The sequence below is a fragment of the Ambystoma mexicanum genome, chromosome 1p (assembly GCF_040938575.1).
Source record: "Ambystoma mexicanum isolate Mex_15411 chromosome 1p, UKY_AmexF1_1, whole genome shotgun sequence".
NCBI classification, from domain to species: Eukaryota; Metazoa; Chordata; class Amphibia; order Caudata; family Ambystomatidae; genus Ambystoma; species Ambystoma mexicanum.
In genome coordinates, this window is record NC_090921.1 from 563,462,127 (window position 1) to 564,038,842 (window position 576,716).

General features: G+C 48.4%; 1 protein-coding gene across 1 annotated transcript; it reads left to right on the forward strand.

The window, feature by feature from the left end:
• The first annotated feature begins 66,735 nt into the window (after positions 1-66,735).
• Positions 66,736-472,799, forward strand: SCAMP4 (secretory carrier membrane protein 4). Its single transcript, XM_069649502.1, has 7 exons — positions 66,736-66,892; positions 121,045-121,184; positions 124,006-124,134; positions 175,149-175,305; positions 287,444-287,545; positions 379,418-379,535; positions 467,999-472,799. Exons 2-7 carry the CDS (start codon positions 121,178-121,180, stop codon positions 468,173-468,175), a joined length of 690 nt encoding a protein of 229 aa, XP_069505603.1. The 5' UTR covers positions 66,736-66,892; positions 121,045-121,177; the 3' UTR covers positions 468,176-472,799.
• Positions 472,800-576,716: the final 103,917 nt, after the last annotated feature.

Consider the following 576,716-nt stretch of genomic DNA (forward strand, 5'->3'; position numbering starts at 1 on the left):
AGGAAGGAGGTCTTCGGTTTTCTATGAAAAATCGGGAGTGATTTCTCTGCTCTAATGTCAGCAGGTAGAGCGTTCCAGGACTTGGCAGCAATGTAGGGGAAGCTTAGGCCACCAGCTTTGGCTTTTTTGATGCGTGGGATATGGAGTAGGTTGGTGTATAGCGTTCTGGTGGGACGTGAGGAGGAGGGTTTGGAGATGGTCTCTGATAGGTAGGTCGGGCGGAAAGAGAGAGGCATTTGTGTGTGAGAGTGAGGATTTTGAGTGTGATTCGCTCTTTAACCGGGAGCCATTGGGCTGAGTGTCTGGCGTGGGTGATATGCTCTCTTCTTGGGATGCTAAGAGCGGCCCGGAGAGCATTGTTCTGTGTGACTTGTAGTCTGTTTAGGTTTTTTGCCGATGTAGCTGCTAAGAGGGCATTGCAGTAGTCCAGTTTGGCTCCAATGGTTGCTCTGGCTATTGTAAGGCAATTAAGTTTTATAGAGGTATGGCTTGATGGCGTGCATAAGTTTGGTGGTGTGCGCAGATGAGGAAGTGATTGCGCTGACTTGTCTGGTCATTGATAGTGAGGAGTCTAGGTATACCCCCAATGTCTTGACAGCTATGGATACAGGGATGATGGAGTTGTCAATGGAGAAGTTGGCATACAGTTTGTCCAGTTTGTCTAGGGTGCTCTTTTGTCCTAGTATCATGATTTCAGTCTTGTCTCCATTAAGGCAGAGGCCATTGACTGCCATCAAAGCCTGAATGATGGAGTAGATAGAGTGAAGTGCCTTGGCGTCTTCGTGGTATGAGCCTGAGAGAGGTAGAAATACTTGTGTGTCGTCCGCGTAGTTCGTGTATGTCATGCCATGTGAGTCAAGCTTGTCAAAGGGAGGCTTGGTGAACAGGTTGTAAAGTGTGGGTGCAGTGCAGGATCCTTGAGGGACCCCACAATGGATGGTCGTGGGTGTGGCGTTAGCAGTGTCCGAGAAGACTTTCATGGCTCTACCCTCGCGGAAGGAAGTGATCCAGCGAGCTGATTCTTTAGAGAAATTGGCTGAGTGTGTGAGGTGTGAGGTGAGGGTATTGTGATTAACCAGATCGAATGTGGCTGAGAGATCTAGGAGGAGCAGTAGGGCTGGCTTTCCCTAATCCATGACTTGGGTGATCTGATTCTTCAGATCCACCAGGGCTGTTTCGGTGCCGTGTCCTTTCCGGAAGCCTGATTGCCAGGTCCCAAGGATGGAATGGGTTTCCAGAAAGTGTTGGATTTGGCAATGTGCAGCTTTGTCCAGTAATTTCAAGAGGAATGGCACTATGGTTATTGGTCTGTAGTTGTTGCGTTGCAGGGGGTCAAGGGTGTTTTTTTTAGGAGGGGGCGGACCCAGGCCTCTTTGAGGCTGGCTGGGATAGTGCCTGATCCTTTGGTGCCTCTAAGTATCAAAGGCTGATGAAGCTCCTTTCCATGCCCTTTAATGTTATTTCTGTTGGTGTCAATACATAGGCATATTAGGTGGTTTGCATGTATTTTGCCCAACATGGATGTTATGTCTTCCTAGAGGCAACGAGCACTGGGAAACTGTAGGTGCAGACCCCTAATTACCTCACCCCAAACAGGGTCCACCACCTGAGGAACGAGTGCACATTTTGAAGGTAATGCAAGGTTTAGTGTACAAATTATCTGGGGAGCAGTTGGATAGTCCTGTGGAACCAAACCAACTCAAGTCTCAATGAACTATACCAATTGATACATTTTTATGCACTTTAGCAACAGTTAAAACACTCCCAGATATTTTATTACCACCCACCCCTCAAACATGATTGGACCAAACATTTAGAAAGAAGTTCCATCTTTTCTGAATTCATTCTTTCTCATTGGTTCTCAAAAATCTTTACGACCATCTTCTTATTGTGTTCAAAGTCTGCCTATGCTGGGGATTGGTCCGTGGTAGGTCGTGACATCATAGTACAATGAAACATTCACATATAACAATTCATTATTTAGTAACAACTGGCCTAGTGCCTTTTAACCTTATGTGTGATTGCACATGGTAAGTTGTGATATTTAAGCAATACGAGGAAAAGCTGAACGAACAGGTTCTCTTTGAACTGCTGATTGCGATCTCATCCGCCCCAGACTCCTGGTTCATCTTAAGACATTCTAATTGATACGACCACTACTCCAACACATACGGCCTCTAGCTTCACCCTGTGAAAACAATTGAACACCGCACTCTGTGGCCTCGGGCCCCATCTTTATTGCTGGTCCAAGCAAATGGTCAACCCCATCTACGCAACTTCAATGCAATGAGCAGGATTACATCTGTTCCTTATGGAACTGTAAGCCATAAACCTATGCCCTGTTTGCAAGCTGACCTTTTACTGGATGATTCATTCTTCCTCCGTCAACCACCCAAGCCCACAAAACCAGAATCCCGCAGCTACTAAAAATGCATTGTGAAACTGTTAACCCCACTAAATGCAGATGTATATAAACTCCTTATTAAACTCCTTTTATGTGCTTTTCAGTGTGATTAAAAACTCATTTTATATATTTCTCTGTGTGTATGTCTTATAAACGTTATTCATTCTTTACGACGGGATCACAGGATAGGTCCTCGTCCACATGCGCATTGAAACCCTCTCCATTTTTCAGTTTCCATGTATTTCAGAGCACCCTGTGTGTGGATCGTGTTCATGTTGTATTTATGATGTTGAAAAATGTATCTTTCTAGACGTGTGCAATTCTAATATGTGTCAATTCTAACAAACAGTAACACTAAAAGTAACATCCCATCCATATTTAACTACGCTCGATACATATGCAAAAGCAACATCGCACCCAGTTCGCCTCCACCCCCAGTCATTAATTTGGTGCACGCAACATGAACCCCTCGTATTCATGGGGACCCTTCCTGACCACCCCGACAAAACAAGGTAGCCACGGGACACCAGGTAAAGGGACATTTTCCTCTTTGTTTCTCTTCGCTGCTACTGCCCTTTCCGTCACTTCCCTTTCTCCTCCTCCAACCCTCTTGGCCATACCATTGGTCTGAGGCCACAACTGCGTTATTTTCTGGTGCTGAAGCCCTACGTCTGCTGCTACACTTGCAAAGTAATTTCTCTGAAATGGTGGACAATTGTCCGATTTAATGATTTCTGGAACACCCCACTCACTAAATACTTCGTCCATCACCTGGGTTGTGGTGTTGATGATGTGGCCCTGGTAATGGAGAACCTGGATATTCAACTATAAATACTAGTACGTATGACCCTTCTTTGTCGGTTCATAAAGGTCTACTGCTACTGTATGCCAAACTGTGTCTGGTAGATCCCTGATCACCATTGGCATTGGCGTGTTTGCTTCAGCTGGCTTGCCTTGCAGTGTTTCACTAAGGATTGGACCATTTTGACAATGCCAGGGAACCAGATGTGATGGCGTAGCTGTTTGGTGCTAACCATTCCCTGGTGTCCTTCATATGCCACCTCTACGACAGTCTTCCGCTGTGCTTCAGGGATCACAAGCCGCATTCCTCTCATGAGTAATGAGTTGTCCGAGATAGTAAACTCAGTGTGAAAAGTTGCAAACCATTTCAAATCACCTTTGTGCACCCCCTGCATCCCCTCAATGCGTTGTTCATATCCACGCCATTGATCATCTTTAGTCAGCGTAATTGCAGCCTGTATGGTCGGGTCGTTTCTGGATGCCATCAACACATACTTTACAGTGATAACTAGTGGTAAGGTGTGTTCTGCCAAGTAACTGTTGTAATCCTCACCTACTGTTCTCTCCTCCAAGGTGAGTTGTGCTGCTGGGTTTCTCGAAATGTAATCTGCCGGATTGTGATCTTTCCCTGGATGATGTATGATGGCATAGTTGTACTCTTGCAATCTCATGCTCCAACTTTCTATGCAAGGAGATAGGCGCGTTCGGGGAGGTCCAAACAAAGAGAGTAGCGCCTAATGATCTGTGACTAATAGGAAGCACTTCCCAATGAGGAAAGGGTGGAAGTGTTTTCATGCCCACACCTCCACTAGGCTTTCCATTTCTGGCTGCGAATAAGCCACTTCTGTCCAGGACAGTGCCCGGCGTATGCTATTATGCACTTTTCTCATGCTGCATCTGGAGTGAATTGGGCCAGGATGGCACCAAGCCCCACTGGACGGCATCTACCTTAATCTCCATGTGCTCTTTTGGATCAAAATAAGCTGGATTGTTTGATGGCTTAAAATCCCGTCAGACATTGGTGTGTCCATTAAAACGTGGCTTACGTGATTAACAGTTGTCACAGGGGTTATGTGGTTATCGCATAATATTCGATGTATCGCACACAGTAACCCGCCATGCCCAAAAAGGATTGTATGTCCGCCACAGACTTTGGCGGCGGGAGTTGACTGATGATGTGTACCTTGACTGGATCAGGAATCATCCCTTGCTCAGAAAAGATGTGCCCAAATAACCTGAGGTTAGGCTTGTTGACTGCACACTTCTCTAGGTTGAGTGTAAATCCTGCATTTGCAAGCACCTTGCATACATGTATCAGTGTTTGTTTGTGTTCTGCTTGAGTGTGACCGAACACAAGGATGCCGTCAGTATAGTTAAAAGATTAATAGGGAGCAATATTTGTTGAAAGATATTGTGAAAGACCTCTGTAGCATAAGAGATCCCGAAGTTGAGCCTTTTGTATCTGTATAGACCAACGGGAGTAGGAAACGTGGATCTCGGCCTGGACGATGGGTAGAGCAGGAGCCGGTGGTACCTTTGATTCAGTTTCAGCTTGATGAACTTTGTAGCCTTATTAACCCTGATGCCTTCAATACTTAGACCTGGATGGCGTTCCTGTTCAGTGTTGGGAATCTGCATTTCAACGCAGAGTCTAATGCACCCCCTTTCTTTGAGAACTATGGCCACCAGCGAGACCCAGGCGGTGGGTTCTGTTACTCATTCGATGATGTCAGCTGTAAAAAATCTTGCCATTTCTTCAGAAACTAGGTTTTGCAAGTGAACCCCAACTCATCTCGGATGTTGTGGTACTGGGTGGATGTTTTCATTAATATGCAAGATGATCGGGCCCTTGTACGCTTCTAGTCCTGTTACTAGTTTCAGGAACATAGCTTGGATGGTAGCTTTGGATATCGGTTCCATAGGTGGCGAAGTAGCACTTTTCTTGTCCATGTGGCATGCTATTTCGATGAGGGCCAATCGTTTGGCTGTTTTGAAACACAGTAGGCATCTACTCAGTACCGGTGTGCAGAGAACATGGAATACTGCTGAAAGTTCAACGTCCCAGTGACGCAGAATATGGGAGAATTGTCTGACACACAGGAGGGGTTCTTGGGCACCCCATTGAAAAATCTAAGCAGTGGACAGAGATAGTCTTTGTCATGTGTTAAATAGGTAAAATTGGCACTCATCTAATTTATTCGCAATTGCTCCTGCGTCTATTACAAATTGGACATCGTCACCTAGCATGTGAAGCGTTATTTTGGGGGATGTTTCTTCATTCACCTCAGTCATAAGATGGACATATTTGTTGTGTTAGTCCTGGTTGGGAGCATAGGCGTGAAATTGGTCATGCATGCTTAGATGATCCAAAGTTACTTCATATCTTCCTTTTTGAGCTTCTTCCATTGTTAGGTGGCATATCATGTGTCTGTGTTGGGCCGTGTCGTGACACTGTTGAGTAGGGAGCAGTCGTTCATCTCTGCATACTGTTTAGAAATGTTCCATACGTCCACACTTGCTGCATTGCTGAGTGAGGGACGAACATCTTTAGCGGAGGGGTGTCCCGCGATCTACTGGATTTCTTGTATTGAACATAGGATGTGTGATTCTGTTGTCGGTAGGCCGATCTTGAGTCCTTTGGTTTAGCTGGTCTCTCGTGGTTTAGTGTACGGTGTATGGTTTCTGTGACATCGCTGCCACCATTGTATGTGTTTTCAGAGCATCCATGACTGCCACGTGAGAGGCCACGCTTTGTACACCCTTGCCATCTTAAGTATTTCGGTTAACGAAAGTGGTTTCTTCAGGAGTTGTTTCCGCAATGAGGACGAGGTGCATCCCTCAATGATACATGGTCTGATGGGCTCTTCTTCTGAAAAATTGTCAAATTGGCAGTACGCCACTTGTTTCTGTAGATGAAGAACATATTCATCCATGGTCTCTTGGGCTCTCTGACTGCACTGGTTAAATGTGAATCATTCATAGCCTCTATTTTGCAGCACCACAAATGTTTGTTTAGTGCTACAATTAAAGTGGTATGCTGTTGTCTGTCTGCAATGTTTTAATAACTGTTTTCACTTCTCTTCCCACCAAGTTGGTAAGCTACTCCACCATATCAGCAGGGTTTCTGTCTCCCACCGGCTTTATAAAGTCCTTGAAGTCTTCCACCCATTTTGCTAATCTTGACTCATGATCCACTTGTGGTGTTGATTCAAAAGGTGACGGTTTCCTCAGGAAAGATGCTCTGATGTGGGTGGAGGTGGTGGTACTCCTTGTACTGCCTGTATCCTAGCAAATTGTTAATTGCTTAATAAAAGTTTACATGGTAAAAACTGTTAATTGCTGTTCCTCTTTTTTATGTACTGGGACGAGGGGGAGATCTTCAGAGTCCTGTGACCTTCAGTCCTTCAGAGTCCTGAGTGTTTGGTGCGTATTATGTGAGTAGCGTGTTATGTGTGTAGTGGGGAAACAGTCGTTTGCCCTCTCAGGGTATGATTGGTGGGGCCCGTCATCTGTGTTACTGCTGTACCTACTTTCTCAGCTAGGAGACGTCCTTGGCCGCTTTAGTGAAGGCATGGATGCACGGCAGGATGCACGCTCGTGCAAAAATGTATGAGGCTGCTTCACTGATGTAGGGCCAGATGCATGCCCGTGCATAGCTGCTTTCTAGCAGCCTGGATGCCTGGGAAGCCAGGCAGGGTGCACCCCTGTGCCTGGAGGTCTGGATGCTGGGTTGGACGCACCCCTGCACTTGTGCAACATGGTGGTCTGTGTTGTGATGGAGGCAACTTCTCATCCCCGACTCGTTGGATCAGAAGCAAAGCTGCCCGTCAGGATATCAATGCACAAGAGTGGTACCTGGACATGTCCCGAGTGTGCAGCAGCTTGTTTCCATTCTCATCACCAGTTGTTATGTCTCCTTAGAGGCAGCAGGCTCCAGTAAGCAAGAAGGACATGGGACACCAGGTAATGGGCGACTTTCCTCTTTATTTCTCCTCTCTTCTAATGCCCTTTCTGTCACTTATTGTCTCCTACCCCAACCCTCTAAGGAACCCCCACTCATATACCATGGTGTCATGCAAGGACACAACCAGGGCCTGCACAGAGCTGTAACAGGTCATTGTCCTGCAAGCATAATAATCAGTGCTTTAAGTGGGGTTATACATTTAGGGGGGCTCTCATTAGGGGGGATGGCCATGTCCCCCAACAAGATCCCCCCCAGCTCATGCATTCGAGGAGCGGTGGTTAAAGAAATACCTGAGTGTGGTGGCTAACTCTGCCAGGCAACCCTTTAACCACACAGCTACTTGAATGCAATGGGTTGCCTTCTGTGTGATGTCTCTTTATTTCAAAACAGGAGGAGGGCTGGATTGGCCAGCCTCTCTTTTTGTTAGTAAAGAGCTAACAGGAAGTGGAAGCTGTAGAGGAGCAGCTGCATGCCTCTGCAGGTAATCCTGCCCCCTCCATACTTCCTGTATGTTGGAAGCCTGAGATTGTGGCATGCTTGGCACCAGCAGTTGTGACCATGCCACAGTGTATATTCGAAAGAGGGTACCCAGTGAGAAAACTCTATAAAATGTATACCCGAAGAGACAACAATCTGAGGGAGGAATACCTTGAAGAAATATGAAAATGAGAGAAAGATGAGTTGGTGACGTCACGAGAGACGAACGTGATGCACTGAGAAGACTGGCTGAAGAGAATGCATGCGCCTTATAGAAACTGACAACGAAGTAAAGAATCAAGGAAACTTTCATATGCGAGAAGAAGATTGCATGTGTGTGACGCACTGCAGAGAATGCAAGTCATTCAATAACTGTACAGATGCAACAACGCAAGTAGACTAAGTGATCTTAGAAGCTGGCTATATGTAGTGAATAGACTGCAGGTGGAGCCGCTATTGTATTGAAACCGGACATCGGTATCATGAATTTAGTAAGCTCGGACCAATGGAGAAGGAAAGCCGAGAACTGTGTTGCAGCAAGAATTAGCTGAGATCGTGGATATGAATGGCAAGGCTGTTTGGCCTGGTATCAAAGTGAAGGTAGCCAAGGCCGGTTATGTATTCTTGAAGGCAGTGAATGTGAGAAGATGAATCCTCCCTTGTTAAGGTGCAAAGAAAGAACACCAGGAGTGCCAAGTTTTATTTATTTAAGACATTTAAATGCTGCAAAATGGTCCAAATCATGGTCTCCTGTCACGTGAGTCATGGATGGAAATAGAGTTTGGCATGGAGTACAAGAACAAGCTATAGCGCATGCTCACACTCCCTTCTATTCTCACAGAGAAGAATACACTGCAAGGCCAAGTTCAAAGACAATCTTCATGGCAGAAGGCATGGGTGATGAGAGACGTTGGGCTAATTGGGTGGGGAGGTAAAGTCAAGTTCACCTCCTGGCACCTGGGTATGAGCTTACCTGCTGCTAAGTGAACCAAATGTTCCAGACATGCCACAAGCGTGCCAACCAATTGTAGAGGGCCATATAACAAAGGGCCTTATAGTTGAAAGCAAATGATATACTGTGTACTTAATAGTGTTGAAGATGACTTGCATTAGAGATAGGCATACGTTATCCACCTGACAGTAGACATTCAATTATAATCCCACCCCTAATAGAAAGTATACTTAGATGTTCCTATTGAGCCTATCACCAGTCTTCATAGATTTTTCTTATTTGCCACATAGTATGATGTCACGTATGACATATTTTTAGTATATAAATGTGTTTTTATATGAAATTAGCCGAGAAGCTCAAGCAAACGTCTGTTGATGTCAGTTGTAACTCCCTGTGTTGGACAATTGATATAAAAACAGTCAACTTTGCCATCTTCCTGAGTTGGTTTGATTATTTGGTGTCAGAGTTCTTCTGCATCCCATCCATTGCATGCACGCTACCCAAAGGGCTCTAAGCTCACGTGGTAGCAGGGAATGGTTAAAAGATCCAAACTAGTTTGTCGCCAGAGTTTCGGACAATCAAGCATCCTCCGCCATCAGCCGGAAAGTCGCTGGGTTTCCTGTGGAGAGTTGTCGATAGAAATAAACTTGCAAGAAGAACCGAGACGGTGGGCAGGTCCCCCTTTGACAAAATCCCTGCCCAATTTCCACAGGCGCTCTGCAGACGGTAAAGGCAAAGTGGTCGATTGGAGGAGGAGTCGATACCGAAGGCCTCGAGTCAATTAATGAACGAATGGTGAGTACACTAAGGGGAATGGCAAATGAAGGGGATGGTGTTGTGATACTTTTTTGAGTAACAGGAAATATTGTGTGAGGAAAATATAGTGCCTAGAGTCGTAGCTCAAGGGAGCTCCCATTGGAGTAAAGTGAAATATAAAACGCATGAACAGGTTCATGTAAGGTGACGTCTCAAACCCTTTACAGGGTATAAGTAACGGCGAGTGTCATGGCCACTTGCCCAGGATCACAGGAGCGGCACCATCAAGTGGAGGGAGCAGGGGGCATCATGGTTCACGCACATCCCTTTGGGACGTTTATACATGGGGGGCCTGGTTGGACGCAGTCCTGGCGCCTTTGGTGCCAGGCTCATGGAAAAGCATAAACAAGACATTTTCATTATGGGCAGAAGTGCTTGGAATGGAACAGGAACTCTTTTATTATGGGCAGAACTACTCTCAAGAACTCTCATTCGTGTGTAACTAGTCCCGGTGTGGTCTCCATCTGCATCTGCAAGTGCAACTTCTAGGAGTGGCAGGGTGTGGCATGCAGGACTGTGCTAGGGGGCTTGGCCTTAAGAGTTCAGCTATAAAAGCCAGCCCAACCCCAAGGCACACGCTTCGCGTTATTCTGCACCTCCATGCAGCGTAACGCTCACCGGCGCCTGGGATTCATCTTACCTGGAGAGATCCTGCCATCTTCCTCCATACTTACCATCTGGAGGATCCTGCTCTCACCTGTACGCTTCTTCCTGACACCGCGGCTCACCTGCAAACATCTTGGAGTGCAGACTTCTTCTTCCTGGCACTGCCGCTCACCTGCAAACATCTCAGAGCGCAGACATCTTCTTCCTGGCACCGCGGCTCACCTGCAAACATCTCGGAGCGCAGACATCTTCTTCCTGGCAACGCGGCTCACCGGCAAACATCTCGGAACGCAGACAGCTTCATCTAGGCACCGCGGCACGACGCACTTCATCCGAACTCGCAGCACCTGCAAAAGACAAGGTTAGACACTTAACAGATATTATGTTAAGGGCGCCCTGCCATTGAAACCTCGCGCCTTCCCTAAAGCCATCACTCACCTGTTGCTGGACATTGCGGTCGCATCCATCTTCCGCTCAGTCACGTTCCGCACCTCCACAGCCGTTGTTAGGCTGCATTTCTACCAATTTGGGAGAAAACAGAGAAGAGCGTTGTTCAGTAAAAAACAACATTGAGAGCAATAACATCAAGACACTGAGAGGAAGAAGAAAGAGGGAAAAGGCAAGAGACATTGAGAGAAATCAGAAAGAGGGAAACAGACAAAAGACATTGAGAGAAAGCAGAAAGAGGAACTTAGTTGCAGCTGGACTGGACTATTACTCAGGAATCAGTGAAGGAACTCGATTCCATCAACAAGCGCCCCTGCCAGAAGTAGCAGGACGGAGAGCTCATCATTCACACTTACCAGGTGAGCCTTATGGGCCAGCACGTGCCCACAGAAATCGCACCCTGGGTCGAAGGGGTTGGGAGATACGACGGTCACCTATCAGCGCATTCACGTTTTCCCATATCCACGCAGGAGCAGTGCCACCAATTGTCACTGCCCATAGCTGATCCGCAGGGGACAGAACCAGAAGGGGGTGATCTAACTCCAGGGAGGGCTGCAATGGTGCCCCAACGCCTCCGCAGAGACCAGGTGAGCGTAACAGCAAGAGAAAGGAAAACAGTGATCACAGGATTTATTCATGTGAAAAGTTGACTAGTCTGCATGTTGTTTTTTTAATAGAAATATCGAAGAGCAATAAAAGGTTGTGAAATCATTGAGAAAAGTTTGAGGAGCTATAGTGACTATCCTAGCGAAGTGGTTGGTACCAATCCAGAGGTAGAGATAGCTCATTGAGAAATTAGAGGCTTGAGCGGCGATAGTTGGTGCACACTCATATTTGTTGTTTTAAAGGTGTTGAAAAAGTGGTGATTTAAGCAAAAAATATAAAGGTATTTTACAAATCTGGTAAGTATTGACAGTCAATTGGGACTTGTTATTATGGGGGATACTCCTGTGATGCACTTATGCAAGACACTGCCAAAGCACATGCCCAAGCTCAAATGGTATAGTGCGGAATGGGTGAAAGGCAGGGCAGATAAAATGTTCATGCCATGGCAACAAGGGGGATCACTGTCAAAAGCGGTATTGCAACACATGACCACATACTGGCACACTGCGTACACAGGGAAGAAATTAGAGAAAAGATTAGCAATACTAGAGCTTTGGAAAATGTACCAGGACGAGAGGGAAGATCTGCCACCTGAGGAGTGGAGGCTTAGGCAGAGAAAGGAGGAAGGTGTTGAGCCCTCAGCTCCCCTTACCTTGCCTGAAGAAAAGGGCGCTAGTGCGGAAGAAATAGAGTTGTACCCTCTAAAGGAGTTGAAAGCAGTGACGGGGTATAGTAACACAATATACAAACCGACCACTTATAGCAGTGATGATAGTCCACAGGAGAATCAGAGAAAAGAAGAGATCTGTAAGATCCTACAAGACAAAGAAAAAAAGAGTGAACAATCGAATATATCAACAGAAATAGAAAGGGAAATTAAAAGATGAAAGGAGAAAAGGATAAAGCTGACGAGGTAGCGCTCATGCAGAACGAATCGATGGAAGGACAGACATTACTTAAAATTGATGTGAAAAGTGTCGAGGAAGTTAAGCAAAGAGAAGATAAGGAAGAACAAGAAGAAAGGGACAAAGAATGAGAAAAGAGATTGAAAGAAGATGAACAGAAAAGGGAGAACAGGGAGTGAAGAGAACATTGTATCAAAAGGAGCAAGAAAGAAAAGTAGAATGGGCAGAAGAACAAAGAAAATATGACAAAAGACAGAGAGCGAAAGAAGATAGGGACAGAAGAGGAAGGAAGAGAGAAGAAGAGGAAGTGCAGAAATTAAGAAACAAAAGAATACAGAGACGAACTGAAGAGGAGGAAAGAAGGGAAGGAATAAGTAGGGAAGAGCGGAGGCAGGAAGAAGACAGAATTAGAGGGCAGAGGAGAAAACGAAGAGAACTGGATGAAGAAATAGTACAGGGGAGAAGACAGCAGGGTTTTGATACCAGTGTCGTTTGAAAAGAACCTGCGTGGCCAAGCCCAGCAATACGATGGAATAGAACAGAAACGTTTCTTCCGATAAAGGAAGCAACGTCAGGGCAATCTAGAGTAGTATTGGAAGAAGAAAACTTTGATGCGGGAAGCATTGGGGAAAGGATCGATAAGGTCTATCAAGAATTAAAGGAAGGTAGCAACTATGGAAGGCGAGAGAAGAGGGATCAATCCCTAGCATTTCAGTTACTAAGTCAAGAAGAAAATCTGTTCCGTCTCAAACATAAAGCGGTGTCCTTAAGCAGACTGAACCTAGACAAAAGTGAAGGGGAGGATAGTCACACTAGTTGGGGACAAGACATGTCAGACGAGGAAAGAGAGTCCATCTTTGAGGTAAGAGGAGGGAGTGTGTACGCCCCTGAAGGAAGTCTGCATTTAGATAAAGAAGCAATATGGTCTGATATGGAACAACCTAAGGATAGGACGCCAGATCCCATAGCATATCCAGAGCGTCCCTGAGGTTGATTGTATAGTGAAAAGGGAGAATCGCCACCATATGTGAGCAGGTTAAGGTCACTACCGGCAAGAAGAGGGACAGGGATGATCGTCCCTGCCATGATAGACTAACGATGGGAACCGACTGCAGGTTGGGGTTTACGCAGTTTCCCTTATTGGAAAAAGGGGGAGCAAGACCACAGTATATTCCATGGCCACAGATGGACAAGGATAGTTTAAGGTTCAAGCCCCTGAGTTTGACTTTGGGCGCCGGGAAATGGATAAACGAATTTGAAAAAATGACAGGAGGAAACACGCTGGTGATAGGGGACATAAAGGGTCTCCTGGCAGCTACTCTTGGGGCGAGAGCTGATGACATATGGAGGGGAGCAGGGTATTCAAGTGTGACAGCACAAAACACAGTGCATGACAGAGCGCCGTTTAACAATTATAGAACAGGTGTGTGGAGGGCTCTCAGGGTACAGTATCCTGACACATCAGATATGGGTGCATTTATGACACGTAAGTTGAAGGAAGATGAAGACCCTATTGCTTACATTCAGGATATTCAAGAGAAATGGCAACTTGAAACTCGCAAGCCCTGGGAAAAAAACTGTGGCATTATTTTACCACATTTCAGGTGAAAGTTTGGCTGAGCCAGTACAGAGACAGATGAAGAAACAAGTGGGAATGGAAGCGAAACCGTGGGCTGAGATACAGTTGACGATAGCACATCATAGTTGGTTGCTACAAGAGAAAAATAGAAAGAAAGTTGAGACTAGAAAAATCGAGGAAGACAAGTTAGTTCCAAATAAACGATCAAAATTTGCCATAGAAGGGGCGGTATTGACAAGTGGAGAAGGATTGGGAATGCAGGAAGCAATCAGCACCTGTTGGACCAAGGAGGACATGGGTTTGTGGCATGAGGCAGATGTATGGACTATAGAGGAAGAGGAGGAGGATTTCAAAATAATCAAGGTGGGCTTCAGATACATAGAATGAGAATACAAGTGCACAGGGAGGATTTAACCAAGAGGGACTTGTCCGATGGGCACCCCACTATGTTGGATTTATGGGATGACAGGGCACATTGCATGCATATGTGGGAGTCAAGGGAATGTACAGAATGGTCAATTTTCAAGAGGGGGGAACAGCTTATCCTCCAGCATATAGCACGGAAACTAGGGAAGGGTTTGCCCAAGATCACACAGTATATCAGACACAAGCCCCATGAGTGTAGCAGGTACAGCAGCAAGAGTGAGTGCAAATGAATCCACCACAAGGGCAGTCACAACAATCCCCTAAGCAGACATAGAAGTATGCAAACACAGGACAGGTATTGACACCTAGAATAGGAGGCGTCACTGTGGTAGCAGCCAGTACCCATAATAGGACAGCTCACATGGTGACTTTATGTGTTCAGTACTATCTGTGACACCAGACCCCCAAGAGGAACTAAGGGTCAAAGTGTTGATAGGAGAAAATCTTTTTCTTTTCTAGTAGACACTGGAGCTACTCGTTCATGTATACGAGAGGGAAAACATCCAATGTCTGGAATTGCCATGAATGCTCAAGGGTTCTCTGGAACTACAATTTGAGTTCCTTTTACTGATGAATTACCAGTCTCTATAGGAGAGTGTGACATGTCTGTTCCTTTGTTATATTTACGAAAGACAACAGTTAACATTTTGGGAAGAGATTTAGTGACAAAACATAACATGACGAATTAATTCACTGATCAAGGGATAGTGTGTTCCACACCAGGAATACACTATTTAAACGTGGGCAAATTTATACTGGCATTCACAGGGCAAGTGGCTCTGCGAGGCGTTCCAGTAGATCCAGACGTTTTTCTATAAGGGGTGAACATTCTACTGACATGGCTACCTGGTTTAGTGGGAAGAATTGTGAGGATACCTGTCAAATTTTTGTTTAGACCACGAATACCCATGGACGAAGATGGCAGATAGAGTATCCCTATAGAACTGTAAGCAGCCAAGTACGAAGGGAAATAGCAATGCTTGAAGGAGTAGATGACAAGGGTATACCATGGAGAACAGAAATAGCTCTCGAGGAAGGGTACAGACTGACTGACATAACTGATGATGAAATGCTCAGGGAAGACCAAACAGATGATTAAGTGGTGTTCTTTATGAGCATCACATACTGGATAAGAATAGAGAAAAATGAAGTCCCACATCGAATGGCGATAATGCGGCAGCGTCCTGCATATTTTCAGAAAGACTTGGAGAAGGTGCCAAGTGTCCTTTCGACCACAGGCCCTTATTACATAGGTTTATTAAAGGGAATAGGGGAAGTTAAAATAAAGTTGAAACCAGGAGCGATTTTACCTCGAGCAAGACAGTACCCCATGTCTTAAGAGGCTGATGAGGGTATATTTCAGACTATTAAAGCACTGATGAAACAAGGAATTCTGGTGCCATCGGAATCATTGTGTAACACCGCAGTGTGTCCAATTAACAAATCTAAAGGAGGGTGGTGGGGATTTATACAACATATGAGACTGATTAACCAGATTGTAGGGGCAGAGTTTCCTTTAGTTCCTAATCCGGTGACGATACTATGTAGTATCCTGGTGGAAGCTTGATATTTCACGGTGATAGATTTGAAAAATGTGTTTTTCTCGATCCCGTTGCACAAAGACTCACAAGACTTGATATTCCTTACATGCCGCCAAACTCAACTGAAACATACTCATTTGCCCCAGTGGTACTGTGAGTATCAATTGATTTTTAACAGAGTCCTACAGATTGATATAGACAATATTAATCTTAAAAGTGATGTGATACAATACGTAGATAACATTTTAATTTGTAGCACCACGGAGGATTAGTGCAGACAAGATTCTATTCAGTTGATGACTATTCTAGCAGACAAGGGATATAAATTAGACAAAGAGAAGTTACAATACTGCCAAGAAGAGGTGTTATACATAGGGCAGTTGATTTCACATGAAGGAAAGAAAGTGACACCTGAAAGAGCTGAGGCGGTTATGAAAACCTCAAAGCCAAATACAGTGTAACAGATGCAACAGTTTCCGGGGTTATGCACCTATGTTAGAGCCTGGGTGTTTGACTACAGTTCAAACACAAGAACCCTTTTGCAAGCTTTAAAGAAAGCACAAGTAGATAAAGTAAAAATAGAATGGACTGAGGAAATGGATGAAGGGCTTGAGAAGCTAAAAAAAGCCATTTGTATGGCCCCTGTTTTGGGAATTCCCAATTATCTTGAGGAATTTTATTTGTTTTCGTACACAAACAGGACAGTCATGTAAGCAGTACTTACACAGAGAACAACACTGGGGTAGAAGCCTTTAGCACATTACAGTGGGTTTTTAGACCCAGTAATGAGAGGACACTTTCCTTACGAACAGTCATTGGCAGCTGCCGTGTTCGCAATTGAGAAATATACCAATATTGGGATGGGCTGCTCTATGAATCTTTTCATGGAGCATGCACTATTTGCCCTTTTAGAGAAACCCAAGGGCACATTGACATCCCGAAGAGCTTCAGTTTATGAGGTAATGATTTTGAATCCAACGATTACAATTGTAAGATGTAACATAGTGAATCCTGCCACGTTTATAGCTGAACCAGTGAAGGAAGTCGAACATGTGCATGACTGTGCTAATTATGTTAATTTGATGATGATCTACCCCACGTGAAGGAAAATGCTTTAGCAGGAGGTGAAATTCTCTTTATTGGTGGTTCTTTGAAAATGTATCAGACTAGTGGGGAAAGGCATTCAGGCACAGCATTAGTGAGACATAGATCAAACTGAGAATTTGAAGTTGTAGCAAGTGCAAGACTACCGTCTCACTGCAGAATTAGTAGCGCTCATTGTCACACTTGAGAAACACGAAGGGCAGGTAGTGACGACGTGGTGACTCCACCTGCGTGACGTCAACCGTCCATGCAGGGTTAGCACGTTAGAAAAGGATGGGCTACCTCTGTGCGGATGGCACTCTGGTGCAGCACGCATCCTTATTGGACAGGCTTATTAGAGCACTACAACTCCCAGTAGCCATAGCGGTCATTAGGTGCGCAGCTCACACTAAGCAAACAGATTTAATCTCTTGCGGGAATGAAGCCGCAGACTAAGAAGCCAAAAGAGTAGCATATTCTCCAGCTATTTTGAGTTTTGATACTGAGAACGTTAAGACGAAAGTAGTTACAAACATGTTAGTACAAGAAGAGTTTAATAAATTATCGATAACCCAGCTAATGGAGATTCAAGGGAGTGCACCACAGGACTAACAGGAGTTATGGAAATGAAGGGGGCCTTCTTTGTACCTCACAGAAGCATTATGGTGACAGGATAGCACTGGAAAGCCGGTGAAAAGAGCTGAGGCGGTTATGAAAATGGTTAAAGGTATCTATTAGTGGTGGTGTATCCCTTCTATAGATGGATCAAGGCAGGCCTGCGCACATACACTGATGTCACTTGCGCCGCAAAGTTTGTGAAGTTTTTCCGAGATGGGGTGTGTGTGAAGTGCTCGATAATGGGCCACATTTTGTTAATGAGGTATTTGAACAAATAGGGCTTCTATTGAACATTAAACATAAGTTTCCTTCTGATGGAGCGTGGCTATCTAGCCATGGTGTAGGACGTGCCTTGCTGAGCAGCTCCTGTGGATCCGACATTGATCCGGAAAATCACGCCGAAATATGACTCATACACCTCAGAAATGAAAGCAAAGGCATCTGAACAGGTGCCCTGCAGCAACTGCAAAGAGCAAGTGAATTGAGTGAAGTATCGGGGAGGAAATTGACTTTACAGGATGCGGCCGTATGGAAACAAAGTAGCGCAAGATGGCGGACAACAAAGGGATCGCAGCCGTGGCAGCAATAGCAAATAGCGAGCGGCGGAGAGAAAGGAAGGAGACTGGCCTTTGGAGGTCGCACCACGCTCTGTCTTGTACACGCTTCGCTCCTGACATTAGGAGCAGCAGTCGCTCACAAGAAATAACGTTCTTCTGTAGTGAGGCAATGTTTTGGAACTTGGAGCGGCGTAGTGATCTGTATCGCGGATACAGTAGCCGCATGTATTGAATCCTGGGGACCGGCATCTGGCGTTCGCGCGGCTCTCTGCTGTTTGCATATGCCCACTCCTAATGCTGTGAGCAGTATTCGCTCATAAGTAAACAGTGTTATCACGGGACTTTGAGCGGCGGAACGATCTGCACAGAGGATACAGTAGCTGTGGGCAGCAAATCTTGGCAACAACAGCGGCAGAACTCTGGACGTGAATCGAACATTCCGAGCGGCCGCACATGTAACAATACGTGCAGAGCTGGCGGAAAAGAACTACTGTTACCTTGAATAAACAACAGTGAATGAGCCACGCTGTGCGAGAGGAGCCAGCGAGGCTTGCATGATACATTTTTTGATTACAGTGGTGTGCGGAAGCCACATAAAACACCAACCATAATGCAGCCTGCCATTATACTAGAAGGAATAAGTGCTCCACACAACAAAGTGCTCTACTGGCGCTCAAAGGGTGTTGAACGCCAGCTATTCACTACAGTAAGGGATGGAGTGCTCTTCTATTTTTCTGATGGACATGTGCCCAGGGAACTAATCTAATATTGCCACCCCTAAGAGACATTGGGACCTATGTAATGAGGCTGGACCCACGCTATCACGCTGCTGTGCAAATATAAGCAATGAGGAACACTAATCCAGATTATCCTGGTCAGTTGCTGAATGATGGCGCGATAAGCATAAAGGCGGCAGGCAAGCTGAATGCCGACACTGCAGAAAGGCTCTCTCTGAGGTGAATACATATCACCAAGGGCCATATAAGCCAGAGGTATAGTGGTAGTGGAGAAGGAGGTGCACCTAATGGACTCAGGGAACAAGCGAATGGGGTATTGACTACAACAGTCAGAGAAGGTCCATATGAAGAAACAACAACGTTTCTTGAGGACGTGAGAGGACACAACCCACCCGAAACGCAACATAGCGCACGCTACCATATACTGCAGCCCTCTGTGGACGACACTCCCGGGCCCAAACTGACCTGGTGGCGTCACAGAAACACCGGAAAACAGAACTTGCACGGTACGGAAGGGCTGGAATTGGATACACAAGCGAGGTTGCATGTTGTCGGTGAAAGGACCAAGGGCCAAAAGCAAGCAACCCACAATGGAGGTCTTTGCCAAGACGCAATGGACTCCTACCGCTCTGGGCACAAAGCGCAGCGGCGGCTTCAGCCGACGGTACCCCAGAAGGAGAAAACCACCTGGTCCTAGCAGCCATAAAAGAGCTGAGAACCACATGGGGGACAGCAATGGCGGACCTGCGAACGGCCTTGGAAAACAAAATAGATGCAGTAGGAATAGAAGTCACTCTGCTGCGACAGGATGTCAGAGCGCTGGCAGAACGAACAAGTGGTCTATAGAGTGCGGTGAAAACCAACACAGACAACTACGAAGTGGAAGGAAGGGCAAGACGACACAACATCCGCGTGATCGGCCTGCTGGAGGGAGAAGAAGGCCAGGACCCCACAGACTATGTGGAAAATATGATCCTGCAAGAGATTGGGGCAGACAAGCTCTCACAAGGATTTACTGTTGAACGAGCACATAGGGCCCTGATGAGGAAACCACGGCCCGGGGCCCCCTCTTGGGCAATAATTGCAAAGATCTTGAATTATAAAGATAGAGAGAAGATCTTGGAGTACTTTCGTAAAGGTGGAACGATAGAAAGGGCATCTACCAACATCACAGCGTATCCTGATTACACCATGCTGGTGCAGAGACAGCGATACAGCTATGTGGCGGTTAAGAGGAGACTGCGTATGGCTGGGATCAAGTACATGCTTTTGTACCCTGCGAAGCTAAAAGTCTTGCATAAAAGTAGAGCGTTTTTCTTCGATACCCCAGGGGAAGCGGCAGCATGGCTGGTCTTGCAGGGCTGTCCGGAGCGAGATGGGGAGCAGGATCAGGAGGAGCACGATAAGTGATGGGGATGTATCATGCATAAAGAGGGGATAAGTGGGGAGGGGAGTCCCAGTATGAGATTGTGGCACAGATGATACTAGAAGTGCAAGGCTAGATAACATTCGAACTGTATTATGACACTTTTGGACTCACTAACCCTGTTAGACTGGAATATAGAGAATAAAATGCACAAGTAAACTGGGCAGCATTAGGCAGTAAGGCAACCTACCTCCAGGAATTAGTAGTAAGACACCCACTAGGGTGACTGCACCCTGCTGAGCCACAAGTACGGACTATTGCCAGAAAGGGCTAGATGCGGGGGTGCCTGAGATCCAGGGATGGAGCTGGACAAAGGTTGGGGGGGTGTTGTTGGGACAGGGAAGGGAGGTTGGGGCGTTTGTTGTGTTTTTAGTTAAGGGGAGTTTAAGTTGGGAAACACGCCTATACAGACGGGAAATACATTTGGATTTGGACTACACAGGTGGGGGAAGTAGTGGGATTCTAACAAACCATGGGGGATCTTAAAATAATTACTTGGAATGTCAGGGGGCTCAATAGCTACCTAAAGAGAAATAAGGTTATGCTATATCTACGTAGACAAAAGATAGACATCGCCTTGCTTCAGGAGACTCACCTGACGCAAAAGAAGATGGAGGTGATCGGGCAGAAATGAAAGGGGACCGTGGTGGGCTCATCATATTCGGATTATTCTAGGGGGGTGATTATCTGGGTGGCGCCACATGTCCCGTTTCAGCTGTTACAGACAGCTGAGACGGACGGGAGGATGTTCATAATTAGGGGATTGGTGGAAAATAGGGAGATAAGCATTGTGAACACGTATGCCCCGAATCAAAACACAGCAGCATATTTTAGAACCCTGTGTAACAACCTTAGCATGTGTGTGGGGAGCGCAGTGATTTGGGGAGGAGACTTTAATTGCGTACTAAATCCCAGGGTTGATAGATCAGATGGGAAAATGGATAGACCTGCCCCAGCCACTAAAGCGTTGCAAACACTGCTGAAAGACTTTGGGTTTGGAAATGTGTGGAGGTCACAACACCCCCAAGAGAGGCAATACTCTCCCCTGCCCCGCAGAAATTACATACAAGTTTGGACTATGTTTTTGTCACACAAGAGATAATGACGGAGATCACGCAAGCAGAATATAAAGCGAGGGTCCTCTCAGACCACTCGCCACTGATCCTCGGATGGCAATATCGACCCTCGAGAGTGAGGATTCCGACATGGCGCCTCAGAGCAGAGGCGCTGAAAGACCCCTTTTTTAGAGAGGATATGAGGGTGGAGATTGTTAACTACTTTGAGATGAATAATGGCAGTGTGGACTCGGCAGGCACATTGTGGGAAGCCTTTAGAGTTGTGATGAGAGGGGCAGCCATAGCAAAATCTAAAGGATTACAAGGAGGGATCCTGGCTGACTTACGGGAAACTGAGGAAGAATTGGAAAAGGCATTGAAGGGAGGAAATAATACCAAGGAAGACACTGAACTAATACTCAGGCTGCAGCAGAAATGTGCTTGGCATTGGGAAAGACTGTGTAACCTTAACTATAAAAAATATATAGAGACAGCATGCGGGAGGGGTTAAACCAGGAAGGATCTTGGCATGGCTATACAAGAATGAAACCCCCAGACCTACGATTAGAACAATAACCAGGGAAGATGGAAGTATAGTTGATACCCAAGAAGGAGTTAACCAGGAGTTTGCGACTATTACAGGCTCCTATATGGAGATGATGAGGAGAGTAATTACACAAAAATAGTAGAAACATTAGAGGATATAGGATTGCCACAGATTAGTGCTGAGGAAAGAGAGGAGCTGGATGCATCAATTACTTTAGAAGAGCTAGAAGAGGTGGTGCGACAGTTGCCCACCAGCAAGACTCTGGGAGCTGACGGACTCCCAAGCGAATTCTATAAGACATTTAAGGGAGAGCTGATCCCCCCCCTTTTAGAAATGTTGAATGAGACATATGAACTGGACAGACTGCCAGAGTCACTTAGAGAAGTGATTATAATACTGCTTCCCAAACCTAATAAGCCTGGGCATAGCTGTGGTTCATATAGACTCCTATCAATGTTAAATCAAGACAGCAAAATACTGATGGCCATTTTGGCAAATAGACTAAGGAGGGTCATCGGCAAATTAATACATCCTGAACAGATAGGCTATGTCCCGAATAGGAACATATCCAATAATCTCAGACGACTCCATCGAGTTATTGAGCATGGGAATGAGAACGAAGGTGAATTGACAATTGTGTCACTGGACGCAATAAAGGCCTTTGACTCAGTCAAATGGCCATGGCTGTTGGCGGCCTTGGCTGGCTATGGAATGGGGCCTGGATATCTACAGTGGGCAAAAATGTTATATAGTCAAGGGCTGGCCAGAGTTAAAATATGAGCAGTGATATCTGAAAGATGGCAACTCCGTAGGGGTACCAGACAAGGATGTCCATGGCCCCCTATGCTCTATATATTGGCCCTGGAACCCCTAGCGATATACTTGAGGCAACAATATGATATGATAGGCATTGCTGTGGGAGGGGAACAACATCTAATCTCCCAGTATGCGGATAACATGTTGCTGTATTTGCGACACCCGGAGGAAGACCTCCAATACATTTTGGAAGTGATGGAAAGATATGCAGGGCTGTCTGGTATTGCGGTGAACCCTCAGAAATCTAGCATGTTTCCATTGGGTGGATATAAAGGGATCCCATTGAAACAGCTACCAATGTTACAGATACCATGGGAGGTTGGCACATTTTCATATTTCGGGATAGATATATACCACACGGTGGAAGAGGAGCATAAGTACAATACGGAGGTAGCTATTAAGAAAATTGAAAATTGCATGAGGTTCTGGGTGAAGCTGCCTTTAGCAATGATGGCACGTGGGGCAATGTTGAAGATGGTGGTCCGACCCAGGCTCCTGCACTACTTTGGGAATATACCGCACTTGATACCAAAGAAGTTCTTCATTAGATTGGACAGTGTGTGCAGTGATTTCCTCGGCATGGCACACGAAATAGAGTGGCCCTCTGGAAGCTACATAATTTCTATGAGAGAGGGGGTATAAAACTGCCTAATTACGAAGTTTATTATATAGCAAGCCAGTTGCAATATGTGGCTAAATGGCTCTCAGAGGAGGCGACCTCTGAGTCCAGGTTGTTTCGACAAGATTGTGCCCCATTTTATTTAAAAGAGATTATGTGGCTGCCCAAGGCAGAAATGGAAGGGCGTCCAAAGATGATGGTATTTGGATGGAAGATGTGGCGCAGGCCATGCCAGATGATGGAGAACCCATCCCTGTGTTCCCCACAGGTACCACTAGTAGCACTGGTGGGTGAAGAGAAGGAACTAAGGATGATAATCAGAAACCACTGGGAACCGGTTGGGATAGCAACAATGGGCGATATCTGGCAAGAGGAGACTATAATAGACTGAGGTGTTGGGGGAGGAAACCGGGTTACATACAGGTCAGTATATCACATATCATAGAATAGTGCGGAGAATCAAGGAGACATGGTCTGAAGTGGTACTACGAGAAGAACCAGACGCCACCATAGATACAACATATGACATAGCAGAGGAGGGACATGAGATATCCAGAATATACGAGATGATTATGTCCAAAGTGGGAAAGGAGGTAGTACTACTCAGACAAGATTGGGAGGCGGAAGTGGGAGCCCCGATGGATGATGAGATGTGGGAACGAGCCCAAGGGTATCATAAGAAGGTGTGGAGGAATGCAAGACTAAAGCAGATGTAACTGTATGTTATGCATAGGGCGTATATAACACCCCAGAGGATAGCTTGGTTTAAAAATGTAGGACGGCAAGCATGCCCCAAATGTGATGAAGAGAATGCTGGTATGGTGCATATGTTTTGGTCATGCCCAGTTATCGAGCGCTTTTGGAGCGAAGTGGCACACAGACTAGCAGAAAGAGGTATTAAGATTGTGGTGGATACAGTGTGGGCCTGCTTGTTAGGGGTGCTTGTTAGGGGTGTTCCCTAGACCACGAAAACTCAAGAATGTGAGCAAACTAAAGGACCTGGCATATGCGCCACGACTAGAGGTATGGTGGAAAGATTTACAGAAATGGGCTGAGGCAGAAACCATGGTATGCCAAGAATCGAACAGAACATGAGAGGAAGTAGGCTCGAAAGGGGGGGTGGGATAAGGGAAGCAGTGAACACAATTAAGTGATGCACAATTGAAATGTTACCATATGTACTGCAAGTTTGGTTTGTATTGTTTGTTTGAATAAACTAATAAAAATGTTTTTTTTTAAAACACAAGTTTTCTTCTGCTTATCACACGCAAGCAAATGGAATATGTGAGAGACTCAACAGCCTCCTTAAAGAAAGGATTTCCAAGATTAATTTGACTTTGAAGATGGGATGGCTATATTGCCTACCCTTAGTTGTATAGGCCCTTCGGAATCAGCCTGGCTCAGACCACCACCTCACCCCTCACAAACTTGTGACAGGGCGATGTGTGAGAATGCCCCTTACACCTCAGTCCAGAAGTAGAAGTGATGCCCAGAGTGATTAATTGCATGACTGTTTGACATGTATAACCTCAAGCATCTCTCTCATTTCAGATCAATTCAAACGCAGGGGGACTGGTCTCAGAACACAGATGAAGACAATTCAACAACCAGCCCAGTTGAACTTCTATCGGCACCCAAGTTGTATGTTGGTGATTTAACATTAATCAAGAATTTCACCAGAAAGTGGCATGAGCTACACTTTAATGGCCCCTTTTGCGTTGAAAATATAACTTCTTCAGCTGTAAAGGTCCAAGGAAGATGAGCTTGGCTTCACTTAAATGACATGAAAGGGTACAAAGGTGAAAAGCCGGCTCTCCAACCATTGCCGATCCAGATCCAAGACTAGAAGAAGAATTTTAGCGTGTGCAGACACGAACAATGACAAAGAAGAAGGATGATAAAATACCAATTTGTGAATGATACAGATTTAGTTTGGACTAAAACTCAGGTGATACTCCTTATAGATATTTTAGCAGGAGTACAAAGACTTGCAATGAGTTTTATTAGGACAAAAATTAACTCCAGAAACACATTGATGGGGCGCTATTGTGCGCCGAGAAAGATGGCTGCCTGATCCGTGACCTCCATAGCTCGTACTATCCTGATAAAAGAAATCCTGCAGAGCTGTGCTGCTGTTACCAAATCTGAGGCTAGGAGAGAAAGGCTGAAGGTCCCTGGAGTATAACGCTACAAATTTTGGGCAAAATTGGCTCTCCTTCCCTGCATGAGATCTTCCGTATACTCAGGAGCCTGAACCAAATGTCAGTGGACTGCACGCCAAAACTGTCCCCACGGAGGTAGCTCATTGCCACCCTGGGACAGAACAGCGACTCGCTTGCCTGCTGTGCCAGAATCGACGGTAAAACTCTGAGCTCCCCTGCGTGCTCGGAGGACGAGTGGTGTGGCCCCCACGGAAAGACGAAAGCAAAGGCTGTAACCCCAGAGCTCCCCCATGTTAACCTACCAAGATACAGAGGACCCGGGGGCCCGGGCGTGCAATCCCCTGGAGATATCGGTGGCCGGTCCCCCTAGATGATCATCATGGACCAGATCCTGCTTCAAGACCGCCCATCTCGGGTTGTAGCGGGCACCAGGAACATCAACGCCCATGGATGGTGCTCGGCCCTGCCTGCTCCCAACGACGACAGTGCGCCCGACGGTGCCAGAGCTGTGAAAATCGGAGTACTCGGGATAGAGGTGAGCCAACAGCCGCCCTGTCTCACCCATCAATGAGGAACCCCAGGAGCCTGGCACCAGCGAGGTACGTGGTTAACACCGGGTTTGTGGTAGCCCATTGCCGATCATGCCTGGCCCCTCTAAGCGACCTCCCTTGCATTGTATGGGACGTGGACCATGCGGCTCCCACCCGTATATCCTGATACCCCGTCACAGGCCCAGGGACGTGGGGCCCCGGTGAGCAGAGTACCGGCCACACAGATAACAAAGGGGAAGCCTCAGGAACACTGATCCTTCACACATTACACAGGTGGTGCCAGGCCACAAGTAAGATAAGACCCTCCCCTGCCTGGGGTATTAACCGACTGTCTCCAACATACCCTTCAACACCACGTTCTAAGCCCCAATCTGGGACACAAGAGAAGGGGAAAACTACATTTTCCTGGACCAATCGTACGCCATATACACGCCATAACCACCAGAACTACGCAGCCAGCATTCAACCCGCCATCAAAAGCACTCTTTGAGCCCAGGGCCCCCCGGCACAATGATTGAATTCTCGTGAACTACAGTCCTGGGTGGCCCCGGCTGAGGTGCTCCACCACAATCGTATGTGCTTGCATACACCTGGCCCACAGGTGCAGACATATTCTGCATAAGCCACAATCCCCTGGACGCCACGAAACAACAGGCTCACAACACCCAGTTATGACAGGAGGATCTAGGGGGAAAAGGGGGTCCATGGATGCCTTTGCCAGTGCACCCAACATGGAACCCGCACCTGACCTAATGGACACCCCCCAGGGACCCACTGCAGCACACTCTAACCCGAATATGGCCCCCTATATGGCAGCTATGAAGAAAGTGTTTGCTGCCATGAACAACAAACTTGATGACATCGGCAGCAACAGAGCTTCAATCAACGCTGTCATCAGAAAGGTTAACACCAGAGTCTCCAAGGCAGAAGATAGGGTGGGCACCCTTGAAGATACTTCTACCACACACAAAAAAGACATTGAAGGTATCCAGAAAGACATCAAAACTCAGAACAAGTGTGAGGATCTTGAATCCTGATCACGGTGCAACAACATTAGAGTGGTCGGGGTGGCGGAGAGCAAAACCAACACCCCCATGGAACAGTTCCTTGAAAATATACTCCACACATTATTCAAAGATGCCCAATTCTCAAAAAATATTTAGTTCAGAGGGTGCATAGAGCGCTTGCCCCCCCTCCAAAGCCAGGAGCTCCTCCCAGATCAATCATAGCACGCCTGCTCAGCTACCACGATCGGGACCTCATACTACGCTTGGCACGCAAACAGGGCTCCCTGTCCTATGACTCTAATCGGATCCACATATACCCAGATTTTTCGTCGGGGCTCCAGTCAGCCAGACGCTCATTCGACCCTGTGAAGAGAGCACTGAGAGAAAGGAAGATAATATACACTATTACACTATGATGTTCCCAGTGAAACTGCACATCCAGCATGCAGGCAGAACACATTTTTCCAAAACACCAGAGGAAGCCATGGTGTACGTTGAACAGAACATCCCTGAAGTGCCAAAAGAAACTTCAAAGCAGATGCACATGAGAGAAATCCAACCAAGACATCAGATACCTTCAGTTCACAGCAGAAATGGAAATAGCACACAATCTCCATCACCCTGAAGCTACTACTCCGGGAAGGGTATCTGGCCCTACAGCCCCCAGTTTACAAAGTTTCAGTTTGGACACAGGGATACACTGCCCGATTGGGGGGATGGTGAGGGTGGGGAGAGGGGAGGGATTCAGGCCAGTTGCCTAAATTGTAAAGGGACCATCCTGCTTAAGCCACATAGGCCTATGCTTATTAGCATGTGTTGGGGGGCGGGAGGGAGTTTTAAAGTTTGTTGAACAATGGAAAAAATCTGGCATAAGAAAAGTGGATCGAAGGATGCTACAACATCAGAGGCGCAATGCCTATACCAAACAGAAAAACAGATGGCAACACCTGGAATAACTAAGAGCACTAGATTTTTGTCCTGGACTATTAGAGGCCTATCCAACCCAATTAAGGCTAGAAAAATCCTAGTATACACTGCTAGACACAAAATCGGTGTACTCCTCTTACAAGAGACTCATGCCACGACGAAGATGGTCGGGTCTATTGGTCGCTCCTTGGGACAACAGATATTTGCGACAGATTACTCATCGCAGGCCAGGGGAGTGCTAACGATCATTCACCGTAGATTAGGGTTTGTGGTATCCAAATCTAACATTGATGCTAAGGGCAGAAACACAGTAGTTTGGGGGTCACTACAAGGACAGGAACTGATCATAATCAACATATACGGCCCAAACCTGGACACTCCACAATTCTACCAACAAATACTATCAATGATATTACCGGTGGGGGAGGCGAAAGTAATATGGGGGGAGACTTCAATACCATCCTTGGCCCCCTAATGGACAGAACGTCCACAGGACACAGGAAGAGCTCAAAACAGCGCTAACCATTAGACAAGCTATGTCCCTAATACCGTTGGCAGACGCATGGAGGGAAGTACACCGGCTTCAAAGGGAATACACGTTTCATTCTTACGTCTAAGATAGACTACTGGTTGTGCGCCACTGATTATGTCCAGGAGATCAGTGAATGTACCATATTGCCCCGCACCTTATCGGACCACTCTCCGATTCTACTAGGCATTCACCTAGGAACAAGCACACAGGGCCCCCGCATTTGGAAAATGCCACCCGATCTCCTACGTGATGAGCCTTTGTCAGAGACACTTCTGTCGGATGTGTCTGACTTCTTTGAACGCAATGAGGGGTATGTGAGCTCATATAACATAATTTGGTAAACCTTTAAGGTGTGGCTGAGTGGACACTTGATATCCAAAGTCCATGGTAAACTTCAGGAAATACGTGAAAACCTGTCCCAAGCCAAAACCCGTATCAAAGATCCAGAAAAAGTATATACCGAATCACCTGGGCCGAACACACTAGCACCCCTTCATGATGCCGTCTTAACATTTGGCGCATTGGCGGAACAAGAGGTTCTATACATGGCACAACCCGTCAGGGCCATGAAATATGGAGAAGGGAACAAATCTGGAAAGATACTAGCCAAACTCATCAAGACTGAACAAGGATACAGGTAAATCACCAGCATCACTAATGGGAGGAGCGTGACACATACGGAACAACAGAAGATAAATGAAACATTCCAAGATTTCTACTCTACACTCGACGGATGACCTCTGACAGTATTTAGATTCCTTCCCACTTCCGACACTAACATCAGATGAAAGAGCTGCCCTGGATCTCCCTCTGAGCCTAGAGGACTTAAATCAGGTGATCAAGGAGCTCAAGGCGGGCAAAGCACTCGGCTCCGATGGTATACCCCCGGATTTCTACAAGTCTTTCATCGCGGAGCTTGCCCCGCGACTACTGAAAGTGTTGGAGGAGTCCCTAGGGAAAGGAGCCCTACCAGTGTCATTGAGTGAGGCTATTATTACTGTCATACTGAAACCACACAAGCCTCCCCACGATGCCTCCTCGTACAGGCCTCTGTCCCTCATTAACGTCGATACAAAAATCTTTGCTGAAGCCATAGCCAACAGACTGAACATACATAAACAAACTAGTGCTCCCGGATCAGTCTGGCTTCATACCATCTCGCTCCACAGCCCTGAACCTTCGGAGATTCTTCGTGATTGCCTCCCGACTAGACCCCAAGACAAGGACCGTGGCAGTGACATTAGATGTCGAAAAGGCGTTCGACTCCATCTCATGGAGATGCATGTATGCTATACTCCAGAAGATGGGATTCAGCCAGGGTTTCCTACAAACCCTAAGACTACTATATCACAATCCCACCACCAGGGTTCAGACCAATAAGTCCCTCTCTTCCAGTTTCCCATTACAAATGGGCACGTGGCAGGGATGCCCCCTCTCCCCATCAATATTTGCACTCACAATAGAGGGTATAGCTGCATTTCTATGTTTCAAACATGCCTGGAGAGGAATTGGGAAACCTCAATTCATTTCACTGTACGCAGACAATACCATGCTTTATATCAGAGATCCGGACATTCATCTCCCTCCAACAATGCAAGATATCACGCAATTCACTAAATACTTAGGTTACAAGATAAACCAATCCAAATCCGAAATAATACCTTTAACCAGCTCCACATCACAATCTGAAGCCACCATTCAGTTTCGATGGTCTCCGACCACGGCCCGATATCTTGGCATCATCATGGCGACGGACAAACATACACTGTACTCCAACAACTAGGACCCATTACTATCTGAGCTGGTTGGCAAATTCAGCATCTGGACTAAACACCCACTATACATGTACGGTTGAATATCATTACTGAAAATGGTAGTAGTTCCCAGGCTGCTGTACCTGTTCAGCGGCATCCCTATCTGGCTGGGGATACAATTCTTCAAAGTGTTATAAAAGCATGCAGTGAACTTTGTTTGGGGAGGGGGTACCCCGAGAATCAGTTGGCCTAAATTGTGTGAACATTATAACACGGGAGGGCTGGCTGCACCTGATTTCCTTCTCTACTACTATGCAGCGCAAGCTCACTTCGCTAGATACTGGTCCAACACTTCGGAACAATTTGCACATATACACACCGAAAAATTTGCAGCGGCTCCCCGCAACCTTCAGAGCATGATGTTTGCTATGGTCAAGGAGGAGAAGATATTGGCCGATCCACTGTCAGCTACAGTACAGGCATGGACGCAGATCCTTAAGAGGGTAAAATGCGAGACATCATACTGGCTCCACGTTATTGTGGCGCCACCCGGATCTCGACCCAACCATGGACCGAACACTAGAGAAAAGATGGGACCAGAGGAGGAAGCAAGAATGGGAGACCGTTTACCGGAGGGTCACTTCGTTACACTCGCAGAAGTCCAGGAGAAGGTGGGTGCCGGCCTGACTACAATGCTACAGTACCACCGCCTGCTGGAAGCCTGTAGAACCCTATGGCCGACATTCCCAAAAGAACCACCCGTAAAAAAGTTCCTGACAGATACCCTGACACAAGCAGGCTTCAAAGGGGGCATCTCCGTTTTATACAGGGTGGTTCAAACTCACACCCCTTCTAAAAATGGGATGGGATCCAAATGTGAGAGAGACCTGGATGTTGCAATCGACGAGCAACACTGGACGAACTACTGTAGGTCCACTAAGGCCTTCCACTTAGCGCCCACTTCAGGCTGACCAAGTTAAAAATCCTGAACCAATTGCACATCACCCCAGTAGGATCTCCAAGTTTGACCCCTCTAAACAGGCTGCCTGCCCCAAGTGTGGAGCAGTGCCGGCGGATGCACTAAACATGTACTGGAGCTGTCCACGCATCAGAGGATTTTGGGAGGAAATAACAGAGACAATGAGTGACATACTGGACGTACATATCCCAGCAACGCCAGTAAAATACCTGCTGGGAGACATTGGGAAGGCATCAATAAAAACCTGCCAACTGTTTGCAGTGGCGGGTGCAGTGGCTGAACGTAATATCCTTAGGAAATGGAAATTTAAAAACCTCTCCTACTCTCCAGGGGTGGTTAAGGGGACCTGATAGACGTTCAGGAAAGCGAAGAGATTTACACGCGAGGTATACAAGCTACCTCCAGACCAAAGGACATCTGGGGCCCCCTCAGGGCCTACCTACATGTCACTGTAGATCCGGCAGTAGAGGACAATTGACAGGCCAAAAAACTGAAATGATTGCTCTACATATGTTTAAACTCCATTGACCTATACCATGAGTTTCGTTCAATATTTATGCAATTATCAAAATACCTTCTCATGAAATACTCATCATCTGCAATACTTCTCATAGCCCTTACTGTCTCCACAACTGGGCGGAATAGCATTTCCTGCTCCAACTGAAAATCAACTTGTTCACTAACACTATGCCATAGGGACACATTTATCTTATCATGATCAGTTACATGCAGTGTGAGATAAAATAAGAAATAAAAACAACAAAAGAGAAAGGAAAACAGAAGGACCGCAATAGCCATGATATATGTTGTGTTCAGATATGTCCTGCAGCATATTGATTGAGGTATTATGAAGATAAGAGGAACATAAGGATATGAAAACATTCCTACAGTTTGCTTAGTACCAAGAAATAGAGGCGAGCTTTATATACCTTTTTCAAAACATTTTTCATCCACATACAATGACAATAATAAAATATTTGATTGATGATTTTCAAACCACTTCCACTATTATGTCTTTCATTGAAAAATATAAAAATAGTGCTGATAAAAAATATAAAAATATAAAAATGTAGAAGATAGAAATAGTCCCAACAAAAATGTAAAGATAGAAAAGTAGAAGAAAATAGTCTGTTGTAGAGGTATGCTCTTGTGAAAAGATAGCATAAAAAATAGTCCCAATACAATGTAGAGATAGGAAAGTAGTCAAAATAGTTTGTTATAGGTGATTGTTCTTGTAAAGAATAGTCCTCAGCATCAACAGAAATACTGTGCTGGTGATGTATTAAAAAGGTCCTCAGCATCAACTCCTTTCTTACTGTTTCAGTTATACTTCAGCCTCAGAGTTCAGCATCAGTGTTCCTCAAGTGGTGCAATGTGATGTATATTTTCTTTACTCTCAAGTTCCTTATTCATTTTATCTTATTTCTCAGCATGCACTTGAGCTCTTGTCCTCGGTCTGGTTTCGTACTCTTCTCCCTTAGGATCCTGTATTTTGGGCAGGGAAGTCGCACTATTTGATCATCTTATGTTGGCTATGTTGACCCACAGGAAAAAGTCAACAACTGCAGTGGCATACAATTCTATTTCGTCTTTTTCTGTGCCTTTAGCGATACCTGCACGCCTTCCCTTTCCTGTCAAGAAACGAAAGAGAGAGGTATTTAGACATGGACATAAAATAGTCATGTAACTTATTTACAAACACAGTCGCAGTGCTTTGGGCATCTGCCTGTGCCCGCATGGTCAGGTAATTGGCACATGCATCCTGCAACCTGTCACCAACTCAGGAGTCAGGTGATCTCTGAGCCTTGCTTATTGTGCAGGGCAGAAAAGAGCCAGTGGAAGCCAATACATATAGTACTTATGCAGTGTGTCATGCAATCTGACTAATCCTGCTAACTCGTGATGCCCGGGAGTTTTGTGCATTTTATAAATGTGAAATAAATAAATAAATCTCCATGACCCTCCCTGAGATTTCTTCACTATGTATACAGTAGTGTTGCAAGGAGATTCTGATGGCACTATCGCTCCCTGCTTAATGAGCAAATGTATTGTTTCATAAACACCCACATCTGCTTCTTTGGATATTGGGTACTGTTTTACTCAAGGTCAAGTTGACCCTTTCTTTAATTTTATTTTTACTGCTCCAATTCCCTTTAACACCCCCACAGCATATGGACTGGTCATCCATACTGTGCCGGATACCCTTGCCAAATATTTTTCCATAAATTATGGTACTTTTTTTAGCTAGCATTATTTGTTGTGGCACCTCTGTACACTCTATTCTCAATTGACATGGTCTATTTATCTCAAACAATACCTCATCATCAGAGTCACTATAGTCAAACAACTCATCATCTGTCAAGTGGGTCACCATGTGTGATGTGTCAAGTGCTATTACTGTTCACCAACTCACTTTTCCTCATCTGTGCTGTGTAAAATCACTCTATCCTCCCTCACTACAGCCATCTCTAGTTCAATGTTAACTAGTTCCCCTTCAGTTACATCTTTAGGTATCTGTGTTCTGAATAAGAAGTATGTGGGTAGTCTCAATAACTGCCCCTCAATGCGGGGAAGCCATGCTAACATCACTTGTACTCCATAGAAAAATACTTCAGGATCCACTGGTACTCCCCTCTGTACTTTCTGCCCATGAAAGGCTTGTATATATTCTTTTGGTGTCTGGAGATATATGCCTGGTGTAGAGCATATCATGCCGTCCTCTGTGAATGATATTGACATATTGAGTTTGGCTATAAAATTTCTTCCCAATATGTTAACAGGTGTCTTCCTGGAATACAGGAAAGGGATAGCTACCACCTGATCTCATACTATCACAGTATTTTGTTGTCTCAGTGTCAACTAAGAAAGAAAGAGTCTGGTCGCCTATAGATACCTGCACCCTCTGTTCCTGTTCAGGGTCTGTGGTTACTGATAGGAAAGGGCACATCAAGCTATTCTGTGGGCTGTCTTATTGGGGGTACATGGCCAGTCCTGTCCCTGTAAAAGGGTTCTCCCAACTGATGTCACTCCTCCTATTCATGGTGTCTGTGGCAGAATATTGGTATCCCACTGTGCCACTGCTTGCTGTGGTTACTGTGTCAACGTCTGGTGTGGTTGTTGTGGCATTATATGTGGATGTATCTGTGGCCCTTGGGGTTGCTGCAGCTGCTGTGCTTGTGTCTGATCTGGTGACTATTGTCTGTAGTCATAGTACTCATAGTTCTGCTGTGGTGCAGCATATGGCACTGGATATGCCATCCCCCCTCTTGGCCCATACTGCATTGCAACTTGCTGCATTGCTCCTCTACTTCTACACACTTGTGAAATGTGTCCTATTTTCCCACATGTCCAACATACTGCTCCAGTTCCCCCAGGCCTGCCAAAGCGGGCTGTCCCCCACCAAACCCAAATCCTCTCCCTCTGTGAACAAATCCTCTTCCTCCCCTGGGGTAAAAACTACTCTCCCCTCTTCCTGCAAAATAACCACCCACGCCCTACTGTGGCATGACAACTCCCTGTCCATTATTCCCATCTCCTGTATTTATCAATACCGCTCCTTCTACCGCCATCTTGGATAATTTCTTCTGTACCAATTTTGGCTCTTCCTTTTGCCTTTCCTCTATTTTCTTTTGATCCTTCTCATGCTTTAACCTACAGTGATATATGATAGTTAATTGTATCTCTGGCCATGGTCTCATTTCAATCCCCACAATCTTTTTTTAACTGTCTCTGTACTTCTTCAGGTAGGTCCTGACATAGAATATGATAAACTACTGGTATATTTTTATCCCTATGGTCTTTAGTTTACAAACGCCAACGTTCTTTAATGTCTTGAATATAGGCCCCATCTTCCTAGTCATCATGGCATTCATGTCAGATTGATCTGGAAATAGCACCCTCAGTGCCTTCCATACATTATATATACATTATGTCTGCGATTATTAAATGGTGACCCGTCATATTTAGTGGTGTTATGTTCTGTTACTGCAAAATGGCCTGCTTGCTTCCAAATGTCCTCTGCCTGGTCACGCAATATGGCTGTAAATAGGCTTTTCATGTCACCTATAACTAATGCTATCCTAGCTGTCTCTCGCTCTTGCTTGTAGATCCACTGGCCCGCCCCTGCTGTCAGTGATGGCAGCTTATCCATCAAGATATTTGTGTCTGTCTGATTCCATGGAGTATAGTGGGGTTGCCCTCATCCCTTGTGGAGCAGTGGGAATTGTGTTACCCCTTTCTGTGATGCTGTGCAAGTTCTCTATTTCAATGTCTCAGCTACACAGTGTCACTGCCGTTCTGGCAAGTTTCTTAAAAAATATGGTGATTTATGGTCTTCATTTATGGGCAGTACTGAAGTCAGGGCTGGATACAGGCTTAGGTTTGGCCCCAGTAAATCTGCTATCTCTCCTATGCCTGGTCCTGTGGTACCAATTTGTGATGCTTACGCTGCCTCTTCTCCCCCTCTTCACCATCAATGTCTACCCAATCTGTCTCCCTGTCACTTTCTCCACTCTCGTCATCCTCAAGTAGAAGATCAAAACTCACTCCCTTAGCAGGCTCCCATACGTATGTTCCACTCATTATTTCTGACAACACATCTCTGCCCCTGGTCTCTGAGGTTATTGTGCCACTCCCTTATCCCCACATCTCTGGCATCATATTTCTGCTCATCTTTTGGCTCATCTCCTTCCTTATATTTTCAATGTATTCCTTTTCTCTTCCCATTCTTCTGTTCTTCTCATTTAGCCTCTTTACATACTCATCCTTTCTCCTACATTCCTCTTCCTTCTTTGTCTTTCCTGTTGCTCTCTCTGCATCTTCTCTGCTGCTTCTCTCTATTCCCTCTCTTTCTCCATTTGTGCATTTTGCTTTATCTCTTCCTGTGTCTCCCTCCTGACTTCCTCCCTGGCTGCTTACTTAATTTCTTCATACGTCACTTCCTTCACATAATTATTTTATGTGCCTTTCCCATCGAGTTTCAACAATATTTTTCCTCCTGCCCATTTCTCTGGTTCCATCATAATCTCTCCACTATCCCCATTACCTATAGGTATGCTTCTTGCCCCGTGATCATCTATCTGAATGTCTCTCACTCTCTGGAGCTCTTCCTTGGCTGCTCTTAGCTGCTTTTCTAAGCTATGTAGCAGTCTATATTCTTCCTCATCCATTAACTGTGTCTCTGAGCTGTGCAATGCTTCATTCTCAATTTGCACTAATGGTGCCTTTCCTTTTACCAATTTCACCCTTCTCCTACTATCATCATTTTCCTCATCAGGGGATTCATACCTAGGATTACTATACCCTACAGCTGCTGTTTCTACCGGGTATATTACAGGGATGGTCGAGGCTGGTGTGCTCTCCTCATGCGGAGGCGGTACTGTGGATTATCTGTGAATGCCTGCCTCAGATGGTGATGGCGGAGCTGTTGGCTGTGTGTAAGCGCTTTCCTCAGAGGGAAGAGGCAGTGGGGCTGTGGGCTGCTCACGCTCCCCCTGCCCCATAGTAAGCATTTCATTCCTTCTTAGGCCCCTATGCTTCTTCCTTAAAGGCCTTCCAGGGTTCTAGTATACCTAGCCTGTTCTTGAGCTTCATGCCCGTGTGTGTGGCGTGTAAGTATTTGTTGGAGTACATTTTTACAGTGAGTGCCCCCTTGTGGCAACGACAGGTACATCTTCCCAGCAGTCCCTTTCACCCACTCAGCATGATACTTAATGATTTTGGCACTATATCTAGGGAATGCTTTGCATAGGTGAGTTATTAGGGTATCTGACATGGTGACAACTTTTAAGCAGCACGCAGCTTGTCACTTACACAGAATAAATAATGCAAAAAAGTGGTCATCTTACCAATAATTAGAACAGAAATAGTTTTTGCCAATTTTCTCACACTTTTCCCTTACTCACACCTCCTCCCCACTTCAAATGTACACCATCTATTAAATCCATTTCATTGTCTACGGTCACACCCCAATATCCAAATCCTACCTCTGGGTCACAACAGCAAAATCCACTCACAATCTAAATGTTCATACCTACCCCATCAACCTCTATCAAACAATACTATCTGCTACTCTCACAACACACAAAGGAAAACCACCTCTACAGGCCCTGTCTCACAACACACACAATGCCGGCAAACAACAATTTAATCAATAAAAATACAATACAACACAATATAAAACAGCTGTCTAGCGGTTTCCTCCTTTTGCCCTGGGGTATCCTTATCTCTCTGTCTCATTAACTCTACCCTCAAAAGAAGGCTGTGCCCTTAGAACCCTACTGCACAGTCTTCCAAGACCTTGTCTAGGGCTTTCCTTTATCACTTTTCGCTGTTTCTTAAATACCATACAATCAATTTCCGACCCCCAATTGTTCCCATGCACCTTTCCCACTCATGTTTTTCCGTGGACCTTTGAGGGTTGTGGGTCCTGGGGTACCCTCAATTTGCCAGCTCATCCTGTTGCTTTCAGCGGGCGTTGGGAGACCAGGCAGGGTTTCACTCCAAAGCCGGCCCTTGCTGTCCTTTCTTTTAAGTTGTGCACAACCAAAAAAGAAAATCTGCTCCCCTCAACCATCGGCTGTCCAAAAGGGAGGGTGACAGGGCACCCCAACATCCACAAGCTCCAACCGTCCTCTGCTGGGGGGGGGGAGCAAGATTAAAAGCCAAGCTCTCACTCCAGAATTCTCCACAATTCAACAGGAAACAACATGTTTTATAAGAAAAGTGATGTCACAGTTAGCCAGTCGTATGGTTTTAGTGAAGATGCTTCTCTTTGGCACAATGAGGTTTTACAATTAAATGATAGATGTTTGATTTGTCAAAATTCGGTTCGGAAAGGGGGTTTTGACAATAGGTGATATATTGGATGGCGATGATCTTTTGGCATTTGGGGACATACAGAGGAAATATGGGTTGCATGAAAGAGAAAGACAAAAATATGAAAACCTGAGCTCCCTGATCTATCTTAGGAAAAGGATGATTGCCAATTCATTGGGAATCAAACCCACACTGTGTCAATTGCTTACAGGACAGGAATATTCTGTGCCTACGTATATGAATTTATGCAATTGGAAGATAAACATGTTGCGGCATGGGATAAATTGAGAATGGTGTGGTCGGATGATCTAAATATATATTTTACGGACAGGGAATGGAAGGATATTCTTAGGGTAAGTGCCAATGTGGGTACGGATTTGAACTTGCGTCTGATTAGACAGAAGGTGGTGGGTAAGGTGTACTGGACACCAGTTAAAATGTATAAACTGGGGTTACAAACTGATAATCTATGTTGGGGATGTGGAAATGATGCTGGCACCCTTATTCATCTTCTATGGGATTGCTCTAGAGTTGGGACTTTCTGGGCTGATGTGATTGACAGAATTGATTTAATTTTGGATGTAGCTTTAAAGAGATCGGGTGGGAACATTATCTTATTTCCACATTGAGGTAGGTGTTCTTTGAAATATAGTGGTTGGATAAATAAGGCTTTATTGGTGGCCATAAGACTGATCCTTCGAGTTTGGAAAACTAGGAAGAAGCCTACAGTTGAAGATTGGTTAGTTGATTTGCGCACCTTATCGAATTTTGAAAAGTTCTCATTTAGAGTGAAAGACAAGGAAGAGGTGTACAATCTGTTTTGGGGTCCATTCAATGCCTTATATTATTGACTATATAGGCTGCAGATTTGTATGAGGAGTGGGTATAAATGGTGTAGTGGGAAAAGGAAGAGGAAAGGAAAAGAGATAGGGAAGGGGAAAAGAAGAGGGGAAAGATAATATTTTTTCTTTTTTTTTCTTTTTTTTTTCTTCTCACTATTATACTTTTTGGGGGATTTGGTTTGGTGTCTGTGTGTTGTTGGTGTTTGTGTGTATGTTCTATGTTAAATGTTTTTATTGACTGTTGTATTTTTCTCTTTTATTGTTTACAAAAATGAAAATGTTCTTAGTATGTTTGAGGGATCATTTAATTATGCTGTTTGTTTATTGATATGTTCTTTAATTGAATGATTTTGATTTGTGTTCTCTGGTTCACTATTCCTTTCTGTATTTGATTCTTCTGTGATTTAATTTAATGACATACTAATAAAGAGATTTAAACAACAAAAAAAAACAGTTATGAAAACCTATTGCTCCTGGTCATTTGCTCCCTCTACTAAGCTATGTATATAATCTTATATGTCCCCAACTAGTGATTGGTCTCCCTTATCTAAGATCCCACCCACGAACCTTCCCATACAAAAGTGTGTTACTCATCACACTTGGATATTATTGATAGGCCCTAAATTACTTCTGCAGTGAAATAAGACATGTACTCATCAGTGAACAGGTGGTCACACTCTCCATGAACTGGCTGCATGATGATATGTTTTATGTAGATAAGAGAGAGAGGACAATCGTATCGCTTTTGGTTTTAATGAAATTAAACAGCCCATGTTATCTCCTGCCATGGTTGCTGAGTCTCAAGGACCTGTTCTTGCAATCGTGCCGTCCTGGTCTTGACACATTTATGAATAATTATTATGTGAGTCATGCTACTTCCACCCTGTTAAGATTTCATTGCAGCAATTTTCTTTTAGGTTGCATTTACGTTCCTGTTACGCGTAGCCGCTCGCAGATGCATTAATCTGCCAACTACTTCTGAACTTCCTGGCATGTTCAGTGTGTCCCATAAACTCGTAAATTAATTTACCTCGACAGCTGGACGCACACAATAGTATCTTGTTCCGCCATGCACCCCTACGCAGTCCTTTGGGCCATCAAATTCCTTGGGGGAAGCTCCCATCTACCTCTCCACAGCATTTTCCCTGATTTGTTCAATCGTGCATAACTGGGCTTTTTCTTAAAGCTGCAAAGCTCAATTCTCTGCTGTTCTGGTGAAAAAATGGCAGCAGCTTGTCACGTTATGTTCCTCTACAGGACACATCTACTCTGCATTTATTTTGCTATCTACCAGGTCCTGGTGCATGCCTGGCACATGATATATCTACCTATGGGTAAACTGCAACCTCATCCTACCTATATCCATGCTGCACCCTACTTGTGTAGTGAGACCATATCCTGGGTACATGGCTCCCTGTCCTATAGTGTATTCTATTTAAGAAACACACTAATTGTGCAAGCTAATGCCTTATCTGTGCCCCACTTGTGTAGCGAAACTAACTATTCTTTGTGCCAGCTGCATTTCCAGGATTTAAAGTGCAGTTTCAAATGTGTCCTTTCTGATGTTATAATTCTGTTTCTTCTGAGGAAGACATGGGGGCACATGCTCTTGAGTCAACAATTGCCCCACTACAATTCCTCAGAGTAACCTGAACAGTGGCGAATTTCCAAAAGTATATCACCATTTGAGAACGAGAAGAGCCCTTGAATTTCTCAAACGAACCAGAAGAGAGAATTTCTCGGCTAAGTCAATAGAAGCATTTGAGGCCATTTCTTATGAACACAGGTTGTTCAGCCAGACTGCTTAAATATTCACAACTATCTTCATGCCTGGGATCCAGATGATAGCCAATGACAAATGGTTGCAAATTACCATACGAGAGCTTGTGCAGACCATTAACACCACCATAAAGGGATTCAATGCTATCAAGGAAGAGTGTCGGGCCATACGACTGATGACCCTACAGAACAGATATGTCCTTGACATGATTACAGCGGTGGATCGAGGAGCTTGCGCCAAAATCGGGCCATCATGTTGCACATTCATACCTTCTCATGATGAAGAGAATCGGACCTTGACAGAGGCCATAACGCTGTTGCCGAATCTACACACCCAGATGAAAGACGAGACAGAGGACATTGCAGAGGACTTTTGGCTTGCATCCATATTCTCTTGGATTCCACAGTGGATGGCAAACACCTTCACGTGTCTTGGAGTATTATTACTCATGGTGATGTTTGGATTCTGTGTGATCAAGATAATAATAGCCCAATGTAAGAAGAAAGCAAAGAAGATAGTGGGAATGAAGATCATGATCGATGCCGAATCAGGGGTTGGACCCAAAGAATTGACAAATGAAGAGGTCAGAAAATATATAGAGGCCAGCATCGTAGCGCTGAGGCAATGAAGTTTCTGTATCCAAAGAATCATAAGAAGTACGTGGGACGATGGGTCTATTGTAATCCGAATGGACAGTGCAGTTTCATGACCTGGAATGTGGATGAACATGTCAAATCAGCCAGCACCCTAAAGTGGGTGATGAAGATCTGGATTCTGAAGAAGCACTTCTTCAAGAGAGAGTATCAAGATGTGGAAACCGATGAGGAGGTGTTTGAGGACTCAACCAGAGGGGAGAGTGTAGAGGAGCAGCTGAATGCCTATGCATGTAATCCCACCCACCTACCTATTGTATGTTGGAAGCCTGAGATTGTGCCATGCTTGACACCAGTAGTTGTGACCATACCACAACGTATATTCGAAAGAAGGTACCCACTGAGAAAAGCCAATCAAATGTATTCCTGAAGAGACGACAATCTGAGGGAGGAATTCCCTGAAGAGATATGAAAATGAGAGAAAGAGGAGTTGGTGGCGTCACGAGAGACAAACGTCACGCGCTAAGAAGTCTGGCTGAAGAGAATGCATGGACCTTATAGAAACTGACTACGAAGTAAAGAATTGAGTAAACGTTCATATGCGAGAAGAAGATTGTATGTGTGTGACCCACTGCAGAGAATGCAAGTCATTCAATAACAGTACAGATGCAGCAACGCAAGTACACTAAGTGATCTTATTAGAAGCTGGCTAGAAGTAGTGAATAGACTGCAGGCAGAGCCGCCATTGTATAGAAACTGACATCAGTGTTATGAATTCAGTAAGCTTGGACCCATGGAGAAGGAAAGCCGAGAATTGTGTTGCAGCAAGAATTAGCTGAGATTGTGGATACGAATGGCAAGGCTGTTTGGCCTGGTATCAAAATCAAGGCACCAAGGCTGGTGATCTATTCTTGAAGGCAGTGAACGTGAAAAGATTAATCATCCCTTGTTAAGGTGCAAAGAAAGAACACCAGGCGTGGCAGGTTTTATTCATTTAAGACGTTTAAATGCTGCAAAATGGTCCAAATCGTGGTCTCCTGTCAAGTGAGCCATGGATGGAAATAGAGTTGGGCATGGAGTTCTAGAACAAGCGATAGTGCGTGCTCGCACTCCCTTCTATTCTCACAAACAAGGATACACTGCAAGGCCAAGTTCAAAGAAAATCTTCATGGCAGAAGGCATGCGTGATGAGAGAAGTTGGGCTAATTGGGTGGGGAGGTAAAGTCAAGTTCACCTCCTGGCACCTGATATGGTAGGTTATTTATTTTATTTATAAACCTGGATATGAGCTTACATGCTGCTAAGTGAACCGAATGTTCCAGACATGGCACGAGCGTGCCAAACAATTGTAGAGGACCATATAACAAAGGGCCTTATAGTTGACAGCCGATATACTGTGTACTTATTAGTGTTGAAGATGACTTGCATTAGAGGTAGGCATAAATTGTTCACCTGACAGTAGACATCCAATTATAATCCCACCCCTTATAGAAAGTATACTTAGATGTTCCCCTTGAGCATATCACCAATCTTCGTAGGATTTTCTTATTTGCCACGTAGTATGATGTCACATGACACATTTTTTGTATATAAATGTGTTTTTATGTGAAATGAGCTTGCGCGAACGTCCATTGATGTCCGTTTTAACTCCCTGTTTTAGACAATTGATATTAAAACAGTAAACTTTGCCAGCTTCCTGAGTTGGTTTGATTATTTGGTGTCAGAGTTATTCTGCATCCCATCTATTGCATGCATGCTACCCAAAAGGCCCTAAGCTTAAAGCCCTTTAACCAAGCACGGTTAATGGGCTTCCTGCTGCATGTCAGCCGTTTACTCAGAAATAAAAGGAGAGGCTGGCCAACCCAGCCCTCCCCCTGTTTCTGAAAAGACATCACGCAACAGGTTTAGCTGAAGTGCTGCTCGGTTATACGTCTAACTTCAATGCCTTTTCTGTTTTCTAATCCACAATGCTGACACCTGCAGGCAGCCATGTAACCGTGCAGTGCTCAGCTAAATGTCTTCCTGAGAGGTCAGAGAGGCTGGGGCTAATCAGAGGGAGCCCCAGCAGGGCCCCAGCTCCGGAGGCCATCTCAGAGACTGCCGGGGCTTTGCTCTGGCTAGCCCCGGCCCACTTAAAGCCCTGACAATTTCTGTGCAATATTACACGTATGTATTATAAGCGCTTTAAAAGTAACTAATTCTACACAAGAGAAAGGAAAAGATATTGGGAAAGAGCAAAGGGTTATGAATACGTAGCGAACTGTCGCTTTCCGTTGTGTACTGAATCAAATGAAACTCTTAAACATTTAGGGGGTAATTCATAGAATTCAGCGCACAAGTGGCGCACGCGGCTGGCGCACAGTGTGCGCGTGCGAATACCTGCGCCAGCCGCGTGCGACAAAATCCATTTCCACGCACAGCATATTCATGGATTCCAGCCACCAAAACCAGCCGTGACGCACAGTGGCGCAGCGACCCTGCAGCAGCGCCAGTTACGCCCCCAAGAACGCCTCTGGCGCAGGGAAAAGCCATCAACATACCCAATCCAGCGCAAAGGGCTGCGCTAACCCTGTACCAGCACAGCAAGCGGGCTACGTGTATCACTGGGGTGCGCGGGAAGTACCTCACACGATTGGCCCCGTGCGAGCAGGGTACGCGTATTTCAGGGGTGCGCGGGAAGTTCCACACGCGATTTCATCATGGTACGTGTATTTCAGGGGTGCGCGGGAATTTCCACACGCGATTGGGCCCGTGCGAGCATGGTACGCGTATCTCAGGGGTGCGCGGGAAGTTCCACACGCGATTCCATCAGGGTACGTGTATTTCGGGGTGCGCGTGAAGTTCCACACGCGATATCAGCAGGGTACGTGTATTTCAGGGTGCAGAGGAAGTTACACACGCGATTTCCGCAGGGTACGTGTATTTCAGGGGTGCACGTGAAGTTCCACACGCGATATCAGCAGGGCACGTGTATTTCAGGGTGCAGGGGAAGTTACACACGCAATTCCAGCAGGGTACGTGTATTTCAGGGGTGCGCGGGAATTTCCACACGCGATTGGGCCCGTGCGAGCAGGGTACGCGTATCTCAGGGGTGCGCGGGAAGTTCCACATGCGATTCCATCAGGGTACGTGTATTTTGGGGTCCGGGGGAAGTATCACACGCGAAATCAGCAGGGTACGTGTATTCCAGGGGTGCGCGGGAAGTTCCACACGCGATTCCATCAGGGTACGTGTATTTCAGGGTGCAGGGGAAGTTACACACGCGAAATCAGCAGGGTACGTGTATTCCAGGGGTGTGCGGGAAGTTCCACACGCGATTCCATCAGGGTACGTGTATTTCAGGGTGCAGGGGAAGTTACACACGCGATTTCAGTAGGGAACGTGTATTTCAGGGGTGCGCAGGAAGTCACACACGCGATCTCATCAGGGTACGTGTATTTCGGGGTGCGCGTGAAGTTCCACACGCGATATCAGCAGGGTACTTGTATTTCAGGGTGCAGGGGAAGTTACACACGTGACTTCCGCAGGGTACGTGTTTTTCAGGGGTGCGCGTGAAGTTCCACACGCGATATCAGCAGGGTACGTGTATTTCAGGGTGCAGGGGAAGTTACACACGTGACTTCCGCAGGGTACGTGTTTTTCAGGGGTGCGCGTGAAGTTCCACACGCGATATCAGCAGGGTACATGTATTTCAGGGTGCAGGGGAAGTTACACACGAAAAATCAGCAGGGTACGTGTATTCCAGGGGTGCACGGGAAGTTCCACACGCGATTCCATCAGGGTATGTGTATTTCGAGGTGCGGGGGAAGTTCGACACATGATTCCATCAGGGTACGTGTATTACAGGGGTGCGCGGGGAGCACCACACGTGAATTGCACGTGTGGGCCCTCCCAGGTGTTCCCTCTACACCCTCCACGGCCCCTGCAGGTGGCTCACACCACAGGGGCCTACCCTGCACATGTCCTGCAGGCAACCCATCCACCATGGCCATGCCCCCCAGCCAACCCACATGTCAACTTGCCCTACTGCCCACCAACGCATGTCCCCCTGCACCCCCAGCCACCAGGGGCACCCTCCACAGGCCCCCACCCATGTCTCCCACCACCCCCCAGCATTGCAGGGGCACCCTCCACCAGGCCCCCACCCACGTCTCCCACCACCCCCACCCCCCAGCCACCAGGGGCAGCCTCCACCAGGCCCCCACCCATGTCTCCCACCACCCCCACCCCCCTGCAGTGCAGGGGCACCCACCACCAGGCCCCCACCCATGTCTCCCACCACTCCCACCCCCCAGCCACCAGGGGCAGCCTCCACCAGGCCCCCACCCATGTCTCCCACCACCCCCACCCCCCAGCAGTGCAGGGGCACCAACCACCAGGCCCCCACCCATGTCTCCCACCACCCCCACCCCCCAGCAACCAGGGGCAGCCTCCACAAGACCCCCACCCATGTCTCCCACCACCCCACCCCCCAGCAGTGCAGGGGCACCCACCACCAGGCCCCCACCCATGTCTCCCACCACCCCCACCACCCAGCCACCAGGGGCAGGATCCACCAGCCCCCACCCATGTCTCCCAGCACCCCCACCCCCCAGCACTGTGGGGCACCTGCCACCAGGCCCCCACCCATGTCTCCCACCACCCCCACACCCCAGCCACCAGGGGCAGGCTCCAGCAGGCCCCCACCCATGTATCCCACCACCCCCACCCCCCGGTAGTGCAGGGACACCCACCACCAGGCCCCCACCCATGTCTCCCACCACCCCCACCCCCCAGCCACCAGGGGCAGCCTCCACCAGGCCCCCACCCATGTCTCCCAGCACCCCACCCCCCAGCACTGTGGGGCACCTGCCAGCAGGCTCCCACCCATGTCCAACTCATGTCCCCCACCACCCCGACCCCCCAGCACTGTGGGGCACCTGCCAGCAGGCCCCCACTCATATCCAACTCATGTACCCCTGCGCCCCCACCCCCCAGCACTGTGGGGCACCTGCCAGCAGGCCCCCACCCATGTCCAACTCATGTTCCCCACCACCCCCACCCCCCAGCACTGTGGGGCACCTGCCAGCAGGCCCCCACCCATGTCCAACTCATGTTCCCCACCACCCCCATGCCCCAGCCACCAGGGGCAGCCTCCACCAGGCCCCCATTCATGTCCAACTCATGTTCCCCACCACCCCCATCCCCCAGCCACCAGGGGCAGCCTCCACCAGGCCCCCACTCATGTCTCACACCACCCCCCAGCCACCAGGGGCAGCCTCCACCAGGCCCCCACCCATGTCTCCCACCACCCCCACCCCCCAGCAGTTCAGGGGCACCCACCACCAGGCCCCCACCCATGTCTCCCACCACCCCCACCCCCCAGCCACCAGGGGCAGGCTCCACCAGGCCCCCACCCATGTCTCCCACCACCCCCACCCCCAGCAGTGCAGGGGCACCCACCACCAGGCCCCCACCCATGTCTCCCACCACCCCCACCCCCCAGCCACCAGGGGCAGCCTCCACCAGGCCCCCACCCATGTCTCCCAGCACCCCCACCCCCCAGCACTGTGGGGCACCTGCCAGCAGGCCCCCACCCATGTCCAACTCATGTTCCTCACCACCCCCACCCCCCAGCACTGTGGGGCACCTGCCAGCAGGCCCCCATTCATGTCCAACTCATGTACCCCTGCACCCCCACCCCCCAGCACTGTGGGGCACCTGCCAGCAGGCCCCCACTCATGTCCAACTCATGTACCCCTGCACCCCCACCCCCCAGCACTGTGGGGCACCTGCCAGCAGGCCCCCACCCATGTCCAACTCATGTTCCCCACCACCCCCACCCCCCAGCACTGTGGGGCACCTGCCAGCAGGCCCACCCATGTCCAACTCATGTTCCCCACCACCCCCATCCCCCAGCCACCAGGTGCAGCCTCCACCAGGCCCCCACTCATGTCCAACTCATGTTCCCCACCACCCCCATCCCCGAGCCACCAGGGGCAGCCTCCACCAGGCCCCCACCCATGTCTCACACCACCCCCACGCCCCAGCCACCAGGGGCAGCCTCCACCAGGCCCCCACCCATGTCTCCCACCACCCCCACCCCCCAGCAGTGCAGGGGCACCCACCACCAGGCCCCCACCCATGTCTCCCACCACCCCCACCCCCCAGCAGTGCAGGGGCACCCACCACCAGGCACCCATCCATGTCTCCCACCACCCCCACCCCCCAGCCACCAGGGGCAGGCTCCACCAGGCCCCCACCCATGTCTCCCACCACCCCCACCCCCCAGCAGTGCAGGGGCACCCACCACCAGGCCCCCACCCATGTCTCCCACCACCCCCACCCCCCAGGGGCAGCCTCCACCAGGCCCCCACCCATGTCCCATCCATGCCCCCCTGCACCTGGGTCCCACCAATCCCCAATCATGTCCGTAATGGCCATCCTCCCCTGCCAAAAGGCCCAACCAACTATCACATCCACCCACATATCAAAGGCAATTACATGTTACACACCCAATGTAAATAATGCAAATGAACACATGTCTGTCACACACAATGGCTGCAAGTGAATGTTAAAACACTCAACATGACATGCATGAAAGCATTGAGATGATACGACACATTGAAGGATGAAAATATAAATGTATTTAAAATCAACTTGAATGGAAATGAAATGAGAAAAACCACAAAGCAAAACAACCAAAAGAAGATGAATGTCCATGAAAAAAATCAAAAACACACAGCACAATCAAAATAAATGGTGTCCAAAGTCACAGTCAGAAAAGAAATCCAAGGGTAAATGATAAACAAAAACCATTGCTCCATGGCGATGAAAAAACTCCATAAAAAAGAAAAATCCATTGAAGAACTATTTACAAGATAATCCCGGGTCCAGGAGCCCAGCCAAATGAAACCTAACTATGACAACTAACTAAAAACTGAACTACATACAAAAACGTGGCGCATTGTCCAATCGCAACCAAATAAAAAAAAAAATAAAGGAAACCTAACACTAACTATATAACTATATACAAAGGCGGCGGGCAAGTCCAGCGGCTCACTCCGTGGTGTTCTGGGCCAGGGCATCATCGAACTCCTGTTCGATGTCCCGGAGGCGGTCCTGTTCCATGGCCCCGAGGGTCCGCAGGGACGACGCCGTCTCCTCCTCCAACCCCCTGCGGATTGCCTTGAGGCACTCGGCCCGCCTCAGGGCCCTCCGCATGGAGTTCTCCGCCCTGACCATTGTGAGCCGCGCCTCTTCCGCCCGCCGCCGCTCCGCACCTATCTGCTGGCCCAACCGCTGCCACACAGAAGACACACCCCGTCCTGGGTCCACCTGCCCTCCGGCCGATGCCTGCCCCTCCGATGTTGAAGGCCCCGAGCCTTCATGGCTCCCACCACGTTGCTGCTGCTGCTGTGCCTCTGCCCGTGCACTGCCTCCTGCTGCCTGCACATCCTTCGCCGGCTGGGGTGCAGTTGTTGATGTGGCCACCCCTGCTGGACGTCCGACTCCCGACTGTGGCAGGGATGCCTCCTCCACCAGCCTGGCCGCACCGTCAGAGGCAGCTCCACAGGGCACCCAGGTGACTGATGGGTGGGAAGATGGCACAGAGGACGACTGGCGCGTAGGGGGTCCAGTTGAGGAGGGGGTCGGAGCAAGCCCCATCAGACGGAGGAATCCGGCCTGGGTGACCTGTCCCAGCAGGCTGACGTGGTCAACGAGCCATTCGAGATGACTCGCAGTCTCTTCATGAAAAGACTGCAGGTCACCTCGCATGGCCCGTTGACGCAACGCCACACCAGCCAGGACAGGCTCAACCCGGACCTGGATAGCCACGTCCGCAGGCAGAGGAAGGCCAGTTGACGTGAGCTCATCCCCTGCCTGAAAACGGGTCTGGACGTAGATATCCCTGCTGGTGCAAGATGATGAAGGGACAGGATCGGGGACAGGATTGCACACAGGCACCTCCGCGGCAGCCTGTGCTGCCTCCTGTCCCTGGTCCTGCAATGCACCACTAGCACCAGTGGGATCCCCACCTCCAGACCCCGTCTCTGGTGCTTGCACGGCCTCCTCCTCCACCAAACCCCCCACCAACCTGGATGACTCCGTGCCATCTTCCCCTGTTGGGCCCTGTGGGGTCCCAGCTGCCCCTTCTGCTGCCGAGGAGTCCAACTCCAACCTCCGCCTCTTGGACCTCCCCCCGGCAGCTGCGGCCTGGGACGCGGCACCGGACTCCTCACTCCCCGACGAGATGACAACCTGGGAGGGGAGCCGGGCCTTGCGTCTCTGGCTGGTGGTCGGATCCCCGCTGCTGTGCTCCACAGCACCTTCTCCGCCCTCTTCATCAGTTGACGCTGCAGACAGGGAGAAACAAAACTCAGGCATCAGGGCACTGTACAATGGATACATACACACATGACAGTTGTACATGAGTGGCATTGGCAAACCTCAGACATGTCATCACAATCCCCAACACACATGTCATTACAACTCGCACACATGAGCCATACCACAGCCATATCGCAACTGCCACCACCATCCATACACATACAACAGCATGAGCAGCCAAAGGTGAGCCAGACATCACATGCAACACAGGAAGTGCACCACACATGTACACACACCACCACACTTGCATGTATGTGTACACCTCTGCCAAGTGTCGCACTGTTCAGACGGGCATCCATGTCACATCTGCCAATCAGGCTTCCACATACCGCTGTCACATGCATCCATGTTGCATCACTGTTGCACCCTTGTCAAATACACACACATGCACATGTACACAGTGCTGATACATGCAGCCGAAAACAACATACATGCGTGACATCACGGACATGTCTACTTACATACACATTCATCCAAACATGTGTGCCCACACAACTGCATTTGGCATGCAAGCCTACACACACAAGCACCATCCATGTCTCACACATTACAGCCCTCGCATGTGTGAGCCCCACGGCCCTGTACACCCCCACCCATACTCGACCCCATACAAACAGATGTGAATAATCACCACACGCACTGCTCACAATCAGGATGCATGTACACTCACCGCTCGACTCCAGACGGGTCTGCTTCTCAAGGACCTGGACATGGAGCGCTGGGGATATGCGTTCCAGGACCCTCATCTGTTCTTCCGACAAGTGGCCCCGGCGCCCCTTGGCATCCGCTGCCTTCAAGAGGAGCCGGGCCTTGTTCAGGGTCCTGGACCTGAAGTCCTCCCAGCGCTTCCTGACATGTTGTAAATCGCGGACTGCCACCCCCTCCGCATTGATGACAGTCACGATGTCAGTCCAGATCCGAGTCCGTCCTTCCTTGTCGGCGCGGGAACTTCCGAAGAGGGCATCATACTGCCCCAGGACTTGCTCCACCAGGACACCAACTTCGGTGGCACTGAAGCTGGTGCCCCTCTGCCTCTCTGGCCGGGGGTTGTCAGTGGTCACAAATGGTGTTTGCCCCGACATGACAACCCAAGAGGCAGGAGTGGGTGGGCAACTGGGTCCTGGGGCTGGGCTGTGGAGCGATGGAATCCCAGTCGGGAGTCTTCGGTTCCAGCAGGGGTGGTCACAGCAACAGCACCCCTGGCTGATGTGCAGGCAGCAAATGGCAGTGCACGTGGGCAGCAGGCAGTCAGGCAGCAGCAGATGGCAGGTGGGAGCGTGCTCGGGGCTCTGGGGGGCAGTAGTTCGGCCTTCTGGGCAGGAGCGTGGTCTTCCGTGTGCTTACGCGAGGCCAGCTTGATACGGAGTGATTTGGCACGTGAAAAATCTGCACGTCAGCGTGTAATTCGAGGAAAGGCCCTTAGCGCGTAAGCGCGTCTGCACGCATACGCATTTTCATTGGACAGAAGGCCCCTCAAGCGCAAGCGCCCCTGTGACGTGACGCGTACAGACGTGCCTGGGCATTTCAGCGCGCGTGAAAAACTGCACGTCCGCGTGTAATACGAGGAAAGGGCCATGCGCGTAAGCGCGCGTGGAAACTGCACGTCCGCGTGTAATACGAGGAAAGGGCCATGTGCGTAAGCGCGCGTGGAAACTGCACGTCCGCGTGTAATACGAGGAAAGGACCCATGCGCGTAAGTGACGTGACGCACGCGTGCGTTTCCCTCAGCACGGGTTAAAGGTGAGCGGGCCCAGCAGTTCGCTGTGCGTGCCTTTCGTGGAGACCGACGTGTGTTGCTGCTTCCTGATGTTTCGCGCGCCATCACAACTTCACAGCTATCAAGGACGTATCTCTTCTTTTGGCGGGGGTATTGGCTACGCGTGTTTTTCTGCATCACGCTAGTCAGGCGGTGAGTCGCACACGCTCTTTTTCCCACTGCGGGTGCCCCTGTGTATCGCACCCATTTTCAATGTCATAGTAGCCTGCGTGTCCCACGCGTACGCGTTATTCGTTTTACTGGGTGCCACCGCGTACTGCGGGAGGTTGAATCCACGCACGTAGGCTGCAGGGTTGCGTGCACGGTTTTACTGCAGTTTTGGGGTGCCTGAGCGTTGCGTGACCCGTCACCACATCACCGGGGTCACATACAGCCTTGCAGGTGCAGGGGGGCTGTTAACATCTTGCTTCCCACCCCCTTCACCCCAATTGCCCAGGTCAATTGTGGTGTACACCTCCCATTGGCACCACTCCATCTGTGCCAGCACTACTACATCTGTGCCATGGTTGGGAGGCCACCAAAGGTGAGGGGCGCCTCAGCTGGGTGTACTCCTCATGGCGGGCGTGGTTGGAGACGTGGCTGTGGTGACCAGGGAGTAGGGAGACTCCAGGGTGTCCAGGGCAGCCGCAGAGGGGGAAGAGGCAGGGGTGCGCCACTTGAGCACAATGTTGTGCCATGTGTCGGTGCAGCCATGCCACCACCCCCTGTGGTTCCGGGGGATGCAGCTCCTGCATCTGGCACTGGCACCCATATGACCCGGCAGTCCATTCCATCGACTGCCACGGGCCCAAGGGTAGTGGTAGCTGCAGGTGCAGCTGTGGACACCGCCACCCAGGCTCAGGGTCTGCCAGCGCAGGCTGCGTTGGCACTTGAAGAGCCCTTGGTAGATCTCCAACAGGCCAGGGGGGAAACCATAGGGGCAGGCCGGGCTGCTCAGACCAAGACACGTGTCCCTGGGGCAGTCATGTCATCTACTGCCCCGAACAGCCGGGTGTTGGCAAGTGCAGGGGCAGATGCACCCAACAGCACCCCGGTTGTGAGTCTGCCAACCAGGACCGTTGCGGCCAACGACCCTGCCACAGCTGATGTTGCTGCGCAGGGTCCATTAGTGGGCACCCAGCTGCCACTGACACAAGTCAGGCCTTTGGTCATCCCTCCACCTGCCACTCCCTTGGCTCAATCCACCGAACCCACTGGCCATACTGGTTAGGGCGGCATTAGCCAGCCAGGGTCTGCGCCACACTCCAAGAGGAGGAAGGTTGCACCTGCAGCACAGGCTGGGACCCCACATACAGCCACGACCTCCTGCACGTCGAGGAAGAAGCCTTTCTGTAAGCAGGAACTGGACTTCCTTGTGGACTACGTGCGGGGCCACAGCGGTGACATGCTAGTGGGTGCCAATAGTCAGACCACGGCTGCCCAACGTGACACCCACTGGAAGCATGTTGCGGAACATGTCAGTTCATTCGGCCATGAGGTGCGCACGGCGCAGGAGTGCAAAAAGCGTTGGAATGACATCAAGCGCAGCACTAAGGCCAAGCGTGCCTCAAATTACAACTTGACTCTGGTGACTGGCGGTGGGCCTGCACCAGAGGAGGAAGAACTCACTCCGCATGAGGCTCTCGTTGCGGAGTTCATACCACCTGAATTGGTCGAAGGAGTGGGAGAGAAGCTGGATTTTGATGCCCAGTCCAGTGAGTGTTGATGCGTGTTTGTTGAGGACGTGTGTGTTTCACTTGTGGGATGTGTTGTGCATGATTGCTGCTACATGTGACGTGTACATGGTTCTGATGTGTAAGTAATGCAATGCTACCCTCATGCATGTCTCCTCTGCCTGCATGCGGGACTCCATGTAGGCATGCTCCCTTGCCCCTCCTCCGCCACTCTGCACCCCAGTTCCACCTTTGCACTGGTCTGCTTCAATCTTGCCAATGTGTACTTTCTTGTTCATGTGTCCTGTGTAGATGCTAACTTCCAGCGTAGAATCTGCCAGACATATGCCGTGTGGTACAGCCTTAGTACTCGATGCAGGGTATCTCACTTGTACTGTGCATGGGTCAGATGTCCCGCATGGACATGAGTGCCCATTCATGCTCCATGTGCATTGCACGCATGCCCCTATGTGTCCTTGACTGGATGATCACTGTAATATAAGTCCTTGGTTACATACATTGCCTGCCATCTCATCAGCCTTCCCATGTCAACTGTGGCTCAGTCCTGCGTTGCACACATGTTTAGGCTCTGACAATCTGTGTGGCTCACAGGCCTCAGCCTGTTCAATGGCCAATGACTCTGTCCAACTCTTGTTGTGTCTTCTTCACACGTGGGCGGCCTCTGGAGTTTCCATCATGTGTCCTGCCCACTGTCCCAGCATCATTTGCAGTGTTGTAATTTGAATCACATTAAGCTGTTGATGCCAGTCAACACTGCCTGTCAATACACAGGTGTATGGTCAGCCTTTTGATACCATGCTAGGCATCCCTGCTTTGGTACTGGGGTGGAGGGGTGCTTGGCTTCTAGACATGGTACACATTGAATGCACAATGCACGTGATGTCTGAATTTGACATTGCACTGCCTTCACATTTCCTGGCACACACCATGTAGTGCTTGTACATGTAGGTAGTGAGTGGCGTACACATTTTCTGCACTGCATAGACCCACTTCCATGGAAACTGCCACCTTTCAACAGGTCTGATCACAGAAGCTATTCAAAGTTTACCCAGCATGCATGCCAGGTCATATGTTGTGTGTCACATGTCTGCCGGATGCCTTTGCTGTCGGTGTGTGTGTGTGTCGTGTGCTTCTGACATGTGTATTGACCTTTTTCTCTCTATTTTTCAGGTGATGACGCAATGGAGGCAGAGGATGGTGTTGTCATGCCAGACACAGGGTTGGTAACGCCACATCAACCCAGCACTAGTGGGGGTCGTGGGGTGGTAGGCCACGAAAACCCCCAAGTGCTGCAGTCCATCTTGTCTCTGGCTGCCTATGAGTCCAGCCTTGATGACGACTCTGACGTCCATGTTGAGTTGGATGAGCATCAAGTCCATGTGTCAGGGGTGAGTGATTCTGATGTGGACACTCCTCTGTCTGCGACACCTGCACTGAGGGATCAGACAGTCTTGGTTCCTCCGCCCGTGGTGGATCGGGACGCAGGGTCACCCTCCGCACCAGTCACTGATGTGCCTGGGACATCACATCGACGGGGGCATGTAGTCGTGCAGCCGCAGGTGGTGCCAACACAGCGAGTACCCCCGGTCCTTGGGTCCCGCAGGGGTCAAGCCCGGCAACGCGGTCGCCGCGCGCAACCGCTGTATACTGAGTGGGAGCAAGACATGACTGCCAATTCCGAACGGCAGGGGGCAGCAATGGAGAACATCGCTGAGAGCATGGAGCGTGTGGCACGATCTGTGCTCCCCACTGCTAGGCAGGTGCTTCTCCAGCCGCAGGCGGCACGGTCCACGGCCCGCTCGCTCAGGCTGGGCATGGCGGCCTCAGACAGGGCACGCCAGGCTGAAATGTCGTCTCTGCGTCAAGCAATTGCTGCTCACGCAGAGGCGCACATGGATGCCCTGAGGGAGGAGTATGCTTCCCTCAGATCTACTCTGGGTGTCCTTATGATGTCCCAGAGGCAGCAGGCAGAGGAGAGGTTTGCACAGCTTGAGCGTACCATCTCGGCTGAGCTACAGGCTTGCCGGGAGGTGCAGCGGTTGTCCAGCCAGGCCTTGGAGGAGGAACTCCGTGTTACACGTGCTACCTTGCAAGAGGAAGCACGTGTATCACGGGAGGTTCTGCATGCAGACCTACGTCACATCGCCACACAGAACCAGGCTCACCTGTCCGGCAGACTTGCTGCCGACGAGGGGCAAGCTGCGGCTAGGCGTGGCCAGGCTGCTGTGCCACGTCCTCCTTTCCAGGATGAGCCAGACTCGGATGACCATCTATCTCCCACATAGGTCGTGCTGTGCAGGCGTTGAGCCCATGGAGGATTTTTTTTTGGCTCAGCATCATCGCATGTGGATGTTGAGCAGCACCCTGTACCTCCCCCCTCCTGGGTGCCTCCCCTCCACCCCGGGTCGTATGTGGCCATTTTTGATTTTTCTTTTAGTTTAGTTAGTTAAGTTTCTGTTTGATAGTTAGTTTAAATAGGTGATGTAGGTTTTCCATAGTTAGTGTAATTAGTTAATAGTTGATTTAGTTTAAAATTGCTAGTCTATTGTGCTTTCATGTGACGGTGCGGTGCTTTGTGGCTTTTGAAGGCATCCACTGTCTGTTCCAGCTGGGCCCTTCATGGTTGTCTTGTGTATGTGTTTGCTGCTTGGGTTCCTTGACTCACATATGCCACTCCTGCCTCCCTTATCCATGGGCTCGCAAGGATGGTTCGGTGTTACAGCATTTTACACAAGGGCTTTGGACTGTCATATCTGTGGCATGTCTGGTGCTGTGTGACTTGTGTTGACACCCCTAGTGGGGATGATTTAGGTGTCATTGTCCACTGTTCAACTTTTGCTAGATGGGGTGTGTCATGATTAATGTGGACATTGATTGCTATGCATTGTGGTATGTTTCATATCTTTCCTGTACATGTGCTTGTTGCAATTCATGCTGTAGATAGTGTTTCACACTTTGGAGGTGAAAGACGGACTGATGGTGTGATTTGTGATGTGACTCTCTGACATGGTCAAGTAATGAGATGCCTGATGAGACACACACAGATGACTTTGAAGCATTAATCATGTGTTTCATGCCCTTTCTGCAGGGGGATGAGCCTCCAGAGCACCTTTGCCAGCAGACATGGCCCATTGGACGACGGAATTCTGGACCTGTTTGTTGGTGCCCACATGCACATGTGTGCAGAAGCAGAGGCACAGTGATTGCAGACCCACATCCTAGAACTGCTGACATGTTCCAAGGAACTCCAGGCAAGGTGAGCATCACAGGGGGGGCCACGACACAGCAAAGCTTGCACCAGGCGAGTTGCACATGCAGGCTTAGTCACAGCACTGAGGGTGAGCTTAGACGAATATTGGTGTTGAAGCACAATGCAGCTCAGATGTGTTTGTGGACTGTTGGCTGCTGATAGTAGGGTTGTCTGGGACACATTCATGGGCAGTGGCACATACCCTCCGGTACACCAAGGTCCATTGAGCCACTTGTATCAACCATGTGGCCTTCCGAGACATGGAAAGGGGCAGCTCACAGGGACATACAGCAAGGGACATACTCGGGTGCAGTGCATGTCTTTTCCACGTACTTCATAATAAATGCACTGCCAACTTTCTTTCGGTCATGGTGGTACGCAATTTGCTCTGTAGTCATGGCTTGCTATATGGGTCTGTCTGCTTACCTAGGGAACATTGCATGTTGTGTGAATTGTGACACATTGGTGTTCCATTTGCCACGCACCCAGCAGCGGCTGCCTTACTGCATTGACTGTGTATGAGCCGTCACAAGGGTGATGTTATATATGGGTACGAAGCATCAACCACAGATTGTCTGTTTGTAGAGTAGTCTGTTGCTATGGGGCATGTTTGGTGTTGTGTTTTTGTGCAATTGGCACGTACAGGTTGTTGACTGTGTCTCTCTTTGCAGCATTGCAGTGCTCCTGTAACCGGACCTGAGAGTGCGCAGGCAGGAGGCCAACACTCAAAACCAGAGCTAAGTGTCTTGTTGTTTTTCTTACGAACTGCTCTGCATAGGCTTGCTGGGGAGTGTACTGATGCATGGATGTATGTGTGGTTCAATTTGGTATCTTTTCTTCTCCCTAATCACCCGTGATCCTATGCAATTTTGAAACCTGTACCCTCTACCCGGCGTTCCTGCTTCCCGTGCCTATCCAAGCAACGTTCCCTGACCCTCTTTCCCAACTGGGGTTGCGGATGCCTGTGTAAGCCCCGAACTTGCAGGCGCCAAAACCCTAGAGGGGGTGGTTGGTTCGTACCACTCCTGAGCCTGGACTACAGAAGGCCATGACAATGATGTCCAAGTTTGTTTGGATTGTGTATGTGTTCATGCAGGTTGTACATTTTCGTGCATTCCCTAGTTTCATGTGTCATTCCTCCTCCCCTCTCCTGCCGCTCATTCCAGTCATCCAGTGTGTCAACACCTGTCCCGACTGCATATCCCTGAACCTCATTCCCCACCAGGGTCTCAGGGGCCTGTGTGAGCTTGACCTTGCAGGCACCCGGGACATGGTGGGGGTGGTTGTTTTGTGACACTCCCGCGCCTGTACAGGGGACCTGTGACAGTACACATCCATTCATGGTGCATCATCCTATGTCATGTATCACACATGTCTCACATCCTGTCGTGACATTGTTTTGCTGTGCTACCTTGGTTGTTCCATCATTGTGGTAGTACTTGGCCTTTGTGAGGTACTGCTACGTCAAGTCATCTACTGGAGGGTGTTCGGGTTTGTTTTTATGCCTTGGATTTTGTGATTTTGGAAATGAGTGTGGATTCTGAGGGTTCAGGCATCTTTTTACACACAAGGTGGGAGATGGTGACGAAGGGTAAAGGTGATCCTGTGGCCAGGTGGAATTGAGGTTTGGAGGCTCCATGACCCAGGTGCAGTTGTTCAGTGGGTCATGGTCATTTGTGAGGGAGGGGGGGGGTTGTTGTTGATAGTTGCCTTGCCCTGGAGTGTGATGGGAACTCTGACATAGTAATGGTGGTATCCTATGTACATGTTGTGTTCTGCTGATCAATGCCTGTTCATGTGTTGTGTTTTCCTTTCAGGTGCGAGGGGATAGTTGTGGTTTGACATGCTGGGGTGTACACATGGTGGATGTTCACATGTGATGTGTAGGGAACACTGATGGTCACTTGAGTGCACATGCATATGTGGAGTGCATGTCCTTGCAGAACCACACACTTGCACTCTGATGCACTACATGTACTCCCACCCTTGCATATCCACGTGTACACTGTTTGCCTTCTGGTGCCCACTGTGTCCCGGCAGCACATGTTCTGTGACCGATCATGGATCCAGTACATGCCTAATTTGATGTTTGACGTGGTCTGTCACTTAGATGTGATGCTCACGGTGTGCATCACACACAATGGCTGTTCACTGTGCTGTGTGCTGAGCAGTGTGATGCAGGAGTAGGACACTGCACACATGAGCTGCAGTGTTGATTTTGCAATGCATAATGTGCATGTAGACAGGCATTCATTGTGATGTTACCTCTACGACTGTTGTAATGCATTTGGAAATGACTTATTTTGGGTGGGAGGTTGTTGGTCTGTCATTTCATCTGATTCCGGGTCAGGCAGCAGTGTCCAATGCCACTGTGCATTTAGGACATGGCAATGTGTACCTTATCGTTACTGCGTTGGTGTATGGGTATTGCGTGCCATGTCATGTTGATGTTTGGCAGGATTTGAGTGACATGACAGTGATGGCCATGGCCTGGTTTGCAGGTGTGTGTGATGCACACCTTGCATGTCCGTGTCATCCGCTTCTCAGAGCAACTAGCTGGGGGTAGATTTCTCTCTGCAGCAGGGCCCTCCCCCTGGAACAGACTTCCGGCCTGACTTGAACTTGAGGGGAATCATCTCCAGTTCTGGAAGCACCTCAAGACCTTCCTCTTTGCTTCTGCTTACTGTCTGCCTCTCCCTTGCAGAATTCTCCACTGGAACTGCACAGGAGCTGCAACTGGGCCACTCTCACCGACCTCGGTCCCTGGCCCAGCCACTCTCCACTTGCACTGCCTCCCTGGCAACCCCTGCACTGCAGTACTGTCTCTCTATCCCTACAGCCCTCCCTTCCCAGCACTTGTCTGCACTTACCTTTGTAGTTGCCACCAGGCGACCTATGTATTATTTTTTTGGGCTACTTCCCCTGTACTGGACTCCCCCCCACCCTTCCCCTTGCACTTTTCCCATTCCCCCTACCCCTGCACTTGCACGATCCCAATGACACCTGGCCTAGTAGTACCGTTCTCTGTGTTCCCTTGTTCCCCCCTCCCTGCCTCATTGCGCCTTGGAATACTTGTGTATGGGCCATATCATGTCATATGTCATATGTGTGCCTTTTGGTCACACAGGATAGCTTGTGTTTAAGTAGCTAGGGATGCAGACGATGTGGCACTTCCATGGCAACTTTCTCAGGGTGGTAGGGTTGTGACAGTTAACTGTCTCTTTGTCATCATCGATTGTCACCTGGTATGTGCCAGGCCTGTGTGCACTCCGCAGGGGTGGGAGTTTAGGTGAAAAATGTGGCCACAAGCTGGGTCCGGGCTTCCTCGCCACGTGCCCTGTCCCCTCCCATGGGCAGCACCTGTGCCTGTGGTTGGGGATGTGGGGGCACCACCATGTCCACCGGGACGCCCTGCCGTGTTGCAACATTGTGCAGGACACATGCTGCCACAATGATCCTGCACACTACTGGTGGTGCATAGAGTAGTTGCCCACCAGAGCGGTCAAGGGAGCGGAAACGTGACTTGAGCACTCCGAATGTGCGCTCCACTATGCCCCTGGTTGCAATATGGGCGGCGTTGTATCTTACCTGGGGTGGTGTGGTGGGGTTCCGGATTGGCGTCATCATGTGGTTGCTCAGAGGGTAGGCACTGTCCCCTGGGGAGGTGATAATAGTTGAGATTATTAGGGTTTGGATATTTGTCTGTGTGTGACTTGCATGCATGTGCAAGGGCATTTGTACTGACCTAGGAGCCATGTGTCGCCATGCTGCCCAGCTTCCAGGGCCCGGCTCAGGGCGGACATTCTGTATATGAAACTGTCATGGGTGGAGCCAGGGTAGTTTGCATAGACAGAGGTGATGATTCCCTTTGCATCACATACCACCTGTACATTGATGGAATGCCAGTGCTTGCGGTTTCGGTAGATGTGCTCAATGGCCCTAGGTGGACGTAGGGCCACATGGGTGCAATCTATGGCACCGAGCACTTTGGGGAAGTGTGCCACCCTGAAAAAATCCAGGACAACGGCCTGCCTTTCTGCGGGTGTTCTGGGCATGTATATGTGCCTGCGGACTGAGGGGCGCGCTGTCATGATTGCCAGTACCTGGTGTAGGCAGCGTGACTGCGTGGCCTGTGAGACCCCCCCACTATGGCAGTGGTCCGCTGAAATGACCCAGTGGCCAAAAAATGCAGGACATTGAGCAGCTTCTCCAAGGGGCTCAATGCTTGGGAGCAAAGGGTGGGGGATGTGAGGTCATCTTCCCACTCCCTGACCAGGTCTAGGATGATATGGGGTGGAAACCTATACCTGCCATAGACCTGGTCGTCAGGCATCCCAAAAAGGCTTGTCCGTGGTGCGAAAATGCATGCCCTGGCTATTCTCCTCCTCCTGCGGTGTCCCACGATCAGTGCAGCGACAAATGGGGCATTCATCGTAGCTGTATATACGCGTTTGTTGTTTGCGCGCACTTTTATGCTGTGCGCGGGGACGCTTCCGTCTGCCTTCATGTGGCAGACGCGTTGACGCGTGTGCCCGTCTTTTGCCGTGCGTGGGTTTCCCGTATTCGGATACGGTCCGAGTGTCATCGCGTGTGATCGGAGGGGAGTGAGCATACACGCAACTGGCCTGGGTACGTGTGTTTCGGGGTGCGCGGGAAGTTCCACACGCGATTAGCCTGGGTACGTGTGTTCCGGGGTGCCAGGAACTTTCACACGCGATTGGTGGAAATCCACGTGTGTTCTGTCATCACGTGCAATGAGGGAAACACCTGCGTGCGTCACGTCACAGACGCGCTCACGCGCTAAGGGCCTTTGGTCCAATGAAATCGCATATGCGTGCTGCCGTGCATACGCGGTAAGGGCCTTTCCTCGTATTACACGCGGACGTGCAATTTTCCACGCGCGCTTACGCGCATGGGCCCTTTCCTCGTATTACACGCGGACGTGCAGTTTTTCACGTGCGCTGAAATGCCCATGCACGTCTGTACGCGTCACGTCACAGGGGCGATTGACCTTGAGGGGCCTTCTGTCCAATGAAAATGCGTATGCGTGCAGACGCGCTTACGCGCTAAGGGCCTTTCCTCGAATTACACGCTGACGTGCAGATTTTTCACGTGCCAAATCACTCCGTATCAAGCTGGCCACGCGTAGGCACACGGAAGACCACGCTCCTGCACAGAAGGCCGAACTGCTGCCCCCCAGAGCCCCGAGCACGCTCCGACCTGCCATCTGCTGCTGCCTGACTGCCTGCTGCCCACGTGCCCTGCCATTTGCTGCCTGCACATCAGCCAGGGATGCTGTTGCTGTGACCACCCCTGCTGGAACCGAAGACTCCCGACTGGGATTCCATCGCTCCACAGCCCAGCCCCAGGACCCAGTTGCCCACCCACTCCTGCCTCTGGGGTTGTCATGTCGGGGCAAACACCATCTGTGACCACTGACAACCCCCGGCCAGAGAGGCAGAGGGGCACCAGCTTCAGTGCCACCGAAGTTGGTGTCCTGGTGGAGCAAGTCCTGGGGCAGTATGATGCCCTCTTCGGAAGTTCCCGCGCCGACAAGGAAGGACGGACTCAGATCTGGACTGACATCGTGACTGCCATCAACGCGGAGGGGGTGGCAGTCCGCGATTTACAACATGTCAGGAAGCGCTGGGAGGACTTCAGGTCCAGGACCCTGAACAAGGCCCGGCTCCTCTTGAAGGCAGCGGATGCCAAGGGGCGCCGGGGCCACTTGTCAGAAGAACAGATGAGGGTCCTGGAACGCATATCCCCAGCGCTCCATGTCCAGGTCCTTGAGAAGCAGACCCATCTGGAGTCGACGGTGAGTGTGCATGCATCCTGATTGTGAGCAGTGCGTGTGGTGATTATTCAGTAGTGTGCAGGTTGCACATCTGTTTGTATGGGGTCGAGTATGCGTCGGGGTGTACAGGGCCATGGGGCTGACACATGCGAGGGCTGTAATGTGTGAGACATGGATGGTGCTTGTGTGTGTAGGCTTGCATGCCAAATGCAGTTGTGTGGGCACACATGTTTGGATGAATGTGTATGTAAGTAGACATGTCCGTGATGTCACGCATGTATGTTGTTTTCGGCTGCATGTATCAGCACTGTGTACATGTGCATGTGTGTGTATTTGACAAGGGTGCAACAGTGATGCAACATGGATGCATGTGACAGCGGTATGTGGAAGCCTGATTGGCAGATGTGACATGGATGCCCGTCTGAACAGTGCGACACTTGGCAGAGGTGTACACATGCATGCAAGTGTGGTGGTGTGTCTACATGTGTGGTGCACTTCCTGTGTTGCATGTGATGTCTGGCTCACCTTTGGCTGCTCATGCTGTTGTATGTGTATGGATGGTGGTGGCAGTTGCGATATGGCTGTGGTATGGCTCATGTGTGCGAGTTGTAATGACATATGTGTTGGGGATTGTGATGACATGTCTGAGGTTTGCCAATGCCACTCATGTACAACTGTCATGTGTGTATGTGTCCATTGTACAGTGCCCTGATGCCTGTGTTTCGTTTCTCCCTGTCTGCAGCGTCAACTGATGAAGAGGGCGGAGAAGGTGCTGTGGAGCACAGCAGCGGGGATCCGACCGCCAGCCGGAGACGCAAGGCCCGGCTCCCCTCCCAGGTTGTCATCTCGTCGGGGAGTGAGGAGTCCGGTGCCGCGTCCCAGGCCGCAGCTGCCGGGGGGAGGTCCAAGAGGCGGAGGTTGGAGTTGGACTCCTCGGCAGCAGAAGGGGCAGCTGGGACCCCACAGGGCCCAACAGGGGAAGATGGCACGGAGTCATCCAGGTTGGTGGGGGGTTTGGTGGAGGAGGAGGCCGTGCAAGCACCAGAGACGGGGTCTGGAGGTGGGGATCCCACTGGTGCTAGTGGTGCAGTGCGGGACCAGGGACAGGAGGCAGCACAGGCCGCCGCGGAGGTGCCTGTGTGCAATCCTGTCCCCGATCCTGTCCCTGCATCATCTTGCACCAGCAGGGATGCCTACGTCCAGACCCGTTTTCAGGCAGGGGATGAGCTCACGTCAACTGGCCTTCCTCTGCCTGCGGACGTGGCTATCCAGGTCCGGGTTGAGCCTGTCCTGGCTGGTGTGGCGTTGCGTCAACAGGCCATGCGAGGTGACCTGCAGTCTTTTCATGAAGAGACTGCGAGTCATCTCGAATGGCTCGTTGACCACGTCAGCCTGCTGGGACAGGTCACCCAGGCCGGATTCCTCCGTCTGATGGGGCTTGCTCCGACCCCCTCCTCAACTGGACCCCCTACGCGCCAGTCGTCCTCTGTGCCATCTTCCCACCTATCAGTCACCTGGGTGCCCTGTGGAGCTGCCTCTGACGGTGCGGCCAGGCTGGTGGAGGAGGCATCCCTGCCACAGTCGGGAGTCGGACGTCCAGCAGGGGTGGCCACATCAACAACTGCACCCCAGCCGGCGGAGGATGTGCAGGCAGCAGGAGGCAGTGCACGGGCAGAGGCACAGCAGCAGCAGCAACGTGGTGGGAGCCATGAAGGCTCGGGGCCTTTGACATCGGAGGGGCAGGCATCGGCCGGAGGGCAGGAGGACCCAGGACAGAGAGTGTCTTCCGTGTGGCAGCGGTTGGGCCACGCCATAGATGCGGAGCGGCAGCGGGCGGAAGAGGCACGGCTCACAATGGTCAGGGCGGAGAACTCCATGCGGAGGGCCCTGAGGCGGGCCGAGTGCCTCGAGGCAATACGCAGGGGTTTGGAGGTGGAGACGTCGGCGGCCCTGCCGTCCCTTGGGGCCATGGAGGAGGACCGCCTCCGGGACATTGAGGAGGAGTTCGATGATGCCCTGGCCCGAAACATCCACAAGTGAGCCGTGAAACTAGCCCGCTGCCCTTGTACATAGTTTCTAGGTAGTGTTAGGTTTCATTTTTGTTTTTATTTTATTTGGACCTTTCGGACATTGGCCACATTTTTGTATATAGTTTATTTTATTAGTTAGTGTAGTTAGATAGGTTTCCTTTATTTTGTTGGGATAATGGACCCTGGATTGTTCCCATGTACATAGTTGACAGTTGGATTGTATTTTTTTTTTCTATTTTTAACCATGGAGCAATGGCTTTCTTTTTTATTTCCCATTGGATTTTGTTTTGTGGACATTGACTTTGGACATTACTTTGGATTTTTATTTTTGGTTTTGCTTTTTTTGACGGACATGCTTCTTTTCATTTTTGTACATTCACGTTTCTGTTTCTTCATTTTTTATTCTATTGATGTTTCCTTTAATACATATTATTTTTGGTGAACTTCAATGTGTGGTATCTCATTGGTTTCATGCATTTCATGATATGTGTTTTGTGGAGGCTGCCCCTGGTGGCTGGGGGTGGTGGGAGACATGGGTGGGGGCCTGGTGGAGGCTGCCCCTGCACTGCTGGGGGGTGGGGGTGGTGGGAGACATGGGTGGGGGCCTGGTGGAGGCTGCCCCTGCACTCCTCGGGGGTGGGGGTGCAGGGAGACATGAGTGGGGGCCTGGTGGAGGCTGCCCCTGCACTGCTGGGGGGTGGGGGTGGTGGGAGACATGGGTGGGGGCCTGGTGGAGGCTGCCCCTGCACTGCTGGGGGGTGGGGGTGGTGGGAGACATGGGTGGGGGCCTGGTGGAGGCTGCCCCTGGTGACTGCGGGGGTGGGGGTGGTGGGAGACATGGGTGGGGGCCTGGTGGAGGGTGCCCCTGGTGGCTGGGGGTGCAGGGGGACATGCGTTGGTGGGAGGTAGTGCAAGTTGACATGTGGGTTGGCTGGTGGGCATGGCCATGGTGGATGGGGTGCCTGCATGACATGTGCTGGGTAGGCCCCTGTGGTGTGAGCCACCTGCAGGGGCCGTGGAGGGTGTAGAGGGAACACCTGGGAGGACCCACACATGCAATTCACGTGTGCTGCTCCCCGCGCACCCCAGTAATACACGTACCCTGATGGAATTGCGTGTGGAACTTCCCGCGCACCCCTGGAATACACGTACCCTGCTGATGTTGCGTGGGATACTTCCCCCGCACCCTGAAATACACGTACCCTGATGAGATCGCGTGTGTGACTTCCCGCGCACCCCAGAAATACACGTACCCCGCTCAATCGTGTGTGTAACTTCCCGCGCGCCCCCGTAATACACGTACCCCGCTCGATCGCGTGTGTTGCTTCCCGCGCACCCCCGCAATGCACGTGCCCCGCTCGCACAGGCCCAATTGCTGTATGTTGCCACTTTTGTGATGCGCTGGGACTCTACCGCCTGCCTTCTTGTGGCGGACGTGTTTCAGCTTGTGCGTGTCTTTGGCTGTGCGTGGCTTTGCCCTATTCGATTCCATGAATACGTGTGGTTCGAGTGCGTGTGGGCGTTCCGTCTGCTTCCCTGCAGTACATCCCCAGTTACGCCCTTATTTTCGCGCATTGTTCCCCATTCCGCACGTTACGCCCCGTGTCCCGCCCACTTTCTGGTGTATGCGCCGAGGTTGTGCGCTTTCACTGTGCGCGTCGCGCACGTCTTTCGGGATGTTGCAGTGACTTGTGTGCCATGCACGGGTTTGGCGCACATCCCGAGGTGAACACGCGCAGGGACTTCCATGAATCGCACACGTGCGCCTGTTTCTTTGCGCTTGCGCCTGCTTGCGCCTGCTTGCGCCTGCTTGCGCAACGATTTTCGGCGCACGTTTGTTCCATGAATCGGCCCCTTAGTGTTGGAATGTTCTCACTTTAGGGTCGCGCAAACAAATCTGTTAATGAAATTTACCAACATTGAGTTTGAGGACTGACTTGATTCTCTATGGAACAGGATGATGGTGGGCAACCATAAACCTTTGATATTGCACTTGTACAGTTATTAAAATCCATTGAAATTGAATTGGAGATTCATGACTGTAGTGATGCAAAAACAGAAATAGCTCAAGAATAATATAGCTGGGCGTATATAATGAACTAAAGGCTGACACGATATGTACTTTGCACTAGGGTCTGGTCCGCCATGGATCAACTTACGCATTGATTTACATGAATACTGAATGCTGAACCATTAAAAGTGTTTGTATAGTCTGTGTTGTAAACAACATATTTTAAGTTTTACTGTTATTTAGCGATATAACACTCTAAATCGACTCAAAGTGCAAATAGTAATGTGTGATATTACTGGATTTTATGAGCTGTGCGTGGTAGTACATAAGTATCTTCTAGGAAAATACATGTGTTCTGTGATCCTAGCATAACTCCAATTAAATTTGAATCCGTTTATGCAACAGTGAGACAGTGAATATGCGAAATTGCAATTGTTATTTTTTATATGTAAGCGGCTTGGAAATGTTTTTAGATTATGTAATATGTTTTTAGATTATGAATATGTTGAAATGTAATACATTTTGTAAAGGTTTTACTAAACCATAAACACATTTTCAAAAATTAAAATTAAAAAAAGCCCTACATTAGCATTATTTTGTGTGCTCCTGTATGCCATCTGCCCCTAATGTTAACAAAAAAAAGTTAATTGGGGGGCATGGGCGCGAATGACGTCATTTGGAATCTAGCTCGTGTTAGGCAACTTCTGTGCGCACTTTTGTAAAGTTGGCTACCCAGCAAACACTGATAGAGAAAACAGACACTTCGTATACCCAAGCGCTTCTCACGTCCGAGCGCCCGTTCTCGGATCACGCGCTGTTCCAGCATGCGTGTGCATCCTCACTTGTGCGGAAACACTGCCCAGAGAGCAGCTCCTGGCGCATGGAATCACGGGTAATATAGTTCAAGCTGCAGGAGCGTAACACCCTGTGGGCGGTGGCCGCTCTGGAGCTCGGAAACCACAGCTCCCGGCAAGACCTGCAGTGGGTGGAAAGGTGCCGTCGCTGCGTTGCTAGGGCCTTGCAGCGGTCTGGTTTTACCGCGGAGAGGGGGGTCAGCAGGTAAGAGAGGGTACAACGTAGGAGAAGGGAGTGGGGTGAAAGCGTCGGAGACCAGCTCCGTAGATTGGCGATACCGAGTTTTCCTAGATCCAGCAACCCTGGGCTCTAGAGACGTGATGAGCTGCGGGAAGGCAAAGCCCGGGGCGGGGGAGGAGAGCGAATCCGGGAGGCCGTGGGCAGCTGCAAATATGACAGCAAAAGAACAGTCTATTTTTAATGTAATTGTGCACATTTCATTACATAAGCTAATGCTATTTTGTACTGTGAACATTTAATAATCGCTTATCCGTGTACTTTTAATAGCTCTTTAACCGTAATTGCTTTATTTTGTGCACACGCGTATGTCTTACCCCCAATATCTGAATATGAATATATATATTATAATTTGTTTAATGAAATTAGTTTCTTTTTTAACTGAGTATTTCTCAAACGTACTTTAGCCAAATTCAAATTACCGTTCCAGTATAATAAAACGTGTACGCTAGAATCAAATGTATTCATTCATATGTTCTAGTTCGATTGAGCCCTGCTTAATTGGATGATTTTTTTGTTGGTGCGGTGCTTTTTTCCGTTGATCTTCCTCCCAGACACATCCAGCTCTTCGTTCGAGTGTACAGTTTGCTTTTGTGCAACAGCTAGTGCTTTACAGTGATACTGTAGTTAGTACATACATTGAAAGTGCACAATGTACTCATTTGTTGCGGTTTACTATGCATTAAAAGTCTTGCCAGAGCACAGGAAGCAGGGAAAAAGTATGTATTCTCCACAACTTTGGAAGCGAGCAATTTAGGGGGACATAAGTTTCATTCATTTTGTCCCTTGTATACCGTCTTTTATCATACTGATGGCCCCAACTCGCTGTTGGTTGAACGCCCTCGGAGGGACTGGAGTCTAAATGTGGGAGTAGTTGGCAGGTGCTAGTATGCGTGTGTGCATTTCAGCCATTAAAGTTATGTGATGGTGACCAAGACCTTGCTAGTCACCCATGTCTGAATGGCATGTGGATGGGCGCACTGGAAGTAAACTATGAACTAAACAGTAGGTTGTGTTTAAGGCGATGGGGAATTATGTGAGAAGCTACAGTTCGAATTGTTTTCATTAATGGTAGCTTCATTTTAATGACAGAGGTGTTGTGAAGTAGTGTTTGTGTTATATGCGAGTGCAGGGTGTGTGGAATGAGCCAGTGCCTTCCGCTAAGTTACAAAGGTGCGCTATGCGAGGTGAGAAAATGGGTTAGCTCTACAGACAGCAATGTCTACATCCTGGCTTCCATCTATGTACAAAGAGCATTGCAATGTTTCACAGACGATCTAAACGCTAAATTAATACATAATACTCACCCTGTTTCCTTCTAGTTCGAGTTTGTTGACAAAACAAATTTAGCGTGCATTTGCGATCACACCTGTAGGCTCCAACCGCGCGGATGCAGATTGGGGGGAAGCCTCCTTTGATTCAGTGAAGATGCATAATCGGCCCTTTTTAGCCAAAACTATTGGCATTGGAGTACAGATATGAAGGTGATTGGATGGGAGGTGGGGGGGCCCAGCCTGTGAATATATATTTTTTTTTTCACTCACCTGTTAAGCGCCTCTGACTAGTATGCTGACCCCTATTTCAGAGGGTTCATAAGAGTCAGGCTATGTGAACGGCTGGACAGAATTTGCATGGGACTCTGCTGTATTCTATGCGAGGTGCCATTCGGACCGAGGATGAAAGGTAATGTATGCTTAGGGTGGGTGTAGTCAAACGGTGTGTATTGCAGATGATGGTGGCTGTGCGGGCTGTACTCCCGCTGGGGCACAGCTATATTCCCTGGGATGCAGTGTATGAGGGTTTGGAATAAGGAAGGCTGAAGTAAGTGTGGCAAAACACAACACTGGCAAGACGCAAAACCGCATACCCACCCCTGAAAACACTGTTGGAAGAGAAAATGCGAGCTTCACAAAACACAACAGTGGCGAGATCCACAGCAGTAGACATACATGTGGAGCATTCTGGGGGGGGTTGCATGTGTGTGTGTGTGTGTGTGAATATAAACCATGGCTAGATCCACTGTGACAAACCTGTACTTGGAACGCTGTGAGAAGCACAATATCAGTGTGGTAACTACGACAATGGTAAGAATCAATGATGTCTCTTACCTGAAAGTAGCTTCAGAGAGCGAGCGTTGCATCTGGCGGGGCTAGGGCTCGAGGGCGAACAGAGATGGTAGGCGCGAAGAAAGACAACCCTTTGCCGGATGCTCGGGCATGGCTGCGCTGCGGGAGGGGAACAAATATGGTGTTCTGGGTCGTCTCGTGCCCTGGCACACCAATTTGCTGAAAAAGGAACATTTTGTGCTACTTTCTTTTATAAATCACAATTATGAATCTGATGTATGCCCCCATGTCCTGAGAGTGAGGTGAGGGGTGTCAGGGTTTGGGAATGGTGTTACTTAAACTTGGGAGCAACTCGGCATATCGTCTACAATTATTTGGTGTAAGTTACCCCTTGAATTTATTTACTCGCAAAACAAGTCAACAACATGACACCGACAAGCCCTAGACAGGATGATACACATCTGCTGAACATCTATCAGCAATGACATTTTTAGTATGACTCGGTCACTTGTAAAGTACGGATGGCTTTAAAATATGGCATTATTTTAAGGATTTAAATGAAATCTTGGAAACTAAAAGGCGGGAGATGCCCAATGAAAAAGTACACATTGTGCCTACTGTGTAGGCATTCTTTTGGTAAAGAGGGCTTGGAGGTTACCAAGTGTATATTTTCTATAGCCAAGTAAGTGGAAGGGCTTGTCCTAGATTAAGGGACCAATGCAGAAAAGGCAATCGTGGTTATCTGAAAAGATGAAATGATTCAGGCCTGCTGACTGCGACTGAGAGACTGCCAGGAAAGTTGGCATCATAGAAACAATGGGAGTGTCTAGTACCTCTATTGGCTTATGGGGGAGAAGATACAATAATGATTAATTGCTTTTCATTTTATAAATCATGTTGCCCTAATTGCAATGCGATTTCAGAGAAGATGAGCACATGTATTATTCTGTGCCCCAAGCTCCAGCCAGCACAGGACCTATACAAAGGAAAGCCGAGATCCAGGCTGCAGGCTGACCCAAACTTTACTTTAAATGAGCACTTTGGCACATTGAAACTGCAGGTAAGAGTGATTGCTGTGTGGGAGCTTATCTCTGTCTTTGGCTGTAAATATTGGGAGGGAGTCGGGATGGTACTAAATGAGTTGGCCCTTCTCTATGATCTGCCATTCCTTCCCCCAGAATTTTTCTATTTCATGACTTTTCTGCTCACTTTTGCACCCTTTATTGATCGTATATCCCCCCTTTTTTTCTTCACTTTTATCTCAGCCACCAGACCATATAACTTTCACTCTTTCCCATCTACCCCCACCCCCCCCCGAGAGGCTCTTCTTCCATCTATTCCTTTCGCACACCTCCTTGCTTTCTAAATCGATTGTCTTTGCTGCCCACCTTTTTATTTTGTATTTTTTAAAGCGCTCACACAGCCCGCGGACATCGAGGCGCTGTTCCAGGAATTGTTTTTTTTAAAAAAAATTTTGCGTAAATGTTTTTTTTTTTTGTCTTCGTTGCGTATTTATAACGCGCTTCAATACCCAGAGGTTTCTAAGCGCGGACCCGGGTATCGAACCTGTGTTGCTTCGTGTCGTCGTGCTTCCAAGGCGAGCACGTTGCCGCTGAGCTGTCCTCCTGCGGAGCTGTACATTCCACTCAGACTGCAATGGCCTTAAAATAAATATATAATGGGCTTTCATGTGCGCATGCAAAAGGCTATTGTGTGCATGCATCTGAAAGGATGTGGAGTGCATGTATGTGAAAGGCTGAGTGTGCACATTTGAATTTTTGGTTTGCATGCATGTGAAAAAGACTAGAGTTTGTGTGCATGAAAAGCTATGCTGCTCGTGAAAGGCTAGGTGGGTGTGCACATGTAAGGATGAGGCATGTGAAAGCCTGCATTGCTCATGCAAAGCTGCAGTGCCATGGTATATGTTGCTGTGAGTATTGTACATGTTACCATTTGGACACCAACTTAATTCAATGACCGCACCAAAAGATGAGAGTATGGTTAACTCATCTATTGCTAGGTTCTATAGTCCGGATCAAGCGAGCAAAGTGTGGGCTAGACTTTTTTAATTAATGCACATGCCATATGATGGAAATTTGATGTGCTTGCTGACATCCGACTTTCATGCCAAACGTGAACTTTGCTTTCCATTGAAAGCTGGCAGGTTTATAATTAATGTGACTGCAAATAAAATGCATGAAGCCTCTCCTAATTTGCATGTGTATTCTCATCGCTGGGAGTGATAACACAGAAAATGACCTCCTATGTAGTCTTAGGTACTCGTTGGGATGATGGTAAAATACGTTTCTATAAGTAAGCTAAGAGACAAATCATTTTGTTCAGACTAACGAGTGTCATAATTATACATGAAGTAACATTTCTACTGCCTAGTAAATTGAAGGGCTCGCCCAAGACTAGTACAAGCTTATTACAGATAGTGTCATCAAATGTAAAGTATAGCCTCATATGCTGTATATTATTATTCCACTCCAGATTTTGAGACATATCCAGGAGCAGCCTTATAATCCCAGGCACTTCTATCATATGTAACTTGCAGCAGCCTCAAATGCCAGGGTACTGTCTTTTCATGCCGCTGGCTGCCACTGCAAGCCCAGAAAGTAATCGTAAGAAAACTGCAACTTGATATTGCCCTGATATAGTGATTCCTACAATAAGGTAATGTATATCCTTTCAAGAAATATATCTAAAACATTGATCAACCAAGACAAAATCAAAACATTATTAAAAAAACATGCATTATACAATTGAGATGTTCCAATAGTATGAAAATACCAACCAATCACGATACGTATTACAGTGGACACATATACGACTTTACATATATCAATGTTTATACATAAATTATGGATTATCCTTTCAGGTCTGACACCATTTCATCTGTCAAGTTAATTGCCATAGTGAACAAACCAAGCCTTGTCCGACATGTTTCAATCGCTTAGAAATGTATGGGATCTTCCTCTGGGGCATGACAAAATTGTATATTGTGCAAAGAATAACAAGACCTACATAAATGGCAGATCACAGAACAATACAATACAGACTTCAAGTATTACAAAACAATGCCCTCAGATCGGTCTTGAATATCCCTCATTCCTCCCACATCACAGCCATCAGACGTGATGCACTTTGGCTCCCTGTGCGCGACAGTATCGCGTTATGATTGCTTGTCATAACGCATAAATGCCTATCTAACACGGCTCCAAAATACCTCATTGATAAATTCGCAAGGAATCAGTCAGACAGACACACCAGATCCCTCTACCTCAACCTTCTCAATATCCCTAAATATAAAATGAAAACTGCAGGAGGCTCCAGTTTCCCGGTACTTGCGGCCAAATGCTGGAACACACTGCCCACCCCTCCCACCCCAGCCATCAGAGTGGATTCCTCTTTCTGGGCCTTAGGAGCTAAATCCTGGCTCTTCGCTCAGCACTCAACCTAACTTAGCTATCAGCAAAAGCCCCGCCCTTCTCCTGCTTGCTACACTGTATATAATTGTATAGATTCCTCCTGCATTTACGAACTTAAGCATTCTTGTCCCGAGTCTGCTCTTTAACCCTAGCCAGCTGACTGCCTAGGCCCGCCTATATGGGGCCATTACGTGTCGGCTCTATTGTAAATTTGTACCTATGTAACTTTTTATACTGTACATTTTGCCTCATGCCTATAATCATGTACCGTGTTGTTTTGTCAAGTAAAAGCACCCAGATACACCTGGGTTAGGCGAGCTATATAAGTAAAATAAACTAATCATTAATCTCCAAATACACATGAATACCATTTCAAAAGAAAAAGCCAAGCAATTCTCGACTAACCTCCTGCGGTTGAAGGAGACCTAAATGAGATGTTTGACCATAAAGTTTCCAGAAACACACATATGTCCCTAAGTGACTCATCTGTAGACATTGACCTGATAGGGATGCAATTAATCATAATTTAACATTGATCATATGCCTGTATATAAGCTCTCTCAGTGAACTAAAAAGTGATGAAATTAGCCTAAACCATACTGTTTAGTAATAAGGCACATATTTGTTTGCAGAATTGGTGGCCACGAAGCAAGACACTCTTTACCGCGGATTGCAGGTAGCTGGTGTTTACTAAAAGAAAACCCAGTGGCCCACGGGGACGGTGTAAGGTGCCATACCTTAATGTTGTTAACATTAAAAACGGTTCATTGTTCTTCACTTACTTGCTGAATGAAGTGGAGAGCTACATGAAAAAACACAGCTACAACAAAAGTGGGAGGTGCTGCACCCAGGAGTCCACACACTAGTGCAGGAAGTAGTTGTAGCAGTACCTCACTCATTGCAGAATCTGGGGTTTTACTCTCTCCGTTTGTGAGCAACGTCCTTAGGTTTCCCTGTGGCAGATGTCCCCTTTCTTGAAGGTGCGGCTCATGTCACTGGTTTGAACACATCGCCTGAGAAGTGAAGGCAGCATAAAGGGTCTGTGATGGGATGTCATATGCCAGGGTGTAAAAGCTCTAGCTTTTTCATTATAGTTCTAAAGTGATGCAGCCAATTCTGTGAAGATAGTTATGATATTCAGACTACCCTTTCATTAATGCTCCATTTCAAAATGATGTATAGTGCACTCATACGCCTTTGCTGAGAAAGGCTACAGGTGCCCTCACTCCCATCGCCGTAGTGGCAAAGGGCAGGCTCAAATGTCGCGCATCCCTGACAGTTTATTTAAGACATCCGCTTCCCTTTGAACAACCTGGTGTATGTTTGCCTTTAGAAGGTGTGACCTTGAAGGAAACTGCAAGAGGTTGCCTGAGCTGGTTGAGGTAACTGAGGGTGCAGGGTTAATGTGGCATTGGGGCCGCTCAGTGGAAGAGGCGCGCAAGTGGGACCCCACAGAAATTGACTGGGAGAAGAAGGGCAGAGTCAAAAGACTGACATTGTGGTGGATGGCCTTCTGGATCTTTTTCCGCAAAGTTGGTCTTTTGTTTGCAGGGTTTGCCATTACCCATTTCTGTGCTCCTACAGAGCAGTTGTTCTATTGTCAGAGGGTGTGCATTTGCTTGATTTTAGAGAGTAACATAGGTAGGTAAGCAAAATTATCTGGAGCCCTTCTGTTGTACCTTTTTTCTCCCACTTCCTGTCCCGCTTTCCTCATCCTCTGTCTCTTTCAGTGTAGCCTTTTTATCGTTATTGTTTCAGCAGTGTGTAACTTTGTGACCTCATTATCTGTTGGTGAAGTGATAGTCTGGTCTGTAGTTTTTGTTGGAGTTAATTGGACTGTGCAGTGAATTTTCTCACAAGGTGGCACATACATCATACCAATGTATTTGGCACAATGTGCATGCTCCCGTCCATCAAACAGAGTATTATCTATCCTGAGGGTGTTCACAATCCCAGAAATGGATCATCCAATAAATGAATAGCTCCTCCCACTTCTTTCAGTGATTTAAAAAAAAAAGAATTATCAATTGGAAGCCTTGAATAGCCCGACTCTTAAAACATTGTAGCTAAGAGATGTTTGTCGAATCTTAATAATTCAAAGAATATAATCTAAACTGAAGTTTTCTTCTTGTTGTCTGCACCTTTCTTAAACGTTGTAAACTAATGAAATGTATATGAGAATTCAAATGAAAAGTTTATATATAAACTATCATTTAAAAAAAAAAAAAAAAAAGTCGGAAACACACTTTTTACCCCACAAATTGTATAACGAGTGACCTGTAAAGATTTAAGCCTTTGTGGTTTTGTGTGCACCGGTAATAGGTGGAGTGCCCTTATCGTCTTCTCCACCACAGCATCTAACGATGGGACGCTGATTGACATAAATCACTGTTTTAGTAGCAACAATCCTTCTGTGTCCTTCGGGAGCCATGTTACTGATGTGTTGTTGCTGTTTGGAAGCACAATGCAGCATGTAGCTCATTCTTGTGTTCAGAAAGTTCTCATTGAATACCCAATACATACATACAATCCTGAAGGCCTTAAATCGGCGGTATTCAAACTGTGGGGCGCAGGTGCATCCATGGGGGGCCCTGAGAGCTCAGCATGAAATATAAAAAAAAAAAGAATTTTAATTTGAAATGTTTTATTTTAGATAAAAATATTTAGAAATAGGCAGGGGTGGCTCACATGGTCGGGCTGAACTGTCTCTGGCAACAATGAAAAAGTGGCCCGCAGTTGTAAATGGACATTCATTCCTTTAGTCACAGACTGGGCCTCATTAAGACTATGGCGATACGGTAACAGCGGTGCCGGTAGTTACCGGCACCGTTGCTACCGTACCGCCATAGTAAGAGTTGTGCTTGCGGGTGCCTGACACCCCGCCAGGTGTGACCTGGCAGGCCGTGCGGCACTCGCGAGCACAGCTCGTCGGATGCACCGGCACCATTATTAACAGTGCCGGTGCATCCAAGCTCCCCATTCCCATTGAGCCCTATGGGGATCTACCGGTACCAGCACCCACGAAAGGGGATCCGCCTAACTCGCCATGATCCGGTAATTGCCCATTCGCGGGTGCCGGACCCGGATGCAACTCCGGCGGCAGCCGTGCCTTTTTTACCGGCACAGCTACTGCCAGGGTTGTAACGAGGCCCACTGTTTCAATAGTACCGAAGGGGGTGCTTTGTGTTAAAATGTAAGTAAATTGTGATATATTCAGCAATAATGGTCAAAATTACCAACTGCATAGTTAAGTAACTCATCAAACTGGTCCACATTGGCCAAAATGGTGGCCCACTTTGACTGGCCCACAATAGCATTTTTTTACATTTTTGGTACAGGCATTGCCCTATAGGCCAGTCCGAGCCTGGCAGCTCATCCATAATGGCGAGGGGGCGCCCACCCAGTGGCCCCTCACCCATTATGGAGGAGCTAAGGAGTCAGCCCAGTGAAAGAGTGAGCACTCCCTCAGCTGCTTTTTACAGCTGATGGCTGGCTGAACTGTCAAAGGGAAACAGTGTTTCCCTTTGACAGTTCAGTTTAGTTCCCCAGCCGCACATGCTCACTGAGCCATGCAAGTGCTGGGGCGTTTTGCTTCGCCAGCATTGCATAGCTCATTGGAAATGCTGGCTGGGGCACTGCATGTCTGTATGTCCGAGGGGGATCTCCTGCGCCTCCTCACACATACGGACAGAGCAGCCTGGAGGAGGGTGTTTCAGCACCCACACGCAGGCCAATGCAGAAGGTACGTTTTATGTTCATTGTTTTTATTTAAACATGTGTATGGATGCGTGAATGCTTATGTTATGACTGAGTGTATGGTGATGGATGCTCATGTGAATGATAGAGTGATTGCTGTATGAATGTGCAGCGCCTTGCATACACACATAATCATGTTGATTGTGTTGGGCCCAGTGGGGCCCAGGGGACAGGGATGGTATCTTTTTACTGGACATCTATAATAGATGTCCAGTAAAAAATGTCATGCCTGCCCCCTGGGCCCCCCAGCACCAATTGCAAACTGTTTGGCTATTTAGCAAATTTTGGTTAAAAGTATGCTCTACAATGCAACATTTTAACCCATTATTTAAAAAAAATTCACAGGGGGGAAACCCCCCGAACCCCCTTTATTGGTTCGGGCTCCACTATGCTCGGTCGCTATGGCATTTTTGGGGGAAATAGTTATGCCCCTCCACTTAAAAAAAAATCACCAGCTGCCACTCGTCTTCAGACTGTGTTGGGAACGGGATGGGGGGAACCCAGGGACTATGGTGGGAGCACAATGGGCGGGAACCATGGGATGGTGGTGGGAGCAGAGTGGGGAGAGCCCAGGGTGTGTGATAGGGTGGGGAAAGACCACAGACTGGGTAGGAGTGGGATGAGGGAGCCCAGCGACTGTGATGGGAGAAGGTGACGGCGCGCAATATATACTCTCCATTTTGCATTTCTGGGGAGTCCCGACCTGCCCAAATTTTGCTCGGGGGGGGGTGGGGGAGGGGCCCGGCCAAAAAAGTTTGAAGACCACTGCCTTAAATTCTCCTCTTTATTTGGAGAGTGCATCTTGCCATCATCAGTTTGCAAACATCCTATAGTGTTGGGCCCGTTCTATGTGTGCTTGTCAATTTAAGACCATCACTGAAGCAGAGTTTATGTGCTTAAGTTGATAGATTGTTCTGAAAGTAGTAATACAGCTTCCCCATACTGGTCATTTTATTAAGAAGGTGCAAAAGTGAATCCCGTTTCTTAAAATGTGTTATTTAAAAAAAATTATAATTTTAAAATGCTTTTCCACCTTTACTACAAATTTCTACAGCAAGCCCAACTTCCCTGAAAACCTGGTCACTTGGCAACAAAACAAACCCTGTCCCCGATGAACTGCTGTTCTGTCCGGATCACCTACTCTTCTTTGATGGAAATGACCAATGCTTAAATAAATGATACTCCTGAAATGTCCTTGATAGGAAGTTCTCATAGTGACCGATTAGTCTGAAGCAGTCCAAAAGAACCTCCGTCCCAATGTGCAAGTAATGGCTTTGGAGAATCAATCCGCGATTAACTTCAAGGTGAACATGGGACCACAACAAGATGACGTTTGGTCCTGCAAAGAAAAGGTTGATATTAGTACTAATGCAAGGCAAAAAGACAACACAGCCAGACCAAGCATTATCCAGGTACATAGTTGGAAATTGGGGGGTGCTCATACTTTTAGTCTGGAGCCTGTTTAGCTAAAGGCCAGAAACTACCAGGAGCTAATTTTGTCTCCTCAGCCAATGAGCACCATACAAACATACATGTGTCACAGTATAATGCTTCTATCATAGATTTTCTTCTCAGATGCATACAATTGCATATATTCCGTGCTTTGTGCGGCAATTGGTATGTTCACGAATAACAAACTTGTTAACATTTATAAAATGCACGTTCTGTGTATTCATAGCAAAAGCACACATTAAATGTTGGAAGTACTATCGGGGAGCTTTGAGTTAGAATCCGAGAACATTTGAGTATGTTAGGATCCCAGATGACCCTTGGCAATCCATTGGCAACAAGAACATCAGCAGAGCAACGAGGAAGATATTCAATTTGTTAGACTACAGACAGTCTCCTACGGCATCGGAGGCGGCAACCGAGAATTGAAATTGAGGCAATAACAAGCCAGACTGATCTGTCCCTTTTTAGATATGTGATAAATGGTTTGAATTCGGATCATGAATTTAATGTTTAACTCTGACATGTAACTTTAACAAAGCAGAAGGGGTCGACATGCCAGAGCATGAAGTCGCCTTCCTGAAATAATCCATCACCCCCGCAATTGTACTTTTTGTTTTAACCATCGACCCAGCCCTACGTCCCCTGACTTTATGGGCCCCGGTCAGGGGTCTGCGCAATCCATGCTTTAAAATTACTAATCACTATCTGTTTGAAATATATATGACACCTCAATTACTCATATTTATTATAATTTACACTATGCATGTTTCAACGTGATCTACATGACATTGGCCTAGAGTCATTCTCCCAGCAAAGGACTCACCAAAATCAATAATTCAGTATAATTTAATTTTCCATGGTGACATGCATAGTTCTTGACAAATACTTTAATGGGCTATTAATTCTTAAATACTGGTACAAAAAAGTAACTGGGATATTCATAATTGTCAATCCAATCTTGCTATCTCATTGCTGATAATTGGTTATAAGCCCGAGTGGGCTTTTCATATACATGTCTTATCGGTAGTCCGACTGTTTAGCTACACCTCAACGTGCATAACGCAATGCCAATATTGAACTTCCTATTTAGGGTAAGAACTTTCTCTCATGCTACTTCCTAATTCCACAGGGGGCATGTTTCAACTAATCAATATTTGATACCAACTTCCTCACTCAATATGTGACACAAGGTGATCTAATCTAAAATGTTTATCTCCTGAGGCATCAATTTTGTCCCAAGCACAGTAAAATGCTGCACGAACATAGCAATGATCACCCCCATTGGGCCACACCTGGTTACAAAAGGCTATCTACTGACTCCTGCACCCAAGTCACTTTTTTCCCCAGAAATTAAGTTGCTCAAATTAACGTTAGACTTTTTACATACAGATTCATCTATTTGCAGACCGTGATGTACCCAGAATGCACTGGGAACCTTCAAATTCATTGGTCAAATCATATTGTGAAATGTTATATTTGTGTGCACATGGCTACCCTCTGTAATGGTTCAGCCTTGAGAAAGACCCATGAGGGTTGAAACACTTGTTGGCTGACTTACATCATTTGTAATTAAACCTTCTTTGCTGTAATCATGATTTCTGTTCCCAATATTTTAAATAACTAGAGCAAGATATCTGTGTATAGCCTCTAAAAGTAATTGAGAGAGATTGTGCCTTAAATGTTATAGTGGAGAACATTAATTTGAATAAGATCGGATGGCTGATCAACATATTAATAAAGGAAATGATGCTGTATTCTAGTTAAAATAACTGCGTGCCTTTGTCAATTGAGCTATCCAAAGAGGGAGTAATGCATTGTGAGGAAAGAGGGAACAGAAATGATTTTTGATGTGCTCATGTCTCTAGAGGACTTGAACTACAGTAGAATACCCAAAACGGTAAATAGCCTAACCCTTTCGGTCCAATACATGTTAAAAAAACATTGTCAGAGGAGATTGAATAAGCTGGTTCCCTTAGTCATGTTGTGCTCTTGTGTCATAACAATCTGTTATACCAGTGGGAGTTGGATCATGTCATATACATTCCTTTCAAAGTATGTGCCCAGTTTTTGGTATTACAAAGAGGGAGAAAGGTATTAAGTTTCCCTTTTCCTGCTGCATCATCTACACCGCTGTCGCCTTGAAGTCCCCAAGCTACCTCACTGACAAACTCTGCATCTCCAGAGGTCTGCGATCCACCAGATGTAAGGACATGGGGGGGGGGAAGACTCTGGAGCCTAGATTTGCCCCCTCACTTCTACCTCAAGACCTTCCTATTAAAGGAATATCTCCTTCCTAACACCTAGGTCCACACACACTCCTCTCCCCACCTAACCTTACACTGAGTGATCTGCTCCACCCCTGTTTTCTCCCCTGGTTGCTTGTAAATCCCTTGGTGCTAAATTGACCGCCCTCCTCTGTTGTTAGTTCCCCACTCACTTGTATCTCTGCATCTCTGCTTCCCTCACTGTGTCGCTTCCCCTATGATTTGTAAAGCGCTCCGTTGCTCCGCAAAGCTAGGTCTGCACTCCATGAATAACCTAATCATTATAATTGGTCATTCTACAAGTAACTAATTGTTCATGGATATAATGTTTTCCCTCTGCTGTTAATACCTGCACTGTACTACACTGTGTATTTTGCTCATTTTTCATCACCTGGAGGTCATAGTATAATAGTTGGGAGCTGGTTATAGATGTTTCTTTTTACTGCGATAAACAGTGCAATACTATATTTGTATCCAATATAACATCTTTCTAATGTATTACCTTGAGGTTAGACAAGTAGACCTGCCTTAAATGCATTTGAAAGATCTGACGTGTATTTAATTTGCGACTACATTTTATTAGTGTGCATGTGTTCTGCTTGTAAAATATAGCTGTTGCCATGGCGGTTATAGATTAATGTATAATAGCCCGGTCCCCCTTAAGGTCTGAGTCACACTTTGAACACTCTACATTGCGTCCCTTGTATAATGTCCTTTTAAACTATTTATCTCTCCTAGTAATTGGATAGTCACCTAAATTGTAAATACTATATGCATGCAATGTAATGCTGGTATATTTTCATGTTGCTCAGACTTTAGCCTATGAAAGTGCCATTCACTCCACAGTGCTTTGAGGTCATAACCTTGGCAGTATGTGCTATACAATGATCAAGTAACATAACATATAAGTGCAACTTCGTCTCTCTCGTCTACCCGGGGCTGTCCTGGTATGGCTCTTGATGGGAAGATTTTTGTTAAAATCTCCTTGTGTCATACTGCACTCATTCTGCACACAGCCAATTCCTTGCTCTGACGCCTTTAGCAGGCTTGTCCTTACCAGAATCCCCTCTAGTCAGCAGCCAAGAGGTCGGGGGACAATATGAGTGTGTGGTTAGTAGCCCCCACAACTCCCAGGAACTCTGAGTATATCTCAAGGTGCATCCACAACATGACTTAATGTAATACCACTACCCCCACCAGACTAGCAATGACCTCTATGAAACTTCTGCTGACCAATAAGGGATGCTCTGGCCCCTTCTTTTGATTACATCTGGTGAAAGCACTAAAAACCATTAATTCACCCCAGCGATCACTATCCTCACTCTTATGTTTGTTTTAATTTCACTACATGTTGTGAGTTAAGTCTGTATGTTTTTGTCTCTGCGATTATTTTTTCCACTCTTCCCCCTTTCCTTTCTCTTCTTATGCCCCTTTTCTTTTTCGCCCCACAGACCACAGTCTGGTTGTCACCCCTGTTGTGGGACGGGGGACACAATTTTCCTCTAGACTGCTATGGTTCTGCTCTTTGAGACCACTAGGGTGGTGATGAGTGCAGTTTAAAAAACATAACATACAATGAAGACACTGGTGCCATATAATGCTGGAATGTAGCGCCCTCATTAAAGAGAATACAGGGCAACGGTATAGCCAGGTCAGTATCCCCTGGGCTTTGTGGGAGTGGACCCCATCGGCCGCGGCGGCCCCAGGGCACTTCCAGTGGTGTGGCAACTGACTGGGACTGCCGCCGCACAATCGCGTCCTCCCGGAGACTGCACAGTAACTGTACCGTGCGGTTCGAGTGGACTATTGCTCATGGTGCAATAACACAGCCCAAGCCTGATGCCTTCCACCCCCCAAGTATATAAGAACTGAAGGGTTGCAACCACCACGCGGCTTACCGCGCTACAGAGGCCTGGATCCCCTGCGCCTTGCTGTTTCCCTAGGGGCGGGCATCCCACCCAGCCAGGACTCTCAGGACTGCAATCCTTTGGTGGCATAGCCAACGGACCCCCGAGGCGACAAGCGGACCAATAGCAACTCCACCAAAGGCCCGGACATAAATGTAAAGTGGTCGCCAACCCTGTGACACGGCTGGGGATGAGGGGGTGGAGGTTAAACAACCACAGTTAACAACTGATCTGAACGGGGTCAATCCGGCCACAGCACCTAGTAGCATAAGGGGGCATGTGCCTGGAGTGCATTACCCACCGCCACACTCTCTAAAAACCCCCTTGAAACTAATGGTGCCCCAGGGTAAACCGTGTACATTATCTGAGTGAGGTTGGGAGAAGCCAAAACATTCAGCCGCGGAGGGCCCTGAAGAGGGAGGTGAACCATACAGATAAGCTGAAAGCAAGAAACCCTCAAGGCTTGATAACAAGGCCACAGCAAAACAGCATTAGAGGCGGTGGAACCATTGCAACAATGCCACATCTGGGCCAGATAATACATCCCTGATCGGCGAGGCCCCTGGGGTAGAATGGTGAACCCAAAATAAAAAAAAGCAAAGATGGAGCAATTTGCGTGCAATGATACGCCACAACCAGCCGCCACCCTCCAACAACCTCAGGGGACGACCCAGCTGGACGTGACCGCCCTCAACCAAACACTACCGGCCTTGAAGAACAGCACAGACAATTTGGGAGCAAAAATGTACGCCCTCAATTGCAAAGTGGACGTGCCAGCAATACAAATAGGCAAACTTTGTGGGCGTATGGCAGAAGCTGATCAGAGAATCGGGGAGGGCGAAGATAAAGTGTCCACCTTATAGCGCAAGGTGGCAGACCTACAACAGGCGGTGAAGAGAATATCAGCTAAGAATGAAGATCTAGATGCTCCAGTGACAAGATTTCCTTCCCCGCATATTGTCTTAACCAAAATTCTTCAGTGCTAAGCTAATCAGTGTGATGTACACAAAGTATCTTAACCTTAAATCCTCTGTGAAATTACAGGTACTCAAAAGGTGTTGAATATCTTGGGGACACATTCTCCACACAGGTCACAATTTCCCTCCCCTGTGTCCAATTGTAACCAGATTCTCTGAGTTTCTTTAGTTTTTATCAGGTTTAATCGAAAGTGCAAGAGTTACGCTCGCCATCTGGGGTTGGGAATTCTTCTGATTTAAAGCAACACATAATTTCTTGATTTCTCACAAACAGTAAAGTTTTTAAAGCATTTCATGTCACAGAACGAGGTTCTAGTTGAAATCTAGTCCATTCGCCTCAATGAACGTTTAACCTTGTTTGGATTTTCAACCAAAATGTCCTCTGTTGCCTCACAATCTGTTGAAATTCTTTGTACGTCCTGTTTCAAATTCGTCAAATAATCACTCTTCCGAGTCCATCACATCCCTTATGTCCTCATACAATGAGTTCCAATGGGCTACTACTATTGATCTATATAGTGAGAGTATTTTCGAGTCGTAATGTGCTCGTAGGGATTGCAACCCGAGTTCGTATCTTAAGTGAGTTATAGGCAAGGACGTAGGCAGAGATAGCACTTTCTTCCACACACTTCGTTCTGTGCGAGACCAATCAAACTTGCGAGCACTACAATTAATTTTCATGACATAGAGAATAGCCGGTACTACCTTCCCCTTGTAAAATGTAATCAAAGGAAAGAGAGAGAGAATTTTCAATATGTTTTCAGCAATTTTTTCATCTGACTTAATAATTGGGTTGTTTTACTCTCCATCTCAGAAGCCAAATCGTTTACTGATTGTGATACTCTCAATTGAATGTCCAGATATTTAAATTTTTTTATTAAAGGTGCTTGCCCATCTTCCAGCTAAATCTGTTTTTTTTATTTGATCGGCTACCAAATACTACTACATTCGATTTTGAGGGATTTATTACCAACTCATTCTCATTCTCACACAAATATCTCTCCATAGCCGATATTACATGTTGTAGGTCTATGGGAGTGTAGTCAAGCAAGGCTATATTGTCTGCATAGGCCAAACAATCGATTTTACATTTGCCTATGTTAGAACAGGCCAAAATGAAATTAAACAGAAATTTTGCAAGGTCCGCCATGTAAAGATTAAAGGGGCAGGGAGTGAGAATGCAACCCTGCCTCGCGCCCCTTTCTGTTGCTATATCGGATGATAACTGCCCTTGCATGTTTAATCACACTTGCATCGTTGTCCGTTCATGCAGGGCTATTATAATTGCTAACAACCCTTCAGGAATCCTCCAGCGTTTTAGCTTTTCCATAGTTTGCCCCTATTGACCAAGTCGAACGTTCTCCACAGATCAATTAGGGCCATGTAATTGGGTTTAGTTTTGGTCTTGATATTTTTCCCCTTGATAATACTAAAAAGGAGTCCATTTAGGGGCCGATTCATGGAACAAACGTGCGCTGAAAATCTTTGCGCAAGCAGGCGCAAGCGCAAAAAAGCAGGCGCACGCGTGCGATTCATGGAAGTCCCTGCGCGTGTTTACCTCGTGATGTGCGCCAAACCCGTGCATGGCGCACACGTCACTGCAACATCCCGAAAGGCGTGCGCGACGCGCACAGTGAAAGCGCACAACCTCGGCGCATACACCAGAAAGTGGGCAGAACACGGGGCGTAACGCGCGGAATGGGGAACAACGCGCGAAAATACTGCAGGGAAGCAGACGGAACGTCCACACGTACTCGAACCACACGTATTCATGGAATCGAATAGGGCAAAGCCACGCACAGCCAAAGACACGCACAAGCCGAAACACGTCCGCCACACGAAGGCAGGCGGTAGCGTCCCTGCGCATTACAAAAGTGGCAACATACAGCAATTGGGCCTGTGCGAGCGGGGCACGTGTATTTCGGGGGTGCGCGGGAAGTTACACACGCGATTGAGCGGGGTACGTGTATTTCGGGGGTGCGCGGGAAGTTACACACGCGATTGAGCGGGGTACGTGTATTTCGGGGGGTGCGCGGGAAGTTACACACGCGATTGAGCGGGGCACATGTATTTCGGGGTTGCGCGGGAAGTTACACACGCGATTGAGCGGGGTACGTGTATTTCGGGGTTGCGCGGGAAGTTACACACGCGATTGAGCGGGGTACGTGTATTTCGGGGGTGCGCGGGAAGTTACACACGCGATTGAGCGGGGTACGTGCATATCAGGGGTGCGCGGAAAGTATCACACGCGAATGTCCAGGCTACGTGTATTTCGGGGTGCGCGGGAAGTCTCACACGCGATTCCATCAGGGTACGTGTATTACGGGGGTGCGCGGGGAGCACCACACGTGAATTGCATGTGTGGGTCCTCCCAGGTGTTCCCTCTACACCCTCCACGGCCCCTGCAGGTGGCTCACACCACAGGGGCCTACCCTGCACATGTCCTGCAGGCACCCCATCCACCATGGCCATGCCCCCCAGCCAACCCACATGTCAACTTGCACTACTGCCCACCAACGCATGTCCCCCTGCACCCCCAGCCACCAGGGGCACCCTCCACCAAGCCCCCACCCATGTCTCTCACCCCCCATCCCCCAGCACTGTGGGGCACCTGCCAGCAGGCCCCCACCCATGTCCAACTCATGTTCCCCCACCCCCCAGCAGTGCAGGGGCACCCTCCCCCAGGCCCCCACCCATGTCTCCCACCCCCCCACCCCCCAGCACTGTGGGGCACCTGCCAGCAGGCTCCCACCCCCCCACCCCCGGCACTGTGGGGCACCTGCCAGCAGGCCCCCACCCATGTCCAACTCATGTTCCCCACCCCCCAGCAGTGCAGGGGCACCCTCCCCCAGGCCCCCACCCATGTCTCCCACCCCCCAGCACTGTGGGGCACCTGCCAGCAGGCTCCCACCCCCCCACCCCCCAGCACTGTGGGGCACCTGCCAGCAGGCCCCCACTCATGTCCAACTCTTGTACCCCTGCACCCCCACCCCCCAGCACTGTGGGGCACCTGCCAGCAGGCCCCCACCCATGTCTCCCACCACCCCACCCCCCAGCAGTGCAGGGTCACCCTCCACCAGGCCCCCACCCATGTCTCCCACCCCCCAGCAGTGCAGGGTCACCCTCCAACAGGCCCCCACCCATGTCTCCCCCCCCACCCCCCAGCACTGTGGGGCACCTGCCAGCAGGCCCCCACTCATGTCCAACTCATGTACCCCTGCACCCCCACCCCCCAGCACTGTGGGGCACCTGCCAGCAGGCCCCCACCCATGTCTCTCACCCACCCCCCCAGCAGTGCAGGGTCACCCTCCACCAGGCCCCCACCCATGTCTCTCACCCACCCCCCCAGCAGTGCAGGGTCACCCTCCACCAGGCCCCCACCCATGTCTCCCACCACCCACACCCCCCAGCAGTGCAGGGTCACCCTCCACCAGGCCCCCACCCATGTCTCCCACCACCCCCACCCCCCAGCACTGTGGGGCACCTGCCAGCAGGCCCCCACTCATGTCCAACTCATGTACCCCTGCACCCCCACCCCCCAGCACTGTGGGGCACCTGCCCGCAGGCCCCCACCCATGTCTCCCACCACCCCCACCCCCCAGCAGTGCAGGGTCACCCTCCACCAGGCCCCCACCCATGTCTCCCACCCCCCAGCACTGTGGGGCACCTGCCAGCAGGCCCCCACCCATGTCCAACTCATGTACCCCTACACCCCAACCCCCCAGCACTGTGGGGCACCTGCCAGCAGGCCCCCACCCATGTCTCCCACCACCCCCACCCCGCAGCACTGTGGGGCACCTGCCAGCAGGCCCCCACTCATGTCCAACTCATGTACCCCTGCACCCCCACCCCCCAGCACTGTGGGGCACCTGCCCGCAGGCCCCCACCCATGTCTCCCACCACCCCCACCCCCCAGCAGTGCAGGGTCACCCTCCACCAGGCCCCCACCCATGTCTCCCACCACCCACACCCCCCAGCAGTGCAGGGTCACCCTCCACCAGGCCCCCACCCATGTCTCCCACCACCCCCACCCCCCAGCACTGTGGGGCACCTGCCAGCAGGCCCCCACCCATGTCTCCCACCACCCCCACCCCCCAGCGGTGCAGGGTCACCCTCCACCAGGCCCCCACCCATGTCTCCCACCCCCCACCCCCAGCACTGTGGGGCACCTGCCAGCAGGCCCCCACCCATGTCCAACTCATGTACCCCTGCACCCCCACCCCCCAGCACTGTGGGGCACCTGCCAGCAGGCCCCCCACTCATGTCCAACTCATGTACCCCTACACCCCAACCCCCCAGCACTGTGGGGCACCCTCCACCAGGCCCCCACCCATGTCTCCCACCCCCCAGCAGTGCAGGGTCACCCTCCACCAGGCCCCCACCCATGTCTTCCACCCCCCCCACCCCCCAGCACTGTGGGGCACCTGCCAGCAGGCCCCCACTCATGTCCAACTCATGTACCCCTGCACCCCCACCCCCCAGCACTGTGGGGCACCTGCCAGCAGGCCCCCACCCATGTCTCCCACCCCCCAGCAGTGCAGGGTCACCCTCCACCAGGCCCCCACCCATGTCTCCCTCCACCAGGACCCCACCCATGTCTCCCACCCCCCCCCCCACCCCCCAGCACTGTGGGGCACCTGCCAGCAGGCCCCCACCCATGTCCAACTCGTGTTCCCCACCCCCCCACCCCCCAGCAGTGCAGGTGCACCCTCCACCAGGCCCCCACCCATGTCTCCCACCACCACCCCCCAGCAGTGGAGGGTCACCCTCCACCAGGCCCCCACCCATGTCTCCCACCCCCACCCCACCCCCCAGCACTGTGGGGCACCTGCCAGCAGGCCCCCACTCATGTCCAACTCATGTACCCCTGCACCCCAACCCCCCAGCACTGTGGGGCATCTGCCAGCAGGCCCCCACCCATGTCTCCCACCCCCCCACCCCCCAGCAGTGCAGGGTCACCCTCCACCAGGCCCCCACCCATGTCTCCCACCCCCCCACCTCCCAGCAGTGCAGGGTCACCCTCCACCAGGCCCCCACCCATGTCTCCCACCACCCCCACCCCCAGCACTGTGGGGCACCTGCCAGCAGGCCCTCACTCATGTCCAACTCATGTACCCCTGCACCCCCACCCCCCCAGCACTGTGGGGCACCTGCCAGCAGGCCCCCACCCATGTCTCCCACCACCCCCACCCCCAGCAGTGCAGGGTCACCCTCCACCAGGCCCCCACCCATGTCTCCCACCACCCCCACCCCCCAGCACTGTGGGGCACCTGCCAGCAGGCCCCCACCCATGTCTCCCACCACCCCCACCCCCCCCAGCAGTGCAGGGTCACCCTCCACCAGGCCCCCACCCATGTCTCCCACCCCCCCTCCCACCCCCCAGCACTGTGGGGCACCTGCCAGCAGGCCCCCACCCATGTCTCCCCCCACCCCCCAGCAGTGCAGGGTCACCCTCCACCAGGCCCCCACCCATGTCTCCCACCCCCCAGCACTGTGGGGCACCTGCCAGCAGGCCCCCACTCATGTCCAACTCATGTACCCCTGCACCCCCACCCCCCAGCACTGTGGGGCACCTGCCAGCAGGCCCCCACCCATGTCTCCCACCCCCCAGCACTGTGGGGCACCTGCCAGCAGGCCCTCACCCATGTCCAACTCATGTACCCCTGCACCCCCACCCCCCCAGCACTGTGGGGGGTGGGGGTGCTTGCGCTTGAGGGGCCTTCTGTCCAATGAAATTGCGTATGCGTGCAGACGCGCTTACGCGCTAAGGGCCTTTCCTCGAATTACACGCTGACGTGCCGAATTTTCACGTGCCAAATCACTCCGTATCAAGCTGGCCACGCGTAAGCACACGGAAGACCACGCTCCTGCCCAGAAGGCCGAACTACTGCCCCCCAGAGCCCCGAGCACGCTCCCACCTGCCATCTGCTGCTGCCCGACTGCCTGCTGCCCACGTGCCCTGCCATTTGCTGCCTGCACATCAGCCAGGTGTGCTGTTGCTGTGACCACCCCTGCTGGAACCGAAGACTCCCGACTGGGATTCCATCGCTGCCCAGCCCCAGGACCCAGTTGCCCACCCACTCCTGCCTCTGGGGTTGTCATGTCGGGGCAAACACCATCTGTCACCACTGACAACCCACGGCCAGAGAGGCAGAGGGGCACCAGCTTCAGTGCCACCGAAGTTGGTGTCCTGGTGGAGCAAGTCCTGGGGCAGTATGATGCCCTCTTCGGAGGTTCCCGCGCCGACAAGGAAGGACGGACGGACTCGGATCTGGACTGACATCGTGACTGCCATCAACGCGGAGGGGGTGGCAGTTCGCGACTTACAACATGTCAAGAAGCGCTGGGAGGACTTAAGGTCCAGGACCCTGAACAAGGCCTGGCGCCTCTTGAAGGCAGCGGATGCCAAGGGGCGCCGGGGCCACTTGTCGGAAGAACAGATGAGGGTCCTGGAACGCATATCCCCAGCGCTCCACGTCCAGGTCCTTGAGAGGCAGACCCGTCTGGAGTCGAGCGGTAAGTGTACATGCATCCTGATTGTGAGCTGTGCGTGTGGTGATTTTTCAGTAGTGTGCAGGTTGCACATCTGTTCGTATGGGGTCGAGTATGGGTGGGGGTGTACAGGCCGTGGGGCTAACACATGCGAGGGCTGGAATGTGAGACATGGATGGTGCTTGTGTGTGTAGGCTTGCATGCCAAATGCAGTTGTGTGGGCACACATGTTTGGATGAATGTGTATGTAAGTAGACATGTCCGTGATGTCACGCATGTATGTTGTTTTCATCTGCATGTATCAGCACTGTGTACATGTGCATGTGTGTGTATTTGACAAGGGTGCAACAGTGATGCAACATGGATGCATGTGACAGCGGTATGTGGAAGCCTGATCGGCAGATGTGACATAGATGCCCATCTGAACACTGCGACACTTGGCAGAGGTGTACACATGCATGCAAGTGTGGTGGTGTGTGTACATGTGTGGTGCACTTCCTGTGTTGCATGTGATGTCTGGCTCACCTTTGCCTGCTCATGCTGTTGTATGTGTATGGATGGTGCTGGCAGTTGCGATATGGCTGTGGTATGTACAACTGTCATGTGTGTATGTCCATTGTACAGTGCCCTGATGCCTGTGTTTTATTTCTCCCTGTCTGCAGCGTCAACTGATGAGGGCGGAGAAGGTGCTGTGGAGCACAGCGGCGGGGATCCCACCTCCAGCCGGAGACGCAAGGCCCGGCTCCCCTCCCATGTTGTCATCTCGTCGGGGAGTGAGGAGTCCGGTGCCGCGTCCCAGGCCGCAGCTGCCGGGGGGAGGTCCAAGAGGCGGAGGTTGGAGTTGGACTCCTCGGCAGCAGAAGGGGCAGCTGGACCCCACAGGGCCCAACGGGGGGAAGATGGCACGGAGTCATCCAGGTTGGTGGGGGGTTTGGTGGAGGAGGAGGCCGTGCAAGCAACAGAGACGGGGTCTGGAGGTGGGGATCCCACTGGTGCTAGTGGTGCAGTGCAGGACCAGGGACAGGAGGCAGCACAGGCCGCTGCGGAGGTGCCTGTGTGCAATCCTGTCCCTGCATCATCTTGCACCAGCAGGGATGACTACGTCCAGACCCGTTTTCAGGCTGGGGATGAGCTCACGACAACTGGCCTTCCTCTGCCTGCAGACGTGGCTGTCCGGGTCCGGGTTGAGCCTGTTCTGAGTGGTGTGGCGTTGGGTTGCGTCAACGGGCCATGCGAGGTGACCTGGAGTCTTTTCATGAGGAGACTGCATGTCATCTCGAATGGCTCGTTGACCACGTCAGCCTGCTGGGACAGGGTCACCCAGGCCGGATTCCTCCGTATGATGGGGCTTGCTACGACCCCCTCCTCAACTGAACCCCCTACGCGCCAGTCGTCCTCCGTGCCATCTTCCCACCCATCAGTCACCTGGGTGCCCTGTGGAGCTGCCTCTGACGGTGCGGCCAGGCTGGTGGAGGAGGCATCCCTGCCACAGTCGGGAGTCGGACGTCCAGCAGGGGTGGCCACATCAACAACTGCACCCCAGCCGGCGGAGGATGTGCAGGCAGCAGGAGGCAGTGCACGGGCAGAGGCACAGCAGCAGCAGCAACGTGGTGGGAGCCATGAAGGCTCGGGGCCTTCAACATTGGAGGGGCAGGCATCGGCCGTAGGGCAGGAGGACCCAGGACAGAGAGTGTCTTCCGTGTGGCAGCGGTTGGGCCACGCCATAGATGCGGAGCGGCAGCGGGCGGAAGAGGCACGGCTCACAATGGTCAGGGCGGAGAACTCCATGCAGAGGGCCCTGAGGCGGGCCGAGTGCCTCGAGGCAATCTGCAGGGGTTTGGAGGTGGACACGTCGACGGTCCTGCGGACCCTCGGGCCATGGAGGAGGACCGCCTCCGGGACATTGAGCAGGAGTTCGATGATGCCCTGGCCCAGGACATCCACAAGTGAGCCGTCAAACTAGCCCGCTGCCCTTGTACATAGTTATGTAGGTAGTGTTAGGTTTCATTTTTTTTGGGGATTTATTTTGGACCTTTTGGACATTGGCCACATTTTTGTATATAGTTTATTTTATTAGTTAGTGTAGTTAGATAGGTTTTCCTTTCTTTTGTTGGGAGAATGGACCCTGGCTTGTTCGTATGTACATAGTTCACTGTTGGAGTGTATTTTTCTTTCACATTTTAACCATGGAGCAATGGGCTTTCTTTTTTATTTCCCATTGGATTTTGTTTTGTGGACAGTGACTTTGGACACCATTACTTTGGAATTTGATTTTTGGTTTTGCTTTTTTTCACGGACATGCTTCTTTTTCATTTTTGTACATTCACATTTCTGTTTCTTTATTTTTGATTCTATTTATGTTTCCTTTAATACATATTATTTTTGGTGAACTTCAATGTGTGGTATCTCATTGGTTTCATGCATTTCATGATGAGTTTTGAGATTCACTGACACCCATTGGGTGTATGTGAGGGAAATGTGTTTGTTTCGGAACTTGCAATTGGTGTTCTGTGATGTAATTGCAAATTATGAGTGGGTGGATGCAATACTCGGGTGGGTGTTTTGCATTTGGAGGCTGACCATAGGGACCAGGGATCTAGATTGTGATGACATGTTGGCTGGGGGAACATGAGTTGGACATGGGTGGGGGCCTGCTGGCAGGTGCCCCACAGTGCCGGGGGGTGGGGAGTGGGAGACATGGGTGGGGGCCTGGTGGAGGGTAACCCTTCACTGCTGGGGGGTGGGGGTGGTGGGAGACATGGGTGGGGGCCTGCTGGCAGGTGCCCCACAGTGCTGGGGGGTGGGGGTGCAGGGGTACATGAGTTGGACATGAGTGGGGGCCTGCTGGCAGGTGCTCCACAGTGCTGGGGGGTGCAGGGGTACATGGGTACATGAGTTGGACATGAGTGGGGGCCTGCTGGCAGGTGCCCCACAGTGCTGGGGGGTGGGAGACATGGGTGGGGGCCTGGTGGAGGCTGCCCCTGCACTGCTGGGGGGTGGGGGTAGTGGGAGACATGGGTGGGGGCCTGGTGGCGGGTTCCCCTGCACTGCTGGGGGGTGGGGGGTGGTGGGAGACATGGGTGGGGGCCTGGTGGAGGGTGCCCCTGCACTGCGGGGGGGTGGGGGGGTGGGGAACATGAGTTGGACATGGGTGGGGGCCTGCTGGCAGGTGCCCCACAGTGCTGGGGGTGGGGGGGGTGGGAGACATGGGTGGGGGCCTGGTGGAGGGTGACCCTGCACTGCTGGGGGGTGGGGGTGGTGGGAGACATGGGTGGGGGCCTGGTGGAGGGTGACCCTGCACTGCTGGGGGGTGGGGGTGGTGGGAGACATGGGTGGGGGCCTGGTGGAGGGTGCCCCTGTACTGCTGGGGGTTGGGGGGGTGGGGAACATGAGTTGGACATGGGTGGGGGCCTGCTGGCAGGTGCCCCACAGTGCTGGGGGCTGGGGGGGTGGGAGACATGGGTGGGGGCCTGCTGGCAGGTGCCCCACAGTGCTGGGGGGTGGGGGGGGAGGTGGGAGACATGGGTGGGGGCCTGCTGGCAGGTGCCCCACAGTGCTGGGGGGTGGGGAACATGAGTTGGACATGGGTGGGGGCCTGGTGGTGGGTCCCCCTGCACTGCTAGGGGGTGGGGGTGGTGGGAGACATGGGTGGGGGCCTGGTGGAGGGTGACCCTGCACTGCTGGGGGGGTGGGGGTGGTGGGAGACATGGGTGGGGGCCTGCTGGCAAGTGCCCCACAGGGGTGGGGGGTGGGAGACATGGGTGGGGGCCTGGTAGAGGGTGACCCTGCACTGCTGGGGGGTGGGGGTGGTGGGAGACATGCGTGGGGGCCTGGTGGAGGCTGCCCCTGGTGGCTGGGGGGGTGGGGGTGCTGGGAGACAGGAGTGGGGGCCTGGTGGAGGCTGCCCCTGCACTGCTGGGGGGTGGAGGTAATAGGGGACATGGGTGGGGGCCTGATGGAGGCTGCCCCTGCACTGCTGGGGCGTGGGGGTGGTGGGAGAAACGAGTGGGGGGGCTGGTGGAGGCTGCCCTTGCACTGCTGGGGGGTGGGGGGTAATAGGGGACATGGGTGGGGGCCTGCTGGCAGGTGCCCCACAGTGCTGGGGGGTGGGGTGTGGGAGACATGGGTGGGGGCCTGCTAGCAGGTGCCCCTGCACTGCTGGGGGGTGGGGGGGTGGGAGACATGGGTGGGGGCCTGCTGGCAGGTGCCCCACAGTGCTGGGGGGGTGGGGAACATGAGTTGGACATGGGTGGGGGCCTGCTGGCAGGTGCCCCACAGTGCTGGGGGGTGGGGGTGCAGGGGTACATGAGTTGGACATGAGTGGGGGCCTGCTGGCAGGTGCCCCACAGTGCTGGGGGGTGGGGAACATGAGTTGGACATGGGTGGGGGCCTGCTGGCAGGTGCCCCACAGTGCTGAGGGGGGTGGGAGACATGGGTGGGGGCCTGGTGGTGGGTGCCCCTGGTGGCTGGGGGTGCAGGGGGGACATGCGTTGGTGGGCAGTAGTGCAAGTTGACATGTGGGTTGGCTGGGGGGCATGGCCATGGTGGATGGGGTGCCTGCAGGACATGTGCAGGGTAGGCCCCTGTGGTGTGAGCCACCTGCAGGGGCCGTGGAGGGTGTAGAGGGAACACCTGGGAGGACCCACACGTGCAATTCACGTGTGGTGCTCCCCGCGCACCCCTGTAATACACGTACCCTGCTGATGTTGCGTGTGAAACTTCCCCCGCACCCTGAAATACACGTACCCTGCTGGAATCGCGTGTGGAACTTCCCGCGCACCCCTGAAATATGCGTACGCTACTGAAATCACGTGTGGAACTTCCCGCGCACCCCTGAAATACACGTACCCTGCTGGAATCGCGTGTGGAACTTCCCGCGCACCCCTGAAATACACGTACCCTGCTGGAATCGCGTGTGGAACTTCCCGCGCACCCCTGAAATACGCATACCCTGCTCGCACGGGGCCAATCGCGTGTGGAACTTCCCGCGCACCCCTGAAATACACATACCCTGCTGATGTCGCGTGTGAAACTTCCCCCGCACTCTGTAATACACGTACCCTGATGAGATCGCGTGTGGAACTTCCCGCGCACCCCTGAAATAGGCGTACCCTGCTCGCACGGGGCCAATCGTGTGTGGAACTTCCTGCGCACCCCTGATATGCACGTACCCTGCTGATGTCGCGTGTGAAACTTCCCCCGCACCCTGAAATACACGTACCCTGCTGGAATCGCGTGTGGAACTTCCCGCGCACCCCTGAAATACGCGTACCCACGGGGCCAATCGCGTGTGGAACTTCCCGCGCACCCCTGAAATACACGTACCCTGCTGATGTCGCGTGTGAAACTTCCCCCGCACCCTGAAATACACGTACCCTGCTGAAATCGCGTGTGGAACTTCCCGCGCACCCCTGAAATACGCGTACCCTGCTGAAATCGCGTGTGGAACATCCCGCGCACCCCTGAAATACACGTACCCTGCTGGAATCGCGTGTGGAACTTCCCCCGCACTCCTGAAATACGCGTACCCTGCTCGCACGGGGCCAGTCACGTGAGGTACTTCCCGCGCACCCCAGTGATACACGTAGCCCGCTTGCCGTGCTGGTACAGGGTTAGCGCAGCCCTTTGTGCTGGATTGGGGATTTTGATGGCTTTTCCCTGCGCGAGAGGTGTTCTTGGGGGCGTAACTGGCACTGCTACAGGGTCGTTTCGCCACTGTGCGCCACGGCTGTTTTTGGTGGCTGGAATCCATGAATACGCTGTGCGCGGAAATGGATTTTAGCGCACGCAGCTGGCGCAGGGATTCGCACGCGCACACTGTGCGCCAGCCGCATGCGCCACTTGTGCGCTAAATTCTATGAATTACCCCCTTAATGTCATCACAACCCTTTACGGAACCCAATCTGCAGCTTAGACAAGATGCCCTTGGATTCCACCCACTTCTCTCGTTCTTTCAGAACAATACCTGAAAATATTTTGCTGTGGGAATCCAGAAGGGTGATAGTTGACAGGCTCAGCCCTAGCTCCCGTCTTATGAATGGGGATGATGATGGCCCATCTCCAGGACTCTGGGAGACTTTGGGTATGTATAATGTTTTTAAAGAGTCAATGTTTGACTACCCTATTACATTGATCTCCAAGATCATATTTGTGAGCCTGTTATGACCCGCCAATCGCAATCTACAAGATTTGTTAATTTAGACTTCCAATAGTATCCCTATCTATGTGACGATCCCATCTGACCTCCCTGTTCCAACACTAGTTCATTCGGTACATCACCAAAATACTCTAACCAGACCTTTTCTCATATTGTATTAGATTGCTGTGCTCCTTGCGAGGGTGTCAGATTATTTACTATAGCCCACAAATTCTTTGCTTGCATTGGTAACACAGCCTCTAACATCAGTTGACTATCCCGGGTATTGCGTATAAACCTATGTTCACGCGGCCAATAGTGCAAAGTTCGTTCTCCTTTTTATTTATTTTTACATTACATGAATCTAAGCTTCGTAAGATTTTAAGGCCCAGAGGCTCTTATTACACATCCTCTTTTTGAAATGGGTTTCCTCATCAAAATTATGCAAATGGTCATTGGGTATAGAAACCACTCTGGTCCTCGGTTATTCTATGCCCCATAAAAATTTGACAAAACCACCAGGAGAGAAAAGACTGCAGCTTTGATTCGGATCCATGCTGTATTCAGTTAAGAGCCATCTTTTGTAAAGCGGACCATTACCTTTGATATTCCCATCCCTTTAGAAGAAAATGCATTACTCGCTTTTGGCGTTCCTAACAAGAACCAAGCTTGTAGAGGACGATGGTCACTGGAACTCAGTGCTTCAACCTTAAAGTGTGTGCAGCACTGAAATAGTTCTGGAGAGACAACCAAATAATTGATGTTGCCTTCCCATTAGTCCCTGTTGCAACAGGCACTAGGTCTCCCACTATGTTTCCATTAATGATTTCCTAATTCCAATCACATATCTTCTTTTCAAGTGTCCCTGTTAGATCTACTTGTAGAAGTCCCATAGGGCGTTTTATGAGTAGAAATGCCGTGGGCATTTAGATCGCTCGCTATCAACACATGGTCACGAGCAAAAGAAATATTTATCTCGTTGAGAATGGCTGATAAATCTTCCAGGAATTACAACAAATAATCAAGGCCGCGTGTTCCAACTAATAAATGTAACCCCCTGCTGTCTTCTAAAGCAAATCTTCATTTACATTAAATTTCTGAAACACTTTGGGCAGGATTTCTGGCAACAGTGAAAATATCTTGGATTTGTCTTTAGCGACCAATTCTCTACTACCACCACTGAAATTAGCCTAATTTCACTCGTGAGATTTAATGCACATATTGGCTTCCTTCTGTACATATGAATGCGTGTCATGCCTTCTGTCACTTTTTACCTAAGTCTCCAGATGAGGCAAATGATCAAACACCTCTATTCCTACATATTTAAGTTCTCTAGCAGACATTAATAGAGCGTCCAGTCCTATATTCGTTTTTAGAATGATTTCCACAATGTGTGTCATTTTTTCATAGAGGAAGGATATACGCTCCATATGTTGACTAGAGAACAGATATAAATCTGGCACACTTTTAGTAATAGAATATTGCCTCTATTTAATGCTCTCTGACCTGCCTTCCAGTTCATTTGTCGTAACCAGACTTTTGGAGCTACAAATGGCTTTTTCACAAATGTTAGGAGTCCTGATTCATTTGTAGTTTTTTCAGTTTCCAGATCAGTTCTTGGCTTATCAGGTGGAATGGTCGTTTGAGCCATCTTCACGTTCAATTGCTTTTGTCTTTCCCATTGTTATCTGATTGGTCTCAAGAGGATGTCTTCTTAATGACAGCTTGTTGGCAGAAAGATGAGACTTCTGTTCTACATTTAGTTTTGGATGTCGATTTTCTCTTCCGTGATCTTGTTCAGCGCTTTAAAAAAATTTCTCTTACCCGACTTCTTCCGTTTCCCAGATTTGGTTTTTTCCTCTTTGCAATCCATGCTCTGACCTTCATCTTCTATAACCGGAGTCTTTTACAATTTTCTTTTTATTTATTTTCCCTTTTTGTTTCTTGTTCCTTGTCCTCTATTTCTTCTGTATTTACTTCTGTGTTGTTTGTCTTAGACTTAGAGCCTACTGGTAATTAGGGGTGTCACGGTATTAGTTTTATGACGGTACGATAACCTTCTTGCCAAATGACGGTATATCATGGTTATCGCGGTATAGCAGGTGGAGTTAAATAATCTTAACAAATATTTTCTAAAATGTCATACATTGACAGATTTAGCATTACAAACAAAACCAGGCACCCAGGGCCAGAATTGGGCTTTTCAACATACTTTCCACTGAAATGCCTTGCTTCCACCAAACACAAACACACGTGTGGAGAGGAGGAGGGGGGGGGCCCTGCTGCAACTGGCAAAGCAAACTGAATAGCTTTTCTTAAGTGGTCATTTAGGCTTTATGCTCCCCTACTGGCTACTGGTGAAGATGAACATGTTGCCATCTTGATAACCTGCAAGCCACCAATCAATGGAGGCTGATGGTAGTATACGCTTGTGCGCATATACACACACTGACACACACACACAGACGCACTCTCTTTAAGTTACAGCCTTTAGTTTGCTTGTGGGCCAAAAGGTGTTCAGTAATCACAGACATGTTACCCTTTGGTATGGCAGCAGGGAATACCCACAGAGATGAGTGAATTTCGCAGTATGACTTATTATATGTAAATTCAATGATAGAACCAGAGAAATCCCCCATTGCCATATGTTTAGAGAACATTATCCATTATAAATATATAAAACCCAAAGCCGCCAACCCAAAGTAAACCCTTTTCCTTCTTGGCACTGTATCTATTCTTCCTATTGCTAACATATTGATTTTGTGTCAGGCACGTGTGGTTTATGGAATGGCATTACTACTTGGCAGACGGCACATCCAACAGTGCAAGACCAAGACTGCGCAGCACTTGCTTACTGCAGCCTTTCCAAATCAGATTGAAAAGCACACTTTACGGTATGAACGGTATAACGGTATAAACAATGTGACGGTTATTATTGTTCAATTAAGTGGTTCACAGTATCTTTAACGGTATACCGTTATACCGTTACATCCCTACTGGTAATGAAGCTGATCCTCTATATAAACTACTTAGGATTAGCTCTTGTTCTTTTCCATTATTTTGCCGGTATTCAGGCTCATCCACCATTTGTGCCAGTCTTCTGAATTCCTCTAGTACTGACACAGAGAGAGGAGTGAAAAGGATATTGTGCAACCATTATCTATTTGAGCAGACAATTAGGTTCACCCGCTTAGATTTTATATTGACTTGTTCACACTTTAGTTCGTTCCACCTTTGCTCATTATATTCCTTAAAGGAGCTGAAGTCCGCCTTTAGTTCTCTTAGCTCTATCGCGTGTTCCCTACTAGTCTTTTTCAATGTTTCCATTGGATTCTTTCCAAATTATTCATGGCCCCACTTAAAACAACAAGAGAGGATTTGCAGCCCCCAACTTCCTTGGTTAACTCCATCAGGATGCCTGAGTATGTCTGTACTTCACCTTTCAGTGACTGAAACACATTGACCAATGAAATAGTGCTGATAAGGTAGAATCAGTTTCTAGATACATCTGCAGTTTTGTTTCATTTCGGAAGGGGGTCCGATCTCTTATGTTCGTGCTGCCACGATTTGGTTCAAATTGGAAACTCTTTGGAGTGTTGGGAGTAAAGTAATCTTGTGCACCTCATTACTACATACTAACCCCATGCAGGGATCTTTCTCCGTGCCCGGATCATGCCCCGGGTCCTCCATTTTTGCATGAGTATTGTCTTTGTCGCATCATTGTCAGATGTATGAAGTTGAGGCAAAGGACAAGTTATCTATTGTGCTTAAACTCTGCGATCTTTTTTTATTTTGTATCAAGTTTGTTCTTGTTCTTTTCATCGATGATGTGGATGTATTCCAAATTTTGTTTCGAAATGTCTCTCATGAAACGAATCAGAGCAGGGGCGGTCTCTATGGATGACTGTTTTCCGTATCTAGATTTATTTGAGCCTCTGTCAGAAGATTGTTTGACTCGCCCTCTGTCATCATCAGGGAGGAATCAGAAAATAGTGCATTTTTACAACGGAGGGGTGACCCACGCACACTAATAGGACAATATTCGCAGGTTTCAGTATACACCTGCGTGAGGTACACCCCGTTCGTATCGGACTTTTCCGCTGCTCCCTCCATTAGATCGGGTTCCCGGAGCAGACGGGCGGAGGGGGTTCAGTCACTCCCTCAACCACAGAGTCGACACCTTTGTGCTGCCCCGTAGTGTCAGCAGCTATGCTCAAAATTGCATCAGCCAACATCTCCAACTCAGCCAACACACTAGCAGCACTCCACTTTGCTGCTGAAGCACGTTATGAAGCAGAGATCTGCCTCCTTTAAAAAAAAAAAAAAACATTTTTTAAAATGATGCAGAAAGACTTGCTGGGCAGTCCCAACATGGCCAACACACTTGCAGCATTTCGCTATGTTTGACATAGTGCGCAAACTCATGAACACCTCCATTATAAACATACCTTTCTAGGGTGTGATATAGGGTGCAGCTCAAACTCCAAAGCATGCCACCAGTACCCCTCTAGATTTAAAAACATGAGAATTTGTTGGCCTCTTTGACCATGTAAAATACGATGGAGTGATGTAAGCAGCTGAAAAGGGGTCCTGTGGGACATGGCTACACCCCCCCCCACCCTCCAGGGGGGATTTGGGTGCTGCACAGAAGAGATGGAAGGGGGGGTTATAAGAAGCAGTGGGGACATTCCAAGGAGGTCATCCAGGGCTTCAGGTCCTCCTCGGGACAGGCTAGCAGCATTACTAGTGGTAGTAGTATGTTGCATACAGTGGACAGTCAGGCCACAAGAGTTCAGCAGAGGGAGGGTAGATGCATTGGGGAGAAGGTGTGGGAACATACTCATTTGTATTCCCGCTTGTTCTCTAAAACATGTGTTTAAGGCAAAATGAAACAACTGGAACAGAATTAATTTCTCTCAGAGACACCGGTTTTATTGTATAGCTGCAGCCATTTCCATCATGGTTGTAGAATTTTGCCATGGGAACCACTCTATGTCTGACTCTTCCCCAATCCAAAGGAGAGTTTTTATACATTTCATAGCTAGTGTAGTCTAACAAAAGGTGCTTGACCCTGGCTAAAGTTTTACTGCTGCCAAGGCATTAGCTTACTCTCTTGCAGCGGTTCCTATGCTCTCTAACAGCTCTGTAAGCAAAAGTGGCAGCTGAACCCATACATAGGTATTCACTTACATAGCAAGCAGTGATAATACAAGATAAGTCCCTGAAACAGAAAACTGTGAACATATGTCAGAAACCTGCATCCAAAAATGTTTAATACAAAGCTCACAAAGGTTTGATGTAAGTAAACAAGAAGTAGGGGACAGTTGGGTGTGATCCTGGGAGCCTTCGGCAGTAAAGAAAATACAGGGGAGGAAGTTCCTGCAGAAGAACGCAGGGGGAAGAGGCAGGACGCCATCCACATCAGCGAGCCACATTTGGCGAAGTGGGGCGGTTCCCCCCCGAAGACCGATATAAAGGGTAGCCGAGAGCGGTTTATAGTCCATGCATCAAAATCGATGCATCGGCCTACCAACGCATCGAAAAAGATGCATCGACTATAAAAGCGTCGACAGGCCATCTTTTAAAGTAAAAGTGCCTTTGCATCGAAACCAGTCCATCAAAAAAATATTAATGGACTGGTTTCAATGGAAATGCACTTTTACATGTAAAAGATAGCATTTTTTTGTAAACGTTAAAAGTGGGTAAAGGGTGGGACGCGCTTACCCATATTCACGGCCAGGGAGATATCCTGGACGGCTCCCTCTGATAAAAGGATGCAGAAGCCTTTAGGTGGATGCCCCATGCTGGGAAGACGAGGACCAACCAGGATCAAGTGGTTTAGCAGGACAGGATTGGTATACAGCAAGGGGGAAGTATTTTTGGATGGTTTGGGAAGAAGGGGCTCAAGGGGAGTGGGGATGTAGAGGGGGGAGCCTGCAGATGGTTTTTATTCCTGCAGCAGGAGCCCTATCTGTGGAAAGGAACGGAGGAAAGGAGGTGGTGCGACCAGGATGACGCAGATGGAAGGGATGGCATGACCAAGAGGTGAGCATGGGAGAGAATGGTCGGCAGCATGGATAAGGTTGGGGGTGGGGGCGAGATGGCTGATCCAGGGGCTTGGGAGGGCGGAGGAGCTGGGTTGAGGATGAATGTTGTGGTGGAGGAGCTGGTGCACTGGTACGTGCGGGGGGTATTGGACGAAACATAGGGGAGGTGCAAACTGACCTGATAGTGGAAGAAAACGGGGGGAGGGGGCAGGTGAAGAATGGGGAAGACAAGAAAGAGGACTGTAAGGGTGTGGAGAAGGGAAATAAGTTGCCATACATGGGCATAACTAAGCCTTTAGGGGTCGATCTAATGGTATCAACTAAGGAGAAAATATGGGGTGAGTAGTTTGTTGATGTTTTGTAAGCTGCTTCATAGAGAATAAGGGCAAAAGAAATGTCGGAGCAGGAGGAGAAGGAGCTGCCATCATGGCCTATGGTACCAGTGACGATTGAGAACTAAACCTCAGCATTTATTGTATATGCCAGTGTATATTAAGTATCCAGAGAGGAGTGTGGTTCTTTTGAAGTACATGGATGTCATTAGAATGGCTAGTGTGAGTTTTGGAGGGGTTTGCGTGGGTGTGATCAGACGAGGAATTTAGGGCAAGGATTGTAGGGGATCGATCCGTGTGTAGTGTGGGGGGAGATTGACATGGATTTTTGACTACAATGGATGTTGCCAAAGCGCCCGGCTCCAACATTGCATATAGCGAGTGGCCTGCCTGTGCCTTACCGGCCCTTACCTGGTCGCGACCCGCCCTGGACTGGGTGGGAGGCAGAAAGCAGGGGGCAGCCATCTACTTACTGCATGCTGGGCCTTCAGTAAGGAGGCTTGTTTCAGGGCGATTTGTAAATTCCAACAGAATAGCACCCTATTACTCAATGTTTAGAAGCAGGTGATGGGGGGGGTTAGGGGACAGGGTTACAGGGCTTGTGGGAAAAGGCCAATAAACTAGTTAATATAGAAAAGTTGGAAGAATGGCTGAGCCTCTGTCCAGAAAGAGCAGATGCAAAGAATTTTTGGGAAGGTTTTAGGCAAGGGTTTCGGTTGGATTATCTGGAGCATACAGTGTGAAGATGGGCATCGAAAGATCGACAAAGGAGTGACCTGAGATGATAGAAAAGAAACTGGCAAAAGAAATTGTGGAAGGGAGAGTGGTGCCTAAGTAGACGGAAGGGTAGTTTAGGCTGATTCATGATATGGCCAGAGGGGATGTCTGTGAATGACTATATTGCAGTGTCCTATGCAAGTGTGGGCCAGGCAATTGAGCTGGTATGGAAGAGTGGCCATGGAGCATTTATGGCCAAATGCGATATTAAATCTGCTTTCAAGGTGTTGCTGGTGCATCCAGAGGATTTCTTTTTATTGGGAATGTAATTTAAGGAGCAAATATTTTAGGGCAAGGCACTGCCCGTGGGTTTTGCGATAGCATTTGCTCTATTTGAACGATTTAGCTCATTCTTGCAAATGTTGTTTATCGTATAGGTCGGGTTCCCAAAAGGTTTTGTATTATTTGGATGTTTTTTTTGTTTATCGGTAGTGCGGGGAAATGAGAAAGTGCAAGGATATGTTGACGGTTTCCAAGTTTTAATGGGCCGTCTTGGGTACGTTATTAGGGATGGAATGGATGCGGTTGCAATGACATGTCGCTTGCCTGAGGACAAAGTGAGCAAGTTGGTGGGGATGTTGGCCGGTGTGTAGTAGCACAGAAGGTGGTGTTGAAAGTTATGCAGAAATTGCTTCGACACTTGACTTTTGCATGCAGTGTGATTGCTCGGGGGCACACGTTTTGCAGAAACCTGGTACGTTCCAAGTCAGGGCTTAAGCAACTGCATCACAGAATACGGTTGTCGGGCAGGGTGAATTTAAGATTTTCTATCGTACTTGGAGAATTTCAACTGTGTGTCCATGTGGCTCCCAGTTGGGCCAGTGTCTAGGGATGTGCAGATATTTACGGATGCATCAGGGGTGGGAACTTTTGGTGTGTACTGGGGAGGGAGATGGTGCGTGGGGGAGTGGCCACTGCAGTGTAGAAAAGGGCGCAGGAGTATTTTCTTTCTCCACTGGTGGTGGCATTGTAGGGGAACAGACTGAAGAATTAAAAAAATGTTTTAATGTGGACAATACAAGCGGTAGTGGAGGTTGTGCACAGGCAGTCTGCCAGTGTGTCCAGACTGTTGAAAGAGTTCGTACTGCAGTGCCTTCTGCATACTATTTTGTTTAAAGATTGGCATGTCCTAGGGAGGGATAACGACATTGCTATGCCTTGTCTTGATTTCAGTGGCAGAGGTTCCTACGGATTGGCACCAAAAGCAGATCAAGAAGGGCACCAGATCCCAATGGACTTGTGGAAGCTAAGAGATTGAGAACTCTGTCATTAGTGGAGAAATGCTTGGCTGCAAGTTCTACAGCGAATTACAGGAGAATTTGAAAAGGGGGAACTCGCAGCTGGCCAAGGGGACGCAGGAGAAGGGAGCGAGGACGTGGTGAATTACATCATGCATGTGACAAGGGTACTATAGCAGGCAAACTGTCAGGAATAGCATTTTTATGGAAAATGGTTTGAAGGTTTTGAGCCAAGTGGAGCCGAAATGGCGAAATGGATGCTTAAGGTATGGGGGAGGGAGAGGAGGCAGAAGGCTGTTAGAACAAAGGTGGTGATGGTGGAGTTAATATGGAGATTATGTGGGGTGCTGGAAGAGTCTGTTTGTCATGGGACGGAGAAATGTTCATGGCATGTTTTATGTGGTTTTTTGGTTCATTTAGGATGTCTAAATTGGTGGCAGGAGGTTAAGGAGGGGAAGATGCGTTTCTGTCTGACAATAGTTTAGAGATTGGGAATAAGAAGTCGTAAACTGACCAGCAGGGCAAGTGTTCTGGCTTCAACTAGAGGGGGGCTGGATAGATTTGTGTCCCGTTAAAGATGGAAAAGTGTGCCAAGAACAGTGTAAATGCATTGAGGGTCCGGTTTTCACACACAAGAATGAGGTGGTTATAACTGTAGGGCAGGTTTTGGGGGTAATGAGGAAAGCGCTTTGCAGGAATACCGGAAACCTTTTGGTACTCACTCCTTAGGAGCAGCACCAGAGGGGAAGAAACTGGGGACGAGTGAACGGGGCATTAAGAGATTGGGGTGCAGGGAAGTATAAGGCTTACATTAGGGACTTGGGTGAATGTCAGAAGTTGGGTATGAGGTATGGAAGTGTGGGGTTTATGACGCAGGTCTCACAATTTTCTTTTTTTTCACAGATGAGGGAGTTGAAAGGTTCCTCATATTTGGATTTGTGGCCACTCCTTGGTGAAATGGGCAGGGAAACAAGCGGGGAAACAAGCAGGGAAGAGGGTGTTTGGGGTGCAGTTACAATGATGTGTTGGTAAAATGGCCGGGTTTCGGCGGCTTAAAGTGGCAGCGTAAAGTGGGACCAATTGCTACTCATGTTGGCGGGGCTACAGAAAGATAATGGTGTGCCGGCGACAGTAGTTATTCATGCGGGAGAGAATGATCTTGGGAACGAGCCGGGTGGCACTAATAAAAAATGCTTTTGAGAGAGGACTGGCCAGAGGTTACACTATATTTGACAGAGCTATTGCCAAGTAGAGTGTGGAGAGGGGCGTTTAGAAAGGGGGCAGTAGAGAAAACAAGGAAGAAGATTAATGGGGAGATGGGAACGTTTTGTGCAGCGTAGGGTGTGGGCGCACGCTGAATACATCCAGAGATAAGAAATAAGGTGTTTGATTTGTTTAGAGAAGACGGCAATCAGCTATCCATGATGTGGAACGAATACTATATGTTGCACATTAGAATGGCAGTGGAAGAAGAGATGGCAGTGAGGGGGTGGGGCAGAAAGAACTCCACTGTGGAGGGTTTTCTGTGTGCCGGAGGTACAGCCCTTTGGAGGATGGTTGGTGGAAGCCGACAGGGTCACTAGCACGGTAAAGGAGGGGGTTAGTGCTGTTTTGGATGGACAGATTAGCCCGGGAGAACAAGAATGGGGAAGAGATATGGATATGAAAGAAGGGCGTGCGTTGGATCAGGGAGAGGCTGGGGAGAGAGACTGGAAGGCTGGTGAGGGGAGTTGTATGGGTAAGGGAGGTGGAGCCCCTAATGGGGAGTTTATGAATTAATTGTTTTGGTACATTGGTTAATGGTTTGTAGTGTGTAAGGCCGAGGAGCCAGGTTAACGTGGTGTGTAAACTGTGGCCTATCATATTAAAGCGACCTTTTCCACTATAAGCGAGTCTGGTGTTTGTGTGCAGTCTAGCCCAAAGGATGTACAACTGTTAAGGGGTTCATTTGACCTGTTTCATACGCCCTGGTTTTTATTCGGAAGTACGGCATCTCTCTGCGAGTGCACCAGTGGGCAGCTTTTAACTTTACAGACCATAATAATAATCTTCAAGTCAGGTGCTGTCCTCTAACTAATGTCTCTAACTGAATTAGAAGTGCATTTCTGTTCCCTTGCGCGCTTCTGAAAAATGTAGATCATAAAAGTTCAACTGTCGCCTCCCGCCTGTATAATGTCTACACTATTACACAAGATTTTATCCCATTTCCAGATGTCTGGTGATGGATATTGCTGGAAATGAGTGAACTTGCAGAATTGGTGACTCACGCTAGACATTGGGAATTGGTCAAGAACAAGATTCCATCTGGACATTCTTAACCGGAATTCCATTTGGAGGTTTACGTTCTGTAGAATTGAGCTACTCTTAAGGGTTTGAATACCGAGATATGGGCCTGTAAATCAGGGTTGTCCAACTATAGGGACGCAAACCTGATAGGTTTTCAGGATCTACCTCATTAATATTCATGTGTACAAATGTCATGCGTTTAGAATCATTGTATGCTTTCCACTCCACCCACCCACTTATTTGCACATGGGGTGATGGATTGCCAGTGGTGTGGGCGGGAATGGAGCCAGTATTCTGATCCTTTCCCTTCTCAGAATAGTCACCCTGACAGTAAAATGTGTGCAACGCATGAGATTATATACATGGACCGTTTCATTGTTTAGGTTTGGGGTCGTTGAGCAAAGGACGACATTCAGATGCAGTCTGTGAACACTTGCGCTGCTCAACTGCAAAAGATATGGAGTTCGGGAGACTCGCGTCAGTCAGGGGCAGAAAGATTTGTGAACTTGGACGGGTAGGGGTGTTTGGGCCTCGTCAGTTTTGTTCGGCGTGCAGCGCCCTCTTATTCCTGTCCAATTCCTCCCCTGGCCATTCAAAACCCCTTCCCAGGTTGTTTTTTATCTGCTTTTTCAAGCCTTACCAACAAACGTGCTAGAATTGTCTGGTGGTGTTTTTCGAAGCAGGAGTTAATTACTTTATTGGAGCTGTAAATATGCTACAGGTGTAATAAAAACGTCTTCACCAGGTTTGCTTTCAGTCACTCGATTTATAAGCACTATGCATGTCCTTCACTGAAATCCTGTTAAAAACATTAGTAAAGCCCAACAGTTTTGGTTTGTGTATACCTATTCGCCATTTACCAGGCAACGCAGTTTTATACCCAGGTACTTGCATAATTTTGCAGTTGCTACAATTGTTTGCCAGTTAATACCACTACGCTAGTGACGGGCAAATGGCATTCACAAAAGGCAAAATGTTTGCATTGCCAATGCTTGCATGTAAGGCCTGCAACTTTTTTTGTTTACCCAAATACATAATTCAAACTCCAGTTTGCACAAATGGTTAACCCCGTATTAACTAGTTTCTGTAAATTACTAAACGTGTTACCTACAGACCACCAAAGTTGTAATTGATCAGTCATCCCTCTCCTCGCCTGGAAAGGGACGCTTGCTCTTATAAACAGCTCATTCAAGAAGTTGCTCCTAGTGCACAACCAACCTCAATGCACAAGACTGCGACAAACTCTAATACACCGTCGCTGGCTACATCACTAATCTTCTGGCACAAGCGATCCATCACAACTAAATTAAGAAAAAACAGTCGGCCAGATCTCCAACATCTTCCAACTTCAGACAGCTAATCTGATTTTAATGGTGAGCCCGAGTCGCAAACCAAAAAATAAAAGCTGCAGGCAAGCGCTGTGAGTAAAATGCACCCGTTAAGAAGAAATAGTAGCAAACGCGCCCCTTCGTGAGAATGTAACTGAGGCCTGTGGGCTCATAGCGTCGACTTGTTAGGTTTCGGGGGAATGTGAGTAATGTACTCTTCCTTTCCTTTCCCTCGTGTGAATCTCGCGTGTCTAAATTAAACTTGTACAAACGCTGCTATCCTCTTTACGCTGGGCCTTCAAGTTTGGAGCCCACTGCGTTTGGTAAACTGCCCCTTCCAACATTAAATGAAACGCAGTTCCCTAGTTAAATGAAAATGTCTCGTCACTTTACGGGCGCGGGGGCGGGGCATGCTGCTTTCACGTACCCGACCCTTTTTCATTGTTGCACTAAACATATAACACAACTCTTGACCATAGCCACAGGGCGGTCTTCGATTGCTGAATTGCCGATGCCCCCTGCAGCTTGCGCGGTCACGGTGACACAAGCATTCTGTGTTCCAAAGGCAGACATTGGACGGATGACGCAACTCGTCGGTGGTTGTGTTACCCATTGAGAGGGAAAGTGCTCTCCGCGTGCCTCGTGCCTGGTCAGCGCCGGTTAACCTGCTCCAGAAAGATACAGTGTCCTCGGTGTTCATAGCGGAAGCTCTGATTTGTGGCTTCCCCTTCCCTTTTCCTGCCCGGAGTTGATTAGCAGTGAAGTGGACTTTTATACACTGTGACCTTTCTAGCGGTTTTAGAATTGTGAATCAAGTCCAAGACTATTTCCGGAATGCTTGCTTCCCCCTTTTTGAGGTCTGTGGTATTAAACTGCACGTTTCCATTGGCAGCTTAGCATCTCGGCACCCGCGTGCATTTGAAGTTAGGTTCAATGCATTTTTTTAACCGAGTAGTAGAAAAAACCCAAATCTCCTGCCACCATAATCCTAGAAGCAGGAGCTGTGGCTCGGTGGCTGTTGTGTGCTGCCATCCACAGGAGCTGGCTCCACGTGCTATCGAGGCTGGGCATGTTGCCATGATTGCATTTTGGACATGATTTATTTATTTATTCGGATTTGTAGAGCGCATGTCAGCCCAGGGGCATCGTGGCGCTTGTTACAGACATATCTTAGTTGCATATACACGAGTAATACATAAATTACAGGAGCAGGTATGACATTTGTACAAATTTACAGTGCAGTATATTTACATAGGTTAGCGAGTATCACATATTATTGTGCAAGGAAGGAGGTCTTAAGTTTCCTATGAAAAATCAGGAGTGAGTTCTCCGCTCTAATGTCTGCGGGTAGAGCGTTCCAGGACTTGGCAGCAATGTAGGGGAAGCTTAGGCCACCGGCTTTGGCTTTTTTGATGCGTGGGATATGGAGTAAGTTGGTGGATTGGGTCCTGATGGGACGTGAGGAGGAGGGTTTGGAGATGGTCTCTGATAGGTAGGACGGGGCGGAAAGAGAGAGGCATTTGTGTGTGAGGGTGAGGATTTTGAGTGTGATCTGCTCTTTGACCGGGAGCCACTGTGGTGAGTGTCTGGCCTGGGAGATATGCTCTCTTCTTGGGATGCTAAGAGCGGCCCGGAGAGCATTGTTCTGTGTGACTTGTAGTATGTTTAGGTTTTTTGCCAATATGCCTGCTAGGAGGGCATTACAGTAGTCCAGTTTGGCTCCAATGGTTGCTCTGGCTATTGAAAGGCAGTTAGGTTTTGAGAGGTATGGCTTGATGGCGTTTATAAGTTTGGTGGTATGCGCAGATGAGGAAGTGATTGCGTCATTGATAGTGTTGAGTCTAGGTAAACTCCCAGTGTCTTGACAGGGATGATGGAGTTGTCAATGGAGAAGTTGGCGTACAGTGTCTTGACAGGGATGATGGAGTTGTCGATGGAGAAGTTGGCGTACAGTTTGTCTAGGGTGGTCTGTTGACCTAGTATCATGATTTCAGTCTTGTCTCCATTAAGGCATAGGCCATTAACTGCTATCCAAGCCTGGATGATGGAGTAGATCGTGTGGAGTGCCTTGGCGTCTTCGTGGTATGATCCTGAGAGAGGTAGAAGTACTTGTGTGTCGTCCGCGTAGTTTGTGTACGTGATACCATGTGAGTCGAGTTTGTCAAAGAGAGGCTTAGTGAACAAGCTGTAAAGTGTGGGTGCAGTGCAGGATCCTTGAGGGACCCCGCAATGGATTTTAGTGGGTGTGGCGTTAGCAGTGTCCGAGACTTTCATGGCTCTTCCCTCGAGGAAGGTGGTGATCCAGAGAGCTGATTCTTTAGAGAAATTGGCTGAGTGTGTGAGGTGTGAGGTGAGGGTCTTGTGATCAACCAGATCAATGCAGCTGAGAGATCTAGGAGGAGCAGTAGGGCTGGCTTGCCCTTATCTATGATTTGGGTGTTCTGACTCTTCAGATCCACCAGGGCTGTTTCGGTGCCATGTCCTTTCCGGAAGCCTGATTGCCTGGTCCCTAGGATGGATTGGGTTTCCAGAAAGTGTTGGATTTGGCAATGTGCGGCTTTGTCCAGTAATTTCATGTCATGATGGCTGCTCCCGGGGAGCCAGGCCAGGCCCAGCGTCCCCGGAAGCCAGGCTCATAAAAGGCTTCAGTCCTGGCGCCATAGGCGCCAGGCTCATTTGGTCAAAAGATGTCATAATGCTTGGGTGGACTTACCTGAGGCAGACCATGCTGCTTACTCACCCAGAGCAATCCAGTCTGGCTGAGGTCTCCAGCCATTTAGGCTGGGAGGAACTATTTTTCCTCTTCAGGAACTCTTTTTCTTACCTGGGTGGGGCCGGAGGAAGGATACTCACCTGAAGCACTCCTCTGCTATTTAAACCACGCCCGAAGGAATTCACGTGCTTCGCGTTATTCTGCATCAGCAGCAGGACGCTCACCGAGTCGGCTCCTGCATCCTGGCTCCTGACACGCCCGCAGCTCCTGGAACACCTGAAGGACAAAAGGAGAGAAAAGACAAGCATCCAAAGCTTTACTCACCGGAATCCTGCACTCGGGAAACCTTCTTCCAACAATCCTGCAAAAGAAAAGCACAAGGTTAGCAGCACACCACAACGCTCGCCGCAGCGCCGCTTTCTCTTACCTTATCGTGGCCGCGCCACGTGCAGAAACGGCTACGAAGCTTGCAGCACCTCGGCACCTGCAAAAAGGGGAAAGACACGACTAGAAGCGCTCCGCTTCACCCGGTGCCACACCTATTCCACTTACCTTTACGAGGCCTTACCAAGAACAACAGCGGTTTCGACGCCGGCAGCGAATCGGCTCCTGCAAAAGGGGAGAAGGTGAGCATCGGACTTGATACAGGAGGGAATACTCACCCAAGGACTTACCAGATTTTGGTTGAACTCAATCTGCCATTCGGGTCAGAAGGGCCTTTCTGCCTTTTCTAGACCCCGGCCCCGAAGGGGAAAAGACATTTAATATAATCTAAAGACTACATACTTACGGCAATCCCGAAGTGGGATCGAACAGCCAGAGGAATCGCGCCCACTAAATACCCCAGTGAAGTAACTGGAATCAACGCGCCCCTGCACCAGAAGCAGGATGGAGGGCTCATCCTTACAGAAAATAAGGTGAGAGCCCACAAAAACCGAACTAGCGACAGGGGGATTTAGAAGGGGGACATAGGGGGGAGCAGATACTCTTTCCAGCAGATATTAACTCCCTCTTTTCCACCTACAGAAAAATTATCCTACGAGCCAGACAGACGAGATTCGGGGGAGGGCCAGTCCAGTCCATCTTCCGGGCCCTGCGCTTTACTGTAGAAGAATTGGTAGCAGTCCAGAACGGGTCAGCGCCTCTGTGGGAATCAGGTGAGCGTTACAGAACGCGAAGCCTAACAATAACCTCCTACCCAGGCGCTATGGAAACTTCTGAGACAGACCAACTGGCTCAGCTATTAGGGGAGCTACGGGCCGAAGTTCATGCTGCCCGCCAGGAGACAAACGCCCTCAGGAGGGAATTGATAGTGTCCAAGGAACGAACTGATGATCTTGCCAGACAGCTGTTACAGAGTCAAGCGGGGCAGACACCTTTACCCAATTCAGGGGGTAATTTCACCCCTGTGCCTGCAACTAATCCAGTTCAAATCAACCTACCCGGAAATGTGCCATTGGCACTACCTGAACGTTTTGCAGGAGATCCCAAACGATTCGCAGTATTTATGAATCCATGTCGATTACACTTTCTCTGCAGGCCTGGGGCCTTCCCGAATGACCAGACCAAGGTAGCCTTTGTACTTTCGTACCTCAGTGGCAGTGCAGCTGACTGGTCAATTCCATTGGTTACCCAAGATGATCCAATCCTTCGGAATTTTCAAGCCTTCCAGACTAATATGGAAAGACTGTTTGCAAGACACTCCCAGGGGGAGGCCCTGGACAATGAACTCCTATCATTACGACAAGGTAATCAGGACCTTTTGGCCTACATTGCAACCTTCAATAGGCTAGTTGTAGAAACAAGATGGCCCGAGGACAAAAGAATCACGCTATTCCATCAAGGTCTTCGTGGTGAACTTAAAGACGTCCTTGCCCAGGTTGCAAATCCACCCCAGGACTGTTCGGAATATATTGACTTGGTGGTCCAATTGGATCACAGGCTTCAAAATAGGAAAGCAGATCGATCCAGGTTTGAAACTCGGGTTTTCGCGAAAATCCAGAGTAACTCCAAAGGCCTCGACGCCACTGAACCTATGCAAATTGGGGTGGTAAAAGGCCCCTTGACCCAAAAGGAGCGTGACAGAAGACGGCAAATGCAACTGTGTCTCTACTGTGGGTCGTCGGGGCATTTTCTTCGAGATTGTCCGGTGAAACCTCCCAAGAAGACAGTAGGCGCCTCTGATAAAAATCCTGTAGAGTCTGAGCCGGGAAACGACCTCGCCCGACAAGCGTAGAGGTCCGCTTGCCGAGCTTGAAAACCAATTCTTTGACCTCGCACTTCATTATGCCAATGGTTCTCGTAAATCCGAAGCAGCCAGAACGATTGCATGCAATTCAGGCGTACATCGACAGTGGGGCTGTAGGAAACTACGTGGATCACGAGTTGGCTTCCAGGATGAATCTGCCTCTTTGCCCAAAAACCATCAAGGATGTCATCACCACAGTGGATGGAACCGAGATCGCCTCTGGGCCGGTAACCCACTCAACTACCGAAGTGACATTGTTAGGTCAAGATGGGCATCGGGAGGCAATAGTGTTTGACTTGATCAAGGCCCCGTAATTTCAAGTAATTCTGGGAATTCCTTGGCTGGAAACACACAATCCTCAAATTGATTGGCGAGCAAAGACGATAACTTTTCCAGAGTGTGCACAAACCTGCTACCTACGAGCTTCGGGCACTGGCCTAGCTACAGTAACGGCTGACTGCTTGCAATTACCGCCGGAATACCGAGAATTTCAGGACGTTTTTCAAAAGGAGCAAGCCAATACCCTACTGCCCCACAGGTCATATGATTGTCAGATAGATTTAATACCCGGAGCAACTCCTCCCTGCAGCAGGATTTATGCCCTCACCGAGCCCGAGAATCTTCATTTACGTCAGTATCTGGACCAGTACCTGGCCAATGGTTTTATTGGCCCGTCAAAGTCCCCTGCATACTCGGCATTATTCTTCGTACCAAAAAAAGAAGGTGACCTCAGAACCTGCATAGATTACCGTGCCTTGAATCGGATAACAGTCAAAAACAGATATCCACTACCTCTGATCCCAGAGCTTCTTGACCAGGTGAAGGACGCCTGCATATACACCAAGTTAGATCTCCGAGGGGCTTACCATTTGGTGCGGGTCAAGGAAGGCGACGAATGGAAGACGGCGTTCTGCACCAAATATGGGTTGTTTGAGTACCAAGTGATGCCTTTCGGACTGTGCAATGCACCGGCTGCCTTCCAATATTTTATGAATGATGTCCTCAGGGAGCTCATTGACCTTTGTGTTGTCGTGTACATAGACGACATTCTCGTATACTCCTCTTCGGAAGCTGATCATCGAAATCATGTCAGAGCAGTACTTAAAAAATAACGTCAACACAAATTATTTGCAAAACTTGAAAAATGTGTTTTCCATGCCACCGAAGTCGAATTTCTGGGTTTTATCCTGACACCTAAAGGAGTCCAAATGGACTCACGAAAAGTGGACGCTATCCTCAAATGGCCATCACCCAGTTCCGTAAAAGGTGTTCAGAGCATGTTAGGTTTCGCCAATTTTTATCGCCGATTCATTCCGGAGTTTTCACGAGTGGTGCAACCCATCACGGCACTCTTAAGAAAGAATAAATGTTTTGAATGGTCCAAAGAAGCTGAGCAAGCCTTTCAAGGACTAAAAGAGAAGTTTACTTCTGCACCTATATTGAAACACCCACGTCCGGACCTCCCTTACATCGTCGAAACTGACGCGTCCAGCTTAGCTATGGGAGCCGTTCTCTCTCAAAGAGACCCAGAAACCAACCAATTACATCCCGTAGCGTTCTGGTCCCGGAAATTCTCGGCCCCCTAGATAAACTACACCATCACTGACCAGGAACTGCTGGCAATTAAATCCGCTGTTAAGGCCTGGCGGCATTATCCCCTTGGAGCAAGACACACCATCACAGTGATTACTGATCATAGGAATTTACAGTATCTGAAAACCGCCAGGGCACAATCATCTCGACAGCTCCGTTGGGCCCTGTTCTTTGCCGAATTCGACTTTGTAATCACTTACCGCCCTGGCTGTAAGAATGGTAAAGCAGATGCCCTTTCTCGAATTGGAATGGGGGACGTTATCGGTAACACTTAACCGGTACCAATAATTCCTGAGCAAAGAATCTTAGGCATGACTTCTTCGCAATCACTTGAAGACATTCGGGACAGAGTTAAACAACTCTTAAATTCAACTGATTTGCAGAACTGGATACAAAAAGGAACTGATTTTACCTTAACCAATGGCCTACCCTATTTCCGAGGTCGACTGTTTCTTCCACACTCTGAACTCCAAAAGCAAGTTATTACCTGCTATCACGACTCATTGATAGAAGGACATCCTGGCATAGCCAAAACAGAAGAAAAAGTGAAAAGACAATTCTGGTGGCCTTCGTGGAGAAAAGATATAAAAGAATTTTTGATGGACCTGTGGTGTGTGCGCACAAAACAAGGGTCAAAAGAAAACACTGGCTGGTTTTCTTCAACCGTTAGGCATTCCACCATCTCCCTGGCACACCCTTTCTATAGATTTTATCACTGACTTACCCCCCTGCTCCGGGTACAACACCATCCTCGTTATTGTAGATCTATTTTCCAAAATGGCACATTTCATTCCGTTAAAAGGTTTACCTTCAGCTTCAGTACTAGCCAGAGAATTCCTTGAAAATATTGTCCGGTTACACGGATTCCCGTCGGTGCTCATCTCCGACAGAGGGAGTCAATTTATTTCCCATTTCTGGCGTAGTTGCTGTCAGTTGGCCCAAATTGATGTAAGACTCTCAACCAGCCACCACCCCCAAACCGATGGTCAAACTGAGAGAACGAACCAGACTCTCGAACAATATTTACGATGCATGCTACAACAGTCAGAAAGCAACTGGAAAGACATTCTTTGGATAGCTGAATATGCATACAACAATTCAGTTCACTCAGGAACGGGGCAGAGTCCCTTCTACACAGTATATGGAATCCACCCTCGAACCTCCAACCTCGATCCTCCTCACGATCTCGGAACACCTGCCGTAGATCAGCTGCACACTACTATTACCCAAGCCTTCAAGGAAGCAACGGCACACTTACAGCAAGCCAAGGAAAGATACAAGAGAGGTGCAGATCAACACCGGAGCGAGACACCTCAATACCAGGTTGGGGACCAAGTCTGGTTGTCCACCAAACACTTATCACTCAAAGGACCTCGCACTTTTAATCCAAAGTATCTGGGGCCATATCCTATTACTGCTATAATTAATGCGGTGGCTGTTAAACTAGAATTACCAACTCATATGCAAATACATCCAGTGTTTCATGTATCACGTTTAAAACCTATGCAACCTGGAACCAGACTAACTAAACCTCCGGGACCCATTCAAGTGGATGGAGAACCTGAATTCGAAGTAAAGAACATTTTGGACTCTAAGGTCATTAGGTCAAAGCTGTTCTAACTAATTGACTGGAAAGGTTATGGTCCTCAGGAGAGATCATGGGAACCCTGTGACCACGTTCATGCTCCTCGGCTGATTAAGAAATTTCATCAGACCTTTCCAAATAAACCAAAACCCCCTGGGAAGACAATCTTGGGAGGGGCCTTGAGGGGGGGTGCTGTCATGATGACTGCTCCCGGGGAGCCAGGCCAGGCCCAGCGTCCCCGGAAGCAGACCTATCACCCACATCACCGGATCCAGCAGACCGCTACTGGGGCCCTTTGGACCACGGCCTGGCGCCTTTGGCGCCAGGCTCATAAAAGGCTTCAGTCCTGGCGCCATAGGCGCCAGGCTTATTTGGTCAAAAGATGTCATAATGCTTGGGTGGACTTACCTGAGGCAGACCATGCTGCTTACTCACCCAGAGCAATCCAGTCTGGCTGAGGTCTCCAGCCATTTAGGCTGGGAGGAACTATTTTTCCTCTTCAGGAACTATTTTTCCTCTTCAGGAACTCTTTTTCTTACCTGGGTGGGGCCGGAGGAAGGATACTCACCTGAAGCACTCCTCTGCTATTTAAACCACGCCCGAAGGAATTCACGTGCTTCGCGTTATTCTGCATCAGCAGCAGGACGCTCACAGAGTTGGCTCCTGCATCCTGGCTCCTGACATGCCCGCAGCTCCTGGAACACCTGAAAGACAAAAGGAGAGAAAAGACAAGCATCCAAAGCTTTACTCACTGGAATCCTGCACTCGGGAAACCTTCTTCCGACAATCCTGCAAAAGAAAAGCACAAGGTTAGCAGCGCACCACAACGCTCGCCGCAGCGCCGCTTTCTCTTACCTTATCGTGGCCGCGCCACGTGCAGAAATGTCTACGAAGCTTGCAGCACCTCGGCACCTGCAAAAAGGGGAAAGCCACGACTAGAAGCGCTCCGCTTCACCCGGTGCCACACCTATTCCACTTACCTTTACGAGGCCTTACCACGAACAAGAGCGGTTTCGACGCCGGCAGCGAATCGGCTCCTGCAAAAGGGGAGAAGGTGAGCATCGGACTTGATACAGGAGGGAATACTCACCTAAGGACTTACCAGATTTTGGTTGAACTCAATCCGCCATTCGGGTCAGAAGGGCCTTTCTGCCTTTTCTAGACCCGGGCCCCGAAGGGGAAAAGACATTTAATATAATCTAAAGACTACATACTTACGGCAATCCCGAAGTGGGATCGAACAGCCAGAGGAATCGCGCCCACTAAATACCCCAGTGAAGTAACTGGAATCAACGCGCACCTGCACCAGAAGCAGGATGGAGGGCTCATCCTTACAGAAAATAAGGTGAGAGCCTACAAAAACTGAACTAGCGACAGGGGGTTTTAGAAGGGGGATATAGGGGGGAGCAGATACTCTTTCCAGCAGATATTAACTCCCTCTTTGCCACCTACAGAAAAATTATCCTACGAGCCAGACAGACGAGATTCGGGGGAGGGCCAGTCCAGTCCATCTTCCGGGCCCTGCGCTTTACTGTAGAAGAATTGGTAGCAGTCCAGAACGGGTCAGCGCCTCTGTGGGAATCAGGTGAGCGTTACATTTCAAGAGGAATGGCACTGTAGTTATCGGTCTGTACTTGTTGGGTTGTAGGGGGTCGAGGGTAGGTTTTTTTTTTTTTTTTTTTTTAGGAGGGTGCGGTCCCAGACCTCTTTGAGGCTAGCTGGGATAATGCCTGATTTAAAGGACGCATTGATGAAGGCCGTAAAGAGCGGCGCAAAGCAGTCTGCACAGTCTTTGATGAGCTTGGGCGGGCTTATATCGCCTTTACAAGGGGAGGGTTTGAAGTTGATAACTTCTGGTTCAGTGACGTCCCTGAAGGAGAAGTCGGGTATGGTGGGCTTAGACAAGGCGGGTGTGGAGTTGGTAGGCTTGGTTCCTGTCTGTTGAGGTAATGCTTTGCAATGGTCTTTGATTTTCTTTTGGAGAAGGTACATTTTGTGTATCATGGCAGCTTGGATACTAGCACACCAGGCTTCATCTTTGATTATTTCATCAGATGTATTGGGGGGGGGGAGGGATGAGCTCTTTAAAAATGGCGAAGATTTCTTTAGAGTGCGATTTGGCATTAGAGATTTGTGTGTTGAAGGCATTGGCTTTGGCAGCAGTGATAGCTGTTTTGTATTGGTGGGAGATTAAGTTGAATTTGTTTTTGGCACTGCTGCAGGGGTTGGTTTGCCAGTTTTATTTTAGTGCTTCTCTTTTGCGGGAGCGCATTGAGTGCAGTTCTTCAGTGAACCAAGAGTTGGTGTGTAGTGATTTCCTTTCTTTTTTCCATTCGAGTGGTGCTATTTCATTAATAGCTTTAGTGATTAAATCTTTGTAGATGTCTGCTAGGATATTGGGGTCATTAGCGAAAGGGGTTGCTAGTTCGGGGGTGTTGAGGGAAGGGCGCAGGTTATCCTCTTTAAGCTTTTTAGAGCTTCTGACTTGTGCAGCGATAGCATGGGTCAGAGTTTTGTGGTTTTTAGTGATCGGAACAGTGAATTCGATACAGTTGTGGTTGGTCCAGGGCAGTGAGGTGTTAGAGGTGATAGTAGCGAGGCAATTATGGTCCGCGATCCAATCTAGAATGCGGCCTTTGGAGTGAGATGGACTTTCTATTTTCTGGGTGAAGCCTAAGTCACTAAGTTCCTTGGTGAGGGTGACCGCAGGTTTGTCTTTACCATCATTGAATCCCAGATTGAGGTCACCTAGTAGAACGGTTTTAGTGGAGCTTTTGATATTATTACTGAGAATGTGGAGGATGTTTTCCTGAGAGTCTAGGGTGAGGCCTGGGGGACGGTATAGTAAGTGAATGTTGATGGTACTGTTGGGTGACAGTGTGAGTTTGGCCGATAAGAGGTCAGAGTTGCTGGTCGAGGAGTGACTGACAAGTCGGAGCTGGAGGTTATCCTTGTAGATGAAGGCTACTCCGCCTCCTATTCATTCAGGTCTGTCTTGTCTGAGTATGGTGAAGCCTGGTGGTAGTGTAACTGCAATGGCGATTCCTGATGCTTCATGTAACCATGTTTCTGTGATGGCTAATAGGGCAATGTTGTTATTGGTTAAGAGGTCATGAATATCTGATGCATGAGCTGGGAGGGAGCGGACATTGATGAGGGCACATTTGATGTGAGGTGTGTGTAGTTTGTTAGTGGAGGCGTGGGTGTTGGATTTGTCTGATATGTTATGTTTGGTGACATTGTGGGGTATGGTTTGGTTAGTGGGTGGTTGTTTGTAGGTATGTGGAAGTTCAGTGCGAGGGATGCGTTTGGAAGTGGTGCGGGAGCTCCATCTATAGTTTCTGTGTTCTATGGGAGGGGGTTGTGTGCTGATTTCTGCAGTCAGTGTGCGAGCTCTAAGTCTTTCTAGTCTATATATTATTGTGATGCAGGGTTCAGGTGATATTATGATTTAGTGATGCACCTTATCCATAGCCCAAATGCATCCACCCACCCACTACCTGCTTAACGCTAAGGAATCCTCAGCCTTCATGGAGTGATGCTTCAGAAAGTATTCCTCTCAGGCACCTACTCCTGGGTGTTTCAGCTTCCTCAACTCCCTATAGCTCTATTTTCTCAAATATGTAATTAATCTATTCTATCCTATCCTGGAACCCTCTCTCCTGCCCCTTGGCGGAAACATCCCACAACATGCGTCGCCCCTGGTTGTAGCACCCATCGCCACATTCAGCCTACTACCGTCCCTGACCCTGCAAAGACCTTCTGAGGACTCCCTGAAATAAAGAGGCAGTACCAGTTTTCAAAGGTGGAAGTCACATGCCACAGCAAGCTTTATTGCATCAAGCCAGGAGTTCTCTTACAGGGGATCAGTTTCTCCACCACACCTCAGGATTATTCTACGCTGGGTGTGGCTTCTTAAGCACCCTCCCTCCAAGCACCCTCTGTCAGTGTCAAGAGGACCCTGACGGGTAGTAGGCCCGTCCCTCCATAAATATTCCCTCTCTACCCATGGCCATTTCTTTGTTTCCTTTTTACTTTTGTTTTCGTTACTTCATTTCTTTTTCAATTTATGTACTTGCTTCCATTTCATTTCCATTCAATTGTACTAACATTCTATTTCTATTGCTTGGTGTTCATGAGCTTTACTTCAATTCCGTTTTTTCTATTCATTTGTTCTTTCTAATATTCTAATTCTATTTCTTAGTTTTTTTTCTTCCCCATTCTACGCTTCTTCATTATTCTCTTACTTCGAATTCCAAATCCTTTCTTCCTTCCTGACCCGGCCCCCCCCCCGGTTAACCCCCCTTCATTCCTGAGTGTCTTCTTCCTCCCCCATTGCTTCTGCCCCTCTTTTGTTTTATACCATTTTTGCCGCCCCTTGTTTTCCATACTCAGTTCTATCTATTTCCCAAGTTGCCGGACACCCCCTGCCCCCGGTTCTTTGCCATCATCCCCCAGCAAGTTTTTTCCCAACCGGCTAATTCCTTCAAGACCTGACAACCTTTAACCCCCCCCAGATGACTTTCTGTCCCCCACTCTCCACATTCCCCAGATAATTCCCCTTCCCCCACTTCTTTCCTTACCCAACTCCTTCCTTACCCCCCTCCTTATCCATTCCCCAAATTCTTCCTTTACCCAAACCTTCCTGTAACCACATTCTTCTCGTTCCCCCACAACTTCCCCTCACTTTGCCCCCAGTTTCCATTCTCTCTTCCCTTCCCCACACCCTAACATTTGGAGTTGGAAGGACTTCGAAGCCCCCTGACCCCTCCCCCTTTTTAGGGCCTCCCCTGGGTCTAGTACTCCTGGGTGCCGATACCTCTAAGCTATTGGGTGCACAGTCCCATTCGGGATCTGTCAGTGCTTGTTCTCGGGATCACCATGTAACATCTCATTGCAAGACAGTAACCTGACCATGGATCGGCAGTGGGACTGGTGGATGGGTTTCCTCTAGGCTAGGAGAAGGAGCAGGACCAAGAGGGTGCATCTGAGAGGTCAGCGGCCTTCTATAGCCCCTCCCTCTCCTAGTCCCCCTCCCTCCGTCACCCCTATGGATGGGGGCGCCCATCACCTTGTCCTTCCTTCATTTCCCCCTTTTGTTGGCTGGGTGAGCGTCTCCACTAAGGGTGGCACCCACCATTTGCCATCCGCAGGATGGCGCGTTCGCCCGTCATTCCTTCTATTTATTACACGCATTCCCCTTTTTGCTATTGTGACCAATGGACCATGTCTTCCTACTTCATCTATCGCACGTGTGTGTCTTGTGTTTTGATGTTTCTTTTGCCTTAGTAATTTTGTATGTTCTATACTTGTACCTCTGCAAGTGGAAGAAGTAAATGTGTGCTCACTCATTCACAATTTGTTTTCCTACTAACATTTTAAAGGCCTAGCCTGATGTGCAGAGTAAGCAATCGTGAGGTTCACTTTATGCAATGTGATGCGAAAGATGTAAGAATAGATGATAAAAAGTGTTTTCTTTTGCTTTTAACAGCAAACCCGAACCTTACTACAACTACAAAATGGGTGCTTAAAATCCAGACTTTAAGCCTTGGTCCCGCCTGCTGTTTGCAGTCCTTTCTACTAGGTGCTCTTCAGCCATACTCCAGAGTCGGTGTCTGGCTAACATGGCAGGTAAGCAAAACGTATGCACATAGATGACATTGAAAATAATCTAAAATGTCAGGTCTTCTAGTGTTATTGTTTGTTTTAATACTTATGGTTCAGGTTTGTTTTAATGTGTCCCCATGTGTGTCTTTTGTTGTTGGCTTGTGTGCCGCATGCCAGCTTAGTACCTACAGGCTGTGAAGGAGACTTGCCCTGAGGCGCACTGAATTTAGCATCTACTGGCATGATGTTGAAAGTCATCCACCCTTCTCTGAACCACACCTGGTTATGCAGTTTGTTGTCATAATGGCTTTTCATAAACGAGTGATTCCAAACCGCCTATTCTCGGGAGGTTCATGGCCGCTTCTAGTGTTGTGGATGTTCTTGTTCAAAGTATAAGCCTGGCCAAGACTGTTTGCACAGAAGCAAGGATATGTTTTCACGCACCCTACATTTGGAACAACGTAACAAGTGTTTTATTTTTTTTATCAAAATGGTGGGAGGGAGTTTGAGGGTCTCGCCTAACACTGTACAGAACAACCTCTCCTTGAGTGTATTGATGTAATCTCTGGTTTCAGACACAAGTCTGTGGATTCCAACAAAAAGTCCTCTGCATCTCGCCCTCTTCTCCAGGGGAAACCCCCTTCATCTAGGTCTCTGGCCCCTGTCTGTGCCTGCATGTTAGTTTTCCGCTGTGACGAGAGCTGCAGCTAGGTAAAGGCTGGTCACTTGAGCTTCTCTATAGGCACAGCCTAGGAGCCTCCATCCCCTTCCATGTAATTGGGTCCTACTCTGGTTCGAATGTCCCCATCCACTTCTAGCTCCTCAGTAAGTCACAACTGTCTTGCGCCTGAGAGAACCTTTCCTGCATCGCCTGGTATCTCTTCTCCCTTTCTCTTTTTCACCTCCTCGACACTGCCAGACTCTTCCTCATCCCTTCCAGTGTCACCCTTACTGGCCTTGGGGTTTCGACTCTAGCACCTCTATCCCCTCGATGATCTTGGGGCCTGATGTTTCGTCTCCTTCACTGTACTTTCCTCCTCTTCTCCCACCCCTGCCAGCCTTTTCTTTCTGTATATTCTCCGCTCTTCCTCTCTTTTAATATCTACTAGCTCCGTCTTAAAGCACTTTTGTACTTCTCTCGTACTATCTCCAGCAGCTGCCTCTTCAATATGTCTGATGTGCCTCCTCATCACCCCTTTAGCCCTCCTCTCCTTTTCTGCTGTTTGACTCTCTACTTCACCACTACTGTCCGTTGCTGATCTCCTTCCATGCAACCGCCTTGTTATATACTACCTCCTCTCTTGCCACTTTTCTCCAGCCTCCTTCCTCCTACTCATTCTACTCTCACCAGCTTGCCCACCGCTCTTTCTCTGCCTCCAGACACCCACTTGTCCAACTCCGAAACTCTATCTCACTGTTGTGCTCTGAGCTGTCTTTTATACGGCTGGGGATGAAAGCCTATGCACTGATTGGCTGGTTCTGGGCATACAACGTGGTAGGAAGAGTGTTGTCCTGCCCCTCTGCAGGAAGTCATTAATTAAGCCATCCACCGTCGTGGAGGGTATTCGACTGGTCTCTCTGTATTTTAACTTTCTTGGCGTGATGGGGAGGCTGTAAAGTAGTTTTCCTTAATTGGCCTGGAGGGTAGGGGCTGCGTTTCTGTCCTATGGGTGAGAGGTGCAAGTTCTCCATTGCTGCCCTGTTTGGGGGGTGCAAAATACCTACATCGGGTGCTCAGTCTTCCTGCCCCTGGAACGGTAATTGCGTTTTCCCTAGTCAAGTCTAGGTTTTCCCCATGTGGAAGAATGGATCCTTGGGAGACTTCCTCTTCCATGTGGTTTGCCAGCCGCGTTTGCACAGCTTTGACTTGGGACATCCCGTCAATTACTACGGCTGGCTTTAGGGATCTGGACTGGATTCCTCTGTTGGATGTCTGAGCAGTTGTGCAGGTGGGTAGAGCGTTCCTATTCAGAATATGCATGTTTCTGGCTATATCTCTAATGATCAAGCCGTTTTTTTCTTCAAAATTATAATTCACTTTATAAATGCTTAACATTTGACTCCAGACTATCGAAGCTTTCAAGATACTTGCTTTCTTGTGGCTGGTTTGCTATTTATAATTTCTAATTCAAAAGAATAATCATCTTGAAAACGGCTTTTGGATTGGTCAAATGAGACTGCCATTGCTCTGAATGACCAGGATGTTGGCAGGTTTAGGTTACTGCCTTAGTAATGTTAGATTTTTTTTAATACCCTAATCTTCCACTGTTGCACTGCCCACCAAACGTTTCCTTTCCACCACTACCTCCTTTTTAGGTGCCATATGCTTGTCGACGAAGTTCAAAAGCTGTATAACCAGCATGCTATTCTTGCATTTTCTCAGCCAACACGGTTTGCACTATGTTAAGACCTATGGGGCTCCAGACAAATAAACTCTTGTTAACGTGACTGAATGATAGCAGCATGTACTGAACAAGCATGTGTCTACCCGATTGATCTCTGCACTTGTCTAGACCTTGCTCTTATGACAGAAAAACCTATTTCTCCAGATCTCTCTGCTGTAGAGCCGTAGTGTGTCCAGAAAAGCCCCTTTGTGCTGGAGCAATCATGCTCCTGGTAAGAGTTCACAGGCTCAGAATAAGTGAGTTCGTCCAGAGCACCTGCAGTAGAGCAAGCATGTCCAACCACGGCTCATTGCGCTGCAGAGAACACGTCTGTTCATTAGTCAGCTCATGAGCAATAGTGTGTCTTATCAAAACTCAAATCTAGTGCACGCACAGACCGAGCCTTAGCTTGTGATTCGATTAATTGTGTTTTTTTTTTAATTTTTTTTTTTTTTTTACAGAGCCAGTTAATAATTTCCCTCCATTGCCAAAGTTCATTCGCCTGAAACCGTGCTTCTACCAGAACTTTGAAGATGAAATCCCCATAGAGCACCGAGGGTTGGTCATAAAGATTTATCGAATATGGATCTGTAAGTACATTCTATCCTCTTACAAGAAGTGAGTGCACTGAGAGATCGGGTGAAGGGCTGATTGCAATCCTCTGCTTCTTGCCTTATTCCTTAGAAGATCAAATGTAAGGAGGGAGCCCAGGAGCATCCTGTAAAACGGGGCTGATGTCTTGTGGTATCCATCATACTGGGCATATACATCACCAGTTGGCTAGCTCAGGATGTGGGCAGCTGCTGCAGAGACATTTGTCCTAGCTGATGAGCACAGATTTGAATCTTTTGTGCTGGGTAATGGCACCTGTTATTCACTCCCAGAGGCAACCTGTTTGTAAAGTGTATTATATAAATGCCCTAATTATTCCATACTGACTTTGTTCAACCGTTTTTAAACCCCTTTGGATAATGCGGTGCTAGAATTTAAGCTGTGACATTTTTTTTATTTGAGCAACATTAAAACATAAGATGCTTTTAATTGAATCTTTTAGTTATACTAATATTTTCAGCTGTGTTCCTTTTTTAAATTTTAAATGTGAAGAGACTCCACTCATTTTAGATAGTTGTTCTAAAACAATATGCATAGTACTGCTATGCATGTCCCACCCTTCCTTAACAGCTTGGACATAATCACAAAACCATTCTGTTGCAACCACACACTTGCTATTTTGATGTTAAGAAAATGAGGCTAAGTGCATAGCATGCAATTCTTCGCATTACCGATTTAGGCGACCTCTTATTTAAATCTTTATATATCAGTGATCTCTTGATAATACTATGGGCCTCATTACAAGTATTGCGGTAAGTAATCCCAGTTTCCGCCATGTCGGTGCCACAGTTTCCTGCAACCCGCGATGCCGGAATCACTGGATGATTACGTGTTGTCGTGCATGCCGGATACGGCGGTACCGGCATCACGGAAACACCCTCAAAATACCCCAAAACTGTCAACACAGTCGTCCTCGGTGCCTGTACCTCCGATTCCGGCGACACGGTCCCAGACACACCAGAAACAGCGGTCCCGCAATTACCGGAAATAAAGTGATCGCCGGATTAAGAAATCGGCTGGAAGCCATTAAAAAAACACAATCCATTGCAATCCTCAAAGCAGAGGTGACATCAACCTCTCCTGACCAGACAAACTCCACTGTGAGCATGACATCTAGAGTCTGTGAAAGCAGAAGCCACGCTTCTCGGAGACCGAGCTGAACATGCGACTGAGGGTACCCAAACTCCTCTCGGCCCAGTGGCGACAGGGCATGGCCACAGGTGGCGGGAGCGCATCCCCAATACACCTGCATCCCTGGGAGGAGACATGCAGCAGTGTGCTGCACCTAGAGCCCATTGAAGGAGTCAATGCGGTGGAGGCCGAAGCGGGACACCTGAAGAGGCCGATGAGTGCCCGTAACCCCAATGTAATGTCAACCTCCCTTTCCACCCTGCACCCATTACTGTACCAACCTATGACATGAATGGCAATGACCTTGTCCACAACACCAAAATAAACCTTATCTACTCCCACCCCCCCCGAAACCAACGACCTGTGTGCATAAACAGACATACACCCTAGCCACCAAAATGTGATCCATACCACCAATAGACGTAGAACACAGTACAGGCACCCTGTATTGCCAACTGAACATGCGTGTGCTCCCACACAGACGCACATCACCTTCCCACAGCGTACTGCATGTGTGCCCGTTGTGCTTCCCCTGGCACAAACTCACAGCCGTGCTAAGCCCCAACTCCACCCACAAATGACCACTGTTACAAAGGCAACATGTGACCCCCCTCGTCCCAGCCAGCCCGAGCGCTGTGCATAAATGCACAACTGTCCCCATAACTGGTACATGCAGCAGGCCCATGCTGACCCCATCCATACCAGACCCCTCCCCACCCCAACATTCCACAGCGTGAAGTCCCTCCCCCCCCACCCCCCATACCGTACCCAGCAATTGGCAGTACACCACAACAGTATCCCCAGCACACTACTCCTCACACATCTTGCTGGTCAGTACGCATGACACAAGCATGTATGCACCATGCCATGTACCCCACCATGCCCCTGACGCAGCACGTCCACGACCAACATAAAGCACGTATGTCTGCCTCATCAATCCACCTGCCTTTCTGACTCCCTCAGACACATCATCTGACAGTGAAGTGGCCCAGCCGCTGCCGCCGCAGGACAGCACGGACCACCACCACCCAGGACACCACAGCCTCCACTGGCACAACTGCCACTGCCAGCACTGCTGCGCCCATCCAGGCAGCACCTACCATCCTAGCTATGCCCATCCCGGAAGCACCTATCATCTCTGCTGCCCCGATCCAGGCAGCACCTACCATGCCAGCTGCACCCATCCCAGCCGCCCCAGCTGCTGTAGTACCACCACCAGCAGAGCAACCGCATGCATGTGCACATCTGTCTAGTGCAGAGGACATAGCTGATGATGGTGGAGTGGACACAGGGGAGACCATCGACCACAGCACCTATGAGTTATTGGTATTCAGACCCAATGAGAACACAACGCCCACCCTTCCCCAGTGTCAGGGAAATGGATGGCAGACACCCACGCATCAAGGAATGACGGGATTCCTTGACTGTCCTAGTACAGCGGCATCCCCAAGAGGCGCAGTTTATGCAGGTGTGTGTCCAGGCCAGTGGGCATCAAAATGCACGTGCCCTTGGCCGTTGCACTACTGCCATTGTACAGATGGCCAGGAGGGTACACTAGACAATGCCCTGTGCCTTCAGGCATTCCTCGAAAGACGGCCCACAAACAGGCCCACACACCATCCACAAGTTCCACGCCTGCTAGTTCTGTGCCCAACAGTCCAAGGCAACGTTCAATGCGGATGTCCAGCTCTGCCCACAGTCGCACGCCAGATACAAAAAGGGGGATGCAAATAGGCCCAGTACAGAAATGTGGCCTGTATGTGACTTCTACAAGGACTACTTGTACAACATGACGGGAGTTGGAGAGGGCTAGTGTTGGTAGTTGGTGTAGTTCCACATGTGTTATTCATATCATTAAATACATTATACTTGGTGTTGCATTGGAATCATGACTGGACATTCATTTTTAGTGTGACTGAGTGTAATTTCATGTATAGTCCTGAATGCGTTAGCTGTCCTAGACCATGTGCTTGTGTGGTGCTCTAAAAAATAGTGGCTAATCAGTGCATTGCATGCCTCACGGCCATCCACGGCATCCCTGCAATGTGCCAATGGCAGTTCCTCATCACCGTCAATCTCATCCTCTGGTGCATGTCCATGTCCGGGGGCAGTGGTATGTTGCGCCTGATACACATGTTGTGCAACATGGCACAGGCCAGTTCTATCTTGCCCAGCTTCACATGGCGGTACATCAGTGCCCCCCTGATCTGCTCAGGCAGCGGAACCTTGCCTTTAACGGGCCAAATGTCTGCTCAATCGTACAAGTCCTGGTGTGAGCACTGTTGTATCCCTGCTCGTGCTGGTTCTGAGGTTGCCTAACTGGGGACAAAGACATGGCATCAAGGGGTATCCAGCATCACCTGCACGAGAGCGACATAAAGGAGCAAAAACCATTGTGGGGCCTGTATCATGTTGGTACAGTCTGTAAATTGTTAACTAACTAATGTGATTTTTCACATGCAAATTGCTGAAGACGTTGCATCTGTCATAGTTGAGCATGTTAACGTGCGGATTGTCCGTGGGGATTGGTGTCAATGCATTGTAAGGACATTTTTGCGTAGATTCAGGGTGATCTTATGGATTTACATCTGAAGTCATCAATGTCAACGTATTGACACCTGCAAATGCCAAATTAACTTCTCCAGGTGCAAGTGTGCCAGTCCCATTACCAGGTGGCATGTTTCTGGGCCTGCTATATAGGAATCTGCCTGACACAGCCGGTGTGCCCGACGAGTCAGACCCTGCCGGGGACTGCAGCCCTGGTAGGCAGAGCTGTCCCAGGTAATAAAGTTTATATACGTGAAAAAATTAATTTGACAATAAATTGGGATTGAGTACATGCGTGAAGGCATACTTGCATTTTGATGTACAGGATGTGCTGCATTGTAGTGGTTGCAGAGCATCAAAGAATCTTGGAAAATGAAGGATGTGGATGTATACACAGAGGGGTATCGTAGGACGATTTGATGACTGCCTAATGATTGCCAACCAGCCAATATGTGTGGTAGATATGTGGTTTGCAGTCGCTTTTCCATGGCCTATTACACCCACCTTGACCTATGACACTTTCATTACGACACACACAAATCGGACTAATGTGTGTTTTTATTTTGTTTCGATTTGCATGTCCTTTGATGGTCCCCTCACCCATCCATTGATATGGCAGGCTATGTTATTGCCGTTTTGGTTGCATTCATATGTGTATGTGCACTTGAAACAGGCAGAGCACCTGGATACATGGTGTGTGGTACACTAGTGGTTTTGAGGTGGGGTAGTTGTGTTGCATGAGAATGTGTAGTCTGTGCTGCAGGTGGTGTGGGTTGTGCTCAGTGTGTTTTTACAGGGATTTTGGGCATTGGTGTGATGCATTCTGGTACTTGTAGTCCATTTAATGTTGCACTCCAGCTTTGATGTAATTATGCATGTGCATGCTTTGTCTGGCCATTTCACACACGCCAGTCAAGCCCTTCAACTTGGGCATACTATTTGTGTGTCAGACATTGCATTGCACACATGCAGTGCATATAGTTGTCCCCCGCATCCCAATTCCACAATCAACATGCTTTGGTAATTTCACTCACCCAACAACCAGGCACGCTCTCCGCTGTGCTGTGCCATGTACCCTGGCAGCGTGGTGTTCCTCAGCACCATGGAATCGTGGGTTGATCCCGGAAATCTTGCACAGCAATGGGTGATGAGGTGGCGTGCATCACACACCATCTGCACATTGAGTGAGTGGTATAGTTTACTGTTCCTGTACACTGTTTCAACAGCATGCCTGGCCACCAGTTCCACATGTGTGCAGCCCAATGCACCAATCACATTTGGCATGCCGGAAAGGGCATGGAATGCAATTTTTCGTGGCATTGACCTGGTCAGGTGTTCTTTATTTTATTCTTAAAGTCATAATGTAAAACGTGAGGACACAGATCGGGGTAAATTATAGCCCAATGTTCCACAGAACCTTCATACAACGGAAATTCCGCGAATTCTCCGATATGGGCTAGTACAGTATCTTTCCCGATCCAAAATGGCGACCGGGACACTCGCACTGCGTCTGGAGCGTCGTGACATCATCACGTCGCGTCGTGACACTCCTGACGCATTATTTAGAGCAGCCATTTTGAGAGATGCATCGGACAATCGTATCCGATGCATCTCTCAAAAATCGAGCCGCAAACGAGGAATAAACGAGCACATTACAACTCAGGTGAGCGCCACAATGCCAGTGCATGGTATACTTTAGTTAAATAATATGAACATGAAATATTTTTAAAAATCTGTTATCCGTGAAAAGGGTCCTGTTACTTTGTAGAGATCCTGTAATATACTGTCAAACCAGTGACACCTAATCATGCAGACACTAAAGCACGGCATATTCTAGTCATATAACAGGAAGATGCGATATTGAAAAGGTCTCATTCATTCAAAACGGTCTTGTTACTTTATAGAGACCCTATGGTACACTGCTAAAGCAGTGACACCTGGCTATGCAGACATCCAAGAAATGAATTCAAGGAGTACAAACACATAAGGAAGCATAGCACAAGTAAGTGATAATGCTAATCTTAAGTAACAGCATTTGGCATTAGGTGTATTAAGGGCAAACAAAAATTAAGGTTATTTCTCTTGTTACCCCCCCCCTTTTTTTCTAGCTTAACTACAGAATTGGCAATACAAACAGTGTTTTTTACAGACATAAGCAATTCCCTCCTGAAGAACCATGCAAAACAAAGTATGGGGAAACACATGTAGAGGGTGCTAGTCCAAACAATCAGCAATAGAATTGCATGCAAACAAAACCTATGTATCTCTTTCTACTCTAAGAGCAAACAAATGGGAATGAAAATGAATCTATAATTTTTAAGAATCTGCAAATAGAAAAAAGTATAAAAAAGGAATGAAGTAATTCTGAAACTTTTCTTGAATACAATTTATATTTGGAGCGCAAAAGTGGAGTCTCTGTGTTTTTTTTTTCCTTCTACATGTTATTTCTGACACTGGTCAGTCGCAATGTCTCAAGCTCTACATGCAGCAAACAAATAGTCCAACGAAAAACATATTAAAAAATATCCAAAAACCAAGGTAGCTCGCCACAGTTGCGACAGACTGAACCTTCCCCAAAATCATTTTAACCCCGAATTGAGGTGGGGGCATTAAGAACAAAAGTATTTGCCAAGGACCGCTGTTTTGAAATTACTGCCAAACTTGCAATGGCTCCTATAGTCTTGCCACAAATGAATGAGATAGGCAGGGAATGCCCGGTGGCCTTCCTCTGTCCTCATCTTAGAGTGTAGATGGCATTGGCGGGCCACTGTTGAGACAGTGTTCAGCCGTATTGGGGGCTTTGAGGAAACGGACGCCATCTGACAGTTTCCTCTTCTAAAATCCAAATTCGCTACAAGCGGCTCATTACCATGAAGGGCAGATGGACTGTATCCATTGTATAGGAAGTGAGTCTTGGTAGGTTTTCACCCTGTTGTCAATCTTTGTGTTCAACCTTACTCGCTCATGTCCAGGCAGCGGGTAGAAAGGAAAGGGATCTGGCAGCGTGCAAACATGTAGACGTTGAGAGAGTGCTTCCACCAGAGATGCAGGTAGGCAGACCAACGGGACTGCCATGACATGTCCCCCTAACCTCAAAATGTTGATGGTGGTCAAATCAAGCAATTTCATACACTGCACACAAGAAAAACATAAGGTTTCTGAGTATGTAAGAGGAGTTCTGAGGCTTTAAGAGGGGACACCTCTGAAGGAGATAGATCCCAACCAGTCGGACAACTAGGGATCAACAATGCAAATATCTAACCAAACCACAGGGTTTAGTGGGGCAATTAAGAGGGCCAACATGCAGTTAGCCCTATTGCGCAAGCCATATTCTGCTTTTATCCTAATTGTCAGGTAGCAATTCTCTGCTGTCAGCCCAGTTGTCAAATAGCCATATTCTGCATTTAGACTAATTGTGTCGGGTAGCAATTCTCTGCTGTCAGCCCAAAGAACATTTACAAAATATAATATCACAATACAATTCACATAATATATGAAACAAAATTCTAATTTCACCAATTACAAAGTCACAAAATAACAGATACTGTGATTTTGTAACTGGTGAATTGGAATTAAGTCCTTGAAGGGATCCTCAGTTGCTTATTACAAGTTTACCAGGTACCAAATCACGAATGCTACAATACTCCTCAACACACATGTACAAACCTATTCTTTGACTTTATTTACCGTTTGGTATTGAATGTTGCATATTAGGTTTGCAGTTGTTAAGTATTAAACCCTACCCAATTGATCATTATACTGCTACTTTATACTACAATATAAAACATTTTAAATAGAGATAACATACAAACATTTTAAATTTCATAAAACTGTACAGATAAAATTGATTGGTGGCATCCCTTCGTGACCGAATGGTCAGTTGTCAATGGGCAGGCATTCTGCTTTTAGCATAATTGTGTCAGGTAGCAATTCTCTGCTGTTAGCCCAATAGTGCGCTGTAGCCACAATCTGCATTAGCAATTGCAGGGACATCCCATGCACTGCATTTAGATTTTGAAGTTTAGCCATGCAGCACTTTTAGATAAATTTGTTGAAGATTACCCACGCGTCACACTTAGACTATGAAATTAACCATGTGTATCACTATATAGAATTGTGTAGATTAGCGACATGGAAGAATGTATCGAGTAGCCAATGTACTAACCACCCAACTACTGCTTCCTCAAACTCACTACCAAACACTATACACGCCCACTGGGATAGCCAACTATACACTAACACACATGCAACACAAGTCTACAGCAAGAAACCTGGGCATTGGACCATACCGGTATGGATACAACAAGGCAGTGCGCACCACCTGAAATATATATATATATCATCCTTGCGTCCCATCCCCTTTCCTCCATACTGCATGGACGTCCCTCGTGAGGGAAGGGAGACGGAACCTTTTTCACCAAAAAAATCTACTTCCCTCTAAATTCAGAGGCGCGACCCTGGGAGCATGCGCTGCCCTGACTCCGCCCTCTGGCGCCACACCTCGGTCCCCTTTTCCGCACCGACGGGAACGGGCCGAATTCACCAGCGCTCCTGGGTTTGGCTTCAGCCATGTAATTCCACGCGCAAATTCTTCTTCTATATCTTCTTTTGTCTTTTTGTTCAATAGGTACTTGGTCCTCAGACGCCACAGCTCCTCCCCGGCGCATGTCGACTTCGACAGGGTTCAGCAGGTGCCCATCCTGCAACAGGCCTTGTCCAACTTCAGACCCCCACGCCCTCTGCCTACGTTGCCTTGGCCCAGACCACAGTTGGCAAGCCTGTTCGGAGTGCGGCTCGCTGTCCTCGAAAGCGCTGCAGAACAGACTAGCCAGTTGGAGGGAGCTCTTTCAGCGGTCTCCTTCTGAGGACCACAAAAAATTCGGGAGACGTTCCAGGCCAGAGGTAGGGCCTATATTTTCATCCGCACCTCGCAAGGGAAACTCCTTCCCAGGGACTTGCCTACACGGGAGGGACCGGTCAGGTCCTTTTGCCAACTCGCGCACCAAGGCAGTCGCAGCTACCGGCCTTCGGGCTGAGGGGTCCTCGGATCCTCCCGGTGCCATGGTTGAGGGGCCGCTAGGCTCCATTACCAGGCTTACGCCCGAGGGGCCTCCGCCCTTGTACCAGCATCATGGCCGAAGGGCTACGCCATGTTACCGGCAGTACGTCTGAGGGGGCGCCTGAACGCAGCTCTAACGACCCCCGGGTCGAGGTTGGTACACCTACCGGGCACATGCCCGAGGAGCGGGGCAAGTCGCGCGCGCCTCACACATAAGAGACTTAGCAGAGGCTGGCCCAAGCGAGCCGAGCAACACGTCGCAGCCACGTGGTAGGCGGCTCAACAAAATGGCTGATGTGCCAGAAAAGGACACCCGTTTGATGCCTCTGCATGACTTCGGCAAAGAACGGGTATCAAGGTGGGACTGGCACACGGCCTACCCTTCTTATGCGCAAGGCTGTTTTCCTTTGCGTCCGTATGTACAGGGTCGGCAGCAGCCTCAGTTGCCTCTAGTACCCCCTTCAGTGCCCTCCTCCTCTTCGGCCAGCGAGGACCGGATTGTTGAGAGGTTCCTCGGCCTCATGAAGTCTCCAGATATGGGGGCTATCATCAAGAATGCAGTCAGGGAAGTCCTTCCCGCTATGCTAGTGGCACCACAGACTCCTCCGCCGACGCCTCTGGCCCCGGCAGAGCTGCCTCCTCCGGCTCCTCAGCCTACTCCACAGGCGGTTCCATACCAGCCTCCGCCTCTTCCTCAGCCTCCGGCGGTGGTCCCCGTGCCCAAGCCTCTGGCTCTGGATACTACTCCTCCTCCTCCTCCTCCACAGGATCCCCCAGACCCTCAGGATACTGATGAGGGGGAGGATCCTGACACACCATCATCGTCCAGGGCCTTCCACGAACGTATCGGGGGGGCCTGGCGGAATACCTGGGCCTCCCACAGCCCCAGGTCAAACAGTCGGCAGAGGTCGTCCTCGCTGAAGTCCTCACGAGGCGCCCTTCTGCCAGAACCGGAATTCCACTGCGAAACCGATGTAGTCTCCGTCGCCAAGAAGGGTTGGCTCAAACCACACTCTGTCCAGCCAGTCAGCCGCCGCCTGGACGCCAAGTATAGGCAGATGGAGGGGGACCCACTCTTGCTCTCCTCCCATCTTCAGCCACACTCCTCAGTGATCGCTGCGGCATCACTGTACTCCAAACCTCGGTCGTCCTCTTCGACTGCGCTGTTAGGAAGATCAAACCTTGGAGGCATACGGTAAGAAGCTGTATTCCAATGCTTCCATGCACCTGCGACAGGCCAACGCTGACGCCATGCTGGCAGCCGCTAATGAGAGATTATGCCGGGAAATTGCTGACTTCCTCCCGGAACTCCCCACCCACAGCCAATCACGTTTCAAGGCGGGGCTAGCCAAGGCCAAGCTCGTGGCGCAGGATTTCATGGAGTCCACGCTGGCACACATCGATACCTCTGGGCGTGCCATCTGTATTGCCACGGACATGAGAAGGATGGCCTGGCTCCGGGCAACCAAGTTTAACCTGGATGTCCAGGAACGTATTCTAGATATGCCCTTCGAGGACAGTGACCTCTTCCACTCCAGCACAGACGAAGAGCTGGACAAGAAGAATAGCTCTCAGACGGCCAAGTCTTCATCCATTCTGACAAAGCATACTCCCAGTCTCAGCAACGCTCGGATAAGGATCCCTCATCTGGAGGCTTCCGCGGCTTCCAGGAATGGAGATCCAGGCAGCCGGAACGCTCGCCGACCCCTAGTCTGCACAAGCATCAAAATGTGGGGTGGGGGGCCAAGGGCTTTTTCCAGTCCCCCTACTCCGGCTCTGCCTCTGAGGGTAAAAAGTCATGACAGACCCACTCTGGTCCACTTGTCGCCAGTGGGGGGCAGGCTTGCTCTTCACGCACACTTATGGTGACAGAACTTTGCAGACCCCTGGATCCTGTCAGTAGTATCCTCAGGGTACTGTCTACCTATTTCTGCCTCTCCTCCCTCCTCTGCAAGTTGCGACAGCAACTCTTTTGGCGGAGATTCGGTCACTCATCCTGAGCCAGGCCGTAGAGGAAGTCCCAGCGTCCGAGCTGGGATCAGGCTTCTACTCCCAGGATCTTCGCCGTTCAGAAAAAGAACCAGGCTGGCCTGAGAGTTGTACTGGAGCTTTCCTCCCTCAACCTCTCCTTGCCTCTCTAGAGGTTCAAGATGGTGACGCCAGCTTTTATTGCGGAGACACTATGCAAGGGGGACTGGATGCTCCCTGGATCTGAGGGACGCCTATCTGCACGTCCCGATCTGGCAACCCCATCGGTCTTTCCTCTGGTTCAGGATCATGGGATGCCATTTTCAGTACAAGGTCCTCCCTTTTGGCCTCCACTCGGCCCCCAGGGTCTTTACCAGACTCATGAATGCGGTGACAGCCCTCCTCCGGGCTCAGGGTCTCCATATATACACCCCTTCCTAGACGACTGGCTCGTCAGGGCTACATCTCAGGAAGCAGTTCATCTCTCCTCCCATGCACTGATGAACACGCTACACGACCTGGGCTTTTCGCTCCATCTCAAGAAGTCACAATTGCAACCCACGCAGTCGTTGACCTTCCTGGGCCTCATCTGGGACACGCGTTCCGCGAGGGTCTTCCCCTCGGAGGACAGGATCTCGGCCGTTGTTAGGCAGAAACCTGTGCCTTCCCGCCCACTCCACTGATTCTCGGAGTACTTTGCAAGTTCAAGGAGTCTCGCCAGCTCAACCTCATTCTGATAACTCTGTGGTGACCAGCACGGCCATGGTTTTCGGAGCAGCTCTGCCTCTCGGCGGTCCCGCTAATCCACCTCCCGACGGGCCCAGCATACCTGACACAGCAGGGGGGAAGGGTCCTCCACCCTGCCTCCCAGAAGCTGGCCCTCACAGCGTGGTTCCGGAGCAGGTGACGCTCAGCTGAAGGAGCCCCTGAGGGACCCTCAAATGTGGAAACAAGGCAAAGTCACCACACACGAATAGATACGCCAAACACGAGGTTCTGTTCCCAAAATCTAGGGTTTATTGCAATACAAAATAGTCCCAATTGGCCAAGTGGTCTCAAGCCCCGCGACGTGTGTCTAAACAGACCTCCGGGGACGCAAGCAACGAACGACGTACATCAGTTAAATATATACAAAAGGAGCACCTTACTATCACCAAGACACAGTATGACACATTTGATACCGCCCCCAATTAATTTCCCTTTGAATTAGAGGCGATGATTGAGCAGTGTGACAAATATGACACCTTAGATCACCATATTTAGTAACAGGTTGCAATCTCCAGTTTTACAGACATCATTCTTTGTTTGCGAGAACACAGCGTTTCTGTTTCTCATAGGCAAGCTGTGCGTAGGAGACTGGCGCATACCAGGCCTCACAATCTCTAAGTTTCGATTCTCGCTCTGGAGGTCAGCCCGCTCTCCAGGGCCTCACTGGGCTTAGGAGGGGGGGCCGTAAAGAAGAACATAATTCAACTCTTTAAATGCTAGTTCCGTACATTGCTATTCTTTCAAGAGACTTGCTGGCATTCATGTACTCATTAAATGCCTTGCTCCCTGTCTTCAAGGATATATGAGGGAGGGAATCGGGCATTTCTGTCTGGCTCTCCAGTGTAATGTTTCAACATGTTTTCGTAGCCTTGGACCATTGAAGCGAAAAAATATCTACAGCAAAGCAGTTTTACATGAGGCAAAGAGGCAACGTTAAAGAGAACAGAGAGAAAACAAAATGGCGATTCTAGTCATCCTAAAATGGCCGCACTCTAGTTGGGCCAATAGCTACGTAATAACTAATGAGCATGTATTCTTAACACTTTAAATGAGGCGATTGGTCTTCGGCCAACCAATTATCCTACATCTCCTTCCACTCAAGGGGTGTTCAGTTTTCCTGGACTGACAAACCCTCCTCTTGGCCGTATGCCAAATGCCTCATCCATACATTGCATCCTCCTCCAAACAAGTACCTAGATCAGATTCGGAATCTGATTCGAATTCTGACTCGTATATGCTTGTTGTCTCCTCCTTATTATCAATGTCGATTGCCATGAACTCTTTGATCGTTCTAGATTCATCACCTGTGTGGGTGTCTGGCCTGATTATATTCTTGTGTGTTACCATCTGCACACATTCTTCACTGATTGCAGCGCACACTATGGGAAGACCGTGTATGCAACAACAGCATGTCACAAATATTCCCAATATTGCTACTAAGATTGCAAACAGTTTCCATCCCCAGGACCGCAACACTCCCCAGAACCAGGAGCTTATGTTCAATTCCCAGCCTCCTTCAGGGGGGTGGAGATCTGAGCTTAACGCATGCAATTTTCTTATCGCCTCGAAAATCGTGGGGGAGGAATCACTTACGAATACGCAACAAGCTGATCCCACAATTTTGCAAACACTGCTGCGATCAACTAAGATTATATCAAGGGTCATTCTATTTTGTAGTGTCATTAATCTAATTCCTTTTTCTTCAAGAGTCATATTATGGGGTCGGTTCATGGAATTAATGTGCGCCGAAAATTCCCGCGCAGAGGTGCCAAAACGTGCGAATCGCAGGAAAAGTGCAAAAATCGCAGTGCAAGTGCGAAAATCGCAGGAAAACCAGCGCACAGCGATTCATGGAAGTCCGTGCGCGAGAAAAACATAGGATGTGCGCTAAAAATGTGCGCCGCGCACGCCAACGCACAGGTCATCCAACAGCGTGCGCCACGGCCACTGCGAAATCGCACATAGCGCAGCGCACATCACAAAAGTAGGCAGAACACGGGGCGTAACACTCGGAATGGGGAACAACGCGTGAAAATATGGGCGTCACGGGGGAAGTACAGGAGGCAAGTGCGCGGAACGGCCACACGCTCGCCTACAACCCGTATTCATGGAATCGAATAGGGAAACCAGCGCACGGTCAAAGACGCGCACAGGGCCAAACAAGTACGCCACAAGAAAGCAGGCGGTAGCGCCCCTGCGACTGAAAAAAATGTGCACCAAAATGTGCGCTAACAAAAAGCACCCATATACAGCCATGATGAATGGCCCATACAGTGGCCCTCTAGGACAAATGAGGTGCAAAGGGGCACCGACAAACACGGACACCCGCTGTGTGAAAAATAGCGTGTGCGCGTGTTCCTGGGTGCGCGGGAAGTTCCACACGCGAGTAGCCTGGGTACGTGCACTTCGGGGTGCACGGGAAGTTCCACACGCGATTAGCCTGGGTACGTGTACTACGGGGTGCGCGGGAAGTTCCACACGCGATTGGCCTGGGTAGGTGGGAAGTTCCACACGCGATTGGCCTGGGTACGTGTACTTCGGGGTGCGCGGGAAGTTCCACACGCGATTGGCCTGGGTACGTGTATTCCGATGTGCGCGAAAGATTCACACGCGATTTCTGCAGGGTACGTGTATTTCGGTGGTGGCGGGGAATGCTACACGTGATTTGGCCATGTGGGTCCCCCCAGGTGTTCCCTCTACACCCTCCATGGCCCCTGCAGGCAGCCCACACCACAGGGTACTACCCTGCACCCCTGCTCATGTCCCACAGGCAACCCATCCACCATGGCCATGCCCACCAGCCAACCCACATGTCACCTTGCACTACTGATCACCAACACGTCTCCCACCACCCCCAGCCACCAGGGGCAGCCTCCACCAGGCCCCCACTCATGTCCCCTGTTACCCCCACCCCCCAGTAGTGCAGGGGCAGCCTCCACCAGGCCCCCACTCATGTCTACCCCCACCCCCCAGCCACCAGGGGCAGCCTCCACCAGGCCCCCACTCATGTCTCCCACCACCCCCACCCCCCAGCCACCAGGGGCAGCCTCCACCAGGCCCCCACTCATGTCTCCCACCACCCCCACCCCCCAGCAGTGCAGGGGCAGCCTCCACAGGCCCCCACTCATGTCCCCTATTACCCCCACCCCCCAGCCACCAGGGGCACCCTCCACCAGGCCCCCACTCATGTCACCCACCGACCCCCACCGCCCCCAGCAGTGCAGGGGCAGCCTCCACCAGGCCCCCACTCATGTCTCCCACCACCCCCACCCCCCAGCAGTGCAGGGGCAGCCTCCACCAGGCCCCCACTCATGTCTCCCACCCCCCAGCCACCAGGGGCAGCCTCCACCAGGCCCCCACTCATGTCTACCACCACGCCCACCCCCCAGCAGTGCAGGGGCAGCCTCCACCAGGCCCCCACTCATGTCTCCCACCACCCCCACCCCCCAGCAGTGCAGGGGCAGCCTCCACCAGGCCCCCACTCATGTCTACCCCCACCCCCCAGCCACCAGGGGCACCCTCCACCAGGCCCCCACTCATGTCCAACTCATGTCTCCCACCACCCTCACCCCCAGCCACCAGGGGCAGCCTCCACCAGGCCCCCACTCATGTCTCCCACTGCCCCCACCCCCCCAGCCACCAGGGGCAGCCTCCACCAGGCCCCCACTCATGTCTCCCACCACCCCCACCCCCCAGCAGTGCAGGGGCAGCCTCCACCAGGCCCCCACTCATGTCTACCACCACCCCCAGCCACCAGGGGCAGCCTCCACCAGGCCCCGACTCATGTCTACCACCACCCCACCCCCCAGCCACCAGGGGCAGCCTCCACCAGGCCCCCACTCATGTCTCCCTCCACCCCCACCCCCCAGCCACCAGGGGCAGCCTCCACCAGGCCCCCACTCATGTCTCCCCCCACCCACCAGGGGCAGCCTCCGCCAGGCCCCCACTCATGTCTCCCACCACCCCCACCCCCCAGCAGTGCAGGGGCAGCCTCCACCAGGCCCCCACTCATGTCTCCCACCACCCCACCCCCCAGCAGTGCAGGGGCAGCCTCCACCAGGCCCCCACTCATGTCTCCCACCACCCCCACCCCCCCAGCCGTGCGATTTGCCTGGGTACGTGTACTTCGGGGTGTGCGTGAACTTCCACACGCGATTAGCATGGGTACGTGTACTTCGGGGTGCGCAGGAAGTCCCACACGCGATTGGCCTGGGTATGTGTACTTCGGGGTGCGCGTGAACTTCCACACGCGATTGGGCCTGTGAGAGTGGGGTACATGTATTCCAGGGGTGGGCGGAAATATTTACCCGCGACTGTGCCTGTGAGAGCGTGCTACGTGTATTCCTGGGGTGGGCGGGAAGATTCACGCGTTCGCCTACGGCGTGCCGAAAAATAAATGGTCCAATCCTGAGACACGTACGCCAGCATGAAGCAGGCGTACGTCGACCCACGCAGCATAAAAGTGCACGCAAACAACAAACAAGCTCATACGCCAGGATGAATATACCATTCCTAGCAGCAGTGGCCGTGGGTTACCAAAGGAGGAGGAGGAGGAGGATAGTGAGGGCCCGAATTTTCACTCCCAGAACCAGCCTTTTTGGGATGCCTGATGACCAGGTGTATGGGAGGTACAGGTTTCCCCCACACATAATACTGGACCTGGTCAGTGAGTGGGAGGATGACCTCACATCACCCACCCTGTTCTCCCAAGCACTCAGCCCCCTGGAGAAGGTCCTCAATGTACTGCACTTCTTGGCCACAGGATCATTTCAGCGGACTAGTGCCATAGTGGGTGGGGTGTCACAGGCCACGCAGTCACGCTGCCTACACCAGGTCTTGAACATCATCACTGCTCGCCCATCAGTCCGTAGGCACATATACCTGCCCAGGACACCTGCAGAAAGGCAGGCTGCCACCCTCGATTTCTACGGTGTGGCACAATTCCCAAAAGTGCTAGGTGCCATTGACTGCACCCATGTGGCACTACGTCCCTCCAGGGCATCTGAGCACATCTATAGGAACCACAAGCACTGGCATTCCATCAACGTGCAGGTAGTATGTAATGCTAAGGGAATCATCACCTCACTATATGCCAACTATCCAGGGTCCACCCACGACAGCTTCATTTACCGAATGTCTACCCTAAGCCGGGACCTAGAAGCTGGGCGGCATGGCGATACATGGCTGCTTGGTGAGTATGAATGCCACTGCACATGCATGCATGTCAGATGCAGAGTTGTGTCACTACCCCACTAATGATACCCATCACCTCCTCACCAGGGGGCAGTGCCTACCCTCTGAGCACCCACATGATGACGCCAATTCGGAACCCCATCACGCCTCCAGAGGTAAGATACAACACAGCCCATATTGCAACCCGGGGCATAGTGGAGCGCACATTCGGAGTGCTCAAGTTACGCTTTCGCTCCCTTGACTGTTCTGGCGGGCAGCTGTTATATGCGCCCCCAGTAGTGTGCAGGATCATAGTGGCAGCATGTGTCCTGCACAATGTTGCAACACGCCGGGGCCTGGCCGTGGACATGGTGGTGCCCCCACATCCCCAACCACATGCACGCCCGCTGCGCATGGGAGGGGAGAGGGCACGGGGTGAGGCAGCCCGTACGCAGCTGGTGGCTAATTACTTCACATAGAAATCACACCCCAGTGGAGTGCACACAGGCCTGGCACATACCATCTGATAAGCAATGATGACTCGACCCGACAATTAAGACGAACAAAGGGACTGTGAATTGTCAGAACCATAGCAGCCTGAGATTGTTCATGTGGAAGTGTCACAATGTGTGCATCCCTACCTACACAAACACCACCAATGCAGTGTCATGAAAAGACACTTCCATGCTGCAGAAATGAATACCCACTTGCAAAATACTACATGAAAACAGTGCCATGTCACCCACCCCCTCCCCGGCACGGCCACACAACACACCATGGCATGTCATGCAATGTGAGAGGAAAGAAATTATTCCCCACAACATGCCTCAAGTGTCAGCAGCTAGAGTGTCCCTAATGGAAACATGTCCACACATGAAATGCTCACAGTAATGCAGGACCTACAACCCACATTACCAAATACTTACCAAGAATACCAATCCCCTACACAACCTCCAACCTACCTTAAACATGACATTACAGACTTAAAAATTAGCTAGCCTCACCACCTGATGATGAAAGCCCTCCGAACACTTCCAAGTATACAGTGTTAGCGCCACGCAAGAGTGTAGGTGCACTGCTTACAACATGGACTCCAGTTCCAAGGTGGACTGCATTGTGAAGACATGAGGAATGGACCTGCAAATATGGAGGATGAGATGGATGCAGAGGCACATATCAATACACCACGCAGTGTACAATACAACAACAATATGCACTATGAATGTATACACAGTATTGACTGCAGACTGCCCACACAGCTCATGGGAGTCCAATGTCACCATGTACGTCAATGTCACTTGGGCACACCCTTTGCAAGCCCATGGAAACGGGAAGCAGGAGGGGTGTGTGTGACAAAAACCCAAGCATCTGAACCAAATCCATGACAAGCCTGCATGTGCCCAGCCACAATGCAGCGTATGCCCACGGGAGCCACACAAGGCAACACACTGTCCCAAAAAAATATAATAAAAAAAATAAAAATAAAAAATGGCCATTAATGGGCCCGGGGGGGGGGGGGGTTGGGGAGGCCACCAAGGAGGACCGAGGACAGGGTGCACACCAAAACCCACCTGTGTGGATCTTGCGAAAAAAAAACACCTCCATGGGCTCATGGCCTACACGGCTACCCTATTGGGGGAGTATCACTTCTGTCGCTATCCTCACCCTCTGCAGCTGCATCCGGAGGTGGTGGCACTATGGGAGGCAGCCCACGCAAAGCCCTAGTCTGTTCCTCCATGGCTGCAAGCATGCGGGTGTGGTAGGTCTCGTTCTGGAGGATAAGTGTGCGGAGGTCCCCATGCAACAACTCGCGGGATGCCTGGACCTCCGCCCTAGTTGCCTGCATCTCAGCTGAGAGCGTACGGGTGAGACGCTCCAGCTGCTTTTCTGTCCTTCGGTTTGTTGAAGCCTCAAGCTCAACAAGAATCGTCCTGAGGTCAAGGAGTTCCAGCCTCAGGCCTTCCCTGTGGCCCTGGGACTCTATGGAGATGGCTTCCTGCAGAGTCGCCAGTGCCGCCCGCCTGTCACTGTCGGACGCCAACATGTCCTCCCTGTGTGACTGGCAGATGGAGTCGGTTGCCTGCTGTAGTCGCTCCATCAGCCTTTTCGGGGGGGACAATGGAAGTGGCCACCCTATCCATGGCCTGAGCCATCATCTCTGATGATGCTGCCTGTTGGGTTGCCATACCGTAAATGGATTGCTCCCATGAGGTATTGCCAGGTGGCGTACGGCCACCACGTTGGCGGGCACCACTCCTGTCTGGGGCAAGGCGAACTGCGCCTTGCTGTGCCGGCACTGCCTGAGGCTGCAGGACTGCATTCCCCCTCTGATCTGCTGGCCCAGGAACAGGATCAGATGTAGCGGAGTGTGACCCTGCATCCGTAACCACCAAAGGCGTACCTGCCAACACTGACATCCCCATTGAGGGTTCTAACCCTGGTGCAGGTGGGTCGGACAGAACAGAATCCCTCCCAGGAACACTCACCTGCGACGGCACGTAGGTCTCATCATCCGAATCAACACCTGAGTACAGCTCGGGGGAGGTGCAGCCAGAGACACCCCTTGAGAGCACGACCTGCAGCAGTTGTGGGTTCTCACCCACCACCACACCACGTCCCTCACTGGTGGTCGGTCGGCCCTCGGACCCCTCCTGGGTCTGCACCATCTTCACAACCCCAGCAGTATCAAGTGCGTCTTCCCCTGCAAAGACATGAATGAAAACAAATGGAAACAGGCATTAGCACTATGGCACACAATTAGGGCTGAGAGGCTACAGAAACAGTACTTGATTGACACATGTCCCACATGACTAAAACACTCCCATGCATGCACCGTCACTGCGTGTGATGGGGAGGCAGATGGCACACATTGATGACACCAAGATGGAAGATGAACACATTTGCTGCATGCTGCCTAGCAGTGACATCACACATTGGCCAGTGATTGGCAGGTCAAATACACATGCCATCACACAGATGGCATGTACCCTAGCCATGAAGTGAAGAGGGAGAGGAGGTCACCAATTGTTCACTCAGTCCAGTTTGTTCATATAATTGATTATTTTCATTGTAATGGTTCAAATGTTTAACCTGCAGCTGCCAGTCAAAAATGGTCCTATAGCACAGGGACATGTCCAAACTACTCATGTCCACGAAACTGAGCCAGTCCACTGTACCATAGCCATGTCAGACATGTGACAATAGGACTGAGAAATCCTGAGTAAAAGTGGTGATATGCAAACAATCTGCCTGAATAAACAGAGGTAAATAAGCAATAGTGTTGTGGCAAGATGACACTCCAAGGGCAACTGGCGTGGTGTTGGGCTGGATGTCTAATGTTGGGCGAAGGGATGCTGCTATACCCAAATGCTGTTGCCAAGAATGTATAGGAAGAGGCACATGGGTGAGCCGAACCACTCAGGCACACACACCCTCCCCTGGCACCCAAACAGAAGCCCTCCCACACACACACCATGCACATGGATGACACACACATGCATGTGCACTCACCAGACAATGCCTCGTAATCTGCCACTTCTCCCACGCCTTGGATCTGTTCCTCCGTGACGTAGGTCCCAGCAACCTGCTCATGTGGAGTGAGTTCTATGTCGTCTGCTGGAGACCCACCTCCAGTCACTAGAGTTGCGGCATGACTTGAGGCCAGCTTATTCTTTGCCCTGCGCTTCAGGTCATTCCAGCGCTTGTAGCATTCCTTAGCTGTGCGCCTCACGATTCCAAGGGCACTTATGATGTCTGCAATGGTCTGCCAGTGTGCCCGACGTTGTGCAGGTGTGGTCTTGGATCCTGCAACAATCACCATTTCGCGGTCATGTGCGGACACATACTCTACAAGTGCATTCAGTTCGGCCTCATTGACGCTGGGCTTCCTTGACGGGCCGGACTGTGTAGCCGTGTCTGGGGCATCAGCCTCTACTGGACGAGCACTCTTCCTCTTCCGCTTGGAAGGTGGTGGGGATCCCGAGCGTCCTGCGACGCTCTGGACACTAGGGGCAGGAGCGTGGGATTGCACACTCAGCATGGGAGTTGGTGCAGGCATTATCTCAAGTGTGATGGTGTCAGGGGGAATGTCAGCATGATGGACTTGGACCGACACTGTCCTGGATGGGTGTGTGAGAGGTGGGGTGGATGGAGCCGCAGCTGCCCCTGCAGCCTCCCCAGCCTGCCTACGCGGGGCAGCAGATGACCTAGCTGCCCCTGAACCACTTGGCCTGATGACGCCAACGTTCACCGGCGCACGTGGCCTAGACCTGCTGACCTGGAAGTCAGCCATGGAGTCACCCTGTGCCAGGTCTGGTTCCACAGCGGGCTGGTCCAACAAGGGCTGAGCATGGAAGGTGTCAGCCACGGTAACCTCAACCAGGTGGGGGGGGCATGGGTGTCCCCGACTGCCCCTCCACACATGGGGGGCTAGGGGCACCCTGCAAGTCACGGCCACGTCCCCGACCGGATCCACCATGGCCACCACTTGGGGCTCGGCCACCTTTGCCACCCTTACGGCTTGTTCGCCTCCCAGCCATGGCACTGATGTTATTGTGCGTATGGGAGTCGATGTGAACTATTGTCCTGGGGAATTGGGGGTAAAAGGGGTTGTGTACCAGATGGTAATCGTACCCTAGTGCTCTAGCAAGGCTGTATGTCACCCCTGGGGAAAGATGACGGGTCACGCAACGCACAGGCACCCCAAAAAAGCGAAGTAAGGTGCACGCAACCCCTCCTAGACCACGTGCGTGGAAAAATAAACCTGCACTACGCTGTGGCACCCAGGAACACAAGAATGAACGTATGCGTGTCGCACGCAGCCTAAAATGACCTCTGAAGGGGTATGCGACACACGGGGCAAGCACAGATGTTAAATACGTGCGCGACTCACCGTCCGCCAGGAACAAAAGCGTGAAAAATATGCGCGTGTGCGCGTTGGCAACACCCCCGCCAAAAGAAAAATTGTATGCTGTCTGAGGAGACATGACAACAGTAGTAGGGAACGCTGTTTGAGGAAACCGGCCCAGGAAAAAGAGGAAAAGAGAAAAAGCTGTCGGAGGTAACGGAGTACGAACTGGAAATGCCGTGAAGTAAATCGCGTGTGAACCGACAAGAAGTACAGATTTCACCCACTCGCTCTCCACGAAAAGCACGTACAAAGAAATGGCGTTCTACACGTACCTTTTATACACACGTCACAGACGCGCATACGCAATGAGGCCATTTCCACCAATTACGCGCTTTGACACTCGGACGTGTATCTCTTCATTTTTACACACGCCATTCTCTACGGCCATGCGCGTGACGTCACAGCTGCGCATGGTGGCCTTTGGGCCAATGAAATCGCATATGCGAGCACACGTGGTAAAACTGCACGTCCGAGTGTCATCGCGTGTAATCGGAGGGAAGTGAGCGTACACGCGATTGGCCTGGGTACGTGTATTTCTGGGGTGCGCAGGAAGTTCCACACGCAATTGGTGGAAATCCACGTGTGCTCTGTCATCACGTGTAATGAGGGAAACACCCGCGCGCCTCACGTCACAGACGCGCTCACGCGCTAAGGGCCTTTGGTCCAATGAAATGGCATATGCTTGCTGATGTGCTTACGCGCTAAGGGCCTTTCCTCGATTTACACGCAGACGTGCAGGATTTTCACGTGCCAAATCACTCCGTATCAAGCTGGCCACAGGTAAGCACTTGGAAGACCACGCTCCTGCCCAAAAGGCTGAATTACTGCCCCCCAGATCCCCGAGCAGCCTCCCACGAGCCATCTGCTGCTGCCTGCTGCCACCGTGCCCTGTCATTTGGTGCCTGCACAGCAGCCATCTGCAGGGGTCCATTTGCTGTGTCCACCCCTGCTGGAACAGAAGACTCCCGACTGGGATACCATCGCTCCACAGCCCAGCCCCAGGACCCAGTTGCCCACCCACTCCTGCCTCTGGGGTTGCCATGTCGGGCACTGCAACATCTGGCACCACTGGCAACCCCTGGCCAGAGAGGCAGAGGGGCACCAGCTTCACTGCCACCGAAGTTGGTGTCCTGGTGGAGCAAGTCCTGGGGCAGTATGATGCCCTCTTCGTAAGTAAGCGCGCCAACAAGGAAGGACGGACTCGGATCTGGACGGACATTGTGACTGCCATCGGCGCGGAGGGGGTGGCAGTCCGTGACTACCAACATGTCAAGAAGCGCTGGGATGACTGCAGGTCCAGGACCCTCTTGAAGGCCCGGCGCCTCGTGGAGGGGGGCCGGGGCCGCATGAGTACCATCCAGATGAGGGTCCTGGAACGCGTAGGCCCAGCGCTCCACGCCCAGATCCTTGAGAGGCAGACCCGTCTGGAGTTGAGCGGTAAGTGGCCAAGCATTGCTGTGTGAGACAGGGCATGTCGCAGTGTGCTGGTTGTCTGATACTTGCCTGTATGTGTGACATAGGCCATGTATGCATGTGTGTGTGTGCAGGGACGTCATGCATGCGAGACCAGTAATGTGTGAACCACACGGTTGGTGCATGTGTTCAAATGCAACATGGGTTGCCCTATGCGGAATGGCCACATGAAAGCATGCCAGTCTCTGTTCCTGGACATGGGTTAGGGATGGGTGCTGATGCCATGTACATGTATGCTGTCCATGTCTGTGTGTCTGACCTGCGTGTCTGTGACTTGTGAATGCCAGGGATGCATGACACATGTCTGTCACAATGTTCAGGTTCACTGATGCAGCCTAGTCATCCTTGTATCCACTGTGTCTGTGGTGTACGAGGCCAGATGGATGAAACTAGGGTGAAGTGTGTGCATGAGATAGGCATGGCACATGATGCATGTGAGTTCCAAAAAAACAGTGTATGTTTCAAGAATCACTTGGACATGTATGCTAATGTCCATAGCATGCGCCATGCCTGTTACCGCATGTGTTTTACCTGCACTGAGCCATGTGTTGTGGAGGGACATGATGGAAGTGATCTTTGACAGTGCCACTCATCTGCTATTGCTTCCTGTCTAGGGGACCATTGTACAGTACCCTGATGCTTGTGTTCTATGTCTCCCTCTACACAGCGCCACGTGAAGAAGAGGGCGGAGACGGCTCTGTGGAGCAAAGCGGCGGGATGCCCCCACAGCTGCAGCGGAAGGGGTGGGTGAGCCCCCACAGGGGCTTGCAACGGCGGAAGACGGGGTGAAGCCATCCAGGTTGGTGGTTTCCACAGAGGAGGAGGAGGCCGCTACTGAGGCGCACATGGGGCCTGGTGGGGGCATCCCTGCTGGTGCAAGTGTTGCAGTCCAGGGGCAGGGGCAGGAGGCAGCACAGGTCGCCGTGGAGGGGCCTGTGCATGTCACTGGCCCTGACACTGTGAGTGCACCACCATGCACCAGCAGGGATGCCCCATCCCAGGCCCGTCCGCAGGTAGGGGGGATGTCCATGTCCTCTGACTCCCCTCCACCTGCGTACGAGGGGACCCCTGGCCGTATGGAGAAGGTCCTGATTGGTGTCGCGTTGCGCACAGGTGCAATTCGTGATGAGGTGCGTGCTTCCCGGGAGGAGCATGCACGTCATCACGGAGAGCACTGTGCCAACGTGGCCCAGTTGGGAACAACCATGGTCGGGGGTTTCCTACATGTGTCGGCCAATCTGGCGACCCTCTCCTCCTCTGTGGAGACTATGCACCAGTCGTTCTCCATGCCGTCTTCTGGCCCAGATGCCACCAGGGCCCCCTGTGGACCTGCCCCGACCAATGCATCCGGCTCGGTGGGAATCCCATCCCTGCCACAGTCGGGAGTCGGAGGTCCAGCAGGGGTGGACACACCAGCAACTGGACCCCAGCAGATGGAGGATGTGACGGCATCATTGGGCAGGGCACGTGCACGACGGCGTCGGTGGATACCATCAGCCTGGATGCCGTCGTGCTGGCACAGGCAGTTGCGTCGGAGGCAGCGGCAGGCTCGACGTGGGAGGCATCATGGCTCGGGGCCATCAACATCAGGGGTGCAGGCATCGGCCGGAGGGCAGGAGAACCCTGGATTGGGAGTGGCTTCCGTGTGGGAGCGGTTGGTCCAGCAGATCGGTGCGGAGCGGCAGCGGGCAGAGGAGGAACGGCTCACAATGGTCAGGGCGGAGAACTCCATGCTGAGGCGGGCTGAGTGCCTCGAGGGTCTTCGCAGGGAGTTGGAGCTGGACACTGCTTTATACCTGCGAGACCTCGGGCCAGGGAACATGCCCGCCTCCAAGCCATTGAACAGGAGTTCGATGATGCCCTGGCCCATGACAACATCCAGTGAGCCGTTGGACTAGCCCGCTGCCCATGTAAATAGTTATGTAGTTAGTGTTAGGTTTCCTTTGTTTTTGCATTTTCTTTGGACCTTTTGGACAATGGGCCACATTTTTGTATACAGTTATTTTTTATTAGGTAGTGTTGTTAGATAGGTTTCATTTCTTTTGTTGGGATCATGGACCCTGGCTTGTTCACCTGTACATAGTTCACTGTTGGATTTTCTTTTCTTTTTACAATTTACCCATGGAGCAATGGCTTTCAATTACAATTTCCCATTGGATTTTCTTTTCTGGACTGTGACTTTGGACACCATTCCTTTTTGGATTCTGATTTTTGGTTTTGCATTTTTTCATGGACATGCTTCTTTTTACTTGTTTTACATTCCCATTTCTGTTAGTTTATTTTTGATTCAATTCATGTTTTCTTTAATACATATTTTTTGATCAAACTTCAATATGTAGTATCATCTCATTGGTTTCATGAATATCATGATATGGGTTTTGAGATTCACTGACACCCATTGGGTGTATGTGAGGGACATGTGTTCGTTTCCAAACTTGCAATTGCAGTTCTATCATGTTATTGCCATTTCTGAGTGGGTGGATGTAATACTCGGGTGGGTGTTTTGTATTTGGAGGCTGACCATAGGGACCGGGGATCTAGATTGTGATGACATGTTGGCTGGGGAACATGAGTTGGACATGAGTGGGGGCCTGCTGGCAGGTGCCCCACAGTGCTGGGGGGTGGGGGTGCAGGGGAACATGAGTTGGACATGAGTGGGGGCCAGCTGGCAGGTGCCCCACAGTGCTGGGGGGTGGGGGTGCAGGGGAACATGAGTTGGACATGAGTGGGGGCCTGCTGGCAGGTGCCCCACAGTGCTGGGGGGTGGGGGTGCAGGGGAATATGAGTTGGACATGAGTGGGGGCCTGCTGGCAGGTGCCCCACAGTGCTGGGGGGTGGGGGTGCAGGGGAACATGAGTGGAGGCTGCCCCTGCACTGCTGGGGGGTAGGGGGGTGGGACGATATGAGTGGGGGCCTGGCGGAGGCTGCCCCTGCTCTGCTGGGGGGTGGGGGTAATAGGGGACATGAGTGGGGGCCTGGTGGAGGGTGCCCCTGACTGCTGGGGGGGTGGGGGTGCTGGGAGACATGCATTGTTGATCAGTAGTGCAAGGTGACATGTGGGTTGGCTGGGGGGCATGCCCATGGTGGATGGGCTGCCTGCGGGACATGTGCAGGGTAGTCCCCCGTGGTGTGGGCTGCCTGCAGGGGCCGTGGAGGTTGTAGAGCGAACACCTGGGAGGACCCACATGGCCAATTCACGTGTAGTACTCCCCAGAACCCCTGAAATACACGTACCCTGCTGAAATCGCGTGTGGAACTTCCCGCGCACCCCTGAAATACACGTACCCTGCTGAAATCGCGTGTGGAACTTCCCGCTCACCCCTGAAATACACGTACCCTGCTGAAATCGCGTTTGGAACTTCCCGCGCACCCCTGAAATACACGTACCCTGCTCGCACGGGGCCAATCGCGTGTGGAACTTCCCGCACACCCCTGAAATACACGTACCCTGCTGAAATCGCGTGTGGAACGTCACACGCACCCCTGTTATACACGTACCCTGCTGGAATCGCGTGTGGAACTTCCCACGCACCCCTGAAATACACGTACCCTGCTGAAATCGCATGTGGAACTTCCCGCGCACCCCTGAAATACACGTACCCTGCTGAAATCGCGTGTGGAACTTCCTGCGCACCCCTGAAATACACGTACCCTGCTTGCACGGGGCCAATCGTGTGTGGAACTTCCCGCGCACCCCTGCAATACACGTACCCTGCTGAAATCGCGTGTGGAACTTCCCGCGCACCCCTGGAATACACGTACCCTGCTCGCACGGGGCCAATCGCGTGTGGAACTTCCCGCGCACCCCTGAAATACACATACCCTGCTGAAATCGCGTGTGGAACTTCACGCACACCCCTGTAATACACAAACCCTGCTGGAATCGCGTGTGATACTTCCCGCGCCCCCCCTGAAATACACATACCCTGCTGAAATAGCGTGTGGAACTTCCCGCGCACCCCTGGAATACACGTACCCTGCTCGCACGGGGCCAATCGCGTGTGGAACTTCCCGCGCATCCCTGAAATACACGTACCCTGCTGAAATCGCGTGTGGAACTTCACACGCACCCCTGTAATACACGTACCCTGCTGGAATCGCGTGTGATACTTCCCGCGCACCCCTGAAATACACGTACCCTGCTGAAATCACGTGTGGAACTTCACGCGCACCCCTGTAATACACGTACCCTGCTGGAATCGCGTGTGATACTTCCCGCGCACCCCTGTAATACACGTACGCTGCTGATTTTGCGTGTGATACTTCCCGCGCACCCATGATGCACACGTACACAGGACAATCGCGTGTGGAACTTCCCGCGAACCACTGAAATACACGTTCCCCGCTTGGCGTTTGCTGTTTGCCAGCCCTGTGAACTGGTCCAGGGTTAGCGCAGCCCTTTGCGATTATTTGGGGATTTTGAAGGCTTTTCCTTGCCCGAGGGCGTTCTTGGGGACGTAACTGGCGCTGCTGTAGGGTCGCTGCGCCACGGCCGGTTTTGGATGCGAAAATCCATGAATACGCTGTGCGCGGAAATCGATTTTAGCGCACTTGTCTGGCGCAGACATTCGCACAGGCACGCTGTGCGCCAGTCACGTGCACCACTTTTGTGCGAATTTCTATGAATTACCCTGTATATCAGTAGTTCCATTTATTGTTTCTTCTAATATCCTTGACCGTCGTCTTATGTTATAAGAGTTTATCGCCTGGCCCCAAAACGGTATGAATGATTTTGCTATGTCCTCTACAATCAACCCGTCTTCAATATTACGGCGAGGTCGTGACCTAGTCAATTTGGTTATGTCTGATGTTTTTAAAAGGAACACCCCAGGGAACAGAAATCCCAAATAACACGTACCTCCCCAGTTCCTAGGTAACCAAGGATATGCTTTTTCTCCACATATGAAATACACAGGATCTCCCACATATATTGGTTCCACTTCTTTATCAAGGAATGCTATATTCCTGCATCTGGTAAATGTTCCTACCTGGAAAGAACCCTTTTTCTTTAGACAGAATGGGACAGAATGAGGGTTATAATTCACTGTATATGAAGGGGGTTCCGCATCCTTATTCCCATGTGGGTTCATGTGGAACATAATCACAGAAGTTTTATAAGGTACCGACAGTCTATCCTGTGGCATTATTGCTGGTGTAATTAATCGTCTTTTTTGGAACATGGAGCAACCCGCCGGTTTCATAATTACTTCCTCGAATTCATTCATATTTGTTTTATCTAGTTGACCAGTTTCACTTTCGTTCCATTTCCCGTAATATAGGGCACTCAGAGAAGCATAACATGCAGAAGTTAAGGGGAGGGGCTGTACATTCCATCCTATTCCCTGACCACCATGCTGCGGCAGGTGGGCACAAACCCAACAATTATTTTTTCTTAGGATTGAGTGTGTCATATTCATTATTAACAGCAAAGTGTTGTTCCCATATCCTTCCCTATGTTTCTCTTCCATTGGGGACAAGGTATCAGAAATCACATGGACTGGGCTTTCTGTTGTGGAAATGTTCATCATGGCCAAAAGTACTTCAAGAGGGTGCATTTCCTCTAGGTACCATAACACAGATATGGTCAATACTGGGGCTATTATACTCATTATGCACATGACTATAGTTAGAACCAGCATACAATTTGTGTTACCATGTCCTTTTTTGGCTTTCTTATGCATTACGTTTAACTCTCCATCGGTATCGGTGCAGGAGGGGGCATTCGCTGATTTCGACATTCTTCTCTCGTCCTTCTTCCGCTGTGCTCGTCGTGAATATTGTTTGCTCTTGTGCTTCTCCGGATGTTGAAATAGTTCAATCAATGTCTACAATCTTTTTATGCCAGTTTTCTGTCTGCCTGGATTGCCTATTCATCTGGCAAGGCCTCCGTGCATTTTGCACATTGCTCTAGAATTTCAGAGCAGCTTCCTTTGTACCACGTGCGCCCCGCTTGTTCACTCTGGTTCCTGACACGTGGATTCAGCACCGAGGAGTTGCGTTTTCGTGAGCTGTCTAATTTGCACAACTCTTACGCCACCCTCCTCTAGGCCTCCGGTTCCCACTTCATCCGAAAATAGGAAACAGACAGGAAATTCACAAAGAGATGAAAATGTGATTGCTCCTTCTTTCTGCTCCGCAGGTTGTACCGATTTGCTCCTGGTACCGGGTGGTCAACAAAATAGTGCGGATGCACTTCCAGTTTCAAGCTCTGAGTCAGCCTGGGGCACAATGGCAGATGATGATGATGATGATGAGTGCCCAGGCGACAATGCAGGCTGTGGCACAACAGGAGATGGTGGGTGCCACAGATTTATGCGCTCGATGTTCACAAGCAGTGATGCGCAATCTGCTGGATAACGTTGAGGCACTCTTTGTCCTTCCGCTCTTATCGCAATCTCGTCAGGCTCTGTGCTTCGATCAGGCAGCTTTCGTGGCACAGGACTGGCAATGGCATTTTTAGTTTCTGGAACCGTTGCTGTCTCTTTCTTGTCTTTGTCTCGATGAGTTGACGTGCCGAATGGCGATGGCACTTTCTTGGTGCCTTGCGTCCATTCACGCGTAGTGCTGTCTGCGTGGTTAAGAGAACTTCGTAGGGCCCGCGCCACCTAGCTTTAATGCATGTCCTGGGCCCATATCGTACCGGTAATGCCTCCTGCACCTGCTGATGAATCAAACTTAGTTTTTTTACTAACAAATTACAATAAATGCTGAGTACAAGGTCTTTAACCTTCGTCTTTCTCCCTGGCTGTGGTGCGTACCACACATTCATTTGTTTCCCCACTTTTTTTTATTATAATGAGTGTAGAGACCCAGTTCTGGTCCATACTAACATTCACATGCCCTACCCCAACCTAATTTTCTAAATGCACTTCCCGCTGGGGTGACTATTCCTTTCCCATATTGTGCTGTATTGACAATATCCTGTTCACCCAACTACTCGATTCTGCACAGCCCTTGGCCCATCCCTGTATTTCGTCGGGAGTGCCCCCACCTGTATTTCTTTAACCATCATAATTCTATTATTTATTATGCAGGGCAATTCCTCCGATCGTACTGTCACCATTTCTGTATTTAAATCAGTGGTAGTTTGTTTCAATGTCTGCAAATGCGTTTCCTTCTCCCACATTACAGGTCACTTTTTATGTGCCTCGCATTTCATTATTGCCACGTGTTTTGGACATGTAAGTGCAGACAGTAATCGCACAATCAAAGGGCCATGTTGTATTCTAGCCCTATGCGATGTTAAGAACACTCTCTCGGCTCATAATCGGCCAAAGTTATGGACTACGCCAAAGGCATACTGGCTATCAGTATAAATATTTACACTTAAATTCTCTGAACTTTCACAGGCTCTTGTTAAGGCAATTATCTCTGCTGCTTGGGCAGACTTATAAGGAATTCTATTATTCTCCACAACACTTTTTAATGTGGTGACAGCGTATGCAGCAGTTGATATGCCGTCAGGTAATTTAAAACAGAAGCCGTCACAAAACAGTTCCCCTTCTGGTTCTTTCAGGGGTGTATTACTTAAATCAATTCTCCCCTTTGTTTCTTCCTCTGTAACCATTAAACAATCGTGGGGAGGCAATTCAGTCCCATAAATGTTTTCTCCGGGTATGGGCATTAGTTCTGCTGAATTCAAAAGCGCTACACCTCATTATTTGGATGTGGGGCGCGAATAAGACAATTTCATATCTAGTCAATCTAGCAGAGGTGAGGTGTTGCGTTTGTGTTCTATTGAGTAGAACATCTATGGCATGTGGCACCATCAAAATTAAGGTGTGCCCCAATACCATTCCTTTTGTTTGTTTCCCTGACGCAGCAGCCGCTGCAACATCTCGCAAACATCGGGGTAGAGCGCCTAGAATGTCAGAAAGCATTTAATTCGCTAAAAACCATTTTGAGTTCTGCTCTAGTTTTGAGTGCACCGAATGATGGAAGGGTTTTTAGGCTATTAATGCATGAGAAATGAAGGATGCGCATTATCTGTTTTAACACAGGAACAAGGTGGAAGAAATAGGCCACGTTTTAACCTTACCGTTGGCTAATCAAACTTACTCTGGGTGTTTGATTTTGCAAAATCAACTCTCAACCAATATCAGGATTACTTAGGAATCGGGGCACGACTCACCTGATCAATCAATTTGTCTTCTTCAAGACACAATTCGTCCGTATACTGACGCAACCAATGACGGTGTGTCTGCGTATCTCGGCTCTGCCTCGTTTTCGGGACCCTCGCCCCCTTGTCCGCTGGCCAGGGATGTCGATCAGCAATCAGCGGTGCGCAGATCTGCAAAAGGAGTCTCATCGCTTTCACAGGGGCCCCTGTACACCTCTCAATCCCGGCTTGCTATTCGTTCAAGAGACTCGCTGGCATTCATGTACTAATTAAATGCCTTGCTCCCTGTCTTCAAGGATATATGAGGGAGGGAATCGGGCATTTCTGTCTGGCTCTACAGTGTAATGTTTCAACATGTTTTCGTAGCCTTGGACCTTTGAAGCGAAATAATATCTACAGCAAAGCAGTTTTACATGAGTCAAAGAGGCAACGTTAAAGAGAACAGAGAGAAAACAAAATGGCGAATCTAGTCCTCTTAAAATGGCCACGCTCTAGTTGGGCCAATAGCTACGTAATAACTAATGAGCATGTATTCTTAACACTTAAATGAGGCGATTGGTCTTCGGCCAACCAATTATCCTACATCTCCTTCCACTCAAGGAGTGTCCAGTTTTCCTGGACTGACACAGCCACCTTAACCTATCCCAAGCCAACATGGAAATCCTACAGGGGGCTAGGAGCAAGGCTACCAGGGCCCAGTCTAAGGGTAAATGGACCAGCTTCTGACACTGGGTTCACTACAAGGACATCGACCCTCTGGCTTGCTCATTGGACGACGTGCTGTCATTCTCAGCTCACCTCGCCAACAATGGCGTGCAGGTGGACACCTGCCACACATACCTCTCAGCCATTGGGGCCTACAAGAACTCTGTGGAAGGGGTCGTCTTCTTCTCCTCCTCCAACCCGATCGTCAGGAGACATTTGGCAGGGCTCGCTAGGCTCTACCCGCCCATCAGGAAGCCACACTCTGTGTGGGATTTGAATCTGGTCTTGGGCGCCCTCGCGCACAAGCCTTTTGAGCCTATGGCGACGGCAGACATCAGGGTGGTCACCATAAAGACAGCCCTGTTAGTCGGCCTCACATCGGCGTGCAGGGTCAGCGAGATCCAGGCCCTAGTCGCCTCAGAGCCGTACACCACCTTTCACAAGTACAAGGTGGTCCTGTGGACCCATCTGGCATTTTTACCTAAGGTGCCATCAGCCTTTCACTTAAACGAAGAGATCTTCCTTCCTACATTCTTTGCGGACCCGAAAGACGAGCCTCCGAGTTCTGCACTTCCTGGATGTCAGGCGTACCCTGAAATTGTACCTGGACAGGACCAAGGGCTTCCGCAAGTCAGATGCCCTATTTATCTCCGGGTTAACAGGCCTCCAAACCTCCATCTCCCGCTGGATGGTCTCGGCCATCAAGGAAGCATACAAGGGCCAGCATAGACCCCTTCCGGCGAACATGCATGCCCACGCGGTCAGGGCCAAGGCAACGGCCATCGCCTTTCAGCGCCATGTCCCCTGGCAGGTCATTAGCAGGGAGGCCACATGGGCCTCTCCCTCGGCTTTCTGCAAGCATTACTGTTTGGATGCTGGCTCCAGATCAGATGCGGCTTTCGGACAGGTGGTTCTCCGGAACCTGTTTGCTTAAGGAGGGTCTCCTCTCCACCCTGGGGCTACATTCTGTTGTAATCGCCCATGCAGTATGGAGGAAAGGGGACGGGACGTAAGAGTAATTATAAGTTACTCACTGTAGTGACTAACATACTCTTTGACCACAGGCCCCTTTCCTCCATACGTCCCACCACCCTCCCCCCGCCCCTCTAATAATCTGGTGTCATTAGGTAATGGTAATTCTATTGTCGACGCGTCTTTGGAGACTGAGGTGTGGCGCCGGAGGGCGGAGTCAGGGCAGCGCATGCTCCCAGGGCCGCGCCTCTGCACGCCACTAAATTTAGAGGGAAGTAGATTTTTCTGGGGAAAAAGGATCCATCTCCCGTCCCTAGCGAGGGACACCCATGCAGTATGTAGGAAAGGGGACTATGGACTAAGAGTACATAAAACACACAGACGCACTCCTACATAACATGGAAACAACCCAGGCAATATACCTTACCAATACAGATGCAATAAGCCAGTGCACGCAGCAAACCATCTGCAAGCCAACACAGACACCAGTTTCTCCTCCTTCTCGACCGATCCTTTCACTCTTCCTCACTAACCTACCCTGTCCTGTTTCTTGCAGAGCGACGTGAGCGTCTGGCGACTGCCCTAGGGTGGTAGCGGTGCATGGTACATTCCATAGTGTGGAAGTTGGGAAGTGGAATTGGTGCATGTGGCAAGAGGGCAAAATGCTCTTTTAGCCCAGCTCCTTCATTGGAGTACATTGTGGGCCGTTGCCCAGATCCTGGCCAGGGACAGGAGAAGCTGAAGGAGCAAGAACTTGATTACTAGTCTTATTGGGGATCTACTGCAGTCTAGGGTAATCCAGAGAACCTAAGCGGGGAGTAGACCTAAGCCTGTTGTGGGCTGCGGCCTAAAGAGGGAACATTTGGCTAGTGGGTAAAATGTAACTTCAGTCTGAAAAACGCCCTAGCGGGGTGCAGGGCAGAAATTATTGCTGGCAATTGATTTTGGTATTCTCTGGGGCAAGGGGGAGTTTTTCCAGCAGTCCTCTCTGGAGGCCAGGAATAATTTAGTAGCAGCCAAGGATACTCTGTGATCTATAGATAGTGAGTAGGGGTACTTTCCTGAAACTATGGATTTTGTAAAATGGGGACTGGGCATTTGGACTGGGAAACTGGGTCCACATTCCATAAGACGTTACACCTCCATCTAGCCAGAGTTGGACAAAGCTGTTGACTTCTTGGGTTCTAGTATTTCCATTGTCCCGTTCTAGTATTTCTATTGTCCCTAAATGAATTCACCGATCTCTTTGTATGTGTGAAAAATATACCAAATTCACCACTTGTGTGTCAAGTGCTCTGTTGGTCTCCAGTCTGGCAACGATGAGCATCCTGCAGCTGATGTTTTGCCACTTTCAACAGAAAAATGCCAGAAAAGCCCAGAGCAAAACTATCTCTTCTGCTCATTCATAAAACTGAGTTGGATGGACAGCGAATACTCAATGTTTTTGCTTTCTGATCGGGACAGTGCGGTGCGACACAAATTAGAAACACATTTTAGAAACCTGCTAACTTCTATGTAAGTTTTGTATATATTCATGTTTGCACATTCATTTGTATATAACCATGTATGTATATTACCTGTATGTATATAAGCTTAAGTTGCGCCCAGATGCCCTCGGGCCGGATGGTGCGCGTTACGAATAAACAAAATACAAAATAAAATAAAAACGCAGCCCTTCATCCATCCACAGTCAATAAAATTAGCACAATTTTTGGTAATAAGAACAAAGATTATTACAGCACTTACAAGCTGTCTGCAAGACTCACTATTTAAATGTCCAGATTAGAGCATTAAAAAATGCAGGTATTTTCTACATGCCCACAGAATAGAAATTTCGAACTGCTGAAGCTAGGACCTTGTGTATCTGTGCTGCTGCCTGCCAGTATGGTTGGAGTATCTATGAGTAAGAGTACCGATTTAGTTAGAGGCCAGCTGTTGCAGTTCTGCAAAGACAGACAAGTCCCAATTATATTTTTGAAGTTCTTGATAGTTTCTTGGCTTTTGCAATGGGATGCCTCCAGGGCTGTCAGTTATTGGTGCTCCTGCCTCTTTGTTTAATTATTCTGTGCATTGCTAAACATTTTGCCAATGTTTACTTCAGAGCAAAGGCATCCATTTGGTGTAAAGGGAGGTCTTCCTGACTGTTGGAGGATCATCGAAAAATGTGTGTTCTCCTTTCCTCTGAAAAAAGCGTTATGTGTTTTGGGGAGGGGCATTGTGCAGGGTGGCGCCTTCAGAATTGGTGGCACATTTGTAAGTACATTTGTCTATGGGGTGTGCACTGTACCCCATTCTGTATCTGAATGTGGTCATCCCTGCTACCTCTCCACTCCTGGGCTACTGTAATCTTCCCGGCTTGGCCTGCTTGCAGCTGCTATGTCCCTCGACATCCCAAGGTGCTCTTCACCATGGGCGCATCTGATGAGGTCAACTGTGTCTATATGGAGGACTGGCGTTGGCTCATCTCCCCCTAGCAGGTGCCGTAGAGACATTTGCATTAAAAAATAAAAATAAAACACTGGCAGGGAGGTGTAACACAGCTGAAATTGCTGACCAGTTTTTATTTGAGTCCCTATACACTTACTATGCTCTGGTTATGATGAGCTTAAACACAGCGTAGTACTTCACTGTGCACCAGGCACCATTTTGGGGATGGCATGGAGTACCACACTGCAAGACAGTAGAAAATGCAACATATTGGGGATGGCTAAAATCTTGCACCTAGATATTAGTTTTCATGTAGCAACACAAAGAAGTGCCATTGTTTTCGTTTAGGGTATCTCATTAGCAAAGGTTCTGATCGAATATAAAGTAAAATATTCACCGTTCAGGTGAGAATTTGCTTTACATTTTTTGAAATCCTTTATAGTTCACATCTAGTGTTTCTCAAATTCCACAGGCCAGAATACCACCTACCTTGCATATAGACACCTACTTGATATCACTAACTCAAGATTGAACTCTTTCACTGCTTTCTAGGTTCTCTGTTAAAATGTACTCTTTATAGGAATTTTGAAAAGGGGGGAGGGACCATACATCACTTAGATTATCTGAATCCTTTGAGACAGCCACTGTGTCCTCATGGATTCCTTGACGGCTGCACTAGTAATCTATACTGCGCCACATGAGGAGAGACTACTGTCTTGTGCATTATTTTGTTCACTTGAGGCCATTAGTATAAGGTTTATCATGTAAACCACAACACAAACACAGTGGTGGGAAACTGGCCCATAGTGCAGTGCTTCATTGTCTTCTGCTTCAAAGAAATATTGAGATGCATAAGCTAGAATTTGCTCTCTGGACGCAGCAAAGAAAAACCCGAACACGAACCTTGCAAATCGGGACAAAACTGACAAATGACCTATTCAGTGAGTTTTACCAACTTTCACTATATTCCTGTGCACAACTCCATAATCAAGAAACTTAAGAGCTCTGGCTCAGTCTGGTCAGTCGTTCCTTTAGGTGACATAAAATGGAACCAAGAACAATCAGAACTCCACATCCCGATGGACAACAACACAGCAAAGTTCCAGTCGCATCCTGGTATTTAAGTGGTTGCCTTTTACTAAACTCCAACGGCACTAGTAGTAATACCTAGCTAACCAACTTACCTCTAAATCTTCTTACACCTTTACAGTACATGCATAGACCACCTCGCACATGGCAATTGCCTACTCATACCGCTTTAACACTGATGGAGAAATGCCAGAGTTTGCATCTTTAGCTCTATCTAGCTGGTAAGATAGATCCGTGGTTGAGCGCATGCTCGCTGCTGCAAAGTATGTGTGATCTGCAGGTCGTGGTGCAAGTCCCGGCAAGGCCCACTCAGCCTTTAATCCTTCCGAGATCGATAAAGGAGTATCAACTTCGATTGGGATGTTTAATGTATGTAAATATGTTCTATGCACAGCGCTTTGTCGTAAACGCTATATAGATAACAAATGATTATCATTTTCCCAGTGTCTCAGCATTGTCACCTAATTGATTTTGGGTTCTCCCCTCCGGATAAGCACATGCCCAACCACATTGACTCATCCTGGCACTAAGGCACTTCACACCTGCACTCAACACCTCAAGTTGTGAATCCGCTCAGTCTACTCCATTAAGACCAAACACCTCCTCTTTTCTTGCAGATCCATTTCAACAAGGCCACCAGGAATGCACTATACAGTACCAATTTACATGGCGTTAAAACTGATGCCAGTAGTTAAGTTGGTTTCTCTCTGTGCTCATCGTGTGAGAGGAACTGTCCCACAGCTACGCAACAGGGTTTCATGCAGCAATTCCCTGGCTGATTTAGTAGTAGTGATGACTGAGCAGCGAAGGGCAATTCTTAGGAGGGGAGAGGGATGGTTCAAGATGCTGTTAAACACATAGCATTCAACAAGGCAATGCCCAATCAAAGATATTACCAGTAGCATTTTACAGGTAAGTGAACTACTTGAGAGAGTTTTCAGAACATCATGGCCCTACTAGTAAGGGTCTCTGGCAATATCCAATTTCTACCAGCTACTGCTATCTTCTGACCTAAATTCAGTTGTTGTACCTTTTTTTTTTAAAAAAAATTATTTTATTTTTTTTCAATTTTTTAATAAGGTTTTTTTATTTATTTGCTCAACCAGGAGTCAGGCTCTCCTATGAATAAATTATAGGGACGGACAACCTTCTGGTTGGTTGAGTGGGATTCTCTTGATCTGGTATCCAACAAATGTAGGTAGGGACTAATTCCATAGGTCTGTTGTCATGCAAGCATGGTTGGTCATAACCTCTGGGTGTGAAAGCTGTCTAACTTCGCAGTCAAAGGTCAACCGTGGCAATCCTGATATGTGGGGGTGGGGGAGGATTTTTCAGAATGCGAAAAAAGGTTCTGTGGGCAAGCAGGACCATTGACTCCCCACTGATGACCAGAGCAAAAGTACTAACTGCCGAAACTGGGCTAAGGTGCATCTGTGCTGCTTCCTGTCAGTATGGTTCGGGTACTGAAGAGTTGTAATTGGGGGCCAGCTGTTGTAATTCAGCAAAGACTGACAAGTCCCAATGATGGCAATGATTGCTTGGCTTCTGTAATGACAGGCCTGCAGGGGCCACATGTGCTCAGACTGCCTGGTGCTTCTGCCTCTTCATGTCGAGTCTTTGTAGAGGCGCCCAAAGAATAGTTTGTGGGAAACTGGTGATCCATGAGATTTGCCACCAGACTGTGCATGCTCAGTTTGGTCTAGAGTCCACCTTTTCTTTGGTTCCACCTGGTCACTGGAAAGTTTGGTGTCTGCAAACGCTGACTGCATTTTGCTGTCAGAACAGTTTGGCAAGATGCAGCAGCAAAGTTGCCTCATTCCTCTTTCGTTCAGCTACTTCTCAGTTCCTGAACAGTCTGGCAGAATGCACCCCCAAACTTCTGTTTTATTACTTCGACCAGGTACTAACGCAGTCTTCTAGTTGAAATAGGAAAACTGGGAGCAGAGTGCAAACCCTGCTTCCAATCATGAAATGATGGCCGAACATGGCAGAGGTGCAATATGCACTTCAGTGCCTTGAACAAGACCATATTGGTTGAAACATGTGTCGGCTCTAAACCACTCACAATGTTCAGGGCTTACCAATAAAGATGACTGAACCAATAGCAAGACAGGCACTAGAAATTTCTCAAAACACACCTAGTGGCATGCACATGGCTGAAGAAACCTATCTCCAGTCTATATACAATCATGAGTATTACCCTTCAAACTTTCGCTAGCCAACTAATTCTTGACAGTGCATTTCTAATTTTCTAGGCTACTTCCTGGGCTTTCACTTCAGGTCGCCAGACAACACGCAGGAATCCAGACCCCATTCAAGTATTCGGTCAGATCTGGTGGTGGCTCTGCTGTACTTTCTCTTCCATGACTGGAAGCAGCCGTGGCCATATGTGGCAAGAACTGCATCTTATTTGTTCACAACAAACAAATCGGAGTGATTCAGTATTGGAATTTACCACTGGTGCGCCCTCTACAGCAACTCTGAATACAGTAAGCCGTGTCCCACTAATCATACATGGATACAGGTCTACCACCATGTCTGCTAGGTTGCATCCTTCTAGCACAAGACCACAAGCAACACAGACCTGTTTCAGCCTCATTGGGCATCTGGAGACGATGGTCTGGAGGGTTGCCCAGAGCAATGCCAGAATTTGATTATTTTGAAACCTTCCAGTCAAAAACCTTCAGTTTGCTAATGTCACCCTGAGTGGGATGGGCTTGCCCAGACATGGTTTCCCAGCCGGTTGTGAGGCTTGGATGTGTCCTGGGGTTTCTTCTGGGTTAATGCAAAAGGGATGTGACCAGCAGTTCAGGCTGGAATGGCCCAATTAGGGTGGGATCAAGCCTGATTAGCATATGATCTTTCCCGGTCTGTAATGGCATGGAAGGCTGAAAAACGACAGTCTGGGGGGTTGTGCAGAGCAATGCCAGTGGTCGATTAATGAAACGCCTTCCAGCCATCAAAATTCAGGTGTGCCAAATCTATTTGGACCACAGGTGACCTAACATCCTGTATGCCTCTTCAGGGAGTAAGAAATGCCACACATGCAGAGATGGAGAGCCCCCATTTTGGTGCCCAACAGAAGGAGTAGGGACAGAGAAAATAGTCTTTCTCTAAGGCCAAGCACCTCGAGGAATGTTGGTGGCAATGTGGATTCAAGAGGCTCGATTGTAAGCGAACATAACTCCAGGGACTTTGAAGGGTACGTGCTAGTTAATTGATCTACTAGCGGATGGCATCTGAGGGAGTCTTAAAATAATTAATCATATGTGCACCACCTTGGAGAAAGACCGATGGTGAGGTAATGGTTCAGGGAAAGGGATATGATGTTCTGATGTGCCAGATAGTTGGAGTAGAATAGAGTGGGATGTACGCATTGAAAGCACAAATAAAGGTGGTGTCATAGCGTGAACAATAGTTCTGAGTTGTTCGAATCCAGAAAATTACTTGAAAAGAAACTGCGATTAGGATGATCCATTCCAAAGCACACAGTAACCCAATAAATGTAGCATCATGAATATGCTAGAAGTCATTGAGCAAAGTATAAATCTCCTGAATGCCAGCTTTGAGAAATGACTGAATTTGAAGGTGAGTAAAGCTACTGGAGTCACAAGTGAGATCTGACACGTAGCTGAGCCCAGTCTGGTACAGAGCTTCTATCCTGATGAAGAAACAATTTTTAACTGATATTATCTTAGGATCATACTGAATAGAAATTGGGAAAATGTCACAGGTTTGCTAAACCTTGAAGTGGAGAACAGCCCACCTAGAATTAGAGGGAAACTGTGACGAATCTGAAACTTTCCCCTTGGTGCCAGGGAGGCACTTTCGCAGTACAATAATCCCCGTGGGGGTGGAGCACTGAGGGAGGATCACTTGGGAGGGGAAGCCCTCTATGGAATTATGGACGATTATTCTCACGGGATGCAGCATTCTTTTGCCGTTGATAAACCCAGTCCCTTTTACAATACCAAATTCCCCCCGAGCCTCGTCCTGTAGGGAGAACTGATATACTCTGTTGCAGGGTTTACGATCTTGATACACTTGACCCATCTAGAATATTCAAGAATTCTAAGCATCTCAATTCAGTGAGGAAAACTAGTACTGGGACGAAGATCACTCCAAGGAAGCAAAGTGAGCGGTCTAGTTTATCTCTGGATGTCAATTGCCGGAATGGAGGCAGCTGGTCGATGCAGGTGTTAAAAAGGAACTCAGCCGTCGAACAGCAGAGAGAGACAAGCATGAGATAGACGAGCCTCCTGAGAACGAGACCCGGGAGAACGATCCGTCGAAGAGGCATAGCGGGTTGCCTGCATCGGGCAGACCGAGGGAAGCCGAACAGGAAGCCACGGAGCAAGGTAGAGGAAAGGGTGACAAAGGGCCAAGTTGGAAGGACCAAGTGGGTTGTTGTCGCTACTTACCTCGAAGTTATCCAGGCTCCGGTGAACCACTTGAAGGCAGGACATGCCGCCTGGAGTGGAGAGCTGCCGCCCGAGGCGCTTCAGACCCTGCCGCTCTCCAGGAAGCTGCGAGCAACACAGAAACTGGAGAAACGCCAGTACTGCTCAAGAAGAAGCGAACAGGTACACATGTTTACCAGAAGGTGGTGGTTGTGCGGGGAAGCTTGAGAGTGAATCTAAGATGAGGGTCTGGGGCCCAAAACTAAATCAGACATTTTCTCACTTGCCAGGAGAGTAAACCAAGGGGGAGTAACGCCGCTGTGCGGGTCTGGGACCTTCACCCAAAAGGAGAGGGTCTAGGATACTAAAGTGAATCAAAGACAGTCACTTAGTTGGCAGGAGAGTGAGCCAAGGCAACATGACGCTGCTGTGCAAGTCTAGGACCCACACCCAAAATTGAGGGACTGGGACCTGAAAGTGAATCAACTACAGTTGCTCACTTGGCTGGAGAGTGAACACAAAGGAGAGTGACACTGCTGTGCGAGTCTGTGACCTGTATCCAAGAGAGTGGGTCTGGGACCCAAAACTGAATCAAAGAAAGTTATCCACTTGGCAGTAGAGTGAACCAAGGGGTTTAACGCTGCTGTGCAAATCTGGGCAGCGCACCCATATCAGAAACCAAGGTATAAAAGTTCAAAGGGTCTGGGTCCCTGTGAAAGAGACATTTTTTGAGGATCACCTGGTTTCGCAAGGGAAGACGCCAAACCACCTTTTTGAATCTGAGACTTGCACCCACGTAGACTAATACATCTAGGGAAAAGGAGTACCAGCCCACTCTTGGAATTTTGTGATTTTGAGCATTTCTTTTCAACACTTTACTTCCAGTAAATCTGGGAACGTTTCTGTTCATTGAGAACACCAGGAACACTTGTTTCTTAAAAGAATACCCTTGTACAATTATCTTAGATTGTGAGTGTTGGGGACAGGGTTAGGTTTTTGACACAACGTTTATGTTGTGTCAAAACAGCACTATATATAAATGCAAAATTATTTTTATTATGTAACATAAGGTGTCCTAATAATCCAATTCCTTGTTCAGAGATGTGCATTCATTTGCTGGCCAATCTTCACAATAAATGTCTATTGGTTCCCACTTTTACAGCAATAACAACTAGCATAATCATTTAGACTTTTTTGAGAGGGGGTTTATAATTTGCCCACCTCTTCCTCTTCCATTTTCTTTATTTGATATTTTTCATTTTCCATGTTTGAGAATCATAGTTCCCCCCCCTTGAACATCTTTCTACATATAGTGATCAACAATGTAAATCAACATTAAAGGAGCATAAAATGCCTCTTGCTCCTTTAGTCAGTTACATACTTTACAAGTCAAAAATCTGGGGAGAACAAGGCAGTATAGTGAATTTTCTGATGCTCTGGCCGGCCTACACAGTAGGGAGAGTGGGGTCGGGGTGCCATATCTTTCATTACATCTCTCCTCTTTCCCCTCTACGTCTGGTGCTCTTTGTCTATACCTTTCGCTATGGAAAGGACACCATCTAGGTTCTGCCTTAAGTTTAGGGTCAGATACCTGTGGAAAGACGAGCACAGTGTTTGTAATTCTTGTCTACACCTAGATCACAACGAGAAGCGGTGTGCGGCCTGTAGACTCAGCGGTGGGCCGCGTACGGCATGTCGCAGGCTGAATCCTCTTCCCCCACTGCTACACCCGCCGAAAGTGACGGGGGCACTGATGATAAGACATCCGTATCTGTTATCATCAACCTTGAGGCAGACGCTTCTAAGTCTGCCACGCCTGTCCCGACCCATCTAGGCCTAACGTAAGTCTCGCTTTGGGGACCACACCCGGCGACAAGGGCGTACAGAAACCACACACTAAGCACACAACCCCATCACTGGTTTCAATGGTTCCGCCGAAACGGGTGAAAGCGCCAACAGGACCGCCGATAAATTCGACGGAATCCTCTGATCTGGTAGATCAGCAGCCTTCCCCGCATCCGCAGCAGCGTCTTGCGATTGGACACTCCAAAGTTAAGGGCGCTACCTCTAAATTTGGTTTGGACGCCGAAGCGCGATCATCCAACACTCCAGCGCCCCCAGGCCCCGGTAGGCCCGAAACCTACTCCTAGGCCCCATATCCTTTCCGCAAGCGAAGAATCTACCGCTGACCCATTCACTCACGCCGATTCGGCGGAGATTGAGGAAAGTCTTGCAAGGATTACTTCGGCGGTTGGCTGACGCCTCATAAACCATCGAAATGCATGGAGCATACCGCAGACCGGTCTAAAGACACGCCATGGCACCCCAGTACCTGCGAAACCTACGAGGACCGCGAGGAGCCACTGTCCAACACCCTTAGGAACATTTCGACGCCAACAAGAGGAAGGCAACGTTTTTCCACTTTTTGCCCCTTCTGGTTCGTCTAAGTGGACCAGGGAAAAGTTTGAAGGGCGCATGGACCACCTAGAAAGGATTGTCTCAGAGCAGAGCATCCTTCCCCCTAAGAGATCTCATTAAGACCCTCTTTTGGTGTCGGCTTCACGTTTCCCTGAAAATCTTGACTCTCAAGACCCTTCTGCTTCTGTCCACCATGAAGATGTGGTCCAGATGGACACTTACCAAGACATCTATGATGAGGAAGAAGACCCTTCCTTCCTGCAAGACTACACTTCTAACCGGGCGGATGCCATGGGCAACTGGCAGGAGACCCAGCAAGTGGAGACGGAGCCATGGGCGCGCCCTACGCAAGATCAGGACACTGATGTCCTATGCCTGGATTCCACTCCTTCCACTCTAGCCCGCCAGGCCTCACCTGTGGATGAACAAATGGCTTTCAAAGCCATCTTAAGGAAGGCAGCAGAGCACTTTAAGATCACCACCCAGGAGCGGTACCCGAACAAGATTTTGTGGAGGGCATTCTCAAAGAGAAACCCCCCTCAAGCCAAGCCATTCCTCTCCTGAACTCTTTTAAAAGAAGGTTGGCCACCTCCCTGGTCACGCCAGCACAGACTCGGGCAGTGAATCCAAGAGTGGAGAAACTGTTTTGGCTATCTCCTACTGAACCTCAATATATTAAAGGCCATGCCACCCCCCCCGACTCCTTGGTAGTCACTACCACCCGGAAACGGGCAGGGGTACCCTTTTGCTACGGGGGAGGCAACTCCGGATAAGGAATCTAAAAGGTTGTATGCCTTTGGTAAACTGGTTACCTCTGCAGCTGCATTCACCACACGCATAGCAAACACTACGTTGCTTGCCAGCTATGCAGACGCACAATAGAACCTTGTACAAGGTGGTCTCCAGGAGGTTCCTGAACCCGCTAGGTCCAGACTACTCACCATCTTGACCTAGGGCAGGCAGGTAAATCAAAATATAATTAAAAACACTCTTGACACTGCAGTGACGGCAGGCAGGTCCCTGGCCCAGCGCGCACTACTCAAGTGGCATGCTTGGCTCCGCAACTCGGGGTTTCAAGCCTGAAAGACAGGCTGCTCTTATTAACAAACCCATAAAAGAGACCAATCTCTTCGGTAAAGTGGTCGTCGATGCTTTGGAAACAGCCAAGCAAGAGCACAAGACTCTTAAATCCTTACAACAAATAAGACAGAAGCCTCCCCCCCCGGTCCCCTCAGAGGGGAGGCGGTTCTCGTCGGTCGTTTCGAGGCCAATCTCGTGCAGGTCAAAACTACAATACGGGAAACTGGAACTCTGGACAAGCATCCGGAAGCCCCACCAACTACCCACTTAGGGCTCAACGACTCGGCAAAGACAGAGGCAGAGGCCCCAACCCCAAAGGAGCCACAGCCTCTGGTCAGAAATGACCAATGGATCCAGGTCCCCTCCCAGATCACCCCAGTCGGGGGGCATTTAACATCTTTCCTTGCGGCATGGGAGGGGATAACTTCAGACCAGTTGGTCTTAAAGATGGTCGCCCACGTGTACTGCGTGGAATTCACCTGACCACCACAGTTCAGACCACCATGATCCCGATGCCTCACGCCGGACCATCTGCAGATCCTGATTCAAGAGGTGGAAGCGCTTCTGGGAAAGGACGCCATAGAAGCCGTCCCTAATTTTCAGGTAAACAAGGGTATTTATTCAGTGTACTTTCTTGTACCCAAAAAGGACCTCACCATGCGCTCTGTTGTAGACTTGAGCCCAGAGAATAAATGTATAAAACCTCAAAAGTCTCGTAGGTTAATGCTACAGGAAGTGATCCCACTGTTGAAACAGGGGGACTACATGGCAACACTGGACATGAAAGATGCACACTTTCATATTTCAATGTTGCCAGCGCGCAGGAAATATTGAAGGTTCATGATAGAGGACAGACACTACCAATTCAAGGTGCTCCCCTTCAGCATTGCCTTGGCGCCAAGGGTGTTTACAAAGGTCTTGGCACGAGTCGCAGCACAGCTGCGCAGACTATCCGTCCTGGTTTACCCTTACCTTGACGACTGGCTCGTAACAGGGGACTCTTATGACACATGCTTTTTGAACACCCAGAGGACCTTAGACCTTCTGTTCAGTCTGGGATTCTCTATCAACGAGAAGAAGTCCAGTCTAGTCCAGTCCCCAGTCAAGTAAACAATTTCTGGGGGCTCTAATTCAGATGAACTACGGACTAGTCTTCCCCTGCAACGAGAGGGTTCAGAACATGCTTTTTCAGATCCCTCAATTTGTGGCCAGTCGAGAGGTGATGGTACGCAAGGCCATGCGGCTGCTAGGTATGATGACGTCCTGCATATACTTGGTTCCCCACACACGCCTGTGCATGCGTTCCATGCAAGAATGGCTCAAGAACTGGTAGTTGTCTCGCCAGCCCTCATTCTCTCTCTGCAGTGGTGGTCAAGGGGAAACCTCTTGAAGGGAAAGTTCTTCACCACCCCCCAGTGGAAGACACTCTCACGACAGACGCAACTCTCACAGGCTGTGGTGCTCACCTGCTTCAGCAGACAGCGCATGGAGTGTGGCCCCCAAAGTAGCATCCAACAATATAAACCTGTTAGAGCTATTGCCAGTATTCAAAACCCTGAAGGCCTTTCAGACACAGCTACAGGGGACCACAGTTTTGATACTTACAGACAGCACCACAGCCATGTACTACCTAAACAAACAGGGGGCACACACGCTCCAGGGCTATCCAAGCTGTCCCAGAACATTTGGATGTGGGCTCTCAAACACAAGCTGTGCCTGCTGTCACAACACGTTCCAGAGGAACTCAATCTTTTGGCGGACGTTCTCAGCAGAGACATCCCATTACTCATAGAGTACTAGTGGCAATTAGACACAGACATCGTTGACAACATCTTCACAGACTGAGGCTTCCCAGAGATCGACCTGTTTGCAACTCTGGAGAACGCACAATGCCCAGATTATGCCTCCAGGTACCTGCAGAACCGCTCCAAGGGGAACGGTCTCTGGATAACATGGCCAGGAAATTTGTTCACACTTTTCCCCTGACTCTCCTGCTCAACAAGATAGTGCACAAGATGCACCAAGAGCCAGTCACAATGATTCTGGTGAACCTGATGTGGGCACGCCAACCTTGGTTCTAACGTCTCGTGGCAACATCAGTCTCCCCTCCCAGGAAGCTGCCATGCCCCTACAACATGCTGTCGCAGAACAGGGGAGAAACCCTTCATCCATGCCCTCGAACTCTCAACCTAGCGGCCTGGCTCCTAAGGTCATAGAGTTCGGGCACCTCCAACCTCCTCAAAGATGTATGGGCATACTCGGGGAAGCACCAAAACCTAACACCAGACATTGCGACATTGCTACTCTAGCAAATGGAAACGCCTTGTCATCTGGTGCAATGGCAAGAGCATCAATCCAAATGAATTCACACCTACACATATTGTCCTGTACCTAACTCCCCTGCTAGATTCAGGTCTAGTTTTTAATTCCCTAAAAGTCCACTTAGCTGCACTTTCAGCATACACCATGTCCCAGAAGAAAGTCTTGGGTTGGAAAATTACAGTAATAAAGTCATTTATGGCGGGGTAAAGAGAATTTGGCCCGCTATTTCCAACCCAGCTCCTAAATGGGACCTGAATGTTGTACTTACTAGACTAATGGGGCCTCCCTTTGAACCTATGCATAAGGCTAGCCTTAAAGCACTCGCCTACAAGACTGTTTTCTTGGTGGCAGTCACATCAATAAGGAGAGTTACTGAACTGCAAGCCCTTTTAGTTCAAGACCCATTCATCACAATTCACAAGGATAAGGTGGTCCTGCGCACTCACCCACAATTTGCGCCTACATTTATTTCAAAGTTCCATGTGAACTAGTCCATAGAACTACCCACCTTTTTCCAGAACCCCACTAACGTGGCAGAAAGAAGCCTCCACACACTAGATGTGAGGAGCGGTAATCAATTACCTGGAAAAGACAAGACCCCTGAGAAAGACAAACCAGTTTTTCTTTTCAGTGGCAGCTGGTAGATAAGGTTAGCCAAGGCCAATTTCTTTAATGCTGAAATTGAAACAGCAGCTAACAAGACCAGTAAACCTTTTGATATCTTGAAGAGTATAGAGAAACCCAAAAATCTCACCCTGCCGTTTTCTCCTTCTAAGGTAGACTGCGATATTGTGCAAAAAGCCTTCACAGCTATAATGGACAAAGCCAGACAAAATATAATTAAAGTCAGAAATACACTGAACCAGGTAACAGTGCCCAAGGAGACCAACATCAAGCCTGGTCAGGAGACCTTCATGTTTGCTACCATAACCGAAGCAGAGCTAATAGAAGTTCTAGGCCATATGAAACCAACGTCTTGTGCAGAAAATGTGTTACCTCCTAATATCATTCTCCAATACAAGGAACATTTCGCTCCTATTCTATTGAAAATAGTGAACGCCTCATTTAAGGAGGGTATAATTCCTAAAGGGAAAAAGGAGGTCACCATTTTGCCGCTGGTAAAATAAAAATTGGATTAGATCCAAAGGACCCGGGTAATCTCCGTCATATTACTAATTCCAACTTCATTCTTAAAATCTTGGACAAAATAGCGACACAGCAGCTGCAGAATTATGTGGAAAAACATGTAACCTTGCACCAACAGTCAGGTTTCAGGGCCTCACATAGCACGGAGACGGCTATGCTGGACCTTCAGAACCACATGTTGAGTCTGGTGGATAAGGGCAAAATAGGGAGGTTAACGCTGTTGGACGTCAGCGCGGCGTTTGACCTGGTTGATCACCAAAGCACTGAGAGACAATGTGGGTTGCTCCACTGAAGTGGCTGGTTTCTTTTCTTTCAGACCGCCAAGCCAGAGTACTTTGGGGAAACAGCTTCTCCGACCCCATCTCCATCTTATTTGGAGTCCCCCAGGGAGCCAGTCTATCACCCATGCTTTTCAACATCTATATGCGTAACCTATGTAACATCCTGGTTGAAACAGGGGTGTTTTTCACTAACTACGCAGATGATACGCAGCTCATACTTGAGTAGAGGGCTCCCACAGTGTAGACAGTGCTAAGATCGTAAATGTTGATAGCATAATTAATGAATGGATGCAGGCAAACTGGATGTGTCTCAACGACACTAAAACCGAACTCATGCTGTTTGGGTCCAGCCGCCTGGTGGCTAAACTTGGGGCGGAGTAGGAGTCTTTTCAGATTAAGGACGCTACAATACAAGTATCGACCCAGGTTAAAACCCTTGGCATTATGGTGAACTCCGCCGTCAGCTCTGAAGCACAGGCTAATTACCTGCAAAAAAACACAGCATATTACCTGCGGCTCATGAAGGCCATTAGGCCATTTCTGAACGAATGCAATATGTCCACAATTGCCAGAGCCATTGTGTTATCTAGGCTTCATTACGGCAATGCCCTTCTTATCGGGGCTTCTGTCAAAGATCTAGCAGGATGCCAAGTCATACAGAATTATGCTGTGAGGCTTGTAAAACATCTTAGTAGAAGGGACCCCACCACCATGGCCAGAAAATCTCTTCACTGACTCAGGGTAGAGGAGAGAATAAAGTTCAAATCTCTGACTCGTGCATAAATGTCTTTATAGTAAAGCCCCCAGCTACCTTAAGAATAGCTTGGTACTATATACCCCGCAGAGACGGCTTTGCTCCGAAGGTAAGAGCTTATTGATAGTACCTAAGTATAAGCTCAAGTCTGGTATGGGCAGATCCTTCGTAGTGCTGGCAGCTCAGTTGTGGAACACACTACCAACGACGTTGAGAATGGAAGGCAGTCATCCTAAGTTTAGAAAACTCCTGAAGACCCACATTTTTAGATAATTAAGGAATTTTCTAGCCACCCTGTTAGCCACTGTTTTCCTTCGTACTAGACATAGGAGGACCATCCTTTATTTTAGTTTGTGTGTGTTCTTGTCAAAGCGCCCTGATGCCTGCAGGCTGCCGGCGCAATATAAGATGAAATGCATACATACATACAGAGAAGGGAGCCCTGTCTCCAAATCGGCTATTTCAAAGTGAATAGTGAACTGCATCACATTGTGCTACAATCTTGCTAAGAGAGATCTGCGCCTACAGCACACTACTTGGGGCACATGGGCTAACGTAGCATTAATTGCAAATGTTCCTCTCGAGTCAATTTATAAAGCAGCAACATGGAGTTCTGTATACAACTTTACACAACACTGTTGCCTGGATACACATTCTAGGTCTGATTCTCAGGTGGGGCAAACAGTGCTAAGACATCTCTCCGCTACTGTTCCTTTACACACCCCACCGCCATCGATGGGTACTGCTTGCTAGTCTATGCACAGCATGTGATTCTAAGCAGATTAACAAGTATCAGAAGACATGCATTACTTACCGTAATAGCATTTCAGATTATCGTATCTGCTTAGATTCACATGTGCCCACCCTTCCTCCCCTCATAGAGTAGAAGGAACATAGACATATTAAACCTACTCTCTCTGTACTCACTCACGCTGGCCATAAGGCTCTCTCCCGGCAGAAAAAACACAATTGGAAGGACCTCGAAGCGTGAGGGAGTTTGGGTACACTGCACGTCATGTTAGGGATAGTGTTGCAGTCATGCCCATGTCGACGTCCGCTTTCGATCCTCGAAAGAAAGCTGTAATACTCTGCGATTACCACTAGATGTCGGACTTTATGCACAGTATGTGAATCTAAGCAGATGCAATCATCAGAAATGCTATTACGGTAAGTAATGCATGTCACATACGGTGTCAATGCAAATAAAGTAGGCCCACCCGGATATGTCCGGTCTCTACTCCATGCTTTATTTAACTAACTTCTTCCCCTTTCCCGCATTACTCCCCCCCCCCCCCCCGCCCCCCTTGGGTCCTAACCTAACTTCCACAAATAACGATGTGGATGGAACTTGGAACCTAAACATGACAGCAGGGAAATCCCTCAGAACATTTAGGGATAGAGAGTGCTTCTTCTAAACATTTCTGTGTTAAAAAGTCTTTGCCCAAAAATTGAAGTTGCTAGAGTCCCTGTAGAACCATGAAGAAATACAGAAGTTCAAAAAGATTGCTCTGAAAGTTAACACCCCCGTATGCCCTCAATGATACGTGAACTGATTTGTACACTACTGTAATGTATGCTTGCCATGCTTCACAAAGCTTTTTGAGCAAACGAGCCCCTCCCGGCCCCCTGTGTTTTTTGGGTTCTGTCCCTGTGTGTTAATTTAAGCCCCACACGAAGCACCAAATCTGTACATGTAGATCTCCTACTTCCTCTTCTTGACCCCCATCTTTCAGAACGGAGGACTTTTTGACCTATAACGCATTCAAATGCTGTCTGTCGTTCATTTTTGGTCTCTTGTGAAAATAAATAGTTTATGTATATAACTGAGAAACGGGCAGTCTGCTTGTCATTTGCTCCACAACCCACTCTGAACCCCTGCTTAAGCCACGCTGCCGTTCACTTCAATGGAATCCTTGGTCCCCCTCCCTTCCTTTGTCTTCCAATTTTTCACTTCTCATTCTCTCCTCCTCTAAAGCACATTCCCCTTTCCCTGGATTCTTAAACCTTTCCTATAACCCTACTCTGCCTTGGTAGTTTAAGCAGGTGTGCATTACACACTGCTTTCTCCATGAGATGGGTTGTACTTGCCACCTTTCTACCTGGACATGTTGGCTTTTTATGCTCTTATGAAATGCTTTTTTTAATCCGTAATCATGCCTGGTGTTCAGAACATTGATTTGCGGATTAACATGTTTTTCCTCTTTTTTTCCTGTGCTGCATTCTATTCACTCACTGCATTTCCGCTTCTGCAGTTTACTGTATCACTCTGGCAGTGAACCTGATCGCTTGCTTGGCTTGGTGGATCGGTGGAGGCAGTGGTGTCAACTTTGGCTTGGCTTTCCTCTGGTTGGTCGCTTTTAGTCCGTGCAGCTATGTGTGCTGGTTCCGGCCCCTTTACAAAGCTTTCCGGTAAGTGGAACATGTGTTTCTTATTTTATATAAGTTTCAGTTGTAATGATAAAATACATTTCGTACAACGGTTTTGTAGAGATTGGGTTAGTGACAAAAAGAAGACTATTGTGTGTAAGCAGGCTTTAGGGAACAAGCTGCTAGTAGTAAATGGAGAGTTGCAGATGGCTGGATGTAGACCTGCTTTAGGGGACACTTCTGGATGGAGGGGGTGAAAGAGGTTCATGCAGTCGATAAACGGAGAAACGGTGTGCAAGTTGCACAAAGAGGAATAGAAAGGCTGCCCGTCGCAAGTAGTGATGGGAAGGTCCGGGTAAGGCTGCTGGGTTAATGCTGCTTTGAACTGAAAACACAGTGGAGTAGTATTGGGAAAGATGGCCAGCTGCTGGTGGTGTAGGAAGGGATTGTAGGAGACCTGAGATTGTAAAATATGTAGGTAAGGTGTTGGGAGAAAACGCTGGGTAAATTGTAGTGAAGAGTTTGTTTGTTTGTTTATTTATTTGGTAATGCGCTCCGAGCCCGTGGGCATCTGGGCGCAGCAATACAAGAGGACTCGAAACTTAGTTACAATGCCTGACACAGGCTATTACAGAAAAACAATGGTTGCTTACAATGGGTGATACAGATACAGTACATATAGAATAACATAGGTTAAGCGCGTAAGAGTAACACCTTAACAGGTTGTAGCATTTCCGCTAGGATGAGGATCGTAGCATGTGGTTGTTGTGCAGCCATTTGAGGGCGTAAGATCTGAATCTTGTGTAGGGTAGAGGGCGTCTCAAGTCGGATGGGAGTGTGTTCCATGATTGTGCAGCTCTAACTGGGAAGCTCGCACCGCCCGCTGTGGTAAGTTTGAATCTAGGGACTTCCAGTAGGAAGGTGTTGGCAGATCTCGTCAGTCGGTTGGAGGGTCTCCAGTTGATTCTTTTCGCAAGGTAGGGGGGTGCTTGATTGTTGAGGCATTTAGAAGTGAGGGAAATAGTTTTAAGGAGGATTCTGTCCTTTATCTTTAGCCAGTGGGCTTCTGTCCGGTGTTTGGAGATATGCTCTCTGCGTGGGATGTTCAGAGCTGCTCTGAGAGCGTTATTTTGTAGTCTCCGGAGTTTGTCAGTGACCGACTTGTTTGCGCCTGAGTATAAGGCGTTGCAATAGTCGAGTCTGGACATGACAAGGGCATTGGCCAGGGTGAGGCAGCTGGCACTGGACAGGAAGGGTCTGGCGGCGCGGATCAGTTTACACGTGTAGGTGGTTGAGGAGGCGAGGGAGTTCACTTGCTTTTTGAGGGTAAGAGCTGAGTCAAGGTAAAAACCTAAAGTTTTAACCTCGCGCATAACCTTAATAGTATTGTTATCGATGTTAAATGAGGCATAGTCCGGGGTGAGATTGGATAAGTTGTGGTCTGAACCGAGGAGCAGGATTTCAGTTTTATCGTCGTTCAGGCAGAGGCCATGAGTGGCCATCCATGCTTGAATGAGGATGTAAATTTTATTCACCAAAGCCAAGTCCGCTTCATAGTTGCCCGAAAGAGGTATAAGGATCTGGGTGTCATCTGCGTAGTTAGTGTAGGTGACGCCCAGTCTGTCCAACTTGTCGAACAATGGCTTGGTGAAGATGTTGTACATAGTGGGTGAGACACAGGAGCCCTGTGGGACTCCACATGTGATTTGGATGGGATCGGCACAAGTGGAGGGGGAGAATACTCTCATGGTCCGGTTGGCTAGAAAGGATTGGACCCAAGCTATAGCATCTCTTGTGAAGTTGGCAGCCAGCTTGAGGTGGTTGCATAAGACTGCATGATCCACCAAATCAAAAGCTGCAGACAAGTCCAGTAAAAGTAGCAGCGCTGTTTTCCCATTATCCTTAAATTCCTCCATTTTAGTTTTAAGATCTATCAAGGCTGTTTCAGTGCCATGGAGTGGGCGGAAGCCCGATTGGCGCAAGCCTAGTAGATGATTAGCTTCTAGGTATTCTTGAATTTGGAGATAGGCTACTTTGTCGATAATTTTTAGTAAGAAGGGTACTGTGGTAATTGGCCTATAGTTAGTCGGGATAGATGGATCGAGGGTTTGTTTTTTGAGAAGGGGGAGGACCCAGGATTCTTTTAAGTTGGATGGCACTGTGTTGGATTTGAAGGATGAGTTGATAAGCTTAGAGATGAAGGGGGCTAAGTCTCTGGCAGCGTCCTTTATTATTTGCGCTGGGCAGCTGTCGCCCTTACAGTTGGAGGGCTTAAGTGAGAGGATAGCCTTTTCAGTGTCGATGATGGAGATGGGTTTAAAGCTAAAAGGGGGGATGGGGATAGGTTCAGTTGCTAGGGGCACTTGTTGATCAGTAGGGGAGAGGGTGTCTTTTTTGTTCATTATTTTCAGTTGGAGGGTGGAGATTTTGTTAGATAAGGCATTCTGTATATTAGTGCACCATATCTTGTCCTTAGGGACCGTATCAGTAAGTTGGATAGGGGATTCCATTTCCCAGAGGATGGCAAAAAGTTCCTTGGTATTCGATTTGGCATTGGTAATTCTGTCACTGAATACGTTTTTTTTAGTGTTGATAATTTCTGACTTGTAGTGTTTTGTAAATTGGGTTAGCTTAGTTTTGTTGTCATTGGTGGGCGAATTACGCCAGATAGTTTGGAGTTTTCGTTTCTGCTTTCTAAGGTCCTTCAGCTGGGGGGTGAACCAGGCATTGAGGTGGGTTTCTTGCTTGGCTTTGTGGAGTTTTGCAGGTGCAATGGTGTCTAATGCGTGAGACATGGCTTTGTTGAAGGTGTCTACTAGTATGTCTGGGTCAGTGTTGTCCTTCAGACCGTTGATAGTGGGCAAGAGGAGGGGGATGAGTTTTTCTGTAGTAATGTCTTTTTTACTTCTGGTAAGGAGTGGTGGTATCATTTTGATGGTTTTAGGGCTGGGGAGGTCAAGTGTGGCAGTGAAGTTTATTAGAGAGTGGTCAGTCCATAGTTGAGGGGTAATGGCAGTGATGACTATGTTGCAGTTGCGTTCTGATACCCAGTCAAGGATTCTGCCTTTAGCATGTGTGGGGGAGAGAACTTTTTGGGTGAGGCCTTGGTCATTTAGGATAGCTGTTATAGAGAGGGCGTTTTTATTGTCTGGCTCATTGAAGCCGATGTTAAAGTCGCCCAGCAGCAGCGTTTGCGAGTGACTTTGGGTATTGTTCGCTATGAGGGTGGTAAGGTCATCTTGAAAGTTTCCCAGGGGACCTGGGGGCCTGTAGATCAAGTGAATGGTTAGCGTGCGGTTGTTGGAAAGTTGCATTTTTGCTGAGATAACTTCACAGAAAGCACAGGGTGGTGAGGTGGTGAGTCTGATAGGCAAGGTGGTTTTCGCGATGATTGCTAGGCCACCGCCTTTAGCATTAGGCCTGTCTACTCTATGGATCTGGTAGTTGTCAGGTATGGCTAACATCAGTGACGGTCCTGCTGCCTCATGGAGCCAGGTTTCTGTTACGGCAAGGAAGTCAATACTACTGTTGTTTAGTATGTCAGCAATTTCAATTGCATGGGCTACCATGGATCTGGCATTGATAAGGGCTCCAGTAAGTGATAAGGTGTTCTTGGGAATAGGGTGACTTACAAGTATGTCTGTATGTTTATTTGGGCTCCGGCGTTTCGTTTGGTGGAGGTGAGTAGGAGTTAGGGTTGGAGTTAAAGGTGACGTAGTTAGAGTTTGCTTATCCATGTGTGTCTGTATAGATGGGAATCTAGCAGTATTGTTGGTACTATTTCTTTTAGGTTCGTATATGCAAGGTAACCTTGCCCTGAGTCTCAGGTTTCTGTCTGTGGGGGGACGAGTGCTAAAGGTAGCAAAGGTCATGATTGTAACTAGGAGGGTCAGGGAGGTCAAGTTTCTGCACATGGTAGTTGGTGTGGTTCCCTTGTTTCGCTAAGATGTCTGGCTAGGGTGACGCAATGTGTAGTGCAGATGGCTAGTTGAGGCCAGGGCTGCGCCTAGTGTTAAAGGGCATGATGAAAAGGGCCACAACACAATCAAGGTTGTCCGTTAGCGACTATGAGGCACAACACAGTTAAAGTGGTCCGTTAGCGACCATAAGGCACAACACAGTAAAAGTGGTCCATTAGCGACCATAAGGCACAACACAGTTAAAGTGGTCCATTAGCGACCATAAGGCACAACACAGTAAGGTGAGCCATAAACATCTAGGTATAAGTAGTACCAAGAATACTAGGGTCTAAGTATGAGGATACAGCTATGGCAGTTATCGTGGGTACGGGTCTAGATCAGATCATGCAAGCATGAATCGGTGCATTAACAATGCAATGGGACACAAGTTAAATGCATAAATCGGGGGTACCTAGATTCGATTTTAGCAGGATGAGCTTAAAGTTCAGTGGGCCACAAGATCAAAATGCATGAGCAAAGAGAAAAAGAAGAAAAGAGCACAACAATGTAAAATGCCAGAGGGTGAATGGGCATAATAAGCGTAGTAAAGATATTCATCAGGGTATGGTGGCGCAATGTTATGGCAGTTTAGGCAACCTGGACGTCCCGTGCAGTGACTGCAGCGCATGACATGTGCTAGAGCGGCAGTGTGGAAGCCGTTTGGGAGGATAGAGCAGGTAATATAGCTTAAGGCAGATATAAGTTACTCACTGCCTCAAACGGGCAGGGGGTATGGCCCTGGGCTCTGGCCAGCTCGGGACAGTCTCTGGACAGTTGTTGGCCTTGCCCTCAGGGCCTTTCCAGGAAGGGCCGGCTCACGCCTGCCGGCTTCCCATAGGCTGTAGTAAATGAGGCTACAACCAATCAGCAAGAGGCTATCCTCTGCTGTGTTGGTAACACAGGCACATCAGGCCTGCAACACGGGCGGCCATCTTGGAATAAGAGACACCTCGTGTGTCGTAATGGCGAAGTAAAAAAGAAACAGCTTGCATGTGGGCAGCACGGATGTGTGCAAGACAGATGCCTAATAGGCCGTACTCACAGTTGCTGGGATTATTGTCGCCGGCTACCGTGCGGAATGCGCTAAGAATAGCCAAATTGGTGCACGCGATTCGTTTTGCGTGGGAAGGGTCAGCAAACCTCCAGATGAGGTCCGCTTCATCGGAGGATGGTGATCAGCTGCTCCTGCAGCGATCCGGAGCTCCTGCTCCAACTCTGGCTGGGCTACGAGAGGCTTCGAGTGCTCTCAAGGGGCCACTGGAAGCAAGTTGTGTAAAGATGGGATAATAAAATGTTTCCTTTTTGTGTAACCGGTAGTTTTGGGATCTTTTAGGAGACATTGCTGTGTGCCACCAGTGTGGGGAGGTACTAGGAGAGACCACTTGGTGCACAAGGGTTGTCTGTACCGATTATGACAGGGCATGAAATGTGGTGCCCTGGTTATTAGACGGTACCTGGGCATGTCTTCTTTGCTGCATGCAAGAGATAGGATGTCACAGTATCCTGCTCCTGCAGGGCCTGCTGCACCACAAAAGGCTTCATGCTTAATCAAGATTGTGCCCTGCAGATGAACCCCAGTGTTGCCCTTGCTATTGTTACATCAAGGCAGGGTCCTCCTATAACAGATTCTGGAGAATCATCTTTCCCCTGGCTTTAACCCAGTGATTTACAACACCACTTGAGTTTCTGTGGAGAACAAACGTAACTCTCAGAAAGAAGCCTGTCCTCTGAAGTAGCCAAGTGGAGGGGGTGCAAGGAGGAGGGGTGCGCTGATTGAATGTGTGGTGGGGGGGTCTTCTGTGGCACTTATTTTAATCTTTCTTCAATGTAGCAATTGTTTAACAAAATGCATGCAACAAGTACATGATGAAATGCTGTAACCAGAACTGCCCATTAGCAGGAGGGGGGCATATGTCTTGCATATTATTTTGTGGCTGAATATAACTTTAATTTGCTCATATCTAGTGTTTGAATTTTGCAGGCATGTTTATTTCAGCCTTTTTTGTGTTAAATGGGTCTTTGGGAAATGTACAGAACAGTAATGTGCAAGTAATCTAAGGAGATGCACCACCTATTAATAACACCTTTTACTAAAGATCTCCTAATGTGATTATTAAGCACATTTCATTTTTAAATAGTATGCTGAAGGTAAGGATGCCCAGGAATCAAGTACGTTTTATGCAAGTATTTATTTATATAAAAAGGGGCACCCTTCTGTCAAAGCTAGTATGAGCTTGAACAGTCATGCAGCCTTATATACACGCAGGTTTTGAACCTTTAGAGGTTGTAGGTCACCCAGGCAACCTAATAACCTGTTGCTTTTACATTTACCAACAGACTGGCAACCAGCAAAACCAGTACAGCTTTAAATGTAGCAATACCCCTTACATGTTTATGTAATACAGTTAACTGCTCAACAAACACAATTGTGTTGATTAAGAACCTTAACTGCCCCATACATGTTTATTACAGTTGCTTTGAGTGAGATCATACAATGCATTTATAAGAACTGATATTTATAATAATTATGTCTTTATTAATTACCCAGATAAGCACATATATAATATTCCTCCCTTTCTATGCAAGGGATGAACAGTTTATTTTTTCTTTATCATAGGCCACAAGGCAATCCTGCATTTTGTGCGTCCATCGTTTAATACTGCAGCATCATTTAACACTTTATCCACTCTTAGTGGTCCATGAAACCTGCTTTTGCCTTTAAAGCTCTGCATGGTCTGTGTACCCAGACCTGGTCTCCCTTTTCTACTCTTGTAAGCCTGGCATTACATTTGTAATCATGTTTCTGATGTTTGTTAATCTGCTTAGAATCACATGCTGTACATAGGTCCGACATCCAGTGGTCACTGCGGAGTATTGCATTTTGTTTTTCGTAGTCGAAAAGGGGACGTCGACAAGGCGTGTCTGTAACACTATCCCTATAGTGACGTGCGTTGTACCCACAATCCCTCACGCGTCGAGGTCCCTCAGATTGTTTTTTTCCGCCCAGCTTATGGTCGCCTTACGCGGAGCTCCTAGAGAGACATTGCAAAACAATTACTACGGACCTCGGTCCTTAATATATACTTATTGTAAAGATCCCTCCCCTCGACGTTAGCTGTGAAGCTGTTTCTCCGCCGTGCAAGTTTTCGACGGAGGGGAAGAGACGGAGGAGATCCCTCGGCGCTGCCGAACACGTGGCCAGGCCTCGCCGGCCAACATACAGTAGGGAGAGTGGGGGTTCGAACTTTTATCTTCTCGTCGAGAATGTCTTTCTTTCTCCCCTATCTTTCCCTTGGGGTGGTTATCACCAGTTTTTATTGCCTCAGCTATGGAGAGGACACCTTTTAAGTTTTGCCCACGCTGTAGGGGCAAATACACTTGGAAGGACAAACACAAGCTCTGTAATCGTTGCTTGCCCCTCGATCATAAAGAGGACAGCTGCGCGGCCTGTAAGCTCTTGAAACCAAGAACACTTAAAGAACGGAAAGTTAAGAGGTGGGCGGACTACGCTATGTCGAAGTCAGTTTCCTCACCCGCTGCCGCTGTTACAGAAAGTGACGAGGAGGGTGATAACTCGACGTCCGTTACGGAAGTCATTAACCCCCAGAAGGAGCGCTCGCGCTCCTCGACGTCCGTCCCTAGCCCCGACGGGCTCGGCTCACGCCCTGCTTATGGGGATGAACACCCCGGCGACAAGGACGCACACAGACCCCATAGGCCTAAGCACACAACCCACGGCTCTTCTTCGTCGAGGACGAAGGATCCACCAGCGCCGAAGGGGACGCAGGGCACTCCGGCGTCGACCTCAGACCGCAAGAGTCTCAAGCCCCACCCGCAAACGCAGCCGCGACCAGCGATTGGGCTTTCATCTAACACGGGCGCTACCTCAAAAACATCCGACGTAACGCTCCATAGAGCGGCCGTCGAAAAACAACGCGCAGCGTAGGCAACGCCGACTCCAGAACCCTCGACTGACGAACTCGTCGTCGAGAGTCTGGCGAGAATTGTTTCCGAGGATAAACGTAAGCGGACGACGAAACAGACGTCGAATACCGCACCCAAGGAAATAGAAACACCGAAAAAGCACAAGAGTAGCCAGGAACTGCCCCATTCATCTAAAGGCACTTCTGAACTACCGGAGGGCTTTTCTGAGGGCGACGGAAACCTTTCGTCGACGTTGTGGGAGCGTTCGAAGCGTTTTGAAGGTGATAACACTGATTTCCCCCCTCTAGACTATTCAGGGGTTCCCCATGAGACCATGGAAAGACTCCATTCTTGTATGGAAAAGATGGAGAGGTTTTTGGGTAGCCAAAACCCACCACACCCAAAAGACCAAGAGAATGGACCCAGGATGACCCTAGGGTCAAGATTCCTAGGCTGTTTCCCCCTTCTACAGATGCATATGACCTCACTGAAGAGGAGCAATACCTCCAGGAAGATGAGGAGTGTTTAGGTGGAGAGGAAGAACATGAGGAGGAGAGGTTTGAGGAAGACCCTTACACTAGCGCAGGAGCTTTTGAGGAAGATACAGCTACCTCACAGCCCTGGCACTCCCCATCAGTGCAGCCTGGGCAATCCCCATCAGTGCACTCAGACCCTGATGTCTTTCACCCTTCTCCTCCCAAGGACTCACCTATTGGAAACACCTCCCCCATAGATGACCAGCCTTCACTTAATGCACTATTGCGCAAGGCAGCAGCGCATTTTGAAATAGACACAGGGGAGACTCTTCCGGACATAGACTTTGTAGAAAAAGTTATTAAAGAAAAAGCCCCAGTCAGTCAGTCAGTCCATTCAGCTCCTGGCTTCTGTAAGGAGAAGAATAACTCCTTCCCTTTCCAATCCGGCCTTAGTCAGAGGGGTCAACCCTCGGATAGAAAAGCTCTTCAGCCCTTCGTCTTCTGACCCTTTGTACATCCGGGGACATTCTATTCCGGACTCTCTGGTAGTTACTAACGCAAGAAAGAGAGCGGGGGTACCACTATCTACTAGTGAGGCACCACCTGACAAAGAGGGCAAGAAGCTCTATGCACTTGGGAAGAGAATCACGACCTCCGCCGCCTTCTCAACTAGGATTGCGAATAACAATTCCCTATTAGCTAGCTACGCAGATGCACAGTGGAGCAAGCTGCGCAGCGAAGCAGAGGACGCACCAGAACCCCTGCGTTCACGCCTGTTGGCTACTATATCAGAGGGAACTCTTGTAAACCAGGGCATCGTAAAGAACTCCTTGGATGCCGCAGAGACAGCTGGACGTTCCCTGGTTCAGGGAATACTTCTCAAACGCCATGTCTGGCTGCGCAATTCGGGATTTAAGCCAGAAACCCAGGCTTCCCTAATAAATAAGCCCATAGAGCAAACACATCTGTTTGGAAAAGCAGTTGATGAGGCCCTAGAACATGCGAAGAAGGAGTTTGATACCATCAAGACTCTTGACCAAATTTCTAGGCCACCTAACAGACGCAGCTATGGCAATAGACGCTCCTTTCGTGGCCAACGCCAGCAGCAAAGCCATCAACAATTTTACTCTGCTACCAACTGGCCCTCTAACCAAAGCACCCAGTTCAATCAAAGAGGCCAACGTCGTGGCAAAGGAAGAGGGCGCGGCTCCAGTCCAAAAGGCCCCACGCCCAATACCAACAAATGACCCAAAGATTCGGGTCCCCTCCCATGCATCACCGGTCGGGGGCCGGCTAACATCGTTCCTTTCAGCATGGGAGGGAATAACGTCAGACCGCTGGGTATTATCCACCATAGCCCACGGATACTGCATCAAATTCAACGGTTCCCCAAAATACAGACCCCCACGGAACCGGCGCATGACACCGGAACACCTCACTATTCTTCTTCAAGAAGTAGAAGAGCTACTGAAAAAAGAAGCTATAGAGGCTGTCCCCCCTATCGCAGGTAACAGAAGATATTTATTCAGTGTACTTCCTTGTACCCAAAAAGGATTTAACCATGCGCCCTGTATTAGATCTGGGTCCAGCGAACAATTTTGTCAAACACCAAAAGTTTCGTATGGTAACCTTGCAGGATGTAATCCCACTGTTATCACAGGGGGATTACATGACAACACTAGACATGAAAGATGCATACTTTCATATTTTAATGTTGCCAGCGCACAGAAAATACCTCAGGTTCAAGATAGAGAACAAACACTACCAGTTCAGAGTACTACCCTTCGGGATAGCATCTGCACCAAGGGTATTCACGAAAGTACTGGCAGTGGCAGCGGCCCACCTGTGCAGATTATCCATCCCGGTTTACCCGTACCTCGACGACTGGCTCATAACGGGATTCTTACGAAACATGCTTCTCCAATACCCAAAGGACCGTAGACCTTTTGTCCCAACTGGGCTTCTCCATCAACGAAAAGAAGTCCAGCTTAGACCCCAGCCAAATCAAACAATTCCTAGGGCTCTAATTCGAACAAAGGACGGCCTCGTCTTCCCCTCCAACGAGAGGGTCCAAAACATGCTGTTTCCGATCCCCCATTATGTGGCAGGTCGAGAGGTTACGGTACGCAAAGCAATGCGTTTGCTAGGGATGATGGCGTCATGTATTTATTTGGTACCTCGCGCGCGCCTGCGCATGAGCCCAATGCAAGAGTGGCTCTACAGCCAGTGGTGTCAGGCCAGCGGACAATGGGACGATCTAGTGGTGGTCTCGCAGGCCTTGGTTCTCTCGCTACGGTGGTGGACAAAGGAAAACCTGTTATTAGGGAAAACTTTTGCCACACCCGCAGTGGAAGCCACTCTAACCACAGACGCATCCCTTACAGGATGGGGGGCTCACCTATCCCATCAGACTGCTCACGGAGTGTGGACTCCGAGCTTAGCATCCAAACATATAAACCTGCTGGAACTATTAGCAGTGTTCAAAGCACTGAAAGCCTTTCAGGAACACTTACAAGAAAAGACAGTGATGGTCCTCACAGACAGCACCACAGCCATGTACTATCTCAACAAGCAAGGGGGCACTCACTCTCCAGGACTGTCCAAGCTGTCCCAGAATATATGGAAGTGGGCTCTCAAACACAACATGTTCCTACTATCACAACATGTACCAGGGGAACTCAATCTGCTAGCAGACAAACTCAGCAGAGACTTCCCCCTACCCAAAGAGTACGAATGGCAATTGCAAGAAGACATCGTCTTAAACGTCTTCACGCAATGGGGTTTTCCCGGAAATAGACCTGTTCGCAACCCTGGAGAACTCACAATGCCAAAGTTACGCCTCCAGGTACCCCCAGAACCAGTCCAAGGGGAACGGTCTGTTGATTCAATGGTCAGGGAAATTTGTTTACGCCTTTCCCCCCGACTCCCCTCCTCAACAAGGTGGTGCACAAGATGCACCAAGAGCAGGTGACCATGATACTAGTGGCCCCAATGTGGGCCCGGCAGCCATGGTTCGCTCACTTGATGGAGATGTCCCTATCTCCCCCAATGAAACTTCCTTGCCCGTACAACATGCTGTCACAAGACAAGGGCAGGACACTGCATCCATGCCCTCAGACCATGAATTTAGCAGCCTGGCTCCTGAGATCATAGAATTTGGACATTTACATCTCCCTCAGAGATGTATGGACATCCTCAGGGAAGCCAGAAAACCTAATACTCGCCACTGCTATTCTAGCAAGTGGAAAAGATTTGTCATCTGGTGTAGAAGTAAGAACATCAACCCGGTTGACTGCTCTGCCACTAACATTATTCTGTACTTGACCCATTTACTGGATTCAGGTCTAGTGTTTAATTCCATTAAAGTCCACCTAGCGGCACTTTCTGCATACACCACTTCCCAACTTAAAGTGTCGTGGTGGAAGATACCAGTTATAAAGGCCTTCATGGAAGGGGTAAAGAGAATACACCCCCCAATAGCTAGCCCAGCTCCCGGATGGGACTTAAACGTGGTACTTTCTAGACTCATGGGCACTCCTTTCGAACCCATGCACAAGGCAACTCTTAAATACCTCACTCTTAAGACTGCTTTCCTAATAGCTATCACCTCCATTAGGAGAGTAAGTGAACTACAGGCTCTTTCTGTATTAGACCCCTTCGTATCAGTTCACAAGGATAAGGTGGTTCTTAAACACACCCAAGGTTTGCACCAAAATTCATATCTAAATTTCATGTAAACCAATCTATAGAACTACCAACGTTCTTCCAAAACCCTTCCAACTTGGGAGAAAAAAGTCTGCATACACTAGATGTACGCAGAGCTGTCATGTTCTACATGGAAAGAACCAGATCACTGAGAAAGACTAATCAGTTCTTTGTCTCGGTGGCAGCAGGAAGAGAAGGAGATGCAGTCTCTAAGTCCACTATATCTAGATGGATTGTACAATGCATCACTCTCTGTTACACTCTTGCTAAGAGAGAACTACCCTTCAAGCCAAGAGCACATTCCACTCGAGGCACTGGGGCATCCATAGCATTCATTGCAAATGTTCCCCTTGAGTCCATCTGCAAAGCAGCTACCTGGAGTTCTGTGCACACCTTTACAAAACACTACCGTCTAGATGCACACTCAAGATCTGACTCCCAGGTGGGACAGGCAGTATTAAGACATCTTTTCTCTACTGTTCCTTCTCATAACCCACCGCCAACTCCGGGTACTGCTCGCTAGTCTATGCACAGCATGTGATTCTAAGCAGATTAACAAACATCAGAAGACAATGCATTACTTACCGTAAAAGCATTTCGAGGGGATTGGGTCCTCCGACGTATTCCATATCTATGACATGTAATCACCACAGCTGTGCTGCTTCGGAAACTTTTTTCTGCGTCCTGCGTCGATGATGTCGATGCGCCGTCGTCGAGGGCCTCCTCCGACGTCCGACGTCATCCGATGTGATAAGTAGGACGCACGACGCCCGTAGCCTCAGTTCCGTTTTTTCCGCGAACGTGTTGCTTTGTGATTCTCGGTTCACGCCTCGACTCTTTGGAGTTCTGTTCTTCTCGGTTCTTCGAACCTGTTCGTTTTGTGTAAATCCTTTGACGATGTCTTCTACTTCGTCTTCGACCCCGCGTTCGGGTTTTAAGAAGTGCGGGGAGTGTGGGTCCAAGATGTCGGTGACGGACTCGCACGACGCCTGCCTCTGGTGCCTCGGGGAGGCCCACGACACGGATGACTGTATCGACTGCCAGTCGCTCACGTCCAAAGCCTTACGAGAACGTAAGAAGAAATTGTCGGTAGGTCGGGTGTCCAAGCCCAGGAAGTCGAAGTCTGCGGGGCTTTCGACGGATGATTCGAGGGGTGACACTCCGCGTCATCGTCGGAAGTCTCGTGGGTCTCCTTCTAGGAGTAGGTCTCGCCACTCCTCAGCCTCTTCGAGGCGTTCTCGGAAGCGCCGACACCGGTCGTCTTCCAGGTCCTCCTCGGAGGACTCTGCCCGGCACGTCGCTTACCCCACCATCCGTGCGACGCCGGAGGAATGGGCTTCCTTCGGGAAGAAAATGCTAGCGATTCTTGAGTCGCAGGGTACTACGCCGTCCGCGCCCCCGAGTGGGGTCGGTCGTGTGAGGTCGAGAGACACCGCTCGCATGAGTGGTCTGCTAGAGTCACGGGAGAGGTCCCGTCCGGACAAGGAGACTCGTTCTCGCCGTACCCGTTCCAGGTCCCGGTCCTCGACGCGTTCGAGACCGTGTGCACCTGTGAAGTCTTCGAGGAAGACATCGACGTCTGAGGCGTCAAGGGCGTCGACAGGCTTTCTCGAGGCTCCGGCCTCGAGGAAGTCGTCGAGGCCGTCGACGCTCGGGTCGTCGAGGGACACGCTCGGGGCTCCGGCCTCGAGGGCTGTGTCGATGCCGCCGATGCTGGAGGCGCTGCGTCTGACGTCGACGCCGATTTCCTCGGCGCCGATCCTCTCGACGCCGATGCCGGTTCTCTCGACGCCGGCGCCGATTCGCTCGACGCCATCGACGCCTTTCGTGTCGGAGGTACCCCGTGGCACGGGAGAACCCCCTAGGAAGGCTCTGGTTAAGAGCAAGCACTCTCGGGTGCCTTCTTTTCGCCACCTGGACTATATTTCAGAGGCGGATGAGGATTCTGATGGCCTGGTTCCTATTCTGGTTCCAGATGAAATTGTCTCGGGCCATAGTCAGTTTGACGATTTGAGACAGTCCCTGCATGATGCCAGTGGACTGGACACCTCTCCGGAGGTGGAGTTTTGTAGGCCTGAGCCTGGCTCTCATGCCGACTCTTCGTACCGGCGCCTTATGGCTAGGGTTGCTGAGTACTTGGGATGGTCTGCTCCCCCAGGGGAGTTTGTGCAGGATGATCTGACGGACATCCTTGATGTTGGTCCCCCAACTGACCCGGTACTGCCGTTCCATATGGCTTTACAGAGAAGGGTGGCGGCGGCTTGGACTGCTCCGGAGAGTCTCCCGGCGGTGGGCAGATCCTTGTCGCGAAAATACCGTCCAGCCAGTAGCGACCCCTGCTACTTGACCAGGCACCCCACTCCGGAGAGTCTGGTGGTGCAGGCGGCCACCGCCCCGGCAAAGCAGGCGTCGTACCCTACCATCCGTCCTGATAGGGACGACAAACGTTTTGATGGCTGGGCGAAGAAAGTGTTTTCTTCTGGTGGTATGGCGCTTCAGGCGGCCAACTCCATTTGTGCCTTGTCTCGTTTCACACACACTCTGTGGAACTGTGTTGCGTTGGCGGCTGAACATGTTCCCGAAGGGGACGAACGGGATGGTTTCCTTGCTATGGTCCAGGATGGTAAGGATGCCATGTGTGAGTCCGTTCAGTCGGGTTTGGATTTAGCTGAATGCGTCAGTAGGTCCATGGCGGCGAGCACCGTGATACGCAGGTTTGCGTGGTTGCGGAAGTCAGGGTTTGCTCCTGATGTGCAGTCCCGGCTCCTCAACATGCCCTTTGACGGTGAACACCTTTTTGGCAGCAAGGCTGACGAGAGCCTTGAGAGGTTGCAGACCTCAAAAGCTGCAGCGAAGTCGTTGGGCGCTGCAGTTCGCCAACCTCCGCCTTTTCGTCCTAGGGGACAGCAGTGGAGGGGTGGTTCCTTTCGCTATTACTCATCCTTCAGTAAAGCGAGAGGAGCTGGCAGTCAAAGAGGCCATCGCAGGGGTACCAGAGGTGGACGACAGGGTACCCGTGGTGCCAAGGCCGCTCGGGCAGTTGCCTCTTTGCCCTCAGGTAACGCCGCAGCCGCACCCACTCAGTCGTGAGGCCATGTCCCATGGTTCGCCGGTTGGGGGAAGGCTGGCGCAGCATCTTGTAGAGTGGCAAGCCATTACTTCAGATGTGTGGGTTCTGGAGATCGTAAACCACGGCTACTGTCTTCCATTTCGGCACAGGCCTTGTGACAATCCACCGGGGAACCTCTCTTTGCAGAGTCTGGATCGGCTCCGTGCGCAGGAGATTCAAGCCCTGCTGGAGAAAGGCGCCATAGAACTGGTGCCTGTAGCGGAGAGGAACAAGGGATGGTATTCCCCTTATTTTTTGATTTCGAAGAAAGACGGGGGATTGAGACCCATCATGGACTTGCGCGGTTTGAACACACTCCTCAGGAAGGACAAGTTCAAGATGGTTACTCTCTCTCAAGTCCTCCAGGCCCTTCAGCTTCAGGACTGGTTGGTGTCACTCGACCTCAAGGATGCTTATTTCCATGTGCCGATCCATCCCAAACACAGGAAGTACCCGAGGTTCGCGGTTGGCGACTCGCACTTTCAGTTTCGGGTCCTGCCGTTCGGATTGACCTCCGCCCCGAGGGTTTTCACCAAGCTCATGGTGGTGGTGGCAGCGCATCTCAGGAAAGGGGGGATTCACGTCTACCCCTACCTGGACGATTGGTTGATCAGGGGGGGCTCTCCCGAGCAAGTCCTGGATCATCTGTCCGTCACCTGCCGCTCCCTTCACAGGCTGGGCTTCTCCCTCAATTTAAAGAAGTCCCATTTGACGCCAACACAGTGTTTTCCTCCCCAGGTGAGGGCTCACCACATTCAGCAGATGGTGCACAAGTTTCAACATGTCAAGAGTCTCCCAGCGTTCGAGTTCTTCTTGAGGTTGCTCGGCCTCATGGCATCCTTCATTCTTCTGGTGCCAGAGGCCAGGTTGCGGATGAGATCTTTGCAATGGGCTCTCAAGCTCCAGTGATCACAGTCCTCCGGCAGGATGTCGGACCCCCTTCAGGTGCTGCCCTCGGTCACCCAGGACCTTCTGTGGTGGGCCGTTGAAGGCAATCTGATGAGGGGGGGGCTCCGTTTTGGCTACCCTGGCCGGAGGTGACGATCGTGACGGACGCGTCCCTCACGGGATGGGGAGCTCATGCCAACGAGCTGACAGTCGGCGGTCATTGGTCTCCGTCGGAGTCCAGACTCCATATCAATCTGTTGGAGCTGAGGGCCGTCAGGCTTGCCCTGAAGGCTTTTCTGCCGACTGTGCGAGGAAAGAATGTCCTGATTCTGACAGACAACAGTGGCCATGCACTACCTCAACAAAAAGGGGGGCAGGGTCACTTCCTCTGTGCAGGGAGGCAATGCAGCTCTGGTTCTGGGCCATCCAGCAGGAAATTTCTATTTCGGCAGTTCATCTGGTCGCAGGGCCGGTCTTGCAACAGATTGCACCCCAGGCAGGAAGCATCGTTGGTGCCCCCCTCTCCCCCAACCTGTGATCTCAAGGCATGTGTCATGGGCTGAGCAGCGGGAGTGGGGACTATGAGTTAACATAATTGTCAATGCTGGCATCTGCTGAATTTCATGAACCTCAGAAAACAGCAATAAGAGGGTCAAACCCGAACAGGCCCGGTTATGTTAGTCTGCTTTTGCTCTTCATTTTTTGTAACAATTACCAGTTTGCTGCTGTGACTCAGGTCAGAGAATCGACTATTTCAGATCTACACTAATGTCATTCGTATGACCTCAAACATTTAGCCACTCTTAAAAGGTGATGAACTGGTCTTGAAGAGTGTTACCCGAACCTCCAAGAACAAGCACCAGCAACATACCCATCGATAGCTGTTCAAGCCCCTCTATCTCAGCATTAAAATACATGCATTTATGCAATATGTATTGCATCAAATATTTCACAGGAAGTTAAATATATTTAGGAGGGACACACGTAAACAATATCACTACTCCATATGAGTGGTAAAGTCTACTTTAAACATATGCAGAGAGTTAACATGCAAGTACAATTCAACATAGTTCCCAATGTTAATGTTGGAGAGGTGGCGTTCTAAAATTATGACATTACAATGTGGACTTTACATTGAAACACACTTTAGTGCATTACCACGGCAGAGAAATGGCAGTTCGAGTATTGGAGTTTGTTTTGCTCATGCTCGTGAACTCTCAGAATTCTTAAATGTTTCCTTCGTGATCACTCATTTTAGCTCCCGACAGCACCATGAAACTGTAAGATCACAAAGAAAAATGATGTCTACCATCCCAACATAAAAACAAAAACAATCAAATTCTTAAAGGGTGGAATGCAACCTTTTCTTGGGACTCGTTAAGTTTACTTTTAGCAAATTACTAGTCGCGTGCTGCTTGGATAACAGTGGCCCTTGCACATTGGGCAGTGTATGGACGAATTTCATTTCAAGGGACTTCGAGTACTGCGGGTATCAGGGGAAGCATCTCCAGTGTACCCCAAGCATAGTGCGCTTTGCCCTCCACCCTCACCCCCCAGCCTTGCAGCCCTGCACTTTTTCACATTCTCCATTATGGTAAAGAACATTGTCCCAAGCTTGGGAGAGAAATTGACTACGCAGAAGGAGCTTCCTCCCCAGGGTGTGTTTAGCTGTTGGTGTATCAAATGCAGAAATCGGTGGCATCAAGAACCCCACGCTCTGATCTTTTGCGCACTGGTTGGTCACACGACAGAAAGTGTGAGCAGGTGATTCCCCAACACTTGAACCATTCTTTAGTGACCTGGCTTTGATTAATGTGGCGCTAGCTACTCATGGCCATTTTCCAGTGTTTGTGTTAAAGGAGATCGGAAGCTGCACCGTGCAGGGTATTTTAAAGGCCATGAATTGATGCTACAGCATGTTGCCCCCAATGGAACAAAGAAAGTGAAGCATGCATCCTGCAAGTCTGGGTATTTGCATTATACGGAAGACGGGCCAACCGTCCACGGAGACGGTTTCTACTGTAGTTGCTGAGTCGCTTTCCCAAGCCAGCTGCTGTGAAGACTTCGCGGATGTTCTGAGCAGGCTGTTACGCTCACCTGATTCCCACGGGGGCGTCGATCTGGACTGGCCCGCTGTTGCTTCCACCAGAGTAACACGTAGAGCCGAGATGACAGACTGGACAGACCCACTTAGCTTCGTTTGTTGGACTCGTATGAATATCTTTCTGCAATGGAGAAAGGGAATTAACCTCCCGTAATCTGATCGTTAACCCGCCTTCCCACTCCCCTTGTCTGCCCACAGAACACTCCTGAAGTTGCCTCTTAATCTCACCTGAAGATTTGGAAAGATGAGCTCTCCATCCTGCGTCGAGCGCAGGGGCGCGTAGACGACCAGTTACTTCACTGGCGTGGAGGAATTGGTGAGTTCCAGTATTGACTTTAAGTTCAATTGTTCGTAAGAGTTCAAAAGTCTGATCTTCACTCTGCCAGATTCCTTGCAGGTTGCAGATTTAAACCACCAGAAGAGTTCCAAGTGGCAATTGGTAAGATCCTGGTAAGTCTATTGTGGTTCTCCCCTTTGGGGCCGGGGTACAGCGATGATGCAGAATTAACTGCGCCGACCCGAAATGAGGTGAGTACCCCCCTGTGGTAAATCAGGTAAGTCTTTGGGGTTAGGTTGTATTGTCCTTGTTTTTTCCCCTTAGGGGTCGGGGTGCGGCGGTGATGCGGGTTTTGACTGCGCCGACCTGAGATGGTGAGTACCCCCCTGTGGTAATTAGGTAAGTCTTTGGGGGTGATTTGTATTGTCCTTGTTTTTTCCCCTTAGGGGCCGGGGTGCGGCAGTGATGCAGAATTGACTACGCCGACCCGAGATGAGGTGAGTACCCCCCTATGGTAAATCGGGTAAGTCTTTGGGGGTGGTTTGTATTGCCCTTGCTCACCTATCTGTTCTTGTCTCCCCCAGGTGTTGAATATTGGCCTGGAGATGCTGGATTTACGATGGAGTAAAGGAATGCAGCCTCGGTTGGTGAGTTCAGCGCGGCTCTGCGAGGTGCGTGGCAATGCACCTGAGAAGGCCTCTCTTCCAGATCGACGATGTTCTGGATCAAGGATTCAGGTAAGGGTTTTGTTCTGACCTCTTCTCCTTCTCCTTTTCTTGTTTCAGGTGTTCCAGGGCTGAAGCGGGCGTGGCTGAAGACTGGAGCTGCTGAAGACACGGTGAGCGTTACGCTGCAGCAAGCAGAATAACTCGAAGCACGTGTGGCTGTCCGGGTGTGGCTTAAATAGCCTTGGAAGAAGTCCCAGGTAAGTATTCTTCCACAGCCCCACCCGAGAGGAAAGAAGTCCCTGAGGTAAAGTAGTCCCTTTAAGCCTCATTTGGCTTGTGGCTTCGTGCAGCATGGTCTGCATCAGGTAGGTATGCAGCATGGTCTGCAACAGGTAAGATTTCTGTAATGAGCCTGGCGCCCATGGCGCCAGGACTGACTTTATTCTTATGAGCCTGGCGCCAGGAGTGTTGCCAAAGAGCCCCTAACTGGGGTTTTTGGGCATGCTTCAAGTGGCATGATGCCTGCTTCCGGGGTTGCTGGGCCTGGTCTGGCTTTCCGGGGGCAGGCATCGTGACACAGGCAGAGTGCGATCTCACACGAGTGGGAGCTGGCTCAGGAGATTCTCCTGGAGATCTTCGCCCTCTGGGGGACCCCTCAAGTGGATCTCTTCGCCTCCAGTGTCAACCAGAAGTGCGAAAGGTTCTGCTCGTGGGAATTTCCTCCAGGAGGAGCCTTAGGAGACGCGTTCGTAGTGGAGTGGTCCTTCCCACTACTGTACGGGTTTCCTCCAGTCCCCGTCATCCCGCAAGTGTTGCGGAGGTTACGGAGGTTCGGTTCCCAGATGATCCTCATTGCTCCGGCATGGGCCCGGAGAACGTGGTACCCAGACCTTCTCGACTTGTCCATCTGCCCTCCACGTCGTCTTCCCTACCGAGACGATCTGCTCTCACGGGAGGTGGGTCAGGTTCTCCATCCAGAGGTGAGATCCCTCAACCTTCACGCTTTGCTTCTGAAAGGTTGAGGTATAAGGTTTGGGACCTCCCTGAAGACATGATGGAGGTGTTGCTTTTGGCCAGACGGCCGGCAACAAATTCCCTGTACCGTTGCCATTGGACAAAGTTCTGCGATTGGTGCAGGGTTAAGAATGTGGATCCTTTTTCATGTGGCATTCCTGTGGTTCTGTCTTTTTTGCTTTCTTTAGCCCACAGGGGCTTGCAAGTGCGTACCGTTAAAGGTTACCTGGCGGCGCTGTCCATATTTAAGCGCTCATCTGAGGAGTGTTCTTATTTTAAAATTCCTTTAATTTCTCAGTTTCTGAAAGGGCTCACTAATGTGTTCCCTCCGTCACCTTTCCAGGTGCCCGGTTGGGATTTGAACCTTGTTCTCAAGTTTCTAATGGGTGCTCCATTTGAGCCTTTACATTCTTGTCCTTTGAGACTGTTAACCCTTAAAACTGTATTTTTAGTTGCAGTCATTTCCGCTCGCAGAGTTAGTGAGTTACAGGCACTTTCAGTTAAGCCACCCTTCACTGTGTTTCATAAGGACAGGGTTGTCCTTCAAGTTCGTCCTTCCTTTCTTGCGAAGGTAGTGTCGGAATTTCATTTAAGCGAGAAGGTTATTCTTCCGGCATTTTATCTTCTTCCACATCCTGGTAAGGAAGAGGCTCTATAGGCTGGATCCTAGGAGAGCTTTAAGTTTCTACATTTCACGCATGTCCCAGGTCAGAGTGGACGATCAGCTCTTTATTGGTTACGCTTGAAGGCGTTTGGGACAAGCTGTGACTAAGCAGACTTTGTCTAGATGGATTAACTTGGCAATTTCTGAGTGCTACCGCCTGGCGGGTAAGGACCCTCCGGTAGGCTTATGGGTTCATTCGACTAGGGGTATGGCTGCCTCTACTGCTCTGCAGAGGGGTGTTCCTATTCGTAACATCTGTGAAGCAGCCACTTGGGCTTAGGTTCATACTTTTGTACATCACTACTCCCTAGATTCTTTTCATGGGCAGGATCTGGCCTTTGGCAAGGCGGTCCTTTACTCTGCAATTTGATTGGACATTCTGAATTTGTATATTCTAAATTCTTTTCCCACCTCCTTACGTTGGTACTGCTTTGGGAGTCTGTCGTAGATATGGAATACGTCGGAGGACCCAATCCCCTTGAAGAACAAGTTGCTCTCTTACCTGGTAACGTTCTTTCAATGGGATGGTCTGACGACTTATTCCATATCGTTCCCTCCCTGCCTACCCCGCTACAGAATTTCTTATGCGATTGCAGCTTACGTTTCCGCAAGGCTTTGTGGTCATACTGGCAGTAGATTGGTGCCACACGTTCTGGGGAAAAAACTACAACTGAGGCTGTGGACGTCGTGCGTCCTACTTATAACATCCGGTGACGTTGGCTCCACGGAGGCCCTCGAGGACAGCGCATCGATGCAGGACGCAGACACCGAAAGATTTTCCGAAGCAGCACAGCTGTGGTGATTGCTGTCGTAGATATGGAATACGTCGTCGGACCATCCCATCGAAAGAACGTTACCAGGTAAGAGAGTAACTTGTTCTTCTCTTTGCATCATTATTTTGTAATCTTACCCTGTCTCTCAATTCTTCTTCGTCCCAATCTACATACTGCATCCTCCCCAACCACAGTGGGCTTACTGCAGTTTCAGCTTTTCTTCTCCTCAGGACTTTGAAGGGAATGAGTCCTGTGGTTGTCTGTGAAGCTAGTCTGTAAGTTAGTGCTAGTTTAACTATGTCTTCCTCCCACCACTCACCAGTTTGAATAGACATGCATACTCCTTTCAGAAGTCTCCTTTTGAACCTTTCAACAATATCATTTGTGGAAGGGTGAAATGTTGCTTGTTTTTGTGGTGTTCCCCAACTATTTCTCTCCAAAGTTTCTTAATTAATCGCAATGTAAATTGGACGCCATTTTTTGTTAAAATGTTCTGTGGAATACCCTCTCTCTGGAAGATCTCATCCATGAATTGTACTACAGTTCTGGTATGAGCCTCAATCACACATTCTGCTTCTACCGATTTAGAAAAGATATCTACTAGAACAATCGCCTATTTCCGGATGCCCCTTTTTGGATGCCAATGGGCCCAGGATTTCTATTGCTATAAACTCCCATGCCAGATTGGGGCGTTCTATTGGTTTAAGAGGTTGAACATGTGTCCTAAGTACCTTGTCAGAAGAGGAACACAAAGTGCATTCTTTAATCATTGCCTCTACTTCTGTGTATAACCCTGGCCACCAGTAGTCCGCTCATAATATTCCCTTTGTTTTGGAAATGCCCAAATTGTGCAACCTCCAGTCATTTCCTACTGAATGATGCGACCAGATTTGACTTCAATTCCTAAGTCATCCCTTACTTTGTGAAATGGTCCTAAACCCGTGTCGGAAGCCCATTGTGCCAGGTTGTTTAGTACTATTAACTTTACATAAGTCTTGGTCTTCCCTCAGAGAATCTTGAGAGATGGATTCTCCCCAAATCCAAAACACATATTGGACTTGTTCTTCCATATCTTCGTCCCCAACACACCCCGGATTTCTGGATAGATAGTCCGCTATGGGCTGAGCTCATCCATTCCGCCGAAACGTTTGTGTGTTTTCTTGCTATACCTTGGTTATTATGCACACAAATGCAAATTCCTCTCCTTCGCCGTATGGCGTTGACCCTAACCATCACAACTGATTAACCGTCTTTATGTGCATTGTCACTTTTGTGATCTATGTTTAAACCAACTTGATTTATGTTATGTCTAAATCAACTTGACGTATGTTTTTGGAATTAATTAATTCAAATGTAGGTATTTTGTTTTGCAATCTAGTTGCCTAGGTTGAGAATATACTAGTGGTATTCTCTTCTTGTCCTTTGTCTGCTTGTCTAATTTTGCTTTATGGAATGTTCATTTATGCACTACCCTCTGGCACTTCGTCTTTATACTCCTTTTCTGAACTAATTTGTGTATATATGCATTCTATTTTGTAATCGAATTGTTCAGAACATGTATATATCTATGGTTTTTTGTCTTGTATCTGCTCATTTCATGTTTGAATAAATCATTGAATTCTTTATGAAATCATTGGTTGTTTGCTCACATTACCTAGTCCCTAATAATTCAGGTACACGTATATCTTAAACAATGTAATTCACGGTCTCCCAACACCTTTTGATGTTGAACTTATTGTGATCTTTTCGTTGTAATGTATGTCTAATGGGAACACCCCTGCTTGTGTGCACATTGTATTTCCCAGCAACATATTTGAAATCCTAGTCGGGTCCCTGAACTGATGTCACCCAATTAACAATCTGTCTGGATACCCCATCCAAACCTTTTGACATGAAAACAGAAACAAGGGGTTTATGGTCTGAAATATCCTGCCCCATATGAACGTTTTACATTGTTTAACAGCTCAAACCACAAACAATGCTTCTTTCTCAATGACCGAAGGCCTACATTTGGCATCCTTCAAAGATCTTGAAGCAAAAGCTACAACTTTGTCACCCATCTTGTCACTGCATTAAGACTGCTCCCAAGCCAGTGCCACTAGCATCAATCATCATGAAAGTTTCTTTGGAAGTATCAAAAGGGGGTGAGAATTGGTGCCTTGGAAACCGCTTACTTGATATCATAAAATTCTTTTTCACATTCACTGGACCATTCAAACTTGCATCCTTTTTTGCATAACATTCTAATATCTATGCATTTATCTGAGAAGTTCTTTACAAATTGAGTAGTATTCAACCACCCCTAGAAAAGACATACCATCATGCTTATGTTTTGGTGGTTAAATTTGTATGGTGGCTTTAACTAAGCCTTCCCAGGGAGATGCCCCTTCCCCAGATAAACAGTGTCCCAGATAATCTATTTTGGGAGCTATGGTATGATATGGAATTTATAACGCACCTATACACAAGTGTTTCAAGGCGGAACGAGGCAAGGGAGGGGGAACAGAGGGAAGACAAACAACGATCCTACTAGGTCAAGTGTCATTCAGATCGCGCAAGTGCATGGGAAGGTGAAGGAGGAAAGTGCAGGGGGGGGGATAGTGCAGTGCATGGGATATAAATAAATAACAGTAAAGGTAAGGCCGGCAGGTGGCAAGTGCAAGGGTAAAGGCAGACAACAGAAGTGCTGGTAATGGGACTGTAGGGATACAGAAACAGTCCCCAAGTGCTGGGGTGGCCAGGAAGGCAGTGCAGGAGTGCGACTGGTGGGGGAGGGGACCTGGGCCTGAGGTCAGAGGGTGGCCAGGTAACCAGTGCAGTTTCAGTGTCAGCCAGGAGGTCAGCAAGGGAGAGAAAGCAGAAGCAAAGAGAAAGGTTTTGAGGTGCTTCCGGAACCAAAGATGATTCTCAAGTTTCAGGGAGGCAGGTAGACTGTTTCCAGAGGGAGGCCCCAGCCGAGGAAAGAGATCTACCACCAACTCGTTGCTTGGAGAAGCGACTGACCCTGAGGGAGTTTGAGGTAGATGAGCGAAGAGCTCGAGAAGGAAGGTATTTAGGAATAGAGAGTTGAAGGTATTGAGGCCCCGGCCCCAGAAGGCCTTGTGGACAATGCAGAGGGTTTTGAACTTAATCCTCACAGCCACTGGGAGTCAGAGCAGAGATTTCAGTCCTGGAGTGATACGATCCCTGGGTTTGAGGCCAAGGACAAGTCTCGCAGTCCTGTTCCGGATAAGTTGCAGAAGACGGAGAGTAGAAGCAGGCAGATTAAGAAAGAGGCTGTTGCAATAGTCCAGCCTAGAGGGAACCAGAGCTCTGGAGACAGTGAGCTTCTGGGGGAAGGAGAGGAAAGGAAGAATACCCCTGAGGAGGTGCAGCTGGTAGTGTGACTTCTTAGAGATGTCAGAGATGTGAGGAGAGGAGAGAAGGAGAGTGTAGAGTCGAAGATGACTCCGAGGTTTTTAGCCTTGCAGGTGGGATCCGGAAGAGGGCCAATAGAGGCCAGCCAAAGAGCTACAGGAAAGGAGGGAGCGGGTGTTCCGATGAGGAGAATCTTAGACTTGCTGGCACTAAGGTAAAGGTAATTGGCTCACACCACTGCTGGATAGCAGACAGACGGTCAGAGATGAGGAAAGTAGAGGAGGAGGCCGAGGGAACGCTCTTTGGTTTCTGTAAGGTCAAACCTGTCATGTTGAGTCTGTATATTACATTTTTAAATTTCAAATCATGGTCACTGATTGAGGAACCCATCACAAAGATATCATATTGATAGTAAAACACATCAATGTCGCCTACTACATACTTCATCCCTCTTTGAAAAAAAGCCGTAACTGATATAAGTCCAAAGGGCATCCTCTTAAATCTGAAAGTGCCTTCGAGTAACGTAAGTGGTAAGATCTCTGGATTCAGGATGGAGTTTGATTTGATGGTATGCTGATTGTAAGTCGAGAGTGGAAAATGCTTTGGCTCCAGAAGTGAGACTGACCAGTTCCCCAAAATTTGGAAGGTGTGAGAAGCCTGAGGGTATCCTCACAACTAATCCCCTTGTATCCTCTTCTGAGGTGGCATGGTAAAGGCCATCGCTTTTGGATCATGACCCTAGGGGTGGAGATGCAAGGGAGGATCACCTGGGTGGAGCTGTTACGCTCATCTGGTCTCTGCGCGGGGGGGGGTTCGGGCACGGTTGACGCCCGCCCTCGACTTGGCTCCTCTGGATCACCTCCCTCTCCTGGTTGCTGCAGAGCCTGCTGTCCTGGATGCTGGTATTGCCCCTGAGAGAACATGAGAGCCAATGAGAATGGCGTGGGGTATCGTGACTTCCCTCAACCCTCTCTTGCCAAAATTAAGTGTGCAAGCGTTTTCCCATGCAAGCTCACCTGTTGTGTTGTAATGTTGAGCTATCCGTCCTGCTTATCGTAGCAGGGGCGCGTAGAGCGGACCGAGTTGCTTCATTGGTCCGTGGAAGTGTTGATCCAGACCGGCTGCGACCAATCCACTTAGAAAGTAAGTCTTTTGGTTGTGATTATAGTTTGTTTATTATAATGTCTTTGTCTTGTTCAATAATAATTCTTGCAATGTCTCATCTCACCCCAATAGGTATGAAGGAGCAGATCGGAGTTGTGGAGCGAATCCGGGGAGTTCCTCGAGCTTGATGGAACTGGTAAATTGGCCTTTATAATGGAACTCTAGTCTCTGGTATGGCGGCCAAGCGTTCGTTATTTTTATGAATTCTAACCTGTTGTGTTCTCTTTTCCCTTGCAGGAGAAGGCCGATGGCGAAGAACGAAGTCCGGATGCTCGATGCAGCTCTGCGGTTGCAGGGTGAAGAGGCAGCGAAGAAAAAGAAATGGAGCTCCGGGTAGTGGACGCCCGGATTAGGTGAGAAGAAGGCTCCGACTCGGGTAGTGATGGGATGCAGGTAAAAGGCGCGCATAGCCATGGAGTGGCTGAAAGCAGGTAAGAAGCGCTCAGCGGTGGATATGATGGAATCTGGTAAGATGTCTTCAGATATGGAGCAGCTGGAATCAAGTGGATGAGAACAGCGGTAAGTGTTACGCTTTAAAAGCAGAACAACACAAAGCGGAGCCATGTGGATGGGTTGGCCTTATATTGGCTGGCCCTGGCCCCTCCCTTTAGCCCCACCCAGTGGCTCCACCTTGCCCCACCCAGCGGGGTGACACACTTTTACATAAGCCTGGCACCACAGGCGCCAGGACTGGGTCCATTTGGACCCTGTGGATGAGGAAGGACTGGCACCTAGTTCTGTGGCCATGACAGGAGGTCTTTGGGGAGAGGATATCCACAGATGAGACAGGGTATCCCCCTTTACCTTGTGAGAACCAACGTGACCCCAACCCCTTACTTTATAGGCTGTTGCAAACCATCTCCCCTCACTTCGCCTCATTCAGACCTTTATAGTACTGGGACGAGGAAGAGGCGACTAGGAGTAGTGCACACTAACATGTCATTTCATCACTTTAATACTGAGACGAGGAAGAGGCCTGCAGACTGTTGTAAGGGCATGTCCACAGTGTGCACTAATTGTGGTCAGGCAATTGGGAATGGGGACTCGCACCTGCAACCTGTCAAATGGTTGCAGGTGCATAAAAGGTGGGACCGACATGGCAAACTGAGAGACCAGCAGGAGATCAGCCAGGCCAAGTGTTGTGGGCCTGAGGGGTGAATCCTGGTCAGAAGGAGGCAGCCGAGTTGGGTCCTACAGGAAAGACCAGGGGCTGGCAAGTACACCCAAGACGCTGTGGAGCAGGGACCCGGGCGGGCCACGAAAGGTCCACAGAGGTGGGAGCCTCACTGGTCGGGTGTCAGCAGCAGAAGCTGGGTGCACTGAAGAGATCCGCAAGCTGCAGGTTACCCAGAGCATCCCCGGGAAGCGCTCAAACCTGGGCACTCCTGGGGGCTGTTGGGGAAGCCAAAGTAAATGCTGAATGAATGAAAGCGTATGTGCAAGATGCAGTAAACCCAAAGCAACGGGTTGTGTGGAATAATATGGACAAGATGAACGCTGAGTAACAGAATCCAAATAATTGAATTCCCGAACTAAATGAAAGCTTTTGACAAAGCTATGAATAGATGTGTGAAGTACATGTACAGTATATTGAAAGCAAAGAACAATCGTATGAAATGCAACTCTATTGATTCAGCCAACATCTGAACTCTACCTAGTCAGTCTATACCAACATACCTGAGTTAAACTAACTCTTTCCAAAATAATTGAAGCACCATGAGTAATAATTTGAACCTTTTGACTTTATTATTTACACTTAGCTTAATTGCTATTATGGCCTTGACTACCTACTGTACTAACCCACCTCCGGATAGGAATCTGAGACTTAGGGCTAGACTACCCTGCATATACGAACCCAAAAGGAATAGCGCCAACATGACTGTTAGAGCCCCAATCACTCAGACTCACCAGGACAAGAAAACACCCGTCTTGAATTCTTCTAACTTGTCCGCATTGTTCACCCACACCCACCACAAGAAACTCCCAAATATAACCAAACATATAGGCAAACAGACAAGTAAGCTTACGCCCAAGAGTACCCCGACCCTAACCAGATACCTTATTAACGCTAGATCCATGGTAGCCCACGCAACTGAAATCTCTGAATTACTAAACAACGGTAACTTAGACTTCCTTGCTGTAACAGACTTGGCTCCACGAGGCAGTGGGACCTACCTTGATGCTAGCCATTCCTGACAACTATCTAATTCATAGAGTTGACAGTAGGGATGTAACGGTATTACGGTATACCGTTAAAGATACCGTGAACCACTTAATTGAACAATAATAACCGTCACATTGTTTATACCGGTATATCGTTCATACCGTTAAGTGGGCTTTTCAATCTGATTTGGAAAGGCTGCAGTAAGCAAGTGCTGCACAGTCTTGGTCTTGACTGTTGGATGTGCCGTCTGCTAAGTAGTTTCAGTTTGAGCAGTTTTTAATGCCATTCCATAAACCGCACGTGCCTGACACAAAAGCAATATGTTAGCAATAGGAAGAATAAATACAGTGCCAAGAAGGAAGAGGGTTTTTTTTTATGTACATTTTTTTTAAAGCGCTCACACAGCCTGCGGGCATCGAGGCGCTGTTAAAGAAATTGGTTTTGTTTATTTAGTTGCGTAATTGTTTTTGTCTTCGTTGCGTATTTATAACGCACTTAAGCACCCAGAGGTTTCTAAGCGCGGACCCAGGGATCGAACCTGTGTTGCTTCGTGTCGTCTTGCTTCCAAGGCACGTACGTTGCCGCTGAGCTATCCTCCCGGGACTTTGGGTTGGTGGCTTTAGGGTTTATATATTTATAATGGATAATGTTTTCTAAACATATGACAATGGGGGATTTGCCTGGTTCTTTCATTGAATTTACATATAATAAGTCACACTGCGAAATGTAATCATCTCTGTGGGTATTCCCTGCTGCCATACTAAAGGGTAACATGTCTGTGATTACTGAACACCTTTTGGCCCGGAAGTAAACTAAAGGCTGTAACATAAAGAGAGAGTGTGTGTGCGCGTGTGTGTGTGTGTGTGTATGCGCACAAGCGTATACTACCATCAGACTCCATTGATCTGTGGCATGCAGATTATCAAGATGGCAACATGTTCATCTTCACCAGTAGCCAGTGGGGGGAGCTAAAAGCCTAAAGGACCATTTAAGAAAAGCTATTCAGTTTGCTTTGCCAGTTGCAGCAGGCCCCCCCCCTTTCCACACGTGTTTGTGTTTGGTGGAAGCAAGGGGTGGCATTTCAGTGGAAAGTATGTTGAAAAGCCCAATTCTGGCCCTGGGTGCCTGGTTTTGTTTGTGATGATAAACCTGACAATGTATGACCTTTTAGAAAATATTTGTTAAGATTAGTTAACTCCACCTGCTATACCGCGATAACCATGATATACCGTCAGTTGGCAAGAAGGTTATTGTACCGTCATAAAACTAATACCGTGACACCCCTAGTTGACAGACCGAATGTCAAAGGCGGCGGCCTAGCTATCATCTCCAAAAAAACTCTGCCTATCAGACTAACTACCTCACCTCTTTGTGCATCCTGTGAAACACTGTCAGCTAAACTGCAACTAACTAAAAAACGCACATTAACTATCCATCTGATTTATAGGCCCCCAGGTCCCTTAGGGTCCTTTGAAGACGACCTTACCAGCCTCATAGCTAATAGTACCCAAAACCAGTCTCAAACACTGATGTTGGGCGACTTCAACATGGGCATTTTTATTGTCTAGCTCGTTGTAGCCAAAGTTATAACTGCCCTAATCAATGACCATGGGCTCGCCCAAAAAGTTCACGCCCCTACTCACGTTAAAGAAATTAACTGCAACATAACCATCACTGACACCATCCCTCAACCGTGGACGGACCACTTTGTAATAAACTTCACCGCCACACTTGATCTCCTCTGCCCCAAAATCCTCAAAATGATACCCCCTCTCCCTACCAGAAGTAAAAAAGATATCACCACAGAAAAACCCATCCCCCTACTCCTGCCTATAATTAATAGCGTGGAGAATAATACGGACCCAACTATCTTAGTGGACACTTTCAACAAGGCCATGACTCATGTGCTTGATACCATCGCATCACCCAAACTACGAAAAGGCAAACAAGAAGCCCACCTTAATACCTGGTTCACGCCCCAACTCAAGGACCTCAGAAAACAGAAAAGACATCTCCAAACTATATGGCGAAATGCGCCTACTGATAAAAATAAAGACAACTTAACCCAATTCTCCAAATCATACAAAGAAGAAATTATTAACACCAAAAAAATCTCTAACGACAGAATTACCAACGCCAAATCTAACACCAAGGAACTCTTTGCCATCCTCCGAGAAATTGAATCCCCTATTCACCCCACCGACACTGTCCCCAAAGACGAGCACTAATATACAAAACACCCTTTCCAATAAAATATCCACCCTCCAACACAAAATAACTAACAAAAAGGACTCCCTTCCCCTCACTGATCAACCTATACCCATGACCACTGAACCCAACACCATCCCACCCTTTAGCTTCAGAACTATCTCTATTATCGACACAGAAAAGGTTATCCTCTCCCTAAAGACTTCCATCTGCAAGGGCGACGGTTGCCCAGCACAAATAATAAAAGATGCAGCTAGAGACCTAGCCCCGTTTATCTCTAAACTTATCAACGCCTCGTTCAAATCTAACACAGTACCAACTAACCTAAAAGAATCTTGGGTACTACCTTTACTAAAAAAGCAAACTCTTGATCCATCCCAACTAATTATAGGCCTATCACCACTGTACCCTTCCTACTTAAGATCATCGATAAAGTAGCCTACATCCAAATTCAAGATTACTTGAAAACCAACCAGTTTCTAGGCTCGCGTCAATCTGGATTCCGCCCTCTCCATGGCACGGAAACCGCCCTGCTAGACCTCAAAACAAAAATTGAGGAACTAAAGGGCAATGGGAAAACAGCGTTGTTACTTTTACTGGACTTGTCTGCAGCTTTTGACCTGGTGGATCATGCAGTTTTATGCAACCACCTTAAGCTTGCGGCCAACTTCACAGGGGAGGCCATAGCCTGGGTCCAATCCTTCCTTGCGAACCGGACCATGAGAGTCTTCTCTACATCCTCATGCGCTGACCCCATCCAAATAACATGCAGAGTCCCACAGGGCTCCTGTGTCTCACTCACCATGTATTATAAATTCACCAAGCCACTGTTTGACAAGTTGGACAGACTGGGTGTCACCTACACAAATTATGCAGATGACACCCAGATCCTCATACCCCTTTCGGGCAACTACGAGGCAGACCTGGCTTTGGTGAATAAGATATACATCCTCATTCAGGCATGGATGGCCACACATGGCCTCTGCCTGAATTACGATAAAACTGAAATCCTACTCCTCGGCTCAGACCACAACCTAAAAAAACTTACCCCGGACTATGTATCATTTAATATTGACAGCAATATTATCAAGGTCATGCCTGAGGTCAAAACGTTAGGTTTCTACCTCGACTCAGCAAGTGAACTCCCTCGCATCTACCACAACCTACACATGCAAACTTATCCGAGCAGCTAGACCGTTCCTGTCCAGCACCAGCTGCCTCACCCTGGCTAATGCTCTTATGTCCAGACTTGACTACTGTAACGCCCTGTACTCAGTCACTAACGAACTACAGAGACTGCAAAACAACGCATTCAATTCCTTAAAATTATCTCTCTTACAGCTAAATGTTTAAATAACCTAGCACCCTCATACCTAATTGAACAAATTAACAGAAGACCTACACTCCGACCCACAAGAACCTCCAATACTTCCTTACTTGAAAAACCTAGATTCAAATTAACCACGGTCGGAGGATCCAGCTTTCCAGTCAAAGCGGCGCAATTATGGAACACTCTCCCCACTGACATTAGACGACCATCACCTTATACCAGATTTAGAAGTAATGCACTCAATTGGCTACACACTAACAACCTGTAACATCCGTTTCTGACTGTTCAGACTATGCACAACCTGTAACTTCCGTTTGTGACTGCTCAGACTATGTATATATTTAGCTCGCCCCTTACCGCCTCCTAGGTATCTGATTTGCTCTGTACTGCCTCTTATTTTGTATACTTACCTATGCATGTATTAGCCTATGTCAGGCATGTAACTAAGCTTTGAATCGTCTTATACTGCTGCGCCCGACTGCCCAAGGGCTTGGAGCGCATTATCAAATAAAGAAACAAACAGTGAGAAGCAATTATTGAATATTGCTGAAGATTATGAAAGCAATGTGGTGAAGGAACAAGAGCTCCACAAAGTGAACTGTATGAGAACACATTGTGGCAAAGCCAAGAGTCTGGCAAGGAAAAGCCAAGTGAGTGTGAACCAGCACACAGGTACAGATACAGAAGAGCCTGTGTGGGCTAGAAAGCCTAGTATTCCTGGTTGTGTGACCTGTAATGGCTGGAGCATGTGGTCCGACAATTGCGCCTAGACCAGGGATACCCTATTTGTGATAGCCAAAGAACTATACAGAGAGCAAAGACAAGTGGATGAAGGAGATTGCTGAAGTGGAACAGAAGAAAGTAATATGTGTGAACTGAGTAGAAACCACGAGTGTAAAGTTGACCTCAAACTGGTTTTGAATATTGAGATTGAGACTAAGTACAAGTTGGTAAGCTAAAGTCTAAAGTGAAACCTGAGAACTTACGAACTTTGTTGTTGTCTTGGGGAAGGGAACCCAGAGACTTTGTGGAACTGTCTTGAACTTGTGGACGGGGAGCTGGAAAGTAAGCTAGGAGCTGGAAGAAGCACAGAACTTTCTTTGGAACACTATTTCTTTGTTACTGACATCCCTACACGTTGTTTAGCTTTGGTTGTGAGGGCAAGTATAGGTTTTGGACACACAGATCTTTAAGTTGAACTTCCTGACTCAGACTTTCCTTAGTTTCTTTAGGTAGGGAAATCCCACCTTAGCATAGGGCAAGTTAGGCCTTCAACCATCCTGACATTTAAATTAATAAACCACTTTTGTTTGAACTTTGAATCTGTTGTCTGTGTCTTGCTATATGATGCTTTTACAAAGGGGAAATCGATCTTCAACTACACTTTTCATTGCCCTTAAGTCCACACAGAGGCAAGCGCTTCCATTGGGTTTTCTAACTACCACCACTGGGCAGCACCATTTGTTAGGCAGAATCCTATGCAGTGCCCTTAGGGAGCACTGCACAGAGTTAAGACTACAAGTGGTAATACAAGTTCACCTTCGGTACAAGCCTGTACTACACTGTTAAAGTGGTAGCAGTAGCGGAGCAGCCATACATATCTCAAGAGCAAATGAGCAGTAGTAGAGATTACACAAAGGACTACAGTTACTGTGACTCGGGCAAACACTGACTCAAGGTTTTTGGTTAAAAAGAAAAAGTACATTTATTTTAGACCATCTGTTTGTAAAACACTTCACTTCTAGTAGAATAAAACCACACTTCAACTACACTACACACAACCAACGCTCCTTGCAGAACAACTCAAGGTAAGTACCTTATGATTTCACAGACGAGTGTTATGAAACTAAAGACGTTACCGGGAATGCATATGCGATCACTTTTTTACAGTAATGACAGTTCGGTCTTACTAAAGATACGCGTATCCGCTGGAAGAAATGTTACCGGGGTAAAAACACACTTAGCACCTGAGTTACCCCAAGAGAGTTGGGGGCAAAAATCATAGGCAATACTTTTGTCAAGGCAGACAGAAGCAGAGAACACTTTCTAACCCAAAGATAAAAGTCAATAGGCCTGCACCACTGTTAGGTGGAACAGGGTTCCTGTTGTCGAGGATCACACAGTCAGATAGTTGGTGGCCAGGAGTACTTAGATATTGTCAGAAGAGGAGGCAAAAGTTTTAAGAGGGAAGGAAGAAAAGGACAAGCCTTTGGTGAGGAGAAAAGTGTTCACCCTAGTTCCTCGAAGTCGGACACAATACCTTATTCCTTGAAGAAGCTGGTGCCATGGCAGTTGTTCCTGGTAGTTTCCTGCAGACACACGGTTCCTGGAGCTTCAGTCGTGGTGAAAAGAAGGACGTCTGGAGCGATCTGCACTACCCAGGGATGAGGCCAGCAGCAGCGACGGGGCATAAAAGGTGCGCTCCTTTAAAACAGGAGAGGCTCTTCAGATGGCTATCCGGACCACTACAGCAGTGTGCAGCGATTTCGGCCACGAAGAAGATCCTCTGGCTGTGGAAGATGAGCTGGTTGACCTCACCAGGCTCAAGGGAAGAAGACACCGGACTGGATCTTCTCTGGTCGTTGAAGGGTAGATAGCTCAGAACTGCAGCAGGGCTTCACCAGGACTCTGGGTTGCAGCAGCTGTCTTCTTCTCCGCTTCTCTTTCGTTCCTTGCATTTCCAGTGGCGACTCTGACTTCCAGCCCAAGAGTCCTGCCTTTTTATGCGAAAATCCCCCATTCACACAGCCTGGCTGTCAATCACCCAGCAGGGGGGTTGTCCGGCCCGGACAACCACCTCAGCCAATCATGACAAAGTGCGACTTGGGTCTCCATGGAGACCCTGTGCAGGGGGTGACTACACCCCTCCCTCACATTCAGCCCACCTAGACACCCAGGCGCCAAGAGGAGGGCTTCTCTGTAAAAGCCCATCAAAAGACTGGAACAAAGAAGGCAAACCTGGTTTGCCGCGCAAAGAAACACAAGAAGGACTTTAACAAAAAGAAATGGCGACTAAACCCAACCGGAGCCGAAATAAAAAGTATTTGGGCAAGCGGGTTTAAGTTCGAGGCTACCACAATAGCCTGGAACAATACCACGTTTATATAATATAATCACGGTAGAAAAGTTAGGGTAGATACCACTGCCACCAGCCAAGTCTAAATGTTAAAAGAGCAAAACAAAGCTCATAGAGGCACAGACAAAGGGGTAGGTGTTAACCCTTTACAATACTCCATGTAAGATGGTGTGTACTGGGTCTGTATTTTTAAAGTGACTACATAAAGTTAATGGCAACTTTACACGTTTCTGGGGGACAGTAGTCAGCCCCAGAAAAATGGAGTCAGTGGGAAGTCTAAAAGACAGCCCCGTGTCGCTGCACTGAAGGTGCTGTGTAACGCACACGCAAAGTGGGTCTCATGGAGTGGTGTGCTCCAGAGCCCAAGATCACACAAACAGTAAAAATACAAAAGGCAAAACACAGGTAAGAGTGTGGAAAAAAAAGGTCACAATCTTACCAGGTGGAAAAATAAACTCCAGAAATCCAGCAAAGCTGCTGGGGGACTCATTAGGTGAAGGAAATTAGCCATAGAAGGAGAATTCTCCCCAACACTCGCCTCACCCCCCTATCCTCCCCAGACTAAGGAACAGGAGGATTTAATCCACTCCTGGATGGATCTCATACCTCTAGTCGGTTATAAACATCCTAGAGAGACCATCAGTATGGTCTAAACCTCTTCAGTGACCACACAATAGCAAAACATTCACGTTCTATTGTTGCCCACCTTGTCTCGAGATCCTTTAACTTCCTGCTGATGAAACAAATGGGGTGTTCCCTACCTTTCTCATCCAGTTGACTAAGGACTGCACCTATACCTACATTAGAAGCATCGGTTTGTACAATTAAGGGTTGGTGGTAGTCAGGAGCTCTTAGGACTGGAGCTTGACGAAGGGCTTTCTTCACGCCTTCAAAGGCTTGTTTTCACTCCTCATTCCATCTAACCTTTTTAGGGAATTTGGGAGAGGATATGACATTCAAGGGAGAAGCTATGGTCCCATAGTTCTCTATGAAGTTCCTGTAATACCCAGTGAGACCTAAGAAGGCTCTCACTTGGGTTTGAGTAGTAGGGGTAGCCCAGTTTTGTACAGCTTGCACTTTGCTAGGCAATGGCCTTATCTCCCTCCCTCCTACCTCATGTCCAAGGTAGACCACTTTACTCTGACCAATTTGACATTTACTTGCCTTTATGGTCAGATGGGCATGTTCAAGAGCCTGCAAAACATATCCAAGGTGCTCAATATGTTCTTTCCAGGTAGGGCTGAACACTGCAATGTCATCCAGGTATGCCATGCAGAAGTCCTCCATCCCATTGAGAACTTGATTGACCATCCTCTGAAATGTAGCAGGTGCATTCTTTAGTCCAAAAGTCATTACCTTAAATTGGCAGAGGCTAGCTGGGGTGGAGAATGCAGTTTTCTCCTTGGCATGGTCTGTCAGGCTATTTGAAAATAGTCTGACATTAGGTCAAATGTGCTGAGGTACTTGGCTGCACTAAGTTTGTCCACTAGCTCATATGTCCTAGGTAAAGGATGGGCATCAGTCTTTGTGACTGCATTTAGAGCTCTATAGTCCACACATAATCTCATTTCTTTGGATCCTGCCTTTGGTACAAGCACAACTGGGCTAGACCCTGGACTAGTAGAGGCTTCTATTACCCCGAGATCAAGCATCTTGTTGACCTCTTTCCTTATATGGGTTCTTACATTGTCAGACATTCTGAACCCCTGCTTTTTACAGGCAAACAGTCACCAGTGAGGATATTGTGATGGCCCCAAGGGGTCAAGCTTGGTGAAAGTGAGAATAGGGAGGCAAACTGATTTAACAGTAACTTGCATTCATCCTGCTGGTCAGAAGTGAGACGAAGAGAGATTAACTTCTTCCACTTGCTCATCTAAAGGGAAGCCTCTGAGGAGTTCAGGTAGAGGTTCACTCTCTTTCTCCTCTTGAGCTGAAGCTAGAAGCAAAGCTCCCATGTCCGGTCTTGAGACATAAGCCTTTAAACGGTTGGTGTGAAAGACTCTGGGAGCCTCCTTAGGATTGCCTAAGTCCACCAGATAGTTCACCTCTCCAGGTTTACCCATAACTTTGAAGGGTCCTATCCATTTGTCCTGCAAGGCCCTCTGCCTTGTGGGCACCATAACAAGAAAAAGCTGGTCTTGAGTAAACTCAACCATGTTAGCCTTCTGGTCGTGCCAATGCTTGACCAGAGCTTGGCCAGCCTTCAAGTTGTCACTTGCCTCTGCCATCATGTGTGACATTCTCCTCCAGAGACGTAGCACATAGTCAGTCACTCTCACTGGTTTGGGGGAAGGAGCAATCTCCAACCCCTCCTTAATCAGGGCCAATGGACCTTTGACTGGATGGCCGTAGAGAAGTTCAAAGGGACTGTATCCTACTCCCTCCTGAGGGACTTCTCTATATGCAAAGAGAAGGCATGGCAGTAGAAGGTCCCACTTTCTTTTAAGGGGTTCTACTAAATCGCCTATTAAACCTCTCCACCAATCAATTAGTTTGTGGATGGTAGGCAGTAGAGAACTTGTAAGTGACTCCACAGGTTTTCCACATGGCTTGCATGTAGTGGGACATAAAATTTGATCCCCTGTCAGATATCACTTCCTTAGGAAAACCTACTGTGGTAAAAATACCAAGTAGGGCCTTAGCCACAGCCTGAGCCGTAGCAGTTCTCATAGGTATTGCTTCAGGATACCTAGTAGCATAGTCTACTACAATCAGGATAAACCGGTTACCTGAAGATGTGGGAGGGTCAAGAGGACCAACAATGTCAATCCCAACCCTCTCAAAAGGGACTCCCACCACTGGGAGAAGGCACCAAGGGTGCCACTTTCTTGGCTCCACTCTTGCCAAAGATTTGGCAAGTGTGGCCGCTCCTACAGAACTTGTATACTTCTGCGCCCATCTTAGACCAATAGAAGTAAAGAGAGCCTTTCCTTGGTCTTCTTAAAACTTAAGTGACCAGCCAAAGGTATCTCGTGGGCTAACTGTAGGAACTGGAGTCGGTTCTCTAGAGGTACTACAAGTCTTTTGCAGTCTCCAGGGGTTGACTCAGTTGGTTCACTGTAGAATAGGCCATCTTCCCAGTGTAACCTATACTTCCCAGGCTTTTCCCCATTGAGCTGAGAAGCTGCCTGTAGGCGAAGACCCTCGAGAGTAGGACACTCCCTTTGTCCTCTGCTGAAATCTGCCCTCTTGGGTCCACCTTCTGCCAGTAAAGACTGCAGCTCAGGATGGTCAACAGGGTCAAGATCTCCAACCAGAGTAGGATCTTATTCTAGATCTGATTCCTCAGTATCTAGTTGAACCATAAAGGGTTGAACCTCACACTCGGCCTCAGGTGGTGGAGGAGTCACAGGTGTGACTTTGGACAGTCTTGGTGATGTCCTTCTGGGCACAGGAGTGCTTGCTGGTTTCTTGCTGGTAGACTTGGGTTTCCCCTTTGTCTATTTCTGTCCTGCAATAGCAGTAAGTCCGTCCTGTGGACTTGGGGTGATAGTTTCTTCTATCAAATCCCCAGGAGAGCCTCTCAAGGTTCTCTCGCTAGCAGACCTGGTGAGCTCCTGCTTCCCTTTGCTGGGAGGCGTGGGCTTACTAGATACAACTCCAAGAGTTTTTAGGTCATTGCCTAACAGGACTCTCCCAGGTACGTCACTTTGCACACTAACAGGCATTCTGACAGTCATGTCATTACACTGGATGAGAGCTGGTAACAGGGGAACCATTTGCACAGGGCCTCCAGCGAACTTGATTAGGTGTTTGGGTGCCTTAGCAACATCCTCTTCCTTGAAAAAAACATTCATCAACCACAGTTATACTGGCTCCAGTGCCTCTATTGGCAGGGGTCTCCTGACCATTCACAAGAACACTATCTTTATAATACTCTTTAGTGTTATCTGGGATTGAGTTATAGACATCTAAGTTCTGTTGTTCCCAAAGACCCAAGGACACTAAAACACTAGCTGAGACTCTCATGGGCTCATCAGCTAGTAACTGAAAGTTTCCACTGGCCATAGGTACTTCTTCCACTGGGGAGAAGGCTAAGGAGACAGTGTGGACCCCTGAAGGTTTACCCTTGGATCTGGGATCCCCTTTCACATGGTCCGTTGACCCACAAACAAGGCATTTCCGAAATACTTTATTGAATGGGGGTTTGTTCTGACCTCCATCTGGTTTGGCACCAGAGGGTACACTAGCCTGATTCGGTTTCCCTTGTGGCTTACCCTGGTTATGTTTGTGGCTCTCTTTTGGATTGGAGTTATTGAAATTCTCCTTGTTATCTTTCTTTGGCTGCTTCCCCTCATCCTTCTTCTGAGTTGCCCCAGAATCCTTGTGAGTAGCCCTGTTGGCAACCCACAAGTCAGCAGCCTTAGCTAGTTTCTTAGGATCTACCTCCTTTGAATCAGCCAAGTGCTGTCTAAGCTCAGGAGAGCAGGCATCATAAATTCACTCCAACATAACAAGATTCCTCAAACCTTCATAAGCGTTCACTTTGTAACCCTTAACCCAACCATCTAAGTTTTTCAAACATTCACACACCCAGATAGCCCAAAGGGTACCATCATTCTTTTTGAGGGTCCTAAACCTCTTACGGTATTGGGAAGGGGTCTTCCCAAATCTAGCTATTAAAGCTAGCTTCACACACTCCTAATCAAGCTCATCCTCCTCCCCCAACTCCATTACAGCATCACTTGCAACAGGGGGAAGCCTAGAGAAAAGCCAAGGACTCAACTGATTCCATGTGATACCCTGAATCCCATGATTATACTCAAACATTGCTAACTAAGCCAAAACATCAGGTTTAGTCTCATACATACATACCAATCATTTCCTTTGGCATACGGGGTCTCTTAGGGCTGGAAGACCTAGTAGATTCAGGGAGAGAAGCATTTTCCAAAGACAATTTCTTCATCTCTAAAGCATGAGCCATCTCCGTTTCCCTGAGCCTTAACTCTTGATGTTTCATGGCAGTTTGTGCCTCAATACGTTTCACTTCCAATTCAAGTCTCATTTTCTCAAGGGCATTAAATTCAGGAGTGAGTGTAGGACCTGTGGGGGTCCCTGTGGACAGAGGTTGTGGTTTCTGAGCAGGTAAGGGAGTGGCAGGATCTCCTAACAAAGATTCTTCCACTTCATCTAAACCAACACTCTCAGGATCAGAAACATCGTTATCCACATTTGCTGGAGGGGTAGGCTCTTCTGACCCACTCTCCAGACTTTGCTTTCCTAACAATTTAGCAACTAGTTCAGATTGCTTGCCTTTGCCAGAGAGTCTCTGCTCTCTACACACGGTTCTGAAAACCTCTGCAGTGTAGTTTAAGAGATTCTCTTCACTGTAGCTTTCCATATTTGACATGATTTTCAGTTATTAGATTATAGTGGTGTTTAGCCTTGTGGTTAGTTGACCCAAGGTAATAGCAGCACTCTGTATAATCACTATACTTAAAATCCTCACCGCTGTTCACCAGTGTTAGGCAGAATCCTATGCAGTGCCCTTAGGGAGCACTGCACAGAGTTAAGACTACAAGTGGTAATAAAAGTTCACCTTTGGTACAAGCCTGTACTACACTGTTAAAGCGGTAGCAGTAGCGGAGCAGCCAGACTGATCTCAAGAGCAAATGAGCAGTAGTAGAGATTACACAAAGGACTACAGTTACTGTGACTCGAGCAAACACTGACTCAAGGTTTTTGTTTAAAAAGTAAATGTACTTAAAACACCTTGAGTCAGTGAACACATTTGCATATTTCATTATAAGATATGTTCACTTACTGTGCGTATATTCATGGGTGCAGCTTTTGATTTTCGTTACGGGGACAAAGGTTCCCACAAAGAGTGAAGCGAGAGAGCCATACTCGTCCCCTGTCAAAACTCATTTTACAGAAGGAATAGGAAAAAAGCCATATGCATTACAGGAATGTATAAACATGTAACATCTCAGCAACAATAGCCTAACCTGATGAGTTGCCCTTGCCATGTTCTGCTACAGGATCCCCAGATATTCTCACACCGGGCAAACTGTGTTGGCCTTCTCACCCCCTCCAGTCAAATGTCAGGGGGTACATTAATGAGACTCCTTTCTCATTTTGTAGTGAGCAGCACTCGATAAACAGTTATTATCCGCTTGGAGTTTATTTCGAATGACTGCCAAAATTATATTTATCCACCAAAGTGAGCACTCCTTGGCAAATCCTTTTAGCACACTATTAGGTAAAATGTGTATGCAGTACCCTCTGGGACCACTACACACAACTAGGACTACAGGTGTAAGCAAAACCAACCTTTGGTATAAGTCTGTAGCACACAGTTTTTGGTAGCGAGCTGAGCAGCCAGGCTTCTCTCAAGAGGGAATGTGAGCTTGTAAGGGTGTTACACAGATGTCTATAATTACAAGTATTCAGATAAACACTTATACTCAAGGTTTCTTTGTAAAACACTTATTAATTTATTACACAGTCAGTTAGAAAACCTTCACTAAAAGGAAGCAATCCATATCACACAAAAATATACTACAGTACTTCACACTATCGGGTTCTGAGGGATTTTGAACTACTTTGAAGAAGGAGCAAAATGGCATTCAGAGCATTTGAAGTAGGAGCAAAAAGGCATAAGTTAATAAAACAAATAGAGTTACTCTTAAACAGTGCAAATAGTTTGAGTTCACCAGAGGAGTTGATTCAATGCAATAGGTAGGCCAAAGTCAATGGGCTAGAGACTTGTATAAGAAAAACGATTCTGGTAGTTTAAACGGAAAAGTTTTTGTCGCGGTTCTCAGAAGTAGTTCATTGAGAAAAGGTTTGTATGTCGGGTCACAAGCTGACTAGGCCTGCAAGTTGCCAAAGTTGTACGCACTTTCGCAGTGAGAGGTAAGTTCTCTCGGTCAGGTTTTCACAGTACCTTATATTGAAGACAAAGATGCAGCTGAAGACTTCTGTTCCTGGCAGTTCCTGCAGATCTCGCTGTTCCTTAGCCTCAGTGGTGTGGACAAGAGGGAGGACATCGGGGGGAGTCCTGCACTGCACGGGGATTGGTCATAAAGCTGGCAATCTTCGATTCCGGTAGCTGTCTTCAAGCACACAAACTGGTGTCCTTCTCCCTGGCTATTCGGTTTCCTGCAGCACTCTGAGGAAAATGCAAACCGCTCCGAGAATGGTGTCCAGGTGGCTTACGAGTTGATTGGTCCCACCAACTCAAAGGGAGAAGTCGTCCTTGAAGGGCTTCTCTGTCGAGATGAACTTGGCGTTTCGGACCTGCAGCAGGGCTTCACTGGGCAAACCAACGGTCCAGGAGTTGCAGCAGCCGTCCTCTTCCAGCTCGTCTTCGGTTCTTTCGTTCCAGTGGTCGACTCTGCCTTCCAAGCCAAGAGACTCGCCTTTTAAAAAGTTTTCTCCCTTTCATTCCAGCCGAGCTGCTACTCACCCAGCAGGGTGGCTGTCCTTGCCAGACAGTCAGCCAGCCAATTACGCCAGAGTGCATTTGGGTCTCCTAGGAGACTAAGCACAGGGAGTTTCGGTCACCTCCCTCACTTCCTGCCCACCCCAGACACTCGGGCGCCAGGGGCGGTCTTAGTCCTGACACCCGCCAAAGGCGTAGGAACAGAGAAACCAAACCTGGTTTGACGCGCAGAGACAAACTCTAGAAGGACTTTACCGAAAAGAAATGGTGAAAAAAGAAGACCAGGGCCTGTTTAAACAAAGGGGGCTCAGACGCCATCTTGAAAAACATGGCTCCCATGATTTTTAGCTACCAGTGTTTGCGGTCGGGAAAAATCATGGTAGTTTGTTGTAAAACCACTGCCACTTTGATAGGAAAGGGTAGCATTTGACTGCTACATGAGTTTCTAGACATAGGGGATACTAGGTAATCCCTCCAGCACTCCATTGGAAGATAGTGTGTGCTGGGTCTAGGAATTTAAAAAGTCTAGTAAAGGCAATTTAATTTTACATTCTCTGGGAAACAGTAGTTTATCCCAGAGACGGTGTTTAAACCTTGGGACTGCGTGAAAGGCTTCGCTGTATTACTGCACTGAGGGTGCTGTGACGCACATGAAAAGATGATGCCTATGGAGTTGTCCAAAACTCCATAATCGGAGAACACAAGAGTAAAACGCACATCAAAATACAAGAGAGAGTGGGGAAAAAAGGCTCACACTCTCTCCAGGTAAAAAATATAAAGTCCTCAAAATCCAGAAAGGTTGCTGGGGGTCTCGAAGGTGAAGGGAATTAGCACATTTATGAGAATTCTCCCTAACACACACTATACCTTATCTGCTAATATTTGAAGTCTCTACAATGTGGAAAGGTCATTTTCACAAATCAAAGTCTTCCTAGGAACAAAGGAAAGGGCAAAGAGTCCCTGAAAAAGAATTGCATGATTTACTACAATAATTTTGACTTGTAGATATGTTAGATATTACTGGATTAACACATTAATCTTTATTCTCCGGAAAGTGTTCATAACATCGTGCTCTGGGAGACATTACCCTTCTTATGCAAGCAAAGAAACGATAAAAGAATATTTGTATGTTTACACTGGATAAAACAGTTATCCTTAATATTTTGAAGGGGGCAAATGGGAAAACACTGATAAACAGATTCTGAAATGTTTTGAAAACACTGGACAAACACCCCAGAAAGTAAAATAACCCCCTAAAACAGGAAACCCTACGTATGGGAAATGAAAGGTAGAAATCGGAGGGGAAGGGAGCTTTTTTTTTCCGATTGCTCAATTTCCATTTACCTAGGTGCGGGAGCATCGGCCGTTCATGTAGATAAATGAGAGCTGGGGTGCCTCTGCATACTTAATAGATTGGGAACCCCCAATCCACCTTGCCGGGCTTCAACAATAGTATTGTGTTTGAGTTTTGCATAGAGCGCATTACGCCATTTCTCTAAAGGAGTTAAAGAGGGACATTAGGGGAGCAAGCAGTTGACCACTAAAAAGTTTCTAAAATTTGGGGAAGAAACCATCTGGGATTGGGGCTCGGGATTTCAGGGACTTAATTACTGCCTCCACTTCCTCCTGTCGGAACGTGGCTTCTAAAGCCTCCATATCTTCCCGGACTAGATGGAGTAGGGATGCCTCCGCAATGTATTGTTTCTGAGCCTCAATCGATCTGCCTGAACTGGCCATGGTCTCAAGTAAGTGGGACTGCACTAACTGCAGCTTGTCTTTCTCGGCATATTCGGCTACCCCATGTTGGTCTCGGAGGCCTATGATAACGTTTTGATTTCTGGTTTTTGCTAATTTCCTTGCCAGGAGCTGGTTGGCCTTATTACCTCTTGGCATAGTAACCCTGTTTGACCGACCACAGGGTTTGTGCCGTCTCCTCAGCATATAGAGCCTCTAGTTTGTTTCGGGCTATACGGAGGGCAGCTTGGACTTTAGGGGACCATCCCGTATTTGCCTTCAATGTCTAGGATTTCTTGTTCCAGGAGGGATCTGGTCTGCTTTTTTTTGTGGTATGTTGCAGTGTGTGCTACTAAGATCCCCCTGATGACAGCCCTCGTGGCATCCCATGTTATAGCCGGGGAGGTTAACTCTGTGGGGTCCTCTCAGAAGTCGTCCGTAATTGCTTTTGCTACCCAGTCTCTTAAGGCCATATCGTTCAAAATTGGGGTCATATAGACGCCATTGTGGTCTTGGTCCCGGGGGTGGGTTCCAAGCCCTTACTTTTTGCAGCACTGGAGCATGGTCGGTGAGGACCTTCAGGGTGATAAACACTTTGTTCGTGAAAGACAAAAGCTGGGGCGAAGCCAGGATCAAATCTATATGTGAGCAGAAACGGTGGACCTGTGAGAAAAAGGTAAAGTATCTTTCCTCCGGGTGAAGCACTCTCCGTATCCACCACTCCCAGTGATCTAAACAAATGAAGGATACCCAGCGCTATTTTGTAATCTCCGGGGGATGGAGCATGTGTTTTGTCCTTACCCGAATTAGGGATTCTGTTTAAATCCCCCCAAATGACAACCTTGCCTTCTAGAAAAGGGAGGAGTGCTGTTTCCAGATCCACCAGGAAGCCTTCCTGGACCTCATTTGGGGCATAGATTGAAACCAGTGAGTGTAGTGGACCCAAGAGCATCCCTTTCACTCCCACTAACCGGCCACCTGGGCCTGTGATAGTGTCTAGCTCTTGATATTGAATATCCCTTGCCATCGGGATCGCTGTCCCCTCATTTTGGTGCCACCGGAGGCCAGCTACTGCTTTGAGAAGTCTCTATTTTGGAGAAGAGTATAGTCCTCCAGGAGAAGATGTTTCCTAAAGAAACATCACTGCGCTTCCAGATCTTTCAATCGTTTCAGTATAGATGAGATTTGAGGTCTTTAACATTCAAGGAGACGAAATTCACTTTGTTGTGGTATCCCTGGGTTTGCCTCTGTTGTTGGTGTGGGGGAACGGGAGAGGGGGGCTCAGGTGCACAGAAGTTGCCATGCAGTGTATGAGAATTCTTGCTCTCATGCTCCAACCGAATTTTTAACCAAAGAAAATCCACACAACATCAAACTGAGTCCGAACCAAGTTACTCCAAACCTTTTAGCTGCCAGAAGCCATCGGCAGCACACCCCAAGGACCTTCAGATGACATCCTCCTTGGAGTCCGGCTCGGACCATGCGGAGCCTGTCGTAGAATCCATCATGTTGCCTGTATCCCCAATGCCAGCTGTTCAAGCTATTCGGGCTGCCAAGTTTAGGCTGTTAAAGGCTTCACCGCTATCTGCCTCCCGAGGGTCAGGTGTGTGAGGACAGTTTACTTGTGTTGCGACCTCTCTGGACTCTTGACCAGACCGCCCGTCTAGCTTTAGGGATGAGGTCTTCTGTTCCCGCGGGGAGACGAGAGAGGGTCACCACCTTTATCCGGCGAGGAGGTATTCAGGATCATTTCTGCATCTTCTAAGCATAAGATTGCCCGGGAGACCCCTTTATAGGAGAATTGAATTGCAGTGGGGAACAGCCAGCGATACCTGATCTTCTGATCCGCAAGAAAAGCATCAGCGTTCTGAGAGCTCTCTGTTTCTGTATTGTCGCAGACGCTAAATCCTGGAAGATTTGTAAGGGCGACCCTTGAAAACGTCAACTTCTCTCGGGTGCGGCCTATCGCCATTATTGTTTGCTTCATAGAAATGGACCTGAGTAATTATATCTGGGGGATATTCCGTCTCCAACCCCTTATGAGTGCGCACTCTGTGGGTGCGATCTAGAAGGAGTTGGGATTTCTCGAGGTGTGGTAGGAGGGATTGAAACAGATCCACTATGTAGTCCGCTAGGTCTTGAACCAAGGAGGGCATCCCCCTAATACGAAGATTATTTCTTCGGGCCCTGTTCTCTAAATCTTCCTGCTTGTTCCCCAGGATCTCGTTCCTGTCTGCAGGGGCCCGGATCTTGTGGTGTACCTTGAGAAGTGAGGCTGCGTGCTCCCAAGTTTTATTCTCCACCTCCCCCAGTCCCTGTTCCATTTCTGTCACTCTCTATTCTGTGTGCTCCAGTTTAGTGGAGAGCTCTGTCATGCAGCTGCGGAATTCAGATTTAATATCCAGCATAAACACCCGGATGTCTTCCTTGGTGGCTAAATGTCTGGCTGGACCAGTCGAGGCTTGTGGTGAGGATTTGGATGTATCTGGCTTTTTCCCCTTCTTCGCCAGAAGCAACATGGTGGAGATATCCCCACTCTTTGGAGTTTTGGGGTGTTTGGACATGCTGGCGGCTCGCTAATTGAGATGCGTAAGAGCTCCTCTATTCCAGGGGGAGAAAGTTACGTTCTCTGCACCGGTGGATGTTCGCCCCCGCGTCCAAGGGCTCCTGAACAAAATGTTCAGTGTGTGTAGGCTCCAATTGGCATTGTCGTCACCGGGGAAGCCCTGGGGCAGGCATATGCGGCAGAGGGAGCTGGTATATGGGCCACAAGTGATCTTTTGGTCCATATAGCATACTTCAGTAGTTTGGTTTCCCCCCCAGGGAGGAGCAGGCTGTTAAGGTGCCTTTGCTTCCCCTCCCCCAAAGGCTTCTATAGGATAATGGATTTTACAGCCAGGGCTTGGGGTAGCCAACCCTTCCGGGGCCGGAGGGACCCAATGGAGCAGCTCTCCTACCTCTTGCAGTGACTCGGTCCATTAGCCCATCGCCTGTTCTTTGGTGCAAGTGATTGTCAGCTTGTCGCTGCTCAGTTTCCTGTGTGTGCAGAGGTGGAGAGCAGGTGCACACTGCTAGGTCCGGAGAAAAGATGGTGTGCCTTTGTAGGAGTCCAACGTTAAACTAGTGCCCCTCCTTCCGTGTCGTGAGAGTCATGAAGTAAGTGCTTTCAGCGCCAGCCAAAGTGTGGTCTGTCTCCCATCTCCGGATGAAGGAGGCGTCCCCAAGAGCCGAGGTGAGGGGGATCCACTCATCCAGGTCTGTGGGCTTGCTTGTTAGGGCTGCCCATATTTCGCGGGCTGCTGGTGGTGTGGAAGCCTGTACTCTTGCATCCCGTCCCTTTTCCTCCATACTGGGAGACGGAACCTTTTTCACCAGAGAAAATCTTCTTCCCCTTTTAAATTTAGAGGCGCATGGGGGGGCGGCCCCGCATGCGCTCGCCAGACGCTACCCCCTCCCCCCGGTGCCACTCCCCAGTTCCCTGATACTACTTACTCTTCTATCCTTTTGTCTCTATCATTCAGGTACTTGGTCCTCTGGCGCCACTCTCCTCCCAGGCGCATGTCGACTTTTGCAGGGTTCAGCAGGTGTCCATCCTGTGACGGGATCTTTCCAACTAAAGACCCCCACACCCTCTGCCTACGGTGCCTTGGTCCAGATCATGGCTGGCAAACTTGTACCGCATGCAACGTGCTCTCCTCGAGGTCTCTGAAGAACATACTAGCCAGGTGGAGCCAGGTGGAGGGCGCTCTTCAAGAGATCGCCTCCAGAGAACCTTAAGGACATCGTCTATCATCGATCCAAGCCCAGGGTAAGGGTCGCTCTTTGCCAGCGCACCGCGAAAGGGAGATGCCTTCCCAAGGACTGTCCGCACGGGAGGGGCCCCTCAGTTCCTCATACCAGCACAAGTACAGAGGCTAAGTCAGCTACCGGCCGGTTGGCCGAGGGGTCAGTGGATCCTCCCGGTGACAGTGCTGAGGGACCGGAAGGTTCTTTCACCGGGGGTTCACCTGAGGGGCCTCGCCCTTGTACCGGCAACATGTGAGAGGGGACGCCTATACACAGCTCTACTGGCAGATCCGCCAAGGGCGAAACGCCTACGAGGTCTCGGCCTGAAATACTGGGATTAATCCCGAGGGGCAATACCCTAGTACCGGCACACATACTGAGGCTAGTCCAGCTACCTGCCCTGGAGCCGAGTTGTCTCCGGATCCTTCCGGTGTCAGTATTGAGGGACCACAAGGTTCTTTTACCGGGGTTACTCCCGAGGGGAAACACCGTAGTACCGGCATTAAGTCCGAGGGGGCGCCTTCACGCAGCATTACCGGCAGCTCTGCCGAGGGCAACACGCCTTCCAGGTGACGGCCTGAGGTGCGGGATGAGCCTTTTGTTGCAACACCAAGCGTCATGGACGGGGATGGTTCCAACGAGCCAGGCACCACGACATCGGCACGTGGCACGCAGCTCGACAAAATGGCCGCTGCACCAGACAAGATGGCCACTCATCCGATACCCCCTCTTGCGGAGTGGGTGGAGGAAAGAGTCACAAGGTGGGTCTGGTGTCAGCCAGGTGCGTGGCCTACAGTTTATCCATCAGCAGCGCAGAGCAGGTTTCCCCTGCACCCCAGGCAGAATGTGCCCCGGCCCCTGCTGCCCTTGGCCATGCCGTCAATATCACCTGCCACCTCTTCAGCCTCCGAATATAGGTTCTTCAAAAGGTTCCCAGGGCTGATGTGAACTCCCCAGATGGGGTCCATCCTCCGGGATGCCATCAGGGACATGCATCCTCAAGTCACCGCACTGGCATCCATAGTCATTCCTCTGATGGCTCCAGTACCACATGCCCCAGCGCAGACGCTACTGCCCCAGCCGACTTGGCCGCCCCCTCCGATTCTGGCTGCCCTTGCACCCACAGTACAGGAGGTTCCACACCAGCCTCTGCAGCAGCCACCTGCTCCGATCTCCACTCCGTAGCCCACAGCGCCCAGGACTCCTCCACAGGGCTCCAGACCCCCCCCCCCCCCCGAGCCATCTTCAGCCAGGGCCTTACACGAACGCCTTGCAGGTTTGGCAGAGTATTTGGGCCTTCCTCAGCCCGAGGTAGAGCAACCCGGGGCGGGGGTCTTTGCAGAAGTCCACACCCAAGACCCCCTACCAAAACCGGCATCCTGATGCAGAAAGACGTAGTTGCCCTGGCCAAGAAGGGGTGGTTCAAGCCGCACTCGGCCTAGCCTGTCAATCGGCGTCTCGATACCAAGTACAGGCAGTTTAGGGGGACACACTTGGTTTCAGCGCATCCTCAACCGCTCGTCTGTGATGGCTGCGGTGTCTCACTATTCCAAGCCTCAGTGGTCCTCGGCCACCTCGTCCTTCACGCTGCTAGGAGGAGAAGATCTTGGAGGCATACAGGAAGAAGCTGTATTCCAAAGCCTTCTTGCACCTGTGGCAGGCCAACGCAGATGCCATGTTAGCAGCCGCTAAGTAAAGGCTCTTGCGGGAAATTGCAGACTTCCTCCCAGAACTTCTGGCACAGAGCCAAGCTCGCTCAAGGCGGGAGTAAGAGAATCCAGGCTGGTAGCGCAGGACATTATGGAGTCCACCATGGCCCACATAGATACCTCTGCCCGGGCCATCTGCTTTGCCATGGACATGAGAAGGATGGCCTGACTCCGGGCTACTAAGTTTAAACCCTATGTACAGGAACGCATATTGGACCATCCCTTCGAAGGGCAGTGACCTCTTCCACTCCACCACGGATGAGGAATTGGATAAAAAGAACAGCGCACAAACCGCAAAGTCTTTATCTATTCTTACAAAGGCCATGCCCAAGGCCTACACCCAGTCGCAGCAACGCTCCGGCGGGTGTTTGGCGGGTTCTGAGGCTTCCAAGAACGGAGGTCCAGACAACCCGACCGTTCTCAAAGTCCGCATCGGAGGAGACAACAAAAAGGGGGGGGGGGGGGGTTTACGAGGGGTTTTCCAAAAAAAGGCATGACACGCCCTTTCGGGTCCACGTGTCTACGGGGGGGGGGGGGTGGCAGGCTTGCATTTCATGTGCAATTTTGGCACCAGAATTTTCCAGGCCTCTGGACCCTCTCTATAGTCTCCACGGGGTACCACCTACCAGTACCTCTTCTCCGCCCCTCCTCTCCCACAGATCTAGACAGCAACTCTGCTGGCGGAGATCCGGTGGTTCGTCGAGAGGCTTGGGCTTTTATTCCAGGATTTTTGCCATACAGAAGAACCATGCTGGCCTGAGAGTTGTTGGAGCTTTCCACCCTCAATCTCTCCCTCCCTCTGCAAAAAATTCAAGATGGTTACATCAGCTCTTATGGCGCACTGGACAGGGGAGACTGGATGTGCTCCCTGGATCTGAAGGACGCTTACCTACACGTCCCGATTTGGCAGCCGCATCGTTCCTTACTGTGCTTCAGGAGCATGGGCTTCTATTCCCAATACAAGGTGCTACCCTTCGGCCTCAACTCGGCTCCCAGGGTATTTACCAGGTTGATGAATGCAGTGGCCATACTTGGACGACCGGCTCGTCCGGGCCACCTCTCCGGAAGTGGGTCAGCATACTACTTCTGCACTGATGAACACACTCCATGACCTGGAGTTCACTATCAATCTCAAGAAGTCTTGCAGCCCACGTAGAGCCTGACCTCCTGGGTCTTCATATGGGACACAGGCTCTGTGAGTGTCCTTCCCTCGGAGGACAAGATTGCGGCCATCAAGATAGCTACAGCTCACTTCCTCTCCAGGCCCACGACCTCGGCCTGGTGGTACCGACACCGACTGGGGCTTGTGTCGGCGGTCCTCCTGGCCATGCCCCGCGCAAGACTCAGGATGCGGAGATTACAGCTGCATTTTGCAGCCTCATGGAATCGGGAGAAGGGCTCCCAAGAGGAGCCAGTCAACATTCCGCCCTTTCCCCTCTCGAACCTCCACTGGCGGTCCACAGACTTCAACCTGAGGCAGGGCAAGCTCTTCCGGCAGCCGGTCCCTCAGGTCACAGTTACTGCTGACTTGAAGGCCATATGGTCGGCTCTCAAGGCCTTTCTCCCTCTTATCGAGGGCAAGTCAGTTCTTATCTAGACAGACAACACCACCAGCATGTACTAGGTCAACAAGCGGGGGGGGGGGCACCAGATCCCCTCCACTGTGCAACTTAGCCCTGGTCCCAGGAGGACAGCTCAGCGGCAACGTGCTCGCCTTGGAAGCAAAACGACACGAAGCAACAAGGTTCGATCCCTGGGTCCGCGCTTAGAAACCTCTGGGTATTTAAGCTCGTAATAAATATGCAACTAAGACAACAACAAAACAATCTGTAACAACGCCTCGATGCCCCTGTGTGAGCGCTTTAAAAAATAAATAAAAATAAAAAAATATATAAGCAGTGGCCAGGTGGGGATGGGCTCTGGAGAACGACATTTACCTCAGGGCTGTTCTCCTCCTGGGGGAATCCAACATGGAAGCAGACTGGCTGAGCAGACTACGAGTGGCAATTGAAGGACATGGTACTAACGGAGATCTTCCTCAGATGGGGGCATCCCCAGGTGGATCTTTTTTGCCTCCCGGGACAAAAGGAAATGCCAGCATTGTGCCTCCTGGCAGGGGCAGGACTCCAGCTCCCTGGGTGACGCATTACAGATCCAATGAAACGACAGGACGGCATCTGCCTTCCCACCCACACCCCTAGTCCTAGGGTGATCTGCAAGATAGAGGAATCCCGGCACCTCAGCATGGTTTTGATAGCTCCCTGGTGGCCGGTCAGACGGTGGTTCTCCGGGCTCCTAAGCCTTTCGGACAGACCACCCTTTCACCTACCGCTGGTCCCAGATCCTCTCCTGGCCCAGCAGGGGGGCAGCATACTCCACCCTGCTCCTCACATGCTAGCTCTTGCAGCATGGCTCCTGAGCAGGTCACGCTGAAACACTCAAGCCTATCTCAGGCTAACCTAGAAATCATCCAGGGCGCTAAAAGTAAGGCTACTACGAACCAATATAAGAGTAAATGGTCATGCGACATCTGGCGGGCCTCCACAGGCTGTACACGTCTATAAGGAAGCCACACCCAGTGCAAGACCTTAATGTTGTGTTGGGTGCATCGGCGCACAAACCTCTGGTGCCTGTGGCTGGTCACCATAATGACAGCTCTGCTTGTGGGCCTCCCCTCGGCTTGCAGAGTCAACGAGTTCCAGGCTCTGGTGGCTCAAAACCCTATACCACTTTTCACAGGGACAGGGTCGTTCTGGGGATGCACCTTGCTTTCCTACCCAGGGTGACCTCCTCCTTCCATCTCTACGTGGAAATAGCAGATGCCTTGTTTGTAACTTTCGGTGGGTCAAGGACCGGTTATCCAAGGCCTCCATAGCAAGGGGATGATTGTGGCTATAAGGGAGGCTGATGAGGGGCAGCACAAACCAGTGCTAGCCAACTTGCATGGCCGTGCGGTCAGGGCCAATGCCACGGCCATCGCGTTCCAACGGCATGTGCCGTGGCAGGTCAGCAGCCGGGCGGCTTCCTGGGCCACGTTTTCTGCTTTCTGTAAACTCTACTGTTTGAACGCTGCCTCTAGGTCAGATGTGGCATTCAGGCAGGCGGTTCTAAGAAACCAGTGTTCTTAAGTAGGGGCTCCTCTCCACCCTGGGGCTACATTCAGTTGTAATCGCCCATACAGTATGGAGGAAAGGGGACAAGAGTAATTAAGTTAGTCACTGTAGTGACTAACATAATCTTAGTCCATAGTCTCCTTTCCTCCATACGCCCCACAATCCTCCCCCCTAATAATACTGGTGTCATTAGGCAATGCCAATCATTGTCAACGCGTCCATGTGTACTGAGTGTGCCCCTCTAAATTTAAAGGGGGACGAAGATTTTTTTCTGGTGAAAAAGGTTCTATTTCCCGTCTCTCGCGAAGGACGCCCATACAGTATGGAGGAAAGGGGACTATGGACTAAGAGTAAGTTAGTCACTGCGGTGAGTAACTGTTCATTTGTGCAAGCCCCGGAGGGACCGCCGTTAGAGGACCAGCCGGAATGAGGAGCTGGCTGCCTTCCCAGAGAGCGTACTGGTGTCTTCGCGGGCTCCGGGGTATGCGTTTTTCCCAAACAATGTTTTCTCACCGTAGTCGTCGGGCCATTATGCGCTATGCTGACGGGGCAAGGTGTAGTTGTTCCATTTACCTGCTTGCTCCTCCGTGGGTGGCGCACTCGCCCGCCATGTCATACATGCCTCTGCGCCGTCTCCGATCCTCTGCGATCACCGTCCCTCAAGTTTTTCAGGCTTCGTGCTGCAAATATTCCCTCCATCTGGCCACGGCAGATACTCGGCACCTTCCAAAGATCATTGCTGGGTTTTTTAACTTCTTCAGTACTGGGGGCTTCGCACAGAGGCCATCAGCAGAGCAACCACATCAGTGGTGCTGCTGGCCACGCCCCCCTGTGTTTTTTGTTTCTCACTGTAGAAAATGTGGGCATGTACTCCAACACATGTGCGTGCTTTGCATCAGAGATGTCATTTGGGGGTCGCCAGAGGTCACACGCCGTGACCCTTGTGGTCTCCCTTGTTGATAGCCCTGTATAAAAAAAAAAAAAAAAAGATTTAACAAATTCTCCTGGGCACTGGAGTAGCAGGAGCACCTGCAGCGTTGAGGGCCCTGCCACACCAGGTCTGGGGGTGGGGGGGAAGGGAGTTGGTGTCCCATCCCAGTCCTCCCCCATCAGGGGGAAGCCTGGGCTGGGGCTTGCAGCATGAGAACGAAGCGCTCAGTAGGGGTTGGAGCTCACTGTCACATGTGGAACATGGCACATGCCACATTCAGCTCTAAACCCTTCTCCTCCGGCTATTCCTGGTTCCTGTTTGTGAGCAACACAGGGTGATGGACTGAACCTGGAAAAACAGGTAAGAAGGCTTTTATTTTAATGTGATGTGTATTTTGCATGTGTGAAGTGCGTGTCAGTGCTATGGGTCAGTGAGTGGTGGGTGAATGAGAAGAAAAGTGATAGTGAGTGTGTGTATTTGAATCTTCTTGGGGGGTGTGTGCCTGTTTGGATAATGCAGTTGGAGTGGATGGAAGAGAAGATAATGTGTTATTTATATAGTGCCTTAATCCAAAGCGCTTTACAGAGTACATATTTACATACAATATCACCCAATCGAAATTAGTACTCCTTTAGCGACCTTGGAAGGATGAAAAGCTGAGTTGGCCTTGCTGGGATTCGAACCTGCGACTTGCAGATCACGCTCAGATCGCAGCAGCAAGCGCTCAACCCGCTGAGCTATCTTACCGGCTATGGATGGATGGATGAGTGACTGGTTGATGAGCATGAATGTGATTGAGCATTTTTGCCCTATCCTTTATTGACTTTGCATGTTTTACTGATATTTTTGGGCAAAGCCAAGTTCATGTGTGCCATTACCTGGCTAGACTGGCAATTTGATACAGGCAGTCTAGCCATTGCTTACTATGGCATGACATTTATTATTCTGCATCTTTTATACAGAAAGCATGATTAATAGTATTACCTCGCAAGACTGACATTTTGGTGTAGCGGCCTGTATATTTCTTACTGTAGCATGATCGTTTATTAACTGAGCATCTATGATGAAGCAAGGATGATGAGTGTTCTTATGGGTCTAAACTGACTTATGTTGGAACCAGTTTAGACTTGTTTTCTTATTGTGACATGTCACTTTTAATGGCCAAACCAATGAGAGTATTTTCCTACATAGGAGTACTGGCACATATTGGCAGTGCCAGTAATGATACTTTAAAAAACATCTCAAAGTGAACATGAGTATGTTATTATATGGGAATACTAGCATATGTTGGTGGAGCCAGCATGGAAATGTATGCTCACAGCCAGCATGAAAATGTTTTTTATACTGGCATATATTGAAGGGACCCGCATGACAATGCATTGAGAAATGTGCTTGTGCACTTTTGGTGACTTGCATCTGTTGTACTTTTTTTTCATGAGTTACCCTACACCCGGCAAACTGTCTGGCCTTTTACCCAAATTTTCACAAAAAGTGCTCTGTGTAATGCACCATTTTAACCCATTATTCAAAACATTTTCTCATGGGAGGGTGAAGAAGCGCCCGACCTTCCCAAACCCATTTTCTTCAGTTCGGGCCCCCTCGCTATGCTCGGTTGCAATCGTATACTTGTGGCAAATATTTACACCCTCCAATAAAACAACTCAACCAGCCACCACTGATGGCTGGTTTATTTGGGGCCCAAGCACCTCCCCCTCCTTTCAATGTTACGTTAAACATTTAAGCTTTGATTAAAAAAAAATATATTTACTAATTTCACTTGGAGTAGTGCATGCCCTTGCAGCAGCATAATCATCATGGACATAGCACACACACATGGTGGTCTGGGCCGTCCCGGGGTGTGACATGCCCTTAACTTTTACGAGTTTTGGTGCTGGTTGGAGGGCCTCAGCATGGCTCGCATGGGGCCCCCAAATGTTGTGCTACACCACTGATTGGGCTCTGCTGCTCTGGTGCAACACTGTTTAAATAAACGCTGGACACCAAGAAGTGAAAGAGCCATGGAGTGACCCTCCCCACTCAAACTCTTCATGGAAAGGGCTTTGTGGAAGCTTCATTCATGGACCAGTCCTGGGGGTCATGGAGGGAGATCATTGTATAACACACCTCGCATATAGAGCTCCTCTGAAAATCGTAGATGCGTTGGCCACACTCTTGAGGGAAGTGCAGCACCTCTCCCCACACCTCACCCCGTTAAAAAAGATTGAAGAAAGAGTCATGTATCAAAGCCTAGGACATTAAGGCTTTAGGTTTGAAGCTGGGTTGTGGGAGACAGCCTGTGTTTGCTTGTCACATAATTTAAAGATGCATGCACACAGACAGATGGCCTCAGTTTACACCCGCACAATAGGTTTCTTTGATCATAGTAGTAGCTCACTCATAGATACATTTCTCCAGCATGGGGTCTGGCATGGATTCACATGCTCATGAATATTCTCTTTCGTCGGGCTGGGAATCATCGGTAAAGAAAAAAAATCAGTTTCAGTTGTGTTTCTGAACTGTCTTTCTACTAGTAACCAATCACTGGTCTCTGGGTCATACTGCCCCCATCCAATGACTGCCCTCTACCTAAGCCCCTCCTCTGGCAGCCATCTTCAGATTTTAACCGCACGCTCAAGTGTTGGGAGTCCTCGTGCTGCAGCTCTCGAGCTTTTACTGCGTTTTGCGTTTTTTCGAAGAGTTTACTCTTATATTTTCATTCAATCGAGCCTCAAGCTCCACCGACTTCACTTCTGATTAACAGGGACCCTTTCTGGAATTTTCTTCGCCCCTCAGGGGCATCTTTTCGTCGCGTTTTCCACTTCTCGGAGGATTCCAGAAGATCTTTGAGGCCTACCCTGTGTGGACATGGCCCAGGACAAGGGAAGCGTGACGCCTGTTGGATCCAAGCTGTTCAGAAGCTGCCCTGGATGCAGACTTCAGAAGGTCTATAAAGAGGATGAACACTCTTGGTGCCTCTACTGCCTCCACAACGAAAAATCACACATGGAGAAGAACTGTGTTTTTTGTAAAAACATGTCAGAATGGACAATGAGGGATCGTCTTATTCGACTCGCCAACTGGCTGGAGGGGAAGAGCCCAGCAGCAGGTGAGAAGAGGAAGAAATCTGAGCTTTCTTCTAAGACCTTGGAGGGCGCTCTGGCGACGGGGGCCCAACAAAAGGCAAAGCACCGCCGGTCGGTCGGGCTCCTTGGCTGCCAGGCAAGGCGCACGATCACTGACACCATCAACCACGAGCCAACGCTCTGGCTCGGTGAAGAGGAAGTCGGAGAACCTGGGTAAGCTTCGGGTGAAGTCCCGGTCGATCCCGACGGAGACAGCTGAGGGAGAGCGAGGCAGTGACCCCCCCCCCCCAAGGTGAAGGCCTCGGTCGCGTCCAAGGTCGTGAAGGCCCTAATTCACCTGTCTAAGGCCTCGATTAAGGGAGTCGTGGCGGCCCTCGTGAAACCTACAGAGGTTTCCCCAGTGGAGGTGACTTCAGGGGCTAGAGTGTCCCTGCCACCCAAGAGGGAATCTTCTTTTCTGCCTATCGAGAAGACCCCTGTGAAACCCCAGCAGGAGAAAGAGGGGGGGTGCACCGTAGACATAACGAACACGGATACCACCTCTGAGGATGAGTTGGCGAGCGTCCAAAGGATCCTGGACAAGAAGTTCAAGGAATCCAGGGCCCACGGGAATGATCCCGAAGAGGAGAGCAATGGGGGGGCCGACAAGGAAGATTGGGCCGTGGAAGACCTTACACCCCAACAGTCGGTCCCGTTGCAGCCGGTATCCATACCTCAGGACAATTCAGGAGCTATCTTGATGGCTATACAGACTCTGTGCGCGGAGATAAGGACAAGGATGCCCTTAGCCCCCACCGACAACCCAGCGGGGCCTGGTCCGTCAGGGAGCCCGCCTAGCAAACGGAGACGAGTCCATCCTCCTCCCCCTTCCAGCCTTCACCCCCATCTCCAAGGGATGAGACTGGAACGGAGACAGCAACGACAGGGATGGATGACGACGGTGATGACGACAGAATGGACCTCCCCTCACCACCTCTTCGGGGGGTGTCCCCCCCCCATCCCTGATGCAATTGGCTCCTTCCATGCCATTATCGCCAGGGCATCGGAGCTCTTCCAGCTCTGCCCCGAAGAACAGAAGGAAGGAAGGTTTCCTCTACCAACGGCGGGAGGCCAAGAGGAAGACTGTCCTCTCAATCCCGTTACTGGATGACATCTGGGACGAGGGGCTGGTGCTCCTGAAGAACCCGTCCACGGCTCCTGCTAGGAGAGACCGGTACGAGAAGAAGTACTGGGTCCCGGATTCCGCCCCTATGTCTCTCAGGGCACAGCCGTCCCCGGATTTGGTGGTCTCCGCGGCAGCCAAGAAGAAAGCGGCGGGAGCGATGGCGTCAACTTCAACATCTCCAACGGATGGCAAGGGGAAGAAGCTGGACGCCATGGGACGGCGGGTCATCTCGTCGGCGGTGACGACGATTAAAGCGGCCAGCGCCCCCCGCAATCGTGGCACGCTATGACAGGGAGCTGTGGTTCAAGATCGCTCCCCTGCTGAACTTCCTCCCGGACGACAGCGGGCCGAGGCCTTGGAAATCCTACAGGAAGGCGAGGTGGGGTCAGACCACGCCATTACGGTGGCCACGGACATTGCCGACACCGGCTTTCGTCAGATGGGCAACGTCGTTTGCCTTCGGCGGCATGGTTAGCTCAAGGCCACCGATTTCCGTCAGGACGTGCAGACCAGGGTGCTGGACATGCCCTTCGACGGGAACAACCTATTTGGCAAGACTACAGGCCATCAAGGCGGACACCGAGACGGCTCGGTCCTTGGGTGTTCTTAAACAGCGACGGCCGTCCTTTCGGAGCTCCGGAGGCAAGCAAGGTGCCTCCAAAGGATTCGGCAGTGGTTCCTTGTTGTACTGCTAAGCGGCCCGCTCCTCGTCACTGGAGGCCTGCAGAGGATGTGGCAAGACAGGAGGACCCCGTCGTCGCCAAGGCAGCAAGGCCACGGCGAAACAGGACTGAATTCGTCAGCGTGTGGGAGTCCATCTCCACCGACCGTTGGGTGCCGGATGCCCTGGCCCGCGGGCACTCCCTGGAATTCCGAAAGAGGTGTCCCCGTATTCCACCCGTGGCCAGGAAGGAAAACCACGTCCCACAACTACTTCTGGAGGTACAAGCGACGTTAAGAAAGGGAGCCATAGAACTCGTCCCAAAGAGGCTGCGGGGCTCTGGGGTGTACTTGCGGTACTTCCTCGTCCGGAAGAAGGCCGGCGGTTGGCGACCCATCCTGGACCTCCTTCGTCTAAACAAGAACATCAAGTCCCAGAAGTTCCGGATGGTCACCCTCCAGCACGCGCTGGGAAAGGTGGAGGAAGGCGACCTCCTATCGTCGCTGGACTTGGAGGATGCCTACTTCCACATCCCCATCCTAAGAAGACATCGAAAATTCTGACGATTTGTGGTCCAAGGGCGACACTATCAGTTCAAGGCCCTTCCCTTCGGATTGAAGTCGGCGCCCAGGGTGTTCACCAAGTGCCTAGCACCAGTGGTGGCGCGGCTGCGGCTGCGCCTGCAGGGGATCCACGTCTACCCCTACCTGGAAGATTGGCTCATCCGCGCAAAGTCAAGAGAATTCGCCGTCGATGACACAGCGAAGACCGTCCAACTTCTCACGGATCTGGGATTCTCGATCAACTTCACGAAATCCCACTTGGTACTGTTGCAAGTCGCCCTGTTCCTCGGAGCCAGGCTCCACACAGTGGTGCGGTTGGCTTCTCCGTTGGAGGAAAGGACGAAAGCCATCCTGGGCAAGGTACAACGGCTGTTGACCATGGACGTGGCCAGGGTGAGGTCCATCAAGTCCCTACTCGGCATGATGTTCTCGTGCATCTACCTCGTGCGCCTGTGCAGGCTGCGGATGCGACCCCTACAGGAGTTTGACACCCGTTGGATGCAAGCGGCGGGCAGCTTTGAAGACAGAATCTCACTCAACGAGACTTTCCGCCAAAACGATCCGGTGGTGGGGCACCCACTCGCACTTAGCGGCGGGCATGGACTTCCAGACCCCAGCACATCAGGAAACGGTGATGACGGATGCCTCCCTGGAGGGATGGGGAGCACACTCCGGCGATCTCCACGCAAGAGGCCTTTGGCTCCAGGAGGAGAGGTCACTACACATCAATGTCCTAGAGCTCCGAGACGTGTTCTGGGCCCTCAGGTCATTCCTCACGTCCCTCAAGGGCAAAGTGGTAAGGATCTTCACCGACAACACCACCACGATGTTCTACATCCGAAAGCAGGGGGGCACCCGATCCCCAGCCCTATCCAAGGAAGCGCAGGATCTGTGGCACTGGGCCGTGGCCCAAAGGATGTTCCTGGTACCCTTCCATCTGGCAGGAATAAAGAACGCCATCGCCGACCCGCTCAGCAGGGAGCTGCGCTCGTGCCACGAGTGGGAACTTCAGCATGATCAAGTGGATCTCCTATTCCAACGATGGGGCAATCCCCAGATCGACCTATTTGCGACGGCGATGAACGCCAAGTGCCGGAGGTTCGCCAGCAGGTTTCCCCAGCATGGAGTATGGGCGATGCCTTCTCATTCCCCTGGGACGGCCTGTTCCTGTATGCGTTCCCCTTGTTGCCGTTGATGCTGCGACTCATCAGTCAACTCAAACGGTCCCGGTGCAGGATGATCCTCATCGCACCGGCGTGGCCGAGGCAGATCTGGTTCCCGGACTTTCTGGACATGTCAGCGTCCCCTACGGGCAAACTTCAGACGGAGGCGGATCTTCTCACCAGGGAAGGAGGCGCCATCCTCCATCATGACCCAGGATCGCTGAACCTGCAGGCCTGGCTCCTGCAGCACTAGAGTTCGGAGGGTACGATATCCCGGCAGACTGCAAGGAGGTGCTTGCAAAGGCCAGGGCATCCTCGAATCTCAAGTGCTATGGATACAAATGGAAGAGGTTCTCTGTCTGGTGCCGAGCAAAGAAGATGAACCCTCTGCGGATTACAGCCCCTCAAGTGCTACCGTACTTGCTATTGCTGGCCAAGGCAGGGCTGGCGCATGCCTCCATCAAGATCCATCTGGCGGCTATCTCCCGCTACACCAGAACTCCGGGGCGGTCATCTCTGTGGTCTCATCGCCTGGTGAAGGAGTTCATGAAAGGACTATTCCGATCGTTCCTGCCGGTGAAGGCTCCGGCCCCGGCATGGCAGCTCAACGTGGTGCTGACCAGGCTTATGGGGCCACCATTCGAGCCCCTGCATTCGGCATCATTGAAGTTCCTGACGTGGAAGACCGCGTTTCTTGTGGCCATCACTCCACACGACGAGTGGGAGAAATCCAGGCCCTCTCCTGTAAACCTCCATACCTGACGTTCCACGAGACGAGGGTAGTGCTGAAGACGCACCCCTTCGTCATGCCCAAGGTGCCGTCGGACTTCCATCTCAACGAACCCTTGGTGTTACCTGTTTTCTTCCCGCCGCCTTCGTCGCAGGCTGAGAGGACTTTGCACTCGCTGGATGTGGCTAGAGCGCTGAAGTTCTACGTGGACCGCACAAAGAGTCTTCGGAAGACATCACAGCTGTTTGTAAACTTTGGACCTGTGAACCAAGGGAAGGCCCTCTCGAAGGCTTCCATTTCCAGTTGGCTCTCAAGCTGCATCATGCACTGTCACCCGTTGGCAAACCGACCGTTGCCCGGCTGCCCGAGAGCCCATTCGACCAGAGTGATCGCTGCTACCGCGGCATTCTTGTCTGGTGTGCCCCTGCTGGACATCTGCAGGGCTACTGAAGGTCGACGCACACCTTAACGAGATTCTACTGCGTCGACTGGGATTCCAGGGAGGAGTCCAGAGTCAGCCAGGCAGTGCTGCGCAACCTGTTCGCTTGAAGATGAGCCTGGTCAGGAGGTAAGAGTTGTTGAAATGCTTATTGTTTAGCCTTGCCACCTCCCGTGGTTGTGCATGTGTGTACTGCTATGTATTCTTGTATTCATGAGCATGTGAATCCATGCCAGACACCATGCTGGAGAAGGAACAAGTTACTTACCTGTAACTGTTGTTCTCCAGCATTGGTCTGGCATGGATTCACATGCGAACCCTCCCCCCTACCTCTCTGCGGCTCTTCTCTTGGTCCTACTGCCACTTTACGTGCTTCCAAATCTGAAGATGGCTGCCAGAGGAGGGGCTTAGGTAGAGGGCAGTCATTGGCTGGGGGCAGTATGACCCAGAGACCAGTGATTGGTTACTAGTAGAAAGACAGTTCAGAAAGGAAACTGAAACTGATTTATTTCTTTACCGAGGATTCCCAGCCTGACTGGGAATATTCATGAGCATGTGAATCCATGCCAGACCCATGCTGGAGAACAACAGTTACAGGCAAGTAACTTGTTCCTTTTAACCAGAGAATGTTGTTGTTACTAAATCCTGGTCAATGATTTAATTTTTAGGCCTTGCTCGTGCAGCATTTTTCTCATGAGTCAACGGGCAGCGCACTCCTCCCAGGTTAGAGCTTTTTTGTCTTGTTTAACACATCAATGCCACAGATAACGAGTACTTCTGCGTCCATTGATCTATAGATGTTTCATACACTAACTGTAGCCTGCGTTAGAGATTTAGGTTGCCCTGCTACAAGTACTGCATTATGTATGTTTTACATATAGGGATAAGCAAGTGTTGTGAGCACAAGGGTTTCCTCAATTTTTTAAGCGGGCTGTGGTATGTGAGGAGAGATACAGCAGGAAAAAAACGTACATATACCACTAGCTACCCACCTCTAACACACCGAAAGGTGGCTACTTGTCAGAAATTTACCTCACAGTAGGAATTTCATAGGATATCTCCCACCATAGACAAAGAAATGTGTTTAGCATATTTTAATTATTATATCAAACAACATGGTAAAACAACATAAAAAACCTATTTCCAGCGTTCGTTATTTGTAGAAACACAAATGGGCGGAAGAAGCAGACACCAAAACATTTGCAATGTACAATTTGCGTGATGTTAGTAATGGTGTATTTTGATCGCATTTTCAATTATACAACAACATGGTATAATAGCGTCAACATTTGAATATGTTTCTAGGGAGAAGGACAACACTGTTGCAGTTTAAAGCTCGTCAGTAAAGTCCAACGCCCCGTCTTCAGGACGCGATAGGTTAAAGAAACACGTTACACTGGCAACATGGCGCCTATGTGTCAGTGTAGTGACCTAAAAAGATAAATAAAAATAGTTTTACTCAAACATGATAAAAACGGTGATGGTGGTGTTTGTGTGCATACAGAACAAGTAGCCAGGTTGCTAACCTTAAAAGTGATTTCTTTTGGTGTGATGGGCAAAGCGATTGCATGAATCAATTTAATTGAGGCGGCAGACCAGTCCGTCTTAAAAATTCAAGCTGTAAATCAATACGTAAATTTATTTAGATTTTTGTTGAAACAAGTAACATATTGAACCAACAATAGTTACATTTTGATATATGAATCAATCATATTTACCACTTTATGTGTAAGGCAGGGATTTTTGTTTCAAGTACTGCAGAGAAATTTCAGTGGTGTACCGAATTTCTATGGTATTCCGGATACATGTCCCATAATGCATCATGGAATCTAAAAGAAATGCGAAAAGCCTTTGAATTTCACAGGTTTCACCTGATTTGCGTTTCTTTCAAGCATTTAAGTGGCAGGCAGTAACACTTACTTGGCCATAATGATCCCCAAGGCTGTCTTGCATTGTTATATATTGGGTTAGATATTTTAAACCGCTCGCGTGTCAGTGAATGGCTCTGTGTGGGAGACAAAGGCACCAGAGAGTACAATTAGACTTAGTTTTTGAGCAACAATCAAGTGTGGCATGGATTTCAAAGCAGGCTTGCCTGTCGTGTGTGCATTCGCCTTCACAGAATCGCTTTACCCCATGGCTTGTTCCTTGGTTGAATACTGGTGTAAACCAAATGTCATTCGTTGACATCGAAATAGGACTGCCAAGTCCAGTCCATTCGTGTGTGTAATAGAGGAAGGACTTTCCTCAGTATTAGAAAGGGGTCGGCCATTTTTGAGTGTATATGGATCCTATGAAGGTATACTTAACACTGCAGTAAATAATGATCAGCTTGCTAGTTCTCAGTAAGGGGGTGTGTATAGTGTGTCAAATACATTTTTTCTTGTAGAGCAAATTTGTGCACACAATGGTTATGCATTATATGACAATTTTAGACAAGGCATCACCCTCCAGCAAACATGATGGACATAAATGGCAATGAGATCATATTTCATTAACCCCCCACTGGTTGTCTGAGCTATTAGTGGATAAACAGACTCCACTCTACGGCAATATTTAGACCAGACTGGACTGTACTGTATTGAGATTATAAATCCATTTTTGCTCCATTTTTTTAAGGAACAGATCCCTATTCCCTCCCCGTGGGTGAGCTTTAGATGTCTCAATAACAAACCAAAATATATCTTCGCATGTGTGTTTCGCTTGTAAATAATGGGCCACCAATGGTTTATCCGAAGTACCATTCCGTATGGCGGAGCGATGTTCGCCAATTCGTAATTTCACTGACCTGATCGTTTTGCCTATATAGATTAACCCACAAGGGCATTTTATCTCATAGATCACCCATTTAGTCAGGCAATTTGAGAAGGATTGGTATTTCCATAGCCTGTCGTACAGATCAATCTGTTTCAAATTCTTGGTCAAATGGCAGACTGAACAATGTCCGCATGCATAATGACCACTGACTGGTGGCAGTCCCCATAATGTAGATTGAATGGGTGTCTCAATGTTGTTAATAGGGTAAGTGTGTACTAATTTATCCCGCAGATTAGGCATCCGCTTGAAGGCAAATCTAGGACAATTGGGTTGAAAATCATCGGTATGAATGATTTTCCAATTTTTTTTGTATCACCCTTGTTAGGTCATTACTCAGGGGCGAAAAAGATGAGACGCATGTAATTCTATCATCTTGTGCTTTTGTGTGTTTCTGAAGGATCACTTCGCGATTTGCGTAACGTGCTCTCTTCATAAATATCTTGATTATTTTCCGAGGATATTGTCTGTTTTAGTTTTTCGCTCAAGAACTGGCTATTGATTTTAAAATCAGCCAATTCATTACAGTAGCCACCTTTCGGTGTGTTAGAGGTAGGTAGCTAGTGGTATATGTATGTTTTTTCTGCTGTTTTACATATAGGCCCCACATCAAATCTGGAAGGACATTTCCCAAATGTGTGATCGTGGACAAATCACGCCTCCCTCTGTGCCTCGGTTCTTATATCTGGCTGAAATTGGAGCGCCTGAAAACACGGGTGTTGGATGCATCTGAAGGTCATGTGCCATCACTTCCTTTGATGTCACTTGGAGGCTGGGTCAAATAACATCACTTTGTGTCAAAAACAGCATTGCAGCACAGAGGCTTGTAGCATTGTTCTTGGTACACCCTCCGACCGATTTGGTGCACCCATTTAGGCGCAGGGGCCTTTCTGGTGCGGGCGATTTGGCGCGAGGGACGTTTGGATGTGGCTGACATTGCAGCCATGTTTAAACTCCCTCATGCCAAATTCAAAAGCATAATTCTTTGCAAATGGAGCAAATTGCCAGTTACTGTGCCTGTTAATGTTTTGCATTTGCAAAGAATGATCCGCCGCTCAAGGGACGTTTATCCCATTTAGCAGCTTGCCAGAAATACAAAAGCATAATTCTTTGCAAATGCGGCACGTTGACAAGTACTGTGCCTGTTAATGTGTTGTCTTTGCAAAGAATTATCCCCCCTTGAACACTTGTCCCAAGGATCGGCAGGATCAGCTGCTAAATGCTGACATTCAGCAGCTGGCCAGAAAAGACTAGTGCCAAATGAGCGCAGGTAATACATTAAAAAAAAATAAAGATAAATTAAATCTGCTAGGTGCAGTCTTGACCTTCGGTCAGCATCTAACCACTAAGCCAAAGAAGGCCTAATGGTTTACTCTCAAGTTTCATATTTATCCTTTAAAAAATAAAAATACCCAGCAAGTAAATATGTATTTATTTACTTTATTACATTTTTTACATTTGTAAAGCATCTAAGCCCTAGGGCATCAGGGCACTGTTATGGAACCAGTTATACGCTGACACATAGGCAGGCAGAAAGAGGGTCATATCAATAAATATAAGTACATGTCTATATGTGCATATATATTTTAGAACATGAAATAATATGGATGTATATACATAAATATATATTTGTCTACCTGTGCAACTATATATGCCAGTGCAGTGTAAGTATACAAGGACTGCTTACCTGGAAGGGGTACACATGTAACTTGTACACTTACCCTGCAATGCTTTACATATATATATTTCTGATGTTTGTTAATCTGCTTAGAATCACATGCTGTGCATAGGTCCGACATCCAGTGGTCACTGCGGAGTATTGCATTTTGTTTTTCGTAGTCGAAAAAGGGGACGTCGACAAGGCGTGTCTGAAACACTATCCCTATAGTGACATGCGTTGTACCCACAATCCCTCACGCGTCGAGGTCCCTCAGATTGTTTTTTTCCGCCCAGCTTCTGGTCGCCTTCACGCGGAGCTCCTCGAGAGACATTGCAACTCCTCGACCTTTGGTCGTTTTTTCTCATTATATTAAAATCCCTCCCTCGACGCAGTTGTAAGCTGTTCTCCGCCGAGCAAAATCTTCGACGGAGGGTCGAGCGGAGGAAATCCTTCGGCGCTGCCGAACACGTGGCCTGGCCTCGCAGGCCATATACAGTAGGGAGAGTGGGGTCGTGGGACATCTCTGGGTCTTTTCTGAGAATGCCTTTCCCTTTCCCCTTCCTTTCCCTTGGGGTGCTTATCGCGATTTATTGCCTCGGCTATGGAGAGGACACCCTTTAGGTTTTGCCCGCTTTGCAAAGGCAAATTTACTAGGAAGGACAAGAATTCTCGGTGTAACCGCTGCTTGCCCCTCGATCACAAGGAGGAAGGTTGCGCGGCTTGTCGGCTTCTTAAGCCTAAAACTCTAAAAGACCGTAGGGTTAAAAGGTGGGCGGCCTACGCGATGTCGAAGGCCGAAGGTTCACCCGCCGCTGCTACCACCGACAGTGACGAGGAACGCGATAATACGACCGCCGCTACGGAAGTCGAAACCCCCTCTAAGGAGCGCTTGCGCGCTTCGTCGTCTGTCCCCGGCCCCGACGGGCTCGGCTCACGCCCTGCTTATGGGGATGAACACCCCGGCGACACTGACGCACACAAAGACTCACATAAGCACACAAGACGAAAAGAGCTTCGGCGCCCAAGGAGACGCAGGTTCCACCGGCGGCCTCCTCGGACCGTTCGGGTTCGAAGCCCCTCTCGCAACCGCAGCCGCGACCAGGTACTGGGCTTTCGGCAAATAAGGGCGCCGCCCCCAAACCATCGGCCGGCGCGCATCAACAGAAGGCGCATACCGCCGTAGAGCGTTCGACACCCATAGCGTCGAAAACGCAAGCTTCCGCCGACAAACTAGTCGCTGACAAACGAGTCGCCGAAAGCTTGGCGAGGATCGCTGTAGCCGACACCCAGAAGCGTACGCCGAAGAACACGTCGAGCGCTACGCATAAGTCGAAAGACACGCCGAAAAAGCCCGAAGAAAGGCAGGGACTACCCCCTTCAGTCGGGGGGTCACCCAGCACACCTGAAGGTTTTTCGGAGGGCGACGGGACACTTTCCTCGACGCTTTGGGAGAGGTCGAGCCGTTTCCAGCTAGATGACTCTATTTTTCCCCCGCCAGACCGCTCTGGGGTACCCCATGAAACCATGGAAAGACTCCACCTCTGTATGGAGAGGATGGAAAGGTTTATGAATACCCAGACCTCTCAAACTCCCAAGAGGACTAGAGAAGGGCCTCAGGAGGACCCCAGGGCCAAAAATCCGAGGCTAGTCGATCCCCAGGTGGACACAGCCTCAGACTTCCATAACGTATACGACCTCACTGGGGAGAAAGAATACTTGGAGGAGGAGGATGATTTCATGGACGATGAAGAAGGACAGAACCAGGAGGAATGTCTGGAAGACAGGCCAGACATTATAGAAGAAGGCTTCCGAGAAGACACTGAAGAAGGACCTTCGCACCCCTGGCAATCCCCATCAGTATATTCCGACACTGATGTCCTAAACCTAAATCCTCCTGACAATTCACCGGTTAGGAACACGTCTCCAATTGACGATCAGCCCACTTTCAATGCACTGTTGCGCAGAGCAGCAGCACATTTCGAACTGAACACTGGGGAGCTCTCTCCAGAATTAGACTTTGTGGAAAAAGTAATTAAAGAGAAACCCCCGGTCACCCAGACCATTCCCCTCCTAGCTTCAGTGAAGAGAAGAATCATCCCTTCGCTGGCCACTCCCGCATTGATCAGAGGGGTCAATCCGAGAATTGAAAAACTTTTCACTCCTTCTCCCTCAGACCCGCTCTACATTAGGGGACATTCCATTCCGGATTCCCCAGTAGTATCTAATACTAGAAAGAGGGCAGGGGTGCCACTTTCCACCAGTGAGGCACCCCCTGACAAGGAGGGCAAAAGGCTATATGCCCTTGCAAAAAGAGTAACTTCCTCGGCTGCCTTCTCAGCAAGAACTGCGAACAACAATTCTTTGCTTGCTAGCTATGCAGACGCGCAGTGGGCCAAACTGCGCAAGGACGCCGAGGAAGCACCGGAGCCTTTACGTACACGCCTACTTTCAACTATTGGCGAAGGAACCCAGGTGAACCACAGCATTGTAAAAAACTCTCTGGGCGCGGCAGAAACAGCGGGACGTTCCCTGGTGCAGGGAATACTCCTAAAACGTCATGTATGGCTGCGCAACTCAGGGTTTAAACCGGAGACACAGGCGTCTTTAATAAATAAACCTGTGGAAGACTCTAACCTCTTCGAAAAGGCGGTGGATGAAGCTCTAGAGATGGCTAAAAAAAGAGTTCGATACTATCAAGACTCTTGACCAAATCTCTAAGCCCACTACCAGACGCGGCTATGGCAACAAACGCTTTTTTCGTGGCCAACGCCAACAACAACAACAAAGTCAGCATCAACAATACCCTGCCACCAATTACCAGACCAATAGTGGGCAGTACAGCCAAAGAGGCCAACGCCGGGGTAAAGGGAGAGGTCGGGGATCCACGCCCAGAGGCTCCCAAGCCCCCAACAACTCCAAGTGACACGAAGATTCGCGTCCCCTCCCATGCAACACCGGTCGGGGGCCGGATAACATCCTTTCTTCCTGCATGGGAGGAGATAACGTCAGACCGTTGGGTACTTTCCACCGTAGCCCACGGATACTGTATCGAATTCAACAGTTCCCCATCCTACAGACCCCCGAGGGGACGTCGCATGACACCGGAACATCTTGCCATCCTTCTCCAAGAAGTACAACAACTGCTGGAAAAAGGAGCCATAGAGGTCGTGCCTCTATCTCGGGTAACGGAAGGTATTTATTCAGTGTACTTCCTTGTACCCAAAAAGGATCTAACCATGCGCCCTGTATTAGATCTGCGCCCAGCGAACAAGTTTATAAAACCCCAAAAGTTTCGTATGGTAACCTTACAGGAAGTGATCCCACTGCTTTCTCAGGGAGATTACATGACAACATTGGACATGAAAGATGCATACTTTCATATTTTAATGTTGCCAGCGCACAGAAAATACCTCAGGTTCATGATAGAGGGCAAACACTACCAGTTCAAAGTGCTAGCCTTCGGTATAGCATCAGCACCAAGGGTATTCACGAAGGTGCTGGCAGTGGCAGCGGCCCACCTGCGCAGGTTGTCCATCCCAGTTTACCCTTACCTCGACGACTGGCTCATAACAGGGGATTCTTACGAAACATGCTTCTCCAATACCCAAAAGACGGTAGATCTTTTGTTCCAGTTGGGCTTCTCCATCAACGAAAAGAAGTCCAGCTTAGACCCCAGTCAAATCAAGCAATTCCTAGGGGCTCTAATTCAAACAAAGGACGGCCTCGTCTTCCCCTCCAAAGAGAGGGTCCAAAACATGCTGTTTCAAATCCCTCAATATGTGACCGGTCGAGAGGTGACGGTACGCAAAGCAATGCGCTTGCTAGGAATGATGGCGTTGTGTATTTATTTGGTACCTCACGCGCGCCTGCGCATGCGCCCAATGCAAGAGTGGCTCAACAGCCAGTGGTGTCAGGCCAGCGGACTATGGGAGGATCTAGTTGTGGTCTCGCAAGCCTTGGTTCTCTCGCTACGGTGGTGGACAAAGGAAAACATGGAAAAAGGGAAACCCTTTGCCACACCCGCGGCGGAAGCCACTCTATCCACAGACGCATCCCTCACAGGATGGGGGGCGTACCTATCCCATCAGACTGCTGACGGAGTGTGGACTCCGAACGTAGCATCCAAACACATAAATCTACTGGAGCTACTAGCTGTGTTCAAGGCGCTAAGAGCCTTCCAGGAACACCTACAAGGCAAAACAGTAATGGTCCTTACAGACAGCACCACAGCCATGTACTACATCAACAAGCAAGGGGGCACCCACTCTCCAGGCCTGTCCAAACTGGCCCAGAATATATGGAAGTGGGCTCTCAAACAGGACATGTTCCTACTATCACTACATGTACCCGGGGAACTCAATCTGCTGGCAGACAGTCTCAGCAGAGATTTCCCCCTGCCCGAAGAGTACGAATGGCGCCTGCACGAAGACATCGTCTTCGACGTCTTCACACAATGGGGATTCCCAGAAATAGACCTGTTCGCAACCCTGGAAAACTCACAATGCCTAAGTTACGCCTCCAGGTACCCCCAGAACCAATCCAAGGGGAACGGTCTGTCGATGCAATGGTCAGGGAAATTTGTTTACGCTTTTCCCCCGACTCCCCTTCTCAACAAAGTGGTGCACAAGATGCACCAGGAACAAGTGACCATGATACTAGTGGCCCCAATGTGGGCACGACAACCATGGTTCGCTCACTTGATGGAGATGTCTCTATCCCCCCCAGTAAAACTCCCCTGCCCGTACAACATGCTGTCTCAGGACAAGGGCAGGACTCTGCATCCATGCCCCCAGAACATGAACTTAGCAGCTTGGCTCCTGAGATCATAGAGTTCGGACATCTACAACTCCCGCAAAGATGCATGGACATCCTCAGGGAAGCCAGAAAACCGAACACTCGTCACTGCTATTCTAGCAAGTGGAAAAGATTTGTCATCTGGTGCAGGAGTAAAAGCATCAACCCTATTGACTGCTCTCCCACACATGTGGTCCTATACCTGACCCACCTATTGGATTCAGGTCTAGTGTTTAACTCCATTAAAGTCCACCTAGCTGCACTTTCTGCATACACCACTTCCCAACTCAAAGTGTCGTGGTGGAAGATCCCTGTTATAAAGGCCTTCATGGAGGGAGTAAAGAGAATACACCCCCCGATAGCTGACCCAGCTCCCGGATGGGACCTTAATGTGGTACTTACCAGACTCATGGGCTCTCCATTCGAACCCATGCACAAAGCATCTCTTAAACACCTCACGCTTAAGACTGCTTTTTTAATAGCTATCACCTCCATCAGGAGAGTAAGTGAACTTCTGGCTCTTTCTATTCTAGACCCCTTCGTTACAGTTCACAAAGATAAAGTGGTTCTACGCACTCACCCTAGGTTTGCTCCGAAATTTATTTCTAAATTCCACGTAAACCAATCTATAGAACTACCAACGTTCTTTCAAAATCCTTCCAATTTGGGAGAAAGGACTCTGCACACACTAGATGTACGCAGAGCGGTCATGTTCTACATGGAAAGAACCAGACCACTGAGGAAGACTAATCAGTTCTTCGTCTCGGTGGCAGCAGGAAGAGAAGGAGATGCGGTTTCAAAATCCACTATTTCTAGATGGATTGTTCAATGCATCACTCTCTGCTATACTCTTGCTAAGAGAGAACTGCCCTTTAGGCCAAGAGCACACTCTACTCGAGGCACGGGGGCATCCATAGCATTCATTGCAAATGTTCCCCTTGAGTCCATCTGCAAAGCGGCTACCTGGAGTTCTGTGCACACCTTTACAAAACACTACTGTCTAGATACACACTCTAGATCTGACTCCCAGGTGGGACAGGCAGTATTACGACACCTTTTCTCTACTGTTCCTTCTCATAACCCACCGCCAACTCCGGGTACTGCTCGCTAGTCTATGCACAGCATGTGATTCTAAGCAGATTAACAAACATCAGAAGAGAATGCATTACTTACCGTAAAAGCATTTCTGATGGTTGTATCTGCTTAGATTCACATGCTGTGCATAGACTAGCGAGCGACTTCCTTTATATATCTCTCTCTTTTCTGTACTCACTCACGTCTGGAAGGCTCCCTCAGGGCAGAAAAATACAAACAGAGGGACCTCGACGCGTGAGGGATTGTGGGTACAACGCACGTCACTATAGGGATAGTGTTTCAGACACGCCTTGTCGACGTCCCCTTTTTCGACTACGAAAAACAAAATGCAATACTCCGCAGTGACCACTGGATGTCGGACCTATGCACAGCATGTGAATCTAAGCAGATACAACCATCAGAAATGCTTTTACGGTAAGTAATGCATTCTCATATTATATATAGCAGCTACTGGAATGTGTTTTTGGCCCCATTCATTTGCTGTGTTTTCCAGGAGGCCAGCGTTAAAAGAGGACATGTGAACACAAACACACGCAGGACCATTCTAGCTGAGATAAACATAGTGGTGCACACCCATGTAGTGAGTATACCCACTCCCCGGTTAATACTTCAGAATCTTACTGTGTTCTCTGCTATAAATCCCAGTGCACCCATATGAGATTGGCAAAATGTTTTGCCCAACTTTCTGTTGCGCTCAGTGAAGGGCCCACACTGATGCATTTTTTGGGGGTGATACCTGGAGGCAAAAGGTCTAAGGAGGTGGGAGGGGATGTTACTTTGCTGGACTTTACTGGACTGTACTGGGCTAGTGATTCACTAACAATGCCTTTTCCCACCACTGCCATAGCACTATTTAGGCAGGCATGGTGCACTGACATGTTGTTCTTAAGTGTGCTGCACTGAAAGAGCTGTGACAGTGTCTGAAGGCCTGAGAAAAAACCTTTCCTCAACTTGTCTCCAGGAGAATGGCTGGCGTACTTTCCAAGCGTGGCAAGGGGAAGTTTCTCTATGACTGTTACCAGTATATCTTCGATGGGCAAATCACTGACTGCTCAAAGATATTCTGGCACTGTGAAGAAAAGGCAAATGCAAAGCATGCCTCCACACAGCCACGATGGCTGACCAGGTGTTGAGCAGGAGGCATGAGCATAGCCATGGGAGTGATGCAGCAAAAGGGGAAGTATGCCTCATCCTGTCGGGGATCAAAGAGCGGGCACTGGGGACAGTGGAGCTGCCAGCTTCGATCATCAATGGAGCTCTGTAGAGGACATCAACAGCCATGCAGGGGAAGATGCCAAGGAAGGACGCAATTCGCAAGGTGATCTGAGATGTCGCAATGTAGCCCACGCCATACCACCTCAGCCATAACACAGAGCATCGATCAGGATACCAGAAGCCTACAGGATCTACCATTCCACACAAAATCAGTTGAAACACTTTCTCCTTTAGGATTCAGGGGAGAATGATGAGAACCGCATTCTCATATTTGGCCGTGAGTCGCATAGGGAATGGGGTGGTGAAATGGAGAAGCTGTACATAGATGGAACATTCAGCCTGGCTCCAGCGCTCTTTGCGCAGATATGTGGTGATGGCAGAGTGTGCAGGATTTGTTTTGCCGATGCTCTGTCTTGCTGCCCAACAAGAAAAGGAGCATGTACCAGCGCATGTTTGAGTCGGTCAAGGACATGTGGGCTAATCACGATCTGGCATCCATTTCGATGGGTTTTGAACAGGCTGCCATTGGGGCGACAAGACCAACCTTTCTGGGCTCGCAAATTACATGGCTGCCTGTTTCATCTAGCCCAGAATGCTCCTAAGAAGCTTGCTGCGCTAGGTCTACTCCCAAGGTACAACACTGACCCCGAATTTGCACTGGCGGGGCGCATGATCATTGCGCTTCCCTTTGTGCCAATTCATGACCTAGACAGAGCAGTGGTCATAATGGACAATGCAATGCCTGCAGAGTTTGTGCCAGTCCTGCGCTGTTTTGAGAACAATTACATGGGCCGACAGAACCCTGACCATTCCCACCAGAGATGCGGTCGGTGTATGAAAGAACTCGTCAGGAACAAGCACTGACTCTCAACTTTGCTGAAGCTGTCCACCGCAGAATGGAGTCCGAGTTTGCAATGGCCCAGCCTACACTGTGGAAATCTGTAGATGGCGTATGATACAAAATGGTAGAGACCAACTGTATGAGGAATACATTGGTGGCGAATGCCCACCTGCAAAGCGGAAGAGGTACCTGAACTAGAACAGGAGGATGCAGAACATTATGGCGAGCAATGATGATTGTGATGTTTTGGAGTACCTCCACAGTCTTTCCCACAGTTTTTTAATGGTTTGGCACATATCTATTTGCCACAGTTTGAAGAGGTATACATTTGCCATAATAAACATAGCATCCAGGCAGCATAGTGTGTTGGTATTGTCTTTTCATGTTGTTTATGTCCGCTTCCCTCGGTTTTTGGTTAACTATTTACAGTGTTAGTTCTCATGTGCATCAGGTGGCCGTGAAAATGGTCTGATCGCTCGCTGCTGCTTATGATGCAACGCTTGGCCAAACTGACCACTGACCCGTGTTTGCTGTGTGTGCCCTGTGTTGTGTTTTTGGCCACTTGTCATTGCTTGTGGTGTTTGTGGTGCTTGATATGATATGATATGATAGGTTATTTATAACGTGCTTAATACCCAGAGGCTCCAAGTGGGCTCCAAGTGGACTGTTGGGCTGCCCGGAATTGCTGTGAGGATTCGCAACGCTCCATCTGGGTCGTTTGTGCCTCCTCTTCCACCCGAACCGCCGTGCGCAAGAGGAAGTTCTGCGTGGGCGAAACGCCGTATTGGACATTCCATCAATCACCAGTCTGGTAGCTCCGCCCCCTGCTATCAGCGCCCGGCCCCCCTGCAGCTGCCGACCTCCCTACTTAGCCCGTGCACTAACGCATCGCGCGTGCGCATCGAAGTGGGCTTCAAGTGGACTGTTGGGCTGTCCGGAATTGCTGTGAGGATTTGCAACGCTCCATCTGGGTCGTTTGTGCCTCCTCTTCCACCCGAACCGCCGTGCGCAAGAGGAAGTTCTGCATGGGCGAAACGCCGTATTGGACATTCCATCAAGTAATGAACTCTAGTGTATTAGACTCGGAATAGTTTCTCTCTTTTTTAACTCTGAACCACTGCCGCGGCATTGACTCAGCAGCTCAAAGGAGTCTCTTGTGTTGTGTTCGCACTGTGCCCAGAAACCTAATAGTATCCCTTTTCTATTTTGTTTTAGTCACCAGTCCGGTAGCTCCGCCCCCTGCTATCAGCGCCCGGCCTCCCTACTTAGCCCGTGCACTAGCACATCGCGCGTGCGCATCGAAGTGGGCTCCAAGTGGACTGTTAGGCAGTGAGGCTGGGAGCACGGGACAAGCGAGTTCTTCTTTCTTCCTATGTAACTGGTATCTCAATTTTTCACGTTTGGTGTAAATGGTATCAAGTCTGCGCAGTGGGCGCCCCATGAAATCGTCTCCTGCTAAAATCACAAAAAAAAGTCGAATTAATAAAAAAAAAATGTCACTGCCTAAAGAGGTTGGGAAAAGTGACGTTCCTGGGACGAGTGCATGCACTGCTTTAGCGGCACTTTGGGGTCCAATTACCAATCAGGACTTAATAAAACATGAAGTGGCATTCTCATACGCGCGTGCACACGCACTCGCAGCACCACCAGATGGGTCTCCCCCGCTGACCCTAAATCCCCGCCTAGGAAGCCCTCACCCAAACCTGCCCGTAAAAGCTTCTTGAGCATGCGCATGGATACCGTAGCCCCTGAGCCTGTGCATTCCATTGACGATACCCCCTCCTCCCCCTCCGATAACTCCATATTAGCGCCAGTGGTACTTGCTGCCCTGGAGAAACGGGTGAGGTTATCGGTGGGTCCTTCGACACCGGTTACCTTTCCGAGTTCCAAAAGAGCTGATGTCCATATTCACTGCAAAGACGCCCTACATATGGAGGACGTAAACAGCTCGCCAACACCTCTCCCCAATATACCCCAGTCTGTCACCTCTCCTGGCTCTAGCTCGTGGCCGTCTTCCCCCGCTCGGCCTCCTTCCCTCACCCGGGCTGCACCTGGTATCAATACCTTAGAAACGGATTCCCTGTATTCTCTCCCCCCCCCAAAGGCCTTGAATCATCCATTGGGCTTTGATATGCTGGAACCCACAGGTGACATGCAATCTCTGGAAGCATCTTACCCGGTACTAACAAGAATACTCAACTTGTTGGATCGTGGTCATGAGTACACGCACTACGAATTGAGGGATTGCAAAACAGCACTCACAGAAATCCTAATAAAAATAAACAAACTAGAGGGTTTCATTTTTGCAGACAGCCTTAGACAGGGTGGTGACGGGCACAAACCTTCGAGAAAAGAAGTGCTGCCAAACAGTTCCGTCTCTACCCAAACAGATGTTTTAAAAATCCCAGTGAATGAATCTATCATTAGGAATGCCCCCACAGTCAACTTCGCATTCCCTCAATCTTTTGCGCAAACCCTGACTGCCCCAAGACCGGCTACTACATGTCATATCCTCTCGCATGCGCAACTATGTACGGAAGTTGCACTACATGCGGAAAAGTTGGAACAGCTCTTATTCTTCCTGCAACCCAGCCAGGGGGAGGAAAAAGTGGGGCCGTCTCTTTCCTGCATGGAGGGGGGGCAGGAACTCTATCCAGACAGCCCCTCTGTACTAACCAAACTGTTTGAAACCACCAGTCAAACTGACTCTTATCTTGACATTATATCTGCTCCTGATATCAGGCAACCTGCTGTTGAGAAAAGTCCCCCGCAACTTCCAGAGCGGTCCTTTATCTCAAGGAAGGAAAAAAGGCTATTCTTCCGTGCTTTGAAAAGAAAAGCTGATCGGAAAAAACGGCAAAAACGTTCCAAGACGAATTGATCCCTCCTGTAAAAATGAATGAAAAAAGCAAAATAAAAATTGAGAAGAAGAGTGCAGGGAACCCACTAAGCAAGTCTGCAGGACGGAAAAGTCCTGTAAATGACTTGGACACCGGCGAAATAATTGCAACCAAAAACACAAAAAAAGTGCTCCTGCAAGCACCCCATTCTGTGATTGAGGAGCTAGGACACCCCTCATCTCAGCCGCAACTACCTAACTTCTTTAAACCTATAGATAACAAAACAACGCAAATAGGTAAGGCAGTTGTGTCTCCTCCCAACAATAGGGAGAGGGAGACGGAGATGGGGATCGCTGATGCGATGGCCGTAGGAGGTGATGAAGGCATTGAGTCACCTCATCCCGGCAATGATCGAGAGACTGTGAAGAAGTCCTCTCCCGTGCTGAACAAATTGGGAGTAGGTGAAAAGCAAAAGCAGCAGGAGTCAGTGCCAGAGCGGTTTGTGGGGGACCCTGAAGTATTGGGGGAAGCAACAAAACAATCCACTACCATCTTAGGATGGGAAATTATATCATTTAAGAATGGCATAAAGCGACTTAATCGCTCTGCCCTGATGCAAGCCTTCAACCGTATACCTGGTCTGCGCACGTTGCACACGAATGATATTGAATGGATAACTTTCACACCCATGCAAAACCATCGCATGGTATGTAAGGTGCAATCGGCCATTATCACCAACCTCCTCCTGCAATACATGGACGAGTTACGTTTTATTGGCCTAATGCTTTATCCGTTCGATTCAATCGATGATGCTATTTCATTTAACGAAACGCCTCTGGCGCCTGATCCTGCGCAATTGCCAAATTTGGCCACTGCTGATTCACACAGTGGCGTTAATGCTGAAGTGATTGCACAACTTGTAAGCCTATCTAATACTAGTAAGGATTGGTCATGGTTAGCTGCCCTGCAAAACACTCGAAACTCAGCCATGTCTAACACTCCCCAGTAAGTAGCCTGCTTTCCTATCTATTCTATCTTGGAATTCATGCGGGTATAGCAATTTGAAGTTATGGTTTAGCAATCCGCATGTAGGAATGGAGTGTGATATTATGTTATGTCCAGAAACTGTGTACCCACGATCTCGTGTTGCCCGGTTTCACTGTTATCCAAACAAGTCACAAGTGGTCGGCCGTATGGGGGTCTGGCGATAGCCTTGAATACCAATCTGAATATATTGGTACTGGATGTTTTTAAAGCAACTGTAATGATGGCCGTACTAATTATGTTCAAGGGTTTTCGGCTAACTCCTATTCTCCTGGTATTCCTATATCACAATCCTATAACACTTAACCAAACATGTGCATTTCAAGAGCTCAATACTTTATTCGATGACATCTTGGCTCTTCATCCAGCATGTGATATCGTATTAGGAGGGGACTTCAATGCTTATTGTATGAACACTAACTCTAACCCGTTAAGCTGTGGGGGTACTCACCAAACATGGCATAGAGGCAGATTGTGGCAGGAATATTTTAAATCTTGGGAACTTGACATCATCCCGTTTTGTACTAGTGAACGAGTGTCATACCTGGAGAAGAGGGGATAGATCGACATGCATTGACTACTTCGCCATATCGCGAGGTCTGCAATCGTATTCCGATAGCATCGCAATACATGATCCCGGTTTTAGTGACCATTACATGATCCATCTAAATCTTCATTTCGACACGATGCAACTGCCCATGGACCCTCAGCAAGGGTTTATAGAAGTGGACCGTCCTGGCCTGTCAATTCGATGGGCCACCAAACTTTGTGATAGGGTGAACAACATGGTTTCTGCACGTTTGACATTGTATCACAGTTTTGATTTCTATTCTAACAGTCCTAACCAAGAGATCACCGTTATATCTAGAATAATAACGGAGGTAATACAATCGCTTCGAGTGCATGCACCGCTCCCCGAAGTAAGCTCGTCTCTGCAAGCCCCTAATTTTATTCTTGAAGCCAAAAGATCAAAGAGGGGCAGCCCTGCGGCGAATTTTTAAAACCGCTCCCACATGGGGGATTTATTTGTTAGAGAAAAAAATTGTTCTGAACACCTATCGGAACAAATGCAGAGATCACAGGCATTTTATGCATAACCAGGAGAACCAAAAAATGTTTAGTACACTCTGCCACAGATACAGGCGCTCCACTTGGAGTTTGCTTAGGGCAGGAACAACTGTACTCTCCTCCGATCAATCATCATCTATCTCTGCGCAGACTTGGAGAATTTATTTCGAAAAAAAAGTTTGCCCTCCCAACAGCATTTGTAGAAATCGTATATAAATGGACCTGCTTAGCATCACCCTCCTTTCCACTCTGGGATATTTCGAGTATTGAAGCCGCAATAACTGCCCTGAAATACTCAAAAGCAGCAGGCCCGGATGGGATTCCACCTTGTGTTCTTAAACGCCATCCAGCTTTGTGGGCAGGGATCTTCAAGAAACTGTTTGATAACATGCTGACAACTGTGTCTACCCCCCGTCATGGCTAAATTCCATCATTGTTCCAATTTACAAAAAAGGAGTCTCAGCCATGCAATTTTCGTCCAATAGCGCTAATTGATACGGCTGCTAAAGTGTTTGCTAGCTTACTCTTGGGGGAATTACAAGCAGTGATTAGAGACCTTAAGATCTTGTCTAAGTATCAAATTTGTTTCCGTGCAGGAATGGGGACCCTTTAAACACTTTAAAGGTTTTGAGGTTGGCCAAATCCACACCAAATATCGTAATAAGGCAGGAACTTGATATCACTGCCCTATCTGCGCGCCGCAACTGGCGCTTATTGGCTAATTTTGCCAGAATGTTATATCCACCTCCAAATTGTCTTTATGAAGATTTGGGCCAACTAATGGTCGCGTCTGAACGATCTTCCATCACGATTTACCATGCACAAATGATTCATCTATTGGACGAAATTTCACTTGTACCAGCAGATCTGGAATTTAGACCTCACTATGTAAAACATTGTATTATAGAAAATGACTGGTGTGAAACGTTAACGGGAATGGCGGGTCTTGAGGGCTATAAGGAACTACTTTGTTTCTGCTCTTCAAGACGGCCGTACAAACCTTATGTAATCCAGTTCCCCTGTAATAAGGCTAGGGAAACTTATTTGCGATTTAAAATGAACCAATCCCTTACGTTAGAAAGAATTAGTGGTTGGAGACTGCATTGGAAAGTAGAAGCGCAGTTAGGATGCAGGTTCTGCAAGGATGGTTCGATTCAAGAAACCTTGAAACATCTGGTTATATTTTGTACATACTTTGAGGCAATACGTGCACTAACAATTGCAACTGACTGTGTATTAACCGAGACAACCAGGGAATGGCTTTGGCTAGCCTGTATGTGGGGGACCCGCAGGAGCTTCATATTAGCTCTGTGTAGACTCCTAGTAACTATAAATAATGAACTTGAGAAGATGTTTCATAAGAAAGACGAGCAGCCTAGCTGCTTATGCTAATAACACAATACTGGTATATCTGCTGTTCCGGAAAAGCACATTGATCTATTGCTAGAATTTGGTATATTAATCCTTGGTAAATCGGCCTGTTCCATATATAAGCCCTCATAGAAAATGGATTCTTTTGATACTAGATGAAACTAGCATGATCATTTCGAATTTATTTGCAAGTGTGCCAATGAAGCTCCAGCATTCTGTGTTGCTTACAACTTGGACCTTCGTAACAATTGGTAAATGGGAAGTTGCTGAAATTGTGTCCTTATGATGGATAGGAAATGCATCATGTTGACTTGTTTTCTCTACCTAAATGTTTATAACTTATTCCTAATAGGTAAACGGAATGGTTTACAGGAAAGGATTCAAATATTCACATCGAAATTCTAGAAGTGATACACAAAAAATGTATTTTCACTGTATAACACTAAGAAAATACAATTTTATAAGACACGTCGAAATTGCAGAAGTGATACATAAAAAATGTCTTTCTACTGTATAACAATAAGAAAAACATAATTTTTTAAAAGTTGTAAAAGTTTGTTGATCGAACTAATAAAATGACGGTTTGAAATAAAAAAAATACCCAGAGGTTTCTAAGCGTGGACCCGGGGATCGAACCTGTGGTGCTCCCTGTCGTGCTCCGTATCAACTTGCTTCCAAGGTGAGCACGTTGCCCTTGAGCTATCCTCCCGAGACCTATTGTATCCATATGGTGTCTGAACAGTGGTGGCGGGACAGGCATGAGATGCATGTCGGAATAGGCCAAGGCTCCCAATAAAATAACGGAGATGCATGCATTTCATTGGGGTGTGTTTCTTTTTTTTGTGTGCCATTGCTTGTGGTACCCCATTTAGAGGGTTTCTTGGAAGACTTTGGGCTTCTGCATTTCATACCCCCGCCCCCATGTTATTCCACAGCCTTTGTACATGTCTGGGTGGTGGAAATATTGGACGACCATCATATTTTCCATGAGCAGCGTTGCAGGTAGGGGATACAGCACCTTTACCTCCTCCTTGAATCTCATGCTTTCTGGGGCTCAGTGTTCTTAGCAAAGACTGAAATGCTTGTCTCGTGGGGGTGCTACATCCATGGTATCATAGCTGGCAATTTTCCCAACTTGCCAGTTCCATGCGAGTTTCAGTTAAAATTTCCCCAGCCCGTTGCCGAGTATATTGTGAAAATACCATTGTTTGCACTGAGTCAACAAATAGGTGTCTCATCGGGACAGCACTTGGAAGAAAATGTATCGAGGCCCAGCATTGGATTCAACTACAAATCACTTCTAATTACAAATATTGTACTCGTCCGCTGGTAAGCAGGCTCACTGGGTGGAAACTGGGTGGAAAGTCATTGCCCATTTCTGCACGCCATCTGCCTCTGCAGCCTCTTGGTTACACCACAGCAGGTGTTCTCCCTGAGCTGGTCACCCTGCAGTTAGTCGCACTGCCTAGTTCTTAGCCATCGTTACACCTTCATATAACTTATATGCAACTGAAGAGAAACGTAGGCATTTTATTCAAAACCTTGAAGAGAAACCTTCCCCATTTTCTTGCAATTGTGAGAATATATTCTACTTGTGCACATTAAACAGTAACATCTGTTTGGCCTAGTCGTCTAGTACTAGTCCTTACAGTACTGCATGCTGGGGTTCCCGACTGACTCATTTAATTTTTTATGTATATTATTGTTTTGGTGCAATTAACATCACATTTTCGCCTCATGCCAAAACATCCTGGTGCCATAACATCCCAGCGGCGAACTGGTTTCGTTGAAATGGGCGCGCCAAATAGTCCTGCTCCGAACTAGTGTGCCCGGTTCTTTCAAGGCTGAGTGCTGCATGGAAGGCGCGAAAGGGCCAGAAGGTGCACTCGTCAATGGTCCAAGTGGGCGGCAGCGGTGCGCCTCTATTTTTTTTAAATTATGTTTTACTGTTGCTGCGCTTTTATTTTAAAAAGAAACCGTTCCGGAATGGTTTCGTTGTAAAATAAAAGCGTAGGAAGAAGTTGCATGCATTCTGGAAATGGCAATCCTTAAATGGTAAAAACAGTAGAAATGCAGTTGTGGGAGTCTGCACACAAGAAATACTGAACACTGTCACTGGTACGTATTACCTGCACCCAAAAATATATAAAAGGATATTCAATAAACCAGCGGATTAAACAAAATGGATATATAATACCGGATATAAACATCAAGTGTTACATGTACATTTTACTAAACGCATTCCACATAACAAGGGTGTAGCAGATTGAAACCTGGGACAAAGTTGATTTTGCGGTTTTCCATTTTGTGAGGTGTTTGCCCAGTTGATGAGATGCACACCATGTACGAAACCTCTGGACTCCAATCTATCAGGGGGTCCAGCACGTAGAGGCCCAAGCCCGTAACCACCATTGCTACAGAGAACCAGCATCGCTGAATGCCAGTGATTTTATAGGATTGCCCACGTCACACTGGTTTGTCCGAACCAGAGCAGGAAGGTGCAGGTGCTTGGACCCCTATAAAGTTAATCCTGCCAGAAGCTAGGAGTAATAATTCAACACCTTTTGAAAACAATTGTGATATATCCTGCTTCATGCTTCTAGGGTCTAAATGCAGAACTGGGTTTCAAACCCGTGCTGCTTGGCGTTTGTCTTGTGTTCAAGAGGAGCGTGTTGCCGCTGTGCGATCATCCCTTAACTGCTTGACCAGAGGGAGAGTCCATAACCAGATCCTGTCCTCTGGAGCACAAGAATTCCCACTGATTAGAAAACCTCATCATTCACTTGCCCACAATGCACGGATTATAGATGCCCAACGCCTTCAAAGCAGACAATGAATGGAGTCATTATTGTTGCTGTTCAGCAACCTAGTGTATAGACTCTTAGGTGGGGGGGGGAGGGCATACAGCCAGTGGCCCAAGTGGGCGGGAGTGATGCTCCTCCTACTTTTAAAAATTAAATGGTACTGTTCCTATAATTTTATTTAAAAAGAAACCGTTCCGGAATGGTTTCACTTTAAAATAAATGTGTAAGAAGAAGTTGAAACTGAACTGAAAGTTCTCTTAAACAGCAGGCGCATTTATTTAGGGGTTTGTATGGCACATGGAAGGTGGCGTGGTGATGGGGTTTGTGGGGAGCGGAGACGGACAAGCAGGGAACGTAGTTCACTACTTTTGGTACACTTCAACCACTGCTTTTAGTATCCCTGTAATTAATGTTTGTTTGCAGTTTCCTTTTTGTGTTAAAAGCCTTGAAATGTGCACCTTTCAAGTTCTACCCCATTGTAATGGAAAGTATGCAAGAACAGATGAAGACCTCAATCTTCACTGTGTTTTTTCTGATCATGATGTATCAGGATGTATCACTTGTAATACATTTCATACTAAAATGGGCAAGAACTTTATGATCTTTGAACCACCCAGAGTGCTTCCCTCTTGGCATTTGTTGCATTGACGGCTCCTCAGTATGGGGCACCCAGGCTCGCCCCCACCTCCCAATCTATATTTTGGACATGCTGGGTGCCAAAAATTATTTGGGTGATTTCACCAAAAATGAAACTCATTTGCATTATGGAACAGTTTTTTTTTTCCCTTGTTCCGTAATGCAGATGCAGTCTTTACATATGTTTGCGAAGAATCTATACCCAAATGCAAAGACTGGTGGTGTTCCCCATGCCATACACAGCACTGACCAAGGAACAGGGCTTGTGAGATAGACGCCCCTGCACTGATTCATGGACAACCTGTGAAAAGCATTAGGAAGACCTGCCCTGATGTTGCAGGCTTCATCTCCTTCCATGGGCACCTGAACATCTGGCACATGGAAGCGATGAAGCCTCTTCACCGCTTCCTCTTAATGACAATCTCAGGCCAGGGCAGAGTCGAAACGATAACACTCTATGAAAGGGAGGGGGAGTGAAGGGAGGATCCCAACTGCTGACCTACTGCATGGAGGAACGTGCTGCTGAAGGCGGTTCGTGAGCCTGGAGGGAAAAGATGCCATCATAGTGTGAGGTCCATGTAAGAGTGTAATTTAAAACCAGGTAAGTGTATGTCTGAATGTTTGTGTGAATATGCCCAATATGCGTCGGTATGTTTGCCTGAATGTGCTTAAGCAAGAGAGTTAAACAAGTGCCATTTCTATGTGAGAGTGCCTAAAGGCAACTGGAATATGTTCTTACATGGTAATATGTAGTAACTGGAGACACACACTGGAGGTGAGAGGATACCTTTATTGACCAACCTGTAGCCAGCCGTGCCACAGCTTCCTCCGCACTTACAACTGACTTCTAACAGCCAGAAACAAAGGTAAACAATCTCAGAATCTTGGAGTTAAGAGCGTGAAGTTCTACATGTAGAACTCCACGCTCGTACGACACAAGCTACTTACAACACTTCTCCCCCCCGCAGACATTCAAAAAAACGCATAAACCAACAACACAAGGAACTGGAAGAACAGGGGTGGAAGGGAAAAAATAAGGGAAAGGGCAAATAAGGGAAGGGATCACCCATTAATGGAACCCAAAACAAACTCATTATACCTAGAAGGAAACTTCCTTACCCTTACAGGGAGATGCTTACTCTTAACCCCCCCCCACCTCACCCCCCCAGAGCTGGACTCTCCGGGAGCTGATACAGCAGCCTCCGCACAATTTGAAGTAGAGGCAAAACCAACTGGGCCAGTGGGTGCCCCATCAGCACCCCCTTCAGAACCTTCAGCACCCCCCACGGACCATTCCGGACATGCAGATGCTTCTTCACCACACCTCCGACCCCCTAAAGTCACATCAGCATCCCTTAGAGCGCCATCCTCTGCATTTGCCATTACTTCAGTACACCCAACCTCCACGGTGGTTTCGCCAACCAGACCTGGGACCACAGGTGGTTGTACCTCCGGCAAACCGCCCCCAAAACATTCCTTGAGGCCACCAACGCCTGAGGCACTCTCCCCTCGAACCTTCATGCATCCCTTCTTCACAACAACCACACGTCTCGCACCTGGTACCATCGTCTAATTTCACATAACCACGACCCGTCTTGGTCACTACACGCGGCTGCATGTATTTGCCAAGGCCCTTAGCCACAAACCTTGAATTCTTCACGACAACTTCGTCCCCAACTTCCACCCGCAAGGGTTTCCTCAACTTTAGTTGGCCCTGCCAAAAGGCCTCCTGTTTGCAACGTACTCTCTCTAACACCTCCTGCATGTCCACCTGCGACCGACCACCGCCACCAAGAGCGGGAATTCTCAATTTAGAGCCAGGCTTCCTGCCCCTCATCAGTTCAAATGGAGACAAGCCCGTGAAGGTAGAAGGAGTCAGTCTATAAGCCTTGAGTGCTTCCGAAACTACGCTGCACCATGGTAACCCATTGGCGAGCGCCAATTGTATGGCCCCCTTCAAAAATTGGTTCATGCGCTCGACCAACCCATTGGCCTCCGGATTATATAAGGACACCCTAAGGTGGTGAATACCTAACTTGGAAAAGAACTCTTGCATGGCACTCGATACGAACTGAGAACCATTATCCATGACCACACTAGCAGGAACACCTTCTCTATCAAAGACAGCAGAAAGGAATCCAACCACTTTCTCAGTCGTCGCAGCAGTTAGCGCTGTAGCCTCCACCCGCCTAGAGGTGTAATCCACCATCACCACAATGAATCTTAATCTGCCACCCAAGGAATCCACAGGTCCCATTATGTCCACAGCTACCTTAGACCACACATCCTTCGGTACCTCCACAGGATGGATGGGCTGGGCAGCAGTCACCTTGCTCTTATCACTGGTTGAACATGCAGCACAGTCCTTGACAACTCTCTCGACATCATGGACTCCGGACTTAAGGGCGGACTTGATATTAACCAATAACTGATCCTTACTGCACTCTTCACTCCATACTTGTTCACAAATGGCGGGAGTAACGCCAGCTACCAAGACACAATTGTCGCCGGACAACTCCTGAATATGTCCCTCACCCCGTTGGTGCGGAAAGTGGGATGAGCAATCGGCGACGGCATTCCTTTGACCGGGCACATACTCGACCTTGAAATTAAATTCTCCCATATCAGCCATCCAACGCATGACCCTGGAGTACGCCTGGGATAAGCCCTTGGTCGTCAGGACATGTACCAATGGCTTGTGATCGGTGCGCAATGTATACTCCATGCCCCATAAAACATTCTAAAATGCCTCGAGGCCCAGACCGCAGCCAGAGCCTCCGTTTCGATAACAGCGTACCTGCACTCAGCCTCCTTGAGCACGCTGGACGCGAACGCAATGGGGCGAAAAGCGCCCCCCTGCCACTGTTCTAACACAGCCCCAACACCGTACTCGCTGGTGTCCACGGTCAAGACAGTTTCCCCGAAGGACAAAAGGATGCCAAAGACGGGGCTTGGTCCACGTCCACCTTTAAGTTCTCAAACTCACTTTGACATTGATCAGACCAGTCAAAATGCGCGCCCTTTTTGAGTAACGCCCTCATGGCAACCGTTTTATCAGAGTATGCTGGTATAAATCTGCTATAATACTCAGCCAAACCCAGAAAGGATCTTAATTGGTCCTTATTGACTGGGGAAGGCGCGTCACGTAAAACTTTTACCAATTCCTCTTTAGGATGTATCCCCTCAGCATCCAAAGTATGTCCTAGGTAAGTCACACTCTCCACACCCACCTTGCACTTGCTCATCTTGACTGTGAGACCACTCCTTTCTAACACACCCATGACCCGCATTACCCTTTCAGCATGCTCCCTACGAGGCCTTCCCCAAACCAAGATGTCATCTTGGAAGTATTCCACACTGCTGACCCCATAGAACAACTTTTGCATAATTCGCTGAAAAACAGCTGAAGCAGAAGCCAGGCCAAAAGGCATTCGTCGGAAACGGAATGCTCCAAACGGGGTGATAAAGGCATATGTTGGTACATCCTTGATGGACATTTAGGGCACCATCAGCATGAACATGATTTCTATAGTCTGCTGCGCTCTTATTTGGATAATATTGCAAATTATTTGCAAACGAAGCACAAGCCTTGAGGATGTCCGGGTGTGTCACTCCGTGACCCACTCTGCTGTTTTCACCCAAACTCCTCTTGTGACTACACTTTGAATCTTTCCAGGAAAGTTTGCTGTAGTGAGGGGACACCGGACACAACGGGGAAAGCTACAGATGTTTTTTAATTTGTCTCGACAATGCCTATTTTCACCTTGACTTGAATTTAGGCATCACCCTTGAGGCTTCCTTATGCCGACTGGTCCATGTGTTTTGAATGAATGGCCATTTTTACAGCCGAAACGCCGAAACTCGAATTGGTGTCTTTCTCTTTATAATCCATCATTAGAACATATCAGCTTCTCGCACTACAAATGTCTTTCAAAGAGTTTGAGCATTTATTGCTTTGGCGACAGTGAAATGTATTGAATTACTGCAAACTTAATATCTTGTTTGGTCCATGAGCTGACATTCAAATGCAACTCAAAGTGGTATATAACCACAGGATACTTCTCGAATTATACTTTTTAATATATTGAGCTGTTTTAGGAGTTATTTTTCTTTGTCACTTGTATGATACACATGCACAGGTGGTGTTCTTTGGTTTTGTTTGGAGTTACACATGCCTTCTTCTTTGTGTGTGACATACTATGATGAAGTATGGCTTAGTATGCGTTAGACCAGAAAGTTATTCAGCTTCATTGAAGATATTGAGTAAATGTAATGGTCTTTTCTGTTTATTTTCATGCGTTCACTGATCGGACTGACCTAACATGTTTTCTGTTTCTACCTTTATTAAATCAACAACAAATTTATTTTCTAAACTATTGTGTTGAATGATTTCATTGCCCGATTTATTTAGGCTTCTAACTGTTTCTTAAAAATTACAATTCAAGAGTCCTGGTTTCTTTTGCATGTTTTTTTATAGTGGCAAATGCATCAAGTTGGCTCCTGCATATTGATGGCGACTTGCATCTATTGGATTTCTTCATGCGTTACTCTACAAATCCGATTGTGAAACAATTGGTAAAAAGCCAGTTAGCAAAGTGGGCTGAACATCTGGAAATCTACGATTTGCATTATTTTCATTATGTTATTATGTAGCTAGACCGGCATTTTAATACAGCCAACCTAGCCATTAGTCACTTTTGCATGACATTTTGCATAACATTTTGTATTGGGCATCTTTGATAAAGCAAGCATGATGAGTGTTATGTCGCTAGACTGGCATTTTGGTGCAGCCAGTTTGGATATATTTTCATATTGCAGCCTGCATTTTGGTAAAGCCAGCAGTAGTATGAAGTGGGGGTACTGGTATATATTGGCAGATCCAGTGTGGACATTAATTATAGTATAATTACTTGCATTATGCGCAAAGAAACAAGAGTATGTTTTTATATGGGAATACTGGCATATATTGGTGCAGCTAGTATGGAAATGTATAGGCACTGCCAGCGTGAACATGTTTTTATACTTGCACATATTGTTTGCAAAGGCATCATGAAATAATGTTGGAGAAATGCTCCTGTGTACGTTGGTGACTTACATCTATCAGATCTTTTTCATGAGTTACCCTACAAAACCAATACAAACTGTTTTGCCTTTTTAACCATTTGTAAGGCGCCAATACAGCAAGTAGTGTTTCGAGGTGCCACAAGACAAAAAGGTGGGAGGGAACAAGGGAGAAAGATACAATAACGGTCCTACTAGGCCTTGTGACATTCGGATTGTGCAAGTGCAGAACAAGAAGTGCAAAGGAGGTGGAGCTGGGGGGAAATGCCGGTCTGCGCATAAACAACGTGCGAAGGGGCCAAGTGCTAAGGGGAGGCCAGAGGGCAATTGCCAGAGAATGCAGGTAAGTGAAGGGAAGGGGGTAGACTGGGCGGGGGGGACTGGGGCCCTGTAGAACTGAAGGAACCAGACAGCCAGTCACGGAGGCAGAAGAAGGTGTTAGCTGGTGGAGGAGGATAGTGAAGGAGAAGGAGAAAAGGAGGGTCTTGCGGAGCTTCCGGAACTTAAGGAGATCTGGGTCAAGCCTGAGCGGTGCAGGGAGACTATTCCAGAGGGAGGCTTCTGTGGAAGAGAGATATCTACCCCTAAACCTCCACTCTTTGCTTAGTGAAGCGTCTGATTTGCAGAGAGTTGGAGCTAGCAGGCGGAAGGGCTCTAGCAGTGAGGTGTTTAGGGAGAGGGAGTTGGATGTAGCAGGGTTCCAGCCTCAGAAAGCCTTGTGGATGATGCAGAAGGTCTTGCATTTGATCCTAGCAGCAACCGGGAGCCAATGAGAGAAATTGGGGCTGGAGAGATGTGGTCCCTGGGCTTGAGGCCAAGAATAAGACTTGCAGTCCTATTCTGGATTAGTTGAAGGGGACAAAGGAAGGATAAAGGAAGATTGAGGAAGAGGCTGTTAAAGTAGTCTAGCCTAGAGAGGACCAGAGCTCTCGAGACATTGAGTTTCTGGGGGGGAAGGTGAAGAAAGGGAGAAAGCGTCTGAGGAGTTGCAGCTGATAGTGGGCCTTCTTGGCAAGGTCTGCGGTGTGAAGAGAAATGGAGAGAGAGGTACACTGATGACACCAAAGTTTTGTGTGAGACTGAGGGGAGTGGACCCAAAGAATGTGGCCAGAGGGAGGGAGGAAAAGTGGGGGTTGGGGTCCCAATGAAAAGGATCTCATTCTTCCTCGCTTAAAGGCCGAGATCATTGGCAGTACACCATGATTGAATGGCAGCCAAACAGTCAAGGATGAGCGAGGAGGAAGAGAAGGAAGGAGAGTGGAAGCTTGAAGGAGAGGTGTGTGTCGTCTGCATAACACAAAGTGAAGCGAGAAGGAAGAGATCAAGTGGGCCAAGGGGGCAAGGTAGATGTTGAAAAGCCATGGCGGGAGGATAGAGCCTTGAGGAACGCTGCAGGTGTAGAGTGTGATAGGGGAGAGAAAAGGGCACAGTTGAACCTGGGAAGGTCCGTGATGCCAAGGCCATCTCGGAGACGATTTATCAGGGTGGCATGATTGACTCTGTCGAAGGCAGAGGAAAGATCCAGGAAAATGAGAACGGAAGGAGAGTTAGAGTCAAGATTAGAACGAAAGTCATCACAGGTGTTCAGCAAAGCAGTTGCCATGCCTCTGGCAGCTCTGAAGCCAGACTGGTGGTCATGGAGACACCCAACATATTCTGTATGTTGGGTCAGTTGGGAGATGGCAAGCTTCTCCAGAGGTTTGCCCAGGATAGGGTAATGGAGATAGGGTGATAGTAGGACAGGAGGGTTCAGAAGAGGGCTGTTTAAGGAGGGGATGCACAAGGGAGGGGTTGAGGGAATGAGCCGGTGGCAAAGGAGTTGTTACAGAAATCAGCCTGGGAAGACGCAAGGGAGGCAATGTTGACCTTGATAGTTCTAGAGGAGCATGGGAGCACCTGTTTGGGGGAGAGCATTATAGAGAGGACTAGTCTAGGACCTCATCCGGTGCTATGGGAGAGAAGGAGCAGAGAAGTAAGAAAGGGGAAGGTGAGTAGAGGGAGACATGACAGCTGGGGAGGGGGAATGGAGGGTGGCACAGAAGAGTGAGGACATAATGTCCTGGGTTTTGGAAAGGAAGTGGGAGGCCAAAGAGATACAAAGGATCGGTGATGGCAGGGTAGATGTGGAGACTGCGGAAGGATTGGCAATTTTCTTGAAGATTTTAAATGGTTTGCCAGAGTTGTTAGTGGCCACAGAGATATGGGCTTGGATGTGAGCCCTCTTCTTCGAGTGAATAGAGGGTCTATATTGCCTTTTGGAGTGGGCGTCAGGCCAGTTTGTCCGAGGATGCATCTGATGCCCACCACTTCCACTCAGCGAATCTGCACTTGCGTTTCAGAGAAGCTAGGTTGGAATCATACTAGGTGTTACGCTTGGAGGCAGGCTTCATTTGGATCCTCATGACAGGGGCAAGGATATGCAGGGTGTTAGTGATAGAAAGGTGAAGATTTGCAAAGGCAGAGTCTGTGGGCGACCGTGGCAGGTGTGGGAGGGGGAATGAAGGTGGCAGCAAAGGCAGCAACTGACACTTGCTTCATTGGTCGAATGACGGAGAAAGAGACAGGCAGTGCAGGCAGAGGCTTAGCAGGGAGTCGTAAGAGATTCAGATGAGAAGACAGGAGGGAATAGTTAACCAGGAGAGAGGTGTAGTGAGAAGGCTGGAGATGGAAATGTCTGAGGAGATGAGAACATCCAAGGTATGTCCGGCAGAGTGCGTTGGACTGGAGGGATGAATGGTGAGGGAAAGACCATTGCAGAGGCTGTGGAAGAGTCCAATTGCCACCTTGGAAGAGTCGCAGAGAATACTGAAGTCACTGAGGAGGAGAAATTTGGATCCTGCAGACGAGGCATTCAAAGGAGGAGTAGGTTTCAGTGTGAATGATAATAGCACAGATCCAGTCGGGGAAGATCAAGGCCAATCCACCTCCAGGCCAGTTAGGCCTGGGCTTGGAGAGGATCTTGTAACCCTCAGGCAGCAGTGGGTCAAAAGCACTGACAGAGCTGGCAGTGAACCACGTCTCAGTGAGGGCGGGAACGTCGAGGTCAGAGTCTTTGAGAAGGCGACGGATATCAGAAGTGTGTTTGATGGCAGAACGAGAGTTCAGGGTCGCTCGGTGGATCTGGTTACCACCTTTCTGAAGGTCTTCCGAGGGGAGGTACAGGAACATGGAAGGTGGAGACTGGGCAAAGGCGGGGGCCAGAGGAGTGGTCGAAGGAGGAAGTTGATGATAGAAGGAGAAGGTTGGGCTGAGCGCTCTGGCCCACGACTGTGCCATTGTGATGGACATTAATGATACACCTGGAGGATGAGAAGCCCACCAAGAATACTTCTCATCTGGTGCCTCCTTTAATGGGAGACTTGTAGAAAGGAGTGCCAAGGCTTATCCTTCTACAGTAAAAGCTATATTGAGGGAGGCCACCAGGGGGCACACAGGCAATGGCTGCCTGACTGCGGTGTTCCTGCCGAGGCTGGGCCTATTTCGGGGATTGAGCCCCCCCAACCCCCCGAGACCCCCCGAGCGAACATAATGTGAGGCAGGAGTGGCTAAACCCCCTGTGACGCCCCCGCTTGAAGGAACGGGCTCCCAACTCCAAGCAGAACCGGAGTTCAGGGAGCGAAGGAGCGCGACTCCACAGACGCCGTGCTCGGCGGCTCCAGAGGTGGAGGAGGCCCCTGCACCGACAAGGCTGCAGAGACGGTCCGTGCCCCCCACCGGCCCCAGGGGTGAAAGGCGAATGCTGGGGGAAAGACGCTCCCCGGAGGGGGACCAGCGGCGGCCCCCCCCACCTGACCACAAACGGGGTGATGGGCCGCCCATCCGGCCTGGCCCCGAGTCCCGCAGTGCAGCGGCACGGGAAAAAAGGAAAACGGCGTCAGGGGCTGGACCCCGCCGGAGGAGAGGCACACACAGAACCGGAGTTCAGGGAGCGGAGGTGCGCGACTCCACAGACGCCGCGCTCAGCGGCTCCAGAGGCGGAGGGGGCCTCCGCATCCAGAAGGCTGCAGAGACGGTCCGGGCCCCCCCCGGTCCCAGACGTGAAAGGCGAGTGCCGGGGGAGGGACGCTCCCCAGAGGGGGACCAGCGACGCCCCCCCCCCCGACCACAAACAGAAGGATCTGCTGTCCCTCAGGCCCGGCCCCGAGTCCCGCAGTGCGGCAGCGCGGGAAAAAGGGAGACAGCTTCGGGGGCTGGACCCCGCCGGAGGAGGCCGAAACTACCGACGTTGCCACCTCACACGGGGCTACCCAGCACACAGGACTACCCCAGAGGCACACAAGGGGTGAGCGGCCTCGGCCAGGATCCCACCCAGATCCAAGATAGTGCTCCGTGTACACGGCAGGGCGAGGTCCCGCTACGCAGCAGATGACCCCGGGGGGATGATCCTGGGGGGCGACAGCAACTCGACGGCCCAGGTGAGAGGCCCCCGCCAGTAGCCCGCAGGGCGTGTGCCCGCCTGGGGGGGGACTATCCCATCCCTCTTGGGAGTTACGGCCTGATCCGGCAAACCCCACCCGAGCAACGCATTTCGGCACGTCCCCGGGATAGCGTAACACACCCACAAGGGCCAACCAAATCGAAACAGACCGCGCAGCTGGGGATCCGTGCGCCCTCACAGATTGAAGGAGGACCCCACGGGCTCTTTGCGAATTGGGGGCGCTTTTGGCATCCTCGACCTCAGCGGGCCCACGGCCCACCCTGAACCTGCAGGTGGCCAGCGACCCTGGTGAGAGGCCCCAGTCCCCGGTTGGCGGGGCGAGTGCCCGCCTGGTGGGCTGCTTCACCCTTGCAGGGGATAACCCGCCGCCCATAAACACCACTGGTGCGACGTCCGACGGCCCGACCCCGGGGCGACACGGGACCCCCCCGGACCGCAGCGGACCCCAGAGTGGGAAACCAGCAACACCCCATGAGCTGGAAGAAGACCCTACAAACGTTTCGCTTTCGAGAGACAGAGATTGCTACCGAGGTCCCACCTCTCTCCGGAACCATGGCCCACCCAGAACCCGCTAGCCAACCTGCAATGACAATGGAAAGAGGCTTTGCCTCCATCCTCCAGGAGATTAGAGAAATGAGATCGGATATCGCCCAGAAGTTCGAGAAATTAGACCAAAGAGTAGACAAAATCGAGGACAGAGTCCTACAAGTGGAAAACTATCAATCGTCCTCTACATCCCATATTGAGAGACGAGGTACACGCCCAGGCTGTCCTGGAGGCCATTTCAGAGTTCTTCGAGCTCAACGATAATGGGGAGGTGGACACGCACACCCTCTGGGACGCCTTTAAGGCTACCCTGAGAGGGGTACTCATCAAAATGGGTTCTCGACAGAAGAGGGAGAGGGAGATCCAGGAGAGAATTCTGAGGGAAAAGATTGCACGCCTCCAACCGGGGTGGGTCCCCAGTACAGACCTTGGACCGGGATCACGTGGCCCCTCTGGAGGATTATAGGCTCCAATTAAAAGACCTGCTCCTCCACAAAACGGAGAGGAGCCTCCAAATGGTCAGACAAAGATACTACGAGAAGGGGGACAGAGCGGATAGGATCCTTGCCTAGAAATTGAAGGAGGTCCAGAGAAGTAGGATGGTGAAGGAGGTGAGGGACGGTGGGGGAACACTAGGTTATGACACCCCCCACATAAGTGCAGCCTTTCGCCAGTATTACAAGTCGTTATACGCCTCGGAATATGAAAGGGGTGATGCCCAGATCGAGGAGTTTCTCGACTCCATACAGATACCGTCCCTTCCCCGAGAGTTGGCCGAGGGGCTGGAGGGTTGGGTGACCGAGGAAGAGGTGGAGAAGGCGATTAGCGGGATGAAGGTGGGGACTTCCCCGGGGGAAGATGGTTTTTCGGTTTATTTTTACAAGAGGTTTCGCTCATCCTTGTCCCCCTACCTGGCGAAGGTTTTCAACTCTGTCTTGGAGGGGGATACTCTCCCCGACTCCATGATGGGAGCCATTATAGTGGTTCTACCCAAGGAAGGTAAGGACCCGAGGGAATGCTCATTTTACCGGCCAATATCCCTGCTTAACATTGATGTCAAAATTCTGGCCAAGGTGGTGGGTAGGCGGATGGAGGGGATAATGCAGAAGCTAGTCCACGGGGATCAGGTGGGTTTCATAAGGGGCAGACAAGGGTCGGATAACATCCGTAAAACAACAGACCTAATACATTTTGCCCAAAACTCGAATCTGGATGCATGCGTCATGTCACTGGATTCGGAAAAAGCTTTCGATAGTTGAGTGGAGATATATGTCCCTCCTTCTCCAGCGAATGGGCTTCGGTACGCACATCTTGAGTTGAGTGGCCGCCCTCTATAGAGCCCCTACCGCACGGGTCCAGGTAAACGGCTTGCTGTCAGAATCCTTTCCTCTTACCCGGGGAACTAGACAGGGCTGCCCTCTCTCCCCCCTGTTTTATGTCCTCACAATGGAGGCTTTGGCCATAGCGGTCAGATCCCACCCAGACATTGGGGATATTAGAAGGGGGGAGGTGGAATTTAAGCTCTCCCTGTTTGCCGATGACATCCTGGCATATCTGGTGGACCCGGCCTCTTCGATCCCTCCCCTTCTGTCCCTGGTCAGCTCCTTCGGGCGGTTCTCGGGCCTGAAGATTAACACGACCAAGTCTGTTCTCCTCCCAATGCGCCTGGTGGACCCGGTACTGGACCCCTTGCCCAGATTTCACGGGATAGCAGTTAGTAAGGACAACGTTAAATACCTGGGCGTCCTCCTCACTAGGGACTTAACGGAACTGGGTACCTCCAATTACGGGCCCATTATATCTGAAATCAATTCTGACCTGATGAGATGGGGAAAAATGATTCTCTCCTGGTATGGCCGGTTGACGGTGGTAAAAATGAATATACTACTCCGGCTTTTGTATCTCTTTACGGCCCTCCCTACCCGGGTACCTGCCCAAACCTTCATAGACTTGCATAAAGGGGTCTGAGACTTCATTTGGCAGGGGAGAACCCAGAGGGTCGGTAGGGCCACCCTGACGCTTCCAAGGGAGGAGGGGGGTTTCGGTCTCCCAGACTTCCAGCTATACTACCACGCAGCACAACTACGGGTCCTCCTAGAACACATGAAGGAAGGCTTGCGAACATATTGGTCATATTTGGAGGACATGGACGTCCACCCCCTCAAGGTCCGAGACCTCCTATGGTCCCCTCGCAAGTTGATTCCGAAACACGTACTGTCCCACCCGACCCTAGGTGGTGTTTGGGAGATCTGGAGGGAGTGTCCTCGAACAGCTCATCTTTCATTTTGGCCATCCCCTATGACCTCCTTGTGGGGGCCCCTTCTGAAATTGGGCAGCAGAGGGTTCAGCCAATCCCAGAGCTGGTCCGAGGCTTGGAATGGGCGGGCCAACTGTTCAGAGAGGGCGAGCTCCTGAGTTATGAGGACCTCAGGGATGGGCTGGGAGGTGGATCTTCGAATACCTTCGTCTTAAGGGTATTCTCAGCAACCCCGCATGGGGCCCAAACCTTCAGAGACAATTGACTCCCTTCGAGAAACTCCTCGACTCAGCAACTTCCAGAAAGGGTGCGGTTTCCTGCATGTACACAGTCCTCAACACCCATAACCTTCAGGCTAGGAGAGGTTTTCGTGATCTGGTGGGGAAGAGATATCTGAGGATGCCTGGGCTCGCATCTTTAAGATATCGTTTCATGGCAATCTTTTTACTTCAGACATGGAACATAACTTCAAAATACTGCAGGGGTGGCACAGAGACCCGACAAACCTCTCGAAAATGTTCACAGGAGTGTCACCAGACTGCCCGAGGGGCTGTGGCCAGGCAGGGACCAGAGGCCACATGTGGTGGTTATGCCCGAAAGTGCAGTCCTACTGGGAATCCTTGAAGGATTGGATAGCGGAGGTAGCGGAGCACTCTCTTCCTCTCAACCCGCTGACCATGCTGCTGGGCCTCCCTCCGGAGGAGGCAGAACTGTACCGGTACCCAAGGATGGTGAAAACTATGTTAAGGGCGGGCAGAGTGGCCCTGGCCCAGAAGTGGAAGAGCCCGGAAACGCCTTCCAAAGACGAATGGATGAAAAAACTCAAGAATATGTTCTTGATGGACAAATTGACTGCCCTGGTGAACAATGACTCTTGTTCGTTTCTCGCAGACTGGTATGGGGTCCAGCAGACATGGGGATGGGACGTCCATTAGTGTCGGGACGGCACCCCCAGATAGCTGGGGCGCGAACGTCCCTGAACAGGTATACACCCAGTGGGGGGTTCCCACGACCCGGGGCGACATCAGCCTGAAGCCAGATATAATGCGGGTCACGTGTCGCGCTGCTTCAAAGACTGAGGGCACGATATGAAAGTCTGGTTTCCTTGCAGTTGTTATGTTTGAATTGGACTTGGGGGGGGGGGGGGGGGAGGGGGTTGACAGGGGGGGTAACGATAGGGGGGGGGGTTCGGGGTTTATGCACTTTTTGTTTTTTTGTGTTTTGTCTTTAAAAATGCTAATAAAACCAAAGTTTAAAAAAAAAGCTATATTGAGGCATGCCTGGTAGTAAACTGGAGCATCCCTTTCACTCTTGAAGTGCAAAACATCGCAAGCGTCAGTTCAAAGACAGCATCTAGTATTACTCTGTAGAATTCAGTAGGTAGCCAGGACTTTCCAACCATTAAGGCGAAATGCAGCTTTTTTCAATTCATCGACACTGAGGTCCAGGTCCAACTTTTTTGTCAGCATTGCTGTTCGTTCCCGCCATGGAGTACAACTTGGCATAATAGTCCTGAAATTCCCTATTGATTACTCCAGGGTCATGTGTCAAATGGCCTAAGTTCACCTCAATGGCACATATTAACCTCTCGTTATCGTGAACCCTTAGGCGATGCACTAGCAAACAATCGCATCTTTCGCCCCCTTCATAGTAGTTGCACTTGGTCATACAGAGGTGCTTTTCAGCCTTTTCAGATGGCATTTTCTTAATGATTTTTTTCTTGCATACAAGTTCACTTTTCTTTTCCGCTTAAAGAAGGGTTTGTTATATAATCTTTTTCTAAATTTTTCACTTTGAATTAATATCTGTATCACATGATTTCCACCTTTTGCTTTCGGAGCTGATCAATAGACCTTGCATACAGCACTTTAATGCTTGCTAAGTGGATTCCACACTCACCTCACCTGTCCAGTTTGTCTCAATTACTTATCACCCTCATTAAGGGCGTAAATATTACAAATTACAATATCCGAGCCCTGTACCCTCACAGATGTCGATAGAATCCTTCCCTGCTTATCTTTTATTAGAAGAGGGAAAACCTTGCCCACCCATTCTCTCCGTAATTTGTTTACGTCAGATTCAATCAGGTGGGTCTCTCGTTAAAATCCCTTTTCTTTTATTAGGACAGTTGGTGTCATTACCATTCCTCAAAATCGCCCTCAAAGTTTGCTTTGAATGATCATTCATAGCTACAGCACTTGAATCCCAGCCTGAAACATAACTCGGGTGATCAAGGAGAACACCAGAATAAAAAAAAAAAGAAAAAAACAAATGTTTTCGTATAGCCAATTCTGACCACTAAGACCACGTAAGCCTTAAAATTGGCCTCCCAAGAGTACCAAACCCCACCTCTCCCCATCTTAAAAATCCTTGAAGTCAAATATAAGCTTTTCTGCCTGACGCCTAAATAACCTTGATGGGCAGATCATAACCTCACGACAGATTATCAATCACAGCCGAGGAGCACCCGAAGGCTCCAAACAAGACGGACTACAACAATACGAGTGATATAAGACCATAAAAGCCCCAAAATAAGCCATCAAGTAACGCCACACCACTGAGACCAAACCATCCTCTCCCAGCCACATGCTTGGGTACCGGCACAACCCCATCCAAGCTTACTGCCATCGGAATCGGAATGGACAGTAAGGGGTAGACACCGCAGATGCTTCATAAAAACACCACATCAGTCTTGCTGTGAGTTCAAGAAACGTCTTAAAACTCACTTGTTCAACCTAGACCCAGATTAGTCTAGACAGCTGTTTCTATTAGCTCAGACCATGGTCTTCTGCACCTTGCCCGCTACCTGTTGCGTTCTTGTTTTGTTATTTGTGCACTTTGAGGCCCAAAGGTGAGTAGCGCTATATAAGAACTTGAAATAAATAAACCACATATATCTCTTCAGAAGCAACCCCTTTGAGGAACCTTCATCAATCGGAAAGAACAAAGGAGCTCAACAGAAACCTCTTTTGGCATTACATCCTACACACTAGAGTACAAGTGGTTTAAATCGGGCAAGACAAACCACTCCCCATTGAGCAACTCAACCATATGAGCAGTATTGTGCGTGAATCAATTGACCAATTCAAACATCATGCTGGAACAAAGCAGTAACAAGATGGAACACAGATGACTTATTACATGAGCCTGCAACTTGTATAGTCCTATATAGCACAAATGACAGGCCTATGTTGTTGAAGGCAAACATGACATTCATGACACTTGCCGGATTAAAGCAAAGCCTCTAGAGATCGCTGGCAATTTCTCACACCTACATGGACAAGAACTGCACGAACAAAGCAGCGCAGCACATATCTGACTTTGCCATTCAGCTCAATAAGAACAGCTTGGCATAATTCCTGGCCATCCACACACCACTAATGCCAAACTAGAGTATTAATATGTCCCTCCCTCTCAACACACTAGGATCAGTCATGAAGATGGAGCCACTCAACGACCTCTGTTTCAATGGACTCCCTTTAATGCTCTGTTGGTAGAGGATGACAAGATCGAAAAGGACAACCCCAATGAGAAAGAGCTACAGTGTTGGATTAATGAATGCTACCTAAATGCTGATGAGGCTTCTACAAAGCTTCAGAACAGCAACAAGTACACCATTGCCAAGAGAAATGTTGAAAGCCAAGACAATGCTGTGCCAGTCCCCGAAGCTCACTAATGGATTATGGGTGATGGCTGAGCTCTCCACTGCACCAGGAACCCCCAACTACAACCTATTCCGGACATGTCGGGCTCCAGAAGTGTCCACTGCTGCACCCCCATGCTTCATAAGGCTTAAGGACAGACATAAGGCCAAATATTCTGAACTAAGTAACGACTTAGTGGAGATGACGACAACTTGAACTTTAACTTGAACCCTAAATCACAAAACTAGGCACCGAGCCAGGCGGGAGAACATGACCTAGGGACTCCTCATGCATTCAAGTCCAAGGAGCCGCCATACTCCACACACTAAATCAAGACCCCAAGACAGGTCAAGGGCATGCAAAGTCATGAAAGTCGAGGAACTCTTCCTCCCCCACCCCCCCAAAGCCCCTCTGCTGACCTCACCAACACCCATCCAATCGCAGTATTCCACCAAGGCAGTGCACCCCCATCATGAAATCACCAACTTCTGCAGATACCCTGGAAGAGCGCTGAACCAGACACCAACTTCCACTCATCACCATCCACACGATTACCTCTGTTCTGAGCCTCCGTCACCTGCAACATGTTATGCAATATATATATATATATTTCTGAGGCTTGTGGAATCTGCTTAGATCACATGCTGTGCATAGGCCGACATCTAGTGGAAGCTGCAGAGTATTACAGTTTGTTTTTTCGAAACTCGAAAATGGGCGTCAACACAGGGCGTGCCAGTAATACTATCCCTAGTGTGACGTCCACTGTACCCAAGATCCCTCACGCGTCTAGGATCCTCAGATTGTTTTTTTCCGCCATACTGGTCGGAAGCATCTTGCGGAGTCCCCTGGCCTTAGCCATACTTTTGCTAAAATTTAAAATTATTAATCTATTGACATCCTTCCCCACCCCAACGTCGAACTTCGACACTCGACGCCGGCTGGAGAAGAAATCGACCGTCGGCTGCTGCACGACGGATTTGGGCCTTGGAAGGCCGCTGGCCTCGGCCCGGGCCTGGTAGGCCGCTGGCATCGGCCCTGCAAGTAGGGAGAGTGGGGGGTGGTACATACTCTACACTCTTGGTATATAGGTACACCCTATACATTTCCTACACTTAACAGCCCGCTGCCTCAAGGTGCGTATGGAGGGTACCCCTTTTCAATTCTGCCCCAAGTGCAACCGCAAATACCCTTGGGTCGACAGGCACGCCACGTGCAATCTCTGCTTGCCGAGGGACCACCCCGAAGCAAACTGCAGAGTGTGTAGTAGGTTTAAACCTAAGACACTTAAGGACCGTTTGACGAAGCGTTGGGCCCACCACGCCAGGCAGGCGGCCATGGCAGCGGAGGGCGCCTTCAGCGATGGCAGCGACACCGTACTTTCGGACGGCGAGGGCATTACGGCGTCGAAAGACAGCCGAGCGCAGGTCCCCGACCTCGGAAGGTCGTCCGGCAGGGCGACTATGGGGAAGACCCCCGGTGACGCAAGCGCTTCACATACTACACACACTAAATACACTAAGTCCAACCGAGACTCGACAACGTCGAGTTCTCGGAAAGAGGCACAGACAGAACGGTCCGATTCGGTGTCCTCTGGGCGCTCTCGATCAAGATTGCCGCATGACTCCAGGCAATCATCCACTCTTGCCAAGAGTGCCTCGCTCCCTAGGCTAACAGAAGTTCGATCGTCGGAAGACGAAGACGACTTCCACCCCCAGGCTGCGCTCCAGGAGACGGAGCCCGCAATTAAAGCCAGCGAGGCCCCACGCTCGAAGGACAGGGACACCTCTCCCGATCCTCGACGCCAGGCGTCGAAAAACTCCGGAGCCACTAAGGGACAGGGAAAACATTTTTCTACGCACGGGGAGGGGGGAAAACAGCAGAAGAAACTACCTGTACATTCTTCCACACCTGTGAAACACTCCACCCCCCCTAAACAGACAGACAAGCCCAGGTCTGCTGATAGGTCCACAACCAGCAAAGCTACTCAAGACAAATCCCATAGACTTGCTGAGAGAGTCATTCCCAGTTCCAAAAAATGGTCCAGTGAAGACATAGATAGGGTCATGTCAAGAATGTCTTCTTTGGCTGATTTTTATGATAAAAATCCAGAACATTTCCTCTCGTATGATCCACAAGGAGCCACACCCTCAGGCTCTACTGATCCTATCCCCCCCGAGTAAGAAGGCCCGGTTTGAAACCCCGATGAGGTCTGAACCCTTCGAGGTACAACCTTACGCAACACCGTACTCACGGTATCAAGAAGAGGCTTCCTTTTGTGGAGACCAAGAATTTGGTATGATAGAAGAGCAAACCGGGACGGGCTACTATGGGGATGATGAGGAACAGGAAGAAGAAGAGGATAACCCGGAAACATACAGAGTGGATTCCCCGGTAGAGAACGAAGCCCCGGTTACCGACTCCCCGGTCGATAATCGGCCCCTCCTAAATGAGGTTCTCGCTCGCGCAGCAGAACATTTCCACATTGACACCCACGGTGTACAGGAGGAAAGGGACTTCGCAGAAGAGTGAGTGGGAGAAAGGAGGCCGTTTGCCCAGACCATCCCTATCCTTAAATCCATTCAGCGGAGAATAGATCCGTCCCTGGTGAACCCAAACCTCACCAGAGCAGTCAATCCCAGGGTTGAAAAACTTTTCAGGGCAGCTCAGTCTGACCCTCTCTATATAAGAGGGCATCTAAAGCCAGACTCCCTAGTTGTTACCAACACTCGTAAGAGGGCTGGAACACCCTTGTCTTCGTCAGAAGCTCCTCCCGACAAGGAGAGCAAAAAACTATACGGTTTCGGCAGGAAAGTAGCCTCAACGTCCACCTATCAAGCAAGGATTGCTAACTCCACCACCCTGTTGGCCAGCTACAACTGCCATCAGTGGGAAGAAGTCGCGGCTCTCATAGCCTCTGCTCCTGAACCGTTAAAGGGTCAATTAGCTCGGATTTCCGCAGAGGGTTGAGCCGTGTCTGGTTGCATTTTGAAAGCAACCTTCGACGCCGCGGATAACGCAGGCAGATTGATTGCAGAAGGTACTGTTATCAAGAGACATGCGTGGTTACGGCAGTCTGGGTTTAAGGCAGAAACTCAGGCATCATTGTTAGACAAACCGGTGGAAGCCGATCTGTTGTTTGGTAAGGCGGTCGAGGACGCACTGAAAAATGCCAAGGACGAATACGAGACACTCGAATCCATTGGCCAGTTAACCAATAAACCCCCTAACCAGAGAGGGAATAGTAATTTTCGTCGCCCACACGGCCAAAATTCACAGAGAGGATCTAACCATTCCCAGGGGCAGGGTACACAGTGGAAAAACAACCAACAGTCTACCCAGGGTTACGGCAGAGGTAATAGGAGAGGTCGTGGTAAAGGCAGAGGCAGCCCCAGCAAGGGAGGCGGCACGCCTCCACCAAAGCAGTGACGCTCAGTTCAGGGTCCCTTCTCACGCAACCCCAGTAGGGGGACGCATTTCAAACTTCACCCAGGCTTGGGAAGGGATCACATCAGACAGATGGGTGCTGTCAACAGTATCCACGGGATATTGTATAGAGCTACTGCAGCGTCCCAGGAACCATCTTCGACGACAGAGTACACTCCTTAGAACATCAGAAGATTTTCCTCGAGGAGATCGCCATTCTTCTACAAAAGGACGCGATAGAACTCGTCCCGGGACACCAGGTAAACAAGGGTATTTATTCAACTTACTTCCTTGTGCCAAAGAAAGACTTGACAATGCGCCCAGTATTGGACTTAGGCCTGCCAACAAGTATGTCAAGCCCCAAAAATTTCGTATGACCACGCTACAAGAGGTAATCCCCCTCCTAAAAAAGGGGATTACATGGCAACCTTGGATATGAAAGATGCTTATTTTCATATTTCCATGTTCCCAGCGCACAGAAAGTACTTGCGCTTCAAGGTAGACAGTCGCCAATACCAATTCAAGGTACTGCCCTTCGGGATCGCTTCAGCACCAAGGGTATTCACCAAGGTACTGGCGGTGGCGGCTGCACACCTACGCAGGGAGGCAATCCCAGTGTACCCTTATCTGGACGACTGGCTCATAACGGGGGAAACCCCAGGAATTTGCAGGACAAACATTCAAAGGACTATCGACCTCCTCCACGAATTAGGCTTCTCAATCAACGAGAAGAAGTCAAGCCTGGTGCCAAGCACCTCAAAACAATTCCTAGGAGGAATCCTGGATACCCAGGAGGGGTTGACCTTTCCTTCAGAAGAAAGAATTCGGAATATACTTCTGCAAATTCTGCATTATCAGTCCGGTCAACAAATAACGGTACGCAAAGCAATGCGTTTACTGGGCATGATGGCGTCATGCATTTACCTGGTCCCCCACGCGCGCCTGTGCGTGCGTCCCATGCAGGAATGGTTAGCGAAACAGTGATCTCAGGCAAGTGGTCAGTGGGACGATCTAGTGGTCGTTTCGCCAACACTGGTACAAAGCCTTCACTGGTGGACAAGAGAGAATCTCGCAAAGGGGAAACCCTTTTACGATCCCAAAGTACAGGCAGTAGTCACTACAGATGCATGTCTGACGGAGTGGGGAGCTCACCATCTCCACCACACAGCTCAGGGTCTCTGGTCTCACTCAGTGGCCAAGAACCACATCAACCTCCTGTCATCACAACATGTTCCAGGGGAGCTCAATTCCCTAGCGGATGCTCTGAGCAGAGACTCCCTCCCAGAGGAACACGAATGGGTTCTTCACAGAGAGGTCGTAGAAGATCTCTTCTCTCAGTGGGGTTTCCCCACTATAGACTTATTCGCCACAAGCGAAAACAAACAATGCCCAGGATTTGCATCCATGTTCCCCCAACCAGACTCCCAGGGGAACGCCATGTGGATGAACTGGTCAGGGATGTTTGCGTACGCTTTTCCATCAACTCCTCATCAGGAAAGTGGTGAACAAGATGAACAGGGAATCGATTACGCTCGTCCTAGTTGCTCCCATGTGGGCAAGACAACCGTGGTTCCCACACCTACGCAGGATGGCAGTGTGCGAGCCCATCAAACTTCCAGCCTGGTACAACCTACTGTCCCAGCACCAAGGTCAAACAGTGCACCAGCAACCCAATTCAATGAACCTGGCAGCATGGCTCCTGAGGTCATAGAGTTTGGACACCTCAAATTGCCACAGAGGTGTATGGACATCCTAAAGGAATCTAGGAAGCCAAACACAAGGCACTGTTACTTTGACAAGTGGAAGAGGTTCGTTATCTGGTGCCAGAGTAGACAAATCAACCCAGTTGATTGCACTCCTTCCACTATTGTTACATACACGCTCCACCTGCTAGATGCAGGATTGGTTTTTAACTCACTGAAAGTACACCTGGCAGCTCTCTCTGCTTACACCACTTCCCATAGCAAAGTCTTGTGGTGGAAAGTACCAGTAGTTAAAGCCTTCATGGAAGGAGTAAAGAGACTTCACCCTCCTATTTCAAATCCACCGCCAGGATGGGACCTTAATGTGGTGCTAGCTAAGCTCATGGGCCCCCCTTTCGAACCCATGCATAAAAGCAGTCTCAAACACCTGACTTATAAAACGGCCTTCTTAGTAGCTATTACTTCTATAAGAAGGGTCAGTGAAATTCAGGCTCTGTCAGTGCAGGATCCCTTCTTTACTATCCATAAAGACAAACTGGTTTTACGCACACACCCTAGGTTCTCACCTAAATTTATATCAAAATTCCATGTAAACCAGTCCATCGAGCTTCCGGCTTTCTTCCAGAATCAGCAAAGCTCGGCTGAGGTGAAACTACACACCCTAGATGTGCGTAGGGCGGTCCTCTACTATGTAAATAAAACAAGACCGCTAAGGAAAACAGATCAACTGTTTGTCTCCGTAGCTACAGGCAGAGAGGTGGATCGCGTCTCTAAAGGAGCCATCTCGAAGTGGATTATTAACTGTATCCAGCTGTGTTACTCACTCTCTGAAAAGACTCTGCCTTTTATGCCAAGGGCCCACTCTACTAGAGTCATTGGGGCCACTCTGGCTTTCATTGCAAATGTTACCCTCGACACCATTTGCAAAGCAGCTACTTGGAGCTCTATTCACACTTTTACTCAGCATTACTGCATTGACACCCATTCCAAGACAGATACACAAGTGGGACAAGCGGTTCTAAGACATTTATTTGCTCATGACCCTTCTCACATCCCACCTCCTTCTTCTGGTACTGCTCGCTAATCTATGCACAGCATGTGATCTAAGCAGATTCCACAAGCCTCAGAAGGGATACATTACTCACCGTAATCGTATTTCTGATGCTTGTATCTGCTTAGATTCACATGCGACCCACCCTTTCTCCCCTCCGAGAGAAGGCGCATGATTGCTTGTAGTCTTACCTTTCTGTCTATCTGCTTGGATTATCTGTACTCACGCTACTCCTCATGCTACCTCATGTCAGAAAAAATACAATCTGAGGATCCTAGACGCGTGAGGGATCTTGGGTACAGTGGACGTCACACTAGGGATAGTATTACTGGCACGCCCTGTGTCGACGCCCATTTTCGAGTTTCGAAAAAACAAACTAATACTCCGCAGCTTCCACTAGATGGCCTATGCACAGCATGTGAATCTAAGCAGATGCAAGCATCAGAAATATGATTACGGTGAGTAATGTATCCCATATATATGCTACCACAAACAGACCAAGCCTCCCCCAGGTGGCCATATTCCTCTGAGTGGGCTGGCCTCTCCTCTTTTTCTCCTTGCCTCTACCTCTCAACATCCCCTTGTTTGAGACCTCAACATCCACCTGGATGTTTCTAATTCCTCCTCTGGGCTTTTCTGCAACCCCTGCGACACGCTCTCTCTCTCCTTCTGCCCACTGGTCCAACACACTGTGCCCGACATACTTTGCCTGTTCTCATCTTTTCAGAAATCCCCTTTGCTGACCCTCTCACCACTCCTCTCTCTTGGACTGACCACTTTCTACTTTCCTCTCACCTGAAACTCTCTATCCCTCAGGCAAAGCCTACCCAAGCACTGTCCTCTACTTTCGCGGTCATTCAGCCCATTAAGTGTGTATCAGTGGATGACTTTGCCTCTACTTTCTCTGCTCCACCTGCTCCTGCGGCTGCCTCAGTCTAACACAGCTCTCTCTAATCTGCATCTTTCTATCTCCACCACTGGTATGACTCCGACCTCGCCTCCTGAAACGCAAGAGCAGGGTGTCTGAGAGGAAATGGATGGCATTGGGCGAATCCTCTGGCAAACTGACCTGCCGCCTGCTCCAAAGGCAATAGACTCTTTCCTGTACAAGAATAGAGCCCACATTCAAGTCTGCGTCTTTGCGGCCACTAACAACATGGCCAAACTCTTAAAAATCCACAAGGAACTGGCCAATCCTGCTGCAATCTCTACCTCTCCTGTTCCTCCGAGGCCCTATGTATGGCTCTGGCCTCTCATTTCACCACTAAAACTCAGGGCATCCTGTCCTCTATCTCCTCTTCCTCTCCCGCTCTCAGTCCCCCTTTGGCCAACTCTCCCTCTCCTCTTTCTCTCTGACAACACCTGACGAGGTTTCTAGACGAGACTGATCTATGAAAGTGTTGTCCAAACCGGTGCTCCCCTGTTCCTCCAGAACCTTCAAGGACCACATTGACTCCCTCGCTCCAGCCTTGGCCGATTTGTGTAATCACTCTTTCACCACTTGAACTTTCCCCTCTCTCCTCAAGCACTCCCTTGTGCACCCCCTCCTCAAGAAACTGTCTGCCAATCCTACCCGTCGGGCAAGCTATCACCCGATCTCAATCACCCCGTTCTTGGGCAAACTCCTGGAAAAGCTGGCCATCTCCCAGCTTACTACATACACTGAATCTATAGGTTGTCTCCATGACCATCAGTCTGGCTTCGGAGCTGACAAAGGTACGGAAACTGCTCTCCTAAACGCCATGTAGATCTGCTCTCTAACCTTGATTCCAGCATTCCTTCTGTCCTCATCCTCCTTCCTCTGCCATTGACAGGGTCAACCACGCCATTCGGATCAATCGACTGTGAGAACCTGGGCATTACGTATCAGGCCCTGGAGTAGTTGAGCTCCTTCCTATTGGACCGCCCTCCCATGTCCAACTTGGTTCCTTTCTATCCGCCACCTCTCTCTCCACCTGTGGTGTTCCCCAGGGATCTAGCCTCTCACCCTGGTTTTTCAACCTCTACTTGGCCCCTTTGGCCTACCTAATCTCTACCTTCTACTCTAACTTTCAGTGTTATGCGGATGACACTCCGCTCTTCTTCAGGCTCCCCTCAGCCTCCTTTCCTCTCTCGCTCATTCCTGACTGTCTATCCAAGATTCAGGATTGGTGCGCCCCCAACAATCTCTGCCTTAATGCCAGTAAAATGGAGATCCTTCTCATTGGGACTCCTGATGCCGCTTTCCCTCTCTCACTCTGGCCGCCCTCTTCCTTCGCCTTTCTGTGAGGCTAAAAACATTGGTGTCATCTTCGACTCCACTCTCTCTCTTTCGCTCTTCGCATCTTGGATCTCGCTAAGAAGTCCCACTACCAACTGCACCTCCTCAGAGGTACTCTTTCCTTTCTCACCTTCCGCCAGAAGCTCACTGTCTCCAGAGCCGTGATTCTCTCTAGACTGGACTACTGCAACAGCCTCTTCCTCAATCTGCCTTCTGCTACTCTCTGCCCTCTGCATCTAATCCAGAACTGGACTGCAAGGCTTATCCTTGCCCTCAAGCCCACGGATCGTATCTCTACAGCCTTGAAATCTCCCCACTGGCTCCCGGTAGCTGCAAGGATCAAGGTCAAGACCCTTTGCATTGTCCACAAGGCTTTCTGGGGCCGGGAACCACACTATACCCAACGCTCTCTTCCTAAATACCTTAATTCACGAGCCCTTCGCTCAGCTACCTCCAACTCTCTAAGGGTCAGCCTCTTCCCTCGGAAGATCGCTGGGGGGTAGATCGCTCTCCTCTGCAGGTGCCTCCCTCTGGAATGGCCTCCCTTGCCCTCTCAAAATGGAGCCGGACCACCTGAAGTTCCGATGGCATATCAAAACCTTTCTCTTCTCTGCTTTCTCTCTCTCCCTCTCTTGCTGACCTACCTGCCTGCCACACTGACTTGTTGCTTGGCCACCCTCCGAGTCTCACTGGGTACCAGGCCCTCCTTAATCAGTCACCCCTGCACTGCCTCTGGGCTTCCATGCACTTCGGGACTGTAACTATAACTTCTACAGTCCTTTGCCTCCTTGCACTTCGCCAGAGCCGCTCTGTCCCTGTGCTGCACTTACTCTGAGAATTGCTGCCCCATCGCTCTTCCTGGGGCTCCCCCTTCCCCGTTCCCCTTGCTCTCGCACTTGCACGATCTGAATGACACTAGGCATAGTAAGATCATTTGTCTTGGCCTCCCTCTGTCTTGTCCTCCCTTGCCTTGTTGCGCCTAGAAACAGTGTGCAGGCGTGTTATAAATGACTTATCATATTCTCATATCGACTCTCCTTATCACCCTCTATTAGCCGTGCAAGACTCTCCGGACGCGTGGAAGCCTTTTTGATATATTGGGCGCTGCCTGACTCAGCCCTTGGAGGAAAGGACCCACAACCTTGCACACTCATTCATACCTGTCCACCTGTAAACATAACGTTAGCGTGACTACTGCGATGATGATGGCACTACAATGCCCTGTGTGTGGATTTCCCAGAACTCCACAGTAAGCTGTTAGAAATAACGGTAATTCCCTAACTCGAGACTTATTTAACGGTTTTGCCACCATGCTGTGCAACATTAAACATATTGTAAAATATTATCCAAAATGACTAAAATTAAAGCAAGGAGTAAGAGGATCATTAAGAGGAGAGAATTTTGGTTTTACGCCAAGGATGAAACCGATGATGGGAAGGAGATGAATGATTAGATAGGCGGGAGAGGTCCAATGTTTTGGAGTTAAAAGTGAGATTAAACAAACATAGCACATCACGAAGTACGGGGGATTTAGAAACAGTACTAGAACTGAGAATGTGAGTGAGAGAACATGAGGAAGTGTAAAAGGTGTCTGGGGAAGAGATAAAGCAGAGCGAGGCCATGGATGCATTTGTACAATATATTAAGACAATGGAAAAGACTAGAATCTAAGGATAAGAAAGATGAAGAGAGCGGAGAGAGAGCAAAAAGAATTGATAGTTTATTTGTATAGCGCCTTTCAAAGCGCTTCAAGGCAAGGGAAAATACAATGACATTCTTACAAGTTCTTGAGACATTAAGAATGTGAAATTAACTATCGTACTAAGCCTGATGACATTTCTGATTGTGCAAGAGCTTTGACAATGATAAGGGGGAGGTTTGGAGGGGAAACTCTTAAAATGGCAGCTGACACTTTTTAATATAACCAGTTATTGGATTTAATGTTTGTAAGAAAGAGGGATAATGTAGAGGGGAAAATGGCAAAGTACCAAGCCTGTGCCTAGAGGAGAGGATGAGGGGATGAAATGTATCTGGCCAATTAAAGGGTAAGTTTCAGCAAGAAGATAGGAAAAATTGTTGGACATAACCAGATAATCCAAGTGAAGCATAGATTGGTCGACCGTGTCAAAGGCTGCTAATAGGTCAAGAAGGACCAGAATAAAGGGAAAAGTTAGCATGGCGGTAAAAAAAGGAAAGCATTTGATGCATGAAGAGCATTTTGTCGAATGGCAGTGTCAAAAGCCAAACTAGAGAGGAGGAAGGAGGGAGTGCAGTTTAAGGAAGGAAGAAACCTGTGATTAAGCAGCCCACTGCAATAGATTTGAAAGGCAGCGAAGAGATTGAGCAAAGTTAACAGTACGGTTTGGTCAATGGTGGGTTGTTAAAGTGTATGGATAACCACCTCTTGTTCAAAAGAGGGAGGGAATCATGGGGTGGTGACAGATGTTCAGGAGACTGGTTAGAACGGGAATATGTTGAGAATATATTAAAGGAATAAGGATAAGGGTCGTAAGGAGATGCCGTAGGGTGAGCTAGAGTTAAAAGGGAGACAGTATCGAATCAGGAAGAGCTGAAAAGAATGATGATAAAGCGGGGGAAGATGAAAGATTATTGGAAAGGGGAGGGAAGGTATTAAGGAATGTAGGAAGAGCACCTTAGAAACATAGTCCATGAAATTGCAGGTGAGAGGAGATGAGATCTCAGGAGAAAGGGAAAATAATATTGCTAAGAAGTTCATTAATTACAACAATGGGCAGCAGGGGAGGTCCAAGATACAGCAAATGCTTCGATGTAAGGAGGGCAGTGAACAACTTCCTTCCAGGAGCCTGCAGGTGAACACAGCAGAGGCGGTCAGCCCAGAAAGCCAGGTCAAGTGCTTTGGCACATTAAAGAAATCCATAGGCATACTTTTTTATAATGTCTTGCTCCACAGCCCTGTTACTGTTGCACAGTCTAAATCTCCAACATTGGAGCAATCTGCTTGTCGCACAGTTTGTGAAATACTAGATATGTGTTGCAGTACACGTTCTTTTGGTACTAACAGTGGACTATTCTAGTTTTTTTTTAATCAAGTTATAATGAATAAGGGTGGGATGAGGTGATGAACTACACGCTCATTACATTGTAATACTTTCCCACAAATTTGAAGACTTTGAGAGGGCCCCTGATCCCTGAATGTCCTCTTTTATAGAGCATGGTTTGGAAAGTTGTACACATATACCAGAATGTCCACGCATACCTCACTTTGGAGTAGCCTTGCTGTTTGATCACTCCTTCATATATCTTGTGCACAATACTCTTCATCTTCCTTGAAGCCACTCTCAGTTGTTGGCAGTCTAACTGATGATTACCAATGGCTGCACTGTCTTAATCTTCAACTGAATTGATGAGTAAAGATTTCAATCCCTCAGCAGTAACCAGAGCTGCTACAACCTTGTCCAGAGGCTCCCTGACAGTTATTCGGTTGAAGAAACACTGTGCTGTGCGGCATACTGATTTTGTAATTGCCTGCCAGCCCAGTGTATCAGCCAGAGGGAAGCCAGGGCCATTACTGTTGAGACCAACGCTGTTTACCCCGTGTTAGTCTGTGTTGAGACCCTTGAAAAATATCCTCAATGCTAATGGAGAAGCAGAATATCTTTCTTTTCTTCTTGACATTCACTCAATGAGAATAATTCACTTGTAGCAAAAGAGCTCTTTCATAGCAGGAGGTCAATTTAAAGAATCTACTTCAGATAGGCCTTTGTCTTGATAATGAAGAGAAGCTGGTGTGGCTCAGGATGAGATTGGTAAGTAAAAATGTGAAGCACTCTGAGCACAGGCTTGAACCGGCAAATATAGCCAATCTTTAGCAATCTAGTGATTTGCCCACACAAAAGGTGGTTGCTAATGGTAAGTTACCTAATCTGAGATTTGCTGTTTTGTGGATATGTTTATGATGAAACTGAAAACCGTTTTAATTATATCTGGACGAGTTGCGGTAATGGAATGTGTGTAGCACTTAATCTCCACTTAGAATAACCAGCCTCTTAGGCTTGAAGCAGGAGTAAAGATGAGGTTTCTTCAAGGGTAAACATGTCACTTTGCAAGCTATTATCCAGGAATAAAAAGGTCCTTCAACCGCTCAATGCTTCAAATGCACATAGATCATTCCCTACTTTTCAAGAATCAAAGTATTAGTTACCAATTGTTTGATGGTGAGTGCAGATCTTAAGGCCTGGTTTCATTATTATACTTATGGTAAATGTCATGCTCACCCATTCTGTCCCCTAAATGTCTTTCTCTTTTACAGGTCAGACAGCTCTTTTAACTTCATGACCTTTTTCTTCGTTCTGGGGGCCCAATTTGTCCTTGCTGCTATACAAGCGATTGGTATCTCTGGGTGGGGAGCCTGGTAAGCAGATTAACGATGCATCTTACTTTTCTTCATACTGTGTGCATTGTCTGTCATTTTGCTCTTTCGCAGTCACTGTTTTTCTCTGTCAATGCTACATGCCTCGTTTTTCTTTCATCAGCATTTCTAGTTTTCCTTTCTTTGTAAAGGCGCCAGCTTTCCTGTTTCCGGTCCAAGGTTTTTGTCCTATTTAGCAAGGTGTCCCTTTTCCGCACTTGTTCACCCTTTTAACTAGTTCGTACTACCTCCTCACCCAATTTACATTTGTAATCCCCCTGTGACCAAGAATGGTTATTGACGTAGTGGGTCCTTTTAACCAGACTTGCCATCTCAGAAAGATTAAGGCGCTGAATCCTCTTGGTTCAAGGACCTTGATCATGCATCATCAGATTTCACTCTATTTCAAGGAAGAATGTGGTGTTGGACAGGACAATTGTTATTGGGTACTTTAACCTAATTTCCTAGAACATGCAATTTCCGTGGAAACTCTAACATTTACAACGCCATTAATGTGATCATTATGCAATGCAAACTATTCACCATTCTTTTAGACGCTTCCAGTCCTCTGACAAATTTAACATGAACCAGATTGTTGAGATGGATTTTCAGAATCCGCCTTGTGAACAGATTCCTAGAGACCACTGTATATTTTGGTGAACCGGAAAAGACAATGGGGCTCATTCCAAGCTTACCGGCAACGTTGTTTCCACACCGGCATACTACAGGTCTGCCTGCTGGAGCCGCTGTGCCGGACAGGTTGGAACCTGCCGGACACAGCGGCCACGGTTAGCAGACCGTCACGGAAGCACCGGCACTGCTATTACCGGTGCCAGTGCTTCCTTGTTCCCCATTCCCATATGACGTTCCCCCGGTGTTACCGGCAAGTCAGGCGCCGGTAAATATTACCGGTCCGGTGGTAACCCGCTGGTAATACAGGCACAGTTACCGCCGGACTCGTAATGACCCCATTGTCTAGGAAAACTCTATGTGACTGACGAGTAAGGCTTAGATTTACAAGTGTTTGGTGAAGGGTTCATGTAAGCACACATAGGCCACTCTTAATAACTCAAGCCAGGCAGAATGTATACAAATAAAGTAATATTTATTAGACCTTGAACATACTTGTAACAATATAAACCACCGGTAAGTAACCTATCAACCATCCATAACCTATCAACATATGCACATTAACTTTTGTGTGCACTGGCCACAGAGAACCAACACTTTATTTTTCAAGCAGTTCGATCAGACTTGTAGAGCACTATAATATAGTAAAGCAAGAGAAGAAAAATAAAGCAAAGTAATAAACCAGTTGGAGATCAGAGAGTTAAAAAACAGAATACACAGGCACTATACTTAAAAAGTCCTTCCTTGGAATGCATGGAATCACACAATATGGCAGCTGCTCTGCTTTCAATGCATGCTTTTGTTCTATAGTAATGAGAACGTGAATGCAAGAAAGTATTGTTTTCGAGCGCCTTTCAGGAGAGCATGGTCCCAACTAGTTGATTCACTACAAAGGACTGGCTACAAGCCTGAATAATATGACACTACTTATTATACAATCCCCTTTAAAGCTTGTGTTGCAATCTGATTTTGGGGAGTGTAGTTACTCCTAGTGTTTCCATGCCCAAAGGTCTACAACCATTCAAGTTATCCTAAAATAAGCCAGTATAATGCAGACCATATCAAGGTTAAATTCCTATTTGGTTTTGGTACAAATGGTAACAATTTAGTTTCATTTTGTGGTTAAAAAAAAAAGTTCTACAAAGTATGTTTGCTTGACATAGCAATTTGCAATGCTATTGTCCTGCAGGGGTTGAAATTAGGATTTGTTGACCTGGAGCAAAAAGCATCTCCTGGGAATCGGGCATCACACTTTAGCCAGGGGCTACCTCAGGGGAACCAGGAGCTAGTACATTGTGCACAGCAAATCTAACTTGTGTGCAAGATGCAAACTACCTTTTGTTTTTTATATATTATGTAATATGCTTTAAATGCCCCTTAGGTGGGTCCTTAATTTTTTTGTATACACATTCCCTAACCCTCACAGTTAATATCGCATATCTAAGTTGGTATAGCACAACTTGCCTGGGACAGTCAGATATAGCTCTTGGTTGCTACAGATAATTCTTTGTGTCCTGCCACGCGCTGTTTTCTTATGCCAGCATGTCATGGAGTTGGCACAAGTAAACAAGACAAATGCTTCATTAATTCCCAGTAAAGTCCTCCTCCCGGTCCTTGTCCAACTAGCGGTTCTTGTCCATGCCGTGGTGGGCATGGTTAGCAGTAATGTTGTGGAGGACAACTCCATCCAGAATAAAAAAGACTCATTACAATCTATGATTGGAAATGTAGAAACTGTACGTGTCTGGCAGCAGTCCTTCTGATCCCTCATTTCATACTTAACCCTTCTCACAATCTCAGCCCTTGTTCTTTTTCAAATCCTAGTCCTCACCGTAGTCCAAGCTGGCCCTCATCTCAGTCCTGGTCAGTCCTTGTTACTGTCTTCGACTTCGTGACACTCCTCACAAGCCTCCAGACTGCGACTAAAACCGTAGCCATTTTGCTTGTATTTTCAAAAATGCAAACCTTTTTTCTTTTTCTCTTTTTCAGGTTGTGCGCCGTTGGCTCCTAGCTCTTACAGTCAGCATTCTCATTGAAAGTATTCTGTTCACTGTAGTGAACAAAATGCTTTTTCTGTGTTCTACTGTAGCAGTATGCAAACTCTAACTTGTTATGTTACTCAGATTTATAACGTGCGCGTACACCCGAAGGCATCTTGATGCAAGGATAGTCACAGTAGTACAACATCAATCTAGGGCATTAATGAAAGCGCAACAAGCGACGGAAGTGCAGGTGGTTCGTGATCAGCCTCAAAGTTAAAGGGAGACAATTCCATAATTTACTAGCAATGAAAAGGCTCGACCGCCCATTCCTTGAAGACGAAATCGGAGGACGACCAGACAGTCACTGTTTGACCGAAGAGGGCGGCCAGGAATATAAGGCGTGAATTTATCCTACAAGAAATCGGTACCAGCCTGGTGGTATGCCCGGTGAACAAGACAGAGAGATTTAAAGACTATTCTTTGTTTCACCGGGAGCCAGTGCAAAGAACGTAGCACTGGGCTAATGTGGGAACCATAAGGGGTGACTGTGGCTGTCCGAGCCGCCAGGTTCTGCAGCAGTTGTAGGCAATGGATTAGGCCCGAGGGCTGGGCCAGGTAGAGAGCATTACAATAGTCCTGCCTGCTGGAAAAAAGGGAAGCCACAATGGGAGGACGAAGAGAAGGCGGAAGAAAGGCAAGGATCTTCCGAAGGACCCTCAGTAAGTAGCGTCCAGTCTGGCACACTGCACTCACCTGTGATGTCATGGACAGAGAAGCAGAGAGATAGACCCCAAGATTTGTAACTACTGTCACTGGAATAGTCACCCAGTGAGGATGGCTAGAAGGCCGAGGACCAAGAACAGGATTCCAAGCAGGCGCCCACCTCCAGGACCTCAATCTTGTCCCAGTTGAGTTTGAGCCAATTGGCGCCCATCCCACCCTCCACAGCCGTCACAGCAGTCACACATACGGGACGGCACCTCCTCCTGGTCCCGATTTAAACGGACCAGGATCTGCGTGTCATCCGCTTACGAGTAGCACCTGAAACCTTGAGAGCGGATGAGGTCAACCAAAGGCTGCACCTAGATGTTAAATAACATTGGGGACAAAGCAGGACCCTGAGGGACGCCACAGAAAAGAGAATAGAGAGAAGACGGAAACAGAGGTAAAGATACTGATTGGCCACGATCTGTCAAAAAGAGGTAAACCACTCCAGAACAGAAGCCGAGATGCCGATAGAGGCCAGGCAGGAGAGGAGTATGAGGTGGTCGACAGTGATGAAGGCCGCTGATAGATCGAGTAGAATTCGGTCCCCCACACGACCTACATCGACCAGCCTGGCCAGATTATCCATTACTGAAACTAGGACACTTTCGGTACCTCCCCCGGGGCGGAAACCTGACTGAAAGGGGTCAAACACAGAGGAAGACTCAAGAAACCCGGAATGAAGTGGAGATATCAAGGCCTCAAGAAGCTTCATAAAGAAGGGAAGTAGAGAGATAGGGTGGAAGTTGGAGAGAACAGTGTCATCCAGTGACGGCTTCTTTAAAAAAGGGACCACAATAGCCTGTTTACGTTCTTTAGGGATCACACCAGAGCAACACGAATGGTTTACTGCCTGGGTTACCAAAGGAATAATCTCGGGCAAGAGATCTTTAAGAATGAATAAATGTAGGAATAGGGTTGAATGGGGCTGCGGATTTCAAGTGGGCTTTGGCCTTCAATACAGCCTCATCAGAGAATACAGGGAAGGTTGCCCAGCCGGAGGTAGCTGGCTGTCTGCGCCCTATGGTGGTCACACCGGTGCTAACCTGCGTGCGACGAATATTGTTTCGAATAGTAACAATTTTGGAATGGAAAAACTCATCAAGTGCATCACACTGTGACTGAGAAGCAGGCGCTGTGGGAAGAAAATGAGCTGTAGAAGCAAAGGATTTAACGACCACAAATAGCTCCTTTTGATTGAGTGCTGTTTCAATCTTGAGAGTAAAACATTTCTGTTTGGCTGACTTAATAGCCAGATGATAGTTTCTGAGAGAGTGAGGCAAAGGCCAATTTTTCGCAAGGACTATAAGAAGAGCGCAACTTGCGCTGTGCTTGACGAAGCCCCAGTTTAGCCACTCTGTTATTCCGTGTACCATCCCTGAGACTGGCGGCCATGCAGCTGCATGGTTTTAAAGGGTGCCAGTTGATCAGCAGTAGCTAGCAGCGCCTTAGATAGGGTGGAAAAATACACAGACAAGTCAGTAGGACATAGTCTTCACCGCAGATGCCAAGACAGACTTATCAATGCCATGCCATTTCCTCTTAAGAACAGTGCCTCCAAGCGGTGTAGGAGGGGAAACTCCAAGGGTTACTAAAAAAGGGATCATAAAGTGGTCAGACTACCACACCCGGGACTGCAGAAAAAATAAGATCCATGATTACCCCCCCCCCCCCCGCCCCAAAGACGATGAGTGGGTTCAGTGACATGTTGGGTTAAACCCAAATCCATCAAACCCTCAAAAAAAATATCTAGAGTAGGGACAGGAGGAGGGTTAAAGCGGATATTAAAGTTGCCTAACGCTATAAGATTTACATATTTCAGGTGAAGCGAAGCCACAAGTACCAGGAAAGGCAGCAGGAAACGCATATGCGGGCCAGCCAGACGATGGACCAGCAGAACATGAACAAAGTCGGAAGCAGAGATTTCCAAGCGCACTAAAAAAGCTTCCATGGTCAAATCCTGGACTACCGATACAGCAGTAAACTTGAGGGTGGCTTTAAATATAACGGCTATCCCACCACCTGCATGAGGTGAAGCTGTCTTCATTAATTTGTATACCCCTCGGGCAAGAATTTGGGGAAACATGGGGGCCGAGGTGGCTGTTAGCCAGGTTTCCGTAAGACGAGGTATATCTGGACCATCATCACAGATAACGTCGTAAACATGATCAGCATGTGCAACCAGGGAGCACAAATTAAACAACAAGGGACTCGCAGATGTGTTGGAGCTGGAACAAACCACAACAGGAGAACAATATAGCAAATAAAAATTCAGGGGAAAACAGTACCTGCCTGCCGGTGCCTTATCTAATAGACATAAGCGGTAGTAGTGGGGAGAACACGCAAGAGGCCAGCCCCTGAACCCGGACGGGCCAAGACGGGCTTAACTTAAGCGCAACATGCTTTTTCCCCGCTGCGCCTGACTGCTGCGCTGTCTGTGTATTGCTATCCTGTATAGGCACATTGTATAACCCTAGGCAATCCCCTCCCACTGCTATGAACAGGGAAGAGGGGCTGCCTCCCAGGGAGTGTGGGTAGGAAATAAAAACAGGGCTGCTGGTTTCCAAGCACTAGCCTCAGGATCCTCAGTGAGGCCAGACACCCTCAGACCCGGTCCAGAGCCAGGATACAAGGAAATCAAAGCAGGTAAAGCAAATTAATTGAAATAATAAAACTGTAATTCATTTAGCATGCATGCGCAGTATGCGGCGGCCAGTCACCCGCTGTGGCCTGGGTGAAACCCGTAGATAAGAGGAAAATAATGATGAAAATGATGAAAATAAACAGAATAGAACAAAGGCAGAACCACAAATAAAAGCACCAAGGCAATTGCCTACCGTGTGCATCCCAACTTGTGTGGAATATCCCAACCTGATGACCACATTCTGTAAGCTTTGTGCTTGCAAGCCAAAAACGAACCGAGGAGGTCTCAAGGTGATCATGCAGCTTGTAGGAAGGCAAACTGGGAAGAAAGACATGGAATCGCACAGCTAGCTGGACTGTTTTAAAATCAGGCTGACTTGCACAGCATTGGAAGGTCACATTTTGGATTACCCATTAATGGATCACATCGAGTTAGCTGAGCTAGGTCAAAGTGTCCTTTAGCAGGCTTTATTACTGTAAGTTTGCTTCCTCCACTATTAGCAGTTGCCTCCCCCAGTACTTAGTTGTACTAAGTGCTTTATTGTCATCATTTCTTAAAATGATAAACTATTTTCACAAGCAGTAGTGTTTGGTCCTTCTCCTTGTACTGCCGACACTTCGGCAGCAGAGTCTGCAGAAGAAGTCTGTGGTTGTTGTGAAGTGAAGGGTTTGCAGAGTGTGATTACGCAGCAGCAGTCCTCAGCCAAGTGCTACAATATAAAGTCAACTACCAGACCGTAAAAAAACAGTCTCTTTCACATTTTAAATCTTCCTGGCTTTGGTATGATAAAGTAAAGCAGAAAATGTACTTTGACTTTTGCACTAAATCTATACTCAGAAGCACGGCAATAATATGGATTGCATAATTGCAAATTGTACCCCATCCCAAATACCCATTGCCCAAACACTGAATCATGCAGCAGAAGCGCATGAAGGAAGTTTGCTTGTTGAATTAAAAATTAAGTTCAATACGATACGCATGATAGCGGTTGAGGATCTGCGATTTACTACGCTTAACAGTCCGCTTGGCTTGATGCATACAAGAATGTTGGATGGATCCAAAACACATTTCTTCTGCATGTGCAGTGTGTATTGCTGTCATTGCTCAGGAGCCATTTACAGAGTTTGGTTTGTAGTACCCCTTCCATTGCCATTCTCATTGACTGGCTAACATATGTCAAGTAAGACAATTGATACAGATGGCCTCAGAAATCCACAGACAAAATTAATAGATTTAAGGTCTTTTATTAAAGTTTTAAAGAAGTGGTCTGGGAAGACACGGACACTTGAAACTAAGGGGGTCCTTATAGCCCTCTGGAACGCCCCATGGGCTCCCTTCACCCTAGCCCACTTAATCTATAGAAAGACAAGCCCTACTATTGGAAGTCTTTCTAATCTTGAGGGAGAAACCTAAAGGCTGTGGCTCTTTCTAGCCATCTCCCTCTGGGACTTTCTAAAGAATACTGCAGGTCTGTTGGACTGCCCAATGTCACCAGGTTTCCTCTCTACCCTTATAATGTTGGTCCTGCTCTCAATCCCTATCCCTTCCTCTATATCTAGGTCTGCTCTGCTCCCTCTGTGATTCTCTCTCTCTCTCTCTCTCTCTCTCTCTCTCTCTCTCTCTCTCTCTCTCTCTCTCTCTCTCTCTCTCTCTCTCTCTCTCTCTTTCTCTGTCTCTGTCTCTCTCTCTCTATCGCGCTCTCTCTCATCTCCCCTTTTCCTTCTCCCCTTTTCTCCTTCCCTCCCTTAACTTCTGCTTCCCTTGTACCATCTACACCTCTCTCCTCTACTCTTTCCTCTCTACCTGCACCCCTATCCTCTTACCTTTCTCCCTCAATAAACAGTCTACTCATGTCTCCTGGTCTTACACACACGCACTTCACCCGTCTCTCCCAACTACCTTCCTTCTTCCCTCTGCCCTCCCCACTACTACTCCTACTACCATTTTTTCACTCTCCTGTTCCACACCCTCAGTCACTACTCGACCTTCTCTAAATCCTCCTACACTTATGCCCCTCTTTCTTACTCGCTGACCTTTCATTCACTTGTCTTTTACAATCTCCCTATCCACACTAAACTGAACTGGTACCACTCTCTCGTACACAAAATAACTTGTCTGCACTCTCTCAGAACACTGCCAATGTTTCCTGAACACTCCACTCCACCCTCCGCCTGGTCTCTTGATCTAACAGCGCTCCATTTGATCTCACTTGTAAATCTTCCAATCTTCTCCAGCATGGGTTCTGGCATGGGTTCACAAGCGCATGAATATTCCCTGTCGTCAGGCGGGGAATCCTCAGTAAAAGAAAAAACAGTTTCACTATCAAACTGTTTTTCTCCTCTTAACCAATCACTGTTCTCTGGGTCATACTGCCCCCATCCAATGACAATCCTCTCCCTAAACTCTACCCCTGTTGGCCATCTTCAGATTTCTACTGTACGTGTTGGGAGTCCTCCAGTTGCTATTGTTCAAAACAGCATGTTGTTGCCAATGGGTAACCCATTTGCACTCTAAACAGACCTAGTCCCTTTACAGTTTGTCTATGCAATGTGAGTTTTACATGACACAAATATCCATTACATAATTTCAGAAAAATCTTTTAATAAAAGCTTCTGTCACAACCAATTTCTCGTTGTTAAACTAATGTTACATCATAAACTGGATGAGAAACTTTTTCAAATCCAAAGGAAAGTATCACATCACTTATCCTTCACATAAAACACTAATTCTGTATTCACAGCCAACTCAAACTCAGTTATTAGACTAGCTGACGCGTTTCGGATATGTAATATCCATCCTCAGGGCTTTGAGTTGTCTTTCATTCTAGTAATTACACATACATGTTCATCTCGTCACCTATAGTGGATAATAAATCATAATGGAACCACTCTATTTTTGTATATGCATCAAATTTCACCATTAAGTATAAAACATAATAAAGACTGACCTCAGATAGTTCTAAGTACACTCAATGTGAATTCAACAGATAAAACAATTTGCATTTATGACACTCACCCAGCCTCGGTTAGTTAGGAGCCCACTGGGTGATCCTTTGTAACTCAGATCTCTTGGAGTAGAGCCTTTTACCTCTCTATGAAAAAATATAAGAATAAGTCTTTTTAGGAATAAAACCCATAGGAACCGTTTAAATTACAAACAGGCATGCGCATTGGTAGGCGTACATGCACCCGCTGCTTTCAGCCCTGTATGAGCAATGGCAGCAGCAATTTCAGCAATTTCAGCAATTTCAGTCCTAGAGTTGTTCTCCGAGTTAATTTTGTGCTATTTCGAACATTATCCATAAAGTTTTAGAATTTTTACCGATTTTTTTCCGTCTTTGACGAAAGACGGAGACCAGCAGCGGGGATCCGCTCCGGCAAAGATCTTCATCCACCAACTGACTGTCATTGAAGTTTCAAGAAGGCTCAGCCTTGAGCCTACTTTGCGCCTTTAACCCATGACTGAGCGGGAAAGCAGAAGCCTCTTCAAACCCTGCACCAAGTGTGGATTAAGGAACGTATTCATGGAAGATCGACATCATAAATGCTTATATTACCTGCATCCAGACCACGATGAGTAGGGATCCGAGGTGTGCCGTTGTTTCCCGAAGAAAACCAAAAATGTCTGCTACAGCAGACTGTCAGCTTGGCTCAAGGCAAGCCCGGCCATTGACTCGGCCTCCGGGCAGCGTCAGGCTTCAACTAGGACCAGCCGGTTCGAGGAGCAAACACCCTCCGGGAGGAGGTCGCGATCCTTTGAGGACGCCCTGCTCGCTGGGGTCCAAGAGAAGGCCAAGCTTTGCGACGCTGGCTCCTCTGGGTTTGCCGCTGATGCCCGTCTTGAGTCGGGCAGAAAGCGATCACCATCAGCCTCCACAGAGAGCCTGCCGACAAAAGGTGCCTCTTCTAAGAGAAAGTCCCTAACCTAGTCCAAATTCTGTGTCTCCGCGGATAAACTGACGAGGGAGAGGCCGGTCAACTGAGTCAACAACGGCACAGTCAACAAGGGCGTCGACGATCCATGAAGGAAGTGGCTGTCACGACCACCCCACAGTTGCCCTTACGCCTGAGACGAAATAAGGCTGCAGAAGCAGCAGTGAAGGCAGCGAGCCCTCCGGCCCCTGTTCTCTTGCTCCCCTTTGGGCCCCTCTCCTCTTGCTCCCCTTTGGGCCCCTCTCCTCTTGCTCCCCTTTGGCCCCCTCTCCTCTTGCTCCCCTTTGGCTCCCTCCCCTTCTTCTGCTCCCATGGGCCCCCTCACTGTCATGGCCGCCGGCCCGGAAACACAGACCCTGCACGATCGGGTGACGAGGGCAAGGGGTGACACAACCTTAAATTGTCCCTTTGGGACAATTCAGCATAGGAAGCCCAGCTGGACTCCGTCTTTGGTGCCAGGCTCATGAACAAATCTAAAACTCGCCCACTTTATTTTCTTTACAAGAACCTCCACGTGTGTTTATTTGGGGGTGGCCACAGGGGAAAGTTGGATTACATGTGCAGCATCCTTTAGGAGTGGCTGGGTGGGGCCGGTGAGCCAAGGCTTATGGGTATGGCCAGAGCTAGACTATTTAAGACCACCCAGCCTTCAGGCAAGCGCTTTGCGTTATTCTGCACTGATGGCAGCGTACCGCTCACTGCCGCATGAGCGCATCTTACCTTGTTTCCAGTTACCAACCTGAGCATTTTACCTTTGTTTCCAGCTACCAGCCTCAGCATTTTACCTTGGAATCTGCTTTCTTTGGCACGCATCATTGTTGTCTCTGGCACTCTTCAGTCATCTCCAGACCTCCGGAAAGCAGCGCTCCAACTCCGACATCGTGGTACGGCGGGCCATTCATCTGAAAACTGTGCCTGCAAGGGAAAAAGACAAGGTTATAGTTCACAAAGAATAACATTTAAGGTCACGCTTTTCACAAATCTTTGCACTCGCCTTCTGTCAGAGCATCACAAACTCCATTCTCTTCCAATTTTTGGTTTATAATAATCCGGTATCAACATCACAATATTAAAAGCCAAAAGACACCATCAGAAGGGGTTAAGCCACAGCTGGTCTGGGCTGCCACGTACAATGGGCCAGTGAAGGAACTCAGCCCATCAAGAAGCGCCCCTGCTATGAGAACCAGGACGGAGAGCTCATCATCATTATTCAACAGGAGCAGTGTCACCAATTATCTCAGCCCGCAGCATATGTGCAGGGGAAGAAGTCAGACAAGGGTGATCAACTTCCAAGGAAGGCTGCAACCGTGCCCCAATGTCCCCGCAGAGACCAGGTGAGCGTAATACTCACCTTCACTTGCTCCCTTTGGCCCACTCTTCTCTTGCTCCCTTTGGCCCCCTCTTCTCTTGCTCCCTTTGGTCCCCTCTCTTGCTCCCCTGGGCCCCCTCCCCTCTCTTGCTCCCCTGGGCCCCCTCCCCTCTCTTGCTCCCCTGTGCACCCTCACTTCTCTTGCTCCCCTGGGCCCCTTCATTTCTCTTGCTCCCATGGGCCTTCCCTCACTTCTCTTGCTCCCATGGGCCTTCCCTCACTTCTCTTGCTCCCATGGGCCTTCCCTCCTTCTCTTGCTCCCCTGAGGCCCCCCTTCTTCTCTTGCCCCGTTTTGTCCCCCGTGCACCCTTACCCGTGCCCCTGCTTCTCTGGCATAAGAGAAGGTTAAGAAAGACTTCGAGGTTGCATCAAGACTTTTGTAATAGGCTGTACCACTGAATGCAGAACATGTGATGGAACTGTGGGACATTTTTTATTTTGTTCTTCTGAAACAACCAACCCTAAGCCTGTATTTTCATCTGTGTTGTATTCCCATTGGCAGTTCGGGGCCTCGCTTGGTTGTAGGTTAGCTCTGTTAAATATCACACTTGCAGACAAAGTAGAGCAATTGCTTCAGTGTTTTCAGGCCTAAATGGTAAGGCATGAATGCGGCTCAAAGGTTTTGTTGGGATGCATGCACAGCTCCCATACATGGCCGAACTGGTTAAGAAAAATCTAGATATAGGTCACAGGTGATATTGTGTAGCAGTAGGGAAATATAATATGTAACAATGATGATGATGTTTATGTACAGACAGAGCCGGGGCGTGGGAAATACTGAAGTATCGCCATATTGGAAGTGAGGCCTAGCATTTTGTATTCCTTGTTGGAGGTGTAGCAGCATGACATAAAGAAAAGTTTGAATCATTCAAGGTGTGAAGCTGAGAATAGTGGCATTGTTTAACTGTATCAAGCTCTAGGTCAGTGGAACCAGTGTGGAATGTGAACGGCAGAGCAAGGATAGTGCTGCACCCTTCCCGAAGGACACTTCCATGGGAGCCACGGTAGAGGTCTTCAGCTGCCAACAGGCTCAGTTTAGATATAGGCCACTAGCGCCCCTGGGACAATGGGCATCATTTATGAACTGCCAGGTGGCTGGAAAATAGAGTACATAAATCTATCAGAATTGGGCCGATTCATGTGGTCCTTGAGAGAGCAAGGTCCTTGCGAGTGGGCAACTGATAAGGGGGGAGTGAGGAGCAGACCATCTCATGATTTGTCATACGAAGAGCAAGAGGCGATGCAAACAAATCTAGTCCAGAGCTGGGGAGAATGATTGGGGCACCTGCATGTCTGAAATAATAGTGCACTCCTCTTGATACCAAAGTACCAACTGCCATTTTGACAACAGAGTTGTCCACTGAGCTCATGCTAACGACCAGGTGCACACCATGTGACTAGGCCGATGGGGCGGGTAACATTCCGGGTAACTCGCCAATCCAGTAGCAGGGAAGCAAAGTGACAGAATAGGGGGACCACATGTTGGAGGGCAGGGGTAGATCAGGATGTGGCCAATCAGTCAAGAGACTATAGGGGACTGGTAGCATGTATGCATATAGGTGGTAGCCAATGAGAGTGGGGGGGAATAACACTGTATATAGTTTGTCATGAGTGTCAACTTCTTTCCTTAAAACCCTCATACATGCTTTGAACTAACAGAGAGCTCTGTGTCAGTTTGGTTCTACGGGACCTCCTGACACCTTTTTCCTTTTGTATACAAAATAAATTTTGTTTGCTTTGCAAAGAGGGGCACCAAGCCTTTTTTTCCCTAGATGAGTGTTTTTATTGTTTGGTTGCCTGGAGAGCTTGCAGAAAGGTTTATATGGTCTGTACGCTATTGGATCTTCCCTACATCTGTTATAACTGGCATGCTTCTATGATAGTTGATGCCCTCTTTGTATTGGCATGGTCCGTAAACTGGAGCTGAATCTTGATAGAGCACAACAGTTGTTGTCAAGAGTGTCCCCCCCTCCCCCTACAGATTGTGAAAGAATAGACATATACGATCTACAAGACAAATTGTTGCAGACCTGCCTTTTGACGCAGTAGTAAATGCATTGTTGGGAAGTTACACTATTCCGGACTCCTTAATGGTCCTGGGTAATTGAGCCTTGAAAGCGAGTTTTAACATTCATGCTGATGTTCTAGATCAAAAGCATTTGTATAAGCTGCAGGATTTGTGCCCCTGCCGCTGATGTGAAACGTTAGAAGTATTTAATCAGCTATCGGAGGCTAACAACTCCTATTATCCTAGCTAAATGAAGGCTATCCCTTCAGCCTTTGTTCTATAAACTGGGCTGTTTCATTTTGGAACAGACACAATTGTGTACCTATAAATATAAAATATAGTGACCAAACACAAAAAATATTGGCACATGTAATACTTGTTTTACTATTGAATTAGTTGAAAATATGGATTTTCAGAACTCCTTATTTTGAAAGTGTTATCTGTTTTTTTCATAACTGAGGTTACCTCTGCACTCTGTTTCAACCCTTTTTTCCTGGTTTCCACTCGTAATAAACTTTGTTAAAAGATAAGAGCATGTTTCCTTTATCTTTCACTTAATCTTTTTTCCTTTCTGTGTCTAATTTTAGACCGTAACATTTTATTTGCCATGTTGACTGCAAAAGCTCTCAATTTAGGTCTCTTCCTTTTTGGAATTTGACCTTTTGAACCTGTTACTCTTCTGGTTATTGCCTAGGTTAAGATGGGTATTGAAGGGCTAGTGTTGTGGAAGCTTTCGCTGTAGCTCATGGCATGGCATGTAAGAACCCAGGGCTGAAGTTTCAGTAACCTTCTCAGGAAGATGGTTGGCTTGCGACCGTCTTGGGTAGCCCAAAAGATGATGGGTCCTCATAAGTGCATCTTGCTATTAACAATTGTAAATGGACTCTTACATCTAATAAGTGCAAAGTGTCAGACACCTTAAGGTGTCTTACCCGCTAGTCCCCGGAGATCTATCGTCCAGGTGGCCAGGACACTGCCATCGCTATTGGATACAGTTCCTGGGGTTGGACCCGTGGGGGAGGATCACCTGGGCGAGGGGTCTTAAGGGAGTTGAAGTGGGGCACTGAGGGTTGAGACATGTTGTTCCCTTCCCTGTAAGACCTTTTTCCCATCCTAACTTATAGAATATTTAGAAGCTCTACCCCGCCGCCAACCCCCTTTCCCACACAAACACTTTCTTACATGTCCCAACACACAGGTCAGGCAGAGTCAGGCAATTGACAATAACCACGCACAACTGACAGCCCTTTACCTTCCCCGCAGGGATAAAAGGCAGAGAACAAAAGCACACTTTGCGCAAGGCTGTACGCACCAGGAGACGGCTACACAAAACCGGCAGTTCAAACGGAGGAGAAAGGCGGAGAGACCTGGGAGGACGACGAAGGGGGGCGATTATCCTTACCCTTTTTAACTCAGACCAGAGAAGCCTCCGAAAGGGAAATCGTAAGACTGGGAGTTGCAGCTGGCGTGCGGAGCAGCAGATGTCAACGGTACACAGGGGCCTCCTGCATTGGAGAGGCAAGCTGGCTACCATGGCACTGTCCTTGACTCCAGAGATCAGGGAAGCCAATGGGTTCAGCACAGCCGGTGAGTCGGAAGAAGCTGATAGCAAACCAAACTGTGTTGAGCCGAAGGTTGCAAGTAGCAACATTTTGAATGCAAGAGAACTTGTGTGTGTGTTTGAACTTTAAAGAAAGCCCGTTTGAGGTCCAGGTGCAGAGGGGGCCAGTGCCACGTGGGCGCTCATTGGAAAGACTCTGACAGGGACCTGTTTTTAAACTAAGGCCCTTGGAAAGTGTGGCGAGAGGAATTAGGGTGGTCCTACAAGGGTCACGACAGATCCATTGTACAGTCGAAAGTCTCTGAACTGTTGCCAGAAGAATGTTAGTGGAAGGGAACCATGCTTTCCGATAAGATTGTGAACTATGGAATAAGGCTAGTGTGGACCCGACGGAGGGATGCTGAAAGGAAGCTAGAAGAAGGAAAACCCTGCTTTCTGATGAAAATGAGCAATACATGAACTGTTAGAAATACATGAACTGTGTTAAAGAAAGGCTGTTGTGAACCCGACGGAGGGAGGCCCAAACTGCAGGAAGATCTGAGCCCGGTGGAGGGAGAGCCTGGGGGCAAAGCGCAATCACCCAAGGTTCAAGATCACAGAGAGAACTTTTGTTTGTTTGTCCTTGTGAATCTTGTGAATCAGCAGGCCTTCTAAGGCAAGAGATTTTGTCAGGAAAGAGACTTAGGGCCTCATCACGAGTCTGGCGGTAACCCTTAAATGCGGCGGTAGCGCTATAACCGCCACATTTAAAGGTCCGCCAGATCATGGCTGTGGCGGATCTGCGGCAGAATTGCCGATTTTCGGTGTGATTACCGCCGGCGGGAAATCCGCCGGCGGTAATAGCGCACATTTTCCCCATTGGGCCCAATGGGGAATGGGCAATAACCCTTCCGCCAAACCCGTGATCCGGCGCTAATAGCACCGGGGGGTTTGGCGGTAGGGCTATTAGTGCCGGCGTTAATAGCGCTGGCGTTACCGCCCAACTCGTGATGAGGTCCTGAGTCTTTGAAGGTTTTGATATTGTTGAACTGGAACTGTGAACCTCGTGCTGACGAGGCCGAGGAGTGTGCTGTGCTCAGAAGTCCTGCATTGTCCCATGCTTGATACGTGGGGACGGGAGACTGAGCCATACCATCCTGAATTTTAATTTTGTGAACACTTCTTTCTTGTCTGGTGAAGATTATCCCACACTCTTTTAGTAATTTAGCGGTAAGGATTGGCAATAGTTTTTTTTTTTAGTATATGCCCTTTTTATTTGACAAAGATGCCACTAGGACAGCCTTATTATTATTTGATGGTCGTAGCTTGCTCCCATTTTAGATTTAGGTTTGGATTAGTCGTTTATCTCACCCATTATAAAGTTCAATTAACACCCTTGAATTGTGATCGCTTGTGTCTGTCTTTACTGTTGCCACCATGAGTTTCTTACAAAAGGAAATGGTTAACCGTGGCCTGTGGGAGAACCAATTTCAGGTTTTAGGAGGCAATATGCAGAGTAGAATTTTCATGAAGGTGAGGGCGTTTACTCGCCAGGACCTTTACACCTTTTAACATTGTATGTAAGGGATAATTGTAGGGCGATCTAGTAAACATATTTTTGCAAGGCGCGAATGCTCTGCTTGAGCATTGCTCCTTTCTTAAGGTTTTAACTTGCTCATTTGCGCAACCAGTGTGACCCAAAATCTAATACTAAGAGTGCAGTGGGAAAGATGGTACACACCTATTATTGCTTTGGCCAAGGCCCACCCCTCCAAACTCATTTCACTGAGGCATTGATGTTGAGCCCCTGCATAACATTGGGCTATTCTTACTTTTTAGTCCAGACTTCTCATGTGTGAGATCTTGAATGTAGTGTTATTTAAACCAAGTTCTGAGTCCACAAGTCTTGCTTGCTGTAAGAATAACTGCTTAGAACACCTGCAGCAGCTTACTGTAGGGGTCGGATCAGCAGATGAAAAATTGTCCGATCACACAATATTCAGCCAGAAACTATTCTATCTAAAACAAAGGTGGATAGCTGGCTGCTTCCAGGACACCAATCTGAAGCCAGAGCATGCTACATAACTACCATGTGTTAATTTATTGCTGGATACTATACATTGGCAGACACATTACGAAGAGTAGGACAGTAATTCACATGTTTATTAAATCTTAACATTTCTCTGAAATGTGTCAAATATACCTAGCCTTGTTGACCATGTGCTTCAGGGCAATGCTAGCCCCACCTCATCATGCAGTATAATTGAAGCAGGCTAGCTATTTATATGAAGAAATGCATTGCCTCTGTACCCCTTTCCTGTTCAAGAAATTGAGGAGCACTTGATTCAAATTGACTTTTCCTCTTTTTCTTTCTTTTTGTCATGGGTTATTAGCTTGCCTCTGTCCAATTCCCCTGCAGACCAGATAATTTGCTTCTGCTTCATGATGTATTCCACCCACTTCGAAGCACTGTAATGGAACTGTTGATAGAAGTTCATATAAAGTGTACTTAATTTGTTGGTCTAGGGTTGAGAAGGGGATTAAGGATCAGAGTCCGTTCTGCCGGAGTCTAATCTATGACTGAAGAGTGCTTGGATCTATGCAGCAAGCACCTACCTCACTGAGACATTTTTCTGTCAATGGCTGCCTAATGTGACAAGGCAAGTGCCATATCCTTGACCAAAAAGGACACTAATCCCCCCTCGAAAGATGGTGGGAAGCTTAGGGAGGCCAGACCTAAACCTGGGGATGAGGGCACCTGAAGAGACTCCAGTAAGTAACACTAATTCATACTCTTTCCCCTTGTGTGTGAATATTGACCTGCAGTATATTTTGTCATGATTCCTGCCCCTCATGTCCCCAGCCCTCCAAGATGTCAGGCTGGAGCCAGGCCACGATCACCTACATGGCCCTCAAGGGTCTCTCCATCCCGCCAAAGACCCACTTGGCGCCAGACTTGGCGCTTGTGGCACCAGACTCACTCACTCCCATAGGATAACATTGGAGATTCGACTTGTAGTGCACTGATGGGGACAAGATGGATGCCCCCACATATTTCGGCTCCCAGAACTGCATGTGCAGTCTAGTCTTTTGGGTGTGGTTCAGCCCAGAGACACCTGGGATACCCAGAGACTATTTAAGCCACACCCAGGCTGAGAAACATGCTTTGCGTTTTCTGCACCTGCCGCGTGACACTCAGTGTTCGGATCGGTCTCCAGTAGGCCTGCATCTTTCTTCTGCGCTCAGCTCCTGCAAGAACAAGAACACCGTTAGGAACAGCCTTACCTTGCGGCGCTTCTGCCCATCATTCATCGCTCCTTCTGTTCTGCGGGCATCTTCGGCGGTGTCATTCCCATCCCGGCATGCCGCTTCCTAAGGAAAAGGGAAAAGAACAGAAAAAAGGCATTAGTAAGCATTCTGCAAATCTTCGCTTATTTTTAAATACTGTACGAGCTTCAAACGCTTACCTGAATCCAAGCCGCTCTGGGGGAACTGTGTCTCCGGAACTTCTCATCCATCTGCAAGAGGGAAAAGACACTCCAGGTTAGCGTGGAAACATCTAGACGCACCGCATACCGCGCTTACCCACCGCATTTGTTCTTCATAACCAGCATCCACGCTGAAAACGTTGCGGCACCTAAAAGACACAGAAAAAGAACTCCGTACAATGCAAATACGAACTAGGCAGCAACGAGCCTGCATCAATCAACGCGTCTCTGCGCTCAAAGCAGGACAGAGAGCACACTATCCATGAAAACAAGGTGAGCTGTGGATCAAAGGGAAGGGTTGGACCCTGGGGAAGAAGGGATTCAAGCACACAGACAATAGGGAGTTAAACTCTACCAATCCTGTGTTTCAGGCCCAGTCTCCAGCCGAATAGCCTCCAGGGAAGGGTTCGAGGTCGTAAGAGGTCAGAAAAGGCTGAGTGACGTCCCCGTGGATACCAGGTGAGCGTTACATATTTTCATCTCAAAACTGCTCGCCAAAATGTGTGTATCTTTCATTGGAAAGTTCAACAAGTGAGCCGGCAACTTCCGACCAACACCTCCGTGCCCCACACAAGCCAAGAGGAAGTTTGAATAACAGAAATGCATTTGGTAGAGGAGAGCCCTAACCCGCAATCTTGTCGGTGGGAAATCAGCAGTAGACTGCATGCCAGGACAGAGTGGAGGCTCTGCAACAGCGACTTGGCAGAGAAGCTGCTCATACTCAACTTTCTAACTGCAGCGGAATCCTGCCTTTGGGATATGGGGCGACTTGATCACCAGAGCTAATCCCAGAGAACACACCCCATTTGGGCAGTCAGCGTAGGGCAGCTGAGCTTGGATGCTCTCCGCTCGGCCCCTCCGGCAAACATGAACATTTGGAACTGACATTGCTGTGCAGCGGGACCGCTACACGGAGACAGGTGCTTAACGGGCATTTGTAGGCAGTTTTTGCTCTTTAACACTTCCTGGACTGGGTTTGAGCGGGTAGATTGGTCAGGGAGAGTTGGCCGTCGCAGGCCACAGGGGAGTACAAGGTGGAACAGAGAGCCTGAAGTTGAAGGTTGTTTAGGTGAGGTCACATGAGGTGGAATTTGTGAACCAAGAGACCAGCATGAGGTAGGAAAGAGCAGTGGAGTGTGGAAGTGTTAAGTAGGTGAGGTGTTGGCTTCGTGAGTGCAAAGGTACTTAAGTGCGAGTTTGTGCGGCGAGTGTGTTAGGAGGGTTAGTATAAGTGAAAGGGACATGTTTTAAGTGGTAGTGTGAGGAGGATTAGTGAGTTGGAGTGGGAGAAGTAACATCAAAGCGTGGAGGCAAGAGTTAGGAGCAAAACATTGGAGGGATAGAATATTGTTGGGAAGACCAAGAAGAGGGTTGAATTAGTGAGAGTAGAGCGGTTGAGACAAGTGTGAACCCAATCTTATTACGGCAGACTAAGTGCAAGGTACAATCACATTAGAGTACTAACAACTGGGGACAGAGTAGGGACCGTTGGTAAGTCCCTGACAAAGTCTAGTAATCCATCTTTTAGGGAGATATCTCTAGTATAATCCAAGTAGTTAGATGGTAGGGGCTTGGTAGCACTAACTGGGCCATTGGGTTAGGGAAGAGATGTCAAGGGAGATGAGCGAGGGAGAGGTGGATAGCCCAGAGCCAAAAAAATACAAATAAAAACCCTTGAACCGTCTTTTAAGACTCCTTGTGATTTTGTTTTTTTTTGTTTTTGGGGCCACATGTTACATGTGGTGCCAGAAGTGGAATACACCAGACCCCGATACAGAGGTCACCCATTGACATTTAAGATGTTGCAATTGGTTAGTAACCTTCACCGCATAACTCCACACTCGAGCAACAGCAGGAGCAGCTGGCTGTGAATGAAGATCAGGATGTGACCATTCCACCCAGAGGGCAGGCCCCAGTAAGGACTGGAATAATGTTAGAACTTCCAGAGGGTACCTACGGAAGAATGACCACATCCTCCCCAATATCCGAACATCCAGTGGTCACTGCGGAGTATTGCATTTTGTTTTTCGTAGTCGAAAAGGGACGTCGACAGGGCGTGTCTGAAATACTATCCCTATAGTGACGTGTGTTGTACCCACAATCCCTCACGCGTCGAGGTCCCTCAGATTGTTTTTTTCCGCCCAGCTACTGGTCGCCTTTACGCGGAGCTCCTCGAGAGACATTGCAGATTCCATCTCCTCGACCTTTGGTCGTTTTTTCCTGTTTAAGGATTTAATATTTCGATCCCTCCCTCGACGCAGTTGTGAAGCTGTCTCCGCCGAGCAAGATCTTCGACGGAGGGGACGAGCGGAGGAGATCCTTCGGCGTTGCCGAACACGTGGCCTGGCCTCGCAGGCCAAATACAGTAGGGAGAGTGGGGTCGTGGGACATCTCTGATTCTTTTTCTGAGAATGCCTTTCCTTTTCCACTTCCTTTCCCTTGGGGTAGTTATCACGGTTTATTGCCTCGGCTATGGAGAGGACACCCTTTAGGTTTTGCCCACTTTGTAAGGGCAAGTTTACTTGGAAGGACAAGCATTCACGGTGTAACCGCTGCTTGCCACTCGATCACAAAGAGGATGGTTGCTCGACTTGTCGGCTTCTAAAGCCAAAGACTCTAAAAGACCGTAGAGTCAAGAGGTGGGCGGACTACGCTATGTCGAAGGCCGGGTCTTCACCCGCCGCTGCTACCACCGACAGTGACGAGGAACGTGATAACACGACCTCCGCTACGGAAGTCGTACACCCCTCTAAAGAGCGCTCGCGCTCTTCGTCGTCTGTCCCCGGCCCCGACGGGCTCGGCTCACGCCCTGCTTATTGGGATGAACACCCCGGCGACACTGATACACACGATACAACACATAAACACACAACCCATAGCTCTTCTTCGTCGAAGACGAAGAAAGCATCAGCGCCCAAGGAGACTCAGGTTACACCGGCGGCCTCCTCGGACCGTTCGTGTTCGAAGCCCCTCTCGCAACAGCAGCCGCGACCAGCGACTGGGCTTTCGGCAAATAAGGGCGCCGCCCCCAAACCATCGGCCGGCGCGCACCAGCGTAGAACGTTCGACACCCGTAACGTCGAAACCACAGCCCTCCACTGACAAACGAGTCACAGAGAGCTTGGTGAGGATCGTTGTAGCCGACGCCCACAAGCGTACGCCGAAGGACACGTCGAGCGCTACGCAAAGGTCGAAAGACACGCCGAAAAAGCCCAAAGAAAAACAGGGACTACCCCCTTCAGTCGGGGGGACCCCCAGCACACCGGAAGGCTTTTCGGAGGGCGACGGGACACTTTCCTCGACGTTGTGGGAGAGGTCGAGCCGTTTTCAGCAAGATAACACTAATTTTCCCCCGCTAGACCGCTCAGGGGTACCCCATGAAACCATGGAAAGGCTCCATCTCTGCATGGAGAGAATGGAGAGGTTTATGAACACCCAGAACCCTCCCACTCCCAAGAGAACAAGAGAAGGGCCTCAGGAGGACCCCAGGGCCAAATACCCGAGGCAGGACACAGCCTTAGACTTCCATAATGTGTATGACCTCACTGGTGAGGAACAATACTTAGAAGAGGAGGATGATTTTGTGGACAATGAAGGACAGAACCAAGAGGAAGGTCTGGAAGACAGCCCAGACATGGTAGGAGAAGGCTTCGGAGAAAATCCAGAAGAAAGACCTTCTCATCCCTGGCAATCTCCATCAGGATATTCGGACACTGATGTCCTGAACCTAAATCCTCCAGACAATTCACCTGTTAGAAACACGTCTCCCATTGACGATCAGCCCACATTCAATGCCCTGTTGCGCAGAGCAGCAGCACACTTCGAACAGGACACTGGGGAGATCTCTCCGGAAATAGACTTTGTGGAAAGAGTAATTAAGGAGAAACCCCCAGTCAGCCAGACCATTCCCCTCCTCGCTTCAGTGAAAAGGAGAATCATGCCTTCGCTATCCACACCCGCACTAATCAGAGGAGTTAATCCAAGGATTGAAAAACTTTTCACTCCTTCACCCTCAGACCCGCTGTACATCAGGGTACATTCCATTCCGGATTCCTTTGTAGTAACTAATGCAAGGAAGAGGGCAGGGGTGGCGCTGTCCACCAGTGAGGCACCACCTGACAAGGAGGGCAAGAGGTTATATGCCCTTGCTAAAAGAGTCACATCCTCGGCTGCCTTTTCGGCAAGAATTGCCAACAACAATTCTTTGCTAGCTAGCTACGCGGACGCGCAGTGGGCCAATCTGCGCAAGGACGCCGAAGAAGCGCCGGAACCACTACGTACACGCCTGCTTTCAACTATTGGCGAAGGAACCCAGGTCAACCAGAGTATTGTAAAGAACTCTCTGGATGCTGCTGAGACAGCGGGACGTTCCCTGGTTCAGGGAATACTCCTAAAACGCCATGTATGGCTGCGCAACTCAGGGTTCAAACCGGAGACACAGGCGTCTTTAATAAATAAACCTGTTGAAGACACAAACCTCTTCGGGAAGGCGGTGGATGAGGCTCTGGAAATGGCTAAAAAAGAGTTCGATACTATCAAAACTCTTGACCAGATCTCTAAGCCCACTACCAGACGCGACTATGGCAACACACGCTTTTTTCGTGGCCAGCGCCAAAAGCAGAATCAGCAGCAACAGTATCCTGCCACCAGTTACCAGACCAATAGTGGGCAGTACAGCCAAAGAGGCCAGCGCAGGGGCAAAGGGAGAGGTCAGGGGTCCACCCCGAGAGGCTCCCAAGCCCCCAACAACACCAAGTGACGCGAAGATTCGCGTCCCCTCCCATGCAACACCGGTCGGGGGCCGGATAACATCCTTTCTTCCAGCATGGGAGGGAATAACGTCAGACCGCTGGGTACTTTCCACCGTAGCCCACGGATACTGCATCGAATTCAACAGTTCCCCAACATACAGACCCCCGAGGGGACGACGCATGACACCGGAACACCTTGCCATCCTTCTCCAAGAAGTACAACTACTGCTGGAAAAAGGAGCCATAGCGGTCGTGCCTCAGGTAACGGAAGGTATTTATTCAGTGTACTTCCTTGTACCCAAAAAGGATCTAACCATGCGCCCTGTATTAGATCTGCGCCCAGCGAACAAGTTTATCAAACCCCAGAAGCTTCGTATGGTGACCTTACAGGAAGTGATCCCACTGCTATCACAGGGAGACTACATGACAACATTGGACATGAAAGATGCTTACTTTCATATTTTAATGTTGCCAGCGCACAGAAGATACCTCAGGTTTATGATAGAAGGCAAACACTACCAGTTCAGAGTGCTACCCTTCGGCATAGCATCAGCACCCAGGGTATTCACGAAGGTACTGGCAGTGGCAGCGGCCCACCTGCGCATGTTGTCCATCCCAGTTTACCCTTACCTCGACGACTGGCTCATAACAGGGGATTCTTACGAAACATGCTTCTCCAATACCCAAAAGACTGTAGACCTTTTGTTCCAGTTGGGCTTCTCCATCAACGAAAAGAAGTCCAGCCTAGACCCCAGCCAAATCAAACAATTCCTAGGGGCTCCAATTCAAACAAAGGACGGCCTCGTCTTCCCCTCCAACGAGAGGGTCCAAAACATGCTGTTTCAGATCCCTCAATATGTGACCGGTCGAGAGGTGATGGTACGCAAAGCAATGCGCTTGCTAGGCATGATGGCGTCGTGTATTTATTTGGTACCTCACGCGCGCCTGCGCTACCGCCCTATGCAAGAGTGGCTCAACAGCCAGTGGTGTCAGGCCAGCGGATATTGGGACGATCCAGTGGTGGTCTCGCAGGCCTTGGTTCTCTCGCTACGATGGTGGACAAAGGAAAACCTGGAAAAAGGGAAACCCTTTGCCACACCCGCGGTGGAAGCCACTCTAACCACAGACGCATCCCTAACAGGATGGGGGGCTCACCTATCCCATCAGACTGCTCACGGAGTGTGGACTCCGAACGTAGCATCCAAACACATAAATCTACTGGAGCTACTAGCTGTGTTCAAGGCGCTAAAAGCCTTCCAGGAACACCTACAAGGCAAAACTATGTTGGTCCTTACAGACAGCACCACAGTCATGTACTACATCAACAAGCAGGGGGGCACCCACTCTCCAGGACTGTCCAAACTGGCCCAAAATATATGGAAGTGGGCTCTCAAACAAAACATGTTCCTACTGTCAGAACATGTACCAGGGGAACTCAATCTGTTGGCAGACAAACTCAGCAGAGATTTCCCCCTGCCCGAAGAGTACGAATGGCGACTGCACGAAGACATCGTCTTCGACGTCTTCACACAACGGGGATTCCCAGAAATAGACTTATTCGCAACCCTGGAGAACTCACAATGCCCAAGTTACGCCTCCAGGTACCCACAGAACCAATCCAAGGGGAACGGTCTGTCGATGCAATGGTCAGGGAAATTTGTTTACGCTTTTCCCCCGACTCCCCTTCTCAACAAGGTGGTGCACAAAATGCACCAGGAACAAGTAACCATGATACTGGTGGCCCCAATGTGGGCCCGACAACCATGGTTCGCTCACTTGATGGAGATGTCTCTATCTCCCCCAGTGAAACTCCCCTGCCCGTACAACATGCTGTCACAAAACAAGGGCAGGACGCTGCATCCATGTCCCCAGAACATGAACTTAGCAGCTTGGCTCCTGAGATCATAGAATTCGGACATCTACTGCTCCCGCAGAGATGTATGGACATTCTCAGGGAAGCCAGAAAACCTAACACTAGCCACTGCTACTCTAGCAAGTGGAGAAGATTTGTCATCTGGTGCAAAGGGGAAGGCATCAACCCAATTGACTGCTCTCCCACACATATTGTTCTATACCTGACCGACTTGTTGGATTCAGGTCTAGTGTTCAATTCCATTAAAGTCCACCTGGCGGCACTATCTGCATACACCACTTCCCAACTCAAGGTGTCATGGTGGAAGATCCCTGTTATAAAGGCCTTCATGTAGGGAATAAAGAGAATACACACCCCGATAGCTGACCCGGCTCCCGGATGGGACCTTAACGTGGTACTTACCAGACTCATGCGCTCACCTTTCGAACCCATGCACAAAGCATCTCTAAAAGACCTCACTCTTAAGACTGCTTTTTTAATAGCTATCACCTCCATCAGGAGGGTAAGTGAACTACAGGCTCTTTCCGTTCTAGACCCCTTCGTTACAGTTCACAGAGATAAGGTGGTTCTACGCACGCACCCAAGGTTTGCTCCGAAGTTCATATCGAAATTCCACGTAAACCAGTCTATAGAACTGCCAACGTTCTTTCAAAATCCTTCCAACTTGGGAGAAAAAACTCTGCACACACTAGATGTGCGCAGAGCGGTCATGTTCTACATGGAAAGAACCAGACCACTGAGGAAGACTAATCAGTTCTTCGTCTTGGTGGCAGCAGGAAGAGAAGGAGATGCAGTTTCAAAGTCCACTATTTCTAGATGGATTGTTCAATGCATCACTCTCTGCTATACTCTTGCTAAGAGAGAACTGCCCTTTAAGCCTAGAGCGCACTCTACTCGAGGCACGGGGGCGTCCATAGCATTCATTGCAAATGTTCCCCTTGAGTCCATCTGCAAAGCGGCTACCTGGAGTTCTGTGCACACCTTTACAAAACACTACTGTCTAGATGCACACTCGAGATCTGACTCCCAGGTGGGTCAGGCAGTACTAAGGCATCTTTTCTCTACTGTTCCTTCTCATAACCCACCGCCAACTCCGGGTACTGCTCGCTAGTCTATGCACAGCATGTGATTCTAAGCAGATTAACAAGCATCAGAAGACAACGCATTACTTACCGTAAAAGCATTTCTGATGATTGTATCTGCTTAGATTCACATGCGCCCACCCTTCCTCCCCGCTCGGATGGAAGGAACATAGACTTCCTTTTATGTCTCTCTTTTCTGTACTCACTCACGTCTAAAAGGCTCCCTCAGGGCAGAAAAATACAAACAGAGGGACCTCGACGCGTGAGGGATTGTGGGTACAACACACATCACTATAGGGATAGTATTTCAGACACGCCCTGTCGACGTCCCTTTTCGACTACGAAAAACAAAATGCAATACTCCGCAGTGACCACTGGATGTCGGACCTATGCACAGCATGTGAATCTAAGCAGATACAATAATCAGAAATGCTTTTACGGTAAGTAATGCATTGTCATATATATATATATTTCTGAGGCTTGTGGAATCTGCTTAGATCACATGCTGTGCATAGGCCGACATCTAGTGGAAGCTGCGGAGTATTACAGTTTGTTTTTCGAAAGTCGAAAATGGGCGTCGACACAGGCGTGCCAGTAATACTATCCCTAGTGTGACGTCCACTGTACCCAAGATCCCTCACGCGTGTAGGATCCTCAGATTGTTTTTTTCCGCCATACTGGTCGGAAGCATCTTGCGGAGTTCCCTGGCCTTAGCCATACTTTTGCTGTTATTATAATTTTAATTCTTATTCATTCCCTTCCCCACCCCAACGTCGACCCTCAACCTCGACGACGGCTGGAGAAGTCATCGACCGTCGACTGCTGCACGACGGATCTGGCCCTCGGTAGGCCGCTGGCCTCGGCCCGGGCCTAGTAGGCCGCTGGCCTCGGCCCTTACAAGTAGGGAGAGTGGGGGGTGGTACATACTCTTCACTCTTGATATATAGTTACATTTATATATATTCCTACACTTAGCAGCCCGCTGCCTTAAGGTGCGTATGGAGGGTACCCCTTTTCAATTCTGCCCCAAGTGCAATCGCAAATACCCTTGGGTCGACAGGCACGCCACGTGCAATCTCTGCTTGCCGAGGGATCACCCCGAAGCGAACTGCAGAGCGTGTAGTAGGTTTAAACCTAAGACACTTAAGGACCGTTCGACAAAGCGTTGGGCCCACCACGCCAGGCAGGAGGCCATGGCAGCGGAGGGCGCCTTCAGCGATGGCAGCGACGCCGTACTTTCGGACGGCGAGGGCATTACGGCGTCGAAAGACAGCCGACGAGCGCAGGTCCCCGACCTCGGAAGGTCGTCCGGCAAGGCGGCTATGGGGAAGACCCCCGGCGACGCAAGCGCTACACACCTAACACACACTAAACACACTAAGACCAACCGGACCTCGACGACGTCGACTTCCCGGAAAGAGGCACAAAAAGAACGGTCCGACTCGGTGTCCTCTGGGCGCTCTCGATCGAGATCGCCTCACGACGCAAGGCAATCATCCACTCTTGCCAAGAGTGCCTCGCTACACACACTAACGGAAGTTCGATCGTCGGGAGACGAAGACGACTTCCACCCCCAGGCCGCGCTCCAAGATACCGAGACCGCGGTTAACACCAGTGAGGCCCCACGCCCGAAGCACACAGATACCTTTCCAGACCCTCGACGCCAGGCGTCGAAAGTCTCTGGGGCCCCCAAGGGACAGGGAAAACATTTTTCCACGCACGGAGAAGGGGGGAAACAGCGGAAAGCACAGCCTTACACCCCTGTAAAACACAAGTCTACCCTTGAAAATAAATCACCTGCTAAAGTAATACCCTGTTCCAGGGAATGGTCCAGTGAAGACATAGACAGGGTTATGTCTAGGATGTCTTCCTTGGCTGATTTTTATGATAAGAACCCAAAACACTTTCTTTCATATAACCCTCAAGGGGCCACACCCTCAGGCTCCTCCGATCCTATCCCGCTAAGTAAAAAGCCCCGGGTCGAAAGACCTGAACCCTTCGAGGTTCAGCCTTACTCCACTCCATATTCTACTCCACTCCCCAGTTATCAGGGACAAGTTTTCCCTGAAGAGGACCAGGAGTTTGCAATTATGGAAGAACAAACCGGGACAGATTACTATGCAGAGGATGAGGACCTGGAGGAGGGAGAAGATGAGCAGGAAATTTACAGAGTAGATTCCCCAGTACAAAGCGAAGCCCCAGTTACTGACTCTCCAGTTGATAACCAGCCCCTCCTTAACGAGGTTCTCGCTCGAGCAGCGGAACACTTCCACATCGACACCCACGGTGTACAGGAGGAAAGGGACTTCGCGGAGGAGTTTGTAGGAGAGAGAAGACCGGTCGCTCAGACCATCCCTATCCTCAAATCCATCCAACGAAGAATAGATCCTTCCCTGGTGAATCCTAACCTCACCAGAGCTGTCAACCCCAGAATTGAAAAGATTTTCCGGGCAGCCCAGTCTGACCCTCTGTATATAAAGGGACATCTTAAACCAGATTCCCTAGTGGTGACCAACACTAGAAAGAGGGCTGGCACGCCCTTATCTTCATCAGAAGCTCCTCCCGACAAGGAGAGCAAAAAACTTTACGGGTTTGGCAGAAAGGTAGCCTCAACGTCCGCCTACCAAGCAAGGATTGCGAATTCCACCACCCTGTTGGCTAGTTACAATTGCCATCAATGGGAAGAAGTCGCGGCGCTCATTGCCTCTGCTCCAGAACCGTTAAAGGGCCAGCTGGCTCGGATCTCGGCAGAGGGGAGAGCCGTGTCTGGTTGCATTTTAAAAGCAACTTTCGACGCCGCTGACAACGCAGGGAGATTGATAGCAGAAGGTACTGTTATCAAGAGACATGCGTGGTTACGGCAGTCGGGATTCAAGACAGAAACCCAGGCTTCTTTAATAGACAAGCCAGTGGAACCCGACCTGTTGTTTGGGAAAGCGGTCGAAGACGCACTTAAAAATGCCAAAGATGAATATGAGACTCTCAAATCCCTTGGCCAGCTTACCAACAAACCCCCTAACCAGAGGGGGAACAATAATTTTCGTCGCCCACGCGGCCAAAATTCACAAAGAGGCAACTATGCCCAGGGACAAGGTACACAATGGAATAACAACCAGCAGTCTACCCAGAGTTACGGCAGGGGTAACAAGAGAGGTCGTGGAAGAGGCAGAGGCAGCCCCAACAAGGGCGGTGGCACGCCTCCACCAAAACAGTGACGCTCAGTTCAGGGTCCCTTGCCACGCAACCCCAGTAGGGGGACGCATTTCCACCTTCACCCAGGCTTGGGAAGGGATCACCTCAGACAGATGGGTGCTGTCAACAGTATCCGCAGGATATTGTATAGAACTACTGCAGCGTCCCCGGAATCATCCTCCACGACAAAGAGTGCACTCCCTAGAGCATCAAAGGATCCTTCTCGAGGAGATCGCCATTCTGCTAGAAAAGGACGCGATAGAACTCGTCCCAGGACACCAGGTAAACAAGGGTATCTATTCAACTTACTTCCTTGTGCCAAAGAAAGATTTGACAATGCGCCCAGTATTGGACTTACGGCCTGCCAACAAATATGTCAAGCCCCAAAAATTCCGTATGACCACGCTACAAGAGGTAATCCCCCTCCTAAAAAAGGGGGATTACATGGCAACCTTGGATATGAAAGATGCTTATTTTCATATTTCCATGCTCCCAGCGCACAAAAAGTACTTGCGCTTCAAGGTGGACAGTCGCCACTACCAATTCAAGGTACTGCCCTTCGGGATAGCTTCAGCACCAAGGGTATTCACCAAGGTACTGGCGGTGGCGGCTGCACACCTACGCAGGGAAGCAATCCCGGTGTACCCTTATCTGGACGACTGGCTCATAACGGGGGAAACCCCAGGAATTTGCAGGTCAAACATTCAGAGGACTATCGACCTCCTCCACGAATTAGGCTTCTCCATCAACGAGAAAAAGTCAAGTCTGGTGCCAAGCACCTCAAAACAGTTTCTAGGAGCTATCCTAGATACTCAGAAAGGATTGACCTTCCCTTCGGAAGAGAGAATTCGGAATATACTTCTGCAAATTCCGCATTATCAGTCAGGTCAACAGATAACAGTACGCAAAGCTATGCGGTTACTGGGCATGATGGCGTCATGCATTTACCTGGTCCCCCACGCGCGTCTGCGCATGCGTCCCATGCAGGAATGGTTGGCGAAACAGTGGTCTCAGGCAAGTGGTCATTGGGACGATCTAGTGGTCGTTTCGCCAACACTCGTACAGAGCCTACACTGGTGGACAAGAGAGAATCTCGCAAAGGGGAAACCCTTTTACGATCCCGAAGTACAAGCCGTGGTGACTACAGATGCATGCCTGACTGGGTGGGGAGCTCACCATCTCCACCACACAGCTCAGGGTCTCTGGTCTCACTCAGTAGCCAAGAACCACATCAATCTGCTAGAGCTTCTGGCAGTATTCCGAGCGCTAAGGGCGTTCGAGCCCCATCTACTGAACTTGTCGGTGCAGATCAGGACGGACAGCACGACAGCCATGTTCTATCTGAACAAGCAAGGGGGGACTCGTTCGCCAAATCTGTCCAAGCTTGCCCAGAAAATATGGATATGGGCACTCAGACGGAACATCTTCCTGTCATCGCAACATGTTCCAGGGGAGCTCAATTCCCTAGCGGATGCTCTAAGCAGAGACTCCCTCCCAGAAGAACACGAATGGGTCCTTCACAGAGACGTAGTAAGAAATCTCTTCTCTCAGTGGGGTTTCCCCACTATAGACCTATTCGCCACAAGCGAAAACAAACAATGCCCAGGATTTGCATCCAGGTTCCCCCAGCCGGACTCCCAAGGGAATGCCCTGTGGATGAACTGGTCAGGGATGTTTGCGTACGCTTTTCCACCAACTCCTCTCATCAGGAAGGTGGTGTACAAGATGAACAAGGAATCTATGACGCTCATCCTAGTTGCTCCCATGTGGGCGAGACAACCATGGTTTCCACACCTACGCAGGATGGCGGTGTGCGAACCCATCAGACTCCCAGCCTGGTACAACCTACTGTCCCAGCAACAGGGTCAAACAGTGCATCAGGAACCCAACTCTATGAACCTAGCAGCATGGCTCCTGAAGTCATAGAGTTTGGACATCTCAAATTACCACAGAGGTGTATGGACATTCTAAAGGAGTCCAGGAAACCAAATACAAGGCACTGTTACTTTGATAAGTGGAAAAGATTCGTTATCTGGTGCCAGAATAAACAAATCAACCCGGTTGATTGCACTCCTTCCAACGTTGTGACATACATGCTCCACCTGCTGGATGCAGGGTTGGTTTTTAACTCGCTGAAAGTACACCTGGCAGCCCTCTCGGCTTACACCACATCCCATAACAAGGTCTCGTGGTGGAAAGTACCAGTGGTTAAAGCCTTCATGGAAGGAGTAAGGAGACTTCACCCTCCTATTTCGAACCCACCGCCAGGATGGGACCTCAACGTGGTGCTAGCTAAGCTCATGGGACCCCCATTCGAACCCATGCATAAAAGTAGTCTCAAACACCTGACTTATAAAACGGCCTTCTTAGTAGCCATTACCTCCATAAGAAGGGTCAGTGAAATTCAGGCTCTGTCAGTGCAGGATCCTTTCTTTACTATCCACAAGGACAAACTGGTTTTACGCACACACCCTAGGTTCTCACCTAAATTCATATCCAAGTTCCATGTAAACCAGTCCATCGAGCTTCCGGCTTTCTTCCAGAACCCGCAAAGCTCGGCTGAGGTGAAACTACACACCCTAGATGTGCGTAGGGCGGTCCTATACTATGTAAATAAAACCAGACCGCTAAGGAAAACAGATCAACTGTTTGTCTCCGTAGCTACAGGCAGAGAGGGGGATCGCGTCTCTAAGGGCGCTATCTCGAAGTGGATTATCAACTGTATACAGCTGTGTTACTCTCTTTCTGACAAGACTCTGCCTTTTACGCCAAGGGCCCACTCTACTAGAGGCATTGGTGCCACTCTGGCTTTCATTGCAAATGTTCCCCTCGACACCATTTGCAAAGCGGCTACTTGGAGCTCTATTCACACTTTTACTCAGCATTACTGCATTGACACTCATTCCAAGACAGATACACAAGTGGGACAAGCGGTTCTAAGACACCTGTTTGCTCATGACCCTTCTCACATCCCACCTCCTTCTTCTGGTACTGCTCGCTAATCTATGCACAGCATGTGATCTAAGCAGATTCCACAAGCCTCAGAAGGGATACATTACTCACCGTAATCGTATTTCTGATGCTTGTATCTGCTTAGATTCACATGCGACCCACCCTTCCTCCCCTCCGAGAGAAGGCGCATGATTGCTTGTAGTCTTACCTTTTCTGTCTATCTGCTTGGATTATCTGTACTCACGCTACTCCTCATGCTTCCTCATGTCAGAAAAAATACAATCTGAGGATCCTACACGCGTGAGGGATCTTGGGTACAGTGGACGTCACACTAGGGATAGTATTACTGGCACGCCTGTGTCGACGCCCATTTTCGACTTTCGAAAAACAAACTGTAATACTCCGCAGCTTCCACTAGATGTCGGCCTATGCACAGCATGTGAATCTAAGCAGATACAAGCATCAGAAATACGATTACGGTGAGTAATGTATCCCATATATATATATATATATATATAATATATATATACACTCACACACAAACACAATTACACCCCCCCCTGGATGTGGGGGCTGGATTAATTGACCAAGACTACTAAGGGTTGCTCCTGTGCAACATACCCTGTACACCTTAGGACATGGCCGTCCTATCACCCAGCTCAAATGTGAACTAATACTTATACTAGCCATACATGAGCTATAGAGAGCCTACCATGAGCCTTACAAGGCCAGGCTTCAGTCGAAATTGCAGATGCCGGATTCCCTCCTAGATCAGGCATTGAAAAACTGGTCTCGGATGTAGAGAGGCAAACACTGAAAGCCCACCCATTTTTTATAGAGTCCATGTAAACTCTAAATGCGACAGCGTCGACTATCACAAACTGTTGGTGCCAAGGCTCCTTATGAAGCTCGTTTTAGTTAGCTCACTCTAATTTAACAGCTGGACATCTGGGGCTGGAGAAAACCAAATGAGCTTTAGTCAGCATTTTTTACTGGTCAGTAGAATATATCAAGACAAAGCAGTTCTGTGCCAGCTGTACCATCTTTCAAAAGACATCACCAGATGATGTCCCCGGGCACCTCTACAGTCATTACCCATCATTGAAATACTATGCCATCAGATTGATATGGATGTAGTCTGACCCTTATGACCGTCCAGATCCGGCAACAGATGCATCCTGGTAATGACTACGTGACTCTATACCTGGAATCTTAAAGGTGATTATATAATTCTTTACCAGAGTGGGCTTCCCGGCTAACATCTTAACAAAACAAGGGAGCCGCTTTATGTCCAGGCTAATGACGTGATGAAAGACCTAATGAAGATAAAAACCTTATGAACCTTCATTGCTCATCCACAAACAGACAAATGAGTTGAGAGGCTTAACAAAACCCAGAAACAAATTCTCAGAAAGCTGATCACTGAGGACTTTTAAAATTGCAACAACCTAATCCTGTGGGCCCTCTTCGGAGTGTGGTGGACTCTCAGTCATCAAGGTGTGGGAAGGCCCCAATAGCCGACAGACCAGTGACCATCCAATGATTTGTAACACTAGAAAATACACAGAGAAGATACAGCTGGTGAAAACTCATCTACAAGAGGCCAAAAATCAGCAGGCAAGAATCTAGAAATAAAGAAGCAAGCGTCCGTACATTCCAAGTGGGAGATCGGTTTGATGGTTCTGTTGCCAACCACTCAAAATAAGATACTGGTCCAATGGCATGGACCTTACGGTATCACTGAGGTAGTTTCTCCACTCACACTCACTTTTATAAAGTCTAACAAGACAGCCGACCCCCCGCCCCCGATCACCCCCCAGAATGTTTTCATATTAATAAATTAAAGGCTTGGAGGAACTACACTAATCCCCACTTACTCCTACTAGATGCCGACAACACCCATAAATTGCCATTACCAGCTGTTAGGGAGAATTCTCTCTTTAGGCTGAATTTCCTAACCTAGTGAGTCCCCCAGCAGCTTTGCTGGATTTCTGGAGTTTGTTTTTTTCTCCTGCCAAGAGTGAGACTCTCTTTCTCCCACTCTTGGACATTATTTATGGTGTTACTTTGACTGTTAATGTGTTTTCTGGGCTATGGGGTCCTTTACTCCATAGGGTCTCATGTGTTTTTACTATGTGTGTTACACAGCGCCCTCCGTGCAGTAACACAGGGATGTCATAGTGACACCCCACCATAGGCTCCATACCCTGGGACTGACTACTGTCTCCCAGGTCATGTAAAGTCACCATTGGCTTTACTAGTCCCAAATTATTAACAGAAACCGGTACAAACCATCATATTGTGGACGTACTGGTCGGGGCAATTCGATTGCCCCGGGGTCTGTTAGTCGAGGGGGCACGTCTCCGTCCCCCCTGATCGAGTTTTGGCTGGTGGCAGTGGATACTACTCTTTATATTCGACTGTGAATATTTCCCTATGGGATTTTCCCATGGTTCAAGGCTACCAACTTTAATTATTTAATTCTCATAGCCTCGAACATACCGCCGGTTTATTTAATTAATATTAATTCGCTGGTTGGTATTTTTTGCCAGGACTCGATTCTAAAAGGGCGTTTGTGTTCTCTTCTGTGACTCCAACCCAAGTCGAGCCCTTTGTTCCACTTTTTGGCGGGTTTCTCCACAGAAGCCTCCAAAAGTGGTGCCACTCTGTCTGGGTACCAGAGGGGGTGTGGGAGGGGGTTTAGGCACCCTGGACTGAGTTACCTTGGTAACTCAAGTCGCACTCTTGTGTGATTGGCCCAAGTGGTGAGCCGGCCCTTGGCATGTTTGATTGACAGCTAGGCTGAGTGAATGGGGGTATGCTGTATAAAAGCAGGGCTTTGGGGACTGGAACTTCAGAAGTCGCCACAGGACCTGAAAATCCGACGAGGGAGAAGCTGAGCCGACCTACCACGACGACACCACCGGTGGAGCCCTCCAGAACCGACTCGCCACTTCCCGACGACAGAGAAGATCTCCCGGCTGGAGAGGCTTCTTCCCCTGACTGGTGGGCACAACCAGTTTACCTTCTTTTCTTCGCACCCCAGACTGGTTTGTGGTCGAACTGCCCGTGCCAAGCACCCCGGCGGCCGGATAGCCATTTACCACTGAACCGTGAATCAACGGACCGCTCCTTGTACCTGAGAAACTCTGTGGCTGGTTTCTTCCCTGGCAGTGCAACGGACTCCTGTCTTCCTCCCCGACGAGATCCTCTCTTCCCCCGTACGAAGCACCGACTTGCATCCGCTGCCAGGAACAACTGCCCCCGCTGGAGTGTTCTCACAACTTTAAGGTACCGTGTCCGCCAGGCCTCCCTTTCTAAAGATTGCTACAAGGTAATAATAACCCCTCAACCTTCTGGACTGGGCTGGCCGCCTTGACCCTCTAACTGGTCCCTTTCTTTGGTCCAACTCCTTTTTGAACCGTTACAAGACTTTTGTGCACTGCAACCGTGTGACCTTGGACACATTTCGTTTTGATCCTCTTAAAGCGGATCCGGCCTACTGACTCTGAATTCACGGTGTTACTTTGCCTTCCTCTCTTGTTGTGTTCGTGAAAAAGTGTTGGGATCTGTTCAATTTATTCTCTGCTTTTCTCTCCCTTTTAAAAACGAATTATTAGAGTGCCATTTACGTTAAGCGCTCACCGCTGTCTGAAAATAAGTGGGGCTTTACTTAAGACTTGTCTAATATTCTTTTAAGGGAGTGTATATCTTTTAGTGACCGTGTTTTTGAATTGCTTACTATTAGTGCCTGTGTGTTTTTCTAGATGTGGTTTTAAATAAATAATTATATCTCTTTTACATCAAGCCCTGGTCAGTGTTTACTTGTTCTATTGTGTTCTCTTTCTATTGACCTATTGTGAATACTCTGTATACTGCCTAACTCTTCTTGAGGGAAGTCTGACTGCTCAGCCACAGCTACCAAGTGAATCTGTGTGGTACAGACTGCTACCAAGTGGGTTTATTGCCAAACACCTGTAGTCCTAAATCTTTTGCAGTGGTCCCAGATGGAACTGCACAGGTTTCTGCCTAACACCAGCCAAGGTAAAAGGAGTGGTCATTCCTGTGGGGCTAAGCTTTTCTGAGCATGAAGAGTTGGCAGAGGGGATGCCAGGTGTGCCAAGTATTCTCACCCAGACTAGAGCGAGTAACCGGCTTCACTCACTAGATTTGCACCTCTCCAGGGAGAGTAGTCCAGGTGTGAGGCCCTCAAGCAAATAGTCTGCAGCAAGCTGAACAAAATGCTAGACCCATCAAATAGTGAATAGTTGTCTCCAATTGTTCATGTGCCCAAGCCTGACCGTACTTGGAGGTTTTGTATAGATTTGCGGCAGCTAAATGTGATCTCCAGCTTAAACGCCTACCTCCTACTTTGCATTGATAAGTTAATCAAGAAGTTTGGAACAGTCAAATTAGTTTCCACCCTGAACCTGATGAATTGCTACTGGTGGGTACCTCTGGTTGAGGGGGCCTCCACTCTGGAGAGCCTGTTTCAGTTTACAGTCCTGCCCTTTGGACTTCATGGGGCCTCTGCGACCTTCCAAAAGCTAATGGACTATATATTGGGACCATGCCAAGAATTCACTGGAACCTATCTGGATGATAATGTTGTCCATAGTACAAGCTGGAAGGGACACTTGACTCGTATGTGGCCAAGTGAGGAAAGCTCACCTAAACGCAAACCCTGCCAAGTGCCATCTCGCCGGCCCATCCATCCAGTATCTATGTTTCAATGTGGGCATGGTCTGGTATGGCCCAAAAAGTTAAATAGGAAGCTTTCCAACAAGTTCAAAGACCTGTCTCAAAAAAACGTATTCCAAGCATTCCTCGGTTTAGTGGGGGTATTATCACTGGTTCAGGTCCAATTTTTCTAATACCGCAGGAGCACTTACTGGCAAACTCCAAAAGACCTGTCCTAACATCCAATGGGTGGCCAAAGATCCAGCTGATTTTGGTCAATTGAAACAGCCCTCTCTAGAGAAGCCTGGTTCTCATTATGCCCGATTTATCTAAAGAGTTTATTTTGTAAACCGGACTCCTCTTCCATGGGCTGTATTATTACAAGTAGAAGATGATCAAGAAAAACCTATCACATGCATAAGTCAGAAACTCCATCTTCGCAAGAGCAATTGCTCAATTATCAAAGTGGAAGTCCTCCCTATAAAGTGGATCCACTACGCTCTCAGATTCTACCTAATGGCCCGAAAGTTAATTGTGACCGACCTGGTGTGGACGGCTCGTAATAAGGAAACCAATTCCTGTATCTTAGGATGGTTGCTGTCCCTACGACCTTTTTATCTTTCAGTAGAACATTGGTCCAGGCTTAAGTCTGCATTGAGAGGGGTAGGATGATTTGGATGAAAGGGTGGAGGAGTGTGGCATGGCCTTGTGAAAGGGAACATTAGCCCCACTGAAAATGTTGTGCAAGGTTTGGAAGGAGGTCCATAGCTCACCGTGAAACAGGGAATGGGGCACCTGAAGAGACCCAAAATCATACCACTTCCCCTTGTGCCTGCATGTTGACTTGCGGTACACCCTTGTGTAATGCTTTACCTCTCAAAACTGCTCACCAGGATTATTCTTGAAAGGTCGTCAAGTGAGCTGAAAGAATCTGAATGACCCATCACTGCCCCACGCGAGATACTAGGAAGGCAGAATGACCGAAACCCATTCTGTTGAGAACAGCCCTCCTATCGATCTCGTCAGTGGGAAAGCCAAGGCAGTATACAGCCTAGAGGTAGCTGAGGAACCACAACAGGGACGCAGCAGAGAAGCTGCTCACGCTCAGCTCCCAGACTATAGCATGAACGGAGCCTGGATACTGGTGAACTACTATACCACCAGAGACAATCCCAGAGGTCTGAAATGCCCTCTTTGGGGATTCTTAATGTAGGTAAATGGGCACAGATGCCTCTCCAGACAGACTGGTTGTTCGTGTGTGGTCATAGGAGGTGGCAGTGGTGGACCAAGAGACCAGCAGGAGGAAGAAAGAAATGGTGGCGCGTGGTGCATTTAGTGGAGAAGGTGAGGGGTTGGTTTAGTGAGTGCAATGGTGCTGCAGTGCAAGTGTGTGTGTGTTTTTGTGTGGGGCGTGAGTTAGGAGGGTTAGTGTAAGAGTGTTTGAAGCAAATGATAACAGGGAGAAAGGAAGATGTTTGAGTGGTGAGGGAAGGTGACGAGTAGTGGTGGGAGGAGGCAAGTGGAAGGAGAGCGGAGTAGGTGAACTGGAGTGGGAGGAGAAGTAACATCAAAGGGTGGAGGCACGTGTTAGGAGGAGTTTAACATGAGGGATAGAGTAGTGGGAGGAGCAAGAGTAGGGCTGTAGTAGTGCTGATCGAGAGGTCAAGGTAAGTTTGGGCGTGATTGAACCAACCTTATTACCAAAGAATAAATGCAAGGCACAATCACATTTGAATAATAACTGGACAGAGCAGGGACAGTTAGCAAGTCCCTGAGAGAGTCTAGGCAGCCAGCGTTTAGGGGGGACATGTCTAGTATGAGTGCTTAGACAGTAGGAGTTACCGTTGGGTAGCACTGACTGAAGACACGCACACCTGGGTTAGGGAAGAATCATGGGAGAAGAGGTAGAGCGGCACGGTCTAAAGGCCCACAAGAACACAAATAAAAACCCCTAAACCATACTTTAAGGATTCATGTGATTTTCTTTTTTGGGGCCACTTGTTACACTAATCAGACAGTGAGGTACGTTGAAGCCTTAAGCGATGAAGAATTTAAGTAAAAGGACTTTCTGAATGATTCCGGATTTATCACAGTTGATCGGACATTGTTGGGTTTTATTTGAATGTTATGCTTTCCATAAAAAATGTGAATTCACAGTGGCTTTATACTGAAATATCATGTAAATAATGTTCATCGTAAAACCAACTTTCTTATGGAAAAACAAAATTGGCTAATGCAATGGAACTGATATATTTATGCTGACATAAAAACTGCTACCTGTATTTCGGTATTGTACAATGGAACGATATGCAGAATGTTATTTGAGCATCGCATGAGTGTCAGAGAGCACCAAAGTATTAACTGAAAAGGATACGGTACTCAAAAGGATACAGGTGGTAGGGTCTTCTGGATCCCTGTTCACGCGTTTTGATAGTTGTGAAGTCAAGTTAAGACCTTCCAAATGATACAACTCTCTGACTGGTAAAACAGGCAGAGCGATGGATCACTGGAAAGGGCGTGGGTAAGGTATAGGAAGTCAGCCTAGAACAAAATAAAGTATCATGAATAACTGCCCCAACCTGGGTATGATGGAATAGAAAATGTCATGAATGCACACACTGACCTTGAGTCTAGGGCAGATGAATCCAGCAGAGTCTCTTGAGGAATCCAAGGTAGAACAAACGACAAGGAAGGGAAGATTAGTAAGGGAGACTTATCCCGAACGGAACGAGGCTCACGCTAGATACCGGGTTGATGCACCACAGGATAGCGTCCAAAGTACTGTTCACTGTCACCTTCCAATTGTCCTTGAAAAGCTTCCTTCCCACGTAGAGTAAAGTATAGAAATGAATCAATCCCCCTTAATATCACAGGTGCAGGAGTTGGAAATAGCGCTCTTTTTAAGGTATAAACAAAGTTCACACGGTTCTGTACAGCCGCGAAGAAAAGAGCGTGTGCGTGTGGATTTACACGCGATTAGGATTCACGCAGTCCAGGCCAGCCGTACTTGAAGATAGCGTGCGCGTGTGGATTTACACGCGAGCAGGATTCACGCAGTCCAGGCCAGCAGCGCTTGAAGATAGTGTGCGCGTGTGGATTTACACGCGAGCAGGATTCACGCAGTCCAGGCCAGTAGCGCTTGAAGATAGCGTGCGCGTGTGGATTTACACGCGAGCAGGATTCACGCAGTCCAGGCCAGCAGCGCTTGAAGATAGTGTGCGCGTGTGGATTTACACGCGAGCATGATTCACGCAGTCCAGGCCAGCAGCGCTTGAAGATAGCGTGCGCGTGTGGATTTACACGCGAGCAGGATTCACGCAGTCCAGGCCAGCAGCGCTTGAAGATAGCGTGCGCGTGTGGATTTACACGCGAACAGGATTCACGCAGTCCAGGCCAGCAGCGCTTGAAGATAGCATGCGCGTGTGGATTTACACGCGAACAGGATTCACGCAGCCCAGGCCAGCAGCGCTTGAAGATAGCGTGCACGTGTGGGTTTACACGCGAACAGGATTCACGCAGCCCACGCCAGCCGCGTTTGAAGACGACGTGCGCGTGTGGATTTACACGCAACCAAACAGCTCCAGGAATCAGCGTGTGGCGGAAAACACGCTATAGAAGGCCCAAAAAGTAGCTGTAGTAACCTGCAAGGATGCAGACCGGAGGTTCAGCTACACAACGCCAAATGATTCGATCAGAAGCAGCGAGTGAAGTTTCCACGCTGCTTAAATACGTAATGCCGTAGTTCACGTGACGAAGCAGAATACACGTGAAGTTAGCGACGTGAAAAGTGCAAACGTCGTTTTCCCGGCAACGTATCGAACAACCGCCATTTGGAATAGAACGGTCTAGCTGTTCTACGAGCGTAGGAGGTAGGACCACGTCCAGCATGCATGACAATGAGGTTGAGTATATTTATGAACATAATGTATTATTTCAGTGTTATCATAAAGACAGTCAGACCCATGTAACAGAAATTAGCTTTTTCATGTAGATTGTATGTACTGTGAATCTAAACTGCGATCATTGGTTCACCTAAATTATTTATGCAGCCTTCCTGTTTCTTGAAAGCAGGCCCCTTTATCCATCACTGTGACCAAGTCATTAAAGAGTTTAATGGCACAGCTGTGTGTACTGTGACAAATCCAGGGAATTTGTCCCATCGCCCCAAGAGTGAGTCCCCCGCAAAGTGGCAGAGGCAGAGAGACCTCCTCCTGGGAGGTGTGTCCAGAGGAGACAGACGGCAAGCATGATGAACGAATGCACCGACAAACCTGCAGAGATGCCTGCCAAAAAGGAAACCAGGAACACCTGGCTGGTTTTCAGCCAGTAGATCGACGCTAGACCGAGACACAAGGAGCCAGAGAGAGCGAGCGCGAGAGAGAAACGCTCCAGCGCTAACCGACGCAGAAAGGAGGAAAGCTACTGAGGTGCCTGTGACGCCTATGCTGAAGTTTCCCGTCTGCCCGAGGAGGACCACAACAAAGTAAAAGGTACGCACTGCCTCCATGAGATGTGTGAGGTGAGTCCCAACCAAGGTAGGGCAGGGTGAGCGTGACCATATCGACACTTTTGTGCAAGAGAAGCAAGAGTCCAAGGGATGCTATAAGAAACCATACCCCAAGGCACGGTACCAGAAAATATACCCCAGGGTCAGGTGTGAGTAACTGTATCCCAAGGCGAGACAAGAGAAACCAGAGTCTAAGGTGGGATGAGAAACCCAAAACCCTAGAAAAGGGTAATTATCATTGGAGAGATGCAAACAAGATTCCTGCATGTGAGATCCAGGGAAAATACCTTGTGTGGATGCACATGTGTCTGGAAGCAACACATGCTGGTTCATAAACTAGAGACTGAGATAAACTGTCTGATAAATATAAATATTGAGGAGGAATCGACTAATTAAAGACTATAATTCAACCGGAAGAGGGGGCAAAAGAGAAGAGAGACTTGTTGCAGTGATTGGAACGCCACATGAGGGCAAAGAGCCCCTTTTTGCCTATGATCAGGGTCACCACGGTGGACTCGGAAACAAGTCACTATTCTTATGGTTAGTGAAGAAACCTTATTGTGTTTTTGTTAGGATATTTGACCTTTGTTCAAAGTGGTAGGAACATAATCCACAGTAGAATAGGTTTCTGGGCGACCGACTTAACTTTATTTAGTAGGATATCCTCCTGAGCACCCTTTTAGACTAACTTTCTTTAAGGTAGGTCTCAGCACATTAGGAATAGATTAGGGGTTTGAAGCACTTAACAAAAATAACCCTTAAAGCAAAAATGTGCGTCAGTCTCTTGATTCTGACTTGTCACAGTACCCAGGACAAAGGCCTGTGTGTAAAATATGAAAAAAGAAGTCAAAATGCATTCCAAACTCACGATTTCTATGATCTTATTATTGTAAGCTTGGCCAGAAGGCTCCTCTGGTAAGAGATTGATGAATGCATGGTCAGTCAGTAATGGCAACCTCAAAGATGTTTGCTTGACCTCTGACTTGGCAGAGTAATATGGCCTCATACAGAATGTCTGCTGCGTTACAAGCAACATATAAGAAGGGCCTTTTGTTCATAACAAAATTTCTGTTAACCGGACCCAAGCAACATGCTCAAAACTAAATTGTACCATAGAAATGTGCACCAAATAATGCATTTAAAGAGGACAAGTTGGAAATAAATGTACAGCTACAAGTTTAGAATCGTTGGACTGATTAAAAAAACAGATACAGATTTAGATTAGGTTCTATGGGGAAAGTGCATATAAAAAAGAAATATTACAATGTATGATGTTTTTGGATTCAAGTAATATAGCGAGTCTGAATGTATAATTCCGATTTAATATCATACGCCCATACCAGGAATTATAAGGCAATTAAGTAGTCTACTCCAGTTTAGATTTTACATCCATAAAGTGAGGACTATAACATTGCAGACACAGCCCTTTTATGACCATGCAAATTCAATAGGCCAAATAAAACTAAGAGGGAGGGGCTTAGTTAGTTTAAGTAAGTCAAGGGAACCTATCCCTGGCTCTGTCCAATCCTCATTTGCTGTGTGAAATGATGCTGCATGAGTGGAGTTTTGGTGTATTTTAACTCGAACACATAGGAAAAGAGTGTTGGGAAAGCAGGTTTAGGAAGATGAGATGCAGGATAGGAAGATGAGACTGTTAAACAGGAATAAAGTGTTAGGTCTTTTCCAAACTAGGCTAAATGCAGGAGCCTTTTCCAAGACTGAACCAGATACCTGAATGATTTTGTGAGCAGGTGGACTGATTGTTCAGAGCCTGATTGTGATGCTTGGAGGCAGTCAATGTTCCTACATGTCCTGGGCCTTTGAAAAACAAACTAGAAGTGAGTACAATAATCAAAGAGCATTTAGACAAATGTCCCAAAAATTAATTCGATCCCAGATTGCAATAACACGTATTTTAGGGTAGATGGTTCACAAGTGAAGTCACTAAAAGGGGGACTGGGTGGCTTGTAAATTAAATTTTGTTGCAGTATTTTAAAAAAGATTGTCCCAGAATCTATAATTGCACAGGAACGCATTACATTTCCTCGGTTTTCACAGGAGCAAATTATATCTGAGTTTGCGAGTGTGATGTACATCATATCTCAGATTTGCAAGGATTGACAAAAATGTTCTCAGTGAAAACCATAGTTGACATATGTTAAGTTGGATTTCCAAAATCAACCCTACTGAGAGGATTTTGGGAGGTCACCCCATTATGGTAAACCGAGAAGACACAGAGGTTAGCTAAATCCAGTGAAGGCGAGGTAGAGTGGCAAGGATTGGTATCATGGAGGGTGCGAGTGGTCTAGGGCTAAAAATGAGTCTAGGGATGAACATGGAGCAACACCAATAATTCAAGTTAGACAGAAAAGTATATGAAAATACAATCTCTTTATTAGGCCTATATTTACACACTAGGCAGATTAAAATACCAGGGAAATGCAGTCAGACAAAACCCTTATAAAACCAATATATACACATTCACCTTTAGGAGAGATCTATCCACATTTGATGCAAAGACCAGTGAAACACAGGTCAGTATCTCAGATTCATAAAGTTAGAAAAAACTCTTAGAATCAAAACAAAATGGCTTCCCTAAATCAGTCCACCCTTAAGATGGGTTGGTGCCTTGTGCCCAAAAGTCACCAGTTCCAAAGGATGAGCTTCTTCGAGTTGGTTTACATAGAGATGTTTAGTGCCCGTGGTTATGATTAATAGAGTTCCAAAGTTTGGTAACGGTTCAATGTAAGTTTAGGTAAATACTCCACTAAATCCAAGAAACTGTGGTAGGCCCAGGAAAGAATCCTTAACCCAGGTTCCCCCACCAAAGTTCTGCTAAGAGGGAGTTACGGGCAGGACATTACGCAAATATAATCCTATGGAGATGGGGGGACAAAAAGAGGTATGTTAACTTACCCCCTGTTAAGGAGAATTCTCAGAAATGTGCGAATTCCCTTCTACCTTAAAGAACCCCAGCTCTTTTTACTGGACTTTAGAACTTTTAATTTCTAACCTAAAGAGAGTGAGATATTTTTCCAACTCTCCCATGTATTATTCTGTGATTTGGACTCCGTTTCTATTTACTTTGGAGTCTGACCAACTCCGTAGGCATCTTCTTTACATTGTGACAAACAGAACTTTCAGTGCAGTGGCAAAGTGCAGTCGCTCAGAGTTCCCATAGGTTTAAATACCTTCTCTTGGTGAAACTACGGTTTCCAAGTGAAATTGACTTTACATTTTGCGACTTTCTAGACCCAGTTCACACTATCTTGCAATCGGGTGCTGGAGGGGTTACTTAGTATCCCCTTTGTCTAATTTCTCATGTGACATTTTTATGTTACCCGTTCTACAATTAATGGCTGGTGGCAGTGGTTTATTTTTTCCTACCATTGTGTGTTTCTACCGCGGGTTGCAATTGCAACTGCAGTTAAGGCACCCATGGGTGCCCATGTTGTCAAAATGACCCGGTCTTCTTTTTTCGCCATTTCTTGTTGGAAAGGTCCTTCTTGAGATTTACTCTGCGAGCCAAACCAGGTTTGGTCCCTTCTGGCTCCTGCGTGTCTGGCAAGGCAGGAAGTGAGGGAGGTGCCCGAAACTCCCTGTGCTTAATCCCCTTGGTTACAGGAATGCACCCAAAGGGGATTGGCTGGCTGGCTGTCCTTGCAGGACAGCCACCCTGCTGAGTGAGTGACAGCTAGGCTGTGAATGAATGGGAGAAACCTGCATAAAAGGTGAGGCTTTTGGCTTGGAAGGAGTTGACCACTAGACAAAGGAATCCGAAGAAGAGCTTGGAAGAGATGCTTGCTGCAACTCCTGGACCGTTGGTTTGTCCAGTGAATCCCTGTTGCATTGCTGAAGCTCCGAATTCGCATCGACTAGAGAAGCCCTGCAACGGACGGCTTTTCCCCTTGGGTTGGTGGGACATTCAACCCCAAAGCGTACTTCTCTGGACATCTTCTCAGAGCTAGCTGTACTTCCATTGCTGCTGCAGGAACCGATTGCCAGGGAGAAGAACACCAGATCGAATGCATCGTTTTTTAAGTTTGACCCGAGCTACAGGAAGATCCTCCGGACTCCCATGAAGCAGGTCTGACCAAGCCTGAGCCACTTCAGAGTGCTGGACCCCAGGTACGAGGAAAATCTATAAAGGTATCCGAGAATCACAGTGGTGCTGTTTGCGAGAGCCGCAAGGAGATGAAACCACGAAGTGCTGCTGTTCTGAAGTTTGCCCATTGCTGCCACCAACCTTCCAATTGTAGTGCAGGAGTCCCCAGCCGTCCTCCCTTTTGGCCCTACGACTGAGGCCCAGGAACAACAGGATCCGCAGACCTACACAGAAACAGAAGTCGGCTGGAACTAGTTTTCTTCAAACCAACGGTACTGTAAAACTAAGGGGAATTAGCTCTTGTTGTGTAGCCTTGCTAGCTCTCAGTTGAGGTTTGTCTTGGTTACCCTTACAGAGTTGCTTGCTGCTTTGCCCCTCACCAGACTCCCAGCTTGTGGCCCTACAGTGATTTCATTTTCTGCAAAGACTTCTAAACATTGTGCAAGACTTTTTTTTAGGTACCTGCAAGAAGTGCTTCAGCTCACCTAGACTTTTTTCTGATTCATGAGGCTTTACATGCCTCCCAAATGTCAGGACAGGGTGCAAAACAAGCAAAAATAAAGTGTCCCATAGAAATGTATTGATGGAAAGGTACAACAAGAAAATCTTTTCTAACATAAATACACCCCGAATATATTTTTCTACTCATTAAAGTGGGCTATCAATGTGGGTTGTTCCTCCCCTTCAGCCCCAAGAAAATGTCAATTGAAGCAGCCCTCATTTTTACAAGTAACATTGTGTAGCACTAGGATTCTGCATTAATTTCATTTCTGTGCCTTTTACAATGTATTTTGTTGATTCCTCCTCCTTTTCAATATATAATTTCATGCTTGTGTGACACTTTAGTGCATTAATGTGTTTTTCTCTCCAAAATGAAAGTGTTCTAGCCGATAGTGATTTCCATGTATTTCAGCAGGGATAACTGAGTCATCTTAAAAAACTTTGTCAATGGTGCTGCTGTAAAATCTGTTTGCTCATATCACCATATACACGCAGTACAACTTGGCAATTTTAATTAACATTTTTAGAAGTTACTGTGTGACACATCGGGAACTTTTCTATTTCCTATTACACCACAAACCTATCTTGTACCATTTTTGATAAGTGCACAATAGAAGTATTATCATTTAGTTTTGAATATCCATAAATATTAGTACTATTTCTGTCTAGAATAGTCATTTTAAATTTGATATATATGTTGATGTGATTATGCAAAATAAGTTGGACATGGTAATGTGATGCACACATAAGTGAGAGTACAGTTTGTATTTTCTTTTCTGTAAACCAGCTGCCAGTGACTAATTTGTTTTACTATTTTAAATAAAACCGAACTTTCATTTTTTGGGGTGGGATGGTTGTGGTGTGGGATTTTAGATTAATATCACTTGGTAGTATATGAACCAATTAAATAGTCCATATATATTCCATAGTTGTATTTCATTACAATTACCTGGTTTTTAAAGCGTCATTGGAGGAGCAGGAGAAGGGTCTGCAGATAAAATGTACACTGATAAAACATAGGAGGGAGGGAGGGGTGTATGTATGTATGTGTGTGTGTGTGTGTGTGTGTGTGTGTGTGTGTGTGTGTTGCATCTTGTTTTTTTGAGTTTGAAAAAGGAGTGTTCTTGTCACACTGTCCCCATCCTATATGTACAGGGGTCCCATGTCTCTTCATGCAACAACTTCCTCAGATTGACTCTTGTCCACCATCTGTTGGTGCACAGTATGGAATAATGTTGTTTGACACCTTTCCGCCACATCATTTGAAGCCTAACGGCCAACTCTCAACATTGAACGAGAGAGGGTCCCAGAAGCAGAATCTTTTAAGCCATCCGGAGAGAGGAGGGTGTGGGGGGTTATAATTACTGATGAGCATTTCTAGAATGCCTCGATTTCCTCCTCACGTATTTCCCACGGGCTTGTTTTTCCTGAGCACCCATGGAAAACACCCTGGGGTGTAACTCGTTCCATTGGAAGGGCGCAGCACATTGTGTGTAACAACTGCCTTCCAAGGAACCATGTTGAGGAACGGTCATTCAAGCAAAGCCACCAAAGCGATGGGCAGGTTATGCAGTGCAGGCCGAAAAAAAAAAGCGCTGGGTGAGAAGGCCATCTCGGTACAGGTCCTCGAGGGTGAGAAATCCGGCATCCGGATTGACGAACCACCAAGAGATAAAAAAAAGGAGAATCCAAGGGGTGAAACACTGCAGTGTTTATTTTATTTTGATTTATTTGAATGTATGAAACGCTCAGCGGCCCCGAGGCATTGTGGCACTGTTACAGAGGATTCACTTGGATACAGAGAAAAAACATTACATGGTTCATTGCAGTAATGCAGTAGGTATGTTCCATGGTTACAGGGGAACTCCCTCAAGTAAAAACTAGTTGAAGAGCTTTGTTTGCAAGACTTTTAGTATGCCCCCAGTTCTGAAGGACCAGCTACGAGTCAAGCCTACAATAAGACTGCTAATGTCTGAGACTGCGCACAAACCAAAGGAAACACTAGATAAAGGCACCTGCTCCAAGGAAAACACAAAATTCGAGGGTTATTCCAAAATTCCAGGTATCGAGTGCAGTTGACGCTGATGCGCTCAAAGACATCATTCCCAGTCCATACACAGTAGAGGAAAGTCACTGGGGCAGGAGAAGGGGGTGCCAAAGATTAAAACCGCCACCCAACATGAAACCCAGATGGAAGTGGACACTTATTCTGAGGGAGAGCCATCCCTTAAATCTTTCATGCAGAAAAAGGTACTGCTGGAATGCAATGCAGAATCTTAGTAAGATGGAGAGGATGTAGAGGAAGTGGCTGACGTAGAGCCTGTCCATTTCCTGATTTCTATCATGAAAAACAGTAAGCCTTTTACAACCAGTCTGGAATATTGAAGACTTTAAAGCTCCTAGCAACTATGGCTCAGGCTTTCTCTTTTATGGAGGTCAATGAGCTCAATGCGCAGAAAAGGCAGGTATATGACTGTGACTGTTGATATACAACAGAAAAAAGATAGCAAGCAGGCAGACCCCCTTTCTGAGGCCCAGGAGGGCCATTACCAGGAGCAAGGAAACGAGTATGGTCAGGAGGAGTGCCCTCCATAGGAAGAGAATATTGTCAACCCCGTTTAGTTACCCTATGGTTTCCCCAGGCTACACCGCCCGACCCCCAGCTACAGCCCCACCTACTTAGGATCAGTTTCAATGCACTATTTTGCATGTGCAGGGTTGCCCTTGTACTGTTGCTTTGTGTGTCCATCGGGGGTTCGTCACTCTTGTTGCACACATTTTCAGAGGTGGGTTTGCTACAATCATATGTGGGGTGTCTTGTCTATCTGAGTGCGCCTCACTCTTGTCGTGCGCATGTCAGGTGGGATGTTGCCCCAAGACGAGGCCTGAAGTTGAGGCTTTTCACATTTGTCGTTGCCAGGGGACGCCTAAACCTACCCTGCCTTGACTGAGCACCTAGCAGTAGTCCCAGCTACCTACCTTTGGTAAGAGTCGTTTTTTTATTGATCTTACTACCCTCTGTTCTATCGACCAATCCGGTGGGTATCTAATGCCCTCTACCCTCGCTATGCATGGCATGTCCCTGGCTGCCCATTCTAACCCAGCAGGCATTCTCTGTCCGATTGCGACACAGTACCCCTTCACCGGGTGGCCTCCTATGTCCAGTAGGACCAACCCCAACGTTATTGTACTCTATCTCTACCTTGGCTCCTACGATTCTCACCCCCTCCACCACTAGTTGCTCCTTGCTACACCCGCCTATCTCCAACGTATGATATTTATATAATCCATTTCGCCAGCAGCTACGTGCACCTGAACACTTTCCGTAGCCAGCCTCATGCTGAACTGGACATGCCCATCATCACCCGGGTTACAACTGCATCCATGTCGATGGGAGTCTACGCACCACGAAGCATGGCTCGACTAGCCTGTGCACTCCTCTCCTCACAATCTACCTGGCAACTTTACCTGATCTACTCCTGCATATGTACCAACCACCCTCCGTACCGCTTTATGTGCTCACCGTATTCTATGTATATATGATCTATTGCAATTTGCTATAATATGTGAAGTAGCCTCTTTAGTCTGCCCTTAGTCTACTACCTTATCACATGTAAGTAAGTTGTATATCTATGCACACTCATCCTATGTATGCAACCTGCTTTAATGTCCACAACTTGAAGTACTTCATTATTCTGCACACTTGCTCTTACCTTGTCCAACTTATGCAATCTGATGTAGCTCCCCACAAGAGGCGTAGCTTTCCCAGTATGTATATCCCCACCTACCATGCCTTGTGTATGCAACCTGATGTAGCTCCCCGCAACAAGAGGCGTAGCTTTCCCAGTATGTATATACCCACCTACCTTGCCTTGTGTATGCAACCTGATGTAGCTCCCCACAAGCGGCGCAGCTTTCCCAGTATGTGTATTCCCACCTACCATGTCTTAGGTATGCAACCTGATGTAGCTCCCCGCAACAAGAGGCTCAGCTTTCCCAGTATGTATATCCCCACCTACCATGCCTTAGGTATGCAACCTGATGTAGCTCCCTGCAACAAGAGGCGCAGCTTTCCCAATATGTATATCCCCACCTACCATGTGTTGTGTATGCAATCTGATGTAGCTCCCCGCAACAAGACGGGCAGCTTTTCCAGTATGTATATCTCCACCTACCATGTCTAATGTATGCAACCTGATGTTGCTCCCCGCAACAAGAGGTGCAGCTTTCCCAGTATGTATATCCCCACCTAGCATGTCTTCTGTATGCAACCTAATGTAACTCCCCGCAACAAGAGGAGAAGCTTTCTTCAGCCTGTATATTTACACTTACCATGTACCATGTATGCACTTTCTGTAACTAGCGCCTAGATACCTCAGGGGGTTGTGCACTGAAATAAATGCTAAAATAAATAATAAATAAACTGCACATGTGCAGAGATGCTACCTCACTTTCACACACTTGCTTTTCCTGGCATGCACGTTCATGGGTAGACCTGTTCACCCACTCACTTTGGCATGTGTCGGAACACTTTGTACCCACACACCATCATGACACACGGGCCCTCACACTGCACATAAACAAACTCCAACGCATGTTACCTTTGCAAAAGCCAACATTGTTCAAACCTATGTTCATTGAGTAGCAGAGCAAGTTATTTTATGTTGCATCATTGCCAATTAAATTATGCACATCTGCCATTGGTATGGTCACATAATATTTGTCTGCTAATGCATCACTGCACAGTTTAGAGAAGACTAGAGGTAATCTGTGCCTTGGGTACATCTGTGTAAAGGCATGTCATAGGAGGTCTATATGGCGATCTTGGGTGTGACTGGGATGATACTTTATTTCTGCAATGATATATGGGTGTTTAGCAGATGTGAAATTTGAGGCCCTGCAATAGAATTGATGCCAGGAGGAGCAATCTTTATAACCGGAATGTTTGTTCATGTTCATTCAGGGTTTTCATGGCTTGTTAACATGCAGCAACTCAGTTACCTATGAGAATCCCATTATAGTGGGCTTACAAATTGGGATGGGGCAATCGCGTTTGGTGGAATTGAGTTAATGTTTTCTGTACTTAAAAGTTCTATACTGCGGCTACTTCTGATGAGTATCTGGATGAGACTGTTATAATAATAATAATAATACTTGGTTATAAGGTAAGAGAAAATCTGGTCAGTTTTAATACAGTTTCTGGAAGCTTCCAATTTCTTACTGTCTTAACCACAAAGGTAACTAAACCCTGGCCCATGGATGTGGTTTGGTATGTAGGCACTCGATTAGGGGGCAAAGGGGTCTAACAGTACAAGGTCTTGTCGGAATGCATTAAGTGACGGGGAGCCTAAGCATACAGTGTGGGGGAGGTGTGTGTTGTTTCTTTTTTATGGCAAGTGGAGTTAGTCTGTCCCATGTGCTCAGAAACCATTGACAGGAGGTTCTAGCCACCGTCTAATGCATTTTGGAGCAGGGTCTCCACTATTGTCTTGGTTACCTGAAAATGTAAAGTCCCAAATATAGAGATTTGCATCATGGAAGAAGGATGCTTTGACAATTGAATTCGAATATCAGTGATCTCTGTCGAAGATTAAGTCAGTTTTAAGCTCAAAGCAATTTCACACTGCGGATAACTGTCCTGGTTTTGTCGGGTCTCATTAGTGTTGACTCATTGCAAAGGTTACTACATGGCCAAACAGCTTGTGACCATAATTGAAAGTAGAAAATTAGGGTAGGAGAGAACGAATGTCAAAGGGCACGTGTTTGTCACTACTCTGAAATACAAGAACTCACTAAAACAATCTGTGAACCTGTGCATGCATGTTAAAGCTGGGGTTGAACAAGACTCCGTTGTATACTTGGGTGGCAGGGATACGATGCAACCAATTAACCACTGGCATATTACATCCCCCCATACCTAACATCATTCGTCTTTCTGAACCCACAACCCTTATTTGTTTCTTGTCTGCATTCAATGTCAGTTTGGCTGAAGTTGCCATCTGGATGGAATCAAAAAGCTTGCCAGAGAGTCATCTCTGTTCTGCCTTGGAAAAAGACTTGTATCTGCATGTTCCCAGCATACTTATTCCAGTTTGGGCCATGTCTCTTTGAGAAATGTCTATGGGACCGAACAACCCAAGAATGAAGCAACCAATCTGAGGGTAGTTCCCCCAAATCAGCACCAGGTCCTAAAGCAGGGCCATCAATTGCCATGGTTGGTGGTGTTAAAGGGCACAGATTAAATGAACAAGGACTCTGACACAACCTCTATATGACAACCCGTATTTCATCCACAATGACAAGAGCAAGCTGGTGTCCTCTAGTCTGGATATGGACTAAGACAATGATCAAGTACTCAACGTCTCCAGACCTTTTGTAACGTAGGTGATTATTACTTTGTCCAAATTCCTTTCCAGCAGTGGAAGATTAGAGATGGGGAGATGTCAAGTGACCTTATTTGTAAGCTCTACCCTTCTGGGAGCCAATGTTCCAAAGAGATCATTAAGGGCACTGTTAGTGATGTGTCTAACCACAAAGGGGGGATTTCTTGGACTGTTGCGCCAACAGACTTTTCCGATGGAGTGATCTGAATTGTTGAATGTGGTGGAGACGTCCAGGAGGACAAACAGTTTCCAAATCCGTTTGCTTCTTTAGGTCCTTCTTGACAGCAATTGGAACAGATTTTATTCATCTGCCATGTAAGAAATCTGCTTGTTAGAGGAGGTTATTCATTCACCTTAAAGTAGGGGTGGAAGATAGGCTGCCAGTTCCAGGAGGTTTCACAAGAAGACTGTGGTTGGTGATGGAGCTATAGCTGTTAAGATCTGCTTAATCCAAGGATAATTTCTTTAAGAGTGTCTTGCATAGGAGACTTCTAATTCACCTAATTACTGCCCAAATTCCACAAACGCAATGCTGTTATGACAAACGGGAGCACCTTCTGTGATGGGAGATAATATTGCGAGTGCATAGTTCTATCTTTACTGCTCATTGACACTAGTTGTGTAATTGAGTGATGGATAATGCCTGGATTTGGAGCAAGAAAGGGCAGGGCCATCTGAGTGATGGGAAGGAGGAGGGTTCATTGCACTGCAAAATTGGGAATAATTAGTTTGCTTGGTTATGATGTGTATGTTACACTTGTACCATTTCTTGGGAAATTACTAGAAAGAGTGTCACATTGCTGTGTTGCTGAACTCTGAGTTGAGTTTGCAGGGTCCTTGTTTGGCATGCAGCAGAAAGTATCCAGTTGGAGTGTTGAGCCTTTTTGGCCTTGCTTACAACTGCTCTGTAGATATTTATTAAGTTGCGGTTCATGCGTCAATTTGTCTGGTTGAGTTACTGTCTCCACTTCTGCTTCATATCTTGCTTGGTTTTTCGGTTATTCCAAACCAAATTGAATTGTCTTGTGTTTAACCTCTTGCAGGATCGATTCAGGCTTTTAGTGGAGCAAATGTGTTACTCTGGGACGTAGTCATTGCTCTGGGATGTCATGCCATAGGAGATTAGGAAAAGGTTGAGGTTGTTAGGGGTCTTTGATTCAAGGTTTGATGTCAAGGCCGGGATCCTGGTGGGCAAGTTCAAATGTGTTGCTATGGCTGATGGGAAGGGAGGAGAATTCAGGAGTCCAAGTCTTTGAAAGGGATTGCTTTATGGTCTCCTAGAAGAATATGTGTCAGTTGAAGAGATGATCAGGTGACAGCGGGAGAACAAAATGGCATCAAGTATCTGTCTTGCTGAGTTGGTCAGGCTGCTAACCCATTGATGACGATTTGCAAAGATCCTATTCTGGAAATGATGTTCCTCTTTGTTAAACTTGTCAAACCAGACATTGATGATCTCAATCATTGGTAGTCTGTGATACCCCTCGATGAGGGAGGCAAATACACGCGTGGCAAAGATGGTATTAAATGGAGTGATTATGTGGATGCAACGAAATAAAACTGTAATTGTTAGAGCTTGTGACTTAGTGATGGATTAGGAGAGCAGCAGTCTTTGTTCTGATCAGTGCAAAGTGAGTTCTTGAGTGTTCCCTGGCATCAGTTGGCTTGGAAGCCCCAGGGTCTTGTGACTAAGTCCCTGTTTTGTATTCAGGGGCCAGCCAGAGGTATCCTCACCAGACTGTAATGCCCGCCCTGCCCCCCTCTGGATACCAAGACTGGCATGGTCCAAGAAGCACAAAAGCAGAAAGCCCCTTAGTATGGAGGAAGCCTGAAGCTCTCCCCAGCCATACCCACACAAAGCATAGGAAATGGAACCTTTATTTTAAAAAAAAAAGTTACATTTGTTTGAAGGAACCAGCAGCTGCGGAAATAAATGTATTCAGTTTCAATGGCAAAAGAAATATTTGTCAATATTTGTCAATGTGAATCACACTCTGAGATACCCTAGAAGTCCCGCTGATACAAAGTTGCATGCAAACATTCTGAAACTGACTCACATCGTATATATGTGGGGGGGTGGACTCTATTCCCCCGCTCCAGCAAGGTTTACTAACTTGCAATTCCTCAAAACTATACGGGCCACTTCAGAGGCTTACCGGAGGGATTTCTGACTTCATATTTACATGCTGAGAAAGCGGAGGGACCTAGGCAGACAATGGACGCAGAGCAAAGAGGTCAATGAATCAGGCCTTAAACATGTCCCAGACAGGTCTGGGATCCAAGATGGTGACCAGCATTAGTGTAAGCTTAGGCCCAACCCATTCTATTTTATAGAGGTTTAATAAAGCACATCTTTCACTGGTAGGCATCTTGGCACTGGGTTCTCTGTATACAGATATGCATTACCATTAGGGTCTGAACTTAGGAAAGGTTTTAAAGAGGAGTTTCAATATTTAACAATAGCGGTAAAACTTTCCAGATCTTGATTGCCTTTACCGTGAAAGATTGCCACATTTCCTTTCCCTCAAATTAGAAGGGATATTTGGCAAATTGATCTGGTTCAATCTTAGTGGGCGGTTTGAGGTACAAAATAAAATGTTCTTATAGAACTGAGTCAATTTAAGCCAGTGCAGGCATTCTGAAAACAGTACTCCTGATTTTGAAAACAATGCTCTTCTTAATCGGAAGCCAGTGCAAGGTTTTCAAGGATGGGGTAATATGATCATGTCTTCTCAGCTTAGTAAAGCTCTGGCTGCGGCTTTCTGAATCCTCTGAAGGCGCAGAAATAGGAGTTTTGGTAAATTCCAGCTGAGAAGTTACTAGTGAGTTCATTACTGTTACTTGTTGAAAAAACAAGATTATAGGCTTTATTTTCTTGATGACATAAAAACAGGATTTAGTCAGTGTACTGATTTTCTGTGCATCATCATCTGTGCTAGTCAAATATCTTGTTCCAGAGTCCTCACATCCCTCTCGAGCAGGTGCGTCGTCCGGATACCTTCAGATACACCCCAGGAGCTCACGTAGACCGTCCATACTTGTCAAAAACGGGGAGCCACAGTCCTTCAGTGTTCGATCTAGATTCATCCATGAGATGTGTCAAAAACTCCATATCATATTGCACAGACTTTAGTGACCCATTCTTTCTCCCCAGGCATTCGTGGAGTTTTCCATCTTTGGGCCGCTACCAACATGCCCTGAAACATGTGGTCGGGGGTCTCCCCATGGTCCCCTTCCACATCAACCCCAAAAAGGAGAAGCCACAGGGACAGGGTCCTCCCAATCTCATCCACTCCCTTTTATCCAGGACAGGACCTCCTCCCAGAACATCTGCACCATTGGGCATGTCCACCACATGTGCACATAGTCTCCTTTTTCCACACAACACATCCAGCAGTGCGGGTCATACCCTTCCCTCATCCGTGCTATCCTCTGGGGGCGGGGGGGTTGTGCCTTCTATGCAACAGTTTCAGAGCCTGGTGGCGGTATTGGAGCGATGCGGTTGGCCTGTCTGCACATGATATTCCATCTCTTATTGTCAATCGCCTCCCCTAGGTCCTCTCCCCATCGCAGCTGTGCTGTCGAAGGGTCTCTCGGGGCGGCTAAAAGCAATAGCCTGTACAGACTGGATATTACCCCCCTGGAGCCCTTATGCTCCAGCAGGGTATGATAAGGAATTTTTCAGAGTCTGTTAGCTTCCTCCTCAAGGTATCTCCCCATCTATCTTCCGTGAGAACCCCCTTTAGTTGCAGATAGCGAAAGGGCGAGCGATGGCCCAGGGCCTCCTCCAACTCTTTTATGGACATAAAAGTTCCCCCCCACCCACAACTGCCCTGCCTTACTGAGGCCGGCTTTGTACCACTTCTGAAACACGAGTGGCTCATCTATTCCGTCCCGGAGGGTGGGGAGCCCAGATGCAGCTCAAAGGTGAGGGCCATCTTGTGAGCCATCTATAGTCGCTTCCCTCCTTCCATACTGACCACAAGACACCAAGGACTGGATGCCTTAGGATCCTCCTTGGGATGAGTTTCTTCAGGACCCATAACCACTCGTCCAACGTGACTGGAGATAGGAGTGAATTGTCCATAGCCACCCATTGCTTCCCCGTGTCCGGCGCAAAGTGGTCCACCAAAATTCTCAGTGGTGACGCCCTGTAATATGTTTCAAGGTCTGGGAACCCCACTCACCTTCTTCCTTCGGCCTCGTTAACACTTCGTAAGAAATTCTATGCTTCTTACCCGCCCAAAGATAGCGTAACAGAGCCCGCTTATCCCTTAGGAGAAATGGCTTGGGCAACTGGGTTGGGAGCATATGAAACAAGAATAGAAACCTGGGGAGGATAACCATTTTGACTGAGTTGAGACGTGCCATCCATGAGAGACCTGATTCTGCCCACCGCTCGATATCTCGCTTCACAGCTGACCACAGAGGGAGGAAATTACTGGCGAAGAGGTCTCCAGGGTCCTGTGTCACCTGGACCCCAAGGTAGCAAAACCTGTCTCCCTGTATGTTCAATGGGAGCCCCTCCACATACTTCCCTTCCGTGGCCGACAGGTTACCTGCCAGGAACGCCACTGATTTCCCAGATTGACCTTGTAGCCCGAGAGGCTTACATATTCCAAACTACGTAGCACCTGTGTCACCGATTGGGATGGGTTGGTCACATAGAGTAATACATCGTCTGCGAACAGGCTAATCTTGCAGTTAACATCTCCCACCCTTACCCCGCTGATCCCCTCCTCCCCTCGAAGAGATTTCTCCCAGGATTCCATCACCAACGCATATATGAGTGGGGAGAGGGGGCACCCCTGTCTTGTACCGATTCCCAATGAAAACGACCCAGATTCGTTGCTGTTCACAACCACCCTTGCCGAAGGGTCGGAGTACAGAGCCGACATCCAACCCATCCATTTCGGGCCCATCCCAAGAGATGCCAAGACTTCCCCCATAAAAGCCCAGCTCACCCTGTCCAAGGCCTTTTCGGCATCCAAAGATAGCGGAAGAGCCCCATTCTCCCGTACCTCCCTCGAGTGCAGGATATGGATGGTTTTGCGCATACTGTCTGCCCCCTGCCTATTCAACACAAATCCCGCTTGGTCCGGATGGATCAACCGGGGGAGGTACCTCTCCAGACGTGTCACCAGAATCCTGGTGAAGATCTTTCCATCTACGTTTAGAAGGGAGCCCCTTTCCGCTGGATCCTTCCCTGGTTTGTGTATTACAGTGATCAGCGCCTGGAGGAATGTCAGTGGTATTGTGCCCCGCCCCCTGATCTGATTAAACAGTTTGGCCAGTGGCTTCACCAAGATGGACTGGTATTGTTTGAAGAAGTCGGCCGTGTAGCCGTCTCCCTCCCGGGGCCTTCCCTGTCATCAGCTTTCTAATTGCCCCCTCCACCTCTTCCTCTGATATCTCTCTCTCCAGGTCCTCATGTTCTAAGTCTTTAAGTTTGGGTATGGGGTGGCTCTTCGGGTAGTCCTGGATGTCTCCCTTCGATTCACCCTCCTGTTCGGTGTAGAGCTCCCTATAGGAGCCTGCAAAGCTTTCTGCTATATCCTCCCCCTCGTTGCCGAGCCTACCTTCCTGATCCTGAATCCTTCCCACACGCCTCTCCGCCCTGCTGTCTCTAATTCTATGCGACAGCAGGGTCCCCACCTTATCTCCCCATTCATAATACCTTTGCCGCGTATATCTCATCTTTTTAAGCACTTCCCCAATAAGGACTGTGTGCATAGCTTGCCTCTTCTCTCACATTTCCCCTAGAAGAGCCTCCCGATTCTCGTCCTTGCAGGTGAGGCGTGACCGCATAGCCCTCAGCTCTTCATGAAGCCTGTTCTCGATCAGTGCCCTTTCACGTTTCCGACGTGCCCCTTCTGCAATGAGGAGACCCCTGGAGGTGGCCTTTGACGCCTCCCATACCACCACCATCTCTGTTTCTCCATTGTCGTTAATTTCGAAATATGCCTCTATTTCCTTCCTCAAAAATTCTTTAAATAATGGGTCTCTCATTAGGGTATCGTTGTAAGGCCACCTGTAGTCAACCACCAACAGCTCGTGATCCGACCAAGTTACGGCTTCCACACTTGGCAACCCCACCTCCATCCTCCGATATAAGCAGGAGGTCGATTCTTGTGTACGTCTGATGCGGGGAGGAGAAGAAAGTGTAACCTCCAGGGCCCTGCCACACATTACGCCACACATCTACCCAATAGTATTCCTTTAAGAGGGCTTTCATGGCCAGGTTCTCCTTTGTGGGTTCTTTCTCCCCTGTCCCCTTGCCGAGCACCAATCCAGTCGGGGCTCCGCTATGAGGTTGAAATCCCCACCGAGGACCATAGCACCTTCCGCCCATTCGTCCATTACTCTGAACACCCCATGCAGGAACTTTATCTGGCCCGTGTTGGATGCATAGAGAGTGGCAAGGGTGATTTGCGTGCCCTCGAATGTTCCCTAGATCCCCAAGAATCTTCCTCCAAAACCCCTCTTTATCTCAACCTCTGTGAGGTGAAGTGATTTACACAGGAGTATGCACACCCCTTCCTTTTTGGAGGTTTTATGGGCGGCCCAAAAGTTCCTCCCAATTTCCTTTCCCATTATTGCCGATTGAGCACCCCGCTTGTAGTGCGTTTCTTGTAGGAAAAGGGCTATCGGTTTCTGCTTGCGAAACAGATTGCTAGTAAGGGACAGTTTTGTTCTGCGAGTTCAGGCCCTTAACGTTCAGTGTACCCACCCATCCTTCAACCATTATCATCGTCAATCCTGCCCTCAAGAACCTCTATGCACCCTGCTTGTCTTAAGACCATTAGTAAACCAGGTATCCATGGGATAACCCATCCAAACCCTCCTTTTTCCCTCCCACTTGCCATCCTCATTCCCCCCTCGTCCCTCCTGTCTCCCCACACTCTCTCCCCTCCCTATTGAGGCATCCGCCTCCTACTCCCAGAATTGCTGGGATCAGGACCACCAGGGGCTTGTCCCTCGCCCCGAGTTACCAATACGAGTGGTGTCCCATTCCACCTCTTCTCTTCCCAGTACCCACATTCGGTGTTACCTCATAATCCTGTGCCGTGGTCCCCGGAGTCCCCCCAACCCCACCTCCCCCCCCCCTTTCGTTGCAACATCAAGAAACTTTAACTTTTACCCCATCCCGCCCTCAACAACAGGCATAACTTCCTAAACAGTGTCCCGCTGTCTCTCTCCCAGGGGGCCCCCGGACAGCCGCCGGGGGGCCGGCTACATGGAGGTCAATTATGGGGCAGTCTTGTTTCACTTAGTGTCCCCCAGGAGGTCCCGGGGGGTGTTTTTGTTTTTTGAAATTTCCGGGATCCTTTCACTCTGTTGCCCCCCATTTGTGTCCGGGCCTCTAGGCTCCCGGGTGGGGTCCTAGTCCTCCTCTGCTCGCCCGCCAGAAGTGCCGCTCACCCTCCCACCAAGTCATCCATGACTCTTTGGATGTCTTCCTCTGCCACAAGGTGGTGCCTCTCTCCCTGCCATTCAAAGGCCAAGCAGAATGGGTGCCCCCAGCGGTATCTAGCCCCTTTTTCTTGTAACCACTTAGTGAGGGCCCCGCATTTTTTCCTCATCAGCAGTGTGAGGGCCGAGAGGTCCTAGAAGATGGCCACTCTAGATTCCACATATTGAATTTCTCGAAGATTCGTTGCCTTCTCTAAAGTCTTGGCTTTGTCCCTGTAGAAGTGAAACCGTACCAGCACTGAGCAAGGACCCCTCCCTCCCCTCCCCCCGCACAATGAACTCTGTCCAGCACAATCCCCTCGCCAGCATCAGCCCCCAGAACTATTCGTATTATGTCCTGAACTTTGCGCTCCAGCCCTGCTGGGGTCACACCCTCCACTTCCACTAGGCCAAAAATGCGCAGATTGTTTCCCCTCTCTCGGTTTTCCATGTCAGTCACCTTGAGGCAGAGCTCTCCCTCGCGGTGCTGCATTTCCATACATTTCACGTCCATCTGCGTCTCTAGGTCGTCTGTGGACTACTGATTATTCTCAACCCCCCTCCATTCAGTCTTCCAATGCAGTCACCTTAGTTGTGAGGTCAGCCAGTGTGTCCCCCATATCTGTCCTGATCCCCCTTATTTCTTCTAGGATCATCTGGATATTCTGCATGGTGCCCAGGTCAGGCGCGGGTGCAAACGGGGCCCCGGCAGCCATGTCGGTGTCTTGTGCCTGGAACTGATATTTAGCTAGGGCCTCTTTCCAACTCATAGATCAGTGGAGCTAGGTGATCCAACCCGAGTCCGGGGACTGGGGGGGACAATCCTATCTTCAATGCGTTTTCCAGACTGTCTCCGCCAGGATGCCAATTGTTACTCTACTATGCCCCACGAGTTTGACACCACTCTGGGACTGTTCTGGGATCGAAGGGGGCGCCTTCTTTTTATACCGGATTTCGGTCGTGAGGTCCACGCCTTTTTGGCTTTCTGCCTGTCTATGGGTACCTCAGGGCAAGGGGTGTCTTTTCAGGTTGTCCGTCGTAGGTTGTCTTGCAACTGGTTCCCTTGATATGGTCGTTTTCACAGTGGTATATTTCAGAGTGGGTGCTTAATCCCCAGTTCAACCTCACCTCATGTGTTTGGGGGTTCTTGTGCGCCCCCTTTTGCAGTGCCCTGGGCGCGCTCCCGTAACGACCCAGGCAGGAGGGTGCTGCGCTGGCTTGTGTGCTGTTTCACTTGTGCTGTCCCAAGGTTGTGGACCCCCACGGGAGTGAGGTTAACGGTTTGGGGCCCATCAACCCCAAACCAGCTGTGCGGTCCTTGATGTCTGCCTGGAGCGGAGAGCCACCCACCCCCACCTGTATGCCTCTGGCCCCAATGTAATCACTCCTCCAAGCGAGAGGCGGTTGTCCCCAGGTTGGTCCCGGCGCGCTCCTGCGACGGCCCGGGTCTGGCGGTGGGGGAGCCCCAAACCCACAGTGGATGCTTATGGTGGCACAATTGGTGTGCCTTCACCTGCTTCCCCACTGTGTGCCTCTGGTTGTGGTGTTGCTTGCCAACTCCTTTTCAGTGTGCCATGTTGCTGGGGGGCCAAAGCATCCTTGGGATGTAATCTCTTGGGGGCTACCAATCATCTGCCTCCCCCGGGGGGGCTTATTACTTGCTGGGGCACCCTCTAGTGCTGTCTTTTGCGGCCAGTGCCAGCGCAAGCAGCCCCCCGGGGCTCTCACTGGCAGCCCAGGAGAAGGGGTCGGAAACACCTCCCAGCCCCCACCGAAGGTCCCCCACCACTCACTGTTCCTTTATGTCGCTCGGTCCGGGGTTGCCGCCGACGGACCTCCCTCTGATGCCGTCAGGGGTAGAGGGGGCGGGTTTCAACGTCCAGGAATCTGCAAACTCCTGGCAGTCACTGGGGCTCTTTGCAGCGGGCCGATTAGATTATCCACGGCTGCAGCGTCTTTGGCGTAGAGCTTCCCCAGCCCAGCCCCTCAGCCGGGAGAGAGCTCATCACGTCGCCTTTGCAATGCCACGCGAGGAGGAGGGGGGGATGGGTGTCCGGCCCCTCAATGTCTCCTAACTCTGCTCAGGGGACACCGTGGGACCTCTGGGTTGGTGTTCTAGGTGGGTCTCCGACTTCAGTGTCGGGTCATTTCTCGTAGGGACAGAAAGGGTCCCTTTCTCCTCTGTGACTCCTGATTCCCTGGGGCTCGAGACGGAGCTGTTGGCTCAGGCAGCCGTCTTACCTGCGCCCCCTGGTGGCCTCCTTAATCATTGTTTGTCTTACAAATACATGGTGTGCAGGCGAAGCGAGTGATCCACAGTGGACACAGATCTTTCCTGTTGGCCTCATAATGGCAAGCAACCCTCTGTATTGGAACAAGGACTTGCTGTGCACGACAGCAAAATCAGTAGTAGATGTTTGCTTTTTAGGTGGTACTGTTTGCCCTGGCAAGCAGGTTATTGAAGGAAAGCAGTGGGATGGAGGCACAGCTCAATACAGATTCAATTGAATAGATGAAACCTACATAGCTGAATAACACCATTGGTCAAACCACAGCTTTGCGAAAGATCCCATGTTTTACTAATGGACTTAAGGAAGAAAGGTTAGTTGTACCTACTTCTAACTGTGAGAATCCCAAAGGTGTCTGACCTGCTAGTCCCCGTGGATCTCTCACTCTCAGGTGGCCAGGACAGGGCCATCGCCTTTGGATCTAGACCCTGGGGGTGGACCATTGCGGGAGGATCACCTAGGTGAGCGGTCCTTGGGGAGTGGGAATTGGAGACTGGATGTTGAGACGTGGGATCCCTCTCTTCCCTGTAACACCTTTATTCCATCCTACCCGATGGGATATTTAGAAACTCAACCCTCCCCCCTCAGCCGCTTGTTCCTGCACAAACACTTTTTCACGGACAGCCTGGTCTGGGAGAAAACACTCACACCTGAGCCGTGTACATGACCTGTCCCAATATTATTGTCAGGCGAGGTCAGGCTATTATCGACAATCACTCACACCTGACTTCCATTACACTTGCCCACACAGATAAGAGGCTGAGCATGAAAGCTCACTCTGAGCGAGGCGAAACACACAATGGTATAGCAGTTTCGAGTTGGCAGTTGAACTAGGGGAAAAGACGGCCAGGCACGAGAGGAACTTGAGAGGGGCAGCACCCGTGACCTCGTTGACAGGAAGCTGTTACTTTCAAGAAACTTTCAGAAAACGTGAGACCAGGAAACAAGGCTAAATAATCCTGCATTGTGTGTCAGAGATATCAAGGGTCCTTCCATTTAATGACCAAGACCGGGAGGAACAGCAGATGTTGTGGTATCGTCCTAGGCTCTAAGAACAAAGAAGCGACAGAGAACAACACAGCTGGTGAGTTGGGTAGACAAGTCTGTATTGAAGCCAAGGTTGCAAGCGGCAACATTGTAAAGTGAGCACTGGAAGGAACATTGTTAAACCTGTGTGATGAAAGACACGAGTGAAGCTAAATTGCTGGTGAATATTTGAACATTAGAAGAAAAGATACGATACCGTTGACAGAGTGGTCGGGCACTGTGAATGTGCTTCATCAAAGGTCTCTGTACGTTATCTTGACGTAAAGAAACAAAAGCAGAAGAACGATGTGAAGTGTAAATTGTGTGAAGTGAATCGAAGTGGTCCTGAGGCGGTTGAAGCAAAACCCATTGCACATTTGAAAGTCTTCAATTCTGATATCAAAAGGGAATCTGAGCCCAGACAAGGGGGATCCATGCTCCGAGCCCGAAGGATGGAGACCAGTCTTGAACTTGTGAAAGTGAAACATTGACAAAGGAAAGGAACTTTTGTGTTTGGTTTGCTGCATCAGGCCCTCTGCAGTAAGAGATAGTCATTGCGAGAGAGACTTTGGTGGAAGTCCCGGATGCCTGTGTGTTGAACTGTTACCTCATGGCCAAGATGCTAGGGTGTGTCCAAAGCCCGCACATGCCACCTTGCCTCATGCTGAAAACACGGGGAAGGAAAGCTAACTGCTCAACTATACTGACACATCATTTCTTGGACGCGTTTCTTTTGTGTACATTGTTATCCCACACCATTTTGTATTTAGGATTGGCAATATGTTTACTAGTATAGGACCTTTTTTATTTTGACAGACTCCACTGGGACTGCGTTATTATTATTTGATGGTCGTAGCTTGCTCCCATCCTTAGATGTAGGTTGCAATAGGTTTTTTTTTTACCAACCCACTGAAGTTCAGTAAACACCCTTGAACTTTGATCACTTGTGTCTGTCTTCACTGTTTGATACCATGCCTTCCTTACATAACAGGCAATGAGCAATTTACACCCAATAGCCCAACACAGAGTTCGAAATGTATATGATCTTGGAGCTATTTAGCTCCTTCTCCAAGTGCTGGATAGCCAGTTAGCTTCCCACTGACAGCTACTTTTGGATCCTCGGGCCAACTGGTGCCATGCAAATATACTTTGTGACATTAACATTGGAATGTGTATAGAGAAGCATTGGAACACATCTAGGAGACATTTAAAGCATAATGGACAAAACGTTGCATCTCATGCTAGATTTGCAGCATGCTATGTACTTAACTCCTGGTTCTCCAGAGGTAATTCCTGCCTACTAGGCGATGCCCCAAACCCAGAAGTTGGTTTCAGCTCCTGCTCATCAAATCTTAAATTCAAACCCTGCAATATCACACAGATGGCAGCTGAGACAGGATTCTGGGGTGTAACAGTGACTATCAAAACACATGAGATAAAGTGACACACCTTTCTATTAACAGAACTCAGCAGGTTGGATTAGAGGAACACCTACATGCATGAAAATCATGGTTTACAAATTTGGCAAACTGCATGCAAACCTATGAAAACTAGAAGTTCACAAAGGTTTACGAGTGTTTGAAACATTTTTGGAAACCTTTGGTTTACATTGTGTTTCCACATAAGTAAACCGTGTAGTTATGCAAGTCCATTTGGACTTAATGTTCCAGAGATTTGTAAACCCTAAGTTTGCCATGGTCTACAAATCATGAATACTTTGTAAACCTAATGTACACTTAATGTTTCATGCACAATTGAACATTTCATTTACAAAGAAAACTTATTTGTAAACCATTGCAAACCTAGTGTACACCTCAAATGTGTCAATATTAGTAAACATTTGGTTTACAGAATGTACAATGTTTGTAAACCTTTGCAAATAGTGTTCAGTTCAGCCTCTTGAGTGCACTTAACTTTATTAAATAGTAACGTTGTATACCCCTTAAAGGGCCTCATTACAAGTTTGCCGGTCCGGGAACTACGGTACTGGTAAGCTTGCCGGTACCATAGTTCCCGGACTGGCAAACTACGAGTTGTGCTCGCGGGTGCCTTTCTGCCTGCCATGTCTGACCTGGCGGGCAGAGCGGCACCCGCGAGCACAGCATGTCGGATGCCACGGCACCATTGTGAATGGTGCCGGTGCATCCAACCTCCCCAATACCATTTAAGCCCTATGGCTCCAAGATCATATCAATTTCAAACTCTGTATTGGGCTATGGGGCTCAAATGGGAATAGGGAGTAATGGATTCCGGTCCCTGGCAATGAGGACAAACGCCAAGGTTGTAATGACCCTGTATGTTCCCATTGCCAGAGGCTGGAAAAAAATGCAAGTTCAGCGACAGCCTGCCAGTTTTACCGGCAAGGCTACCGCCGAACTTGTAATGAGGCCTAATGTTTTAAAGGTTGTGTTTTAGGAGTTTAGTAAAGAATCCTCATAAATACAGATCTGTAATCCACTGCAATAGCTGTTATCCCCTCTCTGCAGTTAGAAAAGGCACATGTGATTTAAAGAACCTAGCTTGATTGTGCATCACTGGCCCTCAAAAAAAGGTTATACAAATATTTAAAGCCTCTCAACCATGTAATTACATGCCAACATTACACTGCAGACATCACATCAGATGTAGATCCATACAAAAACATGCAAAACAATAACAGGGTTTGAAATTGCCGGGCGCTATGAACTATTTAGCTCCTGGTTATAGCCAAGGAGAGCCTGGTTACCTCTAAACCAAGAGCTAACAGGAGCTATTTCTGACACCCCAGGCAAGTGGTGCTATACAAACACGGTTATGTAATATTAACAGGGTAGGTTTGTGTATGTGTATAAAAGAGAATCATGTACACACTTAGGAAAAATTTCAAGAATATTGGGTGTTTTATGCAAATGTTACATTTGCTGTGCTTTATACACTAGCTCCTGGTTCCCCCGGCATAGCTCCTGCCTAATTGGTGATGCCCGATACACAGGAGCTGAATTTTGCTCCTGGTCAAGAAATCCTAATTTCGACCCCTGCAATTGTAACCACCAATTTTCTCTAGGATGCTAGACTCTTGCTACACCACACTTACAGGTTTTATGAATTATTGGTTAATCCTCGTTAATCCTCCAGTTATGGCTCTTTACTTGTCTTTTTTAATCTAAATTCACCAGTTGCTCAAATCTCATAAATGTCCTCAGTGTGCCAGAGTACCAAAAATAACTTTCACAGGGCAAACAAATGTTTACAGTCATGTGAACCAATAGGTTAGTGAGCTTAACCTCTTAAGTGCCAAGGGCATGGTATCTCGTCCTTGGCATTCTCTCCAGGTTGCCAAGGACGCGATAGCTCGTCCTTTTAGGCACTATATTTTGTGTGATCCAACCCCTGGGCTATGTGAGGGGGAGGTCCCCCCTCACAGCCCGGGGGTTGGATTACCTTCCGTTTCACGTCAGCGTGGGTAATGCACGCCGACGTGAAACAAAGTATTTTCACTGCGGCAGCCAATTTCGGCTGCCGCGGTGAAGAGAGAAGTTAAGCGCCCCTTTCCCTCGATCTCCGACTGTATTTTAAGCCGGAGATCGAGGGAGATGTCGTTGGAGAGGGGAGATTCTCTGCTTTCCAACAACACCTTTTGAGAAAGCATTGCTGGTCATGGATAGGGCGCAGATTGCTCGATCCGTGGCCAGCAATGCCACTAGACCACCAGGCTATGTTTGTGATGCGGGGGGAGGGGATGCTTAGTAGGTAAGCGACCCCCTCCCCTCGAGGCCCCAAAGCTTGGGGCCACAGCTATGGAGACCCCTGGGGGCAGATGGGTGATCATCTGCCCCCAGGGAAGAGGATACAAAAAAGAAATTAAAAAAAATAAACGCAAGCAAATGGAGATGGAGATGTGGGTGGGGGGTGTCCCTCTCCCACCCCATGTGGAAAGGGGGGCACCCCTTGTAGCCCTCACTGAGGGCAGGAGTACATGAAGGCCCCCCCATCCATTTGTGGGGGGAGAGGGACACCAGGAAAGTGTGGGGCAGGCCCCACAAAGGATGGGGCCTGCAGGTTAGGGCCCCTTGGGGCAGAGGAGTGCCCCTCCCACTAGACCACCAGGGAATTATTTCATGGAAAGGGGGGGCACCCCTCCCCCAAATGGACTGGGGGCCATGTCACGCAGCCCTCCCTGGGGCAGTTATCTGCTCCTAGGAAGGGGCATCTGAACCCAGGGAGGGCTGCATGAGATGCCCCCCTCCATTTGGTGTGGGGGAGAGGGCCACCCCCTTTACATAAGTCCCCGGTAGTTTAGGGTGCCCTTCAGCCCCCCTAAAATGCATCCCATGATTTTCATAGTTTTTCTGGTTTACCCAACTTACCATAGCACAGATGGGCACATTAGTGTGCCAGTCTGCCCCCAGGGTGCTCAAACCCTACTGCCCCATCCATTGGGGGGCCTGTCTGACATTTTGAGGTGGCTCTCTCACCCACACCCCACCCCAAAACGAGGGTGGGGCACCTCCTGCAGCCCTTCATAGGAGCCCCAGGGAATGCTGCATGAGATGCCGCTGCCCCATTTGGGGTGGGAGAGGGCCACCACAAAATGTCAGACAGGCCCCCAATGGATGGGGCAGTAGGTTTTGAGCACCCTGTGGGCAGATTGGCACACTATTGTGCCCATCAGCGCCAAGGGAAGTTGGGTAAACAAAGAAAAAAATAGAAAATGGTAGGCTGCATTTTGGGGAGGAGGGTTGAGGGGCACCCTAAATCACCGGCAAATGTTGTGATCGAAAGGCGGGTGGCCCTCTTGCCCCCCCACCCAAAATGGAGTAGGGACCATCTCATGCAGCCCTCCTTGGGGGCAGATATCTGCTATGAGGAATGGTCATCTGACCCCAGGGAGGGCTGCATGGGATGGGCCCCCCATCTACCCCCAGGGAGGCCTGCATGAGATGCCCCCCTCCATTTGGGTTAGGAGGGAAAGGGCCACCCCCCTTTATTACATAATTCCCCAGAGGTTTAGGGTGCCCTGCAGCCCCCCTAAAATGCATGCTAACATTTTCAAAGGTTCTTTTTGTTTGCCCAACTTCCCTTGGCGCAGATGGACACATTAGTGTGCCAGGGTGCCCAAACCCTACTGCCCCATCCATTGGGGAGCCTGTCTGATGTTTTGTGATGGCCCTCTCCCCCCTACCCCAAATGGACGGGGGGGGTCACCTCATGCAGCCCTTCCTAGGATTGGCAACTGGCCTTGCTATAATCTCTAACCACATGACTAAACCAGGCAGAGCACTGGTGCAACTAATGTTCCCAAACACAACCGGGGGGAGGGGGGGGGGAGATCTGCCATTAAAAGGCAAACCGCCTAGTCAGTTCTTATCAGGCCTTTAGAGAGCTAGCAGGAAGAAAGCGACAGACCGTGGATGAACCAAGTCCTGGAGACCATGTGCAGGAGAATGCAATGTTGGAGACCCCAGGAGCAGTGGAGTATAGAGGAAGGAGAAACTGTCTTAAGAAAGTAGATTGTGATATTGGAAGAGGAGAGTAGGAGTCGTGTTGAGCAGAAGAGATCCTGTCTTGTTATTTGTGTTTTATTGTTTATATAGCGCTTTAATCCAACGCGCTTTACAGTTTAACAACAAGAAAACATCAAACGTAGAGCATAGAAGCAATAATAATATACATGAATCAAACCAGAAAACCAGCATGTGGAACAATTTGCATTTGAGAAGGAAGAGAAAAGGAGAATTGGGGGAAGGAGAAATGGGAGAGGGAAAAGGGAGTAAAGAGAGTAGTAGGGAGGGTTTTGTTTGTTTTTGTTTAAATCGTATTTATATAGCGCACAACAGCCCAAGGACATCGTGGCACTTGTTACAGTACAAAGCTTAGTTACTTAGTTACATGGTCATTAGCAATATATATATACAGGTTGCAATATAGTTATATTACATTTGTGTTATATTACAATATATATGGCAGAAGTGGAGGAGGCAGTCCTCCACTTGCTAGTTGAAGAGAGTGGCCTTGAGGTTGTTGCGGAAGACTGAGATGGAAGTTTCAGCTCTAAGGGTGGCAGGGAATGAGTTCCAGAGTTTCGGTGCAATATAGGAGAAGCCTAAACCTCCCGCTGTGGCTCTCTTTATGCGTGGTATGTGTAGCTGGTTGGTGTACTGAGCCCTGGTGGGGCGAGTGGATGTGGTCCTTAATATTGCTTCAGATAGGTATGCTGGAGCGGTTTTGTTGATGCATCTGTGAGTGATGGTGAGGATTTTCAGAGCAATATGGTCTTTGACCTGGAGCCACTGGGCTTCACGTCTGGCGTGGGATATATGGTCTCTTCTAGGGATGCTCATGGCGGCTCCGAGGGCATTGTTTTTTGTCGTTTGCAGTCTGTGAATGTTTTTGGAGGAGGTGCCAGCTAGGAAGGCGTTGCAATAATCGAGTTTGGCTCCTATAGTTGCTCTAGCTATGGCTAAGCGGTTGGGGGTGGATAAGTAGGGTTTAATGGCATTGATGAGTTTCGTTCTGAACGCTGATGCAGAGGCTATGGCGCTGACTTGTTTATTCATCGATAGATTTGCATCAATGTGAACAGCTAGAGTCTTGACAGAGGAAGATACGGAGATGGTTGAGTTGTCTATGTTGAAGTTGTTGTTTCGATAATGTGTTTGTCTGGCCCAGGATGAGAATTTCAGTCTTCTCCCCGTTAAGACAGAGGCCATTGATTGCCATCCAAGCTTGGATAGTGGCAGAGATGTTGTGAAGGGCCGTGGTGTCTTGGTGATAAGAGTCCAGATAGGGGTAAAAGTACTTGAGTGTCGTCTGCACAGGGGTTTTGTGAAGAGGTTATAGAGGGTGGGGGCTGTACAAGATCCTTGGGGGACACCGCAGTTTATAGTGGTAGGATCTGCGTTAGCTGTGGTGGAGTAGACCTTCATGGCTCTTCCTTCAAGGAAGGAAGTGATCCAGGATGCTGCTTGATTAGAGAAATGGGCTGCATGGGTGAGGTGGGTGGTGAGTGTTTGGTGATCTACCAGGTCAAAAGCAGCTGATAGATCGAGGAGGAGCAAGGCAGGTTTGCCTTTGTCCATGATCTGTGAGATTTGATTTTTTAGGTACAATAAGGCGGATTCTGTTCCATGCCCGACACAGAAGCCAGATTGTCTTTTGTCTAGTATGGAGTTAGCTTCTATGTATGATTGGATCTGGATGTGAGCTGCTTTGTCCAGGATTTTTAGGAGGAACGGGACTGTCGTTATCGGTCTGTAGTTGTTGGGTTGCGCTGGGTCAAGTGTTGCCTCGTTTAGAAGTGGCCGCACCCAGGCTTCCTTGAGATTGTTTGGGACAGTTCCTGTTTGGAAAGATGCATTAATGAAGGCAGTAATCAGGGGTGCTAGGTCATTGGCACATTCCTTGATGATTTTGGGAGGGCAAATGTCTGCTTTGCAGAGGGATGGTTTGAGGTTTTTGATGAGCTTAAGGACATCAGGTTCAGTGACGTCGCTGAGGGAGAATTGAGCGTGATTGAGATTACTATGCTTGTCTTGTGTAGGGCGGTTGGTTTTTTGGTTTGGGAGGGCTTTGCTGTGGGTTTGGATTTTGTTCTGGAGGATTTTTATTTTGTTGAGCATGGCGGACTGAATGCTGGCACACCAGGCTTTGTCTTTAGTTATCTCGTCAACGGTAGCCGCAGGAGTGACTAATTCATTAAGGATTGCGAATAGTTCTTTAGCTTGGGAGTTGGCCTTTGAGATCCTATCATTGAAGGAGTTGGATTTTGCTGCTAAAATGGCTTTTTTATATTGAAGGGCTATTTGTTTGAAGAGGCTCTTATTTAGATCACTCGGATCCATTTGCCAGTTTTTAAGTGACTTACGCTTTTGAGCTCGGAGGGTTTGGAGTTCTTTCGAGAACCAAGAGTTGCAGTGAAATGATTTTTTTTCCTTCTTGCTTTCAAGTGGGGCTGTAGAGTTTATGGCATTGGTGAGAGTATCATTGAAGATAGCTGATAGTATATTTGGGTCCTGAGAGAAAGGTGGTGCTAGGCAGGGGCTTTTAAGGTGGGGACGCAAGTTGTCTGCATTGGGTTTTTTGAACTTCTTATTGAGGCAGGTGGTGCGTGGGCAAGAGTCTTTGGTTTAGGGTTGGTGGGGATGAGGAATTCGATGCATGTGTAGTCCGTCCATGGAAAGGCGGTGTTTGAGGTAATGTTGGATGCACAGTTGTGATCCATGACCCAGTCAGGGGTGCGGCCTTTGGAGTGAGTGGGGGTGAGGATTCCTTGGGAGAAACCTAAGTCTGCGAGTTCTTTACCTAGGGTTGAAGCGGATTTATCCTTAGGATCATTGAATCCTAAATTTAAGTCTCCTAATAGAAGGATTTTGGAGGACTTTTTAATGTTGTTGCTGAGTCGATGGGAGAGGTGCTCTTGGAAGTCAGCTGGGAGTCTGGGAGGTCTGTATAGGATGTGGATGTTGATTAGATTATTGGGGGAGAGCGTAAACTTGGCTGATAGGATATCAGCATTACCACCCCATGTACTATGGTCTGCTACTCTAATGGACAGTGAGTCTTTGTGGATAAGGGCGACTCCCCTTCCATTCTTATCACATCTATCTTGCCTAAGGATGGTGTAGCCTGTGGGTAGGGCTAGTGCGATGGCTGGCCAGGAGGCATCATTGAGCCAGGATTCGGTGATGCAAAGAAAGTCCAGATTAAGTGTGGATAGTAGATCATTTATCTCGAGGGCATGTGCAGGTAGGGATCCTACGTTCAGTAGTGCACATTTAAGAGGTGGGTGTTGTGTGCCTTTGATGTTTTTGTTTGTACTAGTATGGGGTGAAGTGTGCTTGTTGTGGTGTGTAGTAGTGAGGGGCTTAGTGCAAAGTAGTGTAGAGTCATGTTGGGGTGGTGGGGGGAGAGGGGCAGTGCCTATGCTCATCTTAGTATGGGGTAGTGGTGCAGTGCGGGTGCCTAATCTGGTGTTTCTAGTCGTGATGGGTGCGGGTGAGCAGAGTAAATACCTAGGAAGTGATCGATTTCTGAGATTGCGGAGTCTGGTGGCTAGGCTAGGTGGCCGAGACTGTGTGATGTTGTAGTCTGGTGCTGCGGCATGTGGATTTAGTGCCCGGCACTGGGTGAGGTGTGCTGGGAATATGTGGGGAGGCATAGAGGCCATTATAGTGAGGGCTATAAGGATGACTGTTAGGCTGGCTGAGCGGAGTGCGGCAGGGAGAGTGCAAGAGAGTGAAACTATGCTATGATTGGGAGGTGCACTCTTGGTCATCATGATAGTGGAGAGTGGCTGTGTCTGCAGCTGGTGTGTGCCGCTGGTATGTGACAGAAATAACAGGGGGATTGTGCGACTAGTGCTAGGTAGTTCAGAGGCAGGTCACAAGTGGGTCACAATTCAACAACATACAATGCCTAAATTCGATTTTCTAAGTGGGGCAGGCAGAGGCTAAATGGTGGCAGGGCATAATAGGTAGCAGTTGGCTGCACAAGAGGATGCAGTACAAGGAGATGAGCAATACTGGTAAATGCGCTAAATAGTATAGTGAGTTATTATATATCAACAATAGACCAGTTGATAGCAAGCAATTGTCCAAAGTCGGTGAAAAGCAGAGGCACCCACGAGGTGTACCGCATGAAGGGATTAGGTGGAAAGGTTAGGTTCTCCAGCATGGGGTCTGGCATGGATTCACATGCTCATGAATATTCCCTGTCGTCAGGCCGGGAATCCTCGGTAAAGAAAAAAACAGTATCAGTTTTGTTTCTGATCTGTCTTTCTCAGTAGTAACCAATCACTGGTCTCTGGGTCATACTGCCCCCAGCCAATGACTGCCCTCTCCCTAAGTCCCGCCTCTGGCAGCCATCTTCAGATTTTTACCACACGCTCAAGTGTTGGGAGTCCTCGTGTTTAGCTCTCGAGCTTTTGCTGCGTTTTTGCGCTTTTTGAAAGAGAATTTCTCATTTTTCGGTCAAATAGAGCCTCAAGCTCCACCTTCACTACATCCGATTAACGGGGATCTGTGTCGGATTTTTCTACGCCCCTCAAGGGTGAAGATTTCGTCAAGTTACGCTTCTTGGAGGATTCCAGAAGTTTTCTGCGGCCTACCCGACATGGCCCAGGAGAAAGGAAGCTCGACGCCCGGAAAGCTGTTCAGGGTTTGCCCTGGATGCCAGCTGCAGAATGTGTTCAAGGTGGACGAACACTCGAAATATCTCTACTGCCTTCATGAGGACAAAACGCACGTGGAGAAGGTCTGTGCGTTTTGCAGGAACATGTCGGAACGGACCATCAGGGACCGACACCTTCGTCTCTCTAACTGGCTGGAAGGAAAGAGCCCGTCAGGTGAGAAGAAGACCGAGCGGTCTTCGAAGTCCTGTGAGGGCGCCCCGGCGACGGGGGCCCAACAGAAGGCAAAGCACCGCGAGTCCGTGGGCACCAGGAGTGCCGAACGGTCGGGCTCCTCGGCTGCCAGGCAGGGCGCACCCTCTCCAGCCCCATCAACCACGAGCCAACGCTCTGGCTCAGGGAAGAGGAAGGCCGAGAACCCGGCGAAGCTTCTGGAGAGGCCCCGGTCAAGCTCGAAGGATCCGGCCGAGGGGGAGCGAGGCAGTGACCCTCCACCCCCCCCAAAGTGAAGGCCACAGGCCCACACAAGGTGGTAAAGGCCTTGATTCACCCGGCCAAGGCCTCTATCGAGGAAGTTGCGGCAGCCCTGGCACAGCCTGTGAAGGCGACACTAGTGGAGGCGACCTCTGGGCCCAGAGTTTCCCTGCCTCCGTGGAGGGAAGCCTCTTTCAGACCCATCGAAAAGACCCCCGTGAAGACCCCAGCGGAAAAAGAGGGGGGGCGGTGGCCATTGTGGACACAGACACAGCATCCGAGGAGGAGCTGGTAGAAGTCTTAGAGGGCATCGACGAGGGCATCGAAGAGGCCCGTCCCCACGGGAGGGATCCCGACGAAGGTGACGACGAGAGTGACGGCGGCACCGGCGAGGGTCCTAGTCACCCGTCGCTCCCGACGCTTCCGGAGCCGCAGGATAACTCGGCGACCATTTTATTGGCGATACAATCCTTATGTTCGGAGATGAGGACGAGATTGCCCCTACCACCGACGGAGGATCCGGAACCAGGCTCGACGGAGGAGCCAGAGCCAGAACCCGGCCCGAACAAGAGAAGATGGATCCATCCAGCCCCGCCTTTTCAGCCCTCGCGGCCTGCTCAGCCTTTACCCACGTCCCCCGTCCCTGGGGATGACACGGGAACGGACACGGCCATGACGTGTACCGACGACGACACAGAGCTCCCATCGCCCCCAGCCTGGGCCTCCCCGCCCGACGAGATCGGATCTTTCCCTGCAATGATCGCCAGGGCATCCGAGCTTTTTCAGCTCTGCCCCGAAGAGAAGAAGGAAGGTTTCCTTTACCAACGGCGCGAGGCCAAGAGGAAGACAGTCGTTGCCGTGCCTCTGCTGGATGACATCTGGGACAAGGGTCTCACCCTTCTCAAGAACCCGTCTACGACGCCTGCCAAGAGGGATCGGTACGAGAAAAAGTACCGGGTCCCTGATGCGGCCACAAAGCCTTAGGGCACAACGGACCCCTTACTCGGTCGTCTCAGCGGCGGCCAAGAAGAAAGCGGGGGGGCCATCGGCCTCAACATCAACTTCCCCGCCAGACTGCGAACGAAAGAAGCTGGACGCAATGGGACGACGAGTTATCTCATCGGCGGCAACAATGATTAAGGAGGCCAACGCCCTTGCAATCGTGGCCCGCTACGACAGGGAGTTATGGTACAAGATCGCCCCCCCTGTTGGGCTTCCTACCGGATGACAAGAGGGCCGAGGCCCTGGGGATCTTGCAAGAAGGCAAAGTGGCATCGGATCATGCCATTACGGTGGCAACGGACATTGCCGACACCGTTTTCCGCCAGCTAGGCAACAGCGTTTGCCTTAGACGACGAGGGTGGCTCAAGGCGACGGATTTCCGCCAGGACGTACAAGCCAAGGTTTGGACATGCGGTTCGACGGGAACAATCTGTTTGGGAAAACAGTGGATGAGTCCCTCCAAGCCATCAAGGTGGACACGGAGACAGCTAAGGCTCTAGGCGTTCTCCGGCAATGAAGGCCGTCCTTTCAGAGCACCGGAGGCAAGCAAGATGCCTCCAGAGGATTCAGCGGTGGCTCCTCTAAGTACCACCAAGAGGCCCGCTCCTCATCGCAGGAAGCCTATAGAGGACGAGGCAAGTCGGGTGGACCCTGCCGTCGTCGCCAGGGAGGCCAAGGCGGCAAGGCGTTCCCCAAGCAAGATTGAACCGACAGCGGTGTCGTGCCCCCACCGAAGCACCCCGGTGGGAGGCCAGCTGGCGAAGTTCATCAGCGTGTGGGAGTCCATATCCACCGACCGTTGGGTGCTGGACGCCCTGGCCAAGGGGCACGCCCTCAAATTTCAAAAAAAGTGCCCCCGCGTTCCACCCGTGGCCAGGAAAGAAAATCACGTCCCTCAACTGCTTTTGGAGGTAAGGGCGAGGCTCAAAAAAGGTACCATCGAGCTCGTCCCGAAGTGGCTCCGGGGCTCCGGGGAATACTGAAGGTACTTCCTCGTGAAAAAGAAGACGGGAGGATGGCGCCCCATCCTGGACCTGCGACGACTGAACAAGTACGTCAAGGCACGGTAGTTCCGGATGGTCACCCTCCAGCACGTGCTGGGACAGCTGGAGGAGGGCAATTTCCTGTCGTTGTTGGATTTGGAGGATGCGTACTTCCACATCCCCATTCTAAAAGGACACCGAAAGTTCCTCAGGTTCGTGGTTCAAGGACGGCACTACGAGTTCAAGTCCCTCCCGTTCGGATTGAAGTCGGCACCCAGGGTGTTCACCAAGTGCCTCGCACCGATGGTGGCGCGGCTGCACCTGCAGGGGATCCACGTCTACCCCTACCTGGACGACTGGCTCATCCGAGCAAGGAAAAGGGAGCTCGCCGTAGATCACACAGCGAAGACTGTCCAGCTGCTCACAGACCTCGGATTTTCCATCAACTTTCCCAAATCCCACTTGGTCCCGTCGCAAGTCGCACTTTTTCTGGGAGCCAAGATCGACACAGTGGCGCGTCTGGCCTCGCCGTCGGAGGAAAGGATGAAGGCCATCCTGGCCAAGGTGCAGTGCCTGCTGGCCACAGACGTGGCCAGAGTGAGGTCCATCAAGTCCCTCCTCGGGATGATGTCCTCTTGCATTTATCTGTTGCGCCTGTGCAGGCTTCGGATGGGCCCTCTGCAAGAGTTCCTCAACGCCCGCTGGATCCAAGCGACGGGCAGCTTCGAGGACAGGATCCCGCTCAATGGGACCTTCCGACGAGCGATCCGGTGGTGGGGCACCTGCACTCATCTGACGGCGGGCACAGACTTTCAGACCCCATCCCACCAGATAACGGTGACGACAGATGCCTCCCTGGAAGGGTGGGGAGCGCACACCGGAGAACTTCACGCGAGAGGCCTTTGGCTCCCAGAGGAGAAACCGCTCCACATCAACATCCTGGAGCTCCGTGCAGTGTTCTGGGCCCTCGGGTCCTTTCTCCCGTCCCTCAAGGGCAAGGTGGTGAGAATCTTCACTGACAACACCACCACAATGTTTTACATCCGGAAGCAGGGAGGAACCAGATCCCCAGCCCTCTCCAAGGAAGCCCAGGATCTGTGGCATTGGGCCGTTGCCCAAGGGATGTTTCTAGTGCCCTTTCATCTGGCAGGGATAAATAACACCATCGCCGACTCACTCAGCAGGGAGCTGCGCTCGTGCCACGAGTGGGAACTACTTCAGGATCAAGTAGATTGACTCTTCCGATGATGGGGAAAGCCGCAGATCGACCTGTTCGCGACAGACTCCAAGTGCCAGAGGTTCGCCAGCAGGTTTCCCCAGCCGAGGAGCATGGGCGAGGCCTTCTCGTTCCCCTGGGACGGCCTGTTCCTATATGCGTTCCCTCCGTTGCCGTTGCTGCTCCGATTCGTCAACCAGCTCAAGAGGTCCCGGTGCAGAATGATCCTCGTCGCACCAGCGTGTCCAAGGCAGATCTGGTTCCCGGATCTTCTGGACTTGTCAGCGTCCCCACCAGTCAAGCTGCCGACAGACGCGGATCTTCTCTACAGAGAAGGAGGCGCCATACTTTATTACGACCCGGAGTCGCTGAACTTGCAGGCCTGGCTCCTGGCTCCTGCAGCACTAGAGTTTGGAGGGTACGATATCCCGGCTGACTGCAGAGAGGTCCTTGCAAAGGCCAGGGCGTCCTCAACTCTCAAGTGCTACGGACATAAGTGGAAGAGGTTCTCTGTCTGGTGCCGTGCACAGAAGATTAACCCTCTACGGATTACGGCCCCTCAAGTGCTGCCGTACCTACTGTCGCTGGCCAGGGCTGGACTGGCTCACGCCTCCATCAAGATGCTTCTGGCTGCGATCTCCCGATACACCAGAACCACAGCATGGGCGTCCTTGTGGTCCCATCGCCTGGTGAAGGAATTTATGAAGGGACTGTTCCGATCATTCCCGCCGGTGAAGGCCCCTGCCCCGGCGTGGGAGCTCAACGTAGTGCTGACCAGGCTCATGGGGGCGCCATTGGAGCCCCCGCATTCGGCACCGTTGAAGTTCCTGTCGTGGAAGACTGTGTTTCTTGTGGCCATCACCTCTGCACGATGAGTGGGAGAGATCCAGGCCCTATCCTGCAAGCCTCCATACTTGACTTTTCACAACACGAGGGTGGTGCTGAGGACGCACCCCTCATTTATGCCCAAGGTGCCGTCGGACTTCCACCTCAACAAGCCCTTGGTGTTACCTGTTTTCTTCCCGTCGCCTTTGTCACCGGCCGAGAGGACTTTGCACTCGCTGGATGTGGCTAGAGCGCTGAAGTTCTACGTGGACCGCACGAAGAGTTTTTGGAAGACATCACAGCTATTTGTGAGCTTTGGAACTGTGAACCAAGGGAAGGCTCTCTCGAAGGCTTCCATTTCCAGATGGCTCTCCGGCTGCATCATGCACTGTCATTGGTTGACAAACCGACCGTTGCCTGGCCATCCGAGAGCCCATGCGACCAGAGCTATCGCTGCTACCACAGCGTTCTTGTCTGGTGTGCCCCTGCTGGACATCTGCAGGACTGCTACGTGGAGGTCGACGCACACCTTCACGAGATTCTACTGCGTCGACCGGGATTCCAGGGAGGAGTCCAGGGTCGGCCAAGCGGTGCTGCGCAACCTGTTCGCCTAAGGTGAGCCTGGTGGGGAGGTAAGAATTGCTTAATGTTCAGTTTTTGATGTAATGCTTAATGTTGAGCCTTTGCCACCTCCCGTTGGTTGTGCATGTGTGTACTGCTATGTATTATATTCATGAGCATGTAAATCCATGCCAGACCCCATACTGGAGAAGGAACAAGTTACCTGTAACTGTTGTTCTCCAGCATGGGTCTGGCATGGATTCACATGCGAACCCTCCCTCCTACACCTCTGCGGCTCTTCACTTGTTCATACTGCCACTTTGCGTGCTTCCAAATCTGAAGATGGCTGCCAGAGGCGGGCTTAGGGAGAGGGCAGTCATTGGCTGGGGGGCAGAATGACCCAGAGACCAGTGATTGGTTACTACTGAGAAAGACATATCAGAAACGAAACTGATACTGATTTACCGAGGATTCCCGGCCTGACGACGGGGAATATTCATGAGCATGTGAATCCATGCCAGACCCATGCTGGAGAACAACAGTTACAGGTAAGTAACTTGTTCCTTCTTGGGAGGTGTGGGCAAGCTGCAGGGTCAGGGCATGCTTGCCAGAAAATGGGCAGAGGCCTTGGCCCCGGCCTCAGGTGCCTCCGGACAGGCTCCAGACAGGAAAAGCTTCTTGTGAAGATGATCCTTTGGATGAGGGGGCCGGCGTTTGCCTGCCGGCCCCCTCATCCAAAGGGTGGAGATCATAGGGACGACAGGGAAAGATAAAAGACCGGGAAGCTGGTATCGGGAGGAGAAAGAGGAGGAATGGAAAAGGGTTCAGGGAGGGGGGTGTAGGACTGATTTTAAGGAGCAACGGAAGGAGGAATAGGTGGACATGGAGCGGATAGTGAAAGGAAGGGAATTCCAATGTAGGGGGGGCAAGGAGCTGAAAGGAGCGGAAACGAGAAGAGGCACAAGTAGGTGGGGGAACAGAGAGTAAAAAGAGATCAGAGCGCAGGGAGCAAGAGGGGGCATAGATTGATAGAAGAGAGGAGAGGTAAGGAGGGGAAAAGTCATGAAGAGATTTAAAGACGAGGCAAAGGACCAACTAAGCCAGCCTAGGTTGGAAAGTGAGTTGGAGATGGAATCATGGGGTGAGAGAAGACAGAGGGTACGAATGGTGGAGTGGTAGAGGGATTTAAGGGGGGTGAGATGGGAGGGGGGAAGACCGGAAAAGAGAGGAGACAGACTTTACGGATATTAAAGAGGTGAAAGCGACATGAGTGAGTAGTAAGGGAAATATGGTAAGTAAACGAAAGGGAAGAGTCAAAGTAGATTCATAGATTCCGGGCATGAGTGGAAATAGGAAGATCAGTAGGGGGAAAATGAATAGGAGGGGGAGAGGGAGGAGGAAGTGTGTTGGAGGGGAAGAATAGGACCTCAGTCTTGTCAGTATTAAGAGAGAGATAATGAGATGACATTCATTTTTGAATGGCAGTAAGACAGGAGGAGAGTTTTAGATGTAAGTTGGGGGTAAAGGAAGAGAAGGAAAGGAACAGCTAAGTGTCATCAGCGTAGAAATGGTGAGAAATTTCAAAAGAGATCAGAGGAGCGAGAAGTGAAGTATAGAGGGAGAATAAGAAGGGTCTGAGGACTGAGCCTTGGGGAACGTCGTAGTTCAGAGGGAAGGTGGAGGAGGTTTGACCACCCCAAGAGACGGCGAATGAGCGGTTGGAGAGGTAAGAGGAGAGCCAGTTGGACTAAGCCTTTGAAGCCAAAGGAGGAAAGAGTATTGAGAAGTTAGGGCTGATCGACAGTATCAAAAGCAGCGGCGAGGTCGAGGAGGATGAGGATTGCTTAGCGTAGCAAGCGGTAAGGAGAGAGTTAAGGACCTGGGTAAAAGCAGATTCAGTGGAGTGTTTGTGGCAGAAGCCAGATTGAGAAGGGGGAAGTAGAGAGAGGTTAGAGATACAGGTCGAAAGTTGAGAATAGGCAAGGCGTTAGAGTAGGTTAGAGAAAACAGGTAAAAGTGGGATTGGGCGAAAGTTAGACTCAAGAAGGGGATTAGCAGAAGGCTTCTTAAGGATGGGGATAATAGTGGCATGCTTGATGTCAGTAGGGTAGAGAGGCAAGTATTGAAGATGGAGGTTAGATAGGGGATAAGTAGGGGTTAAACCTTGGGAATAAGAATGGTAGGGATGGGATCAGAAGGGGCGGCAGTAGGATGGGATTTAGTTAGGAGGAAAGAAATGCCTGAGGGAGTGATAGGAGAAAATTCAGACATGCAATGCGGAATAAGGGAGAAGGAGAGTATGATTGGACAGATAGGGAAGAGAGGAAAGAGGGGAGGAGGAGTAAGTAGAATTAAAGATGAGATCAAGTGTGGAGCCAGAAGAGTGAGTAAGAGAAGAGGGGAGAGGAGAGAGACGGTAAGAGTCGAGAATTGAGAGTCGAGAATTGAGAGGAGATGAATGAGGCAGAGTGGGAAGGTGAAGGTTGAAATCGCCAAGAACAGTGAGGGGAGAGCGGGAGGGGGGAGATGAGAGAGAGAGAGAGAGGAGGTGGTCAAGGTCATCGTAAAAAGAAAGAGAGGGGCCCAGGAGGTCTATAGATAATTAGGAAGGAAATGGCATGAGGGAATGATAAGGATTTATACAGGTATTCAAAGGAAGAGAAGGTAGGAAGGGACAAACCGGAGGTAGATGAGAGGTATTTAGGATGGAAGAGAAGACCAATACCTCCGCCATGACCAAAGGGACGAGAAACATGAGAAAAGGGGGTGGAAGAGGTGGAGAGAGGCAGGAACAGTAGTATTGTGACGAGGGATCCAAGTTTCAGTTAGACAGAGGAAGTAGAGGTTGAGGTGAAAGAACATGTCTAAAACAGCAGCAGCTTTATTGCAAAGGGATCTGGCATTCCAAAGAGCAATGTTGATTAGGCTGGAAGGTTAGATTGGAGGGTAGATGAGATTAAGACGACAAGTAGGGGAAGAAAAGGAAGGAGGACGACGGGGAAGCGGGTTGAGCAAGGGAATGGACATGAGGATAAGGGAAGGAATGAGGAGGAGAGGGAGAAGGGACGTAGAGGAGTGGGAAGGAGGAGGGGGTGGAGTAGGGTAGGTGAGAAAGGAGAAATCTAGCAATGTGCATGGCAGGGAACGGAAGAGATTGGGGAAGGAAAGAGATTAGAGAGGGAGGAGGAGAGTGCAGAGACGAGTGATAGAGGTAGAGAAAAGAGATAGGACAGAGAGTAAAGACAGAGGAGGAGAGTGCAGGGCAGAGACTAACGTGGTGGGAGGTGGCTGTCAGGAGGAGAACTATAAAGAGTAAGATGGGTAGTAGGTAGTGGTAGCTAGATTAGGTAGTCAGCAGGCAGGGAGAGCAAGGTAGTAAAGGGGAAGGTAGCGGGTGGATTGCTAAGGGTAATATTGGGACAGGTGGTAGCAGGCAACTAGTTACGAAGTATACCAGGTTGTGGTTTTGGAGCCTGGGTGAGGTGTGGGAAATGCGGGGCAGAGACTAAGGTGGTGGCTGTCAGGAGGAGAGCTACAAAGGGTAAATGGGTGGTAGGGAGTGGTAGTTCGATTAGGGGAAGAAGGTGGCAGCAAGGCAACCATAGGTAATACACACTCGATAGGATTAACATCAGGAAATGGAACAATGCAGCACTATGAGTAGCCAAGAACGAGGGCTAGGGGCCGGGGTCAGGGCCCAGTCAGGAGTTGACACAGAAGGTAGAGAGAACAGGCGGCAGTCTTTTTGGCTCCGGTGATAGAAATAGGGCCAAGAGCAGTCAACGTTGCACCATTGAGGAGGAGGAGGCACTGGAGTCCCCCCGCCGGAGAGCAGCGGCCAGAGCCCAGTCAGGAGCCAACACCACGGCAGAGGAAGACAGGCAGTGGCGCTCCAAGCCACGTCAACAGAGACAAAGCCAGGAGCAGATGCAGTAGTTCTGAGAAAATGGAGGAGGCGCAGGAGACCTTCGAGGAAGAGTAAGGATCAGGGCCAGTCAGAAGCTGTCACGTCAGGCAGAAGAATACAGGCAGAGGTCCTTCAAGCTCTGACAAGACTACTTGGCAGGGGTAGCTGCAGGACTCCGCAGGCAGTGGTAGGTTAAGAGAGGTGCCTGCCCACAAGGTCCAGGCCAGCCGATGGAGGGGGCAGCAGCTGAAGGGAATGGAGCACAGAGGACCCGCAGAACAGCAGGTGGAAGCGCAGTAGCAGGCTGATGGCAGCAGTAGGCTGAGAGAGGCGCATGCCCGCAGGGTCCAGGCTAGCAGATGGAGGGGGCAGGAGCAGGTAAGAACGGGGCCCAAGGACCCTCTGACCAGCAGGAGGAAACGCCGTAGCACCCGCCCACACAGGATAGATCAGGAATGCCACACCACTGCCGACAAGCTCAAAGTGGAAAGGGCAGGTACGGAGGAGAGGCCTCAGGTTGTGCAGAGAAGAGCCGGTAGGGAAGCGGAGGCCACGACTCATGGTGGGCAGAGGGGTCACTGCAGGAGCGAGGCAGACCCCGGATGGAAGGCAGCAGCAAGATGCTCACTGGAGGAGCTATGGAGCAGTCGGCAGAGGCCACATGCACTGGTCCTGGGATGAGAACAGGCAGGCTGAATAGGCGAGTACTTAGGATGCGGGTAGGCAGAGAGAGGTGCCCGCCCACACAGGAGCAATAGGGCGGGCACAGAGGAGAGGCCTCAGGGCGTGCAGAGCAGAGCCGGTAGGGAAGCAAAGGCCACAGCTCACGAGCAGAGCAGTCACTGCAGGAGCGGGTCAGACCCCAGATGGAAGGCAGCAGCGGGTTGCTCACTGGAGGAGCTACGGAGCAGTCAGCAGAATGATGACTGCAGGAGCAAATCAGACCCCGGATGGAAGGTAGCAAGTTGCACACTGGAGGAGCTACGGAGCAGTCAGCAGAGGCCACACGCGCCGGTCCTGAGATGCGAGCAGGCAGGCCCGAAAGCGGAGGGGGAGCCGCATCTCAGGATGGAGGGTCCAAGTCTCGGTGAAGCTCAGTCCGGAGGTGCCCAGGAGGCAAGATCGTAGAAGCATATAGTGAAAACAAAAGAAATTGTAATAAATGCTGATTTAGAAGGTTTGAATCGACCTGATTTCAGGGAGGCGTCGGTTCAGGCGTCCGAGCTTCTGCGCCCCCTGGTGGTAGCTTGTTATAGAAAGTGGTTGGTAGCAATCATTTTGGAGAGAAGAGTAAGAGATAACTAAGATCTGGTGCAAAAAGGACAGTCTGGAACTAGGAGGCCAGGTCCGGTGTGGAGAGGAAAGGGTAGAATACTTAGAGGCTCAGAGGAGGGAGTGTAGTGTGTAAGAGGAAGGATTGACAAACCAGCAGACAAAAGGGATTGAAGAACTATAGAGCAGAATAGATGCAAACTACCTTAGCTCAGAGAGAGGAGGGACCACCCCCTCAGATAGGGAGTTTCCAAAGGACCATTTTGGTCCTGGGAAGAGCAAAGTGGAGGAATGCCACAACATGACTATGCTGGAGGACAGGAAGGTACGCCCCAGGAATAGTCATGACAGGAAAAGGTTCCAGGGAGAACACCAAGATGGGCAGGAAGTGAAAGGTGAGAGTAAGGCTACACTTCTCTTTTTGAAGCCTATCAGGGCAGATCAGAACCTCCAGCAAGTGCCAACCTGGTGCCAAGCCTGGCAGGAAGTCCTTGTCAGCCCACAAGGAGTGTGTTCCAGTGAAACCCCTTAGGGAGCAGCAAGCAGAAGGACCCCAAACTCATCTGGCTGCCTGAGAGGCTTGGATGCACAGCTGGAGAAAATCTATGCCCAGAACCAAAGGTCGGAGGAGTGATATGATTGCCCTTGAAAAGGGACTCTTGATTTGTACCTTTTATCTTTTGTTTTGGTTAGGACTGGAGTACTTTGCTTTGCATCCATTACCTGGACCGGATTGTTTGAGTTGTTTTCTGGAAATTGGTGGGATTGATAGTTTTTTTAAGATTGACATCCACCTCCCCCCCAAACCCCCCCCCCCCCCCAAATCTCTCCCCCACCCGAACCCCCCTTTCAAGAATGCATCCTGACACTTCAGGTATTGAGTTTTGAAACCATCTTGGCACATTCTGTTTTAGTCTGCACAGAAATGGTACTAGAAATTCTTAAACTAAATTTTGTGTCTGAGTCTCAGTCCTGAGCACAAGGTGACAAGCGGGCATTCTACCTGGTGTGATAAATGGCATGCAGAATGACTAGCCTGGTTAGTTCACCTACAACAGACAAATCCAGATAGATGCACTTTTATTCCCCCACACTTCCCAGATGGGTTATCCTGGGAAACTTTCAGGTTGAGAAATTATTTAGCTCCCCCTCTGTCCCCTGGCCCCCGTCCATTTAAAAGAAGCTGGCACTACCCTGAATGATACTAGCTGTCGCCTAGACAGAGACTGGGGATGGGCAGAAACAAATGGACTGGTCATAGGAAGAACAGTGGGCCAAACGGCACTAGTGTTTCTGAACGTAACATGATCGGAGCTTCACAGTATGGATGATTTGAATAAGATTCCTAAGTCCTCCAGTAGTCAGTGAAGTGCTTTTAAGGCTGGTTTTATTTCCAGAGGTTCAACCTTATTTTGGGCACCGGGTTCTGCAGTAGTTGTAGCTTTCCAGTGAGCGTTTTGTTTGGAGGGTCCAGTGTAGCACTTAACATGGCATCAAACCTCCATATTTTCGTTATGCAAAGTAGAATTTGCATCTCATACCAGCACTGTGTTCAATTATCTTGTAAGCAATTACACCTTTTATAATGAGGGAGATGAAATGATAGAGATTTTCGAATTATAACAACTTTAATGTATTGTTTAATCCTGTTTCTGTCCCTTATCTATGCCTGGCCATATCAGTGTATAGAGACCATGAGTACTAGATCTGCTGGCATCCTTAAAGGTCCGCTGCTTTGTATCCAAGTCTGGCAGAGGAGTGGCTGGAGTGTTTGGGATCAATTTAGGCGTCCCCATTTGATGTCTGTCTTCCCTTTGAGTGCAGCGACTCCACAACTCCTGACTCCTGTTGCTTGAGGTGACCCTGGTCAATCCCTTCACTGGACAGGCTGTGAGGCTCGAAGTATCATTTACTTTCTCAAGCAGCTGTAGGGGTGCACATGTATCTTAGCATCTCTTCAATTCAAGTTGAGATCACAGTGATTGAGTTTGCTTACAAGCCCATTTAAAACTCATATCTAGAACAGAACTGTTATTGGGTATTGTTCCGTTTATATAATGTTCCTGGCCATGGAAGCTTTCGATTGAGCCTTGTTATACATTCCAGGCTAGAGCCTTTGGGAATGAAAGTGCAGTTTGAGTTAGAAGAGTTGGCTGTCACTTTTGCTGGAGGTTGCTGTGCTGTAAAATCTTAATAATGATCTCCAATGACACAACTACTTGTGTAAAGGACATCATTTCCTTGGCTTTGCACAAACTGGATTTACATTTCAACCTGAAGACTATTACTATTTTAGAAAGATATAACTTTGGTGTTCGGGTGCAAGAAGAGGGTGAAACAGTTGAACACCTCACTGCCTTGAAAATGTGTAAATTTGGTGAAAAACTGGACACGTACATAAGAGATCAGTTCATGATTCATTGTTGGAATGACAAAATAAGGGAACAGTTGTGGCTCAAAGACGACCCAAGCTTAGATGAATTTATAGAGATCGCCAAACGAGTAGAGCATTCAATGGCTTGTGTAGCTAAACTGTCAAAAAAGGAAAGTAAAAATGCTATTACAGAAATATTAAGGGTAGGAGATGATGGGAAAGGGAAGAAAAATAAAATAAACGGTGGTGGGCAGGGACTTCAAGATCCTCCAGATGGAAAAGGAGAGAAACCAAAACCACAAAAAAGTGATAAGAGATTAGGTTTTGGATGTGCCAGTGCCAGTCACTTTGCCAATGTGCCCAGGGAGAAAAAATACTTTTGTCAAATGCAAAAGATGGGGACACTATGCCAGTTGTTGTAAAACAAATATGTTTGGCTCTGGCCGCAAAGTATTGTATGTCAGCGAAGACACCCAACAGTCTTCAGGTGATGAAGGTGAGCAAGTAGAGGGGGTTACCGTGAATATGGTCAAATGTGAGGAAGAGGATGAGTGTGACAGCCCGTTTGCGGAAATTACTGTAAACGGTAGGGGTGTCCAGCTGATGGCAGACTTTAGAACAAAGATGTCCCTGATGTCCCGGGAAATGTATGAAAAACAGGTGGGAGGGCAGATAGGTGACCTGCTTGCCTCCGATAAAAGGCCAGAAGGATACAACTTCGGCAAGATAGACAGTATAGGTTATTTTGTAGTTAATTAAAAACTTTAAATGAGGGTAACACATGGAAAAGTGTATGTTACCAAGAGAGGGGAATCATTGTTGGGCTGGAGCGAGCAAAAAGGTCTGGAGATCCGAATGCGAATGAGTAAGTAATGCATGTGGGGATCAATGTTGGTATTGTAGATATGTTTCCCAAGGTGTTTTCATAGAACATAGGATGTGTAAAAGGTATGAAGCACATGATTGTTCTAAAGGAGAGAATTGTGCCAGTTTCAGCAAAATTGCATCCAGTGCCATTGGTGATGAGTTAAAATGGAATTGAGGAAATTGAGAGAATCTGGTGTGATAGAAACAGCTGGGAGTGGGAAGTGAGTATCCCTGTTGGTAGTTGTAAGGAAGCCAACGGGGGAGTTGAAGTTGTGTGTTGATTTGAGAGAGTTCAATAAATGTGCAGTTGCAGAAAGGCGCACACTTCCCAATGTGACAAGAGACGTTGACTATGATTGGAAAGACTACATTTTTCTTAAACATTGATATGGCTTCGACATACCACCAGATTGAGTTAGATGAGCAATCACGGAAATTGACTGCTTTTATTGCCCATGAAGGAATATTTCAGTTCCACAGGATGCCTTTTGGGTTGGTTTCTGCTTAGTCGGTCTTTCAGAAGATGATGGTCGTATTACTGAAGGATGTGCCAGACGTACACTGCTTTCAGGATGATATCTTGGTTTGTGGAGAGACATGAGAGAAACAAAAGGAGATAAGGTGCTAGAGATATTATAAAGAGATATTACATTAAGGTCAAATAATAAATGTGCATTTGTAAAAGAGTCGGTTGAGTATTTGGTGCATGAGATTTCGATTGATGGAATAAATCCCATATCAGAAATAGTGAATGTCATCAGTAAGGTGCCGTCTCCGAAGGATAAAGGGGAGTCGAGGTCCTTCATTGGGTTTATCAAATTTTACCAAAGGTTTGTGCAATGTTTTGCTGATAAAATTGTGAGGATGAGAGCTCTATTAAAGAAAGGTGTAGCGTTCTACTGGATTGCAGAGTGTGAGAAGGAATTTATCCAGATAAAGGGTGAAATTGATTTGGCGAGCACCCTATCGATGTTTAATACCAGAAGGAGTGTGATCTCTGTGGATGCGAGTGATACAGATATTGGTGCCGTATTGACGCAGATTGGTGAAGATCGGTGTAAACCTATAATCACGCATGCATCAAGGATGTTGACAGGTGCAGAAAGAAATGATTCCGTTTTGGAGAAAGAAGCCCTTGCATGCCATTGGGCAGTTGAAAAATTCTGCAACTTTGTGTGGGTAGCGGAATTTATATTAATGACTGACCACAAACCATTGAAGGTGATTTCTCAACAGAAAGGTTTAAACAAAGTGTCAAGGAGAGTTGCCAGTTGGGTGGCCAGGATGCAAGGACATACATTTGTCATAGTCATAAATCCCAGAAAGGAGAATATATTAGCTGATTGTGTATCAAGGTTAGGTGGGGATATTAAATATGATGTTGGGGATTTAACCAGAGAGGTCATAATTGACAGTGTTTGTGACACATGATGGTGTTATTTCTCGGGAAGAGTGGCAGAGAACTGTGATGGAAGAGACATTGCTAAGGAAAGTCATGGATTTTGTCAGAGAGGTGTGGCTTGAAAAAAGAGCACTCAATGATGAGGAAAATAGTTTCTGGGAGGTTAGATCAGAATTGAGTGTCAAGAGTGGTATTTTATACAGGTGGGATACGGCGGTGGTCCCTAAGTGCTTGAGAAGGAAGATGGTGGAAATTGCCCATGAGGGTGCTTGGAGGGCAAGTGTGGAATTTGTCAAGGGTGGCTCGCATTAGGTGTGGGTGAGGATACAATAATCTATACTATTACTGTGTCGTGTAAAATGTCATGAGAAAATTGTACATAGTTCTGTATATAGAGAATTGCATAGTTCTAACGAGAACCATAGGCTGCATGATGTGTTATGCAAATTTTATGGGAGAAGTTGTAAATAGTCAATTGTAGTGTGACATGTGTGGGCTTTAAAATGCTGTTATTCATTTTTGGGGAGGGAAATGTGTTATATGGGGGTCTTGTTCTCTTGTTCTGTTTATGTAATTTGCCTGGCCATGGAACCTTTGGATGAAGCATTGCTATACATTTCAGGCTAGAGCCCTGGGGAATGAAAGTGCAATTGGAGTTAGAAGAGTTGGCTGTCGCTTGTGCTGGGGGTTGCTGTGCTGTAAGATCTTAATAAAGATCTCTAATGACACAACTACTTGTGTAAAGGACATAATTTTAAGAACCATTATGATGCGTTCTTCAAAAAAAGGTAAAAGGACAGTTTGCCTGCTAGTTTTCAACTTCATATTGTGAACCCTGCACAAACTCTTACCAATCACCAGTCCATCCATCCAATACTTGCCCACTCACTCTTTAGAGTCACCAATCCATTCACCTGTATGTCACTTACTCTTTCACTCACCAAGCTGTTAGGGAGAATTCTCTTATAAGGCTAATTTCCCAAACCTAGTGAGTCCCCCAGCAGCTTTGCTGGATTTTTGGGGTTTGTTTTTTTCTCCTGCTAAGAGTGAGACTCTTACTCCCACTCTTGGACATGATTTGAGGTATGTCTTTGACTTTTTATGCGCTTATGGGCTATGGTGGTTCTTTTTACTCCATAGGGTATCATCTGTTTTTCTGTACGTGTGGTACACAGCACCCTCAGTGCAATACCACAGGGGTGTCACAGTGACCCCCAAACATAGACTCCATACCCTGTACTGACTACTGTCTCCCAGGGCATGTAAAGTCACCATTGGCTTTACTAGTCCAAAATTGTGAACAGAACTAGTACAAACCATCATATTGTGGAAGTACTGGTAAGGGGTAATTCGATTGCCCCTGGGTCTGTTTTCGAGGGGGCACTGTCCTGTCCCCCCTCGTCGAGTTTCTGGCTGGTAGCAGTGGTTACCACGCGAAATATTCCACCGGAATATTCTCTATGGGATTTTCCCATTTATTTTAAACGCACCACTTTTTGGTGCAATGTTAAAGATACCGCTGGTTTATTTATTTAATATTAAATCACCGGTTGGGTCTTTTTGCCAGAACTCGATTCTAAAATGGCTTTTGTGTCCGTCTCTGTAACTCTGACCAAGGTCGAGCCCTTTGTTCCACTATTTTGGTGGGCTTCTCCACAGAAGCCATCCAAATGGTGCCACTCTGTCTGGATTCCAAAGGAAGGGTGGAGGGGGGAATTGGCACCCTGGACTGCGTTGCCTTAGCAACCCAAGTCACACTGTACTCTGATTGGCCCAGTGGTGAGCCGGCCGGCTCACCACTTGGCATGTGTGATTGAAAGCCAGGCTGATGAATGGGGGTTTTTCTGCATAAAAGCATGGCCTTTGGGACTGGAACTTCAGAAGTCGCCACAAGGCCTAAGAATCCGAAAGGGAAGAAGCTGAGCCACCTGCAATGACGACACCACCGGTGAAGCCCTGCTGCAGCCACCTCACCACTTTCCCAACGACAAGAGAAGATCTTCTGCTGGACGAGTCTTCTTCCCCTGAGCTGGTGGGATCAACCAGTTAGCCCTTTTCGCCTCCCAAAGACGTCTCTTGGTCGAATCGCCCGTGCCAAGCACCCCGGCAGCAGGATAGCCAAGCTCACCACTTTTGACCGCGAATAAAAGGACTGCACCTTTTAATCGGGAACTCCGCGGCTGGTTCCATCCCTGTGCAGTGCAACGACTCCACGTTTCCTCCTCGACGAGGTCTTCTCATCCCCTGGTCGGAACCACGAACTTCAACCACTGCCAGGAACAACTGCCCCCGCTGGAGCTTCCTTTCTCTTTAAGGTACTGTGTCCTGCCTGGCCTCCCTTTCTACAGTTTGCTAAAGGTGACCCTTAAATCCTTGGCTTCTAAACTGGGTTGGCTCCAGGCCTTCTAACTATGGGCCTCATTACGAGTCAGGCTTAAGGGGTTAACGGCGCCGTAAACGGCGCCGATCCTTAACGCCTGATTACAAGGTCCCTTAGCGCCATGATGATTTTAACGCCTGCTTTTTGCAGGCGTTAAAATCCATGGCGCTAAGGGACCATGGTGCTAATTACGCCACCGTAAAATTGGAAATGGGGATTTACCGCCCCACTCAGCTTGGAATGGGGCGGTAAATCCGCCATCCACCATGGTGTAAACTTAGTTTACACCATGGTGGTAAGGGTACGACCCAGGCGGTAACTTACCGCCTGGGTGGTAATGAGGCCCTATATCTTTTGAATCACCCCAACCTCTTTAGAACACTCTGCAAAGACTTTCAGTGCACTTTAAACCGTGTGATCCTGGGCACATTTCACTTTGCTCCATTTAAAGTGGGCCTGGCCTATGAACTTTGGCTCTACAGTATAACCTGCCTTTCTCTCCTTGCTCTGAACTCTTAAAAGTGTTGGGAACTGTTTTATCTCTATGCTCTGTCTTTTTCTCTCCCTTTAACTGCATTATCAGAGTGCCATCTTGGTTAAGCGCACACTAGTAGTGTTTTTACCCTGACTTGTCTGATAACTATTGAGGGAGGTGTGTATACTTTTCATGACTGTGTTTTAACTTGCTTTTGATTGAGAGTGCTAGTATATGCCATAAAGTGTGTTTTTAAATAAATAATTATATACTTTTTTAATACAAAGCTCTGGTCAGTGTTTGTTTGCTCTACTGTGTTTTGGCCCTATTGTGTATACTCTGCATACTGCCCTACTCTTCTTGAGAGAAGTCTGACTGCTCTGCCACAGCTACAAGGTAAATCTGGGTGGTGCAGACTGCTACCAATTGGGTTTACTGCTTACTCCTGTAGTCGTAATCTTTTTGCAGTGTTCCCCAAGGGAACTGCACAGGATTCTGCCTAACACAAGCCACCAAACATTCTGCAATCCATCCATCTAAACTGTACCCTCTAGCAGAGCACATCCCATTCCAACCAAGACCCAGAATAGGTTGCGGGCAGCAGGCAAGATGTCAGATATTGGAGAGATCAAATCATAATCAAAGAAAAATATCAATTAAGATAGGAAAATATGTATTGATGTTTATCTGTCCATTCCCTCATTTTTACTTTAATATGTCTCCACCAGTTCCTGCTCTTTTGCTTTCACCCTGTTTACTCCTTTTTTTAAACCGTGTATCTTACCTCTGGCAATGTTAATACATTTACTTTTCAAGCTGCAGAAAAGTGTCTATTTGCCGTAGGTTAACACATTCTAACTCTCTTCTTGTGCTTCTTTTCAGTGGCTGGTTGGCAACCAGTACGTTCTTCAACACAAATATTGGTGCCGCAGTAGTCATGCTCTTTCCGTCCGTAATGTTTACACTTTCAGCTGTCGTCATGGCGTTGGCCATCATCAAGGTAAGCCTGCATGGTCCACTGTCCCTGATATCCACACCTGATGCAGGACCATACAATTACTTTAATTACTCTAGAATGGTTTGCAGATTTACAAACCTTTTAGGCTCTCCCAACGTGTTTTCAAGTACATATGAAAATGGTCTCCCGTTCGAAGCAGGCCTGTGATCATTAAATTCAAATGCTCCCTAGTGTTGCACAAGTTGCCTTATTTGTGCATTAACAACCTTATAGTATCATGAATCCTTATTCTTTCACCAGGATTTAGGAATTTTTGTCTGTGTGATGTCACTGCCCCATCACATTACCTGAAACCATGTTCTATGTGGTATTATGGGTGCTTTGTAGCTTTGCAAGTAGTTGCACAAGCAGTATTTCTCAGATTGGACCTTGCTCTCCATGTTTGTTTAATTTAGCATTTTTCATTACAATGTTCTGAAATTGTGTAACCTGGAATGCCGGACTGGAAACTTACTGCAAATGGCAACCTTACGAGGAATGTCGAGCTTACTGCAAATCTGAAACTTACCTGAAATATCATATTGTACTATGAGTTAACCTGGTTTGACTGAGAATATTGTGTGTGTTGTGTGTGGTTGTGTGTGTGTGTGTGTTCGTGTTCAAATGCCATCTCAAACTGGGCATAAGATAATTTGATAACTGGTATGATGTAAAATGGCAATTGGTAGGCAGACAGTGCCTAAGCTGTAGCTCTGGTATGAGCCCCATGAGCGGTGTGACGAATCGAAGGTATTCATCGCTTCTCCCCAAGGTGAGGTGAGCCCGCTCCGCAAGAGCCTCCGTAGGTGTCTGGGCAAATAGGACCTAACTGGATGTGATTTCCCCCATAGGGGATAGACTCCCATTCATGTGGGGAGCACCTTGAGTTATTTATATAGAAAGGGAAACATCTCTAGCAATAGGGAAAGATGGCCCTTATTATTTTAATAAACACTCAGAAGGTCCTTCAATTGTCTGCCTCCTTATTGTGACCCACCACAACAGTTAGCCTTTTGGGTACTGTTTTACCAAGCAATTTTCCCCCCAGAGTGGTCTAATCTACTCTGCTATATGGTCCCTTGGAGGCCTTGAGCCTCCCCGGGATGCGTGACCCATAAGCACCCTGTGTGATGCACTTAACATTGGAAATGGAGACTGCACTCTGGACAAGAGACCTTTGAATGTTGTGGCAGCCTCCAAGGATTGAGTGGTGTAAGTTTATATTTTTTTTTTTTTGCACTGCCCTCTGATAACGTTTGTGCAACAATGAAACCTAATGATACAAATCTAACCAAAAGGGAAGCAATGGCAGAGCGACTAGGCTTAACTTCAAGAGTCAGGAGGGCAGATAAGGACGGCCAGTTAACCGAAGAAACCACCTAACACTAGTATGAGGGGAAAATATAGATCTCATTAAAGTTGCATGCATAACTCTAGCGGGATACAATAAGTACTTGAGGCACACCTAGCACAAGATGGAATTATTGTATGTATTAAAAACCGCAGTGGTGAGTTAAGACCCAATCCACCCCTATAACTCCCTGAGAAATGGAGGCAATAATGAAAACGGGAGTCCGGTAGTAGGACCTGGAATAATTGCTGGAATGCTCAGACCTGTCCCAGACAGGATGAAATATTATGTACACCAGAGGAGAGTGAATATAATTACGGGAACATCTCTATTTCTCGTAGTGAAGAGCGTTTCAGAACTACTGGAAAAAAGTAGTAAGCAATACTGGAACTCTCAGATTTGTTCTAGTAAAGATAAGAGTGAACAGTCAATAAATAGGAAACTATAAGTTTGGGAAATGAGAACGAAGAAAAACCTGTTCTATGAAAGAAGAATACATGTTTTTAAAGTTCAACAAGAGGAAGACGAGAAGGAATAATAAGTTAAACGACAAGGTTGAGACACTGAAAAGTCCTATATCAGAACTTTATAGTTTGATGAAAACAATTACCAATAACTGTTGGAAAAAACTTGTTGAAATGAACCTGGTGATAGATCTATGAAACAGGAGAAGGGAGTCATTCTCCTGTTCCTTAGTTATTCTAAATAGTGGTAGAGTCAGAGTAGGTTAGTTTTAGACAGAGGACGCAACCTGTCTTGGACTTTCATTGACTATTGACCAGCACCCTAGTTAGTTTCATTAGTTGGGGAATCCCTATAGTTTAGGGAAAGTTGGACGTTTTCACCCTTTTCAGTTAATAAAATATTAGTAAACTGGAAAGTCGGTGCTAGGCAAGATTGTGTGTAGTATCCTTTGGAAGACTACAGCAACCTTCACTTCCTGGCAATAGCAACCCAACCTTTGGTATAGGTCTGTACTACACAGGTTGGTAGTGTGGCTGAGCAGCCAGGCTTATCTCAAGAGGGGTCAATGTGAGCAGTAGTGACAGATCTCCAAATAAACTTATACTGAAGGTTTTTTGATTAAACATGTATTTATTTAACAGGCAGTTTATATAAGCCTTCCTCAGAAGGTAGTAAAACATGTACAAAATATAATACACTTCAAAACACACGCTGTTTCTCTAAATGAGATGATACCCATTGGGGATAGTACACAGACACTTCCTACACCCTCAGGTGACTTAAATAGCTAGGACACTGTGGATATTGACTTATCACTGGTACATTCAGAGCAATACAGAGTTTGGGTGCAAAGGGTTAGATAGGGGAATAAAATAATTCATTAACTTGTAAGTACTTTTTAAACACTGTATTGCAAAGTAAATTAAACCTTTCCTGGAGGAAAGGTAATAGCACAAAGTCGGAGGTAGAAGAGTCTCTCAGGAAGCCAGGACAGTCAATGTTAGTTGAACAAAGTCTAGGGGAGCGGAAGATCTTCTTTGCAGGATAGTAAAAGTCTTGCGCAATGTTTTTAGAAAGGTTTGGAGAAATAAGATTCACTTGAAGGGCCACGAGCTGGGAGGCTTGTGAGGAGCAAAGCTGCAAGCAACTCTGCAATGGCAACCAAGACAAGTCTCAACTGACTTGTCTTGGTAAGTCTCTTCGGTTTATAGTACCTTTGGTTAGAAGAAATGGTTCCAGCTGGCTTCTGTTTCTGTGTTGCTCTGCAGATCCTGGTGTTCCTGGGCCTCAGTCGTAGGAACAAGGAGGAGGACTTCTTGGGACTCCTGAAACACAATGGGAAGGTCGGCAGCAGCAAAGGTCAAACTTCAATTCAGCAGCACTTCGCGGTTTCAGCTCCTTGCGTCTATAGCACATAGCAACACTGCGGTTCTCGGATACCACTTCAGACGTTCCTCGCATCTAGGGTCCAGCACTGTGTTGAGGTGGCTCAAGCTTGGTCAGTCCTGCTTCAGGGAAGTCAGGAGGATCTTCCCGGCGCTCGGTTCTAACTTAAAAGCGATGTACTCGATCTGGTGTTCCTCTCCCTGGCACTTTGGTTCCAGGAGCAGCAGTGGAAGTACAGCCAGCTCCAACAGGATGTCCAGACAAGTTCACTTTGGGGTTGATTGGTCCCACCAACCCAAGGGGAGAAGTCGTCCTTGCAGGGCTACTCTAGTTGAGGCGAATTTGGAGCTTCGGCACAGCAGCAGGTCTTCACCGGGCAAACCAACGGTCCAGGAGTTGCAGCAGGCGTCTCTCCCAAGTTCTTCTTCGGATTCCTTTGTTCAGTGGTCGACTCTGCCTTCCAAGCCAAAAGGCCTTGCCTTTTATGCAGGTTTTTCCCATTCATCCCAGCTTAGCTGTCAATCACACAGCAGAGTGGCTGTCCTCCAGGGACAGCCAGCCGGCCAATCACCTTTGAGTGCATTCCTGAGGGGATTAAGCACAGGGAGTTTCGGGCACCTCCCTCACTTCTTGCCCCTGTCAGACATGCTGGAGCTAAAGGCAAAATGAACAAAGAGACCAAACCTGGTTTGACGCGCAGAGTAAATCTCAAGAAGGACCCTTCCAACAAGAAATGGCGAAAAAAGAAGACCCGGGCCATTTTGACAAAATGGGCACCCATGGGTGCCTTACTGCAGCTGCGCGAACACAGCCCACGGTAAAAACACACACTGTTATTAAAAAGTAAACTACTGCCGCCAGCCATTAATTGTAGAAAGGGTAACATAAGAATGGTACATGAATAACTAGACCCATGGGATACTAAGTAACCCCTCCAGTAGTGTGTGCTGGTCTAGAAAGTTATAAAATGTAAGTAAAGTAATTTCACTTTACTGTTCTTGGAAACAGTAGTTTCACCAAGAGAAAGTATTTAAACCTTTGGAACATCTGAGAGACTTCCCTGTGTCACTGCACTAAAGGTGCTGTGTGCCACAATGTAAAGATGATGCCTGTGGAGTTTGTCAGACTCCAAAGTCTTAGAGTCCAAATCACAGAAAAATACATGAGTAGGGGAAAAAGGTCTCACTCTCTCCGGTTAGAAATGAAAGATCTTAAAGTCCATCAAAAGAGCTGGGGGTCTCTAAGGTAGAAGGGAATTAGCAAATTTCTGAGAATTCTCCCGAACAGTCGGGTTAGTGTCTTTCTTCTGACCCAGCACTTTTGGTATTAGGAGTGGGATCATGACCAACTGACAAAAGGTGGGGGACCCTACAATTTACAAAATTTAGTACCAAAGCCCATGCACCTACAGTAGTCACAGCAGAGTCCATTGGCTTTGATTTACAGAGTAATTCTGAAATGGTAATACCAGCGGACGAAAGGCATCAGATACCTACTGGATTACTATTATCCCCCCGCAGCTCCTCCAAGGGAACATACATAAGATTAACATCCAAATCAGGACTAGCTTGGAGATATAGCTTGGACATCATGGCAGGAGTTATTGATCCTGATTATCGAGGGGACGTAAAAATACTCTTGCATAATCACGGAACATAGACAGTGAAGGAGGAGGAGAATATTGCCTTGGAACTCAAGTGTAGTCTTTGTCAGAAAACCGCAGCAACCCCAGTTCGACATGCCTCACTTCAACCACTCCCCATTATTGATATTCCCTTCTACAGGATTGCGATGGAAATAGTGGGACCCCTAGAAACATTTAAGTTGGGTAATAGATGTATTATACTTTAGGGCCTCTGTATATCACCTGCAGACCAATGGCCTAGTGGAACACTTTAATCATACACTAATTTTACGCGAACTAGTGGAAGCGGATGGGAAGAACTAGGATACCATGATCCTGTGGGCTCTATTTGCCAAAAGGAAAACACCTTGGCCATCTTTAGGATATTCCCAGTTTGAATTAGTTTATGGGGGGGGCCCTGGGAAGTGTTGGATATGCTTAGGGAGATGTGAGAGAGCGGGAGGAGGCCATCTTTCCCATTTTTCAACGCTGCCAGTGCCGCTCCCACCACCATCCACTGCGGTGTTCCCCAGGGATCATGCACTGCGCCCACCCTCTACAACCTGTATACAAAGCCCCTTTTTGACAAACTGGAATCCTTCAGCATAGCCTACACAAACTATGCTGATGACACACAGGTTCTCCTTACCGGCTCGTATGACCACGACTCTGCAGCCCTTCTCCAAATATACTCCACCATCCATGCGTGGATGGCAGCCAATGGACTATGCTTCAACTGAGATAAAACAGAGATAATTCTCTTAGGCCCAAAAGAAATACTGGACAAACTGAACCAAAAGTACTGCAACTTCATCATTGAGAACACCACCATCCCTGTCTCTTCCTCAGACTCCACATTATCCATGAATAAACAGGTCAGTGCCATCGCCTCCGCCTCTGCCCACACCACCAAATTTATAAAAGCCATCAAACCATTAATTTCCAACCAAAACTGCCTCTCTATTGCTCGGGCCACTATCGGTGCCAAGCTAGACTACTGTAATGTTCTCCTTGCGGACACTTCAGCTAAAAACATCAACCTGCTCCAAACATTCCAGAACAACGCGCTCAGAGCAGCATTCAACATCCCCAAAAGAGATTACATCACACAAGCCAGACAAAATGCCCACTGGCTCCCGGTTAAGGAAAGAATTACATTTAAGACTCTTACCTTAACGCGCAAATGCCTCAGCCTCTCTGCACTCTCCTACCTATCAGAAACCATCAGCAGAGACACTTACACACGGCCCAGAAGAACATACCACGCTAACCATCTACACATCCTGCCTATCAAGAGTTAAAGCAGGAGGTTTAGGCTTGCTTCACTTAGCTCCCAAACTTTGTAACGCCTTGCCCAACGCCCTTCGAGCTGAAACTTCCCTCACTAATTTCCGCAAAAACCTCAAAACTACACTTTTCAACTGGCACTCCAACATTACCTCCCGAACCCTGCACCCCATTGTGTCGACTGTAACTAAGTATGTATAACTTAACAGACTGTCTTGTAATCAAGCTTGCTTCCTGCTTGTCTCTGTAAACTGTTATGCTCCCTGTAACCAGACTTGTTTCACTGCAACAGCGCCACGATGCCCCAGGGCTGCTGTGCGCTATATAAATGTTAATAAATAAAATCATTTTTCAAACTGCGCACAACTTGCGCTTACATATGACAAGTCATAAAAATCGTCCGAAAACACCTACGACGGTTACAAGAAAACCGGATAATTAACTATGATAAAAAGGCGGTTGCCTGTACTGTTTCTGTAAGGCAATTAGTCCTAGTACGATTACCAACTTCAGAAAACAAAATGGCGGGAAGGTTGTTCGGCCCATATAAAATCCTTGAAAAGAAGGGCCACTCTGATTACCTATTTTCCCAACCTGACAGGGGGCAAAAGACACAGGTATACCATGTGAACCTCCTTAAAGAGTGGAGAGAAGATCCTAGGGAAAATACCACCATCGCGATAGTTACTCTTCTATCTGATGTTGATCAAGAACATTTTAGTTTCTTTATCCCATCAGCGCATGGATGTGTAGCACAGCGCTTGGCGTAGTGGAAAGCAAACGGAACGAGAGACCAAGAAAAGCGCTCAGTATCCTGAGCCAAAAAGGAGTGGTGGCGTGACCGCTAATGTACAGCGGTGGACCAGGAGGTCCGTTCACATTGCCGATAACATTTCCTCTGAAATAGCTCGCAGACAAGGAAGCCAGGGAGGAACAGGGAGAGACCATTCGAATGAAACGAGGTCCCAGTTGCGCTGAAACCCTGAGGCATAGATGTAACTGGGAAAACTGGAGACGCGGGAGGGGGGGCCGAGCATAATAACTGGAACGCTCATACTTGTCCCAGTCAAGACAAAGTTTAAAGGAAATGAGAACCATTACTGGAATGCTCCTAATTGTCCCAGGTAGGATTAAATATTAAGTATACCAGAGGAGAGTGGATATAATTGAAGGAACATCTCTACTTCTCGTAGCGAAGAGAAAGTATCAGAACTACATGAAAAATAGTAGGAAGCAATACTGGAACTCTCAAATTTGTTCTAGTCAGGATAGAGTGCACAATCAAAAAAGATGAAACTAGGTTTGGGAAAAGAAGGAAGTAAACCTATTCTATGAAAGAAGAACAGGTGTGTAAAGTTAAACAAGAGGAAGACGAAAGAAGGAATAATAAGTTAAAATAGAAGATTTAGACTTTGAAAAGTCTTATATCCGAACTGTATAGTTTGATGAAGACCATTACCAGGAACTGGTGGAAAATAACTTGTTGAATTGAACCTGGTGGAAGAACCACGTTGCAGGAGAAGGCAGTCATTCTCCTGCTCCTTAGTTATCCTAAAGAATGGGAAGGTCAGGGTAGGTTAGTTTTTGACAGAAGACTCGATTAGTTTTGGACTTTTACTGATGACTGACAAGTCCCCTAGTTAGTTTCATTAGGTAGGGAAGACCTATAGTTTAGGTAAAGTTAGGAGTTTTCACCCTTTTCAGTTAATAAAATATTAGTAAAATGGAAAGTCTCGGTCTGTGTCCTGCTTCTGACCCGCCACACCCCACAGGTGCAGAGATGGCAGCAACCAATGGCAAAGGACACAAGAGACCACCCCTGCAGCGATCCAGAACAGGGGCAAGCCCCAGCAGCTTTAGGGAGAGATACAGCCCAACAGAAGTAAGGCACCATCCTAATGACTAAGGGAAACGTGATTGGAGCCCACCTGCAGGGATCTTCAACCATGTACTCTGAGGACCCCTGAGAGTATGTATCAAGTATAAGTCACTAGTCCGGCCCATAATCAGGTGCATAATCGTTCCTGAAAACTCTGGGAGTACAGCTCTTTGTTTTGCAGTTCGATTTCAAGGATCCAAGTACACAGGAAATTGAAACCCGGCCAACGACGGCCCCAGATGGCCAAAAAGAAAAATCGGCCTTTCTTGGGGTGGGAAAACCCACCAGCCAGATGTGAAATGAACGACTAAGGTAGAGCCAGGAGGATGGAAGAACCCAACCAAGCAGGTCCCTGTGGCTCAAGGACAAAGGCAGGCCACCAGCAGAAGACAGTCTCACGAGGAAGACTACAGTGGAGGTGAGCCAGGATGGCCCAGACTAGTAGATGAGATGGAGTGCTGGGGTTCGAATACCCTTCCAGATGGCAGCAGCTTCCAACACCCAGGTGGGAGAGCCAGGCAAGAAAAAAACTGGAAGTGGCGGCAAAAGGGACAGGATACCAGTCCCAGGACAAGGAAGCCTGTTCCAGCCGATGAGGGCTACTAATGGAGGAAGAGAACCGTACAGGACGGGTGTCCAGTATTAGAAAATCGGACCTAGAGGTAAGCCCAAGACATATGGTCCAACCAGCATGGCCATCTCTGGTTCCAAAGAATGCCGCAATAACTTCTTCATGGCAAAATCACTCCAGCGGGTAAGTAAACCTGCTGCACTCCTGAAAATCCGACAGAATTAAGTGTCGGTGCAGGGTTTATTCTAGATATCCATACACAAAGGGGCTGGCCTAAACAAGCCAACCAGTCAAACAAAGGTATTCTAAACAAAGGTTTTTCGTATCCCATCAGCACCACTCTCGAAGGATGTGTAAAGGCCATGTCAGAGGCCAGGGAATGATTTAACCCACCCCACACCACTCTAAGCGTGTTCAGGGATCCGATTAGGCATGCATGCATTGTGGTTTCCCCAAACGATGGAATGTCCAAGAAACAAAACGGCTGAAAGCAGGACTTCTAAAAATACTTTAGTACCGCAATGGCTACAAAAAAGGTACACTGGGCTACTAATGAGGCAAATTGGCTTGTACCCCTCATAAAGCCAAATCTAAAACCCAGCTGCCACCGAACTACTCTCCAAATCCAATGAAGGTTGATAGAATCGCCCTTGGGCAAACATGGAGTGCATAAAAAGCACCCCTCTCCGATCGAGAGACCTTTTGGGTTGCAAAGGACCACAACACCCATTCCTGAGGAATTTATCTCAGAAGAGAACAGGTTAAAGGATCTTCAAGACTCCTTACATGAGGCAAGTGGTTTAGATACTTCTCCTGAAGTAGAATTTGCTAAACCAGACCCTGGGGAACATGCTGAGACCCCTTATAGGGTTCTGATGGCCAGAATAATAGAGTTCATGGGGTGGTCTAAACCTTCAACCTCTTTTCAGCAGGATGACCTTACTGACATCCTAGATAAAGGTCCACAGGAAGATCCTGTTGTTCCCTTTCATTCTGCACTACAGAGAAACAGTTCTGCTAATTGGGAAACTCCTGAAGTAATCCCGGCAGTTAACAAAAAACTATCTGCCAAATACAGAGTATCTGTCTCAGACCCTGAATATTTAAGCAAGCATCCAACTCCAGAGAGTTTGGTTGTACAAGCAGCAACTTCATCGAACAGTAGATCTGCATACCCTACTATTCCACAGGACAGGGATGATAAAAGGTTTGACGCTATGTCAAAAAAAGTCTTTTCGGCATGTAGCATGGCGCTTAAATCTATTAACGCCACTTGCACGCTTGCACGATTCAGCCATACACTTTGGGAGTGTGCTTCATCTGCGGCTGTCTGTCTCCCGGAAGGAGAGGAAAGGGAAGCATTTTTAAACATCATTAAAGATAGGAAAGATGCAATGTGCGAGTCCCTTCAAACTGGCATTGATTCTGCTGACAGTATCAGCAGGGCCATGGTGGCTAGTACTACAATCCGCAGATATGCGTGGTTGCGAAAGTCTGGATTTGCTCCAGATGTACAGACCAGACTTTTGAATATGCCCTTTGACGGCACGTCTTTGTTTGGTAAAAAGGCTGATGACAGCCTGGAGAAGTTACAGACATCTAAAGCAGCAGCTAAATCTCTTGGAGCTGCAATCCGTCAGACCCCGAATCGCCCCTCAGGAACCTCATGGAGGGGTAGGTCCGTTCGCTTTTACTCTGCATTCGGAAAAGGCAGAGGACAGCCAGCTCAAAGGTGCCAAAAACGATTCACCCCTGGTGGACGGGTTAAAGGTACAAAAGCCGCAGCAGCAGGTGCCTCTTTACCCTCGGCATCTGCGTCAGCCGCCTCTAAACCCCTCTGAGGTCTCTCCCCACAAGACACCAGTAGGGGGCAAGTTAACTCAACATCTGGCGGAATGGCAGGCTATTGCGTCAGATGCTTGGGCATTGGAGACAGTTGCCCAAGGTTACTGCCTGCCTTTCCTACACACCCCCCCAGAGTCATCCACCGGGGAACAACTCTTTAAAGTTTCCAGATCCGCTCCTTCTGCATGAGATTCTAGACCTGCTAGAGAAATGTGCCATAGAACCGGTACCTGTAGTGGAGAGGAACAAGGGTTGGTATTCCCCCTACTTTCTAGTACCAAAGAAGGACGGAGGACTGACACCCATCTTGGACTTGCGAGAATTGAACAAATTCCTCAGGAAAGACAAGTTCAAGATGGTAACTCTTTCTCAGATCCTTCAGGCCCTCCAGCTTCAGGACTGGTTGGCATCTCTAGATCTTCAGGATGCTTATTTCCATGTGCCAATCCATCTCAAACACAGAAAATACCTGGGGTTCGCAATTGGCAACTCTCACTATCAATTTCGAGTTCTGCCATTTGGGCTAACCTCCACCCGAGGGTCTTCACCAAGCTAATTTCAGTAGTGGCTGAAAGTCTAAGGAGGGAAGGGATCCACGTCTACCCTTACCTGGACGATTGGTTGATCAGAGCAGTATCTTTGGAACAAGCTCAGATCCAACTAGATTATGTCTGCCACTTCCTTCACAAACTGGGCTTCTTCCTCAATTTAAAGAAGTCACAGATGATACCGTCACAGAGACTCCAGTTCATTGGAGCAGTCCTGGATACTTCCCTGGGAAAAGCCTTGCCACCAGAGGTGAGGAGATATTCTACTGATGGTCACCAAGTTTCAAAATGCCCAACGTCTACCAGCCTTCGACTTTTTGAGGTTGCTCGGCTTCATGGCATCCTGCATCTTCCTAGTGCCAGAGGCTCACCTGAGAATGAGATCCCTCCAGTGGGCTCTAAGAACCCAATGGTCGCAGTTCTCAGGGAGAATGTTAGATCTCCTTCACATCCCAGACAGAATAGCTCGAGACCTTCAGTGGTGGGACTGTCGGGAGAACATCTTGAAAGGGGAACAGTTTTGGCAACCATGGCCGGAGATAACCATAGTCACGGATGCCTCACTCACGGGGTGGGGAGCCCATACCAAAGACTTGACCATCAGCGGTCGTTGGTCTCCATCGGAGTCCAGACTACACATCAACCTATTGGAGCTGAGAGCAATCAGACTAGTGCTGAAAGCTTTTCTGCCATCAGTACAGGGATAGAATGTCCTGATAATGACGGACAATACAGTGGCCATGCACTACCTCAACAAAAGAGGAGGCGTAGGGTCACTGCCACTGTGCAGAGAGGCAATGCAGCTCTGGTTTTGGGCAATCCAGGAAGGAATTTCTCAATCAGCAGTTCACCTAGCCGGAGAGAAGAATTTGACAGCGGACGCTCTGAGCAGGCAGCGCACAGTCTCCCATGAGTGGGAGCTAGCTCAGGAAGTCCTTCAGGAGATCTTCACCCTTTGGGGAACCCCTCAAGTGGATCTGTTCGCCACCAGCATCAACAGGAAGTGCGATCAGTTTTGTTCAAGGGAATTTCCCCCGAGAGGAGCGCTAGGGGACGCGTTCGTAGTGGACTGGGAGTTTCTACTTCTGTACGCGTTTCCTCCACTCCGTCATTCCTCAAATGATCAGGAGGTTGAGAAGATTTCGGAAATCCATGATCCTAATTGCCCCGGATTGGGCCAGGAGAACGTGTTACCCGGACTTTCTGGACATGTCCATCTGTCCTCCGATTCGTCCTCCGCAATGAGAGGGAGGTCAGGTTCTCCATCCAGACATCAGAACGCTCAACCTTCACGCTTGGTTTCTGAAAGGTTGAGATACAAGGATTAGGACCTTCCAGATGACGTCATGGAGGTGTTGCTTTCGGCTTGGAGGCCAGCAACAAAGACTTTATACCGCTGCCGTTGGAACAGATTTTGCAGCTGGTGTAGAGAAGAAAATATCGATCCCTTTTCATGCAGTACACCAATGGTGTTATCTTTTTTGCTCCATTTGGCGAATTCAGGTCTCCAAGTTGGTACGATCAAGGGCTACCTCGCAGCGTTGTCAATCTTCAAGCGCACTGCGGAGGAACCTTCATACTACAAACTACCCCTACTGATTCAATTCCTGAAGGGAATAACTAATGATTATCCCCCAAAGCCTTTCCAAGTTCACTTATGGGATTTAAATCTAGTCTTAAACTTCCTAATGGGTACTCCTTTTGAACCACTCCATTCTTGTTAATTAAGATTTCGAGGGATTGGGTCCTCCGACTTATTCCATATCTATGACAGGTAATGTCCACAGCTGTGCTGCTTCGGAAAATCTTCGTTGTCTGCGTCCTGCGCCGATGAATTCAATGCGCCGTCCCCGAGGACCTCCTCCGACGGCCGACGTCACCCGTTGTGATAAGTAGGACGCACGACGCCCATAGCTTCAGTTCTGTTTTTTCCGCGAACGTGTTCGCTTCATGAATCTCGGTACGCCTCGACTCGTTGGAGTTTGCTGTTTTCTATTCTCGGTTTGTTGAACCTGTTCGGTTTGTTGTGAAGACCTGTTTGTTGCGATGTCTTTCTCATCTTCGACCCTGCATCCGGGCTTCAAGAACTGCGGGGACTGTGGATCCAAGATTTCGCTCACGGACTCGCACAACGCCTGCCTCTGGTGCCTCGGGGAGGCCCACGATACGGACGACTGTGTCGACTGCCAGTCGCTCACTGCAAATACCTTGCAGGAACGCAAGAAGAAGCTGTCGGTAGGCCCGGTGTCTAAGCCCCGGAAGTCTAGGTCTGCAGGGCTTTCGACCGATGACTCGAGGGGTGACACTCTGCGTCGTCGTCAGAAGTCTGGTGGGTCTCCTTCCAGGAGTCGGTCTCGCCACTCCTGTGCCTCTTCTAGGCATTCCAGGAAGCGCCGGCATAGGTCGCCTTCCCCGTCCTCTTCCGAGGACTCCGCCCATCGACGGGTCGCTTATCCCTCCATGCAAGCGACACCGGAGGAATGGGCTTCCTTCGGGAAGCAGATGCTAGCGATTCTGGAATCGCAGGGCACCGGTCCGTCCGCGCCTCCGAGTGGGGTCGGTCGGCACCGGTCGAGAGACAACGCCCGTACACCTTCGGGCTCGGGTGGTCAGCACGGCTCGCGGGAGAGGTCCCGCTCGGACAAGGGCAGCCGTTCTCGCCATGCCCGTTCCAGGTCCCGGTCCTTGATGCGCTCGAGACCGCGTGATCCTGTGCCGTCTTCGAAGAAGACATCGACGCCTATGGCGCCGAGGTCGTCGACGATTTCTCTCGAGGCTCCGCCTCCGAGGAGGTCGTCGAAGCCGTCGGCACCCAGGTTGTCGAGAGACGCGCTCGGAGTTCCGGCTTCGAGGACTGTGTCGACGCAGCAGATGCTGGAGGCGTTGCAGCTGACGTCGACGCCGATTCGCTCGACGTCGACGCCTTTTCTGTCGGCGCCGACTCGTTCGGCACCCTCGACGCCTTTGGAGGCGGTGGTGTCGGAGGGGCCCCGTGGCACGGGGTTTGCCCCTAGAAAGGCTATGGCTAAGGTCCGGCACTGCTTTGGTCCGCAGAGGTCTTCCTCTCCCCACCTGGAGTACATTTCAGAAGGTGATGAAGGTTCTGATGGCGGCCTGGTTCCGGTTGCGGTTCCAGATGACCTTATCTCGGGCCATAGCCAGTTTGATGACCTGAGGCAGTCGCTGCATGATGCCAGTGGACTGGACACCTCTCCGGAGGTGGAGTGTTGTCGGCCGGAGCCTGGCACTCATGCCGATTCTTCATATCGGTGCCTTATGTCTCCGGTTACCGAGTACTTGGGTTGGTCAGCTCCCCCAGGGGAGTTTGTTCAGGATGATCTCACGGACATCCTTGATCTCGGTCCACGCACTGACCCGGTTTTGCCTTTTCATATGGCTCTGCAGAGAAGGGTGGCGGCGGCTTGGACTGCTCCGGAGAGTCTCCCGGCCGTGGGCAAGTCTTTGTCGCGAAAATACCGTCCAGCCAGTAGCGACCCCCGCTAGTTGTCTAGGCACCCCACCCCGGAGAGTTTGGTGGTGCAGGCGGCTACGGCCCCGGTAAAGCAGGCGTCGTATCCTACCATCCCTCCGGATAGGGACGACAAACGATTTGACGGCTGGGCAAAGAAAGTGTTTTCTTCTGGGGGTATGGCGCTTCAGGCGGCCAACTCCATATGTGCCTTGTCTTGTTTCACACACACTCTGTGGAACTGTGTTGCATTAGCGGCTGAACATATTCCCGAAGGGGACGAACGGGATGGTTTCCTTGCTATGGTTCAGGATGGCAAGGATGCTATGTGTGAGGCCGTTCCGTCGGGTTTGGACTTGGCGGATTGTGTCAGCCGGTCCATGGCGGCGAGCACCGTAATGTGCAGGTTTGCGTGGTTGCGGAAGTCTGGGTTCGCTCCTGATGTGCAGTCCCGGCTCCTCAACATGCCCTTTGACGGTGAACACCTTTTTGGTAGCAAGGCTGACAAGAGCCCTGAGAGGTTGCAGACCTCAAAAGCTGCAGTGAAGTCGTTGGGCGCTGTAGTTCGCCAACCTCCGCCTTTTCGTCCTAGGGGACAGCAATGGAGGGGAGGTTCCTTTCGCTATTACTCGTCCTTCAGTAAAGCGAGGGGAGCTAGCAGTCAAAGAGGCCATCGTAAGAGTGCCAGAGGTGGAAATAAAGGTACTCAAGGTGCCAAGGCCGCTCGGGCAGTTGCCTCTTTGCCCTCGGGCAACGCCGCAGCCACTACCACTCAGTCATGAGGCCAGGTCCCATGGTTTGCCGGTTGGGGGAAGGCTGGCGCAGCATCTTGTAGAGTGGCAAGCCATTACTTCGGATGTGTGGGTTCTGGAGATCATAACCCACGGCTACTGTTTTCCTTTTCGGCAGAGGCCTCACGACAATCCACCAGGGAGCCTCTCTTTGAAGAGTCCGGATCCGCTCCTTGCGCAGGAAATTCAAGCCCTGCTGAAGAAAGGTGCCATAGAACTGGTGCCTGTAGCGTAGAGGAACAAGGTATGGTATTCCCCTTATTTTTTGATTTCGAAGAAAGACGGGGGATTGAGACCCATCATGGACTTGCGCGGTTTGATCAAACTCCTCAGAAAGGACAAGTTAAGATGGTGACTTTCTCAAGTCCTCCAGGCCCTTCAGCTTCAGGACTGGTGGTGTCTCTCGACCTCAAGGATGCTTACTTCCATGTGCCGATCCATCCGAAGCACAAGAAGTACCTGAGGTTCGCGGTTGGCGACTCGCACTTTCAGTTTCGGGTCCTGCCGTTCGGATTGACCTCCGCCCCGAGGGTTTTCACCAAGCTCATGGTGGTGGTGGCAGCGCATCTCAGGAAAGGGGGATTCACGTCTACCCCTACCTGGACGATTGGTTGATCAGGGGGAGCTCTCCCGAGCAAGTCCTGGATCATCTGTCCGTCACCTGCCACTCCCTTCACAGGCTGGGCTTCTCCCTCAATTTAAAGAAGTCCCATTTGACACCAACGCAGCGGCTCCAGTACATCGGAGCAGTGCTCGACACGTCCCTGGGGCAGTGTTTTCCTCCTCAGGTGAGGGCTCTTCACATTCAGCAGATGGTGCACAAGTTTCAGTTTGCCCAGAATCTCCCAGCGTCCGAGTTCTTGGGACTGCTCGGCCTCATGGCATCCTGCATTCTTCTGGTGCCATAGGCTCGTCTGCGGATGAGATCTTTGCAGTGGGTGCTCAAGCTTCAGTGGTCTCAGTCCTCCGGCAGGCTGTCGGACCCTGTTCAGGTGCCGCCCTTGGTAGCCCGGGACCTTCTGTGGTGGGCTGTGGAGGGCAATCTGATGCAGGGGACCCCATTTTGGCTGCCCTGGCCGGAGGTGACGATCGTGACGGACGCATCCCCCACGGGATAGGGAGCTCATGCCAATGAGTTGACAGTCAGCGGCCGTTGGTCTCCGTCGGAGTCCAGACTCCATATCAATCTGTTGGAGCTGAGGGCTGTCAGGCTAGCCCTGAAGGCTTTTCTGCCGACTGTGCGCAGAAAGAGTGTCCTGATTCTAACGGACAACACGGTGGCCATGCACTACCTCAACAAAAAGGGGGGGGGCAGGGTCACTTCCGCTGTGCAGGGAGGTGATGCAGCTCGAGTTCTGGGCCATCCAGCAGGAAGTTTCGATCTCGGCGGTTCATATGGCCGGAGACGACAACGAGACGGCGGACGCTCAGGCAGAGCACGATCTCTCACGAGTGGGAGCTGGCTCAGGAGATTCTCCTGGAGATCTTCGCCCTTTGGGGGACCCCTCAAGTGGGTTTCTTCGCCTCCAGTGTCAACCGGAAGTGCAAGGTTTTGCTCGCGGGAATTTCCTCCAAAAGGAGCCTTAGGAGACACGTTCGTGGTGGAGTGGTCATTCCCACTGCTGGACGTGTTTCCTCCAGTCCCCATCATCCCGCAAGTGCTGCGGAGGTTACGGAGGTTTGGTTCCCGGATGATCCTCATTGCTCCGGCGTGGGCCCGGAGGACGTAGTACCCGGACCTTCTAGACTTGTCCATCTGCCCTCCATGTCATCTTCCCTACCTAGACGATCTGCTCTCACGGGAGGGGGTCAGGGTCTCCATCCAGAGGTCAGATCCCTCAATCTTCACGCTTGGCTTCTGAAATGTTGAGGTATAAGGATTGGGACCTCCCTGAAGACGTGATGGAGGTGTTGCTCTCGGCCAGGCGGCCGGCAACAAAGTCTCTGTACCGTTGCCGTTGGAGAAAGTTCTGCGGCTGGTACAGAGTTCAGAATGTGGATCCTTTTGAATGTGACATTCCCATGGTTTTGTCTTTTTTGCTTTCTTTGGCCCACAGGGGCTTGCAAGTGGGGACCATTAAAGGTTACCTGGCGGCGCTGTCCATATTTAAGCGCTCGTCTGAAGAGTGTTCCTATTTTAAGATTCCTTTGGTTTCGCAGTTTTTGAAAGGGCTCACTAATGTGTTCCCTCTCACCTTTTTTGGTGCCAGGTTGGGATTTGAACCTTGTTCTTAAGTTTCTTATGGGTGCTCCGTTTGAGCCTTTACATTCTTGCCCTTTGAGGCTGTTGACTCTGAAAACTGTTTTTGGTTGCGGTTACATCCGCTCGCAGAGTGAGTGAGTTACAGGCACTTTCAGTTAAGCCACCCGTCACTTTGTTTCATAAGGACAGGGTTGTCCTTAGAGTACGTCCTTCTTTTCTTCCGAAGGTGGTTTCAGAATTTCATTTGAGCCAGAAGGTTGTTCTTCCGGCGTTCTATCCTCCTCCACATCCTGGTAAGGAAGAGGAGAGGCTCCATAGGCTTGATCCTCGGAGAGCGTTGAGCTTTTATATTTCACGCATGTCCCGGGTCAGAGTGGACGATCAACTTTTCATCGGTTATGCTGGAAAGCGTTTGGGACAAGCTGTGACGAAACAGACTTTGTCTCGTTGGATTATTTTAGCTATCTCCGAGTGTTACAGCTTGGCGGGTAAGGACCCTCCGGCTGGCTTGCGGGCCCATTCTACCAGAGGAGTGGCTGCGTCTACTGCTCTGCAGAGGGGAGTTCCTATTTGTCACATCTGTGATGCAGCCACCTGGGCTTCAGTACATACTTTTGTACGTCACTATTCCCTCGATTCCATCAGAGGGCAAGATCTGGCCTTTGGCAAGGCAGTTCTCTGTTCCGCAATTTGATTGGGCATGCTAAATTTGTATTCTAAATTCTTTCCCACCTCCTTGCTTGGTACTGCTTTGGGAGTCTGTCATAGATATGGAATACGTCGGAGGACCCAATCCCCTCGAAGAACAACTTACTTTCTTACCTGGTAACGTTCTTTTGATGGGATGGTCCGACGACGTATTCCATATCGCTCCCTCCCTGCCTTCCCCGCTGCAGAATTTCTTTTGCGATTGCAGCTTGTGTTCCGCAAGGCCTTATGTGTCTGACTGGCAGAAAACTGGTGGCACATGATCTGGGAAAAAACTATAACTGAGGCTGTGAGTGTCGTGCGTCCTACTTATCACATCGGGTGACGTCGGCCGTCGGAGGAGGTCCTCGGTGACGGCGCATCGACGCAGACGCCAAAGATTTTCCAAAGCAGCACAGCTGTGGACATTACCTGTCATAGATATGGAATACGTCGTCGGACCATCCCATCGAAAGAACGTTACCAGGTAAGAAAGTAACTTGTTCTTCTCACACTTAAAACTGTCCTACTAGTGGCTTTAACATCTGCCAGAAGAGTGAGCGAATTACAAGCTCTATCATGCAAACCTCCTCATGCTATTTTTCACAAAATCAAGGTGGTCTTACAAGTGACGCCTAATTTCCTCCCAAAGGTGGTCTCTGAATTCCACATCACTCAGAAGATAACCTTACCTTCATTCTATCCTCCTCCCCATCCAGGGAAAGAGGAAGAGAGGCTACATAGGCTAGATCCAAGGCGTGCCTTGAGCTTTTATATCAGCAGACTTGCTAGAATAAGACCAGCAGACCAGCTGTTTATAGGTTATGCAGGACACAAATTAGGACTGCCAATCACAAAGCAGACCATTTCAAGATGGATTATATTAGCCATTCTAGAATGCTACAAATTGGCAGGGAAAGAGCCCACTCAACATCTTAGGGCTCATTCAACCAGGGGTATCGCAGCCTCTTTGGCCCGCCAAAGAGGGGTACCGATTCGGAACATATGTGCAGCTGCCACATGGTCGTCCGCACATACCTTTACAAAATTTTACAATCTGGATTCCTCCTCTAGCCTGGAGACAAGATTTGGCAAAGCTGTGTTACATTCTGTACATTCTTGAAGGGAAAAATTCCAATTTTAGTCCTACCTCTGTTTGTACACCACTGCTATGGGTGTCTATCAAGATAAGGAATACGTCTGAGGGCACCATCCCTTCGAAGAACAAGTTACTTCTTACCTTGTAACGTTCTTTCGATGGGATGTTCCTCCGACGTATTCCTTATCGCCCCTCCCATCCATCCCCGCAGTAAAACTTCCCTTGTAGTTGCAGCTACGCTCCTTCAAGGGCAATAACCAATTCATGCACAGCACATTTTTAAGCTTCAAAACGGAACTGAGCAACGGTCACTGCACAAGTCCATTTATACGCATGATGACGTCGGCGCTGAGTCGGTGGCTGTCGAGGGACACCAGCTCGAGGGACGTCGACGTGCAGCGCCCTCTACTGAAAACATTTCCGATGCCAGCAAGCTGGAATGTAATGTATCAAGATAAGGAATACATCGGAGGAACATCCCATCGAAAGAATGTTACAAGGTTAGAAGTAACTTGTTCTTCTGCCCTAAGAGGTGGCTACCAAAGATTTGAACGATGCATGTTTGCAATTGAGAACAGAGTTTCTTCTACACTACCAATGTTCATATAAGGTAGAGGAATCTATATCTTAGCTTGGGGTCCTGTAGCGCCTTTGAAGATAGCTCCAACTGAAGAGTAAATTGCAGAATCTCAGCTGCAGCAGCTCTAAGATCAAGCTCTGAACCGCTGCATGGATCTGTGGCTACCAGTCTTCCGAGGCTAGTGGGCCTGGGAAATCGCTGTTACCTCCCACTCTTCTGATGGGTACAGCTAGGTAACAAGGCTCCAGGAACCTCTGCTTCTAGAAGATGTCTTGCTGCTTGGCCCTGTTGGGTTTAACAGAAAAGGACCGAGCATTGCAAAGGACCTGAAATGCAGGAATGCCCCAGGTTTACTGGACTTGTGCTACTGGATTACTTCCTGCACCTCTTGATACATGGACGTGCCGTGCTAGCTACTGGACAGCTGCACAATACCCCATTTCATCTAGTCTCTGGCCAACAGTCGGACAGGGTACCCCAATGGCTCACTGTACTTCCAAAGAAGACCTACATGCCTCGAGGTGGTTGTCTTTTTCACCACTGTGTTCTAAAGAACCAAGGCTTTCTCTGCTGCTGGTTACATTTTGGCTTGTGAAACTGTTAAAACGTTTTCACACTGTGCTGTTCTTTCCTATAACCACATATATTTTATTCTCTTTGGCCACTCCGATCGGTGATCCGGGTGAGTGTTTCTCCAGCTTCCTAGACCCTCTGGGCCCCTGACCACTTTCCATCCATATCTTGGTAACCCCAGGCCCATTAGCGCTCCGTCCGTGCTCCCTAGCCCTCTTCCCCTTCCGTGTTTCCTCCCCCTACCGCCGTCCCTGATTGGCCATCTCCCCCAGCTCATCTCAATGGATTGGAATACATACTGGGCATAAGGCCCGTGTGTTTTTTGCTTCGTCCGCCCCTCTGATTGGCTGACCCTCTGGTCATAACTGACCCTCCCAGGGCAGCCCTCTGCCCTGCAGCCCCACAGCGAAGGGCGGCTCCAATAGAGGCAACTGGTGTCAGCGTGGAAGCCAGCGACCAACCATCGACTACAAGGACCGTTAAGGTAGGAGTGGCCTGGGTTAGGGGTGGAGCCAATACTCTACCCTAGAATCCTAGCCATCAAGACAGACAAAATCTAGCTGTGTTTAGTACTGTGCTCAACTGACCTGTTAGGCATGGGCCTCTCTCCCACTGTACAGGAATCCCAAATCTAGCTATGTTTTAATATCGCAAATAACTGCTCCAATTCTAGTGACACGCAAGTCTAGCTGTGTTTAATATTGTGCTCAACTGACCTGTTAGGCGTAGGCCTCTCTCCCGCTATACAGGAATCTCCAGTCTGGCTGTTTTTGGGATTGCGCTCAACTGACCTGTTGGGCGTGAGCCTCTCTCCCACTGTGCAGGAATCTCAAATCTGGCTGTGGTGAATATTGTACTTAACTGACCTGTTGGGCATAAGCTTAGTACCCAATGGCCCAGACAGTGCACCCATAGGAAACTGACCTGTTAGGCGTAGGCCTCTCTCCCACTATACAAGAATATCCAACCTAGCTGTGTTTAATATTGTGCTCAACTGACCTGTTAAGCGTAGGCCTCTCTCCCACTATACAGGAATCTCCAGTCTGGCTGTGTTTGGGATTGCGCTCAACTGACCTGTTGGGTGTGTGAGCCTCTCTCCCACTGTGCAGGAATCTCAAATCTGGCTGTGGTGAATATTGTACTTAACTGACCTGTTAGGCATAAGCTTAGTACCCAATAGCCCCTACAGTGCACCCATAGGAAACTGACCTGTTAGGCGTAGGCCTCTCTCGCACTATACAGAATATCCAACCTAGCTGTGTTAAGTATTGTGCTCAACTGACTTGTTGGGCGTGGGCCTCTCTCCCACTGTGCGGGAATCTCAAATCTGGCTGTGGTGAGTATTGTTCTTAACTGACCTGTTGGACGTAGCCTTGGTACCTAAGGCCCCGACAGTGCACCCATAGGAAGCAATCCCATCCCATTGACAGGAAGGGCAGACTGACCCAGACAGCATTCAAGCTCATCAAGACTAAAGAGCAACATCAATACTCTGCATGTACAATACATCAGAGGACCATTTACCCTACTACTGCTGCACTGTTAACCAAAATGCCCCAACACAGAAATGGACGCCGAGAAAGAGAAGACCATGCAACAATGGCAGCAAACACACAATACCATCGGCACCCAGCAGAAGCAGCCTCAAATGCAGGAAATACCCCGCCAAACACGGTTACCACCAGAACAAACTTTGTAAGAGAAAAATTCTTATCTTACACCCTACCTCGCAACAACTATGGAGCTTCGATACCCCCACAGCCCTGGAATGTGGACGCACACAAATAATCCCCCAAAACGCCCAGAAAAAGGAACGGGACCCACAAAAAGAGTGGAATGATACCTATCCCCTCACCCCATACATCACAAGAACAGAAAGGCACCATCGATACACACCACATACCAGACAAGATGATGAAGCCTTGGTAACCAACAACCCTACCATCAACCTAACAGATCGATTCAATGAAGAAGCCATCAATGACATTCAACCAATCACCATCACTGGAGAAGCGCCACGATTAAACAGTCCCACTACCAACCTAGTGAACTTCTTCGATGAAGCAGCCGTCAGTGTTCTTCATCCAACCAACATCACAAAAGAGACACCATGCCCGGACAATCACAACCTGGAACAAGAAACTACTACCAAACATAACCACATCAAGAGAATCCACTGTAATTTTAATAAATGCAAGGTCCATGTCCAAACACTCAACCGAAATATATGACCTCTTATCAGACGGCGGCATCGACATCCTATTCGTAACCGAAACATGGCTAGACGACAACTACAAGATCACCCTCAACAACTGCCTGCCTGAAAACTTCAAATATATCCAAGCAAACAGGAAAAACAAAAGAGGGGGGGGACTAGCAATCATAAACAAGGAACAACTGGCTATCAAACTGGAAGACCCATTAAACACCGATAAATTTGAATCCTTAATACTGAGTCTCTCAGTAAACCCCAAAACAAACCTGAAATTCATACTGATATACAGACCACCAACCTACGATGCAACCTTTGTAGACACCTTCACGGAAAAATCACCATCCTAGCCATCAAGCACAATCATCTGATCATCCTCGGAGATTTCAACATCTGGTTCGATGAAGCAACCACAATCGCACAAAAATCCTTAACCGCCCAACTAGCAGCAATGAATCTACAACTAGTCAAAGGAGCAACTCACTCAGCAGGCCATACACTTGATGCAATCTTCGCCAACGACAAACTCATTACCATGGCACCCCCAATTCAAATACTCTGGAGTGACCACCTCATCATCCCATTCATAATCACAATGGCCATTCCATTAAACAAGCAACAAGACAAACCGCCGGCCACCATGAAAAGAGATTGGAGAACCATCAAAAATTCCAAACTAACTGAACTCCTGGAACCACAAGCATCAATTATGGAAGAAGCAGACCTGGACAAAAAAATTGCCATACTCCAGACCTGGATCGTAACAACTCTAGACGGCATCGCCAAAGAAAAACCCTTCACGCCAACACAGAAAAAAAAATGGCAAAATGGTTCACCCTGCTACTCAGCGCCATGAAAAGGAAAAAACCAAAAACTAGAATCAGACTGGAGGATCAACAACCACTCTGCGAACAAAGTGAAATTTATACAACATATCCGCTCGTACAAAAAGGAAATTCAAAAAGCGAAGAGGAAACACTACGACAACTGAATCTTCAAAGCACCAAACACCCAAAAAGAACTCTTCAAAATCATAAACTAAATAAAAAAAACCACCAGGATGCAACAACACGCCAACTCCATCAAGGAAACTATGCAATGACCTAGGAGAACACATCAAAAATAAGATCCCTACTATCCAACAAACCATACAAAGCAGACCACGCGATCACACCATGGACCCCACACGCTCACACGAGAAACACACAAACCAACTACGAAGCTGCCCCGAAATATCAGTGGAGACTTTCGTCGAACTGGTAAACCAAAGCAACAAATCAGGCTCTCCGGAAGACCCTTGCCCCCCGGACATATACAAATCAATCCTCAAACAAGGAACTCCCATGTAATACCACAGGAATGTCCTCAACCTTTCAATCTCAACAGGTAAAGTACCAAAGGCCTTCAAATCGGCATACATCAGGCCGCTACTCAAAGACACAACAGGAAACGTAGAGGACTTATCCAACTACAGACCCATCTCCAATATCCCGTACTAAGCCAAACTGCTAGAAACGTACGTCTACAAAACAACCCAAGAATTCATAGAAGAACACTGCCTACTAGACAAGGCACAAATTGGATTCAGACCAATGAGAAGAACAGAATCAGCTCTCCTCTCAATATGGGATGACCTAAAAACAACGCAGACTCAGACTACAGCACCGTCCTGATACTTCTCGACCTATCCGCAGCATTCGACACCGTCAACCATGACATCCTCATAACGAGACGAGAAGGATTGGGAATAACAGACACCGCCCTACTATGGATCAAATCCTTTGTAACAAACAGAACGGAAACGGTATGGATGAAACCTTTTAAATACAACCCTAGAGACTCTACATGCAGAGTACCACATGGTTCATCCTGCTCCCCGCTCCTATTCAACATCTACCTATATCTATTAATCAAAATCATCAAAGGACATGGCCTCACCTGCTACAACTACGCTGACGACACACAAATAATCTTCAAAATACAACGCACCCGAGAAGAAAACGCAACACTAGAGCTTTGCCTTCAGGATATATTCAACTGGATGAACCTGAACCACCTCAAAATCAACCCAGGAAAAACTGAGATAATTATCTTAACAAAACCCGGAGGAGACATCAACTACATCCCCTGGCCAAAAGAACTCGGCTCAACACCAGCGCCATCCTTGATTGTAAAAAACCTAGGGGTCCTGATGGACGACAACCTCACCCCAGAGCCACAGGTAAACGCTCTACTCAAATGCTTCTTTCTCCTACGAGCAGCAAAAAGGATCCTACCGTTCCTGTCATTTGCCAACAAAACTCTTACCATCATTGCTCTGGTCATGTCCAGAGTAGACTATGCCAACAGCCTATATCTGGGCATGCCTGAAAGACTTAAAAAAAAAAAAAAACTACAATGCATACAAAATGCGGCGGCCAGACTCCTCCTCAAACTACCGTGGCGAGAACACATCACACCCGCGCTAAAAATACTGCACTGGTTACCAATAAAACAGCGAATAAAATTCAAATCCATGTGCATCACACACACAGCAATACACAACCAAGATGCAGAATTCCTGAGAGACAAGCTACGCCTACACCAGCCAATAAGAACGCTCAGATCAAGCAACGACATACGCCTAGAAGCAAAACCCTATTACAAAAAAAAACTTGGAGGATCCTCGTTTTCTCACCATGCACCGAAAACTTGGAATGACCTACCGAAGAATATACGGAACACAAGAAACCACCTAGCATTCAGGAAACTGCTCAAATCCTGGCTCTTCACTGCCTAACTAGAAGACCAACCATAAAGAACACCCACACCACTTATCGATGATGAATAAAGAGACTGACCTCAGCCCCCACAAAACAACGGAGCTCTATCAGAATGCACCCCACGACAGCCCATAAGACATCTGGTTTCTCTAGTGACTATCTCTTGAGAACACAACATTCCCTGTTGTGTTCTGGTGAGCTGAGTCTACTGTAGCATTTTAGTGAACTATGTTTAGTGAGGTCGGAGTGTCCATTCCCACCTTGGGTGTCGAAGCAGGCTGCTATGCTCAGCTGCTCAACTAGGTGTGGGCCTCTCCCCCCACTGTGCGGATCTCTCGAATCTAGCCTTTTCTGCACCAGGTAGGAATGCAGAGGCCCAGGCATTCAGCCATGCTGCGATTGGCCGAACTAACTGAAAAAGCTCTAAACTTTCTACATACTTATCTCACTCAAACTAACCCAACCACCTCTCGCACCTCAATCCGCATGCACTTCACCACACCGCCACAACACGTAAACCGCTGGGACAGCTGGAGGAGGGCAACTTCCTATCGTCGTTGGACTTGGAGGATGCTTACTTCCACATCCCCATCCTAAAAGAACACCGAAAGTTCCTCAGATTCGTAGTCCAAGGACGCCACTACCAATTCAGAGCTCGGCCATTCGGATTGAAGTCGGCACCCAGGGTGTTCAAGTGCCTAGCACCAGTGGCGGCGCGGCTGCGCCTGCAGGGGATTCACGTCTACCCCTACCTGGATGACTGGCTCATCCGTGCAAGGACAAGAGAACTCGCTGTCAAGCACACGGCGAAGACCGTCCGCTTATTCACGGAGCTGGGTTTCTCCCATCAACTACCCGAAATCCCATTTGGTTCCGTCGCAGATGCACTGTTTCTGGGAGCGAAGCTCGATACAGTGGAACGATTGGAGGAAAGGACGAAGGTCATCTTAGGCAAGGTGCAGCGCCTGCTAGCCATGGACGTGGCCAGGGTGAGATCCATCAAGTCCCTCCTCGGAATGATGTCCTCATGCATCTATTTAGTGCGACTGTGCAAACTACGGATGCGTCCCCCATATTGCGTTCCTCCACGCCCGCTGGATGCAAGCGGCGGGCAGCTTCGAAGACAAGATCCCGCTCAACAAGGTTTTCCGATCAGTCTGTCTTAGTAATAAACAATCACTGGTCTCTGGGTCATACTGCCCCCAGCCAATGACTGCCCTCTCCCTAAGCCCCGCCTCTGGCAGCCATCCTCCGATTTTTACTGCACGCTCAAGTGTTGGGAGTCCTCGTGTTTAGCTCTCGAGCTTTTTTGATGCGTTTTCGCACTTTTTCAAAGAGATTTTCTCATTTTTCGGTCAATTAGAGCCTCAAACTCCACCGTGTCCACATCCGATCAACGGGGACCCGTTTTGGATTTCCTATGCCCCTCAAGGGTGAAGTTTTCGTCGAGTTACGCTTTTTGGAGGAGTCCAGAAGTTTCTGTGGACATGGCCCAGGAGAAAGGAAGCTTGACGCCCGGAAAGCTATTCAGGGTTTGCCCTGGATGTCAGCTGCAGAATGTGTTCAAGGAGGACGAGCACTCGATGTCTCTACTGCCTTCATGAGGACAAAACGCACGTGGAGAAGGACTGTGCGTTTTGCGGGAACATGTTGGAACGGACCATCAAGGGCCGACACCTTCGTCTCTCCAACTGGCTGGAAGGAAAGAGCCCGTCAGGTGAGGAGAAGAAGAAGAAGTCCGAGCGGTCTTCTAAGTCCTGTGAGGGCGCACCGGCGACGGGGGCCCAACAGAAGGCAAAGCACTGCGAGTCCGCGGGCACCGGGAGCGCCGAACGGTCGGGCTCCTCGGCTGCCAGGCAGGGCGCATCCTCTCCAGCGCCATCAACCACGAGCCAACGCTCTGGCTCAGGGAAGAGTAAGGCCGAGAACCCGGCGGAGCTTCTGGAGAGGCCCCGGTCGATCTCGAAGGATCCAGTCGAGGGGGACCGAGGCGGTGACCCTCCCCCCAAGGTGAAGGCCACAGGCCCGCAGAAGGTGGTGAAGGCCTTTATTCACCAAGCCAAGGCCTCTATCGAGGAAGTCGCGGTGGCCCTGGCGCAGCCTGAGGAGGCTACACCATTAGAGGCGACCTTGGGGCCCAGAGTTTCCCTGCCACCATGGAGGGAAGTCTCCTTCAGGCCCATCGAGAAGACCCCCGTGGAAAAAGAGGGGGGGAGCCGGTGGCCATTGTGGACACGGACACAGCCTCCGAGGAGGAACTGGTTGAAGTCTTGGAGGGCCTCAACAAGGGCGTCGAAGAGGCCCGGTCCCACGGGAGGGATCCCGACTAAGGGGACGACGAGAGCGCCGGCGAGGTTCCTACCCAAGCGTGTCGCCCGTCGCTTCCGGAGCCGCAGGACAACTCAGCGGCCATTTTATTGGCAATACAATCCTTATGTTCGTAGATGAGGACTAGATTGCCCCTACTACCGACAGAGGAGCCGGAACCAGGCCCGACGGAGGAGCCAGAGCCAGGCCCGTTGGGAAGTCCCCCAAAGAAGAGAAGACAGACCCATCCAGCCCCGCCTTTTCAGCCCTCGCGGCCTGCTCAGCCTTTGCCCATGTCCCCCGTACCTGGGGATGACACAGGAATGGACACGGCCACGACGGGTACGGATGACGATGGCGGCGACGACGGGACAGAGCTCCCATCGCCTCCAGCCCAGGCCTCCCCGCCCGACGAGATTGGGTCTTTCCATGCTATGATCACCAGGGCATCTGAGCTTTTTCAGCTCTGCCCCAAAGAGAAGGAAGGTTTCCTTTACCAACGGCGCGAGGCAAAGAGGAAGACGGTCCTCGCCGTGCCTCTGCTGGATGACATCGTGGACGAGGGTCTCGCCCTTCTCAAGAACCCGTCTACGACGCCTGCCAAGAGGGATCGGTACGAGAAGAAGTACCGGGTCCCCAACGCGGCACCTTTGTGCCTTAGGGCGCAATCGACCCCTGACTCGTTCGTCTCAGCGGCGGCCAAAAAGAAAGCAGGGGGGGCATCGGCCTCAACGTCAACTTCCCCGCCGGACGGCGAAGGAAAGATGCGGGATGCAATGGGACGACGAGTTATCTCGTCGGCGGCAACAACGATTTAGGCGGCCAATGCCCTCGCGATCGTGGCCCGCTTCGACAGGGAGTTATGGTACAAGATCGCCCCCCCTGTTGCACTTCCTACCGGACGGCAAGAGGGCTGAGGCCCTAGAGATCTTGCAGGAAGGTGAGGTGGTGTCGGACCACGCCATAACGGTGGCAACGGACATTGCCGACAACGGTTTCTGCCAGCTAGGCAACGGCGTTTGCCTCAGACGACGAGGCTTGCTGAAGGCGACAGAATTCCGCCAGGACGTTCAAGGTTTTGGACATGCCGCTCGACGGGAACAACCTGTTTGGGAAAACAGTGGATGAGTCCCTCCAAGCCATCAAGGCGGACACGGAGACCGCTAAGGCCCTAGGAGTTCTCCAGCAACGAAAGCCGTCCTTTCGGAGCTCCGGAGGCAAGCAGGGTGCCTCCAAGTGATTCGGCGGTGGCTCCTCTACATACTGCCAAGCGGCCCGCTCCTCGTCACCGGAAGCCTATAGAGGACGAGGCAAGTAGGGTGGATCCCGCCATCGTCGCCAGGGAGGCCAAGGCGGCAAGGCGTCCTCCAAGCAAGATTGAACCGACCATTGCGTCGGGCCCCGACCGAAGCACTCCGTCCATCTCCACCGACCATTGGGTGCTGGACGCCCTGGCCTAGGGGCACGCCCTTGAATTTCTAAAAGTGTCCCCGCATTCCTCCCGTGGCCAGGAAAGAAAACCAATTCCCTCAACTACTGTTGGAGGTAAGGGCGATGCTCATGAAAGGTGCCATCGAGCTCGTCCCAAAGAGGCTCCGGAGTATACTCAAGGTGCTTCCTCGTGAAAAAGAAGACAGGATGGTGGCGACCCATCCTAGACCTGCGATGACTGAACAAGTACATCAAGGCACAGAAGTTCCGGATTGTCACCCTCCAGCACGTGCTGGGACAGCTGGAGGAGGGCGATTTCCTGTCGTCGTTGGATTTGGAGGATGCATACTTTCACAGTCCCATTCTAAAAGGACACCGGAAGTTCCTCAGGTTCGTGGTCCAAGGGCAGCACTACCAGTTCAAGGCTGTCCCGTTCGGATTGAAGTTGGCACCCAGGGTTTTCACCAAGTGCCTCGCTCCAGTGGCGACGCGGCTGCGCCTGCAGGGGATCCAAGTCTACCCCTACCTGGATGATTGGCTCATCCGCGCAAGGACAAGGGAGCTTGCCGTAGAACACACAGCGAAGACTGTCCAGCTGCTCATGGACCTGGGGTTCTCCATCAACTTACCCAAGTCCCACCTGGTCCCCTCCCAAGTCGCACTGTTTCTGGAAGCCAAGCTCGACACAGTGGCGCGTCTGGCCTCGCCGTCGGAGGAAAGGACAAAGGCCATCCTAGGCAAGGTGCAGCGTCTGCTGGCCACAGACGTGGCCAGAGTGAGGTCCATCAAGTCCCTCCTCGGGATGATGTCCTCTTGCATTTATCTGGTGTGCCTGTGCAGGCTTCGGATGCGCCCTCTACAGGAGTTCCTCGAAGCCCGCTGGATTCAAGCAACGGGCAGCTTCGAGGACAGGATCCCTCTCAACGAGACCTTCCGACAAGCGATCTGGTTGTGGGGCACCCGCGCTCATCTAGCGCCGGGGACAGACTTTCAGACCCCGGTCCACCAGGCGACAGTGACGACGGATGCCTCCCCGGAGGGGTGGTGAGCGCCCACCGGAGATCTTCACGCGAGAGGCCTTCGGCTCCTGGAGGAGAAGCTGCTCCACATCAACATCCTGGAGCTCCGGGCAGTGTTCTGGGCCCTCCGGTCCTTTCTCCCATCCCTCATGGGCAAGGTGGTGAGGATCTTCACCGACAACACCACCACGATGTTCTACATCTGGAAACAGGGCGGAACCAGATCCCCAGCCCTATCCAAGGAAGCCCAGGACCTGTGGCATTGGCCCGTTGCTCAAGGGATGTTTCTGGTGCTGTTTCATCTGGCAGGGATAAAAAAACACCATCGCCGACTCACTCAGCAGAGAGCTGCGCTCTTGCCACGAGTGGGAACTACGCCAGGATCAAGTGGACCGACTCTTTCAGCGATGGGGCAAACCCCAGATCGACCTATTCCCAACGGCGATGAACTCCAAGTGCCAGAGGTTCGCCAGCAGGTTTCCCCAACCGAGGAGCATGGGTGATGCTTTCTTGTTCACCTGGGATGGCCTGTTCCTATATGCGTTTCCTCCGTTGCCGTTGCTGCTCCGACTCATCAACCAGCTCAAGAGGTCCCGGTGCAGAATGATCCCTGTCGCACCGGCGTGGCCGAGACAGATCCGGCTCCCAGAACTTCTGGACTTGTCAGTGTCCCCACCAGTCAAGCTGTCGATGGACGCAGATCTTCTCTCCAGAGAAGGAGGCGCAATTCTTCATCACCACCCAGAGTCGCTGAACTTGCAGGCCTGGCTCCTACAGCACTAGAGTTTGGAGGATACGATATCCCGACTGCAGAGAGGTTCTTGCGAAGGCCAGGGCGTCCTCAACTCTCAAGTGCTATGGCAAAGTACTAGCCAAAGCTGGACTATATCATGCTTCAATCAAGATGCACCTGGCAGCGATTTCCTGATACACCAGGACTACAGGGCGGTAATCCCTGTGGTCTCATCGCCTGGTTAAGGAATTTATGAAGGGACTGTTTCGATCATTCCCGCCGGTGAAGGCGCCAGCCCCGGCGTGGGAGCTCAACGTGGTGCTGACCAGGCTCATGGGTCCGCCATTCGAGCCATTGCATTCAGTGCCTTTGAAGTTCCTGTCGTGGAGAACAGCGTTCCTGGTGGCCATCACCTCCGCACGACGCGTGGGAGAGATCCAGGCACTATCCTGCAAGCCTCCATACGTGACCTTACACGATACGAGGGTAGTGCTGAGGATGCACCCCTCCTTCATGCCCAAGGTGCCGTCGGACTTCCATCTCAACGAGCCCTTGGTGTTACCAGTCTTTTTCCCTTCGCCTTTGTTGCCGGCCGAGAAGACTATGCACTCGTTGGATGTAGCTAGAGCTCTGAAGTTCTACGTGGACCGAACAAAGAGTTTTCGGAGGACATCACAGCTGTTTGTGAACTTTGGACCTGTGAACCAAGGGAAGGCTCTCTCGAAGGCTTACATTTCCAGATGGCCCTCCGGCTGCATCATGCACTGTCATCGGTTGGCAAACCGACCGTTGCACAGCTGTCCGAGAGCCCATTTGACCAGAGCGGTCGCTGCTACCACGGCGTTCTTGTCTGGTGTTCCCCTGCTGAACATCTGCAGGGCTGCTACGTGGAGGTCGACGCACACCTTCACAAGATTCTACTGCGTCGACCGGGATTCCAGGGAGGAGTCCAGGGACAGCCAAGCAGTGCTGCGCAACCTGTTTGCTTAAGGTGAGCCTGGTGAGGAGGTAAGAAATGCTTAATGTTGAGTTTTGATGTAATGCTTAGTATTGAGCCTTTGCCACCTCCCGTGGTTGTGCATGTATGTACTGCTATGTATTCTTATATTCATGAGCATGTGAATCCATGCCAGACCCCATGCTGGAGAAGGAACAAGTTACTTACCTGTAACTGTTGTTCTCCAGCATGGGTCTGGCATGGATTCACATGCGAACCCTCCCTCCTACCCCTCTGCGGCTCTTCGTTTGGTCATACTGCCACTTTACGTGCTACCAAATCTGAGGATGGCTGCCAGAGGTGGGGCTTAGGGAGAGGGCAGTCATTGGCTGGGGGCAGTATGACCCAGAGACCAGTGATTGGTTACTACTAAGAAAGACAGATCAGAAACGAAACTGATACTGATTTTTTCTTTACCGAGGATTCCCAGCCTGACGACGGGGAATATTCATGAGCATGTGAATCTGTGCCAGACCCATGCTGGAGAACAACAGTTACAGGTAAGTAACTTGTTCCTTACCATTACCTCAGGCAAAACCACTGTGAACAATGGAAAGCCACTTTCCAAGCCAGCAGTTTCAAAACCTTTGTATTCCAAATGCTGGATTCCAAGAGGATCCTTTTGTGGTAATTGAGAATTTACCAGCACTGTGTACTGTAGTTTCGACACACTTGGTTACTAGGGGTAAGAGCTTTTCTCCTTGGATGACAACTCAAGGATTTGAGACTCCCAAGTCAAGAATGCCTACTTAAATGCAGATCTTCAGTTAAGGCAGATTGACACTTCAACAGTGCTGGCAGGCTACAAAGCTGTATAGTGGGAAAACCTAGTCTGATTTGTAAGGGGTCCCTCTCAGGATGCAGCAGAGTATTTTACATACTTTAATTAAGCCATGATGCCAATCGCTGCCCTGGCTGCTGAATCAGCCAAGTGCTAATCCATGCCATCTCTTTGCAACAAGACAGTGAGACTTTCCTTGATATGTCAATGATGTAAGGCAGGAGCACAAGGCTGGCGTTGCAGCTGCAAAATCTTAGAATTCCATCGTTTTATTTCCAAAATCACAGTTCCAATCGACATTTTTACAAACCCTGAAAGCAGCAACAACCACCTGTCCCTCAAATACTATACCTTTCAATGAGCAAAAACAAACCGCTATAGGCCGAGGCTGAAGTCTAGATTTGTCACCTACTCAAGAGCCTAAATAGTCTGACATTCCAGAAGAGAGAATACTCTGATTAACCTCCCTCAATGAATATGCATCCTAATAATTATGTCTTCTTCCTTTGAAGACACCTGGCTCCAGACACCCCGAAGCTCCCTGAACTCCAATCTCCCATGGATGGGCATTGCAAACATCTTTCCCTGGACAGGGTCTTGCCAGGGGTTTCATCTGAAAGAATGAGTAAGGTACTGTTGTCTGACCTGGGTGGTCAGGTTGGTCAGGCTCTGGAGCAGTCACAGGAATCGATAAGTGCTGGAGAAAGCAGTCTGGTAGAAAGGCGTGGAGCAAGTCCATCTGGAAAGTGGCTCGCACTCTTTTTGAAAAGACAGGAACGTTGTGGTTGCCCAATGCCTTAAGTTTGGTGCGGCCCATGTTTGGAGTTTGAAAAGGAGTCACTGGTGGCAAGGGTGCGTTTTTTGGGGTGGTGAGACTTAGCAACACAACCAGTGTAGAGAGAGAGTGTATGCTTGGAGGGCCACACCACTACCAAGGTTATTGGCTGTCCCAGTGGGAATCCAGGCTCTTGACTAGGTGTTATGGGATGATGATGATGTGGGGATACTGACTGGGGCCTTTATCTGGGAGTGCACAGACTGCCTCATAGGGGGGGTATGAGGTGTGAGGATCAGTCATCAATCAGGATGTTTTACATGATGGCAGAGATCAACCCCTCTCCTCTGCCAAACTGCAAAAGGTTAGCTAAGGAATCATTTGCCAACAGCAGAGATACGTTAATTGCAGGCAGTTCTGAAGGAGGGGGCCAACAGTGAAATGGTGGTAACTTTGGGGGTGGGGGGACATCCTACATTTCAGGAAACCTTAGGAAACTTTTGATAAGCAAGAGTTTTAACTACTCCCACTACATTACATACAAAGTATGGATGGGTTGAACAGTACATAAAGATCCACTGTGAAACTGCAAGAGTGGGTTGGAGAGTGTGCTCTCAGAGGATCTATGTGATTGAGACCCCGGCACCCACCCCATACTTGTTATATTCCTAACCTTCCCCACCCCCACACATATATGTATATATATTTCTGACACTTGTGGAATCTGCTTAGATCACATGCTGTGCATAGGCCGACATCTAGTGGAAGCTGCGGAGTATTAGTTTGTTTTTCGAAACTCGAAAATGGGCGTCGACACAGGGCGTGCCAGTAATACTATCCCTAGTGTGACGTCCACTGTACCCAAGATCCCTCACGCGTCTAGGATCCTCGGATTGTTTTTTCCGCCATACTGGTCGGAAGCATTTTGCGGAGTCCCCTGGCCTTAGCCATACTTTTGCTAAAATATTAAATTATTTACATCCTTCCCCATCCCAACGTCAAACTCGACGCCGGCTGGAGAAGAAATCGACCGTCGGCTGCTGCACGACGGATTTGGGCCTCGGAAGGCCTCTGGCCTCGGCCCTGCAAGTAGGGAGAGTGGGGGGTTGGACATACTCTACACTCTTGGTATATAGGTACACCTTATACATTTCTTACACTTAACAGCCCGCTGCCTCAAGGTGCCTCAAGGTGCATATGGAGGGTACCCCTTTTCAATTCTGCCCCAAGTGCAATCGCAAATACCCTTGGGTCCACAGGCACGCCACGTGCAATCTCTGCTTGCCGAGGGACCACCCCGAAGCGAACTGCAGAGCGTGTAGTAGGTTTAAACCTAAGACACTTAAGGACCGTTCGACGAAGCGTTGGGCCCACCACGCCAGGCAGGCGGCCATGGCAGCGGAGGGTGCCTTCAGCGACGGCAGCAACGCCGTACTTTCGGACGGCGAGGGCATTACGGCATCGAAAGACAGCCGAGCGCAGGTCCCCAACCTCGGAAGGTCGTCCGGCAGGGCGGCTATGGGGAAGACCCCCGGCGACACAAGCGCTTCATACACCACACACACTAAACACACAAAGTCCAACCGAGACTCGACGACGTCGAGTTCTCGGAAAGAGGCACAAACAGAACGGTCCGATTCGGTGTCCTCTGGGCGTTCTCGGTCGAGATCGCCGCATGACTCCAGGCAATCATCCACTCTTGCCAAGAGTGCCTCTCTCCCTAGGCTAACAGAAGTTCGATCGTCGGAGGACGAAGACGACTTCCACTCCCAGGCCGTGCTCCAGGAGTCGGAGCCCACAGACAAGATCAGCGCGGCCCCACGCTTGAAGGACAGGGACTCTACCCCCGATCCTCGACGTCAGGCGTCAAAAACCTCCGGAGCCACAAAAGGACAGGGAAAACACTTTTCCACTCACGGGGAGGGGGGAAAACAGCAGAAGAAGCAGCCTTTGCACTCTTCCACACCTGTGAAACACGCCACTCCCCCTAAACAGACAGACAAGACCAGGTCTGCTGATATGTCTAAAACCAGCAAATCTACTCAAGATAAATCTCCGAGACTTGCTGAGAGAGTCATTCCCAGTTCCAAAAAATGGTCGAGTGAAGACATAGATAGGGTCATGTCAAGGATGTCTTCTTAGGCTGACTTTTACAATAAAAATCCAGACCATTTCCTTTCGTATGATCCACAAGGGGCGACACCGTCAGGCTCTAACGATCCTATCCCCCCCGAGTAAGAAGCCCCGGTTTGAGACACCGATGAGGTCTACAGACCCCTTCGAGGTACAACCATACTCACGACCATACTCACTGTATCAAGGAGAGGCTTCCTTTGGTGAGGACCAAGAATTTGGCATGGTAGAAGAGCAAACGGGACGGGCTACTATGGGGATGATGAGGACCAAGAAGAGGAAGAGGAAGACCCTGAAACCTACCGAGAAGATTCCCCGGTAGAAAACGAAGCCCCGGTTACCGACTCCCCTGTCGATAACCAACCCCTTCTAAACGAGGTTCTCGCATGTGCAGCAGAACATTTCCATATTGACACCCACGGTGTCCAGGAGGAGAGGGACTTCGCCGAGGAGTTAGTGGGAGAAAGGAGGCCTGTTGCCCAGACCATCCCTATCCTTAAGTCCATTCAGCTAAGAATAGACCCGTCCCTGGTGAACTCGAACCTCACCAGAGCAGTCAATCCCAGGGTTGAAAAACTTTTCAGGGCAGCCCAGTCTGACCCTCTCTATGTAAGAGGACATCTGAAGCCAGACTCCCTAGTTGTCACTAACACTCGTAAGAGGGCTGGAACACCCTTGTCATCGTCCGAAGCTCCTCCAGACAAAGAGAGCAAAAAACTAGATGGTTTCGGCAGGAAAGTAGCCTCAACGTCCGCCTATCAGGCAAGGATTGCAAACTCCACCACCCTGTTGGCCAGCTACAACTGCCATCAGTGGGAAGAAGTCGCAGCACTCATAGCCTCTGCTCCGGAACCTTTAAAGGGCCAGTTAGCTCGGATTTCCGCAGAGGGTAGAGCCGTGTCTGGTTGCATTTTGAAAGCAACCTTTGACGCAGCGGACAACGCAGGCAGATTGATAGCAGAAGGCACTGTTATCAAGAGACATGCGTGGTTACGGCAGTCTGGTATTAAGGCAGAAACCCAGGCATCATTGTTGGACAAACCGGTGGAAGCCGATCTGTTGTTTGGTAAGGCGGTCGAGGACGCACTGAAGCATGCCAAGGACGAATACGAGACATTGAAGTCCCTTGGCCAGTTAACCAATAAACCCCCTAACCAGAGAGGGAATAGTAAATTTCGTCGCCCACGTGGCCAAAATTCCCAAAGAGGATCTAACTATTCCCAGGGGCAGGGTACACAGTGGAACAACAGTCTACCCAGGGTTACGGCAGGGGTAATAGGAGAGGTCGTGGTAAAGGCAGAGGCAGCCCCTGCAAAGGAGATGGCACGCCTCCACCAAAGCAGTGACGCTCAGTTCAGGGTCCCTTCTCATGCAACCCCAGCAGGGGGACGCATTTCCAACTTCAGCCAGGCTTGGGAAGGGATCACATCAGACAGATGGGTGCTGTCAACAGTATCCACAGGGTACTGTATAGAACTACTGCAGCGTCCCCGGAACCATCCTCCACGACAGAGAGTACACTCTTTAGAACATCAGAAGATTCTCCTAGAGGAGATCGCCATTCTGCTAGAAAAGGACGCGATAGAACTCGTCCCGGGACACCAGGTAAACAAGGGTATTTATTCAACTTACTTCCTTGTGCCAAAGAAAGATTTGACAATGCGCCCAGTATTGGATTTAGGCCTGCCAACAAGTATGTCAAGCCCCAAAAGTTTCGTATCACTACGCTACAAGAGGTCATCCCCCTCCTAAAAAAGGGGGATTACATGGCAACCTTGGATATGAAAGATGCCTATTTTCATATTTCCATGTTCCCAGCGCACAGAAGGTACTTGCGCTTCAAGGTGGACAGTCGGCACTACAAATTCAAGGTACTGCCCTTCGGGATAGCTTCGGCACCAAGGGTATTCACCAAGGTACTGGTGGTGACGGCTGCACACCTACGCAGGGAGGCAATCCCGGTGTACCCTTATCTGGACGACTGGCTCATAACGGGGGAAACCCCAGTAATTTGCAGGACAAACATTCAAAGGACTATCGACCTCCTCCACGAATTAGGCTTCTCAATCAACGAGAAAAAGTCAAGCCTGGTGCCAACCACCTCCAAACAGTTCCTAGGAGCAATCCTAGATACTCAAGAGGGGTTGACATTTCCTTCAGAGGAAGGAATTCGGAATATACTACTGCAAATTTCGCAATATCAGTCCGGTCACCAAATAACGGTACGCAAAGCAATGCGTTTACCGGGCATGATGGCGTCATGTATTTACCTGGTCCCCCACGCGCGCCTGTGCATGCGTCCCATGCAGGAATGGTTGGCGAAACAGTGGTCTCAGGCAAGTGGTCAGTGGGACGATCTAGTGGTCGTTTCGCCAACACTAGTACAAAGCCTTCACTGGTGGACAAGAGAGAATCTTGCACAGGGAAAACCCTTTTACGATCCCGAAGTACAGGCAGTAGTCACTACCGATGCATGTCTGACGGGGTGGGGAGCTCACCATCTCCACCACACAGCTCAGGGTCTCTGGTTTCCCTCAGTGGCCAAGAACCACATCAACCTGCTAGAGCTTCTGGCAGTATTCAGAGCGCTTCAAGCGTTCGAGCCCCACCTACTAAACCTGTCAGTGCAAATCCGGACGGACAGCACAACAGCCATGTTCTACCTGAACAAGCAAGGAGGGACTCGTTCGCCAAATCTGTCCAAGCTTGCCCAGAAAATCTGGATATGGGCACTCAGACGGAACATCTTCCTGTCATCACAACATGTTCCAGGGGAGCTCAATTCCCTAGCGGATGCTCTGAGCAGAGACTCCCTCCCAGAGGAACACGAATGGGTTCTACACAGAGAGGTCGTAGAAAATATCTTCTCTCAGTGGGGTTTCCCCACTATAGACTTATTCGCCACAAGCGAAAACAGACAATGCCCAGGATTTGCATCCAGGTTCCCCCAACCAGTCTCCCAAGGGAACGCCCTGGGGATGAACTGGTCAGGGATGTTTGCGTACGCTTTTCCACCAACTCCTCTCATCAGGAAGGTGGTGAACAAGATGAACAGAGAGTCGATGACGCTCGTCCTAGTTGCTCCCGTGTGGGCAAGACAACTGTGGTAGGATGGCGGTGTGCGAGCCCATCAAACTTCCAGCCTGGTACAACCTACTGTCCCAGCACCAAGGTCAAACAGTGCATCAGCAACCCAACTCAATGAACCTGGCAGCATGGCTCCTGAGGTCATAGAGTTTGGACATCTCAATTTACCAAAGAGGTGTATGGACATCCTAAAGGAATCTAGGAAACCAAACATAAGGCACTGTTACTTTGACAAGTGGAAGAGATTCGTTATCTGGTGCCAGAGTAGACAAATCAACCCAGTTGATTGCACTCCTTCCACTATTGTTACATACATGCTCCACCTGCTGGACGCAGGATTGGTTTTTAACTCACTGAAAGTACACCTAGCAGTCCTGTCGGCATACACCACTTCCCATAACAAGGTCTTGTGGTGGAAAGTACCAGTAGTTAAAGCCTTCATGGAAGGATTAAAGAGACTTCACCCTCCTATTTCAAACCCGCCACCAGGGTGGGACCTTAATGTGGTGCTATCTAAGCTCATGGGACCCCCTTTCGAGCCCATGCTTAAAAGCAGTCTCAAACACCTGACTTATAAAACGGCCTTCTTAGTAGCTATTACTTCGATAAGAAGGGTCAGTGAAATTCAGGCTCTGTCAGTGCAGGATCCCTTCTTTACTGTCCATAAAGACAAACTGGTTTTACACACACACCCTAGGTTCTCACCTAAGTTTATATCTAAATTCCACGTAAACCAGTCCATCGAGCTTCCGGCTTTCTTCCAGGACCCTTAAAGCTCGGCTGAGGTGAAACTACACACCCTAGATGTGCGTAGGGCGGTCCTCTACTATGTAAATTAGACCAGACCGCTAAGAAAAACAGATCAACTGTTTGTCTCCGTAGCTACAGGCAGAGAGGGGGATCGCGTCTCTAAAGGTGCCATCTCGAAGTGGATTATTAACTGTATCCAGCTGTGTTACTCACTCTCTGAAAGAACTCTGCCTTTCACGCCAAGAGCCCACTCTACTAGAGGTATTGGGTTTCATTGCAAATGTACCCCTTGACACCATTTGCAAAGCAGCTACTTGGAGCTCTAGTCACACTTTTACTCAGCATTACTGCATTGACACCCATTCCAAGGCAGATACACAAGTGGGACAAGCGGTTCTAAGACACTTATTTGCTCATGACCCTTCTCACATCCCACCTCCTTCTTCAGGTACTAATTTATGCACAGCATGTGATCTAAGCAGATTCCACAAGCCTCAGAAGGGATACATTACTCACCGTAATCGTATTTCTGATGCTTGTATCTGCTTAGATTCACATGCGACCCACCCTTCCTCCCCTCTGAGAGAAGGCGCATGGTTGCTTGTAGTCTTACCTTTCTATCTATCTGCTTGGATTATCTGTACTCGCGCTACTCCTCATGCTACCTCATGTCAGAAAAAATACAATATGAGGATCCTAGACGCGTGAGGGATCTTGGGTACAGTGGACGTCACACTAGGGATAGTATTACTGGCACGCCCTGTGTCGACGCCCATTTTTGAGTTTCGAAAAACAAACTGTAATACTCCGCAGCTTCCACTAGATGTCGGCCTGTGCACAGCATGTGAATCTAAGCAGATACAAGCATCAGAAATACGATTACGTGAGTAATGTATTTTTTATGTGTATATATATATATATATATATATATATATATATATATATATATATATATATATATATATATATATAGTACGCGTGGGTGGAAAAAGTCTGCATTTTCGGCTTTTGGAATTCTGGAAGGGACATTTTGGTATATTTCCCTCTCAGGTATGCAGCAGGAGTTGGGGAGTCACCTGGGGACTAGCATAGGCATTGGCACCAACCAGCATGGAAAATGTGCATACAGCTGGAGTCCAGCCAAAGAACAGAGCAGAATTTGCAGGGGCAACTTACCAAGGTGGGGGCCAAACCACAGAAGACAAACTCGAACTGTCTGCTAGGAGCTATTGCAACCTAGGTGTCATACACTCGGGGAAGAATCCCTCCTCACTCACAGCTCTGCATACCCCTTCTGGAGATGGGGACACCCAGACACCTAGCATAGCCAGAATGCCCACTACACAATCGCCTCCTCATTATTCCCCGTTACCTGTGGTGCGTGGGAAACGTCAGCCTCCGTGGCCTAGTGTCAGCCGCAGGAAGCGACTTAGTTTGTTTCCATGTTTCCGCTGGCAGCTGCCGTGGAGAATACGAATGGGCTGGAGCAGCCAATCGCGCCCGCTTCCTGGTTTCGCGTCGGCATCCCGATCACGTGTCACGAAACCAAATCACGTGATCGGATGTCGACGGACATAAAAGCCGGGTGATTCAAACTCTCCTTGCTTCACAGCTGTTTTCTACACTGTTAGGCGTTTGCGTTACGGTTACTTTTGTTCAAGACCTCGGCTTACGACACTCGGACTGGCTTTCTTGCTCCTCGAAAACTCTTCCCTGGATATTGCTCGAACTTTGATACTTGGACTTTGGCTAAACGGAAACGGACTGGCTTTGGATATTCCCTTTTCTGAATTGTCAACCTGGACCTCGATCCTCGGATCGTTTTGCTGACTGCTTTTGGATTCCTCGAACCACGTTTTGTCACAGTACTACGAAAGACTCTAGTCTCTCAGGTGATTCTCCCAGAGTCGTTGTTTCTTCATCTGGCTTTCAGGATCGCTGGCGTTCCCTCGTACCACAGCTATGAACACCATAGCCCTTGACTTTGAACTTAGGTAAGCCTTATTCTAGTACTTATCACTGACTCAAGGTACTGTTATTGCTTGTGTTAACCTTGCCTTCCTCCAAACAGCTTTGGGGTTCTCGACGCTGCTGATTCTGTGAAATACCATCCTCCTGTGGTCCCAAGGCTCGCACAGGGAGTTCGTTCTACCTCTCTGTGGGGAACTTGGGAACGGAGGTCCATACTCTCTCCACTACGTGGCAAGTCACGACAGACTGTGAAGCCATTGCATTACGGAGAGTATGGAGGGCGTGCCCGATGACCCCATGGCTGCATTGGTACAGGCAATAACAATACTTAGGGCAGATATGACAGCCGCCAATGCCGCCATACATCAGCGCTTAGACCTTATCCAAAGCACTCAACACCCTCTACCCGCTGATGCTGAGTTAGGTGATGTCCCTGCACCACCCCCCATAGCACAAGCACAACCTGCTCTGTCTCCTCAGGTCCCAGTGTTCCAGCCTACGCCCCTTCCTTTGGCCACTCCTGAGAGATTCCATGGAGACCCCAAGAAATTCCGGACATTAATAAATCATTGTAAATTGCATTTCCTCTACAAACCCCAGGCCTTCCCTGATTCTACCACCAAGGCGGCTTTTACTCTGTCTCATTTAGCTGTCACTGCCGCTGCCTGGGCTAACCCCCTACTAGAAAACAATATTCCTGCTCTCTATAATTTTGATTTGTTAGTTACTGAAATGTCTCATGTATTCGACACCCGCCACAAGACCCAATCTCGGGATCTCGAGCTATTAGATCTAACTCAAGGGAAAGGGTCTCTCTTGGACTACATAGCCCGGTTTAATCAATTAGCTGCTGAAACAGCCTGGCCCGAAACAAAGATGGCAGTAGTATTCTATAAGGGCCTTAATAATCCCATGAAGGATGCTATGGCTGTCATCCCTTCAGGACGCATTTATTCATTGTCGCCCTCAGAAGAACAGGCATTAAAGGACTACATTCAGAAGGCTCTTAGGATTGGCCACATACGCCCTTCCACCTCTCCGGGGGCCAGTCCTATTTTTTTTTGTCCCGAAAAAAGAGGGCGATTTGCACCCTTGCGTTGACTGTCGCCGTTTGAATGCCGTTACCGTAAAAACCGGTATCCAATTCCCTTGATAACCCCGTTGTTGGATAGGTTGAGTCATGCCTCTATCTATACTGACCTCGATCTTCGTGGGGCTTATAACCTAGTAAGAATCTGCCCCGGAGACGAATGGAAGACGGCTTTCTGTACACGGTACGGAATGACTTACTGGACGTGTGTGTAGCGGTCTATCTCGATGATATTCTGGTCTTCTCCCGTAACATTAAAGAACATGTGCTACACGTGAGGTTTTGTCCCGTCTCCAACGGTATTCACTCTTCGCCAAACCTGAAAAGTGTGAGTTCCACACTGACAACGTTGAATTCCTGGGTTTCCACATATCTCCAGGCGGACTAACCATGAATCAGTCCAAAGTCCGCGCAGTGTTGGGTTAGCCAAAACCCAGTAATCTCAAAGCATTGCAGTCGTTTCTTGGGTTCGCTAATTTTTATAGGCGGTTTATTCAGGATTTTTCATCCCTAGTAGCCCCACTTACCGCCTTGACCAGTCCCAAAGGGCCCTTTTTGTGGTCAGATACCCACCAGGATGCTTTTGACGCCCTAAAAACGGCGTTTACCACTGCCCCAGTACTAAAACATCCCGATCCCAAACTTCCCTTCATCGTGGAGGCAGATGCTTCTTCCTTTGCTCTCGGGGCAGTGTTGCCCAAAACTGCCCGTTTACAGGCCACCTGCATCCGGTGGCATTTAATTCACGAAAGTTCTCTTCCGCTGAACACCACTATACAGTCACAGAAAAGGAGTTGTTGGACATCAAGGATGCTTTTCAAACCTGGCAGCACCACCTTTTGGGGGCCAAACACACAATCACAGTATACACTGATCATCGTAACATCCAAGATTTAGTTTCGCTTAAGTGTTTAAACGGTCGTCAGGTGCGTTGGCATTTGTTCTTTTCTGCCTTCGACTTCCAGATCAAACATCGGTCAGGCCTTTCCCATGGAAAGGCAGATGCCTTATCTCGTTCCCCTGGTGGGATCGCCTTGCCAGTCTACCCTGAAAGATTGTTGGACCAGAATGTCATCTGCCTTTGCACGCCCCCTATGTCACTAGTACAATCTATAAGAATGTGGGTTTCTTTACATCCCGAACATGTCTCCGATTGGAGTCCGGTGTTTCATAACGGCTTACCGTTCATCCAGAATAGGTTGTGGTTACCGACAACGGAAGCCCGCAATCTTGCCTTGGAATGGTCCCACGACAATGCTATCAATGGGCATGCCGGGCAAGGACGCACTTTAGACCTTCCCAGGTGCTGGTGTTGGTGGCCCTCTATGAAATGGGATGTGGAAGGATACGTTAACTCGTGTGCGATATGTGCCCAGTGTAAACATCGTCGGGGGTGCCCCGTGGGTCTTTTGCAGCCCTTGCCTATTCCACCTCGCCCTTGGCACACGATCTCAATGGATTTCGTGACAGATTTGCCCCAGACCGGGGGTTTCAACACTGTGTGGGTGGTGGTCGATTCCTTCTCTAAAGTAGCCCGATTCATCCCATGTTCGGGCATCCCCTCGGCCCCTGCCTTGGCCAGCCTCTTCTTCAAATCAGTTTTTTGCCTATTTGGGTTTCCCACAGTTATCATTTCGGACAGGGGATCGCAGTTCACGTCTCGTTTCTGGCGAGCACTCACAAAACTCTTGGACATTGATTCCCGTTTTTCTTCTGCCTACCATCCGGAGACGGATGGCCAAACGTAAAGGGTGAACCAGGCCATGGAGCAATACTTATGTTGTCTCATTTTACAGCACCAACAAACATGGTTAAGGGTCTTACACCTTGCTGAGTTCGCATACAACAACACAGTCCATGCTTCCACGGGTTTTTCTCCTTTTTATGTCTTGTATGGTCAGCACCCTCGAACCCTTCCTATTCCTGATATCGCGCTTTGCGACAACCCAGCAGGGGCCGCCTGTGCACGCGATCTGTAGGCCGTTCATGCTCAAACACTCACTCACCTTCGTGAGGCCCAGATATCTGCTAAAGCAGCGGCTGATCGACGGAGAAGCGTGGCACCTTCTTATGTGACAGGTGACAGGCTTTCTACACGCCATCTCCGGCTGCCGGGTTGTCGTAAACTGCTTCCCCGTTTTGTGGGGAAGCAGTTAACACAAGCACTAGGCAAAGGTCTTTGAAATATAAAGAAGACTAGAGTGGGAGACCCAAGCAAGGCATTACAGAGGAAAGCCCCAGAGTCTGCTGGGGATGTATTCCCAACTCCTAGTAGAGATGAACCCTGGCCGAACGTTAAGGAAATTGCTGAAGAAGTAATCTCTCAGGATGGTGTAGCCCAGAAAATGGCTGAGCAACTGGAGGTACTTCTGAAAGGTGATCCTGTGGCAGAAACCATAACCAGGCAAGTTGCGAGAGGGCCAGGAGGCTCAGGGCATCAATTCAAGCATTGTGGTCCAGAGCAGGCCCTTCAAGAAATACTGCATGTTCCCTCGATTTGTGGCAGCAATGCAGCAGTGAACCGGTTCACCTCCCTACCTTAGCGTTCTGAACATCTAGCACTCTTCGCCTCTGCTTCTTACGTGCTGCCCCTCAGTAAACCTGGTCTCTAACTCATTCTGGGTGCAGCCTAGCCTCCTCAACTTTCTGACGTGATTGTTTCTCCTCCCACACCCCCCAGGAAACTGATATGCTAGTGGTTAAGGCCGAATTCCAGTTTTTCACCTTTTGGTTTTAAGGATTTCGGACCATGTTTTATAAAGTCTCCCTGCTGCTGCAATTCTTTTTTTTTTTTTTTACGTGCATGGACCTTTGGTAGCCTATTCTGGCCCTTGGATGGTTTTATCACCCTACCATGGTTTTAGAGAGTAGGCTGGTAGCAGCTGTAATTTAGTTTTGTTTTCACTAGGGGTGCAAGCAGATGTACCACATTAATAGTCCAATGTAAGTTTTTAGTAGCCTTTGGGCTATTAAGTCCTTCTCTCATTGTTAGGGAGAATTCTCAGAAATGTGCTAATTCCCTTCTACCTTAGAGACCCCAGCTCTTTTGCTGGACTTTAGGACTTTTTATCTCTCATGTAATTTTAATGTGATTATTTCTCTGTTTCTTTTGCCTTTGGAGTCTGACAAACTCCATAGGCATCATCTTTACATTGTGTCACATAGCAGCTTCAGTGCAGTGGCACAGGGAAGTCTGTTAGATTTCCCAAAGGTTTAAATACCTTCTCTGGGCGAAACTACTGTTTCCAAGAGCAGTGAAGTGAAATTGACTTTACTTACATTTTGTAACTTTCTTGACCCAGCACACACTATCTTACCAAAGGGTGCTGGAGGGGTTACTTAGTTTGTTTTATTCATTTATTGAGCGCACCTCACCGTAGGGTATCTGGGCGCATTAGGCAAGCTTAGTTGAATTGAGTTACATACAGTTGAATTAAGTTGCATACAGAGATACATAGCAGATAAGGAACGGTACAATGTCCTTATGTACAGCATGAGCAAATACTTTCATATATTTACAGAAACATTACAAAGTCAAGGCATGACGTCAGCATGTTCTACCAAGAGGAGGCATGTATATTGCATGGATGCAGATGAGTAAAGCACAGTAAGGTTAGATGTAATTCATAACAAGCCACTTTTTTGTGTTTATCCTGTAACTTTGGAAGGTTTGGTCAGTTCGCAAATGAATAGGGAGGACATTTCAATATTGGGCAGCCTGCACCAGGAAGCTATTGCCATCAGCCCTTTTCAGGTTGAATCTGGGAATTGTGATACAGAAGGAATTCTCTTAAATACAAAGGCGCAGCGTTAAGGCATTTATGCGTGCTGGAGACTGTTTTGAATTGAATCCTATCCTGAATATAAAGCCATTTATGCTTTCTTCTGGTCTCTGAAATATGTTCTCTCCTCGAAATGTGCAATGCCATTCTAAGAGCATTATTCTGTAGAATTTGGAGTTTATTTTTGTAACTTCTATGCTGGCTCCCATATAGAGGGCATTGCAGTAGTTGAGGTTGGACAAAATTAATGCTCTCAACATTGTAATACAGCTCTTTGTAGAAAGGTACGGCTTACAGGTATGAATTAGCTTGCAGGTGTACGCCATTGCTGAGGCTGTCGCATTCACTTGTTTGCACAAGTTCAAGGTGGAATCCAACCAAGTAGAATCCTCACGTTTTAGTCTCATTAGCAACTTTGATGACAATGCCATCAACGTTAAATGAGTATTGGACGTCTAATTTGTTAAGGTTGGTAGGGGCTCCTAGTATCAGGATCTCTGTCTTTTCATCATTCGGGCAGAGACCGATTTGCCAGCCATGCCTGAATGATCAGATACATTTTATTGACTAGGGCAAGGTCAGTGTCATTGTTTCCCGAAAGAGGAATGAGTATCTGGGTGTCATCTGCATAGTTGTGTAGATGACACCCAGGTTATCAAGGTCGTCAAACAATGTTTTTGTAAATATATTGTACATGGTCAGTGAGACACAAGATCCTTGTGGAACTCCACATGTGATAGGAGACAAGTCAGCGGCAGCCAAAGGAGAAAAGACTCTCATTGACCTGTTGCTGAGAAAGGATTTGACCCAGTCTGAAGGTTCTTGGGAGAAGTTAGCCGCAGAAGAAGTGTTCACAAAGGATATTGTCCACCAAATCGAAAGCAGCTGAAAGGTCTAGTAGAAGTAGTGCACATTGCCTGTTATCTTTCAATTTTGTCAATTTGCATTTTCACGTCTATCAGGGCAGTTTCAGTACCATGAGGAGACCTGGAACCAGATTGTCTAAGTCCTAGGAAATTATTAGTCTCTAGATATTGCTGGATCTGGAGGTAAGCGGCTTTATCTATTTTCAGTAAGAATGGGACAGTTGTGATGGGCCTATAATTAGTTGGGGTGGCCGTGTCCAATGTTGGTTTCTTTAGCAGCGGCAAAACCCAGGCGTCCTTGAGGTTTGCAGGAACAATACCAGTGTGGAATGTGGCACTTACGAGATTAGTAATGAATGGGGCAAGGTCTTTGGCAGCGTCTTTGATTATTTGGGCCAGGCATGAGTCGCCTTGGCATCTTGATGGTTTAAGTGAGGTTATGATCTTTTCGACCTCAACAGTAGTAACTTGAGCAAATTTGAATTTTTGTGGTGGATTGAGGGAGAGTTTATTTGTAGTCTCTGGTGGGTCTCTGGTTTAGGAAGGTTATAGCTTTTAGCTGATATTTTATTTTGGAGTGTGACTATTTTATTGGAGAGGGCATTTTGGAGGTTCATACACCATACTTTGCCTTTGGGGCAAGAATCATCTGGAGGTATCAGTGATTCCAATTCCCTCAAGATTACGAATAGTTGTCTTCTATCAGAGCTGGCTTTGTGAATCCTTTCATTATAAGTTTCACGTTTGCTTTGTAGTAACTTACTTTTATATTTAGAAGCTATTTTGTTAGCATTGTCCTTATTTTCTTTGGATGGGAGTTTTTTCTATGATTTGCATTTCCAAAGTATCCCCTTTGTCTAGTTTCTCATGTAACATTTTTTATGTTACCCTTTCTACAATGAGTGGCTAGTGGCAGTGGTTTACTTTTTACTACTATTGTGTGTTTTTACCGTGGGCTGCGTTCACAGCCACAGTAAGGCACCCATGGGTGCCCATTTTGTCAAAATGGCCCCGGTCTTCTTTTTTCGCCATTTCTTGTTGGAAAGGTCCTTCTTGACCAGGTCTGGTCTCTTTGCTCGTTTTGTCTTTGGCAGGTTTCACAAGTGAAGCCCGCCTCTGGCTCCAGTATGTCTGGCAGGGGCAGGAAGTGAGGGAGGAGCCCAAAACTCCCTGTGCTTAATCCCCTTGGTTACAGGAATACGCCCAAAGGTGATTGGTTGGATGGCTGTCCGGCAAGGACAGCCACCCTGCTGTGTGATTGATAGGCAAGGCTTTGTGGCTTGGAAGGCAGTTGACCACTGGAGGAAGGAATCCGAAAGAAGAACTTGGAAGAGATGCTGCAACTCCTGACCTTTGGTTTGCCCGGTGAAGCCCTGCTGCTGTGCTGAAGCTCTGAATTCGCCTCGACTAGAGAAGCCCTGCCAGGACAACTTCTCCCCTTGAGTTGGTTGGACCAATCAACTCCAAAGTGAACTCGTTTGGACATCCTCTCGAAGCTGGCTGTACTTCTTCTGCTGCTGGAACCAAAGTGCCAGGGAAATGAACACCAAATCGAGCGCATTTCTTTTAAGTTTGGACCCGATCCTCCGGAAGATCCTACAGACTCACTCGAAGCAGGACTGACCAAGCCTGAGCCACCTCAACGGAGTGCAGGACCCCAGATGTGCAAAAAGTCTAGTGTGGTATCAGAGAGTCCGCAATAGTGCTATATGCTGTGACGTGGCAGCTGAAACTGCAAAGAGCCGCTTAATTAAAGTTTGTCCTTTGCTGCTGCTGACCGTCCCATTGCAGTGTAGGAGTCCCCAGAAGTCCTCCCTCTTGTCCCCACGACTGAGGACAAGGAACAACAGGCTCTACAGAGCTGCACAGGAACAGTAGCCAGCTGGAACCATTTCCTCTAGTCAAAGGTACCTTAAACCAAGGGGACTTACCTCTTGTTGTGTAGCCTTACTTATTCTCAGTTGAGACTTTTTTTGGTTGCACCTGTAGAGTTGCTTGCATATTCTACCCCTCACAAACCTCCCAGCTTGTGGCCCTACATTGATTATACTATTTCTACAAAGACTTCTAAAACATTGGCAAGACTTTTACTTACCTGCAAGAAGTGCTTCAGTTCACCTAGACTTTTGCCCAATTGACATTGGCTGGCCTGGCTCCCTGAATGACTCTTCTCTCCTCTGCTTGTGCCTTACCTTCCATCCAGGAAAGGGTTAACTTACTTTGCATTGGGGGGGGGGAGGAGGTTAAAAGTACTTACCTGCTACAGAATATTTGTGTGATCTCTGGTCTTATTCTGAAACCTCTTTACTTTAACACCCATTTCAGTATTGATCTAAATGTACCGTATTGATCTAAATGTACCAGTGATATATTAAGGTCCACAGTGTCCTAACTAAGCCACCTGAGGGCGTAGGATGTCTGTGTGCCGTCTCAAATGGGTACTTGCTGATTTAGGGAAACTTAAGAGTGTTTCTGATGCTTGTTAATCTCCTTAGAATCACATGCTGTGCATATAGTCTTTCGAGAATCGAAAGGGCACGTCAACATGGGCGTGCCTGTAACACTATCACTAACGTGACGTGTAGTGTACACAAAATCCCTCACACGTCGAGGTCCCTCAGATTGTTTTTTTCCGCCAGGTTTACTGGTTGTCTTATGCGGAGCTCTTCAAGAGAAATTGCTATATTGTTATATTTCTCCAGCATGGGGTCTGGCATGGATTCACATGCTCATGAATATTCCCCGTCGTCAGGCTGGGAATCCTCGGTAAAGAAAAAATCAGTATCAGTTTCGTTTCTGATCTGTCTTTCTTAGTAGTAACCCATCACTGATCTCTGGGTCATACTGCCCCCAGCCAATGACTGCCCTCTCCCTAAGCCCCGCCCCAGGCAGCCATCCTCAGATTTTTACTGCACGCTCAAGTGTTGGGAGTCCTCGTGTTTAGCTCTCGAGTTTTTTACTGCATTTTCACGCTTTTTCAGGAGAATTTCTCATTTTTTCGGTTTAATCGAGCCTCAAGCTCCACCGTTTCTACTTCCGATAACGGGGACCCTTTTCGGAATTCTTCTACGCCCCTCAAGGGTGAAGTTTTCGTCGAGTTTACACTTCTTGGAGGATTCCGGAAGATCTGCGGCCTACCTCAACAGACATGACCCAGGACAAGGGGAGCTTGACGCCCAGATCCAAGCTGTTCAGGAACTGCCCTGGATGCGGATTATATAACGTTTTCAAGGAGGACGAGCATTTGCGATGTCTCTACTGCCTCCATGGGGACAAGACGCACGTGGAGAAGGACTGCGTTCTGCAAGAACCTTTCAGAACGGACCAAACAAGATTGTCGTTCCCGCCTCGCCACCTGGCTGGAGAAGGGCACAGCAAGTGAGAAGGCGAAGAAGTCTGAGCGGGCTTCGAAGTCCTTTGAGGGCGCCCTGGTGACGGGGGCCCAACAGAAGGCCAAGCACCGCAAGTCCGTGGGCTCTGGGAGCGCCGAAAGGTCGGGCTCTTTGGTTGCCAAGGAGGGCGCTACTTCCCCGGCACGTTGGACCACGAGCCAGCGCTCTGGTTCGGGGAAGAGGAAGTCCGAGAACCCCCCTCCCCCAAGGCGAAGGCTGGCGAAGACGGCTGAGACTACGCCAATGGAAACGGCCTCTAGGCTCAGAGTATCCCTGCCGCCGCGGAGGGAATCCTCTTTCCAGCCCATCGCTAAGACCCCCATGAAGCCCCCGGCTGAAAAAGAGGGGGGGGCGGTGGCCATTACAGACTCGGAATCAGCCTCTGAGGAGGAACTGGTGGAGACCGAGAAGGGCCTCAACGAAAGGTCCATAGGCCTCAACGAGAGGTTCACAAGCCTCAACGAGAGGTTCGAGAAGGTTCGATCCCAGGGGGTGGTCCCTGCTGACGTGATCAAAGATAGCGATGACGAACAGGGCCCAGTGGAGCGGCCATCCCGTCCATCGCAGCCATTGCCCGAGCTCCAGGATAGCTCAGCGGCCATTTTGTTGACAATCCAATCCTTATGTACCGAGATAAGGACGAGATTACCACGCACCCCGACGGAGGAGCCAGAACCAGGCCCTTTGTGCCTGCGAGACCGGTGGACCCCTCATCCCCCTCACCAGACCCTAGAGAGGATACGGCGACGGGGACGGACGATGACACAGCGGACATCGTGTCGTCACCCCAACCCCCCCCGCGCACGGGTATCCCCAGGCGACGAGGTTGGCTCTTTCTACTCCATGATAACCAGGGCATCCGAGCTCTTCCAGCTCTGCCCTGAAGAACAGAAAAAGGAAGGGTTTCTGTACCAACGACGAGAGGCTAAGAGGAAGACGGTTCTCGCAGTGCCTTTACTCGACGACATCCGGGACGAGGGGCTTGCTGTCCTCAAGCACCCTGCCACGACACCCGCCAAGAGGGACAGTTACGAGAAGTACCGAGTCCCCTTGTGCCTCAGCGCCCAGCCCACGTTGGACCCGGTCGTCTCGGCAGCGGCTAAGAAGAAGGCAGCGGGCGCGGCGGCTTCAACTTCCACTTCCCCGCCGGACAGGGAGGGCAAGAAGTTGGACTCTATGGGACGACGAGTCATCTCGTCAGCGGCGACGACGATTAAGGCGGCCAATGCCTTAGCGATCGTGGCCCGCTACGACAGGGAGCTCTGGTTCAAGATAGCTCCCCTACTAGATTTCCTGCCTGATGACAAAAGGGCGGAGGCCCTAGAAATTCTGCAGGAGGGCGAGGTGGCGTTGGATCACGCCATAACGGTGGCAACGGGTATGGCCGTTACCGGATTTTGCCAACTGGGCAACAGAGTTTGCCTCCGACGACGAGGATGGCTCAAGGCGACAGACTTTCGCCAGGACGTCCAGACCAGAGTGTTGGACATGCCGATCGACGGCAACAACCTCTTTGGTAAAGCGGTGGATGAGTCTCTACAGGCCATCAAGACCGACTCGGAGACGGCCTGGGCCTTTGGGGTGCTTCAGCAGCGACGGCCCTTTCGGAGCCCTGGAGGCAGACAGAGTGCCTCCAAAGGATCCAGCGGTGGTTCCTCCACTTACTGCCAGGCGGCCTGCTTCTCTTCCCAGGAGGCCTACAGAGGTTGCGGCAAGCAAGGGGGGGTTCCCGCCGTCGTCGCCAAGGAGGCCAAGGCGTCAGGGCCGCTTCCAAGCAAGACTGACCCGGCCGGGTTATCGGGCCCCCACCAAAGCACCCCGGTGGGAGGCCGGCTGATGAAGTTTGTCAGAGTGTGGGAGTCCATCTCCACCGATCGTTGGGTGCTGGACACCCTGGCCAACGGGCACTCGCTGGAGTTCCTAAAGAAGTGCCCTCGCATTCCTCCCCTGGCCAGGAAGGAGAATCACGTCCCTCAACTGCTATTGGAAGTAAAGGCGATGCTCAAGAAAGGTGCCATCGAGCTCGTCCCCAGGAGGCTCCGGGGCTCCGGAGTGTACTCAAGGTACTTCCTCGTCAGAAAGAAGACAGGCGGTTGGCGCCCCATCCTGGACCTGCGTCGGTTAAACAAATACATCAAGGCGCAGAAATTCAGGATGGTCACCCTCCAGCACATGCTGGGACAGCTGGAGGAGGGCGACTTCCTACCGTCATTGGACCTGGAGGATGCTTACTTCCACATCCCCATCCTAAAAAGGCACAGGAAGTTCCTCAGGTTCGTGGTTCAGGGACGCCACTACCAATTCAGAGCCCTACCATTCGGATTAAAGTCGGCACCCAGGGTTTTCACCAAGTGCCTGGCACCAGTGGCGGCGCGGCTGCGCCTGCAGGGGATCCACGTCTACCCCTACCTGGACGACTGGCTAATCCGGGCAAGGTCAAGGGAACTCGCCGTCGATCATACGGCGAGGACCGTCCGGTTGCTCACAGAGCTGGGGTTCGCCATCAACTACCCCAAATCCCACCTGGTTCCATCGCAAGTAGCTCTGTTTTTGGGAGCGAAGCTAGATACAGTGGAGCAATTGGCCTCCCCTTCAGAGGAGAGAACCAAGACCATCCTTGGCAAGGTGCGGCGCCTGTTAGCCACGGACGTGGCCAGGGTGAGGTCCATCAAGTCCCTTCTCGGGATGATGTCCTCATGCATCTACCTTGTGCCCCTTTGCAGATTTCGGATGCGTCCGCTACAGGAGTTCCTCGTCGCCTGCTGGTTTCAGGCGAGGGGCTGCTTCGAGGACAGGATCCCTCTCGACAATGAGTTCCGTTGGGCGATCCTATGGTGGGACACCTGGGCTCACCTCACTACAGGCACAGACTTTCAAACCCTGGCGTTTCAGGAGACGGTGACTACGGACGCCTCTCGGGAGCTTTGGAGGGCCCACACCAGAGATCTCCACGCAAGAGGCCTTTGGCTCCCGGAGGAGAGGTCTCTTTACATCAACATCTTGGAGCTCCGAGCAGTGTTCTGGGCGCTCAGGTCGTTCCTCCAGTCCCTCAAGGACAAAGTGGTGAGGATCTTCACCGACAATACCACCACGATGTTCTACATACGGAAGCAGGGGGGCACCAGATTCCCATCCCTATCCAAGGAGGCCCAGGATCTGTGGCACTGGGCCGTCGCCCAGGGGATGTTTCTGGTTCCCTTCCACCTGGCAGGAATAAAAAACACCATCGCCGACTCACTCAGCAGGGAGCTGCGCTCGTGGCACGAGTGGGAACTGCGCCAGGATCAAGTGGATCGACTCTTCCAACGATGGGGCAAACCCCAGATCGACCTGTTCGCGACGGCGACAAACTCCAAGTGCCAGAGGTTCGCCAGCGGGTTCCCACAGCCGAGGAGCATGGACGATGCTTTCTCGTTCCCTTTGGGACGGCCTGTTTCTATACGCGTTCCCTCCATTGCCGTTGCTGCTCCGCCTCATCAACCAGCTCAAGAAGTCCAGGTGCAGGATGATCCTCGTCGCACCGGCGTGGCCGAGGCAGATCTGGTTCCAGGACCTTCTGGACTTGTCAACGTCCCCGCCAGTCAGGCTGCCGGCGGACGCGGATCTTCTCTCCAGAGAAGGAGGTGCCATTCTCCACCACGACCCACAGTCGCTGAACTTGCAGGCCTGGCTCCTGCAGCACTAGAGTTTGGAGGGTACGATATCCCGGCTGATTGCAGAGAGGTTCTTGCAAAGGCCAGGGCGTCCTCAACTCTCAAGTGTTACGGTCATAAATGGAAGAGGTTCTCTGTCTGGTGCCGTGCACAGAAGATTAACCCTCTGCGAATTACAGCCCCTCAAGTGCTGCCGTACCTGCTGTCGCTGGCCAAGGCTGGACTGGCTCACGCCTCCATCAAAATACATCTGGCCGCCATCTCCCGATATACCAGGACGACGGGACGGGCGTCGTTGTGGTCTCATCGCCTGGTGAAGGAGTTTATGAAGGGACTATTCCGATCATTCCCTCCAGTGAAGGCTCCTGCCCCGGTGTGGGAGCTTAATGTGGTGCTGACCAGGCTCTGTGGGGCCCTATTCGGGCCTATGCATTCAGCGCCTTTGAAGTTCCTGTCATGGAAGACAGCGTTCCTCGTGGCCATCACCTCTGCACAATGAGTGGGAGAGATTCAGGCCCTATCTTGCAAGCCTCCATACTTTACATGACACGAGGGTGGTGCTGAGGACGCACCCCTCCTTCATGCCCAAGGTGCCGTTGGACTTCCACCTCAATGAGCCCTTGGTGTTACCAGTTTTCTTTCCGTCGCCTTCGCCGCCGGCCGAGAGGACTTTGCACTCGCTGGATGTAGCTAGAACGCTGAAGTTCTATGTGGACCGCACGAAGAGTTTTCGGAAGACGTCACAACTGTTTGTGAACTTTGGGTCTGTGAATCAAGGGAAGGCTCTCTCGAAGACTTCCATTTCCAGATGGGTCTCCGGCTGCATCATGCATTATCACCGGTTGGCAAACCGACCGCTGCCCGGCCGTCCGAGAGCCCATTCGACCAGAGCGATTGCTGCTACCACGGCGTTCTTGTCTTGTGTGCCCCTGCTGGACATCTGCAGGGCTGCTACGTGGAGGTCGGCGCACACCTTCACAAGATTCTACTGCGTCGATCGGGACTCCAGGGAGGAGTCCAGGGTCAGCCAAGCAGTGCTGCGCAACCTGTTCGCTTAAGGTGAGCCTGGTGAGGAGGTAAGAGATGCTTAATGTTGAGTTGTTGTATTGCTTAATGTTGAGCCTGTTGCCACCTCCCGTGGTTGTGCATGTGTATACTGCTATGTATTCTTTTATTCATGAGCATGTGAATCCATGCCAGACCCCATATTGGAGAAGGGACAAGTTACTTACCTGTAACTGTTGTTCTCCAGCATGGGTCTGGCATGGATTCACATGCGAACCCTCCCACCTACCCCTCTGCGGCTCTTCACTTGGTCATACTGCCACTTGGCGTGCTACCAAATCTGAGGATGGCTGCCAGGGGCGGGGCTGAAGGAGAGGGCAGTCATTGGCTGGGGGCAGTATGACCCAGAGATCAGTGATTGGTTACTAAGAAAGATAGATCAGAAACAAAACTGATACTGATTTTTTTCTTTACCGAGGATTCCCAGCCTGACGACCGGGAATATTCATGAGCATGTGAATCCATGCCAGACCCATGCTGGAGAACAACAGTTACAGGTAAGTAACTTGTTCCTTATCGACCTTTGGTCGTTGTATCTTATTTTACCGTCCCTTCTGTCGACGGCTGTTTCCTGATCTCTGCCAAAGCCTGGCCATCTTCCCTTTTTGCTATGGAAAGGACTCCTTTTAGGTTCTGCCCTAGGTTTATGGTCAGATATCCTTGGAAGGACGAACACAGGATGTGCAACGCCCGTCTCCCCTTAGATCACGATGAAATTCGATGTGCGGCCTGTAAACTCCTTCGGCCTAAGACCCTCAAGGAGCGCCGTGTAGGATCTGGTTTGCCGCGTACGGTATGTCGCGGGTGGATTCCTCTTCCCCCACTGCCACACCCACTGAGAGTGACGGGGGAACCTCTGATGACCAAACATCCATTGTGGATGTGAAGACCTCGAGGCGGACACTTCTAGGTCCGCCACGCCCGTCCCCGACTCTTTAAGGCCTGACTCTGGTCTCGCTTCAGGGACAACACCGGCGACAGGGTTGTACAACTGCATTTCACTAAGCACACAATCCCTACACCTATTTCGACAGGCACATCGAAAAAGGTGAGAGCGCCAGCAGTGCTGCTGAAAATTTCGACTGATTCCTCGGATCGTACAGATCGAAAGCCTTCCCCGCATCCGCAGCAGCGTCCTTCGACTGGGCATTCAAAAACAAATAAGGGCGCTACCCCTAAAAGTTTACACGTTGAAGCGTGGAAATCTGACCCTACAACGGTCCCGAAGGCCGTGGTAGGCCCAAAAATCACGACTAGGCCTCAAGTAAAAAAACCGACCGCTAGGCTCTCTAACGCCACGGAAAGCAACAAACCTACCGATAGACCATCGGAACCACTAACTCACGCCGATTCAGCGATTATCGAAGACAGCATCGAGCGAATTACTTCGGCGGTTGGACTTATTCCTGCTACGGGGCAGGCCACGGACAAATCTTTGGATATGCCATGGCTCCCCTATTCTCACGATATTTGAGGACCGTCAAGAGCCTCTTTCCAACACCTTGAGAGACAATTTTCGGCGCTGTAGGGCGGAAGACGACGTTTATCCACCCGTAGGCCCTTCTGGGTCCTCTAAATGGACAAGGGAAACATTTGAAGGGTGTATGGACCGTCTGGAAAGTATTCTGTTTTTCTGAACATCCTTCCCCGAAAAGGTCTTGTGGAGAGCCTAATCTTCAATCTACTTCACATTTTCAAGAAGATCAGTCTGTTGTCCCCGTCCAGTATGAAGACATCATCCAGATGGACACTTATAGGGACATTTACGATGAAGAGAAAGAAACTTCTTGCTACAGAATTACGAAGAGGTATAGGCGGATGCCACGGACAATTGGGAAGAAACCCAGCAAGAGGGAACTGACCCGTGGACGCTTCCCCATCAAGATCAGGACACTGATATATTGTGTTTGGATTCCACTCCGTCCACCCCGGCTCGCCAGGCCTCGCCTTTAGATGACCAGAGGGCCTTCAACTCCATGTTAAAGAAGGCAGTTGAACATTTTCAAATCTCTACTCAAGAGGCAGTGCCTGAGCAGGATTTTGTAGAGGATATTCTTAAGAAGAAACCTCCATCTAGCCAGGCCATTTCCCTCCTTAATTCCATCAAGAGAAGATTGGCTCCCTCCTTGATATCACCAGCTGAAACCCGGGCAGTGAACCCAAGAGTTGAAGTGTTATTTCTGCCAGCTCCTTCGGACCCACAATACATTAAAGGACACGCCACCCCCGATTTTCTGGTAGTGACTACCACCCGGAAAAGGGCAGGAGTACCCCATGCCATGGGGGAGGCACCTCTGGATAGGGAATCCAAGAGACTGGATGCCTTAGGAAAACGAGTCACCTCGGCTGCCGCATATACCACGCATATAGCAAATAATACTACGCTGCTGGCGAGTTATGATGACGCTCAGTGGAAACTACTTCAGGAAGGCCTCCAGGAGGTCCCAGAACCCATCAAGTCCAAGCTTCTCTCTATTGTAGCCGAAGGAAGGCAGGTGAACCAGAATGTGATAACACTCTGGACACGGCTGAAACAGCAGGCAGGTCTCTGGCCCAAGGGACCCTACTCAAAAGGCACGCTTGGCTGCCCACCTCAATGTTTAAGCCCGAAACACAGGCCTCGCTCATCAATAAACCGATTGAAGAAGCTAACCTCTTCGGAAAGGCGGTCGATGAGGCCTTAGAAACAGCCAAGAAAGAGCATGAGACTCTTGAGTCTCTGCAACAAATCACGCAAAGACCTTCCCCCGCAGAGAGGTAATAACTCTCGGAGGTCCTTTCAAGGGCAGTCCCGTGAAGGTCAGAATAACTATGGCACGGGGAATTTCAATACAGGACAAACTTCAGGAAGCCCTGCATACTACCCTCCAAGGGCTCAGCGACGCGGCAAAGCCAAAGGTAGAGGCCCCAATCCTAGAGGAGCCGCAGCCTCTGGTCAGAAATGACCATCAGATTCAGGTCCCCTCCCGTGTCACCCCGGTCTGGAGGCGCTTAACATCTTTCCTCACGGCATGGGAGGGGATAACTTCAGACCAGTGGGTCATAAAGACGGTCACCCACGGGTACTGCATGGAATTCGCCCGACCTCCACAATTCAGACCACCACGCTCACGGCGCCTTTCACTGAACCATCTGGAGATCCTGAATCAAGAGGTGGAAGCGCTGCTAGGAAAGGACGCCATAGAAGCATCCCTATTCTTCAGGTAAACAAGGGTATTTATTAAGTGTACTTCATTGTACCCAAAAATGACCTCACCATGCGCCCTGTTCTAGACCTGCGTCCAGCGAACAAGTTCATAAAACCTCAGACATTTCGCATGGTAACGCTACAGGAGGTGATCCCACTGTTGAAACAGGGGGACTACATGGCAACATTGGACATGAAAGATGCATACTTTCATATTTCAATATTGCCAGCGCACAGACAATATCTAAGGTTCATGATGGAGGACAGGCATTACCAATTCAAGTTACTCCCCATCGCCTCAGTGCCAAGGGTGTTTACGAAGGTCCTGGCAGTAGCTGCAGCACACCTGCGCAGGTTATCCGTCCCGGTTTACACTTACCTCGACGACTGGCTCATAACAGTGGACTCATACAGCACATGTTTTTTGAACACCTAAAAACCGTAGACCTTCTTTTCAGTCTGGGGTTCTCTATCAACGAGAAGAAATCCAGTCTAGTCCCAAGTCAAACAAAACAATTTTTGGGAGCTCTAATTCGGACGAAATACGGCCTTGTCTTCCCCTCCAACGAGAGGGTTCAGAACATGCTTTTCCAGATCCCTCAGTATGTAGCCAGTCGGGAGGTGACGGTGCGCAAAGCCATGCACTTGCTAGGAATGATGGCGTTGTGCATACACTTGGTTCCCCACGCACGGCTACGCATGCTTCCCATGCAAGAGTGGTGTCAGGCCAGCGGACAATGGGAAGATCTGTAGTTGTCTCACCAGCCCTCGTTCTCTCTGCAGTGGTGGTCAAGAGAAAACCTCTTGAAGGGAAAGACCTTCACCACCCCAGCAGTGGAAGCCACTCTCACGACAGACTCATCTCTCACGGGGTTGGGGGCTCACCTGCTTCAGCAGACAGCACATGGAGTGTGGTCCCCTCAAGTAGCGTCCAACCATATAAATTTACTGGAGCTATTAGCGGTGTTCAAGGCATTAAAGGCCTTTCAGATGAAACTACAAGGGAAGACAGGGCTGATTCTAACACAGCACTACAGCCATGTATTACCTGAACAAACAGGAGGCACTCACTCTCCAGGGCTGTCCAAGCTGTCCCAAAACATTTGGATATGGGCTCTCAGACACAAGATGTTTGTTGTCCCAACATGTTCCAGGGGAACTCAATCTTCTGGCAGACATGCTCCGCAGAGATTTTCCTCTGCCGGAACAATGCAGAGATTTTCCTCTGCCCGAACAATACTAATGTCGTCTGCACAAAGACATCGTGTCCAACGTCTTTGCAGAATGGGGCTTCCCAGAGATCGACCTGTTCACAACCCTGGATAACAGGGTCAGGGAAATTTGTTTACGCTTTTCCCCACCGACTCCCCACCTCAACAAGATAGTGCACAAGATGCACCAGGAACCAGTTACCATGATACTGGTGGCCCCCATGTGGGCCCGCCAACCCTGGTTCGCTCATCTGATGGAAATGTCCCTATCCTCGCCAGTAAAACTACCCTGCCCATACGACATGTTGTGTCAGGACAGGGGGGAAACCCTCCACCCGTGCCCACAAACTCTCAATTTAGCAGCCTGGCTCCTGAGGACCTAGAGTTTGGATACCTACAGCTCCCTCAGAGGTGCATGGACATACTCGGGGAAGCTAGAAAACCTAACGCACGTTATTGCTATGCCAGCTAATGGAAACGTTTTGTCATCTGGTGTAATTCCAAGGGCGTCAAGCCGATCGATTGCTCACCCACACACATTGTGCTGTACCTCACCCATCTGTTAGACACTGGATTGGTCTTCAATTCCCTGAAGGTTCATCTGGCTGCGCTCTCAGCCTACACCCCATCGCAACAAAAGGTGTTGTGGTGGAAGATACCGGTGATTAAGGCCTTTATGGAAGGGCTTATGAGGATTTATCCTCGCATTTCTCACCCAGCTCCTGGGTGGGACCTAAATGTGGTTTTGACCAGGCTCATGGGAGCTCCCTTTGAGCCAATGCATAAAGCAAGTCTAAAAGACCTGACTTATAAAACGGCCTTCCTAGTGGCTATCACTTCTATTAGAAGGGTTAGCGAACTACAGGCTCTTTCTGTTCTAGACCCCTTTGTTACTGTCCACATGGATAAGGTAGTTCTGCGCACTCACCCCAGATTTGCGCCTAAATTCATCTCGAAGTTCCATGTGAACCAATCGATTGAACTACCTACTTTTTTCCAGAATCCCACTAGCATGGCCGAAAGAAGCTTACACACACACTAGATGTGTGCAGGGCAGTCATGTTCTATCTGGTAAGAACTAAACCACTGAGGAAAACAAACCAATTTTTCGTTTCAGTTGCAGCTGGTAGAGAAGGGGATCCTGTCTCTAAATCAGCTATCTCAAGTTGGATTGTCAAATGCATCACACTATGTTACACTCTTACTAAGAGAGAACTGCCCTTCAAGCCTAGAACACATTCTACTCGAGGCACTGGGGCATCCATAGGATTCATTGCAAATGTTCCCCTTAAGTCCATTTGCAAATCGACAACCTGGAATTCTGTGTACACCTTTACAAAACACTATTGCCTAGACGCTCATTCTAGGTCTGATTCTCAGGTGGGACAAGCAGTACTAAGACATCTTTTCTCTACTGTTCCTTCTCACAACCCACCTCCAACTCTGGGTACTGCTCACTAGTCTATGCATAGCATGTGATTCTAAACAGATTAACAAGCATCAGAAGACATGCATTACTTACCGTAATAGCATTTCTTATGATTGTATCTGCTTAGATTCACATGCGCCCTCCCTACCTCCCTCCTCGGGGTGGAAGGAACATAGACACCTTACTACTTCTCTCTTATTCATGTACTCACTCACAATAGCCTTAGGCTCCCTCATGGCAGAAGAAATACAATCGGAGGGACCTCGGCACGTGAGGGTTTTTGGGTACACTACATGTCACGATAGAGATAGTGTTACAGACACGCCTATGCCGATGTCCCCTTTCGGTCCCCAAAAGACGAGGTGCAATACTGTTCGGTTACCACTGGATGTCGGACCATATGCACAGCATGTGAATCTAAGCAGATACAATCATCAGTAATGCATGTCATCCTTGCCTCAGGGTACCAGGGTACCAGGGTACCAGATATGTCACCCTTTATCCCCCAAGAGGTCAACGATGTGGAAAAGGAAGGGGCTGGAAATTCCACCCCTAGAGGGTCCCCAGCCTCCGGTCAGAAATGACCAGCAGATCCGGGTCCCCTCCCAAACCTCCCCAGTCGGGATCCTGCAGGAAAAGGGCACCATAGAAGTCATACCTCTTCTACAGGTAAACAAGGGTATTTATTCAGTGTACTTCCTTGTACCCAAAAAGGATCTCACCATGCGCCCTGTAATAGATTTGCGCCCAGCGAACAAATTTGTCAAACCTCAAAGGTTTTGTATGGTCACTCTGCAGGAAGTAATTCCCCTGCTCACACAGGGAGACTACATGGCAACATTGGACATGAAAGATGCACACTTTCATATTTCAATGTTGCTAGCACACAGAAAATACCTCAGATCCATGATAGAAGACAAACCCTATCAGTTCAAAGTACTACCCTTTGGCATTGCCTCAGCACCAAGGGTATTTACAAAGGTACTGGCAGTGGCAGCAGCACACATGCGCAGGCTATCGATCCCAGTTTATCCTTACCTTGACGACTTGCTCATAACAACGGATTCCTATGAAACATGCCTGTCAAACACTCAAAAGACGATAGACCTCTTATTCAGCCTGGGATTCTACATCAACGAGAAGAAATCCAGCTTAGACCCCAGTCAAGTCAAACAGTTCCTAAGGGCTCTAATTCGAACAAAGGCCGGCCTCCTCTTCCTCTCCAATCCCTCAATATGTAGCCAGTCGGGAGGTGACGGTATGCAAGGCTATGCGACTGTTAGGAATGATGGCGTCCTGCATTTATTTGGTTCCTCAAGCGTGGTTGCGCATGCATCCAATGCAAGAGTGGCTCAATAGCCAGTGGTGTCAGGCCAGCAGACAATGGGACGATCTAGTGGTGGTCTCGCCAGGCCTTGTTCTCCCTCTGCAGTGGTGGTCGAGGGAAAACCTCTTGAAGGGAAAGTCCTTCACAACCCCGCAGTAGAAGCCACTCTCACATCAGACGCATCTCTCGTGGGGTGTGGGGCTCACCTACTTCAGCAGACGACGCACAGCGTTTGGTCCCCAGAAGTAGCATCCAACCACATAAATCTGTTGGCGCTGTTGACAATATTCAAAGCTCTGAAAGCCTTTCAGACACAGCTGCAGGGAAAGACGGTCCTGATCCTTACAGACAGCACCACGGCCATGTACTATCTGAACAAACAAGGGGGCACTCACTCTCCAGGGCTGTCCAAACTGTCCCAGAACATTTGGAAATGGGCTCTCAAACACATGTTCCTGTTGTCACAACATGATCTTCTGGCAGACGTACGCCGCAGAGATTTCCCGCTACCTATGGAGTACGAAATTTGTTTATGGTCCCCCCCCCCCTCCCAACTCCCCTACTCAACAAGATCGTGCACAAGATGCACCAGGAACCAGTCACTATATTGGTGGCCCCAATGTGGGCTTGCCAACCCTGGTTCGCTCACCTGATGGAGATGGCTCTCTCTCCCCCAGTGAAACTACCTTGCCCATACAACATGTTATCTCGGGACAGGGGAGAAACACTTCACCCTTGCCCACAAACTCTGAATTTAGCAGCTTGGCTCCTGGGGGTCATAGAGTTCGGGCACCTCCAATCCCTCAGAGATGCATGGACATACTTAGAGAGGCTAGGAAACCTAACACCCGATATTGCTACTCCAGTAAGTGGAAGCGCTTTGTCATCTGGTGCAATTCCAAGGGCATCAATCCCACTGACTCATCTCCTACCCACATTGTATTGTACCTGACTCGTTTACTAGACTCAGGCCTGGTTTTTAACTCACTAAATGTTCACTTAGCTGCTCTTTCAGCCTACACTACGTCACAACAGAAGGTGCTGTGGTGGAAGAAACCAGTTCTTAAGGCTTTTATGGAGGGAGTAAAAAGCACTCCCCCCACACCCCCCCGTCCTCCCCCATTTCTAACCCAGCTCCCGGATGGGATCGAAATGTGATATTGACTAGACTTATGGGGTCTCCTTTTGAGCCCATGCATAAGCAAGTCTTAAGGATCTTACCTACAAGACCGCCTTCTTAATAGCTATCACTTCCATAAGAAGAGTCGGTGAACTAAAGGCCCTCTCAGTTCTAGACCCCTTTGTTACTTTTCAGCGATAAGTTGGTTCTGTGCACTCACCCAAGGTTTGCGCCTAAATTCATTTCAAAGTTCCATGTGAACCAGTCCATAGACCGACCCACCTTCTTCCGGAACCCCTCCAACATGGCAGAAAGAAGCCTGCACACACTAGATGTACGCAGGGCAGTCATGTTTTACCTGGAAAGAACACAACCACTAAGAAAGACAAACCAGTTATTTCAGTGGTAGCGGGTAGAGAGGGAGACCCTGTCTCCAAATCTACTGTCTCAAAGTGGATTGTCAAACGCATCACACTCTGCTACACTCTTGCAAAGAGAGTACTGCCCTTCAAGCCTAGAGCACAGAGCACTCTCCACTCGAGGCACGGGTTCTTCCATAGCATTCATTGCGAATGTTCCCCTAGAGTCCATTTGCAAAGCGGCAACCTGGAGTTCTGTACACACCTTTACAAAACACTATTGCCTAGATAATCACTCTGTCTGATTCTCAGGTGGGACAAGCAGTACTAAGACAACTTTTCACTACTGTTCCTTCTCACAACCCGCCTCCAACTCCGGGTACTGCTCGCTAGTCTATGCACAGCATGTTATTCTAAGAAGATTAACAAGCATTAGAAGACATGCATTACCGTAAAAGCATTTCTGATGATTGTATCTGCTTGGATTCACAGGCGCCACCCTTCCTCCTCGCTCGGATGGAAGAAACATAGACGTCTACTGCTTTTTTCTCTCTTTTCTGTACTCGCTCACGATAGTCATAAGGCTCCCTCACGGCAGAAAAAATACAATCGGAGGGACCTTGACGCGTGAAGGATTTTGGGTGCACTAAACGTCACGTTAGGGATAGTGTTACAGCCACGCCCATTTTGACGTCCCCTTTCGATTCTCGAAAGACGAGATACAATACTCTGCGGTTACCGCTGGATGTCAGAATATATGCACAACATGTGAATCTAAGCAGATGCAATCATCAGAAATGCTTTTACGGTAAGTAATGCATGTCATATTTTGAAGTGTATTTGTGTGTTACTATTATATTGCCCCTTCTGAAGAAGGCTTAGTGAAACTGACTGTTAAATAAATTAATAATTGTTTAATCAAGAAACCTTGAGTATAAGAGTTTATTTGGATACTTGATATGATATGGCATTTATAACATGCCAATACACAAGTGTTTCTTGTCACTGTGAATCTCTGCGTAACTCCCCTACGGCTCACATTGACCCCTCTTGATATAAGCCTGGTTGCTCAGCCACACACACTGACAACCTGTGTAGTACATACTTCTAGCAAATGTTGGGTTCCTATTGCCAGGAGGTCAAGGTTGTTGTAGTGCACCCAAAGGGTACTGCACCAAATATTGCCTAACACCTTGGCAGACCTGGATCATGTCTACGTAATATACATGGAGGTATTGGAAATTACCAATTGGGTGGGGAATTACTCCTCGCACTACTCTCAACATGTGAACTTTTTTACTTGCAATACAATTTTCCATGAATGCGGATATGCTCCACAGTATTTCGGACAGAACCACTCTTACCCAGTATGTGCAGCAAGTATGTCGCTGCTTAAGTGAGTGGACTGATGCAATTGCGCGAGTGCAACTTGCAATAATGCTACTGGAATTACTAGGTTACATGTGCTCTCCTATTGCCATAATGCATCTGTAGGGGATAGTGAACAGCCCCTCCTCATCCATAATTCCTTTTCCTCTGAGGGGGTCTTCCCCTGAAATTCCATTATCTGGGTGGCGGGTAGTGAGTTATAACCATCCTTCAATATCCTATTGCGCACGCGTATACGTGTATTGTATAGGGTGTCTAACTCATTTATTTATGTGAAATATGCTTGTGCTTCGCGTCTGTGGCTCCGTTACCACAGGAGACTTAAGTCCTCCCAACCCCCCGCCCTTCTTGTCCGCCTGGAATTTGATGACTGCTATAGCTGATAGGAGTTGTAGAGCGTCTGAGTCTGTCCAGTAAGGGCGCGTGCTGCACTGGTGTGCCGTCAGCACGCCGGAAGCCCCTCCTCTGCTATCGTGACAGTCCACATTATACTGTAGACTTCACATAGACCGAATCGGAATACACTGTAACCTCTTGATTTTTTCACTCTTCTAATGCCATGATAACACCCACTGATTCTGCTGCGTGCGCAGAAAAATCTTGCGCTTGCTACCACTTCGGCTGTCCTGTCCATGTTCAGTTTTCCCATTGCTGTCCCAGTATGTCTTTTGCCTGGTTTATCGTCGACGACCCGTCAATATAAAGTACTTCTCCCCCTCAAGGACATTCTCCCCCACTTTAGGAATGTCATACTGTTCCATATATGTAGTACAGTCGTGCACATAGTCTCCCTCCTCCACTGGTTCAGCTATAAATGTCGCTGGGTTTACAATTCTGCATTTTACTACTTTTATCGCTGGATTAGAAATGATTACTTTGTGTCCAGATGCTCTTTGGTTAGTCAGTGTGCTTTTGCGTTTTTCAAGGATCCCAAAGAGGGCACTCTCCACGTAAAGCAGACTTTTCTACTGCGAATGCAGCAGCAGCCAAAGCCTTGTTGCGTGGGTAATCTCCTCTCATTACTGGGTTTAGTCGTCTACTATAACAGGCCATTGGCTTGTGTCCTAAGGTTGTCTTCTGTGTGAGTACTGCAGTGATCACTACTCTGTTGGAGTGTGAGAACAAATAAAATGTGTCCTTGTAATTGGGGATCCCGAACACTAGAGCTGTGCATATTACCTTTTTTAGCTCCTCAAATGCTTCAGTCATCTCTTGCCCATGACAGGTCACTGTTCCCCCTCTGTGCTTCCCGAAGCCTGCTTAAAAGGGATTTCATGTATGTACTGTAGTCTAACACCCAGGCCCTGCCATAGTTACAGAGGCCCAAGAATTGTTACACCTCTCCCACGAGCCGTGACATCGATGTTCTGAAGATCACCTCCGCCCTTTCTATGGTTACTTTTCTTCCCTCCTGTGATATTAGCTGTCCAATGTACAACACTACCTTCTGGCAATATTGTAACTTTGCCTTCTCTCCCTTGTACCTCTTTTCTACTAATACTGTTAATAAGTGTAATGAGTCATTTTGACACTGTATTTCAGATCTGCTGCAGATTAAGATATTGTCTACGTATGTAGTGGATAATGGTACTTTCTACCTGTGTATTCCCTAAGTCAATTTGGAGGTCCCTGTTGAAAATAGGGGGTGATTAACAGTACCCTTGTTGTAAGCTTGTGTTTTTACACTTCCAGTTTCTATATAGGAAGGAGGTCAAATCTTGTGACTCATCGTGAATGGAAAGAGAAGAAAGCGTTTTTCAAATCTGTTACCGTGAAGTGAGTAGCTTCCGGTGGAATGCTACATAGAATTGTTTCCAGATTGGGAACTAATGGAAATTCTGCCTCAACAATCCGGTTCAAAGGACATAAATCCAGAATATAATTCAATGATGCTCTAATGCTCACCTGATATCCATGGGGGCGTCTGGAAGGCTCTGGCATCTGGAACCCTGGATACGTAGTTGCCCAGCGCGGAATAACGAATCTGCAATCAAAGAAGGGAGGATTTGTGATAACTGTCTCTAATGGGTGAATCTCCCACCTCCCTCTGACTGATCCCTCTCCCACTGAGTCTTTCTCACCTTAATTGTTTGCAGGGTGAGCTATCCGTCCTGTGTCTGGTGCAGGGGCGCTTGGCGTTTGTTGGTGATCTGCCCGAGTTGCTTCACTGGTGCAGTGCGCCTTTCTTCGGGTCCAGGCCTGCTGTGACCCCGACTCTGCTGGTAGGCAGGTAGGTTTCTTAATTGTAGGTCTTACTTCTGTTTTATGGTGGAAATCCCCTTAATGCCTATATCGTCTTTTCAGGTGCGAAGGTTTGATGCTGTCGTGCTGGATGAAGAGGCATGTTCTAAGGTAAGGGAAAGCGCAAAGCGATGTGTTCTTTGTCTCTTTGAAGCTAACCTGTGTTCTCTTCTTCTCCTCAGAGGCTGCTGCGGTGCTACGAGTGGGCAAGAGCACGATGAAAACTGACCCCAGGGATCTGTTAAGGTAAGTTAAGTGCTATGCGGGCATTAAATATTGAAAGCGAACCTGAATATTTCTCCTATTCTCTTGCAGGGTGTTGTCGTGGAGTTCCGGATGGAAGCGCTGCGTAGCGCGATGGAATTCAAGTATGAATGATGGGATTCGATGTTTTGGAAGCGCGCGCGTTGTAATATTGTTTTTCCCCTCTCTAACTTTGCAGGTTGCGATGTTCGAACGGGAGCTGTGGCCGCATAATGCTGGAATTCCTCAAGCTAGTACTCACAGGTGATGTTTCTTCTCTCGGTTTCCCCAGGTTTCGGCACGGTTGAAAAACTGAGCGTAGGATGGTGTATTCTCAGGTAAAACAAGTAATCTTGTTCTTGTTCTTGCAGGATTACAGGATTAGAGGAAGATGCTGAAGACCAGGAGCTGGACACGATGAGCGTCACGCTGCTAGTTACAGAATTACGCGAAGCGTGTTCTGCAGTCTGGGTGTGGTTTATATAGCCCAGGTAAAGTAGTTGCAGGCCCAGCCACACCCAAAACACTAGACCGCATGGCTTGGTTCATAAGAACTGAGCTATGCGGTTGCTTCCATGTTGGATTTAAAGATCCATGTACATAAATGAAAGCAAGCCTGATAAGTCTCTCCTTATCGCATATGAGCCTGGTGCCAAAGGCACCATGACTGGCTCCAGGAGCCTTTTTGCAGAAGTTGTAAGGCCTTTAGGGTTCTGGTGGGAGCCTGCTTGGTGCACAACTTGTGACCCCTAACAGTGGTCATGACAGATATCCCTTCGCCTTCTTCACCGGGTACAGAGCCGTATTGCACTGTGAGTCCGAAGGAACTAAAATGCCTTGCTTCACTAATGCGGCAATAATCTCATAAATGCCTTAGTCTGCCTCCCTGGATAATGGATATTGTCTTGCCCTTGGTAAGATTGAGTTTTATTTTGACAGCTCCATCTCCTTTTAACAGTCCAACGTCATATAGACTATTGGTCCATAAAAAATTGGGTACTTGCGCCAAGTCTTCCTCGAGGAATAATGGTGATGCTTTTTTCAGCAAAGTCATTCCCTGTGTTACTTCCCTGTAATGTATCCTCACCCAATGGGTAATGCTCATGGAAAACACTACTTCATGATCTGAACGCTCATCTTGAAACAGTGCCTCATCTGTCAAGTTAGTCGGTACCCTTCACCTAGTGCGACCACGGTCCTCCATGCTCGTCCTGTGTGGACCATCCCATGCAATACTACCCTTTCGCCCCTAACTATAACTACCTCCAGTTCTATTGGTATCACCTGACCTTCCTTCTCATCTAAGGGAACATCTGGTCTGAACAAAAACTCATTAGGTACACATAGCATTTTGCCTTGTATCCCTGGAAGCCATGTATCAGCACTTCCACTCCATACTAGAAAAGCTTGCTGGCACCCCCCTCTGCACAGTCTGCCTGCAAAATGCCTGGATAAGTTTCCTGACATTCATATAGTGAATCCCTGGAGTCGAACACACTATCCCCTGATAAGTGAATGAGAGGGTCATGTTAAGTCGGCTCACCATGTCCCTACCCATTATGTTTATTGGGGTCTGTCTGGAATATAACAATGGCATAATCAAGTAATGTTCTCCTATAGAAAGTGGAAGTTTGTCAGTAAACGGAACCAAATCTGTAGCCCCGGAGAATCTCTGCGCATTCATGGGAATGCCTGACATCGAATATCTCCCTTCGTGATTTGAGGCGCCAGTGTATCCACAAGAAAGAAGAAAGTCTTGTTACCTATTGTCACCCCTTTCCGTGCTTCCTCATTCGGGTCAGGCGTAACAGATAGCATTGAACACATCAGGTTTCTCTGTGGGCTGTCCTATTGTGGATACAATGCCATCCCTGTCCCGGTTAATGGGTTTTCCCCCACTACTGTTACTCCTCCCAGCTTCTGTACGGGAGTCTGCATCATGGTGTGTGTGTGTGTGTGTGTGTGTGTGGTCACTACAGTGGTTTGCTGCATCAGTGTTTGCTGTGCTGGTTGAGGTGGCTGCATCCTGCGCTTGCATTGTGTCATGGGTTGATATGGCTGTATTGGCATGCCCTGTGTTTGCACTGGTTGTGGCATGTATGCCTGCGCGTGCGTGTGATCTTGGGCATAACATTGGTTTCTCCTGTTTCCCCTTCTACTGTTCTGAAAAATCACGCTCCCCCATAACAATGACCCTGGTGTATCCTACTTGCCTTCGGGGCAGTTAAACTGTCTCTTCTACTGCTATAGAGTTTCTCTATTCTTCTTCGTATCCCCTCTCCCTCATAGTCATTCTGCCTTAGTGTCTGCTACTTTTTTGGAATGTCTCTTTACTTTTGTTTCTTCCCTGCTCATGTCTCCGATGCTTCTCTTATTCTCTGCGTCAACGCTCTTTAACGAGTCACTCAACCTCTAACCTTCTCGTCTTTCTTAATTTGCAACTCTTTCTCATCGCCACTTCCTCTAATGCTCTTTGCCTTTTTTCTCTCTTCCCTTTCCCTCTCTTAGGCTCGCTCTATCCACAACCTGTCGTGTTCCTCCTTCTCTTCCTTTTCTCTTCTCTGTACCTCCTCCACTATCTCTGCCCATTCTTTTGTTTCTTCCTCCGCATCTTTACGATTTGTAGCTTCCTCACCTGTATGTCCTCCCTCGCGTGTAGTCCTCCCGTCTAGTATAAAGGAACGGTTCGGTCAAAAAATTTTATTGCCCCTATGGGTCGGCCATGTGTTTTTAAGCCTAAGTCTCTAGATTTTAGAAAAATTTCCTACGGACCTTACCTGAGTTTTCGTCCATTAAAAGTTGCGAAAACAGGCATCAGTGAGCTGCCATTTTGTGAAAATCCTATCGTTTCCCCATTGCCCTGGCTGACCTGCTTTTGCGGCACTAAATCAAATCCCCCGCCCCTGAGCCTGACATTATCAAAACATTCATATTCCCCGCCTCTCTCCGTGATGTTTCTGTGCTGCGTAGGCAAACGCGCCCTGTCGTCTTCTATGCGACTTCACACAGAACCCGGAAACCAACACAGATCAGCTCACACAATTCGGAATATGAAACTGTACTTTAAAATCAAACAGCAACACGGTAAATTTGGTAGAGTACATTTATTTGACATTAAATGTTTATAGAATATTCAGCAATTGCCATATGAACTCCGAAAGTCATTTATTTTCTTTTATCTCTATCCGCAAATCCTTAAAAGTTTATCGTGAGTCACGCGCTGTTCCTTTATGGTACACAGGGTGTTGGTTTTCGTTCAAAGAAGCACTTTTGTCGCACGTTGAACCGCAAGGCTGTTCCATCAAGTAGGCACTAGGCCAGCGTAAAGGTTGATATGTTGCTTCTAGCAGAATAGCCAAGTATGCTTACCTGATACGCGCTAGAAGTGGTTGATAACTGCGAGCACGTGACGGAAGTAGAATGTTCTTGCTTCAGATTCAAGGGATAGTCAAGAAGTTGTAAAGGTAAATTATTGTTTGATAATGAAATGCCAATATTTAAAATTGCCATGTAAGGAAACAGAATACTTGAGTAATGCGCAATATAGCACAATTGCCTGTGCCCATATATAGATTTCGTTTGTGTGTTATGAAATCTAAAAATAATATATTGATAAATGTCATTATTCAAAAAGCTATACACTCATATCAATGTCAAAAGTATTACAAATTGGAAACAACACCTAAAATATCAATGAATCCATGCGGCTGCCTACACACTACCGCAAGGCCTAAAAACGGACACTTGACTCACCAGTGGTGGATTGTGGACGAATAGAGTGGGAATAGCGTTTGCGAGCAATTTTCGTGTTGATCGCCGTTTATTCTTCTTTGTTACCCAAGATGTGGTGTACATGTTCGAGGGAAAGTGCCGGCTGCAGATGCGGTATCGATCACCCCTCTTGTCCTCAAAGACTTGTTGGACTCTACTTTCCAGCTCATCCAGTGGATATCCGCAATGTCTGACCCATTCCCTTATTCGATCAACAGTTTTCGGGAAAACATGCATTGTAGTGCCTTCAGATTTAGCATGGGTCTTCGAAGGGCAACCGCTAATCGAACAGGCAGGCATTGTTGAAAATACTGAAAATTAAATATCAAGATTATTATAAAACCTTGATGAATAAAAATGTCATAAAGTAAATGAACCATACCATGCTCAATTCAAGGTTTGTTTTGGTCACCGGAACCATACCAGTTCATCATGTGCGGCTTAGTATTTGCATAAGTTACAGACATTTTTTAAATGATGTGACTCTGAACATGTGACTCGTCCCTTGGATGTTCTGTCTTGCACGAAAAGGAAACATGCTTACATTATAGACTGGACCCCCGTAGGATGCCATTCAATGACAGTTGACACCGATGAAAATAAATGGATCTATTGATAGCATAACAATTGAAACTCAAGTCAATAGCAATGAGACCAATGACCACAGCTCTATTGGGTACTATAATAGCAAATAGATTGAAATGTAAAAATGACCGAAATATGACTAGGATACATGGCCTTACCTTGACCAACAAACAGTTGGATTCAGCAGGCCAAGCAGTATGTTGCAGGAGAACAGGTAGATGGCCACAGGTAGCACACTGACGAGTTTGCTCGAAGCGGTCACAGATAGTACGGCGACAAGCAGATTAGCATAGATCTCAGTGCTTCTCAGGTAGAAGGTTCAGGAGTTGACTTGCAAAGCACAAAGATGTTCTCGTGAGACATATCAAGTGGTTTATAAAGTATTAGAAACAGGGGTGTGTTTGTGAATGAATGACGTGTGTATGTCGTGGTATTATTTTTATTGCAGGGGGCGGCCTGCCTCGGGGGAGGCCTGCCTGTAGACACGGGGTCTGAGGAGGCCATGTGAGCGATGGCCCCTGGGCATGGGATACCTTTTGAAGTGTACATGCTGTTTGGCACCTTGGCCGTTTGCGCCCGTGACAGCCCCCCATGCCAGCGCTCATCCCCGGGTGCAAAACGCCTTTGATAGAGGGTGTGGGATGGATGGGCCTGGGGCGTGCACATAAGGCACAGGAAGACTGCTGAATGGAGACACACTTATGTGGATTGCAGGGGGGCGGCCTGCCTCGGGGAAGGCCTGCCTGGAGACACGGGGTCTGAGGAGGCCATGTGAGCGATAGCCCCTGGGCATGGGATACCTTTTGAAGTGTACATGCTGTTTGGCAACTTGGCCGTTTGCGCCCGTGACAGCCCCCCATGCCAGCGCTCATCCCCAGGTGCGAAATGCCTTGTGGCCAGCAGGCAAGTGTGTGGGAGCGGGGGGCCATCAGGCCCCTCTCATCCTTTACTTCTCAGTAGAAACTCGTACCAAGTGCCTCCAGTTGTGGGTTCGCCCCTTGCCCTTATGTGATGTTAACTTTGGATGACATTTGCGTAGATGGGAACACTGAGCAGGACACGGGGCATCCATTTTTGTACCCCCTATCCACTCCATCTTGGTGACCAGGCCTCACTGCGATAGTACAGCGCGCAGAGCACATGGCCCACACCCTCGTTCCCACTCCGACTGGAAAACTACAGAGGTATTTGCAACAGCTAATAAATGTAACACATCACTCTGAGATCACGGTCCTGCATGTGAACCGGCCTGAACCAAGCACATGGCTTGTTCATCTCCACAAACGTGTCCTTGCCCACGCACCCTCGCCAGTGGAAACTTACTGCCATTCTGACCCTGTGTCCCTGCAAAGGTATTCTCTTCATGTGCCAGACCACTGACCACGCCAAGATTCCCAACTAGCAGATCCCCAACTAACATTAGACCCCTACTGCAGTATATCGTTGCCTATCAATAACAAATGCCACATACCGGAGATTCTTGTGAGCATAGACCCACACTTCAAACAGTGTATTATAGTGGTCAAGACTTTTGACCCAAGGCCTGTATAATCCAATGTTAATTGATAGTATAGATATATGTGTGACTTTTATAGAGACATAACCGACTGAAAGACTTTGAACAAGTGTTATTTAGTGCATGCATTATTGATAATATATTATGTTAGCTTAGATAGTGACCACCCCGCTTCACAGCGACCTGAACTTCACCCATTCCGAGCACAGATGTCTGATATCCATCCTTGAATGGAGACACACTTGATTCATTTAAAAAATCGAAACAACCGTTGTTAAAATATATGTGGTGTTTTATTTTGTATCTTATTTTGTTGACACAAAAATACAAACCTTTACACATTGTACAGTTCAGGTTGCAGCACAGCGAGAGAAAATCCCCTGTACTGACCGCTGTCACTCGGGAACGTTTCTCTTATGGCACGATCGGCACAGGCGGGTATCACTCTTCGAACGCGGTGTCCAAGCCTCCCTTGAAGCCACCATGTAAAGGAAAGATAGGCAACCAGCCTGTACCACCTGTGAAAAGCAATGAAACAAACTGTTTTTAAATGACCAAGATAAGTTTAATAAACGTTTGTTGTCAATGACAATTCTTGTAACTAATGGCATTCTGCTCGGACAAATGTTATCTAGACACTGCACACTATTGAAAGACTTTCTTGCATTACAATGATATGTATATGTAATTTTGGATATAGTACAAGACCATGAAATAGGAGTGGCATGACAAGCAGAGTATACTTACTCGTTACTCGGATTACGAGGACGAACAGTTGCGCGAAGTTCGTGCATAAGCACCATCATTATCCTCAACACGGACCGTGTGAGGCAGGCTGCCCTGAAGTCTGGCAGCTCGGTGATGCATTGCGGTCGTGGCTCGCCTTCTGAAATGTAAGCCACGCATCCCGAGTTTTCACAGCAGCAGCATTTCTCGTCCTCCGTTGGCATTAGGTCGCACCGACTGCATGTGCAGCAGGTGGAAACACTGTCCATGCGACTAGGTCCAGGCTCTTCAGCTGTTGAATCGTCCTCCCAACTGCCGTCCGCAGACCCATCGTTTTCGCGTGTTTCCCTTTCCAGTAGTTCCTCCTCGGTATACTCGGGCTCGTACATGTAGGGCATTATTGTAGCCATTTTGTGTTAAACAAGCAAAAATAATTGATAGCGGTGGTACTGGTATCTGTTCACACGGGCTACAAGCAACGAAGGTAGCTGACCAGAGCACAGAAACGAGTCACAGAATACTCAAAGTAACGCAGAGAGAGGAATGGAGTCGAAAATCTGCTGCTGTGTGTTGTGAAACGGTCTGTTTATACTTATTGAGGAACGAGGCGTCCTGCCATTTCCATTGCGACACGTCATTAGCTGAAGCGCAGCGAATGTTGACATGAGACCCGCTTTGGCGTTGTGAAATGGGCGGTACGCATCTGCTGATGACAGGCTCAGGGGCGGGGGATGTGATTTAGTGCCGCAAAAGCAGGTCAGCCAGGGCGATGGCGGGAAATGATAGGATTATCACAAAATGGCAACTCCCTGATGCCTGTTTTCGGGTGCGTTTAATGGACGAAAACTCGGGTAAGGTCCATAGGAAAGTGTTCTTAAATCAAGCGACTTAGGCTTAAAAACACATGGCCGACCCGTAGGGGCAATAAAAATCTTTGACCAAACCATTCCTTTAAGCAGTATCTGTCTGCCTACCCATTCACTTGTCGGAACTGTCACCTCATGATCTCCGATATGTCCAGTCCATCCCTCATCGTCTTTTCTTAGTTTCACTTGCCGTCGCTGCGCTCATTATGCTCGCTGCTGATGGTGTCTGTCTTTCTATACGCCTGATTCGTGCTGCTAAGTGTCTTTGCTACTATATGCAGGTGGTGCAAAAATGGGATTAATGTATCCTGCCACTGCCTTCTATTCCTTGACAGGGTAAAATCACTGACTTTCTTCTGTTGGACCTACGTCAGCAGTTTGAGGAGGATTACCGTGGACAATTCGCCCGCTATATCTCGTTGGCTCAACATCCATTGCTTTTGCATCCGGTCCTCTTCCTCGTCCTAAAACATTTTCCACAGTTCTAATGTGGCCAATCAATTACTTAACTTCTTTCCCTTACAGCCGGCATGTAAATAGGTGGTCATATGTTGCTGCATATGTTTGGAAAAGCTTCCGTCTTTTGGCCATGGCTTTGCCATTTTGCCCTCTTTATCGCTAGTCCTTTAGGCGCTATACTTGGGTGTTTTGTCTTTATAACGCGTGAGGCACTTCCATAAATGTTGACTGGTTGTATCCCTCATGGTAGCACGTCACTTTGTAATCATCAATACTTACTTGACCTCAAAACAGGATTTCGACACCTTTAAATACCTTTTGCCAATTCACAGTTTACATATTTGACATCACTTTTTTCCAATTGAATTCACAAAAAGCCATAAACTCCAAAAAGAAATCGTCCCGACAGCCTCTCTGGCTCACCACCATCTACAATAGCATGCTCCACACTCTGCCCAAACTACTTTTTCTGCCTCGAAGGACCAGACCGCAGCTTCACTCACATGCTCCTCGATCGTCGGCCAAATGGCATAACCCTTTTCACCAATGGAACAGCTCAACAAAGTGAAATCCACCACCTTCTAAGAAGTCCTATTCATCCACCTCACGTTACATCACAAATCGTTAATACTACAATATATGTCCTCGCTTTTGACAACCTCGACACAATAACAAACATGACATAACACACGACTGTCTACCTGCCTCAGCTAGTCACAGGGTGTGGTATCCCAAAATAATATGGTTCTTCTATAGCGGCGCATATAGGAATACATCACAACAAGATAAAATAAGAAACCACCTTCTGTGATCTACACTAGGGTCCTGCTAAAACCTAGACCAAGGTAACCATACATAAACATCCATGAACCAAGCTAAACTGCCTAACTCCTAGTTATCCCTTTTCTTTTTTGTTGTATTTTTAAATATTTTTCATCCATAAACTTAAGCTAACGCCCAGATTATAGGTAACATTTTCATAGTATTTTTATATTTTTCATCCGTAGACTAAGCTGACCGCCTAAAAAATGGGTAACCTTCACATAAAACACAAAAACCACAACATTAAGCAAGACTTTCCCATCCCCTGTATTTGCCACATTGTTGAGCCTATACTTACACTCCGTGATCCGCTGAAGCCCCTCGGACACTGACTCTCCCAGAATCTGCCACTCTGTCGTCCAGTCTGCTTGCGTCCCACAAGGAGTGGGCAGGATTTTTTTCAAGGCAGCTCCAATTGACCTCTTCACTTATTCCCGCGTCTGGCTTGGGGTCTGATCCTCGCTGGTCGATGTGCAGTTCTTGGACATGTGGCGGGAACGAGGGGGGTTTAATGCCGAAAGATCTTAGCGCCCATCTCTCTGTTACCATTTGTAAAGGAGCGGCATGGGAACTCTTAGCAGCTATCTGCAAGAGGGTACTTGGGGCCCCACCAAAATCCTTGCCGCAAGAACGTAAAACTCAACCATAGGGCAAGGTTTACTGTCTTTTATTATCAATCAAGATGACGGGGGATCGTAAACAGCATCACGATCAGGGAAGGGGATTGGTTAATTGGAGAGTACTATGTATGTAATAGACATGGGTTAGCATAACTATTGGATAGCCATATCTGGTGGCTCCACCTGTGACCACCTCTAAATGCCACAATTACAAAGTTGCAGGTTAACAGTGAAATTATTGACCGCTGCAACAAAATATACTCTAACGTGAAAGGTAGCTAAGGATTGGACAGGACAGGTCTTCTCAGCCTTGGAACCTTGGACAGTTACCAGGTTGAGAGAAATTATTCAAGGCAATGGGAACAATCACGAAGGTGCTGTGTGTTCCCAATGTGTTGCCATCTCTGCTCACCTAAACCTTGAGAAGGTACGTCCAGCTTCGAATCTACGTGGGAACCGCTTTCTCCACCTGCTTTGAGTGAATAGGCATTGTCCTGTTCTTTCAGGTCACATGAGTGTGGACCGCGAAACTGAGCTCTTCTGCTTGAAATGGAGGATTTTAGACTATATTCCTTGCAGGTTTCTTATCTCGGTGAACTGGAAACTTTCCGTCTCAGCTTGTCCTCAGCGAAGACGCACACTGTGCTTGCGCTGCAAGCTGTCTGCCTGCCATTAGCTGAATCAGGCTATCGGCCTTTCCCTCTATTCTGAAGTTCGTCTTGCTTTTCCTGTTCACTTCAATGTACCTTTGGCTTCCATCTTGATCTTTATGGCAGTTCATGTTAGTTGTAAGTAAGCAAGAGCAAGCTAATTATACATGTTCTTGGCATCTTTCTCTTTCCTATTAGCTAAAGATTTACTGGTGCAAGTGTGTCGTTCCTCTAATAGAATTTATAAAACACAATGATCAATGCCTTTGTCACACACCACTACTTCAATTTGTAGAGGCTAAACCAATTCTGATTATTTAACCAAAATATAATTTTATTCACATAACCCAAAAATGAAGACATTCTAATATACACATTTTACAGACCACATTTAGACGTTCAGACATGTTTATGTAACCAACATTAACGTTTCATTTAATTATCAGGCACAAAACAACCCAGTGATGACAATTTGGGGCCTATCATCCGCATAGATCCGACACGTGTATGTAATGTTTGAACAAAAACCCAGACTTATTACAGAGTCCTTTCAATCCCTTGTTGTGCTTTTTCTCTATATGTATGACCTGCCCATACATCTGCAGTGTCGTTGTCAATACATAAAAAGTCGACGCAGTGTGTTTCAGCCATCTCAAGAACCATAGCTGCTGTTCCAAGCATTTGCAGCCTTCATCAGGGCATGACCAATTTTCAAATACCACAATGTGTATTCTGTGTCTTTGGTAGTAGCCAGAACCACAGTGGGAGTCTGAATCGCCCACTTGACACTAGTTTAGGAATGAAGTAGTGCAACCAAGCCTGCTATATGCAAGCTGTTCATCCAGTCGCTGACCTCAACTATCTTGGACAGTAAATGCTCCTAGACAGGGAAGGACCAAGCCTACGGCACAAATTAATCCTTATTGCGAAGTGCCAGAGCACTCGGAGCTCGCCGGTCACAGCAACAGCCTAATAGGATTCATAAGCCTTTGTTTCATGTATATACGCAATAAACTAAAGTGTTCATGTAACTTCAGGCATGGATGCCTATGTGCTTCATGTCCAACGCATCTATGTCATGATGTCTGTCGGGACGTCATCATTTTCTTGAAGTCATAGTCAATCTGTTGAATCCATGACAGCTGTATCTCCTCCATATTGTCAACTGGATATGGCTTAAATGACTGCCTGAGCGAGTAATGTTTCTCGCATCTGCGCTGCATCAGCGATGTCGATGAAGGGCCTAGAAAAGATGTGCACCTCTCATTTCTTTGCCTTCTGGCTGCGAGTCAGATGGGATCCACAAGGGCCACATTTGGGTCTCCCTCTTCAACTCTCACATACCTTTCCCCGAGTATGTGAGTAATGGAATGGTGGTCACTGCATACATCTTTCAAAACATAGAAGTCTTGTAACCTTGGCCATTGGTGGAGTGAAATACAAAAAAAATCGATTGAGGAATGCCACTGGTGTCCCGTAAATGTTATATTTTCCAGAGGTCCTTTTCACTAACCGTAAACCCCATTCAATGAGCCAAATGTAAAACAGCATGCACGTTCTGGCATCTTTCATTGTTATAGGTCCATGATACCCACTGACTAGTCATCCTTGTAATTGAATAAATCCCAATTTTGGATTAAAGTCTCCACCCCCCACCCCTCAAGGTGATCATACAATCAGAATATTTGCCTTCTTCCAGTAGATTGTTCATTTAGGAGTTTGAAACTTTCCAATGACGAATCATTTTTGTGGGCTGTTATAGAAATACATAGTTAATTCATTGCTGCTAAGGTGAAGTTCATGCCTGTAGACCATTAATGGTGTGAGACCCCTTAATCCACAATGATTAAATAGATGATTTGATGGGCACAGTAGACATCAAATATGATATTGGATAAGGACCAAGTTTCTTGAAGGAAAATAATATGTGAACGTAGCAGTATCAATTTATATACATTTACTACTGACTGCACAAAGGGATATTGGCACTTAGAGTCTGAGGGTGTGTTTCCCCATGTATGTGTGTGGAGAGCCATGGTAGAGAGAACATTAGGGGTTAAGTCAGAGCTGTTGTCCTTGGTACAAATAACTGTGCTGTATAACACAGATTTTCCAGCATCACTCCCAGTGGACGTCAAACCAATATCTCCTTCTCGACTAGACATATTTTTTCATCGGTAACTCCATGCCCCAAGGTACCTGACAGGGCATTCTCTGCTTGAAGAATTTTTAATTCCAACTTTCCTGAAACTTTTTTCTGTCCAATGACTGTTGATTCTGTATAGGGTATTTAATGCCCCCCTTTCTTTTTCCTTCAGCCCCCTCTTGAAGGGTTGTTACTTTTCTTTTCCCCATGGAATGCAGCCCAGAAATGAAAACCAATCCCTGTACAGTTACAAGATCCTGGCTTTAACTGGTGTCACAAATGTCGCAGGAGTTGCAGGGCCAAAATCTGCTGTAATATAGTTATGCCGTGCTCATTTCGGGTGAGCTGAAAGGAGTAGTCTGCAGTCCCTGACTCCATCATTACAGCACAGCTATGCTGCAGCATGCAACTGATTCCAGGGCTGGATTCAAGGCCAAGTTGTCAGGAGTATAAGGGGGGTATAGCTGCAATAAATCACAAATGGTAGGTCACTGTTGGTTTAATAAATATCTTGAGTTCCAGCAGGTGCAAATATTAATTAGCAATAGGAGCTTTGCATTAGCCAGTGTTGCCAATTAGTCCGAGTATTGGCGCACTTACCACAAGTATATTCACAGCATCCCCACAGTTCTCATAGTGCAGATGGTGTGAGTTTCCAAAATGCTTTGTCAAGAATAAGACCTACCAAGCAGACTAGGATCCATACAGGTCCAGCAAGGGGAACAGTAGGGAACAGCCTGCCCCGCCAGCCGTGTCGCTCTGCAGTCAGAAAGGCACCAGAGTTTAAAGTAGCTACATCTGCTGATGCCGGCTTACCGCCCCTTCTTGTGCACGTCTGCAGGTAACCACCTGCTACGCCAGATGCTGTGCGGTCAGAAAGCCACAAAAGTTTAAAGCATTTACAGCTGCTGATGCGTGCTCACCGCCCCTTCTTGTGCACGCCTGCAGTTAACAGCCTGCCCCGCCATAGAGATATAATGCGGTAGACTGGTAGGCAGGTTCACTACTTGATTTGGCGCCCTTTAATTCATCACAAACTCCCCGGTAAAGCAAGGTTAATGCAACACCCCTGTTACTGGACTAACTAGATCGAGTAGGACTCACCGGAGGGAGCTCAAATAGAAAAGGTGTTCTGCCTTTAGGGTGAATCATTCTGCATATACTAACCTCAGGATCATAGATGCATGAGTTAGGGTGGATTGGTGCGTATTGAACGAGCAAGGTGGACAGCAATAGGGCCCATTGAATTCTTTATAAAAGCCAATGAACTGCCACAGAGTGTTGGAATGTTTCTAGAGCCATCTGACAATGAGCATATTCTTCAGGGGCAGTTCCCTATGGTTCAAAAGAACTTTAAGGGCATTTTTCTGCTGTTCTCTCTTGTTACCCTTCCTTGGCTCTCTTGGAATCATAATGTTGTCTCTTAAACTGCCATCTGCATGCTGCCTGCATGGAACTGAGAGCAGGCTCCTTGGGTGACACATTCAGTTGCCCCTTAAATGAGCACCACACACCGTGGTGAGCACCGGTGCCCCTTAAATGAGCACCACACACTGTGGGCAATAATAAGCAGTGCTCAGATGCCTGAGGGTTCGTAGTGCTATATAAATGTAAATTATTATTAAATGGCAGTTCCTAAATATGTTCCCTCCCTCCTCTTCCAATTAACCCAAAGATTCAATAGAAACTCTGATATAGTCACTTCTGCAAGTCTATGTTGGTAGCAGCCCAGTGGCGGAGGAGACACTGGTACTAAGACCCTTATGTTCTGAATTAGAAGTTGCCCCATGGAAAGACAAATCTGTGAGAACCAATAACGGATTCCATAACGAGCACAATGTATTGACACAACAATCGGACCCTGAAACCAAAACTCGTTCTCCCAGCAACACACATTCAGTTGAACGCTTACTTACTTTGACTTCCCCCAAAGAGTACCAGTCATCATGTCTATAGATTTTCTGTTTTATAAGCCCTTTGAACCCTTGTCTTTAGCATTTCATATTTTTTCTGAAGGACAAAGTGATTTTGAGTACATACACCTTGTTTTCTTTTTTTTTTTAATTTTTCTTTTTTTTTGTATAGATCTAATATCAGAATGTCACATTATCCTCCCAGATTTGTTCCCTCATCTAATTCAGAACAAGTTGTTGTTTGCCTTCATGTTAGTAGAGTGTTAATGTTGCATCTGCAGAGAACTGAGAACATCAGATCCTCGTCAAGGGTTTTTGTTCCCAGGTTCCAAAGTATTGAAAGCTCTATTGACTCATTGGATTATATCCTACACTGCAGAATGTTAATGTAAAGGCTCAGTCCTTCATGCTTACATGGTGAGTGGAAAAGCAGCCTCCATGGCCTTTCAAATATGGTAACTTCTCGGGCTGAACTGCCCACATGGGGAACGGATTCTGGATAACATGGTCAAGGAAATTTGTTTACGCTTTCCCCCTCCCGACTCCCCTACTTAACAAGATAATGCACAAGATGCACCAGGAGCCAGTCACGATGATACTGGTGGCCCCCATGTGGGCCCGCCAACCCTGGTTCGCTCATCTGATGGAGATGTCTCTTATTTCCTCCAGTGAAACTGCCTTGCCCATATAACTTGTTGTCGCAAGACAAAGCAGAGACTCTTCACCCATGCCCGCAGACAATTAACTTAGCGGCCTGGCTCCTGAAGTCATAGAGTTTGGGCACCTGGATCTCCCTCAAAGATGTATGGACATACTCATGGAGGCAAGAAAACCTAACACTCGATATTGCTATTCCAGTAAGTGGAAACGGTTTCTCATCTGGTGCAACTGGAAGAGCATCAACCCCATTAACTGATCTCCCACACATATTGTTTTGTACCTAACTCAATAACTTGACTCATGCCTGGTCTTTCATTCTCTAACGGTTCACTTAGCTGCGCTTTCAGCCTACACTACATCACAACAAAGTGTTGTGGTGGAAAATACCAGTTAAGGCTTTCATGGAGGGAGTGAAAAAAATTCACCCTCCCATTTCTAACCCAGCTCCCGGATGGGACCTAAACGTGATGTTGACTAGACTTATGGGGCCTCCTTTCGAGCCCATGCATAGAGCGAGTCTTAAAGATCTCACCTATAAGACTGCCTTTTTAATAGCTATTACCTCCATTAGAAGAGTAAGTGAACTACAAGCGCTCTGTCCTAGACCCCTTTGTAACAGTTCAGAGATAAGTTGGTTCTACGCACTCACCCTAGGTTTGCGCCTAAATTCATTTCTAAGTTCCATGTGCACCAATCCATAGAACCAATGTTCTTTCAAAACCCTTCAAGCTTGGGAGAAAGAAGACTGCACACACTTGATGTACGCAGAGCAGTCATGTTTTACATTGAAAGAACTCGATCACTAAGAAAGACTAATCAGTTTTTTGTTTCAGTGGCAGCAGGAAGAGGAGGAGATCCGGTCTCCAAATCCACTATCTCTAGGTGGATTGTCAAATGCATCACACTCTGCTACACTCTTGCTAAGAGAGAACTGCCCTTCAAGCCTAGAGCACATTCTGCTCGAGGCACTGGGGCTTCCATAGCATTCATTGCAAATGTTCCCCTAGAGTCCATTTACAAAGTGGCAACCTGGAGTTCTGTGTACACCTTTACAAAACACTATTGCCTAGACACTCACTCTAGGTCTGATTCTCAGGTGAGACAGGCAGTACTAAGACATCTTTTCACTACTGTACCTTCTCACAACCCACCTCCAACTCCGGGTACTGCTCACTAGTCTATGCACAGCTTGTGATTCTAAGCAGATTAACAAGCATCAGAAGACATGCATTACTTACCATAAAAGCATTCCTAGTGATTATATATGCTTAGATTCACATGTGCCCATCTTTCCTCCCCACTCGGATGGAAGGAACATAGACGTCTACTACTTGTACTCACGATAGTCTTAAGGTTCCCTCACAGCAGAAAAAATACAATCGGAGGGACCTCGACGCGTGAGGGATTTTGGGTACACCACACGTCACATAGGGATAGTGTTACAGGCACGCCCATGTCGACGTCCCTTTTCGATTCTCGAAAGACAAGATGCAATACTCTGCGGTGACTACTGGATGTCGGACTATATGCACTGCATGTGAATCTAAGCAGATACAATCATCAGAAATGCTTTTACGGTAAGTAATGCATGTCATACTTTCCATAGAATAATTGTACCGAAAGAGGCAATTAATAAAGTCTCTTTTTTGGACAGATTCCTTTTGTGTCCAGCAGATGTGTCTACATATGTTTCGGCTAGGGGAGTATTTTAGACTCCATCCCTGGTGTCTATCCCTCTTGGTTTAGCCGTCTTCACGACAAAATATGTCTTTGGTATAAATGGTACACTCATACATTCCCCAACATTTCTTGCCTTGCATTCACTATAGACAAAACATAAAAGTAGGAGTTTTTAAAACAAATTGGTAAAAAAAACGGCAGGGCAGACAACTTGTGGGGTGGTTAGTCCCACTGTGACAGAGTACTGACCTGGTCAATGTTCTTGGTCGGAAATGAGTATCATAATTTTTGTTGAAGGGATTTCATCCTTTCTTGACAGGGGCCATTTTGTTAAGCTTCCTGTGTTGTTTACTTCCTCATTTGGAGACAAAATTTTGTTTCACCTGTGTGTGACACAAATCGAATTTCTGTTGTACTGCAGATAAGATTGCTGTTGTGTTGTTATTTCCACAACAAACATTTCAACATTTTATAACTTCTGTTTGCCATAGCAACTTTTTTACTGACTTCTATCTGTGTTTTTTCGTGTTGGTGTTGTGTTTCTGGTCAGTGTTGGGCGATAAGGGTTGGCAACTTCCCAATTTGATGACTTCACCACACTTACGAGTTCTTCTTGTTGGTGTCAGGCTTGTTCACTTGCCTGTATCACTGCTGATATAAGTGAAGAAAAAGACTTCAGCAGCGTTTTATTTTGAAGGAGTGTTAAACACCCACCCTGTTTTTGTTTAAGAGCTTCAATTCATTCTATATTCATATCTGCGTATGTTGGCTACATATTTATAAAAAGTATGTTTGTATCCCAGTTCATATGGTCTGGTTCATATTGACTCCAAAAGGCTAGCTTATTTGGTGCGGTGTCAACAAGGCTGTAACGGCTCATTTTTCGTTCTTTTCTACTCTGTAGTTTTGCATATTACTAGCATGTTAATTAATTTCATTAAACGTAAATGATTATTTTGCAGGTATTATTCGTGGTGTTCTGCTACTCTATGTCGTACATGGACCGGCGTCTGGAACGTCGGCGTGCAATGCCGGCTAGTGTCTATTTTGTTGAAGAGTTTCTGTTGAGCGCGTTCTGATGTCCGTGCTACGTGTTCAGTGGTATATGTGACTAGACAGTTTCTATTGTTACTTCCCAAGTCTAAGTTGGCCCGCCATTTTATGTGTGCTTGTTTGGTCTAATTCACTGCTGTTTTTTCATTCATGTGTGCGCTCCCTAAATTGTACAATATAAAGGGGAATTGCATATTTTACCTTTGCCAGCATTAACTCAAATTTTGATGTAGTGTTTTGCATTTATGACACTTAGAAAAATTGAACAATTTTTAGTTTGCAGGAAGGCTCCCGTGTGAAACTCCTTGTTCGACAGTCTTAGTGTGCCCCAATGTTTTAAGTGTCTGCCAATTTTTTAGATGTGACAGACTGGTTGAATATTACCTTGCATGTCTAATGCTTGCTGTACTTTTACTTTGCATTATTACCCAGAGTGTTCAAGGTATGCAAGGTATACGTCCAGATGAATGTTGAAAATATTCGGGTCAGAAGAAAATGCCCCACTCCACCGACGAGTTTAGGCCATTCTTAACCGTGTCTAAGTTATATATCCATTCTTGCTAGCACTTTCTTAGTGCAAGTTCTCTATCACCGCCCGGTTTAGGTAAGTACTTTTGAACCCCCCCCCCCAATGCAAAGTAAGTTAACCCTTTTCTGAAAGGAAGGTACCAACACACAATCGGAGGAGAGTCATTCAAGGAGCCAGGCCACCCAATGTCAATTGGCAAAAGTCTAGGTGAGCTGAAGCACTTCTTGCAGGTAAGTAAGTCTTGCACAATGTTTTAGAAGTCTTTGTAGAAAAAGTAGAAGTAGGGTCACAAGCTGGGAGGCTTGTGAGAGGTAGAAGATGCAATCAACTTTACAGAAGTAACCAAGACAAGTCTCAACTGAGATCAAGTAAGGCTACAAGACAAGAGTTAAATTCTCTTAGACTGTACAGTACTTTTGGTTAGAAGAAATAGTTCCAGCTGGCTTCTGTTCCTGTGTGGCTCTGCCGATCCTGTTGTTCCTGGGCCTCCGTCGTGGAGACAAGAGGGATGACTTCTGGGGACTCCTACAACACAACGGGATGGTCAGCTGCAGAAAAGGACCAACTTCTATTCAGCAGCACTTCGCAGTTTCAGCTCCTTGCATCTCAGCAAATGGCACCACTGCGGTCTCATGGATACCACTCTTGACTTTCCTCGCATCTGGGGTCCAGCACTCTGTTGAGGTGGCTCGGGCTTGGTCGGTCCTGCTTACTGGGAGTCCAGAGGATCTTCCTGCAGCTCGGTCCATCTTAAGTGATGCACTCCATTTGGTAATCCTCTCCCTGGCACTTCGGTTCCAGCAGCAGCAGTGGACGTACAGCCAGCTCAGAGAGGATGTCCAAACAAGTTCACTTTGGAGTTGATTAGTCCCGCCAACTGGAGGGGAAAAGTCGTCCTTGCAAGGCTTCTCTTGTCGAGGCGATTTCGGAGCTTCAGCACAGCAGCAGGGCTTCACCGGGCAAACAATGGTCCAGGAGTTGCAGCAGATGTCTCTTCCAAGTTCTTCTTCGGATTCCTTTGTCCAGTGGTCGACTCTGCCTTCCAAGCTAAAAAGCCTCACCTTTTATGCAAGTTCCTGCCATTCATTCCAGCCTAGCTGTCAATCACATAGCAGGGTGGCTGTCCTTGCCGAACAGCCAGCCGGCCAATCACCTTTGGGTGCATTCCTGTAACCAAGGGGATTAAGCACAGGGAGTTTTCGGGCACCTCCCTCACTTCCTGCCCCTGCCAGACATACTGGAGCCAGAGGTGGGCTTCACTCACGAATCCCGCCAATGACAAAACGAACAAAGAGACCAAACCTGGTGTAAAAAAGACTGGGGCCATTCTGACAAAATGGGCACCCATGGGTGCTTTACTGCAACTGCGAATGCAGCCCACGGTAAAAACACACAATGGTAGTAAAAAGTAAACCACTGCCACCAGCCATTAATTGTAGGAAGGCTAACATAAAAAAGTTACATGGGGAAACTAGACAAAGGGAATACTAAGTGACCCCTCCAGCACCCTATTGTAAGATAGTGTATGCTGGGTCTAGAAAGTTAAAAATTTAAGTAAAGTCAATTTCACTTTACTGCTCCTGGAAACAGTAGTTTATCCAAGAGAAGGTATTTAAACCTTTGGGAAATCTGAAACACTTCCCTGTACCTCTGTTCTAAAGGTGCTGTGTGTCACAATGCAAAGATGATGCCTATGAAGTTTGTCAGACTCCAAAACCAAAAAGAAACACTGTTAAATCACAGAGAGTGGGGTAAAGTTCTCACTCTCTCCAGGTTGAAAATTAAAAAGTCCTAGAGTCCAGCAAAAGTGCCGGGGGTCTCTAAGGTAGAGAGGAATTAGTACATTTCTGATAATTCTCCCTAACAGTATCTTTGGAGCACTTCCTGGAAATAGAAAGATTGCTGTACTGCTATTGTGGTCCGTGAAAGGGGTTGCTATGGAACGTTGGAATCTGGGGTGGGAGGGGAGACCGATTCAGGTTGGTGTTTTTTCCTCACAGAAGATCAGCTGGAAAGACCAATGAAAAGTGCTCCCATTTGGTCTACGTTCTGCCCTGGTATGTTCATGGTGCCAGTAGAACCTGCACTCTGATGTCTTATGTATAACCCTATGTGGAGGATTGATCAATCATGTCAGCAACTGAATCTTTTCTTCCAATCCTAAATCTTTGCCTCTAATTCAATATGCCACCATCTTAGTGATCTCCTAGATACCCACATGGACAGGGCCTGAGCGCCTACAGAGAGTTCTTGCTCTCAGACATACCAATTTATCAGAGATCACGGACAATGTCATACAATGCATTGTACTTTTAGATCCGTGCACTCACAGTAACTATCATTCACAAAGTACACAAGTTTAATCATTAGTCAGGAAAGGGGGAACATATATTTGAATGTAATGCTTTCCCAATGTTACCTTATTTTAAGTTTACTCTCTCTGTAAGCTGTTTAATTGTCAAAGATCTAGGACTGCTGTACAGACCATACATTGACTCTCTGGCCTGAAGAGCCCACACTTAATTTTTCTGGGGTTTAATTAGCTAAAGGACGATCATGTAGGGAGTGAAATTCAAAAAATAGGTGGTTTGTGCTGAAACGGGAGCACAGAAGCAAAACCTAATTGTGCAGTTTTTCATCCGGGCAGTTCAATGTATGTTGTGCTAACAGTAGCAATCTAGTCCTCTTTCAGCAAAAAATAAATGTATCTTGGATGTGGACCAACCCAGGTCTGGTGATCTGACTTTTCTGTATCTCTGATTTTTTGAATTTCTCTCCTTTCTATCTCACCCCATCACAGGTTCACCGGCTGTATCGTGGTGGAGGCGGCAGTTTCCAGAAAGCTCAGGATGAATGGAATACTGGAGTTTGGAAAAACCCTCCCACCAGAGAAGCACAGTACAGTAATTTCTCTGGCAATTCCCTGCCTGAATATCCCACTGTGCCCAACTATCCCGCAACAAACCAGTGGCCATGAAAACAGAACAGCCCTACCAACAGTCAATTACTTTTGGCACCACATATGCCAGCAAACATTATTTTTCGCTCCCTTGAATTGTCCCTCCTTTTGAGCGATCATGCACGAGTTGTATTTTGTTGACTTTTCTGTGCCAATACTGTGGCATTTAGCATGACTAGGTTATTGTACATTTTATTTTGTATATATGCTCTGGTAAAATGTATTTGTAGCTGTTACGATCTGATGGCTACTGGGACTATACTTGCACTGGGCAGACAAACTGGAAGTGTTGGTTGCTCTTGAAAAAACCTTCAGGCAATGGTCTTGCTCTTTGCCTGTTGCATACATTTGTGTGTGGTTTTGCACAAATGTTCTTTACAATGAGTATAGTGGCCACAATCCCATATGACACTCCAGCCTTCTTAAAAAGTAGTAAATGAGGAACTCATTGCGTAACAACATTGCAATCACACACCTGTTGTTTACCCCATTGTTGTGTGGTTGAAAGAAGAGAAATGAACTCTGGCCATCCATTTCCTCACGTTATTAGCCTTGAACATAACATGATGAATGAGCTGAGGCCTGGGGAGTTGGTGGCTGGAACAGGGTGGTAATTGGCAACATAAGAAGCTCAGGCCTTCCCGTCTGACTGGGCATGCTGACTATCAAAGACCATCCTCCAGGCTGCATGATGTTGTTATTCTGGACACCCTGTGTTCATGCAATGCATCCAGGACCAACCTTTTTGCCTTTTGGCAAGGTATAGTGGTACACCCTCCTTGCTGATGATGCATGGTGTTGTGGAATATCTTCTGTGATGCTTAGATGGGTTGTTAAAAATAATTTGTTCAAGATTATTTACTCTGCATGGAGAAAGTCATTTGGATCACCTGCCATGCATTTTGGGTTATTTATTTAGGAACATTCTCAAAGTATTTGGAAAAGGTGTCTGGTGCATTCTCTATTTACGTGTGCTTCTTATTTTGGACCATATTCCATGGTACTCGTATGTTTGGGACCATCCTTGGTGCTGCTTCGTTGCAGTATTCAGGACCCTCCTCTTTGCTGCTGAGACTATTGAAAATATGTTGATTAAACAAAACTATCTGTGCGTGCTTGGGTCAGATATTCTGGACCAACCTAGGCAAGAGCATCCTCTGTGTGCCCATCTAATAGGGGGTAGTGTCTTGAATAGGGCACCACACGTAGTTTATCATTAGTGATAAAAATGTTAGCGTAGTCTGGTTGATGCCAATGGCATGTTTACTTTTAAAGAAACGTGATCTCTGAAATGTCCTGGGGTAATCTATGTAATGCAGCTAGACTTTTACAAGGTGAGTTTGCCAAAAGTGTCTTTGATAGAATGGCAGGGAAGCTTTTACAGCTTGTTATTTGGCAGTGACAATCGTAGCATTGGCTATAATTTTGCTTATAGACATTACCAAGCAGGGAGAATTGGTGATGGGCAGTGTGAAGGGATAAAGTGCCCACTTGATGGTTGAAGCAATGTTAACCTAATACTTATTCTGTTTCCTCTGCCATGTTTGCTGTGTTGGTTCATCTTTGTGCTCATTTCACATTTGGCACAAATAGACAGGCTAGAACCCTGTGCAGTGTTTCAGGTCATGCTCAATTGCATTTATCCTCTTTTTCAGTGGCACTCTGTAATGTAAAAAATGCTGTCATGCCAACTGGAATCTTCTGCAGATATTTGCCATTCACAATTCTGGGGCGGTGGGGGTTGGTGATTGGGGAAATGTACATCCTGCCTCTGCAGTATGTTTCTTGCCACAAGGAAAACCTGTTTTTCGTGAACATAAAGGTTGCATTATGGTGGCCTTCTTTGGCGAGCACATCGGGAGTTTTAACCGTGCTTACCATAGGATCCATACAGAGAATACCTTTTCCCTAAGCATCGTCAAAACAGTGTGTTTATCTTTGAGGTAGTATAGTCATTGCACTAACAGGATGTTTGCATTACCCCCAGAGATGATCATGTCTTCTCACTGTGAATTATATTTATTATTAGAAAGTACCCCATTTAAGGGGATTAATTGAATCATGGAAACTTCTCATGTTGCTCTAAATTAGCAGATCATTGGGTGCTAAGAAGGGAATAGTGTTGAGAATCCTGAAAGATACTAAACAGTTTTTTATTTCAATATACAGTGCTGCATTAGAATCTGCATAGTAGGTTAGGTTTTTGCTTTAGGCCGAGTCTCCAACATTACGTACTTGATCCCACTGTCACGCTAGAAACTCCCATGGGACACGGATTAGAAGAATGTGTAGAAAAACAAATCATGAAACCCAAATGTTATCAGACTCTGTCCATAGATCTCATGCTAAAAAGTAATTTACTATTAGGGTATTTGTTCTGTAAAAGAGAACTCATACTGTAGCCCTTGTTCTTTCTCTTAAAGACTGCGCAGCAGGATAAATTATTTGATTGTCTAGTGACTCTCAATGGAATATAAGCAGTAATCTGGCCCACCACACAGTTGCCCCTACGCCAAGGTCAGACTCCTTTTACTGCTCCAGATGTAAAGTGCCCATTTCAGCAAACTGGTGCCGAACCATCTTCACCCAGTATAAAAAGAATGTGCCATATCCAGTAATCAGTACATAACAAATAGTTTTTGTCTTTTGCTTCTTCAGCCAAGCTAGTTACTGGAAGCTTATTTTAAAATGTGCGGCACTGGGCTAGAGTGACTTATCCAAATTCTCAAATGTCACTGAGGAGACGAGGCTAGAACCAAATCATGTATTACAAATCTAAATTCATAACCCTTTGTAGCCAACAAGAAAATAGTGGATCAGTAGTAATTGGTTTATTATTCTTGCACAGTTCTTAGAGACCAAATGTTTAAAAACAAAACCTTGTTTGATTACAAGATACACTCATTAACATAAGATCATTTTGCAAATAACTACTTTTGTAATTCAATATTTGATATTTGTAGCTTGTTTGACATTCATCTTTTTTCAAAATATCTTTTTTCTTTCGTTTCTAAAAGCTTCTTTGGTGGTGATAACCATTTTATTTTGAAGAGATATCCGAACACTTGAGAGGAAGGGTGTTAGTCCTTTGGGAAATGAGGATGCAGTTGTAAAACTGCACGTTAGGGGGTGTTATGTGTCTGTATCAGGATATAAGAAAGGCACACAATAATCACTTACCAAACTAAAGGTATACCTTTTAGATTGCCAAAAGACTAAACTACCATGTTAATCCATTGCCCAATCACATTGCTAGTTTATACAGTGATAAACTAGAAAAACATAATAGAATATTAGACTGGGTGTTAAACTGTCAAAAAATATGTTTTCAGCACATCTTCACGATTGTGTGACAAAGTAAAATGAATTGTGAAAGCTCAAAACTAGACTTGAATGTTAACCTACCAATCTAAAAATGAACTTTGTTAATTGACGCTGCTGCTGCGGGACACCCCAACCACTGAGAAAGTGGTGTAAGTAAACAAAAAATTCAGTCTTAAGCCCAATGAATGATAGTTTACAAAATGTTAAGGTCTTATCACAATAGACGAGTGCCTTATTATAGCTTTCTAACGTGTACATATATAAATATCTATTTTAATAACTAGCAATATCGCCACTTAGAAATGTGTTGTTTTTATAAATGAAGTGGCCTGATTTGGAGGGTAAGAGGGATTGAGAAACATTTTAAAATATTGCTGCCGCCCTGTTCCTAGGGAGGAAGCCAATTTTCCTGCTCCCTCTTTGTCCTTCTGAGTAGTGTGAACTACTCTTTGAAAGCAGCGGGTACAATGTGACCACATCTATCGATTCTCATGCTACTCCTATATCTAGCCATCAGTTGTGCAAGATCCCCTTCACATGCTTCTTCCTTGCAGACGCCACCCACTTTAAATTTTCTCTTGACACGCAGTGATTTGACCATGTGTATGAAGACTAGTTCAGTACTCCAAGATCTGATATTTCAACTACATTCTCTTGCAACCAATGTTCATCCTATGTTATTTCATAACATCCTGTTTTCAGAGGTTTAATTTCAAGAATGAGATTATCCGTGGCTGAAACCACTTAAGAACATTCAATTAGCAAATCATAAAGTCATTACACTTGGATACATTTAAAAAGCATGTCTCTACGTCTACCTTTGGGGCAACCCTTTGGCTCAGGTTCCAAACTGTGTGGTAGCACGTTCACATTTTAGCCTCATGAGCCAAGGCCCTCTGTGGAAAGCATCTTATTCACGGCCAACTGTATGAAGCCACAGCCACTTGGTTGACCTCTGGTAAGACAAAGTGTTCCCCCTTTGCCTCCTGCCTTTCCTGAACCGGGGATGCCGTATGCTAATGATATCCAGGAAGGCCATTCAGTCTATGAAGGTGGCAGATAAACGTATGACGTAAATGCCTTTATATTTGTCTACCAATGTAGTGGTGCTGTTGATATTGTACTGCCGTCTATGGCCATTGCCGCTGAACATCTTTTTTTCTTCCATTTAATTGTCAAATTTTATATTGTTTGTGAAAATAAATTTCAAGTTATTTCTTTAAGGTCATGTCCTTGGTAGACAGTCCTTCAGATTGCTTGTTATTTACTGGATGTGGCCGTGTCAATTTCAAATAAAAATGACCTTGGATTAAATAAATTGACAATATGAGACTTTATTGTATTTGTATATTTGTACGCTGACGCCTTATACTTCTATTTGCTGTTGTGGGTTTCCTCTGGCTCTGTATGGGAGATAAGTAATGACGTGCATTTATTTTGTACAGTCTATAAATTTGCTGAAAACAGTCAATCTTAGTACACAGTTGGGGAAACTGATGACCTTTACAAAAATTGAAAATCAATGAGTTGGTTTCTCCTACATAAAGGGACTACATTGCTTCACGTAAAATATTTCTGGGGACATTTTGTCAAGTGGTGTAATGTCCATCCAGATAGTTATTCTCTGAATATTAATAGCTCATACAAATAACCCCCTAACAAAATCTTCCCTCACCCATATAAAAGACTTTCTATTCTAATGGACACAAACCCTTTCAATTATTTCCTAGGGAAAGATATGCCATAAGTGCAGTGAATGGGTTGACGTCTGTCTCTTCCTCCCATGCTGGCTCCAACATAAAGTTCACTTCATCATAATTTCATAGCCACCATCCTCCATTGATCCAAACATCTTGAAGACTATTACCACCCAACTACTAACATTTGTTTGACTTTCATAACATCTTTTTTATTATCATCTTTGTTTTGACCATGCCACAAAATCATTACTGTTAGTTTCCATGCTCTGATATCTGAATGATCATGTGACCATATTTCTGTGTTTGTGTGTATTTATATTGAATATATACGTTTAGGTCTTACTGAGGTTAGCCAGAGTTATTGTACCAGAGCAAGAAATGAGAGTTAAGAAAACATGTCCTGTGTGCCAAAAAGCAATCGAATTATGCCGGCAGAAGGTGGGGCAGTTTTCATTGGCTGTTGAGTGTGTATCCTTCATTGAAAAGAGTATGTGGCAAAGTGGAAATGCAGACATAGAAAGGCAACCATTCCCCTCTGCAATTGATGGTGCTTTTCTGCCTGTTCTGAATTAATGTTTCTTCCCACTTCACATCCCCACCAGGCAGTCCTACGATGTGTTGGTCATGGGCCTCATTGGCAATGGTGTTCAAAGTCTTTTCAAGTGGGGATTCTGGTTATTGATTGCACCTCAAAATTATCATAAAGGATGTATGAATAAACCTGATATTGCTGAATGAACAAGTGAGGTAACCCCTTTTGGGGATGCTTGTGGAGATGTATTCCACTCGCTATAGTTTCAAAAGACTTGGTCTAATGGTGCATTTAAAAGCATATTTCCCCCCAAATATCAGTAAAATTGGATATTGTGTGGTTATTTAAAGAGAGGACATAGTGAATGTAAAATCCCTCTTGGTCCTGTGAAATTAAGAGAAACACCAAATTTACAGCTGGGGACGCCTGGTCTGAATCTCTATTGGTTGTTTTCTTGTGCTTCATTTACAAAGCACAGTGGCATATAAAATGATTTCATGTGCTGAACAAATAGCAAACCTACATACAAATATATGCAGGCAGTTGCATATTACAGTACACTGATAATGCAAGATTCAGTTTCCTATAAAATCCAACCAGCAGGCAATATTTGAAATCTATAGCATATAATGTGACATAAGTTGCGTGACTATTAAATAAGAAAATATGTAAGATTCTTTTTTAAAAGGCCTATGTGAGTCAGCTCTTGCAAAGGTTCACGTAGAGTTAAACAATTAACCTACAAACATTTCCCACCTCGGGACAGGCTCTGCTGAAACAGGACACTTTCGGTGTATGACCGAGCCGTGATGGAAGTTTACTTATTGATGGCGAATACATTGCAAGACCTGTTAAATTCTGGGCTAAACTGTGGCCAATTTTCCAAAGAAGATAATGCACTTTGAATTCAAAAATAAGATTCACAGGTAATCGATGATCAAACCTCCTTAAATCTGGGCAGCTCTGTTCTGAATTTCCTGTAGTCTATCCTGCAGTTTTATTGTTAATCTAGTGAGATCAACTGCATAGCAATATTCCAATCAAGATAGGGCAGTGGCTTGCTTTAGTATTTTCTGGTGAGCCAAGTTCAACAGCGGAGAAGGCTCATAATTTCAGAACATGCACATTGGCTTATAGCCAGGTATAATCATTCAAGAGTACTGGCAATACACCTACACTTAGTTCTCTGCTCATAATAATGCTCACACTCAGACCGCTTTGCTTGAGATAAAGGCAATCTTAAAAGTATTTAAGGTGTGGCTAAAGGGTTATAGCTCTGTGATCAATAGTGAATGTGATAGATAAGATAGATCAGGACTTGTGTGGAAGGTTCAGGACAGGTAGAAGAGTATGTTACTCATGCTTGTGATGTAGGGCCATTGACGAGAGTACACAATCCACTAGAGTTCACTTTGTTTTCTTTTAACCAGTGCTGAGCAGTGCTATGCCGTGTATGTTAGTTATGTAGTGTCTGGCAGAAGCCAAGACTTTAAAATCACATGATACAGGTCTTTTTTTGCCAAGTAGTAACCTTGAATGTTAATCCAGCATTGTGACGAAACACAACCTCACTTCCGAAAGTATATGGTATTAAGCAGTAAGACGATTCTGAAAAACCTGTATTCTTGGTGCAGAAAATCAGACATGGGAGAGGGCAGATTTGATAGGTGCAGTGTTAACACACCATACCAATGTGACTCGTACTCTAGTGACATTTGAATAGTTTTCTTTTTATTCTTGCCAGGAGTGACAGTTTCATTGACACACAGCTACTGGTTTGGCTCCACAATTTCCCCCCAAGGGACAGCCGATGCAACCCCTCAAGTTTCTATCATACCACCACTAGGTGTCATCTTTTCATTCAGCGTGGGAGATCATGACCACTTTGTCTGCAGGTGTCTTGGGTTTAAAGACGTTGCATATCCATGCTGGCCAGCGGCATTGCAACATCATTGGTGGACCAGACGTTAGAATGTGTCCTGGGACCCAAACAGCGCAGGCCTATGGGTCTGATCCTCCCAACAAATGGTTCTCCTAGTCTTAATTTTGCACCCCCTTCATTAATTATCATTCTTTTTGCAATATAAAGGGCTCTTCAGATTAAAGTGCTTAATGTACAGTTAATTCGTCCTTGCCTGCTCACTAGCACCCTGCGCCCAAACGCTCTTCTGTAATTAAAGTAAATAATACAGCTTCTTACACCAAGGTATGTTTTGGGAGCTGATTACCCAAACTCTTGTGTATATTATGGATCTTGTAGTCCTGCATTTAAAATGAGCAAATTGAAAGTACTTTTTTTTTGCTCTACAAGAATCTCCAGAATGGAACGGCGCATATTGAAATATATGTAACTGTAAGGTGTAATTTGCGAGGTGATGGGAAGTGGATACTATAGGCCTCAGTACAGTAACGCTGCTAATCTCTTGATTTTCTTTTTCCCCTGCCACCTGTTCTCTGGTGCCAACCGTAAGTAGCATATACAAATGCTACTCTACCTCCCCGTGCACCAGTTATCAAAGGTACTATGTGCCTGCTTTGGATCCCTCAGTGACCAGAATGGGTGCACTGTAGTGTTGTTCTAAGGTGAACTCAATGCATTCCATCACTGCACAAAGCAGGCCATTTGCTTGGTAGAACATTTGTTTCAGTTTGCCTCTTTCTTTACTAACAGCACTATGGGGCTCTTAACAGGGTTGCCAGTATCCCGCCAGTAATTCCGGGGGGATGCTGGCAACCCTGGCTTACTGTCTCTGCCACATGATATTTATAACACACCTGTACACAAGTGTTTCAAGACGCTATAAGACTAGGAGGGGAGACAGAGGGAAGACGAGACGCACTATCTTAGTAGGCCTTGTGACATTCAGATCGTGCAAGTGCGACAACGCAAAGTGCATGGGGTAAGGAGGAGGGGAAAGTGCATGGGAATGGAGGCGGGGGGCTGTAGGGGTACAGATAAAGCCCCAAGTGCGCGGCAGGCCTGGAGGCAGTGCTGTGAGGACTGGTCATGGGGCAGCGTGGTGCCTAGTGAGACTCTGAGGGTACCAAGCTATCAGTCAACACAGCGGACGGGTAAGTTAGTGTCATGGTCACAGGCCCCAGAACACAAAAACCACACATCTAATGATGGGGGCAATGGGTCACTTGACTCGCTTATGTCCCTTTGGGACCTGTAAACACAGGGGCCCTGGCTGGACTCAGTCCTGGTGCCGCGCCAGGCTCATATAGATGTGAGCAGGAACACTTTATTTCAGTGCAGGAGTGCTTTTATTTTACAAGAACTTTCCAGGAGCTGAAAGCCTTTATTCCAGAGAACATCCTCATGTGCTGACTCATTGGGTGTGGCAGGAGGCTGCACCTGGTGGGCGTGGTTTCAGAAGCTCAGCTATATAAGCTGCTCCATCCTGAAGGCCGGTGCTTCGCATTACTGTGCACTTGTGTGCAACGTGACGCTCACCGCCACTTGAACCAGTTTACTTTGGAAACCAGGTGTTCTCCTGCATACTCGCCTCCAGGAAACCGGTGCTTCATTGCTTCATCTGCAGACTCAACTCCTGACATCCAGTGATCTTGATCCCAACGCCGCAGCACTGCACTCTGCATCCACGAACTCGGACCTTGTGAAGAAGAAAGACAAGGTTAGAACATCCGTACTAGGGCCGCGCCGCGTTTGAACCCAGCACGCCCCCTAGTTAACAACTTACCAGCTACTGTACCATTGCAGCTTCGTTCCTCATATCCTCTGGCTGCCGCCTCGAGCTCTGCAGCTTCTGCCAGGCCAGCAACATCACCTGCAAGGGAAGAAAGCAAAAGAGCAAACATCAAATGTGGAACGGACAGCAATACAAGACAACAAACTTTACAATACAACAAAAACAGACGAGGAAAGACAAAGGTAAACAGGAACACTTACCTGAAGTATAGTGGCTTAATCGCAGCAGGACTGGACCACCACATGCAAGATACCAGTGAACAAACTCGGTCCAGATCATACAAGCACCCCTGCCAGAAGCAGCAGGACTGGACCACCACGTGCAAGGGACCAGTGAACAAACTCGGTCCAGATCCTACAAGCACCTCTGCCAGAAGCAGCAGGACTGAGTGCTCGCCAAAACTAATCAACAGGAGCAGTCCCGAGCAGTATCACCTATTCCCACCAGTCACCACATAAGCGCAGAGGGCGAAGTCGTACCCGAGCGACCTCACCCCCGGCAGGGTTGCAACCGTGCCCCGACGCAGAGACCAGGTGAGCATAACAGAATGCAAAGCATCTTCAAATCTCTGCCTGGGCATTATGGAAACTTCTGAAACGGACCAGTTGGCCCGATTACTTGGAGAGTTACAGGCTGAAGTTCATGCCTCAAGACAGGAAACCAATGCCCTAAGGAGGGATCTAATTGTGAACCCGGAGCAGACAGATGAACTAGCAAGGCAAATGCTCCAGGCACACGCGGGCTAGGTCTCACTGCCGGGGTATGCCCCTCCTGCCACGCCTACACTGCCCACAACAGTACAGGTGGTTCTTCCAGGGGGGGGGTTCCCCTGGCCCCACCAGAACGCTTCCAGGCGATCCGAATAAGTATGGCATCTTTATGAATCAATGTTGCCTACATTTCTTGTGCAGACCTGGGGCATTCCCCAACGATCAAGCGAGAGTGGCATTTGTACTCTCATATTTGGTAGGTAGTGCAGCGGACTGGTCAATACCCTTTGTAAACCAGGATGATCCTTTGCTTCGAGACTTCGGGGGTTTCCAGCGTGAAATGGAGAAACTATTTGCCCGGCATACTCCAGGGCGGGCTCTGGACAATGAACTGTTATCACTACGGCAGGGTAATCAAGACCTACTAACGTATATCGCTTCCTTCAATGGTCTGATAGCAGAAACTAACTGGCCAGAGGACAAAAGATCTACGCTCTTTTACCAAGGCTTGCGAGAGGAACTTAAGGACGTATTAGCCCAAGTAGTAAATCCCCTGGAAAGATGTGCTGAATACATAGACCTGACAGTGCAGCTCGATCACAGATTGCAGGATCGGAAGATGGATCAGGCCAAGGCCGAGGGGCGGTCTGTATATGTGCGACCCCGTGAGAATGAAACCAAATCACACAATCAGTCTGAGCCAATGCAAATCGGAGGCTTGCGGAGCCCACGCACCAAGGCAGAAAGGGAGAAAAGGAGACAGCAGCAGCTTTGTTTGTACTGTTGTAAGGCAGGTCACTATCTCCGAGAATGCCCGGTGAAACCACCCAGGAAAGCAGTTGGAGCAACTGACAAGGGTGAAGAAGAAGAACAGGACTCTGGAGACTCCCAACGCCCGGCAAGCGTCGGGGTCAACTTGTCGAGCGGTGAAAAGGAACCTATACAGACCTCGCATCTAGTCATCCCTGTGCTCCTGGTAAACCACAAGCAACCGTCGAAAATACATGCCTTGTAGGCATACATTGACAGTGGGGCTGTGGGAAATTACATGGACCAAGATCTGGCTACCCGGATAGGCCTTCCCCTCCGACAGAAGCAGGTTTCGGAAAACGCCACAGCAGTTGATAGATCTAAGCTATCATCCTGCCCAGTGACGCATTACACCGAGAAGGTCACGCTTCTGTGTCACGACGGTCACCAAGAGGACATCACCTCCGATCTCATCGGCGCTCCTCAGTTCCAGATGATAATGGGAATGCCCTGGCTGGAGACCCACAATCCCAGGATTGACTGGCGTAAACGAGTTTTGACCTTCCCCCAAGACTGCACCGACACGTGTTATAGCAAGGGATTCTTATTAAAAGGTCTTACCAACCCAGGTTCGACGAAGAAAGAAACCATACTGGGCCTCACCAGTTCACTACCACCTGAATACCTGGATTACTAAGAGGTCTTTCAAAAAGAGCAAGCGAACACCCTACCTCCCCACAGACCGTATGACTGCCAAATTGATCTGGTACCTGGAGCTCAAGTTCCCTGCAGCTGGATTTACGCCCTACCAGAACAGGAAAACCAGCATCTAAAAACCTACCTCGATCAGTATCTGGCAAATGACTTCATTCGTCCATCCAAGTCCCCTGCATCCTCGCCCCTCTTTTTTGTGCCTAAAAAGGAGGGAGACCTGAGAACTTAGCACTTAACCAGATCACGGTAAAAAAACGGTACCAGTTACCGCTTATCCCCAAGCTCTTGGATCAAGTCAAAAACGCTCATACATATATATACACATATATATATATAGATATATATATATCTATATCTATATATATATATATATCTATATATATATATATATATCTAGACTTACGAGGGGCCTACCATCTAGTAAGAGTAAAAAAAGGAGACGAGTGGAAGACGGCCTTAAGCACGAAATATGGCATTTATGAATATCAGATCATGCCCTTTGGACTATGTAATGCCCCGGCAGCGTTACAATTTTTCATGAATGACGTGCTCCGCGAACTGTTGGACTACTACGCTCTTGTCTATATTGATGACATTCTTATCTATTCGACCACCAAGGAGGACCATGTCAACCATGTCCAGGCAGTTTTGGAGAACCTGCGGCAACACCGGCTATATGCCAAATTGAAGACATGCTTCTTTCATGTGACAGAGGTAGAATTCCTCGGCTTTATTCTCACACCACGGGGCGTATGCATGCACACGCGCAAGGTAGACGCTAGCCTTAACGGCCCTCACCTACATCCATAAAGGGATTACAGAGTGTACTCGGGTTCGCCAACTTTTATCGCCGGTTCGTTCCCGGGTTCTCCCAGATTGTCCACCCAATCACCTCTTTACTACGGAAAATTAAACAATTTAATTGGTCCGCAGAGGCAAAGAAAGCCTTCCAGGAGCTAAATCAAGCATTTACCACAGCACCAATTCTACAGCATCCTCGACCAGAACTACCGTACGTTGTCGAAACTGATGCTTTCAACGTAGCAATGTGAGCAGTCCTGTCACAACGAGACACCGAAACGGGTCAGTTGCATCCTGTGGCATTCTGGTCTCGCAAGTTTTCAGCCCTTGAATTGAATTATGCGATCACTGATCAAGAACTGCTAGCAATTAAGGCAGCATTCAAAGCCTGGAGACATTATCTTCTTGGAGCTAAACATACAGTCACCGTCGTCACGGATCATCGCAATCTACAATATCTGAAGACCGCTAAAGCGCAATCATCACGCCAACTCTGCTGGGCTCTCTTCTTTGCGGAATACGACTTTGTCATCACCTATAGAACCGGAGTACGCAATGGAAAAGCGGACGCCATGTCTCGCATGAGTGAGGGAGAAGAGGCATTCACAACACCAGACCCCATGGCCAGCATCCCTGAAGGAAGAATCCAAGGCATGATTGCCGCAACCACCACTATAGACAACTTAAAATCTGACCTGCAACACTTGATGAGTCCACCAGCGCAACAGGAATGGCTAGGGAAGGGAGACCGGTATACGATCATGGACAACCTTCCATACTGTTACGCTCACCTGGCTCCCACAGGGGCGTCGGTCGGACCCGGACTGCTGCGGCCTCCACCCACGTGATGCGTAGTACAGCGATGACTGACTGGATCTGCCCTCCTAATCTCGTCTGGTTGGCCCGTAGAAATATTCTCCTACAAGTGGAGAGATGGATTTAGCCACTTGTGGATTCAAGTGATAGCACCCCCGCTGTCCTCCCCACTAATCACCTCTGAAGCCGGAGGACGTGGCTAGCCACGGGATGAGAAAGACGTAGGTCTCCTCGGCTCCCGCAACCGCAGCAAATATCCTGATAAAATAGCCTGAAATTCGACAACATAAGAGCTGATAACAACCCCGGAGGGTGTCGGATACCGTTGGGCACAAATGAGGCGTAGAGCAGAGGAAACCGCAGCCGATTCCAAGAAATACGACCACGAGAAGTTTCGAGGCGATCGGCATCCAGTTTCCAAAATGGCCACCAGCGCGCACGGACGAACGCCCTGGCATCGGAATCCAGCCTGTTACTGTCCCACAGTCGACATCGGAGGAAGAGAGTGGTCCCGGCGGGGCGGTGTCCCTCCCAACAGGCGGACTATAGCGAACCAGTGTGGAGGTGAGAGCGGAGCACGTATCCAACCGCGTGGGACGCCGCGACCCCACTGCTACTCGAGAGAGAGGGGCATCCTTCCCGTGCGACCCTGCGTGTGAGGCAAACCTGTGAGCCACGGACGGTGCCGGAGCGGCTGGAGTGTGAGGCTAAGGTCTCCCCCCCCCCCCCCCCACCTGCCCCACCCCCAGAGTTCCGCTCCAGGAGGCGACGTCGTGCGAGACAGGCCAAGCACGCAGCTAGTGATACCGGTACCATGGGGAAGGACAAGGCGAGGAAACTTCCCACACAAAGCAGGATGGGTCAGTATACCATCCAACCGTCCCTGGCGGCAGACCCCCATCCGCAATCCGCGGACGAGATGGAAACGGACCAGGGAATTTCACTGAAGGACATCATGGCCCCGATAGCCGATTCCCGCTCCTCAATGGAGCAGAAAATGGACGGGATAAGCATGGATGTGTCCCTCCTCCAACACGACCTTCAAAAGCTAACAGCACGCACCGGGGAAGCGGAACATCGCATATCCAACACAGAGGATAGAATGCACAATATGCAACAGCAGCTCCAGAACGTAACATCCAAACTAAAGGTACTGGAGGACAGAATTGAAGATGGAGAGGGCAGATCAAGGCGTAACAACGTGCGTATACTCGGTATACCTGAGAAGGCCGAAGGCTTCTGTATGGAACTTTTTCTAGAACAATGGCTGACTGACCTGTACGAGCCAGACGCTTTCTCAAAGTTCTTCTCCATTGAGAGGGCACACAGAGTGCCCACAGGCAGACCTCCACCCGGTGCACCTCCACGCACGATAATTGCAAAATTCTTAAATTACAGGGATCGCGATGCCCTACTGCAACATGCGCGCGAAAAAGGCACCGTCACATTCAACGGTTCCAAAATTGCCTTTTTCCACGACTACACCAGGGAAGTGCAAAAGGCGAGACACTCCTTGACCACCTCAAAAAACAACTGCAAACAATGGGGGGTGAACTATGGCCTGCTCTTCCCTGCGCAACTCAAGATTTACCATAAAGGGACAACAGTCCATTTCAATGATTCCAAGGAGGCTTGGCGCGGGGCTGAACAAAACGTAGACGGAGACTGGTAGACCCCCGCGACAACAGGGGAAGGAACCTAAGGCCTCCGCCAGACCAACAGCGGGAGGTCCGCCAACCACCAGCGCAGCACCCACCGGAAGAGCGGGGAGGCTGACCACTGCCCCGAGGCCTGCCGGATGCCCGAGGTCCCGTTGGGTCACCCAGGTTGAGCTACTGTTTTACTCTACACGCACTTTCGCAACAGTAGGCTACACACACTTACCTGATGCGGTCGTGGTATGCCCCAAGACCGCAACGCAAGGAGAGCCCCCCTACAAGTATTATTCGTGGCGGTTCCCCCCCCTAACCGCCCCCCCAAGAGAGGGCTCTCTCCCCCTAGGATCCAAGCCGGGGGAGGCTACCTGTACTTGAAGTTAAGTTAAACGCGAGTAAGGTGTCCAGTTGACACCAGTGGTTTTTTTGTTCGGGCGACCGATGCTTCTAGTTGGGAGGAGTATGGGGAGGGGGGGTTGGGGATTTGTTAGGTTTAGTTACAGACAGGAACCGTCAAATGCATAGGATGATAAGGCTAGATAAGACAGAGTTCGCCTACGGGCGTATCTGCAGCTGGCGTATAACACCGTCAGCGGCAACACAGGCAGTGACCATCACAAGCACCCATGGCATCACATAGTGGTAGTAGCGACGCTCTCAGAACACTGAGGCTCATGACTTGGAACGTTAATGGGCTGGGCTGTGCAGTCAAGCGTCGGCTGGTGCGGCAATTCCTCAACAGGTGGGGGGCTGACATAGTGTTCCTGTCTGAGACCAATCTTGCAGGCACTGATTGTACCCTGTTCAGACGCACAAACTACAAGCTGGCACTTCACTCAGGTTTCGCGATAGGCTCAAGAGGGGTCATGATCCTGGTACACAAAAACCTCCCCTTCCACCTCACGTCGGTGACCCATGACACAGGCGGTCGATATATGTACGCGACAGGCAAGCTATGGGATCACTCCATCGCTCTGATAGCTACCTACGCACCCCCTACCCTGCTTGAGCCGCTGCTTACTGACATTGCCCTGTTAATCGCAAACGACACATCCAACCTCATGATCCTGGGAGGTGACTTTAATGAAGTCATGAACGTAACCCTTGATAGATCACACTTGAGGAATAGAAACCCCAATGCTCCCACCAGACTTGCCACGTTTGCCAACGCACTAGGCCTATGTGACGTGTGGAGAGAACTCCACCAGGACACGAGAGCATACTCTTTCCACACAGGGGCACATGCCTTGCTCTCCAGGCTAGATTATTTCTTCATCCCAGCAACTGATTTACATAGGGCGCAAGAAATACATTCGAGGGGATTGGGTCCTCCGACGTATTCCATATCTATGACAGGTAATGTCCACAGCTGTGCTGCTTCAGAAAATCTTTGCCGTCTGCGTCCTGCATCGATGACGTCGATGCGCCGTCCCCGAGGACCTCCTCCGACGGCCGACGTCACCCGATGTGATAAGTAGGACGCACGACGCCCATAGCCTCAGTTCCGTTTTTTCCACGAAAGTGTTCGCTTTGTGAATCTCTGTACGCTACGCCTCGACTCGTTGGAGTTTGCTGTTTTCAATTCTCGGTTCGTTGAACCTGTTCGGTTTGTTGTGAAGACCTGTTTGTGGCGATGTCTTTCATCTTCAACCCCGCGTCCGGGCTTCAAGAACTGCGGGGACTGTGGGTCCAAGATGTCGGTCACGGACTCGCACGACGCCTGCCTCTGGTGCCTTGGGGAGGCCCACGATACGGACGACTGTGTCGACTGCCAGTCGCTCACGGCAAAAGCCTTGCGGGAACGCAAGAAGAAGCTGTCAGTAGGCCGGGTGTCTAAGCCCCGGAAGTCGAGGTCTGCGGGGCTTTCGACGGATGACTTGAGGGGCGACTCTGCGCGTCATCGTCGGAAGTCCGGTGGGTCTCCTTCCAGGAGTCGGTCTCGCCACTCCTCTGCCTCTTCGAGGCATTCCAGGAAGCGCCGGCATAGGTCGCCTTCCCCGTCCTCTTCCGAGGACATCGCCCGTCGGCGGGTCACTTATCCCTCCATGCAAGCGACACCGGAGGAATGGGCTTCCTTCGGGAAGCAGATGCTAGAGATTCTGGAATCGCAGGGCACCGGTCCGTCCGCGCCTCCGAGTGGGGTCGGTCGGCACCGGTCGAGAGACACCGCTCGTACGCCTTCAGGCTTGAGTGGTCGGCACGGCTCGCGGGAGAGGTCCCGCTCGGACAAGGGTAGCCGTTCTCGCCATGCCCGTGCCAGGTCCTCGACGTGCTCGAGACCGTGTGATCCTGTGCCGTCTTCGAAGAAGACGTCGACGCCTGTGGCGCCGAGGTCGTCGACGATTTCTCTCGAGGCTCCGCCTCCGAGGGGGTCGTCGACACCGTCGACGCCCAGGTCTTCGAGAGACACGCTCGGAGCTCCGGCTTCGAGGACTGTGTCGACGCCGCCGATGCTGGCGGCGCTGCAGCTGACGCTGATTCGCTCGACTTCCACGCCTTTTCTGTCGACGCTGACTCGTTCGGCGCCCTCGATGCCTTTTCTGTCGGTCGGCGCCGACTCGTTTGGGGCGCCCTCGATGCCTTTCGAGGCAGTGGTGTCGGAGGGGCCCCGTGGCACGTGGTTTGCCCCTAGAAAGGCTATGGCTAAGGTCCGGCACTGCTTTGGTCCACACAGGTCTTCCTCTCCCCGCCTGGAGTACATTTCGGAGGGTGATGAAGGCTCTGATGGCAGCCTGGTTCCGGTTACAGTTCCAGATGACCTTATCTCGGGCCATAGCCAGTTTGATGACCTGAGGCAGTCGCTGCATGATGCCAGTGGACTGGACACCTCTCCGGAGGTGGAGTTTTGTCGGCCGGAGCCTGGCACTCATGCCGATTCTTCATATCGGCGCCTTATGTCTCGGGTTACCGAGTACTTGGGTTGGTCAGCTCCCCCAGGGGAGTTCGTTCAGGATGATCTCACGGACATCCTTGACATCGGTCCACCCACTGACCCGGTTTTGCCTTTTCATATGGCTCTGCAGAGAAGGGTGGCGGCGGCTTGGACTGCTCCGGAGAGTCTCCCGGCAGTGGGCAAGTCTTTGTCGCGAAAATACCATCCAGCCAGTAGCGACCCCTGCTACTTGCCTAGGCACCCCACCCCGGAGAGTTTGGTGGTGCAGGCGGCTACGGGCTCGACAATGCAGGCGTCGTATCCTACCATCCCTCCGGATAGGGACGACAAACGTTTTGACGGCTGGGCGAAGAAAGTGTTTTCTTAGGGGGGTATGGCGCTTCAGGCGGCCAACTCCATATGTGCCTTGTCTCGTTTCACACACACTCTGTGGAACTGTGTTGCATTAGCGGCTGATCATATTCCCGAAGGGGACGAACGGGATGGTTTCCTATGGTTCAGGATGGCAAGGATGCTATGTGTGAGGCCGTTGAGTCGGGTTTGGACTTGGCGGATTGCGTCAGCCGGTCCATGGCGGCGAGCAGCGTAATGCGCAGGTTTGCGTGGTTGCGGAAGTCTGGGGTCGCTCCTGATGTGCAGTCCCGGCTCCTCAACATGCCTTTTGACGGTGAACACCTTTTTGGCAGCAAGGCTGACGAGAGCCTTGAGAGGTTGCAGACCTCCAAAGCTGCAGCGAAGTCGTTGGGCGCTGCAGTTCGCCAACCTCCGCCTTTTTGTCCTAGGGGACAGCAATGGAGGGGAGGTTCCTTTCGCTTTTACTCGTCCTTCAGTAAAGCGAGGGGAGCTAGCAGTCAAAGAGGCCATCTTAAGAGTGCCAGAGGTGGAAACAAAGGTACTCGAGGTGCCAAGGCCGCTCGGGCAGTTGCCTCTTTGCCCTCAGGCAACACCGCAGCCGCTACCACTCAGTCATGAGGCCAGGTCCCATGGTTCGCCGGTTGGGGGAAGGCTGGCGCAGTATCTTGTAGAGTGGCAAGCCATTACTTCGGATGTGTGGGTTCTGGAGATCATATCCCACGGTTACTGTCTTCCTTTTCGGCAGAGGCCTCACGACAATCCACCAGGATCTACCTCTCTTTGAAGTGTCCGGATCCGCTCCTTGCGCAGGAAATTAAACCCCTGCTGGAGAACGTCGCCATAGAACTAGTGCCTGTAGCGGAGAGGAACAAGGGATGGTATTCCCCTTATTTTTTTGATTTCGAAGAAAGACGGGGGATTGAGACCCGTTATGGATTTGCGCGGTTTCAGTTCAAGATGGTGACTCTTTCTCAAGTCCTCCAGGCCCTTCAACTTCAGGACTGGTTGGTGTCTCTCGTCCTCAAGGATGCTTACTTCCATGTGCCGATCCATCCCAAGCACAAGAAGTATCTGAGGTTCGCAGGTTGGCGATTCGCACTTTCAGTTTCGGGTCCTGCCGTTCGGATTGACCTCCGCCCCGAGGGTTTTTACCAAGCTCATGGTGGTGGTGGCAGCGCATCTCAGGAAAGGGGGGATTCACGTCTACTCCTACCTGGACGATTGGTTGATCAGGGGGAGCTCTCCCGAGCAGGTCCTGGTTCATCTGTCTGTCAACTGCCACTCCCTTCACAGGCTGGGCTTCTCCCTCAATTTAAAGAAGTCCCATTTGACACCAACACAGCGGCTCCAGTACATCGGGGCAGTGCTCGACACGTCCCTGGGGCAGTGTTTTCCTCCTCAGGTGAGGGCTCTTCACATTCAGCAAATGGTGCACAAGTTTCAGTTTGCCCAGGATCTCCCAGCGTCCGAGTTCTTGGGACTGCTCGGCCTCATGGCATCCTGCATTCTTCTGGTGCCAGAGGCTCATCTGCGGATGAGGTCTTTGCAGTGGGCACTCAAGATCCAGTGCTCTCAGTCCTCCGGCAGGCTGTCGGACCCTGTTCAGGTGCCGCCCTAGGTGGCCCTGGACCTTCTGTGGTGGGCCGTCGAGGGAAATCTGATGAAGGGGGCCCCATTTTGGCTGCCCTGGCCGGAGGTGACGATCGTGACGGACGCATCCCTCATGGAATGGGGAGCTCATGCCAACGAGTTGACAGTCAGCGGTCGTTGGTCTCCGTCGGAGTCCAGACTCCATATCAATCTGTTGGAGCTGAGGGCCGTCAGGCTAGCCCTGAAGGCTTTTCTGCCGACTGTGCGCGGAAAGAGTGTCCTGATTCTAACGGACAGCATGGTGGCCATGCACTACCTCAACAAAAAGGGGGGGGGGGGGGGCACGGTCACTTCCGCTGTGCAGGGAGGCGATGCAGCTCGAATTCTGGGCCATCCAGCAGGAAGTTTTGATCTCGGCTGTTCATCTGGCCGGAGACGACAACGAGACGGCGGACGCTCTGAGCAGGCAGAGCTCGATCTCTCACGAGTGGGAGCTGGCTCAGGAGATTCTCCTGGAGATCTTTGCCTTTTGGGGGACCCCTCAAGTGGATCTCTTCGCCTCCAGTGTCAACCGGAAGTGCGAAAGGTTTTGCTCGCGGGAATTTCCTCCAAAAGGAGCCTTAGGAGACGCGTTCGTGGTGGAGTGGTCATTCCCACTGCTGTACGCGTTTCCTCCGGTCCCCGTCATCCCGTGAGTGCTGCGGAGGTTACGGAGGTTCAGTTCCCGGATGATCCTCATTGCTCCGGCGTGGGCCCGGAGGATGTGGTATCCGGACCTTCTAGACTTGTCCATCTGCCCTCCACGTCGTCTTCCCTACCGAGACGATCTGCTTTCACGGGAAGGGGGTCAGGTTCTCCATCCAGAGGTCAGATCCCTCAATCTTCACGCTTGGCTTATGAAAGGTTGAGGTATAAGGATTGGGACCTCCCTGAAGACGTGATGGAGGTGTTGCTCTCGGCCAGGCGGCCGGCAACAAAGTCTCTGTACCGTTGCCGTTGGAGAAAGTTCTGCGACTGGTGCAGAGTTCAGAATGTGGATCCTTTTGAATGTGACATTCCCATGGTTCTGTCTTTTTTGCTTTCTTTGGCCCACAGGGGCTTGCAAGTGGGGACCATTAAAGGTTACCTGGCGGCGCTGTCCATATTTAAGCGCTCGTCTGAAGAGTGTTCCTATTTTAAGATTCCTTTAATTTCGCAGTTTTTGAAAGGGCTCACTAATGTGTTCCCTCTGTCACCTTTTCTGGTGCCAGGTTAGGATTTGAACCTTGTTCTTAGGTTTCTTATGGGGGCTACGTTTGAACCTTCACATTCTTGCCCTTTGAGGCTGTTGACTCTGAAAACTGTTTTTGATTGCGGTTACTTCCGCTCGCAGAGTGAGTGAGTTACAGGCACTTTCAGTTAAGCAACCCTTCACTGTGTTTCAGAAGGACAGGGTTGTCCTTAGAGTTAGTCCTTCTTTTCTTCCGAAGGTGGTTTCGGACTTTCATTTGAGCCAGAAGGTTGTTATTCCGGCGTTCTATCCTCCTCCACATCCTGGTAAGGAAGAGGAGAGGCTCCATAGGCTTGATCCTAGGAGAGTGTTGAGCTTTTATATTTCGCGCATGTCCCGGGTCAGAGTGGATGATCAACTTTTCATTGGTTACACTGGAAAGCGTTTGGGACAAGCTGTGACGAAACAGACTTTGTCTCGTTGGATTATTTTAGCTATCTCCGAGTGTTACCGCTTGGCGGGTAAGGAACCTCCGGCTGGCTTGCGGGCCCTTTCTACCAGAGGAGTGGCTGCGTCTACTGCCCTGCAGAGGGGAGTTCCTATTCGTCACATCTGTGATGCAGCCACCTGGGCTTCAGTGCATACTTTTGTACGTCACTATTCCCTTGATTCCATCAGAGGGCAAGATCTGGCCTTTGGCAAGGCAGTTCTCTATTCCGCAATTTGATTGGACATGCTAAATTTGTATTCTAAATTCTTTCCCACCTCCTTGCTTGGTTCTGCTTTGGGAGTCTGTCATAGATATGGAATACGTCGGAGGACCCAATCCCCTCGAAGAACAAGTTACTTTCTTACCTGGTAACGTTCTTTTGATGGGATGGTCCGGCGTCGTATTCCATATCGCTCCCTCCCTGCCTTCCCCGCTGCAGAATTTCTTTTGCCATTGCAGCTTGCGTTCCGCAAGGCCTTGTGTGTCTGAAAACTGGTGGCACACGGTCTGGGAAAAAACTATAACTGAGGCTATGGGCGTCGTGCGTCCTACTTATCACATCGGGTGACGTCAGCCGTCGGAGGAGGTCCTCGGGGACGGCGCATCGACGATTTTCCGAAGTAGCACAGCTGTGGACATTACCTATCATAGATATGGAAAAGGTCGTCGGACCATCCCATCGAAAGAACGTTACCAGGTAAGAAAGTAACTTGTTCTTCTCCCCCGGGGCATCTCTGACCACTCCCCATTAGAACTGACACTCATAACATCCAGGCGGATTCCACCGCCGAGCTGCCGCCTAAATAGCTATTACCTGGGTGACCCTGCGCTTGTGGACGAGCTACAGGAGACGACCAATACATACTTCGAGCTCAACTCTCAGACGGCAATGAACCCAGGAACACTGTGGGAGGCCTACAAGACGGTGTTAAGAGGCAAACTGATATCGTGGACGACCGCGAAAAAAAGACAGCACTGGAGCAAGACTCTTGAGGCCGAACAACAGGTCAAGCAAGCAGAGGCGAGGCACATAATTGAGGACACTCTGGCCTCGAATCGGTCGTTGCTACTGGCACAGAAAAAGCTGCAAAACATAGCGATGGACAATGCGAAACAAGCGCATACTGCAATGCGGGCGAGAATTTATGAAACAGGGGACAAGGCGGGCAAGATGCTGGCTTGGCTGGAAAGGAGGGACGCAGCCATGTCCGAAGACTCGAGACAGAAGGACTGAATCCAGGAGTGACCGATCAGGAAATAAGTCAAGGCTTTGTGGATTATTACGCTGAGTTTTACAGAAAGCCCACGACACAGATGGACGTCCCGATCATGGAACAAATTAATATCCCCACCGTAACGGAAACGCAACTGCTGGAGAGGGAGATCACAGAAGAGGAGATCCTAAGTGCCATGTCGAGCCTCCGATCCGGTAAATCCCCAGGACCTAACGGCTTACCGGTTGAGCTATAGCGAAAGGTAGGGACCAATGTGGTGCCCCCCAACTTCTCCAAATGTACCAACATGCGCTAGAAGAGGCCATTCTCCCACCAGATCTGCGAGAAGCAACAATAATAGTGATACCCAAGCCGAACAAGCCCCAGGAAAGATGCAGCTCATATAGGCCCATCTCACTCATCAATAGCGAAACCAAAATTCTGGCGAAATTACTTGCCGACCGCCTGCAACAGGTTATTCCCACCCTGATGCATCCAGACCAGTGCGGCTTCATGCCCCAGAGATCAACCCGTATGAACCTCCACAGGCTATATTCGGCCCTGGAAAGGGCCAACAGCATACAGGGCCCGCTAGCCCTGCTAGCATTCGACTTCGAGAAGGCCTTCGACTCGGTGAGATGGGAGGCCATCTAGACCATAATGCAACGCATGGGCTTCGGTGAGAACTTTATGAAGTGGGTGCGCCTGTTGTACGAATCCCCGGTGGCCAGGACCAGAGTTAAAGGCTGGCGGTCGGACCTCTTCAATCTGGGGAGGGGCACGAGACAGGGCTGCCCGTTGTCGGCCATGATTTTTGCTATCGCCATCGAACCACTGGCAATCCTCTTGCGAAACACGCCAACCTCGGAAGGCTTCCGCTGGTCCGAGACCTGGGAAGACAGAAATATCTCTATATGCAGACGACCTTCTCATATATCTGAAAGACCCAAGCAATGCCTGTCCCAGAGTCCTGCACCTGTTAGAGCATAACGAGGTATTCAGCGGATTGCGAGTGAACTGGTCCAAATCCATCCTCTTCCTGCTAGGGGACACCTCGCCGGCAAACTTGATGTCTGGCCCTTACCAGATCGAAAGAGAACAGTTCAAGTATCTGGGGATACATATCACGAAGCAGTTCACTGAATACACAACCCTGAATCTCTCCCCCCTCATCACAAGATTTGCAGAAGATACTCGCCATTGGATCTCCTTGCCATTAACGCTGATGGGCAGAGCGGCCCTGTTCAAAATGATTGCCCTTCCTAAATTCTTAGATATACTGCAAAATGCGCCATTATACATTCACCAGCGAGAATTTCACAAAATAGAGTGCACCCTTTGGAAGCTGCTTTGGGGGGGAGGACACCCACGAATTGCTCTCGCCACGCTCCAAAGGTCTATCTGGGAAGAGGCATTGGACTGCCCAGGATACAGTCATATTACTGGGCCAGCCAGATGGTGGTAGTAAATGATATGCTCCACGGAGACGGAAGCCTTGCACATATCAAAGGTCTTATCTGTAATGCCACGACCACGCCTCTAGAGCATCTTAACGGAAGCCTGAACCGCGCATCACACACGGATATGGCAACGCATATAGTGAGAATATGGAAAGATACACATCAGTACCTAGGATGGGGCGGGAAGCTAACGCTAGCACAACCCCTATGGAACAACTGCAATCTTCCCGAAATAAGAAAGCTGCCCAGATGGCCTGAGTGGGCCCAGCGAGAAATCGCCAGTATAGGAGATGTGGTTCACGAGGACGAACTGCTACCATTCGAGACATTGCATGAAAAGTGCTCCCTCCCAGATACAGAGAGGTACCGCTATATGCAGCTGAAACACGCTTGGACGACCCACAGACACATAACACGAGACATGCCGGAAAGCTCCCCGCTAGAGAGAAACATAGTTTTTGACCGGGTGGAACGGAAAGTCACCTCGACCATGTACAATGTGATAACATCCTTTGCGACACCGGAACTAACCAGCTTGAAGGCAAAGTGGGAACGAGATGTGGGTCCCCTTCAACCGGAGGACTGGGTGGAGGCCCTGATGTACCCGCGAGAAACAACCATTTCCTCTAGACTTAGACTGGTCCAACTGAAGATCCTGCACCGCAACGATTACCCGAGAGTGGCTCTTCCGCTGGGGCAAATCCTCGGACGCACGATGCCTACGCTGTAAAAGTGAAGAAGGTACCTTTTTCCATATTTTGTGGGAATGTAGCAGGATACAGCGGCTCTGGCAGAGATGCTGTTGTAAAATGTCTAGCGTCATAGGTAAAGAGATACAGAGATGCCCAAAACTCCTTCTCTTGGGGATCTCCAGCGACACTGACCTTTCCTGTTATGAGAAATTTCTCTGGTCGACTGCGGTAGCAGTTCTCAGGCGGAACATTGCGCAACTGTGGGGATCAGAACGTACGCCAAGCTTTGAACAGTGGGTCATGGATGTGGACATATGCGTTATAATGGAACATAGAGTGTACACGGCGAGGGGTTGCCCGCAGAAAGCGGACAAAATATGGAGAAGTTGGGAAGAGGCTAGCTAATGGACAAGAATGGCTCCACAGCCTCTGTGACTGAGAGTTGCTCCGGGAGAGTGGGGGAGACGCCTCTGCCGAGAATAGCCTATACCACGAGGTCATCTATTGTCAAGTTGATGGTCTGTCAGACCATTGTCCCGGAAGTTGAGTTTTTGAATGTTTTTTGTTTCTTGATTGATTGTCTCTCTCTCTCTCCACATCCGATCACATGTACCTAGAAATGTAGTTTTTGCATATGTTCCTCTCCCCTCCAGTCCACCCCTTTCTTTCCCTTTCGCTATTGCCCCAAACTTTCCCCTCCTTCCCCACGTTCCTACCCGGTATTACAGAGAGATAAGTGTAATGTTGTTTTATGTTTAAAACCAATAAAATTTTTGATCAAAAAAAGAAATCACCTCTGAAGCACCCTCTCAGCAATCCCACCTTATATTCTTGAAGGATGAGCCCTCCATCCTGCGAAGCACACAGGGGCGCGTTGATGACCAGTTACTTCACTGGCCTGAAGATATTGGAAGAGTTGTAGACGAATCCTGACTCCAAAAGGTCCTGGCGAAGAGCCGTAAGTATATAGTTCGTAAGAGCTCAGAATGTCTGGAATTCACTCCTGTCCAACTCCTCTTTTATCTTGCAGCTTTGACCCAATAAGAAGATTGACAGCTGAAAGCGCTCCGGTAAAAGTCTGTGTTACCCAACAATGTCCGGTAAATAATGCCAAGGGTTAAACTTGCTGCTTTCTCCTTTTCTTACAGGTGCGGCATAAGAAGATGTGGTGTGCTGATGAATTATACCTCTGGCGGTAAAACGGGTAAGCTTTTGGCGGCTAAAGAGATTGTCTCTGTTCTCTCTGCTCACCTTGTTGTTTCTTGTCCCCCTTAGGTGCCGGGATTCGGCGATGTAAAGATGGAGACAGCGCCGGATCGAAGAGCTGCTGCGTGGAACGGCGAGTATGGCGCGGCGCTGCTTAGGGCGATGCGATGCATTTAAAACAGTCTTTCCTCTGGTTTGAAGATGCAATAAATCCGGAATCGGGTAAGAAATCCGGTAATACTCTTGTTCTAACCTTTGCTTCTTTCCTTCTTTCTAGGTGCTCCAGGTTTGAGGTCGTCGTGGCAGAAGGCTGGATGCTGCTGCTGGCACGGTGAGCATTACGCTGCTGGATGCAGAATAACGCGAAGCGTGTGCTGCTCTTCGGGCGTGGTTTAAATCGCCTCCAAAGTAGTCCCAGGTAGGTATTCCTCCCCTACCTAACCCGAGTAACAAAATAGTCCCTAAGGTAAAGTAGTCCCTTCCAGGCCTCACATGGGCTTGGATCTTCTTGCAGCATGGTCTGCATCAGGTAAGTGTGCACCTATGAGCCTGGCGCCTATGGCGCCAGGACTGATGTCCCATATGAGCCTGGCGCCATAGGTGCCAGGACTGAACCCAGAAAGCCTCTAGCAGGGGTTGCTGGGTTTTCTCAAGGCGACATGATGCCTGCTCCCGGGACTGATGGACGTGGTCTGGATGCCCGGGGGTATGCATCATGCACATACTACCAAGGACGATTGTACATCCTGGATAAGAAATTAGAGAATCAAATAAATGCAAACTATCATGATTCATTAGTAGAAGGGCATCCGGGAATAGCCATATACGCAGAATACGCATATAACCACTCCATTCACACCAGTACGGGACAAAGCCCATTCTACATAGTGGACGGTCGACATCCACGGTCATCCGTTTTCGACCCACTCGAATCATTAGAAATGCCCGCTGTAACGGCCTTACACAAAACCATCACCCAGGTTTTTAAGGAAGCAGCCGAGCATCTTGCCAGAGCCAAAGAGAAACGGAAGCAGTTTGCGGATCGACACTGAAGGGAAGCTCCCAACTACCAAGTCGGAGACAAGGTTTGGTTAGCATCCAAAAACATCCCCCTGAAAGGACCATGGACGTTCCGTCCCAGATATCTGGGACCCTACACTATCAAGGCTGTGATCAATTTGGTCGACTCGACACCAAGCACAAGAGGGCACTGTACCAGCTACACCTCTCCAGTTCTCCCAGCCTACCTTTCCACCCAGGCTCCATGTATGACCAGGGTGCAGGTAGGAAAAGATGTTTACCTCCATTGGTGACTTTCACCCATTTGCTCACCAGCTTACCATGAGGCAGTAATATACATCCCTCTTTTCTTCTCTTTCTTCCTTGCTCTTCTGTGTCCTGCCTCTCTCATGACACCATATAGGACTCTACATACAGACCAGGACCTAAGAAGAGAACTTGGACAACATTGTCCAGCCGTTAAGTGCCACCACGTGGTACAGCAGCCACCCAACAGTAGGAGAAGGGGTGTCTCAACACTCGTACCCAGACCTTGGTATAAATGCCACGGCCACGGCAGGCAAATCTCCAGCCGATTGAGCAGAGGTACATAAACTAAAATATTATGTCAGAAAATGCTTTCTGACTGGTTAAGTGAGGGACAATTACAACCCCTTTTTGTTTGTTTTTAAAAAAAGTTTTTCTTTTCTCCTTTTCTTTCTTTGTGTTTTGTATGCAATCACAGGGTCTTGAACTAACATGCCCTGATGAAGGCAGATGTAGGCGCACGCTGAAAAGACCGCCGAAACGTGAACTGCTTGAGAAGCTTGCCAAGCATCACATTGGCAAAGAATTCTTTTACTACATAGAGACCCGTTGATAGGGCAACATTGAAGCCCTGAACTTAGATCAGGACAAAAGGAATTGTCTCAAAGGGAAAGAACTTGATAAAAAGAGAAAACTATTTCCCTCACACCTAGGGGCAACAACTTTTTTAGTTTCCTCTTTCCTCTGAAAAAGTTTTCCTTTATCATATGTAGAAGAACTTTTGTTGATATTTGAATTTCAGTTTGTCATGTTGTTGAATATGTTTTTAAAAATGTCTACAATTTTCCCACTTACTTTCTTGTAGCCAAAGAACCATCAAGTTGAATGACTGTGTCTGTTTCTGAACCTATGTAATGCACAGAAATGTTCTTATGCACTTTGTAATTATTAATACAACTTTGTAGAAAATGCATGAATGCTTTGGACTAGATTATTTCTCCAAATGGAGTTTTTGATTTATTGTCTCCAACCTGCTAATGATTAGTGGCTAACACATTGTTGTTTTGGTTTTCTTTCTCCCTCCAACCTTATCATCCTCACTAGAAAGCGGACTAATACGAGCACTAGTGGTTTGATAAAATCTTGAGCTCCCTCGCAAAGAAATAGTCGAGTATTTGCTCCCTCAACAATCACTTTAGACTTAGTCTAACAAAGGGTAGGATACACTTATTGTTTACGTGATCAACCCTGCGGCCATGAAATTAGAATTACCGGCCCACATGTGGATCCACCCGGTGTTTCAGGTCTCCCTCCTGAAACCATTGAGACCAGGTACACGGATCGATACTCCACCGGATCCTGAAATAGTTGAAGGAGAACCAGAATACAAAGTTAAAAGGAACCTAGACTCTAAGATGGTCCGGTCCAAGTTATACTACCTTATAGACTGGAAAGGTTATGGACCCCAGGATCGAACTTGGGAACCCAGTGAGCATGTCCACGCTCCACGATTAATCAGGCAGTTCCACCGCAATAACCCAACTAAATCAGGGCCAGGGGGGGGGAATCTACCCATGAGAGGGGCCTTGAGGGGGAGTGCTGTCATGGCCACAGGCCCAGAACACAAAAACCACACCATCTAGTAATGGGGGCAATGGGTCACTTGACTCACTTATTTCCCTTTGGGACCTGTAAACACAGGCCCCAGTTGGACTCAGTCCTGGCGCCTTGGCGCCAGGCTCACATAGAGATGTGAGCAGGAACACTTTATTTCAGTGTAGGAGTGCTTTTATTTTACAAGAACTTTCCAGGAGCTGAACGCCTTTTATTCCAGAGAACATCCACATGTGCGGACTCATCGGGTGTGGCTCCCTAGGCCTGGTCTTCATGTGCTGACTCATCGGGTGTGGCAGGCAGGCAGGCTGACCCTAGTGGGCGTGGCTTCAGAAGCTCAGCGATATAAGCTGCTCCATCCTTAAGGCCATTGCTTCGCGTTACTGTGCACTCGCATGCAACGTGATGCTCAACGCCGCTTGGACCAGTTTACTTACCTTTGGAAACCAGGAGTTCTCCTGCATACTCGCCTCCAGGAAACCGGTGCTTCATCCCTTCATCTGCAGACTCATCTCCTGACATCCAGTGATCTTGATCCCGACACTGCAGCACCGCTCTCTGCATCCACGAACTCGGACCCTGTGAAGAAGAAGAAAGACTTTTTTGGAACATCTATCCTAGCGCCGCACCACGTTTGAACCCAGCGCGCAACCTTGTTAATTTACCAGCTACTGTACTGCTGCAGCGTCGTTCCTCATTCCCTCCGGCTTTTGCCTTGAGCTCCGCAGCTTCTGCTGTGCCGGCAACATGACCTGCAAGGAAAGAAAGCAAAAGAGCAAACATCAAAAATGGAAAGGACAGCAATACAAGACAACGATTTTTACAATACAACAAAAACAGACGAGGAAAAACAAAGGCAAACAGGAACACTTACCTGAAGTATAGTGGCTTAGTCACAGCAGGACTGGACTACCATATGCAAGGGACCAGTGAAGGAACTCAGTCCAGATCATACAAGTGCCCCTACCAGAAGCAGTAGGATGGAGTGCTTGCCAAAATGAATCAACAGAAGCAGTCACGAGCAGCATCACTTATTACCACCAGTCACCACATATGCGCAGAGGGTGAAGTTGGACCCGAGCGACCTCACCCCCATGAGGGCTGCAACCGTGCCCCAGCGCCTCCGCAGAGACCAGGTGAGCGTAACAGTTAGTAGGGAAGTGAGAGAGAAGGCAGAGGGGAAAAAGAAGGCCTTGAGCCCGTTTCACAACTTCAGGTGTTACGGCTGAAGTCTGAGAAGGGCAGATGGGCTGTTCCAGAGGGAGGCACCTCAGAGGAGAGAGATCTACCCCCGATGCCCCCTGCCCCCCACTCTCTGCTTGGAGGAGCATCTGAACCTCAGAGTTGGAGGTAGCTGAGCAAAGGGTTCTAGAATTAAGGTATATAGGCAGAGAGAGTTTGATATAGTGAGGACTCCAGCCCCAGAAACCATGTGGACGACGCAGAGGGCCTTGAACTTGATCCTTGCAGCCACCAGGAGCCAGTGAAGGAATTTTAGGGCTGGAGAGATGCGATTCGTAGGCTTGAGGCTGAGGATAAGTCTTGCAGTCCTGTTCTGGATAAGTTGCAGAGGGCGAAGAGTAGAGTTGGGCAGATGGAGATAGAGGCTGTTGCAGTGGTCCAGCCTGGAAACAGTGAGCTTCTGGTGGAAGGTGAGAAAAGGTAGAATACCTTTGCGGAGGTGAAGCTTGAAGTTTATTTGTTTTGTTGCAAGGTCCGAGATGTGCAGAGTGAAGGAGAGAGTGGGGTTGAAGATGACACCAATGTTTTTTGCCTCACAGGAAGGCGACTGTAGATGGCCCAAGGAGCATTTCAAGGGGTCCCAAAGCGTAGTTTTGAAATACTTACTTTTACGCTTCCAAACAATTTCCGTGGCCTCCTCCATAGACAATTTCTCCAACCCCGGTATAGGGAACACTGTTTTATGGCACGCAACTGAACACGGACTATAGACGAGAATGCCATACTGATCTACACCGAGCAACAAACACTGGAACTTATCCAGGATCCCTCCTTTTTCAACCCGACATGTTTCAATTAACCATATTTAATGGCCAACATGATACTCGCAGGGCTTGTGATGCGAAAGGAGCCATGTTTATTTCTGAATGACAAAGGGTACACTACCAGTTTCAGCCACATAGCCACAAAATGCAGTAGGATGGTCCTTACAATTACGACCAAGACCAACTGAGGGAAATCGCAAAACAATTTGAAGTTTTTAAAACCAATACCCTCAGCTGGAAAACAAACTTCAAAGACATCAACGATTTTTCCCAAGTGAGTAGGTGAGACCCCTTGAGCCTGGCCTCTTTGAAATCTTGGGCCTTGCTATTTAGTGCCCCAGGCCCCGCGTGCTGGCTTGCGTCCCCGGCTCACTCTCCTTCGTCCCGTGCCAAAAGCCCACCTCTAAGCCCTCCTCCCACCTGTGATTGGTTGCCTGTATCAGGCACTGTGGAGTATGCCACTGGAGCGTGGGATCACACCTTTAACATCGGGCGTGAGCAGGTGAGACCTCTGGCTTCTTTGAAATCTTGGACCTTGCTATTTAGTGCCCCAGGCCCCGCGTGCTCGCTTGCGTCCCCGGCTCACTCTCCTTCATCCCATGCCAAAAGCCCACCTCCCAGCCCTCCCCCCACCTGTGATTCGTTAGTCCCCTGGCCTTAACGGTTCCTCCCAGGGCAGCCCTCTGCCTGTTGCAGCCCCGAGGCAAAGGGCTGCTCCTACATTGGCGGCTCCAAGATGTGTCTGCCGGTGTCGGCAGGGGAAGCCAGCAGTCAACAGATACCAGCAAAAACTGTAAGTGTGGCAATGGTGGGGTTTAGAGCAATTATTCTACTCCAGAAAGCCCCCGCCACTCTACCTTACCTTTCCTTAACGTAGACTGCTATAGACTTACACCATCCATACTTAGAGAGATTTGGGACCACCAGCCTAAATCTATTCATGGCTGGACTGTAAATGTTGCATTGAATTACACACTAACTTACTTTCCAATGTTAACTAGTGCCACAACTAGAGAGTACAGTGAAGATTGGCCTGTGTCACATTTAGATATGATTATGAATGTTGGCATGCACCAAACTTGGATGGAATTCTTAACTTTAGCCTGTGTTGCATATATATGAATATAAATATGAAATATGAATGTTAGCGTGCGCCACACTTCGATAGAATGCTTAACTTAAGCCTTCGTCACACCTGGATAGGATTGTGAATGTTAGCATGCACCACACTTAGAGGGAATCGTGATCACTGGCCTGCCTCACATCTGGATAGGATATTGAAGGTTAGCAAGTGCCCCACTCAGATGGAGTAGTGAATGATAGCAAGCATCACACCTAAACATAAATGCAAGGACAGCAATGCCAATTAACTGATCCACTAACAATTTCACCCCTCTGCATACACCTCTCAAACTGTAACCAAACAGAACCACAAGCCTACAACACAACAATCCGCACAAACTTCACTACACTGCAACAACAAAACAAACCACACATAGACTTGCACAACAGCGCACGACGACTACAGACCGTAAAACACCCCAAGCCCAGCTAACAGACCCACTGGCCTGAGGCTGCCAACAGCACTTCACTGCTAACTTGCACTTTTCCAGCTTCTTCCCACTAACTCACCCCCCCTTCCCTTTTTTTAGAGCTGCCAGAGCGTCAGGGGATCACTCCGGTTGTGATGGTGCGCAGTACAAATATCCTTTAACAATAACATTAACATCATATATCCATACACAACAGATGATTACTTGCAAACACTGAATAAGCCCAGGTCCTAAAAATCACAGAGAACAGGCAACAGAAGAAGGTGGGTTACTTTCTCTGGTTCCAGAAGCAGCTCAGCCTTAGACGCCAACTCTGGATATAATCTGAGACCATTTCCACAAAACTACCCTCTCCTTCCACTAACCCCCTTTTTTAGGCAAGGGAGGGCAAGGTGGAGACGTGTGGGGCCCACCACCATGGGCAATTCAGTACCAAACAGGCCGGAGACACCCACAATCTCGCAGGAGGACATTCCAGCAATCGAAGAGCCCCCTATTTTACCAATATTCAACCTGGCAAAAATAGAACTATCGCCTGCCCAGATCTCGGTACTCTCAAAAGGACTTTCCTTTGTACCCACGACCCACACAGACTGGTACAACACAGAGTTGGCGGTCCGTTGCTTGTTTCACACAGTGAGACTATGCACCTTCTTTAGAGATCACACGGATCAAGAAACAGAACCAGACACGGGTCTTCAAGTCAAGCTTCACCCCTCTAGATAACCAAGTCCCTAGTGGCATTTTAACATTTGAAAAATGCATTTTGCATGACTTCAGTAGACTGAATAAGCAAAAACTCGAACTCAATCATAACATATCGAAAGAAGAAAGAGAAGCACTGGATACACTTTTAAGCAAACGTAGTGTAGTTATTAAACCAGCAGATAAAGGGGGTGGCATTGTCCGTGCCTCAATACAAACACATGGTGATTTCCCTGCTGGATGATAGAGAAAGTTGCAGCTTACTTAGAAAAGACCCCACAAAAGAGAAAGAGGATCAACACGGAATTGCAGAAACAGTCGCATATGACCTACAGCGAGACTGGATCACAGAAAAAGAGGCAGACTTCCTCAACAGTACCCAAGGACGTACAGTCGGCATCTATGCAATACCTAAAATCCACAAGGACTCTTAAAAATCCCCACAGTAGGCCCATAGTTTGTAAATTTGTGGATACTTTCTTAAAACCTCTGAGCATCATGACACACATATTTGAGGGATACGACCCACACTATCCAAATCTTTGAACACCATGATTTAAACGCTGACACCCAGTTCTTGGTCACTATGAATATAAAATAATTACATACAAGTATCCCACAAGATTTGCTAATTGAATGCATCCGGGAACACCTAGCCAATAATAATTTGCAAACTCGAGTACCCAGTAATTTTATAACTGAACTCGTGTCCATAGCTCTATGCAAGAACGTTTTCATCTTCGACACCAGTTCTATCTTCAAACTAAAGGAAGGGCCACGGGGGCAGCCTTTGCACCGGGTTTGGCCATCTTGTTCATGGCTGCATATGAGAAAGACCATATCCTATCTGACCAGAACCCCTGGAGGAAACGCATTAAATGCTGGCATAGATACATTGACAATGTCCTCTGCATCAGGGAGGGCCGGGAGAGGAGCTAAATTCTTCACTTGGATCAATACATGTGATAGCAAAATACAATTCACCATGGAATACAATAACCAGACAACTCATTTTTTAGACTTAGTTATTAAGCATCAACAAGGTAAACTGGAATGCAGGCTTTACCGAAACTGACAGACAGAAACACACTCCTACACTTTACAAGCAACCATGCCAACCACATTAAAGAGAATCTACCATACGGACAATTCTTGATACGCAGAAATTTGACATCTCTGGACGAGTTTTGCAGACCTGCGGAACACCTGGATAAAAGACTTGGACAACAAGGATATCCTAAGAGACTACGTACGAACTCCAAAAAACTGTCCAGGTTTACCAACACGGAGGCACTAATCAAATCACAGGATCCAACACCGCAAGACAAGCATTAACGACTCGCCCACGTTATTACACATGGCCCTCAGACGTTCCAAATCGAGAAAATCATACAATAATATTGGCCACTGGCGCTCCTCTACCGGAAGAACTACCTCCACTTTTCACGTTCAAATGCACCAGAAACATCCGCGAACATCTAGTCCACTCTCAATACATGAGGGAGACATCAAGAACTGGCCTTTGGAATCCACACACTATTAAAGGCCACTATCTGTGCAGCAACTGTGTGGCATGTAAGTTCACTGCCAAAATGCAAAGCCTACAAATTGAGAACAGAACATGGACTCTACGAGATATGACTAACTGTAAATAAAGTCAAGCAGTCTACTGCATACAATGCCCTTGTGGACTGAAGTACGTTGGACAAACTGAGTTCAGTAAACACACGGATCTCTGAACATAGATCCAAGATTCAGTGCAAGAAGCCAACTGCACAGCTTGTGGAACACTATCTAGCGGCCCGCCAAACACCAGATGACCTGCTATGGTGGGTCTTAGAAAAGGTGAAAGGGGGCCATAATGTACCTAGAAGGCTTTTGGACATTGAGTGCCGCTCGATTCACATATTAGACGCGTTCAATCATGGACTTAATGAACAATTTTTGCCACTGGTTACATAAATAGTAACCAACCGCTCAGAGAGGAGCACATGGAGGAACCCATCAAAAACCATTCCTCCTGCTTGGTGCCTCCCAATACCAACACGCACCAACTAGGCCTGTTCGCCAACTGGACTATCAACCACAATTGCATCCAGTCTGCCACCTCACGGGGCAACATCCCCAAAATATGTTTGCCACCCTCATCATTATTTAGACTCACACAGCACCGTATACTCCACATGACCATAATTCACACTTAATTGCCGCTATATGACGCTGGCGAATGGATCATCCTCTTGTTCCTGACCATCCACAACAAGGGTGTGGAGGACCTGTTTTGCTGCACATATTGGACTCGGACATTTCGTCCCATTAGACCACCTGCGGGCTCCTCTTTTTGCTGGATATGCTACTTTTATCTGACTCACATTTCCCGTCCCATTAGACCACCTACGGGCTTCATACCGAACTTCTTACACTTTCAGTTTTTCATTTTGGATCCTTGGTCTTTAGCCACGTCCCTCCCCCTGACACAATGGGTTGTGCCGTCAAAACGACGCCGTCTAAATAAGCGTTGGGCATAAAGTGGCTACCCCGGCAACCGCATAAATACATGCTCAGGATCGACAGCGCCACTTTACACGCAACGCTGTCCCCCTCGTATTTACTTCTAAACTCACAAGAAGATTACAGGTTCCTCCTGTATGCATTATGCATCTCGCATTACAAGGCTTCACGAAGCCCACACGCCAACATGACACTATTAGGTACCTAACCTGCACCAATTAATTTCTATTGCCTGTCTAGACCCACCAGGACAGGAACACTCCTGCCGCAGTGACCTAACAGCATTAACTAGACGACAGCCCGTCCCACGACGTTCCCGCACACTGCACAGGTAAGCTGCAGTAAGCTTTATCGAATATGGGGGATGATATCTCCCGCACAACATTCGAGGGACGCAAGGGTGACAATCACTTCCCTGTTGCGTATCACTTACCGGGTCTCTTTGCCTCCTCTCTATCCCTCGTTTCAGAGCCCGGTAGCTCCGGACCACTGTCCCTGAGAGACAGGGGGGAAAACAAACATTTAAACCCCTCCCTACACCCGCCCGCCCACCTAGCGGTGACCAAATGGACCGGCCTACCTGACAAACAGATGTCCCCCACGCCAGCTGTATACAGAACACTCTTACCCTGGGGCCACGAGATATGGATTTTCATACCTAGTGTAAGTTCACTCCTAGTTATCCATACAAGGCTATACTTTTTCAATATTTGATATTCAGCAATACACCAATATGGGCCAAGCCACACTAAGACACTTATGCATGTACTTCTAGGGTCCTTTGATGCCCTGAGGAAGGCGGCACCACACCAAGAATGCTGCCGAAACCTGACCAATTCTGGGATCATACTTTTTCACCAACACCCTATCCTAGCCTATTTTTGCTACACTAACCTCTCATCTCACGTTGGCAGACCCAATGACTCTCCACTCTAAAGGTTCTCCAAAACAATGGGACACTTCAATTGAATATGAGTGGAAAGCACCTATGCCTCCAAATACAGGGGACATATTCGTAAAGATTGCCACCCTCCATGTACAAAATTTGCTTCAGGGGAACAATCATCATTTAGCCACTATTAAGCCAATGTTGAACTATACAAGATTTTATTCTGTTTGTACGTTGATGAAATAATTTCTATTTACATTTGCTGTGCCTGAATATGTTTTTATTAATGTTACTATTCATGAAGTGCCTTTAGATGCTTGATGATAAAGCATCTATTTACCATTTTCTTAAGATCTGTTACTTTCTTTCAAGCACTCCCTCGCTAAAGCGACCTAGTATTTTCCTTCATCACCCCCTTCTTGGGTCTCTTCCTTTCCCTCCCTTTTCTTTTTCACCATATTGTAGCTAAATGTTTTAATTTCATATATAGTGTAATGGAGTGCTTTTGAGACACAATGTTGGTTTATGTAACTTGGAATGTAAATGGCCCAATATTTGATTGAATTTGGTCAAATTAACTATCAATTGTATATTTTTACCTACCAGGGGTAGTTTTTTTTTCTGTTCATCCCAAGCAGGGCGGCCAGAGTGAGAGAGGCAAAACAGGAGTAGAGGTCCCATTGAGGAGGATCTCAATCTCACTGGCATTAAGGCTGAGACCGTTGGAGGTGCACCAATCCTGAATCATGGATAGACGGTCAGGAATGAGAGAGTAAGGAAAGGAGCCTGTGGGCAGCCTAAAAGAGAGCTTGCAGTATTGTCTGTATAACTATGAATGTTAGACAAGAAGGTGGAGCTCAGGTAGGCCAGAGGGGCAAGGTAGACATTGAAATGCCAGGGTGAGGGGATAGATCCATGGGGGACACCACATGTGAAGAGAGAGGTAGAGGAGAGAAAGGAACCAAGTTGGACCTGGGAGGGTCAGTCAAGGAGATAAGGAGGTCAGCCAAGCCAGGGCCTGATCTGTGATGTCCGGGTTCTTGCGTAGTCGATTGATCAGGGTGGCATGATTGACTGTATCAAACGCAGAGGAAAGGTCAAGGAGGATGAGGACAGAGGGGGAGCAGATCTTCACGGGTGTTCAGAAGAGCAGTTTCTGTGCCTCTGGCTGTTCTGAAGCCAGTCTGATGGTCATGGAGATAACCAACAGATTCAGTGTGTGGAATAAGCTGGGAAATGGCCAGCTTTTCCAGGAGTTTGCCCAGGAAAGGAGTGATAGAAATTGGGCGATAGTTTGCTGGATAGGTAGGATCGGCAGAAAGCATCTTCAGGAAGAGGTGCACAAGAGAGTGCTTGCGGAGAGAGAGGGGAACAATCCAGTGAAAAATTAATGATTACAGAAATCGGCCAAGGCTGGAGTGAGGGTGGAAATGTGGCCCTTAATAGTTCTATAAGAGCAGGGGAGCACCTGTTTGGACGAAACTTTCATATTGATATTTTTTTTCTATCGCACTCATACACGTGTTTCAGAGCGGTACGAGGCAAGGGAGGGGAACAAGGGAGAACAAAAACAATCCTACTAGGCCTAGTGACATTGAGAACGCGCAAGTGCAAATAGATAGGACTTATCTAGAAACCTCATCAGGTGTCGTGGGAGACGAGGAGAATGGAGGAGGAGAGGAAGAGGTGGCCAAAGTGTGCCTGAGCGAGGGAGAGAGGAGGAGGAAAGCGAGGACAGGATGACCTTGAGTTTTAGTGGTGAAGTGAGTAGCCAAGGCCATGCAGCGGGTCTGGGAGGGAACAGGAGAGGTGGAGACTGCAGCAGAATTGGCCAGGTCCTTGCAGATTTTAAAGAGTTAAGCTGTGTTTTTAGAGGCCGCAGAGACGCAGGCTTTATGGACCCTCTTCTTGTAGAAGACAGAGTCTGTATTGCCTTCGGAGCAGGCGGCAGGCCTGTTTCTCGGGATGCGCCCATAGCCCTCCACTTAATTTTAGCCACCCTGCACTTTCATTTCAGGGCGACGAGGTCAGAGTCATACCAAGAGTTGCATTTGGAGGTAGGCTTCAGACAGATTCTCATGACAGGGGCAAGGATGCCCAAGGTGGTGGAAATGGAAAGATGCAGATTAGAGAGGGCTGCGTCAGAGTGGGAGTCAGCCGCAGGAGTAGAGGAGCCGATAAAGTTGGGGCAAAGGCAGCCACTGACACTCGCTTCATGGGCTGAATGACCGAGAAGGAGGGAGGCAGTGCTGGGGAGGTCTTTGCCTGGGGAAAAGATGTTTCAGATGGGAGGAGAGAAGAAAGTCCTCAGTCCAAGAGAGGAGTGGTGAGTGGGTTAGAGAGAGGGATGTGAGAGGAGATGAGAACTTCCAAGGTGTGTCTGGCATAGTGTGTCGGCCCAGAGGGTAAAATGGAAAGGGAGAGAGAGTCGCAAAGGTTGTGGAAGAGCCCATATCAGGGATTAGCAGCATGCAGGTGGATGTTGAGATATCTGAGGAGGAGAGGTATAGGCAAAGAAAGAGGGGGAAAGGTCAGCCCATTCAGAGGGCAAAATGGTGACCTGGCCAGGTGGCCTATAGATGGTAGCCAGGGTCAGAGAGAGGCCAGGGGAGATAGAGAGCCTGCAGACCAGGCATTCAAAGGACGAATAGGCCTATGTAGGAATGACAGAGCTAGGGACCCACTCAGAAAAGATAAGGGACACGCCACCTCCGGCCGGTTAGTTCTAGGCTCAGAGAGGATCTTCTAGCCCTCAGGGAGGAGAGTGTCAACATTTGTGACAGAGCTGGCCGTGAACTATGTCTCAGTGAGAGCGAGAACATGCAGGTCAAGATCTTCGAGGAGGCAGCAGATGTCAGAGGAGTGTTTGACAGCAGAGGGAGAGTTGAGAGTAGCAATGTGGAGCAGGTTGCTACAGTTGAAAGACTTCCTGGGCGGGGTACAGGAGTGAGGTACACCCAGCGGAAGCGGCAGTGGGGCCAGAGAGGTGGGAGGGTCAGAGGTGGCAAAGGAACCAGAGAGCAGACGGAGCGGGTGCCGGAGAGGAGGAAGGGGGGTGCAGAGGAGCCAGAGAGGTGGTAGAAGGAGCAGCAGGAGACGGAGAATGGATAAAGTTGGTGAGACGCGGGAGACTTCTATCAAGAAGTAGACAATTGGGCTCTGGGCCCTGGACCATGGTGGTACAATTTAGATAGGCATTGATGAGGGCTTTTGAAGAGTGGAAGCAGGTCAAGATTTCCTGGTACTGCTGGGATATTATGGGCTGCGAAGTGACGATAAATTCCCATTCCTATATGACTCCATGGGATGGGATTTACTGAATCACTGGCATTACCGGTGCCAGTGATTCAGGCATTTATCTGCTGGTGGGGGCCTGATCTACCGGCAGGACAGGCCTGCGGGAGATCCGTGGCCCCCACCAGCAGACTTGTGTTATGCCAGTCAAAAAAAAAATGCCAGTGCCGGAATTCCTGGCATTTCTTTCTGGACCGGCAAAGTTGTAATTTGGCCCTATATCTTCTATGAGATTCTGATTTGTTTGATAATGGAGGCGGGGTTGTTGGGGCAGAAGTATGCATGCTTTTTTTTGCTCATGGAATCCTCTGAACACAATGTGAGTCCCTCTGCTAAGATTTAACTCTGCCAAATTACCTATTCTGTGAGGTGGTGTCCACTCCAGGGAGTGGGAGGAATTGCAATCACGTTTTAACTCACTGTGCCTTGCCAACTACTCACTTGCATATCAATCTTGCCCTGCCCACAAGAACCTGAACAAGAACACCAACAGCAACTGTGCATATGTTTCTGCCTTGTTGGGCCTCCTCGTGAGGGGTGGCCGAGTTGTAGTGCCCCCTTTAGGCACAGACATCAAAGGAACACCACCAAGCTATTGAAAAAAATGCCTATTGAAAATTGTTTATGTACCGAATTTGTTTTTTTTTTGCTTATTCAACAAGGACTGTACTTGGCTAGTCATTGTGAGGATGACACCAGATGTGGTTTAGTTTCCACTCTCCCGAGATCCTCATGTCTTTGAGTGGAACATACCTGCCTGAAAATCTTAATCAACTGCCTAAGAATTGTTCCTTTTCATTGATTAAAAAGCATTTCACTTCACTATTGCCTTTACTCTATGTGCTGCAGCAACTGTAACACTGTGTATGTCACATGCTGTATGTTAACACTTCCACTGCCCCTAGCAGTGCTGGGCGGCTTACTGGACTATATCTTGGAGCAAGCATTGCATACTAAGCCACTGAATGACACTATCAGCTGGGTGAAGAGACAGGTGCCTGAACAACGTGCAGAGTAACTCGCTGATGGTGGAGGAGGTTTGGAAATTGATAATGACAAGCAGCAGGAGCGTGCTTTGAATGCAGAAGAGTTCTGTTTGGATGCTCACAATAGAAGGCAGCACCTGCAGGACTGCTCCTGCCCCGTGCTTCTGGTTCAGAGAAGGTATAATGGACTTTGCAGCCAGATTTGGCATTTACCCCTTATAGGTAACCATGTGCGTTTTTTACACACTGCAGAAAAGGGGCAGAGTCAGCTTTCTTCCCAGATTAAGCAACACTGAAGAGATGGATGGAAGGTTTTGAATAAATCTTTACCTCTGGCATTGCTTTGTGCCAAAAGACCTTCCAAACCATTTTTTTCCAGCCTGCCATGCCATTATAGAAGGGGGAAAACCATGTGTAATTAGACTTGGTGCCTTCCCAGAAGCAGACCGTCCAGGCTGAACCTGATAGTTTATTTCCATTATGCATACAACCACAAGCAACACCAGACATGTTTTGGAATTGCCTGTGATGTGTATCTTCAGACACAGGAAGCTCAGTAACCATGTCTGGGCCTTCCTGCCCCATTTAAGATGACTAATGCATCATTGAAGCCCAATGGTTGGAAGGTGCCCAGAGCAATGCCAGTGGTTATCCAACATCTTCCTCCAACCATTCTTTGGTTTTGCTCAGATCAGCAGGGGAAAAATTGGGTGATGGTAGGGGGTGCCTGTTTTGAGAATCCTTATCATTGAAGAATCTGAGTATGTATAAACTCATGCCTTCCCAGCTAGTCTTCCAGCCCAACGCCCTCAAACAGTTTACCCCACACCACCATTCTCCTCTTTACAGGACCTTGGCACACTTGTAACTAAAATCCCTTCTTGTAGCCCCTATTCCTTTTGCAGGTCATGGTAGCACATGTCCCTCGCCCCATTATTACAAGGAGGAAGTGTGCAGTTGCCCCATTGCCTAAATATGCATTGAGACACGTTATCAAGGAGGACATGTGGGCCCTTAACATCTGCGAGCACTCTCCCGTTGAGATGGCCTGCATTCTGTTCACATTTGAGTTTTCAAGAAGTATCAGCAGAGGTTAAATAAAAATAAATTGTTACTACGGATGATCGGACGATAAGACATCCCTGCCTCTGATCGCCACTATTGTGTCCTTTGTCCACTCGGGGTCCATAGATGATCACACCTAGCACTGCAAGAAAGAGCTGGAAAGACCGAATCCTTGCCCCATCTGTGGTAGACCTCACTTTCGGCAGCCCTTGCCTGGCAAGGCTTAGCATTGCCCACCTCTGTTCAATACATCTGTAATGCTTTCCCCTAAAAATACATATACAGTATATACCACATTACCCCTGACTGAACATCCCAAGGAGTGAAAGTATTGTTGTACAGCAAGGGCAATCTAATGTAATTATGTTTTCCAAAATGTCAAACAGTTATGCAGATAGCTTCCTCTAAGCATTCTTGCTGGGGACAGCCATATGGAAAATCAAGAAGGGTCTGCTCCTTGACATTAGATGTGACCATCAAATGAGTAAACTGCAGTACTCTACAGCATTCTGCCGGAGCCCCACCAGCTGCATCATCCTCTCTGTGTACGACTGTTGTGTCCTCCACTCCCAGACTCGAGCTGCTAGGAGGAAACTGTGTCCCTATATTAATACTCCCACACTGCCCCAAAGTCTGCTGTAACAAGTAACACTATACACCTACTGTGTAAACCTAGTCTGTTGACAACCGCAGAATAAAAGAGTAAAGAAGACATCTTATGGGCAGATCCGTGCTTTTCCATCCAATGCGAGTGGGACTAACGTGTCCCATCAGGACTTATACAAGTAACTTAGAGCTGTGCAAACCTTCAAGTGTGAAAACGCAAGAGCATATTTGCAATAGCAGAGTGTAAGGATATGGTATTAGCATCTGATTTCTCCTTGATAGGATCTGCCTTTCCCTCTTGCTTTCTGATGTGCCCCTGTCCCTCACGGTGTCCGTCTATGTGAGGTCATCAGTGGAATGTTTGGGTATGCTTGAGATCCTGAGTGTTCCACCTGAGGCAGTTGCCATGATGTAGCCTGGGTGGTGGGAGCCAGTGGGCTCCCTTCCTGAGATTCCTTCATATCTCCACAATTGATGTACCTGATGACACCTGACCTGAAGACAATAATAATAAGAAATGAAGAAAAAAGCTTGCCTGATGGCGCTAGAGAGCCCGACCAAGATTGTGGACTCCCTGTGTGCTCCGATTATTCCTGAATATATCCGCATTGAGGCAGCCAAAGTCATCCACCCGGTGTGAGCAGAGAAGCATTGTACAGCCCCCCCATACCCTTGTATCACATGGTTCACAGTAGCCGAGGACAAAGATATAGCTGATTCACAGACACGGCAGCAACACGGTAGCGAGGCGATCGGGCGGTGGAGTCGGTGTGCTGCTGTAGATGTGAACCCGTGGCTATCTTCCCCTGCTGTAGGGATGACTGGGTGGTGTCCTCCCCCCCCCCCCCGCCCCTCCCTCTGCCCGAGGCCAACCGAGCAGTCTGCTCCAGGGAGACCATTGGAGTGAAACCAGCAGAGGAAAGATGCAGTAGCGCTGGACAGTGCAGCCCGGGAGCAGAGGCAGTCTGGAGCCTGCTTCCAGGGCCAATAACGTTGGTTGAAGACACTGGATAACCCGGACAGCGGAGTATAATAGTGGGGCGCACCAAGTGGGGCGGTGATCCGGCTCACAGAAGTCGGCGAGCTGCTGCCGGAGGAATGACAGGGTGGTGTCATCCCACCCCCAACTGCCCCCTGAGCTGGGCGGATGGGCTGCTCCAGGAGCTCAAACGAGCCATTAATTGTCGAGAGTGGTGCAGAGGTGCAACACTGGGCAGCCAGGGAGCGGAGGCAGTGTGGAGCCCGCCCCTGGCGCGAAAAATCTCAGCAAAGCCTACTGGTCAGCTCAGACAACTGACAGAGACAGTAGAGCACACCAGGTGAGACAGCGATGCAGCCCACGACCCATGCTTGCTCCCCCCCCTCCCGGACAGCGGGGAGAGCGGGAAAACGCAGTCAACATTGAAAGTGCTATGGGTACTGCTCTGAACACACGCTGGCAGATGAGATGACCTTGGTAGAGTGGGACAGGGCCTGGTTCTGTGGTGTGGGGCTCTGGTGGAGCGGGGGCTGGAGGCAAGGCCCGTGCAATTGTATTCCTCTGATAGCGGGCTCCTTGGAATTTCCTGCTAATTGGAGCAGCGCTACCATAACCCTTGTACTGTTAACTACGAGATTATACAAAATAGGGAGCCTGCTTGAGGGAACTCTGGTGCACCTCAGCTTAACCTGGGGCTAGAAATGGACTGACTCTGAGGGACCACCCATCCCCTTGGATACTCAGCCAAGGCCAGACACCAGCTGAGACAAACTTCCTCTAAGGGGACTGGTTGACGGTCAGCCAGAGGAGCTCCGCTGAACTGAAATACCTCCCTTCCTGTGAGATAGGCCAGTCATGCTGTTGGATCTCCCGGCTCCCCATAGCTGCATTGTGCCACCAGCGGAGACTCTCATAGCCCCACGTCTTTACAAATCTAGTCCGACATCTACTTTTCGTGAGGCCTATTGTATGATCGAAGCCATAGCCAGGTCCCTCTGTGTTGGCTCTGGCCCAAATTGACATCACTGTCCTTGAATGACGTAGGGCCCTGTGGGGGACTGTTAACCCCCTGAGACTAGGCCCTCTGACCGGACACACCTCACTGGCCGCAGTGGGCTTCCCCTAACATGGGAAATTCCGACAAAACACAACTGAAGCTCACCTTTGAGGGGGGGGTCATCCTGCAAGACACCCAAGCCACAACAGGTGGAAACGTTAAAATCAATGGAGGCGATGACAAACTGAGCCACCCAGATGCCGGAATTGGACATCAGGGAAATACTATTGGACCTCAAGGTGGACATTAGTGGGCCCGACTCCAAACTGGACACGCCTTCCTCCAAGGTCGACCTACTGCAGCACCAGCTAGACAAACACGGCGATAGTTTAGACAAGGTGCAACAGAGAGTGTCCAGGCTGGAGGGTGGATCGACTTCACTTGTCGCCAGGGTGTCCACCCTCGAGGTATAGTTAAAGTCAGTGATCGCCAAGAATGAGGACCCAGAAGGAAGGGCCCGCAGGAACAATATCCGCCTAGTGGGCATCAGAGAACAGCAAGGGCACTTCAAGATGGAGGAATTTGTGGACACTTTGTGTAAGGAGCTCTTCGGAGGGTCCAAGCTATCCCCTCTGTGGTGGAAAGGGTCCACTGTGTACTGGCCGCTCAATTGATACCTGGAGTGGTCCCCCACCCAGTAATTGCTCGCCTCCTGAACTATAGAGACTGGGACACAATCCTTCGTCTGGCCAGACTGAAAGGAGGTCTCCAGATTTTTCGGCAGCAGTCCAGGCTTCAAGACGGTTCTTTGCAGGGGTTAAAAGACGCCTTAGGGATCTTAGTATCCCTTAGTCCATGCTGTTTCCAGCAAAACTCAGTTCCCAACACGACGGGAAGACAATTCTGTATGTCTCTGGAGGCAGCAAGCTCTTTTATTTTGATGGAATTGGCAGGCGTCCTCCCCGCAACATGATGACTTTGGGGACCAGGGACAGGGGGCTGGATGGATCCTTGAAATGAGGGCCCATGACAGTCACAGTGAAATGGGAATGTATGGCAGTTGCATAACACTGGGGGTGATGCTGGGTTCTTTGTTTCTTAGATTAGAAGTCTTAGATTAGGCTGCCTCAGTCATATGTATACCACCCATGGGTGGGGGAGCTTTAGCAGTCTTGGCCGGGCTCTAGCACCCCGAGCACAGCACTGGTTACGGTTTTTTTTTGGGGGGAGAGGGGAATCCAGCGGGCTGGTTGGGGGTTGCCTGTGGGGGAGGAAGTCCTGGGTGGGATATGATATGGAGAACGAGGTGGTTACAGGGGGATATTTGGTCTGGTTGTGGGTGGCTCATGTGCGTGGGGGGGACAGATCAGAGTTCGTTTAGCAGGAAGAGGGGTTACAGAGTTTAACCGGGGTGGAGGGGAGGCATTTGGTTTTGTTCTGGTTACCAGGAGTCTGATTCTCATCATAGCGTCTCACCACTATATCCTTCAATTGCAGTTGGATCCCGCTTGATGGACGGCGGATATATGGGCAAGGAGAAGCTGTCTCCAACAACTGAGCATCCTTTGGGCAAATAGTATTCCGGGTAGGTACATGGAACATTAGGGGAAGCAACCCCTCCAAGATCCGAAAGGTTGTACAATACCTTAGGCATCAGGTAGAGGTAGCCTTCATCCAAGTGACCCATCTCACTCCCTCCTCTGAACATAAATGGAGCGCCCATTTTGAATGCCATGGGTATTTCTCCTCTTACGCAAGGGGGTAGCTATCCTAATCGGTAGGGGGGGGGTCACGTTTCGCTTAATCTCAACAGCAAGAGACTATGACTGGTGTGTGGTGTCCTTGAGGGTGTACTGGTGGCTGTTGTGAACTCGTACAGGCCCAACATAGACAATCCAAATGCATTCGATTGGATCATGGTGTAATTGGCCGAGTGGCAGTATACCACCATCATGTGGGGCAGGGATTTAAACACATTGATGGGCCCCATCGGGTCGATCCAGGTCAGATCAAGGCCTTGTGACTAAGGCGAGCTTGCAGGTGCAAGAAATATGCAGGACATACAATCTTATTGACGGTTGGCGACATCTGCATAGGGATGAACGGGATTACACTTTCCACTCATTGGTTCACGGATCCAGCTCCAGGCTGGACTACCTATTGGTATCCCGCGAAGGGGAGTTCACGTGGGGCGATAGCCGGATACGCCCTCTGATCCTGCCAGATCACTCCCCTGTGCTCTTGGAGTGCAGGCTGGGATTTAAACCTGAAGCGTTGCAGGACCCGGTGTTCTGCCAAGAACTACGGGAGGAAATGCAGTCCTTCCTTCAATACAATGAGGGTTCTGTCTTCTCGGTAGGGGCACTCTGAGTATGTCTTAAGTGTTACGTCAGGGGGGTGTATGGCTAAAGAAAATGGGATGTTCTGGGGCATTAGGAGGGACCTCACCAAAGGGTAATCTCGAATCGAGGACTTGGAGGTAGAATATGCATCTAATGCGGATCCCCGGACGCTTGCGAAGGTTCAGGGCCATATGGGTCGGGAAATCCGGTTCCTGGGCCGAGGCCATCAGATACACCAGTACGGGCAGGGGCAGAAACCAGGGGCCCTAATGGCTCGGCTACTGGCAGCCGACAAACAGCCCCTGCATGTGGTGCACATTAGGGACCGCCAGGGTGGACCATTGCACACAGAGGAGGGTATTGCTGCGGTGGGGCATGATGGTTTAACCAGGGACATATGCTCCCATTCTGGCTCCAGTACTTCTGCAAGTATATGAGGAATCGCTTGCAGCTGGGACGCTTCCCCCCCACGCTGCATGCGGCAAACACAGTACTTTTGCATAAACAGGGGAAATCGCCAGAAGATTGCGCCTCATATCGACCAATCTCTTTAATCAATGTCGCCAATAAAATATTTGCAAAGGTCCTTGCAAATCAGCTGCTCCCATTGATGCTCGGCTTGGTTCTATACCCGGATGAAACACCACATATGACCTTCGTTGCCTCTTTAGGGTTATCGAGGCACCTGAGCATATGTCCCAAGCGGTTGTTGTTTTCCTAGATGTGGTAAAGGCCTTTTGAATCCATTGAGTGGCCCGTCCTATTTGCAGTACTTCGAAAGCTGGGACGGTGCTCCTATTTCATCAAGCTGGTTTCTCTCCTATATGTCAACCCCACGGTGAAAATATTTGCGGGAGCGAGCAAGATCAGATGGCTTCGAGATGGGAAGGGGGACTTGACAGGGATGCCCTCTCTCCCCACTCCTTTTTCCCTTTGCGATGGAGTCCCTGGCGCCTTTCTGCGAGAGTGTCACATTCAGAGGGGGTTTAAGCCTCAGCCCGGACAGGCGAATCATATCTCTGTACACCGATGATGTGGCCCTCTACGTTGACAATCTGTTGGACAACTTCAGCTCCGTGATGCGGGAGGTGCTGAGGTTTGGGCAATTTTTGGGCCTGAGAGTCAATCGTAGCAAGTCTGTGGTGTTCCCCCTTATGGAGGGGACAAGGAGGTTTGATGATGAGTTCAGCCTTAGATGGGAGACTACTGGAGTCCGCTACCTGGGGTTACTGGTGTCTCGTAATTTGGATGACCTGTTTCGCGACAACTGCCGGAGGACAATTGGGAAACTTCAGGAGGTGGTGGCCAGATGGCGGTTGCTCATGCTACTCGAGCGGATCTCTATCATTAAAATGATTGTGCTCCATACATTTCTCTACCTTTTTCTCAATGTTCCTTTGCTGCTGTAAAGCAGCTTTTTCCAGTGTTTGCGCGGGCTCATCCTTGTCTTGCTACTTGCCATGTCCCGGGAAGCCAGTGAGGATGGCATATATGACACTAACACAACCAATGGCAAGAAGGGGCTTAGCTCTACCAGATCTTGAGCAGTAGTATTGGCAGCGCAGGCACACTTCCTTGGACACTGGTATGCTACACATTTTGTAAGGCCACATGTACAAGTGGAGAGAGCACTTACCGCCCCAGACCTGTTGCATGTAATGATTCTTGGGGCGCCCAGAGCGTCGGCCAATACCCTGAATATTGTTAAGGTTAGCCCGAGCTGGTCATAACTAGTGATCGGGTTTACCTGCAATGGGCAAACAAACTTGGTATTGAAACCCTCAGAGATCTGTTTGCTGATGGTGTATTTCTCTTGGTTCAGCAGGCAAGGGAGCAAGGGGGTGACTCTGCGCTGGATGTTTTCCTTTACTTTCGCTTACAACACACAGTTAAAGTTCTGTTCACCTCACTCCCTGCACAACTCTCCGTGTGGCCACTATTGCATTGGGTGATCCAGTCTCGGGGAGGGCTGCTTGGTCTTGCGAACATATAGTAGTATTACATCATATACACCAGGGGAGGGTGAGGCTCCTAGGAGACGGTGGGAGACAGCCCTGTGGAAAACTATAGAAGATGAAGACTGGGCATATGTGTTGAGACAAACCCAGAAAGTATCTTTAAACTCCAAATTCAAGTTAATACATTTTAACTTCCTGCACCAGGTCTACCACACTCCGGCCAGGCTCCACGGTCACCTTCCTACCACTTCAGCTGCCTGTACCAGGTGTGACTTTGCTCCGGAAGGATTTCTCCATCTGGCCTGGGAGTGGGCGCGGGTCTCCAAGTTCTGGTCAGAGGTATTGACCAAAATGTCCTGGATTATTGGGGAACCACTGGAGCTGGACCGGGTCTTAGCTTTGTTGGGATGTACAAGGACCCTGCAGCCCAGGACAAGGTTCTTGGTGGGGCTGTTTGTGGTAGCTCGCAGGAGAATGGTCATGTCATGGGGGAAGAGCCACCCCCCCCCAATATACAGGGATGGTTTCAGGCTGTTGCTTACTGTTATGATGTTGAAGCTGCCTTTATTCAGACTTTACATTCCCGCCCGCCAGAGGCTTGGGGCCCATACATCCAATATTTGATTGCAACATCAGACTGACAATGCTGAGTGAAGTGACGATAAAATCAATGTCTAATGTATTATTGATATTTACTGTTCTACATTGGGTGGGCGGCGGGTGGAATCGGACTCCTTAAGTATTAATTAAAAAGAAGCTTGCTTAACCTACCTACTGCCTCCAATTTACTTCTAATCTTAACAGAGCATATATGGAAAAGGCCAAATGCGGCATCAGGCTGCATTAGTATAAGGGTGTTGTATACTGTAAGAAACCTGTGGGTATGCTCCCAGATAAGCCTCGGGTAGCCTCCTTTGCCAAGAATAATAACCAGGGCATATGGTTAGTGGTTAATGGCTCCAGAAAGGAAATCCTACCAATAGTGTACCAGAACAAGAATGGATTATTCATGTTAATAAGACGCTAGGAGCCCAAGTAATTGGTGGTGAGATAGCGTCACATAAAGTGGCAATCTGGAGAGGCAGCTTCACGATTGATGACCTCAACAAACTGATTAAGAATCTACATAGCTCCAGGGCAGTAGACCTGGATGGCACCGGTATTGTGCTGGTGCGGTTTTCCCTGTGATATGGGCACATACACTGACTATCTTATTTCAGTGGATAGGTAAGCACGGTCGGATACCTAAACCTGACGAGAAAGTGTCATCCTACCCATTTATAAAAAGGGAAGCTGGAAAGACCCTTCTAATTATAGGATGTTGGCAATGTTAGACATCCCTGCCAAAATATTTGCAAAAATCCTCCTAAAAGAACTGAATCAATGGATAGCAGCCAATCACATTCTCCTCCCAAATCAATCGGGCTTCCGTGCGAAATCATCCACCACTCATAGCATCACTAACTTAGTAGCTATAATTGAATATTCGTGGAATAGACGCCAGCTTCAGTCTACGGCGCATTCATTGATTTCAGTGCGGCCCTTGATACCATTGTGAGAGAAAAACTGTGGAGCAAGCTAAACAATGGGGGATACCAGCTGGGCTGCTATCCATGACCCAGTTTCTGTATACAGGTACATCTGTGAGAGTGCATTTAGATGGGGAAGGTAAAATGGTTTGCTGTTGTCACCATGAGTTCCTTACAATACCTTTTTATTAAAGAAGGCAAATGGGTTCAATATTAGTGAGCCACGTTAAAAGATCGAAAAAGTACATTTATAGCACAGCACAGTATGCAGCAGACAGGGTCTGGATTGCCTGCAGCACGAGCCCCAGTAACCCAGTGCCCAGGGGCACACATTCCAAGTAGCAAGCTACCAGTCGGCCATAAAGTTACTCGCCACCTAAATTGTGCACATGCACATATCACACCATTTCTTACTTGCCAAGATTCAATTATCACTAGCCAGTGGCTAGTGGTGTGTGCAAATCTGAGCCCTGCCTTAACAAAAAAGCAACTGGACAAGACCCCTCTTTCCACTATTGAAGATTGTGTCCAAGTGAGTGCATTTTATTTACTTGTCACATATGCCAGCGATGATAGGTAACGTTGCTGTTAAGTGGCCTTGGTGTCACAGCATGGAAAGTGCTACTGAGTACTATTTTATGTACGCTATTGCAGAACCATTGTAGATTTCAATCAAGTGCTGCACTGTCATGCTCCCGACCATCGCTGCCAGATACCGTGAACACAGTTGTATTGTTTATCGAATAATGCCACATAATTCATTTCGTTTTTTATTGGAAAAGCATCCCATGTGACTGGCCTCATTAAAGGGAGGTCAGCTTTGTCTGATGGAGTAAGTGGGCCTAGCTAATGATCATATGTGCCCCTCCCCTTATACAAAAGCAATGTGCCCGGAAATGTCCATATCCTGTACTTGAAGACTGCAGCATTGGACCTTTCATGGTGTCCATATTTCCCATGGTCAGGCAGGCCATCTTCAGTACTGTGTAACAAGGGGTGCGGCTATGTCGGGACTCGGGGCTAGATAGCCTTTGGGTTGTAGCCCCTGAGCTTATATTAGGGGCTACAACCAAACGACCCAGGGCTATAGACCCCTCCCCCGACCCTTCGCAACTCTGCTGTGGATAACCTGGGAATTTTACATATATATAAACTAAAGCTGCGTTCCCTTTAGTGATCTAGACACCTGGTTGCAGAGCTGTCTGCTCCCAAGCCTCTGAGGTGGCATCCATTATGTTTCCGCCCCAGACAGCTAATCGTCAGGTTCTTTACTGCACCTTGTGTGCATGGGAGTCCTCTGAAGAAGGCTCGACTTCACTGAATATTTTCTGCTTCATATCTATATTTCCAACTTCTTCTGTTTTGGGCTCTGTTTAGGGAAGTGCTTTTTTATCAAAGGGGTTTTATGGACGATTCGCACATGGTACTTCCTGGGAGGACAACTACTGTGGGCCCTTTCTTCATGGTCCGAGCTCCAGTGTGTCTGTGTCATCTATAAAAGCTGTCCTCTAAAAAGTGTTTGTTGAAGACAAACATGAAGAGCACTTATACTGTGTGCACCTGGATCATGATATGGATGAATGGGGCATCTGCCAGATTTTCTATGAAATCTATGCTGGACAGACAGTACTTGGGAGACCTGTTCAGTGGCGAGTACTGATTCTGACAGGCCTGGGAGAACCATAGTAAAGAGGACAGCTGCAAAGAAGAGAGAGCAAGGCCTTATGACAAGGGAAGGAATAAGCAGATGAGGAGTGTGCAATGGACCCTGACACTTAAGGGGAGCCTGTTATAGCCTCTTCAAGGAATAAAAGGTAGGATCATCGTCGACTTAGTATACAATCTACTACAAAGTCAATTAGCCACTTGAAAGGACTAGCTCCACAAGGTACGGTTTATACAAGTCCTTTATTGAAGCCTGCAGAGCGCAGCATCTGCTGCTGGTCTGCTGGGCCACTTAACTTTCTCACTTTAAAACAAAACATTCCAGAACCATAATACACTGTTCTCAAGGAAGGGAAAACACATAGAATATAGAAGTGGAATCAATAACACAAAGCCTAAGTTAAAACAGAAACATTTCATACTGAATCAAACCGATCATATACTTAAGTTAACATAGATAGCCATTGTACACAAGAGAAAAGGGAATAACATAAAAATAACAGCATTGGACAAAATCCTTCCGGTGACTTGGAACTCTCTTTTCTCTGCAACTCACTCTAACTCCAACCAGAATTCCATAAAGAACTCCCTTGTCTGAAACACCACACCTGACATTGTTGTCCAAAATGTTGCAATTGATATTGACATTATTGTGAATATTTCTACCAATCTCCACATCACCACTTGCATCGCTCTCCACTCCAGCATCACTCCTCCCCATCACCTCTTTGTAAGGAGCCACCCTACCTTTAGACCACACCTCACCTCCTTCAACAATCACTACTCCTTCTCTCACATCAGTAATTTCTTTCGGACCCCAAAATTTGCTCTCAAGACTTTTAGGTTCAAACAGGTTTTTTTTGTTATCCAAGCCAAGTCTCCAACCAACCACACACGATCCTTCACTCTATGAATGGCATCACAAACCTTTTTGTAATGCTCCTGACCCTTCTTTACTACTTTCATCACTTTCTCACGTTCCTCCCATATTGGAACTGCTAATCTCAACCAACTGGGACACAATGTTGGTTCCTATCTCACACCCCTTTAACGAGACAAAAGGAGATATTTTGGTCACGGAATGTGGGGTGGCGCAGTAACCCCATACTAACTGTCTCAGTACAACCTGCCACGGTAAAGCTGCTCTCAAAGCCAATTGATTCCAACCTTGATAAACCTATTCACTCGTTCTACCAGACCATTCGGCCTGGGGGGATACAAGGCCATCCGCACATGCTCTATAGAGCACTCATTCAAGAAGTTCTTCATCATCTCAGATGAGAATTGTACTTTATCTGTAACCAAAATACTTGGAAATCCTTGCCTAAAGAATACATTCTCCAAAAACCTTATCAACTCAATAGGGGTCGCCTCCCTTGCACCTACCCACTCCTCCCATTTGAAGTGATAATCCACCATTTCAAACAAAGATTTGAAGTCGTCGTCTAAACCTTGGATCAGACCCAGTACGTCAACAGCTACCTTCTGCCAAGGGTCAGATGGTACCTTTCTGGAATCAAGGGAGTCTCACACACAACCTTACACTAGTCGCTCATCGCACACTCCACACAATCGCCCACATGCTACTCCACCAAGCTGTCCATGGCAGGCCACCAGTAGGTCTGGCGCAATCTTCTTTTTGTACCATTCACACCTAAGTGACCTTGGTGAGCCAGCTCAATCAATTTCTTCCTGGTTTTTTCCAGTGGAACAAACTTCACTCCCCTCCTCACTCTTGTTGCCACCCAGGATGACACCTCTCTTACCTCAAAGTAGGGCTCGAACTTCCTATCCAAAACATCTCTGTTAGGCCAACCAATTATAGTCCATTCCACAATAGTCTTCAAAATAAAATCATCCTCAACTGCACGTTCCCATTCATCCTCACAAATGGCACCTTGCTCAATACTCGCCACTACCAACTCATCGGCATCAAAGCACTCCTCCTGCTCAGATGAATCCACAGGCAATCTTGAAATACTGTCTGCTAGAGAGTTCTTTTTACCCAGCAAATAAACACGGAAATCATATCCTTGAAGATGTCCAGTATTGCCACACTTGAAACAATGTCTCTCCTTCCCTCACCACTTCTTCTTCTGTACTTTATAGTACATATCCCATTCCCTTCATGTTTCAATTTCATGTCTTTCATGTAATGAACAGTTTGTTCAATGCTACAAACTAATCCCACTGCCTGTTCAAGAGAAAAATATTTAGCCAGTAATGTTTCTTGAACTCTGACGCTGTTCGTGCACCTCACTAGCTGATCTCTAACCAGAGAGTTCACCAATTGACCAAATTCACAGGTGTGACTGAGGGTGCGTAGGGCAGCCACATAGCCCTCCACTGGTTCTAAGGGTTCTTGACATCTTTGTCACATTCTTTCTTGGTTCATAGTGTTCTTGTAACTTCTTGACTGCCACTGAAAATTCATCCCGCTCACCAGCACCCTCACTTCCTGGCTCTGGTAAACCCTCGCAAATGCTGCATCCCTCTATACCTAAATTGTGCCGCAGCAGCACTTGTTTTCTTGCAGATGTGAATTTGTCTCCCCCCTCCCCATGGCAAACAGGTGTTAAAAAATGCTTCCACCTTTCCTATCTCAGTGGGAGAGTGCCTGGTTTAGCCAAGAAGGGCAGGGATGAGGAATGCTTGCAGCAGACATGACATCCTCTCACTTGTTATTATTATTTAATTGAATTTTACCTTGATTTATTACCTTTTGTCTGTGTCTTTGTGATTCTTTGCACCCTACCAGCAGAAAACAGTTCTTGTTCAATTTGTTTGCCCTGTATTGATGAATCAATGCTTGTTCAGCCTTACATTCACTGCGTCTCTGTAACGCGTCCTCGTATCCAAGGATACTCACAGCGTCGAGCACATAGCAAGGTCCTTTCGATTAATCCCTTGCAGGACGACGCGCTGCTCTGTATTCACTGCGCAGCCATTTCGGAAAGGCGCACTGAACCAATTAGCCCCAGGTCACTCACCCTTTATTCCTGGGGGGGTTACTTGACAGCGGCCGTGGCAGAGGGGCAAGGGAGCTGGTCCCCCTCTTAGTTCGCCACCACTATGGGCCGGACTCACTACTGGCTCCCAGCGGCAAGGAGAGCCTGGGCGTCGGCTACCAACTGCTGCTGCAGGTTTCTCTCTGCGGGCTTCTCAACTCATGGCCATTGAAAGGACTAGCTCCACAAGGTACGGTTTAGACAAGTCCTTTACTGAAGACTGCAGAGCGCAGCATCTGCTTCTGGTTTGTATTTGTTTTATTTGTAACGCGCACCATCCGGCCCGGAGGCATCAGGGCGCAATTTAGACATGGTTACATAAGCATACAATTAAATATATTCAAAGCATTGAACAGTACATATTATACAAGGCATACAGCAATATACATATTTACAGAAGGTAGATTAGCGCAGGAGTTTCCCAGGGCTGGTCCGGACATCATGGCTGGTTGGAGAGCCAGGATTTGGTTTTAGCTTTGAAGGCACTAAAGCGTTCTTCGGATCGGATGGTGAGAGGGAGGGCATTCCAAAGCTTAGAGGCTAGGACGGGGAAGCTAGATCCACCCGCCTTTTGTAGTTTGAACCTAGGGATGGTTAGGCAGTGGGTCTGAGCCGTTCTTTGTGGACAGGTGGGCGCGTGTCGGGATAGCCGGCTACAGAGGTATGGTGGGGCTTGGTTAGCTAGGCATTTGTGGGTGAGGCCTAAGGCTTTCAGTGAAATTCTCTGTTTGACCGGTAGCCAGTGTAAGTTAGATCTAGATTCCGAGATGTGGTGGTTTCGTGGGATGTTTAGGGCTGCTCTGATAGCGTTATTCTGGGTAATTTGCAGTTTGTTCATATTCTCTTGGCTCGTTCCAAGGTAGAGGGCGCTCGCATAGTCAATTTTGGCCATGATAAGAGTTCTGGCCAGAGTGACTGCGTTGGGGGTGGTCAGGAATGGCCTGCAAGCTGCAATGAGTTTGCAGGTGTATGCTGAAGAGGATCTGACTGCATTTGTTTGTCTGGATAGGGATAGGGTCTCGTCAAGATAGACACCTAGGGTTTTGGTGTCTTTCGAGACTTGGATGGTGTTGCCATCGATGACAAATGATTGGTAGGATGGCTCAAGTTTACTAAGGCGTTGCGTAGTGCCCAAGATGAGGAGCTCAGTCTTGTCATCATTGAGGCATAACTGGTGTTGTGCCATCCAAGCTTGGATAACCAAGTAGACCTCGTTCAAGGCCTTAGTGTCAGCCAAGTAGTCACCAGTGATGGGAATGAGTATCTGGGTGTCGTCAGCGTAGTTCGTATAGGAGACACCCAGATAGTCAAGTACATCAAAAAGTGGTTTTGTAAAGACGTTATAGAGCGTTGGTGACACACAAGAGCCCTGGGGGACGCCGCAATGAATCGGGGAAGGATCTGCAGCTGCAGATTGAGAGAAGACCCGCATAGATCTATTACTCAAGAATGATTTGATCCAGGCCGTGGCTGATGGTGAGAAATGGGCGGCCGAGTGAAGATGCTTGCATAGGATTTGGTGACTGACCAAGTCAAAGGCCGCAGAGAGGTCAAGTAGGAGTAATAAGGCAAGTTTGCCATTGTCCTTTAATACTTCGATTTGGGTTTTTAAGTCAAGTAGAGCTGTCTCTGTTCCGTGTTTGGGTCGGAAACCAGATTGTCTAAGGCCTAGAAGATTGTTGGCTTCCAAGTGCTCTTGGATTTGCAGGTATGCTGCACGGTCTAGGATTTTTAGCAGGAACGGGACAGTGGTGATGGGTCGGTAGTTGGTGGGTATGCTAGGGTCGAGGGAAGGTTTTTTGAGCAAGGGGATCACCCAAGCATCCTTAAGGTTGTCGGGGACAGTTCCTGTTTTGAAGGATGCGTTGATGAAGGATGTGATAAATGGGGCCAGGTCGTGGGCGGACTCCTTAATAATTGGGGAAGGGCAGGGGTCGCCCTGGCAGTTGGACGGTTTGATCGTCAGGATAATGTTTTCTACCTCCGCAATGGTGAGCGGTGAGAAGGCAAATCGTTTGCAGTTGGGGACGTCAGGAGGGAGGGCCCATGCTGGGATAGGAGGGCGATTGTCCAGTTTCAGGCTAGCATGTTTGGCTGTGATTTTAGATTGAAGCATGGTGATTTTATTCAGTAACGCTGCCTGAATGTTGGCACACCATTTGCTGTCTTTAATGCAGGTGTCAGGGGGAGTAACAGGGGTTTCAAGCTCTTTTAAAATCTTAAATAGTTCCTTGGAGTTGGAATCAGCATGCAGAATGCGATTATTGAGGGATTCTTTTTTTGCCTCTATAATGGCTGCTTTGTAAGTGAGCGAGGCCAGGAGGAAGCTGTCTTTATGCACGTCAGAAGGGTGGCTTTTCCATCGATTTTCGGCGCAGCGTTTGGATTTACGGAGTATTCTTAGCTGTGGGGTGAACCAAGAGTTCAGGTGAGCACATGGTTTGGCCTTCCTCAGTTTGATGGGGGCCAGAGAATCTATAGCTGTCAGCATGCTGCAGTTATAGATGTCAGCTAAGGCAGTCGGGTCGTTACAGGAGTCAGTAGCTATTTTAAGTGAGGGGAGTAGTAGAGGGAGGAGTTTCTCTTTGGTTATGTCCTTTTTGTTTCTGGTCGGGAGAGCCGGCGCTATCGCGGTTGGGATGCGGCGGGCGGCTTCAATATTAAAGGTGATAATGTGGTGGTCTGACCAGAGGCAGGGGGTAATGGCCAGTACATTGATCTTACAATTAGAGCTGGCTAGCCAGTCAAGGGTCCTGCCTTTAGAATGTGTAGGCTCTTGAATGTGCGAGGTGAAGCCAGAGTTGGAGAGGGAGTTTTCCAGATCAAGTGCAATAGGATCTTTAGGGTCACCTAGTCCCAAGTTGAGGTCGCCCAGGATGATGATTTGTGAATTGGTTTTAGCGTTGTCAAGGAGGAGGGTGGATATGTCGCCGACAAAGGAGGGTGCAGGGCCTGGGGGCCGGTAAATTAGGTGGAGGGTGGCTGTTTGGTTGGGTGTTAACGTGAGTTTGACTGACAATAGCTCAGCTGATTCAAGTTTGGTATTGGTCGTTACTCTTAGGTCCAAAGTGATTTTATGGATGATGGCAAGGCCCCCACCTCTAGAGTGGGAGGCAGAGGTACGGTCACATCTCAATATGCTAAAGCCAGGTGGTATAGCAAGGGACAGTGAAGGACCGGAGGCAGCATGTAGCCAGGTTTCAGCTATGGCAATGAAATCAAGATCTGACGATGTTATAAGGTCTGCTATGTCTAAAGCGTGAGCTGGGAGGGATCTAGCGTTGATAAGGGCGCCTTTGATGACAGGCAGTTTTACTTCTGTAGAGGGGGGTTTGCTGTTGTTGAGGGCCGAGGGTGGGCCCGGGAGTGTGTGTTGTGTGTGTTTGGAGAGGTTGCAGCGGGTAGGGCGTATGCGGAATCTGGTGCCTAATCTTTTATTTCTAAGAGATGAAGGGCACGGTTGGTTCGGCGTAGGTTTGCTAGCAAAGTGTTCCAACCAAAGGGCTGGGTCATTGAGGTAAGGATTGTGGTCGGTAGTGAGGTGTTGGACCCACTGGGCCACTCAATTGTCTCACTTTAAAACCATACATTCCAGAACCATAATACACTGTTCTCAAGGAGGGGAAAACACATAAAATAAAGAAGTGGAATCAAGAACGCAACACCACTCTTCAACCATCCGCTCTTCTATGGGGAGCCACTTATTAACTAAGCTCTCACGGATGAGCGGTTCTATCAGCAACTCTATTGAAGGGCCCCATGTCGGCTAGGCCATAACCTGCCATCTAGTCTGAACGTACCTTTTTCCTCATCAATGACAGACTTGTCAACAGTCACCATATCGACAGCTTGCCAACGACCCCATTGACAGTTTTTCAAAGATGCAACAGTGTTGATTGGGAGCCATTATCTAATCAACAGCCCGCACCTACATCTACAGCACAGTCACTGGCTCATTTGACCATTGTCTCACCCAGTCTTCCCCCTCTCACGTTCTTGTACTCCTTTACCCTGATGTTCGGTCTTCCTTTTCCCTTTCTTATACTCTACTCCCTTCTCTTCTTTCCACTCTCTCTATGATGTTACATGCACGTTTATTCTCTGTTACTGTCTATTTCCTCTCCCATCTACAGTACACTACTCTCCACTCCATCCCTCCTCCTCTCACAGTCACCCTCCTTTCACTCTCGAAATCACCCTTTTCAGTCAGCCTCATTTCCTCCCCTACACTCCCACGTAGTCAAACCCATTCCCCTTAAACACACTCACATCGAAGAGCCACTTTCTCTCACCAATCAATACCTCACCTTGTTCACGCACTAGTGTCTTGGTTCGCCTCCTCCTCCCTTGACCTCATCTGACCAACCCACACGTCCTCGTTTTTCCTGTGGCTTTTTTACCCTCCTACTCCTTCTATTGGCTCTCATGCTCATCTGGTTACATGGGCCGATCTATGCCTTGCTCCCCACAGGGGATAGGTTACAGAGATGGGAAAAGTACCCTTTAAACCTACCACCCCTTTTCAAACGGGTGTCTGCTGGTGCCTTGCAATGGTGACTCACTTCAACAAAAGTAAATTATAGAGTTTGTATAACATGGCAGAGGAGTGTCCTGATTTCTGGTACACTGAGAGATGTTTTCTGCTGTCTTGGTGTTCACCACCTCTCTCGTTGGTAGGTTGTAGACTCCTTCCCTCACCACAAGTAATTCTGAGCTTAGTAGTCCTAAAACGGAAGTGAGAAAACACTGGCAAGTATTGGATGAGGTTGGTATGGCATGAATGTAAATGGTATTCTTCACTTGTAACCAAGCACATGTGGAGGGGAAAGAGACTGGGACCCTCATAACTTTCTCACCCTGGCTCTGGGGCAGGACTACTCTGGCAAACACCCTGTTAAGCTCTTTTTCCCTGGGTGAGTGGGGTCCCCAAGCCCCTCTGCCCATTGAAATTTCTTTTATTGTCAGCACACCTTTCCTCACCTTCATGCAGCTGTGGCACCTGCTTTAGGCCGAGAGATGGTGCACCCAACTTTGTGGGACACTTAAAATAAAATCCATATGCTTCCTTTTATCTTACCTTCTCATCTTATCATGAAAAAACCCTTACAGGGTTTCAACATTATGAAACTGACTTATGGAGCTACCGCAACACCCGGTGGGTAAAGGGGGATTTCACTTGGTTTATGGTTATGTATTGTGTGAGAGGAGCTTGAGAGTTGTGGGAGATACTGTGGAAAATTACTGGGAGAAGCAACTAGGGATTCCGGTACCTGCCCCAATTTATATACTTTAATATTTATAACACGCCACATGCCCATGGGCCTCAATGCGCACAAAATAAAAAGATAAGACAGACAACAGAAGTAGATGCAGGGTCGTGGTGGGAGGGGGGATAACTACATTCAGGCATTCAATTGTCTGATGAATGCCTGACAAATGGAATGTGTTGCCCTGATAGACACAAGTCCCAGATGGCCACTGACCATAGCACCTAAACATGTTAGTGAGGTTTGAGAAGTCCCTTGGTCTGTCAATCAAAATACAAAGGAAGGTGAAATGGATGTCTTGCGTCGTCATATAGACAGATGTCTGAATAAAATATTAATGCCTCACATAACCCTTGACACTTAACCTATCTTAATGGATGGAGTCTCCAGACTAGCCCCTTCTCTAATCTGCCAATTTCCAGATCCTTGTTACACATGGGGTAAAATGTATGATTTGAGAGCGTTAAAATGAGAATGTGAAATAGGAGCCAACCGCATAGGCCAGTGGTCGAAGCATGTGGAGGACACTAAGCCGTTTTGCCTGGTTATGCCATTTTATGATATGCTACATGTGGTTTCAGGATTGTTCTTGCCCTCCCCAGCTCACCCATCGAGGTCTCTAACTGCCTCCCGTACTAATATGCTAAAACTCTAATTTCCAATGCTATGTATGCAAGCAACTAAGACACCCACACATTTCAACATTCCTCCTGACAGACATGCATCAGAACACTCCTACTCTATAATCAACTTACATAGCACAACCCCAGCAATACATCCTAGCACCACAGGCAGACAAGATTTAACTTTGGACACAAAACCCTTCCTGCTCTCGACATAATCACCTACAAACAGACCTGCACACAGAAGCTAAGAGTATATCTGGTTTGTATACACTAACACAACAGCAAAGCTATGTTGCATTTTCCCCTGCCACCACATTAATCTGATCCCTCATTCTCTTTCAGATCGGCTCGGCTACCTGAAGACTATGCAAATGGAAGCAAAGCTCGGTATAAATCACAGTAATATAACAAAACCGGTAACACTGCTTTTCCTCGAGGTGCCAGTTCTCCCTGAGGAGATCCTTGAGCATCATCTAAACTTGGAATGCAAAGACCCAGATGATCACTTCTCTGAAGAGGGGGATCTATATTAGATGGAATCACACATGCAGCCTGTTCCCAGACAACCATCTTCTCCCCCATTAGCTCTGGCATCCGCACAGGGATATTACCTGTCACTTGATATTTTATCAACCATTAACACTGCTCACAGAATAAGCTACCAGATGTGCCTCCCAGGCCCTCTACACTTTTATCAGCTCCAAGGCAATCTTTAGAACGCCTAAGACCCTGGCTGCCACCCTCCCAGGACAGAAGCAGTCCAAGATATACTGACTTGGTGTTTTTCCTAAAACTTCAACTCTGATATCCAGGTGGACATTGTTTGGAATCCTCTACCACACACTTATCATGGTCATGCGATTACGATGATTGCATCGTGGTGTATGCCAAATCAGGCAAACACCCTCTAGAGCACTCTCCCCTGGACAAGATAGGCATTTTTCACAGCATCATTGCATAAAAGAATTCGTTAATCCCCACAAAGGAGAAAAAGGATTGCTTTCTCTACCAAAGAAGGGTGAAGTCCAGCAAAACCGTGATGTCAATCCCTATTATCGATAACATCTTAGAGGATGTTTTGTTGGGCCATGTGAAACTCCCTCTGCCTCATCCAACCAAGATCCTGGATCATGTTCCATATGGCTACACACCCAGTCTGGCTCTGACCCAGTTGTCCTCGCGGCAGATGGGAAACAATGTTTTAATCCCTTTTTGCACTTGCTCATTTCCTCCCAATAAGGTTGAAAAACAGCTAGGGGGCTTTGGGGAAATTATCATAATGGCCCACTGCCACGACTGAAAGCGGCAACATCTCTAGAGCTTCTCACTAGCAAGGACCACAAAATGAGATATGCAAGCTAGGTTGCATCTTGGACTTCCTACCAGATGATAAAAGGGTAAAGGCCATGTCAATTTTGGGTGAAGGAGAAGCAACTCCACTATGGTTTACCTGTGGATGTGGCTGATGAGGGATGCCACCAGATCGTCAATGGAGCAGTCCTTCGGTGCCAACGGTGGCTAAAGTCCATGGACTTCAGGTCAGATGTCTTGGATATTTTTTAAAGGAAGTAGGTACTCTGACTCTTACCAATCTCTTTTCTTCTACCATTCTCTCTTCTATAAATGATCATCGTATGCTACTGGACAACGCTGTGGCTCCAACATGCAAAGATGATCCTCCTAATCAAAGGGACAGACCTCAAAACAAGCATGACTTTCTTCTCAAGCACCTCTACACCCAAGAAGGGGCACCGCTACATTCACCGAGGAAATCTCTTAATGACAGACCCTTGGTGGCACATGCTGTTGACAATTGGAAACACACTGGAAATTCTATAAGAACTGCCAAGAACAACTCAAGCTCACAGGCGGAAGAAATCTCTATACCCTCAAAGAAGAAGTGAAATACCTTTTACGCAAAGGGACGTAGGAAAGGGAAGATAGCTCTGGGATTGTGTTCTACGTTTACCAATCTTGTTCTCTCTAACACAGTGCTAGATTCATGCAATATAAAATACAAAATCAAAAAGGATTCCTCTGTCCCAAGTTTATCAACCGATGTACTCTAAATACCTTCTGGTCGGCAAATGTTAGATGAATGGTGTTGCTCTCTGGGCATCTGTTTTCTGAACAGATCTGAGAAAATGGTCATTCCCAGATCCCAAGATTTCAGACAAACCTATCCCAGCTATGGGACAGGACTTCCTGGACCTCCTCAATCTGGAAGAAGCATCATTTCACAAACAAATAAACACATCATCCATAACCAGAGGAAGTCCCTTTGTTTTGTTGTTCAACAGCATTGATACCGCCAGTGTGCTGTACTACCTTTCACGATTAAGCTAGCCTCTAGCATTTTCACTAAGTGTCTACCAACTTTCAGAGGGCAAGTGTTATATTGTGCTGATCAGAAGTGTTTATGATTTTCTGTAGTGCTGTGGGTAAGCTGCAGCATGACTTGTTTATAGTTAATTGTATGCTGAGTTCCTATTTAGAAGGGAGTGGGGAACGAATGTTAGGGACAGAGCAGTTCGAGATTGGAGAGCAGAGAGTGAAGAGAGCATTGTAGCTGGGGGATTGATTACTCACATCTTTGTATGGCTCCAATGAAAGAACTTCTGCAAACCTGCCAAGCTTGTGCGGCTTACTTCATTTCAATGTTGTTAAGCTGGTCAAGCCGCTGGAGGCCCCGCAAGTGCTCCCTCTGGTCTCCCTGGTTCTGGGTCAACTACAGGATTTCCTCATACAGTGCACGCTATGGTGCACATCTGACTGTCCAGGCGGTCTTGGTATTTCATGGTAGGGCCTGGACTGCATCCATGACCGCTGCCACCCTCCAAACAAGGAAGCAAGGGAAGTGCTGCTCGGATCCCATTGCTGGTGTGTGACAATGCCATGATTACAGGAAAGGACCTCCACAAGGTATTCGTGCTGATGTCAGCAGTCGTAGAGCCGGTTGCCCTGACAATGAGAGACACTGTGAGGACCTCTCACGTGAGATCTTGCTGGGCCGCGAGATCTCGCAAGATTACGTGCGAGTTGCGCACAAGGAGCCGGGGAACCGTTGGGGTGAGAGCGCTGCACCAGAAAGGCAGTCTGGCCTCCACGCTCCTCCTTAAAGAGGGAATCAGCCCTCCCTATAAAGTCTGTTCCTCCAGCAGATCCATGGACTGTAGAGCGTAAAATCATGGCTGAAGGAAAGCCACGAATGGGAGCTCTAGCAGTCAGGGGATGTAAATACCATCCAGCAATTCCTTGTGCAGTGAAGTTAACTGTACAGGGTTAACAGAACCTAACTGTGAGTAATACCCCCTGCTCTGGACAAACTACCCCCAACCCTGTTACTTCAAGGTGTCTCAATAAACACCTCCACATCAATCAAGTGTCCTGTATTCATTGGGGGCCACTACATAATTGGTAACGAGGACAAGCAGACACCTTCGCTGCATCCATGCACGGCGCCACGCAACCTCCTGCTTTCCTCCAGAACCCCGCATGACAGCTATTCCCTGGCAACAATGGGAGCCACTGTTTTCTACGTTTCTGAAAGTATTGGGGGAACAGGCTATTTTCCGGCCAAGAAAAAGGCCATGCTACTAAACGCTATGGGAGTCGAAGGACAGCCCATTTTCGAAGGTTTGAAGGTTATGCCCCTCGCAGGCAAAGGTGATGTTTACAAGCAAGCGATTCACTGCATAATTAAGAGGTTTTCCATCAAAGAAAGTGCTGTTCTTCACAGACTTAAGTTCTACACGAATAAACAAGAAAATACTGAACAGGTCGATGATTACATCACCAGAATGAGAGAAGTGGTGGCTTGTGTGGATTCGGAGACAATGTTGAGCAAGTCATCTGCGACATGTTGGTGGTACACACCCATTCCCGCAAAGTCCAGGATAAGTTCATCCAGGAGAAAGAGCTGGACCTAGATAAGGCCATACAAATAGCGAGAGCCGAGGAGGAAACCTCGAGTAGGCGCAGAGGCAGGCAGACCGCCGACCGTACCCGACATGGCGGCTGTGCAATGTAAGGTGCACAGAGACAGGCAGCCGCAAGAAGCTCCAAGAGAGAAAGCACCTAAGTCAGGCCCGCCTCCAGCAGGGAGGCCAGGCCCCTCCAAGACCAGCCCCATGCCCCCCTAGAAAGCAGGGCCAAATTGGGAACCAAAAGAGGCCCTGGAAAATGTGATCAAAGTGGCCCTATATTTCACTGCACCATTTAGCAATATTGGTGCACAGGAAAATATTACTGCACAAAGGGGCACTATTTAAAAATAGGGCTGGTTGATTGACTCGATTCCATCATATTGAAAAGAAGCATTGGGAACAGTTTGTGTAGGCATGGGAAGAGCACTTATTGGTATTAACTGGCCATTAATGGTAGTAGGTGCAAAACGGTGTGAGTACCAGCGCACCTATTAACAGTGCCTGGCAAATGCATAATACGTATTCACAAGCCAAAACCTTTGGCTTTACCAATGTTTATTTTTAACAGGGTTTAAGTGAGGGGCATATAGTGCTTATAAATCGAGTGGCTAAAAGCAGGCCTGTTGAAGACATTTGTATTACACCAGTAGTGAGTTTACAACTCCAATTAAGTCGTTAATTCTCAGAAAGCTGCTTCGACAAAACACTGGTAGGCACTTTGAATACAACGTTTGATGGTAAGGCTTGATTAAAGCAAAGCCAAAGAGTTCTCTGGAGGAGGTGGTTTTGGCGGGGAGGGACAGGAACTGGGTGTGAATAGCCATAGGCATTATCATGGGCAGTCAATGGGTGGGCAAATAACCAAACAACGCCTAAACACTGGGTGTCCCTCCTCATAGCCAATTTCTCCTTATCTATACTTTAATGCAATAGTTTTGGTTTATAGCTGGTGCAAGCATCATCTAGAAGCCCAAATTAATAAACAAACAGCCCAGAGATGAGGACAAGAGAGTGTGTAGTGAATATTACAGTAGAGGAATCCCACAGCATGGGGGTGTGATGGCAAATGTGATTGTTAAAGCAGAGGGTGAAATATTACAGCACAGGGCTGGACGATTTTGGTGCAAATACATATTATGTCATGGGTAGGTCATGCTACAGCACAGGGCTGGCTTTATGCAGGGATAAGGGATTTCATAATATGGAAGGGGATTTTTCTTATGTGGAAGAAATGTTACAGTATTGGGCTGGGGGTTTACACACCAGGGGAACCATCGAGCAGTGGTGGGCTGGAGGATTACACAGCATGCACAAGCTGTGGGGTGGGGTGCTCAGCACAGCGAGAAGACAACTGCACAGGCAGGCAGGCACCCATGAATCAGCCGGGCAGATATGAAATTACCTTGGGTGTACGGAGGATTAGGGAGGTGGAGGGGAGGACAGAGTGTGTGGAGCAAGGCGGTGGGCAGGGCATAATGTACTAGCCAACGATTGCTGAGCAAGGAGAGATTTAGTGCAGGTGTTTTTGGGAGATCACACCACATCATTACAACACACAGGGTAGGGCATTAGAGTGCAGGAAGAGGGGGTGCACACCACACAGAGCGACTGTACCAGCAGAAGAGGCCAATGTTACAGCGGGAAGTGGATAGCGCAGCAGACAGTAAGAATATTACAGCACGTGACTGGAAGAGTAAAGCACTGGGAAAGCACACCAGCCCCACTGAGAATGTTACAGTACAAGGGGATAAGCACCTTGCTAAGTGGCACCTTCGGGCCAGAGCTGTCATATGCACGCTTGCAGGTAAATATGTGAACCCTGGTCCTAACAACCATCGGTTTGAATCCAGGCTCCTGCACCTTATAATGCAGTCTAACAGACTAAAGAAGTTAAGGGCAAATGGATTTTTCAGATCTCGGAAGACATTTTTTACCGGATCACGAATCTGAGAAAAGTTTGGCCCCTCTGATCACAAACCTGGCCCACCCACATAAAAATTCCTGGAGCCGGGCCTGGTTTAGAGGTTTCGTTCCAGGGTTCTGTGGTCCATGTCTGATTGGGAATTCCACTTGTGAGGTTTTACGGTTAAGAATGGGAGATGAATGGGCGGCTGTGCTAGCCATAAAGGCAGCTTGGGAGGCTGTCCCCAGGGTGGAACCGTTGAGGGGATGGCAGCTTTGTGTGCTGGGTGTGATATGGCATTTATAACGTGCCTATACACAAGTGTTTCAAGGTGCGATGAGGCAAGGGAGGGGTACAAAGGGAAGACAGACAACGAACTTACTAGGACAGGGGTCATTCAGATTGCGCAAGTGCATGGGGAGGGGAAAGTGCAGTACATGGGATAGTAGAATAAATAAGATAAATAAAAAACGGCCAGCTGGTGGCAAGTGCAAGGTAAGTGCAGACATAAGTGCTGGTAGTGGGACTGTAGGGATACAGAAAACAGTCCCCAGGTGCAGGGGTTGCCAGGGAGGCAGTGCAGGTGTGCAACTGGCGGGACCTGGGCTCGAGATCAGAAAGGGTGGCCAGGTAACCAGTGCAGTTTCAGCCAGGAATTCAGCAAGGGAGAGGGGGAGAGAAAGCAGAAGTAAAGAGGAAGGTTTTGAGGTGCTTCCGGAACCGGAGATGATTCTCCTCAAGTTTCAGGGAGGCAGGAAGGCTGTTCCAGAGGGGGGCCCTGGCCGAAGAGAGATCTACCACCAACTTGTTGCTTGGAGAAGCGACTGACCCTGAGGCAGTTGGAGGCGGATGAGCAAAGAGCTCAAGAGCGAAGATATTTAGGAAGAGAGAGTTGAAGGTATTGCGGCCCCAGGTCCCAGAAGGCCTTGTGGACAATGCAGAGCGTTTTGAACTTAATCCTCACAGCCACTGGGAGCCAGTGCTGAGATTTGAGTCCTGGAGCGATACAATCCCTGGGCTTGAGGCCAAGGACAAGTCTTGCAGTCCTGTTCTGGATAAGTTGCAGAGGGCGGAGAGTAGAAGCAGGCAGATTTAGATAGAGGCTGTTACAATAGTCCAGCCTAGAGAGAACCAGGGCTCTGGAGATGGGGAGCTTCTGGGGGAAGGAGAGGAAAGGAAGAATACCTCTGAGGAGGTGCAGCTGGTAGTGGGACTTCTTAGAGACATCAGAGATGTGAGGAGAGAAGGAGAGTGTGGAGTCGAAGATGACCACAAGGTTTTTAGCCTTACAGTTGGGAGCAGGAAGAGGGCCAAGAGAGGCCAGCCAGAGAGCTGCAGGGAAGGAGGGAGTGGGTGTGCCGATGAATAGAATCTCAGTCTTACTGGCATTAAGGCAGAGGTCATTGTTATGTTATGTTATGTTACTTTGCATTTATATAGCGCCTTATATACCATTGGTATGGTCTGAAGGCGCTGGTAGGTTGAACGCCCTTGGGAACCGAAGTTCAAGTCAGTAGAGAGAGTAGAGAGAGTCAAAGGTGCGTGTGAGCACGGGATATGTGTGCAGCTGGTGTGGCATTCGTGTAATAGCTGCTTCTTAGCGGTAGGTGTGGTGCTTGAGAGGTCAATAGTATGTGTTCGTTCTGGCAGGAATTATCCAGACCGATCGTGGCTGCGTTAGGCCTGAGGAAAACGCCTGGCTGGGGGGTGTGCAACCAGCAGTGTTTAGTTAGAGTGATGGGGAGTATGAGGCAGATGTTGGTATGAGAACAGCTATACCGAATGGTGTCATAGTATCGCTGTGTTCTATTTGAGTGGTGGTGTAAAGAAGAGAGTAAGCGTGGAGATGTGAATATGGTGGTTTACTGTAGGTGCTTGAGATCGCGCCCACTCCAATCGTTCCATGAACTTCATCCGTTCCATGTACTCTGACTGTTCCGTGCATTACGACCGTTTCAAGCACTCAGACCATTCCTTTCAATGCTCTTTCAGACGTTCCATGCCCTCCAAACCATTTCATGTACGTCCCGCCATTCTGTGCACTCCAATCTGCTCGGTGCACTCCAACCCGTTCCATGCACTCCCGTCCGTTCCATGCACTCCCGTCCGTTCCATCCACACACTTCACCCGTTCCCTCCACACACTTCACCCGTTCCGTCCATGCCCTTCACCCGTTCCATCCACGCCCTTCACCCGTTCCATCCACATACTTTACCCGATATAGGGCATCCACTTCACCCGCTCACCCTATATAGGTAGACTTTCAAGACTTTGGCACAGTGACGTTATTAGGGACACTGTCAAATCCCGCTATGCCAGAGTGGTGGTGTTATATACACTCCTAGAATCAACTTTGTACCGAGAGGATATTAGGCACACTTAAAAATTCAACCAAGGCACGCACATACGTGCCCTTTCAGACAATCTCTGCAAAGAGGCTATTGGGCACACTTCTAGATTCACAGCGAGGGTATTGGGTACACTTTTAAATTCAACTTTTCGCAAAGAGGTTATTGGGAACACTTCCAAATTCAACTTTCCACAAAGAGGCTATTGGGAACACTTCTAGATTCACAGCGAGGCTATTGGGTACACTTTAAATTCAACATTTCACAGAGAGGCTATTGGGCATACTTCTAAATTCAACTTCTAAATGTACTTCTAAATTCAACTTTCACAGGAAGGCTATTGAGCGTACTTCTTAATTCACAGAGAGGCTATTGGGCACACTTCTAGATTCACAGAGCGGCTACTGGGCGCCCTTCTAGATTCAGCGCGGCTGTTGGGCATACTTCTAGAATCACAGAGAGGCTATTGGGCACACTTCTAAATTCAGCTTCTAAATGCACTTCTAAATTCAACTTTAACAGAGGCTATTGGGCACACTTCTAGATTCACAGCGAGGCTATTGGATACACTTTAAAATTCAACTTTCACAGAGAGGCTATTGGGGACACTTTTAAATTCAGCTTTTCACAAAGAGGCTATTGGGGACACTTCTAAATTCAACTTTCACAAAGAGGCCATTGGGGACACTTCTAAATTCAACTTTCACAAAGAGGCTATTGGGGACACTTCTAAATTCAACTTTTCACAGATAGGCTATTGGGCACACTTTTAAATTCAACTTCTAGATGCACTTCTAAGTTCAACTTTTCACAAAGAGGCTATTGGGGACACTTCTAAATTCAACTTTCACAAAGAGGCTATTGGGGACACTTCTAAATTCAACTTTCACAAAGAGGCTATTGGGGACACTTGTAAATTCAACTTTCACAAAGAGGCTATTGGGGACACTTCTAAATTCAACTTTTCACGAAGAGGCTTTTGGGAACACTTCTAAATTCACAGTGAGGCTATTGGGTACACTTTTAAATTCGACTTTTCACAGAGAGGCTATTGGGCACACTTCTAAATTCATCTTCTAAACGCACTTCTAAATTCAACTTTCCACAAAGAGGCTATTGGGAACACTTCTAGATTCACAGCGAGGTTATTGGGTACACTTTTAAATTCAACTTTTCACCAAGAGGCTATTGGGGACACTTCTAAAATCAACTTTTCACAGAGAGGCTATTGGGGACACTTCTAAAATCAACTTTTCACAGATAGGCTATTGGGCACCTTCTAGATTCACATCGAGGCTATTGGGTATACTTTTAAATTCAGCTTTTCACAAAGGGGCTAGGCTATTGGGCACACTTCTAAGTTCAACTTCTAAATGCACTTCTAAAGTTCAGGACTCCATACTAGTGTGGCAAATGCTAACAGTCACATTTCTATCTAGATGTAACGAAGGCTAGGTTCAGAATTCTAAGTGTGGTGCAGCTAAGAATCACATATGCTAGCGATCATATTTCTGAAATTCCATCTAAGTGTGACATATGCTAACAATCACATTTCTATCTAGATGCGATGCAGGCTAAACTTTGTGGTTCTCTCGGGGTATGGTACTAGTTAAATTATACTGCAGGCAATGTTTGCTGTCCAGCCATGAATAGGTTTAGGCTGATGGTCACATATTTCTCTAATAATGCATGGTGTAAGTCTGTAGCAGTCTAGGCCATTGAAAGTTAAGTTAGAGTGGCAGGAGCTTTCTGGAGTAGAGTAATTGCTCTACCCCCCACACATGCCAACACTTACAGTTTTGTCGGTGTCTGGTGGCTTCCTTAGCTTCCCCTGCTGACACCTGCAGACACATCTTGGAGCCGCCAATGTCGGAGCCACCCTTGGCCTTGGGCCCTTAGCCGCAGGGGCTGCCGGGCAGAGGGCTGCCCTGGGAGGGTATATGATATGTGGCCAAGAGACCAATCAGGGTGCCGGGGGAGGGTTGGGAGGCGGGATTGGGCTGGGTCGGAGGGGGGGGGAGGAGGAAGGGGACTCGAGCGCCGAGCGCGCTAGCAAAAGCCATATTAAAACACTTTTACAGTGTTTTAGGTTGTTGTGGGGCCATCTGGGGGCAAACTCACCGTGGGCATCCTCCTGGAGAGTGATGGTGGTGGCGAGGACGGTGGATGCAGTCAGCCAATCAAGCGAGGGGGCGGGTCAGGGAGTCCTATGAGGCGGGAAACACCAGGAAAGTACAATGCGCTTCGAGCGCAACAAATGTCCCAAATATTCTCAATCTGGCCCAAAATGGGGAGAGCCCAGCATGCACACCTTACCTTGCCCAAGAGGTTGCCACAACTAATGTCGGATCTACGGCCTCCAAGCCTGCAACACAGCTAGCACGGTGGCTGCAGTCAGCCAATCACGCGAGGGGACGGGTCAGGGAGTCCCATGAGGCGGGAAACACCAGGAAAGTACAATGCGCTTCGAGCGCAACAAATGTCCCAAATATTCTCAATCTGGCCCAAAATGGGGAGAGCCCAGCATGCACACCTTACCTTGCCCAAGAGGTTGCCACAATTGGCGGCACACCACTCCTGGATAGCAGACAGACAGTCAGAGATGAGGGAAGGAGAAGAGGAGACCGAGGGTAGCCTGAAAATGAGCTGGGTATCATCCCCATAGCACTGAAATTTGGGGCAGAGAGCGGCAATCTGGTGGGCCAGGAGTGTCAGATATTGGTTGAACAGCCAGGGAGAGAGGTTAGATCCCTGGGGGACACCACAGGTAGAGAAAAAGATATCAGAGAGGAAGGACCCAAGTCGGACCTGGGAGGGTCGGTCGGAGAGGAAAGCTGTCAGCCATGCCAGAGCCTGACCAGTGATACCCAGGTTATCACGGAGACGGTTGAGCAGGATGGCATGGTTGACAGTGTCAAAGGCAGAAGAGAGATCAAGCAAGATGAGGACGCAAGGGGTGTTAGAGTCAAGGTTGGAGAGCAGGTCTTCACTGATGTTCAGGAGAGCAGTTTCCGTGCTTCTGGCAGCTCTGAAGCCAGACTGATGGTCATGAAGGCAACCAACAGATTCAGTGTGGAGATTAAGCTAGGAGATGGCCAGTTTCTCCAGGAGCTTACTCAGGAAGGGAGTGATGGAGATTGGGCGATAGTTAGCCAGACAGGAGGTGTCAGCAGAGGGTTTCTTAAGAAGAGGGTGCACAAGGGAGTGCTTCAGGGGGGATGGGAAGACTCCAGTGGTGAAGGAGTGATTGCAGAAATCAGCCAGGGTAGGAGCCAGGGATTCAATGTGGTCCTTGATAGTTTTGGAGGAACAGGGGTGAACCTGTTTCGACAAGACTTTCATAGATCGAACTTGTCTGGAAACCTCATCAGCGGAGAACTGGGGAAAGGCAGAGAAGGGGAGAGGAGAGGTGGCTGCAAAAGGGCCAGAGGAAGAGCAGGGAGTAGGGTGAGGGAGGGGATAGGAGGAGAGTGAGGACAGGATGTCCTCAGTTTTTGAGATGAAGTAAGAAGTCAGTGCCGTGCAGAGGGCCTGGGAAGGGACAGGAGAGGTAGAGTCTGCGGCAGGATTGGCCAGTACCTTGCAGATTTTAAAAAGTTCAGCCGAATTGTTAGATGCTGCAGAGACGCGGGCTGGGATATGAGCTCTCTTCTTGGTTAGGACAGAGAGCCCATATTGCCTTTGGTGCAGGTGACAGGCCAGTTTGTCAGAGGATGTAGATGAAGCATGCCATTTCCTCACGGCCACCCTGCACTTACTTTTTAGGGTGACGAGGTCAGACTTGTACCAGAAGTTGCACTTGGCTTTGGGCTTCAGGCAGATTCTCATGACAGGGGCAAGGATATCAAGAGTATCGGATATAGCAAAGTGGCGCGTGGGCTGTGGACTGGGAGAGAATCAGCCAAAGGGGGGGAGGGTTACTTGTTAGATGGATTGACGCTGCCTGGGCCACTGCTAGTGCCTTTTTTAAGCTTAATAGGCCTGTTATAGGGAGCTTTCATTCTGATGCCTTTTATTCTGCTTTCTTGAGAGCTGCATCACCATAAAATCTATGTGCATTTTACTGTCTTGGTGCACAGCATGAGGGCGTCGTGCATGCATTTTTATGGGACGATGTGGCTTAGTAGCTCTTCATTCTATAAGGACTCTGATGTGGAAGGTATGACGAGGTAATGACCGAATTGTTTACCTGTATTTGTGGTTACCAGACATACTTGTCACATTCCTTGAGTTCTGACCCTCACAGGGCCCTCGAATTCCAAAACGTTCATACTGAAGTTGAGGTTGCTGAGAGATATTTCAAGCTATTTTAGTGTTTTCATGATCGAAATAGTACGGGCCCTTAGAAAGAACGGTGACTGGGGCGACTAAAACTGTTGCAATGAAGATTAATTTAAGGGTAAAATAATACTCAGGATACATCAGCCAGTTCCATAACGCTTCTACTTGCATACATGCGAATTGTCTCCATAGCTGTTCCACTCAGGTCCAAAAACACACATTTCACTTACAGCAGACACCGTTTGTCGCTGGTGATTGGTGAACTGAGCAGGGAAATTCTTTCTGGGTGGGAGGAGCACAGCCCGAGGGGCTGCACACGGTGTGCTACGTTGTCTTTTCTTTTTATTTTATTTATGGTGTTCTAGTCAACAGCGTGACTTTTCACAAAATAACAAATCCACAGTTATTTTGTTAAGAATATACATTACTACATTTACGACTAAAATAAAAGGATAAACAGAGTTGTCTTTTCGTTTTGCTTGCTCGGCTGCAGAATCCTCGTTCGCATATTCTGCATCGGGCCGGTGTTAAACACAACATATTGTGCGTCTGTCAATGCCGCCAGCCGAGCATAGGCCCAGCTGTGCTGTGCCGTTGCTTCTCACGTTTCCATGTTCCACGAGCCACTCTCGCCTCTAAAACTCCCAGGACAGCACCTCCATTCACTGCCCCCTCCCCCCCACCACCCCCCCATGCGGCCTGTAATCGATAGGCCGGCTCTTGGCAGCCTTGGTGTGACAGCTGAATGGCTGCAGTGTTTAGTGAGTAGTTCAACAGCCGCCCGGCCTTGACCAGCAGTAGGTCGTGCCAGATGGGTGGATATTGTAAGTCATCCTGGGGTTCTGAAGGTAAAGCTGCCCGCTCCTCAGGGTGCATGGTGCAGCATGTCAGGATTTCTCTTCATGCGGCCGCAGGGTCTTCAGAAGCACCGTAGGTAGCAATACACAGTAGAGAAACCCCCCTAAATACTGGCAGCACAGCAAAAGGTGTAACAGTGCAGAGCAGTCATATGAGGACGAACATCCTGTACGATCTATGGTTGTAATTTTCCAACTGACTCTCCTGCGACTCCTCTCCCCGGAGCACTCTTCCCCCTGCCTATTTCCAGAGCAGTTTCTAGACAAATTGGTGCCCACGGGGAAACATCAGAATGCCCCCCTCCCCCTGTCCCTCGCCCCACGCCCTCCCAACTGGCATACATCACTCCCAAACTACACCTCTGTAGTGTGACAAAACTCCTCCTCAATATGAATAAATAATTGCTATATAAATGAAGCTGGTTTAATTACACTGTAATTCAAGTACTTTACAGAAGAATTCCAATGTGAAAACATAGCTGTTGCTGCCCAAGTGAATGGTTTTTCTGTCACCTGCTCTTACGGAAGGTCTTGCCTGAATGCAGTTACAAACTGTCTGTACTGGCACACTACAGTGTGAACAGCCTACTGGGGCCTGAGGGCCCATTGACCTGGCCCTATGTTGCAGGTATTCTGTTCATACCACCTCACTTGTATTTTGCAAGGGGAAATACTAGACTAACCATATGGATTATTTTCTGATAGAAGGTTATCATTCCAACATGGACAGTCTAGTAGTACACGCTTTCAAAATACCTCTCTGAGAGTGGGAAAGGGGACAAATAGCATCAATGAGGATTCCTGTATGCTTTGTATTAAATCACAGAGCATTTCAGGACTATAACAGTGAGCAGAGATCTCTACATTTGATAAACAAGTCTGTGACAAAAGGATTGTATGGGCGAATCTCTAAATTCATAACTGATGCATGACCTGGTGCTCATATTATAGTTCACAATACTCACCCTAACATTATAATGTTTGTAACCATGAACTATACACGCTCATCTGCACAGCTTACGTTTTTGGATGCAGGTATAAAATGGCTTCAACATCAGCCACTCAAATGAGGTACAAGGGCTCCTTTGCTTCTTGTTTCTGAAGAATTTTAGAGGAGGAAGGGCTGGGTCTCAGTGTGGGCATGCCCAACTCCAATATAGAAACATCTTTAGGGAATTATATCTACATATAGGGCAGAATATGCACAAGAGAGACCCAATATTCAATGCACAGAAAGGCTACGCAGAAAGGATTGTACCTCTTTCAAACTTTAGCCTTACCAGTAATAAGGTGATGAAGCATTTTAAACAGAACCAGCTTCTAATGCATGGTAGAGGGTCCACAGTTCTTCAGCCACTACCTCCTCACCATTACGCAGGACTCAGGGGTTATTTCAGCAAAAAGGGCAGGCCAATGCTTTATCTAACAGTGCTGACATTAGCAACTCTTATTAGTGCTGGCCTGCAGCTAGTGAAAATCATGGTGTCACATTGTAGAAAGGACGTTTGGCCTAGTGGATGTACAATTTGAGGCAACTTCTTTGATTGCTTTATGAATTTAAGTGTGGGCACAGTATGGCATGCTCGTCTGAGCCACATGCACAAAACGTTTCTGTATGGACATTGGACTTATCAGACAAAAACTGGTATATGTGCTGTTACGTAAGGGAGCACCACATCGACATTATTAACCAACAGGGTGGTGACATGTGCAGCACACAAATCACTGCTGCACCCATATCACTGCATCGATTTGTTATGGACTACTGTCTGCATGGTGACACACAATGAACCCTACTTTCCTAATCAAGGTGCCAAGTCACATTGAGGTGCCATCTGGTGTGCACTATGCAGTGGTTGGCTCGTTAAGAAAATAAAAAGAGCGTTGATGCTGAGCAGATGCATTTAGTCCATGATCCAAAGCAGCCAATAGAATACTTAAGAAAATTAGAGTTAACCTTCCCCGGGATGCGCCATATGTAACTAAAAAGTAATATCCCTAAAAAAGTTTTGGTGTGTCAAATAAAGACACATGAAAATAAAGAAAATAGTTTACAACTTTTCGGTGTGGCACGTTAATTCTCTTTGAAGAATGCATAGGTTTGGTCAGCTAACTGATATTTGTGCTGGCATGGTGAATAGAAATGCCCATGTTCTGGCGGGCGGACGTGCTGAACACCGGGCGGCAATTGGTGGCCGCCAGCCTTAGTGGGGGCTCCCACCCAGCCATTCAAGGAAACAAACAAGGGCTGACACTAGGCCCTGATTTGCAGGGTGAGGCTGGTGGGAGCGGCACAAGGATGCGCGTCACAAAAGGGTGACAAGGGGAGCAGGAGGAGCTAGAAGAAGAGAGGTGCGTGCTATATAAATACTCCAACCCCACAGTCCCCAAGTTTGACTTCCTCGATACCCCTGCCCCGCGGCACCTATGGACTGAAGCTGTTCCTGGCAGCCTAACCGCAAAACGTACCCATAGAGCGATCCCAGTAGGCTCTATGTGTGACTCCATCCATCAGTCAATGTACCCGTGTCCCTTGTGGTAACATAATCCAGACAATACAGGAATGAGCCAAAACGTGCTCCCATCAACCATTATTACCATGAGCCACATTAGACATTTTACACACGTCGCCTGCTGGCAATGTAGCCGGTGACGGTACCAGGCAGGATAGGAATGATCCCAAAACCAAATCCTGCCAGGCTCTAGATGATGCCCTCAGGCAAAATGCCTTTGTCCCCTAGGGGCAAGATAGTCTGTGACCCTACCAGATAGTACAGGAATAATCCTATTAGGCACTATACCGCTGGCACCATCAGGCAATATACCCATGTCACCGACGGTGCTATAGTCTGATGTCAATAAGAAGCCCAAAAGGCTGGAAACGTATGGTCCCCATAGGGGAATATATACAGGACTCGACAGTAAACCCTGATGCCCCGTTCTAGAGAGTGCCTGGATTTCAGCTAGTGTCAGGGGACACACACCGAAGGAGAAGATTGAATGATAGAAGGCAACTCATAGTTGACAGTGATACTGTCTAAATCAGGCTTGTCCAACCTTTATGAATGTGGGGCCAAAGCATTAACTTTTTGTCACCCAGTGGGCTGGCGAGCCAAAAGTCAACAGCCTCACCCAAAGCAATATATTAAAAAGCAATATTGTGTGACCTTTGACACAATAGCATCACAGGCAGTGATGCGCCATGCAGTCCCAGAGATAGCTTTTGGTGTCAGGGGCAGTGAGTATCTAAGGGAGCCCCTCCATCAAATGATCCGAGCTCAGTTGCTTGTGATTTCTCTCAGTGTGTATGTTTGTTTGTTTGTTTATTCACTTAATTACGCACACCAGACCCAGAGGTAATAGGGTGCAACAATATGCAAATGCAAAGCTTACATAGTTATACAATATATGGAAATATACAAATATAATGGCAGTTGCAGTGGATACAGAGCGCAGTTCAGAGTGCAAATAAGAAGCTATATAGTTACAATTATATATAATGTACAAATATACAATTTGGGGATGATTTGCTCTGTGGAGCCCTCAGACTGAACAGGTAGAGTAGAGAAATAAAGTGGCTGCGAGTTTCAACAGTAGACAGTGTTCAAATATACAAATTACTGGATGTTCCGCTACCATGTAGCAATAGACTCACAAATGGAGCACACAAGGTAGCATGCCGTTATGTAAGGGATAGTGGGTTAGCAGCCAGCAAGAGTAGGAGACTAAGGGTCGGTCAAGATGATGTGTTTCATAACATTTTTCCTGAAGTGTAGGAAAGGTTGGTCCCTACGCAGGTCTTGAGGAATAGTATTCCATAGTTTTGCTGCCTTCACAGGGAAACTGTTACCACCGATAGTGGTAAGTCTAAATCTGGGTATAGTCAGACAATTAGTATTGCCAGCTCTAGTTGGCCTGGTAGAGATTCTTCTTTCGAAATTGTCTGACAGGTAGCTAGGGGCAGCATTGTTAAGGGCTTTGTGCGTCAAAGACAGTGTCTCAAGCTTTTGTTGCTTGTGGATAGCCATTTATGTTGGTGTCTGAGGGATGAAATGTGAATTATTTTATTAGTACCTAGGGCTGCTCTTAAGGCATTATTTTGTAATATCTGGAGCTTCCGAATAGTAGTTGTATTAGCCCCACTGTAAAGGGCGTTACAGCAGTCAATTCTGGAGAGTATTAAGGCTCTGGCCAGAATCAGACAACTGTCGTCCGAGAGGAAGGGTTAACCTGCTCTTAGCAACTTGCAGGTGTGAGCCGTGGATGAATTTAGGGATTTTAATTGTTTGTCAAAAGACATTGCGGAATCCAAATAGAAACCAAGGGTTTTACCTCCTTGGAAACTTTGATAGTGTTCCTGTCAATATTAAATGAGGCGAACTCCTGTCCTAGTTTTTTGATATTGGCCTGTGAACCCAAAATCAACAGCTCAGTCTTATCATCGTTCAAGCATAGGCCATGAGTGGCCATCAATGCTTGGATGATAAGATATACCTTGTTCACCAACTCTGTGTCCTTACTGTGATCCCCAGAAAGCGAGAGGAGAATCTGAGTGTCGTCTGCATAGTTCGTGTAGGTGACACCCAGAAGGTCCACATCATCAAACAAGGGTTTGGTGAAGATATTGTAGAGTGTTAGCGAGACACAGGAGCCCTGCGGAACACCGCACTGAATAGGGGTCGGGTCAGCGGCTGCCGATGGAGAGAAAACTCCCATTGTTCTCTCACTCAGGAAGGATTCAAGAGAATCCTCAGAGAGCTTCCTGGGAGAAGTGGGCAGCTGAGTAAAGGTGTCTGCAGAGGACCCCATGATCGACCAGATCAAATGCGGCTGAAAGATCAAGCAAGAGCAGAAGTACTGTCCTACCTTTGTCTCTCAGCTCGTCTATTTGTGATTTTAAATCGATTAAGGCTGTTTCCGTTCCGTGTAGTGGGCGGAAGCCAGATTGTCTATTGCCTAGGAGTTTGTGCCGTTCAAGATGTTGTTGAATTTGATTATAGGCAGCTTTGTCCAATATTTTAAGTAGAAATGGAACCGTAGTGATGGGACGGTAATTGATCGGGATGAGGGGATCTAGTGTCTGTTTCTTGAGGAGAAGGAGCACCCAAGATTGTTTAAAATTGGCCGGGATAGTACCTGTCGCGAAGGAGGCATTGATTAGTTTAGTAATGAATGGGGATAATTCTCTAGCAGCATCTTTTATAAGTTGTGCTGGACAGATGTCACCTTTGCAGTTAGAAGGCTTCAGTGACAGGATTATTTTTTCTACATCCAGAATAGACATTTTAGAAAAATTGAATGTATTATTATGTGCTATCGGTGAGGCACGAGGTGGAGGGTTTTTTGACGCACACTGTAAATTTAATGCTTCTTTTTCCTGCTGAATTTTGTTTTGGAGCATGTTGATTTTATTAGCTAACGCCTATTAATGTGTTAATATTTTCCTGAACTAGTGGGGGTGACCGAGCGTAGCGAGGGATCTATAAGGATTTAGGGAGGGTTTGTGGGTTTGTGCCCCCTCCAAGAATTTGTTTTCAAATATGGGGCTGAAATGATGCATTTTATAGCAGAAAAACAGACCAAAAAGCCATACGTTTATAATCCGTTCTAAAGGGGAACATGAAAATTCCATGTCACCAACAGCAGACAAAACATTTTACAACATAACACATCTTAATGATCTATGTGTCCACAGTGTAAGACAGCACTGTCACTGATGTAACACATTGTCATGCTGGTTGTGCCCAAAATATGCCTCTGCAGCAACATGTCTATCCTGGCTGTTCCCAATTTAGGGCAACATTGTCCTTTACAAAGCATGATTGATGCTGCCTGAGCATGTGCAGTGTGCCCAATACATATGCCAGCTTACCCCTGTAATACACATTCATGACTTCTGTGTTAATTATTGATGCTGCCTGTGCAGTGTGCCAATACATATGGCAGCTTATCTCTGTAATACACATTAATTACTTCTGTGGTAATGATTGATGCAGCCTGTGCAGTGTACCCAATACATATGGCAGCTTATCTCTGAAAAACACATTCATTACTTCTGTGTATATGATTGATGCTGCCTGTGCAGTGTGCCCAATACATATGGGAGCTTACCTCTGTAATACACATTCATTACTTCTGTGGTAATGATTGATGCTGCCTGTGCAGTGTGCCCAATGCATATGGCAGCTTATCTCTGTAATACACATTCATTATTTATGTGTTAATGATTTTTGCTGCCTGTTCAATGTGCCCAAGACATATGGCAGCCTATATCTGTAATACACATTCATTACTTCTGTGGTAATGATTGATGCTGCCTGTGCAGTGTGCCCAATGCATATGGCAGCCTATCTCTGTAATACACATTAATTATTTATGTGTTAATGATTTTTGCTGCCTGTGCATTGTGTCCAATACATATGGCAGCTTATCTCTGTAATACACATTAATTACTTCTGTGGTAATGATTGATGCTGCCTGTGCAGTGTGCCCAATGCATATGGCAGCCTATCTCTGTAATACACATTCATTATTTATGTGTTAATGATTTTTGCTGCCTGTGCAGTGTGCCCAAGACATAGGGCAGCTTATCTCTGTAATACACATTAATTACTTCTGTGGTAATGATTGATGCTGCCTGTGCAGTGTGCACAATGCATATGGCAGCTTATCTCTGTAATACACATTCATTATTTATGTGTTCATGATTTTTGCTGCCTGTGCAGTGTGCCCAAGACATAGGGCAGCTTATCTCTGTAATACACATTAATTACTTCTGTGGTAATGATTGATGCTGCCTGTGCAGTGTGCCCAATGCATATGGCAGCTTATCTCTGTAATACACATTCATTATTTATGTGTTAATGATTTTTGCTGCCTGTGCAGTGTGCCCAAGACATAGGGCAGCTTATCTCTGTAATACACATTAATTACTTCTGTGGTAATGATTGATGCTGCCTGTGCAGTGTGCCCAATGCATATGGCAGCTTATCTCTGTAATACACATTCATTATTTATGTGTTAATGATTTTTGCTGCCTGTGCAGTGTGCCCAAGACATAGGGCAGCTTATCTCTGTAATACACATTAATTACTTCTGTGGTAATGATTGATGCTGCCTGTGCAGTGTGCCCAATGCATATGGCAGCTTATCTCTGTAATACACATTCATTATTTATGTGTTAATGATTTTTGCTGCCTGTGCAGTGTGCCCAAGACATAGGACAGCTTATCTCTGTAATACACATTAATTACTTCTGTGTTAATGATTGATGCTGCCTGTGCATTTTGCCCAATAAATATGTCAGTTTATCTCTGTAATACACATTCATTACTTCTGTGGTAATGAGTGATGCTGCCTGTGCAGTGTGCCCAATACATATGGCAGTTTATCTCTTTAATACACATTCATTACTTCTGTGTTAATGATTTTTGCTGCCTGTGCAGTGTTGTGCCCAATACATATGGCAGTTTATCTCTTTAATACACATTCATTACTTCTGTGTTAATGATTTTTGCTGCCTGTGCAGTGTTGTGCCCAATACATATGGTAGCCAATGGAAATACTGTTACCATGCAAGGCAGTTATTTACTTTTATTTATTTCCACTACTACAACGTGGCTTGCATGGTAACAGTATTTCCATTGGCTGTTTCTCAGCCAATGCAACTCGAAATGTGCATGTACTACAATTCCTACCCTGAAACTGCAGCCACAACGATTGCTGCGTATAAAATAAATACAAAACGTACAAAAGTAACCCTAATGCTTTGTCTGTGCTCTTGGGCTTCGAGGGCCACATAAAATGGCTTGGAGGGCCGCATGTTGGACAACCCTGGTCTAAATGCATGCGGTTCTGAGGGCTTAGAACTCTTTTATCAGAGTAGCGCAGGGAGCCTGAAGCTGAAGTCCAGACCTGTCAGGCAAGTAAGGAAATGAATGCAGACTAAGGCGCTTCCTTATAATTCACAGTTTGCATCCTTTCACTAAACCGTCCAGGATCAATATGAGGAAGACACAGATGAATAGCATTAAATAAATTGGCTATTGGGGGTTTTTAATCAAAGAAGGGCAAACCGTAGAGAAAAACAGCAGGATATCTTCTTCTTGAAGTCAAAACAATAATGTTTCTGTGTTCTACAAAAGTCTTTGAGTTCAGTAAAACACTTGGGGTTTCAAACTCCACAATCCAGGGACTCCCTCTCAGGATACATTCTCCCTTCTCAGTCACTCACAGGCTTGGGGGATTCGAGTGTCACCTAACTTTTTTCTTGATGTGACGTGGACCTGTGTGTGAGTGCATCTTATGATGTGACAGTGGTTGAAGCAAGGACTGGACGAGGTGGAAATCAGCTCCAGTGCATCCACTAAGAGGTTAGCCACCCACGTTTCTTTAGAGGTTGGCTCTGGGTTCCTTCTGTACCTTCTGTATTTGAGATCCTGACTCCAGTCCCCAGCACCCCGTCTACTCGTCCACCTGCTCGAAGACGTGCAATGGTCTCATGCCTAACAGGACCTTTCCTGCACCAGCTCACTTTTGGCTCTCTATTTGACGATATGACTATTGCTCTGCAGGAGCACAAGGTTTAGGAGAGTCTAAAACACCCTTCCTCAGTCTGCTTACTTCAAATGGACTTCGGTAATCTGCACCATGGTGTGATGGGGTCTGTGTCATGTCAGGAGTGTCTTTGAAGCACTCGTACCCAGGGAACCTCCCGTGGAGGGTTCCTGTCTCCTGGAGGAAGATGTCAACCTTTAGCAGGGGGATCAAAAGATATGATTCCTGGGCCGGGCCCTACATGGTTGTTGTGTGTACACCCAGACCAGACAACAAATACACACCCAACTCATTTAAGAATGAGTCAACCAACCAAGCTAACGATAATAAGACATCCAAATGCTTGTGGCTTTATAATTGCATAATCCCAGTAGCTACCATGTCAAACCAGATGTGACTTATGTTTAATTATTAATTCAGAACCTTCACAGTGATTAGAGGCAGACACTTATATTTTGAATCAGAGGTTTCTGCAGTTAGTAAGGCACCTTTACCTGTTGGAACTTTGGGATCTAGTACCTGAGATCAGGAATGTTCACCAAACCTTTAACCTTCCCTGTTGCAAATGTAGAGCAGCTGATAGGGGATATGAGGAATCAGTGACAGCCAGGTACATGGCCCACTATGCTTTTTGGCATAAAGCATGTATGAAAGCAAGCCAGATTAACAGAGCTTGCTTTCAGAGAAAGAATTACCTTCATCTTTGTATTGCAAAAAAAAAAAGTTCATGCTATCTCACCCTCACTAGATGCCATCCTGCCCCATACACTTTCTATTTTTCCTCCTCATCATCATCTCACCACTTGCTCCTACCTCCTCCCATTCTTAACACTCCCCCTTCAGGCGTGTAGCATGTGTGTCTGTTCTGTTTGCCTCCTTCAATCTCCCCCCATATATTTATCCTCTCCTCCACTATCCTATCTCTGTGCCTGTCTTTTCCCCATGCTCCTTCTTTGGATCATCTCTAATCAACCCCACAATGGACCCCTCAACTAACCTCCTCATATTTCCTCCAAGCACCTCTTTAATGTACTCCTCGCCCTCCTTGATGTTGCCTCCTGCCTCTTTTGTAGTTTTTCCACCTTCCTTACCTTTTCCTCCAAACACCACTCTCCTCTTTATATATGTTCTCCACACTCCCTCTCTGTTCCCCCACCTCAACTCTCTTCCCCCACCTGGTCACTTTCTCCCGCCTCTGCTCTCCTGCCCAAACTCCCCCTCTGTTTCTTTTCATCTCCAGTGTTCTCCAAAGCTCCATCGCCTTCCAACATCATCTTCCACTCTCTCACAAAGCTCCTGTGATATACTGATGGATAGAGCAGCCAAAGGGGACTGCCCAAACCTAGCTGCGCTCAGATTCAGGCCTTACTTAGGCTTCAAACCAGATTGGTTCAACTACATATGATCACATTCTTTCTGCTCCCCTAACATTCCTGCCACTTTACTCGTGGACATGTTGTCCAGCCCTTGATTAAGGCTGGCCACCATTTTGGATTTCCCTATGGATTTCCCTTCCGTTCACATTTGAGGCAGGGCTGCAACCTCGCAGCTCTGTGTTCATGTCTGTACACAGGACTGCTGTTCAGTGACTGTATCTTAGTCAAACAAAGACCTCCAGCCGTGTGGGTTTGCACACATGTGGCATAACTACAGGGAACATCAATCTCAACCTGCACCTTATATTTTCTTGCTGCTGCTTTACCTGTGTCAGTATTCCCTAGACAGTAATGACTGTAAATCCTCCTTCCCGAGTGGTTGTAGCAATACTCTTGCTGGGCTGATAAGTCCCCTATTAAACTGTCTTGAGAGTGGTAGGAGTCCCTCAATCACTTGATGAAGCAGACTTTGGGGTTAATTATACAAGGTGCTTGCAATCGACCACATCAATCAGGAGTGGAGCCTCCTCAAAGGAGCATGGTGTATTTATCTGGGAAAAGTGGCAAACCCCTGCCAAGTGGCTGGGGCATGGTGGGATGGGTCAGAGGATCTTGTTTTGAAAGCAGGAAACACTACCCATCCCCCGTGGGCATTCCATATGCTACCCCAATAGTCAGACCAGGGACTTTATCATAGTCCCCCTCTTTTGTAGGTCATGGTAGGTGGCTCGCAGAAACGGATTCCTGTTTAAGTCAGTATGCATTTCTCTATATTTTCCAGAATCAAGTTTGCTGGCAGGGAATCAGTGTTCTTACAAGGAGTTATTGGGCCTCTGGAAGTTTTCAAGATCTTTGACAAATTCAGAGGCGTTGACATCACTCATGACTCTAACAAGACTGATAAAATGTAAGGAGGCTTATGTTTGTCCTACAAAAAAGGATTGAGGACCCTATATTATTATTATTATTATTATGGTATTCATTGAGCAGGGATCTAGCTACGAGAAGCAACAGAGCACTTTACAGAGGTAAACAACAGTACAGATGCATAACTGAGCGGTTTTTAGAGGTAACAACAGAACAGATATACAGCAGGGGGTTGGATACAGAGGGGCACAGAGGAGGGGCACAGCTGTACAGGGGAGGGCGGACATCATCTAGATAGTCTAATGATGCAGGGGCGACGCGATGGCCTAGATGTGGAGAAGGAGAGACTCCTTGAAGAGGTGGGTCTTGAGTTATTTTCTGAAGTGTACGAGCGTGGGGGCGTGTCTGATGCTGATGGGAGGAGATTCCAGAGTATAGGGGCGTAGGCAGAGAACGCTTGTTTTCTGGTCCTTTGCTTTTTGCAGCAGAAGATTTTAAGTCTGCATGTGTCCTGGCTTCTGGTGGTGCGCTGTCTGCCGGAGATACCGAGTTTCTCTGCGAGGTAGCTGGGTGACTTGATGGCGACTGCCTTATAGATGATGCAGCAAGACTTGAAGGTGATTTGTGCGTGCAGTGGGAGCCAGTGAAGGTCGATGATGGCAGGAGTGATGTGGTCGTATCTGCGTAGACCCTTGTTGAGGCATGCGGCTGCATGTAGGACACTTCTCAGGGGCACAAGGGAGGACGATGGGAGGCCTCAAGGGGGGCATTGCCCCATCCAGGTGGGATAAAACAGTGCTTGAACGGTGGATCGTAAACTGTCGGGAGGGAGGAAGGGCTTGACTTTCCAAAGGAGGGAGCGCTGATACCAAGCTGTCTGAGTTTTCTTAGCTATATATGTCTTGAAGCAGAGGTGTTTGTTGATGTGGAACCTGAGGAACTTGGTGCAGGAGGTGAGCTCGGGTGTGAATCCCTGTTGCTTCAAGGAGAAGGAATGGGAGGACTACAAATCCAAACTGCATGCACCACAAACAATAAACCTTGTTGTTTAAATAATTCGGCCAGGCCATATTTGCTGCTGGAGACCAGGCCCAAGGAAAAGTAAAGGTGAGGTACCTTGTACAACGTATGTAGCTAGGTGAACCCCCTCCAGTAGAGGACAGGCAGCTTTTGGCATGGAGTGCAAGTGCAATTTTATGGTCGACGCCCACCATGAAGTGCCCCCAACTTCAAGAACTAAACTCAGTGCCAACCCCACCCACTCATTCTGAAGGATATGTAATAGACGTTAATGAAATTGAAAGATATGCTCCATAAAAGAAATGCAGTAACGTTTGGGGTTTCTTTTGCACTATTCTCTTTGGAAAGATGGTCAACATGTTCCACTTGCCATAGAGTCAGAAGAAATTGAATAAAAGAATGGTGTGCTCAAAGAAGCAGTTCAAGATGTGCTGTGTTATATCAAGACACATGTTCATCTGGTGTTGACTGATACTTGTAAATTGTACATCTACCATATGTACAATATGTAGGAGTTGCAGCTGGAACCCAAATATGCTGTTACGGTAGGCAGCAGCAGTGGGCCTTGGCAATAAATATGCATATGTTCCGAAGAAGGTAATTGAACATGCAGAGGACATTTTTTTCCATTGTCTGAATTTCTCCTTTCTGATTCAGACATTGTTTTGGAAGGCGACTATGCTTCTTTTCCATTTGTTGCTCTAGATCACGCTCGCCCCTATTCTTAAAGCTGTGGCCTTGGCTATGATTTATGTGTCGAGCTTGGGGTCACGTGGTCGGCGACATTGGGCATCATTACAGGATTGGTGGTATCCCGCTGGTAAATCCGGCGGGATACCACCAAACGGAATTACTGTTACTGGCACTTGGCCTGCCGGAATTACTGGCATGTTAACACTGCACCGGCAATCTCATATTGTGCATTGTTAATGTAAGACTTCTGCAGGCACCGCTTTGAGTTCTCGTTCCCAAATCAGTTATGTCCCTTTCTTAAGCAACCTATACATGGATTCAGATTTCTCAGAGCCGTTCGAAACAAAGTTCTCATAGTACTCCGAGTGTCCAAAAAAAAAAGCTTTAAGTTCCTCCTGGAAGTTTGGCGGTGGGACAGCAATAATCCCCTTGAGATCAAATTTAGGCCTAATTTCTTCGCCAGAGATGATATTGTATTTTAGGTATTCCGAAAAAATATGTCATATGCTTCAAGGCTTCATTGTGAATGCGCTCATCCACCCCTAAATCAAGATATCGTCCTGGAAATATGACACATTTTTGATGTCCCAGCGCAACATGGTCATCCTTTTCTGAAACACAGAGAAGGCTGCCGGGCGAAAGGCATGCAAGTATATCTAAATTCAGGTGATTAATGCTGTTAGTGACTTGGATTGTTCATGTAATCTGATGTAATGAGAAGCATTCCACATAATGAGCATGAGGAAGACCATGGCATTGTTCAGCATGTGTCCAACTTTTAATAAGTCTTTGTTGAAGAGGGTAGGTCTTTCAATGTCCTTAGGGCCACCCCCATGTGCCTGAGCAACTTCGACAGAGTAGTAAGTGTGATCCTCTGACACTTGGCAATGATTGTTTGCATCCAATGTTAAAGCGAATCCCAGTTTTTTCCTATGGAAAAATGTTGTCCTCTGGGAACGTTTCTTATAACTTTCATCTGAACTTCATGCCTTTCCGACTGCGTCTGATAGCGATCCAAGACAATTGCTCAGTGTTATCCTATTAGTTGGAGGTGTCGTAAAGAAATGTCCTGTCATAGGTTCAATTTACTGTCAAAGGAGATACATCTGTTTCCAGCCCTCTGTTATTCTCTGGGTACCTGAGGAAACTTCTGGTTCTTCCTGAAGCCCCAGGGAGGTTTTCAGCGATGGATAGTATCTTCATCTTCCTGAAGGGAAAGCAGCTAAAGAATCTCAGGAGGAAAGTACACAGCATCTAATGGATGAACAAATGAAGAAAGGCAAAACGAAGACTCTTCAGCTGCTGAAGTGCTTTGGGACCAACCATATCTAGAATAAGAGGTGTTCGGTGCTGGAATCAGTAAAGTGAAGATCCCATGGTGACAAAAGGTAAGCAAATATGGCTCTTGAGGTGCCAACATTTCCTACTTGATTCTCCCCTCCCCCCACCAGTTGGTATGTCCGGTTTACACTCGCTTGCTTTCTTAGTGTCCTTAATCCCAGTGTCTCCGTTTCCCACCAAGGGAACACATTGCAGGCTCGTCAGAGGGCAGTTAGGGCGGAGAGCAGTCCAACATGGCTACTAGTCAAGGGATAAAGGCTTGGCTTCAGGGTCCTTTTCGAGTTCCAGGGGCGGAAGGGTTGTAACTTTTCCACTAAAGCTTTACCTTGTTATGAGTCTTTGACTGGACTACACACTTGCACGCCTTCCTTTTCTTCCTTCAATGTGAGCTGGTCATGGGTCTGACCCTGTGAAGAGGTGCCAAGAACACCTATGAACATAGGTTAGGTGGCCTACCACGGCAATGCCAGAGCTACCTAAGAGGTGGTTTGGGAGAGTTCAGGGGGTCCCTTGTCCACGGCTCCCCAGCATACTTGGAGCTGTGAATGCACATTTCTGTGACCCAGTGCCTATCTACCTCTGTCCTTACAAGAGCTCTGTTAAAACTTTCTCCATAGGCTTGGCGACCAGACCAACTTGATACCTCAGACCCATCATTTGGACCATGGATCCTTAGAAACAGCCTTGCCCAGACCCAAATATAAGAACCTACAAGTACCATAATGCACCTGGGTCTAGCGGACCATACCCAGTCCAGAACAAGAAGAATGGACTACTTAATCAAATTGAAATTGACTGGCCTTCCCCCTTCAAGAGACAATTGGTACACCAAATACGGACCCCACAAACCCCAGCCTGGATAGATGGGAACATTTGGGCAGTGGCAACAGAGAAGGAACTGGCAAGGGACTATAGAGGAATAGGGTACACCCAGCAACACTCCCTGACCCCTGTTTAAACCCACAGTAGCGGAGAGAAACAGAGGACATGCTGCAGGAGACCGCAAGGAAAAGATGTAGGCTGAAAAGAGGGCAGGGCTAAAATCCTTCCAGGAATCCTTCCAGGGGAAGTTCTGGCCCAAAGGGCAGAAGGTGGGAGGAGCTGGAGAAGATTAGATTAGGAAGTGATTGGCCCAGGAAAACAGCGGACTCTGAGACCCAATGGAAGCTGAGCAAAGCTTTGAGACAGGAAGGTGAGGGTCAAAAAAGCCATTAGTCAGTTGCCAGTGAATGGTGTTGGGGAGCTGGAGGAGGACCAAAGGACCAGAGAGGATTGTGTAGTAAGTGGAGAAGGACTTGGAGAAGTGCCTTGTTTGGAGCAAGTGAAGATAAGGTGTTGGGTCTCCCACCAATTTGGCTGTTTCTATGGGAGTGCGATTAGATCAGTGCAGTAAAGGGGGAGTGGAGATTAATGTGGACGTAGGAGGGAGGCATAGAATAGAGAGGCAGGGAGGGGGGAGAGAGAGACACACAGAGAGAGAGAGACAGAGCGAGAGAAAGAGAAAGAAAGAGAAAGAGAAAGACAAAGAAAGAGAGAAAGACAGAGAGGGAAGTGAGAAAAGTAGAGGACAGTACAGGGACGTCTTTGACCAAAATGCCTAGGGTAGCCGAAGTGACATCACATGGCCCTTGACCTATGATGACATCACAGATGTCATTTGGCCCCACCCCAAGTGACTTCACAGAAAGTGATGGCACACAACCTTTCACCCCTTGACACAACAGGAAGTGGCATCACATAGCATTGTTCCAGTACACTAAGAAAAATATGGTTACGATATCACTGCAATATGATATACAGTTCATACAACAATTGATCACCATATGTAGCATTAATAACAGTGTGTATAGCGCCAGCAACTGTAAAGTAATAAAACACTATCAATAGGCTGGTGACAAACAGCTGCTGTTGGAATGGAAGGCATGTGTAAAGAATTTCTAACATCTATACTATGTGCCATGACGGTGAGGTTGAGGATTGTTTGGTGGCATGATGTCATTGTAGTTTTCACATGCCCCTGCATGGAATAGTAATAACATCCTGAAGGCACGTCTATTTTTTTTTTAAAAGCTTGTTATTGTGATGATTGCAGAAGAAGGGAGCATGGCAATTACAGAGCATTACACTGAGTACAGTCTTGAAAGCAAGATTAATATCAGAGTTGTGAGGAATCTTAGGTCGTCCTCACTTCTTTCCCCAATAAATCCTCCTCACAGGGGGTCAGGAAAAGGCTGTCACTATCGGATCTTGACCCTGCAGGTGGATATGCGAGGGAGGATCACCTGGGTGGAGGAGACTCAGGGAGTGGGGATGAGGCACCCTTTGGTGAGACAAAGTATTCCCCATTTCCTTTTTCTAATGAATCCAGTGTCCCCAAGGCCTTTGTAGTTTACGGCCAGACCCTTCCCTATCTTTCACATAAATCATCTCGCAGCCAACCGCAGTCAGGTACTGGGATGAGGAAGGGACACACCAGAGCCATACCTCCTATCTATATTGACTCTCACACACACGAACATCACTTTGGTAATGGGGCAAGGAAGAGGCACCAAACGCTGAAGAAAGACTGTTGGTTTGACAAGGAGTTGTCTAGTCTTTTGGAAAGGCTAATTGATGCTGGGAACTTTAAATGGAGGAAACAATGGCTAAAGAAAAACTTCGGAAACATGGCGGGACATGGGACCTGAGATGCTGCAGCAGCAGAGGAGCGGGAGCCACAGAGAAGCCAGGACGAGACTCGCAGGTGAGCCAGGAGAAGCAGAGCCGGCATTGTGTAACTCTGCAGAGATGCTGGGAGCAGAGACAAACTCTGTGGGCATTCGCAGCTGCAGGACCGCGAGGACAGTGCTTACTGGTGCTCCAGGGAAGGCAGCAGAGTGAAGAGAAGCCCTTTGAAAGGGAACCCGAGGCCATGAAAAGGTGGTGTGAAGCAGTGAGAACCGAAGGAGGTTTTCCAGCGCCACACCAAAGCTGACAGACACACGACTGGAGACCAGTGAATCTCCCCGAAGACAAGGGGACCCCAGGGCGTCAATAATTGTATGAAAGGAACTAGAATCTATGAAAGGTCAGAGAGGAGGGGACCGATAAATGTTAAAAAAGCATTTATAAAAGTCAGAGATCATTAAGTAATCCTGGAAGGAATACATTTTTGTGATGAACATTGTAAAGAGGCAAAAGAGTTTTGCCAAGAGTCAAGTTTGTGATGAACATTGTTAAAGGGGCAAATGCGCATTGCCAAGAGTCAAGTTTGTGATGAACATTGTCAAGAGGCAAACAAGTCTTGTCAAGAGGTAGGCAAAAGCCTTGCCAAATATCAATAAGTATTACGGAAAGAGATTAATTGTTGAGAAACAGAAAGCTGTATGTAAAAGTAAAGTTCAAAGAAACCTGGAAAAGGGTGCCTAATGCTTTGGTCAAGTGAATGGTAATAGTGACTATGTATCCTAGCAGGAGAGTGTACTGGGAAGCTTATGATGACTTGTTCAAGAGAACTGTAACTGAAACTAAGTTTTCTAGCAGGACAATGTACTGGGAATCCTAAATTGATTTTTGCAAGCAAAGCTACTCGATAAGTGAATGGTGTCAATACCATCAATAATAAAGCAACAAGGGCATGTGCTACTAAAAATACTTGACCGAGCAGCCTATGTCCAAATACAGTGACACCTAGAAGCAAACCAGATACTCGGAATCTGCCAATCTGGATTCCGCCGAGGGCATGGAACTGAATGTGCCCTCCTTGACTTAAAAAATCAGATAGATGACATCAGGGACAAAGGTAAACTTGGTCTCCTGTTGTTACTAGATCTGTCTGCAGCGTTCGACTTAGTTGACCAGAGCATACTCTGCTGAAATCTTACGCAAGCAGCATCCTTCTCACCAGAAGGAACATCATGGATTGCCTCCTTCCTAGAAGGTAGAAGAATGAACGTCTTCTCAGAAAATGCTAGTGCAACACACTCACCGAAAACTGTGGAGTCCCCCCAGGCTCCTGTGTCCCCCCCACCCTCTATAACATCTTCGCGAAGATCCTTTTGACCTCCTAGACTCCCTTGATATTGCATGCACAGATTATGTAGATGACACTCAAATTCTCCTCCCTCTCACTGGCACATATTCAGAAGACGCCAGCACTCTAAATTCAACCTTTGCCATTATTCAAGCATGGATAGCCTCCCACGGCCTCTGCTTGAGCAATGATAAAACGTAACTGCTTATCATAGGACACCCAACAGCACTAAATAAACTGAACCCTGAATACTCGACCATTGTCATTGACGCCATCCCAATCCCAGTCTCACCTTCGGTCAGAATCCTGGGAGTCTATTTAGATGCCTCACTATATCTAACCAGACAAGTCAACACCATCGCACCTCAGCTGCTTACGCCTCCAAACTCGTTAATGCCTCAAGACCCTTCCTATCGCCAGACAGCTGCCTGACGATCGTACGTGCCATGGTGGGTGATAGATTAGACTACTGCAATGCTCTACTGGGAAGCACTTCAGCCCACAACCAAAATAAACTTCAAATCATCAAAAAGAATGCCCTAATAGCTGGCCTCAACCTCCCAAAAAACTGAACACATATCAGCTGCCCGCAGGAAGGTACACTGGCTCCCCATTCGCAAAAAAAAAATATTTTCAAGACCCTAGCCATCACCTACAGATACATCTCCACGGCCGCACTGCCCTACCTGTCACAAAGATTCTCCAAATCGCACTCAACCAGGCCAGTTAATACACCTTGCACACAAAGACTAGTTTAACTGACATTCAAATGTGCCAAAGCTGGTGGTCAAGCTTCCCAGTCAACAGCGAAGCAATGGAACTCCCTCCGACTCAATCTCAGATCAGAAGGCTCCTACTGGGCTTTCCACAAAGCCCTTAAAACCTGGCTCTTCAATTAACCCTTCTGACTCATGCATCCGACCGCTTCAGAACCTATGCAGCCTCATGTATGCTCTCTTTGAATGTAACGTATATGCTTATGACTGTATGCAACACTGTAACTATGTTTACCACATATTGTGCCTAAGGGCCCCTTGTAACCCGTTCTCCACAGTGCCCCGATGCCTGAGGGCTTGTGCGCGCTATACAAATGAATAAATAAATAAATAAGGTTATTGCCTCCTTTATTGCCATCACGTTTTGTAACTTCTTTTTTCAACTCCCAGCCTTTCAAACATTGAACCATGTAAGATGCTGCGAGACCCTCTGGGTAGGGCCAACGCAAAACTAAAATTTGAATAAAATAAATTGTGGGAAACAGGGAGATCTATAGGGAGGTGGATTAGTTCAGGAGGGAGCTGGAGAGTAGATATTGGAGAAGGGAGAGCAATAAGACTAGGATATGGAGTGTTGTGGTGGGAGAGCTAAGGAACAGAGAGGAGGGTGGAGAAGAGTGGAGACAGGTGTAGAGAGAGGAGATGGAGGAAAACGTTAAAAAACGGACATTCAGAAGAAAGGCATGGCAGTGTGACCTTACTACCCTGTTGTGACACTTAGGAAGTTCTTGAGGAAGTCAGAGAGATAATGCTAATGGTTCTTCCATGATCTCCAAGGTATTATCCCACTTGAACACTTCTCCTGTTAGGCAGGATTCCTGCTCTCCCTACTTCCTGCAAGTTTGGGGTTAAATCGATGGTGAATTCTTCCCATACAGTATTATTTGACATAGCAATTGCTCATTGGGCAAGTTTCCTCATTGGTTTCCTTCAGATACTGAAACTCCCAGTGGCACGCCCCATTATTAAGACTGGTCCAAAATATTTAGCCAAGAGACAATGGAAGTTTCAGATCAGATTTGGACCCAAAACCATTTTCCCCCATAACTTCTGTTCTGAACCTATCCCAATATTAAGGTATACATTTTCAGAACAAATACAGATCCAGTGATATATGTCATGATAGATGACCAAATATGTAAATGTATTATTAATTGAAATATATTAATATATCATGTTTAGACGTTTACTGTGGGGGGCATGCTCAACTGAATCCAAAACAGTTTTCGCTTTCTCAAATGACCAAGATGCTGCCAATTTGCAAGTGAAAATGTAATTTTCATTCTGTGCAATACAAATTAACAATTTTTCTGTGCACTGAAGTTACATTTAAGTTAAATATAATTAACATGAAAACAAGCATGACCTGATGCTACTTAATTGCTAAGCTATGTCAAAATCTGGTTGAAAATGTGTCCTTTGAGGTATTGTTACCTGAAGAACAGATATTATCTATGATATTTGGGAGAGGCCAGAGTCAAACTCATAAAGACTATTCCCACCAAAAAGTGAGGCTAGTGGAATGCAATCCATCTATTTTCTCTATATTGTTTTGAAGATGAGCATGTGTGTCCAGCGCTGCTTAATGGGTTCAGCTAATGAATGATGAGAGGTCTGGTCTGGCAGATGGCTGAACCATGACTTATTTTGCCAAAGCAAGGAGGCTTAAAAAACCAGGCATTTCAAAGAATACAGGCTGGGCCTTCACTTCAATTGCGTTGCAACATTTCTCACATGATGAACAAATCTCTAGACCTGGTGTATTTTTCTCTGTGTTTAACCATCTATAATGTCAGCTAATTCCATATCTACAATGTCATTTGCTTTTTAAGTGCAAGTCTTGATTTTTGTCCACATTTGAAGGTGCACACATTTTAATTTAAACATTGTTTTTGGACAATTTGTATGAGATATCCATTAAGGCGAGAATACAGCACATGCGTCACAAGTTCTGCACCATTTGTAGAACAGAGTTGAGGAAAAGCTCACTATACAATGGTAAAATAATGTACAATGTGTTTTGTTTAGCAAACATATGTCCATTAACAACCCTCCAACCAGACTCACACCAATGTGCACCCATCCCTCCCTTTGCACCCACACCAAGATGGCCCCATTGTCCATTCCAGACCCCACCAAAATGTCCCCTCCCTCCATTCCAGACCACACCAAGATTTCCCCCCTCCCTCCATTCCAAAGCCCACCAAGAGGCCCTATCCCTCCCTCCAGACCCATACCATGATGCCCTCATCTGCCACACACCACAATGCTCCCATCCTGCCGCCAAACCTACACCAATCTGCCCCATCCTTCCATTCCAGATCCAAGATGCGCCCTTCGATCTGACCCCACTAAGATGCTCCATCCTTCCCTCTAGACCCATACCATGATGCCCCACCCTCACTCCACAAAGCAAGATGCCCCCATCCTGCACTCCAAACCCACACCAAGATGCCCCATGCCATGCATCAAATCCACCCCAAGATGCCTCTGTCTCTCCACCCATACCCACACTAAGGTTACTCTATCCCTCCCTCCAGACCCACCCCAATGTGCCCCCATCCCTCCCTCCAGACCCAGACCAATGTGCCCCCTCCTCCAGACCCACATCAGCATTCCCGTTATTTATACAGACCCCACCAAGTTGCCCCATCCCACCCTCCAGACTCACATGTTAATGCCCCATCCCACTGTCCAGACCCATACAGATGACCTATTCTACCCTCCAGATGCACACAGATGTCCCCATCCTATCCACACAAAAAGGCCCCATCCCACCCTCCCAACCACACCTAAATGACCGCTGCCATCCTCCAGACCAACCAATGCCCCATACCGGTTCCAGACCAACACCAATGTGCCCCCATCCATCCATTTCAGACCCCACCAAGATGCCACTATCCCTCCCTCCAAACAGCAAGATGCCCACATCCTGCCCTCCAAACCCACACCTAGATAACCCATCTCTCCATTACAGACCCACAGATGCCCCCATCCCCGCACTAATGTGCCCCATCCCTCCATCCAGACCCACATCAATATGCCCCATCCCTCTGATGCAGACCTCACCAAAATGACCCATCCCTCTATGTAGACCCATACTATGATGTCCCATCACTCACTTTAAACCCACAACAAGATGCCCCACCCTCTGATCCAGACACCACTACGTTGCCCCATTCTTCCCTCCAGACCCACACCAATGTGCCCCCATCCATCCCTTAAAACCCACACCAGATGGCCCCACCGTCCATTCCATACCCCCACCAAAATATCCCCATTCCTCCTTTCAAGACCACCCCAAGATGCCCACCTCCCTCAATTCCAAACCCCACCAAGAGGCCCCATCCCTCCCTCCAGACCCATACCATGATGCCCCATCCTCCCTCCACACAGCAATAGGCCCGATCCTGCACTCCACACCAAGATACCTGATGCCTCGCCACACACCAAGATGCCCCAGGCCACCCTTCAGATCTACACCAATATGCCCCGTCCCTCCCCCTAGACACACACCAGTGTGCCCCTATCCCTCCCTCCAGACCCACACCATTGTGCCCCTACGCCTCTGTCCAGACCCACACTAAGATGCCCCATCCCTCACTCCAGACCCAGACCAATTCGCCCCCTCCTCCAGACTCACATCATCATGCCACTATTCATCCAGACCCCACCAAGATTGCCCAACCACCCTCCAGACCCACATGCAGATGCCCCATCCCACTGTCCAGACCCATACAGATGCTCCATCCCACCCTCAGGATGCACATAGATGTCCCCATCCCACCTACACCAATATGCCCCATCCTACCCTCCCAACCCTCACCTATATGACCCATGCCACCCTCCATACCAACAGATGCCCCATACCTGTTCCAGACCAACACCAATGTGCCCCATACACCCATTGCAGACCCCACCAAGAGGCCACCACCCCTCCCTCCACACAGCAGGATGCCCCCATCCTGCCCTACAGACCCTCACCAAGATGACCCATCACTCCATTCCAGACCCACAGATGCCCCCATTCCCAGACTAATGTGTCCTCATCCTTCCATCCAGACCCACACCAATGTGCCCTCATACCTCCTGCTAGACCCACACCAAGATACCCCCATCCCTCTGATGCAGACTCCACAAAAATGACCCATCCCTTCCGGTAGACCCATACTACAATATACCATGGCTCACTTTAGACCCACACCAAGATGCCCCCCACCCTTCAATTCAGACCACACTCTGATGCCCCATCCCTTCCTCCAGACCCCAGCAAAATGTCCCCCTCCCTCTATTCCATGACACACCAAGATGCCACCCTCCCTCCATTCCAAACCCCACCAAGAGGCCCTATCCCTCCCTCCAGACCATACCGTGATGCCCCCATCCTCCACACACCAAGATGCCCCAATCCTGCCCTCCAAACTTACACCAAGATGCCCCCATCCCTCCATTGCAGATCCAAGAAGCTTCTCCGATCCTGACCCCACCAAGATGCTCCATCCTTCCCTCTAGACCCATACCCTGATGCCCCATCCTCCCTCCACCCAGCAAAATGCCCCATCCTGCACTCCAAAACCACACCAAGATGCAGGTTTTGGAAAGAAGCCCCATTCACCCGGGCGCTGGAATACTGAAAATGAGGGTTGTGATGTGACTTGAATTGTCATGTAATAACTGAGGAGTCTTACCACTTGTTTGACAGATATGACAGTGATTTATTTAGCGCGTGTGGGAACATGGAGCAGGTTGCACATTTGTGGAATCCGGATGCTTTAGACTCGGTGAGCCAGTTTTTGCTGGCTGGTGGAATGGGTGCAGTGTATGATGGGCTGCAGATTGTTTTTAGAGTGGGTGCTTTTGTGAAGGAGAATTGGGCTCTTGTTGGAATCCATTTTTGGATGTCAGCATCAATGGCTAATAGATGCCAGTGCTTCTTCAGGGTTTTCTGTAGCTTGAAATCTTCTTGGTGGAACTGAGTGACATATCTTATTTTTATTTCCTTGGGTTTAACCTTCTCCTTAAGGGTAAGGAGAGCGTCCCTATTAATTGCTGCAACCGTTTTTATTGCACTTTCAATTGTCTTGTGTTGGTACCCTTTGTTGGTGAATCTTTCTCTCAGGAGTTGGCATTCAGCTTCGCAGGCTGTTTTGCTGCTGCAATTTATTTTCGCACGGATAAATTCCCCTGTCAGTGTATTCCAAAATAACATACTTTCTATGACAGCTGCTTGCGAAAAGCACAGAGTTCACCTCTGTTGCTTTCCGGAACGTCGTGGTCTGAAAGTCTGTGCTGTCAATGGTAGTTTTGATGTCAAGGAATTCTATACTGTCCTAACTCTGATTCCCTGTTAGTTAAATGCCAAAGGAGATGATGTTGAGGTATTCTTTGAAGGACGCTAGCTATTCCAATGTACCTGCCAAGATCATTAGTACACCATCTATGTACCTATATCATTTAAATATATGGCAGTTGAAGTCTGGGTTAGAGAATGCATAAGCCTGTTCGTAATGGTTCATGAAAAGGTTGGCTACTGCCGGGGCGTATGTGGCACCCACAACTATTCCTTTGATTTGTCGGTAGTATATGCTGTTAAAAAGGAATATATTGTTGGTCAGGGAGAACTACAAAAATTCTTCGGTCATTTCAAGGTGTGAGAAGAATGAGGCCGAAGCCTTGGCGTAGTTGTGGTCTACGGCTCTTAGGGCTAATGTGTGGTCGATGGAAATATAAAGAGCCTTTGCATGGAGTGTCACGAACAAGTATCCAGATTTCCAATTGATACTTTATAAGATAAGTAGGGTATGCAAGGTGTCCCTGAGGAAGGTTGGACTCTTGGGTACATCTATGTCTATGGCGTTGTTAATATATTTAGTGATTGGTACAGTCACCCATCCAATGCCACTTAGAATTGGTCTACCCACAAGGATGAGCATGAATTCTTTGTGTACTTTAGGTAAGAAGTAGATTGTCGTCATCCGTGGTTGGTCAGTTCTTAAAAAAGACATTTCGTCATCCGTTAGGAGACCACGTTTGTACCATTTGATGATGAGGTCTTTGGCTTGTGTCACAATTCCGGTGGTTGGGTTTGATGCTAGGGTTTCATAGCATCCTGTTGTTTCTAGGTGTGTCATTACCATTTTTATATAGTTGGGCCTGTCTAGGATGACTATGTTGCCGCCTTTGTCAGCTTCTTTGATGAAGATGGTGGCGTTCATCTTCAGTTGGGTCAGGGCCTGTAGTTCATCTATATTGAGGTTGTTGGGTTTTCTGTTTTTGTTTTGCCTTGTGGTGCCTTCTAGTTTGTGCAGGTCACGTGTGACTGCTTTATGAAATATATCATGGCATTGTCTCCCTATAGGTTTGGTGTGAATTTGGACTTTTTTTTTCAATTCTGGGATGTTAAGGTTTTGCTCCTCAATATCAAGGTCCTGTAGTATGTCTCTTTTGGAAAGAACGGTGGCTTCATCTTCATTGGTTACATTTGTGGGGAGATGTGTGTATACCAGGTTTTCTAGGCTGACATCGCTAATTGGTGGTTTTTCCGTAACTCCAGTTTTCTACAACATTTGTAGGTTTGAATGATAAGCCTTTGTTGAGCATTGTCTCTTCAAATGGTGAGAGATTATATTTGGAAAGATTGAGAACTAGGCTCACCAGCGCTGTTCTCTCTGTTGCAGCAGTGTTCATGATCTTGTAAGTCTTGAAGCTCCTTCAGCTTCTGAACTTATGCTTCCCGCAACCACCTCTCTTGCCTCTGGTCTTCCTCTTCTCGTTGCCATATCTTTGACTAGAGGGTCTTGGAAGCGTACATAGTTCATATTCTGGTTGCGGGTTCCGTTTCGGTATCTTTTGATCTTGTCTAAAAAAGTTGAGCCGATCATTGAGCTTGTATTGGGTACCAGCATTCTTTCTTGTGATGATCTGCGTGTTGGGGCAGCTGCCTGGGTTTCTGTAGTGGTATCGGTTTCCCTATCCACATCAGAGCTTGCCAGCAAGCTGTTTGGTGTGCTTTCCCTTGAGGAGCTTGTATAATGGTCATCAAATATAGGCTGGAGCGTGAAGACTCTATCATCCCTCTAGTCTCTCTTGTCCCTGGAGAATATCCTGCATTTTCTTAGTTTTACCTCATCCTGGTGTGTTTTGAAGATTTCGTACATGGTTTTGTAATACTTGTCTTTCGAACTGGCAGGGGCATTGAGTGTTTCAATTTCTTGTTTGATCATGTCTATACATGTTGTTATTCTCTGGTGTTCGCAGGTCTGCGTTTTCTACTAGGAGTTCTCGCATGACTTTGGAGCCTGTGACTAAGTTGTCTTCTCATTTCCCTGCAAGGTCTGCATCTTCTGGGTTGTTAAAGTCTGGGAAGATAATTATTCTGAGGCCTCGTGGTTCTTTGTCTTCTGCTAGGTACATTTGGAGAGTGACTCTCTCCCAGAATGTATTTATTTCCTTGGTGCACAGTCTCTCCAATTTGACCCATTTTTTACAGAGGTCTCCGGGACATCAGGTCTGGGTAGAAATGCATGGACGGTAGATGCTCTGTGTATGAAGAGAGATTTGATATCATCATTTCTGGTTAGGAGGTATTCTGCCCTGGTGGTTACTGAAAAGATGATCCTGAGCTGCAGTATTCGTATTCTATCAGTAAGTACTGAGAAAGGGACTACAGCCCTATAATATATAGATCACTGCACTGATCATGATGATTAAGGTGGGTCCTGCTGCCGGTAAGAGACTCTTTAGAGACGGTGCTCTTACCATCTCAGTCCATTTAGAAATGGATCTTGGTAAGAATCCCTGTTCACCCGGGCGCTGGAATAGTGATAATGAGGGTTGTGATATGACATGAATTGTCAGGTAATAACTGAGGAGTTTTGCCACTTGTTTCACAGATATGACAGTAATTTATTACACACTTAAACCCTAGCATTAAACCCAACCACCAGAATTGTGACAGAAGCCAAAGACCTCATCACCAAGTGGATGGTTTCATCCAACTCCAACAATGGGACTTTCTTTCAGGATAGATGTGTGTAAGGAGGTGGTGGACCTATGCCCCTCGCCCATGAAGGATGAGATTGGAAGTCGATGTGAGGGCTGGTGTAAACCGGAACTACTACGTTATGTGATGTCTGATGAATGCTGTAAACATATGATGGACTTCCCCAGAAAAGACAAGAAACTTGTTTTAGTGAGGCCGGAACTGATGGACCGGAAGGCATGGTGAGAGAGTGAGGTTGAGTGTCTGGAGAGAAAATCAGCAAAGTTGATTTGAGGGGTCTGCACGGTTTTGTGGGGTGTGTGGGCTAGAATGCAATACTGTCTTGTTCTCTTGCAAGACAATGGAATAATAAAACCTTGCCTGTTCATCTCCCAAATCTGAGTCCCTTGCTCACTGCATCTCATTGATGAGGTGCAACAAGGCCTAAATATATCTGCTGGTTGCTTGTCTTGCTGCCCAACAGAGACATGGTATAGCAGTTTGGGCTACACTGCTATAATGGTGGAAGGACTACGCTTAATTTCAATAAAGCTAATCCCTTTCTGAAATTGCATAGATGGATTTAGGAATTATGGTATGGAAGGATGCCCAGAGAAATGCCAGTGGTCATGATTGCGTAAATGTCTTCTGAAATAACAAAGCCAGTTTGTAAAAAGCTGAGACTGGAGTCGCTTAGCTATACACAGGCCAGTGGTCATTTAGGGGTCAAGTTGGTGCCCCATACCTCCTTGTAGCCACGGCCAGTGGCCTAAAGGCCTAAGCCCTGTGCCCCTCTGTGTGAAACCTGAAGGTGTCTACCTAGCTAGTCCCCAGGGATCTGTCATCCAGGTGGCCAGTACACGGCCATTGCTATTGGATACAGTTCCTCGGGGTGCACCAGTGAGGGAGGATCACCTGGATAGGGGGTCCTTGGGGAGTGGTAGTGGGACACCGACGGGTGAGACACGGTATCCCCCTTCCTTCCACCCCCTTTGCCCATCCTACCACGTAGGATATTCCAAAACACTGCTCCCCTTTTCCGACACGAACCCGTTCGCACAAAACGAAAGACAATGGACTAACACCAGAGCCCTTTATCTGACATGTCCCACTACAACTGTAGAGGAGCAGCCGAATGCCTCTACAGGAAGTCCCTTTATGGGGTGAGCATTCTGTTAACATGGCTACCTGGTTTAGTGGGAAGGACTATGAGGATACCTAATTTCTGTTCAGACCACAGATACCTATGGACAAAAAGGGGGATGAAGAGGGGGGACAGACTATAGATGCATCCATAGTACAAGGGGAAATGCTCGAAGGCACAGATGATGAGAGTAGACCATGGAGAATGGTAATAGCCATTGGGGAGGAGTGCAGATTGACTGACATCACTGACGATGACATGTTTAAAGATGATCCATCAGATGATGAGGTGGTGTTCTTTATGAGCATTACGTATTGCATCAGAATAGAGAAATGGGAGATCCCACAGTGCATGGCAATAAAGCGACAGCGCCCAGCATTTTTTGATGAAGACTTGGAAAATATGGCAAGTGTTTTATGAACTACAGGCCGTTGTGATGTGGGCCTTTTAAAGGGAGTGGGAGAGGTTAAAATTAAGTTGAAACAAGGAGCCCTTTTACCTCGAGTAAGACAATACCCAATGTCATGAGAGGCATATGAGGGCATTTTCAGCATTGATTAAGCAAGGTATTCTGGTACCGTCAGAGTCATCATGAAGCAATTAAAGGGAGGGTCGTGGAGATTCATACAAGACATGAGACCGATTAACCAGATTGTAGAGGGTTCAGTTTCCTTCAGTTCCTAATCCAGCGACAATATTATGTAGTATCCCGGTAGAAGAGTAATAATTCACGGTGATCGATTTGAAAAATGCATTTTTCTCAATTCTGTTGCACAAAGAGTCACAAGACTTAACTTCCTTTACGTTTTGCCAAATTTGACTGAAACATGCTCATTTGCCTCAAGGGTACTGTGAGTCTCCATCGATCTGTAATAGAGTCCTGCAGATGGACCTTGGCAATATTGATTTGAAAAGTACTGTGATACAGTACATAGATGATATTCTGATTTGTAGCATAACAGAAGATGAGTGTAGACAAGACTCAATTCAGTTAATTACTATCCTTGCAGGTAAGGGATACAAAGTTACAGTATTGTCAAGAAGAAGTGTTGTATATTGGCCAGTTGATCTCACATGAGGGGAAAAAAGGTGACACCTGAAAGAGCTGAAGCAATTATCAAACTGAAGAACTCTACACGGTAAAGCAGATGCAGCAACTATGTAACTATGTGAGAGCTTGGGTGTTTGACTATAGCTCATACACGAGACCCTTTTGCAGGCTTTAAAGAAAGCACAGGTGAATAACGAAAAAATTGAATGGACTGAGGAAAGAGAGGAAGGATTTGAAGAGTTGAAGAAAGCAATTTGTACGGCCCCAGCTTTAGGAATTCCCAATCATGCTAACAAATTCTTTTAATTTTCACACACTGATGGGACAGTTATGACAGCATTGCTAGCACAGAGAACTACATTGGGGTACAAACCTCTGGCATATTACAGTGGGATGCTAGACCCAGTCATGAGAGGGCATTTTCTGTGCAAACAGTCATTGGCAGCAGCTGCGTTCACAATTGAGAAGTCTGCAAGCATTGTAATGGGCTGTTCCACAGACACTTTTTGTAGAGCATGGTTTATTTGCCATTTTGGAGAAACCTAAGGGTACATTGACATCTCAGAGAGATTCCGAGTACGAAGCCATTATATTCAATCTAGCAATTAAATTTGCCGGATGTAAAATAGTGAACCCTGCCACATTTATAGCTGAACCAGTGGCAGTGGGTGAGCATGTGCATGATTGCGCAAACTACGAGGAGTTTTACGACAACATACCACACATTAAAGAAAACGCACTGTCAGGAGGGGAGATTCTTCATTGATGGTTCTTCGAAAATTGATCAGACAAGTGGGAAAAGGCATTCCGGCTCAGCTGTAGTGAGACATAGAGCGAACAGTGAATTTGAGGTTGTAGCAAGTGCAAGACTACCGTCTCACTTTTCAGCACAAGTAGCAGAATTAGTAGCGCTCATTGCGGCGCTTGAAAAACACGAAGGACAGGGAGTGACGATATACAGTGACTCCACCTATGTGACGTCGACTGTACATGCAGGGCTAGCATGTTGGAAAAGGAGGGACTACCTCAGAGCGGATGGCACTCTAGTGCAACGCGTATCATTATTGAACAGGCTTATTAAGGCACTACAACTCCCAGTAGCCATAGCGATAGTTAAATGTGCAGCACATACTAAGCAAAATGATTTTATTTCTTGCGGGAACCAAGCCGCAGACGCAGAAGCCAAAAGGGTTGCATACGCACCAGATATTTCAAAATTTGATGCTCCAGATATTAAGGAAAAGGTAGTTAAGAGTATGGTGGTAAAGGAAGGATTTAACCATTTATCTAGAGCACAGTTAATGGAAATTTAGGACAGTGAACCTAGGAAGAGCAAGAACTATAGAAACAAAGGGGGTGTTCTTTATCGCCCACAGAGGTATTGTAGCGACAGGACAGTACCGGAAAACCGGTAATGCCACTAGCATTATTAAGGGTAGCACTTGAACAGCTGCACTACCCAGTGCATATAACTTGGGAGAGTCTCACTGCAACTATTGCAGAAGACTGGTTCGTACCGAACCTGTTCAAACATGTTGCATTTTATGTAGCAAATTGCATCGTATGACAAAAGTTTACCGCAGGGCACACATTGCGAACAATTCAACGAGTGATTCCTCAACCGAATGGTCCTTTTCGGTATTTACATATTGATTATGTTGACATGCTGCAAGTATGTAGTGGATATAGGTATCTGATAGTAGTGGTGTGCCCCTTCTACAGGTGGACCGAAGCAGGTCCTTGTACACACCCTGATGCCACTTGTGCAGCAATGTTTTTAGTACGTGGAGTCTTTCCAAGATGGGGACTGTGTGAAGTGCTGAGATCCCATAAGTGGCCACATTTCGTTAATGAAGTATTTGAACAAATATGATTGAAATTGAATTTTAAACACAGGTTTTCTTCTGCTTATCACCTGCAAGCAAATGGAATATGTGAGAGACTCAACGGCCTACTAAAGGAGAGAGTCTCTAAGCTTAAATTTGCACTGAAGAAGGGATGGCTTTATTGCCTGCCCTTAGTGTTGTATGCCCTAAGGAATCAGCCTGGTTTGGACCATCACCTCACACCTCACGAGTTAGTGACAGGAAGAGGAATGAGAATGCCTTTGACTCCTCCATCAAGGAGCAGAAGGGATGCCCAGAGTTCTCCAAAACTGTTAGGAAATTAATTAAATTAGTACTTAACATGTATGACCGGTAGTATCTCAGTGATTTCAGATCAAGCTCCAGGGGGGTTGGTCTCAGAACAAAGATGAAACCATTCAGCAGCCGGAGATTCTAAACTATTATCAGCAACTACGATGTTTACTGGTGATACAGTGCTGATCCAGAACTTTACTAGAAAGTGGCACGAGCCTAGATTCGTCGGACTATTCATCATGGAGGACATTACTCCCTCTGCAGTAAGAGTTCAGGGCAGAAGAGCAGGGAGCCACCTCACCGATGTTAAACCCTGCATTGGAGAGTCCGACGGACCCCTAGCGGTCGTTTCGGGAGCAAGACAAAAAGAAGAATTTCAGCACGTGCGGGCTCGATTGATGATGAGGAATAAGGATGATAAACCGGTGGATTAATTGATAAGTGCAGTTTTGCACTTGGACTGTGGCTCTCCCGAACACTCCTTATAGATATTATAGCAGGCGTGCAAATCCATTTCTTGAGCCACAGAGTTCTTTGAAAATGAAGTTTAGAAAGTTGTTAACATATTGTGGATATGATTGAGCGGTAACATTTGATAAGAAATTGGAAGCGTGAACAGGACTGCGAGACTTGTCCTTGGCTTCAAGCCCTGGGATCATATCTCTCCAGCTCTGAAATCCCTTCACTGGCTCCCAGTGGATGCAAGCATTACATTTAAAACCTGCTGCATTGTCCATAAGGCTTTCTTGGGCCTGGGCCCAAAATAACTTCAACTATCCCTCCGTAAATACCTCCCCTCTCGAGCCCTTCGCTCATCCACTTCTAACTCCCTCAGGGTCAGTCGTTTTTCAAAAAAATGAGCTGGGGATAGATCTCTATCTTCGGCGGGGGGCTCCTTTTGGAACAGCCTCCCGGTGACCCTGAAACTTGAGGAGAAACACCTCCAGTTCCGGAAGCACCTTAAGACCTTCCTCTTCACTTCCGCCTTTGCTCCTTTTCTCCCTTGCTGATCTTTTTTCTTCCTAGGCTTCATGCTCCTGGCCTGTGGGATGTTCTTACCCATGCATCCGAGCCCTACCTCAAAAACTGTGCAGTACTGGCATTGAAAACATCATGACGGCCAGAGCTTCCCAGAAAATGCACAGGGAAATGCATGAAGAAAAGGCTGCCACTCATTTTTGCCGATGTTATGGGCACAGAAGGGCACTGCCTAAAACCACCATTGGACTACCCACACAGTAGCCTGAAACCATGGGGAATGGCAATGCTGATTGCCAAAAGCAACCTAGAATTGTGGGGAATTCATTTTCTTAAATCCCAAAAATGGGTGCATTACCAGTACTCACCACTATCAGAAAGCCGGTGTTTTAAAACAACACCAGACTTTTTTTTTTGTGTGTGAAACTGAATAAATGAACCCAAAGCATGCCAAAGAAAGACTTACTGAGAGGTGGATACAATCTAAAGTTATATTCTGAAGTGACTTGAAGGTTTATAACAAGACTGGCTGAGCTGTGGATTTCAGCAGTTTAAGTAAATTTGGACTGAAAGACACTAAAAACCTAAATGTTTAAAAGAAATGAGTGACCTACTTTTGAGTGTCACATAGGTTGCAATTGTTTAAATGTCATAGTTTAAACTTAGAATCAGCATTTTAGCTGCATATGTAAAAAATGGTTAGTTTTATTTGAATGCAGAAAACTGGGTAACTAAAAGTGACATTAGCTGGGGCCTGGCTTAAGGAACTGAATTCTGCCCACCAGCTACCCCCGACAGGAGTTGAGACTTGCACAACAGCTGTGTTCCCAGGCCTACCTGCCTTTTGCTGCTCCCACCAAAAGGGATATGACACTTCTCTGATTGGATTACCAAGCGACTGCTAGAGACTAAACATAGGACCCAGGCAGAGGGTTTATGGAAGTGGCCATGAATGGCTTCCTCTTGAACAATGGGCCTTCCAGGGCCCAGGCAGATGGTTTATTGCAGGGGTAATAAAAATGGCTTCCTCTTGGCAGAAACTGGGAGGGGGAGAAACTGGAGACAGAGGCTGAGCTTGAAGAAAGTGGAAAAACTGGTTTCTGTACCATGTGACCTGAAAAGACACACCCCTGTAGCCAGAATATGGTTTTAGAAAAAGATGAATAACTCATAGTACGGACTTGTCATAATTATTTAAATGATACCATAATTCTTGTGATTTTTCTGCCCACATTTTAAGAGGTTTTTAGAACCGGTGGCATGATCTGGGGGCAAACTAGCAGTTAAGAGGGTATTACTTAAAATGCCTGCATGTGAAAAGTCTGATACTTCATCAATTAATGCCTGCATGCCTTGCACACATTTGGGTAAATTTGAGTAAGAATCTGATATTGGTAACGTGATTAAAAAGTGCAAATGTTGCCATTTCTGAATGCAAGCTCCCAGGAAGAGCAGATTTGGACAGGGTATACCTCCTGTGATATGTGATGGGTGAATGTAATTTTAAACAAATGTGTACCTGTGCAAATATGTCTTTTGGGTCAAAATATAGATTGTGTGTAATTTGACAGGGGTGGGTTCTCTGTACCATAAACAGACCTCATCATGATGACACTTCATTTCATTCCCCCAATCAAGGGGAAGAGGAGGAAGTGGCCAATGACAAGTGGAGAGGGGTAGAGCCTAGTGATGCTGCACACACACCCATTTTCAAAACACATAAAAGCAGACAGTCAGGACAGATAGGGACATTCAATTCCATTTGCTGCGGAGCATGCTGCCGGACCATACCACATCCAGAGATCCAGACTTCAAATCCATCAATCTCCAGAGAAAGCTGTGCAGAAAGATCCAGAAGCAGTGCTGTACCCAGAGAGAGCAGAGCTGACCCAGACAACTGTTAGCAGAACCAGAGAGCTGACCCAGATCACTGTGAAGAGCAGAGACCAGACCAGAGTCCAGTCTAAAACCTGACCAGATCCGTGGCGAGGCCCATTTATTTAAAAAATATATTGTGAGTACCTAGCAGACTGTGCAGAACCAATCTCTTAGTTAAAATAATATAATTCAATCTATTTTAATCTAAGTAGAACTGCCTCCTAACTGTCACCTGTCATTTGTAAAGCTGTCACCTGTCATTTTGCAAAACTGTCACCTGTCATTTGCAAAGCTGTCACTTGTCACTTTGAACTTTAAAATTTCAAATCTGAAAAAACAACCTTTACCATATCGCTCATATCTCCGTGACCGTTTGTCTTAGAGACTTGCAGTAACATTCCTCTGAAAGCTGGGAATCTTGGCTTTCCTACGCACCTAGAACCGCATTACTACCCCCGATACTTTTGCCGCAATCGCGAAAAACGCACGTGCAAATTTTACCACGATTTGAAAATTCCGCCACGTGTGAAAACAGCAGCTTCTTGTTAGAACTGTTAGAAAGTCGTTTGCAACCTACCAATCATTCCTAGAACATTGCTAAAGAAAGCCTGAACTAATTTAAACCAACTAATCCTCAACCTGAACCTCTAGAGGGAATTAAAAGCATTTTAGCATATTTTTCACTTCATTGCCAGCACATATAAAAGCATTTTGGGCCTGTGTTTCGAACTTCTGTAGT

Coding starts and splice junctions, on each gene's coding strand:
- SCAMP4 (XM_069649502.1), top strand. Junction 124,135..175,148: donor GATTTATCGAATATGGATCT/GTAAGTACATTC, acceptor CCGCTTCTGCAG/TTTACTGTATCACTCTGGCA. Junction 175,306..287,443: donor CCCCTTTACAAAGCTTTCCG/GTAAGTGGAACA, acceptor TCTCTTTTACAG/GTCAGACAGCTCTTTTAACT.